Raw genomic sequence first — 576,716 nt, 5'->3', positions numbered from 1 at the left:
AAACACAACACATCAGCTACATCACTCTTGAATTAACACTTTTATTCAACTGGAGAGCAAACTGTCACACAGAGACTATTACATCAAAATTATGGGGCACATGAAGGGCAAAACAAAACTACATCAATGTTTTTATTGACCATATATTTCTAAAATGTACCTGTGCATTGAGTGCTGCAGCCTGCTGAATCTGGCTTTTGTTAAGAGCTTTGCTGAAAGGGTCACCAACAAAGCGTGTGTTCTTGTGAACTACCTCCCGTGGCTTCTTAAATAAAGCATCATCGTCTTTAACACCTGGAATAAAACAAAACCAAAAAAACAACACAGTGATCCATTTATTCTCTCACAACTGAATTTGATCATTTGCATATTGTCAGTAAGGAATTATGACAAAAGAAAGAAATTCAGTCCAAGTTTAGGCCTCTTACCTTCTGGATAATACATCAAGGCATTCTTTGCTTTGTACTCCCATGTCTCAAGTCCAGCTTTGGTATTTTCGAGAGCTGCTTTCTCCGCTGATGGTAAGGCGAGGTTCTCTTCATGGCGCTGAAAAATATCAGACGTGTTAATGTTTGTTTGTTTTTTCATGTAGTCCAGGAGTGTACTCAATAACTGATCAAATGCTACTGCAAACAAAATCCTGCACCCCTCATAACCATCAAACATATTGTTTGTCTTACATGAGTAAACAACAAACTGCAATATGACAAAAATTTACATGTACCAATTAAGTCAAAAGCAATTTACTAAAAAAATCTAATTTTGATCCACTTATATTAATTCTATGATCAAGACACTTGTAACTGTCTAGACATTTCATTAACTGATTTGGATTCAATTTAATCTTTTAATTCTGCTCATACACACCTGTTTGTATTCAGCCTCAGCCTCATATAACCAGGCATGCCTCAGCTTCTCCTTGTCTTCTGCCAGATCCATTATCTGCTCAAATGATGCATTATCCTCACTGGTATTTTTAGCAAGGAAGCGATCCAGAGAGGGCAGCTCTTTCTCTTCCTTGTCATCCTCCTTGCTGTCTATTATTACAACATCAATAGAAAATTGGGTTAAATCACCATTAAGCATTTGTGAGTGAGGTCATTTATTACTGCTAAACATGTTTAAGGTAAGTTGCAGGAAAAGGGTTTTGAAATGGGACAAAGATCTTTACGTCTGCATATAAACACACTAATAAAACTCAGAACATTATGTCATGTTTTCTGTTCCTCATCTTCATCTTAGAAAATATAATACATACCCCCATCTAAACCTTTACTGCCATGAGTGGCAGAGGGAGACCCTGAGCGGCCCACTGGCTCAAAGCTTGCTGGTGTCACGTCTTACATACAAAGAGAAACAACAGCAAAACATGGGTGTAAAGCACATTCAGATTAAATATTTAATTCTGTCAGTGAGGTATAATAACATAGTGTTTAATTCCACTCCTCGTGCTACTCACAGGGTGCAGAGGACCGTGGCGTAGATTTTGTCAAAGATGATCCATATCTAATGGATATCTCTCTCTCATTCGCTCGAGGTCACCGTTTTCCTCTGCTTCAAGATAGTCCTTCTGCGCTTGCAGTTTAGTCACATCTGGGAAGAAGTCTCGCTGGATGATCTTTTCTAAACTCTGTTAGAAGTAGAGGAAAAAAAGCTCAATTGTGAAGTGATAAGCATTTCTTAGGTTAGTCTCACTTTTACTTAATTAAATTCAATGAGCTTGTGCCCAAAAGAAAACAGTACAGTAGAACATCAACAAACTTTTTAAAAATGAGTTTCTTTGCAATTTCCCTTGTAAACAACATTTACAATTCTATAAAACAGAAGAAAGCTGCAAATTGTAACACCTGAGAAGCTGTAATTAGCCAAATTCTGATTTTGGGGGGCTTAACCGATTATTTTTTGTGAAACAACAATGTAGCCCTTTACTTTTCTGTCAATCTATTTATTGGTTAATCAAATAATAGTCTCGACTATACAGAATAGTATCATGTAATAAAGATGGGCAAAGGACATTTTAATGACACAAAATCAAATCATAATCTTACAATTGCCAAAATAATGGATTTGTTTTTCCTTAAATAAACAGAAGTGGGGCGCCGTTACCTCTGATTTGAAACGCCACTTGTATACTACTCTCGTTCAACTAAGCTATTTCACAGTAATTTCGTATAAACACGAAAAGTTATGTTTGTTAGCTACATTAAATAAATACCATGTTGACATGTTTCTTCGCTAGCATTAACCAAACACAGGGCTGCTTATGTTGTCTGATGACTACCGATAGCTGTCTTCAGATGTCTCTATAAAGAGTTGTCAGTCATTTAGTTACCTCAATGTACTCCTCTTCATCGAGGACCTTTCTCTTCAGCTTCTCCTTCCCCTTCTCCTCGGGTTGCTGGAGAAGTGCCACTGTTGTGGCCGTTACAGGGACGAGGGTCCCGGAGAGCGCTTTCCTCACGCTGGCGCTGCCCTCCATTGTGGACCCTGTTAGCCTGCTAGGCTAACGGCGACTCTTCCGATATAAATACCGACCGAATAAAAACGAAATGCTGAATTTGTACTTGAAAAAGTCAGCTAGCGTGTTTAAAGTATGGACTATATGACGTTAAGTCGACATTCAAGACTGTGTACACCTAACTGACTCAGACCAGTTGGCTAACTTACTAGCCACCGTTGGCTAACCAGCGTAAAAACAACGTACTACGTAACAGCGACGGCCCGGAGCGTTACGTCATCGGAAGTTCACTCCCGGTCAGGCAGATTTCCAGTATAAAAACAAACGAGACATCTCCAGTATAATTGTTATCATTAATTGTAACAATAATTTGTTAATGGAAGTACAGGAGGCAAAATAAAGACTTTTGACTATATGGAAATATATTCATTTATTATTTTATTTTTACTGTGGTAATTTGTAAATTGATTAATCAGAATATTTTTGTAGCTTTCCATATAGTCAAAAGTCTTTAATTTGCCTCCTGTACTTCCATTAACAAATTATTGTTACAATTAATGATAACAATTATACTGGAGATGTCTCGTTTGTTTTTATACTGGAAATCTGCCTGACCGGAGTGAACTTCCGATGACGTAACGCTCCGGGCCGTCGCTGTTACGTAGTACGTTGTTTTTACGCTGGTTAGCCAACGGTGGCTAGTAAGTTAGCCAACTGGTCTGAGTCAGTTAGTGTGTACACAGTCTTGAATGTCGACTTAACGTCATATAGTCCATACTTTAAACACGCTAGCTGACTTTTTCAAGTACAAATTCAGCATTTCGTTTTTATTCGGTCGGTATTTATATCGGAAGAGTCGCCGTTAGCCTAGCAGGCTAACAGGGTCCACAATGGAGGGCAGCGCCAGCGTGAGGAAAGCGCTCTCCGGGACCCTCGTCCCTGTAACGGCCACAACAGTGGCACTTCTCCAGCAACCCGAGGAGAAGGGGAAGGAGAAGCTGAAGAGAAAGGTCCTCGATGAAGAGGAGTACATTGAGGTAACTAAATGACTGACAACTCTTTATAGAGACATCTGAAGACAGCTATCGGTAGTCATCAGACAACATAAGCAGCCCTGTGTTTGGTTAATGCTAGCGAAGAAACATGTCAACATGGTATTTATTTAATGTAGCTAACAAACATAACTTTTCGTGTTTATACGAAATTACTGTGAAATAGCTTAGTTGAACGAGAGTAGTATACAAGTGGCGTTTCAAATCAGAGGTAACGGCGCCCCACTTCTGTTTATTTAAGGAAAAACAAATCCATTATTTTGGCAATTGTAAGATTATGATTTGATTTTGTGTCATTAAAATGTCCTTTGCCCATCTTTATTACATGATACTATTCTGTATAGTCGAGACTATTATTTGATTAACCAATAAATAGATTGACAGAAAAGTAAAGGGCTACATTGTTGTTTCACAAAAAATAATCGGTTAAGCCCCCCAAAATCAGAATTTGGCTAATTACAGCTTCTCAGGTGTTACAATTTGCAGCTTTCTTCTGTTTTATAGAATTGTAAATGTTGTTTACAAGGGAAATTGCAAAGAAACTCATTTTAAAAAGTTTGTTGATGTTCTACTGTACTGTTTTCTTTTTGGGCACAAGCTCATTGAATTTAATTAAGTAAAAGTGAGACTAACCTAAGAAATGCTTATCCACTTCACAATTGAGCTTTTTTTCCTCTACTTCTAACAGAGTTTAGAAAAGATCATCCAGCGAGACTTCTTCCCAGATGTGACTAAACTGCAAGCGCAGAAGGACTATCTTGAAGCAGAGGAAAACGGTGACCTCGAGCGAATGAGAGAGATATCCATTAGATATGGATCATCTTTGACAAAATCTACGCCACGGTCCTCTGCACCCTGTGAGTAGCACGAGGAGTGGAATTAAACACTATGTTATTATACCTCACTGACAGAATTAAATATTTAATCTGAATGTGCTTTACACCCATGTTTTTGCTGTTGTTTCTCTTTGTATGTAAGACGTGACACCAGCAAGCTTTGAGACGCCAGTGTGGCCGCTCAGGGTCTCCCTCTGCCACTCATGGCAGTAAAGGTTTAGATGGGGGTATGTATTATATTTTCTAAGATGAAGATGAGGAACAGAAAACATGACATAATGTTCTGAGTTTTATTAGTGTGTTTATGCAGACGTAAAGATCTTTGTCCCATTTCAAAACCCTTTTCCTGCAACTTACCTTAAACATGTTTAGCAGTAATAAATGACCTCACTCACAAATGCTTAATGGTGATTTAACCCAATTTTCTATTGATGTTGTAATAATAGACAGCAAGGAGGATGACAAGGAAGAGAAAGAGCTGCCCTCTCTGGATCGCTTCCTTGCTAAAAATACCAGTGAGGATAATGCATCATTTGAGCAGATAATGGATCTGGCAGAAGACAAGGAGAAGCTGAGGCATGCCTGGTTATATGAGGCTGAGGCTGAATACAAACAGGTGTGTATGAGCAGAATTAAAAGATTAAATTGAATCCAAATCAGTTAATGAAATGTCTAGACAGTTACAAGTGTCTTGATCATAGAATTAATATAAGTGGATCAAAATTAGATTTTTTTAGTAAATTGCTTTTGACTTAATTGGTACATGTAAATTTTTGTCATATTGCAGTTTGTTGTTTACTCATGTAAGACAAACAATATGTTTGATGGTTATGAGGGGTGCAGGATTTTGTTTGCAGTAGCATTTGATCAGTTATTGAGTACACTCCTGGACTACATGAAAAAACAAACAAACATTAACACGTCTGATATTTTTCAGCGCCATGAAGAGAACCTCGCCTTACCATCAGCGGAGAAAGCAGCTCTCGAAAATACCAAAGCTGGACTTGAGACATGGGAGTACAAAGCAAAGAATGCCTTGATGTATTATCCAGAAGGTAAGAGGCCTAAACTTGGACTGAATTTCTTTCTTTTGTCATAATTCCTTACTGACAATATGCAAATGATCAAATTCAGTTTGAGAGAATAAATGGATCACTGTGTTGTTTTTTTGGTTTTGTTTTATTCCAGGGTGTTAAAGACGATGATGCTTTATTTAAGAAGCCACGGGAGGTAGTTCACAAGAACACACGCTTTGTTGGTGACCCTTTCAGCAAAGCTCTTAACAAAAGCCAGATTCAGCAGGCTGCAGCACTCAATGCACAGGTACATTTTAGAAATATATGGTCAATAAAAACATTGATGTAGTTTTGTTTTGCCCTTCATGTGCCCCATAATTTTGATGTAATAGTCTCTGTGTGACAGTTTGCTCTCCAGTTGAATAAAAGTGTTAATTCAAGAGTGATGTAGCTGATGTGTTGTGTTTTTTGTCCAGTTCAAACAGGGTAAAGTAGGTCCTGATGGGAAAGAGCTCATCCCACATGAATCCCCAACAGTGAATGGATATGGATTTGAAACGATGCCCTCCCCTGCACCTGGTAAGTGGGTCTTCAAATCCTTAACACGGAAACAGTTCTGAGACAAGTGAAACTAAATGTTTCCTTAAATAGCTTATTAAACAACTCTACCTACATTTGGAGAAGACTTCTGAAGCAGTTTCTGTCCTTCAGGTGTAGCTGAGTCACCTCTCATGACCTGGGGTGAGATCGAGAGCACCCCATTTCGTCTGGATGGATCTGACACCCCATATGTTGAGAGGAATCATGGTCCATCATTTAAGGTATTGAACCTTTAGTGGTAGCTATAACGACCGGTAAATAATTGGTTCTTTGTTGAGTTATAAAATGTTGATATTGAATATATTTTGTTTCTACAAGATTCCAGAACCAGGAAGACGAGAAAGGCTAGGATTAAAAATGGCCAATGAAGCTGCCGCTAAAAATCGTGCAAAAAAACAGGAGGCATTGAGAAAAGTCACAGAAAACCTGGCAAGGTAAGACATTTTAACTTTTGCACTCTTATTATTTCATAATTAATTTTAAAAAAAAGATTAACAAGAAAATCAGAAACAGAAAGAGACAACGACAAATAAAAACAAAAACAAACAAACAGGCAGGTAAACTAAGAGGCATTTAGAGACATTTATACAAAGAAGACAGCTTTTATAGTCACAGTAATGTGCCAGGCATTAAATATCATCTGTGTCTTTACATGGTTCTGTCCAGACATATGTATGTTGAAACTGTCCAATCGCTCCTTAACCGTCATTTTTCCAGTTAAGTCCTCCCAACATCTTTTTGTAGGCAATAGTTTCCATCATTTGAACTCTCCATATATTCAGTGTAGGAGTTTGAGGCTCCTTCCAACACCTTAGAATCATACGGGCACATGTTATCAGGCCAGTTTTAAGTATTATAAATATAAATGTATTTAAATTCAGCACTACAGTTTTGGCAGTTTTGTGATGCAACATAGTTGTGGTGATTGGGCAGTTCACAGTCTAGCCATTTATCAATATAATCCAAAACATTTTTTTGCAGGGACAAACCAAAGGACATTTCCATAATGTGTGAATTTCAACATTGATCATCTTTAATTACACTCTTTGGGTCTGAATCCTTTTGGAACATGTACAGTTTGTGTTGCTGGGTTAAGAAGCTTTTATTGGTGACTTTTCATGGTAGAAAGTACCAATATACTCCATTACAGTCGTTCCCCCAGCTGCAGTGATGGTGCAGACTCAGAGGCCCTGAGAGCACAGATGTGTAAGACCTGGAAACTGACAAATCAGAGCAGATTGGGCTTTTTCAGCAGGGGGGATTAAAGAGACGGGCACTAAAACATGGTGTTTCAGCCAGAGAGTGAATACAGGTGATCCAGCACAGACAATATGTGTAAAATAAAGTGTTGTTTTTTTTTTTTTTTTTTTACCTTAAAACATGTAAACATGTTCTAGTGGAAACCCAAAATACAAGTATGAAACTGAAAAATAATGTTATCGGTGCTCTTTAACTAATTTTAGGCTACTGTTTTTCTTTATAAGTGTAGGTGTGAAGGAATTGATACAACAGCATCATGAACTAACTGACTGCATCAACCTTTGTGTTACAGTCTTACACCTAAAGGTCTGAGTCCAGCCCTCACCCCCGCCCTGCAAAGGCTTGTGAACAGGACATCTAGCAAATACACAGACAAAGCACTGCGAGCGAGTTACACCCCATCGCCCTCGCATAGAGTCATTGGATCCAAGAGTCCCTTTGGTGGCCCATCCACTCCTCAGGAACGCCAACACCAAACAAAGCCAAAACGCCGAGCTCTCAGGACCTTACATCACTCACAGACAATCTGCTGCAACTTCCCAAGAGACGGAAAGCCTCAGACTTTTTTTAAGTAAGAGAAGCTGTTCTCTGCTGGCTGGGATTGTACAAAACAGACATATTATAATACAGGAAACTCAATTATAAACTGTCCAGACCCAGTTTTCTCAAATGAAAGAGTACAGCTTTCAGCTGGGCGACTGGATAAAGACATGCACAGACAACGGAGGAGTTTTTAAGGATTTATTTGTTACATTTTCAGCACAGATGGGTTTATGTAGGTGCCTGTCAAATGTCCAAATTCTATTTAATTGTTTATCTTCTTTTTTTTTTTTTTTTTTAATCCCAAATGTAAGGTTTTAGAATTTTTTGTACAGCTGTTTTAGTTCTAAAAAACATTTGTTATCCCTGTCACAAACACAGCAGCACATGGTTATATTTTGTCAATATAATTCAGTTACTGTTTCTGGAAATCAAACACACAAATGAGGATTCACCTCACAGCATTCAGTAGATATGTACCTCCCAGCTCTCCATACATGCTGCCATGGCATTTCAGTGTTTGTCTCTGCACCATAGAAATTACCCAAACTTTTGTGTTTGTGTTAAAATGGAAAAAGGACAACAGAGCTTCAGTTAGAGAGCTCACTGGAGGCAGTAAATGATGAATGTCTCTTTTTGCCATATATTGGAAAAACAGTACAGGCAGAGCTGGACTCAGCATCATAAATCTGTGCAACCTTTTTCTGAAAATCGATAATAAAACTGAGCTTTTTTGACGGTAAGAGGTCTACAAAAGTATAATACCATGTATCAACAGATGACACACTCATCAATAGTTCTGCTCTACCTCCTGCTGGTAGTAGAACAGAACCGTGAATAATAAATAAACCTTTTTTCAAGCAAGCTTCAAATGCACGTCTATTCGTACTATTGTGATTTGAAAATACCCAACATGCCCTCAGTCTGTGTTTTTGAAGCATTAGAGGTTACAGGGTTTCCTACGGCCAGATTTATTATCATATGATGTTTTGTTGTGTGAAGAAGTCAACACACACACACAGACACACACACACCCACACCCACCCACCCACACCCTGCAGTTCGATTTACGACTTCACATTTTCAGGGGGTCACGGTTCAAAGGTCACTGTTTTCATAACCAGGGATGTTATCCAGGAGTGGCTTATACATCATTTTGTCTCAGCTGTGGACATTAAACTTACTCATTCAAACCTATGTCTACAAAACAGTGAATGTTTAATATGCATATTGCTTATGTCCACTTGATTCTGGTGCTGTCACAAAAGCAGTTTTTGGCAGGGGAATGTTGTTTTTAGACAGATTTGCATTTTGATAAATGTGCCTTGAAAAATATTTACATTAGGGCTGCACAATTAATCAAATTATTATCAAAATTGCAATATGGCCAAGTGCAATATCCAAATTACAGGAGTTGCAATCTTTTGATAAAGCTAAAATGTGTCACAACGTACCATTATAAATAAAGAACTGTTGTGCTACAGAAATGCTCTGGCCTGCAAATCATAGGGAGCATGCTAGTTTGGTACAGACACAAGCAAAAATCACATTGTCACTTTTATTCATTTATTTTTTAAAATTAATTGCAAAAAATTCCATTCCTACTATAATCATGTCTTATATCACATATGCAATATCTGTCAAAACAATCGCAATATGATTTTTTAATTTGTTTTTATATTGTGTGCAGCCCCTTTTCACATGCTCACATGTACATGGACTTGGTTGGATGGTATACTCATGCTTCCTAATAAGATAAGATAAACCGTTATGAATCCCCAAAGGGAAAGCTTGGTTGTTGCAGTAGCACAACAACAGCAATAGTGCAGATAATTTTAGAAAGTGAACAAAAAAATATAAGGTATGTAAAAAGCTAAACTAAATAAGAATACAATAAACATAGGAGAACTATACAAGAACATATGGAGACAAAAACTGCAAGGTTAAGTGACATCAGTAGTGATTAATAGCAGCAGAGTCAGCAAACATACAAGGCCCTCTTCATTTTAAGGTATATAAGTTAAAATGCATACGGTAAACCCATATATTAGCATTCCATTCATTTCTGTGGTAAAAAAAAAAAAAACTCAGGATACGGGCACCAAGATGGCCTGTGCACAAGCTATAATCAAAATGCCTTCAGTCTCTGCTAAACAGCTCCGTCCTGCATTGGAAAAGTATGCAGTTAAACAAACAAAGTGTTAATAGAACAATGGCAAAGCGTCAGGGACGAGAAAAAACACACTAAATTCATCCACAAAAAAAGAAGCCTGTATGGTTGTTTGACAAAGAACTGTGCAAAGAAAATTCTAAAAATATCAGGAAAAGGGGTCCCGTAAGGAAAAAGGTCTGGCTCCACTGCTGTAAGACATTAAATATATATTTCCGATATGATGTCAAAAGTAAGCCATAAAATTTGCTCAAAAACAATTATTATGATAATTGCAGTCTTTGAATCTGACCCATGGGCCTTCACACAAGGCCAAAAAGGTCAAATTATCCTGGGAAGAAATGGAAGGCCATGAAATATAGCATATTATAAAATGACATTTGGGGTAGAATACATATTCATGCATTTTTAGTACAAAGTTTCCAAATGTAAAGGCGAATCCTATTCCATGACTGCTTTGATTGAAATTACTGTAGATGGCTTTTTTTTTTTTTTAGAATATATCTCATCTTAATGGAGCGATGGATGATAGGAGTTCACATATATTCGTGACCTTGAGGTTAACTATGTCATTACATCTAATTATCTCCTTTAATTAGCACAATCACCCTTCATCAAAGTCTTGTGGGCAGAACCAGCGGAAAACACACTGCCCTGTATGCCAGCGGCTCCTAATTGATAAACTGTGCCAGTCATCAGCGCCGCCTGTGTGTTGATGCCATCCTTTCTGATATTTTTGGCTGAATCTTATCTCATAATAATCTCAACGGACACACACAAACACAAACACACACAGTTTGGTTATTGCGAAGCATGGAATACTGTATTTACTCCTCCTCACAAACATGTGCTTCCCAACAAAACCCAAGACTTGCTTTTTAAAATTATACACAGGTACTATCCAGTAAATTCTGTTTTTCATAGATACATTCTGGATATGTTTGACAAATGAACCTTCTGTAACAATATGGTAGAAACATGAAAACACTTATTTTTTCAAGGTGTAGGGGAGACTAGGGATGGTTGCAACACTTTTTGCATTTCTCTCATTAACTCAGAGACAATATGGACTACACCAACCAAAATTTTAGATATTAAACTTACTTTGTGCTACTTACACATACCATTTAAAGATTATTACGTATGACATATCTTTCACAATGTAAATATAGCTAGATAATGTTGACCCAGAAGTCCTACGTTTGTCTCCTTTATTTACATTAACGTATTATTGTCAGAATTTATGATAACGATTGTACTTGTATTTTATTTTATTTTATTTTATTTTATTTATTTTATTATTTTTTTTAAATTTTATTCTGTTCTGTTTTGTTTTGGTTTTTTTTTTTTTATTTTAGTCTTTCTGGTTTTATACCTGTTTGGCTGATTATTTTATCTGGAAATTCTGTTGACCAATAAATGTACTGTTTTCATAAATGTAAAAAAAAACCAAACAAACCCTTGGTTATCGTGTGCCACAGCGGGTATTAGCGGCTAAACTCCGCCCCGGCAGCTCCTCCAGCTGATAGCTTGTGTGTTGAATGTTTGGGATTGTTGTGATGGGAGGCCGCAGCCATCTTGGATCAGCGCCGCTCCACACCGAGCAGCAGAGAGGACGGACGTTAACGACAGTTAGCTAGCGGCAGCAGCTCGGGCCAGATTAACCACAATCTGCGTCGCTTGTGCGGTGCGACGATGCTTTGTATACATTTTCTTCGTTAACTGCCGCTTTGAGTGCAAAAAAATGGGTATAAAGTGTGTCAGGCGTTTAACGATATAACTCCGGAGAGGGCGGCGGCGGCGGCGGTGCAGATCCTCGGTATATTTTTTAAATTTCTGGATAGAGGAGTTACTATGAATGGAGGATAAATGTTGCCAAAGGCTGACAGCAGCAGTTTCGTCCTCCTCTCTCTTCTCTTCGTCCTCACGTTAACGGACCCACCACGGACAGGTAAATAAATTCAAGTTGTTTTCCTACATTTACATTCCCGTAGGCTCGGCTGGGAAGTGGAGTAAAAACAGATTACAGCTGGAAGCTAAGCGGCAGGTCAGCCGGAAAGGCCCGTGGATAAACCGGGGACTCTGTTGGTTTTTTAACCGCTGCTGTGCCTCTGCTGGACGGGGTGGACGCCGCCTTGCTCTCGGTACATTAGCACTAACAACATGAAATAAAAATAAAAGTAAGCAAACCAAATCCTCCGTCGCGTATCGTTTAAGATGTTTACGCTCTACTTAGTTACATTTCGTGAAATAAAAACGCAGTTTGTTTTCTCTTTCATAAGCCGCTTGACACTTATTGATGCAGCTGTTTTGGGAAATTGTAGCGTAAAAAATATCTTCACCCATATTTTAAAATAGATGTTTTACTTGCATAAAAAGCCGTATAAACAATTGAACCTAGGTGTGTTTATCCTCCACAACATCACTTGGTGTTTGTCCGCTTTGACGTGAGGCTGTAATTTAAAATGCATGTCAGAGATTCATGTTCCTGCGTTACAAAATCTGGCTCTCATTGACTCATCTTTTTCAGTTTAACACATCCGAGTTATGAACCACACAGTACTGTTATTGTCACTTCCCTAAAAATGCTTTTGTGGTTTGTGTGCAGTATATACTGCAGACAAAACCAGATGCAATTTGGAAGACATTGCATTCTCCCTAAAAAATTACCAGCCTCACGTTCAAAGAGCGGAACAAAACACCAAAAGTGTCTAGTTTGTGGCCACGGCATGAATATCAACACCTAAGGTTCCCACATACTGTTCCCCCTCCCCCCCCCCCCCCCCCCTATTATACGGGCTTTTTATTGCAAAGGTCCAAACCAATCTATTCGCTAAAATTATGGGTGATCGATATTTTTTAACGCTACAACATGTTCCCAAAAAAAGCTGCAATCTCGAATAAGTGTTCAAGCGGCTTTATGAATTAAGAGGAAAACAAACTGCGTTTTTATTTCACGAAATGAATAAACACAAACAAATAAAAAAACTAAAGTAGAGCGTAAACAACCAGTCTCTAAAACGATACGCGACGGAGGATTTGGTTTTTGCTTACTTTTATTTTTATTTATGTTCCCCCCCTGCTTTATCCACGGGCCTTTCCGGCTGACCTGCCGCTTAGCTTCCAGCTGTAATCTGTTTACTCCACTTCCCAGCCGAGCCTACGGGAATGTAAATGTAGGAAAACAACTTGAATTTATTTACCTGTCCGTGGTGGGTCCGTTAACGTGAGGACGAAGAGAAGAGAGAGGAGGACGAAACTGCTGCTGTCAGCCTTTGGCAACATTTATCCTCCATTCATAGTAACTCCTCTATCCAGAAATTTAAAAAATATACCGAGGATCTGCACCGCCGCCGCCGCCGCCCTCTCCGGAGTTATATCGTTAAACGCCTGACACACTTTATACCCATTTTTTTGCACTCAAAGCGGCAGTTAACGAAGAAAAATGTATACAAAGCATCGTCGCACCGCACAAGCGACGCAGATTGTGGTTAATCTGGCCCGAGCTGCTGCCGCTAGCTAACTGTCGTTAACGTCCGTCCTCTCCTGCTGCTCGGTGTGGAGCGGCGCTGATCCAAGATGGCTGCGGCCTCCCATCACAACAATCCCAAACATTCAACACACAAGCTATCAGCTGGAGGAGCTGCCGGGGCGGAGTTTTAGCCGCTAATACCCGCTGTGGCACACGATAACCAAGGGTTTGTTTGGTTTTTTTTTACATTTATGAAAACAGTACATTTATTGGTCAACAGAATTTCCAGATAAAATAATCAGCCAAACAGGTATAAAACCAGAAAGACTAAAATAAAAAAAAAAAAACCAAAACAAAACAGAACAGAATAAAATTTAAAAAAAATAATAAAATAAAATAAAATAAAAATAAAATAAAATAAAATACAAGTACAATCGTTATCATAAATTCTGACAATAATACGTTAATGTAAATAAAGGAGACAAACGTAGGACTTCTGGGTCAACATTATCTAGCTATATTTACATTGTGAAAGATATGTCATACGTAATAATCTTTAAATGGTATGTGTAAGTAGCACAAAGTAAGTGTAATATCTAAAATTTTGGTTGGTGTAGTCCATATTGTCTCTGAGTTAATGAGAGAAATGCAAAAAGTGTTGCAACCATCCCTAGTCTCCCCTACACCTTGAAAAAATAAGTGTTTTCATGTTTCTACCATATTGTTACAGAAGGTTCATTTGTCAAACATATCCAGAATGTATCTATGAAAAACAGAATTTACTGGATAGTACCTGTGTATAATTTTAAAAAGCAAGTCTTGGGTTTTGTTGGGAAGCACATGTTTGTGAGGAGGAGTAAATACAGTATTCCATGCTTCGCAATAACCAAACTGTGTGTGTTTGTGTTTGTGTGTGTCCGTTGAGATTATTATGAGATAAGATTCAGCCAAAAATATCAGAAAGGATGGCATCAACACACAGGCGGCGCTGATGACTGGCACAGTTTATCAATTAGGAGCCGCTGGCATACAGGGCAGTGTGTTTTCCGCTGGTTCTGCCCCACAAGACTTTGATGAAGGGTGATTGTGCTAATTAAAGGAGATAATTAGATGTAATGACATAGTTAACCTCAAGGTCACGAATATATGTGAACTCCTATCATCCATCGCTCCAATTAAGATGAGATATATTCTAAAAAAAAAAAAAGCCATCTACAGTAATTTCAATCAAAGCAGTCATGGAATAGGATTCGCCCTTTACATTTGGAAACCTTTGTACTAAAAATGCATGAATATGTATTCTACCCCAAATGTCATTTTATAATATGCTATATTTCATGGCCTTCCATTTCTTCCCAGGATAATTTGACCTTTTTGGCCTTGTGTGAAGGCCCATGGGTCAGATTCAAAGACTGCAATTATCATAATAATTGTTTTTGAGCAAATTTTATGGCTTACTTTTGACATCATATCGGAAATATATATTTAATGTCTTACAGCAGTGGAGCCAGACCTTTTTCCTTACGGGACCCCTTTTCCTGATATTTTTAGAATTTTCTTTGCACAGTTCTTTGTCAAACAACCATACAGGCTTCTTTTTTTGTGGATGAATTTTGTGTTTTTTCTCGTCCCTGACGCTTTGCCATTGTTCTATTAACACTTTGTTTGTTTAACTGCATACTTTTCCAATGCAGGACGGAGCTGTTTAGCAGAGACTGAAGGCATTTTGATTATAGCTTGTGCACAGGCCATCTTGGTGCCCGTATCCTGAGTTTTTTTTTTTTTTTACCACAGAAATGAATGGAATGCTAATATATGGGTTTACCGTATGCATTTTAACTTATATACCTTAAAATGAAGAGGGCCTTGTATGTTTGCTGACTCTGCTGCTATTAATCACTACTGATGTCACTTAACCTTGCAGTTTTTGTCTCCATATGTTCTTGTATAGTTCTCCTATGTTTATTGTATTCTTATTTAGTTTAGCTTTTTACATACCTTATATTTTTTTGTTCACTTTCTAAAATTATCTGCACTATTGCTGTTGTTGTGCTACTGCAACAACCAAGCTTTCCCTTTGGGGATTCATAACGGTTTATCTTATCTTATTAGGAAGCATGAGTATACCATCCAACCAAGTCCATGTACATGTGAGCATGTGAAAAGGGGCTGCACACAATATAAAACAAATTAAAAAATCATATTGCGATTGTTTTGACAGATATTGCATATGTGATATAAGACATGATTATAGTAGGAATGGAATTTTTTGCAATTAATTTTAAAAAATAAATGAATAAAAGTGACAATGTGATTTTTGCTTGTGTCTGTACCAAACTAGCATGCTCCCTTATGATTTGCAGGCCAGAGCATTTCTGTAGCACAACAGTTCTTTATTTATAATGGTACGTTGTGACACATTTTAGCTTTATCAAAAGATTGCAACTCCTGTAATTTGGATATTGCACTTGGCCATATTGCAATTTTGATAATAATTTGATTAATTGTGCAGCCCTAATGTAAATATTTTTCAAGGCACATTTATCAAAATGCAAATCTGTCTAAAAACAACATTCCCCTGCCAAAAACTGCTTTTGTGACAGCACCAGAATCAAGTGGACATAAGCAATATGCATATTAAACATTCACTGTTTTGTAGACATAGGTTTGAATGAGTAAGTTTAATGTCCACAGCTGAGACAAAATGATGTATAAGCCACTCCTGGATAACATCCCTGGTTATGAAAACAGTGACCTTTGAACCGTGACCCCCTGAAAATGTGAAGTCGTAAATCGAGCTGCAGGGTGTGGGTGGGTGGGTGTGGGTGTGTGTGTGTGTCTGTGTGTGTGTGTTGACTTCTTCACACAACAAAACATCATATGATAATAAATCTGGCCGTAGGAAACCCTGTAACCTCTAATGCTTCAAAAACACAGACTGAGGGCATGTTGGGTATTTTCAAATCACAATAGTACGAATAGACGTGCATTTGAAGCTTGCTTGAAAAAAGGTTTATTTATTATTCACGGTTCTGTTCTACTACCAGCAGGAGGTAGAGCAGAACTATTGATGAGTGTGTCATCTGTTGATACATGGTATTATACTTTTGTAGACCTCTTACCGTCAAAAAAGCTCAGTTTTATTATCGATTTTCAGAAAAAGGTTGCACAGATTTATGATGCTGAGTCCAGCTCTGCCTGTACTGTTTTTCCAATATATGGCAAAAAGAGACATTCATCATTTACTGCCTCCAGTGAGCTCTCTAACTGAAGCTCTGTTGTCCTTTTTCCATTTTAACACAAACACAAAAGTTTGGGTAATTTCTATGGTGCAGAGACAAACACTGAAATGCCATGGCAGCATGTATGGAGAGCTGGGAGGTACATATCTACTGAATGCTGTGAGGTGAATCCTCATTTGTGTGTTTGATTTCCAGAAACAGTAACTGAATTATATTGACAAAATATAACCATGTGCTGCTGTGTTTGTGACAGGGATAACAAATGTTTTTTAGAACTAAAACAGCTGTACAAAAAATTCTAAAACCTTACATTTGGGATTAAAAAAAAAGAAAAGAAAAGAAGATAAACAATTAAATAGAATTTGGACATTTGACAGGCACCTACATAAACCCATCTGTGCTGAAAATGTAACAAATAAATCCTTAAAAACTCCTCCGTTGTCTGTGCATGTCTTTATCCAGTCGCCCAGCTGAAAGCTGTACTCTTTCATTTGAGAAAACTGGGTCTGGACAGTTTATAATTGAGTTTCCTGTATTATAATATGTCTGTTTTGTACAATCCCAGCCAGCAGAGAACAGCTTCTCTTACTTAAAAAAAGTCTGAGGCTTTCCGTCTCTTGGGAAGTTGCAGCAGATTGTCTGTGAGTGATGTAAGGTCCTGAGAGCTCGGCGTTTTGGCTTTGTTTGGTGTTGGCGTTCCTGAGGGAGTGGATGGGCCACCAAAGGGACTCTTGGATCCAATGACTCTATGCGAGGGCGATGGGGTGTAACTCGCTCGCAGTGCTTTGTCTGTGTATTTGCTAGATGTCCTGTTCACAAGCCTTTGCAGGGCGGGGGTGAGGGCTGGACTCAGACCTTTAGGTGTAAGACTGTAACACAAAGGTTGATGCAGTCAGTTAGTTCATGATGCTGTTGTATCAATTCCTTCACACCTACACTTATAAAGAAAAACAGTAGCCTAAAATTAGTTAAAGAGCACCGATAACATTATTTTTCAGTTTCATACTTGTATTTTGGGTTTCCACTAGAACATGTTTACATGTTTTAAGGTAAAAAAAAAAAAAAAAACAACACTTTATTTTACACATATTGTCTGTGCTGGATCACCTGTATTCACTCTCTGGCTGAAACACCATGTTTTAGTGCCCGTCTCTTTAATCCCCCCTGCTGAAAAAGCCCAATCTGCTCTGATTTGTCAGTTTCCAGGTCTTACACATCTGTGCTCTCAGGGCCTCTGAGTCTGCACCATCACTGCAGCTGGGGGAACGACTGTAATGGAGTATATTGGTACTTTCTACCATGAAAAGTCACCAATAAAAGCTTCTTAACCCAGCAACACAACTGTACATGTTCCAAAAGGATTCAGACCCAAAGAGTGTAATTAAAGATGATCAATGTTGAAATTCACACATTATGGAAATGTCCTTTGGTTTGTCCCCTGCAAAAAAATGTTTTGGATTATATTGATAAATGGCTAGACTGTGAACTGCCCAATCACCACAACTATGTTGCATCACAAAACTGCCAAAACTGTAGTGCTGAATTTAAATACATTTATATTTATAATACTTAAAACTGGCCTGATAACATGTGCCCGTATGATTCTAAGGTGTTGGAAGGAGCCTCAAACTCCTACACTGAATATATGGAGAGTTCAAATGATGGAAACTATTGCCTACAAAAAGATGTTGGGAGGACTTAACTGGAAAAATGACGGTTAAGGAGCGATTGGACAGTTTCAACATACATATGTCTGGACAGAACCATGTAAAGACACAGATGATATTTAATGCCTGGCACATTACTGTGACTATAAAAGCTGTCTTCTTTGTATAAATGTCTCTAAATGCCTCTTAGTTTACCTGCCTGTTTGTTTGTTTTTGTTTTTATTTGTCGTTGTCTCTTTCTGTTTCTGATTTTCTTGTTAATCTTTTTTTTAAAATTAATTATGAAATAATAAGAGTGCAAAAGTTAAAATGTCTTACCTTGCCAGGTTTTCTGTGACTTTTCTCAATGCCTCCTGTTTTTTTGCACGATTTTTAGCGGCAGCTTCATTGGCCATTTTTAATCCTAGCCTTTCTCGTCTTCCTGGTTCTGGAATCTTGTAGAAACAAAATATATTCAATATCAACATTTTATAACTCAACAAAGAACCAATTATTTACCGGTCGTTATAGCTACCACTAAAGGTTCAATACCTTAAATGATGGACCATGATTCCTCTCAACATATGGGGTGTCAGATCCATCCAGACGAAATGGGGTGCTCTCGATCTCACCCCAGGTCATGAGAGGTGACTCAGCTACACCTGAAGGACAGAAACTGCTTCAGAAGTCTTCTCCAAATGTAGGTAGAGTTGTTTAATAAGCTATTTAAGGAAACATTTAGTTTCACTTGTCTCAGAACTGTTTCCGTGTTAAGGATTTGAAGACCCACTTACCAGGTGCAGGGGAGGGCATCGTTTCAAATCCATATCCATTCACTGTTGGGGATTCATGTGGGATGAGCTCTTTCCCATCAGGACCTACTTTACCCTGTTTGAACTGGACAAAAAACACAACACATCAGCTACATCACTCTTGAATTAACACTTTTATTCAACTGGAGAGCAAACTGTCACACAGAGACTATTACATCAAAATTATGGGGCACATGAAGGGCAAAACAAAACTACATCAATGTTTTTATTGACCATATATTTCTAAAATGTACCTGTGCATTGAGTGCTGCAGCCTGCTGAATCTGGCTTTTGTTAAGAGCTTTGCTGAAAGGGTCACCAACAAAGCGTGTGTTCTTGTGAACTACCTCCCGTGGCTTCTTAAATAAAGCATCATCGTCTTTAACACCTGGAATAAAACAAAACCAAAAAAACAACACAGTGATCCATTTATTCTCTCACAACTGAATTTGATCATTTGCATATTGTCAGTAAGGAATTATGACAAAAGAAAGAAATTCAGTCCAAGTTTAGGCCTCTTACCTTCTGGATAATACATCAAGGCATTCTTTGCTTTGTACTCCCATGTCTCAAGTCCAGCTTTGGTATTTTCGAGAGCTGCTTTCTCCGCTGATGGTAAGGCGAGGTTCTCTTCATGGCGCTGAAAAATATCAGACGTGTTAATGTTTGTTTGTTTTTTCATGTAGTCCAGGAGTGTACTCAATAACTGATCAAATGCTACTGCAAACAAAATCCTGCACCCCTCATAACCATCAAACATATTGTTTGTCTTACATGAGTAAACAACAAACTGCAATATGACAAAAATTTACATGTACCAATTAAGTCAAAAGCAATTTACTAAAAAAATCTAATTTTGATCCACTTATATTAATTCTATGATCAAGACACTTGTAACTGTCTAGACATTTCATTAACTGATTTGGATTCAATTTAATCTTTTAATTCTGCTCATACACACCTGTTTGTATTCAGCCTCAGCCTCATATAACCAGGCATGCCTCAGCTTCTCCTTGTCTTCTGCCAGATCCATTATCTGCTCAAATGATGCATTATCCTCACTGGTATTTTTAGCAAGGAAGCGATCCAGAGAGGGCAGCTCTTTCTCTTCCTTGTCATCCTCCTTGCTGTCTATTATTACAACATCAATAGAAAATTGGGTTAAATCACCATTAAGCATTTGTGAGTGAGGTCATTTATTACTGCTAAACATGTTTAAGGTAAGTTGCAGGAAAAGGGTTTTGAAATGGGACAAAGATCTTTACGTCTGCATAAACACACTAATAAAACTCAGAACATTATGTCATGTTTTCTGTTCCTCATCTTCATCTTAGAAAATATAATACATACCCCCATCTAAACCTTTACTGCCATGAGTGGCAGAGGGAGACCCTGAGCGGCCCACTGGCGTCTCAAAGCTTGCTGGTGTCACGTCTTACATACAAAGAGAAACAACAGCAAAACATGGGTGTAAAGCACATTCAGATTAAATATTTAATTCTGTCAGTGAGGTATAATAACATAGTGTTTAATTCCACTCCTCGTGCTACTCACAGGGTGCAGAGGACCGTGGCGTAGATTTTGTCAAAGATGATCCATATCTAATGGATATCTCTCTCATTCGCTCGAGGTCACCGTTTTCCTCTGCTTCAAGATAGTCCTTCTGCGCTTGCAGTTTAGTCACATCTGGGAAGAAGTCTCGCTGGATGATCTTTTCTAAACTCTGTTAGAAGTAGAGGAAAAAAAGCTCAATTGTGAAGTGGATAAGCATTTCTTAGGTTAGTCTCACTTTTACTTAATTAAATTCAATGAGCTTGTGCCCAAAAGAAAACAGTACAGTAGAACATCAACAAACTTTTTTAAAATGAGTTTCTTTGCAATTTCCCTTGTAAACAACATTTACAATTCTATAAAACAGAAGAAAGCTGCAAATTGTAACACCTGAGAAGCTGTAATTAGCCAAATTCTGATTTTGGGGGGCTTAACCGATTATTTTTTGTGAAACAACAATGTAGCCCTTTACTTTTCTGTCAATCTATTTATTGGTTAATCAAATAATAGTCTCGACTATACAGAATAGTATCATGTAATAAAGATGGGCAAAGGACATTTTAATGACACAAAATCAAATCATAATCTTACAATTGCCAAAATAATGGATTTGTTTTTCCTTAAATAAACAGAAGTGGGGCGCCGTTACCTCTGATTTGAAACGCCACTTGTATACTACTCTCGTTCAACTAAGCTATTTCACAGTAATTTCGTATAAACACGAAAAGTTATGTTTGTTAGCTACATTAAATAAATACCATGTTGACATGTTTCTTCGCTAGCATTAACCAAACACAGGGCTGCTTATGTTGTCTGATGACTACCGATAGCTGTCTTCAGATGTCTCTATAAAGAGTTGTCAGTCATTTAGTTACCTCAATGTACTCCTCTTCATCGAGGACCTTTCTCTTCAGCTTCTCCTTCCCCTTCTCCTCGGGTTGCTGGAGAAGTGCCACTGTTGTGGCCGTTACAGGGACGAGGGTCCCGGAGAGCGCTTTCCTCACGCTGGCGCTGCCCTCCATTGTGGACCCTGTTAGCCTGCTAGGCTAACGGCGACTCTTCCGATATAAATACCGACCGAATAAAAACGAAATGCTGAATTTGTACTTGAAAAAGTCAGCTAGCGTGTTTAAAGTATGGACTATATGACGTTAAGTCGACATTCAAGACTGTGTACACCTAACTGACTCAGACCAGTTGGCTAACTTACTAGCCACCGTTGGCTAACCAGCGTAAAAACAACGTACTACGTAACAGCGACGGCCCGGAGCGTTACGTCATCGGAAGTTCACTCCCGGTCAGGCAGATTTCCAGTATAAAAACAAACGAGACATCTCCAGTATAATTGTTATCATTAATTGTAACAATAATTTGTTAATGGAAGTACTAGGAGGCAAAATAAAGACTTTTGAGTATATGGAAATATATTCATTTATTATTTTATTTTTACTGTGGTAATTTACAAATTGATTAATCAGAATATTTTTGTAGCAAGTGTTTCTGTGTTTTAAGGATAGACTGTATCTTAAATATCAAATACATAAATATTAATATATAAATTATATAATATATCTTAATATCTTTATTTACAGTCTATAAGACAGACCTGCTCACTTGAGAGAACATTATTGATTTTACCCTTTTGTAACAGAATCTGTGACTATAGTTTATCTGGCATACATTGAATAACATTTTAACAACAATAATTATACTGTTAAAAAATCATAACAGATTCTGTGTTTTCCAAGTAATACCCAGAGGTTTAACTCTAACTCCTTTTACCTGCCCACCGAAAGAATAAAACGATGTTTATTCTTACCAAGAAATTATCTTGTGACCTCATTATTGTGATCCAGTAATCTCCAGAGCCCCCCGACTGTCAGTCACTGGTTTGATTTTTTTTGATTTAAAGACGATGATAAGTTGATAAAATGTCTGGGCACTGTTTTATTTTAATCAAAACTGTATGAAGGAACTTTGAGCTATAGTAGATGTTTAACTATGGTAAAAATAATTCAATTCTACTCAGAAGTCGTCATTACATCTACAGCATTTAGGTATGATGCTTTAACATGGATGTGTTATGGTTTGTTTTTTGGTTTTGTAATTAGTTTCCTTCATTTTTCTAAAAAACAAAACAAAACAAAACAAAAACTTTATTTGTTCTCAAGGACACTTTTTTTCCACAACCAGTGCAAACTATAACAATCCATTTACAGAGTCAAGTTTTAACTTTCAGGATTAGTTAAAGCATATACTACAAGCATGCACTCAACCAGTCAGACATAGGCTACAAAACTGTCTTTAATAGCATGATTTGACTGACACAAAGTTTTTCTACTTTGAGGGGAGAGAAAAAAAGATTATAATATTTGATAACAATGACAATTTCAAAAAAAATCCTTTACACACATTTACATCTCTTCTTTTTAATGCAGTGGTCCATATACACAGTTTATACAGTATAAAATTCACTTTTCTGTGTTTCCCATACCAAATGATAGTCTTTTCTGGCGCCTCCACTTTGCTCTTCGGTTTTTAAACCAAACCTATTAGCAGAAAAAAAGGTCATGTTATTTAGGCTAGTTTTTGATGTTCTTGTTGAACATACTGTACATGTGCTGTATTTATATTATTTGGCACATTTTGCATTTACATTTAAATTACAAACAGCATTGGGCATCATTATCAAAAGACATGAAGTTCAAATATGACAAAGAGCTCAGGTGAGATCCAATGCTGTCATCAGTGCTTAAATTAAATATTTAAACGTGCTCTCATCTTTACTAATGGTCCATCTGCCACAGTTGGCACAATATTGAGAACAGCATCTGTTGAAAGGCTGAATATGACAGTCTTACCTCAACTCTTTCTTCCCTCAAGTGAGTATGCTGTGCTAGTTTCTCCCTTGTGGTCACATCTGGATACTGGTTCTGCAGGAACAGCTCCTCCAGTGCATGCATCCAGCTGCTCCTCTGTGAAAATAGTGCGGTGACGTCTGGTTCGCCTCTGCACCTGACCGGGTGTCTGCTCCTCCCTGTGAGCGTCTCCCAGCCTACATGGGTCTGTGAGCATCGCCGGCGGCCATCCGTACTGACAGGCTGCAGAGAGGAGATAATAGGGAGCAAAGTAGAAACCAGATTAACCCTTTGAAACTTGAGCAAATTGATTTGATTTCTTTCAAAGACATGGGGAGAAGCTAACAAGTAAGTTATCGAAATATGGCCCAGAATTAGCAAGAAATTGTTATTATTAATAATAATAAAAATAAAAGAAAATTACCTGAAAATAAGCAAAAAGGAAAAATTAAGATAAAATAAACCAACATTAAAATGACCTAAAAGTTCTGAAAAATATGTTTATGTTCTCTTATATGTTTTTTTTTCTGTAACATAATTTGAAATATCAAAATATTACAAACATAGTTTATGGGACATTTTTCCCTATTTTTGGATATTTTTTTAAATAATCCTTCCCTCTTTTTGAAAAGAATTTCTAGGATTTTTTCTTGTTACATTTTACTAATTTCTTGCAATTTGTTGGATTTAGCCTTTTCCTCCATGTTTTCAAACTAAATCCAACCAGACCAGGTTTCAAATTGTCAAAAAAGCTTGTAAAAGGCATTTGAAGGCAGCACAAGAAATCTGATACTGATCCAGGTTTCAGGGGGTTAAAACATGTCAACTGAGCCTTACCTTCATGAATGAAATCAGTCTGGTACATGTCTCCACAGTGGGAGCAGTAGCAGCAGCACATGCAGGCGTGATGAACAGCCTCTGTCTGGCCTCCAACAGGACTCTTCTCTTTTAGTCCAGGGCCACTTGTTCCACACGACCGTCTGTCTCCGTTACTGTTTGGGTATTTGCTCAGTATGTTCTCAATAGTGAAAGGAAACTTTTGTCTCTCCACTCTGATCAGTCCATCCATCTCCAAATAAACTCCAATAAAACACAAGCAGCACTGACATTGACACACAACACTTTTGGAGCTGCTCTTCTGCTTCTCCTCTCTCTACAACAGCGTGTCAGGCCCTTATAGTGAAATTGGGAGGCAAAAAAAAAAAAGTAAAACTATAATCCCCCTGTAGACCAGACACATAAAACGGTTTTGAAACTTAATTCCTAGCTAATCTGGGCAGTTTTGTGAAGAGGTTAGGGAGGACGGCAGATTCAGTTAATCTTGCCTCATTCCTTTCTCCAAAGAAATCAGATTTCACTGCATAAAATGAGAAGTGGAGAGCTCCTAAGATCCTTATTGTTGAGGTTTTAGAGAAAAGGGATTGCTTGGTATTAGAAACCTGGATTTAAAGATGAACGCTTTTTTTTTGGTGTGGCCGGAGACTTGTGCTATGCTGAATTTGAGGATTAGCTCATGTATTTATTTCCTAATGTTACTGTCCTGTTTATCTATATCAGTAAATTATCTTGTGCAAATGCGTAGATGTGTTCAGCAAATGACACATGTTCAGGCAACAATGATGCATACTAATCACACTCAGTAATTAGACAGTTGATCAAATGACTCATCTCACAAGTGTCATATGTGGTGACTAATAGATTTGTACTCAATACAGATAAACACAAATGTATTTCAGAAAAAGGGTCCGTGCATGTGGTTTTGTATTCACAATCATGCATCGTGTGTCTTATCTGTGTGGCACAGTCTTACTCCTCTGACAATGTGCACAGCTGAGGTAAAGCTATTACAGGTTAAATTCATCCCTCCCCAACAAATCCTGTGATTTCATACAAGGCAATACACCTTTTTTTTCTCCAGAGAATTAATGGATTTCCACAATCTGTCTTAAGCTCCTCTTATAAGGGCTTTTGAAAACAGATAACAATAAACACCATCCCATCCTTTTCACTTGGGTTTAATAGCGTTCAGATTGTTGATGTATAGTTTGCGGAGCATGTTAGATCGCTATCTCTCACTTATTGTGGCTCTCAATAGAAGGAATTGTGCTACATCCCCACTGGTTCAAGGAGTTCAAAATTCATTACTGCGGATTAGAATGATAAAGGTTCATTTTGTTGTTGTTGTAAGAGCAATATTTGGTACAAATGGTGCATCAAAAATGGTTCTGTTCAACACTTTACAAGGCCCACTGCCCTTCAAATACACAACTTGAGGTGCATGTAATGGATAATACTGTGAAGGTCTTTTTTTTACTGCCCCAAAACAAAAGTCACCCAAACACCATGTCAGACAAAGTGACAAAATCCCAGACCAAAGCCATGATGTGATGCTGTTTTTTAAAGACACCTTTTGTCACCTTAAAAGGTCCTGACATTTTTCAAAAATTAGTTATTCATATTCTGTGACAACATATTGATATTGTATGAGGTGTTTTTTTTTAAGTTCTAAACATTTGGGGACTTTTTATTTAGAAAAACAAAAAGGTTCATAGCACTTATGCTGTTTGGAATGCAAAACGTTGATGCTCGATATCTCAAAACCGCTCAGAACGCAGATAAAACCTTATAATTATAATTAAAGTCGCAATTTCTGGAAAACATTCATTATTTATGGGGGTGGGGGTGGGGGGGGGGGGGGGTGCAAAATGAGGGAGACATATCAAATGATAAAACACTGGACAGGGACTTGTGTTTTTTTTTATTTTGGCTTTGGGGGCATATTGGCATATTTATTTTAAATACAATCTGAACTCCAATCCCAGCTGGTAGGTTTGAAAGGCATTATTTCTTTAAAAGGCAATAAAATCACACTATTAATTATAGCCAGAAATGGTGAAAAATTTTGTTGGAATTTCAAATTGGCTATGGTCTTTGACATATTACGTGCAACAAAGTTTAAATTAGTTATATTTCCTCAAAATCACTTTATTCTATGTCTCTCTTTAAAAAGAAAAAAGCCAGAAATACAGTTTGCGCAAACCACATCCTGTAAAAGGAAAAACAAAAAAACAAACAAATCAAACAAATAAACACTGAACTCTGCACTCTTGCTTGCATAACAAAATTAAGGAAAAATATTTGTAGCTTCAGGGAAGGCCAAGATTAAAACTAAAAAGGTCACACCCCAGACAACCCCCCTCCTCTGATAAATTGAGAACAGTGCCGTATAATGCAGAATTAAAGTACGCAAATCAAAATGATACAATTCGGACAGGAGATGCAGGATTACAAAAACACCCACTCACTGACTGACAGTGAATGAGCAGAGAACCACATGACATCAGACTGTTCACGTGTGAAAAAGCTCAGAGTCTGTTCTCGGCTGGACCGGGGCCCAAAACCTCCTGGGAAATCGCAGATTGCAGCTGTGTGACCAGGAAATGCAGAGGATCAACCTCCCTCTCTGTGTTTTCTCCAGAAACAGAGTAACTGTTGAAGGCTCAGAAAGCACTTGCCAGATAGTGATACTCTGGGGACTTAGGAGGAATCAAGAAAACATCCATGAGGTTGTAGAAACTAATAGCTGTGCATATCATAAATGTTATGTTTCTCTCTTTTTTTCTCATATCTTTCCCTCCTTTGAATCTGAACAAAAGCTCTGTGATATGATGTTTACTTGCCTGGCTTTAACATCACCCTGCAGGCTCTCTGTGAGCGAAAAATGTGGTGTTTGACTCTTAGACCTTTTTTATTTTTTTTAAAGTAGCCTATGTTTACATTACTGAAGTGGAAAGTCCAGTGGTATAGTGCATGTAGCCTATACCCCAAAGTATTCACATTTTATGTTGAAGTAGGCTATTTGTCGTTTCTTTATTTTTATTTTTTAAAACTTAGTTTTGGAGGTGTTTTGTCTGTTTTTTTTTTTTTTTTTTTTTTTGTGCTTTTTACTATGTTTCACTTACTTCATACTTTTTCCTGATTATTCTTACTTACTTTTACTTGAGTATAATTAAATAATTTATTTATTTACTTATTTTTAAATAATCATAAGTATAAATAATTTTCAATTCAGGACTTTTACTTGTACCAGAGTATTTTTTACAGTGTGGTACTAGTAGTTAAGCAAAGGATCTGGACACTTCTTCCACCACTGACCCCAGGGTGCTGCCTCCTACAGCCCCATCACTGGGATATAAAAACAAAGGGCAGTAACTGGTTTCCAGTGCAGAGTGGTGCGCCCCCCTGTGACTAGAGACGGCATGGCCACCGTAGACGGCGGAGCGACACAGCGCGGCAGACAGCCCGCAGCTCGCGATAACTCGCGTTGGGGCAGCAGCTGGGCGGAAAAGGCGGGAGAAGACTGCCGCTTCCGCGTCCGCGCAAAGGCAGACACAACACTACGGAGGGCAAAATGGACGAGAAGTTAATATTGGCTGTATTTAATTACCCAGAGCTGTACAATGTCACTTTGCCGAATTACCGCTGCACAGAAAGTCGAGCAAATGCGTGGAGAAACATCAGTATCGTACTGGGTCTCCCGTGTGAGTATTTGATTGTTTTTGTTGTTTAAAACAACTTTACTGCCAGTTATTATTTCCTCAGCCGATGTCGTCTTGAACAACAAACATATAGAAATTAGAAAACATTAAGTGATAGATGTTTTTGGCATATCTCCTATGGGCAAATAGCTTTTTATTTATTTTTTTATTCGCGCGAGTACAGAGTGGTGGTGTAGATGCAGCCGCGCGCACCGTGCTAGCGGTAGCAGCTCGCACGCTGTAGGCCGCGCTGCACCGGACGGCACGGTCCGGCTCTGCTCTGCCGCCAGCCGCGTATCCAGCACGGCACGGCGGAGGAGGAGACATGCTCAGCGGCACGGAGTCGCTTCATTTACTGAGCCGCGTGCTTTTCGTCTGGCTCGTGAACACCGCGAGCTCCATGCGAACTGAAATTTTCTCGAAGTCTCGTGGAAGCGGCGGCGGCACCGTGTGCTGAATAAAATCGGTCGGAGGCCCCCTGAAACATAATCAGGTGAACGGAGTCATGGTCAGTGATGGGGCCGCGTGTAACACGGATGAACTGACAGTGACCTCCGGAGAGACTTAACAACATCAGGACAAGATAAAGACAATTATCGACAGCCTGTCTTTATTAAACTCGATAAAAACAATATAATTAAAGCCTAAATTACTTCAAAATTTACTTGGATAAAGTAGTGTTTTGCTATATTTTATTATATTTTATGATCGACCCATACTGATTATTAGTAGTTAATGACACCGGTAACCAATATTTGGAATCAATGTGAATTTGCAATAAAAATGAAAATCTTTCGGTTAAAATTTAGAATTAGGATATATATATATAGGATATAATATAACAAACTATTTTTAATAAACTCAATTCAAAATATAAATAAAACATGAATGAATAAAAATAGCTCCCTATGGGTTTAAAAAGAAAACGTTTACTCCTATTCTGGCACTTTCTAATTATTTAATTTTATCTGCAATCATTAAAATAAAATGCAGACATAGATAATCAGCATAATGCCAAATATCAGCCCCAATAATTGGCCAGGCCAATAATCTGTTGACCCCTGTCTTATGGCCACATTATATACAGTATGCATATATTCCCTGGTCACTATATTAGGTACACCTGTACAATTTAATGTAATCACAGCACAAGAGATCTGACATCAATTTCCCATTTGGGTCAGATTAAAATGTTGAGTTTTCAAGAGGTATTACTTTCCAAGAGGTATTAATTCAAGTAGCCTATATGATTTTAGTTTAACCCTTTAATACCTGGATGTTCATCTGTTTTAAAATTGGCTTGCTTTCTTTCAAAAACACAGGGAAAAAAACATAATAAGCAGCAATAAATCGATTATTAGGTATGATTTAGAAAAAACAACGGAAAAAATGTCCAGAAAAAATCTATTTATAATTCTGTTAATTATATATGTAAAATTATGTTACAAAAAACAAGAAAAAAATTGTTCACATTTTTTTAGCACTTTCATGAGGTCATTTTTTTGTCTAAAAACCAAGTAGATGTCCAGGTTGCTGACTGCTTCGTTGTGTGGTCTACAGTATATGTGCGTTGAAATCTCTTACCCCTTACTCTCTTTCACTTTTTCAGCTGAGGAGTGTAAAAGAAAATGGAAGAACATGAGAGACCGATACTTGAAGGAAGTCCGGATGGAGATCAAAAGCAAGAAGCAAGGAGAGATCGTGCAGAGTAGATGGAAATATAGACAACTTATGAACTTTATTGCCCCCTTCACTGGATCGAGAAGTGGTGTGGCGGACATATGCGGCAACAATGAAGACGACCACGACAATCCTGACAACGAATCTGGCAGTGCCGAAGGAGAAACGACATCATCTGAGGCCGTCAAGACACTGCAGTCCGCCATGAAGGCCCCTGCAAGTCAACCCGACCTCAAACCCCAGGTAGCCTTCGTGTCGCAGCTCCCGTCAGTGACTCAAGAATCACAGATGGCCCAGCTGGCTGTTCTGGCTAAGATGCCATCGAGCCCACAGATCGCCCCAACCACCAAAACTGGAAAGAAACGACGCCAGATGCAAGACTCACTTTCACTGTCTTCTTCCCAAAGTACAACGTCCCCGACAAAGTGGCTGGTCAAAGACAATGGCACCTCGTTTCCCAACAGGCCTCGGGACGAGGACGAACTGTTTCTCCTGAGTTTTGTCCCCGCTCTGAAACGACTTGCGCCACAGAAAAGGTGCGAGACAAAAATAAAGATCCAGCAGATTATGTATGAGGCAGAGTTCAATGTTGCACAGCCAGGATCTCAAGAGAAACAGGCGGAGCCAGCATCTCAGGACTGATGAGACAAACGGACTATTTTTATACTTTATTCTGCTTTCTAAAAACCTCTTCCACAAAACAACCAAAATATCTATTTTTCTTTTTTTTAATGGCACAAATTGGTTGAGTCTGAAGTACATCCTTGTTAATGTGAGATTATTAACAATGAAGGTAAACTAAACATCCTACTACAGAAGGAGTTGTTGAATTTTTGTACACCACTGTGGTTTGGTGTTTCTTGATTTGCATATTTATTATTTGAGAAGGCTTCTCGGAGAATGAAGCCCTGACAGATTTAATGTGACAACAGATAAAGTGTGATTAACATCTTTATTTACATCAGCATTACTGTAAATAGAGTGAATTTACAGTTAGAAAAGTGGTTTCATGTTCAACCAGCCAATCTTCATATCAGTAATAATTCTGTAATAATTACAGTATTTTACATTTAATTACAGTGTCAGAGAAAACTGAGAACAAAAAAAAAATAGTTCAGAGAGGAACACTGTTTCATAAATCAATATTTTCAACTGTTTACATGCATCAACATATTTTTAATCTCATCTAAATAAACAGACTGTTCAACATTGTTTTGATTCCAAAAAAACGTGTATGATTTTGGTGATGATGATCATGTACAGAGATAAAAACAGAAACATTCTTGGTACATTACTGAAAAGAGAGACAACATGAAGGAGGCACATGCTGAGTCAATGGGATTCTTTGCAACCTGTTGATTAGGGGTTTTTTCGTGAGACATTTTGACATGTAACATGTAAGAAAAGCACAGGTGGTAATAATAGATTTTATGATCATACTGTCATGACGTGCTGGTAGATGTAAATAGAACTGAGCCATCGTTGTTATAAATCACACCGGCACATTTTCTGCCATGACCAGTCAATAAAAGCAGGGCCAACTGACTACATTTAATTTTCAATTAAATCTACCCTAAAGGTTTATAGTGATCAAAAAGGGTAACGGGCTAAAATATAGGCTGAGAAGAAAAGACCATATACAACATATGGCATTGGATGCGTTGATGAAAATAACAAGCGCAGAGCACCGGTGCTCTCATTTTGTATAGCAAAGTCTAAATGTAAATGAGGTATTAGTACCAAAACAATACTCAAAAAAGAGCACCAAGAATAATCTCTTTCACCTGAACGATCTTGTATATGTGTCTGTTTAAAATCTGGCTTATATCTGGTATTAACATGAAGTGGACAACTGAGACACATCGCAGTTCACACCCGCGTATATCATGCATCTCTACCTGACCACTTGGTCACTTTTTGTTATTGCCAATGTTACTAGAAGGTCAAAGGGCCCCGCACACCATGATTAAGTCTACACTCTCGCTATTTGCTCGCTATTCAGGTTGGCAGTTGTGTTGGTAAAGCTGGAGATGTTGCTGTCAGTTGAATTCAACACGTCTCCTTCTATAGCGCCAAATGAGAGATGGTCACTCAACACTTAATGCAACTCATTGGAAAATGGTCAAGCCATACTGCAGGGTTTCCCACATTCATTCATTTGTGGCGACATGCCACAATAATATCTGCCACCACAACGTATATTTGAGCTCGACCGCTCATTAGGAACACTCTTGTAATATACAGACCATTTGTTTTCATTGCACCATAGTCAAGAGTGCAGAGTGTAAACTGGGCTCAAATGGAGAAGCAGAGTGCCAGGCACAGTGAATGTGAAACTTAAGTGTTCATTCTGCTGGGTCTAGAAGTTTGCTTTCACTAGCCTCTACATTGGCTGCTCCTCTTACCTAGAGATGCACCATTTTTACACACACACATATATATATATACATATATATACATATATATATAGTTGGAATAATTACATTTTTTTTCTTTTTTTGCACGACTAATGAACATTACATACAATAAAAGGCACTGTATTTCATGTCTCCATCTGCTGGTGGGCCATCATGATAAGAGTAAGTTTAAGATAAGTAAGTAATAAGTATAACATTATGTTAATTACATTACAGAACAGACTTGATGATCACTAAAATTATGTTGGGAAAAAAGTGGATTTATCTGTATCGGCAAATGAGTTGTTTTTATATCAACATATCGAATATTTGCAAAAACTCTAATATTGTGCATCACTCTCAACCATTGATTTGATTTGCTCTGATTGGATCAGCTGATCAGTTATCCACCCCGCCAATTATACTTAGCAAACCTTGTCGGGGACCCACAACAACCTGCATGTGCTGCATTAATGACGCAGTCCTTGTCAGGGATGAATCAGGATGCATTAACGTTTTTGCTACAAAAGATATGTGGTCAAATGTGTAACAGACCACGTTGGCAAGTGGTTTGATCACAATTTCTGTTGGTGGTTGTTAACACTTATATTTGGTACTGTCCATCTGTGATCCGATCGCCCAAAACCCATGTTAATACCAGGTATAAAGATGCTCACAGACATGCATTTAGGGCTAACAGTTGTTTCAAACATAAAAAGGTTTTAAGCAGTTAGTTGATGCAGTTTGGGTGACTATGAATATAACGAAAAAAGAAAAGAAATTTGGTGTGCTGCTTTGCAATGCAACCGCGTTAGATGAGTTAAAACAATAGGCAACCAATGTGGTTCACCTTGAAAGTTGTTTTCCTAACGCATATATTTTTTTTGGAAAAACCTGCTTCATTTAAATCTCAGATGGCTTTGTGTCAAGGACAGAATAAAAATCAAGCAACCAGAAAGGAGGGAGATTCACAATGAATGCAAACCGTGATGATGTGCCATAACCCATAATGTTGCATTTCTGTCAGATCTTTTGAGTTACCCTAAGATGTTGTCTCTCCGCTCATTTATGCAATCAGCAGCCAAAACATAATCACCAGAGCAACAAACAGGAAGAGTCGAGACAGAAACTGTTCGTCCATATGCTGTGGTGTCCCAGGGGCCGCTGTGTGAGAAATATTTTTGACAGAGCTTATTTAGTATGTTGTTAAAAGTCACAGAGTGGTCATGACGAAATATATAAAAGATAAATACCTGGAGGAGGTCTGCCATCATTGATGTTAAAAGCTGTCGCAAAAATACCAAATGGAAAGGCACCGATTCCAAATGACATTTGGAATCCCCCATCACCGAAGCCAAACCCTTGAAAGCCCTGTGAGACATTATTTCATCAGTAACATGAAGACGTGCAGATTCTCTTAATGTGTAGCCATGTATACATCTGAGGTACAGTTTAACAAGGACTAAGCGAGATGTGACGCAACTGCAAGATAAATTTGTGATCATTCTCAGGAGACATCAACACCTCAGTGCTTAGCATCTAATAGATCCCGGTGGGATATGATTTTTTTTTTTAATGGATAAAACACAGGTTTGCACTACAGCACCTACATCATCCTGTGTAATGGTTTCATCATGAATGCATAATGTTACTCAGCAGCTGACAATGGAAAACTACATACAGCTGCCTAACACATTAGGAATCAAAGTGCTGATCTGGCACTTAATAATGAAATCATTTACTTTCACACATATATACTTAAATAAAGTACTCACACCACGGTTTTCTGGCTCAGGTCTTTGCCCTTGTGGTCGTGGGGGTGTTCTTTCTCTATAAAACCAAACAACAGTGTGTAAAAGACATCATTTTTAAATCATACATTGTGCGTATTGTGATTACATAATATGTGAAGTTTAGAGTTAGCCTGACCTTTATAACTACACACAAGAAGTACCAACCTGGGGTCCTGTTGACCTGTGCTCCCCCGCCCATATAAAGGGATAACTTTGTCTCGGCTGATGCCCGCTTTGCACACAGGACACACTTGCCTGTTGGGTCTGGTCTCCAACCACTGCATTTAGAGAAACAGATTTGAAGGACCTGAATGTCTGCACCAGTTCTTTACCACCGATTGCAATAAATTGTCATTTGAAAATAGCAAAGAAGGAGAAAACAAATATCAGTTCAGCTTACCTGATGCAAGCAAGGCCAACTGTTGAGAGAAAGTGCAAAGGAAGATGTGAGTTGAGGTGATGGACAAGGAAAAAGTTTGATTAGTAAAACATTATATGCAAATGCACCTTCTGTAACAATATGGTAGAAATACTAGAACAATTATTTTTTCAGTGTACATGTGGCAATCTTCTACAATGGTTTTCAGCTGCATCTTCAAAGACATGTCGGCAAGAACATTTCACTAAAAAAGACAGATTTTTTATCACTAATATTCAAAAAATTAAATTTCTTTGAGAATGAACAGTATATATTTGCTCATTATTCTTGCTTAATTTTAGATTAATTAAATGATATATTTAAAGAAACTGTCCTCATATACTAAAAAAAATCTTCTCTAGGTACATATCTTAAAACAATATCAAACTTAAAACACATGCCATACAAAATTAACCAAAACTATTCATTTTAACAAATCTTACAGCTTTATTGTATAAGTCATTAGGCAAACCCCTGTGTACTCAAGAAATTTCCAGCAAAAAGCAAAATAAATAGTAAAAGCTGACAAAGGAATTATCTAAAGAGTAACTTAATTATCAAAAAATAAAAAAATAAAAACCCAAAGAAAAAAAAAACCGAGGGGATAATGCCCAGACAGCATTTTAAGGAGGCCATTTTTGTTTGTTTGTTTTTACTTTTTTTTCCTTTTTGTGCTTATTTTCATGTAATTTTAAGCAATTTAAATTTAAAGCAATTTTGTTTTTGAAAATAAATAAATAAATACAATCAAGCCAGCTTGTTCTAGTTCAAAAGATTAAATATGGACCAACACTTTTCTACCTTGTTGTTGTCAGTCAACATGTAAATCCCACAAATTCTCAAATATCAGCAGCAACAAAGCTGATGATGGTTGTTCAAAACTGATATTAGCCAGTAGTATATATGTCAACAGCTCAGTGTCTACCCAGTTTATCTTTTGTTCAATAATATAAGAAACACGACTGACTACACTGATCTGGATCTGGCCCTCATTGAGCTAGTTTATAACACAAAATTGTAAACAGACAATAGTCCTTACCAGAAGAGGTGTCCACACAGGCTGATCACTGCATCCTTGGCTGTGTCCAGACATATATTACACTCAAAAGTACTGTCCTGGTTGCCGCTGTCGCCCGCAGAGGAGCTGCTGGCTCCGGGACCTGGGTTGTCAGTGGCCGCGGTGGAGCCAGAAGCTGGAGGGGGGGCGGCGGTGGCCATTTAAAGATAGATCCACTCAGCAAGAGGGCTCAGGTGGGAGGACTCCGCTGGCACCCAGCGCGTCAAAATAAGTACATATGGAGGCCCAGTGGGGGGAGATTTTAGCTAACAAAGAGGAGAACCGATAAAAACCGAGCTTGACAGAAATAACTTTTAAAAATAAGGGGGTGAAATCGAGAAACACAAACGAGGTGCTAGCTATCTCCCATCCAGAGAAGGTGTCGTTGCGGAGTTGCTAATGTTAGCAACGGAAGAAAACTGACAGTTTAACGGTCTGACGGTTTAACCGGATACAAAGTAAGACTACAAATATTACAGCGATTATCCAAAGTGTCGTTCAGAACGAGGTTGTTTAACTAAACATCAAAAGTTGTTGTGGGAAGTTTAGAAATACCCTCACCTCTGGTTGCATCACACATCCGCAGCACTGGTGTAAACGTTAACCGGTAGTAGATCCTGAGGAGAAGGCAGGGGGCGTGGCCACTCTGTGACTGGGCTTTTGTTGCCCTCAGATGGGCCTATCAGGTGCCTTAAAAAAGAGGCCGCATGAATCATTAAGAAGTTTAATCTGAATGATCAAGTAATGATGTGAAAAAAAGCATTGAGAGCATTTTAAACATTTAACATAACAGCATGGTACGGCAATTCGAGTTCTCCAAGACTGTCAACATTGCAGGGAAGGTGATTGGCAAGTCACAGAAACAACTCAGCAATATATCTGACAGCACTGTTCACAGGAAGGCCAGATATATAATTGCAAAAGATGTACATGCAGATGTCTCAAATCCATTACATTCAGTGTTTGAGCTGAGTTTGAGTTGATTTAGGGTGCAAACAACAATAATAAATTGTTATAGGAAATCCTTTATTCCATATACCATTCAGGTAGGAACAGGGAATACTTGTAATAGGGAGAAATACTATTTTGTAAGATAGATAGATAGATAGATATACTTTATTGATCTCAAAACTGAGACATTGGGATGTAGCAGCGCCATGCAGTAAGAACAGAGAATAAAGAGCACACATTATTAATAGAATATAAAGGAATGCACTTAAAAAAAAACCTAAAAAAAACTAAGAGACTGTACATATATACATATATACATGTGTAAAGTATGGAACAGTATCTGAATAAATTAAAAGTAAAGTCAGCAGTGTAGAGTGACATGGAGCTAAGACTGGAGTTTAAAGCGCAGACAGAGGTGAGTTATTGTACAGTCCTGTCTTTTAATATTTATTTATGTTTATATAATAATAATATGTTTATATATGTTTATTGGTCCTACCTGCCTATTTGCACAAATATATCTTATAATGTCCATCTGTGAGTTTTTATTGTTGTATTGTTTTATGTGTTTGTATGTATCTTTGCTGTGTCTGAGGCTTTGGGTCAGTAAAGTTGTGAAGTGAAGAGTCATCCATCCTGTCCTTAATTTGTCTTTCTTTCGCCATCGCCTCTAATGTATAGTACAGTAGAGCTCTTAAGTTATAGAACAGTATCTTTTCAAGGGCTAAGACATTTGGATCATAATTAAAATTGACAGAAGAAGTGGAGGTGTAAAATGTTTTATTTAATATAAAATTGCTCAAATACAAAAATAAACAGCACTGCTTACTGGTAAAGGGTACATTTAACCAAAGAGAAGTTTGAAATGTACAGAACTGAATAGAGTTACAACAATGTAAGTAGCTGTATCATTTATTTATTTTATTTATTTATCTATGGGTGATTTTTTTTTTAGAAAATTTAAATTTAATTTTTGTTTAAATTTAAACATGCATCACTTACTGAAACAAACAATTTTGTCATACAAATGTTATATCTTGTAAAAATCAATGAGGTTTTATCATTATTATAAATACATCATTGATACATACATGTATGTACAGTACACACTTCTGAGGTAAAATATGGCCTGGCATATGATTTTATCAGTTTTATATTTTATTTTTATCTCTCTGCTCTATCATTTAGTGGCACCACCAAGAAGGGACTAGGGGAGCCCACAGCCACCCTGGAAAGATCACTGCCCCTAGGACCTGTACGGAAATCCTCCGCCATCGCCTCCTCTATCTTTGATGTCAAAGATCGCTTTAGGGTTTGTTTAAAGTCATTGCCAATGAACACATAGAGAACTGGAGTTATGAAGCTGTTTGCTGCAGCCAGGGTGGCCCCCACCTTCAGGCCAGTGTGAAGTACCTCCAGGCTGTGGTTCTTCACGTCCAACTCTAAGAGAACAAAGGTATGATAGGGGACCCAGCAGGAAAAAAATGACAAGATGAGCGCTGCCATAATTTTGTAAGGCTTTGTTGATTTGATGGTCAACGTCCTCAGCTTCACACAGAGCACCAGGCTGCAGAAGACAATCATGTAGAAAGGAATCAGGAACCCAAAGATGAATCGAGACAGCACCACTGCCTTGTGTACAGAGTGGCCCATGTACCCAGTGTAGCACTGGGTGACTGAGCCGTGGACTGTGGTTTGTCTGAAGATCAGCGAGGGCAACGTTAGAAGTGCAGAGACGAGCCACATGAGGACAACAATTCCTATTGCTTTCTGCACTGTCCGGTGGTTATGCGACCAAATGGGAAACAAGATCATTATACAGCGATCAGCGCTAATGAGAACCAACAGAAACACAGAGCTGTACATGTTGAGAAACAGAGCGGAGGAGGTGAGCTTGCACAAAAACAGTCCGAAAGGCCAGTGTGAGGTGATCATGTAGAAAACTTCAAGAGGCAAAAAGGCACAGAACAAAAAGTCTGAAATGGCCAGACTTATGTACCAGATGGTGATGACGGTTCTTTTCATTTTACATCCACAGATCCAGATCACTAATGAATTTCCTCCGAGGCCAATCACTGATATAATGATATTGACAGCCACCAGAACATGAGTCAAAGATGACTTAGAAGTACTGAAAGTCAGTAGTCCAGTGTTGGTCATGTTGTTCTCAGTTTCACTGAGATTGTCTGGAGTGTAATCATCATATTCAATATAATCCACATCCATGCTGGTTACGTTCCTGAAATATAAAGACCAGAGTCCTTATTTGTAAAATCTTACACAAAGATGACAATAACACTTCACATTTTTTTAACAAGACAATATATTTTAGTTTAATAAAAATGGACTGAAATACTTACGTTATGTCTCGAAGGAGAAGCAATCACTTAAAAGTGGCTTCTTCCCTTGCTGCAGGAGACTACTTCTCACTTCTGTTTCCTGGGCAGTGTTAGTGACAAAAGAAGAATCAAAACTGATATGTCATGGAACAGATAAAAATCTGCCATCCTCTCATTCACAGAAAACATATATTTTGTGTTTGGGGGCAGGACTTTTTTTTAATGTGGGTACATTGGATTACAGAGGGCAAAATAACTAAAAAAAAAAGGATATTTTATTTTCTGATGCTTACATACGGGTATTTCAAGTCTTACAACAGCCTAACCTGTTGCAATATCACAAAGGAGATCCCCTCCACACAACCACACAAAGTGACGAAACCACCAGCACCAAGTCCTTGACCAAGGGTGTGCCTGTACACCATTTCAACAGAAGTTCGCTGGTAGGCCACTGGTGATTTGTGTTGTAGATGCTACTGTTAGTTATTGTAACTCAAAAGTAACCATTGCTTTTCTTTACTACAGATTTGTAGTAATAAAGATAAAAATTTCAAAGAAAAAAAAAGCCATTATACTTCATAATGAAATCTCACATCAAGAATAAACAAGAAAACGCAATTAAAAGTAAAAAATTAAAAGTAAAAAGTCTTAAAAGTGTAACATTACAACTTTGAACCACCCAATGTTTCTATTATACTTAGGTCTTTCAGAAAAATAAACCACAAATATCTGTGGTAATGACCATGCATTTGAAAACTGCACACATCCATACCCAGCTTTCTTTTGAAACCATCATTTGTGAAGATAAGCAATTCTCTCTTTGCCCATCAGAATTTACTTACAAAAGAAAATGTAGCTTTCATAACAGCATATTAACAGCAGACTGGTACAACATATGGCAGGAAGAGGAAGCTTTGGCTTGCATGTGTCAGGACTTGAATTCAACTTTTCATCTCACATTTTACATGTTGTGCAGTTCCCTAAAAAAAAATCACATGATGCAGTTTTGTAACAGGATAAAGCTGAGCAAAATATTTTCAGATTGACCACAAGGCAACTGATCAACAAATCTGTAGCATTTTTCTTTTAAAAAAACAGTAAGTTGCAACTACATTTTTGTCCCCATTACTCCCTCATATTTTCTTTAAAATGTGTTAAATATTTGTAACAAATGGCTTAAATTATACAATAAGGTCTTTCCTTTTATCACATTAACACATTAATAATGCTCACAAAAAAATTTTTTTTTGTACATGTGCTTGATTACCATGTCTCTGTTACCTAATCACTATCTGGTGTTTATGTGACTAAACGGGAAATGAAATTATGCCACAGCGATCAGCACTGATCAGACCCAACAGAAACACTGAGCTGTCAATGCTGAGAAACAGAGCGGAGGAGATGAGCTTGCACAAGTCTGAAAGTTCAGTGTGAGGTGACTGGTGTTAAGTGTTCGTCACAGTGATGGTTGGAACAGATTGTGTCCTGGGTGTTAAGGGTCTGCACTCTGCATATGTATAAGTCCTGAATGGAGGGTGGTCTGGCAACAATTAATTTTTTTTTGCAGTCCTGACTGTTATTGTAGTCTGTTCCTGTTATTTTTGGTAGCTGATCCAAGCCACACAGTGATGGATGTGCAGAGAACAAGCTGGATTATTGCAGGAGAGAGCTGTATCACAATGTAAAATCTGACAAGCTGATCTCACATTAAAATAATTCTGGAAGCCAACTGCCTTGAAAAAGTAAATATAACAATTAATCTTAATTTGTTTACTTTATATCTGATTAAGTTCACTCAAAATTTAGCTGTATTTAGATATTTTTTTAAGTTGCTGCAACTAAAAAATGATAATTGAAATTACCTTGTTCTTTTACTTCAGTAAACCACGTTAGTCTGACATAATCATCACAAAGAGGATTTTGCCAATGATGAAGTCAGATCTGCAAGTTCTGATATGTTAAAAAAAAATAATATTTGATAGATTTATCAAGCCCACTGGCAAATATTGTTGGTAGCAGCCCTCCTCAAAAATAAAATGTGTTGATGCCATAAACGCCCCCCAAAAGCATTCACCTCACCTAATGCAAACATATACACTTTAGAGGCAGATATACAAATGGAAAAACAGTCACACAGGCTCAAAAGTACCTCTCATTCATCCACTTATTGTTAGTAGTTTTCTTTTTCTCTTTTTCTTGAACCTTTTTGTTTGTTTTAATCAATTTATTTTTTTTTAAATTAATGGTCCTTTTGTTAATTTGAGTTATCAATATTGGTGCAAATTTTGTATTAGTGACTCAAATACTTTTTTTTGTCCAAACCATCTCCACAGAGTTGCTCCCCTACAATAATTATTTACATCTTATCTATCTACAGTTAATCTGTACTCACTCCTCACTGGGAAATTATGTCACCATGACTGGCCTTTGTTATGAAAAAGATGTTTACCCTCAGTATACTGAAACTGGGCATGCGCAGATTTTACAGTTAAGCTCCGCCCCGGCTAGTGACGTATGGTCTCGAGGTTTTATTAAGCTCTTCTCTTTCAAACTGCGACATACCAAAAGACTGTCAACATGGCGGGGACAGTAGCGAAGAAGTGTCTCAATCCTCTGACTTTCGTCACCAGGAGGCTTTCTGCTCCGGAGTTCATCACTCAGTGCTGCTACCACAAGAAGGTAAAACACTTATTTATCTGTTAAAGCTTTAATAAAGGAGGTCACTGTGTGCTAGCTGCTGTTTGCTAATGTTTATCAGCGTTAGCTTTGAGCAGTTACAGCATAATAACAGCATCATGAGCAGGTAACAGTTAAATGGGTCAGGTAATTATAAGAAACTGGTTAATATGTAATATGCAGGCTGTAAAAAATACCTTAGGTTAACGTTGCATCAGTCTGCTGTCACATGTTCAAAACAAAGAAAAGTGTGAAAAAGGTACATATGCACTTGTGAAACGTCGTTTATTAACATTATTTGTTTCATTCTAGCTTGTCAGTAAATTAAAGTCGTCACTAATCTGCCCCTCAGATGGCCACTGCTTTAATACTTGAATCACATCCGATTAATAAGCTTTAAGCAGTGTGCTTCAAACCTGTAAATGCTGTTGTATAACTTACATGTTGAAGAATTATATCTTTATTTGAGGATGCAAACATAATAAATTCTAATAACAGTTTAATTTTCATTATGTGATGGTCTGATGCAACATGGAGACAGAGGATCAATAATGTTCAAATTATGCTGTTAACAGAGATGCTGGTAAACAGAGGTTTTTCTCTCTTTATGGTTTATTGATTTAAAATTCAGTATAGCTTTTTATATACATATTTGGCTTTAAATCTGACATCCCATGTGGCAGAACAGTTATGTATCCTTCATCCTTTTGAGTTGTAGGTCAAATTGTACCTTATAGAGCTCCAAAATTGTAACTATGTGGATAGTTCAATTTTGAGAACAAACATACTATAATTTCAATTCTGCAATTTAAAATGTCTTTTGCAAATGTAGTCTTTTTTAGGTTATTTTGTGATACAACCTCAGGTACACAATTGTTTAGTAACAGTGACTCGGCAGAAACTGGGCTGGGGGGGGGGGGCAGGATGCAGCAGTTGATTTAGTTGACAATGAGGTCCGGTCCTAATCTGTTTATTTCAATGTCGCTTACGTAATGGTGACAACTTGTATTTGTATAACAGCAAGGCTCAAGACTTCTACACTCTTATTCAGATTGTAGCAGAACACAAAAAAGCTTACAGGATGCTACTGTTTATCACATTTATGTCACTATTGTGGAATACAATCAACAACCTGCTAAAACCCAATGTGATGTTTTTTTTTTTCATTCTTCTTTTCTATTCTGTCTGAAGGTGGTGGATCATTATGAAAACCCAAGAAATGTTGGCGTTTTGGACAAAAACTCCAAGAACGTTGGGACTGGCTTGGTGGGCGCTCCAGCCTGTGGAGACGTGATGAAGCTTCAGGTTTGTTTGTCACTAAGCATGGATGGATCACACTCCTTTTAAACACACAAAGCCATTAAGACTGATTTATATTAACACAAATAAAAGTACTTACAGTTTAGCACTGCCTTGAAGCATTTCCCCTGTTATTATTCAGGTTAACTGTAAGGTAGCAGTTATTTTAATCCAGTGACTAGGGATTTGCAGAATTTGACACTAGTAAATAAGACATAGGCCTATTGCAATTACTATCCATTGTTTGACTTAAAAAAATTACGGTGGAGGAGAACAGAGCAATAATTTTAACTGACATATATCACACTTACCAAAAATGTACAAATATATTTAAAAACAAGCACCTGTAAAGTGTCCCTTGAATTAACAACACTAAATTCAAACTAAAAGTGAATTTCACAGCAAATGTTTATGAAAATATACTATATATCAACTTTCATTTAATTATGATTAAAGTTTAATGACAAACATTTGAAGAAAGCATAAAATATATATACTTTATGTAAATAATTATGTCAGTATATTAACATTTAATATATTTTAATAAACTAAAGTATATACATATTTTGGCTTAGACAGCCTCACTTGCCGGAACCAGAAATGCTAGTCATTAATTATTATTACTGTTATTATTATTGTTACAGATTTTTTTTCCCTAAAGAGTATTTTTTTAATATGTGTTATTTATTTATTAAGTGACATAAAATCTGGTTCATGAAAAATGTGATTAATTATATCAAATGGCTTTTATAATATACTCAATATGTTTTGGACAATATTTGACATTACAGATGAAACTGAGCTCAATTTTGACTGTTTTCTGAGTTTTCTTACTATTGGGCCAGTCCTCAAGTCTAAATTAAACTTCCATATAAACATAAGGGAAATGAGTCATTAGGAATATCCCTTAAGTTTTTAAGAATCTGACTTTTTCTCCTTTTGGCAGTTGTGTAAAACTCTAAAAACTCCTATTCTGACAGATTGAGGTGGATGACCAGGGGAAAATTGTGGATGCCAGGTTCAAAACTTTTGGCTGCGGTTCTGCGATTGCCTCCAGCTCTTTGGCCACTGAGTGGGTGAAGGGCAAATCTGTAAGTGAACACATCACAGATCTTTCTTTGCCTGTTAGAGGTGATTTTCACTTTTATTTATTCTGCTCTGCTCATATCTTATCATTGACTGTATTGGTTTCTATGGTTACTGGAGCTGTGTGCTTTTCTCTCCAGGTGGACGAAGCTCTGACAATAAAAAACACTGACATTGCCAAAGAGCTCTGTCTTCCCCCTGTGAAACTTCACTGCTCCAGTAAGTTGTTGGTGGATTTTTATTATGATCTTTTCTTACAAACTGCTACCCTTTTTGTGTTTAATATGTCTTATTGTTTCTTATCAGTGCTTGCAGAGGATGCCATCAAGGCTGCCCTGGCTGACTATCGCCTCAAGCAACAGGACGTCCAGCAGGAGGCAGTCAGGGCCAGCAATTAAAGAGCCCTCTCACCCTAAGCCACTGTTTTCCGCCTGCTGTCAAGAGACCTAGCAGTAGTTCAGCATCCTAACATTCCTGCAGTACTGATGAGTACACCTTATACTATGTGGATGACCAGCACACCACTGTCAACCCTCTGTAGCAGTGTTGTACCAGGCTCTCTGTATTAGTCTGTGGTCTTCTTATCCTTTTTTAGCCTGTCACGTTAACGCACAATGTAAGCACTGTTTGGGCTGTTGGTACAGAGGTGAGCCTTATTTTTGAGATTGTGTTATATTTTAAGACCTTTTTGCACAAGGAGTTTATATGGTGTGATGGAGATATTGATTAAAGCTAAGAGCTGTGTCCCGTCTGCACCCTAAGCACTGACCTTTTGATATGCAATTAAGCAAAAGTGGTTCAAAACAATGAGTGTCCACTGGTTTTAAGTGTAACTTGTGATTATTTAGTGACAAGTCTGCAATAAAGTATTCTGAAACCAAAACGATTCTCAGGAAGTGGTTTTCTACACTTGACTAATCTCAACCCTTTGAAACCCAAGCAAATTGGCTTGGTTTCTTTCAAAAAACAGGGGAAAGTAAAAAGTTATGAGTTCCAAGAAAATAACCTAAAATTTATCACAAAAAAGGCTAAAACATAAAAAGGTAAAAAAGAAGAAGAAGAGGAAGAAGAAGAAGAAACAGTTAACATTAATAGCAATAATTATAATTATGTAGTTATCTGTATGTTTTCCCCATTTCTTAATTTTATTAACATAATAATTTCTAAAACATCCTCCCTCTTTTAAAACCGATTTTCAAATCATTTCCTTGTTACGTTTTCCTAATTTCTTGGGACAATTTGTGGGACAATCTCTTGCCAAATCTGCGTAAACCGTGCGTACGAACGTTTTAGTAGAACTCTGGGGTTCATTTTACCTGAATTTGTTCGCACTGTGCACACTAATTTAGGACTGCCTCGGACTATGCGTGCGCATAAATGGGTCAGCCATCTCAGAAATTGTAAATACGCACCTTTAAACCGTGCTGGAAGACACTGGAGCCTGTGAATTTAGGAAAGAGCGCGTCAGAGGTTGGAGGCTTATCAGCTGTTTTCCGTTTCCGACTGTGGGCCTTTTTCCACGCGTAGAAACAACTTCCCCGCTGGATTCCCATCGCTGCAAACGTATTTCCTTATTTAGCGAAATGGGGGCGTGGCAGTGTCCTGATTACAAATAACGAGCACGCGCCTGCCGATTTAGAATGATTCTGATTTAGCAACACGCGCACGCTATTAAGAACAAATTCACTGCGTGCGCACTTATTTTATGCGCAGAATAAGAACGCAGATATTAGCGAATGGGGCCCATTGTTTTGTAAGTCACATGAAGTCTCGAGGTTTTGCACTCAAGTCCCAGGCTGAAACAGGCAAGTCCCAAATCCTACACCTTTTAGTTTCGAGTCCTGAACAAGTCATAATGCACTCTTCACAAAATGCAATGCCATTAAACAACAGGGCAATACCAAAATACATTTACAAAAATCAGGAGAGCCTTTAAAAAGTTGTACTTATTTCCTACAAGTTGTTAAAACACTTGCGACTGAACTTAAGCATGAAAAAGGAATTCTGACATTGCCATTTCAAAGCATATAGCACTATAAACTAGCAGCTAGCAAAGTGAATTTTGTATATTTCTGTCCTGTTTTGTTCCATTTGACACATCTCATGTTGTCTCATGTTGAAAATGTCTATAAACTTCTTAGATTGGCTTTTGGGGAGGTATCAAGTATGTTCATGTCAAAACGCTTAAATTCAAGAGCATTCTCAAGCTGCTGGTGTTTATGTCTTTTGTGCTTCTGTAAAGTGGACTCTAACACCATTGGTCTTCAACACAACATCCATTACCTCAAGTGGGTCCTCAGAGTTACTCATTTGAATTTAAATTTTAGTTTTTTTTTTGTTTTTTTTTTCTTTTTAAAATTAAAATATATCATGAATCCAACATACTATTAACAAATATATAAAAAAAAATCCACACATTTAATTTACAGTACACAACATCGGTGATAGGCTACCTGTTAACCATGAATCCCTGTGCAATCATGTCAGCCGGCTAACACTTACTCACTTTGCAGCACCTGTCCATAACAGCAAGGTGAACTAGGTAGCTAACAGTTAAGTGCTTTTGAAACATTTTGGCCAATTGGCTGTATTATTATACCAAGTTCCTGTGAGCCACGATGGATTGTTTTGTAACTTTTTGATCGGGAGACTCGGAAAGTAGTCCACATCAGAAATAAACATGATGTGTAATTATATCAATCTGCTAATAATAATTATTTGAATAGCTCAGTATTGTATGCAATACTGAAAATCAGTTTTATACACAGGGGTCGCAGCTCTGTCTCTGTTTAGGCTAAGGGGTCCTTGGCCTAAAAAACATTTAAATCCCTGCTCTAAAGTCTTCAAATCTGGGACGTGAGTCCGAGTCATGTAAGTCGAGTCTATATCTCTAGAAAACATCCCGTAAAAAGAACTATGTTTTCTACCAGACATTAATAACATTACTTCAATAGACATGTTATAATAATATTATATAATATATAGCCTATAATAATGTTATTGTGTTAATAATGTTATGTTAGAATAATGTTATAATATTATAACATGGCATGACAGATAAATCCAATCTGAGCAAAGCAATCGCCTGCTGTATGCATCTTCTCTGCACTAAATATTTAAAAAAACAGCTACTACTTTGTCATGCCAACTACAAAGTGCCTGCTAAGCGTTCCTGATGTTGAAATATGGCTTAATGATCTTGTCAGTACTCTTGAGATGGAGAGGATAAGATATATTTGAAATGAGCAGGTGAAATTACCTGATGCCATCTGGCTACTTTTTAAAATATTTGAAGAAAAACAGAAATAATGCCATATGATGTTTTTTTTTTTTTTTACAACTGACTGAAGGATCCTTTGATTTAGTATTGGGTGTCTAAGGTTGGGTTTTGTTTTTTGTTTTGTTGGTGCGTTTTTGTTTCCCTTTTTTCTTTTGTCTCATTTTTATTTTTATATTATTAAAAAAAATCCTGCAGAAGAGTGGTGTCTATACTAGTTATGCAAATACACTAATTATATACATGCTGCATTTGTAATTTCTATGTTTCTGTATATATGCTAACAATTGCGAACAACAAATTGGCCCCCTTTCAATAAAATGCTTCAAACTAAAAAAAAAAAAAATAGATAAATTAAAAAAAAACAAAAAAAAACAGCAACAACCTGTGATTGGAATTTAGCAACCTTTTGGGACTTCCCTTCATACATTTGCTGTAAACTTACTGCACAAACTGCCACTCATGGGTTCAAAGCATTTAAGAAAATACATTCAGGTCACAGTGTTCAGAATATTAGAAAGCAGTTTTCTCTCCTGCGATCAGCTGAAGAGTAGCAGAGTCATTGTGAAGATGCAGGGAGGAGGGCCGCAGACTCCTGCTGATTAAAGGCTCTTGTGGATCATCTTTCTCTGGATGAAGCTCCTGTGGAGGATTCAGCTCAGGGCCTCCTGCTGCTGCTTCACTGTCAGGCGGCTCACACTGCTCCTTTTCCTCAGGCAGACTCGGAAGCTGCTGGTCCAGGATGCTGCCATCTGGCTGAGAGCTGACCTTAGGACTGTGCTCTGCTTCTGTCTGACTGGGGTCACCTTCCTCTGCAGCTTCGACACTTTTATTTGGTGTGCGCAGTCTCTTGGCAGCCCTCATTATATCTGCCTGGAGCTGCTTGTGAGAGTCCACTGGCTCGCTTTTCTGCTCAGGTGCGGCTTTTTCTGGCACTTCATTAAAGAGTTTAGCACCTCCGGTTTTGTCTCTGTGGTCCACGTACATTTTTGAGGGGAAAGATGAAGGATAGTAGGCGTTGACTTTGCGCCTGCGGCTCATGAATATTGCTCCACAGATAATAAGGAAGACCAGAAGGATAAAAGAGCCAGCAACGAGGATGAGGAGCATGTTCTCCTCCAGGAAGTCCACAACTTGATTCAGAAAGTCTGTTTCCACATGAGTGGGGCCAACAGGTGTGGTTTGGTACTCAGAGGAAATGTTGCTGGTGGGCAGAGGGGAAGTTAAGTTACTGAGCTCTTCCTCATCTGTACTTCCTTCCAACAAACTGTTAAAAGGTAACGGTGTGGCCAAGCTGCTGCTGCTGATGCAAAACACCACACACAGACCGGTCAGATGAAGGGCCATCGGGAGCATGGTTTCCCCTCAGGATCTGCAAATTACAAGAAACGTCAGTAACCGAGGCGTAAGCGCCATGTGTGTAAACAGTTTCATGTATCGTCTTTACATTTAACTCACAGAGCTAAACATCTGTTTTTCTAAAGGATAAATACCTGGTGATCTGTACTGAATATACAGTCTATGGTACTGATGCTATTTCCTGAATCCTCAAAGGGTCTTTCGAACATCTGGAAGAAAAATATCCTGTCTGCTGATGATGGTAGCTAGTGGTTGTATGTGAAACGAAATTATAAATGTGTTTTATTATCAGTTATATTTGTCTATATAGATGCCATATTGTATTTGTTATGTTTATGATATAACCCTTTAAAACCTGGTTTGAATTCAGTTTTCTTGTGCTGCGTTCAGATGCCTCTCACAAGCTATTTAAACTTTTTAAACCTGAGCAAATGCTTTGATTTCTTTCAGAAACATGGGGAAAAAAGGCAAATATAAACTTGACAAGAAATGTACTACAAATTGCAAGAAATTAATAAGAGGTGAGGTAAAAATTACCTGAAATTAGTGTAGAAAAGAAACCTAAGCCCTTGCATTAAGGATTCAGAATTGCACCAGGTGTTAAAGGAACTCTTAGTTTCTGTTAAAACACATGCTTAGCTCTGTAACTCTAATGTAATGCACCCTGGGCCTGCAACGCAATTATGCTGAGAAGCAGTGATCCATTCAGTGAAAACATCCATATAAACTTCATCCAATCTCATACTGGACATATTTCTGCAGCATATCAATAAAATTCTTGCATATTCACTTGGTTGTATTAGAATCCTCAGGCATTATTTTGAAGAAATTTAAGATATTTAAACCATTAACTGACACAGAAAAGGCACATATTTGTGCAAAAGAATTGTTTGATGCCCAAAATTCCCACTGTTGAAACAAAAACCTACACCCTTGATTTTAGATATAGGCCTTTATGTTGAGAAGCGATGATGTGTTTGGTGAAAACACACACACACACACACACACACACGCACACACATATATAAATGCATCAAATGTCCAATATATTGTACACATTTCTGCTGAATATCAACTGCAAGTCACGTGATTGTACAACAACTAAAAGTTCCTCAGGCATTAGTCCATGCTGATTCACCACAAATTAAATTAATTGGCTTCTTCCCAGCTTGGCCCGAACATTTTACTCTCTCAGAAGAAATGAGTCTTCTTAACAAACATACTGTGCAGTAGCAGAAACCCAGAGTATATGGGTTCAGCACGTCAACTAAGCTTAGGTGTAGATGTCAGGGGGACACAGGAGACAAGTCCCCCTTAAAATTTAGATTATCTGCATTTTTTACCCCCCTCAATAAAAACTTGAAAGTAGCAGAGGACCTTTATTTTGACCAAATTCAAGACATTTCCACTTTAAATTGATGCAGAAAATGCACCAATTGGTGCATTAAAGTTCACCAGAATGCAGAAAATGAAGTGTTTGATGCTGAAAATTTACTGGTGGAGGACCCCAAAACTCCCTTTTTCATATGTGTGCCCCTCTATTGGCACCATCCTACACCTATGCCTTTGTAAACCTATGCCTTTGTAAATAAAAGCTTATTTTCCAATTTAAATTATCTGTTGTGGTACAGATATCTCATAAGTAAACAGGAAATTAAAACCAAGAATAGTTTTAACAAAGCAGTATATGGGAAAATATGCTTTTTTCAAACACTACTTAAGTCATTTATTTGGATGGCAGTCAGCTCTCCACTCGGTCTGTGTGTCAACTGGCAGCAGCTCCCACACTTTTATCCTTATTCTGCTCCATCTGTGTGCAAGCTGGCCCATATGAGACGCTGCTCTCATCGAGGAAAAGGGGGAGGGATGTTTTTTTTTTTTGTTTGTTTTTTTTTTTAATTAATCGCATACTCACATACATACTCACACACGGCCACACATGTCTGTGCAACCAGACACAGGTGGCACACACATGCACACATGGAATAAATCTTCACTCAGCAAAAAGTACGGTGACCTAGATTCTGCCTTTGGGCCACTCTAATGCCTAAAACTGACCAGATATTTTCTCTGACTTTTAATAGTCATGTTCTCACTTCCTCAGGCTGGTTGCTGCTCTGAAGGCATCATGGTGCTGTCACATGAACTGCTTCAAACTGACATGTGAACTAACATTAAGAAACTGTCTGATACTTAGAAGTGCAACTTTCGAAGGAAAACCCCTGTGAAAACATTGAAACTCACCATCCACTGCAGCAGAAGAAGAGTCTCTGTTGAAATGCCTCTGATGGAGGATGTGTGAAACCAGTCTGGAAAAAATTGAACTGAGACAGACAGAGAGAAAGCACAGCAAAGAGTAGCAAATGCTCGGCGAGGCCACGCCACTTCTGCAGTTTCAGATTTCAGACTGGAGGTTTGTCTGGATAATACAAAAAAAAAAAAAAAGATGTCGTTAACCATGAGGACAAATCCCTCCTTCTGCCTCTCTACTGTTCTCCTCCCCCTTCAGAGTGTCTGAGCTCTCCAGCCTGCACACAGATTGTTCTTGTTAGGTAGGAGTTTATAAAGTGCTGTGGGGGCAGGGACCCTCTCCTCCACTCTCCTGTGTGGCTGTCTGGATGTGCAAAGCCAACACAACTTAATAGCAATGAAAACATCACAAATAAACCCTCACACATCATCATCTGCAACATGTGCTCTCTTATTCTTTCATTATTTCTGCATAAGGAGCCTCTGATAGACGGTCTGGCCTTTCCTTTAAACCTCAGCCTCTGACGCTGATGACGAGCAGCAGGCCTGCTAGGGTGAATAGAGTCAGAGTGACCAGCTAATGCAGGAAGAGGTTAATGTTTCCTGTGCAGACAATATACCCTTAACAGTCAGGAGAAGGGGGATTTTCATCTAGAGGCGAGCAATTCAACTCACATGTAAATGTTTTAGGTAGAGACTGTGACAGATTTTGCATGAGCAAGCCCCAGTGTTAGGGAGTTGTGAACTACATGTAAAAAAGCGGTTTAACCCTTTGGAACCTGAGCAAATTGCCTTTAATTAAAGATAAACAAGACCTTAAGAAAGTGCTAAACACAACAACAACAAAAAACATGTTAAAAATCTTTTTCTTTCTGTAACATAATTTTGAATATGTAAGATCTACAACTACCTTTCTGGATATTTCTCCCTTTTTTTTTTAGATAATTTCTAATAATTTTCATTTTCTTGTCACCTTTTACAATTTCTTTGTGGGACCTTTCTTATCAAGATGCTCATAGTATTTTCTTCCTTGTATTGTTTTTATTATGTGAAACTGATCATTCGGCTCCTGGTAAAAACTTCTGAACAATAAAGGAATTCTAGCCAGGAGTTCACACTTGGCACATTTCAAAAGACTGCAATCTGCAATTGTAGATCCTCCTAGATGACACTAAATGTTATATACTGCTCTTACAAACACTTTTGAACCATAAAAGGAAATGAGTAATTTTTATTTTTAATTAACCATTACTTCTGTACTATAAATGAAGCCACTTTGACCACAGTTAATTGTGTAGGCTATGTCATCAAGTATTGATCATTGTTATTTATCAAAAAATATTTAGAGAACTTGTTGCATACTGTTTTAGAAGTTACCTGGCTAACTGATCCTGCTTGGTGCAATATCCCATGTGGACACTGTATCCATGGGCGGATGATAAGACGGTGGGGCCCTGGGCACAGTTAAGCAAAAGGCTCCACCACCTTTCCTGCATGGTAGCAAGAGACAGACTTTATGACGGCGTTGCTGCTTTTTTTGTTGTTGTGAAGTTCTTGGAGAGCAGGTATAAGACTTGGATCCAAACGCATACAACAAGAAGGCAGCTGGATGAGTTCAAAGCTGCATTTCGAAAAGTTTTCAAAACCAGAATCAGATAGGTGAAAGCAGGAGGGCACAGAGAAGCAGGTGACAAAACTCCAAACCGAAAATGAAGACAATCTGACAAAGAACAAAGGACCTGGGCGGGTAGAAGTCGGGAGACACTAACTGCAGGAGTGAGAACAGGTGAGTACACTGCCCGACCAATAAGGAACGGGTGAAACTAATCAGGACGGGGCAGAATAATCAAAGCTGCTATTTTCATGGTGTTGTGCCTTTTTGTGGTCATTTTGTGTCTCTTTGAGGTAATTTGTGCCATTTTTTGGTCATTTTGTGTCTTTTGTGTTGTGTGTGGATATTTTGTGTGTCTTTGCAGTTTATTTGCATGTCTTTGTGGTCTTTTTATGTGTCTTTGTGATCACTCTCTTACTGTTTATTTCAGTGACATTTTGCAAATGAGACTGGAAGGGCCTCTGACGCCTCATTCAATAATCCATCCATGACTGTATACAAAACCAAAGCTGACATTTCAGGCACTTTACCTTCAATAGTTTCTTTTTTTCTTCATTTATGTATGACCTGTGAAAAAATGTACAATTTTTGTAATAAATTCAGTTGAGTGACATTTTTTGTTTGCATGTGACTTTTTGTATGATATTTTGTTCTAATTTTGTATCATATGTACATTGTCAATTTGATCCTTGTTTACAAGGTAGATTTCTTTTCTAAGTAGCTTCAGTTAACCACACAAGGTTTTACCCATGGGGCAGTTGTGCTGTAGTTCAACTTGTTCCAGTGTGAAGTAATTTTCAGCTTTCTAAGCAGCTTCTCCAACCCTGCTGTGTATGTGTGCAAATGCATTTTTGGCAAGTCTGCCGTGTTTGTGATCAGTCAAGACAAGTCTAACTTTATATGGTCATCAGGAGCACGAGATGACGTCCTGCATCTTCCAGGTTTACATTCGTCTCAGCTCTGTTGATAGTCACTGGTGTCTGTGTCAGTTGCACATAGCTCAACATGAAAAAAATGGATCTAATAAGCATTCAGGGCTCTGTTTTCTTTCTGCAGGAAGGGAAGTGAATATGAAATCCAGTCCAGGGTGGAAGAAAAGCCTTTTATAAAGCCTGTCGTAAATAGGGGAACTGACTTGGTCAACAGACTACTAAGTTTTATTATGACTGTTTCCCATTTAGAGACACATAGTGCACACACCTTTTTAGCATGAAACAGAGCAGCCTTGTGAGGTTTCACTTTTTAAGTTCCTCTCTTTTTTCTTTTTTTTTTTTTAACTTGAGCTCTTACATTGCAGCACAAAGTTCATCTGAATTACTCAGAACATTGTTTTCATTTTGAATCTCAAAGTGAACTCAAAAAATATTATTTAGTTTACTTTGTCATGTTTGCATATTTCACATACATACAAAATATCCATATGACTGAGTCATGCAGACAGTGAAGGACTGTGAGCCTCTGAAAGTACCTAAACTATGACCACTGATGACTCATCTAGTCAGACGGTTACTATGGCATTCAAATACTTTCATATTAAATAATTTCCCTACAACAAATTAAATCAAATTAAATTGAAGTGACCTAATATACTTTAATAAAGTTTATGTAATTATTGTCAATAATTCTGTGTATTTCAAAAATCATATTCATCAACATATTTGAAATACACAGAATGTATTATCAGTAATTGTATAAAATTAATTAATTGTATAAATTAAGTACATCATATGAGTTACAGTTACATAAATTCTCATAGTCCTTTCATTTCAGCTTAATTTGATTTTATTACATTAAATTGTACTTTTACGGTTTTATTTAGAATTACTTGACTCAGTTGGATTTAAAGTTTATATGTTACAGAAATACGTAAACAGGACAAAGTAGACTTTATCATTTACTTGAATGCAGCTACCTGTTTGAAGAGAGAAAAACATTGACAGCCCCTTATGTTATGGCTTTTTATGGTCTAAGCATTTTCTAATAAGAAGCAACTAATTGTGGGCAAAAATACAGAAAGTGTTCATCTGGCAAACTACCAAATTATCAGTTTCAATTCAGCTACTCCTTATGAATAAATCTTTTCTTGGCTCGTTCAAGTAAATACACAACAAACTAAACAAACAGTCTCTTAACTGTGTCTCTATTTACCCAAAATTAGTACAAAACTACTTAGTTCTTTCCAGAAAAGTTGCAAGGACTATGAACAATGCAATAACTGACCTGCAAAAAAAAGCGTTACCAAGCAGTTACATAAGACATTAGTTTAATAAATTATAACAATACAGAAGCTGCATTCCTACACCCCTATAAACAGAGTCACATTTGGTTTACCATTAATCAAATGACAGCGTTCATACAATGAAACCTCAGTGCAACCAGAACAGCATCTGTAAACTGAACAGCGTTTGTGAAGAACAGTAATCCCCTGCTGAAACAAGCCTTCCTGTCTCCCGTAGCTAAGTGAAATACCATCTGTGCTCAGCTCAGGATGTTAAAAACAAAATCTTTGATCTCTATCCTCACCCTGACTTCAAGTGTAAAGTGGAGGGCAAGTGTAGAATTTTGCAAAAAGTCCAAACTCCTAAAATACACATTTGATGAGCCGACCTCACCACATGCCAGATATGATTAATGGTGCATGAACATGAAAATTTCACAGTTTTTGTGTGTGATTGTGGTTTGTGTGTCTCTTTCTCCACGGAAATAGGGCGTGAAGCAAAGCTAAACCACCAACATCAAAGGGGAAGCATGGGTTTATTCAAACAGCAACCGTTTCTGCATCACTGACATCAGACAGATCAGTCCATTCGGAGTCTGATGACAATAATCCCAATTACACCATCTAAACAAATCGATCATTTTCTGGAAGGAAGCTGCTGAGAGTGAGGTTATCTCCTCCGTCCTCATCGCTGTCTGCACCGCCGTGGATCACCAGGACGCCGTTAGTGACCGGGTTGCGTTGTCTGGTATAGGTGTAATTCCTCTCGGGCAGCAGCGCCGAGATGCACATCATCTCTGTGGCCGGTTGAGGTTTCTTCACCTTGTACTTCCTTGCTGACAGCTTGGTGCAAAGGATGATGGTAGTAATCATGAAGATGGTGGCCAGCGCAGCCAGGGAGGCGATGGCGATAAGGCAGTGCGTTACAACGCCTCGGGTGGAGCAGCGTTGGGCCTCAGTGCTAGGTGAGGCTGTGGTTACAGAAGTTTGTTTTGTGGTTGGGGCGGGCAACTTCTTGGGGACAAGAGGGATCAAGACGCCTGCAGGAGTGGTGGAGAAATTTGTGGTGGAGACATTTGTGGTGGAAACAACAGTGGTGGAGAAATTGGTGGCGGAGACGATGGTGGGGGAGACATCGGTGGCGGAGACAGTGGTAGTGGAAACACTGGTGGTGGAGACAATGGTGGGGGAGACATCGGTGGTGGAGACATTGGTGGTGGAGACATTGTTGGTAGAGACTTCATCTGTTGAGAATGAGTCGGTTGCTGGCTCGGTGGTAGATCTCGGCTCTGCTGATTCAGATGATTTAAATATTGGGGTCCCCGTCACAGAAACAGATTGTGTAGGCAAAATCTCAGTGCTGTCAGTGGATGTCAAGCTTTTTGTGGGCCTAAACACCGGTGCTGTCTCAGAGGTGGGGTTATCTGTCATTACAACTGTCTCAGGAGCTGAGGAACCGCTGAGAGTTTGGATGAAGATTGGAGCCTGAGTAGAATTAGCAGAGGAGGTGGTGGAGGGTAACTTGGATGTAACTTTAGGCTTGGTGGTGAGCGTAGGCTGCAGCAACAACGCCACTGTTGCAGAAATTGCTGCAGGAGCGGTCTTGTCAATAGCAGTGGTGGGTGATTGTTGATGAGATTCTGCAGGTTTTGTTGTCTCTAAGATCGCTGGGTTGTGGTGTGGATGTGCTACCCCTGCAGCTGTGGTCGCTACTGCAGAGGTATGAAGCAATCGTGGACCTGAGCTGCTTGTTGGTTCTATAGTTTTCATATCAGCCAAACCAGAAGTGCTGCCGTTTGAGCTGTCTCTTCTGTCAGTGACGACCGCCTCTTCCACTGTGGGTGATGCAGTGGTCTTTACTGGTGGAGCATCACTAACCTCTGGAGGTTTGGGAGTTTCTGACTGAAGTGCATGCTCACTGATCATCAGCGTGGTCATCTTGTCTGGTTCAGCGGTTGAGTAAACGCTGCTGGTGTCTGGGATCGAAGCACTCGTGGACTCCGTTGACAACAAAACAGAAATCCCCAACAGCAGAGCCACATAAGTCTTCATCTTTAGTAGCATCATTGTTACTTCTGAAATGACAAAAAGACTTAAATTTACAGGTTGTAATGCAAGAAGTTGTTGTAGTAAAAAGAAACTCACATGGAGGAAAAAAAAAACAGTGAGTCATGTGTCTGCTAGTGACATCTTATGATGACACGGTCATGCGTCTTTCACCACACCCGTTACTACATTTTCACAGGAAAAAAAAAACATTTTTAGATTAAATCCCAAAATAAGAGTAATCTATGCAAGTAGAATGAAACTTAAAAGGAAACTTAAAAAATAGGCTTGATTTCTAAAAAAAGGACCCCCAAAAAAAACAATCCAGAAATTAGTAAAAAGTACAAGTAAATTATCTGAAAATTTGCAGAAAACAAAATAAACAATCCCCCACCCCAAACAAATTAAAAACAAAACAATGGGAAAGTGAATAAAAAACACCCCAAAAAGTGTCTTAAAAATTATACTAACTCCGATATTCTGATAATTAAAAATAAAGTTTTCTCAACTAGTGTTTTTAAAAAGAATTTTCTAAATCTACTAATCTCAGCGTTCAAAGGTTTTAATACTTGTGAAAGGCTTCAGAATGCAGCACAAGAAAAGCAATGTAAATCAAGATTTCAAAGGGTTAATGCGCAGCAAATTAAATCAAAACTTTTGAAATTTTGTCACAGAATGTAAGAATACATAATATTAGAAACGCAAATAAATCAACCTCCTTTGTGATAAAATCCTAATAAAAGATTACTTTTTTTGATAGCAGTTTTAGCTATCATTCAATAAAAGGAAACAGCAGATCACAAAAGCAGAACTATATAATGAGTAGCAACATTTTAAATGTGCCTCAGAGAAAATGGTCAGTGTCTTACCTTGCTGCTGGTGAAGCACAGCGATGGCCATGAGGATAAAATCAGATAAGAGTTTCAGCCTCTCTGGGAGAAGAACATCCTCGGAGCTCTGACATGCCGACTGCTTGATAGAAGAAACAGGAAATGTTACACTCACACACTTTTTTTTTTAAAACCAGCTCTATAACATTTTCAGAAAAGTCAGATACAGACACGCACTTCCTTAGAAACACAGCTTTAGCTTGCATCAACAAGGAAGTAAACTCTAAACCCTAAATTGGCTCAGCTACCATGTTTTAACATATCCTGTGTTTATTGGTAGAAGATGTGTCTTACCTCACTGACTGAAGGTTGAGGAGAGCCCACGTGCTGCTGTTTGCTTTGCAAATCCTGATGTGCTGTACTTTACATAAAGCAGCAAGTTCTCAGTTCTGTAAACACATATTTCCTTGCATGTCTGATAATACTTCTATGATTGCAGCTATACTGTCATGTGGTTAAAAAGACCACAGCAACAGATCAGCTACACAAGAACATTATGTGTGTAATAGTGTAATACATGCAGACATAAAATGCGCTGAAAATTAGAGCGTCCACGTAATAAATGGGTTTGAAATGCATCCATTTGTTGCCCTTGCTTTCATTACTGAAGTGCATCAGCAAACAAAATACAAAGTTCAGTCTGACACTTTGTACCCTGTGAGGAAACAGAAATGTTCTTCTAGTGTGGAAATCTTAACTGTCACTTCCTGTGCTGATGAGTCACACTGAGCGGTGGTTTAAAGAACTGTGGGGGAAAATATATATATATTTTTTAAAGTGTCAGGAGGATAAACTATTCATTTTTAGTGTTTTTAACATCAAGCAATGATGAGGGTCACTGTTTTGCTCCTATAAAAAAGTCATTCAGTATAGATCATCAAGTTTAACCCTTTGAAACCTGCTTGATTCCTTTCAAGAACACAAAAGAGGTATTTTTTTTCAAGAAGTGACTCAAAACATAATCAAGAAAAATGTTAAAATTACAAGAAAATTACCTGGAAATTTCCAAAACAAAAAAGGACAAAAACAAACGAGAAACTTTTTTTTTTCTATAACATAATTGAAAATACATAACTAACACTCAAGTACATCAAAATTGTATTGATACAGCATTTCAGTAAATGCACTTAAATTCCACTACCGTTCAACAGTCATCAAATCTCTTTTTTGGCCGACTAATATCAGCTGCTCAAACATACAGAGCGATGGAAAGTTCACCAGGCTGACTTTTCAAATCCATATCTGATGGCAGAGGTGAAATTGAGTAACGCTCTCACTGACACAAGAAGAGCTCCACAAACTGCAGGTACAGAGTTACAAGCCAAAGAATAAAGGAAAACAGCAGTTTTCATGTGTAAAATCTTTATTATGTGCACAGAACTGTTTGTCAGGGGTTCAGTGAAACACAAGCTGGGTGAGTGGTCCCTTCCCAACACCAAATATGCACTGGAGAGGGCGACTTTAGTTTGACCCTTAACAGTGACAAGAGGCACCACTACATTTGCACAACATTTACACCAGAGAGATGCAATCCCCCCTCCCCTCCCCCCTCCCCAATAAAACCCAAACCTAAATTTCAAGCCCAGAAGAACAGGAATAAAACGTTTCAGAAGGAATTCTTCCACATTCATAAATCTGATGGCTATCAATGAGCAAACTGGTTGGAGGAGAAAAATTCAACAACTATTGTTTAAAAAAATCCAGCTTGACTAAATCAATCTAGCAGGTTGTGACTGGAATGTACAACAGGAGAGAAAATAAAAGTAAAAGCTGTGCACGAAGCCGCACGTTTCATATTTGGCAACACAAAAAATAACAATGGAAATACTGATGCTACATACAGTTTTTGAGTAGTAAGTACAAACTTCACATAAGAATGTTTTACCACAGTTTGAAAAAACAAAAAAATTAAGACTTTTTCCTTCAACAAAAATGTCTTTTCTTCAATTGTGTACATGAGCTGCGAGAGTTTTCCTTTTCTCTGTGTGTGTTGGGGCGAAAGTGTGAAACTGGAGACTTGATGAGGAAAAAAATAAAGTTCATCTTGGAATGTGGGGCTTGGTCTCATCATGGAGACGACGCCAAGCTCAATGAAGCCGAATCTGAGAATTTGGCTGTGGCTGACCCCCGTTCATTCGATTCCTCTCCAAAATACGCCATCTTACATGGCAACCTTGGCAACCTGCTCTTCCAGTCTGGCGATTCGACGGTCTTGGAGGATGACACGGTCCCTGAGTGACTTGAACTCTCGGAGTACCTCTTCCAGTTTATCCTCCATTTTCTGGGCAAAAACAGAGAGGAAGTTAGCTCCGCCGAGCCCTTTACACCTCTCATCTGACTCTACCAAAGATTTCCAGAACTAAGAAGATTTTTTGAGACATTTTCTGTATTTGATCAACTTCAAAAACCATTTGTGTTTAATCTTGTCAGAATGAGCAGGGATTTTAGAGACAGTGAAGCCATCCAGCAGTTTTCCTTTGCTGTTCCACCGAATCATGACCCAAATACCAGAGTATGTGCTGATTCACAACTTTGGTAAAATGTTCCAACCATAATAATCACTGTGAATGAGAGAGTCTAAATGTCAGCAAGAAGTGCTGTCTGCGAGTTTTAAGTGCAACTGAGCTTTGACTGGAGCTAAAACATCAGGCCCAACTCTATAAAAACCCAAACTTTCTGTTCAAGCTCGACTTGAACCTGAACCACGGCAGCAGTTTTTGGACACAATTTGGCAAAAACTAAACCGTTCATGAATTCAGGATGTTGGAATATATAATTCTGTTCGGAGCACCGCACTGTCAGAGCAGCAGTGGTCTTTAAATAAAGTTGCTCTAAATGCTACAAGTTTTGTTGGAGTTTCTGTGTCTTTGATTCATCTCCCTTCTCCACACACCTTAAAAGTAGTTGATGTTACTTCAAAATCTCACCCTGATTCTACAGAGTGGGGGCAGTGAAAGTAAAATGTATCCACTGGTTATTTCATATGGAAATAGAAGATCCCAAACGAGAAATGACAGCCCGGCCCAAACTCGATGGGTCAGGTCGGATCAAGCCCAACAAGGTTTAGGCAGAGAATCAAAGCCTTCAGTGCTTCATCTTAGAGGGAGCTGTAATAATACTCCGTTTCAATGTGAAAACAGGCAACTTTTCAACTTTTCCAAGTGGTGTTATTGATGGTTGCAAAGACAACTAGATGGCTGTCCCTTTTCCTCAGAGCTGAGCAACTACCAGTTACTTCAGTTGTTCCACAGTCCACCATTCCTGCAACTGGGAATAGTTCCTGCAGACAACTTGCATTGATACTTTCTGGTAAGTTGGGAGAGCTACTGATTGCCACAGCGAAAGCAAAATCTCTACGCTCTTCCTGTTTTGTTTGCATAATGATTGACCCACTTCACTGCAAATGCTCTGATGAAAGCTTTGTGCCGAAATGCGATGTCAGCCAAAACTAGACTTGAAGACTTGACATGTGGTACCTTTTTAAATTTTTGGGATTGACTTACTGTGCTGTAAATCAAGCCTTCATTTTTCTCGGGAGATTGTACCCGTTGGCAGACAGAATCGCATCGTGAACTGCGAGGTTTATGGGGAACCAAACACTGATGGTGTCATTTTAAAGCCATTACAGTGTGCAATCAACATTTACTTAAAAATGACAAGTTAAAGCAAAAAATGTGTCTATTTCCTCTTTAAAGACCTAGCTATGGAAACAAATTCTGAGCAAAAGTAAGATCTGCAGTTAAAGGAAAAATAAGTAGGAAATGCAACATGTTGAGACTCACTACTGAGGGCTGTGGAGAAGCGTGCTTCTGGACAGTCGGGATGTTTTCTGCTTTAGTGGGCGGCTTGGTCTCCAGAACATTCGTCTTGACCACTTTCAGATCCCGGTTCTTCGTAGAGACGTAGCCATCTTTGAGCGAGATCAGGATGGGGCCTCCGTTCTTCCCGGCAAACCACTCCTCCGCCTCCAGGGCGGGGTCAGGGCCGGCCGTGTCGGGATACAGGTCGTCCTGAAACAGATCCGACTGGTGGAGAGGACACAGGACATGCCATAAGGAAAGGTTACAAAAATAAGAGCACATTTACGAGTTAATGTAAACAGACTTACCTTACGCGGGACTGTCATGATGATTGGTTCACATTTCCGCTCATGTAATTTGTAAAACCTACAGAAAAAATTAAGATAATATGATTAACATGACACATAGCGGAAAAGTAAAGTGCAACAGAGAAAACACACAACAGTAAGAGTAATTTTATTATTTTCAACTTTGTAAGGCTCATAAGTTTCCTTAGAAAAATTTTGATAATGTATCTGTTTATATTAAATATTTTCAAAAATCTTATTTTAAAAAAATCTATACAAAAATGTATAATAAACTGTGGTGATGCCCAGAGCTGAAATGATTAGTTAACTAATTAATTCAATCAATTGTCTTAACTAATTAATAAGACAATCGACAGCATATTAAACAATGATGAAAATAGATCCGCAAAAAATTATCCCCTATTCCTCTGGTTCCAGCCACAGAAATCTGAATATTTGCAGGTTTTCAAAATCTCCTCTGGTATCTTTGGGTTTTGAGGTACTGGTTGGACAAAACAAAACATTTAGATATATTACTTTGGCTTATGATTTTTTTTCTTTTACACACAATTGTGTCTTTCATGAAATGTATTTATTGCATTTTGTATGACTTTAAATACCAATAAAACGACCTTGAGCGAAAAGAAAGTTTTCTGAAGTTTTGAAGACCAAACAGTGAACTGAAAAAAGGTAGATTACTGTAAAAAGAAAATAATCCTTAGTTGTAGTGGTAGTAATGTCTTCCTTGACATAAAAGCTAGGTATGATTTGGTTTAAACTCAACTCAAAAATCTGGGTGTTTTTTCAAAATCTGTAATATTCAAAATATAACAAGAGCTGTCTGAGTTAGCTTCACAAACAAACTCGTCAAATGTAAAAAAAACAAACAATAAACTGCTGGGATACCTCGCGATTTCACATTTGTTGACATCCAGGCCTCTTTTGGGCATGTACCCCATCCCTCTCTGGGGCTCCTTGGTGGAAAACGTGTTGAGGTAGTGAACAAACGGCGCCTCATCAGTGATCTCAAAGTACCGAATGCTGCTGTCACCCTGAAGACACACAGTCACAGCTCAAAACACAGCTGTGTACATATATTTCTTACACATTTCTCTTATTTCTTATATTTATATGTATATATTGTGTTATACTGTAGCACAAAGTACATTTTTGGGCAATTTTCTCAATTCTATTTTCTTATACTAAGTATAAGCACAGAAATATGTTAAGAGCAAATGTGCCATGTCCCAGTTTCCCCTCAGGGATCAAGAAAGTATGTCTGATATCTGAAAGTCGGTTTGGGAATCACATTGTTAGATCCTCACCTTTCCACACAGGTAGACTACGTTGGTGTCAGGGTCATAGAAGGGCAGCAGGACTCCATTACTGGAGTCCATCTCTTGGACACATATTGGCTCATCCATGTTGTCCTGGAAACACAAAATTCAGTATTTGAAGCTTAATAATAAATTCTGGACGACCCTTGAATTGCACAGCACCTACAGGCAATAATGAAAAAAAGCAAATCATACTCTGCTGATACAAGAAAAAAAAAGACTCCTATTAATTCGATCTGGAACCTTTGAATTTAACGCCCCCAACTGGAGATGAGGTGTAATGAAAATTTAAATTTAATTGGAAATAAAAACATAATTTTACATTCAGGCAGCACAGAAAAAAACAACAGAAACCACTAACAAAAATTTTGACTTTTATTGCATGAACAAGACGGCAGAGTATTTGTGATGTATGAGTGACGTACAGTTTTCCACAGGGCCAGCTGGCGTTCGCTCATGCGGCTGAATCCAGTGGTGAAAATGTTTCCATTTGCTAAAAAGATGGCTCTCATTGGTCGAGCTCCCTCGTGAGCTTTGTCCTTCTCCTAAAAACAGAAACACACTTGTCAGATTGGTCGTGTTTGTAGCTGAATTGAGTCATCAGTTTGGTGGGTGATTCTCGGAAAGATTATTTCACGCGAGAAGCATCCAAGCCCCCAAATCCCTGATGCGTTTCCACTTACCACAACAATCTTTTTTTTACGGGGGTCGATGACGCGGACCTTCTTGTCCTTGCAGGCGGTGCAGAGCAGGCTGCCGTTGCGGCTCCAGCTGACACTAAAGATAACATCGGGGTGCATGTCGTCCAGGTTGATCATGGCCTCTCCCGTGCCCACATTCCAAATGATGATCTGGTTGTCGCACCCTAAAATGGACACATGCAGCACAGCCTGACTACACACACCTCTGTGTCCAAGGTTATTTTAAGCACTTTGCATCACACAAAGCAACATGACAGAAGGCAGTGTGAGATGGTTGGTCAGATATAGAGTTCAGCTTTACGCAGTGGACAAATGGTGAGGGTTGGGTACCAATCACATTTAAACTGGTCCTAGTACTTCTACTGGGATGGACACCTGGAATTTTGTATCATTACTTTTTTCGGGGTTCCCACATATTTTCATGGACAAAACTTTCTATGACTTTGCAAGTGTTATTTAAACATTAAAGTTTCAAACTCGATTCAAACATAATTTCAGCTAGCCGGCATACAAAATGACAAAATATACGTGATGTCACACACTGAAGAATATTAGAGCTGCATTACATCGACAGATACAAAAACATTATTTTCCATTATGTCACATTACATGGACGATTATCAATGGAAGAATACTAAAACATATTATAAAAATTCCATGACTATTCAGAACTTTTAATGATTTTTATTAATTCCATGACTTTTATAGGCATGAAAAATGTTATTGTGAAATTCCATGACTTTTCCAGGTTTTCCATGACCATGTGAACCCTGTTTTCAGTACTTCACTCTTTCTGTAAAAACAAAAATGTAATGATTTTTGAACAAGCTGTAGGGGTGATGTAGTTTCACTCTCTCTGTACTCAGAGATTCTTCTCCTCTGCTCTTTATTATCACATGTAGCACTAGAAAAGTACTAAAAGTACAGAGTGGTATACAGGTAGTAGTCCATTCTGATAGATATTTGTACCTGACAAGGTGACCTACTCTACATCTATACAGGTAGTAGACTACAAATGGCAGACAAAATATCGTTCAGTTTGAGGGCACAGGGTGAGGCCTCATTTAGAGGTTACCTGCACTGAGAAGAACATTGCGAGCGGTGGGATGCCAAGACACGATGCCGACCCTCTTAGAGTGGCCCTCTAACACAACCACAGGCTCCGAAAGAGGAGTCTCCAGCCCGTTCTCAGGGATCTGCCACACCTGAGTGAGAAAAATAAACCAGTTACATATGCTCGTACAGCTACATACTTTTGTACACTTAAATAATTTTGCAGTGCTGATGTTTGCAGAGTAGAGTGCAGACATTGGGCTAAGGCTCTGTGTCAGTGCTGATACAAATGCACAGGAAGACAAATGAGGACAGGAAGACAAGATTGTATTATAATCTGTGGCAGACACTGGAAAACAACACGCAAAGAAAGCTAAGAAAGTCATCTTTACTTGTGCTTATTCAAAACCACTGCAACCTATAGTCTAAAGAAGTACTGAAAGTAAATTGAATTCAACAAATGAACATCACAAGCTTTAAAAAGGTATATAACAAACCTTTGAAAATCATACAGTTAAAAGGCAAATGAATAAGAACAAGGCCATCATTTGCAGCAGGATCATTTTTTATCACTGGCTACACATTCTAGCTGTAGATCAGACGTTGAGGGTAAAGTGAAATTGGTTACATAAGTACTTATAATTGCTTGCCTGTTAAGGCACAGACATAATAAACCAGGAAAAACTCAAAGCTCATGTGATCCCTCAGAAATCAACCGGGTCCTTACCATGACTGTACAGTCCTCCGAACCGCTAGCGATGACAAGGTCATTATGAGGACACCAGTCGATGTCCAACACCGGGCCCGTGTGTCCACATACTGTAGGGTAGACCTTGTCTATGCGGCCACACTGTGAGACAAAAGACAACGTTGTTACAAAGACTGCGACATGCAGAAGAGCAATAACGTCCTGCGAGCTGATATCAGACAGAGAGATATGAAAATGAGTAACAAGGCTGATTTAACTATCCTGTAGAAGTTAATCAGACAAAGCAATTACTCATTTCTGACCGTCACACTCAAACTTTATTACACATCTGTCCTCATGCTTGGCTAAAAACACTTAAAGCATAATAATAAGAATTTGAAAAATTACACTCAGAAGTCAACTGAAATGAGCAATTTTGAACCTAATATTTGGAGCAGACAGAATGACCTTTTTATTATTTATCTACACTTTTACAGGTAGTAGTCTATTCTGATACTTATTTGTACCTGACAGAATGACCTCCTCCACATTTATGCAGGTAATAGTCCACTTTAATAGATTTCTGTACCTCACAGAAAGACCTACTACACATTTGTACAGGTAGTGGTCTGTTCTGATAGATATTTGTACCGGAAATAATGACCTATTTCATATTTAACTACATTCATACAGGTAGTAGCCTATTCAGACAGATATCTGTACCTGACAGAATGACCTCCTTATACAGGTAGTAGTCCACATTGTTATACGTTTGTACCAGTTTGATCCCGTTTTATGTTTGATCCTCTGGGCCAGTTGTGACCACAAAGAATATTTAATTGAATTTAAAGGACAAGGTTTACACATTTTACTCTTATGACGTCATCCACTGTCATCATAGCTGGATCTTTTTACCTGAGTATGCTGAAGTTACCGCAGCTTCTCCAGAGGCAGGATATTTTACAGTCAATATAAATTGATTACCTCAGTGGCTTAAAACAATGGCACAGCATCCATCCCCTCTGTTAGTATCATGTGTTCAATGAGCCAGCTGTAACGGGACACACATCGGATGCCTTTACTACTGAGCAGATTTAACCATTGATTATCTACGGTTTTTACTAGAGATATGAACCTCTGGGTCGCAGTAGAAGCATGCTGAAGGTCTGCTGACCACAGACAGGCCTGAAGGATTGATTGGATATATGCTCTCAGTCCTTTACTACGAGACAGAGTACTGTTACAGAAGAACCCTTGTTTCTCTGGATAGACTTTGCTCACTCTGAGTCTTTTTTTGGTCTTCAGTTGCGTCATGCAGCTTTTTATTCCTTCTCAGCAGCTAAAGCCCCTGTGCGCAGGATTTGAAAATGTCACACTAGAACAAAAAACCTGAAAACACCAGAGCCCCTACCATCTAGAATCAATATATTTTTTAACACTTCATGCAATAATGCAATAATGGATGTACTGTAGGTCCGTCACCCATTGGTTTGTGGACTCAAGTTTTTAGGCTTCCAGTTTATAAATGTCACCATCTTAGATTTCTGGAGGCAGAGAAGACCATATTGCATGAAAGGGGTGGAGCTAACCCTGAAAGGAGCCACTAGCTTGGTGAAAATAGTGCATTATAGTCTATAATTAAAGTCCCTACGCAATGACAAATACTTTTTTCCAGTTTTAATCCAGCATGCTTTAGTTTTTAGTTTTAGTTTGCCATTATCTTGTGTTATATGCCAAATATATGTTTCCATCCTGCACTCAAGGGAAATGAGACTTTCGGTGACTAACCAGTCACACCGGCCATATAAAACCGCACTTCACGTTTGTGGGTTGTAAAAGCTGAAAGAGAGATATGGAGAGAGACGGGAAGAGATGTGTGTTTGGATATCAGTGCGCAAAAACTGTTTTCATTTCTAAAGACAACGTGAAGGTCAATATCATTCCTCTCTCCCTTGCGATCTAATGGCGAGGAGGGTGTATGTAGAGACACTCTACCTTCTGTTTTATGGGGTTTTAACTTTGATGATGCTAACGCTTATTTTCTCATTTTCACAACCCTTGATGGAAATGAGAAAGTGTGGCAGAACGTCACTCACTTTTTGTAGAGGAAGTACAAGAAAGGCTCCTCCCCCACTGGCGTCTATGATGATGGCAACAAATTTGGGGTTGACGGCACAGAAGGAGCTGTCCCATGTGACCCTGGACACACGGATGTCATCGTAGCACTGGTCGTTCCTCACGGCCTGACCAAACACATGACGGAACTTGCTCTGTCGCACAACTCGCCGCAACATATCTGCAGATATAAGAAATAAGAGTACATACAGTGAGAGTGTTTTCTTCAGAAAAGTGCCCAACCAAAGTCATTCCAATACGAAATAAAATGTGCAGAAAGTGGCCATTTTCCCAGAGAAACTGATGTTATGAATCCGAAAATGAGCGTCCTTCTGTCAACACTGAGCATGCCGAGGAAACCTCGGGGTTAGTTTGGTTTACTGCCAGCGCAGCCTGTCTGATCTAAGATTATGCTTTTTAACTGTGACTGAGTTTGTTCCTGCGTGTGCAAAGGAAATAAATCAGCATTACCTACAGGCAAACATTTGAGGTAAACATATTCTTCCTACAGCTGTGTTTAGCTCCTTATCTTAGAGTCATTTTCCAGACTTCTGTGAGACTGAGAGAAAAAGTTCATATGTTCTGCAAAAATTGTTGACTAGGGAGGTGGGGCGGCAAGTGACTATTATTTTCACTGTTGACTAATCTGTCAATTATTTTCTTAGGTAATCAATCAATTGTTTGGTCTATACATTGGCAGAAAATGATAAAAAATGTAGATCAGTGCCATGTCCCATTTGGTCCACAACCCCAAAATTTTCAGTTTACTGTTACAGAGGAGTCAAAAAGACAGAAAATACTCACATTTTAGAAGCTGGAATCAGATTTTAATTTCATAAAAAAAATACTCAAACCAATTAATTGTTTATCAAATTAGTTTGTGAATATTTTTAGTAGTTGACAAACAATCAAATGAATCACTGCAGCTCCACCAGCAGACAACCGTAAAGCAATGACAATCACAATTCTACCAAATATCGAATTATTTAAAAAAATATTAATACTAAAGTACAGCACAGGTCTGTCATTCACAAAAGCAGTATCAAAAAAGCAAAAAACCCCAATCAAGTAAAATACTGGAGACATTGTTATTATATCCAATAGGTAAGAACACATAAGAGCAGGGTTGTAGAAATCGTGTAAAAGATAAAAGCTCATATGTATGTAGATATTTTTAAATGCCATCACACAAACTGTAGGGTAATTAAGTTCAAATGGTCAGCTGACTTTAATATTTCACAGTTCATTATTGTGTTTGGACTGGGAAGCACTTATGCTCAATTTACTGTGACTAGACAAGAGCACAAATTTAAAGTTTTAGTGCTCATGAATATTTAAGCTACTTCATGACGCCTCAGAAAGTTAAATTAGCTCCACTTCTGCAATGTACTGCAGATCACGAATCTGCAGCCCAGCAGTTTCTGCTGCGGAGCAAAAATCACAATCGGGGGACTTTTCTTGGGATTTAAAAAAGCAAGCCACTTCCTTTCTTACCTTTCTGCAGGAAATGAATTAAGAATTAAAAATACTTCATCTTGTTTAACTAACAGAAAATACAACAAAGTGTAAGTAGTGAGAAGACAGAATTGCAATCACTGATATGGTTGCAGCAGAAAGGAATACATTCATAAAAAATGCCAACAGAGATGTTTTTTTTAACCACATGATCTCCTGCGAGCACGCCACAGATGGCCTGTTGCTGCTCCATGATTCTGGAAATGGTTTGAATTGTTGATCTGTATTTAATAATCACATTGCGCTCAGTACACCCTCAAGCATGTTTACTGCTTCCTGTTTCTTTTTGTAACTCTCATTTCTGCTTCGAGGTTGAAGAGAAGTCATTTATCGAGAGCAGATGATCATTTTCGCAGCAAATTCCAATGTTGGCATTTTGACAACTTTGGAAACCGTTAGATCCGATCTGCAGCCAAAACATGAAAGCCAAACACGATGGGAAATCTCCTTAAACTCAATTCGCCTTAGCATTGTATATTGTAATTCCAAAAAAAAAACTGTCTTTGACACCAGAGGAAGATTTTTCATCATTTTAGTGACATGCTTTGCTGTGTAATTATGTGGAAAATATAGTGTCTCCGGGCGGTAATTAAGCTGCCAGTCTGAAGCGACATACTGAGCTGTTATACAGGCTGCAGGGTTTTTCTCCTGTTATTCACAGGTCTGTCATCACACCAAACCACCTGCTTCGTTACACTGAGACGCAGATTTTGAAAACGGAAAAGCTGAATCACAGCCTTTTTGATCTGATCAACAAACATGGATTTTTACAAAATGTTCCTCAGCAACACTGGAGCAAATTTTACAGTTTTGCATCAACATCAAATATTATCTCTGATTTAAAGCTTTAATTTAAAAATAACTTTGTTGCTCAGATTTTAGAAGATTATTTTGGTGACACCTAAGAACCCATGTTTTTAGAATTTAATGTCCTTTTTTAAAAGCATTTTTCAAATAAATGCTTAATTTTTCTATATTCTTAATAGAAGTGTGGGGAAAAAAATGATATATACAAAATAGTATTGCGTTATTATTTGTGGCAATATTGCATCGATACACAGACGCCAAGTATTGTTTTTTGAAATTCATATAAATAATTAATATTACAAATTCATATTAAACTCTTGTTAGCCTACTAGAATATTAAACGCATTTGCTTTTTTCAATCAAGTTGAGTATGATTGGTGTAGACAATGAAGTCATGAGTATTTAGACAACTTCATGTCTGATACAAGAGAACTGCAAAAATGGCCACAAACCACATAATCTAAATCAGCATTACAGTCAGAACTGTCTGTACAGTTCATGTGAGGACATCACATGACATCTTCACATGTGGACATCTCTTTGCATAAACAGAAAGACACTTTCTTAAAATCTTAGTTTATTCTATGACAGTACTATCTTTCTACAACACACTGCATTAACACAGCACATCAGTACTGTACATGTAGCCACAAAAAAGCCCTTTCATCTGTAACTATTAACACGTGAGATAGAAAATTAACAGCTTCAAGTTGTATTACTCGACATAAACTTTATTATGAATCACATCCTTACCCTGGATATAGTTGGTTCATAGCACAATGCCCCACAAAGCTGTGAACAGTGATGATGTTGCTGCAGGGCTGCATGATACCTGGACAGCACACAGTTTACGGCTGATCAGAACAATGTGTTCCCTCAGCCGGTATTAGCGCTCCATTCAGGAGCAGCTATACCCTCACTCCAAAAATGTATCTGACAACATGAGCTGCTTCAGCCTCTGCAGGCTTCAGATGATGCCATACATCACAACACGCTGCTCTACACCTCATCACCACCCAGCTCCAGGGTTCCCACAGTGTCATGGACAAAATTTCAGAAATGTTTACATGACTTTTTAAGGACCTAAAGGGATTTTTTTTTCTTCCCCAACATTTTTCTCAAACATATGAGATTCAAACTCTATTTACACTTAATTTCAGCATCCAATATGACTGTCCTTATGCATCCCAAATGGACCGTCAGAAATTTGGGACTACAATAATAATGTCTGTTTTTACAGTTTCTGTCTGTGAAAATTTTTTGTCATATTGGTGATTTTCAAAGAAAACATGCCTTTCAAATTTTCAAGAAAAGAAACCGCCCCAAAGTTTTCTATCAAAATCACCTTAAAAAAAAAAAGTTGCTAAAAGTGTGTAAAAAAGTCAAATTTTTTTAAAGAAAAGTATTTTCTTAAAAATCTTCAAAAATGTTTAATTTTTTATTTGAAGAAAACTGCCAAAAATTAAAAGAAAAAAATGCCAAAAATGAAAAAGAGGAAAAAAGATGTTTAAAGAAAACATGCCTTCCAATCAGCAGTAAAATAAATACCAGATGTGGTATGCACCTTCCATACAGTCAAAAGTGTTAAAAAAAATATTAGACATGCCCTGTGGGCAGACATGAAGGGAGAGACAGAGAAAAAATGAACAAACATACATAATGAACAAATAAATGTCAAATGTTGAGGCATATTAGAGCTCCATTAGTAGTCAGCTATAGAAAAATCATCATTATGTTACATTAATGGCATTTAATTATTTCACTCAACAGATTTCCATAATTTTTCCACACTATTCAATGATTTTTTAGTAGTTCCATGACTTTTCCAGGCCTGGAAAACGTGACTGTGAAATTCAGTGACTTTTCCAGGTTTTCCATGACGGTGGGAACTGTGCAGCTTACAGTACAGCAGGACATTACTGAGCATCACGATGGCAGACTGCCTTGATTCAGCACATACAGACTGATGCTAAATATTTGAGGGAGAATTTCTGATAAAAAGGCAGCAGCCCTGCAGGAGTCTGGCCTCTGTTATTACTATTAGTGCGACTAAATAGGTAGACACAACCACAGATGCAATCACCATCACTGCAACTCTGCCTAGCTTATTATAATTTTGCATTTCTAAGGTTTATACTAAGTATTTCCAAAATCCCTCAATAGGATGGAAACAGCTGCACTGTGCTAACGTTAAACAATGGTTGCTAGCTAAGGTTAGCCGTTACCACAAAGCTCGGTGTGTGCCCCCCTCCTCATTAAATTAAGCCGCTATAAACCAAAAATATAAATACGAAATGAGGCTCTATGATTTTAAATTAACGCTATAGCGATAGTAGTCTTAAAACAAGTCATTAACGATGTGGGAAAGCTTCAGATAGAGATAACTTAAGCTAGCAAAGCTTGCTAACATTAACGTCCCCGAAACAAGGGGGTGGATGGAGGATGCAGATTTGTATTTTGGTGGGTACGCTCCAGATGTGATTATCACTTGATAACGAAACAAAGCGTGCCGCATAATAAGGCGTTTAGATTGGTGAAAATGATAAATAAATAAATAAATAAGTTAAATAAGTAAAGTGAAGTTAAACGTTAAAGGTAGCGAGGATATTCGTGGACCGTGTTCCGCCGCACTGCCCCAGCGGCTAGGCAGCTGTGCCGGGGCTGGTCCCGGCTCAACAGCCGATACAGAACCGTTGCACCCCATACAAGGCGGAGGCAACCGAAGAGGAGTGTTTCTTTTAATATATCAAACAAGTATCAACTTGACTACTATTATATGTACACGAAAAGCTGCCAACCTAGAGTAAAATGTGTATTTTTTGTCTACTGCTCCGCCATCCAGACAGTGTGTTTTGCATCCGAGCCGCTCATCAGTTAGCTAGCATTAGCCGCCTAGCCTAGCCGCTAACTGTTAGCTGCGGTGGACCGCCGCCAGCTGACGCAAGTGCAGATATTTCCACCCAAGGTTTTTGGCTGCTCCCATTCTCAAACCCATCCAGCGAGAGCTAAATAGATGCTGCACAGCCCCGACCGAAAGATCACATGCAAAATGCACCATGCAAAGACACTTTTGGGGTTTTCTTACCTCCTAAATCTATGCAAGATTTTCGTCAGCACGGGGGTAATCAATCACAACACATGAATCTGGTAGTTTAGGCGCGCCCTTATCCTGCAGGACGTTGCTCTAGTATCCCTTGTCTCCACAAAAAAAGCTCAGCCGTTTTGCACTTATTCCCCCTCCTGTCTGCAAATATGTGGCCCGGAAACAGTGTTTTAAATCTAAAGGTAATTCTGGATGCCAGTTGACAAACAGAGCATCCCCTGGTCGCTTCTCACCTGCGGAAGACTAGCAATCGTCTACTCTCATCGTTATTAAATTCAATAGGATACGTTGTCGACCGGCTACTGCACATGCGCAAACGAAAGTCAGATTTCATTTCCCAAGGCTGTGAATGGGGATGGGGCTGCAGGAAAACTGGGTTTGGCGTTGCATCCTCCTCGTGTCTTTTTTAAGTAGACGCACTGAATGGATTCAATTTTTTGTTCAGCTGTACAAAAAATGTGTATTTTCATTGCCAGCAACATCTTTTGTATCATGGTCCCTCCCCTCCCCCTCTGTCCCATCCCATCCTACCCCACCCCAGCCTGCACTGTCCAAACACAATGAGAAACCCCCATAGTCTGTGATGCACCCACACACCACAAGCAGTCAGAAGAATCCGCTATTAATCATCTCTTTTCTCCACATTTTACTGCAATTGTGTCTCACAGAATATATTTGCACTTGTTAGGGTTGATTAAATGCAGCTTTTTCAAGAATTTTATACCGTTTATGTACTGCACTGTAATGCTATGATGGTCTTGCCCATTAATAGGCTACTAAAAACATGTGGCCTGCGGGCCAAATCTGGCTGCCAACAGGGTACACCTGGAGGCCCATAACCATTTTCTTTCTTTTCATAAGCTTACACAGATGAGAAGTGAAGAGACAACTCAGAGGATCATTTGATACAGCTAAAAGTCCCGAATAAGGCTTGTAAGTAATTGTTTTTTTTTTTTTTTGTGAAACTATTGGAAAGCCACTTATGTGAGTACACACTGTACATTGAAGACCACTTGAGAATGACTTTTACACGGTTTCGGTTATGTTCTCACAGACTGCGAGTGGAAATGGGGAGGTGGAACCATACACTACCAGAAAAATGTGTGTTGCTTTAAGACTGGTTTACAAAATGAAAAACACTTGAGTGCCCTTACACAGAATATCTATGAGAAATGTGACTCCTCTTACACTATTGGAGCACCAGCAAGTCTCTACTGAATGATGGGACTGTGTTATTAGTTGCAATACTTTTTCATGTTTTTGCTAAGGGATGAGTTGTTTTTTTGTTGTTTTTTTTTAATATTGTTTGGATGCAAATATTTTGTTTGTTTGTGCCAATAAAATAATGCTATAAAAGATTTTCTGGGCACATTTTTTAAATATTATAATATCATAATTATTATCATGAATGCATAGATGGAAGATGTAGAAAGACAAATAATTTATTTGCTTCTTTCTTTACTTGCTTATTTCTAAAAGATCAAGGAATTTGGAGCCTGTCCCAGTGTGCATTAGCAGCAGAGAAACACCATGGACAGTTTCCAAGACTGCCACAGGGATTATTAAAGTTGATAAACACATTAATACTCTCATTTACACCCAGGGATAAATTTGCAGTTCACCCTTGGCTACTTGTGTTTGGGATGTGGGGGGAATCTGAGGTCAACACTGGGAGAATATCCAAACTGCTCACACCCAGATTCAAAACCCTGCATCATCATCGACTGACTGACTAAATGACAGAGAGCTAAAATGTGGATTTGTTTCTTTTTGTTCTCAATAAATCAATGAATCAATAAATATAAATCAATAAATCAATGTAAATGCTACTGAATCACAGTTCAGGGCATGTGAAAGATGTGTGGGAAAGCCTTTATTCTTTTTATTGAATTACTCTCCCAATCAGACAAGAAAAACAAGATTCTTGATTAAATCAGGCTTCAGAGTTTAAATGTTGTATATTAAATAACAAGAATTAGGTCCTGTTGTTACATAGCTGGCAAAGCATTAATACATCAACTGCTTTGAATTAAATGGTAAAATCAAAACTAATGAGCTAACAGAGGTAAAAAAAAAACCCAAAAACGTTATTAATTTTAAATTTTCATAAATTAAAAAAATATTATAAATATATAAACAATCCCTTACTCTATTTGGAAATTTTGCAAATTCCCCACTTTATATTTTTACAATTCCTGCACAAAACTGTACAGCTCATTTTAAAACAACTACATTTGTTATGCTATAGTAATTTTTAAATAGTGCTTTTTTAAGTTTTATATTTAAGTTCTTGAGTGCTGCAGCACTTTGCCTTTAGCATTCCTCTTAATATGTTTATTATATGTTTAATGCATGCACCAACGATGAAAGAAAAATGCTTATAAGTTAGAACCTACTTGCCAATAAATCCTTTTCTGATTCAGAAACACTGATTTGTGCACAACTTTTTATGTTCAAAATGTCAACATTTCCCAATAAAATTCATTTTAATGTGACCATTAACTTTTGGAGTCTATCAATTTAGTTTTTAATAAGTTTCATACACAAACAGAGAAGTTGTATCATGAACATGTTTTAAATTTAAATGAAGTATCCTCTCATCCTTATATATCACACTTGATTTTTTGCGTGTATGAATGCTTTGATAAAACACTGGGTCATTCAAAAAGTACAGAACTGTTATCTCCTACATCAACAGTTCAAAGGCCTTACCTTTCTTTGGAGGCGGTTGAACTTCTGGTGCCCTCTCTTTGGATTTCTTTGGGACATCAAAGGTGTCCTTAATCTGGGAAACTTTCACACTTGGACCCTCCTCTGTCACCCGAACCTGAGCTTTGGGCCCCTCAGGTTTGGCCCGACCCGGGTGTCTTTGCATTTGATTTGTTTCTTTGATAATTTCTGCCACGGGCTTGTATAAACCCACCTCACTGCTACGTCCTGAATCGCTGCTGTGGTTGTCTCTACGATTGACATAATTATCGCGGCTGATTCTTGCAGATAGGGACTCTGGGTAAATTTCTCTTTTCCCTGAACTTGCAGGTTTTAGTCTTTCATTGTCTGCCGCGTTCTCAGGTATGTGAAGTGTCTCTGTGGACGCGATGCGATTTTGGGGCTTTTTTGCAACAGGAGGAGGTGAATTTTTAAATCTGGATCTTCTCTCCAGGAATACTCTTCTGTGCAACATGTCCAGGTTTTGCGGCTCTTCGTCTGGAGACAGCTGTGCCATACGCACACAGTAGTCAAAGTCGATCATGTCTCCGTACTGGTCATCCATGTGTCCGAGCGAAAGATTCTCCCAAGGGCTGAGGTCCGCTGACAGCCGTCGTACGCTGGTTGGCACACTGTAAGTGCCCCTTTCATCCCACAGCAAGCACATGTCCTGATTAGTCAGAGTGTTGTATGGAAGAGCTTTGCTAAAATCAAAAGTGTGTCTCCTCTTGACCCTCTCCTCAGAACGCAGATGATCTTTGCCTCTTCTTTGCATGTCAGTCGACTTTAATTGTGCAGTTTTCAGCTTTATAAAAGGGTTTTTAGGTTTTTTGGGGACAGGTGGAGGTGGACCTTTAACTCTGGGTTTTTCTTTTGGCAAAGATTCATCTTTAGAAACACACGAGGCATCTGGCGCCGTCTGTGAGTTTACCACACTTGTACCGAGTTGTGTCGGCTTTGTTGTGTCTCTGTCGGGCATCAGATGAGTTACAGGTGGAGGAGTGATGACAGCAGAGAAGCAAACAAGCTGGGTCTCCCGATTTAAGCTTGCGACCTGTATCTTTCCATCACAGCCTTCATTCCCTGGCAGAGGAAGATGATTGCACTGTTCCACTGAAATTAAGGGAATGTCCTCTTGTGGGTCGGCCTTTGAGGGGTGAGAGTCGGCCACTTTGCAGAGCACGTCGCTGTGCTCTTTCTTTGTACACAAACCGCCTGCTTTAGCCCTCTTAGAGACAACGCCAGCAAACTTGCTCAAACGGGAGTCATCCACTTCTGCTCTTTTTTGTGCAATGAATCCTGAATCGTGGCTTTCCTCATATTGATGAACTGATTCACTTAAAGAAGGATCTACCTTTTCCAAGCATGATTCCCATTTCATCTCTCTTCCCCTTCCTGGCTCCTCCTGTGTGATCAACTCTCCGGCTTCATCAAGCATGTCAGCGCTCAATCTTTTTAACAGGCCACCGTTAATGTTGGTAGAAACTTGCCCTGTGCTGTGGTCAGTCATGTTTGGCTCCCCCTCTGCTCTTCCTTTCCCAGTTGTCCCAGCTTGGGCAGCTCCAACATGAGCGACTCCTTTTAGCCGACACCTGCTGCCTGTCACTTCAGCCAAATGTGGACCCATTTCCCTCTCAAAACAGACTGCTGGTAAGCCCTCAACATGTGCTTCCACACTGTCAGTCGTGTCTGCAAGTGTGTCTGATTTTCTTCTGCTTTTGCTCTCATTGCCCTTTTCTTGAGGGGCGTTCCTGGAAGGCTGTCCAGCAGAAGCGTCTTTCTCCACTCTTGTAATAGGTGATTGAGGATTCTCTGTTTTTATACTTTTGTCAAAAGTGATGTTACGTTCCCCGTCAGATGACGTCCAGGTTTCATCCCTCTCAAGCACCACAAAGTCCTCCTCATTCGTGGGATCCGATGAGCTCACTGGATTTCCAGTTTGAGCGTCAGGACCTAACTTGAGTTCTGATTTCTTCTCATTTCCCTGCTCCTCCATAGCTGTAGTCCCAGTAAAGGCCACAGCCTTATTCTCAGAGTGTCGCCTTTTGTTTGAAGTTTGTCTCGTCTCCTTAGGGCTCAGGACAGTTTTTGACTCCTCTGCAGTTCGACTGGCACTCCGGCTCTCCCTGTCTCCACCCACACACCCTGCCCTGGTGTTCGGATTGTGCCCCCGCTGACCTAGAGGCCTGATTGGCTGCCCAGTTTGGGGGTCTGTACGTGCAGAAGTGACTGTGAGCTCCCCTGCGTGCCCAGTGGCCTGACTGCTGACACCGATCCCACTAATCCAACCAATACCCTGAGGGGTCACAAAACTGCCATCGTCCTGATCGCTGCTCTCATTTTGTTCTCCAGTCTCTGATTGTTGCGTGTCGCCAGTTTGCCCCGACCAATCTGAATTATCAAAGGACTCCTCATCCTTTTCCGACAGCCTCTCCAGCTTCTGGCCCATGGTTGCTGTCCTGTCTTAGCATTAGGAGAGAAAAGAGTCAAATGTCAAGATACAGCAGCAAATTTATATGGCTTGCCTCCCCATCCCAAAGAAATGAAATCACACAACAGGGATTGCTGTCTATTTTTAACCATCTTGAACCTTTCTCTATTTTAGTATGTTCTTCTATACCAATCACACTTGCCCTCCCAAGGCCTCTCCATCTATCTGTGGTGGAATGCGGTGGTGGCTATAATTAAAGCTGGTCCGACTGCTGCCAGTGAGTCAGGAGGCCAAAAAGGAAACAAGACAAGTGAGATAAGAGGTCAGCTGTCATGTGCCAAGGTCAAATAAAACGCTCAGAGAAATTGTGATCATGAATCAAGCCTAGAAATCATTTAAAATAATTTTAATTCTTTCTGAAACTAAATGCATCCTTCTTGAATTATGTCAAAGCCTTGTTTGTACATGATTTGTGAGTCTAATAACTAATGTAACCGTAAACATGTCTCTTCAGAGCCAGCTCAATGTGAGACATCATGCCCTCTCAATTACTGGTTCAGAGACAAGGCGTGCTTGTGTAATTCCCCTCAAACTATCTAAATGTTTACGGCTGTTTTGGTTACGGGGACTATAGAAAGGTCAAATACGTGATTCAAGTCACAAGTGCTTTGACTCCTGAACCGAATTGTCTGTGCAGGACTTGATGAGGACAGAGTTTAACCACCGACATGATGGATGGTGGCAGAGAGATTATTGCAGAGGCAAAACAGCTCAACAGACTTTAACGTGGCATGTGAATTCAGAGTATTTTTAGCATACAAACAACTGAATGTGTACAAGTATTGTTGCATCAGGTAGGTCTTTTCACGCCTATCTATTTAACCAACTTGCGTGTCCACATAATGTAAATGAAACAAGTCCACTTGAAGCTTGAATCCTGTTTATAGATAAATTAATGAAAAGATTGTGAAATAGCCCAATTACTTTGAACAAATCAAAATTTGAATTTTATCATTAAATCCACATTGTGCTATAACATCTGAAAACCACATGTTGAGAGTATATAAAAGGACTAGTTTGCAAACAAGCAGAAAAGTTTGTGGTGGTTGAACTATATGAGGTAATAGATAAACAGTTAACAGATACCTTGCTAAGATAGACATCTACAAGTAATGGATAAATAATCTAAATAGCTGTGATAGAAGTGATTGATAAATGGTTGAAATAGCTAAAAGTAATAACTAAACAGTAAAAAGTTTGACACCCAAAACCACCCATTCAAATAGTTAGCTAAAATTTGCTAAATTGTTGGCATAGTTGACAGTAGGTCTAATGGATATTATACTTAAAATAAATGGCTAAATAGTTTAAAAAGCCAAAATTGATAAACAGTGCAAAAAAAAAAAGAAATAAAATAAAGAGTTAAAGTAAGGGATTACCAGTTGAAATAGTAATCTGAAAGTAACAGATTAACAAAATATTAACAGTTGAAATAGTGAGTTAAAACTAGTAAATAACATGAAATAGAGAGTTAAAAGTAATGGATTACCAGTTGAAATAGCAAGTTAAAAGTAATGGATTACTGGTTGAAATAGTAATCTGAAAGCAATTCATTAACAGTTAAAATAGAGAGCTAAAAGTAATGGATTAACACTCGGTGCGTCATGGCACATACTCTGTCCTTCACCTGCTTCCTTTGGTTTTTTTAGAGCTTTCATGTTCAACCAGCTGACATTGTTCCTGGGTTTCTGGTATGATGTGGCTCACAACAACCACAACAGATGCATGCGCTTGCAGCTTTAGTGTATCTGATGTGTTATTTCGGGATGGATGTGTTATAATGGCAGCAGTGGGAGGCATCTGTGACACTGGTTTGTGAAACTCCCTCCCTCACACAGTATCTCTCTCTCCATCTCTTATTCTTGTGTCTCTAATGTTACCAGGCAGACACTTTATTATAGACTTGTGACTTTGAGTACACAAACTTATTAGCATGGTCTCAGGATAGGTTTTATTTTTCCCAACGGAAAACGTAGCCTTTCTTTTACAACATAAGTTGTCACATGTAATGAACATAAATTCAAATAGGCAGTATGACGGGATGATATTCAGACACATTATCTAGTTTGACAGTAAAATTTCAAAAGCATTCTGTAAGGCAGGAGTTGGGGTCATAAAACAATAAATGAGCTGCTATTTTAAGGTGGCACGGTGGATTCATGCAAGGTACAAGCTCATAATAAGATATTTTTAGGTCTAAATAACATAGTTCAGTATATAAGTGTACAGTATCACCACAAGTAATACGAGCATGCCATTTTGGACAGGACAGTATTTAACATGACATTACTGACGATTCTTTTTGTTAATTTCATTCAGACAACTTACCTGTCTGCAGTTTTTAAAAGCTATCTAAAAAACTGAATAGTTAAATTGACATTAAATCATCACAGATAATAGGTAGATACTTACCGAGGCTGATGTGCTGCTCGCCTGTCGTCCTGTAGGACTTCGGCGTTTCTGGGAGATCGTTTTGTTCAGCCGTCACTTGCCCCATGATCTCAGACCGACTTCATTTGACTAACTCAATAAACTCTCTGCCCTGTCCATAAAGAGAAAGTGAAGGCCAGAGGCAGAGAGAAATTCAAATGATCAAACATGTACAGTACATTGCAACTTCTGCAAAATGACAGGAGGCCAGGGGCCAGTTAACAAACAAACATTGATAAGCATCAGTTATGTTAATTAGCCCAGACCTCTGTCAGAGGGTCGGGGGGGGGGGGTCCTCTCCTGGCACCACTTTTATTTCTGTATTTTTTTAATTAAAAAAAAAACCCTCTATTTTGAAGCTTTTTGTGCACTTTGGTACCTTTTTTACCTTTTGGTACCTTTGTGGGGTTTTATACCTGAAATTGATAAGAAAGCTTAGTTTGAGAGATAGGGGTCAGCAAAGGGCCGAGGCCAAAATCAAATCAGCGGCCACTACAGCAAGGACACAACCTCTGACCATGGTGCTTTTAAAGACTTTTTCAGGATTACTTTTGTCTTAAATTTGGTTAAATCAGTATAAAGTAAAAATACTAGATTTACAGATTTGTAACATAAAAAATGTGGATGATGCGCAAAAGAGCTTGACTTATTCTCACAAAGAGTAATCAAAAGATAGATAGATTAGATTCAATAAAATGGTTGTGGCAATTAAAACCTAACCAACAAAGGTAAACACTATTTAATTACTTCTGGGGACTAATATTTAGAAAATTTAATATAAGACATTTTAAGTATTTTTAAAGACCCACAGACACCCTGGAATAAATTATTTTTTAAATTGTGAATTGCAGAATGAGTAAACGGATTATGCAGGAGGAAATAGTTTATTTCCATGATAAACAGTAGACTGGACATCATTTTAACAAAATGTAAAAAAAAAAAAAGTGCATTACACATGAACATTGGCAATGTACAGTACAGTACACAAAAGTTAACAAAAAAAAAAATATTAACGTAACAAAATCTTACTCCCAGGTAGGTTTTTAATGTTCTACATTTTCCACTCGTCTCAACCTCACATGCTTTGGGGCAGACTTGTGCTCTATAAATACACTCTATAAATGCCTGGATCCCCCTTTTTAAATTACAATATGTCTTAGTATCCTTCCACACAAAAGTCCTCAACGTCTGGCTCTTAAGTAGGATTGTCAGTTTGATGCCTGCTGCCTGGGAATAATGCAATATATATAAAAAAATAAAATCAATTGTTGCCATTTTTAATCAAGCCTGAAGACATTTGCCTAAATAAGAGATGGCCCAAAGTTGTTTTTTTTTTTGCTGTGGTACAAACACGAGAACTTAATTATGAGTACTTCTCAATATACAGTAGCATTATCAGTGCTTTTCTTAATATTGACCACATCTGCAAGCTAATGTACCCAATGGCAAATTGTAGAGAAAAATATATACAGACTGGTAATTTCCAAAGACTTAAATCCATCCTATGTGATGTTTTTCATGTAAATGATAGTTCTCATTCCAGCAAGGTTCTTCAGCCAGCTATTGAACCAATACAGTGTACCACAAGTTTCAACAATATCAAACAAATACAATATCATTATAGGCTATTAATAAATGGAAGTCCATCAAGTATGTGTGTTTTGTTTTGGGGGGTGGAGGAGGCTGCTGTGCATGAGCTTATGTGTGTTTGCATACATTGTTATTTTGTGCCGAGTTATACATTTGCAAGGAGCATGGTTACTATCGGGAGTGAGGGAAGTTAATGTACAAAAAGCCAGACCATCAACACACTCACAGAAAATTTTGCAATGCCTGTGATGCTGTATGATAGAGCTAAGGCCAAGGTTAAGGCACTTAAATACAAACACAAATTCAAAACATGGAGCAAACAACTGAACGTAGTGCTGTGGTCTGGGAACGCAAACAGAGGGATTCAGTGCTTAAAACATCACATGAATGCTGAGCACGCTGATCAGACCCACCTGTCAACACACTGAGAACAACTGGCTTAAATTAGAATCGTATTAATAGTAATAAAGTTCATTTGCCTTCTCACTGGGATGACTGGATTGATACAACTCACGTCTCTAGGTTGCCACTTTGTAGCATTTATCAGTCCCTCCAGGATTTTGCAATGTTGCCACAATATCAATTCAGCAAATCCCTGTGAATCCTGCACAACCTTGCAATTTTGTCCAACCACTGCAAATTTACCACAAATTTTACTGCTTTGCACAAACAAAATTTCATTTGATTGGCTACGGTTACACGCGCACCAGTATTGCCCTATTATGCAGAATGTGACAAAATTCTGAATTCGATGCGGGTCATACAAACAGCATATTCCGTTTAAAAACTCCAATTCAGGTAGTTTTTTTTTCAAATTTAGCATTTTCGGATAATGTGTATGCTGGTTTTATTTGGGTTTTAGGAGCATTATTTGGACATGTATACAGCGCATTTGGAATATAAGTCTCAACTGAGGTTTTTACTGCAGAATGTGACAGCCTCGTTTTTTTATGATCGTTGTTGTGCGCTATCACGCATACGTTTTACTCAAACCCACGTCAACAGTTTGTAAAGCTGTCGAGTAGAGCATGCATGCAAAAGAAAATCCCACATTTCTGGTTGGAAGGAGAAACACACCCGCTTACAAGATAAAAGATAATCAAAGACTTAGATATCAAGAGGTTTTTTGATATGTGTAAATATCGCAGCACCGACCTTTTAAAAAAGGTCAAAGAAGGAAAGAGGAGTCAAACAAGTCTAGAAACTGTGACAAATCCTATTTTGATGCAAAGGAGCATCATGACAAACGGCTGCTGCTGTTCTACTTTTCCATATTTTGACGTAATATTGAAACATAGGGCACGTGAATCTGAGTATGCACAGCTGCATGTAAATGGAAGTGTTAGTGGAATCTTCATTTTCATTAGACATGTCTAGTGAAGCCTTTTTTTCTGAATAAGGACAATTTTGTGCATGTAAACATACTCCACGTAAAACTGCATGCAGCATATTGATCTGCTCAACCCCCTCTGCTAACTGTTGTTGAGACATGGCTGATGTTACCTAACGGCTATTAACATGTTTCACAAGGGTCGAGCCATTTCGGTGTTAACAGCTCGTCGTTAGATTTCTGCTGCAGGGTTTCTACCTAAGTTTCAAAATATGATGTGTAGGGATTACATGCTGTGCAATGTTAGCTCATGCTGACCGAGCAGAGAGAGCAGGAGGAGAGCAACTCATGAGGATGGTCCTCCTGTGCGGCATAGAGCGGCAACAACTGCTGATCATTGGCAAATGGCTATTGCTGCTTCCCACCCCCACAATCCTCACAATCACAAACAGACTCTAGTTTTGTGGGAAACACTGAACGCTCGTCAAAGCCCTGAATCCCTGACAACATCGCAACTATTTTCGCCTATTAACATTGCAACATGCATTGCAAGGTTGTAGAGAGCGGCCATGAAATCACGAATTTCAGGTGGCAACAATCACAAAAACAACCAACAAAATCCTAGAGGGACTTATTATTATTATTTTTTTAACTTTAATATTTATTAACACCTCAATGGCAAGTGTAACTTTTTTTTTCTTATGGTTACTTGTTGTGGTAGCAAATGCTGTCAACAACTTTGTAAGTGCCATATGTTACATCACGCTCACATGACGGAAAGGAATGAGTTAAAGGTAAAACCAAATTATTTAAATCTAACTAGTGGAGCAAACCTGCAGCTCCCTGGGGTCCAGTAAAGCGAGGAGATGAAACAGAGGGTGCTTTGTGGAAGTTTCTGCTGATATAACTTAATAAAACCTAAATCTACCAAGAATAAAAAAACAATAACCCCATGGTTAAAGATGATTAAATAATTTGCATTCATTCTTAGCACAGTTTTCATTTCTTCTGAAGCACTCAGATCTTTACACACAGTCACTCGCATGTGCTTTTTCCTCATACGAATCGTTCAGCACACCCAGCGTGCCAAAACTCGAAGGAAAACAACATTAACCAAACAGAAGAACTTAAAGAGCAACACTCTGTGGCACAGCAACTTTGGATTGGCGGCACAATTTGAACAAAACATGCCTAAAACTTTCCGAACATGTACAAAATGAATTAAATAAATGAGGAGGAAAAGACTGGAAAGAGTTAAAAAACTTGTGAACGCTGGGCTTTGTAGTTTCTTTATAGGTTACTTGTTTTGTATTGAAAGAAATCTAGTATGATAAATTAAGAATGTAAATTCTCATTTTCACACTGTAAATAAAAATATTTCAATTGGTAACTTTAAAGTCAGAATTACTATAATACTATAATAATAACTAGATCAAATAAATTATACTCACAAGGATCTACACTGCAAGCAATAAGTGGAACCACTACTATTTCTGCTTTAGTTTTCTCAAATTAATCCGATAAAGAAAACGCTACAGAAAGTGTCTGCACTGTGTGAATGGATACTAGAGTTGTGCTCCAGTTCTAAATTTACTCGAGTAATGTGCCTTTTTAATCTCTGTGGTTTTAGTTAAAGGAAGTTTACTTGTGATCAAAAATTAACTGGATGAGCCATATTTACCACAGAAGCCTCTTCGATAAGTGACTACCCAGATGCAGATTGAGTTATAGGCTTGGGCTGCATCTGTTTTTCCATTTATCATACTTTGGTGATTTTTACTGGCATAGATGGTATGTGACTGTATTTGCGTTAACAAAAAAAAACATACAAAAACAGCTACTGGTAATAGAGGTCATTGTAGCATGTATGTTATTGTCTAGCCTACGATGCTGTGTTTCAATATGCAATTAGCCTACTTAGACAAGGCTTGCTAGGTTTACCTATGGCCGATAAAATACATAGGAAATAAGCACCCTTCTAGCTGGAGGATCCGGTGACACTTGTGGCTACAGCGGATACGACACATCAGTCAGCTGAATAGAGATGATAGAATAAAATCACGTGGCTAACGAACTGCTTTTGTGGTTGGAAGAAGTAATCTCAAGATAAAGTTATATGTGGAAAATACTCCAAAACAAAGGCAGAGACATTTTTCGCCTTTTCTACTCGTGTAACGTTATTCCCACCACTTGCAGTCGCCATCTCTCTAAGCTTAGCCACCTGTTACACAAGAGACTGACCTCTGGTGGCGGCAGCTGTGCACTACAATACAGCATCTCCGTATCGGTTTAATACAGAGAGGAGCGTCTGTATTTTTAACAGTATTAAAAATCATACCTTCGGGATTTCTGAATGCCCACGTATACTGTTATACCATGATAATACCCAAGCCTATTGGGTCAGAAATTAAGAGAAGAATTTAAATCAACAAAGTGATTAACTGGACCTGGCAACATGATATGGCTTTGATTACATTAGGAAGTGAACGGCTCTAGAGTGGAAAATAAAATTGCATTTGAGCTTTTGACTGTTTCCTGACATCTGACTGGATGAATGCAGAATCTTCAAACAACTTAAACAATTTCTTCAGTCTTTGTTTTCACTTTCAGGCGTAAAATAAGGGGTTAGGGTCCATTCAACTAATTTATCATCCATCAGATGAATGATTTTTGTCACTTAACCCTTTTTGTGCTGCATTTCAAATTGGTTTGATTTCTTTTGAAAACATGAGAAAGAGAAAATCTACCTCCCCTCATTTTATTTTTCGTATATCTTGTAATGTACAATTATTCTTTTTTTTGCTAAATTTTGAGTCATTTCTTCTTAAGTTACACATTGCCTTTTTCCCATATTTGTGAAAGAAATCAAGCCACTGGCTCAGGTTTCAAAGGGTTAAACTATGACAAATCTGAACGCCAAAAGTTTTCCTTTTTGTATTTTAAAAACTTAAATATGTCTTCCAAGCATGTTGATGATATGTTTTTTTTTTAATACTGCAAAGTCATGCATGGGGCTAAAGTGAGAGCTTTAAGCACATGATTACAGTAACATTAATGGAGGAGGTCTGGGTTTAACCAGTCACTGAGCAGAGACAAAAAAAAGAGTCTTTGACCAAAACAGTTCGAGATGCTTGTGGTCCGAGGTACGACGCTTTACAAAGAGGCATAAAAAGGCTCACATCCTTTCTTAAAAACGATTATGCTTCCATGAAATGCCCTTTTGTAATGCAAAAGCAGCTGCAGCAAGGAAAACATAAGTTAGGGTTAGAGAGGATTCAGCTATCAGCGGTAACATGAGGAGATGCAATAAAAATGGCTCAACTGCAAACATTCATTGAGCTCCTTCATGAATACTGTTGATTGAAAAACATACAGTTCACTGACATGTTACTTCAGGTCTTTTCATCAACATCAAAGTGCTAGCTATAGCTTTCTTAGGAGTTAAAAAGGAACAACCAGATCTTACAAACCACCGCTGTCTCCTGTCTTGGGAATATGCCAAACCTGTCTGTTGAGGGTAAAACGGCAGCATAACGCTCATCTCCACTGGGCTGTGGGGAAGTGTGATGATCCTGTAATGGGATGTTTCCACCAACAGGTCGTTTCTGTTCGTTCAATGCGCATTTTTTGAGTTTCCATTGTGAAAAGTTGTGGATGGTATGTTTAGTACCTTTGGAACCGTCCCCACTTTTGGTCGCCCCTCTGCTTGGGGTACCTACACACAGATCTGGTGCTAAAAGGTGAAGCTCTGCAGTCAATTCACTGGTTGGTAGAGAATCAACACCCATGCTCAGAGCTGCGGCTTGTTTTACCTGCTGTTCATACTGTGATAAGCTTTACATACATTAGTAAACTCTAACTATAAAAGGATGTTTTGCAGCCTCTAGCAGCAGCAGGAGACTGAGAAAAAATGATTTCATTCACTGAGCCGACTGCCGTCAACTTTTAGGGTGGAACCTTTACTTGTAATGTCACTCAGTGCATGAGTTGACGACTTGAATCCATCAGCACACCTTAAATGTGACCCCGGATTTAGTGGTTTTATAGTTTTTTTATTGTCTCTCTTGGATGACATATATTTTTAGTAATAAGTGGCTCTTCAAGCGTTTAAAAAATGTATATTAACTGGGACTGGATTGTGTGAACTGCATATATTCTAATCCTCACTGGGACAAAAAAGGCGTGGAGTGACGTCAATGCTCAAATCTGCTATTCTCAAATATCCCATTAAGAAAGACCTCACTCCAGCCTGCAGCCTCGTTCTGTGAACGCTAAACGGGGTGCAGACTTCACTCTGTATCACGAGTGCTGCTGGACGGAGCAGTGAGTGACAACAACCCCGCCTACATGTACGAGTACTCTGCAGTGGAAACGCTTCACAGATCCAGGGTCTAGGTACCTCCTCTTAGGTGTTACTTTTGGTTCCAAAGGTACTTACCGAAAGCTTTAGATGGAAACTCAGCAGAAGTGGTGAGGGGCTGGCAGGCTCAGAAGAGACCATATGGGCCTCAACCAGAACTGAGGGACAAGTGGAAAGGACAAGGGAAAGTCTTCAGTCCTTAACTGGCCAGAAGCGTTCAAGCCTTTAGCGTATGTTTAAAACAACCTCATCTGGATCTTAATGCCAGCAGACAATGACAGGACACTCTCTGAAAATACAGAGAGGGCTGTTGCAGCTTGTGACAGTGCAGCTATGAGGCCAGGACATAACAGTACAGGTCAAAGCAGAGCTTCATGTCTGGTGCGACACCACAGCGGCAGTCCTCTAAAGACTCACAGCCATTATAGTGTACCTGCTGGAGGCAGTGGTGAGCCTCCTCCTCCATCTCATCCATGTCCGGACCACTGTTGTTAAGGCAGGGGCCCCACTGGGAGCTGGCCCTCCATGGCCAAGCTTGGCAGCTTCTCCAGCTGCTCTGCCCTCTGTCGCATCAGCTCCAGGCCAAACTCTAAACCCAGTCCCGGCATTTGGAGCTGGGCCAGAGCCTGCTGCTGGAGCTCCACTGCATCACCAGGCTGTAACTCTAAACCTTCAGCTGGAGTCGCAGTAATGGCCCCTGCACCCTCCTTTGATATCTCTTCTCCCAAGCTGTCCCCCTGTGGTTCATCCATGTCCTCTGTCTCCTCACAGCTCATGGGTGAGACCAGTTTCAGGCGGCTGGTTAGTGGGACACCAGGGGAGCAGGTGGCACAGCGGTACAGATGACTACAGGGCTGGACCGAGTTAGGAGGGACAACTGCAGGGGCCTGCAGAGACTGCAGAATTGAGGAGGAGGCAAAATTGGTCCCGGGTGGATCTATGCATATGGTGGGGACAGTGCAGTGGCGGGAGGGGTTAAGGCGGTGAGAACGGCCTCCTGCTGGACGGTCACAGCGCCGTCCCTGTGGTAGACGCAGGCAGTCTTTACAGGACTGATAGGAGGGCTTCACTTTTAAAGGGTTTCCTGTGCTAGCACTGTCCTAAATGGAGCAACATACAAACAGTATATGGTCAGTCAGCTGCAGAATAATTAAAAACGTTCATAAAATTACACATGCATTTAAAACGAAACCAGCTTTTAAAAAAAAGGACTTTACCACAGTTAACCCTTTGAAATCTGAGCAAATTTTGATGATTAATTTATAAAACATGGAAAGCAGACAATCAGCAACTTAACAAAAAATTCTACAAAAATTGGCAAGAAATAAGTAAACAGTAACGAGAAAAACAAGAAAGAAAAATAATATTACAAAGAAAATTAAAAGAACAAAAATAGGTCATGACCTAGGAACAAATATGTGCTTATTATAAGTTAGTTATTATAATAAGTAGTTTTTTCTGTAGCCTAGTTTGAAAAATATTGGTATAACAATTATATTTTTTTTCTTAATATTTACCTACTTATTTAATAATTTTCTAATGATTTTTGTTATCTCCCTCTTTTTTTGTGCTGACTGTCAGTTCACCTTTTACTAATTTTTTTGCTGTTTGCAGACAGTTTCATGCCAAGTTGCTGATTGCCTTTTTCTGTATGTTATTGAAAGAAATCTGAAAGAAATCAAACCAATTTGTTTATGTTTCAAAGGTCCAGTCCTAAATGGAGCAAAATACAAACAGTACATGGTCAGTGCCTGTGGGATGCAGAATATTCAAAGCGTTAATAAAACTGCACATGCTTCTGACATGAAATAAGCTTTAAAAAACTTAATTTTACCACAGTTAAACCTGAACAAATTGGCTTGATTTCTTTCACGAAACCGGAAAGAAGGCAATGAGCAACTTAACAAGAAATGACCCCAAAATTAGCAAAAAAATTACAAGATTTTATTTTTTTATTTATTCAAAAAATCAGGTCACCTTTTACTAAATTTTTGCAATTTGTGAGACATTTCATGCCAACTTGCTGATTGCCTTTTTTCCCCATGGTTTTGAAAGAATTTGATCAATCAATTTGATCATGTTTTGAAAGTGTTAATGCTTGTGAAAGGTGTCTGAACAGAGCAAGAAAACTGATTAAAAGTTTTTTTAAAAGTTGATTAAAAGGTTAAAAGTTATTTTTTCTTAACTCACGTCAAAGGCTGCAGGGCAGCTGCGCTTGGCGGCGAGGCGGTTGCTGTTGTTTGTGTTCAGGTTGGCTAGGCCTAACCGGCTTTCCTCCGTCCTCTCGTCCTCGTCCCCTGCCCTCTTCCCATCTGAATTCCCAGGTGTTTGAGCCAAGGCCGCCATCTCAGCTTCCTCTTTCTTGGCCTCCTCCTCATCCTCTTCCTCCAAAGTACTGATCTCCAGCCTCAGTCTCATGTCCTCCAGCGGGTCGAGGCGCCCACACGTCTGAGCTGCCGTGCCCTCTCCTGGCAGGGCTAAATGTGCCATGGGGAACCCCTCGTCCTCCAACAGAGCATCCCTCTCCACGTCTTCAATCTCGATGAAAACTCTTTCCATACCGAGCAGAGGGGGTCCCCGCACTGGGGTGGAGGGCTCACTGTCCAGCGCAGAGTCTGACAAACGTCTGAAGTAATAATTATAGTTGAGAGAGTCAAGAGGCTCCATCTCCAGACCCATACCCCTGCAGGGAGAGGCTCCGCAGCCTCCCCAGGCTTCTTCCCCTCTGAGCACTGGCGTCTCCCCCCCACCAGTACAGTGGCCGGAGGCCTGCAAATCATCTGATCCCTCCTCATCTGTTCCAGGCCTCCACAGCTTATTGTGGCGCTGTTTACTGTGAAGGCAAAGCATACTTTTCCTTACATGTGAAGCAAATAACAGACACACTGAAAGTTTCATCAAGCATCACTTCTGTTTTAAAGCCATCAGCGTGTGTAACGGCCATCAGCTTTAAAGGTTCAATGTAGAAAGGGAATATAATGTAAAAAGTATATTTTCTGTAGTGTATAATAGGGGTCGACCTGGTCGATTTTTTGGGCAGATATTAGGCATTTTGCATTTTGTATCGGCATTTCATTTAAATGCTTCCAACAAAATTAATTAATTAAAAATGGAAAAGAAAGTGTCAGCATGGGAGGAGCTTTTACTTTGTAAAACCTCAGGGAGCTATTTTTATTTATTCATTTTCAATTTAAATTTTTTTACTTGACTTCATTAAAAAAAAAAAAAGTTGCTGGGAACTTGCTGTACATGTTGTTAAAAGTTTCAGTTTCACATGAATGAATTACATTTTTAAGATGAATTAATTAAATGCCTTTTAGACTTTCTAAGGATTCGTGGGAGCCCTGTGTATAACTGACACCATATTTGTGTAACAGAGGAGCAGACGTTAATGCTCACGTCAGCTTTGGCTGAAGCAGTTTGTCAAAGCGAGTAACTTCCACACTTCGGTCCAGACTGAGCCAGGTAGAGAAACAGAGTGTTGAGCTCATGTGATCAGGATGGTCGCATCAAGCTGACTACATCTTACACGCTGCTCCTTTAAAAGCAGCTTTGTGAAATTCAGTATAAGCCCCCGAGATGAAACCTCATGGCTGCACCACAGTAAAAAAAAGAAGCAAAAAAGATGAGGAAAGTGCTAACCTTAGTAAAACTGTAGACCTGCTTACCTTGCGTCCAGGATTCCCTCGTACTCTGCCAGCTGTCTCATGAAACCAGCGTTTGGCTGAGCTATACTCCGTTTCTGCTTGACAAAGTTGTATGCTTTCTCCAGGGACCAGCCGTACTCTTTCATTGCATAGGCAATAACTGTAGAGGCAGACCGGCTTACCCCCATCTTACAGTGCACCAGGCACTTGGAATTGTTCTTCCTGTTGGACGGAAAATAAATAATTGACATCCCATTATATGTCTCAAGCGTGTGACAGTTAGGACAGTGTAGTAATTAAAACATGTTATGAAATGTGTTTGTTTTTGGATTGGTGATTTTCAGGATTCTGCGGTGATTACTTCATGTCCATTTTTATTTTTACAAACATCCCTTTTTTTTCCCCTCAGGTTAACATGCTTAGACAGTTGCATAGCAACCAGACTTACGGCCATTTCAGTTGTCTCTCTCTCTCTGTTACTCACAGCTGTGTCATACATTCGAGAAAAATGTGTCGTCCTGTGTGATCGCAGCTCCAGTACGCAGGGAGAATACATGATGTGAGTCAGTCGGACTAGGATGACTTAAAAATGATGACTAAAGACCACATCTATTCATACCAAAGTGCTGTGGGGACGAAGTTCTGACTGTTGTTTCTTGGATAAGAGTCATGTATGATCTGTACAATGTCTCTCTTAAATCATCCATCCTACAGCAGCCTTTCCTTTGTTTGTTTGTTTGTTTTGCATTTCATGTGAAGCTTCTTTGAGTACCTAGAAGGCGCTATATTAGTCCTAAATATTATTGTTTTTTCTTACTTGGCTTTGACAATAAAGTTGTAGGTGTCGTTCCAGTGGGCCAGCAGGTCGGTGGCATCCTCATCGTACACGCGGACGTTGTGGTAAGAGAACATCCCCGGGAAGAAGTTGTCAATCTCTCTGGTAACATTCAGGATGTAACCCACTCTGAAAACATGTTTTTAGTTTTAACTGTTAATCAACACCTGAAATTAATGAGACTAAACAGCTACCAACACTGCTTCACTGACTAAATGATAACTGAAAAATCATACATGTGCCTTATGGATAAAAACAGGTTTCAGGCAAAAATATACATTCATCACTTCTAATAAATCCTGTATAAGAATAACAGATTTCAGATTAAAGCACGACAGTATGATATGTTAGAGTTAAACTCAGCTCACCCGCAGTCACGCAGCTCTTCCAGGTTGGAGGCGTTCCACTCAGAGCCCTACAGAGGCCGAAAGACAGAAACCTATTCAGTATAACAGCAAAAATGATCAGTGATTTAAAAGGTAAAGAAAAGTTTGGACAGCCCTGGCATGGCAGGTAAAAAACCCTACTCCACTCCGCCTACATGATGTGTTGCACCTGTGCCTCATGTGCTTTGGCCATAACTGATATTTCCTGCATAGTAAACATTTAACTATATGTTACTTAGGTAAGTGTAAACAGTCTAAAGGCATTAGCTTGGAAAAAAAGGTATGAAAAATAATGTTCAAACAGCTAAAGATACTACAAAATAAAAAAGTAAAACAACATTCTCACCAAGTACACGTGGTCAAAGATCAGCGTCGCCTTGTCCATCTGACCCAGGATCAGAAGCATCTCGTTGTCGATAAACTCTTTGTACTCTTTGAGGTTGCAGCTCATGTGCTGCTCCAGCTCGTTACGGATCTGAGGACGAGGATCGAACACGAAACACTTAACTTTCTTAAACCGACAGTGATGCACAGAGAAGCACTGAAACACACTGGATCTTTATTGCAGAACAAAGATCTACTCTCAGGATCTACTTACAAAAAAACTGTCACTGTGTAATTCTTTTTATTTATTTATTTTTATTTATTTCCTTTTTTATTTATTTTGTTTTTTAATTTATATATTTTGAACAGTAAATTAAATAGTGATATGCTGTCATGAAAAACATGTCTGTGTGGGGAAAAAGGCTACCAAGCAAAATGGGTTTGCAGGTTTCTTAGTGTACAGTTACTGACGGTTACATTAATAAAACAGGAAAATTACAAGCATCTTTTTTCAAACCTTTAAGTACAGAATTCTAGAAAGATCAGGGCAAATCACACACATTGCTAAAGTTAGGATTTCGCTCATACCTCCTTCGAGGTGATGTTCTCCAGGTCTTGAAACGTCATGATGCTGCGCAGCTTCGCTTTAATGAGACACTCTGTTCTCTCTCGCTCGGTCGGCCTGCACATAATGAGTCAACACATCAGTGCTGCTGTCTGAATGGAAATTAGCATAACAGTGTAACATGCTTCCACAGCTGAAGACAAAGGGACAACAGCTGCTGTCCAAAGGATTGAAATCTATTCCATGACCAAAGACGTGCACACAAAAGGCACGTTAGGAATCAGCGGCGGCTGATCTGTTTGGACACGTGAGACAAATACTGTTTGGAATCTTCTTCCAGCTAAATTACATCAGATTGTGAATTCAGTTTTGTCATAACCAAAACTGCTACGTTGCACAAAGCAGGCCGTGGGGCCTCACCTGTCGACGAACATGGTGGGCGAGTCAGGCCGGGTGGACTCCAGGTCGGTCATAGCGTTCCACTCATTGATGCAGCTTTGCTCTGAGGTGATGCAGCTCTCATAGAAGGCCATCCACGTGAGAGCGATGCCCCCTTGGAAGTAGTTGAAGCGGCGTGACACCTCGCATGCCTTGTGGAGGACCTGCAGGGCAGACCTGCAGAGACGCAGAGCCAAGACTTTCCAACAAAATCAGGGCAAAGAGAGAGAGGCCCTGGCAGAGCTGTTTATTGGTCATTTTGATAAGTGACCAGCAGGTGGCATGTGGATAAAGACTGTCAGAAGTCTCTCAGCAAACAGTAGTAAAGAGCGGCCCCGAAGTGTCATCACAGTGACGACTATCATTTAAAATTATTATCAAATGTTCTATTCTTGTATGTTTATTTTTGATTTTTTAATAACAGAAATAAATGTTAATACGTTAGATGTGTGAGGTTAAACGCAGAGGTAGGGTTTTATGCAGGACTATGGTTATTAAAGTGAGTAAAGTTAATCTACATTTTTGCCAACTGGTAAATGCAAGTATGAGGAGGATTAAAAGAGATTAAAGATTTTATGGACTTCGAAGATTCATTTTGACAAAAATAAATTCAAAGATGGATAAATAAAATTCGATAATATGTTTGTGGCAATTAAGACCTCACAAATTCACAATGTAAGACTATTTAATGACTTTTAAGGCTTAACATTTACAAAATTGAATTTAAAGACTTTTTAAGGTTGTCTTGTCTAACACATTTATGTTTTTTTGTGTTGTTTTCATTTCCATGATGTCCGAAATTTCAGCAACAAAGAAGTCATGTTAATGTCTAAAGCCCTGTTTCCACAAGACTCGTAATTTGTAACAATTGTGGAGTTCATCCATTCAATCCTGTGTAAATCTGACATTTCTGTAACTCGTCAAGTAAAAATGTCACTAAAAGTTACCTACTGTATCTAACTAAACACAGAGGCTGCATGATAATGTTTTTCCCGCACAAATCAGCTCCTTAATGATATGGCGTTGTGTATACAGGGCTCCAACAAATTTCAACCAATTCATTTTCAAAATGTCCCACAGCTTTCCATAATATTTTTCCCTATTTCCATAACTGTATTTAAGTAGTTTAAAATGGAAAGGCTTATGTAACAATACAGTCATATAAGTTCCTGTAGATGTCAAAGCAATTTGACGACTGTTTTAAGTTTGTACACAATCATTTCTTGTTGTATAAACACTTGTTTCCCACTCAAGTTCAGTAAGCTCTCCATCAGTATTAAATGTCACCAGCATCATTTAGCTATTTACCAAACTAACAGTGAATATTTAATTCCTCATGTGCCTCAAATCTTAGTGTGAAAGTTTTGTTTAACCTTCTACACAAAAGCTTCTCTGTTTCTTGCTTATCAGCAAGTTTCTTTTCCCCAAAAGGGGCAACATGATGGTAAACAAAACCTGACGTGAAAATGTAGCTATACAATGTCGACAGCTACAGAAAATACATTTACAGTTGTTACCTTATGTGGAAGGTTATCAGTGGAAGATAACTGTAACAAATTCATTACACACAACAAAATTCCATGACTTTCCAAAACCTTCAATGATTTCTAACCCATTAAAACCTGGATGACATTGATATTCTTGTGCTGCGTTCAGATGCCTTTCGAAAGCCTTTTAACCTTGAAATGTGAGTAAATTGGTTTGACTTCTTTCACAAATGTGGGAAAAAAAGGCAGCTAGCAAGTTTGCATGAAACATCCTGCAAATTGCAAAAAAATGATAAACGATGACCTGAAAGATTAGCTGCAAAAATCATTAGAAAATTATTAAATAACTATGAAAAAAACCAGAATACAATTATTATCATAATATATTTAAACTAAGGTTACACATAAAAAATAATTATGTAAATATAATATTTTTTTTTATTTTAGCACTTTTTTTCCAAGGTCATTTTCATTTTTTGTTCCTTTAAGTTCTTTTTTCTACTTGAATAATTTGAGCACTTATTATATATGTTTATATATTTTCAAATTATGTCACAGAATTATTAGAATTTTAAAGCACATTTTTAAGGTAATTTCCTTTTTTGCGTTGCTTTTTCTTTCCTTTTCTGTGCTCACTTCAGTTATCTTTCTTGCTCTTTTTCTTTACGAATATCTTGCTAACTTTTTTGGTCATTTCTTCTAATAAGTTGACCATTGCCTTCTTTGCATTTTTAAAAGAAATAAAGCCATTTTTCTCAGGTTTCAAAAGGTTAACAATTCCACAACTTTTCCAAAACTTTAAATTATTTCTAGTATTTCCATGACTTTTTCAGGTCTGTGAAATTACTAACTTTTCCAGGTTTTACATGACCGTAGGAACCCTGTTATATGATTTGACTGGAGTGGCAAACAATTGGTGGCCTTTTGTGCAGATGTTCATGAAGACGGTTTACACCGGGCCGAGAGCACAAAGGTGGACAACGTCTAAAAAGTTATTTATGACCTTTTCGTGGCGCTGCTACTTGATCCATAATTGAGCTAACTAGGTTAATCTCACACGTTCACCACTCTGTGCCGTCACACACAACACACACAACAGTAATCCCAGCAAAACACGAAGGCTTCACTCACCACATGGCCTGCACCGATACAGGCTTGAAGACATGTGACCGTCCTGCCGTGTTCACGCTGAAGCCTCTGGTGAGGAAGAGAGGGAGAAGGAGGTTTAGTTTGGGTGGAGACGAGGGATGTAAACACAGACTGGACACGGCTCGTTCATGGGGACTATTCGGGACAAAAACCAGTGGAACATTCCTCCAGCACACAGAGACAATGTTAACAGGTCAGCAAGAACTGTTCCCACAGAGAGAAAAATGCATGTAATACACTCCTCTGCCACCAGCAGGCAACAAAACCCAAAAGGCAGACAGCACCGCAAACACGCAGCAGGAGGCTGCAGAAAGGTGCATTTGAAACTCCTGCTTCACTTTTACAGGTGTGCACTTTCAAGGAGAACATTTTCAGTTTCATCAGCCACATGATTTAAGTGATACCTGTTTTGGGGAAAGACGAACTGCACACAGCAGTTCGCCTACTTTAACACTTCTGGCGCTTCAGGTTATCTGTTTTAATCACGGTGCTGTAAAACAGTGTTTTTATTATTGCACTCTTTCTGTGGGTCGCTGACGTTGCTGCTTATCCTCCCACAGGTTTGATTGTGTTTATTATTTTATTTGTTTTTATTCATTAATTTGCTTGTTTTAATTGTGCTGCTGTACTTTTTTCATTTTGTTACGGTTTGGATTTAACTTATTTTATGTATTTTTCAAAAGAGCAATCCTTTTTTCAATTCAAAGGTCCTCTTGCAGCTCCCAAGCACATGAATCCAGGTCTGACGCGCACAAGTGCCATCCAATGATTTCAATTTCAAAGATTTATTTCCATTGTTTTTAAAATAAAACAACCTCAGCGGAGTGGAGCATGGCAGATTGTTGACAATATAATCAACATTAGGTACTTCATGATAAATCAAAATCAACGTTTCGCAGCAGTCAACACTGTGCGGCTGCATACGTTGTCTCGTATAGAGCGGGTGCTGCAGCCACCCTCTACTGAGCCGGGCGGGGCAAGAATCAACTCGCTGGGCTTATATCACTCCAGCATCCAATATGCAATAATAATTAATCAAATAATCATTGATATTTCAATTACCAAATATGTAGCTCCTGCATTTGTTTTTATCCGTGTAATGTATTTGGAGTGTTTCTTTTGTCTGTGCGTGGAGCTCACTGAAACAAATTCTAATCGATTACGTCGACATGACAATAAAGTATTGAATCTTGAAACTTACCCATCTCCGTCTAAATGTATGTTGGTATCACTCCACAGTGGCAGCACCATCCCAATAGAGCAGTTTTTACTGTAGATCGCAAAGATTTACATTTTAACAGATCTAATAATGACATTTAATGGCACTAAATCTGAGGCTGCAGAGACATTAATTACCTGTCCTTGTCAGTGAAGTCCATTCCCAAGACGATATTTTCCTCTGTGTCTTGATGGCCGTTGGTGTAGATGACGACCATGTAGCGCACCCGGTCTGACCAGCCGCTCTCCAGCCGTACAGCCTGAGGAACAAAAGGATAGCTATGTGCGGTATTTACTCGTGTTTCATGCAATTATAGTGCAAAAACATGTGAGTGCATGATAACCGGAAATGGACACCTTTCTCAAATGGTGTTTCTTTTTTTTTATTAATATTTTTTTTTAGTCTAATGCAGTCTGTGGAACATGTGAATGATTAGAAAAGTGTATTATTACTAGATATTTGAGAATTTGTCTACTAATTTTATTAAAATCTTTGGGATTTTTTGTCTTTTTTTAGTTTAATTTTTTTTGATGGTTCAATTTTGGTTCACTTTTTTTTTTTTGGACAATATGTGGTTTCTTCGATTTTTATCTGCTTCTATTCAATAAAGTTGATTAAAGGAAACAACTAGAGCACTGATGTCATTTTTGACAATAATGTTTATGGTTTTGATAACCATATTTGGGAGATTATTGCATTTTTTAGATCACAATAGATAAATATATATATAGAAATAGATATAAATAAATATAGTTAGACAGAATATTGGCCTATATATTAATATCAGATTTACGTCAGCCCACAGCATGCAGTATCGATCGGGCTCTACAAACAACTTCAACTATACAGCACCTTCACAAACAACACATACCATCAAAATACTTTTTAAACAAAACATAAAAGTGATGAAGCCGTTATATGTATTTAATACACTGACCAGCTTAATGCGATCTTCAGACCGGAGGATCTTAAACATGACCTGCAGGTGTTGAGGTAAATCACCTGAAAGGAAAAAAAACGCTGTCAGACCTCACAGGAAACTGCATGAACATCCTGTATTCCAGTATTACTTCAAATATGACAATATTCTGAATTTGATGTGGGTCATGTAAGCAGCTTTGGATTATTCTTTGCAGTCAGAATATGCGTCTCATTTGGATTTTTTACTGTTTGTGACACGCAGCGTCTTGCCGTTCACAGTCAGCTCTGTTTGGAGTCATGAACACAAACCAGTTCTGTGACAGTTTGTCAAACTGGGTGGACACATGCCCCAAAGTAAAGCCCACATGTCAGGGACAGAAAAACACACCTGCTGTAAAACGTGAAAGACTGACAGATTTTTGGATATGCACAAATAGCGCAGCGCTAACCTTTTTAAGAAAGTGGTTGAAGGGAATGAAAGAGAGAGGCTGTTTGTATGGCTGAACAAATCCTCCATCTGTGGGAAACTTTGATACTTTTAAATATTTTGACGACATTTTGGAGTGTGTTAAACAGAGCATGCATTTTTGGGGAGTTTTTCCTTAGGCGATGTGAGGGTCTGAGGGCAGAGGGATGTCGTATGCTATGAAGCCCTGCGTTTTGTGATAATGGGCTTTATAAATAAAAACTGACTTGACTAGTGGAATATTCATTTTCTGCTTGGAATGAGTATTATTTTCTTTTTTTGAATAAGGACAAAGGACGAAATATTCTGTGCATGTAAACATAGTCACGGAGACACATACTGTAGCTCATTATATCTTATTTCTGACATGTTCGTAGACCTACTGAAGTCATCGTCCCAGTCTGGATGTCTAAACCTGATCTGGCTAACAAACATCATAACAGAGGAAACTGTTTTCTGCAACAACAGTACAGAAAACTGCCTTCAAAAATCTGAAAAATGTTTCCAAGTTCAGAAAATGCAGAGAAAACAATACACACTTTAATCGTCAACAGGCTTCACTGCAGAAACACTTTCTGGAATTTTAACAAAAAAAAAATTAAAGGTCAGCTACAAACTGGTCATTCAGCTTCTTGTATCGTACATTTATTGTTGTTTTCCACTCATGTGGGAGGAAAAATGCTTGTGCATTTCTCTCAATGAAGACCAGTCTAAACCCTGCGACCTGTGGTGTGCTCACCGGAGTCACACGCCGACAGACTTCAACTTGTCCCGCATTCGTCCTCAAATGACTTCAGGTTAAACGAGGACGTGAGATTAGAAACTCGCAAACAGTGAGCATCTATTAAAGAACCTCGCTGATGGATATTAAAGCACTTAGAGAAGGGTTCTATTTTTAGATGGCGCATGATTATGCCACACTTTAACGTCACTTTGATGTGCAGACAAACAGCGGCAGCAGCATGGTTGTGTAATAAATAATGTCAAGTAGTATTCAGAAAGTTAAAGAACGGATACTGTCTGTATGCCTTTGAAACAGCTTGAAGCAAACTGCTTGAGACTTGATCTCGTTTCCACTGATTTGTGAGTGTCCTCTGCAGGTCACTTCAGGTCAGAACCAGCCAGGTACCAGTTCAGAATAAACACAGACAAACCCACGGAGAGAAAAGCCACATCAGCAAATACAGTTTTCCTTTTGTCTGGAGCTCGTTTGTGCAAAAAAAAAAAAAAAAAAAACAAGAAACAAAGCTTCCTCTGTGCATGTTTTTGTTCATACCTGCATGCTTGTGGTGAGTCGGGGTCTTTGGTCCCTGCGCGGTGCCGCCCTGCTGGAGGAAGAGGGCGGCTCCTTTGACCATGAAGAAGCTCTCACTGAGGCTGCAAAAAGACGTGGAAAATACATTCAGGGCAGATGAAATCTTAACCACCGCCGTCAAAGAGCTCTTTTAAGTACGTTGTTCTCTACATCTGCACTCCACAGTTTCACACTAGGTTGATAATGTTTTAGATTTGACGAGAATGTAAAACACACATGACAGGCTGATCACGACACCCTTAATCTCCTCTTCGTCGTCTCATCAAGCCCTTAGTTTAGTCCTCGGCAACTTCAAGCCATTAAGTTTTTTATTATTTATTCTCACATTTGACAATATTTCTAACACAATAACCTCTAATCACAACCAGATCCTTAATGAATTATCCCCAACTCATCTGAATCAGCTCTTTCTTTCCTATTCCTGTACAAACAAAAGAAAAAGTACCATTAAAATGTTAACCACTAACCATTAAAATCTGGCTGGATGACTTTCTTAGTATTTAACCCCTTGAAACTGGAACAATTTCTTTAAAAAAAACCCTTAAAACTGCATGAGTGCAGTGCAGAGCACTGGCGTTTAGCTGGCCTTTGGGATACACATGGCTTACAAATAACAGAGAAGCTCGGATAACAACCCACACTGACGCTCGGGACGACATTACTCATCTATATCGAACACCGCAAACAGTTGTTTACTGCTATATTAATGCTCTGACTGTCGTAATGAATGTTTGGAAACCTGCCAGTTATTTTCTTCATCTGAATCATCATTTAGTCTTTATATTGCCAAAACCTGCTGAAAAATGCCCGTAATAATTTCCCAGAGTCTAAAGTGACATCTTCAAATCAGTCCCCAAATCAAAAGATATTTAATTCATTATCACACAAAACAAAGAGAAACAAATCCTCAAAACAAAGAAGCAAAAACCAATGAATGTGAATGAAATGAATGTTTGGCATAGACTTGAATAATAAATCAATCATTAAAAATGAGCAGATTTATTTTAATTTGATCTGCAACAAAATCATGGTGAACCCGACTCTAAATCTCCCACCGTGGGGTGTTGAAGAATTGTGATGAGCAAAGTGGAGACAGGGACATGAAATGTCTTCAGCCAGGACACTGTACGTACAGTGAGCAGCCAGGTGGAGGCTGCATACTTATTAAGTCCTCACTGGTTCAGCGAGCAGGACAGAGGGCTCATCAGCGGCTGAAAGTCAGCAGAGTCCTGATGCAGTGACTTTTACTGCCCTGTGTTTTTATAGCATGATTAACGGACTCCACTCCAGCGGGTTCGCTGACCTACAATGAATCAAGCGTTACACCACGACTATCCATACGTGCTCGGGCCTTTAAACTTCCTCTCCTGTCCGACCGGCGTTGGATGCACCAACTTCTGGGTCATGACTTTGTTATGAGGGCTGCAGTGAAGCAGCAGGAGAGCTTTAGCGTCGTTTCTCACACAGAACAGAGTGCAGCTTTGTTTAACCGCAGTCTCATTCCTCCGCTCGACCAACACACACAAAGCCTGGCATGACTGCGTGGGACCATCACGAGGCCTTTTGTTTAAGCTCCCCTGCGACGTGGCATCACTGTGTCTTTTCAAATATATGTAGAAGCACATGATTTGGAGATGACAGGGAATGAATCACAAGGTGTGATGTGATTTAATGACACTGAAGGCTCAGTGCGTAGGATTTAGTGGGTGTCTTGGCAGAAACTGGGTGTAACATAATAAGTGTGTTTTCTTTAGTGTATAATCACCTGAAAATAAGTATGGCTGTGCTTTATCACCTTAGAATTGGCTGTTTATGTCTACATTAGGAGCAGGTCTGCGTCCACAGAGATTAGCTTGTTGTGCCACAAAGTTTCTACAGCAGCCCAGAATGGACAAACTAAACACTGGATCGGGTCATTTATGTTTTTGTGTCAGTAAACAGCCGCACGGCGACAAGAAGTTGTGGAAAAACACTGTTTTTTAATGAGAAACTGATTTATTCAGCGTTTTACAGGTTTAAATCAGTTTGAAATTGTTTTGGAGGGAAAGAAACCTCGATGGATTAATCAGCTCCTGAATGTCTAGATCTTAAGTTATAAGTCTCCGTCATGCCCAACTGCATTAGAGAAACACTGATTTGTATCATGAGACAGCTTTATTCAGTGTTTTTACTAGTTTTAATCGCCTGCTCTGCTTGTTTCGCAGAGGAAGAGACCTCTGCAGATAATTTGGCTCCCGGTAAAAAAAAAACTCCTGAACAGTGAAAACTGAAGGAGTTTTAACCCGGGAGAGGTTTGCAATCCTGATGCCACTAAAGTATTTAAAAAGAAAGAAGCAAAACAAAGAAAAATAAAGAAATCATAACTCCTGAAGCACTGACAGCAAGATTCAAGCTGCTAAATGAAATAGGGACTTTTATTGTGATTTTAAAATTAGATTTTTTTTAATATTAAATTCTACATTTTATACTCCTCAGGGCACTTTGATAAATGTTTCTCAGTTTTTAAGATTTTAGGATTTTACTTGAAGTTTTAACTGCACTGCTCACTTAATTAATGAAGTAAATGAATTACTTATTGGATAACCCAGCGTTTTATTATTTATAATGTTATCATTTAATGATCACCTGAGTGCTTCATTTTGTTCCTTTCATGTATTACATGGAATAAAGAAATCCTTGACATCAACTTTGACCGGCAACTCTTAAAAATCCCACATAGCCACTCAGGGTTGAGTTAGTGGATTAAGCGTCTACTGTCAAATCTACAGTCAGCTTTGTGCTGGTGTCACTTACATGCGACAGATCTCCCTCCGAGTCAGAGCAGCTTTCTCCACAAAGTGAGGCAACACGGTGAGCATGGCTTTATGTGACGGTTTCACGACCAGATGCATCCTGCTAGCGGTTAGAAGACTATTTGTCTCCTCGGGAAAAAAAAAGTCCCCAATTTAGTTTCCTCTTATTAACATCCTCCCATCCATCTTCTACACCTGCGTCTTCCTGTCCACGATCAGGACACTGACTGCAGCCTCTCCAAACGGTTTAACTTCTCTTGTCTTGGTCTGACAAGTCCTTCCTCTTTCCTTCCTCACCTTTCTCAATCCTGTGTGTCCTCATCTGCGCTGTCCTGTCCCCTCGGTCTCGGCTCACTATCTCCTCTCCGCAGCACGTGCTCCGGCAATCAGCTCTCCCTACGCAACCCTCTGCCACAATACCATCATTCATGCGAGTGCGGGGAGGCGGTGGAAATGTAACTTGGCGTCAATCTCAAGTCTGACATGCAGAATCCTAAATGAAGACTCTAAACGCTGATGAATTACTTAGTCACAGAAACATGTTACTCATGTAGACACTTCAGAAAAAGACATGACATGACTGTTTTCAACTGTGAATGCCCCCCCGCCCACACACACACACACACACAGTGAGCACAAAGACAGAGTCTGTGCCAAAGCTTTGCTGACACAAATCCTGACTTTTGTGACGTTGGGTTGATCAAAGAAAAGCTTTGTTACCAAGCAGGAACAACAGTTTATGTACTCTCTGTTATGTAACTGAGCAGAACAAACATTTAAAAAACCTGTCACGTTAAATCAGCTGTACTTCCATCAGGTTTTTCGGCTTAACAACAGCAAGAAACTGCCTAACTTTTGAGTCCTCAGGACTGAAGACAAGACAAGCAGCTCATCACCTGCTGTAGTAGATTTTAATAATCAAGGACAGTAAAGGGACAAACTGACTTGCATGCACATTATAGTCCTTCTTACACTACATGTCACATTCACCCATTCACACACCGAGGCCGAGGCCGCCATACAAGGTGGCACCTGCTACTCAGTTAACCCCTTGAAAGCTAAGCAAGTTGGTTGGATTTTTTTCAAAAACATTGGGAGAAGGCAACAATATAAAAAGACATGGTCCAAAAGTTTGCAAAAAAAAAGTAAAAAAGTCTGAAGAAGAACATGACCTGAAAATAAAAATAATAAAATAAAAAAGTGAAAGAAAATACAAAAATAAGAAAAAAAATCCTAAAATGTTCTGGAAAAAGTATATAATTTGTGTATTTATTATAATTATTCTGTAACATCATTTTAAATATAAAATAATTATAAATAGAAATATAGTTTTCTGGATGTTTTCCCTGTTTTTTTGGATAATTTTCAAATAATCCTTCCCTCTTTTAACTATTTTTAGGTAATTTTCTTGTCACCTTTTACTATTTTTTTTGCAGTTTTTGAGACATTTCTTGCTATGTTGGTAATTTCCTTCTTTTTTTTTTTAGCGTGTTTCTAATAGAAACTAAATCAATTTGCTTAGGTTTCAAACAGTCAAAAGCTTGTGAAAGCAATCTAAACACAGCACAAAAAAGGTTTCAAAGGGTTAACTGTGCTGAGTATTTTGGGGTTCAGTATCTTGCCCAAGGACACTTTGACATGCTGACTGGAGGAGCATTGCATCTTCCGAATAGTGAACTACATGGCCGTCAGCTTGTGGTGCTCAAGTGCTCTAACTGGAGTATGAAGATACGATAATTCTTCTAGATAAGGCAGAGCCAGACCATTTAATATCTTAAAAAACAGCGAAAACGCACACGAAGCGAGTGGAGGGAGATGTGACCAGGGTCAGAAGACCACCAAAACAAGACAAAAATTAAATTCCACAAAGTACAAATACAATAAGTTTGCATTTCTTTGCAAATTAGTTTGAAAGCTCTGGAAGAACTTCAAATACACGACTTTTTAAACAGAGAGATCTTACCTCTGATTATTTTTCCGCTCATCATCACTTCCAAAATCCTGAAAGACAAAAACAAGACAGAGAATATAAGAGACCGCAACAGTATGACGTCGTGCGACGGCAGTGTCAAATGAATGTCGGGGAAAATCTGAGGAGAGGATTTTTTAATTTTCCTCCTGTTCTGAATTGTTCTTGTTGAGATTGGATTAGTAAACAGAGAGGACGGCACTGTGCACACGCGTTTGGGATCTGGAGGCCGTCACTCATTGTGATACATGATACAAAGACTTGTTTGCAGTGAGAAACAGATTACACTTACAGGGTTCAAAACTTTTCCTTCACTTTCAGTGACCCATAATAAATACATTTTCTTCCTGCCCTACTTATATTATTCAAACACCTCAGATTCAAACTCTATCCAAACAGAATTTAAGAGACCGAACGTTGGGAGAAAATGAAGAAACGTATGTGAGAGTAAACAAAACGTATCAACACATATTTATGTGTATTTCTGTGTCTTTGGGTTATTTATTGCATTATTTTAGGGTCCATTTTGCGTCTGTTGGGGCTGTTTGCAGTTGTTTTAAATCTCTGTGGGGTCATGGTGCATTTATTTGTGGTCGTTTTGTGTCTCTTTGGGGTAGTTTTACATTTTTTCTTTGGTCATTTTGCATTTTTGTGGTAATTTTGCATCTCTTTGAGGGCATTTTACACCTCTTTGTAGTCATTTTGCATCCCTCAGTGGCTGTTTTGTGTTTCTTTGGGATTGTTTTGCATTTCTTTTTGGTCATTTTGCATCTTTTTGGTCATTTTGCATCTCTTTTGGGTTGTTTGCATCTGTTTAGAGTTATCCTCAGACAATAAAAATTTCATTATGCACAACAAAATTGCATGACTTTTCAAAAAACTTTCCATTACTTTCCACGATTTTTCCAAGGCCTGGAAAATGTGATCGTAAAATTCCATGACTTTTTTAGGTATTCCTTGACAGTGGGAACCCTGCATTTAGGAGGGGACTGGACTTTGACACATTTTTGTTTAGTCAAATCTTACAGATGTGAGATGGTACTGCAGCATCAAGAGATGGCGAACACCATAAAATTGGAATAAAGCGTGCCAGCGCCAACTGCTGGTCCTCTCCTGTCAGTGTTGAGATCTCATCTGCTACAGAGCTGACAGCCGATTCATTAGAACACCTTTAAACAGCACACGTTCAGCAAAAACACACCCAAACATCACAGCCATCCACTTTCCCTTCCTGCTGGCCGACTCTTGCAGAAAAGCGAGGCTGTAACGCAGAAAGTGATATTTAAAAACTCAACTTCTCATCAGAGGAGGAATGCTGCTGCTTGTTTTTGTGTCTCAGTTCAGTCAGCTCACTTCAGAGCTTGCAATCCACTTTCCTAAAACCAGAAACTGGAGCACTAACCCTGATGTTATGATTTCAGTGGGACGTCAAATCTGGCATCGCTCTACATTTGACTTTGTTTGCACTAAAGATTTTGTTTTGCAAATGGGGCTTAAAGGAACCGTGTGCAAGATTTAAGGGAATTCAGTGGCATCTAGGGTAAGGGATGCATACTGTAACCAGCTGAAAACTTATAAAATTTAACGTATTTCCTCAAAATGATGTGCAACAGACTTTGGGGTGTGTTTTCTCCTGTTTGGTGGTTGTGTCAGATGTGTACCAATCAGCAGAGATGTTAATATAAACCCAACTCTGGCAGATCTTTACTTATTGCACAGAGTTTTTTTTTGTTTTTACTCACCTGCTTTTGCAATGTAAATATAGCTTCATCCACACCAATAAAGCCCTTTTGCAATAAACTGAATAAATACTGCAGTATTAAACGGCAGTGCGCCTGCGTTTGTTTAAATAAACGTTTTGCTACCTTCTGTCTGGGCTGAACGCAGCTCTTAATTTTCATTGATGTAATTCGGTCTTAAACCTGAGAGGCAGTAATGTGCCACAGTAATGTTTGTCCACAGGCTTATTTATTTTAATTTAATGGCACTTCAAATTTGTTGGCACTTTATACTTGCTTTTGGAGGAATAATTTCTTTAATAAATAATTATGGAAACTTTATTTTTTAAATTTTTCTGGTGTCACTGTTATATTGTGATTGGTGGGCCCATTTATCTTTTACAGTAAACTATATACAGGAACATAAGATACTACAATGTTCGTAATAGCGGTTGACAGATGATCCACCTGTCTAATTTGTAATCTGTATAAGCGTTTTATTTTAAATAAGGCAGATAAAATTCATGAAAAAGTGTGTGCGTGTTACACAACACCAGGTAAGGCAGATTGCAATGCATGCAAAGAAAGTGTGAGCATGGGAGGAACTTTTACTTAGTAACACCTCAGAGAGTAATTGTTATTGGTTTTGATTAAACATTTGCTAAAGGCATTTAAACAAAGTTGTATGTTGTAGTTTGTTACATTACAAATTCTAAATTACAGCAGAAATATTTTCATTTTATTATTAATGCATATCAGTTCCAAATATCGGCTATTGGTCTCATAAAGTACTGATAATCGGTTTCGGCCCTGAAAACCAAAATTGGTCGACCTCTTGTTATTAAAGTAGGTAGTGGAGACAAAAACGGTAAATTAAAGCTATGCCGACGTGTGTGCCTGCAGCAGAGCTCGTACTTTAGGGCCACCCTTGTATAAGACAGTGCCCCACTTGGGCCACCCCAGAAAAAAAGTCTGGACACGCCACTGCAATAACAAGGAGGGAGAACAACCTGAGTGCAGCGCGGCAAATGTTTGTGCAGCAGCAAAATGACCACTTTGTTCTGACAGCTAAACCCAGCAGCCCCCCTCCCCCCTGCGGGATTTTGTTTACAAATCCGGTGCCACAGTAGCCACAAACAACTCTGCGCTGGTAACAATGCAACAATAAATCAAGTTGAAAACACACGCAGTAATGACGGAAGTAAGGTTAACCCTTCCTGCTGGGTAATAACCAGCACACAGTGTGAATTGATAGGCGCTCCTGAAGGCGCATTCTCGGCGTTTCTTCTTACGGCGCACACAAAGACCGAGCCCCGGCTTTTCCACTCACCTCCCCCGCACTGCTGTTGGTCGTGCTGGCCGAGGATGCTGCACTGGGAGTGGGAGAGCGCTGCAGAGTCACCAGGGCCATGGTCGGTGGGCTGCAGCCGTGGAGGGCAGCTGAGGAGGAAAGGAGAAGGGAGGGGAGGAGGATGTGGGAAGATGCGCCGCTGAGATTGTCTCTGTCACCGGGGAGAAAATGCCTAGTCAGACTCTCATCCAGCAGCACCTGACTCCAGAGCCCCGGCGCTGCTCCCGGTCGGTCCTGCTCCGTGCGTCCTCTGCGGGGACCGGGGTCCTCATGAGCGGGAAGTCATGACAGATTTCTTCCGTTTGTAGCGAGCCAGCAGAAGAAGACCCCGCGATTTCATTACTGCTGCGCAGACAGACAAACAAAACACGGTGCAGGTTGCAAGCGGGGCAGAAATGACATGCAGCTTCGCCGGATGCCTGTGATTGGCTGGCCTAGTTCGCGTGTGCGCTGTCATTGGGCCAATGTTGTCAAGGTGACTGGCCAGACTAGGAACTCCCAAATACAAATGTTGATGAAATAATATTCTGCTCATGTTATGAAACGCAGTGAGGATGACACAATGTTGCGGAGGGCACCGAATAACGATATTTTGCTTTAATCTGCTCGTTATATTCTCGATTAATTATTTTGTCTGCATAGCATTACATCAGAAAACAGTCAAAAATACTCACCACAATCTCCTAGGTCCAGTCCTAGGTGATGTCACCAAATGTCCTGACTTGTTCAACCAAAAACCTCAAACTAGAAAATATTTATCAGGGCTGTCAAACGATTAATTTCAACAGATAATCACGATTATTCGCATTTTGATTTGCAAAAAAATAAAATAAAATAAAAATCACGTTTTCAATGCAATTATTTTGCATTTCAAAGCAGTTATGAAGTCCATATTGACAAGCAGTTTTTTCAAATCAAATGGCAGCAAAAAAAAACAAAAAACTGCATGGGCATAGCAGAAAGTGGGAATGTCTGTAAAGGGGAGACTCGTGGGTTCACATAGAACCAGTGGTGTAAGAAGTATTCAGATTCTTAAGTGAAAGTAAGTAGGCTATAATCTGGAAAATGTATATAAAGTATTAAAAGTAAAAGTGCCCCATGCAGAAAAAAACCTTAAAATGATGTAATGAAAGTCAGAAAAAAATAAACCCAAAATCTCAAATTTATTAAAATTACATTAGAAAAAAAACCCAAAGACTCCAACTCCAACTCCATAGTTTGCAATGAATTTTCTGTGAATCGACTGATTGATAAATCAACTTATCATTGCAGCTGTACATGTGTAAACTATTAACTGTTAATTTCATGAAAACCAAAACATATTTTACACAATCTTCTTTTGTAAGGTAACTAAGGGCGTTCAGATAAATGTATTAAAGTAAAATGTAAAATATTTCCCTCTGAAATGTAGTGGAGTAAAAGTGTAACATGAAAAGAAAATACTCAAGTAAAGTGCAAGTACTTCAATAATGATGAGTTAACGTGCTAATGTTGTCAGCCCTAATATTTATTGAATTTAATTTTTAAACAATTACACTAGCTTATGTTAACATTTGAGAAGAAAATGTGGCTTTTATCATAAATGCAGATTAGTTGATTTTTAAATCCAATTATCAATTAATGAAGTAATTTTTGCAGCTTTAATGTAGAGTTATAATAATAGATTGGGCAGATTATTAGACAACAGGTCCTTGGGCACAGATATACAAAGAACTCCAAAACCTGTCCTACATAGGAGCAAGACACAAACCATGTGGTGGATTTGCATCTTTATGTAGTTGTTTGGATATGTTTGAGACAGTTTTGTGTCTTTTTGGTCACTTTAGTGTCACTGTCATCATTTTGTCTCCTTGTGGTTGTTTTGTGTCTTTTTGTAGTTGTTTTCTTGTCTTTGAGGTACTTTTAAAATATTTTTACGGTCATTTTGTGTTTCCTTAAGGTATTTTGTGTCCGTCTGTAGTCATTTTGTTGTCTTTGGGGTCATTTTTATTTATTTGTGTATTATTTAAAACTCTCTGTCTTTTTTGTTCATTTTGTGTCACTTTGTAGTCATCTTTTGTCTCCTTGTGGTTGTTTTGCCCATGTGTAGGTTTTTGGTCCTCTTCACAGTTCCTTTGCATCTCTTTGTTGTCTTTTTGTGTCTCTTTGTGGTCATTTTGGGTCTCTTCCTGGTGGGTTCGTGTTAAATTGTCATTTGACATTTTAAGTGAGGGACAGTTGGGCCCCTGACATCTGGGCCCCTGGGCTTGTGCCCAGTGGGCTGTTCAGTAATCCATCCATGAATGGAAACATGCACTGAGATTCACTGACAAATTTAAAATAGAGCTGAAATCATATTGCACAACTCTTATTAGCAAAAGGCACCCTGGCTTCATATATAAATAAATACAAGAAATATTTTTTATCCAAAATGTAAAAAAATAAACGTCTCCATTCCTTAAAGTGTGTAGCTCTAAGTAGAGCCCGTACAGTGAATCATCATTGTTCGTAATGCCCCACCGCTGCTTCTCATGGGCTTGATAGGCGAGAGAGTAAACAAACCAGTCCAAGCACAAGTGTGCTTCCGCTCTCATTAGACATGGGAAGTAGGCCTACCCTCAATTATCACTCCCCGCCTGTAATGAGATTGTCCCTCGTTGTTTTTCACCCATCATCGCTCACAGGATTCAGTCCACAGTCAAACAAGAAACTATGGCATCTGCAGCAGCCTGGGAGGTAACAAAATGGCCTCTTTTTCCATTTTTATTTAATTCTTCCTGCTTGTTTTACCTCTTGTCCGAGGAGTGTGTTGTACCATTTGACTGGCTGGTTGAGGTGATCATCTGCTCTCAAGCCTCCTGATCAGAAATGGTCTCCCGCAGACTCCTGCCCAACGTCTCAATGGGTAAGATCAAGGCTGCAATGCCACCGAGCAGACTAAGGCCACAGTAAAGTGACAAGGTCACAGGCAGTGATGCCCGGAGCAACACCTGGAATCAAAACACAAAATCTGAGGTGCCAGGCGGAGAAAAAGGATGCCGGAAGAAGTCTGATATCAGGATGGTGCTGGAAATCATGTCAAGTTTTTTTGGAGGGTACCAACAGCGTGAGTCACTTCTGCATACCTGTGCCACAAAGGGGGTGATCAGGCCACCCAGCCTGCTTATCGCACTACAAGTCCCCATTGCAAAGGCTCTGATCTCTGTGGGGAACACCTAATGAAAGGAAAGAGATTTTTTTCTAGTTGAAATGGTCTAAAAGCAAATGTTTCATGATAAGGTGCTTTCACACCTGAAGTTCAGTTCATCGGTTCCACACCAGGGGGGACAAATGATGCACTGTTGCATTTTAGTTCTGGTTTGATTTCTTATCACACAGACTTTTCACAAAAATGAGGATCTACCGAATGACTGGTAGCTCGTTGATTGGACAGTTTTGGTGTTTAGTGACTGACAGAAGTTTATGCAGCAGCACTGGACAGGAATAACTTGTTTATGCAGCTTATCGTAGTTATGATCACTTGTGTTTACATGAACACAGAGAAATTAGGTTAAACACATTCTGTGTAAACACCCTAATTTCCTTCAGAGTAATCCTGCTAGCATATTCAGGTTTCATAAAAAGAATATACTGTTTGCATGCTTGAACACATTAACAGAATACTCCAAAAACCCGATCATAAACAAGTTATTCATGTCCATGTAAGCACACTGATGGAGAAATAACTGATTGTAAGCATTATTAGTCAGCTGTTATTAGACGGCAAATCATTTGCATGTTATCAGGGTTGCAAACAGATCTCATGATCAGCAACAATTGAATTTATTTTTTCAGCAGCTAACTGCTGAAATTATACTAAAGTCAAATATCTGCTATCATTAAACCCAGCGGTTGGTTCATTTTCTTTAACACTGCAAACAACCAAGATCCACCTTTTCGGGTGGTCTCAGTCTGGTTGTTTATTTTGCAGAACGGTTCTATCGAAAGCTTTCACACCAGACCCAAACCCACCCTACTAATTGTGCAAACAAACCTTTCGTGTTCAATGAACCAAAAAGGTAGGTGTGAAAGCACGCTTTAACTGGTAAAATGGTGTGTAGACCTACCTCTGGTGTGTAAACAAAAGCAACCTGGAATCCTCCAGAGATGAAGGCTCTGGCGATAAAGATGCAGATCGTAACAGACAGCCTGCACAGACAGACAGACAGACAGACAGACAGACAGACAGACAGACAGACAGCAAGTTAAGACGTCAGCCGTGATGTTAATAAAGATCGCTGTTGTTCCAGCAAGACAAAATAAAAGAGACACAAACTTACCTGTCAAGACAAGCAAATAAGGGTAGAATGAACACAGAATACATGAAGAAACACAGAGCCATGCTCTTCTTCCTGCCAATGCGGTCAATTAACAGAAGGATAACTAAAAGACCTGAAAAAGCAAACACAGTTTTAAAAATGTGTCAGTTAAGACTCGTAAAGACATACTGAGAATGAAAAATAATTCAACAGCTAATGCCGCTCCCTCCATACATCTGTGTATCTCACTATTTAAGTCAAGCAGGCCTAAGTGGTGACGAGGGTCAGCCTCTATCAACCTGTCTAAAAAACTGAGGGTTACTTCACCCCAAAAGACCATTTGCATATCAGTTACTCACCCCGTGCTGCATTAAATTTTTGAAATGTTTTCCTTGCATGCCTCCACGGTGATTGAAGACTCCACATATGAACTACTATCTTCAACTCTCAAATAACGTGCATTATTAGCCCAGTCTCATTATCCATAGACTATATACAAAGTTGGACAACATTACAGCCCAGAAAATGATTTTTGGGACAGCCCTAATGAAAAGGGTTTTTTTTCGACATGAAAAAAAATATTAATTTATACGGCATAAGTTGCATGAGAGTTCGTAAATTGATGTTTTAATATAGTTGTGCTGTTGTTGTTGAACATGGTTGCCTATAATGTCAATTCATTTTCTCAATTTTTCATTCACCAGGGGCTTGTGACAAAAGGTTTTCCTTACAAAATCAATGCAACAGGATGAGTAATTGATATACAAATGGTTATTTGGGGGAATGAGTATTCCTTTAAAGTTGTTTTTTAAAGAAAGTTGCAGTACTAAAGTATGTTAATATAAATGTAATATAAAGTTATTTTTATATGTGCATCAAATTTCATGGCACTGATTTATTTGTTAAAACATTTTTATGTTTGAGCTAAATTTATGGTTCCCCAGTGAGGAATTTATATAAATTCTGTATAGAAATGCATTTACAAAATCCACCAGCTCTTCAATTTTAACAAACACTATCCATGTTGTCTCACATTTCCGCTATAGACGAAAGAATTATATAGAGACAATGTTCCTGGCGATAAGATGGTCTACACCTTACAGTTTAAATTACATATTGCAGCTGTGAGAAAATGCAAATTGGGGGCATTTTACCTGGAAATTCAGCCAAGGTTGTCCATAAAAGGTCTTTGTAGTCAGCTGATGTCAAATATTTGCATTCCAGACTACAGTTTGGTTCAATCTTGGCCCCGTGTGCCGCTATACAGAAGAGGGACATTTTAATTTGGTGTTAGTTCCAATACAAGGTGCGATTTGGCAGATGTTAAAAGCTGATCCACATGGACCTCAAACTTACCCGCACATGTATGTCCAGCTTGGAAAAGCTCAGTTGTCAACAGGACTATTCCGTAATATGAGAAGGAATTTGCAAACCTTTGGATAAAATAACAGTACAGTTTTTATGTTGTGTACAAGTAGTTAAAAATAAAGCATGGCTAGATTAATGGATGTTGGGCTACTGAAGGCAATATTAAATTAAACTGAAATCACTAGTTATAGAGAGAAGAAAAAAGTTACTCAAGCTAACCAGGAAAACCACAAAAGAAGAGTAGTCCTCCGAAACTGAGGGGTGAAGAGATCTTTGATCCGTCGACGATTATTCTGTGAAATAGAAATGACAAATACAGAAGGTATATTCATTAATATCAAGAATTAAACATCAGATTGGACTCTCATTCCCTTCATCTGAGCAAATGTGAGAACCTCGATGTCTTTAACCTCACCTGTTGGCACGCAACAATCTTCCCTCGCGGCATGGCCTTGCCATTGTCGTTAGCAATGCGTGTTAAAGTTGCCATGGCCTTCTCTGCTTTTCCCGTCAGCACATGGAAACGAGCACTTTCAGGTAGCCACTGTGTAAGACAGAAAGTTTGACTTCGAGCTTGACTCCAGCTGGTTTTATTTTACAAATCCCCAACATACTTACAAAGCAGAAGCAAACGAAGATTGCCATTGGTATAGTGGACAAGCCGAGCAGCCACCTCCAGCCAAGAGTGGGCATTACAAACAATGCCAGGAGGACCTCAAACACAGAACCAAGTGCCCAGAATGTCTGATGCACAGAGACACATCAGTCAGGAGGGAATCAATGAGCAGTGTACTTAATAAAACACTAAAGACGTAAAAGTCATGCTTTGATAATAACATCACCACATTACCGCAATCATCATGATGCACATGCCTCTCGCCTTCACAGGGAGGAATTCTGAGTAAAGTGTCACCCTAAAAAGAGACTGAATGTTTATTGCAAATAATTTGAATAAAAATAATGTTCTGGTGTGCTCAGTGCAGAATTCATCTAATCATGAGCAGAGGAAGCAGTACAACTTACGACTGCGGAGCTCCAGCGACGCCAAAGCCTACGAGGCTCCGCAGGAACAAGAGCCAGCCATACACTGGAGCGAAGGCGCTCAACAGGCCGTAAAACAACGACCAGCACATACACATGGTCAGACCCTGTTCATCACAAAGACATGCAAATGTAAGTTACTGCTAGAAATGCATGACATGTTTTTTTTTAATCAGTACGAACAACCAATAATTGCCTGCTCTTCAGGCTGATAACCGATAATTGCACATTTTTGTATATTAAAAAATGTGTATAACCTGTAGTTTATACACATCTAAGGGTAAGAAAGAGTAAGATGAAGTGATTAAATGAATGTGGGGGAACCCCTGACATTAAGTCATCAGACACATCTTGAAAAGAATTAGCTGAGGTTGCAACAAACACAGGCTGTGTAAAAAAAATGGATGAAGCCTCTGACGTCACCAGCTGGATTGTGGACTCCTGTTTTGAAGCCTTGAGTCTGTCATTTCAGCAGTCGCCATCTTGGATTTTTGGAACCAGAAGTGACCAAATTTGGATGAGAAGTAGGAGCTGAGGAGCGAGTTTTGGATCTGACTCAACGACTGTAGCGATGCCTCACAGACAGCCTGTCCGTCAAAGCAGCCACACCCTTAATTATGAATAACTAAAAGCTTTAATAAAATGTTAACAGGTGGCTTTTAAAAATAGATACAATAACAGTTTGTTTGTACTGGGCTGTTAACAGCACTTTGCGCTGGCTTCATTTTTTCAGCACTGGAGATTGCTGCTTGGTTGCAGAGTGGCTTCCAGAGGGGGCAGCAATGGTAGGCGGGCTAAAGCAGCTTAAATGGGGCGCACTATTCGCCATTTGGATGCTTAGCTGGGAATCAGCTGATCCATCAGCTGATTGAAACTCCTTGAGATCAGCTAATGAAGCTGGGATGTGTGCTGAGCTTCACTCTGTGGCCCATCTGAACGAACGCGATGCTCAATTTATAAAAAACCCGTATGTGAGACTTACCACTTTTCTGCCGTACGTGTCGCACACATTCCCCCAAGAAGGTGAACCGAATACCATTCCTATAAACACCACCTGAGGAAAAACAAAACTAAATAAATAAAAATCTTAAAAGTAAATATTTTTCAAACTTTTCAAAATCAAGAATCCTAAAACCTTTGCCTACCGATGTTATGAGAGCCACCTGGTAGCCGGGCAGCCTCCACTCACAGTGCAGCTGGGGGCCCAAAATACTGAGGATCATCATCTCCATGGCGTCTCCCACCTACTCACAGAGAGACAGAGGCTCATTCTGACTTCTGAAAGTCCGAATGAAGACTTTCCTGCAGGTTTTAGGATTCTTACCCATGATAGTCCAGTGAGGGCAGACATTTTCCACTGAAACTTTCCAAAGCCGATGGCCTCCAGTGCATCATCTACTGTTAAGATTTCTGTAAAAACGACAAGACAATTCACTGCAAGTTCATCATCCTCCGTAAAGAAATGTATGCAGAGTCGTTCAAGAAAACACAACAAGCACTACAATACAAACAAAAAAATACAGAGAACAGATACAATGCATTAAATCAACCATTTGGGGATCACAAGAAAAAAAAAGTTTGGCTGCTAACTGCACACTGCTGTGTGCGGTGCATAAGATGAGTGACATTTGTGCACTTTTGACCGTCTGTGAAGACCGAGTTACTCCACTTCTCCCAAAAAAACAAACAAAAACAACAAATGCCGGACAAGGCTGCGGGTCGAGGACGATGAGTCTGTATCCAAGACGCACACTCATTTTTCCAACTAGCGTAAGTGATTGAGCAAATAAGGAGGCGAAATATGAATCAGCTTATTGCAGAGAAGATTGTCCCATATATTTCAAGAAATTAGGAAAAGATAACAAGAAAATGACCTGAAAATTACTTTTTAAAAAAGAAAGAGGGAGAAATTATCTGAAGTTAAAAAAATAGGGGAAATGTCTTGAAATTGTTATTGACAATTATCACTATTGTAATTATTCTAATCTATTTTTGTAGGGCTTTTTTAAAAATTTATTTCATGTAATTGTCTTGTAACTCTCGCACTTACGTAACGTAACGTGTTTTAGCAGGAAATCAAGCCAATTTGTTCTGGTTCAAAAGAGTTAAATTCTCTAAAGGGAAACTCAGTCATCCACACTTTGAAAACCCCTGTATAACACACCAAAACAGTATTTAGTGTGACCTCCCTTGAACTCTTTAAGGAAAACTGTCTTGAAGTTTTGTCAAATATTCTTCCTAACGATACTTTTGAAGTCAAATTAAAACTTAACACGACTTTTACATAATGGTACAGCTACTTTTGCTTAAGTAAATTATCTAAATTTAAATACTTCTTCCACCACTGATGAGAAGTCAGGAGATCAGGAGATCTATATATTACAATGAACATCTTTTCCTCTTTATGTGCAAATTATGTTCCAAATTTCCAAATTTCCCCACAAAAACAAGCATAGGGTATGCATAGGGTATGCTGATTTTCGGCTTGCAAAAATTGGACACATTTATATTGTTAGGGCACTCCAATGATGTGTATTCCTTCCAAACATGGCAGACAGATGAAATGAAAATGTGTGCAAACTAAAACAAAAAGTATTCTACAAACCTTCAGGTTGATCAGACCCAGATGCAGACGCTCTGTCTCCTGAGACCACTCCTGCTGTAACAGTGCAGATCTCATTGTCTGTGCCCTGGACCTCATCGAATTGACCCACAAAATTTGCATCACTCCTACATGTCAACACACCGAAAGGAGAATTTCAGGCACAATTAATTAAATTAAGTTTCAAGTACAATATATCACCTCTTAAAAGTAATTTTCCTAGGGCTTGAATACACAGCTCTGCAGTAACACTGAGGTATGTAAACACAGCTGATCACGTTTGGTCTCAGACTTTCTCACCGTAAGTAATATAAACCTATGAGGAAATACACCAATGAAATAACTCTGTTTTACCTCAATTCAGGATTTCTCCACCGCTTGTAAGCAACACTGGCTACTCCGCTCCACTTGTTCATTTTAGTGTTACAGTTTGAGAGTTGTACCTTCTGGCACAAAACACAGCGGGTGTGTGGTCAAACCGGCTCGTGCAGTCACTTCAGGTTTCAGCGAGACACCCAATCAGAGGACAATACCTCCGGAGAACAAATGGGAGGGGTTACACCAGGAAACTAGGCTATTCAAAAACTAACTTTTTTTCAACAGTGTAACTCCTTTGAAATATTGTGTCATCCAGCACAAAATATTTTTTGGAAGAAACACACATTGTTTCTCAAACTGTGAATGTGGAAGGTAACTAAGTTCATTACTGAAATACTGTACTAATGTGGTGAGCTACTTTACTTGAGTCTATCATGCCACTTTGTATTTCTACACCACTTCATTTCAGAGGGGAAAAAATGCTTTTTACTTTACTACATTTATCTGAAGGCTTCAGTACTAATTACTTTACAAATCAAGTTTGGGTCTTTTTGTATAAAAAGCATAAGAAAAGTTATAAAATACCCAACAGCTAATACAAGTACTGCTCAGTTTGTAATTTGTCGAATAATCAATTAGCCAATTGACAGAAAAGTAATTTGCAACTGTTTTTGATAAACATTTAAGTTGTTTTAATTTTCAGTTCTGGGGTGTTTTTTTCTTGTCTTTTTTTTTTAAAAGATTTTTCTGGATGGGGTACTTTTACTTAATACTTTAAGTACATGTTCCTGATTAAGCTTACATAGTTAAGTACCATTTTCAATGCAGGAGTTTCACATGTAACAAAGTATTTTTTTATTTACAGTGATGTATTAAACTCCGTTATGGTATCAAACGACACGATACACTTTATCTCTCCGTCTCCGTAGGGAATTTTAACTTGCACTCTTGGACATTTATGGCTGCAGCTATAAATGCCATTACAGTCACATTTAAACAAACTATACATGAAGAAATCAGTACTTCTACTTTAGTAAAGGATCTGAATACTTTCTTCACTACTGCACACAGTGAACAAATATAAACATGAACGAATGAATGTGATTGCATTATGACATAAAAAATATTGAATATCATTTTTGAAATAATCTTTTTAACATTAATTTTTCTTACATGTACTTTTTCTACTGAACTCATACAATTTTAATTGTTAAAAGAACTTGACATGACTGATATTTTTAAACTAAAATGTTTTAAAAATATCACAGTACTCCAGAACCCCTCGGGGTATCCGCTCCCCCACTTAAGAAACATCTAGAGGGTTAGATTAATTAGTGGGGATATTAGTATCATAAATGATGAAAACTTTGCATATTTCATTTTTATCACTTTTATCACAAATAAAAATCCAAGAACAAGAAACAACAAACTATGAAGCCAGTTTTTAAAGTAATTAAATTACAAACCTATATCTAGGCAGCAGAGATAAATGAAACTGTATTAATCTCTCTTCATCCCCTTAATAAAGGCTCTTGGCTTATGTTCTTATCCAGTAGGACTTACAATAAGTACAACAGCAAACTAAGCTTAATCTTAATTAATGGATCCCCAAAATTAAAGCAAAAGCAAAGTGTGTGTGTCTGAGCCCTAACACTATTTTTGTGACTACAGGAGGATTATATACGAGTAAAGGATGAGAGCTAAAAGTGCTGATAGACATTAACAAGTATGTGATACGATTCAAAGAGGGGAAGGTGGGATGATGTACAGCTGACATCTACAGCACTGCGGCTCACTGGCTGATTAACTGTTATAACCTGCAGCCAACAGCAGGCTGTGCTCACACCTTTCTGCTGTTGGTAAAATAGCCACAGGGCTCTAACTGTAGAGGCAGCTGAGGTTTCCCGAGTGCATATGTGTGTCTATGTTGGTTCAGCTCACACAAACAACAATTGTAGTTGTAATTACTTTCCAAAGCGTATTTGATCTCTTCCCAGAAGCCTCAGTAGAGGAAAGGGGTCATTTAAGATGCGGTACTCTGAGAACACCAGGCTTTGCAGGCCTGCTGCTCCCCTGCGTTATCTGCAGTATCTCAAACAAGTTAAAATTACAACAAATTAAAATATACTGAAACCTGTAGCTACATAGAACATAGAAAATATGCTTAAGTAAAATGATGGCCTGGAGGTTGCATACTTCTGAGTCAAGTTTCAATTTATATTACACCAATGTTAGTCCAGACTGATATACATATCAGAAGACTTTGAAGGAGTTTAATAAAAAAGCCACTAGGTATATTTTTTGGCAAGACACGAATGCTTCACACACAACGTCACCCTGGCAGCACAGAAGAGCAAAACAATAAAATAGCCAGAAAAGTAGCATGTCAGAACATTATGATGTGACAGTCGACCTTTGACGTTTTGGATATTTAATGCCATCACTTCATAATTTTATCTTATTTGACATCTGTGTGAAATTTCTAGCACTAAAACATGAGAAGGAGCTCCAGGTAGACATTGTCTCACTGCCTTTCTAGTTATTATACCTTAATTTTATACTTATCACATATTTTCCGTAAAAAACGCAAATATTGTTACAGCACTTGAGCAAATGTACATGCCAATACAGCATGTTGCATGGACCTGAAACTCATTACCAGCAGTGTCATGTGTTGTTAAGCATTTACCTTTTTTAGAATTGAAGTCTGTGCGTAAATGGAGTAATTGGGACACCCACATTAAGGGTTCTGATGGAAGCCTGATTTGCCCGTAAACTTTGTTTCTTTGTTGTTGTTTTTTTGTTTACATGTGTTTTCTTTGTTACTTGACAGAATTTACGTTGTTAGCTTTCTAATTTATGTCGTTTATGTTATTGGCTTTGTGATTATTATGTATAATTCAAAGCTTTATTCTTTAAAGGGGTTGTTCCTTAGCACTGTCAGGCAATGTCCTTTTGTTATGTTCCCTGCCTACACTGTATCTACTGTAAGTCATTATATGAAAAAATAATAAAAACTATAATTCTCAAAAATTAATGTTGGATCACTGAGATTTCCTAAGTGATACTGACTATTTACAGCCACTGTTTGAGCTTTCAGTCGTCTGCAACCCTGCAAGTGAACAAGGCCAACCTCAAAATAAAAGCTGGAGAAAAGTAGGACACTGTGAGGACATGCTGAGGCTGCTGCATTATGGGACGGTCATAAATACAGGTAGAATATACATCTCTCTGTCCTCACATCCTCTGGTCACATCAGCTGGACACACAGAACAAAACAGAACCTCACCTGAGCTCTCACACACACACAGAACTAAGACATGGACCAAAAGGTAAGACGTGATATTTACTGTACATGCTTAAAGCCAAAATATTGTAGTCCTATTTTTTGAACATGTGGATGCTGCTTATAGATATTCTGTCTGTTAAAATGTAATTTGCATGCACAAGCCACTAAAACTGCAGGTTTAGTGATGCTGTGTTATTGCTTCACTTCTGAAACTAATAGCCTCACAGCTGGTTTTGCCCTGTCGACAGCAATCTGTTTGCTCACATGAATAAAGGATAAGTTGAAAGTTTAGTTGTTTGGGACTAATTGGGCCTGTGAATATTTATCTGAACAAGTGTTGGATCGAGGATACAATGCCATCCAACTTGTCCTCCGCTCTCTTGAAACAAACCTGCAATAACACAAAATATTTTCCTCTTATTACCTCTCAGATGTTAAGATTTTTAAGGTGTGTTCTTGCACATTTAATACTGTATAGTGTGTGGTTTGAAGACTAAAAAATCAGGGTTTTTGTCATTAGTAAGACGCACTATCGCTTTGAACCCTCAGTGCAGGAATGAGGCTATGCATGAAATTAATGCAAAAGTGAAGGAGATACTAAGGGAACCTGTTTTTTTGGTATTATCATTAGGGCAGTTTTTGAGGATTAACCAAATGTCCACAGTGCGCAATAATGAAAATATTGCAAATTGTCAAAAAATGGTCAGATTCTTAGTTTTTCCAACTTCCTATACTCTTTCTTCTAAAATATAAACTTTAAAATACTGTCTTATCTTATTATTTTGTGTGTTCTGTATAGTATTGCATTATAATGCATATTATCTGGGCACGGTCATTTTATTGCAACACTGAACACAAGTGCATTTCAGAACTTTCAGAACTAGCAAATTCATGCAATGAAAAAATAAAATCATAAAAAGGTATTTAAAAAGGCTTATTACACTTAGTATACTTGGCATCCTGTAAAACATATAACTTCCAAATACTAGGTATTTAATTTAAAGCAAAACTTTTGGTTTTAATAATTTCAGTTCTTCATTGATGAAGGAAAAACACAAGATATGGATATTTTTTCAAGCACATGTTGCCACTGCATTTATGTTGGAATTATATGTTGGATAAAACCAGTGTTTCTCAAACTAAGGGGCAGAGCCCCCTGGAGGGGCATGAAGCCACAGCAGGGGTGGTGGGTGACTAGGGGAAAACGGAGAGTGAAACAAAGTTGAATGAGAGTGATTTATGCTGGGAATACAAACAAACATGAGTCTGCTGATGCATTCATGCTGGCCTTTATTTCAGAAGGATTCCACATGGATCCCTTCATTTAGTCGCTTTTATTTAGCCTACTGTTAATGATTGTTTAAAAAAATGTGGGGTGGGGGTATGAACTTTTTTCAGCTTCTAAAGGGGGGCATGACAGAAAAAGTTTGAGAAGCACTGGATTAAATCAACATGTATATGTGGTGTTTTCATCAATTGATAAAGGACAAACTTGGTTTTCAAAGCGTGTTCTGTCAATCAATAAGATGTGGCCACTACAGCTCGTCTTTGGTGAGCATGATGTGTGTGTGTGTGTGTGTGTGTGTGTGTTTTAATGGGCACTTATTTGGAGGACAGTGGTGTTCTTTAAAGATTGAGTAGATCCTCTTGAAAGCCCTCAGTATTTCCATAATGGATTACATTATGTTAATGATGATTTTTCCAGCGTGCTCTCTTATGTCACTGTTTGTTTTGGCCGATCTTCGGCAGTAACGTAAGATGCCTTTGTTGATGCTTACAGGAAGCACAATGTTAAATTTTAAAGAGACGGAATGAGAGGGCAACGTTACGCTGCCCGCAGGCCTGTCACAACTGAACCGGCTGAACCAAGAAAAAAAAAATGAGAAGAAAAACACAAGGGTGGAAATGTGTCTTATGATGACGTTATTTTTAAAAATAGCATAATGTATTGAAATTTAGGGAGCTATGTCCATCTGCACTTGTTATGTCCCCACATTTGCCGTTGGTGCTCCATTACACTTTTTAAAGATAGAAAAAACAAAAAAAACTTCCTCATTGTGTAGCAGTTTTATATATACAATTTTCTTTTATTTTAAATTTTCTTTAAAAGCTTTTTTTAAGTTGAAGAGGGCACCAGCAGCATGCATAACAGTTATAGTAATTATAGTAGCACTTAGTGTAGGTCTGCATTAACATGCGATTTTGACACCTGGCGTCACAGAGTCTGCAGTAGTTTAATCCCAAACTGATCTGATCGATACGGCTCTGATGAGCAGTTAGTAATTAGTTTGAAATGCATCAGCCTAATCAAAGATCAGTAATCGAATACCTGTGCTGTAATTTTGTGGGGAGGAGGGCGAGGACGGCACTTTGGTAGGATACAGTTACTACATCCTTGTATTACATGCCTGCACATGCACACGCACATGCACACCCACACTCACACACACACACGCACACATAGACGCACACTCTTCCTTAAACACATAGTGTACCCGTTCAACACTCATGTGAAGCGCTGAATGAATGTTTGCTGCCTGGGCTCCATGAATGTTTAAGCAGCCCGGTGCTTCCAGAGCCAGGTAGCTCATTACTGCCTCATTACCTACAATGCAGGGACACCAGCCCAGCAGGAAGCAGCAGTGCCACACTCCTCCTCCTCCTCGTCCCGGGCCGTGGTACCGGGCCTGTTCCAAGCCAGTTTTTGAATCAGGGGCCGATGCAAACCTAAGCAGCAGAGGAGACAGTAGGTTCTTGGTGAAATATCTGTGCTGACTTTAAGAGACTCCTCTATGGGAGAACACAGCTGCTGAAACAGCCATCACAGGCTGTGTCTGTCTGAGTTGGATACCTGGAGCACTAAAATTCAAAAGTAATTTGGATTTATCTGGTTCATCACACAAGATTCAACCATGACGCACATGGCTTTGGAAGTAAAGGAGGTAATCACAAGAAAATTGATTGAGTAACTTAACTGTCTTAACTTAGCTGCAGTTGTGTTATTGTTTGAAGTGATTGTATTATCTATTAAAGTACTTAAAGGCATACTTTTGTAGTTCACAGGACAATACAGGTGAAATGTAGTCTCTGTCTGTCAGTCCAGTCATCCCTCAGATCCAGACATTTGGATACAGGCATGCGTGTGTCAGCGTTCAAATTCCACATATAATGCAATGGTATATCACTAAATTAGATAAATTAAAGAGACATTTATTATCACCTAGTTCAGCGTCTTTTAATGCAGTGTTTTGGTTTTACAGCTCACAACTTTACTGTTTTGACTGACTGCCACAGACACAGTTTTCAGTGAAAAGGCTCTGAGGACAAGCCCAGCTGCCATGTTTCATACGTACCATATCGATGTTTTTAAGGTGACTTAATACAATAATGTATAAGCAGACTCTGTCATTATGGGGTGGAAGGGTTGGTGGATGGTGTGTCATCTAGGTGAGATGCCTGCTTTTCACCTTTTAGGCACTGACCGTGGGTGTTTTGTAGTGACTATCGCTGCTTTTCCTCCCGCAATTGTGCCCCCCGATTGCAGTATTTAAGCCAAAATGTGATCTTTTCCTAACTATAATCAAGTCTAACCATTATTACTGCAGTGTTGTTGATGCATGAAGTTTCATCTGCTACATAATAATGGCTAAATGTATCATAAACGTGGTTTGCACAAACCTTTAAAATGCAAACATTATTACTGAGATTGGGTTGGAGGAACCAACTGTACACCACCTGCTCAGGCTCAGCACCAAACAACAGTAAGACAAAGTAAAACACTTGTGAACATTGTGGAGCATTTAGCAGTTAAAAAGACACATATTTTTCTCAGCATTTGGTGAAGACCAAAAACAGTATCTGCTTGATGAGGAGACTTTTCTTTCACACAATGATTCAACCCCCAAGGGGCCAAAAAAGATTTTAATGCAGCATTAAACAAACGCTAAATATGATTCACTGTCCCAAAGCAACAAATGTTTATTTGATGAAGTGATGCAAACATTTAGCCCAACAGGGTAATCCGTTCATGGCATGTTACTGTGAGCTTGTGTGAAACAGTAGCATCAGAGTATGTACTGTACTTGACTGGTGTGATGGAAGCCTGTGACGGTCAGGTTTCTCTAGACACCTGGAGCCCCCTAAATGTGTGTTGCCCTGGGTGATGTGTGGTGTCAGTCAATGGCCCACGAGGAGCGCTATCTCTTTCAGGAGCCTAACTGCCACTTTGTGACTACGTAACAGGATCCTGCACCATACTGGATAGACAGGGACAATGGAGCGCCCTCTCAGGTGATGGTCTCCGGTTCAGATAGACTTTCGTGTTCTGCTGTAGCCTGACATCAAAATTTGATGTTTTTGTGATGATTGCTCATGTGGGATTTTTTTGTGTGTACCTTATACATGTGACTGTTGGACTGTCTTCATATATGTGAAAATCTTAAAAGTCCTGAGCGCTGTCCAGTTTACATCAGATGACAATGTTGCCAAGAAAAGTCACCTCTTACCTTGCTGCTCTTTTCTTTAACAAAACTGTCAATCCTCTTAGATCTAAGGGTTGTTTTACCAACTGCCACGTGTTTCAGCAGAGCTCACATTTCCTTTGAATGGCAGAAAATCTCTGCGCTGCGCTCATTGCCCGGCCAACAGTCTGTTCACACAGACACACACAGAGTGCCAACGACAGGGCAGAGTGTCTGATAAAGACTAAACGGTTTGCTGGTTTACCTCTTTTTGTTCACTTTTGCATTTATTACAAGACCTGTAGAGCATTGACAACAAAGCCAAACTAATCAAAGAGCAGCTGGCATTTTAGTGGGATTTTTGTCAGGTGTGTTTTACAGACAGGTGATGAAATGTTGGAAAAGAGACCACCTCTGTGATAAAATCAGAAAAAGCATTTGGCATCTAGTTTTGTTACCACTGCCATTTTCTTTTAGGTTACCACCTTAAGCTGGTATTTAAGGTACATGCAAATTATTTAGAAACATGTTTTAAATGGCTTTCAGTTTCTCATACTACAGTCCTGCTTCTAGTTGTTGGATTTCTCTCTTTGGTTGTAGTAATGTATATAAAGTATATAATTTTTTGTTGTTTTAGTCAGTTTTTTTTGTCTATTTCACTCTAAAACAAGGCATTAAGAAAGTTGTTTAAAAAACAAAATACATAAAAACTATAAAAATGTATTGTATATATTATATTAAAAGTTTATACATTTACAGAGAAGCAAGAGTCACATGTCAAAGTGCAGTAACTTTTAAAGTATTCAAAGGAGTTAGTTTTTTCCATAAAGTTATTTGGTTTAGATTACAAACAATTATTTTTTAAGGGGTCCTTGCCTTGATACCTGATAATATTTTGTTAAAGAAAGTGTGGTTGTGAAGGTTTTTTTTTTATTTGATTAACAGGATCAATATGTTAATGCTTTTGCTGATAAATTACCTCACCCGTTGCAACTCTCAATCTTCCATCATCCAAATCAATGCGATTTAGATTTAGAATCGTGAATTGATGAAAAGTTTGATACAGTTAACACTTACAGAAGTATGTTATGTGTGGCCAACTAACATCTACACTAACTCGTTTATCTGAAAACACATGCATGAACACACACACACACACACAAACACACACATATACATATTTTGAATGAGATTTGCTTCCTTTGTTGCTCGTTCACAACATTATTGATGGTTTCCTATTAAAGGAAGCGGAGACTGTAATCTGTCAGTGTTTCCTGTCATACTACTGTTCTGTCCCTTCAATAAAAACCAGATGTTCAGTTCAGAAAAAGTACAGAGGTGCAACCATACACACATCAGGGATCTCTGGGGTAGGTAACTATTTACGTTTTCTATTCTGCTAAACATTGTTGAGCATTTTAATGATCTCATGTGGTTTTCAGGACATGATTTATTGAGACATTGTGCTGTAATTTTCTGCTGGGTCAGTAGAGCAGCAGCTTGTTTAACTGGAGAATGATCTGTGAGTGTCAGTTACTCCGACTTGGTGACAGATCAACTTGGCAGTGATGAGAGCCAAACTACTGAAGCATAACAATGGTTGGCTCTTTCATAGCACCATAATTAAAGTGCATTGATTATTTGACCTGGCACGTCTTCAGTTGTGTATCTTTAAGTGGCAGATAATATCCTCTGCTTATACATATAATGAATGTTTTCACTTCTAGATTTTACTTGATGAGGTTTTTATGTTTCAGTTAATTGTTTAATCTTAAATCAAACTGTGAAGCTTTTAGTGTGGGCAGAGTATTTCGTGTTTATCCTGTCCTTGCCATGAACATGACTGATGGCCCTTTAGAGAGCACACAAGCAGATTAGATAGCAGGGGCCAAATTTAGATTTGTCATGAGCTTAGAGGATGTAGCCAAGGCCGCTAAGGGCCCTGACTGGAAGTCACAGATATACAGACAAACTGCTGGAAATGAGTCACCCACCGGGATATATATATATCATAGATTGCCCATGATTGTGAGCGTGTGTGTATGTGTTTTTGAGGGGTGACAACCTCAACAAAAACAGATAACTTTTAAGGAAAACAGGACACAGAGGAAAAGGATGGGACATATACGCCTGGTCTTGACAGATGGAATGAGAACTAGGCCAAAAACTAAATAATATCTGTAGATTTTGCAATAAATTTGTATCCCTGAGGTCTTTTTAGTGTGAGGTACAATTCTGACACGTTACCTTGTCATGTCACTGATCTGTTCCTGTTTGGGCGCAGAGTCTGGAGGAGCGGTGTAACCAGATCCTGAGGAACATGGAGGCCTCCCTGACAGCCCGGGATCGCGTGGGCATCCAGGATTTTGTTCTCCTGGACGCCTACACGAGTGAGAGTGCCTTCCTGGACAACCTGAGGAAACGATTCCATGAGAATCTCATTTACGTGAGTCTTCCTGTGTGGTGTAACGACAGATAACCCTGCTCTTTCTCTTTCTCTAATTAAACTTCACGCCCTCGACCTTCAACCCAACCAGATCCTAATGCTGCGTGTGTTGCCCTCTGCTGAACTCAACACCTCGTGTTGCTGAAACAGCAGCTCTTGTTCTTTTCATTTGCGGAGTGAGCGATCTAAAGGTCACCGCTGTCCTTGAGGTCACGACAAGCGATTAACCAAAATTATTGCTTTTGATAAGAGGAGCAAAATTAATTATCAGCAGGATGATACATGGACATGACACTGCTGGAAACTTTCTTCTGATGTAGTGTTATGTGTGAGAAAAACAATCTCCAGCAGAACTTGACCTCCTGTCCTTGTCTTTCTCTGCAGACCTACATTGGGACTCTCTTGGTTTCGGTGAACCCATATAAAGAATTAGATAACTACAGCAAGAAGCAAATGGATACCTACATGGGTGTGAACTTCTTTGAGCTGCCACCTCATATGTAAGATTTTTTAAATTCTGTATTTATATTTATGTATTTACACACAGTGGGGACAATGGATTGTCATGTTCCCCAGAGGATGAATCCTACAGACTGATATTTATTGATGACTTTTCTTAAAATGCCATCAGGTTAAAATTGTAATTTCCCCCAAACTTTGCGTTAAAGCAGCTAGAAAGGAACTGTTGTTTGTTTGGGCTTTTGGTCCAATGGGACATTTTCTTGCAATACCGGGCTGTCAGAACAATGACATGGCACTGTCTCACAATGAATTTTATACATAAAATACAAATATTACATATCCATCTGTGTTTGTTAAGAAAATGGATTTAAATATGAGAAACATTTTACCTGCTAACAATTTGCATTGTCTTTGTCAGTTTGTAGCCTGCGGACAATTGCATTCATCTAAGGATACCGCTGTACCTGCATGAATAAATGCCAGGCTCTTGCGGCCTTTGCACACCAAGCCTGATTTGTTTTTTGCGAAAAAAGCAAAATATTGAACCTGTACTGAAAACTTTAATGAAGGACTACAGTTTCAGAGTCAGTGTGCAAACATGATTGACACAATGTGAGGTTGATTTTATTTTTAGATGTGCAACAATTTCTGATTAAAAAAAACTAACTCAGTGTGCAAAGGCCTTTACTTTTGTTAAACAGTATATACAACTTTTAACTGAGTAAAACATATTAAACTGGAATGAAAAAAAGACAGGATGTCAATGTGACAGAAGAGTTTATAAATTATAAATGCAGGGCGTCATGGTGGCCGAGGGGTTAAGGCACCATCCTTGAACCATAACCACAGGGGACCTGTGTTGAAGGTCATGTACCTTCTCTCTCCCCCTTCATTTCCTTTCATCTGTCTACTGTCAGCAGCTATCTGAAGAACACATATTCACATCGAGATGGACGTTTATTACATAAGTCTTTTTATAAAAGGAAATGTCACTTAAACAGAAGAGCTGAAAACTACATTGTGTTCAAGATTTTAAAAAATTGGATGGAAAAAAACACTATGTTGAGTCTGAATTTTTCTTTTAAGGGGTCTGACCCTGACCTGTTATTGTACTCACAGTTATGCGCTGGCCGACAACGTCTTCCGCACCATGCAGTCTGAGTTCAACAACCACTTCATCCTGATCTCAGGGGAGAGCGGGGCCGGCAAGACTGAGGCCTCCAAGAAAATCCTGCAGTTCTACGCTGTCAGCTGTCCAAGCACCAAACTCCTGAACAATGTCCGCGACAGGCTGCTTCTCTCCAACCCAGTGCTTGAGGTCAGTGACACTGATACGTGTGCTTGTGCTTCTTCTGTGTGAGACCATTTTAAGAGAAAAACGTGATTTTAAAATGAAGTCTCTATTGCCTCTTTTGTTTTCTATTGTCCAGGCTTTCGGAAATGCCAAAACCCTTAAGAATGACAACTCAAGTCGCTTTGGGAAATACATGGACATCCAGTTTGACCACCAGGTGGACAGGAAAACTGTCATTACATGACGACATAAATTACAATGTCCAGATAATACAACGCAGCAATGTATCGACCTCAAGATTCACACTAAGAACTGATTAAGGATTACCTCTCTCCCTCAGGGTGGTGCGGTCGGTGGTCACATCCTGAGCTACCTGCTGGAGAAGTCCCGTGTGGTCCACCAGAACCATGGAGAGAGAAACTTCCATATCTTCTATCAGCTGGTGGAGGGAGGAGAGGAAGATCTGCTCCGCTGGCTCGGCCTGGAGAGAAACTGCCAGCACTACAGTTACCTGGTGCAGGTCAGTGAAGAAAAACAAAACAAAAAACATATTAATCTGTTGGAGCAAAAACCTCATAACTCGTATTTTGTATTCTTTGTCTCCTCCAGGGTGATTGTGCCAAAGTTAGCTCCATAAATGATAAGAGTGACTGGAAGATGGTGCGGAAAGCCCTCTCTGTCGTAGAGTTCAGTGAGAGTGATATTGAGGTGAGGTCGTAATTTTTTATTTAAATAACGCATGATACATTTTGGATTCATTCATCATATTTTTTTCTCTCTTTGGGTATAAATGCAGCACTTGTTTGGAATAATTGCTAGTGTGCTCCACCTGGGAAATATCAAGTTTGAAGCAGACGCTCGAGGATACGCCTCTCTTAACAACAACCAGGAGATGCACTGGGTGTCAAAGGTGAGCTCCGAGCAAACTGCAGATAGTGAAAACCCTTCGTCTGCCCTTCATGCAACTTTTTGATGCAGACCAGGAAGAGAGTTAGTGCTACAGTGCATGTTTCTTTTGTTTTGTATTTCCTGTGCAGTTGCTGGGGATTCCTTCTCAGGTGCTACAACAAGGCTTAACCCACAGGAAGATTGAAGCCAAATCGGAGGAGGTGACCTCTTCTGTTTAATTTTAGGGCCGTACCAAATGTAATTTTGTCTTTACATTTTATGATGTCATCAAATCCCCCTAAAAATCCGCAATTTCACTATATATGTTCGTCACAATAAATGAGTTAGTCTGAGTTAAACTATGCGTCCGGCAAGCAGGAGAGCAAACCATTTTTTGATTGCAGTGAAAATGTAGTTTATGAAAGGCTGAATGCCAACAAATATAGACAGAATCAGAAAATGTTGTTGTATTTTTCAATCTTTTTTTGGAAATGATTATGATCTTTTTCTTAAATAAATACCAGGTTTATACAGAAAGGACATGCAACAAAAAGAAGCTCTGCAGCATTTGATTGTAGATTTAAAATTAAAATATCAATGTTATAAATTAAGCTTCAAACAATTTGGTACAGCCCTTTATAATTTAAAGTATAAATTCTGTTCAACTTTTTCGTAGTGTTTATTTGTAATCATTTCCTTTATTCTGATGTGAAAGGTGTTTAGTCCCTTCTCTGTGGACCATGCAGTATATGCCAGGGATGCCCTCGCCAAAGCCATCTATGGCCGCACTTTCAACTGGCTTGTCAACAAGATCAATGAATCTTTAGTTAACAAGGTGAGAAAAAAGCAAACTACTCTTTTTCTAATTTTACTGTGCCAGGCCTGCTTCATAAAGAACACAGAAATGGGGAGAAAATTGTGATAACAAGATTTTAGCGAGCCTGAGGCAGCCATTTGATTAGCTGTGTGTGTGAAAATACCCAATTCCAGACGCAGCACATCTGGCTTTGGGATGATATTTTCCCACAACGGTATTTTATTGATTTAAAGTAGAAAAAAAACAAACATATGAGGCTAAATTTCTCTAAAAAGAGGCCTGGCTTCACAATAGCAGGTCTTCCATGTGAATAAATCATATCTGTGTAACTCATCTGCAGGATTCCTCCCGGAAAACAGTGATTGGGCTGTTGGACATCTACGGTTTCGAGGTTTTCAACGTGAACAGGTGAGATGTGCACAGATGAGCTGATTCAATGTGAAACAAAAAAAAAAGAAATCAGATACTGACACTGCCTGTGATTTATTTCAGCTTTGAGCAGTTTTGCATTAACTACTGCAACGAGAAGCTGCAGCAGCTTTTCATCCAGCTGACTCTCAAGTCAGAGCAGGAGGAGTACGAGATGGAGGGGATTGAAGTAATAACGTTATTAATCCTTATATCTTGTTGTCATTTGTGCGCTACTTATGTATAATGTATACTCACATGCATTAACATTAGGTTCCTCCCCACTAATATTTTTCTGGTTTGTCTATGCACAGTGGGAACCAGTGCCATTTTTCAACAACAAGATAATCTGTGATCTTGTGGAAGAGAAACACAGAGGAATCATTGCCTTATTGGTAAATATATGTCTGAATAATGCTCAGGCACATACTCACCCACATCACTAAGACTTGGCTGAATTGTTGATGCTTGTTTTCTTGCACAGGACGAGGAATGTTTACGTCCTGGAGAGGCCACAGATCTCACCTTCCTGGAGAAAATGGAGGAGAAGATTAGTGGTCACCCTCATTTTGTCACGTGAGCTCCACACTTTTACAGGCACGCTGTCTAAGTATGTCAGACCAGCAATGACCAGCAGCTGTCCATCTCCTGCAGACATAAACTTGCGGACCAAAAGACGAGGAAAACACTGGAAAGAGGAGACTTCCGCCTCTTGCACTATGCTGGGGAGGTCACGTACTGTGTGGTTGGTAAGAGATGAAATACCTTTGTATGTTAAATAATGTCTTCGTTTATTGCAATACTATTGCTATTAAAGTTAAAAAAAAAAAAAAATATATATATATCAAAATACTTCAATTATATAGACTAATTGTTTGAGCTGCACTTGTATATTTTCATGTGATTTATGTACAAAACATGTAATTTGTAAAGTAATGAGTAACTACAGTCAAATAACTGTAGTGAAATAAAAAGCACAATATTTCCCTATGAAGGGTTATGGTGTAGCATTAGAAAGCGGCATACAATTAAAATGCTCAAGTAAAGTAAAAGTACCTCAAAATCATACTTAAGTACAGTACTTGAATAAATGTACTTTGTTATGTTCAACTGCTGAAATTCCACTTTTTTTGTAAGTATCAGCATGCACTGTTGTCGATAAATACTTGCCAATTTAAAGGGTTTTTTTTGTTCTTTAAACTTTCAGGATTCTTGGACAAAAACAACGATCTGTTGTATCGAAATGGAAAAGAGGTATTTTTTAATTATTTCTCTATATGAAATCAGGAGATTCACATATGTATTTGATTGTTATTCGCAACACAAAACTTGTTCTGAACCTACTGCTACTAAAAAACACCAACGTACATCAGAGAGCTGAAAATAAAAGTAAAGGAGCATAACTCTTATATTACATCATCATTTAAGGTATTTGTCTGCCATGTCGGGTGCTTATACAGTGTTTCTACTCTCTACAAGGTCATGAGACAGTCCAAGAACGGTATCATCAAACACTGTTTTCCTTCCACTGAACCAGACAGCAAGAGGAGACCTGAAACTGTAAGAAACAGTTCAGATGATGATTTCATGTTTTTTTACAAACTGCTATAAACAAACCATCAACACTTGTATACCCGCCTTATTCCAGGTGGTGACTCAGTTCAAGAGCAGCCTGGTGGGCTTAACTGAGATCTTAATGTCCAAAGAGCCCTGGTACGTCCGCTGCATCAAACCCAATGAAGCCAAGCAGCCAGGTGTGTCCCGAAAGTCTTTTAAAAAACACCTTAGAGCCCAACAGAGAGAGAATATTTTTCACTGTTCAGCGGACAGTCAGTCAGCACATGAAGCTAGACCAGACAGATCTGACCCCTGAACTCTCTAGCTGACCTCTAGTGTCCCCCGTAGGACGCTTTGATGATGTCTTGGTGAGACATCAGGTGAAGTACCTCGGGCTGATGGAGCACCTGAGGGTCAGACGTGCTGGGTTTGCTTACCGACGCAAATATGAGATCTTTCTCCAGAGGTAGCTCAGCACCCTGATGCTTTTGTTTTCAAACAAAATGAACATAAAGTAGACGTTTAGTGTGTTTTCAGTTTTGCTGCTGCTGTTGGTATCAGCTATAAAGCTGCGTGTGACTCTGCGGTCTCCTCCTGTGCTCAGGTATAAGGCTCTGTGCCCAGAGACCTGGCCCAACTGGAGAGGTACGGCAGCAGAGGGTGTGCGGCGCCTGATCAAACATCTGGGCTACAAATCTGATGAGTACAAGATGGGCAGGTAGGCAGACATTAACCCTTTGAAACCTAGAGAGACATCGCTTTTCTTGTGCTCCTTTCATAAGTATTTAAGCTTTTGAACCCTGGGCAAATTGGTGCCATTTCTTTCAAAAATGTAGTAAAAGGTGATGAGCAACTTAAGAAATAAAGCTAGGGAAAGAATTATAATTGTAATACTTACATTTCAAAATATGTTATAAACTTATTTAAGCACCTTTTCCAGGTCCTTTCTTTATTATTATTATTATTATTATTATCATTATCATTATTATTTTTTATGTATTTTTTTGTACTTCGTACTTTTTACCACTTTTTTTTTGCATTTTTTCGGGTCATTTCTTCTTTGTTGCTAATTGCCATCTTCTCATGTTTTTGAAAGAATCAAGCCAATTTACTCAGGTCTCAAAGGGTTAATGCATGGGTGCCATACAGACCATCACCTGGAAGGTATACAGGAACTTCTCATTGTTTGTTCCTTTCCCTAAAGGACAAAAATTTTCATCCGGCACCCTCGAACACTGTTTGCAACAGAAGACGCCTTTCAGGACTGCAAACATAAACTAGGTGAGATGCTGTTCTGCAAATTTAGTTGTAATGCTACATTTAGCATCAAACCACTCTGAAACTATGAAACTATGACTGTTATTGTCGCAGCAACAAGGATTCAGGCCAAGTACAAAGGCTACAGAGTCAAAGGAGACTACAAGAAACAGAGAGAGGCTGGTGAGTGTTAAAATGCCCAGATATGTTTATAAGCACAAACTAAAAGTGGGTGTCATTAAATGTGGGTGAATTACCAACATGACAAAAAATTTAAAGGGACAGTTCAACCCAAAATCAAAAGTACAGATATTTCCTCTTATCTGCGGTGCTTTAGTTCTCTAGTGCTCTAGTTTGTTTTGGTGTGAGTGTTGGAGATATCAGTTCCATAAAATCAGAAAAAAAGTCAGACCTCTCTACTGCTACTATCTCTACTATCTCCAACACTTGTCCATTTAAGCCAAAACAATATATATTGATAAGCAGCACTACAGGTAAGAGGAGAAATATGCATTTTTGATTTTGGGATGAACTGTGTTTTTAATATATTACTTTCTCATCCTATCTAAATAGCCACTAAGATTGAGACCTGCTGGAGAGGTCTGCTGGCCAGAAAGGAGCGCGAAAAGAGGGCGTGGGCTGTCAAGGTCATCAAGAAGTAAGTTCACACAAACAAATCAATTTCATGTTTTTTTTAAATGAGTATAGTAAATATATGCTTGTGAGGTTACCTGCCTATTGTGTTCTAGGTTTATTAAAGGCTTCATGACTAGAAATCAGGCGGCCTCTGTTGACAACAGTGAGTACCTGGCGTATGTGAGGCATAACTACCTCACACGACTGAAGGACAACCTTCCCAAAACAGTCCTGGAAAAAGACTCTTGGCTCACCCCTCCACCTATAATGCAGGACGTGGGTGATACATTTTTGTTTTTTTACATAACTGTTTAAACATAGGGCTACATGCATGAAGGCAGAGGTTGGTGATTTTAATAGCCACACTCTGAAAAACTGTCAAACTGTATTTTTTTAGGTTTCCCAACAGCTGAAGAAGCTCTACGTTCGCAACATGGTACGGAGGTACGTTCGAGGAATCACTCCGCAGAGGAAAGCACAGGTACAATCTCACCTCTGTCACATATGACAGTTTGTTGGTAAATGTAAAATGTTTGCATCACGGGGTAAAACTTACAGGAAACTACAAGATTTGACAAAATTGCAGGGCCCTGCAGGATTTGCTGGGGCTGAATTTGTCTTACTCTGGAGGAGCTGCACAATACATGCGCTCACACTCTACATATAAAACGCAAATAAACTTCATTTACTTTCTTTTTTGGTGGCAACATTTGAGTCCCAGAAAAAGTTTCTCGAGGAAATACATTATCTTATCTTAACTTACTCTCTGCTTTGATATTGTTTACTTCTTTCTAGCTTCAACTAAAAGTACAGACGAGCTTCATGTTCAAAGGAAAGAAAGAAAACTACCCCTTCAGTGTGTGCAGACCCTTCCTGGACACCAGGATAGGTTAGCATGCAGATTTAATTTCTTTTTGTGGCGTGTGTTCACAGGAATATAGTGTTTAGCATTATTGCTATTGTAATTTTGGATGCACAAATACAGTATACCTGATGAAAACAGAACAGTCATTATATAGACTGTGGAGACTGCAGATGCCAGCAGTACTGAACATTCTGCATGTTCCTATATCACTGGCAACATTTTTGGATCTAAGATATTTTATTTTGCATTTAAATTTGGAATAAATGTCTTTCCTAGTTATGAAAAATTGCAACATTACATTTTTTGGTTTACAAATTAAATAACAAAACCTGATGCTGCTTGCTGAGATACTTTATGAGCATGTTAGGCACATTGTAATTGAATTAATGAGACAATATTGCATTATTGTATTCAATGTGTGTGAAGACTCACATAGATTCTCAATAGTTTCTGTGGTTTTTCAGGTGCAGATGACATAAACATCAAAGTGCTTCAGATGATTCGGCACGAGCATGTCAAGGTAAACTAACACTGGAAATGACTAACACTGGAAATGACTCTGCACCTTTATCTTTTTATGATGCACTCTGACTTTGTGTGAGCGTCTGACCCACAGTACAGTGTGCCAGTGGTGAAGTACGACAGGAATGGGTTCAGGCCTCGTCTCCGGCAGCTCATCTTCACCCAGGAAGCTGCCTACCTGGTCGAGGAGGCCAAGATCAAGCAGCGGATTGATTACATCTCTTTGAAAGGTAACAAGTGAGACATAAAAAGCATCATTATCTGCAGATGGAGCTTCACCAGGGTTCCTTAAGTTTAAGGAAGATTAGATTTAAGACTTTTTTAAGACTTTTTATTACCACATGAAGTAAAATTTTACAATGAGTTGAAAAAAAGAACCATCATCATTTACTTATTAGTGACAATATTGCCAAAATATTTACTAATATTTTTTTATTTTTTTAAATCTAAATTTTTCTAGAGTGGAACAAGAGGAAAACAATGAACATATCATGTTATTAAAGTATCTGTCTTCGGTCTATCGGTTTGACATTAAATTCAGCAAATTATTTAAATAATCGATATTATCGATTATTTAATTAATTATTTCAGATTTCACAATGCAAAGTCAGAAAAAATCTTCCTCCCATTGTATTAGCATTTTTAAGACTTTTGAAACATTAAATTAAGACATTATAATACCAATTAAGGTCGTAATTTTAAATTCATGAATTTAATGCCAGATACTTTTTAAGGATCCACAGGACACCTGTACACACATGCTTGAACTTGATGTAACATATAAATGTGTGATTTGGATTTTAAAGGTGACTTTTTCTTTTAGGTGTGTCAGTCAGCAACCTGAGTGATAACTTCCTGATCCTTCATGTTACATGTGATGACATCAAACAGAAGGTAGGTCCGTCGGACGTGCAAAACTACCAATGTTTTTAATTGTCTTTTTAAATGTCAAAACTAACAATGCCTTACTTGACCCGAAAGTTAGTAAATTAGTAAAATTTTTTAAATAAATAAATAAAAGGGAAAAAAAGAAAGCTAAAAAAAAACAACAGGGAAAATTGTAATAATGATGATGTACCATAATTTTAAATATGTGTTAATAATATTTTCCCTATTTTGTTTTCCTCAGACATTTTTTCCTAGCTTTTGACAAATTATTTTCTAAATCTACTAATTTCTTGCAATTTGTTGAATATTTCTCATGAAGTTGCTGATTGCCTTTTTTAAAAAAAAAATAAAAAAATTAATTAATAAATTGCACTAATTTGCTTTGGGTTCAAAGTTTTAAATATTAGTAAAATGCATCTGAAAGCAGCACAAAAAAAGTGGTGTTTGTTCAGGTTTTAAAAGGGTGACAAATCAAGTCTTCAAGGTTTATGGATTATAAACACACCAAATCACACAGTTGAACTACTGATGCCATTTTTTCTCTTAGGGGGATCTGGTTCTGCAGTGTGACTACCTGTTTGAGGCCCTGACTAAGCTGAGTTTTATTGCCAACAAGCAAAACTCCATCAAAGTGGTCCAGGGCAGGTACAAAACCTGGAATTTATGTATTAATATTTATTTGAAAGCTAGAAATCTAAATGGCAAATTCAATGTGAAATTGTTGCACCACTCGCAGTGTGCGATTTGACATCCAGCCTGGCAGAGAGGGCTTTGTGGACTTCAAGAGTGGTCAGGAGTCCATGGTCTACAGGGCGAAGAACGGCCATTTGATGGTGGTGAGTTCATTAAAGCATCATGTTAAGAAAGTGTAAAATTACTACTCATATAAACCATTGACCAAATACTTTACTTCCTTTTTTAGGAGTCTACGAGAACCAGGTCCAGATGATTCTCCCAGTGATTTGGGATGATGTTGCTGCAAATTCTAGTAACAGCCATGTTTATTCTTTAATCCTGCTCCATGGTTGTTGCCAATCATGTTTTACATCAGCTGATTTTTACTTTTTGCATCTTAATGACAATGTTAAAAAATAATGTGTACGCAATTATGACACAAGTACTGCCAATATCTTAATTGCAGACAGCAGACAACAAGCTAAGAGTAGAGCCTCGCCAGAATACCAGTGGGTCTGTTTGCTCTTAATGTCTGGAGATTAAATAATCTGATTCCAGCTCAGATTCATGGAAATCAACCATCCTTAATGAATAAAGCACTCGTAATCTTTTTTTGTATTAAATGTATCTGAAATCATGTCTAGATTATAACAGTAGAGAAAAAATATTACAAAAGTGTGCAGCCATGAATGTTTATAATATGTCACCCATATTGTATCATCATATTAAAACATGTTAAACCACAATGGACATGCGTGTGAGAAGCATACATTTTTGGGGGCAGGAAATTACTTCATTAGGGGCAAATTTCAAAAGCATGTTTCACAGTCTACAAACAAGTATATGGTTTCTGATGCAACAGCTTTCCCTACTGACCTACTGCTGGTTCGCCCCCTCATTGGGGATTGTTTTTAGGTTTTATAAAGAAACCTCTGAAGAATTAAATTTACATCAACCTTAACTCAGGACACGAAGCATAAAAGTGCACCTTGTTGTCCTTTGAATTACTAATTTTGTCTCAGTGAAGACAGCACTGGATTGCGCAGTGATCTGCAGCACACTCTGCTGGTCAACACAAACGCCAACATGACAAGAAAATGTTAAAAGTCTTACAGTGCTCAGAAAAAGAGGGACATTTCTCAAATCTTCAAAATACATATTTTGGGGTCATTATGAGGCAAAAAGTAATGTTTTTTCAGTTTAAGCTGGATGTCGTCAGCATCATTTTACCATGTTGGCAACTTTCAGGCTGAAAACTGCGTGATTATAACTCAAATGCAGGGCTGTGCACAGCCATTTTAAAGGGCAGGTGCTCAAGTGGAAAAAAGGGCACCCTGCTCATTATTATTCATAAAAAAATAAAGTTACATATGATGGCACATCTTTTTTTCAATTATATTTTTATCTATTTAGTTTAATTTAGTTTATTTATTTAAAAAGCAACAGTGCAAATTAATAAATACACAAGGTATGAAAATGCCAGAATTAGCCAGGAGGCTATTTTTTTTAATCAATATCCCTACACTCAAAGTGGTTTCATTTCACCACATTGGGAAACAATGCCGAAGCTTAAAGCAGACATTATCGCCATCATTACCTGGCCGCCTGTAATCAATAAGAGGATGTATTCACAAGTCAATTCTGCCGTCTTGCAGATCTTGTAGATTCAAAACCCAAAATGCAGTTCTCTGGCATTACATTTGCTTTTAATTGAGAATTGATGCAATGGCCCAACTATTAAATAACTAAAATATAAAAGTGGAAAAAAGAGGTACAGAAAAATGGTTTACAAAAAGGGCACTTGTGTTTGAGCACCACCTGTGGTCTATCTGTGCACATGCCTGCTCAAATGAAGTTTTTTTTTCTTTTTAATTTTGTTAATCATTATGCCAACACACTTTGTTTTCTTTAAAATATGAAGGAAAATGCTGATTCAGAGAGAAAAGATGCAAAGATTGCATAGAGTTATGAGTGTGTGGGTATCACCCTTCTCAAATGCCAACTTCAGTTCACTCAAAGTTAGCATTTAGCATGCTAATGGGGAGAGTGGGGTTATTTGGTACAGAGGGACAGTTGAGATGGTGCCTTTATTTGCAATTTAGAAAGCGACAATGCCAAAGCCATTTACAATGCTCATACTCTTTTGATCTTTTTTTTTATCATGCTGCTTTAAATTATGTCACATACTATAAAAAACATTTTTTCCCTGATATTTGTTCAAATATTCTCTACACATAAAAGCATGTTTTATTTAGCTATTACCTACATAATTATATCTTGATAAGTTGTATCTTCTATCTTTATCTGATGAGTAATATTATGTAAGAGCCAAGATGAGATCCGACCACATCCAATCTAAAATCTATTAAGCACATAATAAATCTTACTAACTGATTTGCACCGAAGTGAGGGATCAAAGATCAAACGTGGTCACGTGAGTATAAATTCAGTGGGTAGTGTTGTCATAAAGACCTCTGGTTGATGATTAAACAGATGTTTGTAAATGCTTGTGATGAGAAGAGCCAAGGTTTAGAAAAATGCTGAGTATATAAACCTGGGACAAAATCACTGAAGCAGCCAAGAGAGCAGCAGAAACCTTGGCTGACTTTTTCACTCTGTCATGATGGAAAAGTTCACAGCAGTACTATATGTCCTTTTGGTCTCATGCATCTGCAGGACATCAGGTAAGCACATCACCTATGAACTTCTGAGTTGTTACATAGTCTGAGTTTCATGACATTTGGAAGAATACCTACTCCTGACTGTAAACTGCTTTTGTATTTATAAATTAAAAAAACTTGTGGGCCACTCCAGACTCCATACTTCAGATACATTCTGGTTACTTTTGGACAGGGCAGACATGTGAAGGAAACTGTGGGGAAAAATTGGACTCATGTTCATGCCATGCGACATGTGAGTCTCTGAAGAACTGCTGTACAGACTATGAAGAGTACTGCGTGGACGTCTCTCCATATTCAGGGTCCATTTTGGGTGGGATGGATTTTATTGTCCTTGACGCGAGTTTCAATGAGAGTTCAGAGATTATATGCAGGTAAGACTTTTGGTAACGCTTCATTTGAATCATCCACCTACAGATGGATAATATTTGTATCATTTTAGCAGTTTACTAGTTGAGATTTCAATATTTTGCTTAGTCTGTAGATGTTTAGCAGACTGTGAATAAAGTGCATGTGGCCCAAACTGTCGGTGAGTGAGTTCAATAATCCGTTTATGTTCCTGAACCTGTTCTGCTTATATCTATGACTGATAAGAGAAATTATAACGTTACACAGCACAGTATAGAAACCTGCTGACCATTCTTTTATATATAACGGCAGGTTCAATGCTGACATCTACACTGTGGGGTATGTGGATGAACACAGTAGAGGCCATTGTATCTCCCCACTATTGTATGAGACAGGATGGGTTCCCCTGCACATCTCCTCTGATAATGGCACTACGTTCAGTAGATTTGGAGCCTGGCTCTCAGGTACAGTAACTATGTGCATATTTGCATGAGGATCACCTCAAAACATCTATAACACACAGTTTTCCATTTGGTGTTGACATAAATGACATTAATAAATCATATATCTGATTCTTATGTGTTGCTACAGTACATACTGGAAAGTTAGACGCTAAATTTAAGGCGACTCTGGTCAACTCAACAAAATGGCAGTACTATGGTACACCTAATGTTGGAGGCACTCTTGAGGTGACGTGGAATACCTCTTTGGTCAGAGCGGAGAGGGTAAATATAGAGCTCTGGGGATACAGGGAGACAGGTGAGTACGCCCGTTTCTTTACAGATCACATGACTGTTATTTGAGTAAAAATGCTTAATTCTGTAAATCGTGTCTCTGTAGGAGAACCCTATTCAGACAACTGGAAGGCCGAGTGGGCCTATCTGTACTCGCTCGCAAAGGAGCAGCCCAACAATGGTTCCTTTAGCTTTCTGCCCAAACCAGCAGAGAATGGTTTTGCAAAGTGGGAGCTTGGCTCTCTACGTATCAGCTCCAGCACTTACCCTGAAGGCATGTGGTATGTACAACTTAAATGTTAATACTATACCTTTAAAAATATTTAATAATTTTAAAATATTTTTGATGAAATTTTTATACCACGGGGAGAAACTGAAATTGCGGGCTTATTTATTATTTATTTATTTAACAAAAGTTAAATATCACAAGGCTATAACATGGCAGTGATGACTTTTCTCTCCTTGGTTCGTGGCAGAGGACAGCTGAATGACTGCAGTAAATATTAATGACAGAGAGTGAGAAAGCGCAGATGATACCGCTGTATTAATACTGTGGAAAATGAGCACTGAAACCGTTTCAAAAATTCAGAATCAATATGTATCAATGAATCAATATTCTTTAAACAAAACTTCCTATAAAAAAGACTGTAATCAAAAAAAATATTGTACTGGTTGTCAGCTGTGCAGTATTTGTCATGTCATTTAGGAATGTACAAGCCACATGGACCGAGGATCACGCTCTGGCCTGGCATCTGGAGGAGAAGTTCAGGCAAAACTCAGCAGTCTGGGCCATGGAGAAATGTCTAGCATGGGACCAGCTGGAAAATCAGCTGCCCAACTTCCTCAGTGAGATCATAGACTGCCCCTGCACGCTAGCTCAAGCCAGAGCAGACACTGGGAGGTTTCATGTGAGTGTGAAGAGCAGCAAGTTTGGCTGCAATCCTCCCTTCTATCCTCCCTTTCCCTTAAACAAACCATTACTTCATATGTAAATGACTGGGACACACGCCTTAAGAGACAATCAATGAGCAATTTTAAGGTAACTATATAATACACATGCAATCCTACGTTTCAGTTGAACTAAAAAGAGACGTCATCACAGTTCTTTTAAGTGCTAGATAAAAGTACGTAATGACTTTATGTGTTTATGGTGACTGGCTGGAGCCTTTTACTAATGCTCACTGCTTATCAGTTCAAAGTCAAGGAGAGGTCTCTCTTTACTGTTTTCACAAGCATTCTCGGCAAGCTGAACACATCTCCGCATTGATCTCATGCCTTTTACCTGACAAATTTACAGTTTGGGTTAGGCAAAGCCATTACTGTCTTTCAACAGCAGCTGAGTGATGTACAGCGTTAAATCTGGATGTGAGCAACAAGTGACTGAGTGTGTTCATGTAGATTATTATGCCTCTAGACTGCAGTATACACACGAGTACAATGACATAAACATTTGGCTGCCTCGTCACAGAGATTGTCCCTCTCTCCTCAGACGGACTACGGCTGTGATATAGAGAAGGGGAGTGTGTGCACCTACCACCCTGGAGCCGTTCACTGTGTGAGGGCTATACAAGCCAGGTGAGTCCTTTACTCAGACTCTTAACTTGCCCTCAAGCTGCAGTGACAACATGATACTCTAAATATTACATATGCGTTTACACCATGAGCAAAGTATCCGACACACAGGTTGCAAGGTGCAATACAAAGTTAACCCTAGAAAAACTTGAACAATTTGTCTTCATTTATGTCAAAAACATGGGAAGAAGACAATGAGCAACGAAAGAAGAAATCACCCAAAAAAATAAGAAAAGAAAATAATTTAAAAACAACCAAAGAGAAAGAAAGTAAAACAATACAAAAGTACTTAAAATTATAATAATTCTGTAATCTAATTTTAAATATGTAGTTGTGATAATATAGTTTAGCCCTAGATTTTTTATCTTTCCCTAGACATTTTTCCAAAGGTTTTTAAAAATTATTTTCCAAAACACCTTATTACTGCTCATTGCCTTTTTCCTGTGTTTTTTTTTTTATAAGAAATCCCACAAATTTGCTGAGGGTTCAAAGGTTTAAATGCTTGTAAAAGGAATCTGAAGCATGAGCAAAGTGACGTCATTCTGGGTTTCAAAGGGTTAAACAGATTAAAACGTAGCCATGGAAACTTACTTTGTAGGAATAAAACAAAAATTAACATCTGCATTTTCCAAAGCTGCTGTGCTCACTTAATTTAAGCATATGTCAAACATGTTTTCTCATAAAATAATCAAAGCAACTTTATGAGTTTAATTAATTTTTTATTTAGGGGCCACAATATTAACATACATCAGAATTTCGTGGCAGGTACTTTAGGTAACATATGAGAAAAAAATGAAACAATTCACCCACAAACTTAGGCTGCTCTTTGTAGCCTTTTGGCTCCTTTTTTTTAAAAAATCTTTACTGTTATCTACACATATAACCTCAAAGACATGCCCTCACCTGGCCCAGCCCACCTCATCCTACAGTAAACAGCAGTAAATACTCCTCCCACTCACTTGCAGTTACTACATCAGTGGTTAATCTCTGCACCATCCCATTTTATGAAAGCTCAACTTGAATTATGACACCTCAAATAGAAAACCATAAGTTATGTGTTGATTAACCCTTTGAAACCTGGATTGATATCAGGGTTTTTTTTTGTGCTGCATTCAGATGCCTTTCACAAGCTATTTGACCTTTTGAAACTTGAGAAAATTGGTTGGATTTCTTTCAGAAATGTGGGGAAAAATGACCAACTGGGCAAGACATGTCAAGATTTCACTATTTCCAGTACTCGACAAAACCTGCAAATACCTGACTCATACCTGACAAAATTGCTGACATTCCCACCAGTCTGAACTGTATTTTACATTTATTGCTGATTAGCAAATGTCTGCATGTCAGTACTTCACTCACTAATACTTTGCATTATCATTGTTAGGTTGTATTGACTCACACTGCTGCGTTTAGTGTCTCTTGTGTAGCTGCCGACTAAATTTGGTGTCATGCTTTTGGTTGCAGCCCAGTTTACTGCTCTAACTGAAACTTTTTTTTTTAATGTATACACAGTCCTATGTATGGAGCAGGACAACAGTGTTGCTATGACAGCACCGGCGCTCAGGTCCTGACAGCAGACTCAATTGGGGGAAGTACTCCAGACCGAGCACACGACTGGGGCTCACCTCCATTTAAGAAACCCCCTCGGGTTCCTGGAGAGTCCCACTGGGTCTATGACGTCCTCAGCTTCTACTACTGCTGCCTGTGGTCTGACAACTGCCACTACTACTTCAAACACCGGCCGTCCAGTGACTGCAGGCGTTACCAGCCTCCAAGCTCAGGTTAGTGAATCTTTAACCATGGTACTGCGTGTTTCATGTAGTTATATTTTAGTGTGAAGTCCTAATTTTTTGTGTGAAATTTCAGCTGTGGTGTTTGGAGATCCCCACTTCATAACATTTGATGGCGTCAGCTACTCCTTCAATGGCTATGGGGAATACACTTTGGTGACCTCAGGAGAGAAACGGCTGACGGTCCAAGGCAGAACGGAGCCTGTGAACGGTGAGTTACTGAAGGCACTGAGCTTTTGACAGTTTTTCTTTCTCAACAAAGATCAGTAAATGCTTCCAATAATGATAACTATATATAAAAACACACTGCACGGGAACTATTACAGTTCCTTTCCCCTGCATCATCGATCTCATTTTCTCACTATTAGGCACCTCAATAAAAGCAACAAAGTTGACGTCTGTCGCCATGAAAGAAGCACTCTCTGATGTCATTGAGGTGCGGCTGGCAAGCGCAAACAGCCTTGAAGTGCTGCAGAATCAGAAAACCCTCTCCTTTAGCGAGCAGAGCTGGATGGACCTGCACGGTGAGACCCTGAATTATCTTTCTGCCTGTGATATAATCACTGATTTTACTACCACTGATGAAATGTTATGAAATGTATTCCTTTTTTCGTTTTATTTAACAGCTAGTAGGAATTTGGACAAAGGCTTTATATTTGGGACGGTGTGATAAAAATCAGTAAAATGCTGCTTGCACATGCAATAATTACAAATAATCCAGTGTTATAATATGCTTTATTTTAACTCACCCTTTTTCCATCCATGCAGAGATGTGAAATGACCAAAACTGTTCCAACTTTGTCAAAAAATTCTCTGTAATTAGTGTTAGACCATTTGATCAGGCAGATTAATGCCATTTTGAGATAAATGCTAATGGCTGCGATCATGAGGCTGATAACAAAAAATGTCTGCAGCCACATCTCAGTATCTCATAGCATTAAACCGAGCAACCCTGCCTAACTGACAAGGAATTGCTTATTTCATTCATTCATTTTGAAAATAATAAATAAATAAATACATAACAATTAAAAATAAACTCAACATTTAAGGCTGCTCTCTGAATATTGGCATCACCCTTTGAAAAACCCACATGTCGACCACTAGACTGTTTATGTAGGACCCACATAGAAAGAGGGTCACTCAAAGTGAGTTCTCAGTATAATCTTGTTAAAACTCAAAGAAGTGCCTTTTTTCTGACCAAATCTCCCTCCCAGGTGTGTTTGTGTTTTCTCCTACCTCCACAAATGTGACCGTGATGTTCCTCAGTGGAGCTGGGGTGGAGGTGCGACTGAGAGAGGGAACCATGACAACCACCGTGCTCCTGCCAGAAGAGTTTCACAGCTCCACTCTGGGACTGTTGGGAAAGATGAACGGGGACGCCAAAGACGACCTCGTTCTCAGCGACGGCCAATTCGTGCAGAACCACAGCAATCCAGAGGAGGTGTTCAGATTTGGGGCAAGCTGTAAGAAATAACTACAGATTAGTAAAACAACTTAATCAAGGTTACCATTAGGCAACTACGAGAGTTCGGACAGGACTTCTATCAAGTTAAAAAGGGAAACCTGCAGCCATAAATGCTCCTCCTGGCTGAAAGTTTTAGGCTTTTTGCCACACTATTTCCTTGTTATACTGCTTCCTGGGTAGCAGGAAGGGTCATGTACCCTTGATGCTACCCTTTGATGTTGAGAAAACACATTTTGTATTTTTATTCATTAACTCGTTTCAGGAAATCATTCTTACTGTATAAAATATCAGCAGACAATGTTGCAAGTTTCCACTTAAGTTTTAGTTTTTAACAGACTGTTTCTTTTTGTCTTTCAGGGGCCATCTCCAACAAGTCCGCCTTGTTCACATATGATTCGGACTATCTTTTGGACACATATTTCTATGCCCCGAGACATGACCACACCTTTGTCCCAGTGTTTTCTGTCCCTGAGAGTCCAGATGATCCATTAGCCGATCAAGCATCAAAGATATGCTCTGGAGAGGGCGCTCAGTTCTGCAGGTAGGATAAGAAAACTATTATCTACTTTTACTCATTATAGTAATTATCCCTTTGAAATCTGCACAAACTGGCTTAATATCTTTCTAAAACAAGGGAAGAGGGCAATGAGCAACTTAACCAGAAATGGCCAAAAAATTACAGAAAAATAAGAAATCAGAAAATAACAACAATAATAGTTAAAGATGAAAGTTAAAAAAAACCCAACATAATTAACATGATAACGTGATATATTTAATTATATGCATTATAAATGTAGTTATCTGGACATTTCTCCCTATTTTTTTTGTTTTGTTTTTTAAATACTGTCTAATAATTAAATGCATAAAGTAAAATAAAGTTCCCTTCGCACCTGTTACTACCTTTTCTGCAATTACTGACATTTCTTTCCAAGTTACTCATCATGTTCTCGAATGAAAACAAACCATTTTAATCAGGTTTCAGGTTTAAATGCTTCTGATGGCAGCACAGAAAAACTGATGAACAACGTTTAGAAGTTTTCTCCTCATAAGTTGTATCAGCCTGTAATTCAAGTTGCTTATACAAGCTGGGATTGATGGTTTAATGCAGTTTATTTAGTTCTTCATTTATTTCATCGACCGACATACGAGCTAAACAGAAATTACATAAACAGAAGGCAAAACAATACATTCAACTCTGCTCTGATGGCACCGAAAAGTTAGCAAATACTAAAAAAACCCTCTAAATTATTAGACAATTGGACACAAACACATTGGACGCAGTTAATTCCCTGTTGCCCTTCCAACTGGAGCTAAACTCCGTTAAACTCTACCTGTTCGTCTTTATTACTTGTTTATCTTCCGTGTTGTTTCTCTTCCTCGTGTTCACTTTTACCTGTATGTCTACTGTCTCTTCAAAATAAAAGCACTTCCGTGTTCGCAGGAAATTAATGAATAGGGATGCACATCCTTTAATCTAGGCCAGAGGTGGCCAAACTTTTTATGAATGGGGGCCAAAGTATATAATATAAAAATATCAGTGGGCCAGCTCATTTTGTGATCAGTCTCTCTGTCCTGTAGGTATGACATCCTGGTAGGTCGTAGTGCAAGTATGGGCAATGCGACAAAAGAGTCTTTCCAGAGTCACATTTCTCTTGTGGAGGATCTAAAGCCAGGTGACTGAATATAAACACATGATTAAAAAGTGATTACTATGAATATTTGGTTGGCTTTAACATTTTATATTGTTATGCTGTGCAGTGATATCCTGTGGATGGCTTTCACCACCAAGTCATGGGAAGAAGGAAGGCACCACATATTTACAAGGAGCCAAGGTGAACCTTATCTGTGATGACGGATACACACTCAAAGGATCAGCGGAGCGTGTATGCCAGCAGAATGGCCAGTGGTCTGGGGAGGAAACAACCTGCGTGGTTCCCAGTATGAATAAATGATGAAATCAGTCTTGTCCAGTGATTCTGATCCTCACAAATCAGCAGTAGCAAATGTGTGAGTGTCTGTATTTGAGCATGCAGCTGTGTGTGTGTCCTTGTGTGCATTATTTGATCCACTGAATCAGCAAAGTGTTAAGTGTTAAAATGCACAAAAATCAAATAATTCTCATGACCTGTACGCAAGTGTGATTTTCTTACAAGGCCATTGCGTCTGATTAAGATGCATGCCTCAAATTAGAAATACAAAGAATTTAGCGATGCAAAAACTCGACCCTTTCCTTATACACAACATATCCCTTATATTTCAGCCCTTTAAACCCTTTGAACAAATTGGTGTGATTTCATTCCAAAACATTTGGGAAAAAATACAAATAACTTGGTGAAAAATGTTCTACAAATTGCAAGACATCAGTAGATTTAGAAAATTGTTTTTAAAAAGTGGAGGAGAAATTTTAAGGGAAAAAAAAGCAAAAAGCTAGGGAAAAACTATATTTATATTTATCATAATTGCATATTTACAATTATGTTACAGAATTATTATATTTTTAAGAGCACTTTTCCCAAGTCATTTCCTTGTTTATTTAAAAAAAAAACCCCAAAAAAACTTTTTTCAAAAATAATTTTCCAGGCAATTATTCTTGTACATTTTACTATTTTTTTTTATTTTTTTTTTATGAAATCAAGCCAATTTGCTCGAGTTTCAAAGAGTTAAACCTATAATTCAGACAATGTCCCAAAAATTAATGCATACAACTGAGCAAACAACCTCCTTCTGTGGGCATTGCTGTTTGCTCTGAGCCTTTTAACAAAGAAAAAAGCTTATTCTTTTTCCCGACTGAATATCCCACATGATGACCTATTGAATTGAAAAATGTTAGGTAGCTGCTTTAAGACTAGTTTGTAAATCAGGCTTGTTGCAGCAGCCACTAAATCTAATTAAGACCTTATTACCAACAAGTCTGGCTGTGGTATAGGCTTTGGGCTAAAAAAGCTGTTGTGCCGAAGGTCACTCACTTGCCCTATCTGTGCATGAGGCTTTCTGCTGACATGATCGTGGCCTTCATAGGCTCAGCCAGTTTTTTCCTGTGCACTTGAGCAGACACTGATATTTGCAAAAGTTTGTTTGTAAAGTGAACATATACAGTTTCACAGAAAAAGGAAGGAAACAGTCAAATGCAGAAAAGTGGAGTGTGTTCCAATCCAGAGCAGCTGATAATCCAAAGCTTTTTTGTGGTCTTTGCACCACTAAGTGCTTGTATTTGTGGACATATTTAGACAGAAAAATCATGTGCTAAGAGACAATGACTGCACAAACCTTGTGGCAGTCAGCTGACAAGAGATTTAATTGGAAACTACAAATGTGAACCTCATGTGTAACTACAAAGTCAGAGAATCACCCATTCAGTCATTGGAATTCATACTCCAGGCATCATGAATGTTTGTATAATATTTTGTGCCAGTCCATTCAGTAAATCAGTCTGGATCAAAGTCTATACTTCAGTTTAAGTCTGATACATAGTGAGGAAGTATATTGTCCTATAATAAGGATGAACTTTTCCTCTCATAGGCTATATTACACCTGTTAAAAGCAAGGTCCTTTAATCCCACATCCTTTACACGTTCATTAGCAACAAAAAAAATCCTACTTTTCCAGAAAAGGCATAAATACATAATTTATCCAATATGTGCAACAAATTGAACAAGACAAAAAAAATCTGAATTACTACAACATGGACACTTTTCGGAGGACTGTGTGATCAGAGCAAGGGAAATTTCTGTTTAGTTGGGGATTTTTGTTGCATGTTCTTTCTTCCTGTCTGAATCTAAGCAGTTAATTATCTACTTCAGTAAAAACAAGCAAAGGAGTGAAATTCCTCTGGAGATTCTGTTTTACAAAACGTTTTTGTCATTTTCCAGTTAATGTCGCAGGAATTGTGGCCGGTTCAGTCGTTGGGGCTTTAGCACTGATTTTGATTGTAACAGCAATCGTTCTTCACTCCAGGAAACAAAAAAGGTGAGTTACAGTGATGCGTTATTAATATAATGTAAAATTTTTTAAAATGCATTAATTTGTTTAGTTGATATGGAAACTGACTGACAGAGACTTGGTATTCCTGCAATGAAATGAAAATATGAAATGAAATTTTTTTAATTCTTCTTTTTTTGTAATTTCAGAAAAGCTGCACTTTCTGACACTATGAAAACTGAGGCCTTCTAACCACAACTCTACTGAAAAATGAAAAACTTTCAATAAATGCATGAAAACATCCTTACAGTATATAAAACACATAACAAAACACGGCAAACCACAGCCATGCTGAACAAAAACATATCATAAGGTTGAGCAAAGGTCTCTGCACTGTTAAAGAGTAACTACAAATACATCTTCTACATGGGTTTTGTTGCACTGACTTCTACATAAATTGAAATTATAACCTGTGTTGCACTTTTGATCACACCCAACATCCCTGCAAAGCATTTTAACCAACTGTAAGTCTGTTTAATAAGTTTACAGTAATTTATAAAATTCTTGTCAAGGATAAAACATAAGGATACAACCTGCCACTGTTGAAACACTCCATTATTGTTGGTGTAATATAACAATTTTTGGGCGACTGTGGAAAAGGAAAATCTTTGGTCAGCACTTCAGATCATGCTTATTTATTTAGAGAAGAACAGAAAAACCCTGTAAGATTAAATGAACTCTGCACTGTGTATTTATTGTTTGTCTACAGTCATCAAATGCCTACAGTTTACTATTTTCAAATGTGTTGGAAAATAAAAAAATGTTTCAAATACAGTTTATTTTTGTGAGTTCTGATTTTTTTTAACTGCATTCTGCCAAACTACACAAATACATGCACATTTTTGTTGAAGCATTTCTGGTCACTCCACCACAATGTGTTTTTAAAGGGTTTATGGTGATCTTTTACCATTATTTATCAGTTAAGTAATAAAAATAACTGGATCAGCCACTGCTGCTGCTACTCTTATTGTTTACATGCTCAAAAACCTGTGCAGCAAAAGTTAGCTTAGCTGCCAGACTAACATGGCTGACAAAGTGGAATTAATGGGAATAAACAGACAATTTTTCCACTCCACCCATGACTAACAAAACTATCAAAAACAATGCATTTCCGGCAATCACTTCATAATGTCCTACCAGGTTAATGCTTTTAGTGTGAGGCTGCAGCGATAGAAAATGTTTGCATTAGACGCCACTTAATTTTTGAAATATTAATCTTAATTTATTTTTACTTTATATCTAATTATTAATTTTGTTGCTACAACTTAAAAATGACAAGTGAAATTACTTTGTTCTCTCAACTCTCAACTTTGGTAAACAAACTTTTTTTCTTTTCTTTTTTTAAGATAATACAAATACAATTTGCTGGCTTGCAACCAGCAGAATACAAATATATATCACAGTATACTGGTTTACTGAAGTTTCTTAAACTTAGAAAGATTGATTTAATCAAACTTGTCATTTTTAAATGTAACAACAAGATATAAAGTGAACAGAAATCAAGACTAATAGTTGTACTTAAATACACTTTTTTAAGGCAATCAGTTTGCTAGACTTTTTTATATCAACTTGGTTTTTTATCAGCTTGTCAGATTTTACAGTGTAAAACTACAAATAAATAAATAATACAATACTTTCATGAGTGAGCCCTTCGCTCAATCAACTTTGTGTTAACTAATTTGTGAACAGATAGTTACTTATCAGACATTTAATTAAATGAAAATGTTTGAGATTATTACTTTATTATCTTGGACTAATGCTGTGGATGAGTGCAGATCGAAAGGCTCCAGATATTGCCTCATTAACAAATACCATTCCTTTCTGATGGCAAATGGCTTGATTTATTTCTCCAAAGCTCAGTTCATTATTTGCACAACACTTGTGAAGACTCTAGATGCAAAATTCCTCACCACCACTCGAGTGCGTCAGTGCCTCCGTCCATCACTGTGTCCTGGATGTAAACATGTCCTTGACATTGTATTTTGCCCTACATATTCACCACACAGTGAGGTTTGTTTGGACTTTTTTTTTCTTCTTCGATCTTGTGTTGAGAAAGTTGTTTACCGTGTGACTCTGAATGTACGTGCTGTTCCCTCACATAACACAAGGCTGGGATTTCTATGGACAAAGAGCACCAGTATGTGACAAGACTGCAGAGGCCACTGCTGAATAAACTGTCTGCTCGCTGCTTCCAGAGTCACTCACCAACAACTTGCCACAGACACTCCAGAGATATAAATACAAAATAGTTAGCATTATCCTCTCCAGGTCCCGGGGCAACGCAGGACTGACACCACAGCTCATGACATACAAGTCATTCTCATCCCTTACATCACACTTGACACTGGACAAGTGTTAGAATCAATCAGCTGGGTATATAAAGTGCTTGAGTTGAGCATTACAGATGCCCAAGCAGCCTTTTCTTCAGACCTCTTGCTCACTTTCTGCTGAAAAATACAGCTGCACTTTTGTTTAGAGTCCAGATCATCAATCTAGACTTGTTTGTTTGGGTGGAGCTACAAGCTGTTGCAGTTTCAACATCCTTTCCCTTCATTCTGAGCTTATTTTTTAGGATATGGGGGATCAAAATAAAATACTATCCCGTCCCATTTTCCGCCGGGATGTGAGCTGGGATCCTTTCCCAAACTGGACACAGCCGAGCCGAATCTTTGCGCAGGATTTTGGCCTACCTCCCTTCCTGGATCCCAGTGATCTGGACTGGATAGAGTGGTCAAAGAGGAGACTGGCAGCTTTCTCCTGGCCTGGGTACACACAAACTCCCCTGCTGCCTCCGTTCAGTGGTCAGCACCCTGCGGCGCTGAACCAAAAGGGTCTGAGACAGCTGACGAGTGGAGTGTCAGAGATCCAAACAGGGCAAGACAGCTGGAAGATTAACCTGGACGTCAATCACTTCTCGCCTGAGGAAATTACAATCACAACTAAGGAGGGGTACTTGCAAATATCAGGTACCTTGTGAGATGTGAATGATGTTAGGGTGGTATATTGGCAGAATTAGAATAAATATAATACAATAGAATAAGTATTTATTCTTTAGGGCATAATCCCCTGAAAATATGAATTGTTGTGTTTTCGTTACAATGAGCTGTTTATATCTACATTGGGAGGGGGTCTTGTCTGCGGAGATTTTGCACCACCATGTTTCCATCATAGCCCAGAATGAACAAAACCAAACACTGGCTCTAGAAAGGGCCACTGCGTTTTTGTATTGTCACATTGATTTCTGTGTAGTAGCCCCTGACAAGCTAAAAAGCATCGGAGAATTACTAATTTCAAAAACGAAACTGCTTTATTCAGTGTTTTTACCAGTTTTAGTCACCACGTCTGTTTGTTTTGGAAGAGGAAGAGACCTCTGTGGATAATTTGGCTCCCGGTAGAAACGTCCTTAATGTCTGGATCTTAAGTTTCTAGAGAAAAAAGGTGAGCACACATTAGATAGTGCTGGGCTAGTGGCCTATCATGCCTAACTCCGTTGGAGAAACACTGATTTGTAACGTGAAAGTGCTTTATTCAGTTGGGTTTTTTTAAAACCTGTTTTAATCTGCAAAACCTCTACAGATAATTGGGCTCCAGGTTAAAACCTCCCAACCAATGAACACTGAAGGAATCCCATTTGGCGCATGGGAAAAGTTTCAGTTGGTTGCAATCTGCAATCCTCCCCACTAGATGCTGCTGAATCCTACACACTGATCCTTACAGTAAAATAATTATAATCAATTATATCAATTAATGCCTTTTAATTCAAAATCTGTTTCATTACAAGGAAATCACGAGGAAAGACAGGATGAGCATGGATCGGTTTCAAGGTGCTTCACCCGCAAATACAAGTAAGTTCTCTGAGAGAATGGGAGGAATTTTGAAAAATAATCTTTGTGATTCACTATGATTTTTGTGTACTGCATGAACAGTAGTATTGCAAGCAAATGGTGAAATGTTTAGAAGGCAAGAGCATAAACCTTTTCTCATTTCTTCAAGGCTGCCACAGGGAGTGGATTCACAGCACATCAGTTCTTCGCTGTCTGTTGATGGAGTTCTGTCCGTGGAGGCCCCCGCCCCCGGGACATCCATCAGAGACACAGCCAGTGAGATCGTCATACCTGTTCAGATCAGACAGACGCAGGACGGTGAAAAGGGGAACCAGTAAGCAAGAATTTGAGACTACAATCAGGATGTAGATCAAGTTATGGGTAGTAACCTTTGCAGCAACTGGCAAGAAAAAGACAAGTATTTACTGTAACAACTTGCTTGTTTTCCTGCTATATGATACTGACACTGAAAAATGTCACCAGAACAACACTTTTGGTTTCAAAATCAAATGCAAACTCATCAATAGGACCAACTCTGAAATAAGGAATTATTTTTGCTTATCAACATGTATAAACAGTTAGCATTATCTTGTTTAAGCAACAGCATACTTTTTTTCATGCTCTTCTAATGTCTTTATTAAATGAAAAAACACATGTTAGCAGCAGGTAGTTGTGACCTTAAATGACCTAAGGGACTGTGGGGATAATGTCTGACAATACTGGCCAACAATGGACAGTGGAAATGGAGTATTTATATCTAATCTGATTATTTTCTTCATGCAAAAAGGTCAAATTGTGCTTCTGTGTAACATAGCATTATGTGATTAATAATCAATTTTGTTGATTTTATTTTGCTTTTGATGCAGAGAAACACTGTAAAAGCCGTAGCATAGATTCACTGTGTGTCTTTGTCCTAAAAGTTGTATATTGATGGATTGAATAACCAGTCTGATGAAGCTGTCCTCATACATAATATTTAACAAATGTATTAAACAGCTTCGGCCATATCAGTGACATTTTTCTACCCTCTTTTTCTTTTTGTGTCTTTCATTATGCATTTGTAAGCATATTAGAAGATGAATAACAATCAGTTTAACCTATATTGATTTTTCATCCATTACTCTACTCCTCATAGTTTTTCTAATTGGTCCACAGGAGGGCACTGAAAGCGTATTTAGTGTAATATTCGGACATTGTCTTATTTCCTTTTTGAGAGACCGGTATGTATGTAGTATTTCAGTTAATTGCATTTCTTTACGTGGACCCCTATCATCAGTTTCTCTCAAAGACCTTGACAGATAAGAGACAAACCTAGCTCTTTTGAATTTATCACACTGAATTATTTTCCTAAAAGATCTGCTACAAAATACATTTTCTCAAACACTAACCTATATACTGAACCAAAATGTGTTTTAAAGTCACTATGGTCAAATGTGGTCTTCCAAAATACATGTGAAACACATGCACATGCCAAACTTTATAGTGCACAGCAGCCTGCATGTGCAGTGGAGGCTGAAAGGGTCAAAGTCAGGTGCTGAGATGGTGAAGGCCACTCAAAAGTAAACAGTGACATCTAGTACTGGAAGTAGGTATTACATGTTAACTAAGGTACTATATTTGTACTGTTTGTCAACTCATGGAAATAATAGTTTTTTTGTTTGAAATATTTACACAAATATAACAATTTTTGATGACTGCTTTCTCAGCTTGGTTTGTTGATAATACCAGTGGTTTGCCACAGCTTGGTGAGCACAGCTTTACAGCCTTGTTTTAATAAGTCATGCAGCCGTAGTTTGTTAGCTTTTTGTATCTGGTGATTAGATTTAGACTTCATAAATCCTAAAACTGATTATCGTGCTGAACAAAATGTATGTCATAAACTTTTATTTACTTTCAGGCTCAATAAATTGTAAACGGGTGAGTTATAAAAATAATAAAAATAAAAATAAATACATAAAAAATGTTCCCCCGTACAGTTCTTATGACAGGGGAAATAAGCTATTAAGACCCAAACCGTTTTTTGCACCTGACTGGAAGCACGTTTATTTCTGCTGTAAAATTTCATTTTAAAATTGGGTTCTATGGGATTGACCGGCATCTTGAGCCAGCCTCACATGGCTATTAGAGGAACTGCAATTTTTGGCATTTCCATGTGGGCTTCATATTTCAGCCTCAGAGGTAGCCACTTGGTGTATAAGAAGTGTTTTTGGTAGTGGTAATGCTTGTAGTGGCAACAGTGAGGACAACACATTTGATATGTTATATGTACATATACACAGACCATACTGTATTTAGCACCATGGACAGAGACGCAGAACTGTAATTAAATGTTTGTTTTTGTCGCCCTCCAGTGTCCACATGAAGTAATGGCAGGAATAATCAGAGAGGCAAAAAATTAACTATAATTTGCTTCAATCTTACTCCAAAATGCTAATAATGTTCACAGTCCACAGAGGAAAATCGATTGAAACATTTTTTTCTTAGTGTTGCATCAACGTGTGTCTTAGTTCCCATTTATCTCAGATGAAAGGAAATAATAATAAAAACAACAACAACAATAATAATAATAATGCTTATAATAAAACGTTTTCTTAAATATATGAAAGATGTCTTGTTGTTCTGTTGCTCTGTGCTTTCAGCGAAAATGTACAAATATTATAATGCTATTTCATTTATATTCTTTTTTTAAATACTGACTTACATATATGCTATCTACATAATTTGACATTGTTCCCATCGTATTAGATTCTATTACTAAAAAAAAGAAGAATCTAAAAAATATTTCTAAAATTTTTCTTTTTGTAAATTATTTTGATTACAATAAAATATTCGAATCTAAAAATATTTCAAACTAAATAGAAAAAAACAGAAAAATGTCAAAAGTATACTATAATATATAACACAGGCTATATATAATACGTTCAATTTAATATATATAAAATAATATAATAATAAAGAATTTATAAATACAATATAAATATGAAAATATTTAAAAAAAAAAAACAATCTAAAAAATATGTAAAACATTCTAATTTAAAAAAAAAATCTAAAAATAAAACCCCAAAAACTATAATCCTGTTATAGATCCTGATGTGAAATGAGTGAAGGCTCGCTGAGATGTGCCTGTAGTATTGTGGTGTCTCTTTAAAGGAAGGGGGAGTGTAGAAGAGGGACAGAGGAAAGAGATGAATAGAAGGCACCAGAACCACCTACCATGACCAAGTGCGCTGTAAATGTAGGACAGAAATTCGAGTGGAATACAAACGGATCATCAAGCGACAGAGTCGAGGGAAAACCATGTTTGGATGTGCCTTATCTGATTCCAGTATTTTTAAATATGGCACCACATGCGACCACTGGAACACAGGAAAAGTGTTTTTCCTCCCAAACATTTCTTGCATTTTGAAACGGAAAAGAAGAGTGGCAGTAATGTACATCCCCGTGCAATCTTTCTCCGATTATCAATGGTAGGCATTGCATAATTCACCCTTATCCACCGGAGCCATTTGGTTCCTCCTCTTTGGGAAAGAGGGGGACGCCAGAAAAAAACGACTACATCTAGTAGCTGCCTTCTCGGTGGTGCCTGCAATTGTTTGGCAATGCCCTTTTCTCTCATAGGAAGAACTTGCAGACAGTAGCGGGGGAACAAGCGGGGGAAGGATGCATTTAAAGCTGGATGTGTGCTGCATTCAGGGAGATTCGGCAATAATAGCAGCTCTAGCAGAAACAGCGAGTGCGGAGGGCCTGGGAAGCACCCAGCCCCACTATCTCCTCCTTTTCCTCCCCCCCTGCAGGACCATGCTTGCGTGAGGGATGAGGCTGTGCACAGGGACACCAGGCCAGAGCTGCGGCCTACTTCTCACAAGAGCCGGTCTCTCGACTGCAAGATCTGTGAACACATTGCCACCATCAAATCAGCATCTTTGGTACGCAGCTCCCTCTCTCTCTCTCTCTGGCTCTCTCTCTGGCTCTCTCTGGCTCTCTCTCTCTCTCTCTCTCTCTCTCTCTCTCTGTCACACATACACACACACACACACCGTTTGCATAAAAAATACGCGTGTGTGCCCGCGCGTGTGTATTAGTGTGTGTGTGCGTGTGTGCGTGCTGGCGGCGGGGGGTGAGGAGGGGAGGGAAAGGGGTGTCTGTGTTCTCAGCTGTACATCTGTAGTCATGGCAACCAGATCCTGTTAATGGATGTCATTTTTTCCATCCTCAGCTTCCCTCTCTGCCTCTGCTTTTATGTGTGTGCATTGCATTTATATGTAGGCTATTCCACATCAATCTGCACCTGATATCTATTACCAGTGAGCTTTTGTTTTGGTCAGATTGTAAATGGTGCATTTTCACATCTTTTCTCGAGCTCATTTTAAAGGAATAGTTTGGATTTTTTTTGTAGTGGGGTTGTATAAGGGGAACTTATCCATAGTTGGTGTATTACAAACAGTAGTTTTCAGTCTACACGCCACCAGTTTGGAGAAGCAGGCTGGAGTATGACACAGAAGCTGAGCAATGTACTGTTACGGAGGGGTCAGCAACAAAAAGTACTGGTATTTTGGCCACATTAAAAAAGTCCCACCTGAAATACCAATATTGTTATAAGTGTATGCCATATGGAAAGTATTTCATCGTTTTACCTTAACTGCAGCAGTGATCCCCAGTTTGGAGAAGCAGGCCGGGGTCCGACTCAGAAGCTATGCAATGCACTGTTATTAATCAGGGTCAACTACAAGAAGTATTTAGCCCCTCAAAAGTGCAGCTCCAGACCTATTTCACTCACTGAACATAAACAATTGTGCCAAGATGATGATTGGTTGCTTCCTCTTCTTTGTGTGTATTGGCGGATTGCAAGCCAACTATGTGCTTACCGCCACCTACTGCAGCGGAGTGTTTACATATGCAAGTGTAGTCGAGCATAAAGTTACCAATGTCAAAACGTACCGGCAGGGGAGAGGAGGACCAATTGTGCTGGGGCACGGTATGAAACAATCATGTCTAATGTGAAAACACCACAAGTGTACACTGTATTAAGAGTATTTTCTCTGCTCTACGTTTCTGGTAATGGCCTCACCTCTCCATCCATGCTCTGGTCAAAGCCACCAGACTCCACTGAGGTAAACAGGAATTTACAGGAGTTACTCTTTGACTGCTGCTTCAACCAGTTTCTTAGTTTGTGTTATTCTGTGACTTTGGTGGATCCAAAGAACCTTTGAAATGCACAAGTCACACACTAATACACAAAAAATAACTGATTGAGGCAGTAATAGACCAGCAGCTCCTGTGTTAAGCAATGCTTAATCATTGTTTTCCTCAGTGGAGTCTGGCTATGAAGAGAGCGATTTACCCACCTAATTTTCCCATTTGACATTAAGGTAAAACAGCAAAAGTAGTCCACATACACTTAAAATGATACTGGGTATTTAGGTGGGACTTTTTTTTAGGGAGCTTAAATATGTATTGTTGCCAACCCCTTCACGACAGTATATTGCTTAGCTTCCATATCGGACTCTCGCCTGCTTCTCCAAACGGGGCTTGCCATCTTGACATCAACTCTATGTAATATACTATATACTAATAAAAAACTGAACTATCCCTTTAAATAGTCTGTTTACAGATTGGTCTGGCATCTTGGCATTGTATAAAAGTTACGTTTGGTGCTGAAGTGACTGATAAATTGTTGCTTTCTACTATTAAGGGTATGAATGGGATTAAACAGCAGAGTCTCTGTATATTGATGAGCGTCACCTCTTTTGTGTGACACTGATGCTACAAGGCAAACCCTAAAGGATTATAAACCTCTGAATCGAGCCTTGTTTGGTTCTTGAGCTATTGTGGATGTGCAGTAATCTGCAAACTGATTACTTTCCAGTTTGCAGTATTGTTTGCGTTGTACTGTTTGTTTTTAGGCCATAGCCTCTGACTTACCAGCTGTCTGTCTTCCTTTTCTTCCCCTGTCTCCACCATCACAGTTGTTTCTCTCAGCCTGCTCCCTTTCTTTCACTTCCTGCTTCCTGTGTTCCTCCGTGTAGGTCATCAGGTAGATCCAGGAGCATGAGCAGGACTTTGAGCTGCGGGAGCAGATGTCTGGGTATAAGCGCATGCGGCGGCAGCACCAGAAGCAGCTGATCGCCCTGGAGAACAGGCTAAAGGCCGAGATGGATGAGCATAGGCTCCGGCTGCAGAAGGAATTAGAGACACAAGCGAACAACACTTACATTGAGCTGGAAAGACTGGCCAAACGCCACGCTGCTCAAACTGACAAAGAGGTACAGCCTCAGTAGCAGGTGCTATTTATGAATGAGGTGGAAACTACAGAGTGAATGAATTCACCTCAAACTTGTGTTTGTGTTTTATAAACCAGTAAAGGGTGTTGATTTGCACATTTTAATGTCTCTTCACAGATAAAGTCAGTTGCAGCTGAGGAGAGGAGGATCCAGCAACAGATTGTTGCTCAGCAAAAGAAAGAGCTGACTACTTTCTTAGAGAATCAAAAAAAGGAGTACAGGCTTTGCAAAGACAAGATCAAAGAAGTAAATATCGCCAATAAAATGCAAAGCTAATGATATAATATTTCTGTTTAATATGAAGCACATTTTCTATGAGGTATCAGATAATTCACACTCTGTTCTGTTGTTTTTTTGTATTTTATTTGTCTCTGTTTTAGGAGATGAGTGAAGACCCTTGTACACCCAAGGAGGAGAAGCAGGAGCGTCTGTCCAGGCACAAAGAAACAATACAGCGCTCTCAGGCTGAGGAGGAAGCTCATTTACTGGCCCAGCAGAGGCTGGTCTACGACCGCAGCTGCAGGGCCCTCAAACGCCGGAGTCTGGTCAGAAAGCACGAGTTCGAACAGGAGCAACTCAGAGAGGTAGTGTGTTTTCATAACATAATGTAAAATTGGAATGTGCAGACAATCTCAAAATCCGACTATTGATGTTTTCATAAGATGACTGGACACAAGAATATTTTGGAAATAATTATTGTCTGTGATGACCCAGTGAAAACCAGATCTCAGAGAAGAATTAGTTGCTTTATATGAAGAATAGTTTGTTAGTTATGCAGTCTTAAAAGCATGTGAGGCACTCTGTAAGTAAAAATCCTTTATTAATACATAGATGACTAATGCGTTTTGACTCAAACAGTCTTCATCAGGGTATCGCTCCATGCTAAAACTATTACATTCAGTTAAGATTATATTTAATTTCCTAATGGTCACAAAACTAATCACAATCTGAGTGACTTACTATCCTGGTTGCATAAGCACTTCCCCCTTGGAAATCCTACTTATTACAGTTTAAAACATCAAAAACATGTTTGTAATGTTAATGCTCCTGTCGGTGCTCCTGACCAAGGTACTGGCAGAAGATCTGGAGTTGGTTTCCGAGCGCTGTGCGTGGCTGCTCACTGCTCCATAGAGGATGGGTTGAATGCAAAGGACAGATTTGCCTGTACAATGTGCATGTGACAATAAAGACTTCTTCTTCTAAAGTTGTATGTCATCTGCATAAGTGAAAAAAGAAGACATTCCATTTCTGAAATATATCAGCAAAAAGAAGCATAAAAGAATAGGACTCAACAATGAATACCGATTGACACCAAAATTAACTAAATTAAGTCAGTGTTTCATAAGAAATGATGTATAATGCATTGCTCAAATGCAGCCAAATAGTGCTAAATACACTGCTCTGGTCATTCATGTTGAGCTTTTAGTGCCCAAAAATGAATCCAAAAGCCTTGAATGTTACTAAAGCTGAATTTGTTGTCATTAAAAAACAACATTACATCAAACTTGTTGCTCCAGGAGCTGAACAAGAAGAGGACCCAGAAGGAGATGGAACATGCCCTGATGATCCGGCAGGACGAGTCCACCCAGGACATGGAGCGAAGGCAGCTGCAGATGCTACAAAAGCTCCGTATTGAACTCATGAAGCTGCAGCACCAGACAGAGCTGGAAAACCAGGAGGAGTACAACGGCCGGCGGCAGAGAGAACTACACAGGAAACACACTCTGGAGCAGCGGCAGCAGCCCAGAAACCTCAAGGTACCTGGAACTTTCTTGTGTGTCTTTCTTTCTCTGTGTGGTTATTTAGTGGGCTGTTATTCAGAAAACTTCATTTAAAAAAAAATGTTTATAAAACATACATTTTATGATAAAAGGATTACATAATGAGTTTGATATGAAAGCTCAGCCGGTACTGTACACGTGTCCCCTCTACCACTCTGCACTTTGTGACAATCGGTTAGCCAAAAATGTGTTCTTATTCTAAATTGCCCATCAGAAATCTGTAGAAAAAAAAGATTCACAATGTTGCCATAACAAAAACATTAATAATGTTGCCATGACAACTGCTTCTTCTATATCCCTCCATCCGTCCCATTCTTGTGAAAGCAATATCTCAGGAACGCCTTGAGGGAGGTTTTTTCAAATTTGACACAAAAGCCGACTTGAACTCAGTGAAGAACTGTTTAGAAATTGGTGGTCAAAGGACACCTTGCGTCTGTCTCATTTTCATGAACGCAATATCTCAGGAAGGGAGTTTCCTCAAATCAGACCTAAACGTCTACTTGGACTCAAGAATGAACTGATTAGAATCTGGTGGTTGAAAGTCAAAGGTCAAGGTTACTGTGACCTCGTAAAAAATGTTTTGGCCATAATTCATATGCTAATTATGATAAAATTTTCAGAAAAAATGTCTAATAGGATAAAATGATGAAGCGATGACATTTTATATCCAAAAGGTGAAAGTTCACTGTAACATCATAATATTCTGTAAAAACACTTTTCTGGCCATTAATCAATATAATATCTCCAAAATAGAGGTGGAGACTTTTGGTCTGATATTGAATTGGTGACAGTTATCTTGGGAGTCCACCTTCAAACTGGTTTTGTATAGATCTTAATTGCTGCTGGGTTGAGGAGGTTTTTGAATTTGTAGACTCTTTGCAGCAACATCCATATTTCAGGCATTGCCTGCTTAAGACGTGCTCACGATTAAGTCACTGGTTTTGCTGATGTTGAGCTTCAGGTGATTGCCTTTGCACCATGTGGTGAAACTCTCTGCCAGTCCTTTGCAGACCTCTGTAAGAGTAGTCTCTCAGTGAAGAAAGCATTTTCCTCACTGGAAATTATTCACTGGAATCACACATGTCAAGATAGCGGGAACTTTAATCTTGCAAAAAAAAAAAAAAAAAAAAAAACAAAAAATGCTTTTTAATTATTTAAAGACTTCACTACATATATTGTGAGTCTGGAAAGGGTGGGTGTAAACTGCAGCTTGATTGGTTGGTGGAGGCTTAACTCAGTTAGCAAGAAAGCAAGGAAAACTTTATTTATGTAACAGATTTCATTCTAGGTGTAAGCACAACTGCTGCGCGAAGTGTACAAGTACAAGTTGCTGACACACAAAAAACCCGTCAACTAACCATAAAAGCTGATTAAATCCTATAAAATAAAAATAAAAACTAATTAAATAATCATTAGAATGAAGAATAAACATGCCACTCAGAGCTAATAAAAAATTAAAATTAAATGAAATGATACTAAAATTAGATGCAGAAGAGAATGATATATATGTAAATAAAAAAAATCATAAAATAACTAAGACGAGAATAAAACCAATAAAGCAGTAAAAGTAAAAACACACTTAAGTTAAAACCAATAAAATAAAATGAATTGAATCGAATCAAATCCAATAAGAAATAAAATAGAATAAAATCTTTTGAACAATTTTTTTATGGCACAGCGGAATTATTTTCCATCCAAGTTAAAGTCACAATGAACCTGTAACAAAAGCTGGTTAATGCGAGAACTGGATGACATTTTATTGTGTTTTATGTTCTGAGTTTGACATGAAAGACTAAAATTTGTTTCTTTTTTAACCCTCTGTAGACGCTGGAGATGCAGATCAAGAAACAGTTCCAGGACACTTGCAAGGTGCAGAACAAGCAGTACAAAGCTCTTAGGAACCATCAGCTGGAGGTTTCTCCCAAAGGCGACCACAAGACCATCCTGAAGAGCCTGAAAGAGGAGCAGACACGCAAGCTGGCCATACTGGCTGAGCAGTATGAGCAGAGCATCAACGAGATGATGGCTTCACAAGCGGTACGAGGACCCTGAAGCATCTTGTTATGAATAGCAATCATTTATATGTTGTATATTTATATGTAAAACACCTTTGCCTTTCGCTTCAGACTAACAGTCACAACTATGTGCGATAATTTTATACATTTGAATTTTTGGAGTTTGGTCTTTTGTAAATCTTGATAAATGATGCCCCATACTATGCCTGTTGTTAATGTGTTTGTAACTACCTCCGTCTCGCTGTGTCTCTAGATGCGATTAGACGCAGAGCAGGAAACAGAGTGCCAAGCTCTGAAGCAGCAGCTGAAGCAAGAGATGGAGCTCCTGGACGCCTACCAGAGAAAAACCAAGTCGCAGATGGAGACCCAACACGAGCGTGAGCAGCAGAAACTTGAGCAGAAGGTCTCCATACGCAGAGCGCACCTTGAGCAGAAGGTAGGTTTAAGATCAAAGCCATTCGAAAATACTTTAAATGAATGCAGCATGATACCATACTGTATAAAGAAATGACCTCAGAATAAATAGAGACACCTTATATGTTAAAAGCAGCAGTTTTGTTGGGGAATTTTGCAATTTAGTGCACCGTGAGTGACTACAAATATAAATGTGCTGAGGGGAAGACTTCAAGGTTTGCATTTGATAAGACAGTAGAGCCACCAATTTCTAATGGTTAGGACTTGTGAACTGAGTTGGTGTTGATGTTGTAATCGCATTACATTTTACTGTAATGCAGTAATGTAACGTGTTACTGTTCTAAAGTCAGTAATCATATTGCAATAATAATTCAACAATAGTGTCGTTACACGATTCCTCAATTATCTGCATAATAAGCGGATGGAAAAAAAAGCGTGCTGACTCAGAGGAGGAACCATAGACTGTATATTCAGTCTATGGGATGAACAGGTTGTCTGCTCGCTTTGACTCTCCACATTTTAATCATGGAGAACATTTTCCTGAAACCATGAGCATCAAAGTATAATTCATTTACCACAACACCGGTATGGAAAAGAACAGAGACAATAAAAGTGGTGATTCCTATGCAGAGGTCATAAAGTCCGAACATATGTCCATTCCTTTAGTCTGTGAGGGTCCACTGATACAAGAATCATTACATTTTTTCATAAAAAGTAAAAAGCTGTGAATATTGTTTTAACTGGACGAGTGCTGTTGTGGTATGTGGCCAGGCGCTGTAAAACAACCTTTGTAACTCTCTCCCTCCTGTACTATCCTATCCTAATATTCATGCTGATTTAAATACACATTTTGATAGTGGCCTGTATCCCATTTTTGAAAATGAGTCTCAGGCAATGTTGCATGTTGCACATTTCAAATTGGTAGAGAGCTGGGCAAAAGCAGTAAATGGTTTGTTGTAAAAAGTTTGTTTATGGGGTTGGTGGTTAAGGACATCCATGGGGTCATTTAAAAGGCCTTTATTTGTTTTGGTGACATTGGCTTCACTACCTCATTGTAAGCTGTCCCACAGAGTCCACTGCTGCCTGTCACAGGAGAGAGACTTAAAAATAGGATTCAAAAAGATCCAGGCAGTCAATTAAGTAACAAGGGATCTGCTGAAGCTGGCAGGGTTGAAATCTAGAGCAGAATCACCAAGCTGATAAGAAACACTTAAAAGCAAAGGCACAAGGCATGAAGACAGTCTGGCAGAGAGTAAGTGAAAATGAAGCTCTAAATATACTGTGGAGCTAATGAGAAGATGAGGAGCAGGTGGGTGATGATCAGCAGGTGGAGGGCAGGCAGTGGGAGTGGCAGAGTCTGAAATGACAACAGAATTAGACAATGTGCAGACAACCCAAATGCACAAATTAATGCTAAATAAGCAAAGTAATTCAAAAATAATGACAGTTAAGTCAAGCACTAAGTTATAATGGTGGAATTTGATGAACACATACATGGTTAAACTTGAGGGGGATAAATAAGGTAGAATCAAAAGTACATAAATATGTTGGAACAAACAATTTCAGGCCCAAATCTTATTTTCCTTTTTTTAAATTTGATTTTTGTTTTGGGTTTTTTTCTGTTTGTTTTGTTTTGTTTTCGGAAGATTGTCCCTGTGACCTTAAAGGATCAGGGAGAAATGATGAGCATTATGGGGCTGTCAAGGATCGGGAAATGGGAGTGCTAAAACTCCTGTTCTGGGAACAGCAAAAGTATGCTTTTGTACAAATTGTAATGTAGGTTTACATATATCTTTGTATATCTCATTTTGTTATGCTGATACATATATGTGTATGTTTCTCAAAAATCACTAAATAAACAATATTAACAAAAAGGACTTTGTCTAAGGGTGATAATAGAGGTGTTTATTTTCTTGATTAATTGGTAATGAAATGTCTGAAAATGGTAAAAAAATAAATAAATAAATAAAAAATACACTAAAGTAATCTAGAAAGTGGCTTTTGTGAGTTCTTACTGTAAAAGTACTAAAGTTTCTGACAACAAAGCCCAGTCTCCAGCAGGGAAAAATTAACGCTTAAAGTTAGCTTCAATGTTGTGAAATAACTTGTTTTTGTCATGTTTTTTTTTCCGATTACAGATTGAAGAGGAGCTGGCTGCACTTCAGAAGGAGCGCACCGAAAAGATCAAGCACTTGTTGGAACGCCAGGACAGAGAAATTAACACTTTTGACACAGAAAGTAGAAGCCTCGGCTTTGGAAGCCTGGGATCTCTGGACTTCCCCAAAGAAGACAACAGATGAAAGTGGATTTATCTTTAGAGGACAACATATCCGTGCCCTTTTTCACGTCCACTTGACCGTTTGTCACACGTCTGCAGTGACAAAGCTGGATAACTTTCTCTATTGCTTTTCTTCTCTCTTAGATATTGCATCTTCAAATCGAGGTGTCACGTGCAATGAGAACTTCTTTTGTGAAACTTGAAGGGGGGAAAGTAAAACAAAAGAATCTACAACGACATGTCAATAAAACCTAGTCAGTGTAACTCAAAACGTATGTGTTAAAAATAACAGACTCTTTCCTCCATGCCATTTCCTCCTTTTGGTATGAATTGAATAAATCAGGAAATTTTAGTAAAATTGGCACTTTGATATGTTTAAGTAGAAACCATCATGTTCGTATGATGCTTAATATGTGTGTTACATGGAGGGACATTGTGGAATGTGAGCTGCGGACTCCCCCGTGGTGTTAAGCTGCTTTGTCTTTTTTAATTTTTTTTATTGGTTTTATTTTTATTTTGTTATTTTTTTTTTCTGCTCTGAATGTGAATATTACTGTATGGGGTCACTGGATAAAGTCAGAGTTTATTCATTTAAAATGTTTATAAAAAAATTTAAGTCATACTTCCATATTGTGCTTATGCATACAGTATACTGTGGTCCCTCACTTTTTTAAGCAACAGTTCTTACCTTTATTTTTTATTTGATATGTAGGATCAATTGGCGTTAGCTTGATCAGTCCATTCATCACAATTCAAGATCCCACTTGGTAAAACTGCTTATTATTGCATGCACTTTAAGGACAAATTCAGGTTGTGAAGTGAAGCATGAATCTGTCAGAGATTTTAGCTGTTTGTAAATAAAAACATTTATTTCTTTTTTTTTTCATTTTAAGCCTATGGATACTGGACATAAGCGGCGCCATATTTGATATGATAATTTCACAAATGCCTTTCTTTAAGTTGTGCCTGAAGCAGATTTTAGTTCCGTGTTTGTTATATTCTATATTTTATTTACTGAGGCCGGCACCATTTTGTTTTTGGTTTCATCTAAACTTGTGAATCATTTAATGTTCACTAATCAAAGTTCTTGTAAAGGAAAAATGGTGAGAATTGTGCTGTATAACTTTTGATATGAATATTTGTACATGAGAATATAGCTAGAACATGCAGAGACATTGGTCTATTACTGATAACAGAGCTTAATGATAAAGACTTTGCTTCGTTTTTGTTTTATAATATAGAGATATGGTCATATGATAGCTCAATATATTGCTAAGTCAAATCACTAGACTCTCAGATTGTATAAATGCTGGCGGATGGAACCACAGACTTTTTATGATATCAGCGCAGCGGTCTTTTACGGATCGACGGCTCTACAAAAGCAAACACAACATGTGGGTCCAGATTGCATTTGAGTAATTAGTGTCTAATGATCAGATTTACATATTTTTTGCCATGTTCATTATGGTCATTGAACAGGTTGCACAATGTTTCCATTTATACCAAATGGAAAGGTAATTGTTTGGTGCTTAATTTCTAATACCACCTTTAGCCTTGTAGTTTTTTGTCTTGGAGAGACGATTGATTTTTACAAAATGTAAACGTGAAGCATTTTGAAACCCCCTCTGAGTCAAAACACTACTAAGTTTTTCAAACACTCATGACATATTTAGAGTACCCCATGCAGTGAAAACCCTCTAAAAATGAAGTATATGTATAAAAAAATAAATACTATTTTATCACGGGTCAGTTTTCGAAACATTGTTTAATGTGGTGGTTTTGAATGCAACCCTGTTATGTTTGGCGGGTATTTCTCTGCCTGCTTTTTCTTTTCATTTTATTGCCACAACTTGTATTAATGTTGTTCCTCACAGGGCTGAAAGGTGGAAGACATCCCCTGAATTTAAGTATTTTAAACAGAGGAATATAATGACGCTCTATTTCTGATGGCAATAGTTAAACGCTCTTGTTTTACACGTCGAAAACCTAAAATTCTGAATTTGTTCTGTTTGACCAGAGTGTGTTCTGAAGTTGAATGGCTCCTCTAGATTTTTCAGCCTTTTACATTTTCACAAACTTTCTGAAATTTGATGAAAAAAACGTTTCTCATATGCAGTAAGGCCTTTTGTCTGGTCACATATATAAACTGAAGCCTTGCGGACAAATGGTTCCATAAAAAAAGTGCTATTGGGGTGCTTGAATAAGGTTTGCCTGAGAGCTTCAGAACGGTTCTACAATTTGTGTGAATTTTAAGTTAATAGAAAGATGTATTTAGTTAGAATAAAAGGGGACTTTCCTAAACAACCTTATTCACCATTTCCTGTGCAGTTCAAAGACAAAATAAAAGAGATTCTGTTGAAAACAAAAGGGGTCTCAATTGACATCCTGCATCTTATGACAGTGCATTTCTTTATGTTTGAGGTTGAATTTCCTTCTAATGCTCGTTTATGTGGTTGAGGGCTTCTCACTTTTGCTTTTCTTTGGTGTGATGTGTGATCTACATTTCATCAAATGCTGTTTATTGAAGATTTTACTGTAAATCTACATGCAGGTCAAAGTGTGAAAACCAGAACACTGAAATAAGGACAGAAGGTGAGAGGGAAGTTACACTGCAGTGCGTCCACTGTTCTTAACACTTACATTTTTAGGGTAAACATACCTGATTTAGGGTGTTGATTGGGGGCTTTTTTGGCATGCCTGTGTTGTATACACTGGCAGGAATCCGTGTAAAGTTTCCTTGAATTGTCGACATCTGCGGCACCATCTGCAGCCATTGCCTGCCTCACCGCAACCCTTTGGGGCAACTGGAAAGCCCCGAGGATGGCAGCAGAGTGGTTTGCCTTTACCTGAAGTAGTGCTGACAGTGTTGTGGTGCGTCGAGTTCCCCCTGTGTTTTCTCAAGTAGTCAGTGGTTTGACATGTAGTGTGGATGCTTGAAACAAAGACGTTATAACCACCAAAAAACAGTCAGCTTTCAGTGTGTGTCTGTACTGTAGTCTGACCTCTGATTAACCCTGTGATGCAAACATCTGGCTAAATGCATCATTGCATGTCTCCAAGCAGAAGTGACCATCATTTCTAGAAGTTTGTAGTGACGGAGATGAGATTAGACAGCACATGAAAAACCCATTTAGTGTTATTTCGAAGTTTACACATTCCTCCCGGCCCCTCCTCACAAACTCGCCTAAACTAATCAGTGGAGCACGCATCATCACATGTCACAATAAAATCATCCCCTGATAAGGGGCCTGTCAGAGGCTTGAACTTGTGGTGTGATGACAGTGACATATTGCCTACTGTGACTAAACAGATCCTCCCCGTTTACGTACTTGTAAAAGTTTCTGATTGAGAAATGCATTTCCTGTGACTATGCCAGCTTCCTGCGCAGATGCCCGCATGAAAATATTGCTGCAAAAAGGCACACGTGGTGTGAGGAGCAGATTTTAAGAGTTATACTGACAAAATGCAGTAGTTCTACTGACAAAATGCATAAATATAAGAAGAATGTGCCTGAAAAAAGGTCATTATCAAAAACTGACCTCACGTTATTTCTTAGGAACTGTTTTTACATGATTTCAGACCCAAATTCTATTTTGAAATACTCTTAGTGCTGGGCACCAATAACTGCATGAGTCTGGTTTTCTTGTTGAATTATTCAAGTCATATTTCAGCCTGTAAAGCCATAGGCAGATCCCATTTTAGTATTAGATTGTTACAGTATTATTTTCTCAAAGAACATCTTCTTTACAGGCAATAGGAGGGAGACATATGACTCAGGGTGTTTAGGAGCTGTCTGCAGGGGCGTCGTAGTGGGGGAAAAGTGGGACTGATTACCCTCGGGCCCCAATGGCAGGAGGCCATTGAAAAGCTTGGAATAAAAATTTTAGTTTTGTTTACATTTTATTTTATTAAGTAATTGGTGCCATAACAGAACTAACACTGGTTAAATAAACTGCTGAGACTGAACTCTGTATAAAATAAATAGTAGGCTCCTCTTGCACTAGGATTTGTCACTAAATGTAGCTAAAGCTGAGTGTTTTTTTCTCTAAGAAAGGGAAATCAGGGTTCCAAAAAATAAATAAATGACAGCAAACTGACTTTGTCAAAAAACGAAAACAAAAAACCCAAGGTGCTACACCCCTGCATCAAACACTTCACTTCCTGCATTCTAGTGAATTTTATGTACAAGTTTATGGGGGAAATGCCTTTATTTTTGTCTAAATTAAAGCGCTAGATTAAATCTTTTGGAGGGAGGACAAATGTACATATTCAAAACATTTCCCTGCGGCCCCCGAAATCTATGCCTGTGTGTTTCTATGATGTGGAGAGTGCAGAAGAAATATCATCATTGTGCAACTCACTGGGTGTGAAAAAGTAAAAGTGAGCTCCCCTCAGTTCACACAGCTCTCACCTTCACACCCACCCTCTCTAGAGGGCAGTAAAATGCACCACAGTGAAGTGTGTCAAAGGGCTGACCTCAGTCCTTAAATTATTTTCATGCATGCCTGCCCTTGCTTTCTAAGATTAATCTTTCTCAAGAAATTTAAATATATCACATGACTCCTATATTTCCTAGCCCAAATAAAAAAAGGAAGTGCTATGAAAAATACTCTGTGTTACACTGTATGGTCACACAGGTAATAATAATAATTAGACACTGCCCTGCATGCCTGCTGTGTGACCAGGCATGTTTGGACATTGCCCACTTGTTTGATAAAGAGGAAAGAGAAGAAAAGAAAATGCACATCTGAAAAAAGGAGGAAATTCTGGGAAATTTGGTTGCCTCACAAAGTGCACGTCATTTCCTCCTATGACAAATGTGTGGTTTCTGTCTTTTAAAAAACTTTTAAAGGAGTGTGATTATTACGAGTCCGTGCAATTTGCCTGTGACACTGAGTGGAGAATGAATGGTCATGTAAAGAGCATGCGTTTTCAACAGTTTATGGAACCAGCAACAAGTAAGTTTTATTACACCCACTTTTCTATTAACACATATAGAAAAGACTTGCATCTTTTCTTGTCATTGTGCACGCTTTTGTGGTTATTTTCGGTGCTTTACAGCAGTTGTGAAACTGAGTGAAGTTTCAGGTTCAACTGCTTCACATTTTCTTGAACAAAGACTAGTTTAAAAAAAAAAAATGAAGTAAATTTTCAAGTGTTTGGAGAATGTGGCCAATACTTAAAAGAAACTGATTCTGTTTGTTGTAGTCTAAACATATTATATCTACAGTATATATTTGCATAAAATGTGTGAACTGGTAATAAAGCAGACTTGCAGTGGTCTTTTTACACTTGCTAAATATTTGTTAAGTCTATTTTTATTCACTTGTGGCTTTGAAGTTCCCCTCACCGCTGGGATGTAGGTTAACCTTAACTGACCAGTTCCTTTCTCCACAGCGTTACTCTCTCTCCTGCTGGTAATGGCTGTTGATTCAACAAGAACTGTGGCAGCAAGCAGAAACCAGCAGTGTGGGAATTCTCTGCAGCAGACTCTGAAGCTCACCAGACTCATACAGAAGGAATCCGTCGACCTAATCAAAACATATGTGAGTTCAACATAAAAGTGCTGTATCTTATTTTGCTGTGCTAAAGCCTCATCTGCTTGCTCAGTGCTCCACCCTGTTTTAAAAACATATTTTGCCAGCTACTCATGTTTAACTTAATCTGATTTCTTTGTGCAGAAAGCCTCTCAGGGTGAAAGTTCAGAGCTCTTCTGCAAGGTGTCCGTCCCTGAGGTCCCTGACCCCAACATCTCTGGCATGGAGCCCTCAGAGAGGATAGTGAGCATCTACACACATCTGCAAGACTTCTTCCCGCATTTCAAACGGGTTTATGAGCAGCAGATGGACTTACAGTCACCCACGAGCCCCCTGCTGACACAGCTCAACCGTGTGAGTTCTCGCAGCAGGAGCTTGGCTGCTCTCATAAACAGCTTCTATCAGAGCCTCTTCCCAAACCTGCCTGTGCCAGAGCCAGCGGGACGGCCGACAACACTACCTCCACCTCAGAACGTCTTCCAGCAGAAAGTTTATGGATGTGTGGTGCTGAAGACCTACAAGGAGCTAGTGTCGAATGTTTCTCGAGAGCTGAGGACTCTGAAAAACAAAGTGTGCAGGAGGGGGATGCAGAAGAACACATTCTCTTGAGGATGACCTGAGGCTGTGTTCAACAACATTTATTCTCACTGGGTTAATAGACTTTCAAAGTGAGTATTAAGGTGGCTGGTACATCAGAGTAATAAAGCCTATTTATGGTATTTAATATTTATTTTCTTGTTTCTGATGAAAGGAATGGTGTTAAAAGAGTGTAAAGGTAGCAAGTTATGTATATTTAATTTGTCTAATATGTTAAAAAAGGGTCCACTTTGCTGATGTAAACTTATTTGCTGTATACAGAATTATTAAAAGATATTTTGCTGCTGTACTTCTTTATGATCTTCATTTCTGAGTGTGGTTGCATCAATAATGTACAATGTCAGCAACATGGGGGTGTCTGGAAAAAGGACAATCTGAAAAACAGATATTCATGCACTACATGTGTCTTTGTATTTGCTGGACTCAGTTTTAGTTACACTATATCTGTTTCTACACTTTTAACAAAGATTTTCAGTGCAAAAAGAGTAAAAAATAATTTGTGCTGGAAGCATCATGTGCTGTGTTCTGCATAAGTCCATCAAGAGGGGTTAAAAGAAAATCAGGAAGCTGCTGAGACGCTGACTGTGTGATATCAGCTCAGAATGACGCATGTGTTCAACACAAGGCAGTATCGGATAGGAAAGATTTCATGAAACTGGCGGGCTGTCTGGCCAGTCACAAGGTGTGGGTGTGTGTGGGTCAGATAACTGTATGTGTTGTTTGTGCATCCTCATATAGCTGCAAATGCAATTGTGTGAAAGGTGGGATGGGGAAAAGAACTTCTGCAGAAATTCTGCAGAAAAACCCTTTTTTAAATAGATGAATGACAGACACAACACGTAAACTTGTCATCTCTGTGAATACATATAAATAACAGACACCAAATATTTTAGTTAGAATTAAGTAATGCTTAACTAAACTTTCCTCAGATCACAAGCTCTCAGGAAACTGGAAGTAGAAGGGGGATTCACTCTGGGTCATGAATCAAGTTCCCTGTTATAACTCTGCTTTATTTAAAGCGCAAACACAGAGGGTACCTCAGGGCAACAGTCATTCTGCAGTCTACATTATTCATTTATTTTCACTAACCGCTTCATGTTTACAAGACCACAGAGAGCTATGAGGTCTAACCCAGCAAATGCAGCATTTGTGAATGTGCAGACACTAGTCAAATGTCCTCGCTGTACAACACTCAAATCCACCTGACTTAGAGGGACACCAGCTAACTTGCACAGTTCAAACACCAACACAGGAGAGACCATGTAAACCCTCACCTGTCATCAGCACATGACACAAAAAATGTGTCAACTTCTGCACACCGCAGATACACAGCATACATTTTGTTGAACTTCTGTTTCCAAGGTCAAGGCAAAAAAGTCACTCTCACTTGCAATGCTTTCTGTCGGGTGTTTTCATATTAAAAACAAGGTGATGAGTCCACAACCATTATTTTAATTGAGCATGTTTGCATTCAAACGTGTGCTAATTAGCACCAAATACAAAGTGCAGCTGAGGCTGAAGGTAATGCCACTGGTTTTGCAGTAAAACCAGTGCTTCACCACACAGAGATTGTGACCTTGTAACCATGAATGTTACCAAATGTTTGTGCTAATCCAGCCAGATATTCCTGTAAATATTTCATCACACAAGTGAAAGATTTGACCCACTGGTGACACTAGAGGACAATTCAGAGAATCACTGAAGAACCAGAGAATTGTGTCAACTGATTGATATGCAATGTGACTCCCAATGTGTCTACCAATGAAGACAAGTACAACTAAAAATTTCATTACATATGTCCTATTTTATTGCGAAATATGGACAGCTTAACAGTGTAAAAGCCTAAATAATACAATGATTTTCCACCATGTTGAAAAGCACTGCATTATGCATTTCTTAGTTCCTGAAGTACCTACAACAACAAAAAAAGGTGATGGCTCATTATCATTTAACATGCTTTACATGTTTTGACCTGTGGAGGGCAGTACACACCTAAGACTGAATACACTGAAGTATGAAGTACATCTGAAGTGCTGATAAGTATCTTTGGACTTTCTAGACAGTCTGTCACTTGGAAATGAATGACAGGAAAACTTAAAAAATGTTTTAGTATACATCCAACATATAACACAAAGACTCAATAAGCGTCTCGAGACATAAACATAAACCAAACTTCTGACATGATGAAGCTGCAAATGCTTTCGTTGACATATATTACAAGTTGAAATACAGAGAGTGCTGTTTTTAAGGTAGTTAGACAAAATTTTCACCATCAAGCATCTTAAATAAGGATGAAACAGATACTGCCTTTAAGCATTTAAATCTTGCATGCCAGCACTCCCGTTTCCTTTTTATCAGAAATGTATAATGAACTGAAGTCAGATCTTTTATGGGGTTTTTATTGTGCAAATGTGGAGTGCAGAGCATGCACCTAGTGTCATATAGTTATATGAATAAAAAAGGATTGTATTGGTATTATTAGACACATAGATATATCTAAAGCTAAACCTTTATATCCCTGATTATTAAGAGTTATTGATTTATGGCATTAACATTTTTAAAGGTTCTTCAAGCATCAGTGTTTACATGCATAGAGTCGTACTGTCTGCTACTCCAGACATGAATATTTAATTATTGCTTAGTCCAGCTACTAACAGGCTCATTGTTATTTGAGTGATTATCTCATATTATTGCTTACAATGAAATAAACTACCTCTACATCTTCAGCATACATATTTTCATTGATTTTGCATAGTTATTCAAACATGAGTAAGGCATATTATTCAGTGCAAGCGGCAAACTGGAAACAGCAGATAGTGAAACCATAAATATGGGTCTTCAGAGTTTCCCAAAAGTCACTGCATTGTTTGGTGCACCAGCCTCACTTACACAAGGTTGTTGTGTCCATTTTCAAAAAGCGAATGTTCATTTTTGTTTCAATCTCAAACCCCTTCAGCAACTAAAAAAAAAAAAAAAAAAGTTTTTACATTGTATGTAAACGTCACATTGAATGTGGAAGGGTTGGCTTTTTATTTAGAGTTTTGAAAAGTATCTATGATAAAAGTGTTTATGTGTTAAGTGTTTTAAATGTACTTCCAAAGTATGGTGATATAAACCTGGTTTGACTGTTATCACTTGACTAAAGTGGTGTTAGTAATTGTAACCAGCATTATAGATATAAGATAGAAGGCTCCTGCTACAGTAACTAACATGTTTGGTGTTTTTATCAGCTATTTAATGAGGCCAATAACCAATATTTGGAATGCATTTTGGAATATGCATTTACAATAATAATGAAAATCTCTGTGTAAATATTAAAAATTTGGAATATAACAAACTCCAACACAAAACCTTGTTTAAACGCCTTTAGTAAATGTCTTATCAAAACTGATACTTTAAACATAAATTACAGCAAGTTCCCAATAGCATTTTTATCAAGTCAAGTGAAAACTGAAAAAAAGAATGAATATTTAAAAATAGCTCCCTGAGGCTTTACAAAGTAAAAATTACTTCCATGCTGACACTTTCTTTGCACTTTTTTCAAAACTAATTTTATCGGCGATCATTATAATAAAACGCTGATACAGATAATGGACAAAAAGCTAAATATCGGCCCCGATAATTGGCCAGGCCAAGAAACTGTCGACCCCTTATTAAAACAGCATTATAAACATACTAATTGGTGTAGCGGGAGCCTTCTTACCTTCATCTATAATGCTGATAACCATTACAAAACCCTAATTAATAGAGTGATTTAGAGTGATTTAGTGATTTGATTCAAAATGGGTTAATTTACAAAAAAAGAACTTTAGAAAACATATATTCTGCGTACCAACCTTAAGGAAATGCTCAAATGTAATTCCCTCATAGAATTCATCAGGTTCCTGTGTGAGAAAAGGTGAAGTTACCGACAAACAATGAATCAAATGTAATGTTATCTTGAGCTGTACTCCAGTTTACATACCATGTGACCCATTGAGATACTGGCCACCTCCAACATGGCTGCATCAGCAATGCTTTTGGCTGTGTTCTTCTCCAATGTCTCGCTGAGAGATAACAGCTCGTCCACCACCTGGACAGATTTGAACATGTTGAATAAAATAATAATAATAATAATAATAACAATAATAATAATAAATAAATAATAATATTAATAATAAATTTAGAAATGCCTTTCAAGTCACTTTCAAACAAAATCAAAAAATCACAACAAACAGCGGTAATGACATGTATATACTGATAAAAGAATATATTCATGAAAACACATTCTGAAGCATCAGGGAAGGCTATTGTACAAGGATGATTTTACAGTTGCGACTTGAAAGAAGCAACAGATGTGCACTGGTGCAGACCCTGAGGGAATGCATTCCACAGATTAGGGCCAGTCTCACTAAAAGGCTCTGACACCAAAAGTTTAGAGCCTGGAGGGGGGAAGGGGGGTGAAGAGTCAATGGGCATTACAGTAACTGAGTGAGTGAGTTCATGTGTAGGAATGGAGAAAAGTGGAAAGGTAGGGAGGCACAAAGCCATGGAGACATTTAAAGAAAAGGAACAAATGAGGTGTTTAACCCTTTGAAACCTGAGCATATTGGATTTTTTTCTTTCAAAAACATGGAAAGACAATGAGCAATGAAAGAAGAAATTACCCAGACTTAACAAGAAATTAGCAAAAAGTACAAGCAAATTACCTGAAAATCAATTTAAAAAATTTAAAAAAGTTAAAAAGTCAACAGGAAAATGACCTTGGTAGGATTTGAATCACAATATTGGAGTACCAGTAAACTGATAAATATTTCTAACTTTTCATGTAGTATAGTAAACAAAAATTGAAATAAAAATATTATCATAAATAATACAGTGGCTACAAGATCCAAAATCCCAGATCTAAAAAAGGCATGAGGAAAGTAAATGACGTCTCCCCTCATTAGCTTCCTGTTGTGAGGCAGGAAGGCAGCAGACTCTCAAGTGGTGGAGAACCTAACCAAGTGTGTGTCCTACCACACACAATCTCCATCCTCAATCACCTTAAATTCTGCTGAAAATCATCACATGATGCTGATAAAAATGATGCAGATAACAGTAAAACTCACGCCATAAACGGTGTGTAGAGATTGTTGTCATCTTTATCAGCTATATGGCGACTAAAGTTCCCTAAAACGGTTTGACACTGCATGCATTTTTGTTAGCAGAAGTGAGCAGCGGCTTACGTGTCTGTATTCCTGGAGAGTTATTGTCCCGTCATTGTCGCTGTCATGCATGTTGAATAAAACTGCAGAGAAAAACACAGCTATCAGATCACCGCCTGTGTGTCAGCCACACACAATGTCAAGCATGTGATCATGTGAATTGAAGACACACATCTCAGTTTCTCCTTCCTGACACTTTCACGCTGTTCCTCTGTCATGTGCAGAGACGGAGGCCTGAAGTGGGACATAACCAACAGGAACTCCTCGAAGCCGATCTCCTCGACCGTCCCTTCACCATTCTGACGAAAGTTTCTAACACAACATAGAAATCAGCCTACAGATGGTCCAGTTCTGACAACACCTTGAGGCAAATTCTCGAATCTTATCTCAACCTATATTACAAGTTCAGGCAAGTTTCCTAACATCATCACCGTACCTTCTGTCAAAGAAGGCCTCCACGATCTGTGAACGGATGGGATTGCACTCCAGGTCTGGGATTCTATTGAAGTCATCTCTCCTGAGGGAGTAATCATAAGGACTTTAAGGAGTGGCATATGGAGTCAGACACTCTAACATGTAATAACAACCACGAGCTGCGAGCTGGATGTGCAGACATAAAGCCTGTTAGGCAGGTTTCCAGTTCAAGGAAAAAATAGTGAGCTTCCAGGGATGATTTGCTTAAAGAAATCAGTCTGATGAAAACAAAACAGAAAGTTGAAGGTGGAAAAGTTCAGATAAGTGCAAAAAAAGAAAAAGAAAAAAATTTAAATCAACTTACTTCATAGTTTCTTCATTATGGCTCAGCTGCTTGAATCGTTTATGTAAGACACTGATCTGTTGAAATGAGACTGAAAACAGAAAAGGAACAACTTTGAGATAAACAGCCAAAGTCCTCCAAAAATAGAGAGACACAAAAGTAGTTGTACAACTCTGTAAAACATATTAGAATCATAATGAGAGTTTTACTGGAAGCTTTCAAGGCAGCAGATTTGAATATTGATATTTTATGTAAAACACTTTACCACTGTCTGTCACCTGCAGCTACACGCACCTCTTTCATATGAGGATACAGGTGAATTGACCCCTTGAAACTTAAGCAAAGTTGTTTGATTTTTTTCATAAACAATACTACAAAGCTATGAACAACTTAACAAGACATGGCTCAAAAAATAGCAAGAAATTAGTAAAAACACTGCAAGAAAATTAACTGAAAATGAGCAAAACCTTTTTTGTAACATGATTTTAATAATAAAACTATAATAACTAAAAATATAGTCACCACCCTCTTCTTGAAAACAAATTTTCAGGTAATTTTCTTGTCACCAGTAACTCATTTCTTGCCATTTTTTGCCTAGTTGGTTTCCTAATGTTCAACACAACTGATGTCGATCCAGGTTTAAAGGGGTTAAAGAGGCTGGTGTTGCATATGGCCAAAAGTCCTAACAGCCATGTATGCTATCGGTTAGATGTATCCTCTTCTTTTAAATTGTTTTGTCAAAACTCTCAGCACAGTGATCTATTATTAAGGGCACCTCCTTTTGTAAACTGGATAAAGTTACACTTCCATTATTCTGCAGTGTAAATAATTCATTACTGCTGCACCACACAGACTGGTTTTCTTTAGACATAGACACACAAGACATGTGTACATACACTAAAATCAAATAATGATAATCTCTTAACTCAGTGTTGAAATTGGTGGATTTTCCCTTTAAGATTAAAATTATTCTGAATTAAAACCATATTTCCGGTGCGGTGAGCTCATGTTTTCACACATCCTACATGCCAAATCGTTTTAGGCTAACCCAAACAATAATGTTTACTACTCACATCCTGTCTTTTCCGCCAGATCAACGTATTGACCAGGTGAGGACTGCAGCGCACCCATACCTCCAAAATGATTTGAACAGGACCAGAGGAAGCAGATATTAGCCGAAACTGTTTGAAATAAAACGGATCTCAGATGATCATGTGTTACATTCATGCATCTCCACCTGAGTGTTTGTATGACAGACCTGAAGCTCGCGCTTCTTCCTCCTCAGCGGTCGCCAGGCAGGTCTCATCCTCTGCAAACCGCACAGGCTACTTCCGCAACTACCGTCTAGATGACGACACACATTCAGGAACAACAGGCTGCAGTTTGAATAATTTATCCAGACTTTTTATTTATTCAGAGGCTGCGACTAGTGAGTGTGTTTGTTTATACTGTACCAGAAAGGGGGAATGGAGACCGAAAAGCTACTTGAATAGTTATCATATTTCATAATAAAGGCTTAGGTGACTAAAAGATGAGAGATACTGTTCCTGCACAGACATCATTAGTGTTTTGACTATTTGTACATAATTTACATAGGTTTTGTCTCAACATACATTATGACCAGCCCGATTTACTGCTTTAAACCATACCAACTCCACAGGTGCACGTTTTAACAAATATTTTTGCAGAAACATTTTATTCAAAACATACTTGCAAACCTACACAACTCTATTTTAGAGGGACAACTAAAAATACATGTTTCCTCTAACCTGTAGTTTTGTTTATCAATGTAGATTGTTCTGGTGTGAGCTGCCAGATGTTTGAGATATCAGCCGTAGAGATGACTGCACTCTCACAAATATAATGGATCTGACAGCTTGTGTTGTTAAAAAGGGCAAAAAGACATTTGACAAACTCAACAGCAATGTCTCTTTACATAAATCAGGATAAAACACAGACCTTCCAGTGTATTCAAACATGTCAGTCTAAACTAGTTGAAAATCTTAATAAAATGATGCACTATACAAGAAATCTAGCCTACAATTGCAGTTCCATTGATGCAATTGTGTTGCCATAAAAACATGCCGTTTTGATATAAGCAATGTGAGAATAGGAAAGCAATGTCACCTCAACATCCATTTAGCAGCCATATTGAAGCTTTCTATTATATTCCACAATCCTAATCAGCAGGCGGAGTTTGCCACTTGTCATATAAATGTTTAATCTTAATTATGAACCTCAAGAACTGCCTCATCCATGTTTGCATAATGAGTATGTACGAGAGAGGCAGTGGAAATAGAGAAGACAGCAAATTGTAATGAACTAAAAAACACTGAAGAATCAAACTGGAAGAATATATTTACTGAAAACAACACTGGGGACAAGTTAAGAGCATCAATATGAAGAGCAGAAACAATCTGTTAACATGGAAGAGAGAAACCAGGGTTTTTGCTGCAGTTGATGAGTGTGAAATGAGTAACAGGTGTGCATGCAGAGCTCCAGCATCGGGAAGCCACGCCCAGCCTCTGAAAGCACACAGAAACACAGTTCCAGGAAAAATATATAAAAAACACTCAAAAACCACACCACCACACCCTTTAGACATTTAGAAACTAAAAAATAGTGTCCAGGCTGAAAAAAGTTGGCTTTAAAAGTTCATTGTTAACCTTGAAATGAAGGCTCTTGAGCAGCCACTAGCGGACTTTGTGTTGAGAATATTTTCTCAGAGTCAATAATGAACTTTGAACCTTCATTAGAAAAGTAAGTTAGATGTCATGTAGTTTCAATTTGAGCATTTGCCGCCATACTGACATAAGATGACTTTTTGCATCTTGATCTGGGAGCTAAAATTGTTTGTTGGAGTTAGAATTCAGACTTGAACAGCATTTTATTTTTTGATTAATCAAAAACTTCTCATGAGTAGACAAGTCAAAAACTTCCTGAACTATACCTGACAATCTGTATCCACTGTCAGACTCAAATGACCCCCTTCACCTCTGACTGGCTGATATTACAGAACTGCATTGGACTAAAGCATCAGGAGGGTTGCTTTTCAGGCCATTGTTATCTAGATGAAAATCTGTCATGACATTGCATATTGAGGTGTGGCCTGACAACAACACAAACTGAACAACAAGTTTGAATGCTTAAAACCACAGAAGCGTCAGCAGATAGCAACCGGTTTCTCCTCTGTGTGAGTCACTGTTAAATTTATAGCGCCAATACCTAAAACTTGTGTAGAAATAACCAGACATTTGTCATTAACCACATTTTCTGTAATTAGCTACCATGTTTTTCAACTGACTTGCTTGTCAGAAAAACAAAAAAATAAACCATTCATATGTATGATCTTGAAAAGTTCATTCAGTATTTATGCAAACTGTCAGATGTTTAATTTGATCAAAAAATATCCCATATATATTCATTTTCTGCATCCATTTTACACATAACTCCAAAATGTGTCCAAAGCACTGCCCAGTATCTGAAAAATTTCCATCAATTATCGCAGCTTGATGACTGCAGTCCTGGCTTTCATTTCTGAGCTTTGAAAGTAACTTGTTTGTGTTTATTACACGACTGTGTGTGCAATTATTGAGATGACAAAAGTGAAAAATGCTAAATATATCATTGATTAAAACTTTGTAGTACTGAAGTACACCACATGGTGGGAGCATTTTGTCAACTATGTAACACTGGAAAAGAGCCGTCACTTATCCCTGATGTCAGTTTTGTTTATTCTTCAGAGCGTGGGTAAAAAAAAAGTTGTGTGTGTGTGTTTGTGTCCGTGCGTGCATGAAAGTACATTTATTTGTTGAGGATAGCATTTATGGTTCCGTATCGTGTCATTCTCTTTACATTGACAGTGTGTAGTGTTTTGTTAATTACAGGTTTTTTTGTCAGTATTCAGCATCAACAAATTATGTGCTGTCAATTATCTTTCACCATCATGTCTAATGCACAGTGCAGGTCTTTATTAAATTATAATAAGCTGATCCCAACCTGTCCTACTCTGCAGCTGTTTCCAAATCTGTCGTGCCCCGCCGTCTGTAACTGTTGCATCCCCCTGTCATGAGCAATTAGTCGTCACTGTGAATCTTTGTAAGGCCCAAGGCAACACAACTGATCTGCTTGAAAAAGAATAATCCTTTAGTACTATTCTATTTGCCAATCTCCATTCCTTCATAAGTCAGGTGTATGCATGTATAATATTTCTGCACAATATCCACACTTGATGGTTGTCTGGACATGTGATTTTTAATGCTTAAGCATTCAGTGGGTTTTGCTACCTTCTTGGCTGCTTATAAACAGTCTATATCACACTAATCGATTATTAAGTAAATGAAGGTTAAGTGATCTGAGGTACTATATTGTGAGCATTGGGAGGTTTTAGAACTCTTTATAGTTCTTACAATACAACTTGGTTAATTACAGTCCCACCTCATGATATAATAATGTGCTTGTGGGATCTTTTTATGCTCTCTGTCCTAATATTATGCACTGTGATAAAATGCAAACGGTGTCATAACATTTGTCCTTGCACAAAAAAAGCAAATTAACCAGTCAGGAGGGTAATAAGATGTTCTCTGGCACCTTTTGTCCACCCTCCTTTGCACACTCACATACCCTGACACCCAGAAACAAACCATTACTGAGATGCTCTGGCACTTCTTGGCCCAATGCTTACTGTGTATCATTCAACAAATTTATTAAAAAGTACTTTATTTCAGAACACGCAACACATGAGCACAATATAAACTAAAAAAAAAGCTTGTACAAGATGTCTTTAAAGGACAAAGCATCATTCGCCTTTGTTGATATTGTGCTGCAGTGGTGCAAATTCTGCAGGACTTTTTGAGATCTTTGGTGTCTGAGACCCAGGGGAAGTTGCCTGTTTGTCAAGTTGGTTGATCCAGCCTTGCCTTGCACAATAAAGCAACTATTAACCAGATTTAATGGACTTAACCACAAGTAACTGTACAGTAAGTTTTATCTTTGAATACAGGTGAATGCACGAGGTCAAGTCACCAGAAGAAAATGTTGGCATTGAACATTTGACCACAAATACATTACATTTGTCCAGTTGTGTTTTAGCAAGTCATTGCTGTGTTTCCATCATCTTTTTAGGTCCCAAACAAGGGTGTTTTATAGCAACCTGTTGGCCTGGATAGTGCAACAAAAAGCAGCTGTTTTTTTCAGAGACATCACTGCTTTTACAGTAAGGATTATGCCCCAAACCAGGGATTTCAAGTCAAAACCTGTTCTTTTCCCAACCATAACCAAATGGTTTTTGTGCCCCCACATAAGCCAGTGTTGTTGAAATATAAGGTTTTATTTCATTTTATTTCATATATTTATGTGACTCAAGACCCTGATCACGTTATTGAGCACAAACATAACCTGCAACAATAACAAAAAGAATGACACATGGCACGGCTACAACAAATGTTACTTAAACAAAGGAATCAAGGTTACAAGTAACTTTTGGCTTATCTGATTGTAGAAACAAAATTAATTTAAACATAGATTGTCGATTTGAATAGTACTTAAGAAAATACCTATCTCTATAATGTATTTATCTTAAATGTATTGACTAAATAATAATGTGCAAATGTACCTTATTTGTGGTAGGAAAAAAACATACAATGCCAACATTCTTTCTGGTCATGGAGCTGAGGCCAAAGGTCATTTTCTTCATAGTTCCCAATGTTAAATAACTGACCATGACATATGTATTGTTAATCAGTATTGTCTGTTTTGTTAACACCAGAAAAGTACATACCAAAGCCTAAAAACAGTTTGAAATTGCTTAAACATCTGAAAGCCACTGGCCTCTGACAGCTCAGAGAAAATTGGATGATGTTCGTGGTCACAAGAGGTCGACTAAATCAGAACAAATTCAAATATTTTTCCTATGCAGGGGATTTGATGCATCTAGTTGTACACAATCAATCTGGCTCGCATAAAAACAATAACAACGATTTTCTTTTCTTTATCAGTCTCTGCCCTTGAAATGTTCTTTCCCATAAAATTGTCTCACTTGCAGCGTGTTGTGTTTGCGTGCGTTGTAACTATTACTGAGCACACTACGTTTGATGGCTTGAAATTGATTTGAATAAAGACTCCGCTTCAGAGAGAGAGAGGGGGGAGAAAATGAGGAGGTGTCTGTTATATACGGAGACAAAAAGGGGGCGGAAAAGCGTAGCCAAGGAGAGAGGGCAGCCTGAGCCTGTTTTGCATGCACAGGGGCTTCTGTGGGAGAAGGAGTTGACAGGGCGCCGCAGTGCTGCCTCCAGCTCTCAGACAACAGCTGCTCAGAAAGAGGAGACGTCCTGAGGGTGCTGCGACATGTCTCGCTCTTTCTCCATCTCTCTTTTCACCTGTCTGCCTCTTCCTTCCTCCAGAACAGAAATATGCTTGATACATGTACAACACACTGCCTGCTCCACATCCACACACATCTCTTCCTCAATGACACACACACACACACACACACACACACACACACACACAAACACTCACACACACACACACACAAGCACTCACACAAAGGCGCATGAGATTTATAAGAAATTGGCAGGCTGCCTGCACTCAAACACACAAAAAAACAGGTAAAGCTGAATTTTTGATGGGATCTGTTGTTTGTTCTGCTTACTTGGAAAGATGTCGATGAAGAATAATTATCAGTTTAATGGAAATGAAATATTGCTCCTCTGCTGTTTTCCGAGCCGCTGATGACAGAAATTCAAGCAGACGAGCCTTTGCATTAACATCAAAAACTCATTTTGGTGTAATTTGGTTACTTATGAAGTTTGTGCGATAGCTTTTGATCCATTTCCTCATGCAAAGAATAGAAAACCAATTTCTGCTGAGTGATTTTATCCACAACCTGGGAAACGCATCTTGTTTGAGAGTGATGCATTTATATCTCACAATAACATTGTAAGATTGTTTGATGTGACAGCTTATAATTTAAGATTGATAAAACAGACAAAAGCTCATTAAAAAAAGAATCTTCACAAGTCCCCCTTAAGCATTCATAATGAGTATTTAAACATCTAATAAATTGTTTAAAACACTCTACAATGTAGCTGTAATTAGATATTTATCGATATATTTGTCAACAACTATAACTCTTGTAGGCACCCATAAGTGGAGACTGTTGTATTAGCGTAATAAAACACAAGTATAATAATATGCCTTTATGAGAGATGTTACAGTTGCTGACATATACAGTGCATTAATTGGCCCTGAAACATACTTATGGCTGCATACAACTATATTATAGTATGTTATAAATCAGAAATAAAATATTTTCATCCCGCTTATAGATGCTAAATAGGGGAACTTAAAGGCAAGTGAAACATCAATCTTTGTTGCCTCAAAAGCTTTTTGTCCCATATTCAAACTTTGTTAGTCACATTTATGAAAATAACTTTTTGTCATTATTGTCAAAACTGTCACTAAATTATAAAAGAAGTACATGAGACAGATAGTCTGTGAAAAATCATGTCCCTTCTCGACTTCTAGGCATTTGGTGGAACTGACCACGGCTTGTACTTTTGAACTTTTTAATAAAAGTTAAAAACTACAGCTTTCCTTTCACATTAATACAAATGAATTAATATACATGAGTGCATTACAAATTTATGGATGGTCACCACACATTTACAAGGCATGCTATGTATTAATATAAATGGGCCTGAAAAAGATTCAGAAGCCAGCTTTTGTTTGGCTACTGTTAATTGCTTTCATCACTTTTAGAGGTGACCCAGTTCTGAAATCAAAACATCCAGACAGGATGCTGAGAATTGAGTGAGAAATAATTACTATCCGTACCTTATGAGAAGGATAATAGCTGGAAAATACCTCTTGTCTTTGTTCCTAAAAAAAAAGAAGTACTTCATAAACAAAGATTTTGCGTCTGACTGTGAGTAGGAATGACACTGCTTATACTGTCATCTTAATCATATTACTTATTCCAGTGCAACAAAGCAGGAGAGCTTCCTTTTGAATTGATAGAGGGATGAAATAGAGGGCAGAAATGTGTGTCTTTTTACATTTTTTTTTGCCCTTGGTTTGTCAATATTAGAAAGGGATTGCAGAGGCGTGGACAGGGCATGCTCTGATCTCCAGACGTAAAGAAATCAATTTAAGAGCACAAGCACTTTAGAGACAGCCAAAAACGAAACTAAGTTACAGTGCAAGTAAGGTTGCAGAAAGGTCAGTGAAGTTTTAGAAATATTAAGTCATTATCGGGAAGACTTCATTAAGATTAGAAAAAAAAAATGCATCAAAGCTATCCAATTTCAAGTGATGGTAAAATGGTATTTTCCTCTACAACTTGTTCCAGCTCCTCTGGAGGGAACCCTCATCTCTCTCAGGCCAGATGGGGGATTTAATCCCTCAAGTGTGTCCTGGCTCTGTTCTGGGGTGTCTTCCCAGTTGGTCATGCCTGAGGACACCTCCAAACAGAGCCTGGCATTTTCATTAGACGCTTGAACCACTTAAGCGGGCTCCTCACAATGCAGAGGAGCAGTTGTTCAATGTCGAGGCTTTCCAGAATCACTGAGCTCTCTTTAAACCAGAGGGAGACCAGGCTCCCAACAGAGACACCCCATCTGCAGTCTTTCTGCCACTATCCAAAGCTTGTGAGTCTCTGAATGTGGACTGACTGATAAAAACTGAGTGTTTTGCTTTATAGCTCAGCTCTCATTTCACCACCACATGTTCATACAAAGCCTGCCAGGCGATGCCCCAAACTGATGATCAATCTACCAAACCCTCACTCCACAATACCTCATGTGAACTCCTCCACTCATGGCAGCTGCCCAGCTCACACAGATCCACCTTTTTTTGTATAACAATCAACTTCAAACCACTCCAGTGAAGGTCACAATTCTTTGAAGCCAAAAGGAGAGCATCATCCGCAAACAGCAGAAATGTCACCGCAGCGTCACCAAGTGTCTCATATTTGCATCCAGTTCCATTTGCTCTCAACTTTAATCTTGTTTAAAGTATTTAGCTATTAAATAGTTGATTCAATTAACAATGTTTCTACACAAATCTAATAAAGAGCAGGGCAGATGGTGGGAGCATGGCTTTTCTTGTAACAGCACATGGACTCTCGTCAGTTAATTATGTGCTTCTTGAGTTGTTTTTGGGCCAATTCTGGGGACTCCCTGAGCGAAACTGCCCACTGGGAAGCTGGAAGCACCCCTCAGAACTACAAACCTTATTATTTATTTATTCATTCATTTTTTGCTTGCATTTGCATTACCAGTAGGAAAGTTAAAGAGACGTAGGCCTACTGTAAGCTGGTCAGTGGTTGGTATGGCAATGCCACTTTCATTTGATGAGTCAAAATGGCGTAGCTATTTCCCCTGTTGTGTAACGCCTGGATCACATTATTGGTCAATTTGTCCATTTGTCTACGCTTTCTTTCATTTTTTTTTACCCATTTTGAGCAGTTGTTTGTGTGATGTGTTAGCTGCTGTTAACATGACTAGCAGATTTTTGAAAATTGTGGTTGCAGATGCAGCATTGGCTGCGATTGACCGTCATTTAGGTCACTTATGGTTCCTCTTGTGATGGGAGGTACCTACTGAAGTTGAAGCAAAAAGGTTCCTGAAAACAGCATTCTAATAACTAAAGTCATTCCTTGTTCTTTCAGTACTGACAAAACAAAAAAAGGGGGTTCTTAAAGCTATAAAAAAGTCCCTTCAGTCTGGAAAAGCCTTTGGTCTTGGCTCAGTTCCTACTGTAGCTAGTTTGGGTCATCTTGTCTTATAGTTTTATAGTATGAAATTGCTGTGGTTCAAGAAGCACTTGGTTCAGACTGGGAAAGAAACATTTTTTAGGTTTAAATCATCACTTGAAACATGAGAAACAAAATGACAAAAGTTCTAAAGTTACCATCTACATACCACTGCTAGTTTGAAAGGCATGCAAATGTTGACCCGTAAGAGCTGATAAACACGTTGTTGAGTGCATTCCTAACCCTTGTGTTCTTGTGTTTGGATCTTGGAAAGGCTGAAAAAGAGAGACCACTGTCCATCTTCTTTAAATGCAGAGTATCACTCTCACTACAGCTCCATGCACATTGAGAAATTCAAAGCGAAACAGACCCGCCATGCCTAGTTAAGGTTGCTACGGTAAGATTATGTGTATCTCCTTGTTACAGCGTTTCCCTGAGGTTACAGAGAAGAAACTAAACTGGGTCCATTCTGCTACTAACTGTATAAATTTAGCCATTCTCCTGCTGCTCCTGGGAGAAATAACATGAGTGTGTTGGTTGGCTGTGGTATATTGTTTACAGCATGCTTTTAAGATAGATCACCCTGTTGGTTACTATCTAAAATTGTAAATGCATTTCCCACAGAAAGTGCTGTGAATGCCAAAAGCTGAAATAAATCCTGTATATAAAGATGGACGACATGACAGTTCCCCCAAAGTATGACTTTTCAATCTGAATTGCCCCCTGGTGTCTGAGTGCAGAATAGGTCATAAAGCCTGTCCCTACATTTACATATATAGGACATAGGCCAAACAAAAAATTCAAAGTAGACAGCAAATACACTTTTCCCAAAGATGGATTCTGACACTGAAGGCAGTTTTTCATCACCCTGATGTTTGTTCAAGTGTTTGTTTTTTTTCAAACCCCGCCTGGTGTATGTCACACAGAAGTGCTTGTGATGAGTGAACGTGGGAGTCAAATTTCACACCTTGCATTCATTTTGCGTCAGTTTCACAATGTGAATTTATGAATTTAAACTTGCGAATTTCTGAATTTCAAATGTGGACCACCGAAGAAGGAACAGACCCTGGGGGTCCAGCTATCTAAGTTATTAGCTGGATGGACAAGTGTTTGAAGTTTGTAGTTCAGATACAAATTTGAGATTAATTTATGGATTATTGTATATAAGACGGTTCTGATTAGATCAGATCTACAGTTTTGCCTTCATACACCCTCACTGGATGATTAAATCGTGCTGCTTGTCTTGTCTTGTCTCGTACCATGTACAAGTAAAACCAATTCTTGGTGTCTTGCTGCCCTAAATGGTCTGGTGGTCAGGACTACTGCTTTATACCCAGAGGGTTCAGAAAATGTCTGAAAACAGCACAAAACCTGGTGAGATTTTACAAATACAGTAAAAGATATCAAAGACTTAAATTACACCTCAGTAGTTCAACATCTTGTGACCCTTTAGCTGAAAGTATGCCCAAGCAGTAACATTTCGATTTGAAGGTTCTCTCATTTTTGTTTAATTGGGATAAAAAAAAGTTGAAATAAAGCTTGAAAAATGAGAAAAGCAATAACACACATTGAACAAGAGCTGAACATTTTTATAGTTGAATGGTTTCTGTAGCTAAAAGTATGCAAATGTAATTCGATGCCAAAAAATGTACGCAAAAGAACGGGATAACAATACTGTGAATTCTGAGTCACCATAAAATGTTTATGGAAAACATAGGATTTTTATTTGGAAGGATATGTTGGCCTTGTTGTTATGAAACAGGCAGTGGGTCAAAGTTACACTCAGCTTTAACCTTTAATACACTGTAATGTCTCTTTTACCAGTATTATGATCAGTTTCATGTAAAGGAAATGAATGTTTTACAGACTATAATGCCATGTGTGTGGCACAAAATTGAGTGTTTCCACTGATTTCATGGTGAAGGTATCTTAATATGCAAAGGTCATGTGTATAAATACTGATAATAGTACCCATATCGTTCCATTAGGGACCTCAGAATTGCAGATCTCAAGCAGTCTGTCCCACTGCTCTGCCCTTAATGTAATCAAAGTCTATAAGAGAAGTGTTTATGAACTCTCACTCTGGATGCCAACATACAAACTGTTTTCCTTTGATGTTAATTTAGGATTAAGCGATGCTTTGTCCCATTTAATCCTACAAATTCAAATCATGAACTTTATGTCAAGGTCAAGGTTGAATGTCAATTCTATAGTGCAATGCACGTGACACTTAATTACAGGGAAATATGCATAAAATGAAGGCGTGTAGAATTTTCCATTTGAACTGACATGACACATTCAAAATCTCACTTAATATATACAGCACGTGATTTGCATATATTTCTCTTTCAAAAGCAAGGACAGCTGTTCAAACCTTAAGTGAGAGAATATTGAGCAGGCGAGGGGCGTCACAGAGGTGTTAGACCACATACTGCAGATGAATATGTGATGATTGGACAGAGCAGAGGAACCTGTGATTATGAATTAAAGTCGACCCATCTGGGCCCAGTTATGTCCCACATGCCATGATTTGATTACTAATTTTTAATTAAACTAAAGTTTTTGTTTTCTTCAGAAAAGTTCAAGCTACTTGTATATATACACAGTGCTCCTCTGGTCTGATTTGACCTCCCCAAGGAAATCTGAACACAGGTTGGTGTGCCAATAGGAAACTAGCCTGGCTGAAAACTACTTTATTGGGAATATGCATCACATGAATACAATATAAACAAAAATAATAAAGCTCTCAAACTAGATTTTGACACAGGTCTCTCATAAATTGAGCTAATAAAGCAGGACCCACTTTAACTGATACTATATCTTGCTGGTGCAAACTCCCAAGCAAATTTGCAATTACTTAAATAGCCCAAACCAGTTTACATCCAGTAACCCTGGCAGAGTTGCCCACTCTGTTGAGTTGGCAATACAGTCTTATGAACATTGTAACAAGCCATTTCCCTGGATATTCACAGTAACTGTATATATATATTAACTGTAAAGCTGCAAAACACAAAAGGATGTGATCAGATATCAGATGCATAACCGCCCACCTAAATTCTGTCACTCAAATGTTTCTCCTTAATTTTGTTCAGGTGTTTGTATATATATATATATGTGTGTGTGTGTGTGTGTGTGTGTGTGTGTGTGTTTGTTCAGTTTTTTTTCCATAGAATCAACCCATCTGTGTTTATATTCCTTTAACACCATAAATAGAGCTGATGTCAGGATATGAAAAAAAGGCATCTGCAAGTCCTTAAAGACACTAACATATTCTCATAAAAGGCTGTGATCATTTTTTCCTTTCTCTACTGTAAAATGCTGTGTTATTTTAATTGTAAGCATGTAGAGACCTGAAATACATGATATGCAAGTGATCTATGCTAACTTTTGCCCTTGAGATGTGACTTGCGACTTGACAAGACTTGAACATTAAGTACAGGACTTTCACAGAGGCGACAAGGATTTGAGTCCAGCAAATGCTGGCTTATGACTTTTAGACTTAGTTAACTTGTTATTTTCTGTTTTTTAGGATTTCCAATGATGTTGAATACACACTGGATACGTAAATTTATGCAGAATAACTGAAAAGACCCCTTCGTTAGTAACTCTGGATTAGGCACTAACCTTGACCCTTACCCTGGCAACATAATATACTGATGCTGCAGCCAGTTTTCTTTTCAAACTCATAAAATACCATCCCTTTGAGTATTGTTTTGGTGTAAGAACATGATGCCTAAAGCCACCTGTCGCATATGCATGAAACACCACCGGATGGCATCAGGTGAGAATGTGGCCACACAGAACTGATTGCAGTGTAATTATATGACGACGGATGGCCAGACGGCACCGGCTGTGTCCACATGATAGATGCATGGGCAACATCACATGGAAACGTGGCTGGACAGAATCTGTCACATCTGCATGAAATGCATTAGGGCAGTGTCAAGTTGAAATGCTGCCAGTAATGACGTAACATCCGGTGTCCGGTGTTCACTTTCTGTCTGAATGTGATAGGGGTTTTTTGACAACTTACCATGTGCCTCTCCAATCCTAACCATCTTTGAATTTGTTGCCCAATCCTAACCATCCGTGGCAGCACGAGCCCTTGTAGACGTCCTGGCATTGGTTGCCATGTGCTTTTGTTGCCTGAACATAGCCACGTGCAGCATAATGCCACCATGTGCTTGTATTGACATTACGGCAGCTGCATCCCGGAAGATAAAGGGCATCTAAAACGTAATATGTAAACACGGCAGTCCATGGTAAGTAGCAATATATTAAGCCTTGGGATAAGAAAGATTTTCCCAGGATGCTTCGGAATATACAACCGAATGTAAATTGGAACCGGCTGTGAATTGCATTGTTGGCTGCAGACACCTAGGTGCAAATAGCATTTGCTTAAATACAACATCCCATTTAACACATTTCTATGTACTACTAAGGGTTAAGGCTGGATCTTTGTAAGCTGTGTAATATCCAATTTTGAAAAGTGTCTTTAAAAAAACAAAAACACCTATTCCTCCCGGTCTGGGAACACAGCAGTTCTTTGTATTTGACCTCAGAAAATAAACAAGATGCCATCGTGTAAGCTTACATAAAAATGCATTGTCATGAGCCAAGGTCAGTGCGGTGTAAGTAAACACACAGAGCTCCTCAGCCATACCTGCCACTACATATACACAATTTACCTGTAATTTAAAAATATCTGGAATATCTTTCACTTATTTTAAACGACAAAAATATTATCAAATAAAAACTGCAGGGCCATTGTTTCTGTTTTTAATGGAAAGATCTAGTCAAACCAAACATGCAACATTCTGCAACTAAGCAAACCTAACACATGCCACTGTTCATATACCATTGTTCAAAAAAGTAAAAGGCGTTGAAGACATTGTCGATAATGACATCACTAATTTATTCAGTATTAGTTTAAACGGATGTGACTCAAAGTATCGCTGTCTGTAAATATTTCCTGTGTTTTGTGCAGCCTCCTGAAGGCAGTCGGGAGCTTCAAAAGAGTTTTGGCCATCAAGGGAATTTCAACCACTTTCCCTCTCATCTTCCTGTTGCTTTTTTTGCATGTGGATAGGAATAAATTCCACAGAGACAGCATCTTTGTAGTTTGAGGGGACACTTGTTAATATTTAAATCAAACAAAAATTGATGATTGATTGAAGAGGGGTAATATGACTTGAGAATGGATTTTGACTCTATAAAGGTAATAGCTGTAATTGAGATGTCCAATGAAAGGGCAATGTTTGTGGGTCTTATAAAAGAAAGAAAACTGGCTATTTCCTGCTGCTTAAAAAATGATAGAGCCACCCTGGGTCTGTGCCAGGTTAATGCAGGTGTGGAAGAAATGCTGTTTTGTATGCTCACCTTGAGGAAATTCTTGGAATAGGTTTAGTCAGGGAATTGTTGCTCCCGAAAGATGCTGACTCTGACTTGAAAGTTGAAGAACCCCCCCTCATCTCTCCTACTGTGCACTGTGGTCCCTCTGCATCAGTGCAATATTGTTTGTGACCTGTGTGTCTCCTCCTTTATCTTTCTATTCACTTTCCCGCACTGTGTGAAAGGCTTGACGTGCAGTGTTTCAGCAGGAAGAAGGGCTCTCAAGCAGCTATATTATGTTATCCGAGGCTCAGCCTCTCCCCGGGTCCCTGCTTAGCGCTCAGAAAAGACCTGTTGTGTTGAGATACCGGCTCATGTCATGCTGTGCTGTGGTGCGGCGGTGATCGGCTGTAATGTTTACCTGCTGCATTGCAGTCAAGGTCAGTGGATTGTGATGCCTGGAGCCCAATTTATGTGCATCAGTTGAGACCTGTGTGAGGTGAGGAGCTGTTGAATGTTTATATTACACACAGATCAGCTTGTGTCTACATTGCACCCACAACCTTTTTGATCTACAGGCCTAGATGGATGGGGATTTAGTGATGAATATACTGTAAGTGATTCTCCTGCAGGATAACGGAGAGTGTTTGTTGCTAAAGTGATGATCAGCTCCCATTAGTCTTCTTGGCAGGGGTCTGTGCCATTGTTGAGCTTTACCACAGAAGCCCGAGATGTGTTGGCATGGGCAGATCAAGAGACAAAGGGCCACTGGGCATAGATATGCAAAAGGCCTCACCACCTCTCCTACATACAAGCCATACAGACTCTGTGGGTTTTATTTCTTTTTTTTAAATGATTTTTATCTCTTTGTAGTCATTGTGTACACATTCTCATCCCCAGTCGTCACATATTGCAGCTTTGCAGTGGACTTCTGGGTCTAAATATTACATTTTAGGTATCATTCTGAGTCTGCAAGTTACGTTCCGGGATGCCGCTACCATGATATCGCTACCGTGATGTCAATACAAGCACATGGTTGGATGATGCTGCACGTGGTTATGTTTAGAGAAAAAAAGCACATAGCAACCAGCACCAGGATGCATTTCATGTATATGCAACAGGTTCCATCCAGCCACATTCCATGTGCACACAAAAGGGACCTTTTGGCATTGCACTCTTATGCCAAAAGCACTGACAAAGTGCTGTAATTTTATTAAGTCCGGGATGAGAACTGGTTGTCATTGTAAATCTTTTTGTGTTTTTTTGCATGTCTATTTGAATATTTTCCTTGTCGATATGTGTTAGTTTGAAGCCTACACAGAGATTGCGCTCTAGAGCTTCTACGAAGTCCCCTGGCATTTTTACACAGAGCTAAACCCTGCTGCTCCAGTATGTGATTTTAGATAGCATGCCAGATAGGTGTGACAGATGTGACATGTAAAACAATACTGTTGACCTCCAGTGTGACATATAAGACATATAAGCTGCGCCTGAAGCACTTTATAAATAATAATAGTGGCATAACATGGCAATTACAATCATATACCATCTCTGTTTTATGGTGGCTTATCTTGTCCTCTGCTGGGAGGATATGGACCTCCCAAATGCCATTGTTTTCCAACATTGCCAACATTTACGGCTGCTGTCCTTCTTCTTCGAGTTAGCCACTGACTGCTACGAGCCACTTTTTAAATCTCCCCCGGCGGGTCACACACATAACAGCTTGCCAAATGATCACACCCATCCTGCCTATGGCCGTGTACTGCCAGCTGTCCTGTTTATACAGGCACCACTTTGGCACTGTTACTACCTTTTGTAGCAGCTTAAAAGCAAGAAAACTCTGTCCACCCATTCCACACTTGTTTCTTATATAGCAAACAGCAAGTTAACATAACAGCGCAATATTCTTGCCTTGAACATGCAGTGTAAAATGGGCTAATGTTGTGGTCCTGCCTCTTTCTTTGTTATTATTTTGCATCTCTTTATAATTGTTATGCATTTTTTTGTGGTTTTGTATGTCTTTGAAGTTCTTTGAGTCTCTTCCTGGTTGGTACGTGTTTTTGAGTGACATTTTACAAATGAAGGCCAAAGGCATCCAGTTTGGACCCCTTTGCCTGTACCTAGTAGGCCCATTCAGGAATCCATCCATGTCTGTTAGGGGAGGATGTAAACCTTAATCTACAACAGAAAGGTATCTACTGGTCTCTGATTGGCCGAACATGCACATACAAGCTTTTGGGTGCAAAAGATAAAAAACAGGGTCAAATGTGTTGAGTCCCTTTAGAGGGTTTCTCCTGTGTTGATAGACCCAGGCTAACCTTCGCTTTCTGATGTCTGTTGTGTTCTTGCTGCAAACACGGATTTTAATTGTTTATCAGGGTCATTATTATTCAGTCACAGTCTGTGACGCCGGCAGTAGATCCATAATAGGGTAGCAGTAGGGTAATCAATCACAGTGTCGGGCAGCAACACTTGACACGTGGCATCTAAAACCCAAAACGCGTCAGCCGTATACACAGCTCTGTGGTGCTTTGAAGCTTTTCCAAATTAGTTTCAAGAAAAAGGAGAGAATTTGCAGCAATCTCCAAATCCCAGCCCTCTTTCATACAATATTACATCTGGTCAATCAGATTTGGGAAGCAGGAACATTCAGCGGATCCAGAGGGCAACTTTTATTCTGTCTCACTCTCCAAAAAGGTCTGAAAGTTGGAAAGCTTACCATAGATGTCTGCACTGCATTGTTCTGATATCTTGCATGTATAAATTGTTTTTAAACGAGCAAATAAGTTACAAAGCATAAATGTGAAAGTAAAAGCTTTACTGATTGATCAGAATTTACAGAAATATAAAATGTTCTGCATGTCTTTACCAAACTTTTAATTTGAAAGGATCTCCTACTTGGAAATCAGGCCACAATTTAACCTGCAGACATTGCAAGTCCTGCACACTCACACAGGTGTCTTCAATAATTCTGTCTGTTTAGACCTCTGCTCAGGTTCAAGGTTTGGAGATAGAATGAGATTTACATGAAGGCACCAATGTGCTAGTAAGATGTTAAAGAGACAGTTCACCCCCATATCAAAAATACACATTATTCCTCTTACCTGTAGTAATATTTAACAATCTAGTTTGTTTTGGTGTGAGCTGACGAGGATAATGCACAGACCTTGTTGTGAGCAGTTTCATGATGGAACTATTTCTTTTGACTGAACTTCACTTAGACAAACAGCGCTACAGGTCTGAGAAAAAAGTATATCTTTGATATTGGGGTGAACTTTCCCTTTAAAAGCACAGTTTTATGTTGGGACATATTATATAATATGGTGTTACGTAATTGTATGTATTTGTATCATCACATGGTTCTGTGTCTGGAATAAAATAAGATGTTAGTTTACTACAGTTGCCATAATATGTCATTAGTCCACTTGACAGAGTTTTTGTAATTTTAAGTGTTGTTTAAATGTTTCATATTTATGGTGGCTGCCACCTGGCCTGAGGAGGGTCTGACATTGTCTTGATCTTGCCAGCTGACACACTAAAGTGCTCTATATAGAATCTTTTAGACAGTGGATGGTGAATAAATTAATTGTCTTCACGTCATGCCATGATTCGGAGAGGAAGTATAATCAGTTTAAATAAGTGACAACACCTGAAAGACCTTAGCGATATACAAGGCCAACAACTGCATGTCTGTACTGACAAACCAAGAGCAAACAATGAATAAACGAAGGTTGTAGTATTTTTTTGATGCGTTGACAACCTGTGTTTAAGCACAATTCATATGATACTTGGCTGCAAAAGATCACGTAACTGCATGGTGCATCCTTCAACCTAATATCTGTTATCTGAAGGCAACAGCTTCAAAGTTCCCTGTGATACCCCGTCACATCAAAAGGAAGTAAATAAAGGGAAATCACGGCTGGCGGGTTATTGAGTAGACATGTTGTTCTGCTGTGTTTATTGCTCAGTCAAACAGGTGACAGAGAAGGATTTCCACCGGAGTGACAGGCATGTTCTCTGAACTGTTTCTGTTTTTAGCTTTCCAAGAAAAGCAGAGGGAATGGCCCTTCAAGTGTGTAGCAGGAGAAACCTCTGTGTGTGCATGGGCTGAGTCACAGCAGGTTGTTTTTATACGTCAAGTTTCAATCTGGATTAACACCCCTTGCTGAATAAGATAGGTCTCTTTGTGGCATAATTAATGTGCAGTCATGAATAATTTGTCATTTTTCTCAAGGTGAGGAATTCACTTTCAGTTCAAGACAAACCTGCAGAGCCAGGACTGAGGGAGGAGAATAAGAAACTTGTTAAACATGGGAATTAGAAATGTTTCAATGGACATACTAATTTAAAGATTTCCTTCCTGAAGTCATTTAGAAGGTTATTTCTCACAATAAACAATAGACTGACTGCTTCACTGTTTGCCCACTGCATAAAAATATAGAATATTAACAGGTAAAAAATATTTAAAGTCTGTATCAATTACACACTCACAAACCCAGTGAGAAAAGCTGAAAGTTTTATTAAATTAATGCAGATGTTTTCTCCCTTTTAACCTCCTTTCTGTTGGTTAATTAACTAAATGACCAACAGCTGATGCCAAAGAACAAGGTCAACTTCTGTTTTCCCCCAATTAGTGAAAAGGAAAAGATGAGGCTTTGAACAGAACAGATAAACATGTGTGAGACATTTGTGGGTGTGTTTTTAGTAAAATGTCAGAAAATTTGTTAAGATAAAAGCTTGCATATCAAGATGTTAATAGCAAGTGCTTATTTGATCTAATTATGTCAAAAGGTGTTGCCTATATGCCAGCATGTGCTTTTTGCAAACAGAGAAAACTGTATGGAAACACATTTTATTTGCATATTTTTAATGGTTTAAGACCAGTTTGTTTGAAGACCTTTCATTACTTTCCCATTTTGTATTATGCATATATAATATGTAATACTGTGTTGCCCTGATAGAAACACAAACAAATCATGTTAAAGAGACATGCAGTTTGGGATTGTGGACCCAGTATGGTAGCCTGGCATTGCTGGAACCAACTGCTCAGTCAATTTTAGATTTCTAGCGGGTGCTATCAAAGAGCACAGACCAAAATGCTTCTGGATGCAATTAGATAACTGCTACGTGGTGTGGAGCAGGTGGACTCAAATGAAGGAGACTGCAGGCAGCATGAGCTGAAAAAGATCACTCTTAAGTCAGGGTAGGAGCAGGGAAACAGCAAACTTAAGATCTCACAAATACATCAAGGACTGAACTGAAAACCAGGATTTAAATACAAACCAGTCTGATGAGGGGATGAATTGCAGGTGGAGATAAAGGGCAGAGAAGCTCAGGTGAGTAGAATTAGGTGATTAGGCAGAAGAAAAGGCAGGGAGATGATTGGCTGGGAAAAATTGTAGCGCAGGAAAGGACTAATGAGGCTGATGCAGGGCAGGTGTGTAGGGAGAGGCAGCACAGACACACAGGAAGGGAAGAATACAATAGCCAGAATCCCCAAAAACAAGAAAAACCTTAAATTTGGTATTATTATTATAATATATGCCATTTTGTTTTATTGCAATTTTGTTTTATTTTTTATCTTTTTTGTTTGTTTCAAAGGCGGACGTAAGAGACGATTATCAGTTGACTTGTATTATGTGAATGTGCACAGAGCCTGGCGAAGAAGTTAACAAAGCTTTTGTGGTACCTGCCAACTCTTACTGCGGCTGGTAGGGTTTGTTGAGCCAGCTAAGGCAACAAGAGCCTGGCTCTGTTGAGCTGACTTTGTGGTAAACGAACTTTTTCAAATTACAGTTAAACAATACACTAAAATGTGTTTCTGAAGTGACGAGGAGGGAAATATCGGCAATGCAGTAGCATAATCTTGATTCATATTTGATCAGCATTGCCTATTTAAAGTTTTATGTGAGTTTCATGAGCACGGTGCATTGCGCTGGACGGAGCAGAGACCGGTGCCAGTGCTCTGTCAAACATTGTATCAAACCTGCCCCATTAACGGTTGTGACTGGCCTGCCCGAGGAGCTGGCTGGGTGGAAATCAGAGGGGGACCAGATGCATCTGCCAGAGCAAATGAAACATAAGCTTGCAGATTCGTCTGGTTCCCAGGCTAATTTTCTGGACCATAGCTCAACAAACTTGGCTTGCTGCTGCTGAGACTGGTCTTGCCGCTACATCTTGAGCCCCATTACAGCATGCCATTTTCTAAAAGCAATAAGAACTTGATGGGATCCCAGGCCGCAGAAGGTACTCAATCAAAATCTGATTATGGCACAGCACCTTCTCTGTGTTTTCGCAAAAATACATTTACAAAATAATGGCAAAAAAGTTTGACTTAGATGAAAAGTAACTATTGAAATCTGCTCAACTCTGTAGCAAAAGAGGTGGATCTGAGACAACCACATCGAAATGGAGACTGACAAGGGACAATGTGCAAATTGACAAATAATTCTGGCTACAGAGATTTTAACTATCCGAAATACAATAACATCAACAGTGGAACAAGAAGAGTTTAAACTTTAGAATATATCATTGTTAATGTTTGAGTCATTTCTTGCAAAGATGAACGGTGCCAAATCTTACACTCCCGCGTGCAGGTGATAAATGTAAACCAGACAGAGTGGGGTATTCCATAATAATCAAGTGTGTAAATAGGCTGCAGTGGCAGCAAATCAACCCTACCTGTAAACATGACAGATGGAGTGAGAGGAGCGGCAGCGGACCCCTCGCTTGTTTGGAGGGAAACCGCACGGATGTGACAGAAAACATAATTTTGACAAACTCAATTCTGATTATATTAGTGGGCAGCGAAGAGGTGAAGAAACATGGGCTGGTTTTATTCATCCCACCAGACTTCCTCCATTTTTTTTTTTTTTAAAAAACTTGTTTTTATGATAAATCAATCTATGTGGAAAAAGCTCAGGTGGTTCTGAATTTTATGTCAAAATGAATGAAAATCCAAAACAGACGTCAGCGACAGATGTCGAGGGCTTTACAACCCTCACTGAGAATTCATGAATGTATTTACTGACAATTTCATATGTAAATGGTGACATTTTATCATTTCATTTTGCGTGGTTTTATCATCAATGTTCTTATCATTCATGAGTCTAAAGCCCTTGACTTTTGGGGGGAGGATTGTTATCTGGAGGCTAAGAATAATTCTGGGTTTATGTCGCTTCAGAAAAAGACAATGCTTTCTTTTTCAGACACACTGTGTCTTTGTTTCATATCACTTTCAGAAATTAAAAATATGACCTCAAGTAGCATCTGGGTGTCCTGATTCAAAAACACAAAATGAATCCCGCTACACACATGCAATCTACATGATTAAAAGAGCCGCCACCTCCCGGAAACTGATCTCTCTGTGTGATGTCAGAGCTCATGTGCGTAGAGCAGATTAATATGGCTATTGCGTTGAAGGACCAGGCTATTCATGAGAAGTGTTTTAATCGCGCTGATATATCTAAATCAGACAGCTGCTGTCCGCACATAAATCTTCCCACTTCGATAGAACAATGCCAGTCTTTAATTGGCTGGGCAGTACTGGGAGAATATAATCACCTGAAGGTTGCATAATAAAAACCACGCATTGTTTGCGTTCCTGGGATGTGACCGAGTGAACCGTTTAGGGATTTACATCTGTGAGTTCAAGATATGATAAATATGGAGATAAGGGAAGAACATGTATGGGAACAGATGGAGAAAAGACATGAAAGCCAAAAGGAAAATAAAGAGAAAATTAGAGACAGTGAGACAGATGTAATGGCTTATCCAGAATGGAGTTTCGCCATTGTTATTCATAGAATTGCATGCTTGGATTAGGAGAGGTTTCTCACTCACATAACATTCTCATGGCCTGAAATTGCCACTTAATTCAATGACAGTGCAATGAGATCTGGCATGATTAGAAGAAAAAAGCAGTGTTGGCACAGCCTGGCAAGGAGCTGGATCTTAGAAAGACATCTTTGGTTATTTAACAAAGAGAGTAAGGAACATAATGTACCAAGAAATGTTTTTCCTGAATTGCAACATTACATTTGAATCTACCCTAATCAACCATCTGTGGTAAAAACACCACATTTTACTTTTTTTTTTGCGTATACGGTATCTATTCTTTATCTCTTTATTTACCTGTTTATTGTTTTTTATTGCATTTTGGCATTATTTGAAACAAAGTGAAGTCAGGTTAAAAACTGAAACTTAAGCAATAAACCTGGGCCAGATTCAAACCCATGTTACGGTTTTTCACCAAACCATCAAACCAAACCGTCTTTTAAGCAGTACATTGTTTGTACAACAAACAATGTACTGCTTAAAAGACCTATATAAAAAAAAATCTGTTATTTTATGCATACCCAGTATTTGGGATATTTTTCATTGCTTCACCTCAAACATTAACCAACCAAGGCAGCATTAGACTAGCAACTGCTGTGCTCCCAAAGTTAAATTATTGTTTTTGTCAATACAGCCAAATGGCTTTGAGATGATGGCCTCTGTGTCCTGTCAGCAATAGCTGTCTGACGTCAAGGTATAGAGGTGAAAATACTCTAAATATAGCTTATTCTTACACTGATATTAATCCTTTTTAGGTGGCTAAAAACTAACTTGAGGCAGCGTCTGCTCAGCTCAGTGTCATTTCATGGGCAAACAAAACATTGTGATTCAGCCTAAAAGGTACAAAGTGCTGCTAATGTGCTGTTCCAGAGACACCAAGATGCTGAGAGCACAGACATGAAAGAACCGGAAACATCGACCAATCAGAGCAGACTGGGCTCTTTTAGGAGGGAGGCACAAAGACAAAGACGCTAAAGAGGAGTGTTTCAGACAGAAGGTGCATACAGGTATATTAAGCCAGAAAAGATGAGGAAAAATGAAATGTTTTTGAACACTGAAACATGTACAAATGTTCTAGTAGAAACCCAAAACCAAGTCTAAACCTGAAAATGAGCATAATTTTGGACCTTTAATGCATATTTAATGATCACAAAATCCTACTAGCTGCTGATATATGATTGTTGATGCAAACATCCTGCAGCACCATGCACAGTCCGGAGAGACTGAGTATGTATTAATGTGCACATTACCAGATATGCACTGAAATTTAGTGTTATATTAGAATCTCTCACTTTATCTTATATTCATTGTAGTTAAGGAAGTTTGAGGTTATTATTCTTGCATTTCTGCATGTCCACCTCACCACACTAAACCTTCCTCTCAGAAATAAATCTCGGTATCTGTCAGACATGATTTTACTCCGTTTGATAGGACAGATCAGTGTGTGAGTAAATCCGGAGAGTTATAAGACTGAGTCTGTAATGCTCAAACACAACCAGATAATCTTCGCTGACCGCGAGTTCTGGCAAAGCATCTGATCCCCCCCTGTGGGTACCGATGGCCGGTGTCCTATCAGGGACAGTCCTTGTCCAGAGGCATTTTCCAAAGATAACAGACCCGCAGGAGAGCAGGGACATTAAGCAGATGAAAGGTCTGGGAGGAGCTGAATAAACACTGAACTCAATAATATTGAGTTTGCTGAGCAAACTGCATCTCACAGAAAGCTTATTACACATGCAGAACAACCTGAAGCTATACTGTACATAAATCAAATTAAACATCAGATACCTTGACAAAAGCACCATAGATGAGAGATTAATTTCTGATTACTGAGCAGTATATGTACATCTCAGACTGTCATTTTATCAACACTGCCTCTCTGTTGAAGAAATTGCCCAGTAATGTTCACACACATGTGTCTGCAAAACTGCTTTGATCTTTTCCACCAAGAGCATGAGATTAAATGAACAAAAGAGAAAAAAAAAAGTCCTGCATTAACACTCAGATGAGAAACATGTGACAGGTGGAAAAAAAAATAGAGTTTATTTCGTAGTGAAACCAATAAAGCACAGAAGAGGAATGCATGTCTGCTCCATGGAGTGCAAGACAAAAAATATACTAGAGCAGAATTTTAATCCAAAGTGGGACCAACTGCAGCAAAAATATTTATAAGCAAAAAACAGTAAATAAACCTTCAGCTTGAAAATGAACACAGAAAACCATTCATGCATAAATACATAAATGCATAAATTGTCTTGCAATGAATTAAATAGAAACTTCCTAAAGTAACCTTCATATGAATAAATGTTCAACTCAGCTCATTCACAGCTGATACATTTTACTCCTGCTCATAATGTAGAGTAACAACATTACACTGCTGCATCTGCTTCACATGTCTACTGTCGGGATTTCCCGTCCTGTTTCACTGTGGTAATTGAAACTGCGCAGGTGTGGGGCCTCGTGCACAGGGACTTCATTAGTAAAGAGAGAGATTTTACCTGACCCATTTTTAGAACACCCTGAGTGCTACAGAGAGCATTTTTGACATCCCAACTCCTATTTTGACATAAAGAGGAAGGGTGATTAATTTATTGCCATGGCATGTGAATCCATAGAGAGCATCTCTGGGTCTTCTCCAGATCTTGAGTCCAAGAGGGCAGAAGGTCCTCAAGGCCAAGGTCAGTGCGCCTGGTGATCAATCATAAATGTAACTCCTCTAAAAATCAAATCCATGCCATAGATTTTTGCCAACGGCATCCAAAACTGATGCAAATGTGATTAATTCATGAAACTTTTTTTGTTTCTTCATTTTACAAAAACATTTGAGAATAGAGTTGAGTAGAGTCCAGTCAAGCTGAGACAGACAGATGTAGATCTTTTAACGATCTCCCTGCTGATAGATTTATGCAGACGAGCGCATGGAATTGTCCAGTTTGGAAATCACTTTGCTTTGAGATGACTGTCCGCTCACTGGAAGGAAGCTGGCGAGCACGAGTGGAATATCAAGTGTTGCACAGATGGCAATCATTGTTACTGTTGCCGGATGCACAATGCACCATATGAAATTAATAACAGGGAATTGAAAATAAAGATTTCAGTAACTGGTTAGGAGTAATTGTTTACCTCCACAGATTAACAAACCAATTGACAATGACCTTCTGTTTATTTATGTGTATGTATATACAGTAATACAGGCTGAAATAGCGCTTCTGTTTACATCAAAAGGAGTTTTTTAACTGGGTATGAAACCATCTCAGTTTAATTCTGATACTTCTACATGAGCACACAACACAGTAAATGTTATAGCATGTTAGCCTACTTATTTTTATAAATTGTGCCCTCAGTGGTCCATGTGTTATAGAAAATGGTTGATACAGAAATTCTAGTATCGTGACAACACTTGTGTGATATTGCATTCATACAACAGTTCAATAATTGTCATTTATTAGTTACCAATAATATGGAACAACAGATTATGATGTTTTTGTTCATTCAATGATTTTTTTTGGTTCCGCCTACAAAAATAGTTCCACAGCTGCTGGAAGTGATAGCTGTTGCCTAGCAATACAAAACTTTTTCCTTCAAATTAGCGTGCAACTTTGTGTTAGCTATGTCTACATGTGCAGGGCCGCTTCTTAGTATCATGTCCAATTATCTGTGTGTTTCCAGTGGAGTAAGTTGTACGCCCCTCTTGAGTTGCCGAGGCCGAACCAGCTCATTCCTGTAGTCTCCGCCGCCTCACTCACGCTGACTGCCGCCTCCATCTGCCTCACCCAGCGGAGGTAACTCTGGCTCCCGTCGCCACTTAAGGTAGAGGACAGGTCAATCTTTGAGTCCCTGCTGGGCAAACGTCTGTTAAACATCCCCGTGCCGGTTTTAAAAGGGTCCTCATCTCGCAGTTGTGCATAGCCTTGAAGCACCACGTGGTGGTTAGCCAGCTAGCTATAGTGAGGCAGCTAAGCTAAAAACAACAGCACGGCTAACAGCTCCACATGTCCACAGAAAAGCTCTTACAACGGCTTTTCGAAGAACACCGCTGCCACCAGTGTCACCGAGCGCCCTGCGTTCGCCTAACTGGATAACTAATAAAACAATAAACGGGACGGAAGATGGTGCGACAGCTCCAACAGCTGCCCTTCACCCTAACCAAAACACATGCATGAGCCCTGAAAAGAGTGGAAGCTACCCCCATTTCTTTTTTCCTGCTATATGGCAACTCCAGAGGGACACAAAGTAGGGCTCTAGAGCAGTCAGTTACACTGCAATCTACAGTATCATTAGATAACTGCTGACCGTTAATGACAGCCTAATTAACCATTTAAAGCAGCTGTGATGTTGTTCTGTATATCAGTGGCTTAGAAATACACACACACACACACACACACACACACACGCGCACACACACACACACACACATATATATATATATATTCTCATTGCTCTATTTTCAGTTTATATTGTACCTTTTTGTAGGTTGCAAAAAACTAATCAATGGCGGCAGCATACTGTATAATTTTTTTTACGTACATGATGGGGGAGATGGGGGAACAAACTTTGTGATTTGGTCTATACATTACAGAGCCAAGTGAGTGACAAAAAACAAACAAACCAAAAACCAAAGGCTGAGATCTCACCAGATGATGGAAAGATCCAAAGTAAAAGTACATCATTTTATTTCTAAAATATGCTTAACACGTAACCACATTGTTGCTTTAACAAGAACTATATTGAATCAGATCATAAAGAACAGAACATTGTTCACTTGTTAATGATTTTGTCTTTGGTATGTGTCAACATAATCAAATTATCTCTGAAATGAAAATGTTTGTCTGCACCAATTAAGGCAAGTCTTTTCTGCAAAATTTCGCAACTTGTTGTTCAACAACAACTGAGACACTCATTATCGAGAGAATACACACTGAGACAGAATTGAAGCATCAAATAAGTAGATTTTATTTGTTGTCCTTAAGGATCTTTGGTTTATATGATGGAGTTTGACAGTTTATGACAGTACAGAGAACTTGGTGGGGAAAAAGAGCTGTGCATGTGACAGACAGAAACTTTTAGGTGTATGCAAGATTACATGGAGTATGTCTCATTGTAGAATTCCCATGGAAACTCCCCGTTTTATGAAGGGGAAAAGTTGCACAGAGATGTTGTGTGAAAATGATTCTTTTTCAGACATGAGCTGTCAGATGGTACCAAAGACTAACATTCAAATCCTCTGACTTGTTGTGGTAAGCAATGATTATAATGCTGCTTGCTCTCCGATAAAATTGTCCTGGAGTTGTGTCCGATCCTTAATGAGTCTGGAGTCGACAACTGGCACAGACGTAGCGGGTCATGAAAAGCTTATTTCACTCTGTGTCAACTAGGGAGGCAGATTTTGATTCATCCCAAATCTGCATACCCAATTTACATTTCAAAAGGCAGCAATCCTTTTAATTTCCATGAAATTGGGTGTCTATTAGAGGGTGACTTGGATACATGGAATACACGAATCAGTCCAATAGGATTCTGACTCAGAGGACATCACACGTGGGAAATAACCATGCAGATTATCAACGTGTCAACCTCCTTTAATTTTTTCTATCATTAATGTAACATAAAATCTCCATAATCAATCGCTTAGCAGACAAATAAATATTCAAATACCTTGATAGTGTCTTTTTGTGTTACATCATAGCCAGGGGTTCTTCAGTGGCTCTGACAGAAAACTTTCATGTTTTATGAGGTCAGGATTTGTAAAAAAATAATCATCTTTTTCTTATCAATCATTCTCCAATTTGCACATTTTCGTACAGCTAATGGTTTTTCAAATATCCTCAGTGGCTTGCTTACAGATTTGGTGGTAGCTGAAATGTTTAATACAGCAATATGATATTGCCTTTTACTTCAGTTGACCTGGGATTAGACTCAGAATTATGTAACTTCTTATTCTGCTCAGATGGATCATCCTCTGATGTTTCCTGGGCAAGCCAGAAGTATTTTGTGACCTAATTCTCCAAATAATACACAATCGAGTGCTTTCATGACAGATCTGGGAATGTAGGTCAACATACCATTTTATGGGTCAGTCCTGCAAAGTGCTGAAGTAAGTATACTTTGTTCTGACTACATATAACACATACAAAGTTTTCATAGTCCATCCATTCCCTGCACCGAGGACTGAGACTTATTCCTTTAATTATGAACAAAGAAAATTGATGATACTTGTCTGCATGAAAAGTGTCTGTCTGTGGTCCAGAGGCTGATGCGAATGCATTTGTTCCTGTATGCAAAGACATTCTCACAGACACCATTTCTCACATGAAATGACCTTTCTTCCCCTGAGACACCCTCACCACAAAACTGCTCAGAGAGGTCACAAATTTAGTTTGCCCCAGAGTCTCATATCTCATAAATAGTTCCCTCACCTCTGGCTCTGTTCCATTTGATTTTAAGAAATGCTATAGTATAGCCCGGAGACTGTCTGTGTGCCCTTCTCTTAATTCAAACAAATTATTTCTGCGTGACAGAAGTTTCAGTACGACATTTTGCCATGCCACAGAACTGAAATATTCCTTTTTAAAGTTCTGTTCCTGGATATTGTTCCTTTTAGGTTTCCTTATGTGCTGCTTCTGGTACAATCAATCAGCAGCCTTTAAGTAACAATTTTTACTTTTTGGGAAATACGCTTGTTTGCTTTCTTACTGAGAGTTAGATGAGAAAATTAATACCACTCAGATAAGTGTGGCCTGAATATCAAGCTGGAGCAAGCAGGTGATTAATGTAGCTTAGCATTAAGATGGGAAATGGAAGACTCTGCTAACATGGCTCTGCCCAAAGTAGGGTTGGGCAATACATCAAATTTACCCGACTGAATATAATTTGTGTGTTTGTACCGTAGACTGTGTTATGTGGTGTGGAGCAGGTGGACCCAAATGCAGGAGACTGCAGGCAACAGGAGCTCTAATATATCACTTTATATCAGGTTGGAGCAGGAAATCAGCAAACTGAAGCTCATACGATCACATCAAGGATCCAACAAAGGCTGAACTGAAAACCCTGACTATAATTCGACTAGTCTAACGAAAGGATAAAGTGCCTGTGGAAATAAAGGGACAGACAAGCTCAGGTGAGGGCAATAAGGTGATTAGGCAGAACTGGCAGCTGATTGGTTTAGAAAAACTCAGGACAGACTAATGAGGCTTATGCAGGGCAGGTGTGTATGGGCAAATGAGAAAGAGGCAGCACAGAAACAGAACGGTAAAAAACACAGTAAACAGAAACCCCAAAACACAATCCTCTTAATAATAAACTGACCGAAAGTGATAACAAAGAAAGGCTAACTAATATATGCAACTTAAAGTAGTCTATTACAGATACTCAAGTTTTCAACAAAGAAATCTCAAACCACTGCTGTTACACAGACTGGCAGCCCATAAACACTTCACAAACTGTCACAGCTGTTCGTGTTTTTAAAAGCCCTTAGATTGTAATTTCAATAGCTTGCTAATTTGTCAATAAACTGATATCAAATCACTTCTCATGCGTTTGTGACATCCTGTCACAACTTTCACAGCTGTTACTTTGTGGAAAGAGAGCCCTCAGAAAATCCCTTAACGTCATTTTTAGTGACCTAATACATTCAATATGGACATTTAAAGGCTGTGATTTCAATACATTGTGCATTTATGAATATATTGACATCAAACCAGTTTCCATGTGTCTTGGACATCCTGTTACAGCTACAACATCCTTATGTTCGTGGAAAACGGCCCTCAGAAAACCCCTTAACATCATTATCAGTGACCTATTGCCTTAAATATGCACCTTAAGGTTGTGATATCAATAGCTTGCTCATTTAAGAATATGTTGTCATAAAACCACCTCAAAAATCTGTCTTTGGATGTGGAATGAATGTGTGAGTGACTGATCACAACAACTGCACAAACAAACAAACAAACAAATTGTCTTTGTGTTCCTTAAAACATACAAACAAGCTAAAATGTTTATTATTTAATTGCACACTTATGGTCGATATTTCCTGGTTCGTAAGAAAAGGTCTGAGATAATAATTATTGGATAGGGAAACAATGTCATCATCTGTGCCAGACTGGGACCTTTTTTGGCCAGGGACACGACGTCAGCATCTGACCAATGTTTGCTGGGATAAGTGATCACAGTCTCGTAAAAACTACAGCATGAATGGAATAATTATATTTAATGTGCGCCTGCCATATTTTACAGGACTGTCGTGAATCTGGGTGTCTTCCCATCTCAGGTGGCTAGCTGGCCTGGTTGTCTCGTAGTAAATTTAACAGTTGCATCTGCAGAGACTGAAAAAAGACGCTCAACACTGACAGATGCTCATGCGAGCTGGATATTCTGGCTGGTGCCAAGAAACACAAACAAGCAAAAGAGCAGATGGCAAAGTGTGTGGCATTTCCTGCCCTGTCCATGCTGAAACCGAATATTGAACTGCAAGTCTGAGCTCAAAATTTCAGTTGAAAGTTCTACTACCTTTAACCTCCCCCAAAGTAAATGGTAACAAGTATAAAGTGCCAACAAAATAAAAAATGCCAAAATATGTAAACAAATAAGCCTATGAACAAACTTTTTAAAATTTGTATCAGTGAATTTGTATGTTAAATTAGTCAGGCTAGACACTACTCTGGCACATTACTGCTTCTCAGTTTAAGACTGAATTGCAGCCATAAACAAAAGTTCAGTTTACTTACTCGTCAAATAAATCAAACCATAGTCTGTATATGAAGATGGACAACATGAAAGCTCCACAAAATTGAGGCCAACACATCTCGATCGCCCGCTGTCGTGTGGCTGCAGTACAGGTCAAAAAGGCCACCTCGTCCATGTTAGCAATTGGGACATGGGCCAAACTAAAAAGTCAAAGTACATGCCAAATAATTTTTTCCCAAAGATGGTTTCTGTCATTAAAGTATTTCATCAGCCTGATATATGTTAAAGTGTTTGTTTTTCTGATAAGTTTGGTTTTAATGAGTCATTTAAAATTTAAATTTGACACCATTATTGACAGCTCTGTGAGTCAATCCGTGTGCTCCTGTTCAATGTCACTGCTTGTGATTGGTCGGATGGGTGTTTTGGCTGGAACTCCTCCATCACGGAGAGTGCTACTCTGGCTCCAGATGATGTCACCAGCACAAGATGGCAGCGGTCGTATCCGTGATAGTTTGGCTTCCCATTAAAGGGGTGAGTGGGGACGCATCGTCCATCTTTATACACAGTCTATGCTCCAAACTGACTGAACAGATATTAGATAAAATTAAAATGTGGTGATACCGCCTGAGACACGTCTCTGCAAGAAAGCAAATAAGGGTATTTCCAAAATGTCAAATCATTCCCCTAAGAATGTGGTTGGCAGTTTGGTCTCTACTCTTCACTGGTTCTCAGTGAGATTGGTAAAGTCAGAGGCTAAAGCTGAAAATAAGGAGCGAGGTCACAGCTTGTTGGCGAAAAGAAACCTGAAGAAGTCAAGGGCCAGATAAGAAGGGGACAGAAATCGCTGATGAAGAAAGAGATGACAGCAGATTAACAGGATTGAAAGATGAAATGGTCTTGCTTGAAGGGCGTGAGAGTACAGCAGATGGTGGAAAGAGATTGAACACAGCTACAGTAGAAGAGCTCTGCTAAAACAGAAAGAAGAGGTTAATCAAATGGTTACACAATGACGTCTTTGTAGGGAATCCAGTGTTTGAATCTAAACAATGTTTCATTTTCCAATTAAATCTCTTTGACAAAGACAGGGGATGTTGAAGCAGAAAGGCAGCTTTTGAAAAGCCAGATAAAAGAAACCCGAAGTATGCAATTACACAGCTAGTTAAAGAAAATTAATGGAAACTGTTAATTTGAAAAGGTCATACGTAACTCCAAAGCCATGACAAAACTTTCTCTCTCTCTCTTGCTCTTAGATGTACGCCTCCTCAGACATATTTTTTGAGAGAAACCATTAAAAGCATGCCCGAGGAGCGGACAGAGCAGGCACAGGTGTTTCTACCAACATCAGAGATTCATCGAAAAGTAAAAGGAGAGGGTTCAGAGATGTAGCAAAATTCAAAGCCCACATCAAGTAGTTGTTTTTACCGTCATCCTTTTCATATAGAGGCTTCTTTATATCAGTTTTCACAGCTTGGTTTCCTTGATACTATCTTATACAGCAGATGGGTGAAACTGTTAAGTCAGGGTGTCCTTTAAAGAGAGTTTTCACTCTTTTGTCTTTGATGAAATCTGCATCAAGAGGACGTGATTACGGACTATGATAAGAGGCAAAATTAAAATATGGGGACTGTCCTTGTCTGACCAAACAGCCACGCAAATCGTGGTACTGATAGCTGGAGGGATAATTGCAATGTGAAAGGCAATTTTAATGTTTTATGACTCAGTTCTGAGAAGACGATCATTTCCAGATGATCATTTAAAGGCAATAATTCAAAGATGAACATTTAAGAGACATTTAATTGAACATATCCTACAGCTGTCTTTGGTTCTTTTAGTTGTTGCCAAGGATATTTAAATGGAATAAGTCAGGAAAGTCTTAACTTTCAAATTCAAATATCAAAGCTCTCTGCCAACTCCATACATACTAGCACATTTTTTCCATATTGTTATACAAGAGGTAAATGCACTGTACTGTTTCATGCTAACAGGAAATGATGCAATACATCAGCTGATAGATGCAAAATTTCAACCTTGGGAAGCAACAGCCAACAACATCTTATCACATTTTGAATATATTGTATGTGTCACAGAATTGTCTTACCAAACAAAACTACATGTTGAGTTTTTCAGGTATAATTCCTTCTCTCATTTCAAGAGAAACATTTGCCACCTTTTATGTGGTTATCCAATAAGCACTGATGATAAATTTAGTCACCTGAAGTATTAAATTCTTCATTGCTAAAAAGCTAAGTATGCAGCTGCAAAGTCTGTTCTTCCTACATCCTGCTCCGTCATTTGACGTGATACTGACGCAGTTTAAGGCAGGAAGAACTGTAAACTGGGGGCATGCTCTAGGTGCCCCTAAAAAACAGGGCTTTGTTGTTGTCTTCACTTGTATTACAAATAGCTATGTTGCTTAATGCCAAAATTGCATTCCAAAATATGAGTGGGCAAAAGGACATTGTGGATGGGGATACATTTTACAGTGTTTTGGCTGACTCGGATATAAGGCGCGTCAGACTATACGGCGAAAGAAAGGCAATGGTGAAAGGCCAAGTCTGCATCTGCTGGGCAAGAAAAGAAGGACGTTTTTGTGGTTTAAGGAGGGATCATGTTAACTGGTGACTCAGCCAAATGGCTCTGGTTACTCGTACTGATGGTAGCTGTTGAAAACTCAGAACATGTAGATTTCCTCATAAAAGCCTTTAATTTGACTTTAATAATTTTACTATATAAACTTATTTATGTTTATCTATGCCTGCCATTTTAGGTAAGTTACTGTGAGCAACCAGCTGACAGCTAAAAGTCACCAATTAACACTGACTACAAATATATGCACACTAATATTCCCCAATACACCGACAATGACAATACTCCGTTTTCCAATTAAGATATGTGTAATATGCCAGTATAATTCAGGTTTTAGGAGCAACATTTGGAAATGTATACAGCATATTTGGAATAAAAGTCTCCACTGGGGTTTTTGTAGCTTGCGACACACAGCCTCTCTGTTTACAGTCAGCACTGTGCGCTGTGATGGATACATTGTACAAAAACCAAATTGCCAACAGTTTGCAAGCCTGGGGGTAGAGATCCATGCAGAAAAGCCCACTCTTCTGGTTGGAAGAAGAAACACACCTGCCTTTAAAGATTATGAAGGACTTCAACAGGATATCAACAGGTTTTTAAATATGCAAAACTATCACAGCGCTGACCTTTTAAAGGAGGATGAAGGAATGACAGAGGCAGGCTGTGCTGGTCCAACAAGCCCACTAACTCTTGGAAACTCGGAAAAAGTTTTTGTTGCAAAGAAACAAAATGACAAGCGGCTCCAGCTGTTCTACTTTTTCATATTTTGAAGTGATTAATTACATGTTAGGGCAGAAACTGGACTATTTTGTGCATGTAAAAGTACTCACTGTCTTGTTACACTAGAACACTGGCAAAGACCCAGAACCTAAACTGTTAAGAGGGGGACTGGGGGTGCCTTTGCTCCAATTGTGCTCTAGCGCTAATTTTCACAAACTAAAAGACTACTTAAAATCAGTACGAAGTACGACATAAGGACACAGGACACATAGTTTGTTCATGCGCTTACTGCACATAGACATGAGAAGATGTCTAACTAGCCAAGATGATAGAAATCCCCTGTGTGGATCTGTGGAACATTTAAATTTGATATATCATGCAAAGATGTAAATAATAAATATTGATGGACGAATTCCATTTACTTGCTCCGGTTTTAGGGTCCTGGTGTTGGGCATGCTGGCTCACTGTCACACTGTCACACTTGAGTAGAACTGAGCCATCGTTAATTAGATTAGTTACACCTGTGCTTTTCCAACTGCAATTCATTTGTGTCAGCAACTGTGTCCCATCCTATTCTTGCATAATGCACAAAGATAATGCTGCTCAGAGCCACAGAAAAAAAAGCAAACTAATTGGATGATGGTGACATGGCTAAAAAACAAAGCCTAATTTATGTTTTTTTGGGGAAAAAAATCTCTTTGTTAGGTTTAATTAGAAGTAGCACTATGAAGCCACACAGTTTGATTGATGTGAGAAAGTGCAGGTATTGTATTATTTCATGATTTCTTGTATGGTAACTGCAGGAAAACTATACTATAAACATTCATATACTGCATGGAACTAATATGTAGCATTAAGGTAAGACACAGCAAGTGTGTTAGGCAATTTTTCACAAAAATAAACATATGGAAAGGAACAAAAAATGTTACAATAACAGTAAACAATGTTGTTGCTGCACATATCCTTCTCCCCAGAGAGGATATTCAATGCAGTACCCAGAGCCAGTTTTTGGATCAGCACTGCATTTTGGGGCTGTTTACACGGCAACGGTTCTTGCATGAAACATTAAACTTTTGCTGTGGTCTGAAGTGATTGTAGTGCGATGCAACAGTGATTTGGTCTATATTGCCCACTTTTATTTGAAGCTGTGGAAAACCTTTTTGGATGACGTACCCACTGTTTTATTGTCATGATGACAGCCAGCTTCTAATTTTTCTGCAGATTTTTTTCAGATTACAGTTTGCCAGCGGTTAACCCTTGCTGCTGTGTCTGACTACGTCTGCTTATAACATTTCTTCACAGTGTGTTCCCACCATTCATCCACACCTGATCGCCATTCCCATCTTCACACCTGCTCCTCATTCCCCTTGATTAGCTCCCCGAGTGCCTGGCCGTGGCAGCCTTGTTTTGTATCCTGCCTGTGTGTCTGCAGTTTTGATGCTTGCCAAAGGCTGCAGACACCCCTCATAACTTCTGACTTTTTTTGTGCTGCACAATGGGGCCAACACAAAGCTCAGTTTCTGTAGGAAGGATTTTTGTGAATTTCAAGGCAAAGAAAGCAAAAAAAAAAAAATGTTGTTGACCTACAGGCATGATAGGTCTTCCTCATAAATTGTAATATAAATGAGCATTTTTTTGGCATATGTTTTTCACCATGCATAATGTCTCAGAGTTTCATATGAAAACAGGCAGAGGGGATCATGTGTGTGTTGGTTTTCATTTCTTGAAAAACACAACATTAGGTAATATTGTGCCAGATGGAAAAATGAAAAAGAGGAACGTGAGAAAGTTGCAAAATTGCCAACATCAGAAAAATGAGATCATCATCCTTTTGTGGAAATAAGCAGCGAGAATGACATTTCCCAAAGTGCTTACACCCCTAAAAATCTCAATTACAGCTTTATAGCTTATAGTTTTCTTTTTGGAGAGTGTAGTAGCGCTGATTTGTGTGCCACATTATCACACACTAAACCTTTAACTGCTTTTAGTCCATCATGTGTTGCAGCTACAGATGATTAAGTTTATATAGTAAAATATATGAAACTTCAACCCTGTTTGTGTCCTATCCATATAAAATTACCCGCCTTAAATCAGTCAGCCTTCCTCCCTGTGCTTTTCATACTGACACTGCCTTGTCTGAAATGTGCGCAGACTTAAGATGAAAGATCCTCAGGACAAATCTGTCAGTGCATAATGGAGGTATTTGGATAATAGTTTGTTTGTTTGTTTCACAATCAAACCCATCATGCTGAGAGGACATCTTAGTAATCTCTTCCAACTGAATGGCATCTCAGCAATTGTCTTTTTTTATATTATATCGGACTTCCTGACAGGAAGACGGCAGTTTGAGGGGTTGCTAGAACCCAGGAAGCCACGATGAGAGCATCTGCTGCTTCATTAAGAAATCCAGCCAGAGGACGTTCGTTCTCTGAAAATGAAGAAGCAGCAGACTTGAAGATACCCTGTAGAGCTTTAATTGTAAACAAAGAGTTTTTTTTTACAATCAGTGTTTCTCAACAAAACACACTGTGTGCATCCTTAAGGCCTCACAACATATTCAATGCATTTTCAAACCCCATAAAGCCGTTTTGTAAACATCTACATTGTTTACATCAGCTTGTGGTTTTCTTTTCTCTTTTATTGGCGGACTGTTATCTCTTTACAAGACATTAGCTCCATAAATATTTCACCATCTCTCAGGCTTGTAGTGTGCACGTGCATCCTTGCAATGCACAAACATGTAGACAATACAAGGACCTGCTCATAAATCACTGTTCCAGAGCACCGCTGTTGGTCAAAAATGTTTACATACTGGTTCTGTTTCACAAAATCACAAGAACTGTTGCATCGTGTATCACAGGCTGGTTCACTTTTTTTGTTTTTCCAAGGACAAACTCCAGCATTGTGTGCTCTCTTATATGCTGGTGATTGGCTGTCAGCTGACTGCATACAGGACCTGCCTTATGTGAGGGCAGAGGGGAGAGCAGGAAGGATCACTACTGACCCTGCATAAACTGTCCATCTGTTCCCAAAAACCCTTCCTTTAAGACGGTGCTGCTGATTCATCAAAAATAAAACCAAGAGGTGGTACCTCACCTCACCAGCTATTGTGAAAGTCCTTAAGATTTGGATTATCATGTAACTGCAGTTTTGAGATTCTTTGGGCACAGGATTCGTTGGGAGGATTTGCAAAGGACGCAAATGGAATGGTTCAGATATTTTTTTGTTTTGTTTTGGTTTGTTTTGAGCATCAAAAACTTCATGTCCTTCCTTCTGGTTGATGTTATGCAATGTACCTATGTTAATGTGCCAACTGACTAATTAGGGTCTTGAGTCTGACCTATTGGTCTTCAGTTGATGTGAGGCGATGCAAGTCTGGGCCTTATGAGTGGAAAACAAAAGCCACATTATCCAAAGCCTGAATCTGTGAGCCAAAATATAACTTGCAATGAAATTTACTTGTTTTTTTCCTGTAATTTTCTGTACACGTCTTCTTAAAACTATCATGATTGTGTTGATCAACTGCAGACCAGAAAACACTGACATGCCCATGGGATTATCACACGTATCGCCTTTCTATTGCCACTAGTGACTTTACAGCAAAGACTGAAGGATGTGTGGAGAAAACAGCTTTATTACTCCAGAGGCAACTGACCCAGAGAACTGTAAAATTGGTCACAGAAATGGTATTGATCTGGCTTTTCAAAGTGCTGTTGTGACTAGACTCGTAATGCTCCTTTTGTAAAAGTTCCCTTTCTGCTCTGCCTTTCCCCCACAATCTTCCAGCTACATGTGATATCATTATACAAAGTGTGAGGCAGAAGCTTTTGTTGGATCTAGATTGAATGGCAGAGATGTCATCAGTTGAGTGTAATTTGCAAGAGTAAAAGTCGTCCTCAAACTCTGAATATGATAAAAATGTATTGATTTTCAAAGTTTATTCATGGAAACCTTGAGAAAAACACCCTGCCGAGCAGTCAGTGATGGAGATTTCTCCGCCAAGATGAAAAGTGTCCATAATTGAGCCTGAGTCATGCAATTGTAAATATACAAGAGACTGTCCATTCACGATACAGGGTGACCTTGCCGGAAACGGGAACGGTCCTTACACAGATCTCCACCCTGGGCTGTGCTGTAATGGAATGGGAGATGAGGAGGATGAGCCAGTGCAACCAGCTTGTGCAGACAATGACTGATTGTCTGGGGAATGCTACCTAACATAATGCATTACCGCAACATAATTGACTTTAGTGCAAGACAAGATCCCCAAGGGCTAACAGTTTAGCCTCAAGGTCATAGTTTTGGGTGTAACTATGAGGAGGTTTGTATCAAGAAATACGAGTAAAACACACAAAGAGATCCATTATCCTTGACCTTGCTTATATAGTGGCCCTCCACATCTCGCAACAACAGATCCCATTAAATGGAATCCCAGCCTCCAATGACGATTCAAGAGATTCTGCTTGGATGGTCATATTTTATTCCTGGGAGTTCAATTAATCTTCACAAGACCAGATTTTTTTCTAGAGCAACAGCGTGAATGCAGAATATATACAAATATACATCTTCCTGCCACACGATGATTCTTTCTGCTGGTTTTAGTCATTTAACGGGGCTCGCTGGCTTCAGTCTCTGGCCAAATGACAGCATATTTAGTGTCATCACCCATCAAGCATCTGTCAGTCTGCTGCGCCTCTTACCATGATTGATGGTCACCCCCTGGGGTATAGTGAACAGCGAGCCATCCGACCACCGTGTCACTATCCGTGGTTAATGACCCGCTCGAGGGCTTCCATGACTGAACAGAAAGCAAAAGTTGTCTGCGCTGACTCTCACGACCAATGCTTTTTGAACACACACACATAACACATGCAAATAAATGGGTAACCAAGTTAATCTGATGCATGATGGTATTTATCTACATGTATAGATTCTTTCTATAATCCATCATTATTCACACTTTATAGCTTGAGTAAAACTTTTTCTAGCTGCAATGTGTATCCTGGCATTTTATCTTGGGATTACGCTGTTACACAATTAATCTAGCATGGGGATTCATGTATTTATTTATTTATTTATTTATTTATTTATTTATGTTAAGTCAAAGCTGTGGAGCTTTGTATATGTATTTAGAGTGTGTGATAAATGTGCACTTAATGCTCATTCTTGGTGAAGGTCATTAGCTGCCGTTAATGCCTCACTGCAAGATGCAGGTTATGAAGATGGACTCCAAATGCAGCCACTCAAAGTCCAATAATTTAGTCTCGGTGGTAAAATATTTATTGATGGAATAATGTGTGCATTCATTTGCTGTGTGGTACAAAGAGCAGCCACCCACATAAAGCGAGAGTGAGTTTTCACACAAAAGTAATGTTTCAGTCTGATTGTTACACTTTCCAAAAGTGGAAAGGAAGCCGAAAGTTTTACCGGGGGAATCTGTCTTCTGTCATCTGTAAAATGAGCTAAAATCTTTAATCCCTGTTGGGTAAGCCCTGTGTCTGTTTTAGGGATACAGAGGGGGAACTCTAATTGGATATTTGAATTAAAAATAAAAGGAAACTATTTTACTGCGGGCAGGACACTCACATTTCCATCACATAAAATGTGAAATAAATAGTTCAACGTGGGGACAATATCCAAGAAGAGGGAAATGAGGTGAACTACTTAATAACTAGTTTTATTTTATACTGAATAGCTGTTAGTATGTACATGAGTGGTGCAAGGTTGAAACACAAATATGATAAAAGAGAAACAGAGAGCTTTTCTTTTTCCCAGGTATTCTCTCTGTATGTTTCCCAAGAGAGCCATCTTCCACCAGGGCCCTGCTATTGAACATGAAGATACCCTTAAAGCTGTTTTCCACCTGTCAGGATGTTTTTGTGTCTGCTTGGGTGGCAGCGGCCATGTTCTCCTGATTGTGGGATTAAATGGACGGAGTAAGGATAGAAGGGCCAGAGATAGCATCGACACTCTGTCCTCTAGACAACATGATGGCAGCTGCAGCAGTTGATGGGTGGTTTGTTTAATCACGTCTGGTGACCTATTTATTTCTACTTGCCACAAAACAGACTGAATGTAACATTGATTGGACAAAACATAAATAATGCACACAACAATGTCAGATTACAGTTCACCAGCTTTGACAGACATCTTGTATATTGAAATGTATAGCCATCAAACTGAATCATCCCTTTAAATATTTACAGAATTTTAGCATACATAATCAATTGTAATAAGTATTTAAATCCTTTTTGGTCAGTGTTATGTACAGCATATGCTTGTTTAAGCATTTAGACAAGCCATCACTTGTGAACAGGCCTAAAATAAATATTTCATGCATCAGAATGGCTCTCATATGAACCAAACACAGCATATGGTAAAATGTTTGCTTCATTAAAATTTCATGTACTTAAAGGTACACTATGTAAAAATTTTTGGTCACTGTTTGTGAACAAAACATTCAAACTTTGCCCCTCATCCTTGCTTTGCTTGTGTATAAACTGCAAGCTATGATTGTAGGAATGTTACATTTGTTGTAATGGAAAGGCCGATACTTTATCAAACAAACTAAGCTAACTGCCAGAGCCTACCTGTCCAGCAGAAAACAGGCTAACTCTGCGTTGCTCTTTGTCTTTATTTTCTCCTGGTCATAGTAGAAGTTTGCCAAGAGGGCTTTCTGCCAGACTGCCCATAAAGACAGAAATCTATTCATTTTAACCCACAACACATTTTTCCCTCTAACCGCAACAAAGAAATAACCTTCTGGCAGATAGCCCTCTGAGCGAACTTCTCACAGCAGCTCAATACCAAGCCCCAAGCAACAGCGGCAGACTTTGAAGCAAATTCAACATAGTGGCCAGACCATGGATTTGACCTATCGCTAAGCCCCGCCCTTGAATGCCACGACCCAATCACATTTCATGCAGATACACAATGCACTCGGACATCCTACTCATTGACCTCCACAGAAATGCAGAAATATTGATTTTCCTGTGGTTTTATTTAAATTTATGCAGTTCTAACTTTAAAAAAATGGTCAAATTATACAAGGTGATTACAAGGTCAATTACAACATGAGGGATCCTCATGTGATTTCATGGGGCCCAATAAAACTTTTTCTCATAAACTTACGTTCTGAAAGAGATGTCTGTAATTTGCGAAATGACTCGTTTCAATATCAAGAGTTGATCCATTTGGTCCAATAAAAGTCTAGAATGGCTGCATGATTAAAACCTTTAAATCCTCATTCTAGTTAGCAGGTGGCTAAACTGGAAGATAGCCTTCAGCCGGCAAAAGTCTTTAGTGCACTGGCTCTATAACAATGTGGGAGCAGAGTGAAAGATCCAGGTAATTTTCCACAAGGAAGTTAAACCTTTTTTGCTTCATGCTCCACTGAGCAACTTCTACAGCAATGAACAGAGCCTCACCTCTAAGGCTCTGTGCACTTCGCTTTTTATCTATGCGTCAAATGTGGACTTTACCGCTCTCTATACTACATCACAGGACTTCCTCCCATGATTCTGTCATGATGGCTATGGCCACAAGCGGTCACCACCTTAGGATAATCATTGTATACGTTTCAATAAGCTGCTTGTACAAATAACACGTTTCGGGGAGGACAGTCTCAGAAACTATCCTGAGCCTGACTGAAGGAAGAAGAACAGAGCCCTGTCATATCAAGAAGTCACACTATCTCAGCTCTGCAAAAGGTCTGTGCTGCACTGAGATTTTATGCTACTGGAAGTTTTCTGTACAGTTACACTCTTCTCTGAATTATTCCAGTGAAACGTCTTGTACTTTTTCTAGAGGGCATACATTTTCTGCTAAGTCAGCAGTGTTTATGGTTTGGAAAATGTCTTAATTTACCAGAATTCAAAGGAAATTAGTCTGACTTAAGATATTCAAGCAAGCTTTGTGTAAAACATTCAAGAGGCAACACAAACAAGCCCATATTGCTTTTAAGGCACAATTGATATTCATATACGGTTGCATGCCTGCATTATTTCATCCACTCCCTATCAGTGCTGACAAGATGCCTAACTAGCTACTTATAATGAGATTCATGTTTATCTTAAGGAAACACAGGTCATATTTAAAATAAACAAACTGGAACAGCATTTTCTCTGCATGGCAAATCTAATCTATAAAACTAACAGTGCAGAAAGAAGATCCAAAAATCTCATCAATGGCACCTACATCAAAACAACTTACCGTCAAAGATTCATTTGGGATTATTGATTGCTTTTGTAATTGACTAAAGAACCTTTAGTTTCAGAAAACTATGAGGTCGAACCGCAGACAGCATTTATGTGACCAGAATCGAAACACCTCCCCAAGTATTTGAAACCTGTTGTATCTCTTGCTTCTGCTGGGTTTGTTAGCAGCTTGGTATGAAAGTGCTTTGGGTTATTACTGCGATACATTTGCATCTGAACTCCCCGTCAGTGGAGAATTAAGATGAGTCCATTTTATTTACCCCAGCACAACAGAGAAAATACTTAGAGGAGAAACCTGAGGGAGAGTAACAGATTCAGATCTGATAGAGGGTGGAGAGATAAAACAATAATGATAATCAAAGAAAAATGAGAATTTTTGTTCTTGAATCCTGCAAAGTGTATATATGTATATGTATAGAGTGAACATTTGTGCTAAATTTGAAGAAATGCCCTTAAGATGTTCTTGAGATATTGAATTCACAAGAATGACAGGAACGCAAGGTCACAGCAACCTTGACCTTTGACCTGAAAATTTCCTTAGTTTATTGTTGAGTCTGAGTGTGTTAGTATATGCAGCACTTTGTCCTTTTCTCCTTGTTTCTCCAGTGTTTCCCCTCCCTTCTTGTTATATGATTGTCTCCAGTTTGTTTCCCCTGTCTGCGTGTGTCTCAGGTTGGGCATGGCTGACCTACATTCTGCTCTCCAGCTGCACTCCTCACACACCTGCAGCTCCTCACACACCTGCAGCTCCTCACACACCTGCTGATCATCTACTCTGATTGCAAGCTACCTGATTTAAGCCTGGCTTTCCTCTTCACTCTCTGCCAGTTTGTTGTAAACTCTTCAAGGGTCTTTCAAACTCACTAGCCCTGTCAAGAGACCCTGTTGCTGCCTTGTATTACTGTCACAAACTAAGCATTAAACAGTTTTTTTACTTTTCAGCTGGTTCAACACAACTTGCAAATGCATTTGCACTGTGATGCACTTGCATTGCATAATGGTAAGCACAAGTAGCAAAAGTCAAACACAATTAAAGCACAGGTGTCACAGCTTAAACACAATGACTCAACGTTGATCACACTTGTGGCTAATGAAGTGAGGGGACCCAAAAAAAAAGCCAGTTCAGAGAGTGGTTCAACATTAACCAGGAAGTCATCAGTGTTTGCCTTCCACCGTACTCCCCTTTCCTGAACCCCATGAAGGAGTTCTTCTCTTCATGGTGGTGGAAGGTTTATGACCACCAACCCTACACCAGGAAAAATCTCCTGGAACTAGCCTGTGATAACATAGGTGTGAAGGGATGCCAAGCCTGGATCCGGCACGCCAGGGTTTTTTTCCCCCGTCGCCTGGCCAGGGAGAATGTAGCCTGTTATGTGGATGAAGTCCTGTGGCCTGAGCCAGCACATAGACATGATATTGTGGCTGAAGGATTGTAGATACTGTAAGCACTTGAGTTTGACTTTGTAGTTTACACTGTAATGCATTTCTCAATTACATTTTTGTACTTTATTTTTACTGTATAGGATATTTTTTGCATAGGATATTTTTTGTTTTGCAAAATGCATCTAGCCCACTGTGAACAATAAACATTATTTTGACATTATTTCATGTCCTGAGCATTGTGTTTTCCATTTTTTGAATGTTGTGTGTAATGACTGCTCATTAGTGTTTTTAATTTTGATTGACTTGGTGTATGATTTGACAACATAGTTTGGTTTTGAGCCCAGGTGGAACTGTTTTGCGGCAATTGTTCAGTTTTGCAGGAAGAGTTAGAGGTTCTGTAAATATAGTCTGAAAACTGGGTTTTATTTGTACAGTTTAGAGAAAAGGGTGGAAGGTTTCAAAAAATGTGTCTCAGCAATTGTGAAAAACTGTAAACTACCACCTGTCTCTTGTGTCTGCATTGTGGGTCCTAAAAACAGCTGTTAGATTATAACAAAGTGGACATTTGTGCCAAATTTGAAGTAATGCCCTTGAGATATTCACAAAAATGAGAGGAACACATGGTTACAGTGACCTTGATCTTTGTTGATCTCAGTTCATCATGGAGTCCAAGTGGATGTTTGCGCCAAATTTGAAAAAATTCCCTTGAGCTGTCCTTGAGATATCACATTCAAAAGGGAAGTGTACATAGCTTCTAGCAGAGGAATATTCAGAGTATAGCGTGTGGAGAAGACCTGGATGCACACATAAAAAGAGAACATGTACTGACAGCAAAGGATGTGTGTTTTTTCTTGTTTCACCAGAATAAAGCAGGCTCTTAAGATGTCAATATTGTTGATACATAACTTAGTCTCCAACGCTGGGGTTCTTTTTCAGGGTATGGACATGATGTTCTCTATTTAATTCTTCTTGAGGCCACCCTCTAACACAAGGGCCCCTTCAACTGTCCTTCAAAACATGTTCATTAAGATATTTATTATTTTTATGGATTCAGATGAGAAATGACCCAACACATGAATTCCAGCAATTTCTGTTATATTGTTGGACTCATTATCGTTTTTCACCATCGTGATCTGTGAGCTGCAGGTGTAATTGGCAATTAGACATTGGCATACAACATGGGCTTGCAGTGATTCATGAATATTTGATAATAAAATGCATTATGGCAATTCACATTCACCATGAGCACCTGCTCTGGCTCAGTCAACTTCCCTGACACTAATTTGTCCTTGGTTCGGTCAGACTGTACCACATTCCAGTTTATACGTGAACCAAGGGTTTAATGCTCCGTCTGGTTTGAGGAGGGTTATGATGTCATCGTGCTGTAAAACATGTTCAATTAAAATGTGATGAGAAAATGCAGTTCTTTAATGTATTAGTCATTGCACTTAATACTTACTTCACCCAGTCTGCAACACACTGAGCTTAGGAACTAAACTTATTGCTTGTCTTTAGAGAACAGACAACCAGACATTTGGGTATTGTCTGCAGCCTGTTCGCAGTGTTACTGTATCATTCTCTGTTCTCGCCTCTGACAACAGATTATGATGGATTCCTTAAATTACCTGTTGCTGTGGCAGATGGCACGCTTTGTCATTAACAGCAATTGTGAGAATTCCCTGGCATCCTGATTAAATATTCATCATGAATCTTCATGACCAATAGCGATGTAATTCATTTCTTCTTGCACCCTGTGTGGGCCAAATGAGGGTCAAAAGAGTGCCTAAAAAGTGCTTATTGAATTTTTACATCATCATGTATTCCAGTGATGTATTAAAATATAATGAGGACATCAATTGCTATACACCTCTGAATATCTTTGAATGCATGAGACATTTGACTTGACATGTCTGGGGACTGCCTGGTAGGGTGGTAAAGAAATCTGATCGACTCTTAAATCCTTAGTTATGCTTGGCTGATGGCCATGTTAGAAGCAGGAAATATGCTGTTCAACAACCCTGAATTAATATGTTTTCATTTAACACTTTAAAGTAAGTCTAGACAATTATCATCAGCGATGGGGGTTAATCAATGGTAGAAGTGTGTATGACAGATCTGCTGGTCACTAACTGAACTGTGTCTGTCTGCCATTGGTGCTGAGCAGGTGGTGTTCAGGTTTTTAGAGCTTTGTTGATGAAAACAATGCTATTAAGCCTCTTTTCCACTACACACACAAAAAAAACAGCTAACACCTGCTAACATCTAGCTTTTTAATGTAATGGGAAAGGCATTCACACCAGGGTGAATGCTTTCATTTTAGCCTCTTAACCGGCGAGCTGCAATGATGTAACAACACAAATTATCAACTGTCTCTGCCCAAGCAGCGCTCAAAGAATGATCCATATTATTCTGCACCAAGTTTGAAAGAAAAACTAAATAAGTAAAAGATATATAAAAAGACGTAACCACTAACTGTTTACCTGTTCTTTGATTGTGATGTCGAATGTGACACACCAAAAAAAAAAAAAAAAAAAATCAAAAATACACACACAGAAAGCATACTCGTCTGCTGCAGTCGTGTACACAGCTCTGGTCTACTAACAATGGGAAAGCACATGTTTAAAAAACCTGCGTACATGTGCTTGGTGGAAAAGGAGTGTTAGAGTGTGAGAATGAGAGTCAACCATAACAGTAAAGCTGAAGGTCAGAGAAGCAAAATAAAGACATTAAAAGACACCAAAAACACTCTATCACAGTGAAAGGAACTGCGGAGTCAGGTGATACACTAACTATGTATGGTTTGTCACTGAAGTGGTCCCATCCAAATTACACAGACATCTGTCTAAATTAAGATAATGATTAGATCAGCTTTAAATGTATACTGTGTAGGATGGTCCTAAAAATCAATGTACAACCTCATATAAAAGTAATTCCTCTTAATCATCAATTGTGAGCCACTAGAAGTGTTTGGCAGTGTATTTATCTGCACAGACTCTGCCCTCTGCCTGTATCTTATTTTCTTCTTATCTTGCTGCATTCTGGATGTTCCTGGTCATGCTGGATAGGTGACTTTATAAAAAAGGTTGAAACAACATTGTAGCAGCACACATCCAAGAGGAAGCTACAAAAATCGCAGACACGATACTGGAAAAATGCAAATATGGAATAGTGAAACACCAGGCAGACAAAACTCATTCCCAAACAAGCATGCATCTGGGGGTGCCTTTCACTTTCACTTTTGCTGGCAAACACTGAAGGAGAGGAACTGTTGGGAGAAATTTGCCTAAGGATCTTCCTGCCAAAAAGGGATGTCATGTATCGGATTGGAAAACATTGTGGTTTTGGTTAAAATTAATACATCTCTGGCAGATTTCTGGCCACTTTGCAAACTCCTCCCGTGTACTGTGGATGGATGGGTCAAAAAATACAGAACTTTTACCCAGCAGACTGCTGTTTGTGTCCCATGTGAAACAAAAAGTCAACATTGCATTCTTTTATGAGATATGTAATGTGATTGACATATATAAGTTATGTAACAAATGAACTTATTTTAGCCCAAACCATTATCTTTTTGTTCAAAATCTTAGTAGTTTTGTCTGAAACAAAACCGCATATTTGAAAAATGTGTGTTAATGATATTACATGACCTATCCTATCATTTAGTAAACATAAGGATGTGTTGATCTCCTGCCACTGGTATAATAAGTACTAATTTAGCAAACACTCCTGTGGGTCGTATTTGAGGGTAGGATCTATGTGGTGGTATGGGTTGGTGGAATTTTTTGAGTTTCCTTGGACAAACAAAACCAACAGTTTTCTGTTCTCTCTAAAAACATTATATTGTTTTGCTCTTTTTATCATTTGCTGATCAGCAAAGCTCTACCCTCTCATCCAAATATGAGCACTTTTGGCTTTAAATGCCAAGATGGCAGCAACTGAAATACAAAACTCAGTAGCTATATCCATTATTTCTACACAGCCTATGCTTAAACTGTTTTGTAAACCAGTCTTTATTTTTGTAAAACTGGTATTAGATCATTATAAAAGCAAAATTAACACTTGCCTCACAGTGCAGAGTCTGAAATATCTTTGTAAAACTACCCCAGGCAACAGACTTATAAGGTTTAATGTAGTCTTTCTCCAATTCTTATCCAATACTGAGAAACAAAATTACAGAGATGATGTGCTCAAAATAACTACTTTTGTCTCCATAATATAATTAAAACTACTTAAGTTACAGAAAATGAAAGATAATTAACAAATGCATATTTTAAAAGTGCAGTGAAATTGACTCAGCTGCTTTTCGAGTCCTAAGATGATAGATAAATTCTGCTGTGGTCTGGGCCCTAAGTCAAGGACTGACTGAATTAGTCCCTGCAATTTTGAAGAGTTATCCTCTATCCAGCACTGAATTTCTCTATCTTTTCTCTCTGGCTGTCAGCTGCTGTGGATCTGTTGTCTCTTACCTGCTTTCAGGTCGGCTGCCTCTCTAGACAACCCTCAGCCCTCCCTGGAGGCTTAATTTGATGATGGTAGGATGTTAAGATGGATGCCAGTACGGAGGTGCTCTCCACCGATGTCAGCCCTCAGGCCAGGATGATCCTCTCCCAACTGGATGACCACTGTGGCTCCCTGTTCAACCAAGGAGGCATATATTAGCCTTGTACTAGTAGTTGTAACCATACGGCCATAAATTGCAACACACAGGTGCCTCCCACACCTCTATCTCACAGAATATTAGCAAGTTTAGGAGTGAGGAGTTTCTATTTTAAATGTGTTGCAAAAATAAGGTTCATATATGACAAGCTGCATTAGGACATTTTCAAAAATCATTTTCATTAAAATTGTCTTTTTACAAACAAATATTACTGCTTTAGGTATGAAATTACCAGATGTCAGTGCTCCTGTTCACCATATGTTTCCACCGTTTTAAAGACTTTGTGAAAATGATTAAAGTGTCAGAGCCTGAGCCATCCCATATCCATCATGTTGTGTTGGATCTGAGAGAGAACAAAGCCTGTTATTGAGGTTTTAAAGGGTTTTTTGTGTGAATATGGAGCCAGCAGGAGGCTCAGGTGCAGCAGAGAGAGACAATCCCTTCACATTCAGATGGGAATAGACCTGTCAGTCCTGTAAACCCTTGAAGAACCAACCAGTGGAACAACATGCAGCTCTATCAGCTCGCAGTGCACTTATCTGGTGTGAACCAGGGTGGAAAGATACCAACACAGGGCATCATCATGCAAGATGCAGGCATTCTCAGCGGGTAACATTTGTTTGTGTTTTCTGAGGGTTTGCCGAACATTCATCATATTTCAGTGATTCATACAGCTGCTTCTGAACAAAAAATGAGGTTGTGGGATGCTTTGCTTTGGGTTTAAATAAATATGTGTGCTGCCTGAAACCCTCTCTGTGGGCTTGCTCATTCCCAGAAACTGGATTTTTTTCATGAGCTAATTCAGATTTCCACTGTAATCCATTTTTTATACATAAAATGGGTTTGATTAAGCCTTCACAAAATCCCTAAAAAGAAATGTCTTGGATTTTAAAATTTCCTCAACTTGCATTGATAAGAGAGTGAACAGGTGTTTATGCTACGTTTAACTCCCTGTTAATTGCCAAGGTAATTTTGTATACATTCTAATATGCTACTATGCTATCTTGCCTAAAGTTAGATGGAAGATACCTAAATACCACTCTCATGTGATAAATACACAGACTGCATAAAAACAATGCACGCACCCACCGTAATGTCACCCACTGAATTGTGAACTCTTGTTTGAAGCCTCCAGTTTTGCATTTTGGTCATTCTCAGACGACAGGAGCTGTGGAGGAGTGAGAGGTGGATCTGACTGAGAGTCCAAGGACACTATCTGGAGACAGCCTGTCACTCAAAGCAACCATGCTCTTAATTATGCGTAACCTTAAGCCTTAGTGGGGTTTAGTTTAGGCATTTTGCAATGAGATTGCTTAACTGAACCTTTTCCTGTGTGCCAAGTATGTTGAAGAACTGAAGGGAATACAGGGGACACCGTTAGCCTGGACGAAACAAAATCGCAGCCCCTCTTAAGCTTACTTAATTACACATTAATTATGATTTGTTTAATATGTGAAAAAACAAAAGTTTAGCTTTTGTGGAAGGTCATTGAATTCCCTTTCACTATTGTGAGATTACTCAAAAACCAGCGGAGACTCTGAAGATATTTGGTGAGCCTTAGAGGTGCTAGTGTTGTTAGTTTTGGAAAGAGGCGGACTAGCTGTTTCCTGCTGCTTTCAGTGTATGCAAAGCTACGCTTACAGGCATCTGACCGTAGCTTTATATTATACTACAAATTTTAGACAGGTATCAGTGTCGTGTCCAGATTTTTTTTTACTGGGGTGGCCAAAACGGGGCACTGATTTATGTAGAGGTGGCATACGAGTATTGCTTCAGGCACATGTGTCACATGCGCAAAGCTTTAATTTACCATTTTTGTCCGATACCTATTTTAATTGCTAACTTAATTAAATTCCTGTTTGAGTTTAAAAGATAAATAGATCTACCAATCACAACCCAGCAGAGAGACACCACACAAATGTATAATAAAGCTCCAAATCAAATCAGTTGTTCCTCCTCTGTGGCTTTTTGGCAGGCTAGAAACTACTCTGGCACATTATTGCCTCTCGGGTTTAAGAATGAATTGCAACTGTAAACAAAACTTTAGAATGTAAATGGGTGAGGGCATGTTTGTCATTTTAAATCAGTTATAGAGACCAAAACCACTTTTTGTACCAGACTGTAAACATGTTAATGTTCTATTTCTGCTGTAATGCTGGACATTTTAACATGGGGGTCTATGAGGATTGACTCGCTTCTAGAGCCAGCCTAAAGGGGCCGTTCAAAGAACTGACGATTTTGGCACTTCCATGTTGGCTTCAGCCCCAGAGGTTGCTGCTTTGGGGGGTTACAAATTCACATGTCCTAAATATTGAGGAGGACCTATCCTTTGCATCAACCCCAAAATCTAGAGCTCTCTGCAAAAAAGCAAAAGTGCTTCTCCCAAGGTCTTTTTAAATGATACATTTTGTGTGCTTGGAATATACCCAGAGGAATTTATACAAACGTCAAAACAAACTAAACTTTTAGACTCTGGACTTCTCCAAGCCAGGGGAGTTGTTGCTTCATATTTGAAGATTATGGACGCACTAAGGATGTGGATAAAGGCGCTTTCAGAGAATGTGGGTCTGGAAAGACTAACTAACAGAAATTGTGTGTGTGTGTGTGTGTGTGTGTGTGTGTGTGTGTGACTGTGTGATGTATGTTGTTTTAACTTTCAAACTGCTGTATTGTTATATGTTTTCTTGATATGTTTTCAAAAACACAAAAAAATGATATTAAACATATTGCATCTCCCAAATGTTTAACTCCTCCTTTAACCCCATTAATTGATTTGGTTGCCTTTGGTCTGATGGTGGTTCCCTTTCACTAATAAGCCTCTCAAGAGCAAAGCCCGGATTTTAAATTCTCCAGTGAACTTGTGTTAATTATGAACTGTTTAATGACTGTCTGAAATATGCAAGTAGCCTGAGGCTAAATCTCTCACCTTCCATTTAGCCTGCAGTCTGCTGTGGCAAAGAGCTGAAGAGCCTCACTTGTTGCGACATTTTTCACTTTTTTTGGATGTGTTAAACATGCAAGCTTTAATATTTGCCCAAATGTATTTTGAGTTCGGCTGAGATTCATTGCAGAGTGCAGAAAATGGAGATAATCACATTATAGTTTGGAAACGGTCAATAGACTCCTCTGTGACAGAGGCAGCAGCAGTATGGTGGAGGCGCGTGCATGTGTGTGTGTGTGTGTGTGTGTGTGTGTGTGTGTGTGTGTGTGTGCTGCTCTGAGACCGGAGCAGACAGCTAAGGAAAGAGAGGGAGAGAGAGGATCAGTGCCTCATACAGCGTGTCTGTATCAGATGAGAAGGGGGTCACCCAGGATTCCCTTGAAGCTGCTCTCCAGGAAAAAAAAAAAGAAATATAACAAGATTTTGTTTGCACCGTGTTTACCGGATACGATCATCTCGTCAGCGCTGCAGTTTTATCTCGTGTCATCGATCCTTTTTTTTTAAGAAGATGCCGAAACGAGGAAGAAAAGTGAGGCAGATTTTGTCGGGAACAGACAGTTTGAAAGAACAAGTCGTGTTTTAGGAATCAATGAAACCAGAGGCAACAGGGTCGATTTAGTGCTTTTTTTTAAAATTAATTTATCATATTTATTTTTTAATTCTGGAGCTATACGTGGATAGAAGAATGGCAAATCAGCCTGGTTATCGTTTTAATAATTTTAATATGAATATCTGACTGATCATCAGACTATAGTAAAAGTTTCATATGTCATTTTTTATGAAATGGCATTCTCTGTTTGCTCTTGCTTACAGTGATCTGCTACAGGCTATGCATACAAACCAAAGGCGATTTACAAGCTGCATCCTTGGTTAAGACAGTGGAAGTGGATTTTATTCATATTATCGAAAATATCATCAACAACAACAGCAACAAAAAAAAAGACACGCGTGGGTTGAACTTTGCGGAGAGGTGGGGTTTTCCTGTTTCATTTGCTTGAGATTTTGTTTATCAAGGACAGTAGCAAAGGGTCTGTCTCAAAACTCCGGAGAGCTAGGATATATGAAGATCGCGACACAGTTGGTTTTCCCTCGCAGAAATGCCAGTGCGTGCTGTGACCACCAGGTTCATGTACAAGGGACTTTGCACTATTCCAGATGTCCTCACCTACCGGACCCCTGTTATCCTGCCCGAGGATGAGGTGGAAGGTGAGTCTTGCTTGTTTGTTCAGTCGAGTCGATTTGATGCATGTTGTTATTGGCATGTTAAAGAGTTGTTAGATCAAAATGTCCACCAGGCAAAACCTGCTCAGGACTCAGGAGAGCTCCAGTCGGTGTGCGCTTCTGTACCTGATCCACAAATGTGACTGTGCTGTAAAATGCAGGTCTGCTTGTAAAAAAAAAAAAAAGATTCAGTTGTGCGGATGTTAGGGTTTTAATGTTAAACAAAATCTGGGATACACAGACAAACTGCATGCTCCGAGTTCATGTTTTGATATTTTTTTCACATTTTTGCATATTGTTGCTTTTGATTTTTGGCACAAAGTTACAAAAATCAACAATCAAATTGTCTTTTTTTTGTCCAGAATGTCAGATTATTCTCTAATAAATGCAACAACATGCAGAACACAAAACAAATCAGGTCTCCATACATGCCACATTGTCATAAACATGTGAGTAAATGGCATCTTTATACACAAACCTGCATCACCTTGTTATATTCATGGCACCGGATTTTACTTACTCTAAGTTGTTTGTGCTTAAACAAAATACTGAAGAGTGAAGGAGACAATTTGCACAAAAAGAGGATTCTGAAATTGAGAAAAAGGCCCTGATGAATGGCAAATTTATAACTATAAAAATGTAGATTACAACCCCTTTTCTCAAAAATCTATGGCAGATAAAATCCATTAATAAGATGGGAGATTGATTCATTCTGAGTCCTAAATTACATCCTCTCACCTCTTTCTGGTTTGTTTGATGTATTGCATTTCATCATTAATTAATGGAAAAGACCATCCATAGCACAGTGTTGTACTTGGGCCATCTTTAAGATTCATTGGAGCATTATGGTCGTTCTTGTTATAGCAATCATAGTGCATAGCTGTTAAGAACAGTGGCTTTGTTTTGGCAAATGGTCTTCCCAATGTGAAAGCACAGCTGGCAGTGATTTGGAGCGAAGCCAAGCAGACTACAATAAAGAGATAACTCAGATCAGATTTGATATCACCAAGTCTTTTTATGCGAAGGGAATTCCATTTCCCCTTCTTCTGTCTGTAGGTTGCCTCGGCCCACAAGTGGCTGCCTGCCCTTGCTTTGAGCCACTCATTTGACATTGAAAATTCACTATCTGCAATGACGACATAAATTTAATTAAAATGTTGGCTATGGAAAAGCAAATAATTTAGAGCAACAGTAAAACAGAGTGTTGTGTTTTGCATGACATGCACTCTATGATGATACAGCTTTTCAGGTAATGGAGAAATCTTTTCCAAACTGTAGTTTGCTAATTAAGAGCCATTAAATATTCAGAACAGAACCGAGACAGACCATTCAACCGTGAACGTATTTACCCAGGGAAGATTCACTGAGCACATAATGCACTGCCACATTTACATGGCCTCACTACTCGGCAGCGCCCAGGGTAAACAGCGCTCTACCTTTTGCCACCGAGCAGCTCTGCTTGTAGTTGTTGGGGGAGGTATGATAGTTTCAGATGAACCTCTTCCATTCGAAGAACCTCAGCCAGACTGAATCAGCAACCTCCCACTTACCGATCCAACTACCCTTTACACTACAGCTGCTCCACCTTAACACACAGTGTGGGAGCTGCTGCTGTGAACAGCGTTGCAGTCCAATGTTCCAGAGTGAAAATTGCTCCCTTTTTTCTCAGAGGTCTGCAAATCTGCCAATAAATATTGTTTCATCCCCAAAATCTTTAATTACTGCAGGGCAGAAGTTCCCTAATTGCTCAACTCATGTAATTACTCTCCCTAATCATATTTATGATAATAGCTTTTTCCTAGCAAGGTGTATGTGTATATACATTCAGTGTAATTTAGGATCATCTGAGAGGCTTGTAACTTGTAATAAACACCCAGAGCAACATGATGAATAATTCTCAGACATTAAATTCAGTAGACTTCAATTCAGACAACAATGTAAGATTTTATGTAAGTTTATTTTAATCTGGTCACTATACCCTATATCTTCAATTTTAATGCATTTTACTTTGATTTTTTTGTTTTTGTTTATTTTGTTATTTCATTTTACCCCAACTATTTTGTATTACATACACAATTTCTTACAGGAACCAACATGATGGGTTAAAGTTTGCTTAAACTCAAGCCTTCTTAAACACACTTTTAACTAAAAACTGTCAAAGACATTCAATTTAGTGTTTTATTTTGCAAGTAGAGACCATGAAACTTTCAAAAGATAAAGTGAATGCAAATCTTTGTGACTTATGTGATCAGATCAACAGGAATTTCTATTAGTGACTTTGCTGCAGAGACATGCTGACTACTGTTTTAGTTTCCACTGATAAACACAATACACAAGGACAAAAGGACCTTGTATCCTGTGTAAAGAGACAGTGTATGTCACAGAGTGGTCAGTAAATGAAACATACTGCCCTCGATAAATAGATTAAAGAGTCTCTTTCAGTTTTGGTCTTGCAGGTGCTCTGTATCTAAGAATTTAAAGCCTTAGTGGTAGTACAGAATATGACATAAGTCACAGGGTACAGGAAATGAAAAAACAAAGGAAAGGGCTGTGTGACAGCAAGGTAAAGTGGTGAAAATATACCCAATAAAGCGTCCACTTACACTGATATTGATTTTTTTGGGGTATGCCCTTTTGTAAGTGACTAAAATACGGGAATACATAGTTTAGCTCCCTTGTCGGTATTCCTGTCTGCTTCTCCAAACTGGAAGTGACCTAACATCGACTGTTGGTAAACTATCCCTTTAAGTTAGTCCCTCGAAGAAAAATCACATTTTTGATCTTTCACCACAGATTTTGTGCTCAAAACAGACAATGTTACATATCGAACACAGCCTTCTTGCTTTGACAGGCAGCTACACAGACACTACAGAGTACAGCCTGGTGGACTGAGCAAGATATGAGATTTGAATCAGTGGTTTCAGGTACATCCGATCATATAGTGTTTATATTTGAAATGAGTAATAGAGGTTATTGCTCTAATGTAGTATGGGCTCTCATTTCAGATTTTAATTTAAGTGCGAAAAATGATCTGTGACCATAACTGTTTCTATAAGGCACGGCATGCGAAATTAATGTAGTGATGCATGCTTGTCTTGTGTTGTCACATGGAATTAGAGCAGTAAGTATAGGATTGGAGTTGCTATTTTGGATCAGAAAGTAAAATTTAATGGCTATATTATCTGTGTAGTTCTGAAAAGTCAGGGTGTTAAATGTGAGAGAGCGGTGCAGTGGTGAATCCAAGGGGGGCAACCACCTCGATTCAATGCTGAAGCCAACGCAGACATGCTTTGAGTTGCAGAATCTAAAGTTGCAGCTAGATGCTATTTCAGTAACTCTGCCACTGAATTTAACTGAGACAACTTCCAGTTTTAATTATTGAAGAATAAAGTCAAAAACTTTCTCTTGGCAAGACATTTGGGTCTCACTAGATGACTTCATTTCCTATGATATGTGTCTTCTTGTTATTCTCTAAAATGGCTTAAAGTTAAAGAGGAGTTAATTGTAACATGGAAAATAATGGGAAGGTTCTATTAATCGTTCTCAGAGAAATTAATGAATTATTTACTTGCACATTTAACAAGGATTTGCATATTTTGTTTAGCAAATATTTTTGCGAGCGGCATGATTAAAATTCAATTATAACAATTACAACTTTGCAGATTTTAAATGCATCAGTTAATTGAATGATTAAAGTTCACCATTAAAACATGGATCATTTTTCCAGTTGCATGCTCAAGACTTCATAGAGATTTTCTGTAAACCTTTGTAATAATGCCATTTTAAGACATGTGATCTTTAATCTGACTGATTTTATGTGGATCACAATCACTCTGCCATATTAACTATATTTACCAAAACCACTAGCAGTAGTGACAGTAGTGAGGATTACAGCGACTCGCGCTGAATGGAGACACTATTGTTTATACTGGCTGAGCTTTAGGGAGGCTGATTAAGTACTCACAGCCCTTAATGGAACGACGGTTTCCAGGGAATGTTTTTCGAACAGATGGTTGCCTAGGTGGGCAGGGTCAGTGGCAAGGCTTCCTGCCCTTTTCTTCGCCCTTGTGTCACGCAGTTGTCTTAAACCCTGATATGTATTCAAACCATTGCTACAGTGCAAACCACTGTACTGCTTCCTTTATAAAACAGCTTATGTATTTGAGCTTTTTTAAAATCTCTCAACCAAAACCTGATTAGTCTGAGCTGTAATTACAGTATTTTTAAAAATGATTTACCTCGAGCATTGGGTTGCTGCTTTAGGTAGTCTCTCCAAGGCCATAGTCATGGAGTCAACACTAAAGGGACAAATCCAAATCCAGATCCCCCCGCCCCTGAAAAAAACATATAAATTTAAGCAAGCACAAATACACAGTGTAATATACAAATACACAATAGATGAGAACTATGAGAACTACAATGGTTTACATATATTACACACACAGCACAACACAAATATGTAGCTAATCAATTGCAGGTAACTTAGTTATGATAGCTAACATTAGTGATGGTTGATTGATTAGTACTCGGAAATCAGCTCATTTTCTCGCACAAACATCCTTTCCTACTCAATCCAATGCAATTTAGCAAAACATTACTGATATACACAGTGACTGTACGTCATTTTGCACTGAAAATTATGTTTTGACATTAATGTTACCTTTTCAAGCATGTCCAAACTAAAGTGAAGTGTTATGATTAACAGTGTGATACAAAAATAAGTTTCCCATCAACAACTAACATTAACAACTCTTAACTTTGGCCCATAAAACACTCAAAGAACATTTTAGTTTTTCACTTTGTACTACATATGAAAGTAATGGAATAGAAAGACAGCTTTTGGTTGGTTGGTTGTACCTTCACACAGCATTTGAGGAATAGCTCATCATGAGTTTTTTAATGGTTATGATTACATTTGCTAATAATTCTATTGTGGTGCATGGTTGCTTGTCATAGCATAGAAAATGATTATTCATTTTACTTTTGTAATCAATGTATTCGGGGAGGGTGACATTTTGAGCATATTTGAATAGTGAATACATACTATGAATATATATCATGATTACTGCCTCTCTGTTAGAGTCTCACTGTTATATAAATCTCTCAGAAGAAAGAAAACTACTTATTTATGCCAGTGACAGAAATAATTGCTATATTATTCATGTCCAACACATCCATTTAGCATTTGTGTGTGTATTTACCCTGTGTGAAATAGCTACACTCGCTGAGCATAATTTTGCAAATGTCTATGTGGTCATTATTCTGTGCCAAGTGTGTCCCCATTTAATGAGCGCAATATCAAAATCAAGGTCCAGAGCCAAGTTCAGCCCATTATGCATGAACGACTGGGGTAACTAAATACATCCATGATACTCTGCTATGTTTTAAATATACATCAACATTTATCTCTAGCTTGGATATTTACACTAACAAAGTTATGTGATTATGCACATTCAGTGTGTATGAGGCAATAGATTGGTCTGTAGGAATATTATGTCATGTCAAAAATTGTAGACAATGTTTATATCAAATGTTTTATTTTGAGAAAAAAAATCTTACCTTGTCAATATTACAACTGCTAAATCAAACACCATTACTCACAGTAAACTGGCAGACACTTTACACATGTGTGGAAACTGATAAGACTCTCGTTTTATGGCTCAACAGTCAAGACTTCCCGGCAGTTACACTCTTGGAGGTCTCCTCGAGCTTGTATCACTCCTCGGTGCATCGCCGACAGAGGATGTGAACAGTATTTATAGATCACAGCAAGCAGGAGAATCCCCCAGATGTCAGGCATTGTAGTGGAGTGTAGACCTTCTCCCACTTTGTATGCAAAGCTGTCATCTTTTGTGCTTACAAATGGAGTGTTTTTTGGGGTTTTTTGCTGCAACATTGTAAACAGACCATTATATATGTGTGTGTTACTGTAGTATAGCAGTCAGAGATCAAAAACTGAATATACTGTATGCGCACAGATTGTTAGAGATGCTATTCCCACTCTGCTGTTGGGAAATGTTGATTGAGCTCATTGACTTTAGTTTGACTTTAATGTGACTATTTTTTTTATATTTTCCAAGCAACAAAAACAAGGTTAAAAAACTACAGAAAAGACAAGTAATGCTCCATCATCTTCTCCATAGTTTGAATGTGGCTTCCTCTGTGGTCAATGACAAACGTCTGGTCATTAGCAATGAATTACTGTTGTTGCCGTCTCAGTTTCAAGCAACATCGTTTAATGCTGGTACAAGATGTTAATTATGAGACTGTGTCCTCACTCTCCCCTTTTCTGTCTGACGACAACAGCCATGTTTCATTTAAACCATCCTACTGACTTAGGAAACACTAAGACGCTTAACTCGGACAAAAAAAAAATCTATGCTGTTATCCTTTCATGTAACTGACAGGGAAGAAGAGCTGCAGGTCAAGTTGCCCTTAAAGATTCAACTCAAGGCAAATACAGTAATTTGAGGGGTTCACATATTACAGTTTGAAGGGTCTGTATTGGCCTAATCTCTCACAGCTATACCTCTGTCTCATTGAATGAGATGTGGGCATATTCTCAATTTAAAACATCATTAAACAAAGAGACATTACAATGCCAAAAGTAGCATATTAATCATCCTGTTTGTTTGTTTTTAACTTACACCTTGAGAGATCTGGCCAGGAAAACAAGCTTCATAAATGGAGAAAGGCTACAGTTTAACACAATAAAAGAACATAAAGCCCAACAAATAAATCAAACAAAAATGCGAATGGAAACAATAGAATTGTATAACAAAAGACATCAGTTCAAGTCAAATGCATTCTAAATGAGTACAAAGTCATTTGATCTTGTGATGCAAAACAGCAGCAACTGCCAACAGAGCCTCTAATTTTTGATAATTCTTCAGTTCAGCCTGCAAAAAGCTGCAGGTAATGGGAGTATTTACTAATTTTTGATAGTAGTTTTAGCTGCAGGGCTTGTGCAGCATGTCTCCAGGTCTACTCCGGTGACTGTGTGTGTGCTGTATGTAAATGCAATAATGTGAAGATGCAGTATATCTGGAGGAGCAAAGAACGATGAGGTGCAAATGTGTGGGATCTGTGATGATTAGGCGATTTATCTTTTTTACTTTGTGTATGTGTTGCTATAAGACTCTCCACTGGGGAAATAAAGTCTGGTGTATCATGTCATGCCACAGCATGGCACATCATTTAATATTTTTGAATAATTCAGTTCACACAGAATCAGATGAATTTGAAGATCCAAAAAAAATGTCAAGAAACTGTATAAATGTTGGTGCTTGTGCAGATTCAGTGAAGGAGTGTATGAATGAGGTCTTCAGTATTTACTGTTAAGCATGTTAATCCATGGACTTGACAAAAACTTTAAGCCCTTACCTAATTACAGATCAAGCACCCCAGCAAATTAAGTAAATGCCTGTTAGACTGTCAGATCTTTCTTTATGTATTTTGGAGTTTACAGTCAGCCAAAAATATCAAATATCAATCTGTTTAACTGGAAAAACTATATTTTCATTTTTTTCTGTATTCATATAGCAACTTTGGTCTTAAATTTAATTTAAAATGGTATTTAAAAGGTTTAACAAGCCTTATATTTATTTATAGTCTGTGTGTACATGCTGCATTACTCTGACAGTATTTATTTTATGTGTTTTTGTCTGGCTGAGAGAACCTCAATGGAGCTCTCTGAGCTGTACAGCATTTTTGTTTTGTAGCCTCTGGTTAATATGATTCACATGTTATTCCCCTTTCATTATCGGCGAGAAGGATGCCATGGGTGTCATCATACCATTATTGATGTAACCACCTGGGAGGGGCTCTTTCTTAATGAAAAGAGTCTGATTCATCTCCCGGTGAATATTTTTATCTCTATGCAATATTCTGTGAGAGGACTTTTGATAACAAAACCATGATCGTCATCAAAGGAGCACACAAAACCCCACAATTTTTACTTACTAGTGGTGCATTTTGATTAGGGTAAGTGACACTGTCATTTTTGGTGACCTGTAGACTCGAAATCTGAAATTGCTGTGTAAAAAAAACTAATTTAAGTACATTTTGTGTATCCGATGCCCTTATTTATATTTTCATCAAAGCAAGTGGCTGCATCTTGGACTGACACAAAAGCTCCTGTTTCTTCCCGACTAGCTGAGTGCAATTAATGGGACGACCTGAGTCTCCTTTTTTATTAAGTTGATGTTCAGTTTCTGAATGTGACTGGACTGTCTGTCGAAGAATATAAAGCACCTGATCTGGATTAGAAACAACTGAATATGACATCTCATATGAGCTTTAATAATGTGGTGACTGATGAAACCTTTTGTGAATCGTGTCGCGAGTTATGTTCATGCACTTACAGAGACTCTGGAGACTAAAGACTGCCTGTTGTTACTCTGTTCTCTTCAGTTCCTGTGGAGCGAAGAGACCTCTTCATCTACCTCCTGCTGTATTAACTCTATTACCGTTTCCTGAGCAGTGTCATTATCGTTAGTGAAGGTGAAGAGGGATTTTTGCAGTGAGCTGGACAATCGCTGTCGGGCTCTCTCAGTAGTGGTGTATGCTTTTCTTCAAGGATTACATTGTTTAGTTCCTTGTTCAAAAGGCAACATCTGAACGCCAAACACTTCCAAATATCTCCTCCAGTGCATAAGAATGATGCAGACAAGCTCTGTTTTTAGTGCCTTCTGTCCTGTTATCTTCATTGTTCCATTACTCCCCTCATTAGCAGTTATATGGGGTTGTTGGTTCTCTCAACACAGCCACTGACGTGATGCAGAAAAGGACGGCCAAGTGGCTGTGAAGAACAGTAGCTTGCTGTGGTATCAGCTTCCAGCTCAGTTGTCAGAAGAAAATGTTGGCATTGCAGGTTTTGGCAAATCACAAAAATGTCACATTTGTACTTTTCACACACATCATATCAGCATTTCTTAAGTGACATAGTATATGAGTTGACTTTTTTATTGGGATGTGGAGGGGATGGTGGATGTGTGCCTTCTAGGTGAGATGCCACTGCACTGTGAAGTGCATGTCTTTTACAGAAACATTACTGAGTTTTCTGCTAGGATTGTGGCCTAAAACTAGGTATTTCAGCCAAAACCATTACAAGGTGTTTTTTGTGCCTAAACCTAACCTCATGTTGAACAAAGTGTTGGTGAGACACAAAGTTATTCTTTACATAATAAAGTGCAAATACAATGTATCTTTGGTTTGCAAAAATGCAAGCAAGCCTCTCAGCAAGAGAACCCATGAAAGAGACACCAAATGTGGCATTAAGCAGCCAAAATGCCATTTTTATGCCTTGATTAACAAGATTTTCAGGAGATCCATGTTACAGCACTCTAAGATGCACCATCACAGACACATTTCTGTTAGTTAGTTAGTCACAGTTAGAGATTCACAGCTAGTTCATAATACATTGTTTTGCATTGTATCCCCTGTTGTGGGGATCCCCTATCTTTTAATTACAACTTTAAAAAAACTTTTAATGCCTTTTTCCACATTAATCACTTCTTTATTAATACAAATGATATCAAGGTGATGCATGGCAGGGTCATCTTTCTTCAAATGTTGGGATCTCACACTTTTCTTCTGGCTCAAAGCCATTATTTGGGATTTCCTCAATTATTTAGGTGAGGAGGATTTCAATGGCCTTTCTGCTCCTGCCAGCAGCACCGACACTCTGTCAATGTGCAACAGTGGGCATCTTGGCACCAGCCCTTATTATGGACCATTTTCATGCTGCATCAACAACCTGTATGAATCACTCTGTTGGTTTCGGTCAGAAAGGTCACTATCTATCGGTCCTTGTGTTCTGTTTTAGCTCACTTGGAAGGTCAGCAGACTTTTAAGCCCTAGGTTTAGATCTCAGGGGTTGGCAAAAGTGTCTCTTTGATGTTTGGGGCACATAAATTCACACTTATCACAAATTGTACACAGGCTCCTAAAAGTACAAGTTTTCAGGGACTTAGTGCTTCCCGGGGAAGTTTGGGATTTGGGCCAAGAAGTAAACTGTGAGTGGAGAAGGATGAAGAGAACACCTGCTTTAATAAGATGATGAGTGAAAGGTGATAATCGGTGGGTCAAATAAGCAAAAAACAATCTGCTCTGCATTGTAGAGTAAATGAACATCAACAAGTCTGTTTGCTCTCCAGGAAACAATCATCTATTTGATTCTATTGGCAGCTGTTGGTCTAACCTGCCATGAAATTGTCAGTCAATATTTCATTTTGTTCTTCCATGGCAAAATTTGATGAATCGGCCATATCACTTTTGTTGTAGTAAACTCAAAGGGCGGTTTAATGTAATTTCATTCTATGTACTTTCCCCATTTTGCCTCAAGTGACCCAATCCTCCAACATTTGTAATACAAGAAAGGTACCAAATATATTCTTGCGCAGCAAAGCAAAACCCAAACAAAAACAGATATTTCTTCTGCAGCCCCTGGAAACCTTTCCAAGATGATGTAGCACCTGTCAGCAGGATGTAAAGAATGCAGACATAAAAAAAACAAATGATTTACAGATTTAGACAAAGGTAGCTACACACTCATGACTCAATGCATATTTGTTTGGACAATACATAAACCAATGTTCAACAAACAACACTGACACTCTGTCATCCATCAGATTTGTATCTGACAGATTGTTCAGTTACATATTGTAGCTGGACAGCTGGAGCTTTGTTATTGAAGATTTACGTACGACATGTCCAAAAACCTGAGCTTTAGTTGAATAATTTTGCTCAGAATAAAATATTTTGTTATATTTAAAGTTAACATTGATAATACAATATTCTGCAGGCTTTCAACAATCTTCAATGTTTTTCATTTGGAGATGCAGAGCAGGGACATCCTGCTTCATATATAAAGAGAAATTGAGTTACATATTAAACTGGTCCTATAATAGCATGTAGAGTGCCATGAATAAACATACTTTTATATGGTGCAATACAAATTTATTAGAATAACAGCTCACTGACAAATCCATATTTTTATTTTTTGTGATCAAGCTCCCAGTTGGCTTAAGATGACCTATGATGTCTAGGTTGTGTAATATTAAGAGTGACAAAAAATATATATACATGCATACATTTAAAAAAAAACATGCAGAAATAAGTAATACAGGAAAGTGAATGAATACAAAAAAAGGACTACCCAGATAATTATAGTAAGAGGACTATCACCAATAAATACCACCATGCCACCATACACCATACTGCTTGTGCACATATAAGATACTGAATATAAGTACAAGCCTACACATATCCATCCCCCAATGTGAAAAAGAAAACACACGCACACACACACGCACACACACACACACACACACACACACACACACACACACACACATTCAAAGAATAAAGACCAATCTGATTCATGAATCTGAGGTCATATTCATATTTTAATACATCACAGATTAATGTGACAAGTGTTCATGGTTAGCAATTAGCAGTTACCATCAATGTTATCGACTCCAAATTAAATGGGTTGAGGTGGGGTTTTTTGGTTTTTTTACAAATAGGTTGGATTCATTTTAATGTTTACTTTCAGACTTTTTCATCTTTGGTAAATATAAAAATAAAATAATTTTCAAAAAAACAATTTGTTGGCCCTTAAGGAAACACCCTTTTGGGGTTATGGACCCCCTGTTGAAGACCAATGCCCTAGACCGAAAAACAGCAAATGCTTGTCATGGCTATTATGTTTTTATCATGTTTGTTATTGTTCATGATTTAAGTATACATGTCAATGACCCTCTAACAATTATAACAATTTGTTCCCTGTTTGTTCAGTCTGATGGGGCATATTTGTCATTGTGGACACACCTGTGTTGATGTTTCTTACCCTTGGATCAACTCCGATGATGAATTTTCTCTGACTCAGTGTTACAGTAAATGGTATGACCGCAAAGATTACAGACACTCTAAAATATTTTGACACATTGGTCATAAAAGGTGTAAATCACTGTTGTTATCTGACAGTATTTTTACTGTCAAGGCAGTGTCACTGACTTGAGCAATAATTTTCACACCAATATCAATGATTTGCTTTATGCTTTTAAACAAGTTTAGAGATAAAACTTTATTGTCCACCTCAGAGGTACATACAAACACATAATACAATACGCCATTAAAACATACAAATATATAATATACAGGATACAATTGTGGAAATAGGCAGGCAGGAGCAATAAGTTACATAAATAACTAAACACATCTTGTGAAATAATAGTGTTCTCCAATGCAGTTATTCTGTGCTCCATGCCTGTGGGCCACAGGGATTACAGGACTTCTTAGGTTGGTATTTTAGTAAATGCTCTTAAACTGTCCTTCTGTCAGCAGAATGAGCCCTAAAAAGTTTAGTCGCACAGACCTTGATCACTTGCTGCTGCAAGGGAAATGCTGAATTAATTTTTTAAAAAAGTATTCTTGTGATTACATACAGTACAAGGATTTTCGTGGTCTGGCCCTGACTTTAGATAACCGAGCTGTTGCACCGTCAGAGCAGTTCAAGGTTACTGAGATTCTCTGATCAAGGACTCACAGTAGAACAACAGCTGAGTCTGTTGAATGTTTTTAGCAAAGCCCACTTTTAAAACAACAAGGGTGGGAGTTCAGAGGCATCTCTTTGTACGTATGTGTGCACTGTGGCTATGACTTAATGCATCTGTTTTATGCTTGTATGATCACAGGCATGAGCAATATGCCTGATTGTTCTCAAAATACTTCATGTATTTAAAAGGAAATACTGACTATAACATGAGTCAGACGTCAAAAAATAAGACCTGTGAAGCTTACAATGATGCTTTTCATTGAGATTGTATCAGAGATGTATTTTAAGGGCTGCACTTGTATTGAATTTCACCATATATGTTCAGATTGTGTGTCCACCTTATGCATTCTTGCATAGATAACCTTATATAACGGTCCATGAGAGATAAAGATTTCCACATTGCCTCTGTAAATTATTGGTTGATGGATGTCAAATCTCAATGAACATCCACTTCAAAATAACTGTTGTGCTATGGAGCAGGTGGACCCAAATACAGGAGACTGCATGGAAAAGAGACTCTCTCTTTATTCAAAGTTAGAGAAGGAAAAAATAAGCTGATCATCACAAAGCAAAAACAAAGATTCTACTAAGTTTAACCGAAAACAAACAAGTCTGATGAGGGGATGACGTGCAGGTGGAAAAAAAGAAGCTCAGGTGAGGGGAACAAGGTGATTAGGCAGGAGACAAACAGGCAGGGAGCTGATTGTCTGAGAAAAACTCAGCAGCAGAGAAGGAATAACGAGGCTGATGCAGGGCAGGTGTGTAGATGGACATATGAGGGAGAGGCAGCACAGGAACACAGGAAGGGAAAAACACAGCACACAGAGGACCAGAGGTAGAGCACACATTATACCAGCAAGTCTCTGCATTGGCTCCCAGTGTGTTTCAGAGTTGATTTTAAGATTGTTTATTGTTTTTTCAAGCTCTTAATGGTCTTAGTCCGAGCTTTCTATCCGATTTGCTTGTATCTTATGAGCCCTTCAGAACCCTTAGGTCTTCTGGCAGTGGCCTTTTAATAGTCCCAAAAGTCATAACAAAAACTCATGGCAAGGCATCTTTTAATACTGTTATCCATAACTGTGGAGCAGCATGCCTTATTGTATAAAGCACTTTGTGTTACAGTTTTGTTTGTATGAAAAGCACCATACAAATAAAGTCTGACTAAACATGAGATTATAGTGATTTCCACCTTTTCAGAGAAATAGCCTAAAGATCTGAATCAGAATCACTACCAAAAGCAGCTGCAATGGCCAACTAAGTGTGCACACATACATACAATATACAAATAGAAATAGACAGACATATATATATATATAATGTATGTCTGTCTATAGTGTATATAAAGTATATAGACATGTTTGAAAAGATATGGGGTAATTAGTGTAAAAGAATACTTTTTACAGCTGCTTTTGTTTCCCAAGTGGTTCCATCTGTACATTTTTAAAAAATATTCACTCCTTATAGTGTGAAGCAATCAGTAGTCCAGCCACTGCTCAGCTGGCTCAGTGAATTCATTATTTGTCAGTGGCGCCAGGGGTCGTGACATTGAATCTAGGGTGATGCTGAAGGAAGATAACAAAACTCAAGCAGCACTGCTGGCTGTAATTTAGACAAATATGTTGTGTCTGATATGTCAAGGTTTGGTTCAGACTGTGTCACTTGTTCAGAAGGACCTCGATGAATACGCCAAACAGCGGCCTCTTACAACTGTTTCTTCTATTTTCCCACAAGGCTGTGGTCTGCCACGGTGGGCTATCACTTGTAAACTGCGGTCTCTCAGTCATTTGTGTTCACAAGATGGATGGTTAGTGCTTGTCCACTTGTGGGCTTGAATTTAAATTACAGGTGGCGCCTTCACGTACTTGCATGCAAATTAGTTTTCTGCGTGATGGAGGCGCTCAGTATAACCTCATGCATGATCCAAATGACGTCAAAATGAAGTTTTATACAAGCTCTTTGTTGCGCAGCAGTATACAAGTGAAACTCATGACTGAATGTAGAGATGAGTCAGTGTTTCTGCTATGTTAATATTTGATGGAATAGAATTACTGAGCCTGTTTATGAGCCTACATATATTTTGTTACTGTCAATTATGTTAACTCATTCAGTTATTGTTCTCAGTGCCTTACTTTTCTTATTTCTAGTATATCAGGCAAGCATTTTTCATGTATATGTTGTATAATTTTCTGTGTTGGTATAATTTCTATTTGTTCAATTTCTTGAGTGCTTGTCTTGTTTCATCTAATGACACGTGACTTCTGAGCAAGCAACGAAGAGTCTTGTATATTCGTGGATCTACATCAAAAAGAGCCACAGAGGTTCTGTGCCTTTGATGTGCAACTGCTCTTTTTACCACTTCAAACAGAATACTGTGATGCAGGGCGAGGACAGGAGCCAAATGGCAATGTTTATGGATTATTTACCAAAAGTTGTAGTTAATTATAAACATGAACCTGCTCGCTGCCTTCTGTCAGAACCAATTGTACCATGGCTAAGGTAACAGGTGTTGGCTGTAAGGATGCCTGTTACATCCATAGCAAAAAAAGGAATTAACATTCAACTACTGTCTCTCTGTCTCTCTCCATGGTGCTGAAACATTCAACCACAATCTCTCAAGCCCCTTTTACACAGGCTGTTCAAGGTTGTGTAAAAGCTACAAAAAACAGAATAAGTAGACAGATCAAGCCAGCAGTGGACTTAGTAACAGAGCCAGATTTATGTCTGTGAGAGAGAGACAGTCGGCTTGGCGGGACTACACACACACACACACACACACACACACACACACGTACACAAACACATACACTAGGTGCTGATGCTGTTGTGTTACATGTCGAGTCCCTTTGTTTCCAGAAAGCTGCCATGATCTCAAAATTACAAAACCATATGCCAGCGTTTTTTGATTCAGTGTAAGTACTAAATACAGCATATTTGCAGACATTCTTTATGGCAGTATTGTAGAATCTCTATGTAAAAGGGACGTCTGTCTCTGTCCATGGTGCTGAAACATTCAGAAATATCCCTCTGACTCCATGGTGCTAAAACATTTAATTACAGTCTCTCCGTCTCTCTTTGTGGTGCTTCAGTTTTCAACTACAGCCTCTTTGTCTCTCTCCGCGGTACTAAAACTTTCAACTACAGTGGGTCTTTCTCTCTCCATAGTGCTGAAACATTTAACTACAGCCACTCTTTCTCTCTCCGGGGTACTGAAAACATTAAACTACAGCCTCCTTGTCTCTCCCCAGGGTTCTGACACATTAAACAACTGTTTCTCTGTTTCTCTCCCGGTGCAGAGACATTTAACGACTGTTTTTTCTGTCTCTCTCCATGGTGCTGAAACATTAAACTACAGTATCTGTCTCTCTCCATGGTGCTGAAACATTAAACTACAGTATCTGTCTCTCTCCATGGTGCTGAAACATTAAACTACAGTATCTGCCTCTCTCCATGGTGCTGAACACTGAACTACAGTCTCTCTGTCTCTCTATACGTCACCACAACAAGGCTGCAGTACCTTGTTCGATGTGCTCAAGTTCTGTAGTCTCATTTAGCCACTTACTACCATCTGTTTAAAACATCTAAAAGCTTCAAAGTTCACAAGGGATTATTTATGTATTTTATGTCATACAACACAATGTGAGAGTCTATTAAATTTATGTCAACAACAGACCTTATTTCATCTAAGCAAAAACCTGTTAAAAAAAAAAAAACACTGACTTCACAACGATTGAACCAGGGCTTCAAACATGCTAACGTATTTCTGAGTTTTAGGATTCATTTGTGGAAAAGTTAACTACAGTCACTCTGTTTCTCTTCAGGATTCTGCAACATTCAACTACTGTCTCTCTGTCTCTCTCCATGGTGCTGAGTGCATAGCTAATTGATTTGGTTTTTAACCATTTTTGGACAATAATGGAGCTCTGTGGCACGGGGAAATAAGTTACAGTATATCAGGATTTGGCCACTCAGAGAATACTTGTTAGTAGGATCAAATCATTCTTGGGTTGGGGAATTTCTGCAGGAATTATAGACTTCAAGAAAAATGGGAAAATATTGCCAGTCTGTTCACTAAATGTCTCTGCAGTATTTGTAGCAAGACAAAAAAAGTTCAAAACTGCTCTTACTCTTGCGATTTTGCACTCTTCAAACACTAAATATTCAGGTGTGCCTCCCTGTTTGCAAAACATAAACATCTAAGAAAAAGGGATTATACTCTCTGAGCTATGACTTTTAGTGCCTGGAATTCTTAAATCAACACAAACACAGAATATTAAACTACTTTAAGCTTCTTTAAACTCTTAATACGAACATTGTGTACACACATATTTGAGCTCAACATATTCAATACAGCCAGCCAGCTGTTGCTCACAGTGTGAAACTGTAAGCAATAAATCGTGCTACATGCTATGCCTCCTAATTCCTGCCCTCCTTGCCCCAACAGAGATCCGTGAGGCTTTCAAAGTATTCGACCGAGATGGTAATGGCTTCATCTCAAAGCAGGAGTTGGGGATGGCCATGCGTTCACTGGGCTACATGCCCAATGAGGTGGAGCTGGAGGTTATCATCCAAAGACTCGACATAGACGGTACATTTCCCTATTTCTGTCTGGGTCAGCAAGCTCAAAACACTGTTGTATATAATCCAACATTAGAGCAATGCAGTGACATGTATTTCTGTTATCAGGTGACGGTCAAGTTGGTTTTGATGAATTTGTCACGTTGCTTGGTCCTAAACTCTCTGCTGCTGGAATGCCTGATAAGTTCCACGGAGCAGACTTTGATTCAGTATTTTGGAAGGTATTTGTTGTTGTTAGTATCATCAATCAAGTCCGCACCTTTTCTTTTATCAGTGTCCATTAATCCGTTCTCTTTCCTGTTTTTCCCTTCTGGCTTTTCTGTTGTTGCGTGACACAGAGCCATCTGTTTCAATTAAAATTACAAGTAGAGAAATAACTGATGTAAAAACGAATCATTCAATCAACTCATTCTGGCATTATTCTTACATTATTACACCTTTTATTCTAATGTGCCTCTCTGACTTTCCTCAAGTTCCAAATGACCTTGACATACTACACTGTTAAAAGTATGTCACATGCAGTATTTTCACTCCTTGCATTTAATTGCATAATCAAATAAATAAGTTCACCAGGAACTACCCTGTATTACCGTTATTGTTGTCCTACAGCTTATTTGCATCACTGAGGGGCTTTGAGAGAAAAGTTTTTCCTCCGCTAATTAGACCTTTCTTGGTGTTTTATGTCTCCCCAGTGTGACATGCAGAAACTGACTGTGGATGAGCTTAAGAGACTGCTTTACGATACTTTCCGTGACCACCTCACCATGAAAGACATTGAGAACATCATCATGACCGAGGAGAGCCACCTGAACAGTCCAGAGTCTCATGTGGACATTGACAGTACGTCGCACACAAATTGTATTTCACACATTCTTTAGACATTTTTAAAGCTACTGAGATGCTTAAATGTGCTAATATTTCTTTTAAATCTGTCCACAGCGAGCCCAACACAACAAGAGAAACACACATGTGTGCGTAAAAGCCTAATTTGTGCCTTCGCCATTGCATTCATCATCAGCGTTATGCTCATTGCAGCAAATCAAATGCTCCGCAGAGGAATGAAGTAAATACTACACCAACTGGTTACAAAGAGATTTAAGGACGAACAATGAAAAATCAAACATCAACCAAAATACCTGACTGGTTTTTGGTTTTGTTCAACATTCTCAACACCCACGATGATGCTATCGCAGCTTCTCTCTATAATGGACAAAATGATGTCACACAGTGGTTTTGTATGACCACAAATCATCACATACCATGGTAAAGAAAAAGACATTTCAAGGGCTGATTAGTATCCTAGAAAGAAAATGTCACCAATTCAGACTTCTGATGTTTTCTAAGAAATAAATGTAGGGGAGCAAGCTGTAGAAGTATGTCCTGTAGTAATAGCTTTGCTGTGTCTAATATTTCAAAAACAATTAATGTTGTTGATGAAAACTCTGCCATTTGGAATGCACCCAATAATATTACTGATGATAGTAATAAAGCAATATGAACGTGTTGATGGGCTGCATATTAAGTAGCTTTAAATCACTTAGGAAAACATAAGGATAAATGACTGGGTACTGCATAATGTGTCTCTTTTAAGTCTCTGTTTGTTTTAGTGCCAAGAATTCCAGCCCAGAAGTCCAACTCACATCCAGTTTAACATACTTTGCTGAACCAGCACCATCTGTGATCTAAATCGTAACAAAAGAGTAGCTTCACTAATTCAAAGAACAAATCTGTTGAATGGAATATTTAAAGTCCTTTGAGAACTTTTAAGCCATGCTAGCAGCGCGGCTCTTGGGATTGCAATGTCAGTTTGACGGTCGGTCGGTTCACAACTTTGGTCCAGACTGAAATATCTCCATAACTGTTGTACGGATTGCCATTAAATTTAGCACAGACACTCATTGTTCCCAAAGAATGAATAGCACAGACTCTGGTGACCCCCTGATTTTCCTGTCATGCTACTAGCAGATCAAAGTTTTCAGTTATCCTTTGAAATCTCAGCATCTACAGGATGAATTGGGATGTCCAAACAACAGTAGTCATGGAATTTGGTATGTTTCCCTCGGGATGAATTTTGATAATTGGAGATCCACTGTTCTCTGGAGATCTGCTGTTTCATATAAAACCATCAGCGTGTCAGTTTATTTTATTTTATTTTATTTGTACAATACTTTGGTTTATGACCAAATATGTGAAACTTCAAACATTAAAATCAGCTTCCCAGGGCAGCTAGTTTAGCTGTGGACTTCTGATCTTGTTGAGATACAGAGCAGTTTCAGTAGAAGACACAGAGGGTGTCATAAAATAATCCAAATCAGTCAGCTGCCCTGCTCCGTTACTTTTATTAGATGCTTCAAACATAAATAGTTTAAAATTAAAAATTTTGTAATCCATTATAACATGTTATTTTGCAACAAGTCCCAGCTCAGCTTAAAGTGAAATAAAGGCAAATGATTTAAAAGCAAAGACATAAAAGGAAGATTAAAAAAAAAAAAAGTCAATTCCCAAATGACAATGAGAAGTAAATAAACTGGAATAAACTGGAGAACAAGCACAGAAACACACTGGACAGCACTGATGAAAAAAAGGATGGAAAACAGACTGGTTGATAGATGTGTGGAAACAGGCTGTGACCTCAGACCACACGCTGTTCACTCCAAACAGCTGATCCCACAGGCCATTTCCAAAGACGTCACAATTTTCTAAAAATTAATTGGTTTGTTTAAAAGCTCAGAGTGAGCCCTCTTGGCCGAACATCCCGGGGATGATTTGTAAACCAAACCACTGAAAATGTGGGTTTGAGAATTAAGATGAGATGAACAGTAAAGTTGAAAACAAAAGGCAAGACGCAGAGGAAAGTCACAAAATCTCTTGAGAAAATATCAGGAAATGGTGTGTGCATAGGTATTTATGCAAAAAGCCCTGACTTCAAGATAAATGACCATTACATAGTTTGTAAAACATCTGTTTCATACTTAAAGTCTGCCAGCGTTATGTGCACAGTGCTGCATATTTCAAATCTGTGCGTCTAGGCACCAAAATGAGTCATAAAGAGAAACAGTGAAACACAACTGATTTGCTTTATGACCTGAACTACCAGCTGTGAATAAAGTAGGTATTAACTGTATTATTTATAGGAAATAAGAATGAGGCATATCCAGTTCACACGACACACTTGCATGTACATTAAACTAGAAAATTATGTGTGTTCTATGTGTGTGAGATCAAATTTTGAACTCTGATGTATGTATTAAAATAATTATGCAATTTGTACAGTAATCATTGCAAAAAAAATCTCAGTATTTGACATTTTCCTGTAAATGTCGATTTTTGTGGACGTGCAGATAATATCAAAACACTAAATCCTTTGCAGTATGCTGTGAACAATAATTTAACATATCATGAAAAGTGTTGTTTTCTGGCTTTTACATGGACCACCAAAACAACATAAGTATAACATGGTTATATTTTCTTACTTGGAAAAGTGATACATTAAATCTATGTGGTTTTATGAATGTAAACATAATGTTTTGTATGAAAACAATATGAAAAATTTACAAAAAAATATCAGGTTTCTGATATGATTTCCAGGTTGACTGGACATTCAGATACAAGTTCTTGTGTGTATTAAGGCCATGCACTTACATTCAATTCTCTGATTTGTTAAGATTCATTTTTCTGAATGTTTTCTTTAACAAATAATTGTCAGATTTGACAGGTTTTACAAAATGCTATATTTTTTCTTGATCTTTTTATCTTAAAGTTTATCAAAGCTATATCACAGAAGGAAACATATGAAGTATCATTCTGGCAATAAAGCAGATGTTTTATCTCATAGCTATATAGTAGCTGTTTATGTATAAACTACTTATATGACATCACATTACCTCTTTGTGTGAACATATCACGTATGGTATGGGTTTTGTGTGAGTGTAAAATGTAGTTATTGTGTCAAATCTTGTCTGAAGACATATAAGCAATTATTGTGTCCTATTCTGTATGTTACAGTGCTTTAATGGGCAGATTTATGTACACTCTGTTGACAGATTGTCCTAATTGTTGTTATTTATTTAATTTTGACTGTAGATGTCTCCTGTTCTGTGCCTTTGTCATTTGGAGTAGAAACTGCACTCTCATGCCTTGACTTAAAGTAACTTTAGAAAGAAGAAAGGAAGAAAGAAAAGAAATCTATTTCACAAAATCACCACTTTTGACAAAAATGAATCTAATGCTAAATGTATTTTTGAATTGAAATGACTTATTGGCAATCTAAGCCCCAATAAGTATTCATGAAATATCTTTCTCCCTCTCATGTTCTTAGTAAAACTTGTATTTGTATCATCCTGCTGTGTGACATTACGAGTAATTTTAATGTCTAGATTGAGAAAAATTATTTCTGTAACTGTTACTGCACATGTAGAGGTTACTGCATCAGTTATACACTAATGTAAGCGGTGTCTAGATGCATGTAGTCCAATAAAAACAAAGGCATTGAAAATTAAAGCTGCTGTTTGTTTGTTTTTCTGTTTAAAAATGTGACAGTGGTTGTAAATGAGAGCTGGACATTTCACAAAAGGCAAAAAAAAAAAAAAAAAAAGCAGAGTAGATCGGGGAGGAGATGCTTTCCAGGGTAAACATAAAAACAGAATGAAATTCATTCTTCATTCAACACTCTCCGATCAGGAGAGGAGAAACTGTCAGGATCTGATGGTATGATGGCCGTAACGGTGCAGCATCGGGCATGTTGAGCACACATTAGTAACAGATAAGGAGAGGTCATTTCCTTTTAGCTATATAGTATGCACTATGTATGTACTGTGTATGCACGTCATGTAATAGCATGTGCAAAAGCATCCACGCTTTGGAATAAAGAGCTTTAGGGAAAATAACATGCACACACAATTGTTGTAGCTGTAAGGGCAAAAATGAATATTTTAGCACCGCAGATATTAGTCTGAGTGGAGAAATAGATTTCCATGTATTTGTATGGTTGGGGTTTTTTTGTTTTTTGTAACTGTTTTTTCATTACCTTAATGGTGTCTAGTGAAGAATTTCCCGTGTTGCCAAGCTCATCGTACAGCCCATGAGGTATGTTTGGAAGCCGTCTATGAATTTATGGTGACAATCACTAATTTTCATATCTCCTGAACCAGACAGCATACAAAGACAAATGAAACCACTTTTTCATATAATTTTGACTACCGGAATCAAACAGAAAAGCTATTGACATGGAACAACTGCTCTATAGGTCAAAAACTAGGCAAATGACACATTTTAGGCTCATAACAACATAAGTTCTTCTATTTCATTTTACAGTACCCTGTGGTTGCCAGATGAAACTAGTTTATTCTCTTATATCAATTGCAAGGTTATTAGATGAATGAGGATAAGTCAGGTTCAGGTTGGTGAGGAAGATAGAAATACATAAGAAATTAGATTGTTATGTAATTTTCCTATTTTTCCCTTAAAGAGTAGTTGTGCCATGTCAGTGAACTCTCCATTTGAGTCATGGTGCCAACATTTTATTTTAAAAAAAAAAGAAAAAAAGTTGTTTCATTTGTTTTTGTATGTTGTCTGGTTTAGCAGTTATGAAAGCCAATGATTTTCACCATTAGTATGGACATAAATTCAAGTTGGCCTGAAACAAATCCCATGGGGCATGAGTTGACCTTGGCAACAAGTGAAAATTTAAATTAGGCACCATTAGGGTCCTTAAAAAACAGGTTGCAAAAAAAAAAAAAAAACAAAGCACGTGGGTACATGGCAACCTATTTCTCTTGCTAGACTAAATGGAAATGAACTAGTGAGAAAATTAGATTTGGAATAATGACGTGTCATTTTCTTTGATGTACAGCATACACATATACAAACAACGAGGAACCAATGATATATAAAGCTTACATTTGAAAATAAGTTATTGAACTTGCTATTTTTATAGCTTGGCCTTTATTTAAAACTATCTTTTGGTGTTTTCTTGTACACTAACAAAAGTTATGTTACCTTTCAGTTTCTCTCACCAAAACACATATACCTGAGGTGCATATACCAGAGGTCTAACAAGCGTGTTGCATTTACTTCCTAATTTAACATTTCTTCATGTTAATAAAATAATTACTTCCATACATTCTAGTAAGCTTTATATCATACTATTCAGTCAGCCAAAAAACAGATTTAGTATTTCCCCATACATAGCATGTTAAATAGGGTGCCAAAAAATACCAGGATGTCCAGCTGCATCAGGTTGCATTTTGCAGTGCAAGTTAGCATGCCTTTCCTCATATTCTAGCCCACAATCCTCTGCACAGCAGAAGATAAGTCACATCAACTGAGCCACAGACAGATGACAGCTCACTGACAGCTGACATAAACCGGAATAACTATAATCACTCAGTCACAAACTACAATGTATGTAGTCACAACTTAAAGGTTACAACTTCTGCCAAGAAAAAGGCAGCACTCTCTCTGAGTTGACCTCTGTCTCTGGCAAACTTGACAAATGGCATTTTGTTGTATCTCAAATCATATATTTTTTTCCTTTAAATCTACATCTTGTCTTAAAAACTGACAGATATAAGCCACAGAGTCAAAGTTAAAAGCACAATTTAATGATGAAAAAGCATGTCCCAATATGCTGTGCAACAACAGTATGTACTTTATGAGGGCAGGTGCAGTGAGTCAGAGTCAGAGATATATTCACGCCGTGAGAGCAGAATAAGTAAGTAAAACGATACAAAACTGAAAAAAAAATCTAAGTAATTTAATGAGGATTCTGCCATAATCACTGCATTAGGTACAAGTTTATACATCTCAGCATAACCCCAGTTATGCAGAATAACCTAACTAAGGGCTTTAAAAGGCCAATGACAATTATAAATAGATTAGTCAAAAAATCCAAGGGATTTACATGATAACTTTCTATCTATGAAAAACTTTCATTATAACACTTAATCCAGACCATTAGTTCACAATCTTTACTATTTATATAGTGAAATGGTGTTTTCAGCTGGCTGGGTTAGAAATAAAATTCAGTCAGATCAGTGATTCCCTCGGTGACGCAGCAGAGGATTAAAAATAAACAAAAAATTATTTCCATCTGCTCAGCAATCCTCCGTTCCTTTCGGGACTACATGACATCAAATGAAACTCCTCAGAGGAGTTTCACGGTAAAGGCACTCCACTCCAGATTGGTGGAGCAATCAACAACACACTGCCAAAATGTCAATTATGAGGATTATTACAAACTGTCTGCACAGAAATCACTAATCTCAGATTGACTTTACTGTGTTTTTAAAGTGTCTGTACATACTAACTTTTTTTTCATATTAAACAGCAATGTTTCATATTTAGATGCAAGAAACTTGACATCTTACGTGAGATGTAATAAATGAACAGTTCTTTCAGAGTAAACTGCCTATACTGTCCAGCATACAAAATGTTTTATTCTCATTTTTCAAATTATAAAAACGGAACAAAATGATTTTTAGACTCAACTGTAAACTTCATTTCAAACTGTTAACCCCTGAAATATGAACATAAATGTATTTTGTTTCTCTTTCTATTAATGTCACATATCCACTTCACTGATTTGAACCTTGGAATGAATATCTTTCAGCCCCAGTCTGTGTTCAGTTTGACTTTCCATCCGCCTGGAGGAGGAGGCATGAGAGAGGGCGGCAGGTCATTGACCGAGAGGAGCTGTTGAGGTATGTCACTTTCTTCCTGTCCCTCTTCACTGTCGTCCTTATTTTTTAAATCTCTGCAGAGATAAATAATTGAACACTTGAATTCTAAATCAACAGGAATAACCATTAGTGATGCTAACCATGTATGAATAAGTGTCGAAACAAAAAAAAATGAAAGTGCCTACCCTTTGATACCGAGGGCAGTTTGCCTCTTTTGCCTTCTGGAGAGCCATTCTTCTACACTTCGCCCAGGCATCATTTTGTGTGCAGAGTCCTCTCTCTGCCGTTTTTCATCTGAAAGAAATTAAATTTCACCCCTGTCAACAAATCGCGATCCACACAGTTATCTGGAGTAAAAAAAAACTTGGCAATTTCCATTTGTTTACTATTAGTTTTATTATGGAACACATGAGAAAGTGGAAACCCGAGGTACTTGGCGTGCTTGCCTTTTTCTGTTCAATGTGCAACATTACATTTGAGACATTAAATATAGACTGCGTTGATCATCTGTGAGAACAAGGTTGAATGCTGACCTCATTATTGAACAAATCATTCAGATAACACGATTTATATTTGTTAAATATATGTGCATTAAATATAAGGCATATTACTTTGGGGGCCTGTGATGTTGTAGCGGTATTTGGCTGACATTTCCTTTTTTCTATTTGCTGGATATAACAATTTCATGAAGTTGATTAGAGGGTTATTCAGATCACCTGTTGCGCAGGGTGTGAGGACTGACTCCTAATTAAGAATTGAGAGCAGCTTGGTGCATTTTGCCCTCTTGGCCAATCAGGGTGTGACAACAGCCTTTCTGAGAGCTTAAGAGAGGCAAAGAGACACACACACACTCAGGGCAGTCTGATCCTTCCTTAATCGACCACAGACCTTATGTCAGCCAGAAACTCTCGTCTCTGGGCCCTTTTGAGACTTCAGTGCTGTTTGAGGGTGAAATTTGTGCTTTCTGAAACCTAGGTGGAGGGAATATAAAACAACCCCCTTAACTCTAGGTCACTTGCACCTGGGCTGTTCTTAGTTTTTTGTGCAAGAATTTTGCTCACCTTAAGTTGCCCCAAACGTCTGCAGGCTTTATATTGTGAATGTGTTTTTATAACTAAGACCCAATATGACCCCAACCCCCATTCATTAACACACTTGGTAATTACATTTTTTTTTTTATTATTGAGGAGGCATTTGTTTATCATTAAGGAGGCACTTTCCACTGTGAAGGCTTGCTGGAGGTTAGTTTCTACGAGAGAATACATTTTTTATCACGTAGTTGGGAAATGATTCTTGTGCTTCTTTCCGACCAGCTGAAATCAGAACATTAACATCACAATGTATTACAATCAAAAAGTTCTCAACCACAGTCTCAATGATGGTGTCAGCTTACCTTCCACCTGTCTTTTTAAGTTAAACAGATCCTCTTCAGACATGTGGGAAAATCTGCAATTAGGGCCAAAATCACAAATTCCTTAAAAAAAGAAAAAAAAAAGATTATAACAAAATGTTATTTAAGAGAATGTCCTGGTTATAGGACAAACGCTTGGTTGAAGTGTTCTGTAACCTTTTTGGAGAAACTTCCTGCAAGGTTTCTTTGTTTGCTCATCATACAGAATGGCTGAAGAGTCTGTAAAAAGACAAATGATAGTGTTGTCAGGGATTATTTATATAATCTATTATCATAAAGTAAACAGGTGGGCAACCAAGATGGCATAACGAAATGTAAGCATGCTTTAATAGGTTTAAAACTTAGAAGAAATTGTAATCTACGGCACCATGGTCTGCTTTAAAACAAACACATTTCCATCACAAAAAAGTATTAGTCATAAAAATAAAGCATAACATTTTATATTCATTGCAACCACATCTCAAAGGTCGAAGGACCAACAGTAAGTCTCACCTCTAAAATAATCATACCAGGCCTTTTTAGCTCTGTGATGCTGAACACCGTTCAGATGTTTTTTCCTGTTATGCATGTTGTCCTGGAAGGAACGGTCACAGTAGTCACAGTAGTATCTCTTCCCCATGGTGCAGGTTATGTGCTAAAACCAGCAAGAAGTCACCTTTTAAATTCCTGAAAGACAGCGAACAGAAATGAAACGCATTTCAATAACTCCTCTGTCAACACATGGAGAGGGAATAGCTGCGCTGACCGAAATGGTTTCAGTATGACACATCAACTGTGTGATCATTTCCCATATTATGTATCATTATGCACGAGCTGATTCATTGACAAAACTAGCCTGTCCTTTAAAAAAAAGAGGGGGGGGGGACTTTAGCCAAGCAAACTGCCCAAGTATCTTTCTTTCTGATTTATGGGAGAAAAATAAATAGATAGTCAAAAATGCCAATCAAATTATCCCAAAGTCCAAGATGACCTCTTCAAATTACAGTTTATTTTCTCTGATTGTCCAACAGTCTAAAACCCAAAGATATAAATGGGCAGCAAACCCTCATATTGAAACAAGATTAATTATTCATGATTCATCCTCAGTCAATTCACTGACTTAATTCACGCCTAATCATGGAACTAGTATTGATCTGTTTTGACATTTGAGACTTCCCAATCAAAGCAGGTTTGCTTACATTTACATAAAGTAATTGTGGTCTCATTTGTTTGTTTACTTTTGCATCAGACACATTTGTTTTTATGTAGAAGTCCAACGTGTGATTGCAGATTAGATTTAGGACACAAAAAACAGCATGTAGGTACAAACTACATCCAGCCTGATATCAAACACACAACATAAGCAATATCATGAAGAAGGACAAGCGGTGCTAGTAGCTTTCTGCTGCCATCTATTGCTTTAGTAATAGAGGTGCATTTATTTTGAAAACGCCTAAGACTTCCTGTCTTGCTCTAATAAAATCATCCAAATCCTGAAGGTACTAAACTGTTTAGATATATATAGATATATAGATATAGATAGATATACTGTTTAGAAAGTATATCAACAGTTTTATGCTCGGACAAATATCTCCCTAAATAATCAAGCGAAGCAAACGCTAATATCCCTATACATTTGCTCGAATCTCTTTTTTTTAATCATTATTATGGAAAACAAATATTTACATGATTAAATAAAGACATATAGACAAATATAGACATACATAATTAATACAGACATATTCTTATTTCTACAGTTCAATTTGTCAAAGAAAATTGGTACCACCTAAATATGAAGTGCTACCATCTTAGGACATAAAGAATTATTCTGTCTCGGGGACGTTAAAAAATAAAATAAAATAAAACGAAGCAGTAAAGAAAAGAAAGGACAATAAGATAAACTTTGCCCACAGTGTTGCTCGATCTGGATAGTTAGCAAACATTAGCTCACATGCTAATCTTTACACAATCACTTCTTGTAACACGAATGGAAGTTTGCTTTCGATCCCTCTATATGCTAAATATAAACGGGAAATAGCACAAACCATCGGCGTAATAATGTCGTCCTCCTTTGCGATATTTTCTTGAAAAAACACGAACAATATGCACACAACTTATGCGAAAAAGTGTACGGTGTCTTTGCAGGGCCATAAACGAAAACAGACGTGCTTTGACCAAGCTTCCGGTCCTGCGCACTGCGTTATTCCACCGACATGGCGCTGGCAAAGTCCGTGTACAATCTGCTCTTCAGGAGGACGTCCACTTTCGCTATAACCATCATGGTTGGAGCGGTCTTCTTCGAGCGATTATTTGACCAAGGTGGTGATGCGATTTTTGAGCAAATGAATCGCGGGGTAAGTGTGTCCCTTCGGTGTTTTGACGCTGTTTTTATCCTGACCTTGTAAGCAGAGGGCGCAGCGGTGCTAGCGTTAGCTAAGCTAGCTTGCCCGCTAAGACGAGCTATTGCGACTTTTACAGCTCTGTTTGTCGATATAACCTGTCAGTTCACATAAAATGTCTAACCTTACCAACTATTTGATTCATTGTAGAAACTATGGAAACACATCAAACACAATTATGAGAACAAAGACGAGGAATAGGACGCCGCGGGGTTACCTGAGGCTAAAGTGCAACTGTTGTCACACTTCCATGATCCATTCTTCTGGACTTCACACCTGAAACAAGCATCAGTCAACAAGGACAATGTGCTCAGAGACATGCCGAGGCTGGCAGCGGCTGCTGGAGGACCTGTGGAAGCTGTCTGACTGTCCAGACCACCATGAAGATGGAGCAATGGTTCCTGTCACCTCGTCCCCCCCCTAACTTTTCCTGTTGTTTGTAAAGCATCGTTTCTCCTCCCAGATTGTAAATGAGTAAATTAAACATGATTTAATGTGTTGAAGATCTGTCAATGTTTTTGATTTATCATCTCGAATATATCATATGTGTCAAAACATTCATTAGATTAGTTGAACTGCCAGCTTTTAATTTACTGCTGTCATTTAACTTAACCGGCACATGTCATCTTAAAGTGTATCAACAGGTTCAACAAATCAAACAGTATCAACAAATTAAATGAATAACTTGATTAAAGGACATGGAAGGGTTCTAATAGCATGTTTGCAAGCTTTTTCAAATTATATGGTGGATGCATATTTGGTGTCCTTTTCATAATTAAACAGTTATTTTTATAGGGTTTTTTTTTTTCCAATTATGTAATTTCAAAAATGCATCTGGTATTAAGCTCAAAGGGAACTCAAATGTCCGAGTAAGCAGACTGATGTCTGTAAGTCAGTGACAATGATAGATTATCTATTTCCAGATTGCTGTATTTGGCCTTTTCAGCCACAAACTCATGCTTCATTTGTCACTCTCTTTACCAGCCTAGTAATTCTTTACCAAGAAAATGGAAAAATAACACTCTGTGGAGGCATAAATATGCAGTTACATTGCATTTTATTAAATGGTACGTATACATAAATGCGGCTGTAAAGAAATCACCTGACTGATAAGGCACATTATTTAATGGCTGTCTCCATAGTTGGTGGTTAAAAAATAAATAAAAAAATATGTTATAGGTAGCAAAAGCTATGGGCTTATTCTGAGACTAAATAATTACGTAACAGTGTAAGGAGCACCGACAACAGCTCGTTGTTGCTTAATCTGTATAACAACAAAAAAATGTATGACAAATGAGTAAAAATATTACAATTATAATAAATACAACTTGTGTATATATAGCATATTTCCAAGTAAGTTTTCAAAAACCATATTTACAAAAATAGATTTCAGTTTAAACAGTAACCTTTGTACATCATTTATATAAAAAACCTTTGATAATTCTCATGCACACAGTACTCTTCATAAAGTCTCTCCAACGTGCTACCATGTGGCCTGCTTCATTAGTACATGTATAATACGTACTTTTTAGCCCCAGGGTGACATACTTTTGCTTTTTTAAGATAATTTAATAGTTAAACTAAAATTGTCTGCTGACTCAAGTCTATGAAACTCTTTTTTTAGATTAACCTGCATGTGTAACTTGGTGCTAAAGATCCAAGACTATTGATTTTAAGGACGGCTTGTACTAGTAAAGTCAGCCAACAGTAGTAGGTCCTGTAATCTGCGAACAGTACCTGTCACCTTTGACCATGTATCCCTAAAAATGAGTTAAAATGTACACACAGAATATATTTTTGCTTTTCATGCCATATCAACTCATTATTGCTGTCAGTGATGCAGACATGTAAACAGTTTCAAGTATAACAGGGTCAGGTGAGGCCATGAACACTCAGTCATTGCATACAATTGCACCTGAGCATCAGGCCTCTAGGTGGCACACTAGAGTTGCCTGTCTCCTAGTAGGAAGTGTACCTTCATCAACATTGCAGCTATCACTGGTTGCTGTCACACCCTGTTTGGATTCCTGTGGGCTCCAAAAAAAATGCTCCAGACACATTTGTTCTTTCAACTGACAATCAAGCAAAAAAACATTGCACAATATCGCTGTAACATGAATTATGTAAACCTTTCCACGGAGGTATCAATTGCAGAGTTTTACTTCTTTAGGTGCATGGAGTCTTACTGTTTATTCCTTATGCCTTAATCAAATGTTAAAAGGGTGTAAACACAATATTGTTATATAGTGTACAGTGTTGAATGATAAAACAGTACAGCACAGCGAGGAGAAAATAAATGGCCGACACATGATGAGTGAAGGTGCCTGAAATAACTGCGGGCTGAATTATGCAGCCAAAGTGGGTTCCAGATTCTAGATGACAAATCTAAATTAACAGTACAGATGCATCACTCAGAATAAAACTAAGGTTTGTTGAAACAAGAGGAAAACATTTGTTTCAAGTATGTAAAAAAAATTGCTACGTAAATGTTTTAATTCACGTCCAACTAAAAACAGCATCTTTAAACCAGCCCCATAGTGTAGTAAGCCACAGACTTACGCCCAAGTCTGATAGGTATTGTATTTCAGGTGTGAGCATTTTTTCACAGATTGTCCTAAATCTCGGATCAATATTTTTCTTCATGTTGTAACCCAGGATGGAGGACTCTCCAACTGGTTGCCAGGGCAGAAAGCGTCTGTCCTGAATGTTTTGGGCTTCAACTGCACCTCCATCCTCGATACAGACGGCCTTCATCTCATCATTTCTTCTCTTCAGCTCGTTCACCTCCTGTTTCATTCTGTCTCTCCCGTAAGCCTCAACTCTGGCCCAGAAGGTAGCGTTAAAGTGCTGATAGAGTCTCCAGTCAGCTGCATTCCACTGTAAAGCTTTGGCTCTCAACTCAGAGGTCAGACGGGACACGGATGAACTCTTGCGAGCGTTGAGTTTGAAATACAGAATGTCCTCCATGCTCCAACACAGTTTGTCCTTTAGCAGTATAAGAGACTCCTCAAAATATTCTGCTATGAGAACCAGGTCAAAATGTTTCGATAAGTAATGAATACCGCTCATAATGCGAGGATCATCAGCCTCCAGGTTGTTGTCAAAGCCAAAGTCAAAAAAGAGGAGATTTTTGAGGTAGAATGAGTTGAAAGCCTCTGGGCTGTAGAAAGTCTGAGGGTTGTTTAGAAACTCTGCCAGTTTGTTCTCTCCAGTGATCCTCCATGTGAGAGGAATCGCTCTGTGATAATAATGAAATGACGACTCAAAGAGATCCACCGGGTCACGTAAGATGGTGATGTACACAGCGTCTAGAGGCAGGAGCTTGGCGACTTCCTGATGGTCGAAGCGCATGTGGTTACAGACAATGTTGAAACAGTCTCCAGGCCTGTAGTCCTTCACCTGGGAGCACAGGAAAGGCGATGGGTAGAAGAAGTCATTGCGTCCATCGGGGAAGGCGAATTTAAGCTTGCGCTTCTCTCCAAATCTGAAGAGGATGTTGAGCATGCTGCTACTGGCAGTTTTATGCGTCTTCATGAACATGATGTTCACTGCGGGGGAGCACTTTGCGCTTTGAGAGCTCACATTATTCTTCATGAATTTCACCATACTGAGAGGACACGTGTCTTTTTGTGGGCCCCTGTGAATAACATATAAGGTATAAAGTAAACAGCTCAAAGGACTTCACTCAATAAAATAATGCTTTAAATTTTTACCTGATCTTAACTTGGGTTGGGTTCAACACGCAGTACAGCAGCAACATGATGTTGGTCAATAAAACCCAAACAATAAGCCTCCATGTTACAAGTGTACACTTTTTTCTTTTGATGCCAGACATCATAATCACCCAAATGGGATCCTGAAAATGAAATTAGAGATGGTGCATGTAAGAAGGATAGTAATAGTAATATAAATAATAATAATAATAATAATAATAATAATAATAATAATAATAATAATAATAATAATAATAATAACAATAATAACAATAACAATAACAATAATAATAATAATAATAATAATAATAATAATAATAATAATAACAATAACAATAACAATAACAAACAACAATAATGGACCCCACCACTTATAATATAATATATCCTTTTTCCTTTGTAATTTGGTGGAGTTTGGCCATTGTCAGCTGTTGTGCATGCTCCTTGTGCCTGCAGTTTATCTTTGTTTGTTTGTTTGTTTTTGTTTATTGAATTTAACTTTAACTTTACTGTTAAAAGTGGAGGGGTCCAATACTACCTTCTGAGGAAAGTGCACTGGACAGGCCCCTTGTCCCCACCACCCATGGAAGTTTCATCCCTGCACACCTTACTGGATTATTATTCTTAACTTTTATGTTCTCATTCATCCAACAAGCAGCTACACAAAACTCATAAACAGTTGTAATTTCCTGCAGCAATCCTTACACACAGTCCAACTAATTACCCCCTGACCTCACTTCATCCCACAATACAGCAGAATAATTATTATGTATTTACACAAAGCCCAGGCCTGACCCATTTGAATTAATTCACCCTCTCCAAAAGAGGAGGTTAAACAAAGATCCACATGATGTACTGTAAATTAACTAAAGGGGACGTAGAGAAGAGACAAGACAGATAAGCATGAAAACTGCTGCATCATTCTTTCACTGAAATAAAACACACGCCCCTATGGTTACACTACAAACATGTTTATGGTTCTTAAATTCCCTTCATGGCAAACAGCAGAAATGGAAAGAGACACTTAGAGAAAAATACACTTTGGGTACAAGCATCTTATTGTGAAAATGGCAAAATGTTGAAATAAGTTTCTGTGTTTGACGTCAGACAGATGCTTACTCTTTATGGCATGTAGAAAACATGTGTCCCTTTTCCAGCTCTGACTCCTTAGATTAAACACTGATAGTCATCTATGAAGTCTGTTTGCTACATTTGATGAGAATACCTATCATGTATGTCTCAAAGAGTTGCTGCAGTACACAATAAAAGACAAACGGGTTATATCCTGTACATATCCAGCATGTTTTAGCTTGAAATAACAATTCTGATCCATTATCCTACAGAAAATGAAAACGTTTTTTGATTATCAAAACAACAGGGTATAAATGACATGGTAAATCAAATAAGGATTTGTTGTGTAAAAATACAAGTAAAGGGCTTCATTTACCTGCAGATGACAGTATTAGCAGTGTCAGGGTTAGGAGTTGCCGCAAGGTGAAAGAAAACCTTCTGCTGTTCAGTGTGCTGCACACTCCGGTACACACTTACTGAAGTCATATTTCACTGGCTGTGAGAAGAAGTCAGATGTAAATTCTCCTCCCACAAAGGATGAACTGGTTTGTAAAATGGGCTACGACTGAGTGGTACATCTCTACATAAAGAGACATCGCTGTTGAGTTTTTAATTATTATGTTTTTTTTTTAATTTATTTATTTTTTGTCATTTTAAGCACAAAAAAACTGAATGCCATCTAGTTCTATTAAATTAAAGAGAAGGCGGACATCTCTACAGTGGATATCAACACTGGTCAGCTCACACCCAAATAATCTAGATTTATAAATAGCACTACAGGTAAGAGGAAAACGAAAAGTAGGTGTTTTGAGGGTGAACTGTCTCTTTAAGGTTTGTTAAAAGGAACCCACTGTATTTAAAGTTGTAGTAAGATATTCTTAAATATGGAAGCTAAAAATATATTTCTCTTCAGTACGAAAAAAGCATTTTGGGATGTAATCATGGTAAAATTATCCCCCAAAATTTTCAATTATTACTTCATAATTGTACCAGTGGCTATTTGCCACGACAATTATATTTCCTCAATACTTGACCAAGTGGTTGTGGCAACGTTTAATCATCTCAACCTCAGCAAACGATCAAAGAATGTATACACACTGCATATTGTGCACTGTACAAACCCACATCTTAGGCTGCAATAAAGTTGTTATAATATTGAACATAATAGCTGCATATACCATCTGAGAGCACACTGAGCAGTGTCTGCTCGGTCTCAACACAGCTGTGTTTTTGGGGCTGGCAGACTGTTTGGTCTCCAGACACCTGGACTCAGGTGCTATCCCAACTGCTGTTGACTCTGGCTGAGGCTGAATCATCCCTGATATAGTGGGGTCAAATCGATTTGGTTTCAGTCCACAAGCTTGTGTCTGGCAATGGTTGTAACCGTTGATGTCACTGACATCAGAACACATCAGCGAGGACAACTGCGTCTACGTCACTATGAGAGAAGATAAGGATTGTGTCAATCCAGTCACGCAGTGTTATAGTATAGATATAGTAAGGACTGCCTACGATGATACAATTAGAGTTTGTATAACTTTAAGCAACAGACGGTGTTAAAATATTATGTCATGATATGCAGCTTTTGAGTTGTGATCATTATTTTTTTGGATAATTTGTGATGTATGATATATATTTGATTTAACCTTTGATGTGCAACATATTTGCAGCTCAGCGCTATATACATAAATGTCCTCTTCCAACACACCCATAGCTGCAACAGAAGTAAACACAATTCTGTTTTGTATGTCAACTGTATTTTATTGTTAATCAATAATTACATATATTTTACAACTGTACAAAATATGATATGCTGATACGGCAGCGATGAGGGGAAAAAAATCAAAATCAATCGAAAAAAAATCATGAAGTGCACTCCAATAAAAGCAATATATCAACTACAATATTTGAAATGACCCTGTGTTACCAGGTTACCTCTCAAAAACTCAGCCTTCCACACTGATGACGGCAGCTTGCATTTTGTAGTATTGTTTTGAAATTTGACTAGACTTGATGTCTTCATAACTCATATCGTATCCGTATGGCAACACTACTGTAGAACCAAAAAAAAGCATTAGAAATGATGTGACAGCGTAATCGTTTTAAAAAGAGGCAAACTGCAAAAAAGACCAGCTTTATTTTAGACTATTAACTTTTGTCTTGTCAGGAAATACTCATTTAAAAAATAGTTTAATAGTTTAATTTTATGACGTTTACAAAGGTTTAAGAAAATATTAACAGTATTTAGTTCTAGTCTTAAAAACAACATTTCGAATTTCAACTATTGAAAGCAGAGATACCAATGAAATCAGTCTTTTACTACAAAAACAAATTGAGTTCACAGGCAGTTTCTCCTCTAATGTACCTTAAGCATCGGTGCAGTTGTTCTCAAAGTCTTTTAGGTGCAATTTTCCTTGAAAATCACAGCAGTGTTTGTTTTTGGAACATTTTGGAACACAGGGCATAACAGTTCCTGGTTTTCTGCTCTGAACATCTGTCGCTGTCGTTGTCTCTGTTTGATGAGCAGAAAATGCTCTTCATTTCAGACAATTCTGAAGTCAGGGCCATCTGGCACATGTCAAGAATTAAGGCACACTATGTGTGAATGATCCACTGAAATGGATCATATTGAGTCTCTCTTCAGCGTCATACCGCTCAGTAGACAGTGAAACGAGTCTGTTTTGTCAGAGACAAATTGAAGGTTAGCTATTTGCAGTCACTTCCACGTCACAAGTAGTTGACACATTTCCACATATCCGCAGCACATGAACTGGGGTAGTTTACAATAACAAACTGTCTTTTTTTTTTTTACTTTAAATTGTATCTGCTCTTAGCCCTTCAACGTGCAGGTGTCACGAGAGATCAAAAAGAGCATAATCTGGTTCATGATGCTGAATTTAAAGCAATCACAATCGCTATGCTGCACAATAACTTGGTAGCTATTTGTTCAAGCAGATTAACACGATGACACATAGTATGACCTATAAATATGCTAAAATAATTTAGTCTCCTCAGAGGAGTGTACAGTTACAATAATAAAACTACATTGAACAGTTGCTGATCGCTTCCAGTTAATGTGAAAACAATCATGAGGCACTTATCAGTGAAAACTAGGTGAGATAAACTCAGCACTAAACAAACACCATGAAAAACACATAGGACATATATTTATATACAAGTAAGCCACCTTTGGTAAAACTATATACACAATATACTTTTCTTGGCCTCTACTGAATAATCTCACTTTGTATATCAGAAACAATCAAAGTCTAGAGGCATACACATTTCCATGAAGCATATAGAATCACAGATGTTAAGTTGATTCTGGGGATTATTATGGACAATTTTTGAGTTAAAGAAACACATTGTAATTAAGAGAAAAAAATAAATCATCACTTCTTAGTCAGTCTGCACATTTATCTCCATAATGTGCCATAGTGATTGTGTTTTAAAGATTCCTGTTTTAAATTTACTGATAAAATAATTACTGCAAACAATACTACACATTAAATATCTGTCAGTAAAATGGCCAAACTTTCCTCCATATGGTGCAGCCCAACAAGTCAGAGCGGGACATTAATCTTCCTCTACAAAGAGCAGTTAACTGGTAAAGATGGTGGAATGATTACAGACATACTGCGGTTAATATGTTGTGGTCCTGTGATTCAGTAGACAGGCTTGTAGAAAATCTGTCCACCCAGCAGCCTGCGCCTCAGCTCGGTCCACAGCAGGCTGCGCTCTCTCTGCGATCCCTTCATGAAGCCGCGATTCTCTTGAGCCCGACGAGACAGATAAGGAATGACCTCATTGACTGGGCCATATGGAACGTACTTATAGACCGGGAAACCTGCTTGGCCTGTTTTTTAACACAGAGCAAAGAAACACAAATCAATGTCCACTATCTTTACTCCATGTCATCACTTAGGATGTAATGTCCAACATACACGTTAAGCTGACATTAGCTCATCAGGTTAACAGGGGAAAGCTGTCAAAATGTACTTGTTTACTCTGGTCTCTTACTCTCTAAAACAAATGGACCAGGTGATTTAAACGCTGAATTAAGGAGTTTCACGTTACAAATTGGTGTTTCTCCTACGCTGTTTGGCACCTGCTAATGTGTGTTCACCTTTTTTTTCTCTGATAACTTAAGATCCAGTTGTTCAGGAGGTTTTTACCATGGCATGAATTATCCGCAGAGGTCTCTACCTCTTCAAAACAAAGGGACCAGGTGAATTAAACAGTTAAAAATACTAAAAAAAAACATAACTATGATGGCAGATGTGAAAATGTGAATGGCCCTATCTAGAGCCAGTGTTTGGTTTGTCCATTCTAGGCTACTGTATAAACATGGCACTGCAACATGGCAGACTCCCTTTGCAGATACAAACAGCTCATTTTAAGGTAATAAAAACACAACGAATATTATTTTAGGAGAGAAAACATATATACTATATTATATTCAATTTCTGCCAATATATTCCCCTTAATCCTACACACTGGACCTTTAAAACAACTTATTTAAAATGTAGAAATGAATCTATGATAAATAAATGTTGTGTTAAGATAACATCTATATGTAAAAACAGGGTTTGATATCACATATCAAGTGATATGGCAAAGTCAGACAAGGCCTTATGTCACAAGTGGAGGGAACATTAGGGCTGCTACAGCATTAACTATCACTATTCATCTGTTGAAAACCATATTCTTAAAAATTAAAAATGCCCTTCACACTGACATGGGGTTTGAAGAATTACCTCAGGTATTTGTCTTCTGTATCTGTCTTGCATAACATTTAAATAGACTGTTGAAATCATTTTTATCATGCAAAGGGATACTTGTGTGAGTTTTTGCTATACAGAGTAATAAAAAATAGCTATTATGTACACATGCACTGTTTGCTATTTGCTTGTATGTGCACCCTAATCACTTTTTGGGTGGTGACGTGTTTCTGCTCTGACTGATAGCGTGCTGAGCCAAGCTGACATTTCATTAGGTAATAAGGACACTGAGAGTTGTTTGTTCCCAAGATATCAATAGACTGGCCAGACTATTTGTAAGGTCAGTGGCTGCGCGAGTGTTAAAAAGCTGACGTGTGTATGCCGACTACATTTCAGTGGAACCTCTATGGCCATATGACTGTGTGATGTAAGCCTCCACGATTCCATAACTCGCTGTTTACTTTTAGTACCCCGAGCTGAGTGCAACATACCTAGTGGGAAGCTGATCTGGTCACACATGCCAAGCAGCTGTCCAAAGTAAACTTTATTCTCAGTGGGGGAAAGGCCCATCTCATTCATCCTGAAAAAACAGAACAAACCACACACGTTAAACGGCTGTTACGTAAGAGGAGCTGGAGTGTCGTATTTAACCATTCATGTGGCAATCGCATTCTGTAAATCCTATAAATGGTTGGTAAAGTCACTAAGCACCACGTCCTGAGCATTCTTTTAAACCTTTAAGATTAATCCTTCATGAATGACAGGTTTAAGCCTTTTGTGCATGTTCAAACAAAATGCACTTAGCGCACTGTGTCTGAAGTTTTCATTCAGGCCTGAGACAAAACGTACTTTTCTAGAGTAAATTTCACAGTGTCCTCGTTGTGAGTCGCGACCATGATATTGGCTTTCCTGCTGTGTTCGATCTCCTCCAGCACATACTCCAAACACCTGCACAAACAACAAATGGTTAGGATTTAGCCATATACTAGCAGAGCCACGAAGTGTCTTGATAATAATTGAAAACGTACTTATGATACATCCTGTTGGTGGCCTCATAGTCTGGGTTTATCGGGTCTTCGTAGCCAATCTCTTTGGCTCTGTCTCTCTCTTGGTACATGTAGGCTCCACGAACCAGTTTGGCACCAAAGTACCAGCCCTCACGTCTTGACAGCTCAACATCCACGGTTACATTGTCATAGGCTTCCTAAAAGTATTAAAAAAACACAAAAGCATATTACTAAACTCAAACCATCCTAGGGCAGGGTGCCTCGGTGGGCACAGAAACAAGATTTACATGTGTAAAACAAACATTCCTGAATAGAAAAACATGACATTTCAAGAACTGCTTGTGATATCTCTTAGAGATAGAAATTAGAAACGTTTCCAAATTGTCAGAATCATTGAAAACATACGGCTTCAAGCTTATCAGTTTCTTTTGTCGATGCCTGCATGTTTTTCTGTAGTTGCACAAGCGTCTTGTCTGCTAGAAACTTGCAACAAGTAGTCATGGTCAAAAGTGTGGCTTCATTTCACAAAGAAAGACAATAGCGTTTTAAGTAAGGGTGGAAACATAAGTTATATGCTGAATCCATGTATTTGACCCTCTATGCACAACTGCTGCTGCTTACCAAATGTGCAGCATGTCAGCCACAAAGAGTAAATATCCTATCAAACAAAATGAGTGCTAAACAGGCAGGCTTAGCAGATTTTTTTATATGACTAAGAAAAGTTATATGAATACAAATGCTGCACAAATATTCTTCCATTTTAGATAGTAGAGTGGATAGATTTGGAATCAATAAGGGATTCAATAAAGAATCTGACTGATATGAGAATCGGAAATGGCATTGGTATCAATTAAATGTTATCAATCCTTAATGTCTCCATTTAATGTATTGTTCTCTATGGAGCTCTATGGACAGAGCACAAGAGCGTGCTATAGTACACGAACAAAATATCTGTTCAGGCTTTTCTGTCCTTGTCTGTGATAAAACCAGCACAGCAAAGACACAACCTATTTTTAACTTGACATAAAATGTACCAACAGAATGGACGTAACAAATAATTTTGGTTTCACAGTTGAGACACAGAGAAGGATTTGTAGCTGTAAAACTTGTGATGATGAGATGTAATGACTGATGTGATCTCACCTTGAGGTAACACTGGTATGTGTTAAAAATGATTGGCTTTTCTCTGTTGAACTTCCTCTGCATTTCCAGGGTCAGTCGACTGATAGCTGGCTGGAAGTACGTCTGCTCGGCGTCCACCATTAGTCTCACCCCATTCTCCACAGCATGCTGGGCGCACAGACCAAGAATAGTTACATTTTAAAGGGCTCTGTAACAGACAGCTCAGTAAACGCAATTCATCTCAGGTTTGACTTCTTGGATTTGAGTATTGCTTCATGCAAGTATTTACTAAATGCACATTCTCACCTTGGCCAGAACGTCCACTCTTTGCAGCATTCTCTTCATCTGCCTCTCCTCCTCAGCTGTAAACTTGTTTAACAAAGGCTCCAGATGTCCTGTCTGCAAATCCACACACAAAACATGGACATGCTCTGTATTTGCCTCCAAAGCCATTATGATAAGGAAAACCTGCAAACTTTATCACTATGAATACTAAATTTGTCAGTGTGTGACAGACAAGGCGGAGGTCAGGTGAGTGAGAGTCAGAGCAGCACGAGCACCATTTTCATCCAGCGTCTCTTTCCAAACTGATTGAGTTTCACAACTGACCTCAATACCACTGGCCACATTAGCACGTGCACTATGACTCGACTTACACCAGCTCTGCGGAAATTAAAAGAGCAAGTTCCAAAAGATATTATGTTTTTTACCTCATCGGAAAAAATGTTTTCTTGTTGGAAAAAGACATGATATCACGCAGGCAAGTTATCTTGTGGAAAGAGGGTCCATTTCTTCCAAGATTTGTATCAGTTTGTTCTCACAAAAAGTTAATTTAGTCCAAGTTCTCATGGACAAACGAAAACCGTTGTCTCTCATCTATTTTATTAATTTATTTGCATCTCTATCCATTGAATGTATGGTTACACTGATCTGTAAAAATGTAGGGGTCTGAAATGTCGTTCAGGTAGTTTGTGACATATTTCCTTCAGCTAAAACAGGAAAATTATCACAAAAAATGTGTTTCTGCTATCCAGTGCCGTTTCAATTTCAGAAACATGCCCTTTAAGCATAATATTAAGGTTGTCTCAGTGTACACATACGATGAGAAATTACCACGCTGATATAAACAGAGGACGACATACATGGGCAAAATGTACTGAACTGCGTATTTATGTCTTTTTTCAGGGAAAAAAATACTTATATCCTGTTCAGATTCTGGGCATACCACCAAATATTTACATGACTCACCTCCAGGTTTGGCACCATAAGCAGATTGGAGATTTTTGTTGTGTCATTTATTAGACTGTTCCAGTCCAGCAGATCTATCGTTCTGGCAATGAGATGTGAGAAAATGTATATTAACACGTTAAAATATGTTAACACTCCTTGTTTTTCCTTCTTACTGAACAGTGAATCAAGAGGGTCAGGGGCTATGTTGTATGGATGCATATAAAAAAGTATTATAATAGTATTATACAAAGTATTTGTAGTTATCACTGCAGTAATGAGTGACTGACTCACCCTGACGAACCCAGCTTCTCTCCAGTAAACCAGTTCTCTATGTCATCTTTGGCTCCAACACCCATCTCTGTCAAACTTTCCTACAAAGAAATATTTCAGCTATTAAAAAAAAATATATTGCAACTTATTTTTTAAATAAAGGACACGGCACCTAAAGTCATGAACATCTTTGAAGCATTTAAACATCATCTGAGGACACCAGTTACGGATAAACATGCATGAACCTGCGTTAAATTTTTGCTGAAGGCAAGACACACCTTGAGTTGTTCCAGCTCCAGCTTTTGTTCCAAAACCATCATGTCAGATTTTCCCTGCTGTGCTGCGAGAAAGTTAAAGAACTGTCTCCATTTCACCAGGACTTCTGAAAACTGGAGCTGTTCAAACACAGAGCAATTCATCAATGCATTTCAATCATACTGTTATAGGATTACCTGGACACATTTCATACACAGAAACTGCTCACTGTCAGTTGGCATAAAGTTTCCATTTTTGTGTGAGAATGTTAAAACCGAAAGTTTCTCTGTTGCCTCATTTTCCTGCCACCTTCCTGCAATGCAGAATTCTGGATATTTTATTAGAAATTTAGTGATAAAGCCTAAAACTGTTACAGTTTGTACACAGTGTGAACCTATGACTAGACTAATCAAATGGCAAAACCATAAAGAAAAAAATAAATGGCATTTTACCCTATCATAAACCATGTGTGATTTGTAGTGTTTGATCTAGCGGCACTGTTATTGCCATTTACACTGTTATCTAAATTCTGTAACTTCCATTAATATTAAAAACATAAAGAAACACATACAAGGAACTGTGGGCGTCCCAGAGCAGTCATTTTGATGGCAGAAAATCCGTCTGCTGAGGCTCCCCCTGAAATTAATAACATATTATACATCTGTCAGTTTGTAAAATTTTCCACCCAGACACAATACATTGTGTCTGCACAGCCATTCCAGTAATAGCCAAACAAAGTTATTGTGTTTCTTGATTTATTCCTTTTAAACTTTAGTACTTACCAGAGGCTCTGATGCAGTTTATAAATGTCTCCATTTGGTTGTCACATTTGTTCTCGTCTGCATAGAAGTAGGTACGAGCACTAATAACCCCTCCACGTCTGTCTCCGAACTGCCGATGAGCCTTGTACTTCTTCTCACGATGATCTGCACCTGGAGTGAAAAAAAGAAAATATTAGCTGCTTAACACGTAAAAAGTTTTCATCACCAACTCAAAGCTTTTTTTCCCCTCTACATATTTTTGGTATTTTGAACTACTACTAATTTGGAGCTCACCAGGAGTTAAAAATCTCCATTATCTTTTTTATCTACGAGATAATTTATAATATTCAGAAATTTCAGGAATAACACAATACATTTCTGGAGACAATATGAACAATTTAAAGTTATTAAAAGTAGTTTCTTTTTGTTGGCATAATCAAAAGAATTGTTTCAGTCCTACAAGCTTTAGTGCTGCACATGTATTTATTGACGCCATAATAAATGTATCACATGCAAAATGGTTTATGGGAACATTCACAGTTAATTAACCATTATTTTAGAAATGAGTAAGTTTTCTGTCTAAACATGTATCTCACCATGAGTAACCAGGTAGCACTGCTGCTGTTACTGATATTACTTCCAGAGAGAGTAATACTAAGAATATGTATTTTAAGAGATGACGGCTTGTAACTGATGAATTGACATTTATCATCACATCAGACTTCAAAGTAAGACCAGAGAAAGTACGTCAGCTGAGTAACATGAACCAAATGTCTTCTCGTGTCCTCACTGCACGGGACATTTCAGACTGTACTAAATCCAGATATAACCAGTACTCTCCAGGCTACAGCACATGACCATATGGCTAGACACACCAACACCTGACACTTGACTAGACTTTTGCTGTATTCAGGTCAAGCTGATGCAGCTGAAAGCTAACCAGTAAAACAGTCTATCCAGCTGCCTGCCTGCCTGTCTTGCAGACTGTTAATGAGTCAATGAAGCATGCAGTGGCTAGTTGTGAAACATGTTTGATAACTTAACGGTTGCAATACATTACATACAATAAATCTGTTATTTTATATATATATATATATGTATACAAACCTGGGCTTTCTTTCTCCGCTTCAGAAACGCATGAACTGAAAAAGAAGAGACCGACATCAGAACAGAACAGCAAAAAAAAGGCGGCATCTGCTTGAAATCATTGATTTATCTAATCAACAAGTGAAAAAGATATTATCGAATCTCTATTTTCTTTATTATCACTTTCTCATGCACTATTGTTTGAAATCAGTAAACCCTTTAAAACCCAAGCAAAGTTGCTGGATTTCTTAAAAAAAAAAAACACGGAAAGACAATGAGACACTTAATAAGTTCCCTAAAAATGTACAATAAAGTTGTAAAAATACAAGAAAATTGCATGAAAATTAGCACAAAAAAGGAAGATAGCAAAGTCAAAAATGTGCCTCCAAAAGGGTGCTTAAAAATAATAATAATTCTGTAACATACATTTAAATACGTAATATTAATTGTAACTAGTTTTAATTTTCCTCCGGCTTTTAAAAAATAATTTTCTAATTTCTTGCAATTTTGGGGACATTTCTTGCCAGGTTGCTCATTGGGTTTGTTGCCCATGTTTTCAAAAGAAATCAGACCAGTTTGCTCTGGGTTTAAAGGTTTTAATCCTTGTGAAATGCGTCTGAACACAGCACAAGAACACTGTTGTCAATCCAGGTTTCAAAGGGTTAATTAACCTGATGGTATGCAAACGGTAAACATGGGAAGGAAAACTGTTTTCATGGGTAAACAAGAAAAGTTTGAATGTTCAGGAAAGGCAAACACATTTAAACCAGTTTTTCAGAGACCGCTTGATGCAGTTTGGATAGACGTGTTGTGACATGAGAGATGCATCAGGGGACAAACTGCTGGGTTCACTGTGTTATCTTCATCATAGACCTAACACTCTCTTCTCGATAATGATCACTGGATCCCACACAAAAATGTGTTTTCATTCAGTTTGCCGTGTGTATGTTTCCTGCTCAGTGAGACAATCCTTGTTTCAAAAATAATCTCATTTCCTCCTCAGAACATTACATAACACTTCCGTGTGTGTGAAAGCCCCATGAAAGGATCTGGCACATAACAGATGTAGCACATTACTCTACAAGGCTGGCAACGTTTTCAGGTGGCACATCCCCCCCAGTCTGAATAACCAGCTCAACCAATCAGAGGGGAGGAGTTGGTCCTAGCCAACCAATAGCAGACAGGCACTGCTTGTGCTTCTGGAGGTTAAATACTGTATGTTTACAGTCTGTTTGTGTAAAGGAAACATACTGTGCAATGCGTGACTCATGATAATTTGATAAGAAACATGACGAAAGCCACACCTGAAGTGATAAGATAAGAATGAATAATATCAATATATCGTTTATTGGACTGTTGTAATGTAAATTAAGAAGTCACACTGTAATTTGCAGAGGGACAATGTATAATAAAGACACTGGTGAAAACAAAAAATAATCAGAGTATTAAACTAGGGTGGGCTAGCCAGGTCAGACTTTTAACCTGTATTTCAAATATCAGAGCCATTTATTTTGAACTGGTAAATTTCCCTTAACAAGCATACAGCTCTATCTTGGTTGGTTTAACCCTTTGAAACCTGGATCAACATGTGTTTTCTTGTACTGCGTTCAGACACTTTTCACAAGCTATTTAAAAAAGTTTAAAATTTTTGCAAAAAGTGACAAGAAAATGACTTGAAAATGGGAGTATTTAAAAATTATTAAAAACAAGGTAAAAATGTCAAGAAAATGATATTTATAATTAATATAATAATAAAAAATTATTATTAAAATGTATATATTTTTCTCATCACCTTTAGGGGTCTTTTTCTTTCTTTTTTTTTGTTCTGTTTTGTTTACTTTTCTTTCTTATAACTTTTTTTTCTTTTTTTTACAAATTGCTGGCTAATTTTTGGGAAATGTCTTGTTAAGTTGCTAATTTCCTTTTGCCTGTGTTTTTGAAAGAAATCAAACCAAAATGTGCAGGTTTTTAACGGTTAACAACCCATTTAGGGGGCCATGGGAAAAATATTATGTGCTCCACAATCACAGAGCCAGAGATAATGTGTACAATAACATGCAAAAAAGCATCTAAAATACTTTGTTGTAAAGACAATAACAAAAATTAAGTTTCATTATACTTTGTTTTTTTTACTATAATATAACTCAAAGCAGATTATTACAATGATTCCACAATAAAGGTATTATTATTGTAAATGTGTTCATTGCAATAATTTGTCATGGCTCTTCCCAGTGTGCAGCTCCTATTACAACCATGCGTGCAGAGGGGTGGGAGCAGGTGTTCCCTCTTTAAATGGCCTCTCCCAGTTTCACAAGTTTTTTTATTTATTTTGCGTTGTCTTCAATAAAGCATGGGCTGGGCTGTGGAGCAAGTGATACTGCGCTAAACAAATAAACTTTACTCAGGTATGTTGCAAAACTTGCAAACGGCTGATCATCCAGTGCACATTTATTAAAGCCAAAACTGATTAATGGTGCTTGGTTTATAACATCTGCACATTTCATAGTGAGCCAAAGCTCTTAAAGCTCCATTCATTGTCATTTTTATATGTAAACATTACTTACTCCATTTCCTTCTTTTCTGCCTCCTCTTGTGTCAAATCCTCCTCAACACTGTAGTCCAAAACTGCCCCCACTCCAAAGGCTTGATTCTTCTGGATCAATGGTTTGATGGAGTTGTGGTCTTCACCGGCCACAAACTGACCATAGAAGGTCATCTTCATCAACTTTTCAAACATCCACTGACCAAACAACTTCTTACTCAGATCCATCAACTGAAAACATAACAATGACAACAAGTTATTGTGTCTCCGTAGTTATTATTTAGTGCCATTATCATAACATAATTTTACTTGCATCTTACAACACATTCTTACATCATTTTGCTTGCCTAGTTACTTAATTATTACGCAGTTATAGGCTGAATTTACAATTTGACTCATTAAATACTGAAAAAAAATGAATGTTCTTGATCAAAAAACATTTTAAAAAATCCACTCACCTCTTTGTTCTTTTCAACGAGGAAGTCAAATGTACAAAGCTTGAAGACCAGCAGACTTCGCAGCAGTTCAATGTTACCTTTGCTTTTGTAGGCTTCCTCCGTGTTGTCGAAGTCAATGTGGATTTTATGTAACTGCGTGTTTTTCACATTTTTGGTTTCGCTTATGAGTTCAACCGGCACAGCCTCCACCACGGTGCATCCATCTATCTGCTGCTCTTTCTCCTCCTGGCTCTTGGTGGATGCCACTGTTGATCGGCATCTTGCAGGTGATATACGTATTTTCCCAAAATTGCCCGGGTTCGCCCTAATAAAAGCGGATACAAACTTTGTGTAGGACATGCTGGTTCTTGAAGCAAACAGCCCACAAACGACGAGGGGCTCCGAGTCTTGAAGTTGCTATGATGGTTGAGTAGTGAACGCGCGCGCTGTGAAGTCTCATTTAAACGCATCGCGCGGAGGGGGGCGGTGCTTCATGTGTTATATCACGTTCACTGGCATCACGCGCGTACACATGCGTCCAACACCCTCTACGGTATTTGTCATAGTTTTTGATGCCATCCCAGCAGGCACCCTAATGCTTCTAAATATAATAAGAGCTTAACTTTGTGTGTTTGGTTGTGTGCAGGTGCGCACACGTATGCATGCGCGCATATCTCTTCTCCTCTTTGCCCTTTGGGGTAGAGTAAGTCAGATGGTCCAAAACCCAGCACCTAGTGATTATCTAGCACTGACAAAGTTGTGTGATGTTGTATGTTGATTGTCATCGTAAGTAGTGATACTGAGATTGTTGAATCTGAGGTGCTGGGTTCGCTTTTGTTTTTTACTTTGGAAAAAAAAAAAAAAAAAGGGGGGGGGGGCTGTGCGGCACTCCTTCTGCCACTAGACGGCAATACCTGTGACCAATCACGCCTGAAGCACTTTTTGCACTTACTAAGGGTTTTTTCCTTATATCTCAATTCTTGCTTGTGTTGGATAAAAGCGTCTGCTAAATGAAACTGTAGAATTGTAGAATATTATTTCATATATTATATATTTCATATATGAATATGCGTGTATGTGTAGGCTCTGCGGGTAGATTGGTGGGATCCATATATGCATGTGTATGCACATGTGTAGGTATACGTTTGTATATGGTGTGTAGGCTATGTTTGTATGTATGTGAGTCTGTGTGTAAATATGTGAGTGTATATATGTGTGTGTGTGTGTGTGTATTAGAGATGAAGTTCACGAATTAATTAACTGATTAGCTGAGAAGGCTTGGGAAATAATAAGTTAATACTTCCTCCTACTACTTTTCGAACATGTAAGATGCAATTTCTTGTTGCCTATTTGAAACTATTCTGAGTTTTTTGTAGAGGTTATCATCCATTTTTAAATATTTTTTTTCCATTTTGTTCCATTTTTATCTTTTCATTTTGTTTGTCTTACATGTTTGAAATAATTTTGGCCAGAATCTGTTCATCCAAACATATTTCATTGCAGATTTTTCATTTTGTTTTGAGGATGTTTTCTTTGGTGTGTATTATTTTGGGATGAACAATATAAGAAAATGTTTTTATTTTTACTAGCTAAATACCATAATAAATATATATGTTTACATGTTTTTATGGTTGCAGCATTTCATCACATAAATATTCTACATGTTTTGTGCATAATCTACAATAATTGTTCTCAAGCAGGGATGGAGTTTCAGGCTGTCCCCAGAAAAATGGGAAATATTTTAATATCTATTTAATTGATTACAAGTGAACCCAATGTGAGTATGAGTAATAAGACTGACAAGATCAGAGGTTTCACTTCCTCCATCTCCACTGACAACTACAGCCTGTAGCATTCTGGTCTCAATCAGATTGACCAGATCTAACAACCAAAATCTTTTCTAGGTTCCTGACACAAAATCGTATCAGATGTGGGCCTCTGACCTAATGAGTATCTATTTATGGGCCCTTTGTTCGAAAAAGGTTGAGAACTGATCTAACCCAGCCGGAGGCAAAAATGAGCGTTAGGCTACATCTTTAACAAAAAGCCTTTATCACAGGTTTGCATTGGATTGCATTATTTCCACTCTGAGTTGTAAGTGTAGGTGTCCACGGTATGTCTCCCCCTGTAATTCTGTCCATCCTAGTTGATCTTTTGTTGCATCTTTCAGCTGGCACAGACTGTTACCCTTCTCCCGATATTTGTATATGATAAGCATGTGGTTCTCATAAAAGTGACACTGTCCTGCCTTATACAGATGTGTGTTTTTTGCTGTTTGGAAATGCTTATTAAATCAATTTAGCAATGTAATAATTTCAAAAAAACATGTAATTAAGTTTTTACTGGTAATTGCCATTATGAATTGAGCATTTCTTGATTTAGTGAGCAGATTCCCATTTCCTTATTAGAGCACATCTAATTGTCACAGAGTGGCAATGGCTTGAAGAAAGTATTATGTAATTGGTTTCGTAACAAACCACCCAGAGACCTCATCCGTGAAACTTTAGAGAACCAACCAGAACAGGATGGAGCCAGCACAGAGGCGAAGTCAAAGACCAGAGGGAATTGGGAGAGAAAATGTGATTGTGCAAAAAAATGAAAAGAGCATGAAGCGTCAAGCATTTTAAGTGGAGAGGAAGCATAATAATAAAATGAAGTCATGACTGACAGGCTACATTGACTGATAGAGACACTGACACTGCAGATACACCACATGCTATTGGAATATCAGTGTTTGTTTGTTTGTTTGTTTGTTTGCTTGTTTTTTTTTACCTAATAGAGTTACTGTGGGTGCTATGGTGGGTGATTAGTATGCTGCAGCAACTGCTCTGGTGGCTCATTAAAACGAGGGAGGTATAACATGCTGAATAGTCTCCAGTTTTTACAACGTTCAACTCTTTTGGATAAACTGAAAATCTCCTTGGTTTTTGGCATTAGTGGGAGTTGGAATATGCCAAAGGCCAGTAACATGTTCCTTTTCTTTCCGGTAGGAGGCAGCAATGCATCAACCCTCACTGCAGTCTGCCGGAAAGATGAAGTAGAAGAAGAGACAGAGCTGCTTGCTAATGTTGCTAACTAACACGGAAGCAGTACAGCGTGTTCACTATTAACATTGAATCTGCTAAAGAAGGCACCTTTACTTGTTTACAAGGTAATCACACTTTTGGTGATTTAAGTTTTGTTTACTGAATGCATTTAATGTGCGCTACACAATTATCTCTATTTCCCAGTACGAGAAATATTGGAGCATGTTAGCATGAAAGGACGCTAGTTAGCCTGACTAGCTGACCTTACGTTATCAACAAAGAGACTGATCTGTTATTGTAATCACTGGACTACCAAATGTCTTATGTTGGCGTTAACTGTCAATCTACAAATGTGAAGTTGAATCCTCTGATTGCACTGATTTCTGTTGCACACTTGTTTATTAAGGGTGTAATGTTACGGTGGATAAACTGTTTTTAAAGTATGAAACCAAGGCTAGCTAAAGTTAGCAGGGCAGCTGCGGGCTAATATAGTTAGCCTCAGCTACACCGTGTGATACGAGGGCATAACAGTTAATGCTTGGCAACCATCCTGTTGCCTGATACAACTGGAAAAACGACTGTGTTTACTATGATCTCTCAAGATTTCGCTTATGGTATCATTAAAATCAGTTAAAGACTCAGTTATTGGCGGAAAGACACCTAACAGCTCTGGTGGGTTCACCCACGGTTGTATTATATGTGAGTTTCAGGGCACAGGAAACGTAATGTTATTTTTAGTCTGTGGTTATATAAGGGAAATACCCTTCAATCAAACTATTGCCATCGCGCTTCTACCTCATTTAACTTTATTACTATAAATTAAGCCGTTATCTACCATAATAATCTGTTCAGAAAAATAAAAACACCTGCAAATTGTATTGCGAATCCACAAATCAGCTCTGACATTTGTTATGGTTAAATTCTTAATTTATTAGGGACTTTATAAGTGGTGTGTTGATTAAAATCTTTATATGATGAGTATTGTGTTAAAATATATATTGAGATGTATTGTGAATTCATTTCATTTCATTGTTTATCTTACTTCAACTTTTTCATTGCAGCTTATTTTATTATGTTAAAAACATGGATTTTATTTTTCTAGTACGCTACGAAAAAGATTAATTTGTATATGTAGTAGTAGAGTTTTCTAAAATAAAATAATCAATAAATGCCATCCATGCCATCAAAAGTGATATTGGCACTAAAAAATGTCACGATACTATGCTGTATTGATTATTTCCCCCCATGCCTAATGGTTATACAAGAGAAATGTTGTTGAATCATTGGGAATTGCCATTGTAGGGTTACCACAATTTACATCAATATTAAAAATGTTCCCAATGTTCACTACATTAAATTGTCCAGAAAAATTAAAAACACCTGCAAATTGTATTGCAATTTCAAAGATCAGCTCTGAAATTTATTATTGTTAAAATCTGAATTTGTTAAGGACAATATCAGTGGTGTGTTGAGTAAAATCTGTAGTTATATGTTAGGCTTTGAGGTGGGGATCGGCAGAGGTCCCATGATCAATTAATTTAATTTGTGTTTGTTATATTAATCATTTATTTAATAGAAAACATAGACGCTTGGCATTGGTATATTGATACGATATTGCCACACAAAAGTATTGCGATACTATGCTGTTTCGACCCCCCCCCCCCCCCCACTCCTAGTTAGGCTGCAGTTTGATGTTGCATTGCATTGTACATTTTGTAAATGGGGTCTGCAAGAAAGAAAAATAAAATATAACTCCTTCACTAGTACTACAATGAATGCAGATGTGTCCAAATGGGACACACAGGGTTAATGAGTATGAAAACAATGTAAATTATTTGCTATGGTCTTTTCAGTCATCAGATTTCAAGTCAGCTGACAAGCTATGGGACATGAGTTTTTCCGTTAATTCATAACCCATCTGTACATATCGATGTCCAAACACACGCACACACACACACACACACACACACAAACACACACACACACAGATCTATGGAAGGAAGCTAAGTGTATTTAGGCAGGTGAAAGTGTCAAGGTTTATTTTGCCAGCAGATTTTCTCCACACTGTGCACAATTTCACGCAGTATAATGCTGTAAATATTTATTAAGGTTGTTTGACATTCATTACCCCCAAGTTTTAAAGCTTTCAGGCTTGGATCCAAGGGCCTGTGCCATTTGTCTTGAACTCATCATTTACTTCTATCATGTCTGCATCCCTGGTTTTATTTTTGTCTAAATTAAGGGATTGGAGGCGTATGGACTAAGTTTCGGATTGGAACTAGGATTAGGATAAGGACTACTTCTTCAGCTCTATGTGACAGCAAGAAGTGATCTTAAGGCAGAAGAAAGGACTGGAGCACACTGATCAATTTACAGCCTTTAATAGTGCAAACAGACTAACGTCCACAGGTGCCCTCATTCTGTGTCAGCAGTTCAGCTCACTCCACCACCATGTCGGATGGCCGGATCTATGTTGGGAATCTTCCTGTGGATGTCCAGGAGAGAGACATTGAGGATCTCTTCTACAAATATGGAAAAATCCGTGACATTGAATTGAAGAACAATAGAGGCACTATCCCTTTTGCCTTCGTCCGTTTTGAAGATCCACGGTGAGTTTTAGGGGTGGTCTTTGGCAAGTTGAATCAAATTCCCCTTGGTGGATACCTTAAGTTTTATGGTATAATACCGTCTACAGTGACTGGCAGCAGGAAATGGATGGAGACGGCATTTCCAGGTCAATGTCCGCTAGTGAATCAAGCGTACTTTGGTAAGGGGTTCTTTGCTCTCTTCTCTTAGGGATGCAGATGATGCCGTCTATGGAAGGAATGGATATGGATATGGAGACTCCAAGCTGCGTGTGGAGTATCCTCGATCCTCTGGTTCTAAATTTGGTCCTATGGGGGGCGGCGGTGGTGGAGGAGGAGGACCTAGGGGAAGATTTGGACCCCCAACTCGAAGATCTGATTTCCGGGTCATAGTGTCTGGTAGGTGGACGTCATGAGTCATAGCCACTTCATATTTCTCTCACTTACACGGCATCCTGGAGCTCAAAGAGATTGGTAAGAGTCATAGGCAGCCATGTTTCTCTCTCTCTCTCTCTCTCATGGAAGCCTGGAGGACAAGGGGACTAGTAAAGGACATCATGAGTTGTAGGCAGATATGTTTCTCTCCTCTATGGCGGACTGGAGGACAAGGGGCAAAGGGACTAGCAGAGGACATCATGAGTCGTAGGCACTTATGTTTTTCTGTCATGGCTGATTGGAGGAAAAGGGAAATAGGAAAGGACACCATGATTCGTAGGCAGATATGTTTCTCTTCTTCATGACGGATTGGAAGACAAAGGGCAAGGGGATTAGTAAAGGACGTCATGAGTCGTAGGCACTTATGTGTCTTTGTCATGGCGGACTGGAGGACAAGGGGATAAGTAAGGGATGCCATGAGTCATAGGCAGGTATTTTTCTCTCCTTCATGGCATACTGGAGGACAAGTGGACTAGTAGAGGACGTCATGAACCATAGACAGACCCGTTTCTCTCTCTCATGGCGGACTGAAGGACAAGGGAACTACTAAAGGATGTCATCAGTCGTAGACAGATATGTTTCTCTCCTTCATGGCGGACATGGGGCAAGGGGACTGGTAGAGGATGTCACGAGTCGTAGGGGCACGTTTCTCCTTCTCATGGTGGACTGGAGGACAAGTGGACTAGAAAAGGATGTCATGAGTTGTAGGCAGATATGTTTCTCTCCCTAATGTTGGACTGGGGAACTAGGAGAGGACGTTGTGAGTCGCAGGCACATGTCTCTCCCTTTCATGGCGGACTGGAGGACAAGGGGACTAGTAAACAATGCCACAAGTCATAGGCAGATATGTTTCTCTCTCTCTCTCAAGGAGGACTGGAGGACAAGTGGACTAGTAAAGGACATCATGAGTCATAGACAGATATGTTCCTCTTCGTCATGGTCATCAAGTGAAGTTAAACTTTATTTGTAGAGCACATTTAAAACAACCGCAGTTGATCAAAGTGCTTTACAGTCATAAAAAACAAAACAAGGGACAAGAGTTATAGTAGAGGACGTCATTAATCGTACACATGGCGGACTGGAGGTCAAGGGGACTAAGTGGAAAAGGTCAAGTCAGCTCCTTAAGTCATGAAAACCGAAACAGTAAACTGGAGCCATTCATGTTGGCTGAATAATCCCAAACCTCGACTATAGTGACTGGTAGGTGTTATTTTGTCATTGTATATCGTTATGTATTTGTTGTATGCTTTATTTATCCCGTGTTTAAACAAGCTGTAGATTTGACTCCTGAAGTCTAAGGTTTATATGGTTACCTGACTTCAGCGGTCATACTAGAGCAGATTTCTGGATTGTGGTCTAAAATATTGGGGTTCACTAAGAAACGGATCCAATAATTTCTTTTTAGCTTTTAAATTTCAAATAGTGTTTAGCACATACTTCATAAAAATCCCTTAAAATCTATTAGTAACAGTGCTGTTTAATTTAAAAGGGTTTAAAATTTGGGCAAAGGATGAACTTTTTCCTGCAATGATTTGAAAGTATTACATAATAAGGAAGGAAGTAAATTCACATTTATCTTATTCCCATTCCAGGGTTACCGCCAACTGGGAGCTGGCAGGATCTTAAGGATCATATGCGCGAGGCAGGAGATGTCTGTTTTGCAGATGTGCAGCGTGACGGAGAGGGCGTGGTGGAATTTCTCCGTAGAGAGGACATGGAGTACGCATTGCGTAGACTGGATCGGACCGAGTTCCGTTCACATCAAGTGAGTTCCAGCGCTGATGAGATTTAATTGTCCCTTATCCTTCAGATAGTGAAGCGGGTTTTGTTTTCTTAGGATGGCGTAGGCAAGACACGCTCTACTCTGCCTCTGATTGCTTACCCTAACCGGTAGCCTGTCAGGAGAGAGTTGAGTTGGTCACGCCTCCGTCACCGACACCGTCAAGGACAAAAAAATTGGCACTGGTGAAAGGAGCAAATGGTGAACATTTTTGTCTTTCTAGGGCGAGACTGCTTACATTCGTGTCTATGAAGAGAGGGGCACTCCCAACTGGAATCGGTCGCGTTCCCGCTCCAGATCCAGGGGTCGCTATTCACCTCCCTACCATAACAGAGGATCTCCCCCTCCTCGCTACCAATCGCCTCCACGCCATGCCATGTCGCGCCATAGTCCACCCCCAAGGAGGCACCCTCCACAGCACCATAGCCCACCGCCGCGTCATTACCGGTAGAAAGGATCGCCATTCACAGAGGTATTGGGGAAAATGTTTTGTAATTCTACTTTTTATTTTTGTTTTATTTTTTAACCCCAGGCCTCCTCATAGGAAACATCATTATTTCTTGCAACATACATTCCATAGTCATGATCACCCGAACACCCTGCTCCTCCCCACAGCCTTAAGGATGTTTTTTCTTTGTTCTGTAAACACCCATATGTGTTATCTGGAATCCGAATTTTCTTTTTCAGCAAAGTAATTGTATTTGACATATTGGAGGTTTCTTTTATAAAGAAATCCTGGGTTGTGATGTCAAACCTTGACAGAAATTACATTTATTGTCAAAAACAAATAACACAATTCTGCAGCCACCAGACTTAAAGTCCTACTGCTTCTGAAATTCTTGACAAGATTTTTTTTTCTGTGTGTCGCATTTCTGTAGCTTTAAGTATGAAGTATTTGCCAATCTGAGAACCTGTGAATCTGATCAGTATCCTACTCTGATTCGAAACATGTAAAATTTGTGAGCCTTTTTAGAGTAGTGACACGTTTACTGTGAGCCTCACCTGTCGGATTATTTTTTAATGTGTGAACCTCTGACCGAGTTGGCCTGTAGGTGGGCTATAATTTGTATGCATCTCTAATGTTTTGTTTTTTTTCTTTACCAATAAAATGAAAACTTTTACTGGTTGATTCAGTCCTTGTTGTAAAACTTGGCACATCTAGTAAGCTGTAGAATATACCTTTTTCATAGCAGACATTTTGACTTATCAAGTAGAAAAAGCATGCATGAGGCCTGAAACAGATAATGTTAGTTGTACTTTTCTTCTTCTTCCAATCAGGAAATAAACAAAACTTTGCATATGGGTCCTATGCCAAACGTCCTCAACACGCATTGTGGGCTGGCACTTCAGAAACTTTCTGAATGTTAAAACTCAAAAAAAAGAAAAAAGAAAAGAAAATTAATTCATTCAAAAACAAAACTAATTTAACTGATCGCAAACATAATCAAAATCTTAGTGTGAACAGCTACTGCAAATTCTCTCCAATGTTCATGAAAGGACAAAGTTTTGGTGTCATAGTAGAAGTAATATGATAGAATTAATAAATGAATCACAAAAACAGAAAATTTGAAAATATTTTGAATCCTATTCCCATGTAAACTATCGCAGAAAATGCAAAACGCATATTTCAACATACATTTGCTAATTAATGTAGCAGTCAATATTTATTAAAACTGATTTCAGAAATCTCTATGCTGTCTAGGTAAAATATACAAATTCTTATAATTTTGTCATGTTCGTTGAATTTTTGACACTAGTTTGAAATCTGCCTTCAAGTGCAGTCCTGGTGAAGCCATGGTGCCACTTTGACCCAAGACTCAGCATGAGTCAACAAGAGCCTTGAAAACGTTGAGTTCAGCTCAGCCAAAGCTAGTATCAAGCCATCGGATTCCCTCTTTGTTTTTTCACTCATAGCTGCAGTGAAGGGATAAAGAGGGATTTTTTAAGCCTCCTTTTAACTTCAGCTGAACTTTGGAGTGCATTTTTTGCACAGGATGACGACTGAATATTGTCCTGCAGCTCCTCCATTAAAGTTACATCAGGAGGGGATCTCTGCATGAGTAGTATGAAGATAAGAAACAAACATTGGCATGTGAGGGTTGCTTTTAGATTGAACTGAAATAAATCCACAGACACCATAAGCGGACAACAAAGTCACCTGTACTAACCACGGAAAATGTGGTCCTTGAAAGATATGTAGGGAGTAAACAAATCAAATGTGTTTGCTTTACTTACCTGTTTAACTTGCGTGGATGTAAAATCTCTTTATTCTGACATCGAACTTTCACATGTGTATTTTTAAGTAATACATGAAAATGTCAAGGCTGAAAATATACATGAGGCACATGGGATGCAAAATATAATATTTTTAATACGCAATAAATTAATCATAATAGGTGACCATTTGAGAAGACAGGAAAAAAAAATAAAAATATATATATTTCCAATGGCATACTTTTATCTCTCTGTCCATTATAATCCGATAAAGCCCATGTACAGACACCGTATTGCATTTAATAAATATGTACTAGCTTAGTTATACAATTTCTTTTAACACATTGTTGACAATAAATCTTCTGACAACAAACACAGCAATACACAAACAGCAATACTCAGGCATGTTTTAGAAGACCATATGGAGACACATCAGCGGTGATATCAAAACACTGGTTTTTAAGCCACAGTGGACCAAACATGAGTGTGTTTTGGCTGTTTTTGCAACTGTGAGTGGCACCAATAAATCATGTTTTCTGACATAATTATGCTGGTATCTAGCCATGTAGATAGTTTTGTATTTATCAGCTGAGATCTTATGGAATTTCAAGAACGAATCCGACTCACGGACCTTATTAGGCCCGATTTAATTTTATTAAACCATTTTAAACTAATGACATCAGAGTCTCCAGGAAATTGATTCTGGAAAGACATGTTGCTGTTAAATGTTTATTTTTACTAAACAAGAAAAATTCCATTCAGCTCCATTGTCGTGGATAAGCAGATGAAAACTTTAATGTACACAATTATCTGCATGGCTTCATACCACTGTCTAGCTACCGCTGAAATGACCCTTGAAGTGTAATAACTTGACCTTCTGGTGCTTGTTAGAATGCGAAGACCTGACAAGGGCTTCAAAAAGATCAAATTTTTTAAGTAGCTGAAGTTCTGAAAGTCCAAGCAGCACTGTAACACAGTACAATTAACGGAAACTTGTATGTGAAGAGGTGTGCAGTTGTAAATCTGGTGACCATTTAAGATAAAAACAAAATTCAGCAGGCTGAACACAAGTTCACTGCTGTCTTTCAGATTAATCTGTAAAGGAGGAATTGGCAGATTCCAGGGGATGGTGGGGGGGCGCAGGGGACATGTCCCCCTCAATATTAAGGAATAAGCAAGGCTGCACAATTCAAATTTACTGGTAGCATTTAATACAGTATGTGGATCTTCTGTTTGATTCTCCGCTCAATATTTAGAACATGTGCATTTCTCAATAAAGACAAGAACGTAGCAGCTGACAAAATGCAGGAAATTATGCTCAAAACTGAAACAAAACCTATGGCCCTGGAAGGAGATAATGAATATCGAGGGTTTTGGGTCATACTTGCTTTATAACGAACAAGGAAGTTAAAGTGAATCCACAAACGTGATACTGGCTGAATGAGAGGTTAAGTGATAAGCCAGCAGACCTCCTTTTCTACAGGTATAAACATTGGGATCTTGAGTTAATCGCAAAAAGAAATGCACTGTTATTCCAGGAAATATAATTGCTGCTAAAAGTTTGGGCACACAAAACTGGAGTGTGTTTTAAAAAAAGGCAACCGAGATCAGCAGGGCGAGACAGAGGCATGAAACTGCTCTGAAGGTGAAAGTGAAAAAGAGAAGTGCAAAGGAAGTGTGCAGCCTTCACTGCACACCCCTTCAAGTTTACCACTAGCTCAAAGTTAACCATCACAGCAGCTGCAAGGAAGAAGATGAATCTGTGAGCACTGTACTGTCTTTATGTCTGAAGCTGAATTCTACAGCCTGAGCAGCATGGTGTCATTTAAGGTGAGATGAAAGCTTTGAATGGTTTACATTAACCATTTGAACCAGTAGCAAGAACCAGTGTGCACAGAAATAAACGCTAATCGATGCATAGAGGAGGTCAGAGATAGAGAGAGAACAGTGTAGTGAACTAGGTACCAGAGGGCGATACTGTATATGCAAACTATGTGCAATCACGCACAGAGTTCACAGGTTCGGTCTGGATATCCTGCAAGCTTGAGTGCATCAGAGGCAAACACAGAACGAGGACCATCAAGCCTCAGAGAAGCCAGAAAGTGGTCCTCAAAATGGCTATTTAGAAGCAAACCACACATGCTACATGTACACAACCTCCTCTAATGTACCTCTTACAAAACCAAATCATCTAACAATACCAGATATTGTTACTGAAAATATATTCAAGTGCATCACAAGATGTTCAATCATGGTAGCTACAGTTTCAGGAAAATAAATAAATACTTCAAACATATTTAAGTGTATCACAACATGTATGGCAGGTCTAACTGAAAAAAAATAATAGATCAACAATACAGTGAAGGATTTGGTTGCTGTATCCCTGAAAAAATAGCTCAATTTAAGGCAAAATAAATAACATCCTGAAGCACTTTGAACAAGGGTACATTCACTAGGTGAACAATAACACTTTGAAAACAAATTTACTGGCAAAAATTGCATCTCCTGAATATAGAGAGGAGCAACTGGAAAGAAGTTGTTACACAACTATCTTATACAATTATGACCAGATTTAATGGCCAGTTGTCTTTTCAGTACTTACCAATCACTGCATTGCATTAACATCGATTCCCATTCTTCTTGAATGACTTTTATGTGGTTGTGTCGGTATCTCGCAACAATTTAGCACAAAGAAACGTGGGAGCAGCAGCACAACAGCAGCATCACTTGTTTTCTATGAGCGTCTGCACTTTGTTGACCAAGTCTCGAGCCATCATCAGGACCTGCGGGACATTGTGTCGCTCTGCCATTTCTGAGGAGATAATACGGAAGTCATTGACTTGAAAGAGGTAAAATTGCTTAGTAATTTTTATTTTTTTATTTAAACCGGTAAAAACATCAAATAAAGCAGTCTATTAAATTCAGTGTTTTTCTGAAGCTGTTAGGCTCATCGCAAAGGGCCTGCTAAATAAGATAGCGGACATGTGGCCCCATCTAAAGCCAGCGTTTGGTTTAAAAATCGTGGGCTACTTTAGAAACATGGCAGACTCCATAGACAAGGACCCACTCCCTATGTAGATCTAAACAACTAATTATATTATGTTATATTTCTGCCCATATATTCCCCAAAATCCTACACACTAGACCTTTAAGACTGAGTGAACGAAGGTTTACTTTGAAAGCATCCATCATTATGTGAAATATCATCTCAATGAACTGGTTTTCTTTACTTCCACTGATTATTAAACTTGTATGTTAATCTAATGCAATCATTATTAACCTGCGGTAATTAGAAACACTATTTCCACCATATTGTAGCATTTGTAATTCTCTGATCTTACCATTGATCTCTAATCTCTCATCTTACCATTAAAGAACTTGATGATGTCTGTAAAGTCCATGTTATTTTCTAGGATGATATCTCTATACATCTCGACAAGCGCCAGAGCGATGAAGAGCACAAAGTGCTCAGAGGACGTGTACTTGGCTGCCCAGATTGTTTCCCACACAGAGAACACGTCATCATAAACCATTTCTGTGCAAAAAAACCAGAAATAAGTCAGATTACATTTAATATCACATTACTTTGAATTCACGTTCAGGTGTAATTCAAGCAAAGTCACGATGCCAGCATTTCCCATCACCTCTTTTGAAGTCGAGTAGAAACCAACGATAACAGAAGTAAAAGTGAGTGTAGTCTCCATTTTGCTGCATCAGTTCAAACAGCTCAGAGTCCAGGATCTGTCAGTATAAAACCAAAATGTCATCATTATGCTGGAGTTTTTTTGTATATCTATGCATGCACGAGTGTGTTGCTGCACATATATGTACATACCTGGATCAGAGAACGCATGTTAGCAAAGTGAGAGTCCATGGCACCTCCGTGAGGAAAATTCTGGTTCATCCTTTTCATCAGTTCAGTAAAGCAGCTAAACGCCATGACCTCTGGGAAACATAGACATTTACAAAGTGACTTATTTAGCCATTGATATGCATTTTTAAATGCATTTAGGCAAAAAAAGTACACTGATAGTTTGTGGTAATGTGTCACTGACCATCATCCAGAATAACCAGCAAGGGAGCCAGCAGATCACACATGCCCTGGACGTAACCTGTGTCCAGATGCTGCCACACGTAGCTGCAAAGATGTTTTAGATTTCAGTATATCCTAGTTTGAGACAAACATCAGAGACATTTACCATGATGGCACATTCACCTGCACATGATGTTACGCAGCTTTTCCAGGTTCTCAGGAGTGAAGTACCAATATGCTCTGTCACAACGTCTGACGTCTTTGTCAATGCGATGTAAATTGATCAAGTACATGTCCAGTGTTTCTTGCTGAAAATTAAAGAGAATTCTGTTACTGCATGCTTATGATCAAAAGAACTATATCTGTATGTCATGTGTGACGCTTACAGAATAGGTTTGTTCTTCAGAGGATTCATCATGTTTGGTGTCCCCTCCCACCTCTGCACACTCTTGTTCAGTGAGCACATTTTCCATCTCAGGCTCCTCTTCAGAAAGGCCCAGGTCGGTGCCCTCAGGACTGGTGTTACAGGCTGTGTCCAGATGGTGATCTAGAGCAAGGTCCTCTGCCATTTTCTGTCGTTGCGCAAGGGAGAGAGGAGGTGCAGCAAGACATGCCAAAGGCCTGGCTTTAATATCCTCAGATGTCACGCATGTCCCTGCAGGAATGTCCTCCATTTCCAGTGCAGAAGGAGAGTCGTCTGAATCTGCTGTGTCCGGAGATTGCCGAGACGATAGTGAGAGGCTGCCTCTTGATGCTGACTGAAGAGCATTCAGCACCTGTCTGACAGGTGAGTTTGAACCAGGTTTCTCAAATGGGATTTCTGCAGCTTTTTTGGTTTCAGCCAAGTCACATACTGTTTCTCCAGCATCCTTTCTCTCTGACTCTGCCTTCGTAATTTGGGATTTTTCTGAAGTTGTTTCAAGTTTTTCAGAAACCTCTGGCTTCTTTTCACTCTCTGGATTTGTATCTTTTTCTGCTGCAGGTTGACATAATTGCTCCACTTCCAGACCTTTGCTCTTGTGTGCTTGAAAAGTCAAGGTCTGCCCGAGTGGAGGCGCTTGGAAATATTCATTATGAATCTCTCTTTCTAGTTTTAAAACATTAGTGCTTTCACTTCTTAAATTCATATTTGTGTCTACTACTTTTAAATCCGCCGATTGCTCATTTATTGTATCCATTTCTTTTAGGTCAGGTTTTTCTTCTGAGTCAGATGTTTCTCGTGGCTTACTGATTCCACAGTCCTTGACCATCTCGCCCTTTGAGACGGTCTCCATCTTTGTCTCTGAAACCTCATCCTTGGCTACAGAGTCTGTTACATCCACTCCTCCTGGCTGAGATCCACTTGTAGTTTTCTCATGTAAGACTTCTGGTGCTTCCTCTGACGGTGGCGGGGTTGCGGATCCAGCAGCTGATTCTGTCACAAGAGGGCTGTTTTCTGAATCTGGACGTTGATCTGACAGAACAGGGGAGGACGGGGTACTGGAAGGAAGCTGCAGAGCGTCTACAGTGCCACTCTTGATGTCCGTCACTGGACTGCTGTGCTGCACTTCTCCTTCTTCGGCCCTGGGCTCAGTCTCAATCTGATCCACTGCCTCAACTGATCCAAACACCTGGTAATCAAAGAAAAGTGGTCAGCATGGAATATACTTTGTACCCTCTAAAATGGACAAATGTTAAAAGATTGCACCAGTGGTTTTGCATGCCCATTAAATCAGACATACTTTACACTACTGCTGGAAAATTTCAGTCATACAATAAGTTCTTAGACTGATTTCCAACGTCAGGATAAATTGTAATCATTGCTCTGACTTTTCATCTGGTGCCATCAGTTTTTATGACCAATAAAACACTTATTACATGACAAAAAAAACCCACTGCTCTTGTGATGTTTGTGGTCATGAGGAACTACCTGTGCGCTGCTGCTGCTGCTGCTGGAATCACTCTGTGAGTTGACATTCTGTTGATCTGAGCTGATACTTAGAGAAGACTGCAATGGAGAAAAAGCGTCACACAAGAGACAAAAAGCACAGTTGTCAGCCAGCATGCATAGCAATGTCCTCATAATGCTATAAGCACTTCTCTTTCATGATTTGTCTATTGTGATAATGGTTACATAACGCAGTACATTTGATGTCAAAAGGTCAAACTTGCATCTGTACTGATGGTGGAGTCCCGCTGCACCGGTCCTCTTTCCACACTGGCTCCGGATGAACATCTGGCCAGGGCCTCAGCGTGTTTCTCTCTCTCCCTCTGTCGGACAATGGCCTCACAACCCTGCCACTCCTTCATAGTTTGCTCATACATGATCTTCATCTGCTCGTCAATCTGAAACAGGAACACTATGTAAACAAAGACTGCAACATACCCCATAATGCACATGTGTCTGACAGCACATAGAGGTACCTCTAGCCGGCATTTCTCAGTCATGTTGAACTGGTAGTGTCCCAACAGGAAGGGCCAGACCTCTTTGCGTAGTGAAGGATCCACACCACCAAAATACACAAGCCTGTGTATCTCCTCTTCCTCATATGCCTGAACAAGATTAAGTCTGGTATAAATTACATTAAAAAATGTTTTTTTGCCACTTTGAGCACCACAAGCCAAGTTCCACCTAGTTACATTAATTCTAGTGAAGGCAGACATCTCTACGGCCTATATCTCAAACATTCGGCATCTCACACCAAAACAATCTAGACTGATACATACCATGAATTAAAACTAAAATATATCTCATGACCTGGTGTTTTGGTGTGAATCTTACAGAGCTGTCCTTGAGGAATCGGCCCCAGACCTCCACAGAGAGGCCTCCTCGGGCATTACAGGGCACACCAGGGTCAACTATAGTGGTGTTGACCAGGGCAGAAAGGTGGGTGCGAACTGTGGACAGATGACGGCAGTATGCAAGCCCTGAAGAGGATAGATAAACATAGTGTGAAGAGCTATTGTTTTCACTGGAATAAAATGGTTGCCTAGCATATCAAAGTTAACCGACAGCTGTTTGTACTCACATCCATAGAAAGCACGGGAGATGATCTGGTACTTCATGGTGTCACAAAGGAGCTTTAATGGAGCCCTGGCAGAAAAGGAAAATATCAAATTTAGTTCACAAGATTAATCAGAATTTTTATTTGCACCTGTCCTGTAGGAAATACTTACCTTTCCTGATTACAGCCATTAGGCAGAGAGCCATCAGAGGATCCATTCTGTGAGCAGGAGGAGCACGAGGACTTTCTGGGCGTCGGTTGCCACATGTTCACACCCTGGTCCATCAGCTCCAGGGCCACTGAACAGTATAAAAGCCCATATTATTATAACATTGCTACTAACATCATCATTTAGTAAAACCAGATGAAAATAGATGTAAACATAAAAGAGCACTTATGGATATAATAAGAATGTTTTTTTATTTAACATGGAAAAAATAAACCAAGTGAGAGGGTGGAGATGAGGCTGACAAATTTTGTATGCCCATACATTGTCTGCTCATTGTTGATGGGACTATAGGTATGAAGACAGGAAAAAGATACCACATAAAGCAGTTGAACATTGGAGAGAAATTTATTAGAGGGATGTACACTGAATATATGCATAGAGGAAAACAGATTTATCTAAAGTGAAATTGTCTAATCTGTAAATCAGTATTAAGAGAGCAATGCAATCGTCTATGTAATCTCTGATGATGTTTTATTAGATTAGCTCAGGGAGGCAGAGCAGGAAGATTAAGGACACTCACTGAACTCCATCTGATTGCCAGGAAAGAGGATCCGAAACACATAATCGGTCGCTTCATCATCTTCTTTATCAGATACAGAGTCACATGAGCCATGTGGACTCCTCTTTCGTAGTTTGGGGAAAACCTTTCCCTGTGAATGGAGAGAATGGTTACAATAGGTCATAGTTGTAGGTTAATGTATGGGCAGAATATGGGGAAAATGGGCCCCTCGGCACAGATATGCAAAAGGATCCAACACTGAAGGAGGACATGCAGACTTTGTGGTGGTTTTGCTTCTTTTTTTGTAGTTGTTTTGCATCTTTTTGTAGTTTTGTGTCTCCTTGAGGTAGTTTTGCATCTCTTGTAGTCATTTTGTGTCTCTTTTCAGTTCTTCTTTAGCTCACTGTAGTCTTTAAATACCAAGCGACAACCTCCTGGGCTAAAAAATGACAGCAACACAGAGGGGCAAAAACTCTGGGACTTTGGGCAGCTATTACTGAAAATAAGGTATTTTGATATTCTCTGTCCATGCTGACCTTTCCTCTCTGATTCCAGAGCGGCGGGTCCAGCTGTCCATGAGGTAGCAGGCCCGTCTCCAGGCAGGTGAGGAACTGGAGGAGGTGACCTCCTTTGGGGAAATGTAGAGGAGGTCTCTGGATCCCATCCTGGCTGACCAAAACTACTGTACCACCACTGTTCACTGGAGAAAGTAAGATAACAAATAACAACTAAAAAAAAACTCTTAAAACTCATACCTTGGTGTTTAATATATTGAAATTGGATTTCTGTACCTTGCTGATGACAGTGGAGATACACAATCTCCTCCAAACGAATTGTCATAGCATAATCCCAATATACACTGAAAGAAAGATAAGAGAAAAAGAGCCGTTGAGTCAAATGTGCCAAAACAAGAGTTTGTTTTTATTAGGTTATATTGGTCTAACCTTTTCTCAGAATCTAGCTCCCCCACATTGCCATTCATCAACTGATTGGGTGTCCATTTCAGTGTCATGAGGTCTGCAGTTTGATGTAGAGAAAGGTAGCCTGGGATCGCCTCCATGTCATCTCTCTGCAGAAACAAGTCAGACCTTTCAAATCACAATATGTGTGCAATACTATTTAGATAAGGTGATAATTAATTGGTTTACAGATGCACCCAAGTTCCCCAGAAAGTAAACAAGCCTCTCTTAAAGGATTGTACTATTAAAAGATATACTGATAAAGACAAACACTCACTGGTTGCACCAGGACATTGTTCTTTCCGAAGAGAAGTGTGGCTCTGGAGTTTTGGTGGAGTGATTCAACATAATCTCTAACCCACATGAGAGGGCGATCATCCATGCTACCACTGGACTGTCTCTTCTGGATCTGACACAGGTAAGAAGACATCAGAGGCATTACACTCTATTATTTAACAATGATTATTTGATTCAAATCAATTAAACCCTTCACTATCTAACCAAGGCAGGTCGTCTGGAGGGCGAATCCTGCCGACAGTGGCTGCTGTGGATGCGATGCCGTTGCACAAGCTCGTCAGCAGACGGGTCTGTCCAGAAATGGTCTGCAGTCTTAACTTTGGTGTACTCCAAAGCGCATGGGCCAACTGTTAAACAAAGTTAATCCAATTAAAGTAATTCAGATATTTGAAAGTTCTAAAAGTCTACTTTGTAGGATTTAGTGGCATCTAGCAGGGATGTTGCAGAACCGAAACTTCTTTCAAGTGCCAAGGGCTTAGGAGAGCGATGTTGGATGATGCGAAAATGCAGATAGGCCTATCTAGAGCCAGTGTTTGATTTGTCCATCCTGGGCCACTATAGAAACAACATGGCAGACTCGGTGGGAGAGGACTTGCTTTGTATATAGATATAAACAGCTCATTCTTAGGTTCTTATTTTCAGGTGATTTTACACTAATGAAAACAGTTATGGATTATACACCATTTCTACCAACAGATGTTGCTAAATCCTACATGCTAGACCTTTACAGTTAGTACAGTAAGGCGAGTTTAGTATGGTCCATGTCTGGGTTAGTGAAGTTTATAAATACCCAATAGAGATGCAAGAATTGGTCCGTCCACAGGATCCATCAGCATGGCTTCTTTCTCATAGAAGGCACTGCAGAAAACAATATTAGGACATTTAGAACATTTACGTTTTTTATCTCTAAACTCACATACTCTTGGTAGTCGCTCACAGAATAGGTCATTGCTCCATATTCTCTTTATCAGAACTAACCTAGGACAGATGTAATTCTCTTACAATGCACCTTATACATAGAATAATCTGCAAAAAAAATGCTAACTTGGACACTTTGCCACCATTCCATATGTTTAAATGCCTTAATTCACATCTTGTTTTAATTGACTGCAAATACTTTGAACTATTCATCTATTCATAGCATATTTATTATCCTGTATTTTAACTGTTAGCTATCATATTGTTATTATTGTTTGTTGTTTTGTAAGATTTTTTTTCTATTTGAACTAGTTTGCATATCGATGATCTGTTTATGTAGCTTATTTTAAGTTTGCTTGATGACTGTTTTTTAAGTCTTTGTTCATGTTCTGCATCTCTGAAAATGAGGGTCTCCCTCATTTGATTTTCCGAGTCTTAAATAAATGTTTGAATAAGTACCCAACTTCCTGTTTGCATGTCATGGCTGCAAGCATATAATATGGGATGCTGGCCTAAAATGTGAGCATTAATATAAAAGCTGAAACAATCAATTTTTGAATTGATTCTTACAGAAAACTACTCACTGTAAAATTATGGTATTGAATGGATGACATAATCTGCTATAGCCAGTAGCTTATACACACTGAATTATGTATAGCAATACCTGCTGTTTTCCACCAAGTACAAGACAATCTTGTCTAGGAGCTTTTCCATCAGAGCAGTCCGGATCCACAGGTGTTTCAGTGCCTGAGGAGGGAGGTTGGCCAGCTTGGATTGCCGACTGCGGTCATTACTCAGTGAAGAATTGTTCTGCTTGCTAAAAAAAAGAAAAAGAAACCCGACAGATGAGGCATCTGTATAGGTTGTTACAATGCAACAGACAAATAGGAAAGGACAGGACAAGGCATTAAGATGCATTATAGCACATAAAATTAGAACACAAAGGAGAGATATATACGAGAGTAGAAGAAAAAGAATGAACATAATGATTTTATGTCACTGGTCTCTCACAGGTGGAAGTTAACATCTCACCTGTTGTCAATGAGCTGTTCCAGCTCCTGGACCTTGTGGCAGAGTTCCTCAGCAGGCGAAAAGCTTTTTGCCGCCTTCATGAAGAGGGCTGCGACCTTGTTACTGCACAAAAGGCCTGCAATACGCCGCTTCAGCCCATGAAGCATGCAGGCCTCCACTACAGCTACACACACAAACACTGAGTATTAGTCAATATTTGATTTAGATCTTTTTTTTTCAATTTCATTTCAATTGTACTCATGCTTTTGTTTCCTTAAGGGGGAATCTTTTTATTTGTCCCTGTGTTTTGTTTTATCTCATGTTCACAGTATAATTTCATATTTGTGAAAGCCTCTAGCCTTAATATATTTTATACAAAAAACAGGTTAAAAGCAAGCACAGGTGGCACAAGTAGCAATAGACTGCCCAACGGTGTCTACTGTTGCTAGGATATGAGGGATGTGAATCACACATGCCTCACTCCTTAGTATCAACACCTTTAAAGGGTGTCTACTTTAATACATATCCATCCATTTACCTTCAGTAAATATGAATAGATAATAGCATTGTGAAAACAAATTGTTTTGCACTTTGCTTAAACAGACTGGAAAGGAACATTTTGCACTATGGGAATGAACTCATATGAGGTGACGGCTTGACACAAACTCATGTTAACTATCTACACTGCACATGTCAACAACCACCGTGGCCTTTACTATTTGATATGAGATGTCTAGTGCTATAACCTTTGAAATTAGACACAAAAGGCCAAAAAAACACACATTTTTCTATGATGAAAAAACAAAATGATGCCAAAAATTACTCCTTCTCTCTTATTTACTTACTGTCTACTCTCTCCCTCTTTATAGCCCCCTCTTCTGTAGCCTAATGTAGAACATTAAAGCTAATGGAAAAGGCCTTGAGCATACACGCTGAATTTTGTAAAACCCTGCCCGAGAAAGATATCTTAGTGTTCAGTGCAATCAGAACAAAACATTTACCGCAGAAGGATATAATGTGGCTGCTGTCTGCGTGCACAAATTTTCTCGTTACTGCCTCCTCCATAATTTGTTTCACCTATGAGAGAAAGGAACATGGTGAGACAAGACTAAATCAGTCTGACACAGTTACATAAGGTTACAGGGAGTCAAAATAAGAAACACAACAGGAAGCAATGAGGGGAATAAGTTACAGGGGGTTATGATGAGAAATGATAGAGTGGTATAGTCCCACAACACATTCATTAGGAAAACATATAGTGCAAATAACTCTTTTATGCATAAACACATCTGTCTGGCTTACTAATTAACGTCTGGCAAGCACTACAAACTTTGGACTCTTTTAAAACTATAACACATGCATGCAAGTCTTTTGTTTGCTTTTTTCATCTCATAACTTCAACTTGAGCATTAAAGATATCCCTCAAGTTTATTTATTTATTCTATTTTTCTTGATGATTTGAGGGAATTTGGTCTTAGACACCTACAACGACCACATGTGTAGATTTCAGTGGGAGCGTGGGGGACATGTTCGCCTCAGTATTTAGAACATGTGCATTTGTATCCCCCAATAAAAAAAAATGAAGTAGGGGAGGTCTTTTGTTTTGCTGAAATTAAAAACATTTCCACCATAAATCAAAGGCACAGATTTGTGCATAAAAATTCGCCAGAGTGCAGGAAATTAAGTGTTTGCAGCTCAAAATGACAGAGTACCCTCAAATCCACCTGTCATGTAAATGCACAAGTCTTAATGCCATGTTTTTTAACACAAGCATTCTCGTATACATTTGTAGTTTCAAAACTGAGATAACGTCTTTTTAACCAGCTTGTTGTCACTCCCACCATCCTCATCATTATCATCATCATCATCATCACTGATGAATGCAATTTTAGAAGCTTGCATATTACTGAAACAGGTATTGCTTGTTGGATCAACATATTTACTCATTCAATCAAATGTATATTACTTGTAAACCCTAACAATTTAGGAAATGTAATTTTCTACAAAGTTTTTGTGTGTTGATAAGCAACGTTGAACTGTAAAATTTACTGAATTTAATACGATATTCTGTGCTGTATGTCAACAGAATGAGAAAATATTGTAGTTTAACGTCGCTGTCATAAATTCTGATCATTTTCTACCCTCTTTTATATACTTTGATGAAGGTCTGATAGTTCAGAGTGAAGTGAAACACTGCAGTGATGTAAGTGTGCAGAAATCTTTCAGTTTGGACTCAATGATATTTCCAACACCTTGCCAAAACAAAGCTGGGTGCAGCGGTGATTGTCATGCATTATAACAATCCAGAGTCAAAAAAATTAAAGATTAAATGTCTACAGATCAAAAAATTGTTTATGACCCTGTTTTTCTCATGGATAAAGAACCTGAAAAGCAGCTTGGTCAACTGGAAACAAAAACTGAAATACTACTACTTATTTTTGTTATATGCTGCTTTTTAAATATCTATACATCATGGCACTGCCCCTCCTTGCTGCAGGATATAGCACAAGAGTCATGGATGTTTGAGAGGCAATGAGTCACAGGTGAGGGGGAGCACGGACTCGATAAGACTGGAAGCACGGGTCTTTCTCAGCAATGAATAAAACATCCTGTTCTCCCTCCCTGGGGAGTCATGGAATCACTTGTAAAAGTCTGAGGTGTGCTCCCTAATAATTTACATGTAGATTAATATCCAAATGGCTCATAATTCAGTAGTAAATCATCCAGTTTGGGTTGGATTTTTTTGCTTTTAATTGAACACTGAAATGCCATGAAAGAGATGCCAAGGTCACACCTTTAAGTTTAGGATAATAAGATGGTAGGGATGTCAGTTTTACCATGATTTCTTTAGAGAGAGAGGGAGGGAGGCTATTCCAGGATATTAAACAAAAGGTTTTGCATAAAAATAAATGAATTAATACATAGTTTCTTGAATGTGTAGTTTTTTTCCAACCCCGATATAAAATTACCATCCTCACCAGCATCATCTGTATTATTATCGTCATCATCATCATCACCACCACCATCATCATCATCATCATCACTATCATCGTCACCATCATTTTACGCCAATCTAACAGCAGACAAAAAAAACACAATTTTCCCGGAGCCTAATTGCATCCGATGTTTTTATGACATATAGATGCTCATTTTTATGATAAATAGGCCTTTGGCGTAGTCGTGGCTCAAACCCCGATGAACGATGTCCACACACACACTCACACACACAAACACACACACACACATTGGCCAAGCGTTCAGCGCCAGTAAACATAAACTGTGATGAGCGAGAAAGAAATTATTAAAAGAAAAAATGCAACGAACCTCTTTCTTCACATTGCGCAGCAGTTTCTGGCGCGTCTCGGCCTCTGTCACGGGAGAAAACATCATGAATATGCTGATCAGATTGCCACTGTGGGAAATAAACGATGACACGCTCACGACACGAAAATAATAACCGCGGCTGTACCTCCCATCGCTCCGGGAAGGGTGTAGCGGCTGACACGCAATCTTGGAGGATGTCTTCTTGCAGGCAGCAAAGACAGCACTGGAAAAAAAGGGCAGAGATGCTCCGAGATGTGCGATGTGCTCCGAGGGACTGAATTAAACCTGTCTGTTACCTCTCAGCGAACCAACACCCCTTTAAAGTCACAGTGGCCTATACATTAAGACGCACAACGCCAACACCTACACACGTTTTCTCCACTCCCACATGCAAGGTGTATGGTTGTTTCCAACTTATATTAAATCAAATACAAATTTGGAATATTTTCATGGAAAGTTTCTTAGTCACATTATTGTAAACTCCTTAGAGGCTGATTAACACATGATAATTACAGTTGATGAGCCCCAGGTCAAATTAATCAAGGTCCCATCCAATAAATTATTACAATTACACCACAGAAAGTGAACAGGGACACTTAAATATGTTGCATTTTTGTGCAACCACCCCATGATATCACAACGGAGTGACACAAACCAGGATGCACAACAACCACAAAGAGGCACAAAACAATAAAATAACAAAGCCCAAACTACCACAAAGTCTGTGTGTCTTGTGGATTTGGTGCCCTTTGTATATATCTGTGCCTAGTGGTCCATTTTCTCATAATCTGCCCATGCATACATGGTACATTCTTTTATTATTAAGTTGTAAAGTGTATAGTGTGCTAAGCTAGCGATTTGATGTCACTTACACTGTAAACCCTGTGCAAGTTGATTTGTCAAGACGGTACTTATTTTATGGGAATAAGGCAAATTATAATTTTGTATATGGCTGAGACCACAATGCTTGGATTTAACTGAGGTTTTAATTCAAGTATCTCTGGCTGTGGCTTGTGGTGTTGTTACACTGAATTGCATTAAAGGGTGTTCATGTTTTTATTGTCCATCCTCTGACTTCATGGATACATTTCTATATTATGGTTTATGTGATTTTATATCATATTACTGAGCATTTAAAGCTTATTAATAAATCAGAGTAGTTCCTCACATTGATGCAAAAATCATATTAAAATGCAATAATGCCATAGCGTTGTCTGCCCTGCCTATTGATTTGCAACATTGATTGCATTGGGCTAATACACCCAATGTTAAAGGGATAGTTACCACTGTATTAGCAGTCTACAGAAAAATTATGACTGTGGACAAATTTAAATCATCTGACCATAGCTACTGTCCCAAACCCATTATTATTGTTTTGATCAGGGCCTCTTTTTGAGGGTCACACTGGGCCATCTGTGCCATATTAGGCAAAGATGCAGTGAGTATATATGATACTGATACTGACCTCAACCTGAAATTAAAAAGAAAGGGAAGCTACATCCATTGGCTGCAGACACCAGACAAGCTCATTTCCTCATCCCACTCATGTAAACACCAACATGAATGAACACACAAACTGCAGGACACACAATCTAAATTCCCCATCAGCAGGAAAATGATAAGTCCAGTTCAAGTAAAAACTTTCCAGGTTGGTGTTGGGTTCAATGCACTTTGGCTCTTTAACTGAATTGTGTTTCAATGACAGAGTGAGCCAAGTAAAATATCTGATTCATCTGTTTTTGACTGCTGTAGCCAGGATCTTATGATTGAAGATACCATGACAGTATATGATGTGTGAGCTCTGCTGGACAAGATGGCACAATTCACCTTGAGCTATCATTTGACCTGAAGTGACACTATGAAATTACACAGGATGCATTCTGTACATGAAGAGGTACACACAGAAGTGATCTGAACTCTTCACGTCTGTATCATCAGCTAAATGTCCCTAAATATAAAAGAAAAAAAACACTCATTATGAATAATAGTACCTTTTAGAGTATGACATTCTTATTAGGCAATATTAAGATAAGATAATCCTTTATTTGTCCCACAGCTGTGGCGCTTGCAGTATCACAGCAGTATAGGGACAAGTGCAATAACAAGAGCAATCAAGAGCAAGGGAAGATATATTGCAAATATATTGATATGATCAAAAAACAGGGGAAAATATCCATACTTGCATACTTACTTAGTACATACTTACTTGGATACACACACACACACACACACACACACACACACACACACACACACACACACACACACACACACACACACACACACATATATTATATATATATATTTCATGTTAAGATGTCTCATTACCCTGCCATGTTTTTGAAAGAAATCAAGCCAATATGCTCAGGTGTTAATGAGTTAACCCATAGGAAATTATTGCAGAAAATGCACAAATTGCTGCAGAGAAAATCTAAAGAATGCAGAAAATTAAGTGTTTGATGCACAACATTTTCTGGCAGCCTCCCAAACCACATATTTCATAAAAGTAGGGCTAAAATGTTGAAATAAAAGTTATGAATGAAAATAGTTCTACTCTAAAAAAAGATTCAGGTAAAAGGAAACTTTCTGAATTATTATGTGTGGACTACCCAGACAAAAAGACTGTTTTTTTAAAATACTGAGCAACATACTATGATCCCATATAGAATTGCACCAGCCACACGGGCCCTCATTAGCTGCGGGTTCAACGACATATAGTTGCATACTACACCCATAATAGAAAGGAAACAAGGGAGCAAGCAGACAAGGAGGCACCGAGGAGGCTGCGTGAGTGTTGGAATGGGACACTGCTTTGTTCAACAGTAGGGGAGGGGGGCAGACGAGCACTCAGTTGCTTTGCCTGCTACAATCGGTGAATACAATCTGCTGCCAGGGCGGGCAATCCCGTCTTATCTTTGTCTAGCTGTGTAGTAACGTACCTGTCAAATATTTGTTTTTCGTGGACTAGAAGGAGTGCTATCAAGGGATGTCAAAGCGAGTACGAAGCAGAGAGGTCTGCGCTGATTGCAGTGCTCCGGGTAGGATGTTAAACAAGCTAGCTGTTAGCTGCCGAGCTAACCAGCTAGCCCTTACTACAACTTACGTCCAGTTAGCTAACCTAGTTAACGTTACGAACGGCGATAACTCATGGGTTAATCAGCTAAGTGGGTAATTTTAATGGTTTTAATCGTCCTTCACGTGGAAACATTTTCTAATATATGTCGTGTCTGTGTTTTTGTCTGTTATCACATTAACTTGTCTTTTTCTTAAACTCTTTGCTTGAAAGATGGTTAAAACGTCAATGTCTAGTTAGCTGAACCTGATAAATTAGCTTATTTAGCTAGCTCGCTAAGACTAAATTACAAGTACTTATATTAATGTTGTCGGGTAAAACCCACGCTTGGTTGCATTTGTGATTTTCGGATGTGTCGAAGACATTAGGAAGCAACTATCCTGGGTGTGTTATTTGTTGCTGTCAGTAAGCGAATATCCTCGTCTTGCTTCAGTTTAAGGTTGTGTGTAAGTTAACGTCATGAACCATCTAAAAACATTTGCATCTTATTTCAGAGCCACGCTGGGCCTCTGTTAACAGGGGTGTGTTGATCTGCGATGAGTGCTGCAGCATCCACCGAGGTTTGGGGCGACACAGCTCTCAAGTCCGACATCTGACTCATTCTCCATGGCCACCCTCCCAGTTACAGGTGAGGAGACAGGGACACAGCTCCTACTCACACAAGACAACCAGATGCAAATAGATATAATCTGTTACTCACAATAAATAACACTGTGGTTGAGGCTCCAAGAAGTGATGTCATTATGAAAATATAACGAAATTGCGTGTGTCATCCTCAAATGATGCATACTATTACAAAGAAAAACAACAAAAGAATGTATGCACTAATAAATATTCAATATAAATATACAGTGTATATATACATATTAGGGGTTGACAGATTATCGGTTTGGCCGATTAATGGGACCGATTTTTGACATTTTGCTGATTATCTGTATCTGTAATTTATTTTAATGATCGCTGATAATTATAATATAATATAATAATTGGTATCGGCCCTGAACAACCAATATCGGTTGACCCTTAATATATGTGTTTGTGTGTGTGTGTGTGTGTGTGTGTGTGTCATTTTAATTAATTAATGTATGTATAAAAGAGGAGGCCAACTCACTCGCTGTAAATGTAATCTACCTATGGGTATAAATAAAGTTACCTTACTTGAAGTACTTGAATTCAACACTCAGAAATTTAGGTCCTGGAATACCCTGAAAATCACATTTTTTTTCCTTGGTCCCTGAAAAAGTACTGAGTAAACAAAGTAACTGAGAGAACAAAATGATACATTATTTTATTAAAATGTAAGATAAATGTTTTAAATGAGAAAACAGAGACCAGCCATGGTTGCGATTATTTACTAATGCCATATAAGCACTAGTAAATCGTCAGCACCAGTAAATACCAGTAAATAGTCAGCACTGGGATGTTTCACTAGCCTTCAAAACACACACACACACTCAATTTGCCATAGTTTGTCACTAAATAAGCAGCAGTTAATTAATAATAAGTTTACTTTAAGCCCTGGCACCGTGTTCGCTCCATTTATGAATTTACTGATTTTTTTTTTTTTTTTTTTGCAACAACTGGTTTTGAACACAAGTTAACCTCTAATGAGCACTTGAAAAAGTACTTGAAAATCCTTATATTTGACTCGTCCCTGTCTGTATGATCCTTGAATATGGCAGATGTGAATTGATATCAGTGTATTTTTATAAGGTGAATATTGCACATGCCCAGTGATAGCCACTCACATCTGGCTTCACTAGTATTACAGCTTTTGTTTAAAAAAAAGAATAAGCTATTTTTCAGTCTATTCATGCGTGTGCAGATTGATCTATAGCACCTGCCTGATGGGAGGAACTTAAACAACAATGTCCAGGGCATGTAATGTCTACGATGATGTTCTTTGCCCTCCTCAAACAGAAAGTGCCGTACAGATGTTCTCATTTGTGTCGACAATCAATTTATTACTATAGATAATAAAGTGTTTGCAAAATCAGACACTTCATTAAATGTGTACAGGAATCCCTTATGCAGAATTTAAATTGATTTAGGTAAACTATTATGTGGTTTCTTGTTTTAGATGGTCCAGACACTCTATGGCAATGGAGCTAATTCCATATGGGAGCATAGCCTTCTGGACCCTTCCTCTTCAGTGAGTGGGAAGCGCAAAGCCAACCCCCAGGACCGAGTTCAGTAAGTGCTTTCGAGGATCTTGATGGATCAGTGCTGATTTTGATATGCTTGTTTGCACTTTGATTTAAAACTCTATTGGCAACATTGATTTTCATGGTTAAGGTCAGTGAACATGGATAATTGGCCCTCTGTACCAAGACATGACTCATGGGTCAGTCTCAAGTAACGAAGTAATGAAGTGACGTGACTGGTTGACGTGCAGATAGAAAAATACACAACATAATGAATGTTCACTTCAGTGTGACAATATCCTACTCATGTTAGCTACATAGGATCAATCTGACAATTTTGATTAATTGAAAGATAATTCAAGAACGTACATTTTGAAGGAGTTATGCAACTTTTCCTATATTTTTAATGCATTTTTTTTAACAAGACTGTAACCCCGAACCCATAACAAAAAACAAAATGAGAGATGAGATGCAGTCACCCACATCCCCTGCCAGGTATAAACACTGTGTCGGTCCAGTGTCTGGCTGGTGCAGTAAAGATAAACAGTCAGCCGCATATAAACACAGCCATTCTGAGTCCGACCCTCACACACTGAGCAAGCACGTTTAATCACCAGACAACAGACAGAAACAGAGTACGCATTGCACCAAACAGGAGGCAGCAAAACTTGATCCCAAATAAAGGTTTCAAGATGAATGCTCTTATTGGGAAATTTCCCAGGGAAGTTAGAGCCCTTTTGAGGAACTCAGGAGCTAAGCATGTGTTTCAGCCAGAGGAACCAGGACTATAGTTCCTGAAGGAGACCTCCAGGTGTAGAAAATCAGGTCCCTTCTCAGGGGGTTGACCTTTCTGATGGTCCAGGAACTAGCGGGGTGGAGCTGTGTAAGTCGCTGAGTGGTCAGACAGAGACCCTGCAGCTGCTTCAACTTCTCTCAGTGCACAAAACAAGGAAGTAATCTAGTATTGATAGTAGGGTTTCTCATTGTTTATTAACATTAAAAACAAAGTTAGGCTTTGTTGTTGGCTTCCCCACTAGTATAGAATACTGTACTGTCCTCTGTCTGTGCAGAGATCAGCAGAGACAAAGTTTGTCATATGACCAAGAGGAAGGATATACATACTTAGAGTTTGGACAGGAATGCATTCAACAATTTGCAGCCATAATTACAAGAGGGGTAGAGAAACAGGGAGCTTCTGGCAAAAAGTTACCTGGCTTCCTTTAATCAAATTAAGTGGCAGCAAGATATCCAGAATCCTGGAAAGCAGTAGAGTGGAGTACTTAATAGAGGCATTTCTTTGCCACCAATCAAATAATCTACATTCAGTTTGCAGGTATCATGTCTGATTTCAGTGTTAGACATCAGGACATCCCTATTTGAGATCTGCTTTGCTGGTTGTCGCTAAAAAACATAGTTGAGTATGTGATATGGTTTTCACTTTGAAATAGCAATAGTAGTTCAGATTTTCAGTGTTCCTGGTTTTAGACATCTTTTTTTTGTTTCCAGTCCGAACAAGACAGAGTTCATCAAGGCCAAATATCAGATGTTGGCGTATGTCCATCGGATGCCTTGTCGGGAGGATGACAGTGTAACCGCAAAAGACCTCAGCAAGGTGGGAGAAATTGCCCTATTTTTGGTTTAAGTGTCAACTTCTCTGTTCATTTGGCAATATTTCTTAGATGCAAAAATAACCTATCACTGTCCCATGCAAATTAACTTCTTTTTTGTTTTTTAACTGTGATATGTGACAACTTTCTTTAAGTTTCAGAAATGGTTTAACCTATTTATAGGTTGATATTTAGCATCAGTGCTGCTGTAACTTCTGCCACTGACATTTTCTTGTATTTGGTCAAGCTAGGACTGTGAGTATCATATGTATAATCTGCCTAACCTCAAGTCATGCAACAGCCGTCTCATTTCAAGTCTCTTTTTAAATAATACTGTTATTCCTTGCAAATCATTTAAGGACGAGCTGGATTTTATGCATATTAATAATATGCAGCAAAGTCTTTGGTATTTAGAAAGACAAAAGTGCATAAAGATGTATGCACAGAAGGCATAAAAAGAATCTGTTTTTTTTGTCTTAAATGCAACCATAAACATATATTATTGCATCTGTGTGGCTTTTAAAGTTGATACAACTGCGGTATCTATTACTTGCAAATATCTAACCTTTTATTAAAATTATATATGCAGCATAATAATTTTACCATGCCCCTCAGTTCTGGGCAGTAGTATCCAGTGATACTGAGTGTATTTAATCCACAATCACAATTCACAATCAAACTATTTGTCGATCTCCTTTCAGCAACTCCACTCCAGCGTTCGCACTGGAAACCTGGAGACCTGCCTAAGACTCTTATCTTTGGGAGCCCAGGCCAACTTCTTTCATCCAGTAAGTGTCATTGAGTGAGCAAAGAACACATTTTCCAAGGTTTAAGTTGACATGAACCTAATGCTTCATTGTGTTGTTATTTTTGGGACAACAGGAGAAAGGAAACACTCCACTACACATAGCAGCAAAGGCAGGACAAATGTTACAAGCAGAGCTGTTGGCAGTATATGGAGCTGATCCCGGGGCCCTGGACTCCAGCGGAAAGACCCCCATTGATTACGCGAGGTGAAACTTTAATTTGTTCTACTGAAAAATGTTTTTTTTTTTTATGAGCAGTGGGAAGTCTGTCCTGGGGATGATAACAATTAATCGATGATCGATTGATCGGTCGTTAAGAATTTAATCTAGCATGTGAAATTAATAAATGTTTTTTTCCAAATAACAATCGATTAATCGATCATAATTTTAGCATTTAATCGATTAAGGAAAGTGCTGACAATTTGCAATCCTAGTCTGTACCAACATTGTGTAATGTCACGAACACCTTATGATTTTAGAGATGCCACAAGTCATAGTTCACAGGCTGCCTCTGTCTCCTACGATTTCTGGTGAGCTCTGTGGTATAATCTCACAGTGTTGGCTGTCTATAAAACATATGAAACTGCCAACAGTTTTTTTTGTTTTACACATGACTAACCTTTAGTGTGGCTGCAAGCATCGCCTTAATAGACACAGCCCAGCTCAGTGGTTTCTACAGGAAATGAACCACATCTTCTGGAGACTGAATGCAGAAACAAACTGTGGATAAGGTCTGCTATTGATATATTTAGGTGTTAATGACGAGATGATGCACATTATGAATTAAAAGGGAAGTGACAGAAGGTAAATAAAAATGGGCAGAAAAACTGGTAGAAAAAGCCAAGTTAGAAACTAGGAAAAAAGCAGCCTCCAGCTGAATTGGCTAGAATATTTAGCATTTCTTGCACTACAATGAATGTTAGACACAGACACAGTGGCGTTCTGTCAGAGTCTTAGTAATGCAATATACGTATGACTAACTGAGGCAGGGGAGGAAGGAAAAATTCTGTAGCACAATCTGTTAGCTGACTCAGCTCGACAAGTTTAGCAAAAGTTGGAACGAAGACCTAGAAATAAAAAAGAGATTAAAAAAATGTTTCAACTAATGAAGCTGCAAGTGATTTTCCATGTTTCTTATGAGTATATTTTACAGTTTTTTTTAAATAGAGACAATATATAGATTGCACAGAGATGTGAGCTAAAATAATTGCCTAGTTTTACTTAAAAAATAGTAAAAACTAAAAAGTGAAAAAAAGTAAAAACTATTTATTTTATGGTGTTTCTGGCATAACAGAGGCTTGGTGGGGTTTTTTTTAAGCATGACTTGTCACTATGGCCAGCTAACCCACACTACATCAGTTTTGAGCTCATTACTCAGACACTGAGTTACTTAGCCAACTTCGTACCCATAATTAAAAATTAATTTATGAGGACACAAAGTTTAGACCATAGTTTTAATACATGACCTTTTATTTCTCTTCTGTTCAGACAAGCGGGGCATCAGGAGCTCGCAGAGAGGCTAGTGGAGATACAGTATGAACTCACTGACCGGCTAACATTTTACCTTTGTGGTAGACGACCAGGTAAGCAGGCAAACAAGCACAGCTGCAGCTTGGCTTGTAGAGCCCCGTGGTAATCTCTCACCATCATCTCCTTGTTATGTTGTAGATCACAGAAATGGGCAACATTTCATCATTCCACAGATGGCAGACAGGTAACAGCTGTGTTTTAAGTCATAGACGTGATTTTGTTTCACACTTCTAGTTACAAATGTTGAGATCTTGAAATGCACAGAAAACAACACCAAGTAATACTGTTCGCTCTGACAGGCTCCTGACCACTAGTCACTGCTTTATGTTGTACTTAAAATAAACACAATCTTATTTTTCTTTTGCTGCATTCTTTTATTGGATAAGAAATAAGTAAGTACTTTTTTCCATTGTGTGTCTTTTTGCTTGGGTGGAATTTTGTTAGAACAAAAATTATTGATTTGAATTGTTTGCTTTTGCCCAAAGCAGCTTGGATTTGTCAGAGTTTGCAAAAGCTGCAAAGAAGAAGCTCCAGTCGGTGAGAAATTCTTACGTATCTTTCAAGGTCCAACAATCAAAAACTCTGTTGCTATTCAGTTATTGTAAAGGTGATTTGGAAATTCTGTTGTATTTTGTTCCAGCTAAGTAACCATCAGTTTGAAGAACTCGCCATGGATGTTTATGATGAAGTTGACAGAAGAGAAACAGATGCAGGTGAAATTGCAAGAATTAAAAAAAAAAGTACTATAATGCTTTTTAGGTTTGCATTTTATGTATTTACAGTATGTATCTTATATTGTGATTTTTTCAGTGTGGCTGGCCACTCAGAACCACAGCACACTTGTGACGGACACCACAGTTGTGCCTTTTCTGCCTGTCAATCCAGAATACTCATCTACCAGAAACCAGGCAAGTGATTTCACTGGTGATGCCTCTTGTTAATCTTCAAGTTGTTGTGTGAATACTGTTTTTAATAGTGCTTGCTGCCATATCTTTTCCTTTTTCTGTTATGTATTTGTTTTCTCAGGGTCGGCAAAAATTGGCAAGGTTTAGTGCTCATGAGTTTGCCACCCTGGTTATCGATATTCTAACTGATGCTAAACGCCGGCAGTGGGGTAATTCTTGTGACAGTCCCAAAGGTACAATATACTTTCCAGTTTTTATTTTCAATAGACCTTGAATTTCTTTTGTGTTGTGTTTTATTATTAATGTTTGCACGGCACTAACTGCATGTACGCAGCAGAAACAAAAAAGGACAGCAAAGGAAGAAAGTCCTAATTGGATGTTGCAAATTAGATGCAGGAGGTCAGAATAACTTTTGCATATAAATGTGGACCATGTGGGCTCAGTTATATAGGCCACCATTAGAATATGGACCCTGATGTTTGCGCAGAAAGTATGCCAAACACAGATTGCGGACTGAGGCTTTAATAATGAAAACTCCTGCATTCTTTAAATTATAGAAACCACATCACAGCCTGTTTGATTGAGGTTAATAAAGAAGAGCACGTCCTGATTTTTGGATTTAGTAATTGAAAATAAAATGTGCTCCTTAGCCGTCTGATTTATAAAGCAGTCGGTAGGCAGAAGGGCTTGCTTGATCTCTGATGCTTTGATCTGGTGGTCTGCCTTCAGAAAACGTAGAGCTGATCCTTCAGGGTATAAACAGTCGCCATAACAGTGAGAGCCAGGACAATGACCAGCCTGATTACGACAGTGTGGCATCAGATGAAGATCCAGTGCAAGAGGCCACCTGTGGGGACAGCTGCAATGATGGAAGGACCAAGGTTAATGTTTTTTGGAGTCTGCTACTATTACCATATATAAATGCACCATCTCACATCACATTTTAAACTGATCGAATGCTTTCGTTTCTAACTTATTTTGCTGCAGAGCTCGGAGTCATCTGACCTCTCTGATGGACCTATCACAGTGCAGGAATTTATGGAGGTGAAGAGTGCCCTCACTGCATCAGAAGCCAAAATACAACAGCTTCTTAAAGTCAACTGTCACCTCAGTGAAGAGCTGCGGTCGATGCAGAGCAAGGTTTGTCATTTCACATGTAATTGATAAGCAAAGCGGGGAATCTCCTGCATATAGTTTACACTTTTTTTGTTTTGCAGGCTTGTGTTTAAACTCGGTATGCCCTTATAGTTTCCATCAACTTTGATTAGATGGTAGTTTTCAAGAGCCATAATTAGAGGTCACTTTGTGCTGGATTCATGGTGTTTGCATCTTCTCTTATACTTGCTTGTGTTTGGAGCCAATCGTTCCTCTGGGCTCTACAACAGTGATAGAGCGAAAATTGTACTCTGTGTGTGCAAGACTTGATCCTTCCCCATGTTACCAGAGACTTTTACTGATGTAATTTCACCCACGGACATTAGTGATTTATGTTCAGGTCATGTCTGTTTGAATGTGTCAGACATTGCCTCATCCCTACTTGGAATTATACTATATATGAATTATAGAGTGCATGAATTTTTAGTTGCAGGAAGACCGTATTTTGACACATAAGTGGATGAAAATGCCAGAAGGTCATAACGCAATACGTCCACAATTGAAATTCCTCACTGCTCGTGGTACAGAGAAAATGGCTGCTATGTTTCTTGTAGGGGAAAAATTCTTGTGGTTATAATTAACAATCACCAGACTTCCTTTGCTATGCTGTTCACTGAAACAGCAAAACAGGATCAGATGGCATTTGTGGTCTAAAACTATGTCTCAAGTCAATTTGTCAAAAGAACAAGTCCTAATCCACAAGTCTTAATCACAGAGCTCATAATGAACCATCATTGTAAATCTATAGAACCATCATAGAGCCACCAGCCACAGAAAACTTCAATGTTTCAGTGATTAGAGTTTGAGTGTGGGTGAATCACCAGAGTTATAAACTCCTATTCATTACAGAAACGTTACCAAATTAGATCCCAGACACCTCCAGGCATGAAGTAAGCATTGGTAATAATCTTTTTATATGTATTCTCTGCATATTACGTCACCCAGTTCCTTATTCCTTAGCAATTCAAAAAAGGACATTGTCCCACTCAGCCCCAGTAGTATTGAGACATACATGTTATTTTCAGTTTTACTTGTGGAGGTTCTGAGGAAACTGTCCTCTGTTTGAATTTCTCCCACCCCTCCAGTACTATGGTGACACATGGTTGTATCAAGATAACTTGACACAGTGTTAGATGTGAATGTTTCTCACTGGTGCGTGATGCAAAAAAAAAGTTCAACTGCTGTGTATAAAATAACCTGGATGATCGTATGCTTCCACATTGAGAGACATCTGCCAGCCGAGCCTGCTGCTTCTGGTTCATTGCTCTTTTAACTTGAAATGGGGATTAGATGATTCAATTGTGTGGCTCTTTTAGACTTTCCAAATGTTATCTGACCGGATGGATTAGATTCTGATAGTGAAAAGAGTCCTTTCACAGGTGTTGTGATACCTAAAAAAAAAAAAAGGTATCCACCTATTCACAGACTTCTCTTTTAATATGTTATTATGTGCGAAAAAAAGGTTTTTTTGACCCTATTGCAAAAATTCCTGGGTGTCTGTGTTGGTCTGTAGACTCAACATCCTGGGTAAAAAGCAAAATACAAAAACCCTGACATAGACTGTGTTCACTATTGTTTTACATATATTTCAGTATATTTCTACCAAACACATCCATAGTTATACCTTTTCAACATTTTGCAATCATATTGCAATCTGTCTCCACTGTTTCTTTGGATTTGTATGTTTTTTGATATCTGGTAGCTATCCAATCCATCCAAGGATCAGATTTACTTAGTCCAAGTCACTAAATGTAATTGGGGTATACTGTCTCCCAGGCAACCACATCATTACTCCGATGAACTGATGAATTAATATCTGTTTGCCTGTCCTCAGTTGCCGCTACTAGACACCTAACCACCTGATACTGATGCCAAGTGTATCATTGTAGGGATAGACTAAATTTATATGCTTATAAAATATATTGTGTTTTAAAAGACAAGGTTTATCGCCTCCAGACAAATTTTAGGAGGCAGCATTTTATTTGGTTTTCCTATATGTATCAAAGATCTCCAGAGCCCAGTTTAATGCTCTCCTCCTTTGTCTGAGAGACGGTAACGCAGTGTACTGCCTCCTCCTGCTGGTTTATTTCCTCCTCAACAATATTGCCCTGACAAAAGTAGTCATTCCAGTTTCTTATCTCAAACGCCCACCAAAACCTATAGTGCTGAAACAATCAACCCCCGAGACTTTTCCCAGCATAATAGCCTCTAAAATGTCTTCTTTTAGTATTCATGTTTTATATATTGTCACAGTCAGATACATAAACTAAAGAAAGGGAGCAAACTGTTGGCAATACTCCTTCTGTTATAGCTTGATAGTACTGACCTCCTTTTCTTTACTCAACACACTTTGAAGGTTTTGTGCTTTATCTCAATTCCCAAAAGTTAAATTGTTGACTTTATGACAACTTACATAATACTATGGACTCTAATTATTAGACGGGAAGCTGAGCAAGTCAAGTTTCTCATTGCTTTTTTCCAGTTTCACAGTGCTGTTTATATAAATAAGGGCAACCACATATGCTGCAGTTTCTCAAGGTGTATTTCAGGTGTTGCTATCAGTGCAAAGTGTCAGCATTTTAAAGAAACAAAGTTCTGTTGTGAGAAAAACTTTGAAGCGATAACAACGCAAAACAGAGGTGACTATAAACTCAGTGTGGAGGCTTAAGCTGTATTCTACTCTATTATTGATATCTGGCCTGAGCTTTTGTAAGGAGATCAGCCCCCAGCTAGAGCTGACTTGAAAGATGTTTTGTTCCCTTCAGCTGAACTCCCTGCAGACTGAAAACACAACACTGCGATGGCAAGCCCCCAGCGGACAACAACACCTCCAGGGGCCCTTTGGTCGACACCCACCTCGCGGAGGTCGCGCCCTGTCCATGTATGAGACGGGCTCTTCCCCGAGGCAGTACCCCCACCGAGTCGAAACGGCTCGGCATGAGGACGGAGTCATTTTACAACCCTTCCCGACTAATGTAAGCACAGAGGCACCAATGTTCCTGCTGGATTGTCATCACGAGACAAAATAATTATGCCTGGCTTGGGGCTGGTGTTGGTTTTTCATTCATTCATTCAATCATCCATTCATTGCATCTCAATAGAGTATGCTCAACTTGGTTTGACCCCTTTCTAGATTGGGAGGGGTCCTTTGGGGACGGCTGCTTCCTCCCTCCCTACCTTCCCCTCTTCCCTGTCCTGGTCGTGGGATGAGCGATCTCAAAGGGTTAAGTACAGAAGTTCCCCTCGGTTCAGAGGCAACACCAGGGGACAGCAAAACCTGCTTGATCCCACAGTCTTCTCTCTCCTGACCTGTGTCTTTAAACTGCTTTTTATCATTATCGCCTGCCTGCATGCATGCACCACAGTGCCTCTGCTTCAGTTCAATTATCTGGACAACTCTGGCCACAGAGACCCCTAACCAGAGCTGCTTTGGCTCAAGTAAACATCCAAGTGATGATGAAATATTGTACCAGAAAAAGCTGTTTAATTAATCAGACAGCAGAATCCAAAATCTATGAAAGTCAGGTATAATGGCTCATCACAATGTGCTTATTAGTCACAGCCACTGATAAGTTCACCGTCAGTTTACATCAGGATTTCTTTGCATCTACTAATTGCATCCACTGCAGTATGCTCCCTGTGACTGCACAATGATCTGGGTGTATATTTCCTGTCTTTTTCTCTTCATCTACTTTAAAACCAAATGTGAACCTGTGTTTGATTTCAGAAACGCATGATTCTGATTTGTATGCGCCTACAGTTGCTCTTGTAATATGTTTATGTTAATCAAATACAGTGTTCATACTCGTAAACGGCTGATTGATGTTAATTCCTTAATGTCTCTGTAGGGCTGCAGTCTGGAAGCACAGAGCATGATGCTTGAGAATGATTACGACTCAACGCCCAACCACTCTGAACTGGAGGAAACTGGGTAAGAACATAATGTGTTAACTTTGTACCCACTTTATGCAATATGGTATTGACTGTGAAACTCGCTGTATATTATTAACACAAAGTTTAGATTTTAAACACCGTTTTCTCTGTGAGGGTTTGTAAATATTCGTATATAGAAACTGCCAGTTGGTTCTGCAACATTAAAAACATTTTTGTTATGAGATGCATGCAGTATGTACTGAAATAAAATGTTTTTAAGGGAGGCAGTGAGACAGAGTAAGAAATGAACTTTGAAGTGAAATAAATGGAAAGTTTTTTTCTTCCTGTTTCTGGTGCCAGAGATGATAATGTCATAATGCAGAAGCTTACAAAGTTAAAGGTCACACGAAGGTTAAGCAGAAAGCGAGACCAATATTAGTTTTGACTGATGTTGGGAAAGAGTTCTTGATTTGAACAGTTGGGCCGCACAGGACCAAGTTAACTTATTAGGGCTTGCACCTGCCTGACGTAAACTACCAGTTGCAAAACTCGACATGAGCAAAAGCCAGTGACCTTTGGTTGTTCTTTTTCCATTTACATACATATAGTGCTGATAATAATCACTGAGATTGGCTGTTTGTACAGTAGCTTAAACGAATGGATCCAGTTCTCCACTGAAAGTAATACACTAATGGCTAGGTTTTTGTCATCTACTGTTGAATAATTTTAGTTCTATTTTTTTCTATAAAGGTCCGGCTTAGATGGCACTGAACAGGCAGTTTAGTGTGATACCCAGCCCTAAACTCAGCTGTATTGTTAGAATTCCAAATTACAAGCAAGACTACATTTGTTTTACTACAGGAAATGGTATTTCACTTATTTGACAGACTGAATCACAGTCAGTATACTGCAACCCAGAAAATAAATACTTTTTCAAATTGGATCCACACTTGTTATGGACTGGAACACCACAGGCAGTTTTTCATCTCCTTTTTTTTTAAAAAAAGTATAAAAACTTGTGTCCAGGGTTCCCGCTGTCCTTAAAAAGTTTTAAAAGGCTTTGAATTTTATAAATCTAAAAATAAGGCCTTAATTGGTATTAAAATGTCTTCTTCAGCTTTTTAAAAATTCTTAAAAATGCTCAGAAATTTGAAGTAGGATTTTATTAATTGCTATTTTCTGTTGATGCATTAAAAAAAATTAAATAATTTACCAAAACCCTCTTCATTAACTCTTCATGATGGGTATTAAAGCAATGGTATAATTCCTCATAGAGAGTGAGAATAACTAATAAATGCCAGGTATTTCCCAATTCTAACCAGATTCGACTTTTTCACTGGACCAAAAATGTATTGTTTTATGTTACAATAAACTCTTGGGCAGAATTGTTATTAACTATATGTAAAATTGTTGGTTAATGGTCCTTTTTTCATATCCAGTTTTGTTTATTGTAAAATCCGTCTTAAATTTCATCCCAGTGGCATTAAAAAGTCTCAAAAAGTATTACATTTATTTTGCCCTAAGCTGTAGGAACCCTGCTTGTGTCATTAATGTTGCAATACATAAGCTGTGACATTTTTTTCTTTTTCTTTTTTCTTTTTATTTGTAGCAGCCCTCCTCCAGCATCTGAAGCAGTGGAGCCCGGGGAGGAGGGAGAGGAAGATGCCACTCTGCCGTGCACTGAGGACGTCATCTGTAAGACAGAGCAGATCACCAAAAACATACAGGAGCTTCTGAGAGCTGCCCAGGAGACCAAACATGAAAGGTAGCTTATGATTAATAGATAAGTAATATTATAATTAGAAAGTATAAAATATGTCAACATCAAATATGTGCAAAGTTGGTGTGTAATTCTACAGAGTCAAATCTGTCATTGTTTGATGCAGCTTGAACTCTGTATATTTGAACCACCGCTGTATTTCTGTGATTCTGCCTGTGCTTTAGAAGAGGTTAAATGGTGTTTCATCCTCTGTCTCAGCTGCTTCTCGGTCAGTGCTTTTCAGTCGTGGTCCTCAGGGCCCTGCCAGTTTTCATTCAATCTGGCCAGCTAACCAAGGACTGATTTACACCTGAGTTTTAAGGCGATTGCAGCAATTGAGTAAACCAGCAGCACTCTGGTCCCAAATAACAGCAGTGAGAGCCACTGATTTTATCCTCGCTGACTGACCTCTGTCATTGTGTCCTAGAAACCGTGTGTCTGCTGGGGGTAGGCCTTTGGTTTTTAAATGCAGCTGACAGGAAACACCACATGGCCACTTATTCCCCTGTGACCTGCCAAATCCGCAGCGAGTTAGTTAATGTCACTGAGGTTTCCTGTATGAATCATTGTATTAACATCCTACTTTGTTGTTGTTGTTTTGTCATGATGTGTGAGATCAACTATTTTATCTCATCCCAGTTTAAAATTATAGATTCAACATTGTGGAAAAGGATGAATGAAGAATGCTCATATTAAATGAGACTTAAGTGTCAAATAATGAAGTAAGCATAGGTGAAAGTAATCCCTGTGAGCAAAACCTCAGGCTTTAGGTTGTTCTGTGGGTTTTTTTTTACTTTGGCTACATTACAAGGTGCAGAGATATGAAAGACCCTGAAAGGGTTACCAATCAGAGCACACTGGGCTTTTTCGGGAGAGGGACTTAAAGAGACAGTTGCTAAAACTGAGCGTCTCAAACAGAGGGTGAATACAGGTGTTTAAGCACAGGCAGCATGAGGAAAATAAAGTGTTTTGGACCATTAAAGCACGTAAACATGTTCTAGTAGAAACCCAAAATATAAATATGAACCTAAAAATGAGCATAACAGGTCCTCTTTAAGAGGTGTTCAAAATAATGGAAGGCGCATACATGAAAATTGTGCCTTTTTATTTTTTGATGATAACTTTGTAACTTGGTACTGATTATTAGAATGTGAGTCTTAAACAAATCCTAATGTGCACAAATATTATAGTAATTAATGTAAATTAGAGTTATCTTCCTTGGTCTAATGCAGGCTTTAAGCTTGATAATTGGCTTCCTCTGTTTGGATATTTGTCTCTTGGGCCCATAAAACTGCTTTCAGTTTGAGTATCGATCATGATGTTGATGTATTAATTGGTTCGTCCAGTGTGACAGAAATCAAAGTGGTTTGTTTTAAAGCTTCAATAACAGCGCTGTACACTAACCCAGTGTTGTATTTGCCTGCTCATAGCACCTTTGTGGTACATTTTGTCCAATCTGGCTATCAGTTTGTTCAGTTACATAATCAAATACAGTAGATAGAGAGATATTTTAAAGATTTACAAGGAATTTGTTTAAACTGCTATAATATTTGTTGTTAGGTTTGTATTTTGCCATCTGTGCTTTATGAAACCGTTTTTGAATATGAGGTAATTTCTCTCTGACTGAAAGAGTGTGCTATTGAGCAAAACAGCAAATTTTAACATTTCATACATGAATACATGCGCAGTGTGCTGTATTCATAAAAAGCATTTATGTGGGCACATGGATTATTACCTCATGTTGCTCTCCTTTAGTTTTCATGAAGAGGGATGTTTGTTCTGCATTGATGTTTCTGTATATTGCACAGGAGTGGTTGATCACCCAGTCAGCCTTTTGTGTCTGTCTCCCGCAGCTTCCTGCCTTGCTCAGAAAAGATCTGCATGGCTGTGACAGAGATGGCTGCCCTGTTTCCCAAGGTAAGATGACTCCTAACAACAGCTTGATGTCCCTCCCCCCCGAGCAATTGACGGATTTGTTGTTTGTCTGAAAACAGCCAACGGGAATCTTGTATTACTTGTTTGGATCGGGGCGGCCCTGTTCATTACATTACTTAGCTTTATATTTACCATTTATTGGATTACTTTGTTTTATGTTTACTCACACGCACAGCCCACTGACCACAATGAGGGTTTATTTATGTGGGTTGTCATGTCAGTCCCTTATCCAGTCTCCATCATGCCTCCTTCCCCTCACAGAGGCCGTCCTCAGAGACCGTGCGAGGGTCTCTGTGTCTGCTCACTTCGAGTGCTAGCCGGCTCCACGGAGAGTGCCAGAAGGCCGCAGATCATAACCCGTGCCCGTCGGACATCCAGCTGGTCACTCAACAGGTCATCCAGTGCGCTTATGACATTGCCAAAGCCGCCAAACAACTTGTCACTGTGACAACCAAAGAAAACAACAACTAACACCCAAAGACATTCCTGATACGCCCCAAATAATTTATTATCAATAATGCTCCTAATTTCAACTTAATCAGTGTTAAAATCCTTTTTTTTATTCTCCCATATTAACCAGTGTCACACACACTCCTTTAAAAAAGATGCAAAATTACAGATCAATCAAAACATTTATTTATTTTATCGTTTCGTATCATGGTAATACAGAGTAAACAAACATCTTTAAAGCTGTAGGACAGAGTCTGTTACTATTCCTTCCCTCGTGAAGAGATAATTCACACAAAAACCCCAAAGTACAATGTTGTGTAAATATAAAACAACTAGAACAACAGTTAATCCCCCTACATTGTACTTATCTCCGCAGAGGTCATCATTTATGCTCCTTGAGATCAGGTGTCTGACATGACTGAGCTGCCCGAGGGGGCGAACGTCTGCAAAACACCTGGCATCAAAGATCAAAATAGATTAACCTTAATCTGCACCAGTGACATCAGTTTATTTTCCTTTAGTCATTTTAAATGTTTTTGAAAATGCAATGACAGTATTTTAATCTTGGACCATTGTGACACCACTTGCTTAGAGTTAAACGTTTGTTTAGTGAGCAAACTGTGATTATAAAAGTAGCTTCAGTGCATCGAGCACCGTGTTAAGGCCAGCAGTACCAAGAGTGTGCAAACCTTCATTCCATCCAGCAGCTCCAGCAGCTGATTTCACTGTTCAGTAGAGTATCAGTAGTTTTCGGAGTTACATTGTTACAGCCATACTTCTGATGTTGCGTGTGTGCATGCGTGTGTGCGGGCGTGTGCGTGTGCGGCCGTTTGGGCGCAGTTGTCACGGAGATGGCCTCGGAGGCCCCTGTGAAATCCATTTTGAATCAATTTTATTAGCATTATGCAAATATATAAGATGTATGTATCAATGTAATTCTTTATCAAAAATAACCAAAATGCTATTCTATTTATAAACTGTATGTCATACCTGTAAGAAAATATCAATGTTTATTTTCATAAGCTTTTGTTTAACATGATGCTCCTCACAGACTAACTTTTGTTCTGAGGTTTGGGACGTCTCAGCTGGCAGGAAGTTCTGGGCAACTTGTGATCTCTGTTCCTTTGGTGTGCTGCTGTAACTCCAGTGTGTTAGATGCTGCCTGTGGTCACATACGTACAGCTGTGGTTTACAATCACTGATAAAAGTAAATGTGCCCTCAAAGTTAGAGTACCTGTTGTAGATCTTGGGTCTAATGTGTCACTCGTTTTTGTGAGCCAGGTCAGTTTCAACTAGGGGTGGAAAGAAAACTAGAATACCCAGCACAAGTGGAGTAATCTTAATTTAATAATAGTAGAAGTAAGATTGTGTTGGAATGTGTTAGATGAAAAGTAAAAAGTATCTCTTTTTTAAGACAGTTATAAATTACAGATACAAAGCTACATCTGGTCAGCATGAAAGAGCCAATGCAACCGAATCGCTTTTACAAATATGCAACTTCTCCCTTAAGCAGTCTATCTCCAATTCAGTGATGAGTTCTAAAGTGTAAAAGAAGGCTATTTTGCCTATTTTTAATGAGTGAAAATAGGCAAACATCGACATAGGACATCAAAGATAGTTATTAAATATGTCCTTAAATCTCTCCAGTAGAAACTGTTGAACCTTCATCATGTTTTCAAAAATCTTACAAGTGATCCTTCAACTACATCTCACGTTCTAGGAGTTTGCATTTGTTGATTATCTGTTTTGTTAAAGCCTTTTTAAGCTTTTCGTCAAAATATTTTTTGTTTTTATGTTCTTTTGCATGGTCTTCTGACAGAACTCGTCATACAGATTGTCTTGTGATTTGTCACCATTTACTTTCATTTTTGGACTAATTTTTTTAATGCAAAACTGACTTTTGTTTAACATTCACTATAGTATAATGGTAAACGCTAAAATGTAGTGTAAGCATTTACCCCCCGCCCACCCGGCCCCCCTAGTTACATGTTAGTTACATTTATCGAGAGACATGTAACTAGCTTTTTCCCAACACTGGTCTCACCTTAAATCCTCGTGATTGGGTTACTATTTACATGTTAATTATACTTAATTACTTACATGTAACTAGTTCCTCCCCGACACTGGTCTTGCTTTGAATTTTATGATTGCCCCCCCAGTTGCATGTTAATTACATTTAGTTAGTTATATGTAATTAGTTACTTCCCAAGACTGATCTCACTTTAAATCTTCATGATTTGGCCACTAGTTACATGTTTATTATTTTTAATTAGATACATAATTAGGTACTTCCCGATAATCCAGCTTTACATTTCATGTTTGGGCCATTAGTCGCATGTTAATTACATAGTAGTAGTTACATGTTACTAGTTACTCCCCAACACTGATCTTACTATAAATCTTCATGGTTACATGCTGGTTACATTAAATCAGTGATATGTAACTAGTTACTTTCCAACACTGTATTTTGCTTTACATTTCACGATTGCCCCCCCTAGTAACATGTAACTTCTTACTTCCTGACACTGATCAGTTTAAATCTCATGTTTGGGCCACTAGTTACAGGTAATTACATTTAAATAGTTACGTGTTACTAGTTACTCTCCAACACCGATCTTACTATAAAATCAAATCAAATCAGTGATATATAACTAGTTACTTCCCAACACTGTATTTTGGGAACACACACACACACACACACACACACACACACACACACACACACACACACACACACACACACACACACACACACACACAGTCACGTGTAACTTCACACTTCCTGACACCGATCAGTTTAAATCTCATGATTGGTTTCGCTTTAAACCTTTATGATCTGCCTGTGATTAAGTAACCACATAATTCTAAAAAGAAAAGATGAATGGGCTGCTTTTTACAGCATCAGAAACAAAAGTGCGTGTATTGGGTCACTTTCCACCTCTGGTTTCAGCGCTGACATTTAATTCCCTGTAACGTATAGCCTCCCACTGCCTCTGTGGTTGAAAACAATCCCTGCCTTAGGTTTAATAAAGTATAATTCATACCTCAACTCGCTCTTTGTCGTGTTAGTGTGTGCTCTGGGAGCAAACGGCGGTTTTCAACACGCCCATGTATAATTTCCCACCTGTTGGAGAAGGACGAAAGTGATAGGGGCTGGCGGCGCTCCCCCACCCATCCGACAAGAAGAAGAGTTCCGGGTTCTTTTCAGCCGAAAGCTGCTCGCGCCTGGCGCTCTCACGGCGGGGACCATGGCTCTTTTACTGGATCACCAATTTAAAGATCTGCCTCCTGACAAGTCTGTAGACACAAAGTTGTTCCTGGAGGCTGTTTCTCATATTCCGGCATTTTTTGGTGAGTATACTTCCTCTTGAACTCGATTAAATATAAGATAGGGTATGCGCGTGGTTGTTGCCGTCACGGGTTATACTTGTTCCTCATGTTTGACATGTCATCAGTCTGATGGTCGTGGTCATTTCACGCATACCAAAAAGTGGGGCTGATGGGTCACGGTGGGGATCCGAACCAGCTGCAGCAGTTTAGCCTATAGAGAAAGTCTTTGTTTACTCATTGACAGAGCACACATTGGCCTCATTGTGCCTTAACTGAGACTTTGCATTCACTGCATTTTTTACCCCCCTGTGTTTGTACGTTAAAGGCTGATCTGTATTCATCCTCCCCTCTGAGCCAGTGACATGTGTGATAAAGTCATTCATATTTTATTGCTTTGCTCTCAAATGTCTGTTTCTCTTCCAGACTGCTTGGGATCAAGCGTATTTTCAGTCATCAAATCAGACATAAATGGCAATATTACGGTAAGATACAGATCTGACTGTATTTTTTTTTTTTATTTATCTGCTTGTGCACTTGGTGTTTTTATACCGCTTTAAAGAATATTTTCACCACTGTGCTAAAGGCCACCTTAAACTTTATTTTAGCAAGGTTATAAGGAGTATTTATTTTAAGGTAGTCTCTTTACTAAAATACAACCAGATCATAGGAAATATGTACACAGTATCAAAAATGCTAATATTTCAGAATAAAACAACTTCAACAGGCTTGAGTTGTAAGTATTAAATGTGACCTCCCTTTCCACTTGGCATTTCTTGAACTCTCTTGGGCAGGCATTATGAGATCTGCAATACCAATCCTCTGGTGTATTAACACCAGGTTGCATCAATACATGTCCAAAGCTCACTATTGATTGTTTGACCTTTTGTTATGGTTGTATAATTCCAAGTTTCAAACTAAATATTGACTTAAGTCTGAAGATTTAGTTCTGACTTTTCATGTTTTAATGCATTGTACATGCTCTCTGTATTTTTTCTATCTTAATAAAGAGCCTGATAAACAAATAATAAGCTAATGGTGCAGCTCCTGCATGCAAACTCAACTCTAATGTGCATTTTCAGAAAATTAATGCAGTGTATCAGACGGATCCTGCAAAGTACGTCACCTTGCAGGACATTGTGGTGGCAGAGCGAGAAAACCATGCAGCAGAATGGCCTAAAGTTGGAGCAACATTAGCTCTGATGTGGCTTAAAAGGTGAGTACTCTCTAATCTCACTGTTACGTCACACTGTATGTTGAACTTTCAATCTGTAGTTTGTAGGGTGTTTTTTTAAAAAAAAAAAAAAAAAATACTGGGTCTCTCCTGCAGGGGTCTCCGTTTTATACAAATCCTGCTGCAGAGTTTGGCAGATGGAGAAGTGGATGAGAACAACCCCAACCTAATAAAGGTTAATGTCACCAAAGCCTACGAACAGGCGCTGAAGAAATACCATGGCTGGATGGTTCAAAGGATTTTCACTGTGAGTAAAAATGTCCCCTTGATATTATTCATGGTAATTTATTGTAATGAAATAGAAGGACTAACCAAATCCTAACCATACTGCCTATTTGAATTTGTAGTTCACATGGTTTTGTTAATGGATAGCACTAATTAAGCTGTTTCCATTATTTTGTCTACCAGAAACACACTATACTTTGTTATTGCCTTATATTTTACGTTTTAATTTTGTGCCCATACTGTGTATTTGAAGAGTAGCTCCATTATTATTATTTTATTTTATGTTATTCTTGAGGTTTTTATATCATTCTTTATCTCTCAAAGAGTGCTCCAGATGTATTCAAATTCAGAAATTCAATTTTTGGTAAAAGTATGTTTGTGTTTGCCTCAAAACGCAATTTTTTCAACCTGAGCTGATGTAGGTTTCTGCACATTGGTGTAGCTATACAGAGGGTTCCCATGGTCATGGAAAACCTGGAAAAGTCATAGAATTAAATAATCACATTTCCAGGCCTGGAAAAGTCGTGGAATTAGTAAAAAATCCTGGAAATCTGTTGTTTTTAATGAAATTATTCCAGTTATCTTCTATGGATAACCTTTCACATAATGTAACATAACAGCAAATTTATTTATTTTAGCTGACGAGGCAATGTTGCTCAAACATGCATTGGTGTGTTACAATGATTTGTGTGTCATCACATACATTTCCTCATTTTCTCCGCCAGCTGAAATTAGGTTTGAATAGAGATTAAATTTGATATGCTTGAAAAATGTCAGGCACGTGGGGCAAGGAAAGAAATGTCACGAGTCCTTAAAAAGTCATGGAATAGTTTTGAAATACTATATATATATACTATGTCTATGAAAATATTTCAGAACCTTGTATATAAACCTACATACTGTGGTGGACGCCACCTTAGTTCCCGTTCTGAAAGTCAATCGGTCGATTGATTATTTATACATGGAATTATACAAGTCACACCTCCAGTGAAATGTGATCCCATCAGCTCCTTGAACTTGTGCACTGTAATTTTTTGCATTTTCTTACGTTATTGGCTGCTGCTTTATTATTGTCCATATTTTTGGACGGTTCTGATAATCTCATGGTTTCTGGTTGTGGGATGATTCCACACGTCCCACCCCAAAAAGACGACCACATAGTCCCCTCAAACACGGGCAGCACCTCACTACAGCACTACCGCCTCCTGAATGGCGTATAGCAGTGATTCACGGCAGGAACAGGACAGCACCTCACATTCTCACCGTCATACGAGTCCTTTTTCACCATAAAGCACACAATAACAAATAAACTAACTGACTGAGTTGATGGTAGATAAGAAACTCCTCTGTGCTGTGAGTTAAAATCACTGTTTCTGTCAATGCAGTCTGGTAGCTTTGAAGGGGCATAGATGATTGTTTCAGTTCTCTGAATGAAATGGCTGTCTGACGGCAGGGAAAAAGCGCTAAAATAACATAAATATTGCATGCTCCTGAGCTGATGTTTTTTAAGTGCTCATTTTTATGGAGGCTAAAATCGCTGCTGCCATCACCATCCACAGCCATCAGACTCCTTTGGGAGAAACTTCAATTTCACTTTGCAGACGAGTTACTAGTTACCACTGCTTCTGAGTGAATTAGTGTTATTGTGTAACTTTCTGAACTGAACTAACAAAGGAATTAGAGCTGTAACCTACGTCACCGCTATTTGATAACCTTGATAACCTCAGAGTGGGAGCTTTTGTTTGAAAAACATGGAGAAAACTGCGGATTAACTTTAAGAATTTTTTCGTTTGTTTTATATGAGGAGCTAATTTTTTTTTTCCTTTTTCCTTTTTTTCTTGTTGTTGTCCATTGCAGGTAGCAGTACGTGCAGCTCCCTACAAATCAAACTTCCTCAAGGCTCTGTCAAAAGGAGAGGAGGTGAAAGAGGAGGACTGTCTGGCAAATGTGCGTCAGTTCCTGGTTAACTACACTGCCACTGTAGACGCCATCTACGAGATGTACAGAGATCTGAACGCAGAGCTGGACTACACTGTTTGATGTCCCAGGACGTTTGTCAAGCCTCTCAGGTTTCAGACAAGTCCATTTTTCAAATGGTGTTTTTTAGTAGGATCGTTTTATTTTCCTTTCAGTGTGGTATTTATTACTTTGATTATGCCTTATGAAATATTATTACTGTATATTTTGGTCTTAAAATTATGATAATGGATTAAATTTAAACATAGCAGATGGTTATGTTTTGTGTTTTTATATAATTTGAAATAACTGCAGGATTTTAATAGCAACAGTGCAGCTCTTAGTCTTATGCAGAATGAAGTATAAGTGTGTGTTGCTGCTTTATTTATGAGACAAACAGGTTGCTTCTCACCTGTTCCATCAAGAGGAGAATACAAGACTGAAAGCACTGTTGTTATAATAGAAAAATATTTCTGATATTCTCACATCGGGATGTTCTCTGTCTCCTGAGCCGTGGAGTTACCTCTGTTAACCCGAGAGAAGCGGCCCCCGGTAGTCATTTATCATTTAAACAGCCCGTTTCCAGTGTGCATTAATCCACTTGTGCCTTAGTGTTTCTGTACAAATACATACGTTTTCAAAGTGAGCTCAGACTCTGTGTATTTGCAATTTCAGCTAAGCTACAAAGCAGTTAGAGCCAGAGCTATTTTTCTTCTGAGGGCCCAACCTGTTTGGAGTCTGTGGTGCGTCTGTGGTGAGTCTGTGTTGACAGAAGGCGTGGTCCACTTCTGTTTTTGTATGGATTGTTCTGTGCCCTAATTTTTGCCCATTTGTCTGTAGTGACTTAACTTCTTTTACTTAACCATTCTAATGTCAAACAATGTTTTTCATAACAGCAGAGAGCACATCATGTGCATATATATTACTAACGTATTAATTAGAACCGCATTTTCTTTTCTTCATGGATACTTAAAGATAGGCTGTTTGTTTCTGAATTACAAGCTATGATTAAAAAAAGAATCTTATCAAAAGATCTTAATGTATAATTAAAAATAAATGAATTGTTACTACCCAGTTGAATGACTGTTAAAAAACAATAATCACACTTGCAGTTCGTGAATTTTACTTCAGGTGGCAGTGTTTACTTAGTTTTTGCCTTTTTTTTTTTTTTTTAATCAGGTTTATGGTGCAGCCACTGCATGAAATAATTTAAATTATGTTCAGTGATAAAAATCATACACTAAATGCAATGTACATACAGTTACAGTCTTTGCCAACTTAGATCCTTAATTATTCTAAAGCACAGTTCTGATTTATGTTTATAAATTTGCAAGCACAGCTATGTGTCTTTCCCAAAGCTCTTTTGATGGACCACAGTTTAATTTGCCCTCAACTCAAATACTTTTGAGGCAGATTGCAGAAAAAAAAATGTCAACACAGATGAATTTCAGTACTAATTTTTTCAAACATCAGCAATAAATTGGAGGAAAATACTCTCCTCCTCATGTCTCCTAATCCCCCAAATCAACCAGCCTTTTCCTTTGCCCAGTCTTACTTATCTGAAGAGTGTCCCAGAGGCCGCAATGGCTCTGGTTCCTCTCCCAGCGGAGCCTGAGCTAATCGTCTCTGAGTGAGAGCAAGAGGAGCATGTCTGTAATCCTGTAGGTTTATCAGCAGAGCAGCCCGGCCTGTCCCGACTGATAGATAGGATGGAAAAGCTCCAAGCGAAGCCAGAACACAATAGGCTAAAGGCAGGAAATCATTTACAACAATGCCTCAATGACAAAGCCACTGACCTTTAACTCTGAAATATTTGTTATCTGCAATGAGGTCATCAATTGAAAATTGCAGTTTTATTCCCAGCAGTGCATCTAATGCCGTTATTCACGCCATCGCGCTTATTTGTTTTGTAATGGACTACTTAAAATGTGTGCGCATTTTATGTCTATGGTGACCTAAACCACATTACTGCTATAGCAGCCAATTTAGGAGGACAAATGAAGCAAAATAAGAGGTGCAGGCACGCTGCCATCGAAGATTAGCAATTCAATAGCTGGGTAGCAGCATTTCTACATAATGTGAGCAATAATATTCCTGTGGATTTATCTTCAAGAAGGCATCTATTTTTTTGCACAAATGTAATATAAGTGGAGCGAGCCTGTATATTTTCATTTACACATATGTTTTGAAGTATTCAATAGCTTCCTCAAGCACTGGCCATCCATCTACACTAACACAATTCACCATGATAACAAAATTAGCACTTTGAACTCATTTATAGAGGAACCAATACAATATCTTTCAGCTAAGGATCGATTTACATCACATTATAAAGCTGACACCCCCACCAGTGAAAAGAGAGATCTTAATAAAATGAGATCTGAGACTGAAAAAGAGAGACTTGCCAGGTGGTTAAGCCTTAAATCCCTTTGCAATAACACAAGAAAAATGTCTTATCTTTCCACAACTACTTTATCATTCATGAATATAATAAAACCATCTTCTCTGGCTGCATGTCTGGCAGATAATAACTAATAATACGTAATAACACCAACTATGTGCTGGGTTTAGAAAATTTCATTTACTTGACAATCCTTATTAAGAAGAGGCAAAAAAGGGGTTGAGGGATCAGGGTCATACATTGCAAAATGTAGTTATTTCAACAACATACTTCATGGAGAGCACTCACATGGTCATATATAATAATTGCACTTTATAATTATAGAGACAGTTTGCCATATAACTCAACAGGCCGACATAAATAAATAGTATTACAGAACCAGTGCAGACACGCAAAGAACTACTCAGTCATACATCTCACACCATCAGAGATAATATAGCCCTACAAAGAAGAGAAATGATTCAGGTGGCCTGCTCTCCGACATGGCACTCATACGTGTATATACCCAGGTGTTGTGTAACAGTGTCACAACCTTCCAGAGATTATTTCATTCAAGAAAAATGTCCAAAAATGTAGAAAATCTCAACAAAAAATACAACCAAAGGGGCACATCTTAGTTGGCCTGAATCGCCACAGTGTTGATTTGGATATGCAACAGTCTTAATACATCGTGCTGAGCATGATTACATCAAAATTAAGATGTTAAATTACATAACTATGTCTATGGCTGCATAACAAAAAATATATATTCACATTTGTATACAAATCAAAATGTTTCCCCGTACAGCTGTCAGGAAATTTGCATCACTTGCAGAAGCTGGGGCATTGTGTATGTCTTTCAACACAGGAGTCACTGAAGAGAGGCCAAAACAAAATCCACAACCGAAGCAGCAGACAACCAAAAGTTCAGTTAATAATTAAGGAATGTTCAAATAAGAAGCCGTTTTATGTAAAAAATATACAATATATTCACAAAAACTGTTACTCGCAGTCCTTCCCAGAATCAAGTTTTTTGAAGGGTACCAACGATTATATCGGATCTGTAAGTTTCCATTTTTGCAAAAGGCCTACAGGGGAATGACCTGCAAAATAAACAGCTCACGTTAAAATATGAAGCGGCATATTCTAATTAGGTGCTCAGCATCCGTATTAAATGAGAAACAGCAGGCATATTTGATGGCCAGTTAAGATATAAAAATAAAAGTCCGTAAGATAAACCTGTATCTTAAGTCATGATTATCATTTCAGGCTCAAAACACAAAGCCTACAAATACAGTACATGCACAAACTGAAAAAAGGCATGTCTCATTCTCATAGATGTCTATAAAAGGTTTGTCACTTCTGCGTCCCGTTGTGTGGCACCACGCTGCAACTTATCTGTATACGGGGAGTTGGATGTGGGTTTGCTGGTGGTGCTCCAGTAGCTGAGGCATCCCCATGGCTTCGTACCCACGGCCCAGCATGCGCTCTTTGATGCAGGGAGGGTGGATCTCACTGATGAGGCACTCCAGAGACTGCAGGCTGCTGCTAAGTACCGCAGCGTGGCACAGGCTAGAGCTAGGCAGCCCACAACAGAGGTTTTGGTCTGTACTGTAGGCCTGGGTATGAGGAGGAAGAGGAGGGTGGAGCTGCGGCTGGTGTCTCTGTGGGTGGTGGTGGTGGTGGTGGTGGTGGTGTTGATGGCGGTTTGGGTGGAGATGAGGATGGGAGAGCCCCAGATCTCTAGGCCTGGCTGCACATGTACCCGTTGCCAGCACCTGAGAAGTATAACAGTCGCTGTTAGGGGTGGCCACGACGCCGTCCCAGAGAGGAGCATAGTACTGTCCGACAGAGAGCTCCCCCTGCATGGCGGCACAGCTCAGAGACGAGCTGCTGACTCGCTCCTGCCCGGCACCCACACTGGCAGGATGCGGCCTGTACGGCATCTGCGAGGAGCACGGCAAAGGGAGGCAGGTTTCAGGAGACTGGCCAACCCCAGCTTCTGCGCCTCTGTGCCTCGGAGCACTGTTACTCACACTGTACATCCTTACTGCTCCCTGCTGATACGGCTGCTGCTGAATTTGATGTTTATGCTGCCACACTGTGTAGTCTCCTTTCTCCAAGTACCCAGCTTTGGCTATGTCTGCACTCTGTGTGGGTAGCACTGCCCCCGTAAATGCGAGACTGCTCTGGGGAGGCACTCCCAGGACAAAGTCTGAGTCCGAATGTGCCACTGCAGCCACTGCCTGCAGAGAGGGGCTGGCTCGAGCCTCTCCCCCCAGCTGCAGGGCCTGGCTGTGGGGAACTCTGCTCATCTGCCTCATCAGGCTTTGAACCTCTGCCAGCTCAGACTGGGGGGCCAAGCTCTGATCTCCGGAGGCCATCCCTGTGCTAGAACAAAGTGTCTCAATGGGAACATCGTGGGGCTTACATGAGCTTATATGATAGGCCTTATGCCCGTGTCTGGCTGTGTAGCCATTATTCAGAGGATTATTATACGGTGCCACAGAAGTCTGGGTGTTCGCATGTTTAGTCCTCCTGCCCTCCGAGTTTTTCACCACACCTTTGACCACCACAGAGGCTTTGACGACGGCCAACAAACCCTGGTAGGCTCCTGAGTACGGGTGTGAATAGGAGCTATAGCGTTGGCCTGTGGTATCTAAGCCGTTGACTGTTTTGTTGAGCTGTTTATGTTGTGGCACCCGCACGTCAGACGGAAAGATTTTGATGGACAGCGGACTGTTGGCAGTCCTCTGAGCAAAAGCATCCAACTCTGCGGGAGAAGGGTACCGAGAAATCATGGAGGCTGGCTCGCCTGGGAAGAAAGCAGACAGAAAATGAGTGATTAGTCTTCAAGCAGCCCAGAGAAATCTTGTATCTTGTGTTCCCTGTTGTTTTTCGCTTTCAATCTCAAACCTGTGTTAGGGAATAAAGGCAGACACCAACATGTCATATAAACTAATTTGAGGGAGGGAAACACCCCCAGCACTGTTTGATCAGTGCTTAATGAAATTAATTCAGACTTAGTTCAACCCAAAATTAGTTTACCCTGGGAAATCAAAAGACAGGAATTGGCAGCAGCAGAGGGGGAGGACCTAATTTTACTGAAATGGCTTCAATTAAATTATTTGAGGACATTTAGCCGTTAAACCACAGCAGGAAGACATACGAGGAAGCTGAATGTAGAAACAGCAAAAAAAAAAATCAAAAACAAAAATCATAAAATAACCACCCCACAGTCTGTGAAACTAGTCAAGTTGCAGTTACAGTTTACATCCATCTCTGTCCAGACTAATATGTAGCCATGACAGTACACAGTGCTGAATGGACAGACGGACAACCCGAAAAAAATAATACCTCTGAGCCAGCCATAACTGTGGCTGGATTTTTTTTAAATCAAAAAGATTTGGATTTAAAAAAGGTTTGGATTAATACTTTTTTGTGCCTTTTAGCAAAAAAAAAAAATCACTGATAGGAACACTTTAGCATAAACATAATAAAACACGAGTTAATAACCTGTAATATAACTGATGTATATTTCTGCCAAAATGCTATATAAGTCTTCCTAGACAAACCACACCCCACTTTTGGTTGTTTGTCACTAACTCTGTAATCATTCGAGCCTTGCCAGTTCGTGCCTATGAAATTTTGTTCCACTTTATGCTTTTATGAACCTGAACTGATTCTACTGTAAAAGCTTGGAGCCTAAACTGTGAGGAAAAAAGTTGATGCAGATTGAAAAAGAGCAATCACCAAGAGCACTGCTGATTGAATTGTGTGTGGGAAAAGCTGACGGGACAAACTAAGATTGGATTTAAACACTATTATTCTGGCAATTTCATGGCTGCTTAACTCCTAGCGACAAAGGGAAGGTAGAAAAGGCGCCTCATTTAAAAACAATAAATCACCTGGTAGAAATTACCACCACCTTTAAGAGTGACACTTTTATGGAATTCCTGACATAGAAAGAAAAGGTGCTAAAAATTAACCTAGATTGGCAGGAATCGTAGCAGGCAAAAAAACAAGGCTGTAATCTGCAATAAAAGAGCAAAAAATAAAAACAAAACACTTCATTTCATTTTCAATAACAAAACCAATTCCAGCTATGCAGGGGAGAGCTCACTTGTTGTTCCCATTTGAAATTGATTTGGGAGTTCATTTCATTTCAGGGCTACAGTGAGCCCCCCGACTGTGAAAATGATTCAATCTACAAGATCCATCTCATGAAAGAAATAAATTGGGTGTTTAAAATGGAGGAAAAGAGGTAAGGTGGAGTGCTCAATCCATCCAGCAATCTCCCAGCGGAGTCGAAGGAACGGCACCATGGTGCCAGGAGCGTGAATGAATTCTACAGAGAAATACAACAAAGCAAAACACTGCTTATTATGTATCACAGTGTAGTTCTGCTGTACAAAACCGCAACATCTGGGTTGTTGGAGAGGTGTTCAACAACATCGAGATGTAACAGAAAAGAACAGCTGAAATAACTATTTCTGGTCTTTGGCTAAAAGCTGAATATTTATTACTATAAATGACATCTAGAGGAGGTTCATATCCACCTGAAAGGAGCTTAGATGATGAGATGACACATTTGAAAAAATATCATAAATCTGACACACTAGTGTTGACTCCACTGCACAAATTTAGTCTGTAACATTGCTTAATTACCAAAGAGATAATTTAGCAAAACAAGCGTTTTAGTTGTTCCTTGTTCAGCAAAATGTCGGTGTCGAGCCCTGCATGCTGCGATCGGCTTGCTGTTCCACAAACACTTCAAACACTTTGAATGCTAACACGTCTTCACAGGGTGTCTGATATTGTTAGTCCGGAGATTACAGGCCTGTCAGAGCCATGGAGACACAACACAGCTGCACTTCCAACTGTGGCTGCCTTAATGTGGCACTATGGAAACCTCATTAGCAAATAGGCCTTCCCCACTCGGCATCAACATATTTATCATCTGAAGACCACAACTGTGTGACATAAAAAAAGACGATCATTTTAGCAGATCCTGACAAAGGCAAGCAATGTGGCGTTGAAACTGAAATCAGACACATCAGCATGAAAGCTGCTCTAAATTACAACCAGAGGTAATTGTTTCAATCTTTGAGGACTTTCATACCAATCAGTGGTGTTAAATGGCCGTAAACTGAGCACAGCATGTTTACCAGTCGGTAGTGGCTTTTGCAAAGCATGTGGTAGCAGTAATAAAAGTATATCTTGAAGCTATTCATCACAATATTCCTGCAAAAAAACACCCCAGTCAAATAGTGTCTAAAATGTGTGGTTCATTAATTACAATCTGGCACTACGAGAGCTGAAGTTTCCCCCTGAAAGTGCCAAGAAGGCAGGAGCCAACTGTGCAGAGGCTGCTGTCTCACCCAAACTCTCAACATGAGGGCACATGCATGCTAGTGAAAGTGATAATTGACAACGTGCATAGAGTATCACTTCTATGGTTCTCTGCAGGTGTCCAAAAAGGTTATTTGCACCCCCGTAAAGGGAGGGTATTTTAAAACATCACTCGCTCTTAGCTCATTTTGGCCTTTATCCCAAAAGCAAACAAACAAGTAAAAATGTACAAATGAAGCCAGAACCCCCAAGCTTCTTACTTATTATGAGGCTGCAATAATTATATTCAGTCAGTTATTTGGCTCTTTTAAATCCCAGGCATTTGGAACTGCATCACAAAAACATATGAGCCAGTAAATTAGTAAATATTTTCACCTAGCAGAAGAAAACGTCTGAGCTGCAAATCTAACATGAGCTGGTTCCTTTAATCATCCTGTGTTGCCTTTAGGAGATGAGATTACTCATGCTGATATTAAAGCAGGTTTTTATTAATGCATTTTTAGCATGTAATCATAAGCGCACAGGCAGAAAGAAATGATTTGCATACATGATAAAGAAACTAAAAATGACTCAAAAAAGGTCATCTTCTGTGAGAATGATCATTAAATTTACATTTCTTTGTGATACAGTTTCCTGTCTGTCTTTCTTGAGAGTCACCATAGTCACACAACATGACTCTGCGGTGTAAAATAAAGACAAGAAATGAAAACAAATACGAGGCTGTTCACATGACAACAGGGAAGTGGCAGCTATGTGTTGTCAGGTATGGAACTGCAGAGAGATAATTAGCAGTCCGACCTTAAGCACTTAATCACCCTGAACCTGCAGACTGCACACTGTTTCACTCTTCAGCCCTGACAGCGAGCACAGGCGCAGAGACAGATAAAAAAACACAAAATAACACCAGCCACTTTTCGCAAGCAACCTTGCCCGAGAGCACTGCGCGGCGCTTACCAATTTTAATTCCTTGACCCTTAACATTTTCGCTTTTTGATTGAAGTATTTGTTGAGAAGCTTGTTTGTATTTTTCTGTTCCTCAAAAATCTGCATAATGATGCTGATGTGCGATGCATCTGTAGATGTGGATGGATTTAATGGTCCTACCACCAGTCAGGCTTGACTGTTTTCTCAGTTGGAAGGAGCTCCTCACATTAAACATGCTGCTCAACTGTTGTGGCACCATGCTGAGTGAAACTGGCACACTTTCACAGGAAACACCTAATCCTGATTTCCTCTTTCCATGCAGGGGACGCGCATGGAAAGAAACAGTTGGGGATGGGGGGGCAATTATAAACCCTCAATCACGACTAGGCTTAATTTATAATGTGTTGTGCATGTTAAAGACAGAGATTTTATAAATATTAGCATGAAAATATTCTGCAGGGATAAAACATTGGGTACCATGGTATTTATGGTCTTTCATAACCCTGATTCCACCCCCATACAATCCCACTCAATGCTTTATGCCACTTTAAACTGGCTAATCTTTTTCCCGTGGTCACACTTGAAGCCATTTCCCCCCCAGATTAGAGCGAAGACCTTATTGTTTTGGAGCAGTTTGAGTTAATCACTAATTTATGGGCAAAACATGCCCCAGAGGCAGGGCTGAAGACGGCAGTTGGACATGCTCATTGCATTTCTAAAACCACGGCTTCCAACTATTTCATACCCAGGGGGCGAACATGACAAAACCATTAGAATGACCACTACATATGATTCCCACGTGAACTAAAACAAAAAAAGATTCCTTGTTACTATCCATACGTGTTGGCTGAACTGCTAGGCAGAAAGCCCACAGGTCTTTGATGTTATGCTGACGACTTGTCGTGAAATACTTTAGTGAGATAACATGTTTACGAGCGTCTAATCCTCAGCAGGAAACATGGCACCGAGAACTGGCAGTTAATTAAAGAACAGGGCTTCTCAGCAGGCATAAATACTTGTTTACCACACCAATAATCCTGATATTTAAAATACTCTGGCCTACCTTAATAACCAAGGACTGAGCACAGCACATTCCCAGCGTGTTCAAAAACCTATGTCTCTATTACCATGGCAACCTCTTCTATGCACCCAGTTGGCCCAATAAGCCCAGTCATTAAAACCATGTAATTAATTGGCCCCGACTTCATTCATCTCTTTGGGATGAGCTTCTGCGATAGACTATCTGCTGATTAGATGGAGCAATAACATCCAAACTAGCAGCTGTGAGGTTCACCCTCTCAATTCAGGCCACAAATTGAAAATAACATTCTGGTGTTTATTTACTGTGCATCATTTATGACATTATATGCAAATTATATTAGATATTCTTTTATTTATTGTGATTATTTCAGTCAATTTCCATCATTTGGGAGTCAATACGGTCTTAAGCTGAAGTAATACATTTTTTGACTTGGCATTTTCACAACAAAAGACGAGCAATTGTGTTAGAAAATGTCTAAATTTTTAAGTAAAATGTAGAAGTTACAAGACTGCACATTAAATGTAACATGAGAAGTGAACTACAACTCCCAAAGTGCATTTCCATGCGATGTATCCAGTTAGAGAGCTTAAATTCTGTTAAGCCCCTTTCCAATTGCACAAAAAGCCCACTAACACCCACCAACACCTGGCTTTTGTAATTAATGGGAACTGGTACAATTGGTATTCACTTCAAGGACACATGACTGCAATAGCTGTAGGTATTTATCAGCTCCAGCTCCAATTGGCGACAATCAGCCTGCCTATTTTTGGCTGGGGTTTTGTGTTTAAAAAACTTTGCATATATGTGCTAATTTTGATGGCAAAAGGGTATTGGTGTTAGTAAAAGTAGTAGGGTATTAACTTTCTCTGCCAAAGAGCTTGTTTTCTGCAATAATCCAAATTCCAATGGAAAAATCCCATATGCTATGCTGAACAAAAGTTGAACACTAATACTCTGCGTTTGTCACTTAATAACCCTTTACACATTAGAGTCATTTGACTTAATGTTGAAATAAAAATACTGATAAATACCGGTTCAATAAGTGTTATCACCTCTAAGATGCAGTATATAAGGACCTTCTTTTTTTTCCTTCTTTTTTTTTTTTTACGTCAATGGACTTATTTGAAGATTCTTTAATATCAATCCTCCATGGGGTTAAAAAAGGCAGCCAGTTAATGCCTCCATGTGTTTTACTCAACCTAGCAACCCTGAGGACCATTATATAGAGATTGGTGAAGTGGAAAAAGTAGACACAGGACATATGCTCTTAAATCTCTCACACTAACCTTTTTACAACTGTCTTCCATAAACAAGCAAAAATAGAAAATACAGACACTCATTCACCCCATTTTCAAATGCCTTCGTCTTTCTGTGTTGGTGATTTCTACATGAAGGCTGCTCACAGAACAGAGTAACCTCAGGGTTGAACACTTAGTTATGTGTGCTCGAAGAGGCTCTGTCGAATACTCCTTTGCACCAGTGTCACTCCTCATTTGCTTCTGTGCCGCTTGGCCCAGCTTGGGCAAACTTTCCCCTCTCCGAGCCGACCCGAGCACAGGCCAGCAGCGTGGGAAAAAAGCATTTCCAGCCCCTGCTTTCAAGCTGAGATAGCAGAGAGGGGAACAGCTCTCATTCACTCTCATCACATAATTCCTGACGCTCGTTTCTTCGAAATCTTTCACATGGGACTGTGTGGCTGAGAGCTTTCATGTCCTGTGCCCACCATTTATTGATAGCTAAAAATGGAAATGGCTTTCAAAAGCGCAGCAGCGACTAAAGACCGTCCCCATTTAACTCAATCCAACAGCGACTCATTTAATGAAGAAGCCTGGGCCACACAGACTGAGCTCCCATCAGCAGTCTATTCCCTGCGGTTGTGCTTGAAATGTCAGGCTAGAGCTGGAGGGTGCTGCGTTATGCACAGTCGCAGTACATAAAACTCAAAAGGGGGGTAAAAGGCCCTGCAGGTAAACAGGATGAGAAACGCACCCCTGGTTTTGCCTGAGGCAAACTAGACCCTTCTGTTCCAGCGTTTAGCAGACAAGGGCTCCATTGATTCCCAATTAATATTTAATAGCAAAAAAGACAAAGAGGCATTTCACCTGGGGAGAAAGATGGGAGATGAGGGGCTGGAGTGTAAGGGGGAGAGATTTTCAGCATTTCAAATATGAGTACAGTTGGATTGTTTGGCTACAAGTATATAGGGGGCAAATAATAATGCAAAACACCAACTATGTTTTTTGTCATTTAATGGTCCTACATTGTAACAAGTCAGATTTCTGTGTCTTTTTAAATATAAAGCAGGTATAGGTGCTACATAAAAAGCATGAAAGTATCAAAATGTCCAATCCGCAGAGAAATGCACAGACATTAAGAGCATCAATGTATGAAGAGACCTGGATACAGCATTGAAGACAGGCCCCCATTCATCAAAGTTGCTCAGTGGCGCATGAAGCCAAAAAAGCTCAATTTTCATGCCATAAAATTACCTGCATCTCACTCACTGTGGGGCCCATAGAGCAGGTGCACTAAAAGGAAACTGAAGACACAGCCAAATGTGGCCAAGCTGCTATCTTCTGATAGCCAAATGACTAACTTCCAGTTAAGCGCTACGCTAACTTGAATAGGAATAAAATGATTTCATCGTGGTGGCTCTTTCAGTTTCAAAATGATATCAGACGGAATAGATCAAATCCCAGTAATGAAACAAGTTATTTCACAGGCGTTAAAAAAAAAGTCAAGTCAAGCCAAGTCAATTTTATTTATGGAGCCTATGTTTACAAATTACAATTCGCCTCAGAGAGCTTTAGAGCATACATCTCTCTGTCCTTGGACCCTTACCAAAAAACGGTAGAAATCTCTAATTTATCAAATAATTTACAGATGTCTTTTTCACAATCTAAGTCTATGGGAAAAAGTTTTCTAGGCCCAAAGGCACCATGTGATCTACTCAGATGGTGTAATTCTACTTTTGACAGTGCTGTTACAGTTATATACAGTTATACAGTTATTATCCCGCTGCAATGACATTGCAGAGACGCTAAGGGCCCAAATATGGAAGACCCAAAAACACTGGCCAATCAGAGCACAGTGGGCTTTTTTGGGAGGGGGGGCTAAAAGAGACAGGCACTAAAGCGTAGCATTTCAAACAGATTGTGAATACAGGCATATTCAGACAGACGATATGAGAAAACTTTGTGTTTTATTTAACATTAAAGCATGTAAACACATTCTACTAGAAACCCAAAATACACATATGAATCTGTAAATGAGTATAATATGGGACCTTTAATTACATGATCTGACACCATGATAACACAGGTGTTTTTACATATTTTGCCTGCCTGAGTAGACCACGTCTCATGATTGCATTGGTATTTATACTTCTCCACGACTCTCCTGTTAGCCCCATGGCACCTACTAGATCAAAAAGGCTTTTATGGGTCCTTGAATAGAGTTTGGTGACCTCAGAAATCCCTAAGCATGGTTCCACCTGAGAGCAGGTCTAATTATCAGAATAGAATAAAAACACCTGTGTGTATGTAAAGGTGTCAATGAAATTCAATACAGGGTCATCTGAAAATAATGCTATGGCCTCTAAACTTTCTATACTTCCCAAACATGCATTTACTATGTAATAGATATTCGATGAAAGATTATATTTCATGACAAATGAACCAAGATATCCTGTATGAGAATGCATGTGCTCATGCAAAAGAAAAAAAAAACTTTTACTGGCAACACAATCAGTCAGATAAGATAACCCTAACCACTGCCGCACTCTGCAGACAAATGTCAACAACTTTCATGCTAAGCTAACATTGATAGTCATATTATGCAATTCTGGCTAAGAAAAATCTGAGTGCAAGCAATGTTCAATATGTGCATGTTCTGGCTTTTTATAAAACCATAGTCTGAGGAGGTCTGTTTCATTTAATTTACAATGATCGTTGTTAGCTTCTGCAGTGTGGTAGCAATTATTCCACGTCCCAATAACACACATGAAATATATAACAGTATAGGATCAAGACAACAACACAACAAACTACAACACCTACACCAAAAAGAAAATCTTTAAAGGGTCACATAGTTCACAATGTTACATAGCTTAGTACATTCATAGGGCTGCAATACACATCCAGCTGAGCCATTACACTGTAAGTAGTTATAGATCTTCAATATAACTTCAAACCAGAGCCAGCATAGAAGTCTAAAGGCATCAGCAAATTTTTAAAGCAATAGGGAAAAGGAAACCACAGCAGAATAACTTTATTTGTGGTACTATGATCTCATTATCTGAATCTGGGCTGTCCAGGAAGAATAAAGGCAATTTGGACGAGAGCACAAATAATACGGATGTTCCCTACATAAAGAAAGCAGCATCAGACCATGAACTAAATCTGCAAACGAGTCGCATTCAGTCGATTAATTGAAAGAAATCTAATCAGAAATGTCAGTCCAGCTTAGGTTGAGACACCCACTGAACCTTTCAGTGACTGCAGTGTAATCCGTCACGATGAAGGTCAAACGACACAGACACGGAGCACTTTCTGCACAAAATGTGAACATCATTAGTTACCCTCTATGTGAGAGTTGATTAACTCTGTAATTTCAGAGTCCACTTTGACCTGCATGCATATGCACTGCAGGAGAACACTGATTAGTAGCCCAATTAACAGGCATCATCATCATCAGGAGGCCCATTATTTTAAATTCTGGAAGCAGCTGAAATCTCGCACACTTCTAAAATCATGCAGCTTCATGTGCACTTGAAGGCAACAAGGTCAAGCTAAACATGACTGAATAAAAACTAACTCATGACCAATACCAGTATTTTATGTAAAAAAAAAAAATTGTTTCTGTGGTATCTGTAGAATACTTGCTAAATGTCTTTACCTGTGTGATAGAAACTCACCTTTGTGGGTGCACAGCTGCAGTGGTGGCAGCAGTAATGGCGGCGGTGGAACATCAAGGCTTTTGGGTGTGCAGGCCAGACTCTGCGTTGAGAGATTCTGCCGTCTCTGGATACAGGCCAGCATGATAGTTCACTAGGGCTGCACACAGCCTGGGTAAACCTGCTAGAATTAAAACAATAAAAAAAACATGTTATGTATGGACCCTAATTGCATTGTGATTAATGTTGATGCCAACAGGCCAAATACTAATTTGTTCCCCAAAATCTCTGATTTTTGTTTTGATTTGAAAAAGGTTTTGTGATTGCATAGTTAGGCCACATAACATCCAGGATCACTAGAAAGAAAGTAGATGCCAAGATAAGTTTGGAAAAACACCAATTTATGTGTAATACATTCAAACTCTTGCATCAAAAATCAGTTTGATGCTGGAAGAAACCTGCAAGCTTGCTGATAGAGAATACTAAAACCCCATAGGAGGCTATCCCCCTTTAAAAGAACCACCCTTTCCATGTTACTTTCGTAGCATACATATCTAAAACTCTGTAACCACTTGGGCCCTTTTACCATATTAAAATTCAGGAGAACTGCTGAGATTGTGCATTCAAAAAGTAATATCACTTAATGACGACTCCATCTCCTCGGTCTTCCTAGTAGTTATGATGGCTCTTTCCCGTTATCAACCTTGTTCTGTCGGTTGCAATCACACAGATCATTTACAAGGCCTCCTGTAGCCTCGGGCTGTGTGTTTCAATTTATAACTAGCCCAGAGGCCTGGGTTTATTCTTCTATAAATTTATGGCTGTATTGATCAGCAGAGAAAGCGAAAAGCAGCTCACTCCTTAAAATAGGCTGTGCTGTTTGCAGAGTTAAGTATTGTCAGAGGAAATGAGAAGCTGCATCTGAAAGAGAAGGCGCCTCACCACAGATGTGCTGATTGAAGCAATCATTCTGAAGATAAAGCCAGGCATTGAGGGAATATTTCAGTGATAATTGCATTTGACATTCTTTTTGTAGAGTCACCGAGTCTGAATGCTTGCACTGCAACACTAAAAAACTTGGAGCTGCCATAAAACACTTACACGAATGTGAACCGCGCACCTTATAGACAAACAACTGCAATCTATACAAGAAAAACTGCAGACATATGGGTTATTAATAAGTCCAAGTATTACAAATAGAAAGAAACACAGTGTTTTTATTACAATGCAGTAGTCCCCAACAATGCTAATATAAGCCTGCAGTATACAGCTGTCAGATTGTCTTTTATCCTTGTTCAGTTTTAAGGTTCTTTTGGGTTTTGCTTTCATTTCTCCCTCAGGGTCCAGAGGGCAGCTAAAGCGAGTCTGCAGCAGAACAGAGTGTTCAGTGACGAGCTGCAGAAACATGATTACCTTCGCCTCAAAAGGAAGAGGAGACGGAGTTGCTTTCATTTTACTCAGGTGCCAACACACACAAAGATTCCCTCACTCTTCCATTTTTCTCGTACCCGCTCCCCTCCTCCGCTCAACATCTGTCCCTTGGTGACAAGCCCACTTCAAACTGCTCAGTGCAACCTGTCTCATCTGAACACACTCATCTGAAGAGCTAAAAGCCTCACCGTGGTCACATTCCATTTAGAAAATAATGGCAATTTCACAACAACCCTTCCATTACCACACATTTGTCAAGAGGGAGGTGCTGAAAAACGCAGGAGAAACACAAGGGAGAAAAGGCTTCTCCAGGGAAATCCCTTCACAAGCAGAAAATGAGACATGAATTGGAATACCTTCCATTACGCCCATAATTTGCAGCTGGAATAAAATACATCAAGGAGGGCATTATAATTCAAAGAGAAGCCAGCAGTGGCTTAAAGAAAAAAAAAACTTTTACTGAAAGCAGAAAGGGGACCTAGAAATTATGCATAAAGTGCAAGTAATGATGGTTTCTTTCATCCTGCTATCTAAATTTTAAATTTAAAGGGATTTTATGAAAACTTGAGTTTAAAATTCCCTTTCCGACTCTTGAGCAGAATTACCCGAAAAAGGGAAGAAAGATATGAGATCAAAGTGATCCCAGAATGCATGATATTATCTGGGCTAAATTCTCAAGCAATATCAACTCTCCAGTCCTCCATATAATGTTTTGCTGAACAAAAAAGTTTTTCATCTTCTTGCACTTTCTTACAATGTCATGTCAGGATATCTCACAATGGAGAGTGGCTGTAATAATACACACTGTAAAATCTGACAACTCGATGTTACTTAAAATAACTTTGGAAACCAACTGCCTTAAAAAAGGAAAGTCAATATAACTAACTTCTTTTATGTTTACTTTATATCCAAGTGTTAAGTTTACTGTTTGCTGTATTTACTTAATTTTGTGATGTTATTGCAACTTTAAAATGACAAGATGAATCACCTTGTACTTTCTAAGTGTTAGCAGTTTCAGTAAACCAGTTTAGTCTGACTTAACTTGATCATGACAAAGAGGATTTTCCTAGTGATAAAGTCAGGAGATCTGCAAGTTCTGTTTTGAAAATACACATACGATTCACTCTTTACAACCAGCAGAGTAAAGATATTTAGTAAACGTGGTTTACTGAATTTGCCAAAACTTAATCAAACCTGTCATTTTAAAGTTTCACAACTTCACAAAATTAAGTAAATTTAACTAAATTTTAAGTAAATTTAACTAGATTTTAAGTAAATTTAACAATTAGTTATTAAGTCATCAAATATTAAAACTAATATTTATATTTACTTAAAATGTTCCAGGCAATCAGTTACTTAGATTTTTTTTAAAGTAAAATAAACGTGTCAGATTTTACAAAGCAGAAATTAGATACAGGGCGACTGTAAAGTCATCCATCTTAAAAAATGGCAGCATGCCGCCTAACTCAACCTTCACAAATGAAGTCAAGGCTCTTTGTCATTAACATAATGGTCGGTGTTCACTTCCAAGCCACCTTTTTCAATTAACTTTCCAATCAGTGTCTAACCTGACTTTGTGTGAGACATTAGAGGTTATAAACCGTCTGTCTAACTGCTCATCTTTCCTCCAAAGCCCGCTCTGACACTTCCCATGTCTTACAAGTTGGCATATTCAAGGACTTCTCTAACATGCATAATAAGTAAAAGAGCACAAAGTTTAAGCTGCATGGACGTCTAATCTTTACTCTCAGGCGACAACAGTGCAGCTGATAAGCACCATGATGTGGCCCGCTGAGGTCCTGCCAGGAAGATAAAGACCTTGTGCTTTGCAGTCCATCTAACTGTCCCCCAAGGATGTCTTGGCAGATAATGTATTTTTCAAGCTCCTTCCCTAGTCACTGACAGGATGCGAAATGCCTCATTTTCTAACGTGTTGACTGTCCTGGGATCAGGACGCTAAACTTTGTGAGCGATAAGGTCAATTGAAGAGCCATGAGAGTACTGATGGAGAGACTTTGTTACAGCTCCTTTAAGGCTCAGACACACCGAGCCAACACTGAAGAACTAGTGACGGTGAAGGCCAACTGTTGCGTAACCTCACATCGTCTGGCCAAAAGGTTGCACTTGAACTCGCAAAGACTACAGCCAAAGGCCAACTAACACATGCACTGTGCACCTTCATGAGAGTAAATAACTCTCCATACCAGCAGACAGCGGTAGTCTGTATACATCATTAAAAAAACTGAAACTGAAGGATCAATAGGACAGATTCATGATGCTAGTTAGCCAGTTGGCACATTAACAAAGGATATTACTGTGTGCTACCACAATAACACAAATAATTATGAACCACATCTGCCAACGACTGCACCAATCACAACAGCCTAATTGTTGCCTGTAAAAGTTGGGCGCCAGTGAACATTTGTGGCTCTAGTTTTTGCAGTGCGTCCCGCACCTAGTTGGCATGTGTCGACTGTTGTTGGCTGTTTCCAGCCAATTTAGCAGGTTGAATCAGCATCGTAGCTGGTGGAGCCCGTCTGTGAGAGAAATCACTTTGACTGGCAGTTTAGCTTGGTGCAGGAGATGAGAAATCAAAGTGAGGAAAGCAACCAAACATTTAAAGTCAAAAGTACATGATATCAAAACAAACTTGTCATATTAGGTTAGATTATTATTTTGCCATTGAGCTCTTTAGCAGAAATTATTCATATAGCTATTTTTGTGTCATCATTCACCAACACACTGTAAATTTTGACATCAAGTTGTGCTGCTAATTTGCTAACTGGCTAACAAGTTTTGAATCCATCCTGGTCTTTCAGTTTCCTTAAATTATGAATACGGACTACCATCACCTACTGGTATGAAGAGTTATGTCCTTTCACTGGGATGCAAAATGTGTGCATCGATGTGCTCAAACACAGCTTCTTGGCTAAGACACAGGAGATGTAAGGCAGCACAACAGTCTGCCTTAGCTCTTTGATATCAGTTTGATGTGTCTGGGCCTTAACAGGCAGATAGTTGATGCCTTAAATATTAACTACATTTTAATGACATCTGTTGAGCAAAAACTGTATCTTTCTGCTTATTATCTAGAGACTAGCACCATTTATACTTATGCTGTAAAAGGAAGAAGTTAAACTCCAGACAATCTAGGCCATGGGGAAAACATTTCTTGGGATTTAAAAAAGCTGGCTATGCATAATACCTCAGAAAATGCACTACCATGTTTCATTAAAAGAAAAATCTAAAACGTATGCGTGATAGCACAAGAATATCCATCAAAGCCCTAAATTATACAGATACTCAGACTCAGAGCATCTGTCTGACCTTCTGGAGTCTTTTATGAGTGTGTGCAGCATCAAGGGTCAGAGTGAAGACAGACGCAAATTGCAGAGAGGGAGGCGCCCCTCTAAACAAACATGAAATGCACAGAAAAAAGACACACACTGGCTCTACACACTCACCCCACCACATTCACACACCCCTCCCTGCCATCTCGGCTCCTGTTAGCAGTTCTCAGAATCCTCAGTTAATAATTAGATGATAATGAAAAAGGTCTAAGACAAGCACCCTTTTCACTCTCTGGGAGGATTAGCATGTGAGTGCTATGCTAATGTTTTTCCTTCCTTCTATGCAGAAACTGCAGAAGTGCAAAAAGGAAAGAGCACAAAGGCAGAAAAAAAGAAGGTTAATTTAGGAGGAAATAAATGATTAACAAAGAGCAATTGGTCATTATGGAGAGGAGAAAAAAAGCTATGCTTCTCTTTGGATGAGCATGACATGGTCCATGAATAACAATCCACTTACTGTATAATTAATTGTATATTATGTATGGCTTTTATACTGTCTTCAAGGTAGGCACTGCAGGAGCCTGTCTAAGTAATGGAGACCAGACAAGTCATAGAGACAGAATTAGACAGCAGTGCTGCAGCAGCTGCTGGATTCATCTCTATACACCCCTCCACGCACACACAGACACACACAGACACACACAGACACACACACACACACACACACACACACACACACACTGATCCCCCCAAACCCCTCATACATTTTTAATAGAATCTATTACTTCTGGATTAGCCGATAAGAGCTGGCCTGGTTAAATTCTATAATAGTTTGCATAATTGGTATCAGAGCAGCATATAAGAGAGAGACCCAGATTTCTCTCGTCTCCTTCTCTGGAGGAAAGGGGGAAAAAAGGACACAAAGGTTCATATGCAGGATAACCAAACAACCCGGAGCCACTCCGCTCCGCGCTGCAAGAACACTCAAGGCCTGCTGCTTATAACAATGAGCCTCATTTCCATTGAGATTAGCTCAAGGTATTACAACAGTGTTAAAAAGTGTTTCCTATACAATTCATGCGCAAGCACAAAATTTATGTAAATACAATGGCTAGGCAATACTCAGACAGATGTCCAGAGCATTCAGCTGGGTGTTAATCATACAGCGTTAATGGCAGGGCATCTTGGGAAAACATTAACATTACAGTTTCTCACATGCAAAATTTCATGGAGCCATCACATGAAATCACTATAGATCACAAGTCCTCAGCTGTATAGAAAAACACCCAGTGACAATCTTTAACAGTCTCTCAACTATCTAACAGATTTCCCCACTACTGCAAAACACACGTAATTGCCCCATGGCTAATGCATATATAAATTAAATGTGTTAATATATGCAAGGCCAAATGCAGTCCATTATTGTAAACTTCTGTGTCATTTTTCACTACATTTAAATTGCATTTTTCCCCACTACCTCCCTATTAAGCTTTTCTATTGCAGAGACACAATATGTAAAAAGTGTTTTAATTTGTCTTTATCAAATGTCAACTGGTACCTTTCTTGATTAATTACTTAATTTTTGAAGGTATAAAGTATTAATTTGTCTAAAAAGGAACAACCTAGACGTTATGATAATCTCAAAAAAGAAAAGCTATTTTATTCAATGTGTTGTCTAAATGATAGGCTATAGAAAGTTAGTTCCATTTTGTTTTCCCTGCTTTTTTTGTGAACTTCTTATGTTTTGGTTAGTCAGACAAAAACAAGGATTCATTTTGTAAATATGGAAGATGCATAAGGACTGAGAAAGCTGTTTAAGTCGGATATTTAAATTGGTCTGATATCTGGACAAAGTCTGGGAGAAGAGGAAAAAAAATATTTTTATTGAGATGATTGTAAATATTTGGAAGTTCCTTATTTGAACAGTTTATTTGGGATGTTGTTTTTTCATGTTTCATGTTTTCTTTTCTTTTCCTTTCTCAAAACTTTCAGTGGAATTTAACATCTAACACTGCAGCAACAAATGGTTTGAAACAAATGAAAGTCCAGCTCCTGAGATCAAAACTCGCACCATTAATTTCAGCTGAAGCAGCAGCCACTGCTACTGCCAGCATGAAGTATTTGTCTAGGAGGTTTACAGTTTTGACAAACAATTAATCATTAACTTTGGAGTTAATACAGAGCTATTAAGGTAAATCAGTCTTCCAAAGCAGTACTGATGTGATAATTAGTGGCTGACCTACTTAATATATCAATATTATACATGAATTATATAATAACTGGGAGGTTTAAAATTGAATGTCTGTCATTTAATGTTATTGCATATTTTTCTCTGCCCAGCTTTCTTTTGTTCTCTATAGATATAGATATAAGTATATGAGATAAAGATTATATAGTTGTATCAAAAAACACCTGAATAAGACTTCAATATGTTATGTCTATGGCTTAGGAAAGTTTAATCAATATTTCTGAACATAAGCTGCTGTCTCTCTCAAAGTGAGTATACTTGATGACATTAAAAATATCAGTTGTAGCAATCCAATTTTTTGGATTTGGGAGAGTTTTTCATGTTTTCCAATATTTTTGGACTGTCTTAGACCATCTGCGTAACATGTATGAATTTTGTAAATGGCCGAAGTTCCCCTTTAATCCAAAGCTGCACAATTAAGTCTTATCTTCAAGAACAGCCTTGGTGGGGAGTAAAAAGACTTGGACTGACCCAAATCTGCCCTTGTCCAGAGACAGTGCCAAGGTAAAAGAAACACACTGCATGGGGTAAAGTCTGGCCAATGCCAAGGTAGCATTAGAGGGTAAACACAGCCTTATCTTATCCTTCTCCCAGTATGCACACTGAGGCACACTGTCAAAGAGCTATGGGCATGCTGTCCAGCCTTTAGAAAACCTTGACTTCAAAGATAACAGATGGTAAAAGAGTGAGCTGGAGGGTGTTTTTGGAAAGATAGGTTCTTTTTCTAAAGAATCAAACTGAATGCTGACAACTGTTGGTCAACTCAGGTAAATGGAGTCATTTTTAAAGAAGTATTTCACTGCTGGAAGGATGGTCTATTCATAAAACTGTGCAGTAGAAAGGTGCAAATATTTTTGAAAATGGTGCTACGTGACAAGAGAAACAGAGGAAAACAGCTGTGGCATTTGCTTTTGCTTAAGGGGTAGAAAATCTACAAATAACAATATTCACAGTGCCACACCAGACTAATAAACACTACCGCTGGTGGGTGATGTAAAACGGGTGGTTTGGCTTGCCGAATCAGTATGGCAGCTGGCTGGTAACAACCATCTCATATCCCAGCAGCACAGTGCACTAAAATGCATTTTGGTGTGTCCGTGTGACATCATGGACAGACTGGAGAACAGGTAAACAGTAAAAAGCAGCATAGACAGAGGTCTTCCATAACTTTATAGTGATTACTTTTCTTTCTACATCTCTTACTTATTTTGTCTCTCTTTCAAATTCTGTACAGACTAATTTGTATTGATGAAGAGCTGCTTATGAGGAGATGGATGGTAATTCATGACGGCACATCATTGCACTTCGCCGGTTAAGGAGCCAACATTAGCACTTTCACCCGGGTGTTGTGTTCCCATCAATGCTGATCGGAGCCAGAGGCGACAAATACTTGTGAGTACTGCATAGTCATTTGACCCATGTGTGAATGTTGCTTGTATGCATTACCAATGCATTACAAAGCCAGATGTTAACGGGTGTTAGGTGTTTGGGTTGGGTTTTTTTTTTTCGTGCAATGGGAATGAGGCTTTTCTGTCTGTGGTGGTGGGCATACAAAAATGCAGATCTCTTTTTGGGCAATAGCCCCAGCCCAGGTGATGAGTTTTGCATTATTTGAAAAATTTTCACTGGCAAGATGGAGGGAAGTTTACCATAGTAAACTGACACATACTACCTACATTGCTATGATACAAAGGTGGATGTAAATTGGCAAAGTATCCCTTTAAGTCTCCCATTCTCATCAAATATTGCTAAAACTCTAGAAAAGAGCAATAATTACACAAACACTCAATATTTCAAACCCCCTTCCCCCTAGCCATGCCCGATGGCTGTTTACCGTTACACTGTTAAGGGTCACGGATTCCTTCAGGTCATTAAAAATCTTCAAGCAAACATGAAACTCATTAGAAACCATGGAGAAAATGCTGCCTGTATGGCTCTAAAGTGGGAGATAACCTAATGATAAGCTCTCCAGCATGCATCACAGAAACATCAAAATGTTCTTGGAAAAAAATGGCTTTGATCTCTGGACCGACTAAAAATGTCATCATCTCACTGCTTTCCTATTTAGGGCAAATGATGATGCATCAATTCCATTTCGGCCATCTTAATCATTAATTTGATGTAATGACTGAGCACCATCATGGAGACAAAATAAAAAATGATTAGAGCTATATAAATAACCTTGCAGTCCCGACCCCTCCCCACTGACCTCAGGGGCCCAGTCCTTAACCTTCCACCCTTAACCCCCGTCTCACTCCCCCTTCATCCTATTAGAATGAAAAGACCAATTAGACAGATTTCAAAAGATGGCAGGCTGCCTGTAATTACACATGACATCTCTTAGCAGATAAAAATGTGATCACAAAGGATGCATGAGAGAAACAGCTAAGCAACCAAGCTGTTGACATTAAAATGGGCAGAAAGGTTGGTCGCGTAAATATGTTCAAAGTCGATACGGATCGTTTTATCATTCTAGCTCCTAATCCACCACAGAAAATTCACTGTACACTTTAACTAGCCTTAAATGCGAAGCTATGGATGACATGGCAGAAAAAGGCCTGACCTTAATCAGTCCTTGCACTGGCCTGGGTAATAGTTGTCCAAGAAAAGGTCATTCTCGTGGTGAGCCGTTTCCTCTATTCAGTAATTCGGTAGGCATGGAGATTGAGCGAGCCTGGGGAAACTTCACAATAAATCAGAGCTCAGCTTCGCTCCTGAGAAGGCAAAGGGAAGCAGGCAGCCAAATGACAAATCCCTTCCCTTCACAGAGTTGGAATTACTGCTGGGGTGTGATGTGAGATCAGAGGGAAACCCCCATGGGATACCTGCACATTGAGTGCTCATAACAGGATGCAATTTACAACCCCATGCCCTGGCAAAGCACATTTCAAACAAACAACTGAAATATGAATATGTTATTAAGGCTAGTTACCATAATAGTCTATAATTGAAGACCACGGTGATGTCTAAATTATAACAGAGTAGGTTTAGTTTCCACATTGGGGGCAACACATATGAAGTGGGGGTTTGGGGGGTCCTTCGCCAGGAAATTTTTTGTATCAAAAGCCCTTTTCACACAGAGATCGCACTATAGGGCTGCTACTTAGTGCCTTCTTAATGCCTCTTTTGCATTTTTACACAAAACCAAACAACGGCGGCCTCTCACATAACATGTGACACATAATATATTATAATGGCATAACATGGAAATTACAATCATTTACTGTCCCTGTTATATGGCATCTGATCTCGTTCGCTGCTTGGAGGGTAAAGGCTAAATCTCATTGTTTTCTAAATTTGTGGACACTTATGGCTACTGCTCCCCTTTTTTTGAGTTGGCTGCTAACTGCTATCAGCTGCTTTTTAAATCTCCCACAGTGGGTCACACACGTAATACAATGTCAAAACATCACATCCTTACTGCTCATGGTCCCCTCCAGCCGGCTGCTTAGACAAAGACCACTTTGGTGCTGTTACTACCTCCCATGGTGGCCTAAAAGCGAGACCACTCTGTCTCCCAATTCTGTGATCGGCCCTTATATACAGAATGGTGAAGCGGCATAATGGCTGATATTCCCGCCTTGAACAGGCAGTGTAAAAGGGGCTTAAGACTTAATCCACTGCATTCTGGTGATTTGAGCCTTTTTTGCATTAAATAATGGTCGAGATTTCATTAATTTTAGCAAAATAAAAGTCCTCAGCTACTTTACTACTTTGGTTTTTTCCACTGCCATTTTTGCCACTGTATACATATATGCATGTTTGTGTGTGTGTATAAACTCACCTTGCTATGCCTTTTTTATGATGGACAAATGCACATTTTCTAAACATTGAAGGGACTTGTCCCCCCTGAAATCTATGCCTGTGCTAGATTAGCCTATATGACATGGAAAACATAAAACATGCATCATTTAACATTTACATGCTTAGTAAAAAGTAGTCAGAAACTAATAGGCCAATAATTTGTGGTTAAAAGGGGATAAGGCAATATATTTTTTTTTGTTATGGCATTGTGGTAAACCAGAAGCCACAATGTCACGTTTTAATTTTGTTTATCAGAGAGCATGAGAAAGATAAGCCTATTCCTGATGGCCATGTGCCTCCAAATAAAAGTGGGGCCGTATTTTTCTCTTGTGGTCAGAAAACAGCCAGGAAAAAAAAAGATAAAGAGGACAATAAAACACCAAATTGCAGCCTTTCCTTCTCTGCCTCTGGTGGGAGGCTGTGACATCCCATCTCTCTGGGTAATAAAGGATCTGGCACAGGCAGAAAAAGCACGCGGGGTAGAATTTCACACCTGGCCAATAATCTATAGGCCCCTCTGCTGCGGCTAACCTTCAACCTCGGCTGCCACCGGTGCAGTGAGGTGCGATGATCCCACCTCCGGCTTCTAGACAATAGAAATGGAAACCTTCAGAGGCAGCCCTGAATGACCGATAATATACTTCAAAGCACTTCCTGTATCCACTGAGATGCTGACATATAAAGCGCCTTTTCATTGCGCGTAAAGCCGTCATCCCAACTGAAGATGTCATTTATGGATAAAAGGGATGAGATTAGAAATTCTATTGGCTCACAACTGAACAGTTATGACAGAAAAAAATTTTTTAAAAACTACATATTTTTGATATGCAAATACTAGAATGATATAATTATAAGCAAAACAGGTTTACTTTTTAAATATATTTAACTATTAAATACATTTTAGGGAATAATCTGCCTTTAGATAAATTATTCCACATAGTGATTATATATTGTAACCCTTATAGTTGGATTCGGCCCATATAAATACACATTAGCCAATAGCATTGCACTGATATATAGTAAGGGCGAGACGCTCCTATCCATTAGTGCGCACTGGGCATCTTTCACCACTTTAGCGCTGTCGACTTAAAATCAATGCAATCCTGGCATCATGCATTGAAGCATCTTTAAAACCCCTAATATTTCTCTGTTATTGTCATGTAATTACACAGCCACTGCTATAAATCTATTCAGCTACTACGGCAAAACATTTCATGCACTGAGAAACATTTCCCATGAGCCCACAGAGTGCCCCTTAGTATTAAGGATGGAAATAAGAAACACAATAATGTCTTACAGAGTTTTGTCTTATCATAAGGCTTGTTTATCTTTGGTTCGCCACGGCTGATTGGTTGTTCTCCTGCTCGGAAGGCGTATTTCCTCTGCAAAAGCAATCTCGCCACTGATTTCGCGAAACCTCCGGAGATATATCCATTGATGAAGCTGGCTCCATTAATTGTACTTCCTCGACATATTCGGCAGTCGTGTTTTATAGATAATTTCACCGATTGTGTTTTCCGTGCAGCTGCCTGTATCTCATCTCGGCAGCCGACCAAGCAGTGTGTGCCACAGAGAGTGATGTCGGAATGGAAATGAGTCCCCTGCACTGTTGAAACCGGCTCTGGGCCAATCAATCAAGGCTGGATTTGAATATTCCCACGGCTCGGCCAATCGTGTGAAAGGGAAGGCGGCCGCTGTCGTGATGCCAAACCCGTCAAAGTAAGCACGTTGCTGTTTCGCGGAAAGATTTAAAGGAGAAGAACATCTGATATATTAAAATAAAACTAATGTAAGTTTTTTTTTTGTTCCATTTTTTTACTTCTGCACTGATGGATCAAGAAAGATGTTCATCTACTCTGTGCATGGATCTTTTTCTACAGCTCAGCCAACCAACAGTGTTGATTCATTGGATTTGGTGTGCAGAGCTGAAAAAAAACGCCATCATTTTGGGACAGGGACCTATAAACAAGATTGTTTCCACATTGTGAGGGACAAATATGAAACAGGGGTTTTGGGTGTCATATGCCAAAAAATTGGAGTATCAGATGCTCTGTTTCCTGCATTTTGGTGAATGTTTGTGCACCAATTGATGCCTTTTCTGCATCAATTTCTGTTCTAAATTTCTTTAATTTTGTCAAAATAAAGTCAGGGTTTCCCACACAGATTTATTTGTGGTAGCCTGCCATGATTTAAATATCTGCTACCAGGTATTGATTTTTTTTTATTTTTGGAGCTGGACCATTCATTAGAAGTGCAATTGGAATATACTTTTCTATTATTGATTGTGAAACATTACCGGAGCACAGAGCATACTCTTGGCACAGATGAAGCAGCAGAATGTCAGGTGCAGTATAAATAATCCTTAATTGTTAATTGTGCAGGGCCTGACAGATGACTTTTGTTAGCCTCTTTTGATGCTGCTCCTCTTATCCATGGATTTGACCAGGTCAAATGAGACGGATCAACTATCCACTCTGCAACTCAGACTCCACAAACTGCTGCTGAGTAAAGAAAATAACTCTTTCCACCACTGTTTGGGAGTGGGAGACACCATATTAGGTACATTTTAAATATAATGCAACAGTGACACCACAAACTAAAGCCTCCTGATTTACTAAAACATTTAATCTGCACCTCTCTGACATTCAACAAAGATCATGGATTATACACTGTGACCCCAGAGGCTTTCCGATTATAGAAACCTGTAAAAATCGACCATGTATGGCAGGTAGAAGTTTAACTCATGAGGCTTCAGAGACAAAATATATATTTAGAAATATACACAAAAACTTTTAAATTCAAATAATTTATTTCATGACTAATGTGGCCTAACAGCATACAGATAACATATTGTGCACACCCTGTCTTTCAGGTTAGAAATATCTCTGAATGAGAGCTTGTCATGATTTGTTGTTGAAAACAAGTAACACCTGTGCTTCTTCTGCTATGACAGGTCAAAATGTCAGCTGTGAAAAAGGCCTACTGACCCCAATTCCACTTTAGGTATGTCTGATGAGCTAACACAGCTGCACTCACTTCTGCGGGAACAGTTAGAGGCATTTTGAGAATATTTGATGTCTTCTTAAGAATTAGATTAATGTGGTATCAATCTTCTCATCTTACTGATGATAAGGAGATAGATAAGTGTAAAATGGGCATGGTAGTTTCATGCCGGGAGAATTTGTTGGCTTGTCTTCATCACTCCCACACATAACCCTCTGCGAAACCACAATTTATTGATTTTACACCATAGTTTTTGAACATATTTACCAGTGACCTTTGATGTTTTCCCCTGTTTCCACTAAGTTGAGCTAGCTTTCTGGTGTAATTTTTTTAACCAATTGTCATGAGAGTGGCACTGATCTCCTCATGTAACTCTTGAGAAAGCAAAAAAAGTGCATTTATTTCAGCATTTTTCATCCTCAAATGCTAAGTTAGACTTTAAACATCATTTTGTCAATATTTAACACACAAGGCTGCACTCAGCACTCTGTACACTAACAAATCAAACAAACGTGAGTGGTGGAAACCATCACTACAAATTCAACCATTCACATAAAGGTGTTTATTTTCTGAGAGACACAATGGAGTGCACACCCAGAGAATTACAGCAGACGTACTCTGACCCACCACTGCTGTGAGAAAGAATATTGAATTGTTTCTTTACAGCTTCCTGAGTGTCATTTTTCAGTATGAATGAAGCCTGCAGATGGCAAATGAGGTTACCATGCCAACTAATGTCCCCATATTGAACACTGAAGACGGAGATGGATTATTGTTCTCCAGTTGATCGCATGTTGTTGTGACGGCTATGCACTTTACGGAAATTAAAAGGAGTTCACTGTTTGCATGTGCTTGGAGAGCATTATGCAAACATCATACAGATCCATGCAGTAATTGTTCAGTTTGTAAAAGGATTATCCAGAAATCCTAACCCAACTGTCACCACTTTATGCGCGGGCATGCTAATTTAGAGGTAGGCAACATTCAAATAAATAGTAATTATAGAGTAATTACAGAGTAGACTTTTCTTTTTCTTTTCGATGCAGAAAGAGTGTTGGGAGATTTACAGACATCCTACAGCCTTAAACTACTCGTGTGCCATGATCAGTGATTTACAAATTGAGAAAAGTTTTAGTAAAAAAAACTATTGACCTCCATATAGTTATGCAATTAGCTAATGGTATTTTATGCTAATTTAATTGTTTCTCTCTTGATAGGTGGTCTATATCAGTTTGCAAATTCAAACCAAGATGCGTTTAACTTTAATTTCAGAATAAAAGCTCTTGTAATATTTGAAAACATTTTATTCATACATTTATACACTGAATGTTCTTGCCATACATGCCTCAGTTATGCTATGTTTACCTGCATAAAGACTTTTTCCTGACTTTTCCTGACACACAGAGTCAAGACTTTAGCTATTCACATGATTAATCTCATGCAGATGGACTATAATATCTCAAGAATAGGCTGATACTTTGCAAGAGAAACATACTATATCAGAATCACAATCACGTTTTTGGCTAAGTACAGTACAAATAGAAAGAATTTGACTTTTGTTTTCATTGCTCTTATATTTTAATGGACATAACAGCGAGGAACAAGAAAATAAAGCTAAACATAGAAAGGACTAAGAACACAAGTATGTGAAAGAATTATGTTTATATAAATATTATGTAAATATATGATAAATAATAAACTTTATTCACAACGCTCTTTACAAAACAAAGTTATAAAGTGCTTTACATGGTTGATCCTGGATTTAAAATAATTCTGGATTTAGGCAAATAAAATCAGGCAATTTCTACACATACAAAGGAACCACGATAAAGATAAATACCAACAATTAAACCGATGAGCAAAGTTGGCAACTAACTGCCCTGAAGGTCTGCCACTGAGGTATGTAAAATCAAAGAATGAGAATAATACAAAAATAAAAGAGTACAATATACAATGACAATATCAGATAGAAAAAACCCAATAACAATAATAATACTCAGATACATATAAATATATATATATGAAGCGACAGCATTAACTAACAAAAAATGAGACAAAAAATATATAAGATCTTTATATAATTTAAGTGTTCTGAAGGTTGCAGGTTATACGATAATAAATAAATGGATATACCTGAGTGTGTGAACTATGTTCATGTTTATATACAATATATCCAGCCTGCAGGATTTATATTGATAGTGACAGATGAGTGACAGAAAATGTGCATGGTAAAATTGTAATCTGAAATAATAATAGTAGTAACAGAAAACAGTGGGTGTTTGGTATCACAGGGTTATTGATTGCAACTAATAACTGTTTAGCAGACTGATGGCCTCTGGAAAGAAACGGTTCTTGTGTCTGGTAGATTTGGCGTGAAGTGTTTTGTAGCACCTATCAGAAAGGAGAAGTTGACACAGTTTGTATCCTGAAGGGTCTGCAGTGTTTTTACCTGCCAATTTCCTGAACCAGGAGGTGTTGAACTCCTGGATGGAGGGAGCGCTGGCACCAATGAATATTTCTGCAGTTCTGACCCTCCGATGAAGTCTATGCACATATGCAAACATTTGTAAACCTGTACACAAAAATACACAAAAATGCAGCTACCAGTATACAAAAAGGAATAGTTCAAATCCTTCACCTACAGCCAGATTTTCCCAAACAATAAACTCATAAGCATCATTTGTTTATATTTGATACAACAAAACAAATTGGTCACAAAAGAGTGGGTGAGCTTATATTACGAATGCACAAAGTCTTTATAGGTCTGTAACTTTTTTCTCTCAGACTATTCCCATCCTGATTATCATTCTTTTTAGGCCATGTCACCATGCCCTCATGTGATGTCAAGCTCTCCAAAATGTACCTGGCAGTGACAGTAATAAAGTGCTCCATCTGCGCCTGACAGGCAGAAGCAAATGAACCAATTAAGGTCTCCTCTTTCACCTATCGGCTGCTGTCGTCTTCATCATGATGAAAAGGAAAGAGAGCAAGGGTAATTAAATACCAGCAGGGGCTGAGGGCAAACCTAATAACTCTCTGTAACAAGCCAATAAGAGACCTTATTGCTCGAGAGTTCACACAACCCCAAAGCATGTTAATACTGAAGAGGAGCACTTAGTGCACACAAACATTCAGACAGTTAATAGGCCTCCATGTTCCTTGGAGGAAATTGACCTTGTGAAGAGATATCCACAATAGCCCAGAGGCAAAGTACAAAAAGCCTCTTATGCCATAGTTTATCTACCACAGTGATCTCTGCTGCTCTGGTCTAAACCGGCTTTCATGTGAAATCAAACATTTTACTATGCTGGGTATATGTACTTATATTGCTATATGTTGTATGATTGCCATCTGCTGGCAAAAGTATACTTGTGCAGCAATACTCTGAAGCATCTGTGAATGTGCAGTGCACCTTGGCAATTGTTGATCTCAACAGGACTTAGCTGATTAAATTCTGGTAAAAAAAAAAAAAAAAAATAGATTAAAAATTTGCAACCCATCCTCGTGTTTTGTCAACAAAAAACAAAATTAAAAAAGCTAACAAACAACAAAAAACCCACCCCCACGACCTTGTAAACAAAGCCATAACCGATTCAAGAAGTGTTGCCACATGATGAAGTGGCAACAAAATGCCCTATCAATCCTCAGGCTACCAAGTCAGTTAAGTTACAAAAATTTCATTTTAGTTGAGGCTGAAAGTCCTGTAAATTGTCAAGATTCTGTTTAGTGAAATTCTCGACCATAAATATAGTCAGACTAGATGTTTATGTGTGCATATGATAAAATAAAACAAAAGAAAAACAAAACAAAACTGTATAAAACTGCACAGGTGGGATGAAAAAAATCCCCCAGAGGACTTGTAACAGGACTCCACCTAACATTGAATTTCAAGATAGCTGTTTATGCTAAAATTAATAATAATAATATTAATAATAACAGCAACAAAACAAAATAAAGAAAAAAACAGGATCACAGTAACATATATTTTCAATGCTGACATAAACTGTATCATAACTCATTTAATAGGCTACTGTGATGGTTACTTCTTCACGAGAAGTTGCTCAACACCAAAAATAAGAAGTGACTTTGGAGCTGATCTGTTCCCAGGAAAACATCATGCTAACTAAACTCCGCAAACTAAATAAAACGTTTATTTTAAATTAGGTTAAAGTTGTTTTTGTGATGTTTTGGGCCACAACAGAGGGCAACATTTACAGTTTCCTCTCCACGGGGCGTCGGCTACGTCAGTTAAATCTACGTTCCTACGGCAACGCTTTGAAGCTTCCTCCAAGGGGATCATGGGAAACAACACTGGGTACTGAAGCGGAGGGAGTTTCGAAATATTTTAAGATTAGCAGCGGTAAAACGTGTAATACTATAGTTATATCAACATTTCCGCGACCAAATGATGTGAGTATTTGAACATTTGAATACAACATATATAGCTGAAGTGCACGAGTAGGGCTTTTTTTCGGGACAGATGCTCTGAACAAAATTAGCAAGGTGGCTAATGCTAGTCAACGGTGTGGTTAACATGGGTGATGTTTTTTGTTTATTCAGACAACAGGTAACAATAGCTTATTACGCGATGCGTTAAGATTGTCATTAAATGTCGCATATAGCTGTAAACATATACACATTTAAGAGTAATAGTTTAACTAGTAACCTAGCTAATGTGATTGTTTACATTGCAGCGGGAAAAGGTGTAGCTTGTCGGCTAATCTGTAACGTTTTGCTTGTCTAGTGGGATCCTGCAATCTCTTCGAGCCATTCCTCGGTGTATTAACAAGAGTAAGAACTGATGGTGTCTTTTAAACATGGAGCTAAAGTTGGAGGTTGTGTTATCATCCAGCATCAAACGGAAGAAACCATGGCCTCGTTTCTGTTGGCTTGGGAAGGTGAGGACCGTAAAGTATTTCAGCCACAGACATTAAACTTTGCTATCTTTGTCTGAAGAACATGACTGTGAGTCTCTGTCTCTGTCGTGTCCCTCTTTAGGAGAAGGAGTCTGTGTTTCTGTTAGATGACAAACGGATCAGCGAGATCAACATGGTGTCTGGACGCACCAAAAAAAAGACTCCTAAACTTCATCCTTTGCTCAACAGTGTGGTGACAATGGCTTCATCCCACAATGGTGAGTTTATTGTGTAAACTCAATGCAAAATACAAGTAGCCTGTCAATTCAGAGAATAAATTACTTGTGTCACATTGTTTTTCAGGTATGTGGCTTTGTGGACTTTTGGTCTCAGGAGAGCTGTTTCTGTGGAACAGGGATAAAGATTTGTTGAAGACTACTGCATCAGTCCCTGAAGTAGTTCAAATGATGACTGCTTTTCAAGGTAAGCACTGTAGATGCATGTAACAGGAATATATAAATCTGTAGCTATTTGCTTTACTATGAGACCTTAACATACGGTCACTTGGAAGATGTGTGTGTGTGTTCCACATATTTGCTTACATATTTTGTCCTGGATATAACAATGGCAGCAGATTGTGGCTGGGTGTTTGTAAGGTGATCTTTTGTCTTCTGTTTTTTACTTTAGCTTCTTGTAGAATATCCCAATTCAGGTTTTGATATTTAAATGAAATATTTAGTCTTTAATCCTTTGATTTATGTATTTATGTTTTTACAGGGAATGCCACACGACTGTCACTCCAGGTTTCCGGGGATGGGATGCGTGTGCTCCTGGTAGCCATTATGGGGCAAGTGTTCTTGTGGGAGTGTATGGATGTCAGGGATTTGACAGGGTTACGTGATGGCACAGTCAGAGGACACTGGGCACATATACAACCTCTTGAAGACTCCATTCTGCCTTCCTTGCAAGACAAAGAAGCATCCCAACACACCATCTTCATCAAAACAGAGGTCTGTATACATATTTAACATATTGTGTCGTGTTTCACTAATTTGCACAATTCCAAAGACCTGAACTCCATACTTCATTTTCAATAGGTCTTGTAGGTTATGTTATCTTTCTCCAAACTCCCTTAGGTTATGGGTGATGCCTGCTTAACCGCCTTTGTGTTCACATCTGGGAAGAAGTTAGTCATCACCTGCCTGAAAATTCAATGGGAAGAAGGTCATGTGAGAGTTGGGTGAGTGAGCAGGTCTATACAACAGGCTGAACTGTCTTTGGGTATTAAAGTGGTTAAAAGTACACCTTTATCTTTGTAGGTCTTTGGGATACAGCATACAGTGGGCCACCAAGACATACCCCATGTCTCATCTCACTCCGCCCTGCCAACCACTGAAATCCAGAGGGGCCTTGGTGCCAGCTTTCTCCCCAGATGGCCAACTGTTAGCCATTGTTCTTAACCAGAGAAAGCCTCAGGTGAGGTCTCTCTCTATTTTTTACACATCTTTATATGACTTTTCTTTCTGTTTCCATCCATCTTTAGAAATGTCAATCATGATTAATATTTTCTGTTGTTGAATACAGGCTACACAGGTCCTCTTCGTGAGCACACAGAATTTTGTCTCAATATCAAGTGACCTTGGAGGATGTGGAAGTAAGAAATTGGAAATCCCCTCTAAATACATAAGGTACAGTATGCATAAACAAAAACCGGAAACAGCTGTTGTAGTTGGTACCGTGCGGTAGTTGGCCGATGAGAGGCTTAACCTGGGGCTCAACATTTGTTAAGTCACACTGTTTAAAATATTGCTGGCGAAGATTTATGACTCAGTCTTTACTACCTGAAACAAACATAGTGGTGTTAACAGCGTGTGTGCATTCAGCATGCCATTTTCAAACTGTCTACAGATAAAAAGAGGATGATTACTTCCTAACATAACCAGCAAAGACATCAGTATCTGTAAAGTTGTATCAAGACCGCTAAGATGTAAAACACCAGAAAAAGATTGCCTTCTAGAGTTTTTTTTTTGTCTTACTCTAACTTCAAGTCTTTCATTTACAGTGTGTATTTATGTAGAAATGGACTTTACATTTCCTCTCTTTTAGGTCGTACTGGGTGGGCAGTGTGAGCTGGTCTCCAGGTGGACTTTTCCTGGCCTGTGTTCTGAAGAGAGGCTCCCTTCTTATGTTATCTCGCCTTGGGGGGCTTCTCACTCTAACAAGCCGTGGTTGCAGTATTGACTTTGGTCGCGCACACTTCCTACCTCTGCACCCTCTCGTCACTTACCGGTACACATATGAGACATTTTGCCTATTATTTATTCATTCCTGTTACAATCTCTCATCTGTGATCATCTTTGCATTTTATTGCTGCACTTTAATTTTTCACAATGCCAAGTCCTTGCCTCTCTCTTTTTTCACAAGAATTAAAGTATAACTCTAGTGTGAGTCCTTGTAATGTTTTATTATGTTTGATCTAGGGCTCCAACTAACAATTATTTCCTATATTGATTCATCTGCTGATAACTTACCCGATTAATTGTTAGAAAATGTCAGAAAATGCAGAAAAATGCTTGTTAGTTTTTTCCAAAGCCAGTGATATCATCCTCAAGTGTCTTGTTTTGTCCAAATCACAGTCTAAACCCAACAATATTCAATTCACAGTGATATAAAAGAGAGAAATCAGCAAATCCTGAAGAAGAGAAGCTTAAACAAAAGAGAATTTTGTGTTTTGGCTGTAAATAGACTGTCAAGATTATTTGATGATCAAAAAAGTTGATAAATGCCATTCGACTAATAAGTTAATCCTTTCAGCACTAATCTAATGTCTGAAATAAGAGTCTTTTTTAAATCTCTTCCTCTTCAGGGCGCCAGTATCTGCAGGGAAAGGGGAGGCTTCTCTCTCCAGCTCTAGCTTGTCAGTGCGGGATGTCCTGAGGCAGCGCTACTCTGTGACCTGGCATCCACGGCTGTTGTACCTCATTGTGTCTGATGGCTACATGGCAACAGTTATGAGGGTGCTTGATAAGCCTTCTCCTGCCCTGTTGCTGAAAACACTTATAAAGGACACATGCCAAGATCTTGAGAAGGCCAGCCGGGTACTCGATAAATCACAGGTGGTAAACCAGAGACTCCTGGAAGTTGGAATACTCAGCTTTGGCTTTTCTATGTACTTTCTGCAGGACTATTCTTGACATGTCATTATTTATATTTTTCAGATACATGTGAGGGCGTGGCTGGAGTCCCTATCGTGCATGAATCTCGACAGCAGCCTTACCACATGTCAGCCCGACACTGCAGACTCTGTGATTTCAGCAGCCACAGATGGATCCACTTTGCCACTTTTCCTACAGGATCAGGGAACACTGGGTGGTACCAAGGAGCTTCTTGAGAAAGTACAGGTTGGTTTAATAGTATAAGTTAGAAATGCTTAGCTTTAGATTGTGGTTTGGTGTGTAGGCTATACACCAATTTTGATAATGGTGAAAATCAAGTTATAGTTCAAGTGATTATCCTGAGTGATAATATGTCATGGCTGCTGTACTCGTTGCTTTCTTCACTTCTCGTAGCTGTCTTTAGCCTGCTGTTTTTGTGTGGTTTCCTAGACGTTCTTTGAGGATGACTCTGATGTAGACGGACCTCCTGCTGGTTCCCATGTGGAGGATGGCGGCCGTCTAGAGTTTGCCTCAATGTTTGACACACTCCATGCTCTGGACACACAGACTGACGCTGGACATGTTACTAGCCCAGATTATGAGGATGACTTTGTTGAAATGGGGAGAAAGACACGTCATCTTCATCGTGAGCTTGAAAAAATCCAGACTAAGCTGTTAACAACATGGGCTCTCAGCATATCTCTAGGAACTGCTGTAGAAAACAGAGCTCGTCTGCTGAAGCATACCCTCTGCTGTGTGGTGCGGCTTGCTGCTTTACTCCATCTGGTCCCCAGTTCTGAGAACATAGTGAAAAAGAATATCTCGGTTTCTACTCGCCTGCTGCCCCTTCTCAAAGCCCTTCTGGTTTTTCTTCCCTGGGATAGCACTCACTCAGGTGGGCCACACTGCCTGGGGCTGGTGGTAGAGCTCAGTAAACGGCTGATTCGCCTCCTGCTGACCCCTCACCCTGAGTCCCACCAGACTGGTCACTGTCAGTTATCATCTCACAGTCTGTCCTCAGTCCTGCTTATTTTGGAGCTGGTCTCTGATTCTATTGATTCCACCTACAGCTTGCAGCAAAAAACTGTCTGGTTCTCTGCAGCAAAGAAATCTCTTTCCGAGCTACCACAGCTCTGGCCTTCCGATGCACACTACGTGCGTCTGTTACAGAACGAGAAGGAAGAGAAGTCCAGTTTTGTACATCAGGCACAACCTTGTCCCCAGCGACCCTCCAGCAGGTACAGACCATCTCTCTGGATATATATATATATATATATATATATATATATTTTAAATGGGCAATTATTTGTTGTCACTTTTTGTCACTGCATGTCATGTTTTGGCTGGAATGTAATGTAAAACGATTACAAATTATAATGTAAAATGATTATATAATGATTGTAGTGTGAAATAATATTATATATTATATAACCAGTATAACTGATTTTGTTTTTAACTCACTTATTTTGTTTCTTTGGGTTGCTGTTATTCAGGGTTATCCTTTGGTTGAATTAGGATAGGCAAAAATAGGCCTTGGACTAACGCCTATTCCTGTTTTGGTTACTAAATGAAAAACAAATTGTGAAAATAATCTGTTTCGCATGATTAATGTAACCAAAATAAAATTATTCATTCATTCATTATTTATTCACTATCTCAAAGTCCAACAAGATTGGTGATTTCTTTGTGTCAGGTTGTTAGGAGTGTGGCAGTGGGTCTACAAAATCACCCAGCAGTATATGGTGGAACTGAAAAGCTTTAAAGGATGTGACGGTTGGAGGAGGAACAGCAGCAGCTGTCTGCCATCATGTCCAAGATACAAACAGCTCTGCAAGCCACAGGAGAGAAACCTCGAGGAGGGACCTGCACTGCTGAGTTACCCAGGTCTGTAGCAAAATGACTGTCTATCTAACCATAATTATTGTACCAGTTACAGGAGATAAATTGGGAAGTTTGAATCAAAACAAACAAACCTGAATGATTACTGTTGTTGTTTAGTATTTCACTTCTCTCCCTCCAGGTGAACATCTTTTCCTGTGTGGCTCGTACCTAAAAAGTGCAGATACTTTGCGGTCACAGATTTGTGAGGAGAGCAACAGAAGTAAGAACCACTGCTCTTTTTCTCTATATAATTATTCCACATGGCGCCATTCAATCTGAAAGGGTAATCTTATATCTTTCTGTTAGGCTCTGATCCAAGCGTCTTCAAGGAGATGCGGCCTTGTCTCGCACTCCTATACAGTCTGTTATTCCAGTATCGTCTGAGAGAAGCCCAGGAGTTGGGGGACCACATGGCTCAATTGATCCTGCGCAGGGCTGGACACCAGAAGGACAACATGACCTACATGACAGGTCAGCCACCGGCAACAATACCTCAGTGTTTTAGAGGGTTTCCATGTTTGAGTCAGTTCATGAAATCAAGTAGACGCCACATAATCATCTGTCATGAGATGCTGAGGCAACTCAAAAGGTTACAGTGTGTCATACTGGCCTTTAAGTAAACTTTGAATGTCTCACTGTAAAGGCTTTATTAGCAAAAAAAAAAAAAAACTCCTTGGGACAAGGAGACATGTCCTGTCTTATTGTTGATGTGCTTTATCTATTCCCATTATAAGGATTGACCAATATTGGTTTTTCAGGACCTATACTGATACTGATTATTAGTAGATAATGAGACCGATAACTGATATTTGGAACCAATATGCATTTACAAAAAAATGAAAATCTTTCTGTCAATATTTAGAGTTTGGAATATAACAAACTTCAGCACAAACTTTCTTTTAATGCCTTTAGCAAATGTATAATAAAAAACTGAAATGTCAAGTGAAAATTTAATAAAAAAAAAAAAAAATAATAAAAATAGCTCCCTAAGGTTTTACAAAGTAAGAGTTCCTCCCACGCTGACACTTTCTTTGCACTTTTTTACTAATTAATTTAATTGGTAATCATAAAAACAAAATTCTGATACAGATAATCAGCAAAATGCCAAATATCGCTACCAATAATTGGCCAGGCCAATAATATGTAAACCCCTACCCATTATCTTTCTGAATTATGATTGGGGTAATGGGGAAGATGTCAAGCCTTTTGGTATAAATCAGTCTACAAAGAATGAATGAATCCAGGTGCAAGAAACTTGGGTCTTACTCCATGATCATCAGCAGGTTGACATGGCACATTCTGCTGCATCGCCAGTGGCCTCAGTCTCGGGACAGCTGTTTTAGAAATAACTGATGTGCCTCATCAATCATAACCTGCTCACTGTTGCTTAATTTACATATTAGCTCTGCCTTTATGCTCTGCAGCAGACACACTTCCTTGCCCGTGGCTGCCAATGGACCTTCACAGTGATGTTGCTTGCGCCGTGGTTCAAACCCTGGGGAGATTCATGGCCTCATATTTCACCAACCAACCCCTCTACATCCTGCCCCCTCACCATGTTGCTGTCCTGCCTCCACTACATCTACCTCATGGTTTGTTTTCCATAATTTTTTGTCAGTTTACACAAAATTCACGAATATTATATTGCTATTTGGTAATGTGTCCCTTCTCAGCTCCTAGCGTTGGACGCTTGGTGCCACTGTGCCAGGAGGAAGTGACTAGAGCAGTGCGACAACAGCAGCTGTCAGAGTTATGGACAGTTGACTACGCCCAGGACTTGCTCTTATTAGGGGGTCTGCTTCCTGAGACTGTGTGGTTGGCTTACCATCTTGGGGACTGGAAGACAGCGGCCTCTCTGAGCTTGGCCTATACAAATTACTGCGCTGACCACTTTGACTTCACTCGGTCAGTGTGAAAGCATACACTATAATTGCAAGCATAAATTCAATTTCAAACTTTTAACACGCTTGTTGTCATGAACATCTCAATGACGTCTTTTATGACAGGCTCAGGAGGAGAGAGCTTCACCTCCCAACAGCTTTAGAACCAGAGAGCATTTTTCAGGTTGAGTTGGACTGTCTTCTCGGCAAGTCTGCCTCCCAAGAACACGGATATGACGATGGTGACAAGAGCTTTACAGGTTGGTGATATTTGAAAACTGTAAGATGACCACAATGCATGAAAACCCCTTTGATTTGGATCTATGCTTTGTCTCAACTCTTTTTTACCAGAACCTTCAGAAGGAGAAGACCGGGACTTGTTACAGGTTTCAGTACAGGAGATTTTAAAGGCTTCAGTCATGGCTGGAGTGAATGTTGTGTCCTCACCCTTGTCTTCCTTGCTGGACACAGCCAAAGACCTGTGTTCTTGCCTGCCTGCCTTAGTGCCAAATGGGCTGTATCTGCCTTCCCCCCCTCTTTATTGCCCTCAGCCCTCTCCCAACACACAGGTACATAACATAGATCAACTTTTACATGCAGCATGTAAATATAGATAGATTATATAATTAAATGTTGTGTGTGTCTCATGCTTAGGACCCAGTAGGGACAAGAGGGCAGTTTGCAGAAGTTGCATCACGTCACAAAGTGTCTGCAGTTCTCCAAAAATTGCTGTTACTTTTGAGATCTGCACGTTGTTGCCACCCCGCTGCCCAGTGGTACATCAGCCATCTGCGCCATGCCAGACACATACTATTTAAGGTACTTTTTGGGCCTGAAGGGTTTTATCGAGTTTAATAAGAGTATTAAAAGTCCCCAAGTGTGGCTGATATACTTTACATTCTTTTTTACAATTTAATGCATTGCACAGTTTGTTCTAAAAGACTTTTTTTCTGAAGAAATACCAAATCTTTTCTATTTTACTACACTTTAATTGTTTCATCATGCAATAATGTAGTAAATATTATTTTTATTCTCAGATCAAGAGGAAGTACTCCTATCCATCAGCCACTGAAGAAGAGGCTTTCCCAGAGGGCCTGATGAAGTTCGTCACCCGTAGTGGATTCTTCAGACGGGGGCCGAATAAAGACCGTCACCTTGACCCTGACACCATTAAAACCATCAGTAAGATGCCTCTCATAGTGAATTGTGTGTATCATAAAAACTATGCACTTTCAAATAGTACTTATTATCTATATTTCCCCTCCAAGTCTGTTTCAGGGAGCTGTGTGGTTTATGCTGGATGCTTCATGTCAGGGATCAGCTCTCCATTTCTTGCAGGAAGTATCAGGCAGCCAGACAGCATGGTGGAGATGAGCAGGTATTCCAGTTGTGTTTAATTGTGTGACATGTTTATGTAGGAATATGCCTATTGTGTTATTAAATATCTGCGTCTAATTGTGTTGCTTAGATCCCTGGTGGTTCAGAAGTGAGATCTACCTGTGTCGATGCTTTGCGCTGGGCCTGCCGCCTTCTGCCTTTCTCTGGCTTCCTCAATGCTGAGGAGATCCTCCAGGACATACTGCTCAGCCTTGTGTCTGAACTTCCTCCTCTCTCTCTGGTGACTTTTTCTTGTCTTTTTTACATAAAAAGTGTTTATTGAAGCAAAACATAATGACTTTGAGTGAGTACATTTCACATCATTGCTTGCTCTTCTTAGGTGGCAGACACGCTGGTACGAGCTTTCCCAGAGGAAGAAGAGTCTGTTAGAGTCCCTCTGAGAGAAAAGTATAACTCACTCCTGCAGAGACTGAGGCAATGCAGTGTAATCGGTAAAAGCACCTTTGTTTATTAACACGTTGCTTTGAAGCACTATACAGCACTTATACTGTAGGACTGCAGGTTTTTTGGACATTGATATTTTTATTTAAAATAGATGTATGTGACATTCAGAGCCTTAATACAGCAGCTAGCCACTATTTGCTTTTCTGGAAAGACACATCGCTGTTGAGTTTTTCAGATTTATTTTTTAGCACTTTGAGCACCACAAGCTGAGTGCCCTCTAATTCCATTATAGTTGAGACTGATTTCTCCAAAACTCTGCATTTAGATTGATGTATTTTTCTTTTTATCCATCATTTCCTAAACATTTTAAATCTAGTGTAAATGTCACTCTATGTTATTTTGTTTGTTTGCTAGAGGGGGAAAAAGAGGAGGTGGACGAGTTGATGATGATTGTCATTCAAGAAAAATTCAGGCAGAGGAGAAAACATCTTGGGCGTTTGACGAGGCACCTGGCCCCCCCTGAGCTCCATCTGTGGGAGAAAGAGGTTGAGGAGGAGGACAAGGGAAGCAAACATGGATTGGCCATGTTGAGGCAACTCTCACTGGGCACCACTCTGAGCACCAGCACCTTAACCGACTTTGGGTTCCCCCCAGTTTACAGTGACGGAGACACGGTGGATAATACATCTGAGACTATCTCTCCTGAAATGCACAGCAGAGCCACGACAAGGTAGCCAGTATGGAACGGTAGCAGTACCCTTACGCTGAAGTGTTATGTATCTGTGTTGTGGCTTATTCTGTGCTGTGTTCTTTTCAGGAGCGAAAAAGCAAAAAATACAAGAGACAGAGAACGTGCAAAGAAGTCCGCTGTGAAGATTGAGAGTGTCATTCAGGAGGAGAGTCACCTGTGTGATGCCAAGGAGACTGAGCAGCCCTCTCTACCAGTGGTTGGCACCTGGGAGTTTGAGCTGGAAGATGACGAGTATCTAAATTTCCTTGAGCTCTTCCTCAGCTACGTGCTAGAGAAGGATAGTGCTGATGGAGGGGACTCAGGCAGTGAACTTCCTCTGTTGAAGGGCTTCTCCTCCCAGCTGAAGGAGAGAGAGTTACATTCTCTCACCTTTGATGTGCTCACCACTATCCATCGCCGTCAAAGAGATGCGCACCATCCAGCGAGAAAACACCAGGGCAGTGATCCTCCAGTGTTCAGAGCCGGCTGCTGCTACAAGCCAGCGAAACAAAGTGCAACACCAGATATGCAGACTTCCTCCGTCTTGAGTGAAGCCCTCGAATCCAGAGCTGGCTTGTCTGCCAGCTCTCTTCCTCGGCTGAGAGAGGGCAGGCAAAAAGGTTTGTTTGGGCTCCGACAGCAAAAAAGTGTGCATCTAGGCCAAAAAGTGAAGGAGGGGTGCTTTAGTTCTGAAACCAGCCCCATTCGAAGTGCCTTTCCCACGGGGCAGCCATCAGAGAGCATGATTCTTTGCTCCTCAACTTCTGGTGAAGCGGTGAATGAACTGCAGCAGGGTCTGGACCCTCAACTAGAGGCTCAGTTTCCAAAGCTGGGCAGGCTGCTGGAGTGGATGGTACGCTGGGCTGATCGGAGGGTGCTGCTAGGACATCATGGCAAAAAGAAGAAAGAGAGGGGAGCAGGGGATGGTGGAACGGCTGATGAAGGAGTAGTGATCCGTGTCAAAGCCTCGGCCCCTGCCGTACTCACTTCCCTCAGCTTGCTGGAGCGCAGGTACATCGCTCTCCTCGGGGCTGACCGCTACAGTGCCCACATCCAAGTCCCAGAAACACAGTGGACTGTAGCCCCAGTGCTGCAACCTGAGGCGGATAGGAAGCTTCATAGAGAGAGCAGTGTGGATACAGGCTACCCTGGATCAGCCAACACTCCCATTATTGGTCTGGATCACAGTCTACAGCAAGAAGATCTGTCTATGTGAGTGCACCATGTTGTTGTTGTCAGTGGTTTTACGCCAACACATGCCAGTGATATGATACTTGATGCTGACTGAAAAAAATGTATCAGCAAAAATAAACCAACTTTTGCACCTGACCAGATGTAAACTACTTACCTTTATAGTTAGCTGCAAAGCTTAATTAAGAAAAATATTATTTCTCCCCAAATCTGTCTTAAATTTGGTTAAAGATAATATTGAAAAAGTCTTAAAAAGCATTAATTCTAAATATCTGATACCTGTAGACAATTGTTACATCTCAAAAACAGTTTCATACAAAACAGCATTGTTTCTTTTCGTTTAACTGTAAATGTAAACAACATACTGCATCCATATATTATTTCTTTCCCCTACAGTGGCTCTCGTACAGATGAGCCAGAGGAACTGACGTTTCACAGGACACCTCTTCCTAATGACCAGGATCTGCTGATCTGTGAGGCTCAGCAGAGACAGTCCACTTCACAACAACCATTGCTTGATGATTTAGATGTTACACCTGAAAAAGAAGGTATGATGCTAACTTATGTTTGATCATCAGAGTTGCCGTAAAGCAAAGAATGTGCATTCATGTGTTTAATGCTTGTAGGCAAAAGCAGTGGCAGTGAAGGCCCGGAAGTGTCGTCCTCTGCTTCCAGTGAGAACATTTCTGGAAACATCTGCACACCTGAAACGGTGAATATTATCCTTCAGGATTCTCATTCTTTATTTGTGTTGTCATCACTGTCAAAACACACAAATAGCTTGTTTTTGTTCTTTGTAGAGTTTAAGACTTGCAGACTTGGACAGCTCTGAAAACGCTGAAGACACGTCCAGTTTTACCTCTCTGTGAGTTTTTAACCCTTTGAAACCATGCGCGACGCCACTTGTGCTGCTTTCAGATGCCTTTGACAAGTATTTAAACCTTTAAACCCAAGCTAATTGGTGCCATTTATTTCAAAAACATTGGGGAAAAGGAAATGAGCAACATGGTAAGAAATGTTTGACAAATTGCAAGAATTTTGTAGATTTAGAAAATGATTTTTTATTTAAAAAAGCCAGGTAAAAATTAAAAAAGCTATGAAAATCTGTATTGTATAATTCTTTTTCTTTTCTTTTTCTAAACAAATTATCAGGTTATTTTCTTCTATATTTTACTAATTTGTTGCTAATTTTTGGCTCGTTCTTTCGCTGCTCATTGTCTTCTCTTGAAAGAAATCAAGCTAATTTGCTCAGATTTAAAGGGGTCATGTAAATGAATTTTCTTTGCAAGAACAAATGTGAATGTGTTAAAGTCTTATACCCTACACTATGAAATTATAAGATCAGAATGAAACATTATCCCTGCTGAGGTATTTCTACAAACGTCAGCCAGCCAAAACATACAAAATCATTGTTGACACTGGGTGTTGAATTTGGCCTGTTTTTGTTGTGTAAGCCACAGTCTTGCTAAGAGCCTACAAGATTCCCCACACCCAGAGCGCCAAACTCTTCCTACTGTCCAACCTGAGGCAGACGTCCATGCAGAGCCTTCTGGTTCAACTGGAGTGCTGCTCCCCAACACACTTGTGGATCCTCCCAGCTGTCAGCCACAAACCTCCACGTCTCGTGCCCCCACTGAAGAGTCCACAGCTCCCAATCCGCCACTATCCACTGAGACTCCGCAAATGCAACAGCGTCTGGGTGAAGATTTATTCAGACTGGTTCAGGTAAAAACAGACAAGCCAAAAGGAGAGGTTTGGAGATACAACAGACTTCAAATTGACTCCAATCTGAAACATTTTTGTCCCTCATTACAGAATATCAACTACGTGAGCCTGATGGAGGTTTTGGGAGCTTCGTTTTCAAACCTGCAACTTGCCCACCAGAACTCTTCTTTGGCCCAGTCTAACACATCACACCTGAATGTGCCACCATCTTATGTGGCCAATTTCATCCCTCAACCAAGTGCCTTACCTTCGAAAAACACAATTTCTGTGCCATGTCAGACTGAAGCATTTGTGCCAAATTCAAGATCCAGCCATCCTCAGTCCAATCAGGCCCCTGCATGTATGTTTGCAGACCAGACTACCGTCCAGAGCTCAGGAACAACCTCTGCAACAGGCGGCCAGCATCATGCCACCTCCACTGCTAATGGTGCAGGTGTAAGTTATCAGGTATAGCCTAAGTGCTTTAAGTTTTGTTGCATTGTGCTTCTTTCCACACTATAAGTACGTCCCTGTGAAAACAAGCTGAATATATTTTATTTTTTCTTCAGGAAATGCAGCCACTCTCTATTCAAGCAGTGTCACCAGAGGAGAGCAGGAGGTTAATCCCACCCTCACAGGGGCTTCTGGCCACTGCTGACAGCAGTCACACTTTTCACAGTGCCCCTGTATTACTGCCTTCTAATGGCAGCATGCAAAAAGATCCTGCTCCCCGGGTGTTGGGCCTGAAGTTACTGCAGCTCCATTGTCCTCCATTGCCCCAGCAGGGTGCCCCACACCATCCCCAAGGCTCTCAGACGCCTCACAATGCATCCTCTGCAACTATGGAATTCCATCTGCATAAGCTTAAAAACAATAACCAAACTGCCTCGGTTCCAAAAAGGCTACTCAATTTTAATCCTCCACGTGATCCAACTCTGAGGAACTCTCAACCCAAGAGTCAGACGTCGGAAAGATGCAGGGAGAAAGGGTTTCCTCTACTTCCTCCTGCTTTGCCACCTCACACACCTGCACTGGTGCAGGACCTTCGTCTGCTGCACTTTCAGCCTGCTCCACACAGCAACACAACGTTCCCCAAACTACCCTTACCACCTCCATCCAGGCCCACAAGTTTTGTTTCAGTTCCAAGGGGAGAAGCACCTATGATCAAGCTTCTACGTCTAGACCCTGAACCAAAAATGGCAAGCAATATTTCCATTATTTCAAGATTTTAAAATTAGGTATCATTAAATCTTGCATTGTAGTTTATGTACAAATATCTGTCTCTGCCACAGACGTTTCCCGAGGCAGCTCCTTCAGGCCAAATGGTGCGTCTCATGTCAGTGGAGGAGCTGACGAGTTCAGGGATCGGGAGGCAGAATGCTGAGGCGACTCGACTGCGGTTGCTCAGAGTAGACCCATCTACTGACAGCGCTAGAGGAGCTACAACTTCTCCCAGCTCCAACTCCAGCAAGAGGCAATTGCATACTACTTTTCATCTTGCTTTTTTTAAGCTGATTATTTTACTCACTATACTCTTTCTATGTTGTTTATAGACAGAAGAGGAGAGAGGAGAAAGCCGAGAGGGCAAGAAAAGCAGAAGTCACATTCAGACCAAATGACTCTGTCATTCCCACACTTGAGGTAGAACAATATTGATTCTATTAAGTAGTAATTTTGTGCTACTGCTAATCTTTAAGTGTAACTCCACTATCATCTCTTTGTTCCAAAATATTCACAGCCAACAAATGAGCCTTTAAATGAAGAGCCTGCGCCCGCAGAGGAGATCACCACTGCAAGAGATGTTCCCAATTTTGCTCAGTTTGGTTAGTTTCAAATACATATTTCATCAGTTAACAAATATATTAAGAGTTTTGGTCCAGTCACCAGAAAAAGCAGCAAGCTATATTCAGTGTTTTGCCTGTGTCCTCTCTAGAGGGTGGAGTGAAATGTTAGCCATCTTAGAGAGGAGGGAGAAGCAATATCTTTAATTATATATTTAAATTTGGGGATATTAGTGCATATTTTCTGACAGTTGCTCCTTGCAGACAATCATAGCTTTGCACTTGCTTTTACCAAATATTTGACTGAAGAATGAATAAGGAGAACTTCACAACAACATCATACTTGACGTTGGTGTGAATGTCAGAGTGTTTCAGAGAGTTTGATATCTGACACAGACCTCCACAGTTCTGATGAGGTATACTTCTTCCTTAATTTGTTAGCACTAAAGAAAGGGTTTACCTTCAGGCACTAATGGAAAAAAATGAATTCTTATTGAGTTTTTATTATATGTCAAAAATTACAACAAACTCACAAAGAGAGGACAGAAAGATACATGCTCTCTTTAATGGCTCGGCACATTCTGATGAATTGCATCTTTTGACATCTTGGAACATTACGGTGTTGTGTTTTCAATTCTGTTGATGAATTGTTGTTTTTTTTCCTTTTTAACTCCCAGGGTCCTTTGATTCTTTGCTAACTGGTCAGAGATTGTTGGACAGGGCCGAGTCCACTTCAGCTGAGCTCCATGCGTTTGCTTCCACATGTAAAAGACCCCCAGAGTGCCATGATGCTTTCACCAACACAGACCCAGGTGAGTCGGAGTTTGGGTCAGGATTTTTACAGCTAATATTGCGACATTTTTCACAGTTGTAATGTTATTACAAAGTTGTTGGCTACATTTGTAATGGAATGAAATGCTTTTATGTATCAATGAGAAATAACCTAAATTGGATCTCTGTTTTGCAACAAATAACATTTTAATTGTGTTTCTTTCAGCTTGTCCTCCTAAACTTGTGGATAAAGCTGTTTCTGCCTCTGTGACTGCTAGTAGCCCTAAATGTAGGTGGATTTGAAATCAAGGTTCAAGGATGCCACACACATTTTGTTGTGGACATAATATAGAGTTGAGCATTGTGTGTTTGTGTGTGTTTTCTACATCCAGCACACACTCCAGGAAATCTGCAGTTTTTGAACGAGCGCCTTGTTCAAGAAACAGAGGAGATGCAGCAGAGATCAGAGCAGAATCTGGTAAGAGGCCAGACATTTCATTAAAATAAAATACAAAACACGCTCACTCATTATTGTATGTTGAAATTTGAATTTGCGAACACAAACTTACCCTCCTGCCGCTTCATTGACTGTCGTATAATCTTGAGAATGGACCAACAAGGCACATAATTATGGCATTTGTAGTGATCATGGTCTCCTAACTTCATATTTTAATTTATGTTCTTTGCACAATCACACCTTTTTTATACAATATTTACATTTGAGCAAGGGGTTCATGTAATTGGTGGATATTTAATTTAACTTCTTTTTCTCTGTCATTGTGTCTCTAAGGGTCTGGGTGGCCGCCAGTTCTTAAGTGTTTTGGATCTAGAAGACAAAGCCCTGCACCAGGACTTGACGTGCGGTCTTAGCTCAGGAGCACAGGATGTTCCTTCCGTCCGCCCTCCTTCACCCACTTCTGCTCAGCTTCATTTACTTGCTACCTCTGTCATAAGGAGTGCTTCTGCTGCTGATGATCCACAACCCTCAGTCACAGTTCAAGAGGATCTCGACTTGCTATCTCAAGCAGGTCTTTAAATGTCTTCATATTAAAGTGTTTAATGCAGTTATGTCTTTTTACTGTGATCAGTGGTGAAGCACAAATATTAGTGGTAAAATTTGCTCTGAATATCTGCTGTCCTGTACATTCTAGATATCCCTGAGGAGCTACCGTCACTCAGCCACAGTGAGCCCAACAGGAATCCAGAGAGAATCCCTCAGCAAGACATGTTAGATCCGCCTGACTCTGAAATCTGTCAAGCCATAAAGACACAGAGGGCTACACCCCACAGTGCCTCATCCACACCTCCTACAGTCTGGTTCTCCTCCCGCCTGTCAGAGCTGGACGCTCAGCTGGCTGCTCTACAGAACATCGCAGACTATCTGGAGATGGACTTTTCCAACTCCAGGATGGTATATAAGCCTTTTGTTTTTTTGTATTTATACTCCTTATATTATTAATGAGACCCAAAATCATAAGTTAGCTTTGATGTGTGACAACATATGTAATGTATCATTCTCTGTGCAGCTGGTGAACACCATCGAAAAGCTCACACCAGTCTCAGCTCCTGATGCAAGGACTACGACGGCAGTAAAAAAAACAGTCAGACTGTCTGTCCCACAGGGAGGTATGACCTAGAACTATTATGCTGCAACAAAAACCAAAACTTTTTACATTTTAAATTACATTGCAAGTCTTTGAAACCTGGATACAAAAAACAAAGTTGAAAGTTTCATTGAGTGTTATATAATACTTTATTCTTGTTTTAAAAAGACATTAATTGTTTCTAACAGCATGGTTACCACAACTGGACACTTTAACTGAGCTGAATGCCTGTGAAAAGGAAGAAGAAAATCCGGAGGAAGATAGTGTGGTTCATAATGACTCCTGGGCTCCTGAAAGGAGGCCATCTTCTCGTTATTCCACTTCTCCCGATCACCAAGCTGGTCCATCCTACCTTCACACCCCTCCAAGTAAAGATGCAATCAAACATTTTTCAGTTAAAAAGAAATCAACATAGAAATATAGATGGACTTTATTCTTGTATATCCAGATACATGTTTATTTTTTTCTATCAGTGTTAAAAGTTACAATTTCATCTGTTTGTGCTTCTATAGAAAAGAACGATCAGCTGACTGAGGCATCTGGAATATCTCCTGTGTAGGTTTAAGAAGTCTTAAAACCTTGTTTTGACTCAAATCTGTTGTGGATGTGCTTGCCTCACTGCAATTTCTTCTATTTTACAATCCCCTGCCCTCCACCTGTCCCATTTCTAGATGTGCAGATGAGAATCTGGGTCAGACTGAGTTATCTGATACGGCAGAAATCTTAGACGAGTTGGTGAGGGAAGGCTACATATCCTTGACTGACCTGGATTTGTCCACTTCACAGACTTCACACCATAGCAGGTATCTTCTAAATTTCAGTAATGTCAAATTGACTATCTAAACAGCTGTGATTTATCACTGAGCTGAGATGTAATGTGATCCCCTAGCAGGCTGGAGCCGCAGCAAAGTAGCAGGATGTCGCAGAAACGCGGCCTCCTAGAGGATGAGAGGAGAGAGTTAAGGATCTGGATGAGGAGGAAGCAGAGGGAAAGACTGACTGTTTATCAAAAACACAGAGAGAGTCTGAGGGAGCAGGAGCGCAAACCCTTTTCTACCTCTGGAACAGCGGTGAGATATGTTTTCCTCTTTACAAGAATTGATTCTCCATTGTAAGCTTTTTAAAATACTATATCCACATTGTTATTTGGCCCAGCAGAAATCAACAAACAAGAATCAAGCAACTGTTTGGAGAACCAGAGAGGAAAAAGAAAAGTATGTACCTGCTAACATTGTCTGTGCACAGGAAACATGCATATTCATAACTGTTATTCTAATTTGATGTAACAGGTTCATGTTGCTGGAGCAATACAACCAGAGGATCCATAATGCCTGTTCTTTGGCTGATGACTTCACCATTAATCCTCCAACCCTGCGCATTTCTTCAAAGACTGAAGTTAGTCCAGCGGCCCTCACTACAAGACCCAACTCCGCTCCACCGCCTGAAAGCACTCACAGGTATCTGATGCAACAGTAATCTGATCAGTCTTTCTCATTAAATTACAATCGTTCTCTGATCTAGCATTTGAACAGGAGTTCCAGCAGACCTTTAAAAACGTCTTTGAATTTATTAATCTAATAATAAGGCCGTTATTGGCATTAATTAGTTTTAAATTAATTTTTCAAAAGTCTTAAAAATGCTTAGATGTGGGGAAGTAGGACTTTATGAATCTTTTTTCTGATGTTGCATTCTAAGTAAAAAACAAAACCAAACAGGTAACATCTAAATTTTTGCTAAGTAATTTAATAAATTCCTTGTTCCTTTCATGATGGGCATCCAAGGGGTGGAATCTCACATGCAGATTGAGAAACCCAAAATCATCTTGAAAACAAGCCAGAAATGCCAGATATTTCCCACTGTAACCCAAATATATACCTTTATGCTGATAAAATAGGTTCATTGTTTTACATGTGTTCCACTCTAAAAAGGGTTATTTTTTGTAGATAATGTATCTTTTTCACTGGACAAAAAAGTCATGTTTTATGTTACAATTTATGTCAACATTTCTGCAAAGTGAAAATGTCCTTCTTCAGTTTTGTTTATGAGAAAACCCCGGTCTTAAACTTTATTCCAAGTGGCATTAAAAAAAGTCTTAAATCTACCTTGCATCAAGCTGTAGGAACCCTGAGAACAAAAACTTTATTTATTATCCCACAACAACCAGGTTCGGTGCAGACCCAAACCTCATCATTTTAAACATCTGCGGTTAGATAATTTGGTAATGCAGGCAATATCTTTTTTTTGTAGGGCAGGCAGTGTGTCTGCAAATGATAAAAGAAGTCTTAAGTCAGGACAGGCTCAAGCTCACTTTCGTCCATGGACTGCTGAGACGCAGGGACGGCCTTCAGAGGACTACCGCAGGAGACTCGGACTACATAGACCAGGTATCGTATGTGAGTGTGTTTACGTAGACATGAATAACCTGTGTATGATTGGCTTTTTGGAGTATTCTGTTTGTTATGTTTGACCATGTAATCAACATATTCCCTGCATGAGAAACCTGAATGCTAGCTTGAGTATTCTCAAAGAAACTTGGGTGTATGCGCAGAATGTAAAAAAAAACTGATTTCTCTGTGCTCATGTAAACACCATATCTGGAATATGATCATAATCAGGATAAGCCTCATTAACGGGTTATTCGGCAGCAATGTGGTTGTCCTCTATAACATGCTTACTGAGATGATGTGCGACAATCATCCTGTAGATGCATTTTCACACCACTGTTGAAACAATATCATCATCTAACATCCACTAAGCTTTTTTATGTTTTGTAAATGTTTCGTTCGATTTAGTGACCTCTCTGCCAAGGGACCGTCTGTCTCAGGTGACCAGACGTGGCATGCTAGCACACACAAAGAGCCAAACAGACAGCCAGAGTGAGGAGCGGCATGTCGGGCAGCTGAGAAAGACAGGGCCAAACAAAGGTCCTTCAAGAGGGGCGGCTGTAGGGAGAGGGACCCTGAGGGAGCAGATGAGGATGGAAGAGAGAGATGACGGGAACCTTTGGGAGCCAACCTCTGAACTAAATAGGCTGCTGGACAAAGAGGAGTCCCAGTCTAACATAGTAAGAATCACATTTTTTTTATCACGTCATCTTATATATGCGAGGAATGTAACTAGATGATGTAGTTTAATGTCCAGCGTCATTCATTGTTCGACACTTCTCAGGTTTTGGCCAGATTGCAGGATGAGCAGAGTGCTGGTGCCAGAGCTGGTGTGTCGGCGATGGACTGGCTGGACAACCTCTCTGAGACCGCCAGCAGCAACCTCAGCAAAATAGACTGGGCTGCTATCGAGAGGCTGGTGGCTGAAGAGGACGGTTGAGCTGGAGTGTCTCGAGGAAAGGACAACACCACCACGTTGTGACTTAAGTAGATATTATATTACTATAAAAAGAACTCTTCCAATATTGTATGTGCCTATTGAAAATAGTGTGATTATAATATACTAAAGCATTTAAACTTATAATATAGATTTTTAAAATAAATTTGATATGGTAAGCAGTGATATTAACCATCAAGCCAGATTTATTTTTATTGGTAAAGCTGCAATAAATCAGATGTGATGTAATCACTCTCATATAGAATTTTTAATACAATATTTGTTGCACTGACATCTGCAATGATGTCCTCTTGAAAGTTTAGGTTTGTGCCATTTGTGCATTGTCTACATTTATAATTTATTTTTGTACAGACTTGACCATCCCAATTATTAATTATGTGGATTTCAGCCTTTCAAAGCCATTTTTTCTTATTGTTGTAATTCTAATAATGTGTGATAGCTCAAATTATTTTATTGCCTTATACAAAGGATTTTGCTGTGAATCTATAAACTTTCAACTAATTTACCAGTCTTTATTTAATTAAAATCAAACGTATACATAGTATAAACAGATCTTTATTATCTTTATATATGAACCAAACGCACACAAAACTGAAATAAAGTGATATAGATCCACTTTTCTTCTGAATCACTTTCATTAAACTTTGCTTTGGCCTAAACAATCTTTATCTAAAACAACAAAGATTTATCTGCTTTTGAAAACGCTCTGATAACCTTGTGTCAATTCTGAGGACTTCAAAAAAACCTCTGTGTGCAAACACTGTTGTGTCCCTCATGCACATTCTCGTTTCTTCGCACCCTATGCATATTACAGGAATGCTTTACTTTTACTTAGCTTTTTGTCTTTATTTTTTCTCCCCTACACTTTGTTGCAAAAGATTTTCTAAGATTAATTAGTACTTCAGTTGAACTTTCCAAAGTCTCCAGGTCTTCACATAAATAAGAATAGTCATTTAACTTTTTTAGTTCCTTTCTGAACGCAAGTTTTGCTGATTTGATGCATTGGGATGTGCTCTTTTCTCTGTATCCCTCCACGATGTCATCTTTTCGTCCTCCTTCGTTTCCATCCACCATATTTTCGTCTTCTGTGTATCCATCAGCCACGCTCTCGTCATCTCCGTCTCCATCCACCATGATTTCCTGGCCAAGAGCGGAGAAATGGCCCGACACTATAGCCAGGTGGATATGGTTCTGGATGGTAATTTTAGATGGGAAGTAGGCCTTGTCTTCTTCGTGGGGTTTGCACAGGTCGTGTGCACACAGATCTGCCAACACATATTGCTTCAAGGCTCTTTTCACAAATTCGACAGAGGTAATCCCCCGTCCTACCATCTCATGGATTTTGTCTCTCACTTTTGGGTGGATACGTCTTGACTGGCAACATCCTAAGTCAGTGGTGTGGTTTTGGTGAGCTTCAGCAAGAGGAATTTTGACATGGATAAATGTTGTAGTTGGTGGGTTTGTGCGGGCTAATTCTTGCTTCAGCCTTTTCATGGCATCTTCTTTTCTGGCTCTGGAGCCGTCTCCTTTAACACTAAATGTGTCATACCTAAAACAATTTAAAAACAGAAGTTTTGCAAAACATCCACACTTAACCATGCTTACTCTCACAGTACACCAAGATTAAGTGCTCCAGAAATTCACAGAAATTCATCTTTTCAGTTTCACACACAGAATCAGGCTTTAAAGCAGAAAACAGAAAACTCACCTCTTCACATAGCGAATGAAGAGTTTTGCTGGACAGTCCAATTTCTTCACTCTTTGGACACGGGACCTCTTTTTGGTATTTGCATATTCCAGAGAATGATCCTGCCAGGCAACATAATCAGGGATGAGCACAGCAGCACAAACTTAGATTTGCAAAATATTCAAAACTCAATCTTAAACATGTAAATTTGAGTTTCTGATGTCAAAGTATTCAAATTCAGAAAGCCATTATCAGTGTTGGGGAGTATATAGTGACAGTAATTATATTACAAAATAAATGTAATTGTAATCAGTTACTGTTACTGAGAAAAATGTAATGTAATTAAATTACAGATACTTATCAAAATATAGGTGATTACTAGACTATACTTATTAGAAAAAAAATCAGTAAAAAATTGATATGTTGACTAAAACATTTATTGTGTTGCTTTACATCTTTTTGCCTTGCAGTAATGCCCAATTTTGGCATATTTTTGAATAATGGGGGTCAGCAAAGTCTTTGAGACAAATTTATGTTTTTAGGTATTTTCAGCTTTATTGCCGTGTTTAAAACATTTGTTTGAAAAGTCGTCATATGTAACAAGTTACTTTGATTAAGTAGTTCAAATAGTCATGTAACTTATTACATTTTTAAGAGGGTAATCTGTAACCCATTACATTTCAAAAAGCAGCCTCTTCAACACTGGTCATTAGTCAATAGCTTAACGATATTATATTTGTCAAAGTACCTTAGCTGTAGAAGTTTTTTTAGAAGGTGCTTTGCCATGTTGACAGGTCAGAATGACTCTCTTTGTAACACAAAGGGGAGTATCGTCAGAGTAGTCCTCCACTTGCCAAAGTGTTCTCAGTTTGCTAGAGTCTTTCAAGCCACGGGACCTAGGATCATAAGAAAGGGCCGTTTACACAAATGAGCCAAACCAAATGGGGAAAAAAGCCAAAACAAAAAATGCCATTTCATACATACCACGTGTTGAAAGAAGTCAGCGTGGCTCGTTTGTGGTTTTCAAGCAGGTTTTCCAGTTCTTCTTCTGAGTTTACAATTCCAGAAATATAGCCACTGACTTTCTTCAGTATTTGAAATGATGAAGGTAACCAAGATGGATCTACAAAATGATAAACACACACACACACACACACACACACACACACTTGAGCTCCTTTCCCACTGGACATCTAATCCACTAACACCCTTTAACATCAAATTTAAAATTGGCTGAAAAAATCAGTTGACAGAGAACTTTGGAAAAAAGAAAAAAAAATTGGAAGCTCTCTGAGGCCCCTCTGACCCCTCGAAGGTGCAATATGGTTTAGTTCCTCCCTGCACTAGAATTTGTCTTTAAACAAAAGAACTACTTATAAAGAACCCCAGTAATGATTCCTAAAACCGGCAAATCCGTAAGCATTTCAACACCTCTCTCAAACTCAATGCTCTTTTTTAAATGGGTTTGTGGTTAAACAAACAAACAAAAAAAACTTAAATAAGGTCTATGATTCTCACAAGCTGAAGGGACTTTCATATTTTGTTCTATGACACAAAATACATCAGTAAATACTCCACCCAAAAACGTAAAGCTTTTTTTGTGTCTAAAAAAAAAAAGACAGTAGCATCAAGCCAAACCACTCATATGTTTAGATTATCTTGATGAACAAACGGTGTAATAATCATTGATGTTTGTTTGCCACAGAGCTCATTTTATGCAATAATCCAAATGGAAAAATCCTGTAGGCTTTTAGAGGCGGGGACCAGCGGGGGCGTTAGCTACCAGATTGGCCTACAGAAAAACATCATCTCTTTGTTGCTATGGCACCCATATACACTGGAAAGAAAGAAAGATAGGAAACTGACTTGTGGGGAAAAAAAGTCATATGGTGTGTGAGAGAGAACTAAATGAATAGAAGAAGGGCGGGGTGCCCACAGAGACAGTTTACGCACAGGGCCCAGGATTTGGTGCTACGCCCCTGCTCAACAACAAGCAAACGTTAGCTAGCCTGTCAATTTCATCCAATATCTTCATGGCACGTGCTACTGGGCAAATGTGAAGACATGCAAATGTTGGCATGAGATGTAGAAACCTAAATTATTTGTACAAAACTGCTGTAACTCACCCGCCATAGTTGGAAACTAATGAATATGCACAGCATCGCCGCTTGGTCCTAATATCACGGGATTCTTCGGAGTCTACCGCAATAAGAGCAACAGAAGAAGAAGAAGGAAAAGAAGAAAGCACTTCCGGAGGTCGAAGGTAATCTTCGTATTTGAAAACATGGAGCCCAACAAAGTGGATGAAGGTAGCATCGTTTTGCTGTTACACGTTTTTAAGTTCATTATATTTATTTCACATGACTTGCATGTATTTGCAGATATATTAGACTTTATTTGTAGTTTATTTGAGGTTTTCTGCCTGCTTCCTTAAACCAGTATGTGAAAATACACTGGCGTCGTTGCTAGTTTTGTTAGCTCATTTGTTAGCTTATGCTCTCTGCCCAGGAGTTGTTCAGTTTCTAGTAGCCTATATATAATTTTAACCTTTAAAACAATGTACCTGCACATTGACGGTGCTTTAAATTTCCTTTATTTGTAGCAAAGCTGCAACTGACTTTAAGGCGAGATAGAATCGGTGCTCTTAAGCTTTCCAGTGTTAAAGATAGTGTTGAATTCAAACTGAAATGATACAGTATTGTTAGCAACGTTATGAAAGGAAAGTATTTAGGCGACAAATATGTGGTAACACCCACAAAGTTAAGTTAAAGGCATTTTATCTAAGCTTTTTCGCGGGTACAGTTGATCATAGGTCAGTTATATGAAACTTATATCTGTGTGTATGTAGTATAGTATAGTATATTTGCGTTTAAGGCAACATCAATTCTGGTACAGCAGGTTTTGTATTTTGTTATTTATGTTTTTTTTTCTTTAACAAAGTCGTAGTAGTATTTTTCATCTCATTAGAGCAATTCCCCCTTAAGCAAAGATGAACTCTAAGCAGTCACTGTACCTCATCTGGAGTTAAAGCTGCTTTGCTTAAAGTGGGTTCCCGTGGATCCTCACAAAGTCTTCAAAGGCACTAAATTCATTGGTAAAAAAAAAAAAAGAAGGTCTTAATAGGTATTAAACTGATTTAAATTAATCTTTCAGTCTTAAAAATGCTCAGACATGGGAAGTAGGATTTTGTGAATAGTTTCTTTTCTGATGTTGCATCGTGAAATCTCAAAATCTTTGGTAGAATCGATTTTTTCATTAAATAATTTAATAAATTCCTCTTTTTTAAACTTCTCACAGTGGGAATCCAAAGCAGTGGAATCTCACATGCGGAGTGAGAAACACAAAATTGCCAAGAAAATCAGAAACGCCAGATATTTCCCACTTCTGTTGGTTAACCAAATACATACTTTTACAATAATGTAATATGTTCATTGTCTTCCATGTGTTTCATTCGAAAAAGTTTTTTTTCCAAGATTTGATGTAGATAAATCTAAGTTTTCACTGGACAATAAAAGTCATGTTTTATGTTATAATAAACATTTGGGCAACATAAATTGACCTTCTCTTTTGGTTATTAGGAAATTGGTCTCAAACTTAAGTCCAAGAGGCATTAAAAAAGTCTAAAAAGTCTTAAATCTACCTTGCCTTAAGCTGCAGTAACCTGGTTAAAAAGAAAACAACAAAACCAATAGCACTGTGTCCTGCTTCACTTGTGTTCATCCTAAACAAGATAATCCAGGTTATTATAAAGCAACCTGCTCTTTTGCAGCATCGAGTAAGATGAGTGGTGATGGAGACATTGCATCCATCATGGGATTCTCTGGGTTTGGTAAGTACAGTCCAACACAGATGGTTAATAATTTAATTTATTTTTTTGGTCATGAACTGACATTATGGGTTGTGCTGGTAATTGTTAAAATAAGCTCTGTTTTGCCCCTTCCAGGTAAAAAGGCTCGCACATTTGACCTGGATGCCATTTTTGAACAGACCCGTCGCACAGCCGTTGAGAGGAGTCAGCGTGTATTAGGTAGGTTTACCATCATGATAAGCAGTTTAGTTGTCACTCTGTCACCTGGGTGTGTGTAACTGTACTGTAATTATGGTGCTTCCTCAGAGGAGCGAGAGAAGGAGTGTCAGATGGAGGAGGAAGGGGAGAGCTCCAAATCAGTCAAGTCATCAGCCCAAATTCAGAGAGACAAAACTGCAGCTGCTACTTCCAGGTAACCAGGGATTTTTTTGTTTGGTGTACAGTTTGGTCAGGCTGCTTAAGCCTCAGAGGTTAGTTACATGTCTGACGTTCAAGCATAAAAAAAGCTTTGGCAATTATGCTTTAATTTCCTTTTAGAAAAAGGGAGAGTGAGAGCAGCAGCGACAGCGATTCAGACTCAGACTCAGAGCTTATTGGGCCTCCACTACCTCCTCAATATTCAGCACAGAATGATGATGAGCTTGGGCGACGTCCACCAGGCCGCACGGCTCACAGTGATGAAGATGATGATGAAGAGGAGGCACAAGAGGATGATGATGACGATGTATGTCTGAAATAACTTATTAACAGTAGGCATTACAGGTGGTTTTGTGGAGTTTCTTTCTTTTTTTTTTTTTTAATAATCCAATCTTTCTTTCTGCTGCCCCAAATAGGCTTTTTTTCACAGCAGACATTTTGAGTAGTGATAACAAGAAAAGCAAAGGTTTTACTACTAACATTAATACTCATGTTAATGCTGAGTTTTCTATAAGTGTCCCCGTAAGCTAAAGTGTCGCAGTGAGAAAGCATTCATTACAATAACAAACTAGGACCCTGAAACCGAAGCAGCAAAATAGAATTCAACCATCAGTGATTTTACAAATTGTACCTGTGCTTTTTCCTATTGACATGTCAGTGTCTTCGGAGAAAACAGTTGACTAATCAAGGCACCTCTTAATTCTGCATCATGGGGTGCTTTTAAGATTTCACCACTAGATGGCAGCACAAGAAAATATATACAGTGGTTAGTGTCACACTTCAGGATAAAACAACTATGAACTTGAGTTACTGAAAAGTAATTACAGGGTTGTTTCCTGTTTGTTTCTCACACCAAAATGTCTGTACCACCTGAAACATATCAGTGTCTTAAATTTACATTACTCAAAAATGTGGTGAGTCATTGGTTTTTACATAAATAATATTAACAGTGAAATAGCTCAGATCCCTAAACTTTTATATCCAACAGTGTAACTGTGCCCAGTCCGTCATTTGCAGGTGATTCCAGACTTTTTAGTCAAACTGACTATTAAATTTAAAATGTCATGTGTAATGGAATCTTGGAATGAAATGTCACACTGTAATACACACCTCATTCATTCTCTCTTATATTCATCTCAACTTTCCTTCTTAGAATCCAGTGAAGAAGATTCCAGACACTCATGAGATCACTCTGCAGCATGGCACAAAGACAGTAAGGACTTCTTCTCTCAGCAGTTATTGCTTATGTGGCTTTATGGAAATTTATTCAATGACTCTCTGTTTGAAAGGATAATAAGAGGGTCTATATTCATCCTAAGTGGCTTATAAGCCACACCATAATTTATTTACACTATGCTCACGCTAAAACATCTGGAGATCTGCTTCAGCCAGTGTTCCCTAGCTTTGTGCTGAATTTTAGGTCTGTTTCCTGTGATATTTTGTTGCAGTAAAAAAAAAAAAAAGTTTTGAGCTCTCTGTGTGTCAGACATAGACCCAATCTGGTATCCAGACCCTGAATGCAATTTTTAAACAGTTTAGCTCTGAATAATTCAATCATTACACAAGAACAAACTTTAAGTATTTGTTTTTTTATTTATTTTTGCTGCATTTTAGAGGAGGTCCTATAACTGCACTGTCAAATATTTCTTAGACCAGATGCAAACTTGTACACTTGGTTGGCCTCTGAAAGGTACATAAATCATATTTTAATTTTAAATAAGGTCATTGTCTCCTCAGGTATCAGCTCTTGGCTTAGACCCCTCTGGAGCCCGTCTGGTGAGTGGCGGGTACGATTATGATGTGCGGTTCTGGGATTTTGCCGGGATGGACCAGGCTCTTCAGGCCTTCAGATCCCTCCAGCCCTGCGAGTGGTGAGTTTACTTCTGAGAAAACAGCGTGGAACATCAACACAGTTGCTTAACATGTGGTTAATTTGTGTCATGCAAACATCCAGCACATTCAGTGCATTTATGTGTGCCAAAGTGTACACACACACACAAACACTTTTGTTGAGCTTCATTGAGCCTCATGTTAACTTTGTGACATCCTCTCAGTTCATTCAAAATGAGCCTTTCAGAAGCAGATGGCTGAGATATGTGTGTGTGTGTGTTTGTGTGTCTGAACGTGTTTATACTCTGTTTCACCAAAGCCATCATCAAAGATCGAATTCTTTTTTGGTTTTGGGAACCAGTGGGCTGAGCTGGAGCGGGCTTCCCCTTATTAACAGAAATGTACGCTACATTTAATTTGATTGCAGTGTGATTCAGTAGCCTGTTTGGGCTTCTTATAGAAAGCTGTGCGGCTGAGGTCCACTGTTCCGCTTCCCTGACCCAAAAAGGCAACTTATGAGCTCAGTCAAACTAAATCAGTGAGGAAAATGAGCATTTGGTGTTATGTAGAGAGCCCTTTAAGATGCCAAAAAACCCAATTAAAAACAGCATTGGTGCTAGCCTCACTTGCTCTGTGTACAGAAATATTGGTGCCCCATCTACCACCTGCTGTGTTAATGCTATTTGATACTGACCTGAATTGCTAATCTCACTCTGGTTTGGGTGGTCCAGATAGTTATCTGCCTCTTGTATGCGCTGCTCTGCATTGTAGATTCGTATGTGTTTCTTACAAAAATTGCATATCCATTTTAATAAGCAGTGATTTTTTTACATGCATATGTTACTATGTTTATTGCTATTGTGTTGTTGTCTTATGTCTGTTTTCCTTTAATATGTTTCATTATGTCTTGTGTGTGATATGTTAGTTATCATAGTTATTATTCAATTTCTTGCCTTGAAATGACATTCACTGTTTCTATCATTGTGTGTGAGTGTCTGTTGTGTGCCATTTATCAGAGACCAATCATCACATGCACATCATCTTCTGTTGTTCTGTTACTATTAGCTACTGTACATATATCTGTTGTTGTTGATTTCCATGAACCCTTTCAATGATTTAAAAGCTTCTTGTATAAAAATGTTTTGAAACAGAAGTCTTATAAAATCCCAGCTCATAGATGGCCTGCAAACAGGCACCAAGACACTTATTGTGCATATGTGTGTGTGTGTGTGTCCCCTCAGTCATCAGATAAAGTCTCTGCAGTACAGCATCACTGGTGATGTCATCTTGGTGGTTTCTGGCAATGCACAAGCCAAGGTGTTGGACCGTGACGGCTTCAATGTCATGGAATGTGTGAAGGGAGACCAGTACATTGTGGATATGGCCAAAACCAAGGTAAAGTCAGGGTTATATTTTCATTTTTTATTAACCATTGTTTCACTTAGTTGTGATAATACAGTACTCACCTAACTAATTGCTGAGATCTGGTAACACAGCCAGGTTGCAAACAAACCAAAGATTTAACCATACCCTACCATTTTTAAGCACTTTATTCAGACAGAAAAAGCATACAACTGCAAGGATGCTGGGTAAAAACTAAACCAAGAAACCTGTAAATGAAGACAGATTTTTTTGACAGTTTGCAAATGTTTCTTACATTTTCTCTTCCAAATAAGTTTGGCAGACCTGGATGTTTGTTTAAAACCTATCTGATCAGTGTTTCTTGCCCTGTATGACTTCCTCATGATGATAGTTTCAGGTGATAATGCTCTGTAGGTTCATCACTGTGAGCAACCCTTTTTACATTGTTTTCATTCTGTAGTTTGATACTATAAAAATATTGATTTTAGCTGCTTTAAATACGTTTCAGGCAATAATGTTTTCTATAGCAAACACAGGCCCGAAAATGAGTGCTAATTCCAAACACAGGCTGGATGCAATGCTTTTCTCTATTGGGTAGATTCTGCCAACGTTTAATGACAGCAAGGTGCAGCCATTAGCTGTTCTGTTTCTGTGTTGTATTGACCAGCCAGAGGCACTCTCAGGGGGAGAGGACCACCACATGCTTTTAGGACTGCCGCGGTTCATCTCTTGCATTTACCTGCCTCTACAAAGGAGGATCCTAATTAATTGTCCATGTTTGGGTTTTACTGTGTTTGAGAAAGTCGTGTTGGTGGTCACTAACCATCCGTGCCAGCTGCAGTGCATTTAGACATAGTTTATACCAGCTGTATGAATTACTTGAACAAGTGAAGGCCCATTGATTGCAAGTAGTGTTTTCCTGGATGTCCTACATTCTTGTCCTGCTCAGCCCCATCTGGAGCTGATGGGAGAGTTTGGTTCAATGAAAATGCCTTTTGGCCCGCTGACAGTGTCCCAGTCGATTAGCTGTGTCTCATGTGATAATTAAGTCTGAGCCTCTACTGTTGACAATAACTTGACTCTCACCTCATCCCACTGTGTGAGTAATAGTTTGTTCTATAAAATCTAGGAAAAAAGTAAAAAAGTTTTCTTGCAAAATTTTCAAATTGGTTGTTTTGTCCTTCCAGCAGTCCGAAATCCAAATAGAGAAAAACAGAGAAATTGAGCATTTCAGATTTTCACATCTTATAAAAGCTGAAACCAGAAAATTTTGTGCAATTTTGCTTCATAAATGAACTTTTTTCTGTCATTAGCCAGATAAATCAAAATGCATTTTCTGTCAACTTGCTTTATTGATTTATAAAAACCTAAACCTAACAAATATAGATACTAGTTCAAATGCAGCTGCAATAAAAACAAATGGAGCATGTCAGCATAGGTGTAGATTTCTGGGGGACCCCTCCCTCCCCAAATATTTAGAACATGGTCCTTCGTCCATCGTAAAAAAAAATATATAGAAGTAGCAGATAACTTTTATTCTGATTAAATCAAGGACAATTCCACAAAAAATGATGCATTGAAGGTACACATTATATGAATACACGAAATGAAGTGTTTGATGCTCAAAATTGGCTTTTGTACGTCCGCCACTCAAAACTACATCCTTGCATGCCAGTTTTGTCCCCAGTTAGTCACTTGTTATCATCAAAGTTTCTATTCTTGTTGCTGTTTGTCATTTACCTCCTTTATTTTGGCTTGCTGTAAGTATTAACATCAGTCTGTTTCTCTTTAGTCATTGGCAATTTGTTGTCCTAAACTGTTGAGGAAGAGGAATCAGGTTTGTTTAGGAAGGTAGCGGCTCCTTCATCAGGCTCTTGTAATGCATGTTATTGCACAGAGCAGGGAAGCAGTCATTCACAGCCCATTTGAGCTGTAACCTCATCATATAGTGAGTGTGTATTTTACCATAAAATTTAAGACATGGGCAGTTCCCTTTTATCAATTGCTTAAATGGTGTGTTTAAAGTATTTGACAGTGAACAGGCAGGCCTCTCTTCCTGATGCACACATACCAATGTCATTCGGTCAACTTCTGCTCATGCAAGGCTCTGCTTTTCTTGAGCATCCTGTCAAATAGCGGCACGTCATGTCTGAAGCCTCTTTGCAGCACACTGACTGAATTGCTCCTCTCTGACCTGGCACTGGGGGAGGCCTCGCTCAAGGTTATTCCCCTTTGAAGTCACTTGTTATGAATAATTCTCCGCTGGACTACCCCAGCAGCGGAAACGTCTAAAAGTTACTCCTGCAGGAGATTGCTGTTTGAAGCTGTGACACAGCGTGCTGCACTGCCTCAGTTCACAGGTCAGTTGTAGGGCAAGGTGTATGTCAAGAAAGGCCAAAAGTCAAAGTTACAAAATGATAAAATTGTAAGGCCAAAAAGATCCTTCCCTCATAGGAGAGACCTTTAAGGTGCATTCAGATCAGGCCACACCATGGTGCCTTCTAGGAACTTTGGTTTGCATAGTTGATGACTGAGTCTCTGTGGATACAGGCTGTGCCGTTGGCATGCTGTTCACACAACACAACTCAGAAAATGCAGCGTCACAAAACGTAATAGCACCCCAGAAATAATCAGCTGGTGACCTTTTGGCGCAGCAGTTTTGGCTCAAGATTTAACAGTGAAGAACAGCAGCTGTCTTTGCGTGTAATTTGTGTGCAATAAGACTGCAAAACACATCTTACTGCATTCCCCGTCATTGGCTCCTCCTGGCGACATTTCACCTTTTAAAGGTTCCACCAGCTCTTTCTGTTGTAACTGTAACAGTTGTACGGCAGCAGTGAAAGTCCATGTTGCCAACTGGACTCACAATAAACCACATGATTCACACGTGTGTGCCGCTTCACCTCAAAGCAGCTGGAAGCTTGCCACAGGATTTGGCCAGCAACAGTTTAGTGCCGGTTAAAAGTGTGTGGTTTGTTAATTTGAACTTTCTGCTCTTTTCAGGGCCACACAGCTATGCTAAATTCTGGCTGCTGGCATCCCAAGATAAAAGAAGAGTTCATGACCTGCTCCAATGATGGGTGAGTTTTAAATAAGTGTGAGCTCTAGTGTTGTCACAATACTGGAATCTCTAACATCAATACAATACTTTGAAAAATATCTATAGTCTATATCAATTCCGATAGTCCAGGGATAACATTGATGGCATTACATTTAAATATTTTATTAAACGATAAATATAACTATGTTATAACATGACAACAACTTTTCCTTGCTTGAGTGAGTGACAGACTTTGTTGTAGCTGTGCTGTTACACATAAACCTATACAATCATCTATTACATTTTCGGGAGGAGAAATGGTCACCAAAGTAGTTACACCATGCACAAGCATATCAGACATATGTTGGTTTACCACTAGAATTTGCCATTTTTGCCGATACATTATTATAAAGTCTGTAAGGGAGCAGTATTCACTGGATGGAATTGGAAACACACAGTGCTTAAAAGTAATGACATGGCATGCTATAACCTGCCTCTGTTTGCTGTTTCTATATGTTAATAATGAACTTTTGTCCATTCTGTGTCATTATTTCATTTCTCATACTAGGAAAGTGTATAAAAATATTTTTACTACCATACAACAACCAGAATATCCTTTTAACGTGTCAGGTGAAAGTCTTTTTGGACGTGGCATAATTAATGATACATTTATAGACACTATGGCTGATTGTTATCATCACTTACTGTGCAAACAACTTGTGTATTTCATGGCTTAGATTTTTCTTTGCTCTCATCCTCTGTCACCAGCAGGGAGTCCTCTAGTCCAGATTATGTCTCTGGAAAGAGTAGCTTGGCCTCACAGCTGTGCATTGACACATGGCACATTTTATACTGGAAGTAGTCCAAAAGCAGCCTTTTATTTGTATGCAGTGATTTGGACCAGAGCAACACTGCTGGAGATAACAAGATGTCTCACACACATATTTTTAATCTTTTCACTTCAGAAATCAGAGCTCTAGCAATCTTCTGCCTCCCCAAAAGCAGCACCAATCCTGTATGACTGCAGAAACTGTAACCCTTTGCCGTGTGTAAAGGTGTGAGTGAATATTTGTGAGCGTGTGATTTTGAGTGAGAGCACAGTGATGAGTCTAAGTGAGTGTGACAGGCAGCAGTGCAGAAATCCAGGGCTATCATCATTAAGTGGAAACAAGGGCCTAGCTTTGTGGGCAGGCTGCAGCCCAGTGTTTACCAGTGTTACTGCTCTCCCAGATGTGGAGGCTGGTTTATTTAGCTCTTATTGAGGCTCTGGAAATCCTCCCCTGGCACGTTAACACTGGGTGTTGCCCCTGGCCAGCTCACAGGAGTACAGCGGAGAGGAGCGCACAGGGAACCATTCAAAGGCAGAGCAGCTGCATATGAGGAGGGTTCACAGCAGCAGAGCAGGTCAGCACAGCAACCTGCATCTCAGAGATGGAGGGAGAGGGAGAGGAGGGACTGCCAGTAGTGATTAACAGGTGAAAGACGTTGCCCATGTAACCCCATGTCAAATTTCTCATATTGCACCTCTACTTGTCAGCGCCTAAGTAATGTAGCGTGCAATTCAGGGGCTACTTGGTGATGACGTGCTGTATTTGATTTTCTTGGTCGAACTGCTACCCCTCAGACTTCACACTTCTTTAATCAAACTCCCTTTTTCCAAACTCCTACAGAATGTTGATGCCAGGTGCCAAACACACTGATCACGTTACATTAGTCCTTGTTTTTGTCCTCTGGTGACTCTTTATTTTCAGAGTTAAAGCTGGGGCAGGCAGATATCTGAAAGAGGCAAAAAAAAAAACAAAAAAAACAGCAGAATTTGAAAATAAACCTCCTGCAGCTCTTCCCTTTCCCTCTCTGTCCTAAGCTACACCCACCAGATAACTATGGGCATATGCATGTGCCTACATACAGCCCAGTCTTTCCCATACATTGATTTATTTAATCTTATTTAATTGTAGAGAATCGTTCAGCCCTCGCTGCCTGTGCTTCTCTCTCTCTCTGTTTGTCAGACCACAGTGAGTTGAGAATTCGCTAGCTAGCCACTTCATGATCCCTCTGCCTCCCTCCTGCCAGCGCCAGGTGTCAGTGCCGGGTCTAACCTGTGTAAAGGCAGTAACAGAAAGTTTACTAAGGCAGGGAGTCATGGCTGTCTGGTCCCCCAGAGATGGTGTTTGTGCTGTCTGGAACCAGGGTGCTGCAGCCACTGACTAGGGGTCCATCTCCTGCTGCTGCCAGCCACAGCTTTAAGCCTTTAGCTCCAGTTAGCAGACGGCTGAATTATTAGCAACATTAGCTCTCCATCCCTGAAATGCTTCACTGATATTGACACATGTTTTATCTATTTTCAGACTCTATTTTTAGACTGTCTTGTTGATCAGTCAGTTTTACTTTTTTGGGTTACTTTGTAGTGTAGGCAGTTGTTTTCAATGCTGAATGGCAAGTTGCTCTGCTGGATTTTTTGCCATTGAATCAGGCTTTCACCGAAGGGACATGCTTATGAATGTGTTACTGGAGCAAAACAGCTGAGCACCTGGACAGTGGAATTTGTTGTCACAGATAATAGTCACATATGTGTATCTGTAAATTTGAAGTCACCTAGTAACACTTTCAGATGTTTTATTCCACAATGAAAACATAGCAGTTATAGCTTTTCAAATTCTTCATTGCAGGTGCAAAAATCCTATACTACAAAATCACAAATGATGAAACATAAGCTCACATTTTTGCAACAGTAGCTGCAGTGAATATGATGCAAAGCACATTCACACACCCGTATCAAAAAATGTGAAGTCATGGTCAAATTTGGCACATCTGTAAATCAGTATTTGAATTCATGCAATGAGAGTTGCACACCTGTACAGTATTTTTCTCACAAATACATTTTTTTCTTGGATATTTTTCGAGGACAAACACAAGCCAATAACTACAACTTCTTGAAACTGCTGCTGTGAGTCCCATATGTATTTATTTAAATACCAATAATAACTTTACACATGCTGCCTGCACATCAGAATTTGTAGAACAGCCAATAGGAACGCCCTGTCTCTGAAATGACATGTAAATAATCAAAGTTTCCCGTCACAGGCTAGATTGTCGAAAGCCTGAAAACAGAGCATTTGGAGGTTCCAAAGACTAGTTTTGTCTAAGTCCACTTGAATTTCAGTTGATTATGGGATTTTTGGCCAATTAAGCCAAAAGAAAATTGCCTATTCCAGCTTGAAGCAGTTAAAATTTTAGCATGCCTTTTTTTTTTTTTTTAGCTTTGCCAAATTTTAGCATCTTTGAGAGTACAGCCTGGGATCCCCAGAGCAGAGCTCATCTGGCTGTGCATTAAGCCAGAAATTGCCACAGGACTAAATTAATGAGGACTTCCTCTGCAATCTCTGTGTGCATGACAGACCCAAACTTTGAATTTCTGTATTAAAAAGAGCCCCCTTTCAATTTTTATGGTCTGAATTGCTAATTTCATTGGTTGATTTGTGTTTGAAAGTCTTTTTGCTTGATTGACATTGTTGTCAGCATATCAAATTCAATTGTGGCCTCTTGCTAATCCCTCTTTAGCTGTATTTGGCCCCCTTAAACAACTATGGAGTCTACAGAGGTCAGACTGTGGTGAATGGGCCTCTTGGGAATAGACCAGCAGTTGGCCAATAGTGCCAGTGGGTGTCTGCTACTGGCTGTGTGTCCTCAAACATCAGACCTACACCTTGGTTTTCTGTCTTTCTCCCTGCGTCAGCCTAGTTAGAGTCTTTGTTGTGTTTATTTCAATAGGTTATTAAGCATGATCACTGGACCGCCCAGCTCTTTAATTAAAGGTCCCCCCTGTTATATGGAATCTCATTCATGACAACTGCCTCCCAGCTCCTTGAATTATTTCATTGAGCAGGACTTTTTTTCCCTGAGAGGAAGTGGATGAGAGGGAGGCACTGATGAAGCTCAGTAATGCAGCAGCAGGGTGTTTGTGATTGTCCTTTTATACTAAGAGTTGAAAGGGGGCTTCAACAGAACTACACACGACTCAAGTCCGTCAGTGAAAAGCAGTTGTGCTCAAACTGGTGTGAAAGTGTCAACATTTCAAATTCCTCTGTCATTCCGTTTGAGAATTGTGTGATTGTTGAACAGTAAAATGTTTTCCAACATTATTCATGTTTGATCCAAGAGGGAGAATGAGCATTAAGCACTGAGACACTTTAACTAAGTCTTTGCTGAAAGACTGAACACCTGTTTGAAAACCGCAGATTTACTTCTCAGAAAGTGAAGGCAATATGTGCTGGGTGTATTCCCGGTGGAAGTTTTTCTTTGGCAGGATTGAACTTGAAGTAAACTAAAAATATGGCTGGGACTTTTGTGTTAGCGGTTTATTATGAAAACTGCAGCCTTTTCTAATGAACAAAATCCTAAACAGTAGCAGCTTAAAAAAAGCTTGAATAAGTTCTGTTTAACAAACCGTACTGCACATCGTAGAATTGTTAACAAACTCTAAAAGCTTTGCGTTAGTGGCTTCAAGGACATGACATTACTGATTCTCGGTTGTACTTTGCATAGTTTTATAGCGCCCCGGGAGAACGATCAAAAATTCATGTTGTGCTCTTTTTGTGACTGAAATTTCAGCCAGGGAAGCAGAGAATAGGACAAACGGCGACTTTCTAATTGGGCCCACATGTTACTTCTGTTTGGTCGTGACACACACTTGCAAATGTGCACGCACACACAAATACACACAATTGAGGAATGTTTCCAGGAGGTTTGAATGCCAGGGATTCCCTTCGTGCTGGCCTGCTGTCAGGGTTGCAGCTGGAGGTGGATGCGTAGCTGTATGCAAGGAGACCCTGAAGACAACATGGCAACTGCTTAGGAACAAACTATTAGTCGTCATTGTACGCTCAAACCATGTGATGTGATGTGATATACAGTACAGTGACACATTAAGGAATTGTCATTGGAGAGCAGCCGCAAAAATAGAGTCGCACAAGGAAGATTCATGATCTAGTGCTTGCATAAATCCTGCTTATGGATGATGTTTTTTGCATGTTTTAGGCACTTTTTTAGTTTTTTATGAGTTAGTATTTCTTTCTATCTTTTATATCCACTATGTCCCAATTATTTTTTGTTTCTAAGAATTTTCAGCCAAATGCTTTATGATAGTTTCCCGCAGGGTTGCTTTAGAGGGGAAAGGGCATTACTCCTGGATTATTAAGTGTGATCTGCGTGACAGAACAGGGATGAGGAGTGCGGACAGACATTACAAAGTGTATGTGAGCATGTTGGGGCGATTCACACAGTTAAACACATCAGGTTCATCCACAGTCCAGCTCGTCTCCAACTGTTGCCCGCCTTACACCGCCAGTGTTCCATATCCTGCCCAAGAACGCACATACCATACTTTAAGGAGTGCATTTATCCTTCTGGTTCAATATACAGTCATGCCTGAATTTTTGACTGACAGTAACTTCTAGTTCTTTAGTGTGTGAGTGCAGTGTTTGTTTCTTTTCTTATTGAACCAAATATGGGGCCACTTCCTTAAGGGTGCTTCATACTTTCCACATCTGAAGCTTAGCTTTGGGCTGCTTGATGTAAATGTTGCCATCTGCCCATGTCCGCCATTGTCCGTGCTGAGTCTTCTGTGGATGTCCACGTGCAGGCCAAAATTTGTGATCGTGTAAACTCTATGCATAGTAGAATGCAGAATGTGAATGCTCCAGTCACAAAATCTTTTGTCCTACACTCCAGTGGACAGCAGCGCATATAGATGCAGCAGCCTGTATCTCCTCAAATCCTTGCTACTTTTTTGCTATATTTTTCTATTTTTTTCAACTCCATGGCCCCTTCTGCTGAAGCACAACTGTTGATTATTCTTCTTCTTCAAATTTGGTTATTGTAAAATTGGTCTTAAAAGTCTTAAAGTCTTAAATCTACCTTATCTTAAGCTGTAGTAACCCTTTTAAAGGAATACAAAGACAGTCAAATGGCGCTGAGCTCCTAGCGACCAGCTGGAATGGAGTACGGATTGGTGAAATGCGCACGCACGGGACCCCAGACTGATGCAGAGCCTTAATTGTAGCCTGAATGGAGCTGCTTGGGACCACGAGTGATACAAGTCCGTAGCTGTTCACAGAATGCAGAAAGTATGTCCGAGGCGTAATGAGAAAGGTATCTCATCTAGATTAATTGATTAAATCTAAAGAGCTGTATTGATTTCTTTTAGTTTGTTCCAAGCATTTTGTTCCTTTACTGTGTAGTCTCAACTGACCTGCAGAGGCCTTTTTAGGTTGATTTTCTACTTTGGAGCCACATTAATAATGTTTTGAATAATTTAAATCACTTTCTTACTGTAGACCAGAGTGTTATTTTAATTTTTTTCCCCTGCTTGAGTGTAAGCCTCCTCCCAAAATTCTTTTGTCATTTCCCAACATTATCGTCTTCAGCTCTGATGCAAGATGGACCATCTTCTTAATCCGCCTTTCTCATAACAGAGCCCCAGTTAGTCAGTCAACCGGTCATCAGGCAACACAGCCTATCCCCATCATCTGACTTCCAGCAATAAACAACCTCATACAAGACGTACCCTTTTGTACTACGTTTCTTATCCCTCTCTCTTCCTTATCTCATCATCTGGGAAAGCGATCCTGGCAACCATCTCCCCCACCAAGCCTGTAACCTGACGGACAGATAAAATCTGGGGCCCGGGGAGTTGTCAATCCTCAGTTGATGTGTGAACGACTGTGCTACCTCGTAAAGTGCACACGCATGACTGAGGTTGTATGGGTCTCATTTTATTACATTCACCCCTCTGTCTGTGAAGCGTTTGTTCGGGAAAAAGGGGGCTGCTGATTGAAGAGAAAACAAGGTTATAGGAAAGAGGAAGGGGCGAAGGTATTGCCCTCCAATGTTTTTGGCGGTTTCATCATGTTGCATGTGGATATTTTGACATCTCAAACTCTTTCATTGCTGTTGCTTTCCCAAAACATTCACCTCCTCTGAGTGTATAAGGTTTGAGATTAGGGTTGCAAAATTCTGGGAATATTCAAGATGGAAACTTTCTCTGGAAATTAAGAGGAATGTGTGGCAATTAACAAGAAATAATGGAAATAAAATGGGGATTATTTGCTCAGGCTTTAAAGGCCATGTCATATGCAAAACAAACTTGTTACCATATCATAAGCAGACATAAACAATTTAGTTAACTTGAACCTTAATTAAATCAAATGACTAATTTAAGATTGCACTCTCTTCCAAAATAATTTTCCCCTCAGGCTTCCATATTCTCTCTGTGGGCTGCCGATGTCAGACTATAATTATCTATAATTAATTAAATAATTTCACCATTAAAAGGAATGATTTTTATATTTTAGTTGTCTTTCCAACATCTCTTAACTTAACTTTCCTAGGAAAATTTACAGCAATTTAACAACCCTTTAAAATCCAATTTAAGGCTTCCCCTGATGTCTAATAAGAAGGTCATGTTTTCGATGCAGTTTGTCGGGTTGTTTGCAGGATTACAGAAAAACTACTGTATCAGTTTCCATGAAACTTGTTGGAATGGTGTAGCATGGGCCAAGAAGGAACCCGTTCAGTTTTGGAGCAGATCCGAACCACGGGGAGGATACAGAAATTATTTAGAATTAACATTGCGACATAAGGCATTTGGCCTTGGTACAGGTATGCGCTCTTTGATTGTTCTTCTAGTTCCCTCTGGAGTAAAAGGTGCAACTTTAATTAGGTTTAGCTGCAGTTAATTTTTATTACCACCTCTGTTGATTTCCGTTGCCTGAATGGTTGAGGTTTTTACAGTTTGATTAACAAATTTATAGTGCTACATACGTATTAGAGCCAAGTTTTCCATTCCCCGTCAAGCTCTGTATCTTGCTCCTGACAGGTGAGGGTGTGCAGTCTTCGCCCTGTGCTCAGGGTTGGCTCCACACTGGTGGGCTCCAATCTCTCTGTTCTGTCCCCCTGACAGCCAGCAGTGCCATGTTTTGGAAAGAGCCCTTACGATAAATAGCATTCCAGGTTTTGTGTGCTACGTGAAAGGTTATGCTGTCTTTATTGGCTTGACAGACGCCTATAGTCTTCTGTAAACACAATAGAGATGTCTGTGTGAGGCAGCAGGTGGACCAATTTGTCATCCAGCCTATGGCCATCACTCTTTCTCATTCTCTCTCACACGTCCACATTTAAATCCGCTCGTGTAAACACTTACTGTACAATGCAGTAGCCCCCAGGTTATCCCGGGGAACCCTTTTTATATACCTAGCGTTTGCGTCTTTTTTTTCCAGGAAGAGACTTTTTGATTTATGAACAGCTTGGTTTATGTGGATTTAAACACAACTGTGCATCAAACAGAGTTTTATTTGACCCTTGCCAGTTCTCACTGAAACCATATGCCTCCAGCTGGCATTTGTATCACATTGTTAGACTTATCCAAACACAGTTGAGTGTATGTGTCTGTGACTTTGTAGCCAGCCATAGAGGAATCCTTGCCTGGCTGTTAGTAGCAGCCCCTGAGGAGTATGTTTATACTCCTCTGATGACCTCATGACCCAAAGGTCATGATGCTCACTAGCAGTGGGTCACAGACACATTTGGACACGCTCTGTCTGGCAGAGTTGGTGTGGGTATGTGAGAGGTGGGTTAAACATGTTTGTGTGTAGTCAAGTAGTTCCGCAAATAATTGTGGAGGTTAAAGGCTCAAGAGATCACTATATCACTTTTATATCACTTGTTTCTTGTATCAGTTTCTATATCTCTCCTCCTTTTATAAACTTTTTTTAATCACTGCAGCCTTCCCTATACACTTAGATTAGTTAGGGATGAGTTTTGTGCAGCATCCCATCCTTGGACATCCTCCAAGCCATGCCAACAGGGTCAAAGGTTTCACTTTGTTTAAACTACACAACTTGGAGCTCTCCAATTATTTTCCACTCTCCTGTGAAATTCAGAGTTTGCAAAAATACTTACAACCCTTGTAACTATCTGAATAATCTTCTTGCTCCAAGGGCTTGTGCGGGTAACTTCATCCTTTTTTTCTTATTGCCATAATATAGGAAAGTTAAATGCAACAGGGTTTTCTGGCCAGCCTTGATCAAAACATCTGATGCCATGATTTATTTTCTATTTTTGAACACTGAAGTTTCAGACGTAGTTTGTGTATCAGCCGGGCAGATAATCACCTGTGATATTCAGCATTTTTACTGTTATCGCAATTGAAAAATGTGCTTCTTTGGCTCTGATGCGGCTGCCTTTCTGTGTCTGCAGTCACCACTCTGTGGCCTCGCTCAAAGCCCCGTCCACAGCACTATCTGATGGTTACGTGCCAGGTGTTATACCCTCTCACAATCTTTTTTTTCTTTTTTCTTAGGATAATGTTAGTCCTCTTTTGCACCATTTAAATAAACATATGCTGAAAGGCATTTATAAAAAGTTTTTTGCCTATTTGCCTATGAGCAAATAGGACAAAATGTCATTGTTTGAAAATTGTTTGAAAAGTCATCATTTCTTCTAAGTGGTACAGGTTCTGTAATTTGTTAAAGGATTTCATGAAAGCTTCAGACACGCCTGTCAGACCGATCTACGTCTCGCTGTTTGCTAACCCCTAACCTTATGTCCATGAGAATGGCTGAGGCTCACTGTATCTCTATCTGATTCTGATTTATGACAGTGGAGGATGGTGTTGATGACCAAGTATGTTTTGAGGGATAGATATTTTATGAGGACATCATGGCAGTTGTGTGAGGATAAATTAAACTCTCTGTCTGTTCACAGCACTGTGCGCACATGGGACCTGAACTCGGAGAAGCAGCACAAATCTGTGTTTAAACCACGTTCCAACCAGGGGAAGAAGGTCATCCCCACATGCTGCACATACAGCCGTGATGGGAAGCTCATCGCAGCCGGCTGTCAGGATGGCACCATCCAGATCTGGGACAGAAACCTCAGCGTGAGTCTTAGAACACACACACATACTAACCACCTCAATGTGCAGTAGGTTGTAAACATTAGATGTTTGTTTTGTTAAGGCCTACAGAGTCATGAGACTCAGGTCGCCTGGTCAGAGGCCAGGGAGGTCAGAGTTCAACAATTCACCAACACTGACCTGAATTTAAAATGTCTGGCTTTGAAATACATTTGTCCAAACAGGAAGTAGTTGAGAAAATGATTATAGCATGCCTGACCTGTATTGACAGTGTTATCACACTAATGCCTAGTTAAAAATATAGGATTTACAAAGTTGTCAGAATTCTGTATCTTTCACACTACTCAACTTGCTGTCTTGTAAGCAATCTTGAAGTCTTGTGTTTTTTTTCACTACATGACCAAGCGGTGACAGGGGGTTACTTATTACAAGATGTTTCCCAGAGGGAATTCCCCTCATTTGATGAGCAGGTCGAACTAAAACGTGGGGTCAGGGACAGTGCTTACTACAAAATATCAAAGTCAGACTGCCACAAAATAGTGTTCTCAATACATTTTTAGGCTCATAACTTTCTGAAACATTTCACGCAATGGTCCACCTTCCACATTCTCATCCCCTCTCTCTATAGTGTTCTCTCTCTCCCTCTCAACCACAAACACACAAACCTTTGAATGCTCCTTGTTTGCTTGCAACCTCTGTCTTGTGCTCTCAATGGCTGCAGCCAGGCCCTCAGAAAAGGCGCTCCGCCTTGCTATTAATTTCTCGCAGTGGGAGTTTGTGGATTTGCTCCCCAAAAAGCATTTTCCCGATAGACCCACCAATGTAAAAGACCTCCATAGGCCCACCAACTGTAAAACATTTGACAGGACACCTCAAAATTGAAAACAAGAAAAGTTACGACTCTTTCTATTATGAATTACTGTGGTTTATGTTGGCAAAACTTTCCCCATGTTAAGAAAAACGATTCAACATCTGTGATGTCATCACAATGTAAATTCTCGTAGGTTGGGTCTGCAGGAAATCTGCAAATTCAGTGAGCCGCATACTATGGAGGTAAGCACATAAACTAGAAACTTAGGTTAGCGAGCAGTTGGCGTGAATAGGCGCCATCTTGGCATTCGGTTTGTGGTTATTATTATACATCAATGGCTATAGCTTGCTGACATAGTTCTTAACAGGGCCAGATATTTAGCATGCTCGATATCTGGTTCTGGGATACATCAATGAGCATCTCGGCTTGCGTCTTTGATCAGTTCTCATGTAGCACTTGAGAACTGAGTCAATGCCGATTTGCCTCTGATCTTGGGCTTTTGTCGGGGAGCTCCAAAAACTGTCAGCGAGCTTTAAAGTCAGGGCTTAAGTTGTGTTGTGTGAACTAGGCAAAACCAGGTACATGGCAGTGAGACTGGGCCAGAGTTGCTCTCATTTCAGTGAAACTCACAAGAAACAAGAGTCTATAGCCATGCTAACACTGTTCAATGGTATAATAGATACAGTGGTGCTTTGAGCTTAATGCTAACATGATGTTTAGCAGCTATAATGTTCCTCATATCCACTGTCTCTGTTAACGATCCCTAATTAGCACTTTTATAGCTCAGCCTGGTAGAAATACAGTTAGTTGTGCTGGTATTTCATCCTAAACCAAAGTTTTGGACAAATTTATACTTTGATCTGATGATGGCACTACATGTTAAAGGATCATCATAGTGATCTAACAGTTGTTGAGGTATTTCACTCTGGACCAAAGTTGTCGATTGGATGTCACACTGACATTGTCTTCCCTAGAGCAACGCTGCTAGCATTGCTCAAAATAGCTGATTATGTAACTGAATTAACTGACGTATGATGATTGAGTTGAGTAACAGGAAACTTACTGGGAGGCCCAATCACAATTTCCCTCTGTACATTTTCCAGGATTAGTTAATTAGGTAATTAAGGGATCAAAGTGTTCATACCATTCTTCAGGATTCACATTGTTGAAGTAATAGTTGATCTTGGCTCCTAAGTAGCATTGCTCACACTTATTTGGCTGTTTTTCACTTGAGTTATTTGACAAATCGTCACTGTGGATAAAAATGACTTCCATTCGAGGCTGGAGAATACATCTCCTCCATCTTTCATCGAGATCTTCTGGGCCTCTCGACTGTTTTATGACCCATAGTTACACCTTAACCCATGCCTGCCTGTCTACTCATGAGTCTCTCCTCTTAAAGGCTGTCACAGTGACGCTCTGTTTACTTCATGTGCAGCAAAATGAGCATGTTTTGAAGCTGACTGCTCACACGCTCATTCACGTACAGAATTCACCTCCATAACCCAGATGTAAAGAAGAGAAAAAGAGGTGGGAGAAGGTACATTCCTGTGGAATAGGGGGGGTTAGGGGACCAACAGTATTCATAATTCAGCATTTTCACAGACGGCATAATACAGGCATCATTCCAGTTTGGTATTATTTTACAATATGGCTTTTGCAAACATGGTTTCACAAGTTTCTTTTTCCATGGTGTAAGAAATATTTTGTGGATACACACCTGGGAGCCCTAAAACACTATAAACCTGCATTTTAAGGCAGAAAATAAAATTGATGGAGGGCTGCATACAGATGTTGCTAAATACTTTCTAAGACAACCAGTATGTGGACACCACGAGTTTTGTGTAGTTGGTTCATCTATGAGAGGTTGTTGGTAATGAGAGGTTGTTTTTCTGCCTCCAACGTTTTGGCACATTTTTGTTTAATGTCTTTTTTGTTCCAACGCCATATGTTGACAAGGGTGAATGCTTCTGTTATTTCATATGAGAATAGTGACTGTGACAATTAAGCTGCAGTTAGTGAGTTGGAACAGCTTGATTGGACAGAGCGGCTTATCCAGATTAGTCAAATGAGAAGTAGGCTACATGATAATTACTCCAACAGTCAACTTTGTAATCACAGGACACAAAAAAATGTATTTAGATGGTGGATTCCTATCGTATGAATTGTTTTGCTTCCACGTAACTATGTTGTCCACTCACCCATCATCCCACCGTTCAGCAGGCCTTGAGTTATTGGGTTAAAGCTCTCCAAATTTATTACTCCTCTTCCTCCAAACTAAATATTTACCCAGCGTCCCATAGCAGCTTACAATAGTCATGTCTGTTGCCTGACCACTGGAGCCTGTCCTGTCTGAATGGCTCAAGAATTTAGTTGGTGCCCTCTGCCCTAATCAGCAACCTGTGCTGCTGACTTGAATTCAGCCACAAGCCTAAAAAGGAGTTGACCTCCCAATGCTTTTATTACTTCCCTCCCCCACTTAAACAAGGCCTATCTCCTGTTGTATCGCCACTATTACTCATGGCCGGAATATGCAGGCAGATCAATCACAATCAATCATGTACATGACCTTGATCTAGAGCTGAGCTCGAAGAGAAGCTATTGAGGATGACACATCGTGCTCTTGAACCCTGACATGAGTTGATTGATCCTATGATGGGGGTCAAGGAGGTCTCTTTTAGTGGACTGCCACAGAGAGTGATTGCATGCTCGGACCAGAGGGGTCGGTGCCAGGATTACAAGACTGCATTTAAATGGTTGCCAGGTAATGTGCGCTCTGTGAAAGTTTGTGCGTTGAGGGTGCAGGCCGTTTCGTTCGAAAACATTACCACAGAAACCTGGGGAATGTTATGATGTCATTGGTGGACTTGGATGTTTCCAGACTTCAAAGTGGGACCCCAGAAGAGGTGGTTTTGATGAAATACTCTGTTGGGGAGTGTTATCATAAGTCGATGTGGTAAACTTTCTCTTGTTTTCTGCTTTTGCTGGCTTTGTCACCGCAATCGATCGTTAATCATGATAAACCAAAAATCCCCAAGAAGTTTTAAATTGGTCCAGAGATTTCGAAGTGTGGGAAGTCTTGTATTCATTTTGGTCCTTTGTGAGTCTTGCCTTCAGCTCATTTTGTTCTTCATAAAATGATTCAAGATTCCAGGCTCATTTTACTTCAGTCAACGCCTTGTCTTTATCAAAGCAACAACCTCCAGGGCTGAAAACAGAGGTCAAAAAGGGAAGTTCCAGAAACTGTACTTCCTTTAAAGGCCACTTGAGGCTGGCTCCAAGAGTGAGTCAATCTCCATAGACCCCTATGTTAACACGACAAATTTTACAACAGAAAAAAAAACATGTTAACAGCCTTGTACAAAAAAATGGTTTTGATTGCTATAGCCAGATTTGACATTCACGGGAGCTATGCAGGGGTAAATCTCAAAATAACTCACCTGTTTACATTTTATTAAGGCTTAAAGTTACGCATAATCACAGCTACACAGTACAGCTACCTTGTGGGGCAAGCTGTCTGCGAGGCATTACTGCACTCTATGAATTCGATCCACCACTTGTTCCTCCACAGCCTCACCCTCTCATTCAAATTTGTTCACTTCTGGAGTCAAAAATCTGAGATGATGGAAGCCAAAATGCCAAATTTGAGGCTTCAAAACAGGAGTATAAAAACCATCGATGAAATCACTCTGGCTACTTTGATTATTTTTATACATTCTTTGTGTTAAACGCAGTTTATTGACACCTGCATAAATTGACCACCACCACTGGCAAGCACATCATTTGTAGTTACTGGCCTAATAAGACCCTCAACACACTAATGTGTCTCTGCACAGCATCACTGTAAACGTGTAACTCTGTGGGTCATCAAAGATGGAGCTGTGGAAGATTATAAACAGAGAATAACAGAAGATCTTATTTAAGTCCGATGAAAATGTTTAGAAAACTGTCCAGGATCTGATAACTGGCTGGAGTACATGCACGACTCTAATTATGAATATGTCATGGAAGCGTTTGAAATGCAATAAAACTGGTCCACCAGGCTAAAGATAGCGCGATTGTAAACATTTACACCGGATCTCGGTCCTCCATAGTGATTTATGTCTTACATTGCTACACAGCCCAATCATCCCACCTTTAACCTACATGTGAGGACAAAAAGTCACAAAAATGACCTTCAAGACTTGCTTTTAATGAAGTTAATGCTTTTGTCACCCATGTAAACCCAGAACAAAGACCATCAAAGAGTCAACACGAACACAGTCCTACTTTTTGCAGTTTGTAGTTTAGCCGTAAGGGAATACAGTCACTTCAGTGGAACACACTCTCGGATTATGTGGACACTCGCTCTACTGTGATCTGCTAACACACACACGCGGCTTCGCCATCACCACTTGTTGATTTCCATGAAAGATCAGAGCAGCTGCTCCGGACTGCAGTTTGGCCACTTGATCCGCAGAAAGTAACAGAGGTCAGAGTGAGATGTTACAACTGACTGCACAGTGGGCATCATTAAGCCTTTCAGGTGTGCGGTTATAAAAGTATGGAGGTTGGGGAAAGGCAGCACCGGCTTGCAGTATTTTTATAACGATGCCCAGATAGTGTGGTTAGTAACAGTTGGCTGTGTGGTAGATTGTTATCATAGTCTTCTGCGGATGAAACCTAATGCTGTGTTCCTGCAGCTATTTATCAACTCCTGCTGCTGAATGGGTGTAGATGTGAATTAGGGCTCAGTGTGTATGTGCATGCACATGCATATGCATTATGCATGCATGTATTCACAATCTTGTACATTTTAACAGACTTGCTCCCAAACCTTTCTGCACATAGGATTTCAGAGCTTTAGCAGAGCAGCTTCATGTAATAATTGTAAGGTTCAATTCTGCAAAACATCTTTTACTCTGATGGTAAAAAGTGTTGTCACTTAAAGATTGATGCGAATTTCACCTTGTGGAAGAAGCTACCAAATTCAGCAAGAAACCTGTACTTGTGTAGTTTTTAAATGTGATGTTTTTAATGTGTTTAAATATATCTTGTTGTATTTAGTGTTCCTTCTTTCTACCTCACTGTTCTAATCTTGGTTTCATCCACGAGTGTTGCAAACTATCTGCTCTTGACGCTATGACATCGGACAGCTGTTTTCAGTTTGTCTGTGTACTTTACCTCTATCAAATAAACCATAGATAAATCACTGGTATACATGCATATCTGAGTGGAAATAGGCTCACAATCCTGCTGCGTGTTTAGGCCAATGAGAAGGGCACAGTTTACAGAGGAAGTCACAAGGTGCGAGAGAAGTTTCAAACTGTGTACGAGAATCCGGTTTCACAAGCCGGCTGTGTAGATTATCACAGGAAGCGAACACCGTGGCATCTTCCAATGCCAGCCAACATCAGGATAGTAAATAAACACTCAAGCTTTCACAACAGCAGTAAATGATCCAGAAATAGCTGTAGGGGTATATGTTTGCATAAGCAGCTAGAATAACCGCAAGCTACCTATTGAACAGACCACTTCTACTGACTGGGATTATTCATCAAGATTAAAATATGAAATAATCCTTATTATTTTTCTGCCTTGAATTTATTGCCCACTTATCACCGTTGTCTGTTTTTCTTTTCATAATTTACTTCAGAGTTGAATGATGGTACCCCTTTTCTTATTTCACCTTTGTCCTTTAAGACCAGAGCATGTTTTTAAATGTATAAATGCAGAAAACATTTCTTTTCAGTGCAAACAAAGCCGGCACTGAAAACAGTGTAACATAACAATACACAAAAAATGAGTTAAAACGCAGCATGTGTTAACAGCAGATGGTGTTCATCTAGGAGAGAAAGACGTCAGATGAAAAGAGAGAAAAAAACAAACTTTGTGCAATGATTCATCACGGGTCGAACAAGAGCTCATAGCTTTCTTACTAGTTGACCTTAGGAAACCTGTGGCTATGGGGAAAAACATGCTCTTGGGTGATGTTTTAGAAAAACTAATGTATCTTTGCAATTCTCTCTGGAGTAATGTGAACCAGATTTCAGCACCATCTCCTCGCAGTATATTAATGCAATATATTTCAACCCTGCACCTCTGAGATGACACTGTTATAGAGTGACTGAGTGATGGAGCTGCGCCATTGTTCAGAGTGACTGTTTACCTAAGTGCTGTTGTATCCCCATTGGCCATTGCTCTTTCGAATTAAACAGGCACTGACCTTATTTAAGTCGATGGTGTTGACAGGCTGGCAGAGCTGTGGACACCGACAGTTCTATATTGCTGTATTCCTCATTTTCTGTAACCAGTGTAGCATGATTGTGTGGTGAAATCAGCAAGCTAAATAGCTAACTAGCAAGCCAATACATGAGTAATATTAACAACTTAATGCTTCATTCAGAGCCGGTCCCTTCTGCTGTGTGACTGTGTCTAAGTGTACAGCTCTATATTCAAACATATATTTACATGAATTTTTGGGCTGGACCGTAACAACCATTTCATAAACAGTCCAGCCATATACTGTTTTGACCTAGCCTTGTTTTCCTAGAAACCCGCCTCTCCACTAGATCTACTTTTATGGTGCATCATTGAGCTTCATGCAACAGCTAAGATAATTACAGTAAAATGGTTCATCAGCCTACCCTTCTGTTCATAGTCCGCTGAACTAACCCAACCTATTTGTGCTACCGTGCTCTGATGCACTCGCAGTTATATGAATAGAACTTTGTCAGTTTGAAAATGCTCTCATTATCCATGTGCACATGGCACAGCTGTGACAGTGTTCATTGTGATTGTGTAAAAATGGAGCTCTAGATATCTTTGTTTAAGGCTGATCACGTAGAGTAGTCAGTTTTCAAAGCTCAGTTGGTCACCCTCAAGGTAAAGTATTGTGTTTGACTGGGTTTAAGCCTTACACATTATGCTTCAGCTGCTGTTTAGTAGGCCTGAGATAGCCTGTGGCCTCCCTGTTCCCCACCCGCTGTAAGATTAGAGAAAGTACTTTTTATATTAAATTGAACTCTTGACTTTTATTTTTAACCAAGTCAATTTTTAAAGGCAGTGAATAAAAGAATAGGAAGATAATCTAGGATAAGAAATGAAGAGAATGGATTTAAGTCCGAGGTAATATATGAGTAAAATGATGATGGGAAGCAGAAAATTATCCCTGGAGAGACTACAGAGGCTAAATGGCCATGGCCTGAAAAAGTGGAGTCCGTGCTATCTACAGTTCAAGGTAACAGTGTTATCTGTCTCGTGCAAGTTAATAACTTCCCTTCATTTACTTTGGAAGTGAAGTATGGCCTTTTTTCTTTCTTGTATCGTAAGGACACATCACTCATTCACCTCACGCTCTGCTCTCTCCCGCTCTTTCTTCGCCAGTGTTCCTCTATCTTATCTGTCTTCCACACTCTGTGCTCACTTCAAATTCCTTATCCACCTCTCCGAGTCAAAAGCCTGTATTGCTGCAATTCTCTTTTCACTGATTTATTTGCATTCCGTTTAGAATTAATGAAAATGTAGCTGTATAAACCAAGGTTATGTTTGTTTGAGTGTTAGCAAGCCTACTTCCCAGACTATTGCGTCACCACTGTCTTTTAATGATCGATCTCTGTAATCTGGCTGTACCCGGGTAAAACTAAGGTAGTGGGAGGTAAATATGGGGGTGGGGGGGGGTGGGGGGGGGGATCGTGATTAAAATTGGTAAAAACACTAAATAAAGCAATTTCATATTACAAATCAGTGTTTCTCACAGGCTTTTCGCCTCTTCGCAGAGATATCATTAGCCCAGCACCTGCTGTGTACCCACCTTTTTCTCTGATACAGACATCAGGAGGGTTTACCAGGAGCGGGATCATCCACAGAGGTCGCCTCCTCTCCAAAACAAACAGACACAATGATTGAAGCCTGTGAAAATACTGAATAAAGCAGGTTCACACACAAAATCAGTGTTTCTCCTATGGTGTTTGGTTTGTCGGATGCAGGCCACTTACCTAGCACCTCTTAATGTGTGCACAATTTTTTTCTCTGATAACTTAAGATCCAGACATTTAGGAGGTTTTTACCAGGAGCCAAATCATCAGCAGAGGTCTTGTTCATTCCAAAACAAACGGACCTGGTAAAAACACAGAGTTAAGCAGTTTCGTGTTATTTATTTATTTTTTCCTGATACTGCCCTTCGCAGAGAGGCTGCTAACTACGTAGCTGACACGCAAACATAAAATGGTCCTATCTTGTTGTGGTGCAACTCATTCTAAGTTAACAAAAACCCAACTTACTTTCATACAGTTTCACACAAAAAAAAATCTATTTTTTATATTATATTCCAATTCTGCCAATATATCCCCCTAAATCCTACACAGTGAAGTCTGCACCTTAAAAAGTTGACAATAAAAATAATAATTACTAGTAGTTGCATTCCTAATTTATAAACTGTAGAATCAAACAAATCAAAACTTTAAAATGCTACAACTTTTGACTTCAACACAGACCATTTTATACACTTGAGGTTAGCAAGTGTAACATGAATTTGCATTTTTTTACTGGTTATCTCCTTTTTTACTTCTGTTCATTGTCCACATTTTAGGCGGCTGTGTACTTTGTGAGAGCTTTTCTTCTCGCTGTTCCTTTGTATGTATGTGTGAGAAAGATAGAGAGAATTATGTCTGTGTGTGTGCGGGGCGGGGGTTGAGCTGGGTTATTTCCAGCCTGGAGCTGCAGACCTTGGCACACACACTCTCTGCACTACAGTAGTACACCACTTGTTCAGAGTGAGGGCTGAGGAAGTACATCGCACGGCTGGCCATCTTGAAAACAGCTGCTTCCACGAGATGTTAAAATGCTTCTGTTTGCAGAGGGGAACATTGCTGCAGTGGCTGGGATTAATTAGGAATATTTTGGATGACTTTTAAATATGGTCTGATGTAATTCTGAATTGTTTCCAAACCTCCACCTAAAATACCACCAATGCTTCTTCTGAAATGGTTCAAAAGTGCTCATTACCTGCTTTTATCCTATGAACTACAAAGATGAGATTACACTCCCTCTTGCTTTTGTAGTCAGTCTGTTCTCACCTCCATACAATGACCTCGACTGAAATGTCACTTAGCCTACTTGGTTTTCAGTGATGCATGCTGATCATCACTGCCAAGTTGAGTAAGATGGCATTCTCATATACAGCAACATGCCAAGGAAATAGTTACAAGGGCAGAATTATCCACATGATTTGACTGATGAAGACCATGGTGGAAATGTTGCCTGGGGGGCTGCAATACTAAGTGAGCAAACTACCTCTCTTTTTCCACTGTAAGCTGATATGTCATGTGTTATATGTGCAACGTCTCTCTTTTAGTATTACATGTACTCGTATTTATGACTTCAGTTCATTGTAAATGTATTTTCTTTGTTTTTCATTAATCACTTTTTTTAATGGCTGTATAAATTGTAAGAAAATAATGAACAATGCCTATGACACTGTCCTGAAGCTCTTGTTTTGTAAGACCAACAGCTCCAAACCCAGAGATTTTCAGTTTAGCATCACATAAAACAAAGAAAAGCAGCAAATCATTTTGACATTGATTGTCAAAATAGTTGCAGGTTAATTTTATTTCAGCTTCGGTTAAATAGTAGTTGTGTTACAAATGCCTTTGGCTTTCAAACACAATCCAACCCCAAGCCCAGATAACCCTGATGACATGATTAAGGTTATCATCAGATAACCCTGTATTTTCCCAGACTTAACAAAGCTCCTTTAAAGCCACAAAAGATATACAGCTATGGAAGGCTCAGTTCCCCTTGAACTGATTTAGGGAGAAAAGTGTGTTTATTAATTTATTTCTTCGCTCACTTTTATTGTCGTCTTCTGTGCCTCAGGCACATGTGTTGTTGAGAGGCCAAAATGTATATTTTGTGATTAAACATTGTGGTTGTTAATATTTTAATGTAATGCTTTAAATGTTACCGGTCAACACTTGTGACATAACACTTGTTTAAAGGGACAGTTCACCCCAGAGGAAAAAATACATTTTTTCATGTTTTTTTCAAGGAAAAATACATTTTTTCCTCTTACCTGTAGTGCTGTTTATCAGTCTAGATTATTTTGGTGGGAGTTGCTGAGTTTCGGAGTTTTCTGAGCTATCAGCAATTAGATGGCACTTGGCTTGTGGTGCTGAGAGCACAAAAAATGAATGGTAAATTCAACAGCGTTGTCTCTTTTCATCTGCGTGGTGATATGGTTGGCAGGTGTAGTTCAGTAGAAGCAAAACAGTTCCTACATGAAACCACTTGAATTATAAGTGCAAATTATCTTGAGTAAACAGGTCTTAATTTCTGGAAAGAGACCTTGTTTTTTAAGTTAAAAAAGAAATACATTTTTGGCCTTTGAGCACCACAAGCAGAGTGCCATCCAGTTCCATTATATTTGAGAGAAGGCATCTCTGCGGACGATGTCTCCAACACTCAGCAAAATAAGGAAAAAGGAAAAATATTTATTTTTTAGGGGAACTGTCCCTTTAATGGCAAGAAGAAAGAATCAAAAGGGTGATGATAGCCCAGTGCTGCAGTTAAAAGGGTGTCTGATGTGCGTCATAAGCTGGCTAACTGTACTCTGGTACTGGTTGGAATATTATAATGCTTTTACAGGTAGGAGCAAAGGAAAAATCAAAATCTGTCAAACAGGCACCTAAACTTGCCAAGGTAAATCTCTGTGGTCTATAGTGTAGCTTAAGAGTGCGGTGGGTACAGTGTGTAAAGTTGCTGGTATTGCATAAGTTGTAGAAAGCTTCAAAGTTGAATAGTGTTCATGGAGGAAATGAAAACCGTGTGTTGTTTTGAAGACACAGAGAATGAAAAGGTCTTTTTGTTACCGCAGTGACAAAGTGAAATGTCTGCTACTGAAGCAAAGCGTTTGCAGTTTCATACTGAAATATATCAGGAAATTGTAAGAGCTCTTTTTAATATTGATGAGGAGTAGTGACCAAGGCAGCATGTTTATGGAAAAGGCAGAGAGCGCCAGGACTGCACTATTTATTCCTTTTGGTCTGTAAGTAATGATCAATTACATCTTGTCTAGGTTTTCTCTGTCTCTCTAATGCCCTTTGAGGCTTGTCTGTGGTTCATACCAAGTGTATATAAATAAATTCGCCTCTGTATTTGCTCAAGTATTTTTACTTTTGTCACTTGCACATTACTAATATTAGACACAAAGAGGAAGGGCTTGCTGCTGTTATGACCTGTACTAGAATTTTAGTTTCATACATAAAGCAAGCTCATGTGTTTAATAATGACAGGGCATTTAGTCTTGGTCACAGGTCAATACCTGGTCATCGCTGTTCACATCTCACTCTGCTGCTCCAGCTGTGTTACACATCACTGCTAATGTATAAACTATAGGAAATGCATTGTTTTTATGCCTCTGTGTCAGCGATAGCCATGGCCGGAGGTATAATGTTTTCACGTTGTCCATCCGTCAGTCCCCTTCTTGTGGTCAAAAATTCTCAGGAACAGCTGGAGAGAAATATTTGGACTCAAGGATGGACTGATAAGAATTTGTCCAAAATTCAAGAATATATGCGCTAATTATGACAGAATTTCACACAAATGTCTAATAGAATGAAATGATTAGGTGATGACATTTTATATCCAAAATAGCAAAGTTCCACTTCACTGTGACATCATAATGTTTGGAAAAAAACATTATTCTACATGAAAACTCAGCAACAAAAGGGGAGACATTTGGTTGAATACTAAAATGGCGTCATTAATCTTAGATTAAACCTTGTATAGATCTTCTGTGCTGAATATGAAGAATATGTGGCATTTTGCAGCAACATTCATTTTCATTTCAAGCATTGTCAACTGTCATGGCTGCATGACTCAGGACAGACATGGAAGTGAAGTGTAACTGCAACCTGACCGGTTTGTGGAGGCGAACAACAGCCCCGAGGTAATTCTAGTCCTTTTTTCTTCCCAGGTCCATACAAAGTTCCACTGTCGGCAAGCACACATTCCAGGATCAGACACCTCCTGCCTCTCCTTTTCCTATGATGGCATGACTCTCGCTTCACGTGGAGGTAAAAAAAAAAAAAAGACCCTGATCTTACAGCATCATCCAAATCCTGCAGCCAGCAGTTGTACACATTGAGGTTGCATTCATCAGCAGCTCAGCACAGAGGGAAGAATTCACTTCACTCTTCCTGTGCAAAAATAAGGGATGCCACCACCGGCAAAACACAAAAGAGAAACAAGAGATCTATATACAGAAACACTTGAGTTCCTCCTTGGTATGTGATCTTGTCAGGAAGTTTCCAACACAAAGACAAACAGGAATAACTCTTTCTAAGAGTCCTTCACTCAGCTTAAAGTAAATGAAAGGTAATTCTCACAGCCTTGTTGTATAGTTAAGAAAAGTCAAAGTAAATAACTTCCAAGACAGCTTTACTGTGGGGACTTTATGTTTAGTAAATTTCACAATTTACAGTTTACCTGTTGTCTCCATCTTTTTTTTTAAGGCGATGACACTCTGAAGATGTGGGATATTCGCAACTTCAAGAATCCTGTAAATGTAGCCACTGGACTGACCAACTACTTCACAATGTGAGAAGTTTTACCCGTCGTCTTAATCACAATTTGTATTATTACCTTAAATAACATGTATGATATGAACTTAGAATAATGTGTCTGTGTAATTTTCCAAATTAGGACCGACTGCTGTTTTAGCCCCGATGACAAGCTTCTTGTAACAGGGACCTCAGTGAAGAAAGAGGAGGGAAATGGGAAGCTGGTTTTCTTCGACCGAGCTTCCTTTCAGAGGGTCTATGAAATAGAAGTCACCAATGCAGTAAGTTCTGACTCAGTCTCCACAACCACAACTGCTTTCACTGCAAGATGTTTTTCAACTGGCTGATATGTTGGACGCAAACCAAGATGACCCCAAATAATGCGCAGTGGAAAAGAAACGTAATGAATCCACAATGAAACATAATCAAACCAATATGCATGTCATTCCTCCTCCACATAAGTAAAAAAATGCAGCCTTAAAATGCTTTTATTTGGTTATAGCTCCCTGAAAACACAACAACAGCAGCCAAAGGCCCCATTATGACAACCAAACAGATTTGACTGGTCTGATATGGAGATTTATTTAACTTCCTATTTAACTCAACACAGGATTATTAACACGGATTATAATCTAAGACTATTATTTAATTTGGTCGTATTTATTTCAGGATTCCCACACAGTATAGGAAAGTATGGAATTTGACTTAAGCGATTTCCAGGCTGATCTAGGGTAGCCAGTAGGTATCTTGACCAAGACTTCCTCTTCTGTGTGCTGGTCTTTTCAGTGAATCTTTATAAATAGATATCTGCATTATAAATGCAGATACACTTTTTTAAATAGTCAATGTAAAGCTAATTCTGTGTTAATGCTGCAAGCAACATTTTTTTCATTTTATTTATCAAGGGACAGTGTGCACTGACATTAATCATTTATAGATAGAAAAATGAGAAGACACAAAACAGACGCAAGATCCACAACAAAATACCAAGACACAAAAAGATATGATTGGTTGACACTGAGAACGTCAGCTCAACTTCAGCTTCTTGCGCATCACGCCCATCAGCAGCAGCAAGTGTCAGGTATCAGTTTGTAGCTTCCTGTCAAAGGCTTCCATTTAAACAGGGTTCCAGCAGTTTCTTAAAAAGTCTTAAAAGGCATAGAATTCATTGATCTAAAAGTAAGGACTTAATTGGTATTAAAATGCAAGATTTTTCTGAGTCGTTTTTCTGATGCTGCATTGTAAAATCTCTCAATATTAAAGAATGTCCCTTGAACTGACATCACCAAAAAGTCATGCTTAATTTGACAGTAAATGCTGGGAACCAGTTTTCCTTATCTTAGGTAACAGTTATAGCTTTATGATTTTTCCCCTCAGTTTTGGCTACTGTAAAATTGGTCTTAAATTCCATTCACAGTGGCTTTAAAAAAACCCTTGAAAAGTCTTAAATCCCATTTTCTTTAAGCTATAGGAACCTTGTAAAATGACTTAAGCGTTCGGCCTCTCCACATGGAATTAATCTGCCCCTCAAACCTGATTGGTCAACACTACGTAGACTACAAATGGAAACCAAAACACTTCTGATACCAGAATCTTGTCCGCCACCTACAGATTGTGCGTACATATGCAGATATCCATTTATACACAAAAGGTCTTTAGATTTGTGTGAGCTGCAGTACCTAACCATAATCCTCTGGTGGTTATTTGGCAACATTGTAGCATACATAGTCCAAATGTATCATACATGTACATGTTGATACAGTTGAATTTTAAAACCATATATTTACATAATAAGCGTCTAGCTATTTGTCCTCAGAGGTCAAACATGGTTTACCAAGCAGGCTGGAAATCTGAGTCTGAAGGAGTAGATAATTGTAAATGGAAAATGTTTAGGAACCCTGTTGTTATATTCTAACAGCATCCTTATAGTATTGTACACCACAGGAATTTATAGAGACAGATCCAGAATTGCATAGTTAGCAGCCTCTGTTATGTATGATTATGGAGTAATAATCCTAGAAACTACCAAATCTTCCACAGTAATGTCATTTCAATTAATATCACTTCATGCAGAAAGAGAAATTGGTTTAGCTTCTTTTTTTTTTGTAAATCAAATACCAAATGGTGCAGTCCCGTGGCAGTGAGTAAACATTTTCCTTTTAAATCACTCTGTCTGAAGCCAGTCGTATCTCAGCACCATAGAAAAATATGTATTTTCTTCATCTTCACCCTGGATGAAAGACCGACGTTAGCTGTGTTTTGAAGAAAATGCAGAGGTAGATGAGAATGAGTTATGAGAGGGAGTGAAGGCAAAGGAGGAGGAAAGTTTTTTAAAAAATGGTTAGACGCAAGCTAGGAGAGAGAAGAGTAATGTGACCTTTCCTTACTGCAAGTCATTCCCACAAACCTTTGGCAGGACAGCTATTGATGCTTTTATATGCCTTTGAGTTACTTTTGAAATTAAATTATCTACGGTAACAATCGGCATGTTCCATTCACATGCACTGCACTGTCAAACACGTTAGCCTGCTATGTACTTTATACTAATCCTGCTTTCTCAGAAATCCATTTGGTGAGGGCAACTCGCCATAGGTGCTGAAATGAAGGGCAGAGGTGCTGTCTTCAGTAGAAATCCTTTTTTTTGTTGCTTCCTGCTCCTCCTCCTCTGTCTCTCCTTTTCAACAGATTTAGCACTATGTGTCTGTAGTCATAACAGTGAGGTCTGACAGAGGCTAATGGCTTCTAACTTGGTCTCCCTGACTAAGGCATGACACATGGGCCACTGAGTGAACGTGTTTGCGAGAGGGAGAAAGAGACAAAAGCTGGGTTTGTGTGTCCGTGCATCCCCCTGTCCTGCCAGCCAGCTGCTGTTAGCTCGCAAACCTTGGCACAGCATTGACACTAAGTGCACACCCCGCTGCACAGTTGCACCGACTGAGGGGAGAGGAGAGCGGTCTGTGTTTTGGTTGACCCAATTTATCTGAGATTTTATCTTTACATTTTTTTTTTTTTTTTAAATGTTTTTATCTGTCATTTCCTTATCGAAATATGACACTTTGGTGTTATTTAAACTGTCAGTTTATATAAAAGAATTACAGATGAATTCAAAGTTAAATGTGAGCTTGTCTCAATAAAGCACGATGCTGCGTGAAAATAGAATTGACTGACTTTTGTGTTTACTTTGATGACTAAAAGCGCCAAGAATAGCATCTTTAGCATCAATGTACTCACTGTCAGTGTCCGTCATTCAGGAGGAACAACAACAATCTCTGTCTCACAGTAATGTTGCACTGTTGTCTGTGCAAGTGTTTCTCAAAACTGAAAGCACGTTAAGATACCCTTTTGTGTAGATGATGTTACATCTAGTGCTGTCACAATAACAAGGTTATCGACTTATTGTATGATATATGGACATGGCCTTGATGATTTTGTTGATCCTAATATTACCTGCTTTGTTTACTTGTGTTTTTACATAAAAAAATGTCATCAACATTTTAGTCAACATGATGCCAGAATAAGCGGCAGGGTTTTCCCTACCCTTGAGCTGGGTGCATCAATTCTTTTTTTTTTTTTTTTTATTCTGCACCTGGTTTTGTTTTTGTTGGCCAAACTTTGTATCATATCCAGACAGAATAATTCTAGGCTATTCTTATAAAGATACTGTGATTTAATATATATTTTCTTTAATATATTAGCAGGTGTTATTTATAGTGATTTCTTAAATATGTTTAATGATTGTTTCATATTCCAATCCAAATATCTGAATATACTTATGAATTAAAATAATATTGTTAATTATAATTATTTCTGGAACAATGAACGTAGTTGTCGTGACAGGCATAGTTCTACTATACTTGTCACGCACACCTGTTATCTGGATAGCTAGAGGTCCCACAGTGTTAGAAGATGCCATTTCACAAACCTGACAGCTCAATCGTGTTTTACAATTAAAATACACTTAACTTGTATATGTTAATAGATTAATGGTCCGCACAATGTAATTCTTAAATTAATGGATGTCTGTCATTTGGACCAAACATTGTTCAGCATCATATATATTTTAGGTCTTCCTGCCGGGTCTACGTAAACTTTTATAAACAGAATCAGCTGTAACATTTGCACCCACTTCAGCGGGGTTAAGATATCACTATAGGCAGCATCAAAGAAAGAGCCCAGACACTTAGGGTCAAAGAGTCTGTTTAGAACTTAACAACCCTCCTCCTTTGCATCCATCCATGGACGTTTGTCTTCTCTTTCACTTTACTGAAGAGGGTAAACATTTGGAAGTGATTTTTCCATTGGCCTTTCACTCGCTCCACCATCCACCATTGTGCGAAACCCTGAAAGCCTCAGCTCACTTTCACTGGAAGGACAGCAAAACCTCTTCCTGTCTGCACACCCTTTGTGCTGCACAGAAATCCAGCAGATTTCCCACAAAATCCAACGCAGTTCCACAAAAAACAATGCAGTCTAGAGACTGAGAGACTGGTACAGGCTGCCAATCGCCTTGGCAGTGATTTTCTTTGTGTTAATTGTAACCTCTCAACATTTATATGGTATGGATTAAAGTACTTTAATAATGCTATGTTCCTCCAAAAGGAACTGCAGCCAATTTAGTCTAAAAAAATATCCTTTGAAGCCATTCACATATTTTAGCAGTGCCATATAACGTCTTTTAATTGCTTTTGTGAACATTAAAGCTTCTGTTAGTGCATGAACATGTTGGATTGGGTGGCCCCTATGGATGGTGCAGGAGCTCAAAAAAATGCATGCTTTGTTGGAAAATTGTGCTATTCCTGCTCTTTAGAAATATTTCTAAAATTTGATGGAAAGAAAGTCTAATTAGCCCTTTAAATGCAGTAATAATCATGTGTTGATAACTGAGATCAATTACTGTAATATCGCAAAATTGCAGAGACATTTTAGTTTATTTTTCTGGCATTTTGACAATTACTTTGCAAATGGAGAAAAAAGAAAGGTATGTATAGCCCAGCCAAGACCACTTTGATGCCCTACTTTGTTGGATTGAATCCTTCCATGATATTTTCCTGCATATACATTTTTGATCATTTTCATAAAATTCCTCCTCTGGATTCGGCCTCTCCGTCCAACCCCACTGATCACTGCTCTTATCAGTCTGATTTAACCACAGTCACACTTGCCAAATTGTGCGTGCACCTTTGCCTGATTTAATAAAAATGATGCAGTGAAATTTAGTTTTGCAGCAGATCAGTTATTTCTGGTTGACATGCACTCAGTGAACCTGATGAATGTGCTATTTACTATGTTTACATCAGCCGTCTGCTTCTCGGATGGCCCGAGAATTTAAGTGCAGTCTTTATAAAGTGGCGTACCAGGCAGGCGAGTGAAAGGAAGGGCCACCAATCATTTCTAACTAAACAGTCTACATAACCCTAGACCTGGATGCTGGGGTACGCTTGGGAGCGGAGGCTGTTTTAGGCCCGTTTGATAAATACTTCAGACACTCTTAAGCTTATCTTAGTCCATCAAAAAGGGGCAGGAACCAGGTGAGCATGCTGACTATCAAAGCACTGAGCTTTTGGCTGGATGTCAAATGGAACTTAAACCTGCAGCCCTCGGGAACTTTCTGTAAATGGGTGAAAGTATCTGTGCACTGTATGTATGTATGCATTTAAATTTATAGCTTGCATGCATGTTCAGCTTCTGGTACTTTGTATTTTATGACAGGAACAAGCAAGGTGGAGGGTATGCACATCCCAAAAAAAACTTTTACAGGTGCTGGAGCAAAAAATCTAATTGAGGCAATAATCAAACAAAAGATCCGCACACTGTATCAATATCTCACAGTAATTTTAATTGTGCAACTTTTGGATCTAACAGAGATCTTCGTCAGGCATTTTCAAATCATCATCACAAGGCAGAGCAAGCATCATCATCTGCTTTGTGATGATGATTTGAAAATGCCCGAAGAAGATCTTTGTTAGATTGAAACATTGCACAATTAAAAATTACTTTGTGTTTAATCCAGTATGTGGATCTTTTGTTTGATTCTTGCCTCACTTTGTATTTTATGGTCATGTACACTTTGCGTATATGGCAAGAACCTGCTGCATCTCTGTCCCTGATTTCCTCTCATCTCCACGCTAATGCTTTTCCCCCTGTCTGCAGCTGTAGGTACTCAAATTCAGTGCAAACTTCCAGCACAGGGTGTTACAGCAGGCTGCTGGCAAATAGCAGCGCCTGGTCAAACTTGTGTAACGACAGCAACAAAAAGTTTGCTTATCTGACGGGGAGTCTGGGCTGTCTGGTTCCCCAGAGCTGGGGTTTACGCGGTCTGGATTTGGGTTGTTGTGGCCGTTAACTGTTGCCAGCTTTCTCTCCAATGAGGTGGTCTGTTGTGGTGGGGAGTGAGGCTCTAAAGTTAGCTAATGTTGGCTACATAAAATTAAACTTGATGCTTCAGCCATGAGCCTTTAGCTCCTGTTAGCAGTAGACTAAGCTATTAGCAAAATTTCACTTCAGCGCTTCACTGATATTGACACATTTTATGTCACTCATTGTCAAACTTTCTTTTTCACAAGTCTGTGTGTCTTTTTGGGGTTGCATTGCAGTGCAGGCAGTTGTTGCAAATTCTGAATAGTAAGTTTGCAGAATTATCTGCCATTGTATCAGGCTTTCATCAAAGGGATGTGCACATCTGCATTTGCACAACACACACACCCTCTCTCTAAAATGACCATAGACTGGCCAAAGTCTCCCTTCATGGGCTAAATTCAGGGTTCCCACAGTCATGGAAAACCTGAAAAAGTCATGGACTTTAACTGAAATTATGTTTGTTTAAATTTTGAATCTACTATGTTTAAAAATGCCAAAAAAGAGAAAGTCTAGTTTGTCTAGTCTCTGTCCTTTTACAATATATATAGTTTATTATGAGATATTTTCTAAATGTTGGCAAACGAAATTGCCTACTCCCCCTTTAATGATGTTTCTCTGCCTGGAAAGAGTTTTTTTGTAGAGGGAGAACTATTTTGGGGTCACCTTGAGTTGCTGTTTGCCCATGCTACACCGACCATCTTATGCTTGATGGCTCTTAAACAGTGCGCTGCTGCCTGTGCCATGCTCTTCAGGGAGGCCTTTGATACGAATGGTTGGTCTTTTCATCCTTAGTAAGAGCAGCCAAGCTTGAAAGGTAGACGGGAGGCCTTAAGTCTGTTCAATCTTGTGCATCTCACCCAAGTAAATCTTGCAAATGCCAGTTGTTCCAGTAAGGCAGTTCATAGTAATTACAGACTTCTCGGATATATGCCCATTCAGTGTGCAGCTGAGGTGCTAAGTCTAGAGCTCTCCTTTCTCCTACTACATTCAGTTGGCCTGTGTAGCCAAGTCTGTCAGAAGCATTGCACATTAGGATCCACTCACCAGCGACTAAACAAGGAACACAGCTGTGACTGTTGTGTCCCATTAGTGCTGCATAACTTTATTTCATAATCAGCGTACGTATTGGGCGAGTCGCTGTTGTCTTATTTACGTCTAATCAGCCTTTGGTATTTTAATTTGATGGGACATAGAAGGCTGCTACTGAAGAACTGACTGATTAAAGTTTCCTCCCTCATGATGTGATGTAATTTTGTGGACGTGAAGCGTAAACAGGGGTTCCTAGAGTATAAACATGCTGCTCTGAATATCTGGAAAGCAGTTTTGCTGTTGGACTGGACTGAGCTCTGCTTGGCTCTGGGTTCCTCAGTGGATCCAGCTGTGGTGGGCCCCACTGAACTGGTCTGTTTTAGGCTCTCTCTGTTTGACTTGTTTCACTGCTGACAGAATGATTTGTTTGGGTCTGAAGAGGTTGTTTTCTGAACTTGGCTCAGCTGCAGTTACCTGGCTGTGGTGTCACTTTTATTTTGGTTTACGGCCTGATTTGGGTCATGCTGTGTTGTGTTTCCATACTATGTATTGCGTGAATTCCTGGAGCTTTGACAGTACCTGTAGAGTGTTACAAAATTCCTAGCTGTCGTCTCTGCCTTTGCTCGCATGTAGGGACTGACCGTGTTGCTTTAGCAACCTGACGGGGCAATTTATAAGCCATTACACATTTACACTGAAGCAAATCCACAGTGAGTAGACGTCAATTGCATACATGTTGATGCATGTTTTTTAAGTGTAGTGCATTCTATGGGAACACATTCTCCCTCGGGACAAAAACAGTGGATTTTCACACGTCAGAATTATTTAATATAGAAGTACCTTGCTGCTGGAAAGAGTCTTTTCATAAAACTGAGCTGTTGATGCAGTAGAAATACACAAATACTACTAAAACTGGTGCTATAGGACCAGAGAAAAAGGGCTGTGGAACTCTCTTTTTGCTCAACTACCAGAATGCACTGCACTGTGCATTGAACCAACAAATGCTCCAGTTGGTGGGTGACTTAATGCGAGCCTTTCTACTTTTTCCTAGGAATAATATTGTGGCTGGCTGGTAACAAACAATCTTGAATTACAGTTAAACAGTACACTAAATTATGTTTCTGAAAACATTTTAGGTGACAAATTTGCAACACAGTAATAGTCTTGGTTCACCAAGCACCAGCACTGCTTAGCGTTGCCATTTGATTTCAGGTTTTTCAACCTCTGTTTTTGCATCACAGGACACAGTATGGTGTCACTTCTTGTTCACGAATTCTTGTATAACAGCCAAACAGTGCACTAAATGTGTTTAAATTGGCAATACAGTATCAGAATCTTGGTCTGTAATTGATCAGCACTGCCTGGATTTACCAATTGCTCTGAGTTTGACAGACAGGTTGGTTCTGTCTCTCAATCCACTTCTATACACTTTGTGTCCATTATGGTGGGCATATGAAAACATGAACGTACAATCTGTAGTTTTAGCAACAACCTTAGAAGCAGTGAAAATTGAGCTGGGAGATGAGCAGGGAGATCTGGGCGCTGGTAAGATGGAGGGAAATTTACCACAATTCATTTACTAATACTATGCACATTGTTATGATGCAAAGCTGTTTGAAAATCGCCAAAGTATCCCTTTAAGCACATCCTGTTAAAAGCATTTTCCAGATCTCTATCAATTACAGCCGGCTCATGATCTGGTGGAACAGATTAACCCTCATCTGTCCCGTGAGCTACACACCACTGAGCAGTTGGTCAGATTGTTTAGATATGCATGACGTTCGTGTAAAATTTAAGCAGATTGCAAATGATTTTAATTCCCCGTAGGCACAAAACTCCTAATTATGTTACACACTTGCGTGAAAATGTTGGAACATAATTATGTTAATAAGTTCATTTATTTATATGGTGAGAGAATTTTATTCAATACAGAGTATTGTTGGTATATTTTGTTCATATAACAATTTGTTTATTTATTTTTGTTAGTTTTCACTGTTATATTGATGTTAAACCAACTAGCCAGGCTTTTATTTTCCCTACGTACGCAGTATGCATGTCTTCGTACGTGTCTGTCCTCTTGAGTGCGTGTATGTGTGTGTGATTGCGACTCCTTCTCATGGTATCCTGGTGGGAAGCTGAACAGCTGGGCGCTAAGCAGCTTTCACCGTCACAGAATCTGGACATCCCAGTAGTAGTCCTACCCACCCCCCATCCTACGCCCCTGTCCCAGACCCCCACCCCCCCAGATTGCCTACTCTGATCCACATAAAGACAAATGCTCCCTCAAAAAATGTTGTACAACTACTGGACATGCAAGAATACATGACACTCTTAAACACAAGTCATCACAGGAGGTTGTGATGCTCTAATAATGTGTGTGAAGAGAGGAGTCACTTCTGCAGGGAGTTCTCTACTGTGGCTCAAATATCACAGAATGAACACAGGGATCTTCATCACTGTCCAACAACTGTGTGTGTATTTCTCCCTCTGCCCCCTTTTGCTTTCCGTCTCTATCTCTCTCACACACACATACACACCTCTGGATAAATGTGGTCACATTTGCCTTTTGGCACAGGGCCATCTGTCACACACAGACTGAGGGATCCAGCCCTCATCCCAACAACCAAATATAGTCAACTAGAGCAGCAGAGCACGCTGGGACTGATCCCCACTGCACCACAACCAACCTGGGTCACACACTCACAATACTTCAAATATGATTGTTACCTTTTGTTTGCAGAGAAGCAGAAACATCCTTGGAGATCTGAACCACAGGAGATAAAGTTGTTCACAACCTGCTGTGGGCTGCTGTTTTAAAACATGACCTCCTTTCCTCACATGTCCCACCTTCAGTCACTGTACAAAAAACACTTAACTGTATCTTGTTGTTTCTTTCTGTCTGTGTTCCAGAGCGTTGTCCGCTGCCTGTGGCACCCAAAACTTAACCAGATAATGGTGGGGACTGGGAATGGACTGGCCAAAGTCTACTATGACCCTGTTAAAAGCCACAGGTATGTTTGGTTTGCACCTTTAGAAATATGGCTGGTGTTATCGTTTCTTTAAAAAAAAAAAAAAAAAAAAAAAAAAACTGTTCTCCTGAAGGGAACAAGGAATTTGTCCTAACAGTTATTGTCTGTGTATCCACAGCCTGAATTAACTTGCCGCCATGCCATAAGAGGCTGTTGTTGAACAAAAACAATTAAAAACACATGTAAGAGCCATACTGTTTCATGGATAACATATGCGTGCATTGTAATCAACATGCCGTAAACACAGTATAAACATGAGCATGCAGTTGCAAAGGTCATCATCTGTCTCTGTGTCAGTCAAACCAAATAACATAACTGAATCATTTATTGTTGTTCCCTGTATATGTAAATACACTTAAATTAATCACAACTTTTAATTCTCCTTAGACAACAATTGAGCTTTGTGACACACATGAAAGAAATTGTCAGTGCAATAAATTCACTGCTGGTTTAAGTCTCTACAAGACAAGAGAAAAAAGTGTCACCTTTGATCTCTTGTTTTCTTCTTTATCTGGTAACATTTCCACAGAACACTAAGTATATTGAAAGTGGTATGTAATGGGTACAGATGTATAGAGCCTTGCAAACGTATTCACCCCTTTTTTCCACTTACAACCTGTTATTTATATAGATTTTTTTTTTACACAAAATGATCAAAATAAGTGAAGTGAGATGAAAATCCAAAAAGTTGTTTTTAAAATTAGAAAAAAAAAATTTTTTTCATATCACTTTATCACCTATGTAGGTCCATCACAAAAATATCAGTATAATGCAACTAAATAGGAAAAAAAACACCAAGAGGGTAAAAACTTTTGCAAGGCACTGTATACCTAACCTTTAGATCTGTTAGTGATTCCACTGCAGACAATACTCTTGAATATAGGCTCTTTTTTTCCTGTTGTAATAGCTGCATCACTGCTCTGTCCAGCTCTTGCTGTATTTCCTCTCAGAGGAACATCTGCACCTTGTCGATTGTCCCCAGAATTGGTTTGCATGCTGACATTTTCAGAACAAAAAAGAACAGGCAGGAATGTTCAGAGTCTCTGCCGCCATCCATGGCATATTTTTAAAAAAGCGTTTTTGTGCATTGAGTCCTTGTAGAGCAAAAGTAATGATTTCTCTTTCGACTAATCAACAGACTGCAGTGTTTCTAGCTCCACCTTTTAGTATTGGATCAGTGTGTCAGGTACCTCAACAGAAGATTGACGAAAAAATTGGACGAAATGGAGCTATTCTATTGGTACCATCCACAGCTTTTGACAATGAAAACGCATAAATAATCGCTCCAATTCTAATATGCAACAAACTGAACTGAACTGTTTGGTGGAAACAAGGCTTATGATACGTTCAAATAGTCTCTTTTTTAACCAACCGTCTCTTTTCCAGAGGGGCTAAGCTGTGTGTAGTGAAGAGCCAGCGGAAAGAGAAACAAGCAGAGACGCTAACACAAGATTACATCATCACACGTAAGTTCCTCCGTGTCTGTTCACACGCTCACACGGTCTTTGTTGTCCATACCTTCTGAGAATTATGGAATTTGCCACTCAATAAATGTTGAATTTAATTCCCTGCCGCACATCCCCTTTTCATCAGTAAACAATTACTTAAGCAATTAAAGTGAAGTGCTTTTCTCAAAGCCCTCCGGCAGATAAGTCCACCTTGAGCCTTTAACCCATTTTCTCCTTATACAGTATGGCGCTGTGTGTTTAAACAACAAGAGAGATACATCACCAAAACAATGCGAGCCATCCTCCAAGTGCATGATATGAAAAGTGAACCATCCTCTAAGCATCTTCCATCTTAGACATAAAGAACTATATTACCAATCCTGGTTTACATGCAACCTCTGGCTCCCTTCTCTCCTGTCTCTCACACACGGAAACATTCAAACACTATCTCATAGCGGGGGCTTTGCAAAGAATGAGTGTTCAGGGCTTTCACAGGCCCATTAGCTGATGGAGTAGGGTGCCGGTGAGTGGATCGACAGCCCCAGGGCACTGTGCCACGCGCCAGCCATGTGGTCTGCAGTCACACCGGATCACGCTAAGGACAACCTCTGATGGCGTGATCTCCTGCTGATCCACAACATGCACCTTGCTACCTGTCATCCTGTCATATCACAAACACACGAGGCTGTCATCTCTTTTGTGCGTGCCTCGCACTCCTTTGCCCTCAGACTGGAGTCATGAACTTGCACGAACGGAACAGCTGCCGACATGTCGTCCCTGATTGGCTGCTAAGGCCCAATTCAGATGCAATTTATTGTTTGGGCTACCACAGCCTCTTCAGATGCATCATGTGATTTCATTGCCATGCCAACAGGGTGTGAAATAGGCAGGCATTTGACTGCCACAAGCGGTGAGTGACGCACTTGATGCCCTGGCACTGGAAAATTAGAGGGGACAGGAAGCAAGTGATGGCCCATTGAGAAAAGCGAGGGAATCTGTTAACAGTAACCTTTTTGCTTAATGTAGCGTGGAGGAGAAGAATTAACACTGAACAGCGACAGCGCTCCTGAATGGAAAATCACTTTATCTAACCCTTTACTAAAGTGTCTCTTTGTAACCCCTGAGGATAAGAGCAGAGCATACACTCACTTTACACAAACGCTCACTCACACACACGCACGCCCTGCTTCTCACACACCTTTAAGGGCACTCATTCACACGTACTCATGCACACGTTCACTTGCACACTCATGGATTTAAGTGCTGGGGGCCTTTTATTGTGATAGTGTTCACAAAAGTGTGAAGAGTGGCAGAGTGATTGTTTGAATCTAAACACGGGGATATAATGAATATGTTGGTGTGCACTATGGCAGAAAGAGTACACAAGAGGAGAGATTCTGCCGTAGGTCAAACAGGTGTGTGTATTTTCACGTAAATGCTCCGTGTCTTCCGCAAGGTGTACAGTAGTAGCGGGTGAGATTGTGTTTCTGCACGTTCTGTTTAAAAACACAGCCATATCTCAGCTTTTCATTCTGTCCTCATTTAGCGACGTAGCACTATACGTGAGCTTCAAACACTGAACATATTGCCAGGAGCCCTGCCTGCTTATTTGTGCGGCACTGTTATGTGATCTTGCAGTTACCTAAGCAACTTGATTATCCTTGTTTACCTTGTGTGTCTCCAGCTCATGCCTTACCCATGTTCAGAGAGGCACGGCAGCGGAGTACACGGAAACAGCTGGAGAAGGACCGACTTGACCCAAAGAAATCCCACAAACCTGAACCTCCTGTGTCCGGACCAGGTGAAGTGCTTATGTTTTTGCTTTTATTAGTGCAAAACCTTAACAACACAGAATAAACAAATAAGTAACAAGAAAATGGACAAGAGAGTAACAAGAAAGTTAGGCAATATTGTGTATAATGAGTGTCCCTGGGAGACGAGACAAAGCAATCTAATGAGCAGAAACACACAACAAACATTGTCATGTGAATTTATATAGCAACAAGGTACAGCCACAGTTCTCCTGCTGGTTTTAAAGCATGTTGTTAATCATGTCCTTTACTTGGATGAATACATGATTCTGTTTAAGACAGATGTACAAATCCACAGTTGTTGATCTGCTCCGTATTATGCAATCCAGCTGAAGTCGAGCGTTGACAGATAGCTCTGCTCCCAATTGGCCTCTCAAAGATTCATTGTGGCCGCTGTTGACTCATATTTTTTGGGACATAATGATTCAGTGTGAACTTTCTCTGCAACCAGTGGTCAACCTGTTTGTATTGTTACTGTAATACACACTTTCACAAAACTCTGCCACACCTATGCACAATCATGAATGCAGTTTGAGCTTAGTTCCAATAAGCCAAGGTGCCAGACAACATTTCCGGCTTCATTGTATTCCAGCTGGCTCATTGCTGTGTTTGGTTGTTTTTTTTCTCTTCCACTCACTTATTCCTTCAGAACTGTTTACCTACAACTGTATAACGGCTCCACAGTACAATTCAGCGCAATTTCCTGAGATTAAAAAAGAAAACATGTTTAAAGTCTTTAGCCCATGAATGTATAAAGAGAACTTCATACAGCGTCGGAGGTGGAGTCCCGTTCATTCGGATGAAAGCCGTTCAGTGGGGCATAAAGCCAAAAAAGCTTGACTTCTCTGATGTAAAATTACTGGGATCTTTAATTACTTTCTTGTTTGTTTGTTTTGTTTTGGTTTGGTTTTTTCTTCTCTAATTTTCAGGTAATTTTCTTTTACTTTTTAAAGTTGTTCATTGCCTTCTTCCCATGTTTTCTAACTCAATCAAGCCAGTTTGCTCAGGGTTAATCTTGCAGCTCTTCTAGACTTTTGAAATGTCATCAGAAGGAATGGTTGAAAGCTCAATAAAATGTATCCAGTGACTTCTCTTTCCCATTAAAAATCTATTCTAAAAAAAAAAAAAAAAGTCCTTTTCAGGCCCAATAGTATTACGTGACAGACCCTAAAGCTGTAGTTACATGGTTTGGCCACTATTTCAAACAAACTTCAAACTCCAGCAGACTTCCTGGAGGCCTGGTTTAGACATGGAATGTAAAAAAAAAAAAATTAATTGGCAGAAAAAAATCTTTTGAAGCAAGACGTTTAGTCCATTTTACAACAGAACTCCCTAAGAAACACACAGCACCGTAAGGCAAATGAAATGTGTGTTAAACGGCAGTTATTGATATAGTCAGTATGACTGTGTTTCTGTGTTTTACAAGTTCTGTTGTGAAAGAAAATTATTCTTCAATTTATAATTAAAAAGTTATAATAATTGTAATAATTTATCATTTGACACTGCTGCTAAATGACAAATAGGATTCATTGTGCATAGAAGTATAAAACATGTAGCGTCACAGGTTGAAAGAAAGACAAGACAAGAAAAATAAATTGAATAGTCTGCAAATGAAAATGTAGGTCCATTTCATAAAGATAAGGTTAACTACTTGAAAGCAGGCCAGTGGTTTTAAGATGACAGGCTGTCGTTATATTGTTTATCCTCTGTGTGAAATGACTTTGCATAAGTGGGAGATAATGTTTGGTGGCTGGCTGGATGCTTACAAGCAATGGAAAGAGGTGCCTCTCAATCCCCCAAACAAGCTCACTGCCTAGCTAAGGCAGGAAATCCCTGTGTGTTTAAGTATGGGAATGTAAGCGTGTGCGCAAGCATGCATGTGTGTATCATAGCCTTGATCTTTTAAGACAACCGTAACAATGTCCTTTCTGGAAGGCAGCGAGTTTTTCCCTCCCAAAAAAAATTCCATTAAGCTCAGTCAAACACAGCCAAGCTTTTATGCTTTTTGGAGCAAGAATGTGTACAAAACAGAATTCTACCCAAAGTCATAAAAAACTGATACGATAATGACATGCCAATAACGAAAAAGAAAACCCGTGAAAAACAGCATAGCATTTTACACGTCCCGCTATGTTAAAGCGTAATGGTAGAATTTTATAAAGAAATATAACACAGCGTGATGTAATGCAATGAACTGAGACAAAATTCTTGATAGGTGTGTTTAATGTTTAAAATACATTTGTGATTGTCCAGCTGATCATACAGTTCAAGGAAACAGTTCAGCATTTTAGGAACTATGTTTTTCGCTTTGTGGCTGTAAGAAGATTGATTACATACTAGCAGAAAGACATATATTGACTCTATAAGTATATGTCATGTGTCAAGTCAAGATAGCGCCGTAATGTGGTGACATGGCGGAAAATTTCAAAAAGGCCGTGGGTCATATTGACTTTGCTGCTTTATGGTCAGACAGCTTGATTTCCTCATCTTTGACAGATGGGGAAAAAAATGCAGAAAACTGAGCCTGTCTCGAAAACTTTGATGGTTGATAGTTTCGGAGTCGATGTGTGAAAACCATTGGCACAATTTAAGGTTATATTAATTTCAAAACATGCGACAATTTTGGAAGAAAACTACGGACTTGGTGTGCAAAGTCCTTTAGTTTTAGTCCTGTGTCAAATGTCCTGATTAATTATTATCAGCCATAACTATCAGTATAGTTATAGTCAATGAAAACTGTTGACATTTTAGTCTGTTTCAGTCATTAGATTATATCGAACAATTCAGTCATCCCAGTCTTGCCAAAACCAATGATTGTGTAAGTAACTCAGCGTCCTCCTAACTGTGCTCACTTTGTTCTGCTAGTGTAGTCCTGTTAGGGCTGGTGCAGCACAGGACGCGAAAATACAACTAAAAACTAAAATTGTAATATATTGTCTCTCTCATTGTAGAAAAAAATAAAATTAGATTTAATACAGTTTATATTTTTGGTTGCATCTTTTTCATCCAAAAATATTGCATGTTGATCTAGTCACAAAGTGTTTTATGACGTCAGCACAGCCACGTCCCTGTCTCATCTTATGGAAATACAGTTTTTGATGAACATATTTAGTTGTAGATTTTCTAAAAGTTAACACTGCTGCAATGGTGCTACTGCCACAGAGGGTGCCAAACCGAGGCATTTTCTAATTCTACAGATTTGTCTCTTTAATGTTAGTGTTTTCTGATCTGTTTACACGTTCTTTAACCTGCACAAGTCATTTTTTTTTATATACTTAAATCATGTGTCCTGACAGGTCGCGGAGGGAGAGTTGCAGCTCACGGTGGAACTCTGTCTTCATTCATTGTGAAGAATATTGCTTTAGATAAAACAGATGACAGTAACCCACGAGAGGCCATCCTACGTCACGCCAAGGAAGCTTCAGATAACCCTTACTGGGTTGCCCCGGCCTACACGCAGTAAGAAACACTTCTATCTTCATTTGTTTAAAAAAATTCTGAATGATTTATGTGCTCCCTGTTCACCTTACTGTTTGTCTTTTCCTCCCTCGCTCATCTTCTCTCATTTCTGGGTTTTTTCTCATTAGCACACAGTGTAAGACGAGTATCGGGAGTGCCGCTTTTGCTATTGTGATTGAGTTTCTTCCTACCGGTGTGACACATAAATGTTTAAAGAGTCGTTCAGTTTTACAGGTACACACTTCACACTACAGAAAGGAGAGTAATGGACGACTTTAGATTACTATCAGACACAGACAACTATGTAAACGTGGAACAAAAAGCTGTGAGCCAAATCAAACAGGCTCTTTCCCAGACTGCAAGGAAGCGATCTTTAGTTAAACACAATTTATGAGTGATATACATTACAGTAGATATATCTGATAAAGTACGCCACTTTAGCCTGGTTGCAGAGCTCCCCAAAGTCACTATCACAGCAGTCTTTGCTTTGTTTGGAGTCACATTAAACATCAGTGTCCAAAATCCCAATATTGAACTTTTGCATTTGTGTCTCTGGGTATTATCGTCTGGGTTTTATATTTTAATTTTCAGTTCACTGCTTTGCTCTGAAAAAAAGTTAAATCATTAACCCTTTTTGCTTCCCTGTAGGACTCAGCCGGAGCCTGTGTTTGCAGAGGAATCAGAGGAGGATGAGGAAGCTGACAAGGAACCACAGTGGAAGAAACGCAAGATCTGAGGAAACTCAACAGCAGCTCATTTTATATACGATAGATGACAGGGTGGGCTTGCGTTTGTATATATATCACCATAACCAAAAGGTCTTAGGATCAGTCTGAAAACACGGAGTTACTGTCGGAAACTGTGCATAAGTGCATCAATTAGGTTACTAAGTTGCACATTCTCTGTCCTCCCTCTCTTAACGTTTGCATACATGTATTTATGTGCGTGCTTCTGTGTTAAGAGGCAGCACATAAATGTGCAGGCATTTTTACTGTGCAAGCGTAATATAGTTTTACTCAGTTTTATGCACCTCTCAGTGCAATTCATCAACCTCGGGAAGAGCTCTGCTTTTTATGTCTGTTTTGATAATGTAGACTTTATTTTCATCGTTTCTATTGTCCTCTCCTCCCACATCTCTTGTTAGTTTGCTAATGCCCCATAAATTGTATCCAGATTTTGTGGTCTGGTTGTGTTCATCAACTATGAAGAACAGTTTGCTAGTTTATAAAAAAGTAAATTGCAAAAAGTTACACAAACTTGCAGCCAATTCTGTTCTGTTTTGACGGGTTTACACTTTTTAAAGCTGTGCAGTTTTGTAGGATTTTATATACAAAACTTTAATCATGTGCTAAATTAGATTTTTCCTACTGAGTGTATTTCACCTCAAAACCTGTATACAGAGATTTGTATTCTCTTTTCAAATAGTGATATATTTTACCCGATGTGAAGTGCTAGATCTTTTTTTTCACCAGCTGATCAAAGGAATTCTTCTGCCAAGTATCTTTTTATGAGGCACTGGCTCAAACCTGCAGATATACAGTACAGTACAGCCAGTCCTGGCCAGAGCCAGAGCTTTCACTCACTGCTTTAAGATTTTACAGGCTACTTTTTAAAAAAAATTTTACAGTCATTAAATTGGTAAAATGTACTGCCAAGTACTGCAATTTCTAATATTGATAAATAAATAAAAAGTTATGATAAAAAATTCAATCTTAATGATATCAAGGACCACCCACAAACTTTCCCGTAGTTTCAAACCACATCTCACAATCTTTGTCAGTAAATAGATATCGAGGAAGACTATAAGATGCAACCTCGAATTAAAGGAATAATTCATCAAAAATAAACATGTATATCAATAGTTGACCGTTTTTTAGCTTCAGTTGGTGAAGAACATGTTTTTCCTGCATAGAGAATCCAAAAGGGCAAACATTTTTCATGAATTGAACTAAGCAGGTTCTGCGTTTAACTACAGCAAAACTACATCGACTTTCCGCTAACTTACAAACTCTGACACAACTCATACAGCATAATCCAAGTCTTATTTATCTAGTGGTATGATCAGCACTAAAAAAAGCGCTAAAATTTTGCACATTATAACACGTCAATACAAACAGTCTCATGTACCACTGAGCGTGCTCAGGCAGTGTGTTGTATATTGTAACATTACAAAGTAACATGCTGTGAGTAAGTGATAGACAAAGTAATTGTGCAGTTAATTATTCCTTTAAGATCACCCTCTCACACAACTATTCTCATAATGTAGAATATTAAGCTGAACTCTCAAGCTCCAGTACAAAATTCATATTTAGAGTTGCTCTAATTGCTTTTATGTCTAAACATTTTAAATTAAAAAAAGTTTGTGTTTGTTGCATTATTTTTGCGTTAAAACAATAATAATATGGAAATACCTGTTTCTTTGAGAGACTTGTACAGTGTCAAAAACATTTCAATTGACGGAGAAAACCACAACATACAGATCTGATCAAACACATGAATGTGTCCTTCATCTTTCGAGAATGCAACTTCTGCCCACAACAACAAACTATGTCTTTTTTCTTCTCAAATTAAAACTAGTTTTTAACAAGAGAAAATTGACGTATAAATTAGGAATTTTACCGGCAAGATGACAAGGAGGTTCTCATTAGAAATGTGCTTTTTAGCCCCAATGCTCAGTAACACTGATATCGGATGTTACTTTCTGCCTTTATGACGACACAGAAAGTCATTCAGCTGGTGTTTCTACTCTGTGACTTACAATCAGTGAAACTGTAGAGCGGTCATAAATCCCTAGCCAACCAAAGTTACAAGCAGACAATCGCATGTGTCAGTGTCCTGGCAAAGTTTTTATGGCCATAAAATGAATATGAGACAGAGAAATACCAGAACAAGAAATATGGAAGGACTAAAACAGTGACTGAAGTTTTTAAGAGCGACTAAAGTGGAGAGTTGAGAGGAGATAGGCTTCGTGGGGGAGAGGCTGACGTCAGGCTCTTCTTAAGAAGGGTTCTCAGTCAGCAGCAGGAGGTTAGGAGTGACTGCTGTTTGATTCACTCCACCAGTGTGTGATGAACCAGTTGGCACGTGGAAAAAGAGAGGCTGTGTGTGGAGCTGAAACCAAAGCCTCCAGGTGCAGGCATTTGAAGATACAGACCTGTCAAAGGGTCAGTTCATTCAAATGGAAAAGAAATATTTTTTTTCTTACAGTAGCAGAGATGAATGCTGGTTTTTGTGCTGTTCTAAGCTTTAAAAAGCTTGAGAAACACCAGATACAGTGTCCTAGTTGTTTAAAATATAACAAAGAAATAACACAGAACACAATGTGACTCGTTTTCAGGAATATCTTTCTACCCAAGAAACAGTCCCAATTTTTTTTTTTTTTTTTTCGACCGCAAGCAACCACCAATTTCTGTCAGCCCCAGATATCATGTAGGATAAAAATCCCATTTAACTTGACAACAATAAACAAGAAGACCACAGATTGGTGGACTGAAGAACAGAGCTGATGGTATTCTACATTTTCCTAATTGGCAACAAACCCCATGTGTTGTTTTTCCATCTTCCCTTTTTTTTGTCTGGGGCTCTTCGTCACAGGTTCACTGGTTCTCTACTGAAGATGTACAATATAAAAGGTGGAGTCAGCATTTCTGTTGAAAGATTGTTATCAATGCCCTGTGGAGTTCAGCACGTTAGCATGTGTAGTGAGCTACAGTGCTGCAATTTAATTATTAATCATTAATTAATAACAATATGTAATTATCATACATAACTTACACTTGTGTATAACATAAGATAAAGAAATTGTCCAAAATATGACGAAGCGTGACGGCACTTAGCTTTGGCTATCAGAAACAATGAGTTTAGGTTATACTAAATAAGAGAATTTAATTAATAAGGCTTACTGACTATCAACCTCTCTTTTTTAATGGATGGTTCTCAGAGGTTTCCGATTTTGCTTTTTGATATAAACTTATTCATGCTTGCCAAAGCTGAGTCCCATCATTCTCTTTCCGCTTTTATACAAGTTGATGTGTTTTTTAGACATAACTGAAATATGAATTATAGGTACATATTTTGGTAATAAATAATTAAATCTTTTTCTTTAATTAATAGATAAATTAATCATTAACTGTCCTCGCTGCTTTCTCTATGAACCGACAGCTTTCCCCCTATTCTGTGCACAAACCCGAACTCCTCCTTTTGCTAATTGGCTGGAATACTGGTGTGTGTGTCAGTCTGAGTCTCTTTGTTTGACATTTACAGAGCCAGCCAACCGTGCACACAGAAATAATAGCTAGCAGAACATGGAGATTTTCACAACATTTGACAAAAAGAAAATTGGATTCAAATCGCTGTCTGCACCTTTAAGTTGATATGGTGAACTTGCTACAACACAATTGTTAATTTATACATCCAGCACGTACGGAAAAACTTTATCTGTCAGTTAAAGTCATGTTCATGGTCCCCTGCTAAATTTAACTCCTAATTCACTCTCTCCTGAGGGAAATATGGGGCTCTTTAGCTGCTAAATGCTCCACTGTGTTCACCAACAAGTCACTAACTTTGTCTGTCTGCCTTTTGGGGTTTTTAGAGTGACAAGCAGCTGCCTACATCTGAGAGCAGTGCTGAGGAGAGAGGTGAAATGGAACCAAAACATGAACGTCGTGGGCTGTAAAACCAAAATGAGCTGAACGACACTGAAACGCTCTGTAGAGGTGAGGAGAGCTGTAGAGTGACCCCTTTCACATTCATTTGATCCATAATATTATTGATAAGAGCTGCTTTTTATCAGAACCCAGCACTGAAGAGACAAAAACATTTTTTAGAAAAAAAGCTTCGATTTAAAAAAATAATTCAATAAGGGCTGAAAGATTTGACATTAACTTAACTGAGACTTGACTTGGACTTACCCCAAAAGCTCTTGTGGTATGTCCGCTATACACTGTAAGCACACCTTGTGTCCCTACTTAATGCTCTCTGTACTCCTGCCATCTTCTCATCAGCATTTACAGATCTTCTCTGCACAGTGGAAACATTCTTGAGCGCCTTGATATACAGCTCAGTGGCGCTTTACGGCTAGCTTTTGTTTACTGTACAACCCTAGGCTAGCGCTCAGGAATGCACGCCACACTGTTGAGGCCATCTCTCAAACCATCCCCGCAATTCTCCCCTTGTAACCCAAATTTTCATCCTCAATTTTACATGATGCTTGTGTAAACACGTCCCAGGCAAATTAGCACCATCTGGCATGGGAGCATTATTGTACATGGCAGAATACCAAGGAGACACGCTCATTTAATAGAAACAAGTTTAATTCTGTAAAAAGTTATAAAATGAATATTGTACAAAAATAAAGTTTGCAGAGAGCTTTGGTTCTGTAACACAAAACAAGTGAGACGACATGACAGTTGGGGTTTTTTTTCACAGAGGTGTTAACATGACAAGGAGTGAAAATGAAATCCAATCCTTTCTTCTGATATTAACACTGAGGATTCCTTTGCATCGTTACCTTTCGCTTGTTTACCTTTGCATGAAAACCAGAGGACTAATCGCTGAGGAACAGTTGAGCAAACAGTCATGAAGATGAGAGGGCTCATGGTCACAGTTTACACACTTTAATGTATGGTATCGGCGAGTAGCTGGGTGCTCTGAGACTTCTGGGAAGTCTCCTAACTGCACATTCTCATCTGGAAAGGCTTATGCACGAATCAGTAGTTAAAGGGGAAGATGATCCAATTGATGAGGTATGCTGTGATAAAAGCTTGAGTTTTTTCTCCTCTCTATGTAGTGTTTGGCCTAAATTCAGCTTGATGCAGTGGATTTGTTCTGTGTGCAGGGGGATTACACAGTAAAGCTGGCTTGCTTGCTGCTGGGTGGGCACAGATACCTTGGTCCCTAATCCGTGCTAACATCAAGACCTACCCGAGGGCTCTCTTTGTTCCACTTAAAACGATCCCCTCGCAGGGTCTTGATGGGCACAGCAACATGCTTTTAAAGAGTTTTCCTGGATGTATAGTTGTGTATGGGAATAAACTTGGCTGAACAAGCGATTACATGGAGAAAGCATGTTGAGCCTACCCATCGTCCTCCCTCCGTAGCTCCAAAATACCTTTTGTCCAAACGTCTACTCTTGAAATAATGTCATCTGTTGCACGATGACAGCCGCTACAGTGGCCAGATCTTCCTTAAACTGCCTTCATCAATAAGCCTTCGCCCACGGGGATATTTGGTTAAGACTCATGTTAGAGGATCATTTTCAAATCCCCTTTCAGGGAGTAAGACCTGTCTGTCAGAGTCGAGACAGAAACACAAGCAGTCCTGTGAACTTTAAAGCCTATTGGGACAGTAACCGCTGCAAAGCCTTTGCTCAGACTTGGTGCGAGGCCAGAGTGAGGTTTCGGGTAACGTATGCTGATAGGCAGGCATTCTAGCAGCTTCTGGACTCAAAGGATGGATCCTCAAAGGCACCTGCAGATCCTCAGAGAGACCACTACTCTCACTCCTGTTCATTTTAGATTGTAATTAAAATATGTAGTGATGATAAATCTACTCGGGGTTACTAAATTGAAAATAAAAAGCAGCAAAGAGTCATGTGCTGAGAGAGCAACAAATGAATTTCCCCCCTGTCTTAGCATGGTCCAACCCATTTTCATCCTAACTTGTCAAATACCATTGCTTCGTCAGTAGACTTATATGTCAAAATATGACGCTCTAGGTGTCAGTTTGGGATGTTCACAGATGGCATCTCAGTTTAAGCTTGCTACATGCATTGTGTGTTTTCAAATTACTTTTACGTTTTCACAGTTTCTGATTGTTACATACATGCAGTCTTTTTCAAAACTCACTGCACATGTAAAACACTTTATTTTTAAGTCCTTAGGTTTATGCAGCAAACGTCTATGGTTTAGGTAACAAAAGCATGCTGTTGGGTGAAAAAAAAAACATGGTTTTGCTTAAAATAAGTACAGTTGTTACTAACGTAATGTTACGTCATGTCACTCTAGCGGACAAGCACACTATGTTGTTATTAAAATAACCCCATTGACTTTAACACTGCAAACTAACAGCAGTCTCCCAAGTAAAAGTCCATGGCATGTTTGACCAGCACAACTCCCCTTCCCACCGCCCCGATATGGACTTCCTTTCTCTTAATACTATAGCACTTGCCAGTGGTGTCACAAACTGCTGCAAAGTGTGTATTATAGTGTCACAAAGGGCGATTTTGTGCATTGGTGTCTGACACTGAGATCCACTGAAAAAGCTGCAGTATTTGACGAATTGAGTGGTTGCCCCCTGCATCAGAATCTGCCGCCGCCCAGTGTGTATCATAACCGCTGTGAAATGTGCATCTGTGAATCGGTGTCTGATACAGACATCACTGACAAAGCAACGGTATCTGACGAATTAGAAGTGAGAACGGGCAGCATGGTCACATTGGGGAAAACGAGGTGAAATATCCCCTAAAAAATCTTCCCTACTATCCCTCAAAATGCTCCAAAACAACAGATCATTTCAATTGAAAATCTTCTATTGGTCCCCTCCTCTATGTTTCTTTCTACGCTCCCTTAACTTGGTAGCTATGATGATCCTTTGGAGTCATTAATCGGGAAACTCTGGAATCTAAGTGAAGCGAATAAGCATCGTTAGGATGTGTGGGTGAGTGTTACACAGTTCTGGATCACCTTTTTTTGACTTTGCTTGAGAAAATGCTCCACATTGGCACCATCCAGGACAAACAAAGCTTTTAAATAAATAAGAAAAATTACCATTTCATTCATAAAATGGATTGAAATAAATAACAATAAGTTAATTCCCATCTTAATAAATATACCTCTTACACACACGTGTATAATATATATATATATGTATATATATATATATATATATATATATATGATTGGATTTTCTGTAGATGCGTTGCACCAAAAAGTCTTTGCTGAGCTCCGGTGTGGTATTTGTCATCCTTTGGCTCTGAATGTAAATGTCAACATCCAGACTGTGCAGTGAAAGTGATTTAGACTGCAGCTGAATATACTCCTCAAATCTCTGTGTTCATCTGGAGTCTTAGGAGCCAGCTATGGAAAAACTGATGTTCCTGGGAAAATGAATTCTGCCAGAGAATAACCAAGCCAACTTTGTCAGAAGATTTCTTCACTCTCACCTTTGTAGACTGCAGTCAGCAAATCTGGAAGTGTAACAGTATCATTTCTCCTACAAATTACTACAGGCTTCCAGCATTTCTGCGTTTGTCTGAACAGTCAAATCCTGATCAGGAAATCTGAAGAACTGAGCATGGGCTGTCAAAGTTGGATGAATAGTTTGTCTCTTTCATGGCTGCTCCATTATCTTTGACGACCACTGCCAAAACAGCACACTCCATCTTCGACCTTGTATGCTGTTTTCTAACAGAGATCCCGCCAGCTTGTAAATGTGATCCTTAGTTCACCGATGCTGGTCACTGTAACGTCCTCAGACACACCCACACTTCCTGGCTGAATGCTTCTTCAGTGTGTGATACACAACATTGTCGTCCAAGAAAGACAAGTCATCGTCGAAAGCGATCGGTCGACAGCAGGTGCGAGAGGGCGTGTCCTTGTCCAGCTTCTTGTTGTGTGTGAGGTTGTTGAGGATCTTGTCATAGTTGGTCTCTGCCTCCACGCAGGGGCCGCTGCAGTACCGGAAGATCAGCTCCTCTTTAGTCTGGTAGCCCAGCCCCAAGTCCGTCACATTAAGATGGACCTCCTTTAGCAAGCAGCCTCGTGTTTGCACTGATATCCTGTCCCTCCCCTTTTCGCCCCGTCCTCCTTTGCCGCCTCGAGTTCCCCCTCGTCCCCGACCACGCCTGCTGTCGCCGTGTCCTCTCCTCTCCCCTCTCCCTGTGTTTGCTGCTCCTCTCTGTCTCTGCTCCCTCCGTCCCCTAGATCCTCTGCTGGAATCTGACGATCGCCGGAGTCTGCCAATAGTAGCTTCAATAAAATCCATTACATCATCAAACTGCTCTGGATAGGGACCTGTGATGTCATCTGAAAGATACAGAAGGAACAGATTCACCTATAAAAGTAGTATTAAATAATAATAAAAATCATCACTGATATGGACTTTCTGAAATGTCAGCTCAACAGCATGATAATCAATGATTTCCCGCTTTAAGAGACTGTATGAGCACATAGAAAAAACTTTAAACATCCCTGTGGGAAAAAAAAACATATCATTTTTAATACTATATAAAAGTTATAAAAACACTGCATAATCAGAGCTGTCAGCAAAAGAGCATCTACCAAATCAATCACATCAACAAACCAGACTGAAAACCCATTTGTGCAAAAGAGAATAATATACATTGTTGTTATTGTGAGTTCATGCTTATGGTCAGCCAGCATATGCACGCTAAAGTGTCCAAGAATATGTGCTGACACAAATGCAGACAATGGCCATAAATACTGTGAAATGTGCAGATCAGAAACGGTGCATGCTGATTTATAGATTAGTCTCAGGCGGAGGAATGCAGAAAAGCAGCCCAGAGATGTTCTCGTGGACGTGCAGGTGCCCAGCTTTCACTCTGTTCAAGATGGCTGTTGGGAGATAAGTTGGAGACTGAAGGTCAGAGGGTGTTGTCAATGTACATTTTGAGAATTGTTGCAATCAGACAGGAAGAAAATGTGTGCATCTATAATGCTGGGATGCAGGCGTATTTGATTTTGCATTAATGGCTGCCTACATTTAGTTTCATTGTCATAGAACCTGAGTCGTTAATGGTTGTTCAGCTATAAAGCTTAAGTTAACCCCCATTTGCTCTCACGTCACTTGCCCGTATTGATACAGTAAGCACAGAGAAAATTGCACCACCAAGAGAGACATGGTGAGATAGTTTTTCAGTTATTTAAATATTTCATGGGTGTAATTTTAGCATACCAGGACTTCAAAAGGCCAAATAAAAGGAAATCATATGCTCTGAGTCATTTAGATGAAGCAGATTGTAGTCTGTGCAAAACCTGAAACATGCACCAGCACAGCTCGACGCCATCTGCTGCGAGGAGCGATGAGGACTGACTGAAAGTCTTGGACCCTCCTGTGTTACATGTTGATTCTATTATGGAGTGAGTCTACTCCAACGCCTGCAGGTCTGGCAGCAGGGAATGTAAAGTATGAAGATCATGGAGACATATTGTTCTGAAATGAATCAATTGGTCGATTACATTACCTGCATGCGTCTGTCAGTTTATGGATGTGTGTCAAAGAGTCAGGGCGGCTTGGTGTGATGTCTGGCAGGTGGTGTTGTGGTTAACAGCCTCTCTTTTGCAGTGTCACCTATCTCTCTTGTCATACCTGTTCCTCTGGAAGCGCATGGGCCATCTGATCCGCCTGCGCTCCACAGCTGATTGGGCAGCCGCTCGTGTATCAGGTGAGCCCGAGCCAATCTGTTTAGACACACCTGCCCTTTGATTTAGACACCTCCTATTGTGTGTCAGCTGACAGACAGGGTGGCTACAGTGTACACCTGCTGACAGACTGGGCCGATGGCTGCAAACGAGTGATTCATGGTGCAAATTGGGCCATAATTTTGCAAAGTGATTGGCTGAATATCAGTCTTGTGGCACTGCTGCCTGCAGCATTAAAATGTTTGAGAAAAGTGCACTTTTCTGCAGCTACATGCAAATCATCCCTTCTTGGAGCTATGGTGTTGTTTACACTATTTGTGCATAGTTAATGGTCTTGGGTTACAAAGCAGATCAATGATGTCACCACGGCCCAAACAAGAATATGAGGTGGCAGGACAAACATTTGTCCAAATGTTCCATTCCTTATCTAGTTCTTGGCTGTGTCTACTTCTGTGCAAAGACGATACAGTGTCACATTGATCCAAACAAAATAAATTCCTGCCCACCGTTGCCGTTAAAATGAACATAAACACAGAACTCTCACTTGATCCTTCCAACTTTCCAGTGTTTTCCCGCCTCTCTCAACTGGTAACGCCTGCGACCTGGTCCCCACAAAGCCATGATTTCTGACTTTTGGAAGATGGGTAAAGGTCATGGGTCTCTATGTCACAGGAGGTGAACATAAACAAAGGGAGAAAATGTGGAGGGTGACCTCCGGGATCGGAGCTGCTCATGCTCTTATTCATGCTGCTGGCTTGTTTTGACATCAGTGTGATGTAACCCACAGCAGCAATAAAACACAAATTAAGATCTTCCGCCTGATAACCTGCCTGTCTGAGCGCCTTATCAATGTAGGACTCTGCTGTTGTCTCAGCCCACTGGCTATCACTTTACCTGCTGTTTCTCAAGTATAATTAGTGTAAATTACTTGGCCAGCAAACCAACTGTGTAAGAATCATGTCTGAATTGCCCTAAAACAAAATGCCACCTACAGTATGAGCTACTGTCCAAAGTTAACACATGAAAAGATTTTCCTTTTTTTCTGTGACTAAATGCTTAGTTGCTTTTTTTTTTTTTTTTAATTTACTGGTTTGCATAGCACCGCAAATCCTATAATGTTACCCTCATGCTGGCCAATTATCAGTCATTCAAGGAACTGCACATCTTTAAAGATTTTGTCAAAACATGCTGCGCGCCTTACATTGATCCTCCATGGAGATCTCCTGCAGGTTGCGGTTTTCTCGCTGGAACGTCGGCTTTTCGTCCTCCACAGACAGGGACGCAGAATCACTGTAGCTGCTGGGGAAATAAGTCCTCTTGGCTGGCTGAGTGTTTTGGTAGAGAGGCCGTGTAGCAACAGAGCTCAGGAGCAACAAACACGTGGCCAAAACATCCCATAACTTCATCTTAGACTCAGTTCCTATGAAGAAAGCTGCAAAAATGAGAGGATATTTGATTTGAAAAAGGAAGATAAAACAAAACTGCTTAGAAATGCACGCCATAGTAGTAGTAGTAGTAGTAATAATAATAATAATAATAATAATAATAAACGCATCTAAATACAGTCACAGTCCAATCAGTGTGTGGGCCAATACTTGTTTATAATGAAGTCATCAAAGAGTTTGAGACAGCGTGACTCATTCTGTATTAATAACTGTGTGTCATCATGTCAAGAAGCTTTGATCTTCACTTTGTCTCATAGTGGAGTCTGTTGTTAATATGAATGTCAGAGTAAATCTACCACAAAATTCTAAATAAATGAATCACAATGAAAATTTTCCTATTATGTATTTGATAGGGTCAGTATTACAAAAAAATATATAGACAGAAATATAAGCAAAATTGTGCGTAAAGTGGATTTAAAATTACAAACATTTGTGAAAACTATCAGTCTGCTGCTAATTTATTCACTACTGACTTTTCAGATATGAAAGATGACATTGTGATATCAGGCCAGTTCTTGCTACTCGTAATGAGGTACGGAGGGTGCGCCTCACACACACACACACACACACACACAAATGCGTTGGTTAAAGCACGCACCAAAGCGTGTTGGCAACGATAGCCTAAATAATGGTGCGACTTGGCCAGATGGCGATCCCCAAAGCTTACGTGACTCTGTCTAATGGCATGTTGAGTCTGCAGTAAACCTAAACAGCCATGCATGGATAAATACTGGGCTTAAACATGCTGTGCAGAAAGTCCCAACAACTGTCATTACAAACGCACAAGTTGCATTCTTCATTTTGATTTGCTCTTTGACTTAGTTTGTATTTCCGTTGCGCACAAATAATCTGAGGATATGAAGACATTTTGCACTCTCAAATTGATGAAAATGTATAATGCTTTACTTACTTTAAATATGGCCCATGCAGACCTGAAACTCGCTCAGCTGTTGTTGTTAAAATCCAAACCCGAAAATGCGATTCATTTAGTGTCCCAAGCGGAATCAGCTGCATGAATCGTCCAACGGCGACAACCCGAAAAAATCCTCAAAACGAGGTTCAAAATCGATTTATGTCCTGATAGTAAAAAAAAAAAAGCTGAAATACCGCACCAGGTGTGTTTTTCATACTCCGATCCGGCGCAGCAAACCAAACCATGCGTCTTTCCACACTTTGGAGTCCAAAGGTAGGTGTTGAAGAGAGCGGACCAAGTGCCACTGCGCCTTACGGGGGTACAGTTGCAGTCGCTGATTAATTGGATGCTACGTTTCCACGTTGGAAATCCGAGAGAGTTCCACCATCTCCGACTGAAAGGACTCCAATGAAGACATCAGCGTCTCCAGCGAAAAAAAGGTGCACAATATCTGTTTCCCAGAGCGCACGAAGCTCGCGTCTGCGTCTTGATAAAACAGTTAAAGCGCCGTTATATCCACAGCTGCGTCAAATGCTCATAATCGCCAACATCTGACAGTATCTTGACATAGTAAACAACACACATGGGGGTGTTTATTCTCCATTTCCTCCGGGACCGATAGTGTCTATATAGCTCGAAGAGTTTCCACACGCGCTGTCCTCATACTGGACTGAAGCCGGACAGATGTCTGCGCAGAACACCGCACCGGGCGCAGAGGGCAGTTTGGAGAGATTTATAGTTAAGTGCGCTCTGACGTTTGGGGCAGTTGGTGTCCGCCCCTCTTTTATATATCCCCACATGAGCAAACAGAGGTCCACATATTTGTCCAAACCACCCCTGGAGCCCCGTTTGGAGGAGCGCAGTTTTCAGATGTCTTGCGGATTATGTCACACATCCTGATGTCCTCGGATTAGATTTCAGTATGCGGAATGCGATTTGGAGATGTTCTGTTGCGATGCATGTTTCTAACCTGATCTGCGCGCTCTCTTTGCGCACCGGTGTCAAGTTCTGTCTGATGGCTACACACATCTCAAATTTAAGGGTCCCACTTCACTTGCTATTTACTAGAACATATTTGTAAATAGGTACATTTAGGGCACACTGGGCACTTTGATGGGTCATGTTAACCTACTTGTGTTCCACTCCAGATTTATTACATACAAATGTAACTCCTACACACCTTGGATCATTTGGTCATTCAATAAGCAGATTCTTGTCGAGGTGAGCCTGAGGCAACATGGCAAAGTCATCACAAAGGGAGGACTGAAGTAGCTAAAGATGTGGCACCTGAGAAAGACTTTCCATCACCCCTCATGATTTACAAGCTCCACCCGCCTTTCATCTTCTGCAAAACTGGATTCCTCTCAGTCCTTTAAGAATCAAACTCATTTTGTGTTCATGTGCCAGGAGAGACCGGCTCCTTCCAACAACCAAACACTTGCTGTTCCAAGAAGCTTTCTGGTTTTAATTTAACACATGAAATGCTGCAAAAGATGGCTGTTCAATAAAAGGGTAGAAATCCCAGCGCTGACACTTTAAATCCACTCTGACTTATCTGTTATTCAAAGCTCATATTTGTTTGCTCATGGGCTGAAACTTCCTGTCAATACATGTTTGCTTTCAAGCATTTATGTGCGCCCTACCCGTTCTTAAAGTATCTGCATGGGACTGAGCCAAGTCCTCATTGTATGGATTCCTTTCTGTCATGTTCTCACATGGTTTCTTTGTATTGAACTGACAGCTACCAATGTTTTGTTTGTTATGGGAGAATCCTCTGATTTTATGTAATTTGTTTTTTATTTATGTATGGTAACTTGGTCCTAATTTTCACATCATTTCACACAACTTAATTGTTTTCATACAAAGGCAAAAAGTCTCTCCAGTGTGTAGAATAAGCCATCCTGCTGTTACTATTCAACTTTTAAACTACTCTAACTGGACTATCTTACTAATGATTTTTTTTTAAAGGTCTGGTTTCTTCATTTAATACAAATTTTCTGATGTAACTTTTAGGTTAGTCACTTGGATGTTTTGTATGTTCTTTAGATGAGCTGTTCTGTCATAACTGAAAATGAGTTTCTGTGATTTAGGTGTTGCAGCGACCCTTCACATCAGCGCTCATAACTCTCTGTGCCGTCTCCATCGCTGAAGCATCACAGAGTAAGTGGACAACTCAGCCACACTATAACCACTCAACATATTTCTCCCAATGCAATGAAAAACCATTTGTTTGTTTTGTTTTCATTTGGCTCAACAGGAATATGAAATTGTTCTGAGACAAGCTCTCTGTGATGTCTCCCGTGCCAGTGCATGCTGGGATAGCCTCCAGGCTCCCATTTACCCTGAACAGGAATAAGCAGGTAAAAAGAATGAATGAAAGGATATCATACTTATATAAACAAGCTCAAAGGCATGAATGTAATGTGAACTGGCATACAGTACATTATAATAAAACACTGAGTCATTTTGAAAGCGGAGCAGAGTGTTGTTCGAACTCTGTGTGGTTCGTCAAGGTTATTTAAAGTTCATCAGGAGAAGCTCAGTGAAGCTGAGAGACTGCTGTACTCAGCTCTGTCTGATGTCAAATTTACTTACATGTACAATTACACATCTTTTTAGAACATTGGTAAAAACAGAACTACATTCATGTATTTAACAAATGTCTTACATGTTTTGTTCTTTCTTTCTAATGTGATTTAGCTATCAAGCCCCCATAGAATGGCTACTTTATCTGAACATGGGAATATATAGAAATACATAAGTGTAGATTTCAGGGTGACATAAGGGACATGTCCCCCACAGTATTTAGAACATTTGTATTTGTCTCCCTCAATAAGGACATGAAAGTAGCTGTGGACTTTTATTTTTAAAGACATTCCAATTTCAAAATCATTCATAAGTTCATAAAAATTCACCAGGATGCAAGAAATGAAGTGTTTGATCCTAAAAAACATTCTTCTGATGAGGACTTCCAAACCCCTCGTTTTATATGTGTCCCCCTGGAAGTTCAAACAAAACCCACATCCTTGTGGATATATAGTATGTAGTATGTGCAGACAAGGATAACAGAACACAGATAGTTACAACTAATATATGACAACTGCAATATATAAAATCATGATTGTATAGATACATTCATGCACAGACAATATATTTCAGATGCAATATTATACTGCATGTAATTCATTCCACTTACCTTATAAATGTGTTATTCAGTTTATGTTTATATTACTGCATTAACGTTCATACATCAAAAATTGCATTTGTAAAGGAATAACAAAAAGTTCCTACTATTAGAGCTGAAACAAATTGACTAAGATTAGCGGATTCATTACCAGAAACGTCTAATCAGCAACAGATTTGATACAATGATTATTTTTTATGAAATTAGAATTACAAAGATTATACACAATATGAAGACACCACCTTGGGCTTCAGGAAACTCATTTACACTATCTAACATTTCATAGACAAATGATTAATTGGAAAAATAATAAAAAAAGAATAATCATAATAAAAAAATAATTGTTGGTTTCAAACGTATTTAGTACATTTGAACAAGTTATTGATTTATCCCAGGGGAGACTGGGTATAATTGTAACACTTTTTGTTTCAGCACCTGTATCTCTGAATTTAAGTGTTAGAGCTCTTAAATTTTGGCACAAGGTAGCCTTATTTGTCCACTACAAAAAAACAAAAAAATCTCCATGTTACTTCTAACATTATGTCACAATATTCACCAAGTGATGTCAAACACAAGGAGTTCCATCATTACAGCTTGCTACACTACTGGATTAAGTTGTAACAGTAGGAGTGACAAATTAGAAATTACATAACTGCTGCCTCAGTCAGGTAACCAGTCGAAGCATCTGCTCACCGCAAGACTTTTTGACTGCTGTGAGCACCGAAAAAGGGCGGCTGTGCTCATCCTTTTCTCTGAGGTTTTTCATTTTCTTGCAGTATCTGCTCACTGTTGCATGGCAAATACAGTATTATTTGGGGACAGACCCTACTGTCTCCCTGCCTCACCTCATCTGATGCATAATTTAGTACATGCACAAGCACACCCCTGTCAGTTTTTCTCACCAACTCTCCTAGCGCACTGAAGATAGAGGTAAGATAGATAACTCTGATTGGGGTTAGTTGAAACACTTTTATAAAAGGTGTTACACCCATCCCTGTGCCTTTCAGTCATTGTTTGGTTAGGTGTAACAGCATAGTTTGAAATGAACAAAGATGAAATGTCTCATATTTACCTAAGAGACTAATCCCTAATTCTACAAAGTTAAATAATTCTAACTTTATCTGTATCAGTGTTAATCAAAATCTAAAGTTGTTCCAAAAAATACCTTAATACCCGAATATCAGTGTTTGGACTGTAAAATATATATATACTTATTCACACAGCTATGAATTGTCACATGCAAGGTCAGGAAGGAGGGAGTCATACAATAAATATATTATATGATAAGTCATTCCCTCTTGGTGAGAGTGGCGTTGTTACAACCATACCTGGTCTCCCCTATTGTAGAGAGCAGAGTAACTGTATTGGAAACATTAGTTCCCAGCAGACAGTGGTGGATCTGCTAAACCGATGCATCAACACTGTGACTTTACTCATTCCTCATTATTATGATGACTTGTTTGGCAGCATTAAATACATTTAATTAATGACTGCAGATTTTACATAAGAGATTTTGTTACACGTCACTGCATATGACATGTTGGGCTAGGACACAACACGCTCAGAGATACGACAGACAGAGGCCATATTGTTTATTGATATCTTGCAGCAGTGTCACCAAAGGACTCCTCTGTGACCCTCCTCTGTCTCATACAGGCAGAGTTGAGAGGATAATGGTCACCGAAAATAGACCCATCTCACAGAGTTCCTTTATGTGAGAGCACCGCACGGTCCGGGGGGTGTCATAAGTCCCCCGAGCTGAATACTTGAGTGACTATAATAAATATTAATTTGTTTGGAGGAGAAACATGAGTAAGCTGAACGAATCACCACCACATGGGGTGTGAGGAAGAGACGCGTCACTCACACAGAAGAGCCCTCTTTCATTATTTGTGCCACTGATGGGACAAGCACCTCAATTTTTGATGTCAAGCCTCCACAGAGCAATGACAGGCCCTCAGATAGGAATAACAATGACTCCCCACAGAGTTTATATGAACATATAACAGTACTCAGACAAACAATTCACATCACTGCAGCTGTTTCCGTTTAATATAGAATAGTAAAATATAATATGAAACAAATGGCGCATCACTTTTCTCTATATTTTTGTGGCTACAGTATCTTTTATAGAGACTTGTTTTGTTTAAATCATTGTGTTTCAGGGTAACAACTGACATCTCTTCATGGTTATGCTAATGTACTTTCCGCCCCTTGATTGTATGAGTCACTGTTGCATGTAATATGCAATAAAAGTGGGACATCTGTAGGCTTGTTTAACATGTTTCGTTCCAACTTCACAATGTTCTCTTTGATGAGTAAAAGATTTCAACACACGATGCATGAGTCCCTCAGGAGGACGATGCAATAAACATCAACTGAAGACAAACAACAATTCACTTAAAGCATCATTGTAGTTTGGATTATTAACATGTTGAGTTTCTAAGATCTCAAGAGATTCTAAGGGTACAACTTCATCATCTTGCCTGTCAGTTTACTTAAAAATCGAATTTCATATGGAAAGGTCCAGTCTATTAACCCTTTAAAACCTGAGCAAATTGGCTTGATTACTTTCAAAAACAAACAAAATAATAAAGAAATAAAAAAAACAACAAGAAAATGACCTGAAAAAAGTGCTTAAAATAAAAGTCATTTTGTAACATAATTTCAAATATGTAAAAGTATGTTATGATTATTATAGTCTTTCCCTAGCCTTTTTCCTTTTGTTCCTAGACATTTTGCCTTGCTGTTTTTTGTTTGCTTGTTTTTTAAATGTCTAAATCTAATTATTTCTTGCAATTTGTGAAACATTTCTTAACCACAGTTTTTCCTCAGGGTTCAGAGGTTAAAATACTTGGTAAAGGCATCTGAAGCAGCACTAAAAAGTGAGGGCACCCCAGGTTTCTGAGGGTTAATTCACACTGAAAAGTCTTTGCCCCACAACTACCTGTTGTTCATAAAGGTGTTACAGAAAACATAACAACAACAACAACAATGATAAATACTTTGTGAAGTGAGATGTTTATACTGATGCCTCTGTTGTTTTCCTTTATGTTTCTTTACAGGAGACCGTGCGGGATTATCTGCTCTGGATCAGGATGCACAGTGCAGGTTAGTGACACTGGGGTGGGAAATCTTTTGCTTTCACATTTTAGGCCAAATATTACCAAGTGGGCACAATTTTAAAAGCAACACATAGATATTGTTGCAGATCAGCTGCATCCCTTCATGGCCAAAGTGTGGTCTGTTTATACTTGAATATTTTCACCATAATAATACACTGTCACAAACACCATAAAGTCAAAATAGTCCTATGACAGTGACTGTGCCTTATACCTAAAGCAGCAGCAACTCTGTGTGGTCATTGTTGTCACTGAGTAAATTTTTAGCATCTTGTTGAACTCTTGCTCAAATGAGAACAAATGGCTGCCTATATCGATGTGTTGTTCATGTGGTAAAAAAACAATCAATTGTAGCAAAGTGCACATGGGCACATGCAAGCGTGTATGTATTTGATTTTTTGAGTAGGGTTTTTAGTAATAGATTTCCAAGATATAAAATGTGATGAGCTGTAATATAAAATTATTCAACAACATATAAAGCAGTTAAAAAATAAAGCATGCTTGACCAGCCACAACATTAAATTCCAGTTGACACCACAGCCAATCACGCCAACTTCAGCCAACCTGCTAAAAGAAAAGTTCATTTTAAAACTAGTCATCACAAACAAGGAGCCAAACCAACTAATAGATTCAAATAAGTCTTAATGTATTGACATACATTACACAAGTTAACCCACTGACCAATTTAACATTGAAAAGACATTTATTAATTCTCTATTATAAGTCTATTTGTCTTTAGAAGTTTCGATTTATTTGTCTTTAGACATTTAGATTTATTTGTCTTTAGACATTTCAATTTTTTTTTCTTTAGGTACTTAGATTTAATTATCTTTGGATGTTTAGATTTTGCTTATTCAAGGTTAAAAAAGTGAAAGTTTAGTACTACTTTAGTACTTTAGAACTTCTAGTCTTAACCTAGATGAAAGAGTAAACTTTGAATATGTCATAAAATAAACATTCACATTTAAAAGTGGGGATATGCAGTACTTTTGTTAATTATTTACATATTTTTATATATTTAATGATTATTTCAAAATATGGTCTAAAATTGGGCCAGATGTAGCTGATATATCCTGGTGTATAACAGGGCTAAAGCTTGGAGACAATGTTTAAACTATGTCTATTGTTCAGTGGGAGTGTTTGTAGTTGTTGTTTCATTAACATCAGCATCTGGCCACTATGGGAGACTTTGAATTATAGTGAATTGCAACACTGAGTTTACTGTGCACAGATTTAATCCATTTATTGATAGTCTGATGAACAGTAGATAGACACAATGACAGAAACACCAGGACAATGATACAGTCCAATGCACCGAGTTATAAATAATGTATCAAATCCTAATTTTGTGTGGATGTTGTATTAGATCGTTTTATATTGTGGGGTGAACCCTCTGTCATATTAAGGGATGAAGAAAACTGAATGTCTTACAAAATACTGAAATCTATCTCAACATCATTAAAGCTATGAACTTCATTTATTTCACATTGCATCAAATTATAAAGGTTTTCCTTTTATAGTATCCATAAAATGCACAACAGCTCAAACTCCACCTTGCCATGCTTTGGGCTTTAATGCCGATCACGGCAGCGGCCTCTCATTCTGTATTCTGCATGTAGTTGTGTGCAGAAGTGCCGGTTGTCTGCCAGAGTGAGCTCAGCTGTCAGCGGGCACTGAGCCCCGGATCACCCTTGGCACAGAGACGCAGAGACAGAGAGCAGGTAGTCAGATACTGAAAGATTCACATAGCTTTCAGCTGATCCATTAGGACATGCTACAATTCAGATATGGCACAATGCCAAATGCCCAGCCATTGTGGCATTCAGAGCAGTATTTCCATCTGTTTCAGTCATTGCTCAAACATTTTATGAGTATTTGTTGGCATCGTTCGCACATAGATTGTATGCGTGCAAAAGTATGTGCTAGCAGGAGTGTGTGTGTGTGTGTGTGTGTGTGTGTGTGTGTGAGCGAGTGTGTGTAAATGAGATCACTTGGTACTATCAAAGTGCAGGCAGGACTATGACACTGTTATAAATAGACGGGAGGAAGTAAGGAAGGTTAAATCTCTCAGACACAGATACTAAATGTGTAGCGAGACGGGAGCCATTTAAAAACCCATATGTCCTTCTAGACGCTTTCACTATATATATTTACATTATGTACATTGTGTCCTGCTGTACGTTGTGAATGGTGGAATGAGGTTGCCACGGTAATTCGGATATTCGGTAATTCGGCCTTTTAGTCAACTATATGGTCTAATTTGAAAAGTTGAAAACTTTGTTTTCCTCTTCGGGTCGCTACATAAAGATTTAACCTGTCATTGCATCGCAATAGCCTGCTATAGCTGCATGCTGTGTGTAGCTTATTATTGGTCAAGGGTGAATTATCACCCCTGAGCAAATGGGAATCAAGTAAGCTCTTTCCCACGGACCAGTGACTTCATTGGGCCATGATGGAGACGATGAATTCAAGGTCCTTTATGCAGAGGAGAGTGCTGAGAAAGTTATAGACGTGTAGGCATTTACGACACTGCTCCCTGCGTCTTCTGTTTTTTCACTATTCACAAATACTGATGAAGGATTTAGGGAATATATTTCCCTCTGTGCAAGGGGCTGGACAGGTGGGATGCATAGATGGACTCTGAGATGCACATCTTGGCAACTGCCCAAACCCTGAAAACCTCCAGGCACGTTCAGCTGTCTGCTTGACAAAAGATGGATTGAAATAAGGAATTTCAGAGGAAGTGTGTGTGTGTGTGTGTGTGTGTGTAATGTATTGTAGGGTGGGCCATATGTCCAAACATACACACAGCACTATGCTGGTAAGGGTGGTCTGTTGTTGGGCTGATAGAGTTGCTCAACTCTTTTAATTCAGCCCCTCATCATCCTTCACTGCCTGTAATCCTGACTGCTGATATCTACCTGGCATGACTTTGACCCCTGACTTTAGGCAGCTGTTGGTGGCGCCCCTCATCGAAGAGTGGACATGTGGGATACCGGCGCTCCTCCCTGAGGTGGCACCGTGTCAGACTCTGTGCTGGCTTTACGGTTTTTAGCATTCAAAGAGTGTCCGCCTGGGCCTCCTCCTACTGGGTTACTAAACAAACAGGGCTGGCTAAGTGTTGATCACAACCACTGAGTGAAGATGAAAAGCTCCCTTGGGGAAGGGACACAATTACGTTTCTTGTTGTCCGTTTGCTTTACAGTTCTGTATCGGTTTACAGATTTCAACCAAGCTATTTTGATTATAACCTCTAGCCTTCAAGCCCGCTCGCCGGACAGCTCTGCTAAAAGTGCGGTGCATGAAGCAGGAGCCTTGACTTTCACAAAGCTTCCCCTGTCTCCAACATAACAAGGTCACACTAATTGGAGAAGGAAGTGTTGAGGATGTCTTTGGGAAGAAGCGGCAGGGTTAGAGAGTGATAGCAGAGAGGGTCAGATCCTGTTTCTGCTCTGGTTCCCTGTTCTAATCCAGCCTGGTATGTGTTGAGATCAGAGCAGGTCCCTTTCACTGCAGCCATCCGGTGGCTGCGCAGTGGGACTCGCTAAGCCCCCATTTCCTCTACTGTTGCAAATTTGTTGTAGAAAGCGCTGTATGACAGCCTGGTGCAGCCGCACCCCTGGAACCAAGTTCACTGAAAGGAACTTAAAATGATGTGACCCCACAAAAACAGTCCCACAGTCCATTTCAGGTCCTAACCCCTGAGAAACATGGTACTAGACAGCTGTGTGTTCCCCTTGATGTATTTATGTCAGCCGCTTACATAAATACACTGTGACACACATACACGTTCACACTCATACACGTGGGCCTGTGTGTAAATGTGCATGCTCACACAGGCACAGTGACACACACACACACACACACACACACACACACACACACACACAGAGGCATATACACACTGAGGCATATACACACTCATATCATGCTCCCTGTCAGTAATACCCAGAGGATATTATGTCTCTCTCAGCAGACCGGACAGTTGATCAGAGCTGCATGACCACATGGTCACTTTGATGTAAATCACGTAGTGCGGTCACCTTGAAAAGTGCTTGAATTGTAAATATGTGATGAGGAATCTTACTCTGAGATTAATTAGCAGATACACTGATTCATTCACAGCAAGAGAAAAGCATTTCCTTTGTTTACTTCCTTTCTCTTTTTGTAAATTTTATGGTTCTAAGCATGATGTGCACACAAATTGGTTATACTAAATTCATATAACCGTAACAGGTCTAGACCTTGGCCTATTAAAGGAAAGATTCATTTATCTTTTACTGAGAGTCAAATGAGAAGAATACCTGTGTTTAGTAGGTACAGAGTTGGGTCTTCGGTGTGTTTAGTTTAGCACAAAAACTTAAGCCAGGAGGAACTGCTAGTCCAGTGTGACCGAACATGAGAAACGACATCTTTCAACCGCTTCAAAGGTGCGGAATTTAACAGCAAGTGTTTTTTTAACAAAATGCCAGAGATGTCTCTGAAGTCAGGCTAGGAATTTCTGGCACAAGTTCACCTACTTCCAAGGTGCATGTGGAAGGGAAATAGTCTGAAAAGAACTCCAGCTACACAAGTGGCAATTAAGAACATTTCTGTTGGAGACTAATACATTAAAAATGTAGAAATATTGTACATTATGTTAATTTTTTTGCCTTCGACTTGATGCTTTTTTACACATTCAAGTTAGAAAGTATATAATTACGAACGTCAATACGTAAGAATAATTAATGTATTCTCCATATTTATATATTGAGTCAATTTGGGATTGTCATCCCAGTCAGAGATGTGAACTAGTCACGTGACTTGGACTTGCAAACCAATTACCAGAAAAAAATGTTGGTACTGTACATTTTGTGTTACATTTTCAGTTATTATGTAGTGGATATGTTGAAACTTAACGTCTCAAAAAAGCTTTGGTCAACATGTGAATAGGTTTAGGATCAAACACCACTTGGTTAGGGTTTGGAAAAGATCCTGTTTTCAGATTCAAATACAGTCCAGAGTTTTGGAAAGGCAGAAACAAGCTGCTAGAAAACACCCACATTGCTTCCTAAAAAGCTGGTGGAAACACAGCAGTGACTTGTTTAAGAACTACCAATTTTGTTGGTATCAAACAGTGACCTGCAGTGACCTGCAGCTTGGCAGGCGTCACATCCACCTCTCGATGACAAAGTCAGCTCAGATACTATGTCACTGTAGAAACAAGGTTGAAGTTAGTCTCTTGCGCTTCAGCCCCTCTGCAGGCGGAGATCAGAGCTTACTTCAGATTGGATGAATTTGCAACAGACAATTCAATGGGCCTCTTTACAAGGAATGCACCCAAAGAAAATACTGGAGCTATGCTCCAGTATTGAACTGTTTATCACTTTAGAAGTTTTTATATGATACATATGAAACGTGCAAATGTAACATGTATGGTCTGCACAATTGTACAATGTTACCATTTTCTTCTTTTGACTGGGCTGTGACTCAAGTAGACCCAACTTGAAAAAATAAAAAAATGTGTTCAACCCAACTTGGAATTCAACACCTTCCCACAGAACCCAATGATTAAAAAGTATGCTGTTTCCCAGCAAATCAACACTTTCACACTTCACAATTTTCCCAATTCCTAAGATGATCCACTTTGTTTGAACCAACAACATCCAATCAAGTTGCAATGGAAAATCATGAAGAGCTAACAATGCATTGATTTTGTTGGCAACACTACAACACTTTTGGTGGTCCAAAAAAAAAAAAAAAAAAAAAATCGCACTATGCAAAACGTGCCTATCCAAAATTACAGATGGAGTTGTAAACAACTTCCAACAATTTTGGCAAAAAAAAGTAAAGTAAAGTTGAAAAAGTATTCATAGGTTTTGTAAGTTGAACATATTGTACATAGAGCGCATATGTATCATTTAAGACTCAAAACCTAAAGTTTAGGACTTGCGACTTGCCCATCTTGACTTTAAGATTTGCCTGTTTTAACTTGTGACTTGAGTGCACAGACATGAGACTTACTCATAACCCATATCAGTCTGGGTTATAGTTGGTAAAGTACTGTTTTAAAGTAAACTTTTTTCATTAAATCGACTGACTTCTTCATTCCAGGCTTAAGTTATATCCTGCATTGTACAATAATGCTTACACACACACTCACACTCACACCCCAAAACTACAAGCTGTCTACACACAAATCCACACCTCTGTGTAGAACATGGCTCTCACACTGCAAGGGTTAGAAGTTCAGATTTTAACTGGGGCCACCCATGTTAAAATGTATAAACTGGCCCTGCCAGGCAGTCCAAATCCATTAAGGACAGATGTGGATGAAAAGGAGGTGAACTTTTCCAGCCCTGAGAAATATGACTCATGATTATGCTTAACAGGATATAGCGTTTCCCCGCATTACTAATAAATTACACTACCACTCCAACACTTTCCAGGCTTTAGTATTAGCACACATTGTTGTCCCGTCATACCTCTGGACAAACGCTGCTCAGTTGCTCTTGTAATGAACAGAGAGGTGAGTCAACCTTGAACTTTGTCTCATGAATAGCACATAACAAGAGGCTTACAATAACAAGCAGAATGGAGCTTACAAAGAGACAATTGGATGTAATACCATGATAATCTAATCAGTTCACTTGGGAGTAGGGGTTATGGGAAAGTTGACTTGCAGTGTTTATTTACTTCCAAGGTCAAATAAATTAGCGATAGCCGCTACTAGTTTTGTGGGAGGATCCTTGGATTGTAGATTAAATCAACTGTTATGATATCAGTTAATGAACTAATTAAGCCATTTATTATAACCTTGGTGGACGTTGTATCCTGTTAATAAGAGAGTAAGCATGCTATTTGAATCCAAGCTAAACCCATTTAATACCTAGATGGAGAAATATTTAACTCATTTTAAATAACTTAATTAATCAGAATACATTTTGACTTGTAAAAGTGTGTCTGATTATACAGGGAGTATCAAGGACACTTTTGAGTGTGAACTGCTGATAAGGAACGGATGATTAGGAATAAGGATGCTGTGATAATTTTGCATGTTATTGTTATTATCAGAATATGGAGGTCAGGTTTATTTGAGGTGTTTGGCTCCAAGGACAAGATTGATGTGCGCACAACAGGGCAGTGAGTCATTCGGGGTGGAGAGAAAATTTTAAACTCTTTTCATTCGTTGTTTTGAGTCCACCTGATAGCTGAAGTATCTGGAGACGCACACTCGGGTGCATAGGTCAAGGTTCAGGTGTCAGATGTTAAAGCGCTCTGGGCATACTTTTGTCTGGACTTTGAAAAGAAAAATATCAAGTTCGTAAAACAGTTTTGTATTTTCAATTGTGAATCCATTAAAACCGCACTTTTACTTTTTCTCTTATTCATGAAATCATATGGTGCTGGTGACAGTCCCTTGGAGGTTGGTGAGACACATGACAACATATGAACTTTATCATGACTGTAACAAGATAATCTGGCCTCATATCACACATCACTCCCATTCCAAGACACTTTATCAGTTTAAGCCAGAGTCTGAAAACACTACAGCTGTCCCTTTGACCTGTGACAGGCGATCTCACTGCAGGTTAGGATGCTGACTCGGTTCATGTTACTAACAATTGGCATGTGCAAGTTTGTGTGTAGAATCACCAGCAACACCGCTGACACACTGAAACAGCTGAGAACACTATGGATGAGCGACAGCCTCACAGATGGATGTGACAGATAGATAGATATATGGCTGCATGGGTCGCCAGACAGGTGATAGATAGACAGCCAGGCAGATCCATATAAACATAAGTGTAATTAATCAGAGTGGATGCTACAATCATGCATACATAGATGAACAGTGTTTAAGATTTGGGGGGATTTAGTGGCAGCTAGCAGTGAGAATTTCAGTTTGCAACCAGCTGAAACTTCTACCAGTTTTCTTTCAGTGTTCATTGTTCAGGCAGTTTTTCAGTGAGAGCTGCAACACAGTGGCTTCACACTAGACGCGGAAGTGTCCCGATATGTTAAGTGTCGTGCCCATCAGCAGTCATGTGCCTGTTCACAACACAAGCGCATTTCTCCAAGCTGGTCAGCAAGAGATTATGCTTCTCCACTCAAGCATGGGATGCATATTTTATCATTTATCATAATAATATCCTTTATATCATATCAAATATTGTCTTTATACTGCTCAGAATATATTATAAATGTGTTTTTCTGCCAGATTTGCTCGCAGCTTGCAGAAAAAAATAAAGCAGACGTCGCTATTGCTGCAGATCCTGAGCCTGATGCAGAGATCTGGGCTGTGGTATGCCCGGTGGGAAGAGTCCCATTGCTCCACATAGGTGCCAAAAGGAAGCGGGTAGCGCTCCATGGAAAATGCGCTTTACCGTACTTCTGCATCCAGTGTAAACATGGCGTTATCCAAAGACTCTTTTCTTCTCCAAAAAAAACCAGACAAACTGGTAAAAACACTGAATAAAGCAGTGTCACATCACAAATCAGTGTTTTTTAAAAATGTTTTAGTGCTGCTCGGCTTGTCACAGTGGGGCCGCTCGCCCAGCACCTGCTAATGTGTGCTCATCTTATTTCTGATCCAGAAGTTTGAGAGGTTTTTTACCATGGGCTGAGTTATCCACAAAGTTCTCCTCTCCAAAACAAACTGACCCGGTGATTTATAGCCGTAAAAACACCAGATGATTCACGCTACAAATCAGTGTTTCTCCACACTGTTTGGCATATCGGAGACAGGCCGTTCGCCGAGCACCTGCTAATATGTGCTCACCTTTTTTCTCTGATAACTTGAGATCCAGATATTGAGGAGGTTTTAACCTGGAGGTGAATTATTCAGATGTCTGTTCCTCTCTGAAACAAACGGACCTGGTGATTTAAACTGGTAAAAACAAAGCAGTGTTTTCCGCCGTTGCTCGTTGCGGAGGGGCTCTAACCACTGTTGCTGACATGAAAACACAAATGGCTGGCTCTAGAGCCAGTATTTGGTTTGTCTATTCTGGGCTACTGTAGTAACATGGCAGTTCAACATGGCATCTCCGTAGATGAGAACCTGCTTCCTGTGTAGATATAAACGGCTGCTATTCTCATGTTCAGTTGATTATACATTAAAGAAAGCATACTTAATATATTTGATTTCTGCCAATATATCCCCCTAAATCCACACTGAACCTTTAAAGTAAGGGATTACAGTGACTGTAAAGGGTCTCATTTAGTCTTTGTGCGGCAAGTTCAGAGTTGCACCTTTTGTGGTGAATTATAGGTCAGCCGAAGGGTCAATTATCCAACTCTTGGTGAGGATCAACACACTCAGGCATTCCTTTAGAACTGTTTTTCTGCGCTTTAAAAAAATACTGTTTCGACCAGGGGGACAAGGGCGCAGAGGGCAAAGCTTTTGGAAAGAGACGACTATCACGTTTCCAATACATTTCTTCGGAGAACAGAAGAACCGTCGTACCTGTCGCAAGTGTAAAACACAGAGGTGTCAAAAGTGAAACGCGATCAGCATATCTGACAAAGGGGAAACTGCTGTGAGGGATCAGTTCAGAGAGAGAAAGACTGCGTCCCCACAGCAGATGGGAGCTTTATCGTTACGGCCGGAGGGGGAGAGAGCCATAGAAGGGAGATGCGAGACCACAAAAAAGGCTGGAGACGCGGCTGGACTGTGACACATGTCCCACTGTGGAGGGGGATTTTACTCACCTGGCCTTTGGTGTGTCATCATGTTACCAATCCTGTCATGAGCCTCCACCCTGTCCGCCTGCGCTGCATTGTTCAGCACTGCATGCGGACAAGGGAATAAAAGAGAATAGATAATGAAAAAGAGAGGCAGTGGGAGGGAGCCACATTTTGGCCCTTTGTTGGTGCTGTATCTTTTTTTAACACTACTAAAGTGGGGGATAAAGCTGATCAAAGGGGTGCATATGATTGCTCTGGTGGGTGTTGAGGATCATTAGGTGGTAAGGCAGTGAGAGTGAATGGAGTGGGGGGTCTGATGTGTCGTGGATGAGGAAAAAAATGATGCTGCAGATGTAGGCGTTCATCAGTGATATCAAACTTCATCGTGCAGGTCTTGAAAAGACGCACCTGAGGAGTGCTCACTGAATACCACACCTGGTTTTTATATCATCCAATGTCTGTCACCAGCTGTCTCCCAGTTGTATGTAGGACATCAAGAAATTTCATAGCTTTAATGACAACTTTTGTTATCTTTTGCACAATGCAAGAGAAAGGGAGTGTGTGTGTGTGTATGTGTGTGAGGCTCTGAGGGGAAGAGAGTGCGTTAGTCATAACACACCCCAGATGTGCTTAAGCCCAAAATAAGCAATAACTAAAGCCAGTTTTACTGTGTTGAGTCCTATTTACACTGATGTACAGACAAGCCTTCACTTGCACTGTGCTGAAATTGTGCATCCTCAGAATTAAACAGATCAAACAACGGAGGTGAAACACAAGACAGCTGACCAGATACACTGCACAGAAATTTAAACAACTGGAAACCATAATAGACAGAATTTACACAGAGGTGCATATGCTTTGACTTTCAAAGTGACCCTGTTTTGACTGAGGTATTTAAAATATAAACAAACTCTGTAACAAGCCAGGATATAAAAGTAACACTTAGAAACATGAGCTGCTCCAAGCTCTGAGATGACTTACACAGTCCCAAAGACCTCCACGTCAAATACCTTTGTAATGGAGCTGTTTTTCTAAAAGGACCACGCACAGACACACACACACATATATTTGTATGTGTGTGCGCGATAAAGTGGACCTTGGGGTTCTTTACTGGGAGTGAGAGAGCAGTGTGCCAGCCTGCTGGAGGTGCCGCAAGATCAAGAACAGTCCACCCCCAGGTGGTAAAGCTGAGCTTTCAGGGGTGAGAGGTCGCAGACACCGGAGTGGTCACACACGTGTCAGAACATTATTTACAACTGGAGAGGCCCACCTTAGACCACCTACAACTGCTCCTCCACTTCAGTACTGTACATCTGCAGGAGGTGCTGCACCCCCAGTCCACTAGGTGGTAGTAAAGCTCCATTTAAGGCATCTCTTCATCATGACATCCTGACATGGGTAGCTCTGATCACCAAAGAGACAGTATATCTGTTATATGTCTGATACTATAGCCTATAATCAGAAAACCACAGAGACATGAGAGACATTTGCTGTTCAAATGAATCCAGTGTGTGTGGTTGGATACAGCTTCAGATGCATAAGTGGCCATGCATGTGTGTGCATAACTATGTCGTTAATTTGAAACGGTTCCATAACCTTTGGGCTCCTGTTCAAGGTCGCAAAGGACTTCAGTGTGGTTAACAGTATTGGATTAACAGCGTGCTAGTTGTCTTGAGCAGTGAGGTACACATACTAAATTTATTATTCAAATATTTAAAATAGAACAAAACTCTATACGCAATACGAGAGCATCATGCCTCATTGCAGCGCCATGAATATCCCTGATCTGCAACCCGTGATCGTACACAAATACACTCATCCAAGTGCTCTAATTCTATGTTTGGTGAAAAGACAAGCTGTTAATTACTGTAGATGCAAGCTACGGTCACGTGCAGACGATATGATATATAACTTATTTATATGCCAACTGTAACAGAATGGCTCACCTTTAGTTATAACAAATGGCCTATCATTTTTTTTAAGTAGGCTTATAGTTAACTTTTTTTTTTTTTTTTGGTGCTTTGAGCAAGCTGAGGGCTATCTAGTTCCATAATATTCAACTTGGGGCAAAACTCCAATACTCTGCAACTCATAACAAACAACATAATTTGATAAATAGCATTACAGGAAAGAGGAAAAATATGTATTTTTGATTTTAGGGGTATCTGTCTCTCTAAGTAAAGGGTCTAAGTACTCTTCTTCCACTGGTTGCTTGATGCATGTAGAAAACATAGATCATGTGTAACATCTATTTGCAATCCACTTGATCATAACTTAACATATGATACCTAAAACATCTAAAACATGATAATTGTTGTGTCAGTGGTTAAATATCCTACCCCTATAGGCCACTTACAGCCAAACAGAGAGACCACAACATGAAATTCTATGCTATAAATTACCTCCTTGTCCATTTACCTTTAAAGATTATTTTACGTTTACTTCTTTTAAATGCAACCAAAACACACAGACAGAGTTTACCCTGTCCGAATGTACTCTTCCAGACACACAATAGCTTGCAAAAGCAGTTGTGCAGATGAATTTCAGAAGGCCTTGTTACATCAGAAGGTTATATCACATCAGCCACCTATTTAACATGAAATAAGTTACTCCAAATGCATCGGCTCCATATCCCAGAGAGCTGCTAACTTCATCATGAGAAGCCTGAGAGGTTTGCATATTTTCAGAAATGGAAGAATTCCTCTGCTGCTCATAGGATGGAGTTAGGGGGATATACAGTATGTATGAGCATTTTGTCTTCTACAAGCATAGAAATTTGTTATGTCGCCATCTGGTGGTTGTCAGCAAAGTAAAGCGTATTCAGATTCAATGAAACATGAATTTACATTCATCCAGCAACAAACATAAGAGTACAGTTTTTTTGACATTACTATAAATATTTCATTTTTTAAAAACATTTTTTTGTAAATTTGTAAAAATTCAAAGTTTAATTTGATCAGAATTCAAATCTAATAGCTAACGTCATAAAAATTTCGTGGACTTGTCTGTAAGTGACAAAAAAGAGTATCACAGTTGTGCAGTGAGCATTTGTCTGATAAAATACTGAAGTCTCCGAGATAAACACCCACATCCACCTCCAAATCCACACGTACAACACTTACTATTTAACTCTCACTGGTCTCACCTCTGAACAATGATAGGGACGAGCCTCTTGTAAAACCACACCCTGGTTTGTGGATTTCTATTGTGCAGACCCATTGAGATTTAGGGCCCTGACGCACAAAACCACCGGCTGGCTGTCATTAATGGTGGATGAAATATTCAGACCCTTAAGTAAAAGTCCAAAGATTGCACTGTAAAATACTCTGTTACAAGTCCTGCACTGAAAATTTTATTTAAGTAAATGTAAGTACATTCAGGAAAAAGCTCTTAAAGTATTAAAAGTACCCAATGCAGAGTAGATGTACTTAGTTATGTTCCATCAGTGGCTGTCAGTCAATGTTGGGCCGTCGGTGAAAGTATTTTAACCTAGTTTTTGTGGTGGTGTCCAGCACGGTTTGCACAAGTCAGCCCTTGTTGTTTTTTATCGGCTGATTGTTAAATTGGTATCGGCGATGGCAGTGCCCGTCAGTGAATGAAATCATTTTTATTGACAGTTCAGCTCAGAGTATGAGAAGAGATACGGTAGAGAGGAAAGCAAACAAAGGGCTGAAGTCAGGGGGACGTGAACAGAACTGTAGGTGAAGTTATTTTCTAGCCATGGAGGTCTTATGCAGAAATTGGTCTGTGATTATTTATGTTATTGTTTGCGAGCCCATGGTAAATACCAGATATTGTTCTTTGTGTATTAATGTGCTTACCACAATCCATTCTGTCAGTCTTCCGGTTTTCCTATTTGAATGACAAATATAGACTACTTTCACCTGCTGCTATGGAGAGTTATTTCCTCTCATGCAGACCAAGACTGTACAAGCTTGTTGGCTTTTGGCTGTAGTCTTTGTGGTGTTTCAAGGGCAACTTTTCGGCTGAGACACAGGCAGCTTAGTACTGAAAGCTGTAGTGGCCATCAAAAGGAACACAGGAGGTGCATTGCACATTATGCAGCATGTGACCACCGTCACTCTGATAAGGATATTGGAGAGCAAGTGCAGCGGGTTCCTGGGACAAATAAATCTGCATGAAACAATACCACAGCGACAGAGAACAGGAAAAGGAAGCAGACATGAAACAAATACATCACCAGAAGGAAGCAGTAAGGTGTGCCAGAACACTTTAAAGACTATGAAAGACAGAGGCATGCATGACCTGCAACAGTGTTGGCGTTTGGTGTCTTTATTTATTTATGGAGCCGTGTCTGATGTGCTGTCATCACCTCACAGTTTCAACAACCACACATCCTCTGGGTTTGACGACTTCAAGTCTTCAACATATTGTATCAGACTGCAAATTTAGTCCTGCCAACAGCTGATACAGATACAGTATTAAAATTATTTTCCCTCAGGATAATCGTTATTTTTATACCTGACTGTAGTGTTTAGTTTTGAGCTTTTCTCTTGTCTTACACAGATGTGGTAAGGTGACGTATTGTTTTTAAGTTGCACAAGAATAAATAATAAAATAAAAAGCAGATTTTGTAAGGCATTGTCAGAGGTAGAACCAAGTGAATGGACCTCAATTTAGACAGATTTCAACAAAGTTGAACATTTGTAAGCCTCACTAAGCAGTACTGAGTGTACAGTGGTTGTATTGGATTACATCACATTGCACAGGTGTCATCATGTTCACACCTATTTGTATTTATTGTTAATTTTACTTTATGCAAAAAAATGAAACAAATCAATTTCACTGTCATGATGACAGAAATCTTGAGTTATAATTGAGACTAGTGTATAAAATGACTTTAACTGATATAGGGATCCATTGAAAAGACAAAATAAATCGTCACCGGTGAAAGATTTAATATCTTATATGTGATCTCACTCTATGTCTTGGGTCTTTTTCAAAGCACTGAAATTCCTCACAATAATACATTAAGGTCCATACCACCATAATACATTAAGGTCTCAGTTAAGCTCTGTCACAGCCTCTGACACAGTTCACTGTGTCACTGAGGTTAGCTTCATCGATAATCTCTTTTATTCCTGAGTTGCTGGGCCACTAGCTATAACTAAATCTGTAGTAATCCATACAGACAGGTCTACAGGAGCCCTTAATATACATGAGTAGTTGATCCTCTGAGCCATTAGATAATACTTTTCTCCTAACGACTGCCCTGAATGTTTCAGTGTGTACCTCTAACAATCCACTGCCTCACTGCTGCTGATGCTGAGACGCTTATATAATGTCGAAAAATAATCAATATAACGAGAGCATACTGTGAAGGTGACTAGTCATACTTTTGCCATTCGTCACGTGTTTGGACACTCTGTTGGAATTAATCCATCTCGATCACGCCTGTGCATGGAGTCAACTACCTACAGAAGGTCAAGTGAGGTGAGGGTTAAGAGGAGATCTTAACCCTCTCCAAAGAAAATGGAGATGTGACACCAATCAGGGGGTCCTTTTTATAAATGATTTGAGAGCGCTGCTTAGATGCAGATGGATGTTTGACTGAATGATTGACACTCACAAATTGCTGCTACAATTTCCAACAGAAGTCTTGTGTGTTCATGCTTGGGTCACAAGTAGCCTATATGAAATTCCCTTTCAACAGTGAAAAGTAAAAGAAAAGGTGGCAATTAAGGCTGGTGATGCAGCTGATTTGGAGGATAATAAGGATTTTTTTTTACTAAATATGGTCTCATCTTATCTTATTTAACATGAAAAATGAGATAAGAATGAGCTAACTTGCACACCCTGCTGTCTCTCATCTTCACTCCCCGCTGCTAGGAGACTATTTGACCAGAAGGAGAGTGAGCAGCAGCTCTGGAGAGGGACCTTCAGTTAGCTTTACCATCTGTAGCAACTCAAACTCAGTCAGTGCAAACCCCAGCAACAGGGGTCACAGCGAGCTAGTGGCCAGTGGCAGCGCCGGGGCTAACCGGTGTAATGGTAGCAACAGAAAGTTTTCCGATCTGCTGAGGAGTTGGGGTGGTATGAAACCCCTGGGGTTTATGCCAGCTGACTTTGAATTGCTACAGCTGCTAACTGAAGTGAATCCTTATATTCCTTATATTTATTTACATTTTACATTAATTCTGTTTTCTGTATAAATCACAAAAATATGTCAGCAAAAAGCAGGTGGTCATACACCCAGTTTCTGGAACTTTCTTGAACCTGTGATGTAGACATGATGGGGTCATAGCACAACCAGCACTTGACATTGTAACATCCTATGGACATCTGGTGTAATTCTGCCCTCCTAGTGTCAGATTGTGACAGATATCTTGGGATCCCTGCCTAAGTACACCTGGGGCCACTTTAGATCTCTGCAAATTTTGACTTCATCTCCCAAAGTCATGAGCTATTCTTAAATGGTACCGCACGCTGTTCTGTAACCTCATCCCTGTTTGCACTACTAAACCTCTTGACATGCAGAGAAATACACTCACTTAGACAACATATTGACCTATTGACTGGGAAGCCAATCTCTGGTGACCAGGAGCGGTGCCTGAGGAAGCTTGGCCTAACTGATGACCTAAAATAAAACGAAAATGTCATCACTCCCCAAAGGAAGCAACAAGGGCTACAACAAGCACCACTTTAGTTTTTCAGAGGCCTGTCTTCCCCCTGACAGGATCTGACAAAAACATTGACCTAATTGGGTAAAGTGGACTGAACTGAGGAAAAAAACAGCATCAACAAACTTTGCTGGTCAATGTGATAGGAATCTTTGGCATGAATGCAGTGGTTCAAGACATCCTTTGTAAATCCTGTAACAGTCACTGGCCAAAAAACAAGACAAGAGGCTTTTGAGCAAAAATCAGAATACAGAAGTCTGAATTATGTTCATACACTGTGTTCATAAAAGCATTTTTTAAGAACCAAAACAGAACTTCAGGATTCCATTACTTGTAAATTCATTACCTTTATCTGTGTTTGGCTTCCCCACCAGATTCTCGTTCATTGTAAGATGTGTGCTGGTGGTCCTACAGAGCCTCTTGAATTTTATTTTGTAGACTACTGCTTGTCTCCAAAACCCCTTAAGGGGAGACTAATTCTCACATACAAGCTTTTGTGCTGAAGCGTATTTTGTGAAATGCATTTGTCCTTTTCACACCTCAGAGGGAGGGAAAGAGGTGACAGACTATCTTGACGGTAATTGGATTGTTGATTGTTGTGGTGGGGGTCACTTCAGGCAAAAGGAGCAAACAGACAGCACTCTGATCTGCTCTTAGAGCCTGACAGAGACAGCTGACATGAGTGTGGGCTAGTGTATGGTCATCTCTTGGTGGTTCTTGAGGACCAACCAGTACTATCATGCTACGTATTTGCGATGAACCATTTTGCAGAACAACTTCTTACATGTCCTCAAGAACCTTGTTGCCAGTGATTCTCACATCCTCACATCCATTCACACATCCTGACCACATCTTCACAGAGACCTGGCTTCATCATAATATCCCGGAGCAAGCACTTGAAGGGCAGAGTGAGTGCTGCACCCTCAGAACATAGGGGCAGTAAGACAAGGGAGGGAGGACTTCACGTGTACATCGATGATGCTTGGTTCTCAAACACTGTTAAAGTAGATCGACAATATCTCTGAGATCAGGGTTTCCCATACATTCATTTATTCGTGTTAGCCCGCCAGAATAGATTGCCCGCCTTATATTGATTTTCTGTTTTTGGAGCTGCGCCTAAAAGTAGAAAATCTCTCTCTCAGTCAGCCTCTGGTACATAGTGTATTCTGGGCATTGGAGGAGCAGGGCGCTAAGTGCATTGAATATGCCTACCTTAATAAACCTGTGTATAGACCTGTGTACCACATTCAGAACATTAATAAAGCAGCAAACAACTATTTGCTATGTAAAGATACAGTAATGGAGTAATGTCGTCCTGAGCAGAGAATGAGAGAATGAAGTCACGCCCCTCTGTGTGCTGTATTCAGAGCTTCTCTGTTTTTTGTTGTGGGAGGGGGTTTTTTTGTTGTTTTTTTTCCGAGCTTCTCCCTTTTTTGTTTTTGTTGTGGCCATGTGTGCATGTTACTCCTGTTAGTGTGTATATCTGGCTAGCAAATTACCACCACTATGCACTGCGCTTGTATGGTGGTTACTGCTAAATACACAGTTAGGACCCACGGTGGCAGAATTGCATAGTTGTGGAAACATAATGCAGTGCTCCACAAACCCCCCCCCTTTTTTTTTTTTTTTGCATAAAAGGGACTGCCACTTGCATTTTGTTGTGCAACCCTGTGCTGCAGAATGAGAACAACAGAGCCAAAAATATTATCAAGGACCATCCAGCACATCACCTGTTTGACCTGTTGCCCTCTGGCATGTGCTACAAGTCTATCAGAGCTTGCACCACCATGAACTGCTTCTTTCCCTGGGCCATCAGAAATATAAACAGCAACAAACAGTAAGCAGTAAATAACTCACTACCCCTACACATGTCCCTGTGCAATAATCTACCTCGCTATTCTTTTACCCTTTGATCTTGGCACTGTTATTATTTTACATTTGCACTGTTACCCTCCTTCTGTACATACTTCTCTGGGATCCATTTCAGATATCTGATGGAGTATACAGCATCACTGAAAGCTCTTTTTGTTTTCGCTACATAAAGCAAACAGTTAAGCCTTGTATCCATGATCTTAAATGCCCTCCCCAATGGATCAGCTGGTCATCACAATACTGTAGTTTGACACAGCAAATGATTGAACAAGGCTTCAATGACAACACAGAAAACAAATAAACAGAAAAGCAAAATAATACATGCCTCACTGCATGTCAGAATTCATTTAAGTGTAGCTAACTGGTTGGAAACTAGTGTGTGTTGATAGGTCTGTTTCCCTTGCAAGTGCACTGACCCAGAAGTTATCCTCCTCTCGCTAGATGGTATCCAGACTGAATCTTCACAGAGAAAGCCTGTTTTATAAGTCGCTGCATTTTTGGGCCTCCTTTGAAGGTGCTGTGAAAGTCGAACAAAATGACCAGATTTTAACGCACAAAACGAAAATTGAGGGCAAGGGGGGGGGGGGGGGGGCTGCAGCTGTCTGCTCAGTTGTGCATGGGACGATAAACATTGGGAGGCTTTTATCTGAGTGCTTTTCTCAAGATTCATCTTACACAAGGATGAGCAGTGAACATGTTTGATACTGTATTTAAAAGGTTTGGCACTTTTCAAAACCACAATTCTCAAAGCACGCCCTATGTGAAGCGGCAGCAGCTGGACTCAGTCACTTTCTTATGTCCATTGTAATCAGCTATAGCATCTGCTGCTCACATACAATTGTGCTGCTGTATGTAAAATCAACGCTTATAAAAACTACTTTGCACAACACACATTTATCATTATTCATTAGGGGAAGCTGCAACTGTGCGACAGACAATTGGTTTTTCAAAAAATGTTTTCTTTGAAGCACAGTTTCTTTTTTAAAAGTATTTACAAGAGTTTTTTGTTTCCTGAAAATGTCTTTAATATGACCAGACCAGCCTCTTCCCACCTTCCCACACAAACAGCACGCACATCCCCATGCACGCACACACATCACACACTGGCTTGATCGATGCATTATGCCATGTGAGAGCTGTGTGTGATGGGTAGCCAGCAGGGGGATGGGTCAATGTGCTGCTGCTCGCTTCTCTATGAGTCTTTCTCCTTATTCTCATATTCTCTCAAGCACTGGCAGCAGCAGCTCACTGTTGCTGCAGTGTATGAGAGAATCTCCATCTAACTTGGGGATTAGAGAAACAGTCATCAACCATATCCATTTATACTTGGGCGGATTTCTCTCCAGCACTTTTACATGCTGTACGGCTTCTGTGTTTGTGATCCTCTCTTCCAGTCCAATACAGAGGTGCCCTGACGAGGAGAAGGGGCTTCACTCTCTGCATGAGGTAAAGTAACACTTTTTCACTCTCTTTCTGTATATTTTGAAGTTTTATACACGTGTGTAAACCATGATATGTTAAGTTAATATGAAGATCTACCATATAAACCAAACTTTCTAAGAGAAAAAAAAAGCAGTTTTCATTTATTTTTTTAATTATATCTTGGGGTTAGGTGAAGCATTTGCAAGAAAAATCTGTGGTTTTCTTGCTAAAGCAACATTCTTATTGAAGATTTTCTTATACCTATCTATACTATTGATGATACTAGTCGATCATCTTAGAAATTTAGAGATATGAAAATAGCAGAGGACTTTTATTTTGGCAAAACTCAGTTACACCGTGAATTGATGCAGAAAATGCAAAAATAGGTGCACAAACATTTACCAGAATGCAAGAGATAAATATTTGACACTCATAATTTTCTTTTGGAGGACCCACACCCCTAGTTTCCCTCCTCCTAGTTGTCCTCAGCTGAAGCCGTGCATAAACATGCTGCACCAATATTACATCCTTTATATAACATTATGTGTATATATATATATATATATATGTATATATGTATATATATATATATGTATATATGTATATATATATATATATATATATATATATATATATATATATATATATATATATATATATATATATATATATATATATATTTATCATTAGCTATCAAGGATAACTAACTAAAAAGGCAAATCTCCAACAAACACACTTGTTAATTCCAGCTAAACAATGGATAATGCTAAGCAGTACATTCACCAAGAGAATTTCTTTAAGTCATTTTGCAGTTTATTAAAATGGCTTTGAAGTGTTTTCAGTGTATTTTTATATTCAATGAAAAGGTTAATTTGCCAATATTCAATCAGCTTTGCATCACATCAATGTTGGCACTATGTGTTAATGAACAATGGTATACTTCCCTCCATCTTAGCAGTGCCCAGATCTCTCTGCTCATCCCTCAGCTCCAATCCATTTGATGACGCATTTCGCAGTTCGATTTTTGCTGACTCTTGGGTTGTTGCTTGAGCTACACAGAAAAAAAAAAGTATAAAAGCTGATGAGCGGAAGAGCCACACCTTTCTCTTTCAAACTTAGACCACACTGCAATCTAACTGTTAATTATGCTGGGGCGCCTGGTGGCTCATAGAGTGGGCAGAGGCTGTGTCCTCGCCGCCGCAGCGGTGGCGGGTTCGATTCTGGCTTTGGCCATTTGCTGCATGTCGCTCCCCTCTCTCTCCCCTTTCATACTTAACAACTGTCCTACCAATAAAAGGCAAAAATGCCCCCCCCCACCCAGAATATTCTAAACCAAGTTCCTATTTGTTGCTGAAAATGACATTAGAAACAGATTTTTGTGCACTGTTTAGCTGTAATACAAGAATGTGTGAACAGGAAATGGGTGCCATCTTGGTTCCTGTACTGTAAAAGCAGGGGCAGAAAGGGCTTTCTTCATTTTCATTTTTGCTTTCCATGAACACGGACTTAAGAAATCTCTGAAGTAACATGAACACATTCGATGCATCCATCCCAGTTACTATGAAATCCCCAGAGAAGATGTTAAAGAGTGCTTTTCAGCTATACTGTGAACACAGTCACTCTAAATCAGATACGCATTTGATTCACAACACTTTAGCCTTTCATAAAAGACAATGCTTGTTCCAAATGAGGGGAAGTAAGAGGTGATTGAGGGTCTCTCTGACGCACAAGGCTTCACTGTGCACAGTAAGAGCTCTGTGTACTTCAGCCATTGCACTGTATTATAAATATCCATGCTATTCTATTAATTTTTTACACCAGGACAGAAAATGTTGCACTATCAATACAGTTTAGTCAGAGCAACATGCTACGGCATTTCATGTACATGTGTTATGAGTCAGATTCACTTCTACTCTGGTGGATTAAGCTCAGTACCATCAACCAGCTTTGCACTGTGAGTCAACAGCAGATATGATTTATAACATGTTCTCAAACAAAATTATTAATGTGAGACATGATAGATGTTTTTATAGCATCTTCTGTGGCAGAGAGCATTGTGCTGCACTGGCACCCAATTCCTCTCTATAATGCAGATCAGAGGGTGGCAGGAAGTGGGTTAACATGGGATGATGAACGCTGTTAAAATTGCGTGACTCAACGTGCACTCTTGAGTCCATCACATTAACAAAACATAGAAATCTTCTTATAATCAGTGCTGCAGCTGAGCATTGGCCGCATGGAGTAGCATGTGGAAGTCCTTACAGCCATTTTCATAATCAGAAATGCCTTGAGTTAATCACCTTTTGGATAAATATTTCCCAGTCATGTACAGCACAGCCATCATGGGCACTTTTGACGGATTAAAAACCGTTACACTTCTGGACATCTTGCCTGTCACACTGCCATCCTTTTTTAAATGCAATGTTGCCGTATTAGAGTTGTTGGTGACAAAAATAAACAAATCTATTGTCATTTGTTGGCTCTGTGCTCTAAAAATGCAAATTGTGGCTATCTGTCAAATCACCTCATAAAAAGTCATAAAAAGCCTTTTAGTTCAATAATACTGGTGCAGATCTCACTCTGACCAGAAAGGTTATGGCTGTTCCTTTGCTCTCCTCAAGTCTTCTAATTAATATTTAGCTGACTTGTTTTACAGTTTGCAAGGTTTAATGATTGAAATTATAAAAGAACAGATTGTCATAATTCCACAATTCTATATGTTATAAGACCTGTAAATTATTTTAAAATAAAGTCATAAATCTGTCATGACAAGTTAGTGGATAAGGTGAACTAGCTGACTTTTTGAGGCATTTCACCCCGAAAAGTGTGAAGCAGAAACAGTTTAAAGTTCTTGAAGCAAGAATGAGTTTTGTTTCTATGTGTAAGGCTCAAGCGGTCACCTCCAGCACAGAAAAATACCAGCCCATTTTCACTCCAAACTCACCAAATAGCCCGACTCTGCCAGAGCTTTCAGCGTATAAGGGTGACGCAAAAAGCCACCTTCTGTGTCCAACCAGAATGTGGCTTTTGGCGTCAGATGAAAATGTACTCGCACAGATCTGTTGGCAATGCTGTCATGTGCTGAAGGATGGCCAGATGGCACTTGAGAATATGGCTGGATAGAACCTTTTGATGCACATGAAACAAGAACAGCATCAGGTAATCACGCTGCTGGTAACCACATAATATAAGGAGCGCGTGTGGGAGTCTGGAGTTTGTTTCCTGTGTGCATGTATGTGTTTTTCTCCACACCTTACCATGTGGCTCTTTTGCCTAAACCTAACCATCTGGGACTTTGCCTAATCCCAACCATGCGACAGTCAGCAATGTTGTGTAAACATAAGGACCACACTCCCTCATCCCTCCACATGTGCATTCATTGACATCACGGTAATGGGCTGTGTTATCCCACCATATGCATTTGTTGGAAGTAGACGTGGAAGGTCACTGACAGAGCGACACCATGTGACCAGTTGGGATGACAATGTGTTGAACTACAGCCTTTGCAAAAAAACTGCAGTTCCTCGAATTGCCTTGAGGCTGGCTCCAAAAGTGAATCAGTCCTCATAGAGACTCATGTTAAAATGCCCAATTTTACAGCAGAAATAAACATGCTTACAACTTAGCCATAAAAAAGTTTTGGTCTCTATAATTAATTTCTATAACATTTTTTTTTAACATTAAATAGTCATTTAAAAATAATTTGTCAAATCTTAATCATTGTAAAACTGCATGTGCTTGAGCCTCATGTTTGTTAACTAATCAAGTTTAGAAAGGTGGCGTTTATTGTTATTTTGCAAATCGCTCTGTAGATTCAAAAGAAATCACACTGAAACTGATACTGTGATTTGTTTAAAATAAAATGAAGCAGAATCTAAATATCTCTTAACTTAATTTCCATCTGGTCTGTATGCATGAGGTGCACACGTTCTCTCAGCCACTAAATATCAGCTACGTGCAGTGAATGGCATATGCATGACTTTTGTGCATAGTTTATAGATCTCACCCAGATAAGAAGAGTGTACAAACAAGAAGAGTCAGACTCCTGACTCCTGCCATCCACAGAGCCATGCTGTGAGCGGGGCTAAACAGTGCTCAGATGTATAGATTTCGGGCTTTTAGCACTATTTTGTGTGAAAGTAGTTTGAATGTTTCCCTATACAGCTTGAAAGCCAGATGATGCACAGACTGTATTGTCCAACCAACCAAACAGGCAAACTGACGGCTGGTTTCGACACTAGAAAAGCTCTGATGATTCCTCAGAGCTCACAGATACACTGTCCAGTTTTGTTGGAGTGACACCAAAACCCAACATTTCCTGTTTTAAAATTCAGTGAGTTCACAGTAAAACTTCAAAACATCAGCGGTGAGCTGGGAGGAAATGTGGGGATTTCCTTCAGCACTGTGGTGGAATGTAACTAAGTACATTTACTCAGGTACTGTACTTATTAGTAGTATAATTAGTCAATTAATAAATTAATTAATTGGCATTAAGTCATTTTCTTGTAGTTTTTCTCCTTTTTTAAATGATTTTGAGTTTTATTATGATAAACATTGAAGTCATTTCCCTTTTTCTTTTAAATAGATTTGAATTTTGGAGTCTTTAATTTTTTTTCTGAATAAGTTACTTTGGCAGCTACTTTAAAAAAACTCAGTTGATATCTTTTTTGATTGTTTTTTAAATAGTATTTAGTTTGGGAGACATTTTTTTTCTTCTTCTGAATTGGGTATTCTGGCAATTAATTTTCTTTTTTAATATTTGGATACTTTTACTTTTCATACTTTAAATATATTTTCTTCCTTACGCTTACTTTTACTTAAGTAACATTTTTAATACAGGACTCTTCCTTTTAAAAGTATTTTCACTGTGTGGTTTTAGTACTTTTACTGAATTAAAGGAACTGAATACTTCCTCAGTGCTTCAGGAAAATAGTGAGTGTGTTCAGTACATGAGCACTGATATAATCATAAAAACAAATAAGAAATAATAATTGCTCAACTGTTAGAAGACAGATAGAAAATGCATAATGAATGTAATGTAAACTGATTCAGCTAAACACAATGTTCATGTATAGGAATGTTAACTGAATAAAGACAGTTTTGTAAAGACGCTTTATGCCAACACATCTGATGTTTTTATAGTTTTGCCTCCAGACATTTTACTTTCTGGTCATGATAAGCACTGTTACATAATGTAGAGAGTTTAGTGGGTCAGAGGGATGGGTTTGTGTAAAAGTCAGTAGGACATTCTGTACATGAAAACAGACCTTTCGATTGTGACGCTTTCATGTTTGTGTGTGTGTGTGTGTGTGTGCTTGTGTGCGCGTTGCCTCAGAAATGGACGTGGAACTTGGATTCTATCGGCAGGTGGATGTCCAGGCCCACGCTCACTACATCGTTGCCTTTTTTGTCTTGGTGATCGGAACAGTGGGTGTGACTGGGAACGCTTTGGTCATGTATGCCTTTTTCTGGTAAGTGAAGTGTTGAAAAAATGTGTCTGTCACTGTTAGTCTTTTCTAGCCAAACAGCTGTGCAGGCGAGGTTAATCTAAAATCAACTCATTGTTTACCTGACAACAATTCTTACTTGTAATCTTACTTTTTTTAAAAAATATATATATATTATTTCTTCTATTCACACTGCATCCTTGTTGAACAGCCTTGTTATAGCCTTTGGCTAGAAATTAGTTTGGAAGACCAAATTTATAATTGTTCTATGATTTTACACAAAGCCTTAATTTGTCCATGTTTTCCCACAACATTACCAAGCTTTGAGTTGGGATGCTGATAAACAGATGGAACAAATGAATTTCATGAGTGCCAGTAAAACAACATAAGGAAGTGAAGCATCATAAGGCATACTGCATGATGTCAATGTACAGCTGGCTTATATGCTGCTTGCACAAACACAGCCAGCGCGTTGACTTTGAGTTATTGTAAAACATTTATAAGGGCCCTAATACATATAGCTGTTGTTAAGCACAACTGTTGTTCCTGTACATTAATTTTCAAAATGTCTAAAATAGTTGCTTCTTAAATAGCCATCAGTAATTTATTTAATTCTTACTGGTCGTTTTTTGTTGTTGATGTCAAATGGACCAGATAACAGTTGCCTTAAGTACAGAGCAATAATAATTCTAAAACCTGGAAAAGAGTTAGCATTTTTGTACTGCTGGTTCCCTCGTCTTGAAGTCAATGGGTTCTTTGAGCGGGTTCCTGGCTAGAAGCCCTAAATAAGTTCTGCGGTTAACACAAGCTGAAAAGATCTGACATTTTGCTCTACAACAGAAAATAGGTCAGTAAATACCTCCCTTGTGACTTTTGAAGCTTTTACATATCAGAAAAACAGTGGTGTTTACAAGTGGCTAAATGAGATTACATTGCATCATCACACTGAACACAGCTTTACAGGCTTGTTGTAATAGCAACATCAGAGTCCTGTAATTGTTGTGTAATTTGTTTTTAGCTCAATGTTAGCTTTTATTTCTGGTGATTGCATTTACACTTCAAAAATTATAAAAGTGGTGTTTATTTTTCTGGAAATTTACTGGAAGTTTTTTCTGTAATAATCCAAAATCCAATGCAAAATCCCTTGTGACTTTATAGGGGAAATATTGTTAGGTTGTAATAACCATTTTTCTTATCATGTCTCTAAACTATTAGAAGGTCATTTTAATCCACAGTTAAAATAAAATGCTCTAGTGAAATCTGGAGTTGAGGTTCATCGTCAATAAAACGAAATAGTTCCCAAAATAAACCAACATTATTTGATATTGTAAAAAGCCCCAGTTAGGATTTTTCATTTTTGCACATAAACTGGCCTTATGAGCAAATTCTTGTGAATGCAGGGTTGGCACAGTGCTCCAGTCATGAAAACAGTCATGTTACCTCGCTCAACACAGTAGCTATGGTTTTGCATTGTTTTTGTATTGTTTGTTCACTGGAGGTTTACAAGAAAAACAACATTTCTTGATGAGTTCAACATAACAGAATGAGTATCTGATATGTAAATGTTCATTTGGGGAGTGAAATAATCACTTAAGTAAAAGTTGCAGAATCGTACTCTAACATAGTAAAGTAATTTACTGTGTGACAAGTTAAAAGTCCTGCATTCAAAATTTGACATAAATAGAAGTACAGAGGTACTGTATTATCAACAAAATCTACTTAAGTATCAAAATAAAAAAAACTTACTTTGCAGAGTGGCTTCTTTCAGAGTGTTATATCTATAACAATAATATAATATAATAATATACATAATATTTCATAATAAAACAACTTCAACAGGCCAAAGTTGCAAATATAATAATTAATATATATATATGTAAATGATTGCCTACTTCTACTTCTAGCCAAGCAAACTTAAAGTCAACACAACAGTATGCTCTGCAGTATTTGGGCATTGCGGAGATTTAGAGCACAGAATGTGGGAAACAATGTGTTCTTGCATTAGGAAGCACAGATGTCACAAGCACAGGCAGGAAGGTCTTCACACCAGCCTGCAGGCATTCAATAGCAGGAAACAGCTCAGTGATTTTTCTAACTGTAGTGGATAAATCGATGCATAAATTCAATAATTCAGTCAGCTTCTCCCTTTTTTTTTTTAACATACAGTCAACACTACAATAGCACCCAAAGCACATAAAGAAGGCAAGGAAGCTTAAATAATAGTACTGCAGCTCAGGCTAATCCAATCACCTACTATGTCCCCCTTTATAGGCTGTCCCTATAAATCTCTCATTTTTTTATTCATTTTTTTTTTAAATGTTCTAGAGATTGTGCATGATAATGTGGCCTATACAGCTATTCTCAATTAGTGGGTTGCGGCCCACTGGTGGGCCTTTCAGCACCATTTTGCGGGCTAGTGAGGTACTGTTAAATGGTTAGATAAAATTAGAAAAAAGAAAAAAAAACAACATAGAATTAAAAATTGTTTTAATAATTTACCAAGCTAGTTATTTGAATATCTAAACATGCTCAATAATTTACATAAATAAGAAGCCTCAAATTAAGATGCATGATTTCAATGACCAGTTGTGTTTGAATAGCAACAATCAAAGTGATGCGGGAGACAACCCCTGAGGCAGTAAAATCTCCCAAGCGTGTGGTGCACAAATATATCCATGAATGCATTACGTTCAGATTCATAATCGCAGGCAGCAATGCTGGGCCAAAAACACAGTGTGATGAATCATGTGGTGAAATCCTGTCAAATCAGGAGCTAAAAATTATAGGAAGGCAGTCCTTGGAAATTTCAGACAGCCGGAAGTAAGCCTTATGCTGCAAAAGGTTTAGAACCTCAGGCATAACATGTCTGCCTAGCCTCATTTTTTTCCATCTAAAATGAAGGTAGTGTTCACTGGCTTTCATTACTTGGTGTTAAAACCTGAAGGAAAGGGCTGTGTGAGCTTAGCGTGATGATAGTGTGTCTAATGTTTCTTTTTTATATTGCCAGAAGCAACACTTTGGTATTGAACACACACATTCAACCACCATTCTAACTGACTGATGGCAAAACCTCTTTTTACATGAGACACCTCAGGTGAAAACTGGAACATTTGGTGTATGTACAGTATATATGCGACTGAAGTGGAAATTTCTGGCTCAGAGTTTGACAAAAAAAAACTCATTTTGAGAAAATGGCTTTTAAAGATTTGTATTGTCATATTCAACACAATTTTAGACAAAAAATTAGACACTACAGGTGAAAAAGATAAACATAGATATTACCTTGAAGTGCTTCCAGTTCACCACTTACATAAGACATTTTTTTTTTATTGCAAGTTTTATGAAATGTTACCTTTGGATATAAAAAAAGAGACATTTTATAAGTAATAATGCTCTAATTAATAAAATCCCAGAACAAAAATGACAACTAACGTCCAAATGTCTATTTTTTTCTTTCCACTAGTCTGAAAAACAGCCCAGAATCTCAAAATTGACCATTACATGAAGAAACAATTTAACACTCTGATGTCAATTTCTGCATACATTTTGATTTGAAAGGATGTGAGAAGCAAAATATAGTTGAAATGAATAACTTTACTGTGAATCAAGCATTTATAGCAGTGTCTATATTCTATATACTCTGTGGCTCCTGCTGAGTGCACAGTTTTCCATTGGATGCAGTGGAGGAAAGTGTTAGATAGAGTCCTGCGTCTGACATGTTTTCTGCATTAGGGGCCAACCTCAAGTGACACATGGCTATCTCAGATGTTGCATCACTCGATCTCCACTCCTGTCACACTTTAGTACATGTCCACTCACCTGCATGTAAACACACAAATACACTCCAACTTATCTGCCTGTGGAATGTTAACTCTTTTTGGTCCTTTTACACACTATAAAATCTGACAAGTCGATTTTACTTTTTAAACAAATCTTAGAAACAACGGCATTGAAAAATGTCAGTAAATATAACCATTATTCTTAATTTATGTTAACCTTATATCTAATTGTTAATTTTGTGAAGTCGTTGCAACTTAAAAGACAAGTTTAATTAAATTAATAATTTTAAGTTTAAGCAACTTCAGTTAGCCAAGTTTACTGTGCAATACATCTGTATTCTGCTGGTAGCAAACTAGTGAACTAGTCACTAGTGCAAACTGGAGTAACTTGTCAGTGATGAAGTTAGCAGTTTCTAGTTACCTTGTTCTTTCTAAGTGCAAACACTTAGAAAGAACAAGGTCATTTCAGTTGACATTTTGAAGTTGCAACAACTATACAAAATTAAGTAAATTCAGCAAAATTTCAAGTAGACTTTACACTTACATATGAAGTAAATAAATTAAGATTATAGTTATATTTACTCTTTTTTTTTCAAGTTGATCAGTTTCAAAGATTATTTCAAGTAAGATCAACTGATGAGATTTTAAAATGCAGTCAATGGACAAAATAAGGAGGACAGCGCCCTTAGGCTTAAGTGAGCTGATGTAATTATTGAAATAAATATTTAGGTATGCCATTATATGATCACTGGTCAAAGATTAAGATATCCAGAAAACATATAACAGATAACTCAAACAGATCACACTGATACTTCACACATGAAAGACGTCAAAGGCTGGAATAAATACTTGATATTCTGAATCCTGTATTTACAAAAGGTGGAACCAGATTTTTGTGATTCCAAGAATTCCCTAGTTCACTAATTAAAGTAAATAACCACATACAGGTGTAGCCCTTCCTGCAGCCGGACACTGTGTCTGGGGGCTTGTTTCACTGTATAAAAGGCATTAGCTACAATTTGCAGACTGTTGCCAAAAATCAATCTGAGGTGTGTGCAATGAGCTATGGCATGCTAACAGAAGGTTATCAAGTACACACCGTTACGGTGCATTACAGCATGACCATATGTGCCAGCCAACCCGCAGCCTCAGAGAAAGCAACATCTGCTCAGGGCTCCGTATTGGCCGCTCATTATCTTTCATAAAATTTTACAAGCAAATGTGCTTCACGGGTTTTCCAGAAGTGAGATTTTGTGAATAACATTTGTTTAGGTTGTTTTGGACATGCTAACAGTTTGTTTCTTGTTACTGATGGCTGATAAGCTATTTCACGGAAGAAATGGATTTTATGTGCATCTGTTTCGGCTGCATGTTGTGTCTGGTTCTTTTCCGGACAACAGGAAAGGCCAGTGTTATCCAGACAGAGCTGATTTAAGGGAGATTTTAGGGAAAATATAAGGAGTTGCTTTCAGGAAAAGGGCTTGACATTTCTAATCCACAGAAAACTGGAGCAACATCCCTTTGCTTGTGCTGCCTTGAGACATCTTTCATAAGTATTTATACCTTTGAACCCTAAGAAAATTGGTGCAGTAAGCAACTTGGTGAGAAACGTTCCAATAATTGCAGGAAATTAGTAGATTTAGAATTTTTCCTAAAACTTTGCAAATTGGCTTGATTTCTTTAAAAACATGGGAAGAAGGCAATGAGCAACAAAAGAAGAACTGACCCTTAAATTTTGTTAAAAAGTACACGGAAATTACCTGAAAATTAGTAAAATAAATGAATAAATAAATAAATAAGTTTAAAAGAGAACAAGGCAAACAAGACTCTGAAAGGGTGCTTTTGAAATATGATAATCGTGTAACATAATTTTGAATATGTAATTATAACTATTAGAAACATAGTTTTTTCCCTAGTTTTTTTCAGTTCTAGACTGTTTCCCTTGCTTTTTGAAAAATATTTTCCTAAATCTACCAATTCCTAGCAATTTGTGGAACATTTCTAACCAAGATGCTCTTTGCCTGTTCCCCCATGTTTTTGGAAGAATTGCACCAATGTGTTCAGTGTTCAAAGGTTTAAATACTTGTGAAAGGCGTCTGAACGCAGCAAGTGATGTTGCTCCAGGTTTGAAAGAGTTATACCTTTAAATCCTGAGAAAAATGGTGTGATTCGATCAGAAATGTTCCACACAAAAGAAATAAAGCTAGGGAAAATTTGTTTTTATAATTATCATAATTACATTTTAAAAATTATTTTAAGCACTTTTTTAAGTCATTTCCTTGTATGTTTGTGTTTCTTTTTTTTTTTTTCTTTTTTAATCATTTCTTGCTTGTTATTGGGTCATTTCTTTCATTGCTCTTGCCTTCTTCCCATGTTTTTTTTAAAGAAATAAAGCCAATATTCTCAGGTTTAAAATGGTTAATTAGCTAACAAATGTAATGTTGCAGTGCAAATTAACTTTCCTCCTGAGCTTGTTCACAAGCTCGACTTGAATCATAAAAGAAAAACTAAAAAAATCCATAAAGGTACTGCTTTGTTATGGGAGATTTACCTTGCTGTTCGGGTGTTCAGTTATAGGAGACACACAGATGTTTTAAGACTATAGAAATCCCCTTGCTGCCTTTATTTGCACCCTCTCAGGAAGTAGAAGCTTGTGTCTGAGGCAATATTGAGTATACTGTCAATACTGCTGATTTTATGGATATCCTGTTGGCATTTGGCCTATTGGGTTTTCCCTATTGTTCTTCCAACAAGAAAACTAAATTTAAAGGTCATTTGTAATTGGATTTCTCTATATATGAAGTGTCCACTTTGACTAACTCTTTTCATAACAGCTACTAACACAGGGAGGAAATTGAATCCTCTGAATCCATTGGCACTGAATGTGTGTTTTTCTTCTTCCATTTTATGTGACAGTATTATAGTGTTGTAGAGATGCACTGATTTATTGGAGGAACATCTTGTCGGCCAGTAGGCAAATATGATGGCAATCATTGATAGAGGTGGCTGATATTTTTCTGTGGTGTCACAGAATTTGTTAAATTTTTGGCTTTCTAACTGTTGTGTCGTTTATTTGCACTTAGACTCGGACAGCAGTGGCTTGTATTCCTTGCTGCTGATTCGGAGGAAACGCCACTAGGCTGATCTGACTGTGGCATAATGTAAGAGGGCAATGGGTGCGGTGGGCAATTGTGGTTTGTTTTTGTTGCGTAGCTGTTGAACTGTGCATCTTGCAAAAAACATCAGCATTGGCACTGGTTATTGTAATTAAATTGTATTGGCCCCTGGTCAGAGAAAGTAATGTGTTATTGAAAGAAGGTGTATAGATGTGCCATTGCTATTGATCCCCCCCAAGGTAAGGGAGGTGGAATTGAATTAAGTTCAGAGGGAGACAAGGATTTGTGAGTTATTGGATGGTTATTGCATTGGCAAAAATGTGAATCCCTGCGCCTCAACGTGTCTGTACACCGCAAACAATAAGTATGAATGAATACAATGAAACTTCCCCCTGGTTTTTAATTTAACACCTGAAATTTAGTATCTTTTGTAAATACACTCTTAACATTTATCTTAACAGTATGGTTTAGTTACAACATAGAATAACATTGTATTAGTCTGGTGGGGGGGTCCAGTGACCTGGACAATTATGTTACTTGTCCAGGTCACGGGAAAATGCATGTATATCAGCATATTTTAGAGGGGTTCCAAAAGCCAGTTGATGTACACAAAAAATATGTAGCAATAAATTAAAGTGTTAGTATGTGGACTTTGACTGAACACAACATAAAAATTGTCACTGTCTTATAAAGCCATGTTTTGTACTCTGATCTTAAGATCAACCGTTTTGGTGTCTTATGACATTCTGTAAATCTGGTAGGAGACTAAAAGTCCCGCTGGCAAGGAAAATGGGTACAAGAAGTCATTTGTCCCCTCTTCTGTGACCATCCTGAAATAAGCCCCGCCCCTGCCCCCTGTCCATGCTGCTGTTGACCACGTTGTATTTATGCTACCCTTTACTGTTTTTACACTGTGTTGCCAAACTACCAAAGACACATTTCCATCTAATACAATATATAATAACAACACATTTTTCTAATCTTATCTTAAACTAATGTGTGTCAATAACAACATATTGTCTTGTTGGATACTGAGCACCTTTAATTTGAGACTTTTCAATCCTGATGTGTTGCAGTAACAAGAAGCTGCGGACTGCCCCCAACTTCTTCATCATGAACCTGGCAGTCAGTGACTTCCTCATGGCAATTACACAGTCACCCATCTTCTTTGTGAACTCCCTTTACAAGGGCTGGATTTTTGGTGAAACAGGTACTTTTTCCACATTCAGATTTTAAGTATTTACCCAGATTAGCAGTGCCACAATATGTAATCAAGGGCTGAAGTACTAACAGGACTCCTGTAGCAAGCTAAAAACATGAGAAATGATTTTTTTAATATTGTCAGTTTATCTCAGTGTCCCCTCTCCTTACCTTGCTTATGTGTGAGAAATGAACCCACTGAATGGTCAGGCGTGACATACTATGATATTTGCAACTGTTTCATTGAATCACCAGGTAAGATCATCATTTGAGCTAACAAAGACCCAAACCAGGCACTATTTAGCTTAGTTAGCTTCAGCCTTTAAAGTTTTTCTTGCCAAATAAGATGAGTGCTTGCTGCATGTCGGCATGCTGAGTGTAAATAACCCACAGCTTTCCCATTTCTTCCTGCTCATGCCTCATATCTTAAGTTTATTTTTTTTTCTGTTTGGCAGCTTGTGAAAACATAGTTTCGAATCTATAATATCATGTAGATGTTAAAACTATAATATCAGCTTTGAGGTATTTTTGTGTTGTTTGCTAGTAGACATTAATGACACAGAGTTACCATTGTGCAATATCTGGGGCCGCTGCTCATATAATTAGACATAACAAATGTGTGTAAAAATGCGATAAAAAGGATCATAGCATTTAGATGTAGTAGCATTTATCCCCTGAAGTCATTTCACGTGAATTCTTAAACCAAACCTATGCCCATGGCTATATGAATAGTATGAATAGCATTGTCCTGACTATTCATATTATTCATCTCATGTAATTCACAGTCTTCCAATCAGAAGAGAAAAATATATGAATAAAATGATTTCCTCTTTTTCTTCCCCCCACAGGCTGTAAAATGTATGCCTTCTGTGGAGCTTTATTTGGAATCACTTCCATGATCAACCTTCTGGCCATCTCTGTAGACCGCTACATAGTCATCACCAAGCCTCTGCAAGCCCTGCGATGGACCTCCAAGAGACGCACTTGTCTCATCATTGCCCTGGTCTGGCTGTATTCCCTAGCCTGGAGTCTAGCACCTCTTTTGGGGTGGAGTAAGTTACTTATTCTTTCAGCTCCTAACTATTTGATTCACCTTACCTTCTGTTTATACTTTTACACCTTATACATCCTTCTTGTCTGTATTTGTAATTTTTTCCTTTCAAGGTTCATACATACCAGAGGGCCTGATGACCTCATGCACATGGGACTATGTGACATCCACTCCTGCCAATAAAAGTTATACTTTGATGCTATGCTGCTTTGTATTCTTCATCCCTCTGGGCATTATATCCTACTGTTATCTGTGCATGTTCCTGGCAATCCGCCATGCAAGCAGGTGAATGCATTAACCTAGGTGAATATGCAGCACTTCAATGCACTAAACACGTTGGAATTACTTGTAATGCTACTATTAAAAGCAAGTCTACTTAACTGTATAAAACATAATTATACCACTGAAGTTCAGAATATTGCATGCATTACTCCAGTGCATTTTGTTACATGTAATCACAAGATTGTCGCTTCTGCATCTCCCTCTGGTTCTTTCCTTTTCAAATTCCTCTCTGTGCATGTCTATATGTTTTTGTTTTTTGCTTTTTTTTCTCAGATCCTGGCATTTCTTGTCTTTCCACCAGTAGCCAACCATGTGCTTACTCTGCAGCTGTTACACATTAGCAAATTCACCCCTCTGCATATCACTGTGGCTGTTTGCCATTTCACGGGTAGCCTCCAAAGCTGAATACTAGGGCGGTACCCAAATCAAAATAATGTCAGTTAAACTGCATTTTTAAGTACAATACTGATATTTAACTATATTCAACTTTTCTTTCCATTTAATGTGGAAACTGATTGCCTTTGCCATCATTCAAGGTATATTATGCAGGAATTTTAGGCTACTGTTTGCAAACACTTGCGGCAGTCAAAGCCGACCCCAACCTTGTCCGCTTTGCATTTTGCCTTGCTATATTTTACTTTTTTTTCCTATCCTGTGTCTGTGATTTTTGTAGCTTCCTCTTGGATGCATGGTACTTACAGTCTGACACCTGCTCACAATTTGTTTTTCGAAGTCTCGACCTCACTTGGTGTCTGTGCCAAAGAATGTACCAACCACAGCAAAATAAGGAGAAAAGTGAGAAAATTCAGTCAGAAGGCAGAGTCTCTGCAGATTAATACAACCCTGCATACTTACAGTGGGTCATAAGAGATGATTGAGAGGGATTTCTTTTTTGTGAGTCTTTTTGGAAAATCCTGCATATTAAAAAAATCAAATGTACCCTGTGTATGTTGCCGGCCTGCCTGCCTGCCCTGTTTGCTATCATTGTCCGTGTTGCCGTGCTGCATGTGTCTCCTTGTGTCTATTTTGGTTCCACATTCCTGCATACGTAACACAATTAAAACTGACTGTCTGCAAACACTACATTGATTTTTGAGGGACAATGCTGATGTCATTTATGTAGCCTCTCAATTGACCTTTCTATTGACTACAAAATGTCTTTATTCCCTCACTCTGTCCCAACAGAGATGTTGAGAAGTTGGGGTATCAGGTGAGGAAATCGACCCTGATCCAGCAGCAGTCCATCAAGACTGAATGGAAGCTGGCCAAGATTGCCTTTGTGGTCATCATAGTGTTTGTGCTCTCCTGGTCGCCCTATGCATGTGTCACCCTCATCGCCTGGGCTGGGTAAATATACAGTGTGAGAAGGGCTCTTTATGATGCAATAATTTGTCGTAATGGTCAAACTGCATTAGACAGCTTGATAAACGGTGGCATATACTGATAAAACAGGATGCTTGGTTGCAATATGTTATTCATTTCAGCCGTTAACCATGACCCATATTCCACCTCTTGTAGAATATCATTATATCAGGCATGATGAAATGCTATGCAATAGGCTCAAACTACAGTGCAAGTTTCATCGCAGGTAATTTACTCTTTATTAACACCTTTCAGATATGGAAGCGCCCTCAGTCCGTATTCCAAAGCCGTCCCTGCTGTTATAGCCAAGGCCTCAGCCATCTATAACCCTTTTATCTACGCAATCATTCACTCAAAATACAGGTGAGTGCAGTCAGCCAGCTAATCAGTAACCTATGCCAGAGGGGAATTTAGAGGTCTTGCTGAGAGATCATTATTTTTAACAGGGACACCATGGCAGAGAAGGTTCCCTGTCTACACTTCCTCGCCCAGGCCCCCAGAAGGGAGTGCATATCAGTGTCCCACAGTGAGTCCTCCCTCAGGGACTCGATGCTGAGCAGACAGTCATCGGTCTCCAAAAGCAAGTTTTACAGAGTGTCTTCCATGTCTACTACAGACACAGTGAGTTTGGCTTCCACACTAGGTTTTGGGGAGTAGAATGAAACACAACAAGAAGCACAGTCAGTGGTGTGTTTAGAGAATTTAGAAATCAAATGCACAGAAAGTAAAACGTCCATTTTAAGTCTCTTGTGTAGGATTTAGTGGCAGAATTGAAACCTTTTTTGTGTGGCAAGCATGGAGGAAAAGTATGGTAACATGCGAACAACCAAAAGCCATGCAAATAAAAATTCAAAAGCCCTCACAACAGCGGGTTTGCTTGATGTGTCCATACCTTTGAAACAATAAATAATTACCAAGAGAGTTAAGTTAGAGAGTTAATATAGGAGAGAAAGGGGTCTCACTAAGAAATTAAACTAAATCTCTCAATTGTTGTGCATATTTGTCTTCTGAAAATGTAGATTTTTGAATGTTTTCCTCAAATTTCTTAATTATTTATCTGTTTCCTATATTATTTGTATCTTTTGTGCACTTTTATCTGTCTGTTTTTTTGGTTTTTTTGGCAGTTTTATTGTTTTTGTTAATTGCTGACTGTAAATTTGTATTTGATTGTTTTCTTGTTTTCTTTCATTAGTTCTTGTGTGTGGAGCACTATGTTACTGTAGTTTTGAAAGGCACTATATAAATTAAGTCATCATTATTATTATTGTTATTGTAGCAGGTTTGGAGTGATGTGGAGCTGGACCCTATTGACCAAAGTCATTGTCTGAGATCCAGCTTTTCCCTCGGAGTTCTGAGGGACAAAGAGCAAAAGCAGAGCAAGGAAAGGGAAAGCCACAGTCAGGAACAGGTAGGGTATGTGCGTTCATTATATCTGTTGATTTTAAAATCAAATCATTTAAAATTCAGTGGCTAAAAAGGCATAAAATATCAGCACTATCATGTATTGATAAAACAAGATGATGACATGTCAATCATTTTTTAATTTAAATTCTATTTTAGATCCACATCCCAGAGCAAGGCTCGCTGAACAGATGTGATCACACCCTATCGCCTGAGTCTGTCAGCACAGTAATGCCCCCGATTTTGGGGAGGAGTAGAGAGCAGAATCCTGAAAGTTGGGCTAAACAGAAGAAACAAGAAGATGAGCAGGAAAAGGAGAGCGAACACGAATAGAGGCACAGCAAGTACAGAAAAAGAAAGATGAGAAGGAGTTGCAGGTCCTTGTCCAGCCAGACTGTCTGGACAATATTGTAAGTGTGCACTCCCAAGCAATCATCGACTCACAGAAAGGCCCTGTGGACCATGGCTGTAAGTGTGAGGAAACGCAAAGCACACAGAGCCACCAGAGAGAACTGTTGCTGGGTTTACAGCCTCTGGATGGATTGCTCAAGTGTTTGAAGATTTCTGAGTTAAATGTAGAATATGTTTATTTATCTATGTGGCTATGTGTGACTGAGACACAGCGAAGTAAACTTTTTTTTTTGTTTAAGACTCTTTTCATGCAGATGTTAAAACTTTAACCTCAGTGCTACAAAATCCATTTGTTCATAGGCTTTTGTGCAAACGTATACACACGACTGTTTTAATACCTCTCCTTTTCAGGCTTGCTGTTAACATACAAAATAACGCTTCCCTTGTTTTTGTCAATGTCAAGCTATCAATACTGTCACAATGAAACAACGGAAATCTTACCAATGGAACCTAAACTTCAAATGACCTTTAAAAAGGTTTAAAATATAATGCACTTTTGTTTGTTTTCATTGGAACAAAAAACAGAGGGATGCAATATGCTTTAAAGTCTTCTGAGGAAAAATGTGATTTCTAATATTGGGCTTTATAAATAAAATTGAATTGAACAACTTATTAAAAACAACCATATTTATTATCAAGGTGTTTCCTTGTGAGGAAATGGATTTTATACTTTTGTTTACTTTGCAACTAAGGCTCATTTAGATGACAAAATGAAGTTACTTTTTCTTGTGAATGCCATGTTTATGTGCACTAAATGCATGTTCTTTATGTCCACAATGCATTAACCAGTCACTGTAGAACTCATTACTGTGTGTATTACATGGTGTTTATCATGTTGTCAAAGTTGCTGATATTATGTGTGGCAACACTATTTGGATAGTCCACCAACAGATAGTTTATAGATTCAGCAGTTTAACTGTTTTGCTTTGTCTTTAGCTGTTTATCTATAGAGAATATGTGACAGTTCACTTCATATTCTCAAAATAATTTAGTTGAACTTAACCTATTCACTCAGCCTTTTCTGCATATGTTGATTAAAACATTCAAGTTCAACTTAATTATTCAAAGAATATGTAGGTATGTTCATGAACTGTCACATGCACAATATAGATAATCTGTTAAACTTCTACAGACAGCGAAACGGTTGAATTGTTGAATCTCAACTGATAAAAAATGTCCCACTTCTCCATAAACTTAAACTACACTTACACTATAAACATCATGTTCATCCTAAATGTGATCAAGGATAACCTCATTTTATTTTGAACCAAAACATTCGCCATTACATTTAGTGAAATGTATGTTTCATAATGAAACCCCCCTTACCTCATAACGCTTTCTTTTTTTTTCTTTTTGTATGCAACCATTGCAAAAAAACCTTACTGAAATTTTTGACTGAAAGAGAGAGAGAGTTTGAGTTTTTTCAACACTCATTTATTTAAATAAAATAACTATATTCAGTTCATTAAATTAACATATCTGCAAAGGTGATTTTCAAGTCTTTTGAAGAAAAAGGCAAGCCTTAATACTTACATACATCTCAAAAAGCATCCAAATCCTCTATTTTAACGTAATATTTATATTCCAGTACTCCTGCTCTAACTAGACTCTAGAAAGCTAGTAAAGCATCACATCTTCTTGATCTTCTTGTTCTTGTTCTTGTTTTTCTTCTTCTTCTTCTTCTTCTTCCTTTTCACCACAAGAAAAATCAAATATATATAGAGTGCGTGTGCAAAGCAGATTTCAGGAGGGCCCACTTGTGTATTTTCAGGGGCTGAGCCATTTCTGTCAGCGGGGGCGATTATGCATCATACAACACAAAACTTTCATTCATTGCAGCTACTTTGGAAACAATGTTACATATTTGATTTAAAGCATTTTACAAACCAAAATGAATCATAATGCATTTCAGCTACCAGATGTAGCAAGTCATAAAGACTCACATCTTCTTCTATCATCATCTGTTATGATTTAATGCAGCATGTTGTCAGGAACAGTATAAATACAGCAAAGATCACTGAAATTTGCTCCTTTTCCTTCTTTGAATAGTCAGTACTGGATGCTCTTGTTGCTTTGTTATATTTGCAACTAAAATGCTTACTGTGTGCATATTTGTTGAGGGAAATTAACATTTCATATAACTCTGAAAATATTTAGTGCACCATCTTCTTAGAGCTTGCAAAAATCTTTGTATGTTATGATACAACTTACATCATGGAACATTAAGGAGATTTTTTACTACTTTAATCATAAGTGTAAAACACCTTAAATATTCTTTTTCTCTACTTCAAAGAAATGTGTCTTTATGACTTGCTGCAGTTATGAAATCAAAACAGTTTTTTCTTTAATGCATTGTTACTTTCCCAGTGGTGCAAAGCATTATGGCCATCCACTTACACAAATAATAAATCTTTGATACAAAGAGTTATGCATAGAGATAAACATTTCATGCATTATGTTTTATACATGCATCATAGCACATGCATTACTAGCATAGCCTAATAGAAGTATGACAACAAAAATATTTGTCATATGTGAGAGCCTGCAGAGCAAGTATATAATGACCATATAATTATTTGTAAATCTATTTAAACGTGCTGTCAGGAAGCAGATGGAGGTGGATCTTTTTTCTCTAATTCATATTTTATCACACCAAACCCCACTTATTTTCCGATTGATTGTTCACATTTTTGCACACATTACAGAGCAGCGAGAGTAAATAGAGTTACATGGTGGGGAGAAAGAAAAGGGGATGACGTCAACAGATGTTCCACGCTGGATTTAAAACCAGGACACACAACGCATGTGCGTTGACCATCTGAGACATCAGGATGACAGAAGCCTATTAATAATATGGATCTGAATGTATGACTCTATTACCAGGGGGTTGCTGCTCTACATAATGCATCTCTTTTTTTTTCATTTTTAGTTAAATGCTCATGTAATTATATCGCCTTAAAGGATGAGTCCATTTATCTCGTGTGACAGTTAAAGTGTGTTCTTCCATGAAATTCAAACGTCCAGAAAGCCTCCGATTGAAATGTCTTTGAACTTTAATTCCAAGATTTCCTGAGCGCTTTGCTTATCCAGTTATGTAAAGATGATCATAAGGTATGCACTGCAGCCTTACATAAAGAACTGGTGCACATCAGTGGTTCAATCGCATTGCACAGGGGGATTTTTCTACTGGGCTTCCCATTAGTTTCTAACCTTATATTGACATGACACACATGTAGCTGAAAGAAGCCTGCTGAACTATGCAGCAGAATTCAGACATCTAAAAGCATCTAGCTTCACTGGCGGTGTATAGTAAATAGTAATCTGTAGAATATGCCATGGCTTTGTATGATAAATCAATATTTATTTAAAAAATGTTACAGTGCAAAAACAAAAGGATGCAATACACATCAGAGTGTAATGTTTATAATTTTAAGTGATGAATCAGTAAATGTTAAACAAAATACTCTTCAGTGCTGACACCCTGAGCGCATTCCTGTCCAGTTTGAAACTGTGAATTATAATCATACTTTACTAACTGAGGGATTATGGGCTTTTTTCAACCAAATACGTATGCAGTGTTTTAACTTTGAGTATGTGAAAACTGTCCAGTTATCTAATAGTAATCTAATAGTTAGGGCTTTCCTCTCCTGCTGCCAAAACTCTGGAACTGCTCTGTTTCACTTTCACTAGCAGATAAGAAACTAAGAAACTATTAAAACAGAAGAAGTGTGATTGTAACTTTTGATTATGATTATGATGATTTTGTATTATTATTTATTAATCTGCTGATTAATTCTATTCTATAAAAGGTCCAAAAAAACAGGGTTCCTACAGCTGAAGGCAAGCTGACTTAAGACTCTTTAAGATGTTTTTAATACCACTCGGTATTATATGTAAGTCCAGTTTTACTATGACGTAAACTGAAGGAAAAAAACAAATTACTCAGGATTAGGGACAATTTTATCCAAATGTTTATGTAATGTTTATTAAAAAGTCAGTTGATCTATGTAAAATGTTTTTAAATATAAAATATATTCTTTTTTTATCCTGATGTGCGTGACATTATTGTGAGAGGCATTCAGTAAAAAAACAGATATTACCCATTATTTTGTGATTTCACAGTTCAATATTAAACAAAGTCAACATCCTACTTCCCATGTCTAAGCATTTTTAAAGATTTTTGAAAGATTGATTCAAGACATTTGAATGCTAATTAAGGCTTTGTTTTTAGATAAATGAATGTATTGCTTTTTAAAACCTATTAAGGATCTGCTGGAACCCTGAAAAACCATAAAAAATAAATCAATAAATAATAATAATTCTACAGTCCATGTAATGTCTTATAATGTTGTTTTGTCCAACAAACAACAAACAAAATCCAAATATATTTATATTAGGTCTATGACAAAGACAAGCATAAAATTATCACACATTAATTGCTGGAATTAATTGGAAATACTTGCCAATTAATTTTCTGTTGATCAATTAATCAATGGACAACTAATCTGTATCCTCTGGGCAGCATACATGTTCTCAATTATTGTTAATCTACCCGTAGGTGTTTCATAATGTTTATTGTGAAGCCAGGAATGTAGGGAACACTGATAAAATACTATTGTCACTGACTAGTAACATTGTCTTTTGTTTGAAATAAAACTTTCGATGGTTACAATTCACACTTCTCAGAATTAGTAACATTAATTTCACTTCCTTGAGTTGAAAACCTAAGCCTCAGGCGACATGCCATGTCTAGGTAGACAAGAAACAAGACAACAAGACAAGATGAGTGACAAATCTTTAGGTATGAACCTGCGGAGGAGGACTGGCTAAACATTACACTTCTTATCTGCAGGCCATAAATTAGACAGTGGCTTTAAACCCACAGTATCTGTGAAGCTTGTACTTACTGTGCTGACCACTAGAGAGCATACCAACACTACACCACTAAAATCTGGGTAACCACTGCAACCTGCTGCACCATCATAACACAGTGACTGTATAATGAAAAAACAAATTTTACACACAGACACAAAAGGAAAGACAAAGTAAAAACACTCCTAAAATACCCCCCAGTTTTTTTCCCAGGTCATTTTTCTTTTTGGTCACCTTTTTCTAATCCTTTTACAATGTGCAAGACATTTCATGCCAAGTTGCTAATTGGCTTTTTTTTCCAGTGATTTTGATAGGTAACAAACCAACATGCACATGTTTCAAAGGTTTAAATGATTGTGAAAGGCGTTTGAACACAGCACAAGAAAACTGATGTCAATCCAGATTTCAAAGGGTTGATGTGGAAATAGGTCTAGTAAATCTGTTCCAACAAGTCTCATTTATTAGCCAGAAATTACAAGTCTTGACAGTATCCCTAGACACTTGATGCAGATGAGGAAACACTCTGCTATGTCAATCTCAAAGAACAAATTACTCGAAATGAGTAATTAATTAATTGATAAATATGGGAGAGGAAAATATAGAGAGTGCTTTATTTGCTCAAGAAACATAAACTTATCAGGAGGTCATGTGACATGGGTTGCATGGTATCAATAGAGCACTTTATTTATCCCTAAGAGAAATTGCATTATTAGTAAAAGCAAAATCTTGCAAGAATCTCAAAATAACATGAAGTAAACATTTTTACATCCTAGTTGGTGAGCCTGTGTAAAGTTATGTTTGTTACTTATTGTGATTAACATATTCCACATACTGTATATTTCTTTTCTTCAGTTTTGTTGTAACACACCTCTACACTTTACAAATAACTGGTGTCTGCTGGTGGTTTGTGACTTGTCAGTCCTGTATGTGGGAGGCATTAGTGGAAAGAATGACATCATTGTGATCCACTGATGCAACAAGACAAGCTGATGCCCTGTCAACAGTTTAAATATTTCTTTCATAACCACCTGACCTTGCACTTGAGTGACACTAAATTCTTTCACTCAAAAATACCAATGCAATTGTTTTTAACGCCTTGATTTTTCATAAGCTTAATCCAAAACAGGGCAGATGTAAAACAGTAAAATTTTATATTCAGTAGGATCTTCTGAAGATCAAATATGGAGACATTTAAGAGAAACTTCTGAACAAACTATGCCGTTTAGGTTTCAGTCAACGTGTTGCAAAAATATGTGGTTTTGAGGGGCTCCAGAGAGGCTGTCATTTATGAAACATGCCAATTTGAGAGTTTACACATTCAGGTGTTACAGTACTGACAGAGAGAAAGAATTATGATGGCTTTTGGTTTTGGCAATCAATGCTACTTTTCCTGTGCAAAAACAAAACAATAAGGACAAAAAAAAAGATGTCCTTCACCAAAATGTATTATTATGCCTATAACGTTAATTTATCTAAATCAACCAAATTTTCCTTTTTATATATACAAAGGTTACAATAAGGGAAACGTATACCTCTTATAAAAACCAAGCAAGAGGATCTCACTACTCACACTTTCAGATGCCGTCTTTGTCCAAAACTAACTAAATTAATAAAAAACAGGAAAAAAAATAACAGTTGGACTTTCCGTAACCCTGAAACTGATGAAAATGCACAGCAGGTTAAGTCCTTGTAAATAAAATCTCTAATGGTGTTTTGATTTTCTTTTTGAAACTATGAGCATTACTAGAAAATCATCTTTGAATTAGGTGTCAAACACCTTTCTAGTCATATGATCAGGAAATAATGAAAATGCAAATTGGACTGTTGCCTTTTTATTTTAATCTTTACTCATATCACACATAAATATGTGGGGGGATTATGAAGCTATAATTGAATTATTTTTTTCTTTTCAAGCTCACTTTTTTATTTTAATAAAGTTCCCTAAGGGCTTTCCATACAAGTTAGATTAGCAAAACCTTTTTTCGTTTTTTTTAATACAGGGTTTATCAACTTTCAGACAGTTAGTGATTTGATTTAGTCCTTTATTGCATATTGTAGTTGAGTTTGCATGTTGGCTTTTACGTTAGCACTGCAACAAAAGGACGGTCTGGTTAACTCGACTACAACTCACCTGCTCTGTTTCAGTGATCTGACAAGCCCATGCATGCTGCTGTGTTGCCTTTAGTCAACACACGCGCGCGCGCGCGCGCGCGCACACACACACACACACACACACACACACACACACACACACACACACACACACACACACACCATGCAGTGAACCCTCCTACCGGCAGCCAGATGAGGCTGGCTTCTTATATGCGGAAGTTTGAGTTCCGCTCAGTCCAGTTGACTCCGAAACTGAGAGCAGACGGACTGAAGTCACGCTTCTCTCTGCACACCAGACCCGGCTTCACAACGCGAGGTGAGTACTGTACACTACATCCGACCAAATCTTTCTAACGGCGGCACAGGGAAACTCTCTGCTCGTGCTACCGTTATTATTTTACAGCCTCATGTGTCTGTTACAAAGTTGCAATTAAACGCGCATCGAAATATTTAACGCTCGCTCAAAAACTTTACAAAAAAAAAAAAAAGAAATAAACGACTTGTTTTGCCGCTCGTGTCATAGTTTCACATTTGTTTTACAGAGAATTGACAAGTTAGATAAAGTTCTATCGGAAGTGCACTGTCACGCGTCTTTTATGTCGCACACACACACACACACACTGAGGCGACACAACAAAGTTTAATTTCCGTGACAAAAAAAAAAAAACGTGCTGAATTGCACAGACGCTAATGTACAGTCCCTAAAGTAAACAAAAGATTGAGGAGGACCTCTAGGATTATCACCTTGTCCCATGACTACAACTAAAACTACAACATATTTCCACTTTAAAATTATTTTATATTGCACACTTAGTTAAGAGACTTTGGTGAATTCAAAGTAGACATTTTTTTAAGCGTAAAGTTGTTATAAATGTACTTAATATAAGGATGTGTCACATGTTAGAAGAACAGGTTACCTTAAACCACATCCACAAAAGGTCCCATAAAGTCAGGTTGGAACAAGTTGTCCCATTGACACTAAGTTAAAGATATTGAACTATACATTTTAGAGTCAAACAGGTTTTTTTTAAAGTCTTTATAATAGTCTAACAAAAACATTTGATCTGTGGTTGTTTATTCATATCAAAATTGGGACTTAAAATTATTTATATAATAAGAGTCACATACAGCACAGTAGTGAGGTGCAGGACAAAGCGACAACACACACTGTGAGTCAACACGTCCTGGGATGATGTCAGCAGGAAATGTTGTCTCCTGAAGGCTTGTGAAAAGAGCATGACGTCTGAAAATCATCAGTCACTCTTATGTTCACCAGAACTCTGAGACATTTCATTTCCCATAACTAAACATTACTTTTAGGAAACGCAGCTGTATTTTGACACACACAGTGGGGAGGTCATAGAGGGCATGCTACTGAATGGCTCTTTAATTCAACCCTGTTGACCCGTGTTTGATTGCCAATTACTGTAAGAAAGCTTTTCTGCTGTGAGGGGGGTTTCATTTTTTTTCAGCTATGACTAGAAAGTTACCCCAATTTTCTCTCCATATATTATATCATCTAAATTCAATATCAGACTATCTGGATAATCTGCCTACTAATTGGATCAAGCAAGTTAAAATAACATTTACAGTAACAGATAAATGTCTGTTAACTTGGCTAGTATGTCCCTTTGTGCTGCCCTGAAAGGATTGTGTCTTAATCCTGTTTTTGGTGTGAAAGTGCTGAAATATTTATAACAATAAAGTGCCATTATGACAGGAACTTGAAAGATAAGGCCCTCATGGAAAATAACTAGGATTATGTTGGAATCAGCTTGCAGGGAGGTTTATGTGAGTGTTGCTGATAAAATGCTTGTGTTGAGCTCAACTGTTTTCCTCAGTTTGGGAACACTGAAAGGTGTGTCTGCTCATGTCTATGCATGATATCATTAGGGATTGCAAAACAAGCAGGGACATGCGATGAGTCTAATGTTTGTTCACTCCATATTAGGAAAAGCTACTGATATGAGGGTATGGCTTGAGTGTTATCCAGATTTCACCATCCGCATTTTTTGTAGCTTTTACTGAGATGTCCCAGTTGGCTGTGAAATCTAATACTGAAAGAATCTGGTGTGAACAACTGTCATAGTTGTAACAGAGCTATTCAGTGCTTCATGTTATGAGAGCATGTGAGGTTTGACTCAAAGATCTTTGAATAAAACTTACAGCTTTTATGTTCGTTTTGTCACCTCTGAAAATATAGTTTTCTTGTCAGCATTGCCAGTTCAGATGTGTAGACCTTTGGGGGCCACGGCCCCTCTCGGACAACTGATGCCCCCCTCCCGTTGAAAATAATTGGGGGTCAATATTGTGATTAAAAGGCTGTGGTGTGCTCATTTTTAAGTCCGCACAAAGGCGGTGTTGTCTTGTGAACCTTAGATAACCTAAGGCACTGATTGTTATCAACCAAGTCGTCAAAGTCGTTTGCTGGGAAGCTCCAACTTTGGCAAAAATTTTGGCAAAGGAACAACTGCCATTTTCTATGGTGGTTGGCAATGACAACAGCAAACTTTTTTTCTTCTCTCTTTTAAATGTGTGTCCCTTTGTATCAGCCCCTCTCTTAAGTTTGAGGTTCTTGGAGCTCTGTGAATGCAGTGCAGGCGGAGCTCTCCATCTGTTCTCTTTTTCTTCAGCAGCAGTTTGTGACTGGCGGTGTGGATAGCTGATATGTCGATCTGGTCAGAGCCGATCGATCAGATCAATGGATGAGAGGAGCGGCTGCTGTGAGTGAATGCAAACTTTTACACTCAGCAGAATGAGTGGTTAAGTTTCACTTTCAATGTGCCTGACGTTCTACTGCTCTGTGCTCAGAGTATGCTCTGCACTCCAAGAGTGTGGTTCACTGAAAAACTGAACTGTGCTTTTAATGAATGTTCAGACTCCGGATATAGAAAATCTATTTGTGGTGACAAATATTTTAATTGTGGTGGGCCGTGGATTATAAATGAAGGTGTGGGAATCCCTGCAGTATGTGACTCCCTAACTCTCCATACTCATATGGTTTTTAACTAACATCTACCTTTCTACAACATAATCACCTTCCTGTGCCACCCCAAGATTTTCAATGGGGTGTAGACTTAAATTAAATGGGAGACAAATCTTGCAACAGTGTCAAAGATGCTATTGAGTTTCTTCTATTTAGGTTATTTAAAGATGTTTTCCAAATAATTTTGAAAGTTTATGAGTTTAAGCAGAGTGGGTTTAATTTCTTGGTGACAATGTGTGTAAAACACATTGGGCAAGGCCTTGAAGTTTCCCTAAAAATAAAGGTCTTGGCTCACCTCGACCCTTGGTCACCTTGAAGAAGGAGACAGCTGTCTTTAGTTGGTTGCTTTCTTATTATAGACCTGCACATTCTACATGTGTGCACGTGTGTATTTGAGATTGATTGTGAAAGTGTGTTGTATAAATAGTAGAGCTATGTGCTCTTTGCTTTCCAGGTGTTCACCTCCTCCCTATCACTTTCACACGTGATTTTATTTCCATCTCTCCACCCGCCCCACACCCTTTTTCTGTGGCTCCTCTGCTGACTGCGTCAAAAAGCCTGTTTCCCTCCAGGCAAGATGGTGAAACAGTGTATCGGCCAACCCTCTGATTTGAAGTGTGTCTAGTACAATTGACCAGGTGATGGGCTGCAGCAGGTGGTGCTGGGCCCCAGAGGGAATTTGTGACGGGAGCATGACTTACTACCACAAAATGACATGCCTCTGGGATGACAAGGCATTATTATTCATGAAATACTCATCAGGAAAGTATGTTTTCTCTTCACTGCCCAGCACGCAAATGTGTGGACATTTCTTTTTCAAGGCGCGCACTGAAACATTTAATTTCTTAGTCACATTCACACATGTTCTCCCGTTAATGGATTTTAAGTGAAAAAGTGAAATCCTCTTCACCAAAGCCAGAAATAATAATTTAGAACTGTAACACTGACATTTGAGTATCTGCGTTAAGTAGAGCAGCACTAAATGATAGCTGCTGAAGTGTTTTCCAATTGGTTCAACAAAAACGTCAGACCTTTAGTTCATTACATCAGAACTATCAGTCTTAGCTTCCTTTGATTCTCAGTTTCCCTCTAAAGTAAATTCTGATAACCACGGACAATGCACCCGTCTGTTCCCGAATTAGACTCAGCTTTGCTTCTTTCCCCCTTTTCCATATAATTGCAGTGTACGGTATGTGACATATAATGCTAATGCGTTAGCCTTTCATGTCATTTTTTCATGTCAACATTCACCCTTCCTGTTGGGCAGGGCAAAGGTGATACATTTCCACATGATCTGTGTTTTTTTCTGATCTTGTGCGCAAAGGCTCATACAGACAGATTCACCACAGCCTGTTAACTGAATACTCATACCGTACCAGATGAGTAAATTAAAGTACTCTGCAAATATGGTATACCAATTTCCTCAATCATTAACCTAATACATGTCATAATGCGCTAAATGTTAGCATGTGACTGTATTTAACCTCAGTCTCGCTTCCAAAAAATAGCTTGCAGCTTCAGTTTTTCAAGGGAAAAGGAATGCATGACACGCAGGGCTTAAACCAGTGAAACTCAATAGTGCATGAAATATTCTACTGTAGTACCAAATTGTCTACGCTGTGTCTCACTTTTGGAACTGTCCATTTGATTTGAATGCACACTTGTATAATCAGGATATGGTATTTGTATCCATGCATGAGGTAATGTAGAAGATGGTGCATTTAGCCATTGAGAAATGCAAAGCAAACCTGCTCTCCACTGAAGCGTTGTGTTGGCAGTGATTAAAGCTGAGCTCTATCAAGTCTCTGATCATCCAGGGTGTGTCTTGCCTTTGTGCTGACCCCGCAGGCCCAGCAACAGAGGAAAGGCCAATGCTCAGTACATGACTGATGGAGTTTTAGCAGATATTTTATATCAAGCTTTCAATTTCTTAATCACCATTAAACCCCAGGCTTGAGTGTTAAGGATGATGCAGGTACAGGGCTGTTCATAAGACCAGGTCCTACTGGGTGCCTAATTTTCAAAATGCTTCACTTACCTGTGGTTGTTTGTTTAACCCACCTTGTGTTGTATAGAGATATAAAACATAGTTTGTCTAAATCTGGGTGTCTTTATTAGAATGTATCTTTCACAAGCAGCGGGTTCAGTGAAAGCACACTGAAATCATACGGTAGGTCCAAAGTGCAGCTCCACTGACACGAGTCACTGATCTGAGATTCGTTAAGGTAAACAAAGGAAAGTCAGTGCTTATGCTCACCATTTAAAGCTGTAGGAGGTCACTTTTATTTTTTGAAAAAAAAAAATGAACCTGCCACCAAGTACCAAATGAGACAATAATCTCTGTAAAAAATCATATTTCTTTGCTTTCCCTATTGCCTTGTAGTGCTTCTAATGGCCTTACTGCGTATGACCAAACCAACCAATCAGAGCCGACAAGTTCACGCAGCTTTCAATCATCACGGCTTGTGAACTGGGATCAAACTGTCAAACTAAGCACCGCTGATCAAGATTCTTTAACTGCTAAGCCTAAATTTCTCCTTGAACAATTTCAGGAACATATCTTAGTGTACTGTTTAGCTGTAAAATGAGATAGTTGGTCCACCCTGGGGGCAGTGCTTAGTTTCGGCTCAGCTGTTTCCAGGGTCACAAACTTTATCACTTCACAGCTAAACAGTGCACTTCCAACTTCTTGTTTGCAAATTCTTGTATTTCAGCCAAACACTACACTTAAACTACACTTAAATATGTGTCTGAGGGTATTTTAAACATACTTCGTTTAGAATATAGAGACAGTTTCTGCAAATATGAGAAAATGATGAAAATATGAGAACATTTTCATAAAAATGACCAACTGTAGCTTTATTGTTTATTTACTCCACCAAGGTTTTTCCTAAAAGGCAAAAATGTTCAATGAAAATCGCTGAAAGATTTTTGTCAAACGGCCATGTGTGCTAATCCATTCTGAGATGTGCATTAAACCCTGCAATGAACACAAATCATTATGGGTAATCTCTTTGCCAGTCATGCGTACCTGTCCACTAGCACTTGGATATGATTTATAACATCATATATTACAAACTCACTTTCCTTCCCCCATTGTGACAAATGACATTGCTTACAGGACCAGGGACCTGCTCTAAAGCTGTCAGCGCAGAGCTAGGAGCTTCAGGAGAGGACTATTAATAGTGTTGTACTTGAATTTAGATAGCTTCAGTGTGATAAAGTTGAAGCCCCAACTCGTCATGTGAGATGTTATTTGGAGACAAAGGAAAGAATGAAAGTAATGATCTTTTTAACTGCACACTAGTTATACATGACGTGATACACTGTTTGTTTCCATCCTCTCTTTCCTGTTATTCTCTTTCTCCTCTGCTGTATTCCTGTGTGTGTTTATGATATCATTTTCTGTCCGCAAGGAGTCTGTCTTTTGTTTGGTATTTTCCTTGCACAATTGATTGTAAAATATCTATCCTCCTGTCCATCTCTAGGTGAATCATGACCAGCAGCTACAGCGTCTCCCTGGCTGGCCCCGCCCCCTGGGGCTTCAGACTGCAAGGAGGAAAGGACTTCTGTCTCCCCCTCACCATCTCACGGGTAAGCTGAACACACACACGGGCGACACTCTTGTACCCTTCACTCCATGACAGTCACCTCTGAGGAATGCTGTCCATGCTCACTCCACCTCTGGCCTAGTCAGTGATGAAAGCGTGTGTTTCCATTCATCTCCTGTGTGACACTCACGGCTAGATTTAGACACCTTCTGTAACAGCTCACGGCCTTTGTCACTCAGCCACTCACGGTCATGACCTACCCCCAGCTACGACTATTGTCATAATGTTACATAACTGAACTGTAACCTCAATATCCATCAGTTTAAAAAAGTCATTGGGGATGTATTTGGAGGATTAAACTGGTAACTGTTAACAGCTGCTGTCATTTTGGTCATTCAGAGGCTGGATGTTGCTAAATGTCACGGCCTTTCTCCTGAGTGTTACTCAGGCAGAGGAGACTGCAGTGGAATAATCAGAACCTGTCCTTAAACGCTCCATCTGAGTGAAACTCTAGAAAGCCACGATGGTTCTGTAATAACTATTTGGGACTTTGGGTCACATAAATTCAAACTGGGATTTGGCTCTGGCTGAACAGGTCCTGTTAAGCCCTCAGCTGGGAGAAGGACAGCTGGATTGGCTGGCCTACTCATTGAAAAGCAGACGTGTTTATAAGACAGGCCAGCCTCAGCCTACACAAAGTCAAACTGTTTATGTTTATGGGGTAAGGGATTTTTGTGCAGAACACTGTGATTATTGCACAAATTACAAGACGCCTGCAGTGCAGCTTGCCCTTACGCTGTCACGTAGCAGTCTTTTGCAACCGAGGTGTCTCAATTATGCTAACATTGCTTCTTGAGAAACAGTATTAAAGGTGGTCAGCATGTCCTCTATCAGTGTATTCAATGCCTTGACACATCTCTGGCTGCTGCAGAATGAGCAGTGTTATTCAGCTCCTGCCACTTCCTGTTATGTAATTGTAATCTCCATGTCATGGCCAAGGTCAGTGACTCTGTTTATTTATTGTTGTCGGCAGGATCAGTTACAGAAATTTAAGAGTTTTGTTTGGAGAGAAGAAGTGGCTCTTCCCAAGCGGAACCATAACCACAGAGTATGAAAAGGCCAGCATAGCTGCTCAGACTATTTTTATGCATTGTTACTGTGATAATAATGGAATGAAGGACAGCATGTTGTGGTGGTGGCATGTAGCTGTCAGTAGACACATTGTCATCATATCTCAAAAACAAGACATGAATCAAGCACTGTCACACTTGTCACCTGATTGGATGTTGGAGCACTTTTTTTATATAAGATTAAATAAAGATTAAAAACTCCAAGGCTTTCGAGACAGGAAAATAGAAAAAAAATTACATCAAATGGGGCATTTCGCCTCTGTTGCTCTTTCAGTTTTGGCATTGGCTGTTGAAAAAACATAAGACCGACATCTGCTTAAAATACGCCTTCATATTTGACATCGCAGTGCAATTGCACTTGGAAAGGCTTGCAAAAACAAGGGTGCACTGACCCCTGTTTTACAATATATTCCTACTATTTAGACTTATATGTGCTTATCTTCATGAGAAATAAGACATGTGAATTGATGACAGTGCAGTGTTTCCCACAGAATTAGTGTATGTGCAACAGTAGCTGACGGCAGGGGAGGGAAGGAAGAATGCAGCAACTTTCGCTGCCTCTGCAATGATTAACAGTAAATATATGTTTCAGCAGAGCTTCTAATGAATGGTCTAGCTCCAAATGTAGAAAATCTGTTTTAATCCTGTAGATGTTTTAATTGTGGCGGGCTGCCACAAATAAATGAATGCGTGCAAACGATGCAGTGATTTTTTGTTGATATGGTGCAACATGCACACTCCTTGTGTATAAAACTCACTGGAAAATGAAAATCAGATGGGCCCCTGACCCCTGATATTTGAAGGGATGTGCCGTGTCATGTTTTTACAAGAGAGTTAAAAATAAAATGAAACAGGTGAGTTGGGACAGATGTAAAAAAAAAAAAACGATCAAAAGCCTTGAATCTATTATAATCATAAATGCGTGTAATGTGGTAGTTTTTATCATTCCTACATATTTTTTTGTGGGTTTTGTGGAGAGCTACTCATGGACCACAAAAGTTTTGAATACACAATGTGTGTCCACCAGCAGTTCTGTGTTGAGTCATCAGCGGTCTGGAGCATGCCGCTGCACTGCTGAGCCAGGCAACATGACTCTCACAGCTTTTCATTCCATCACATTGTTGGTTAGTGTCATTCCTGTGACATATTTTCATCCCAGCGCATGACCAGTGAATGGCACCATAAATGGTTCAGATTTCTTGGTATTGTCTGGGCGCCAGGAATAAGTCTCCCCTTTTGTCTGTTTATCTTCCAAATCCTAATGTCACATAAAGCACAGCCAATATAGTGAATGTGGAACATGTGTTCTTTATGTTTGCTAGCGTAAAATACATACATTTTCATAAATCTGATGTTAGATCAATCAGTACTCCTTCTAATCTGTCTGTGTCTATAATGTAAGTTAAAGAAGTAACTGTATTTACAAAGGGACGAGTAAGCAAGTAGAAGGTACGTATATGGAAACATCTGCCAACGGTTTACTTCAGTTCCTTCATTAGCTGAGTGGTGAGGAAATCATGTAGATCACAGGCCCATTTTAAAGTTCATTAGAAACCTACTATGCTAAATAGACCGACTTTGCAGTAAATAATATGCCTTCACATTAAAGCTTGTATTTATTTTGCTTAGATGGATGCGATTGCCATGCAGTAATGATGTAATGACTTTACATATGCGTACCATATGTAACTGATCCAAAGATTACATACGGTACCATATATAAGGCTGGTTTTCTTACAAGATGACCACAGCCTGTTACCCAGAAGCCTTTTTTTAGGAGTATTTGGCTTTGGCCTCATAATATCACTAAATTAAAGTAAGAGATGAAGTGCATATACCATCAGTCATATGTATTGTGTGATATTAATTGGGACTTTGGTTAAAACTGGGACCACTCAATAAAATGTAATGATGACGTATGGAGGAAGGGCTTAAAATGACGAATATGTGTGCCGATGTCTGTGTTCCTGTTTCCCGAGACTCTTTCCATCATCATCTTTGGTTACTTAGCTCCTTTTTAGGCATCTCTTGATATGTTTCCACATAGGAAAGACTCACATTAAAGATTAGTTTTAAATTGTTCATGAAACCGCAGAAAATGTCGACTCAACAGACAAAACATAACACAGGAGTGAATTAAATCTGTTTACACGCAGTAAATTGAGTTGAAAAGTTTGGTCATAAATTCACCAGACTATTATTATTGTTAGCAAGATATTATGTAAACAAAGTTTGGAATATAAATAATAGTAAGAATAATAGTAATTTAAGACCAAGTATGAAATAATGACTAAGTAACAGTATCTCTCATTTCTAAATGTCTGCTTGTAGGAGGTCAGTTTGGGGTCAGCACAACAAAATTTTGCTCTTTTTCCATTGACCCCTCACTTCCCCCTCTTGTCTTCTGTGGCCTTTTGGGTGTTGTTTTAGTGGCATGTGATACTTTGAGTGAACATTACACAAACTAATTTTAGCTTTGTGTTTGCAGTAGGCTCTAAGCTTCCAGACTTTTTTTTCTCTTTCAAGCACAGCCATTATGTGTTAATATGGTGCGGCTACTTTCACTCTCAAAGAAGAGGAATGTGATGATGGTGGTGTATCTGGGCAACCAACATCAACATTAGAGGGAAACGGGGATCTGTGAGCATTTGTTTTAAGAGAAGAGGATCCGATAGAGGCAGCCCCACATTGGACTGGCAAAATTATTAGCTAAATAATAACAATATTTATAATGTTATCTGTTAAGGATATGTTTATTATGAGAGATGATAGTATCTTGAGTTTATTATTAGAGCTCTGTTTTGTGGGTTTCCAATGAGAAACGGCTGTTCTGTTTACAAGTATTAATTCAGTTTAAAACACCCTTTACTGCATTCTTTGATCTGATTAAATAGTTTCTTTACTCACGAGTAGTTCTTAAAGTTCCAGTTTGTGTAGGATTTAAAGAGAATATAACATAAGTATGTTTTTTTTGGAGGATAACGACCTAAAGATAAGAATTATAGTGTTTTTGTTACCTTAGAATCAGCCATTTATATCTACAGAGGGAGCGGGTCCTCGTCTACGGAAATCGCCATGTTGCACCGCCATGTTTCGACAGTCGCTCGGAATAAATGAACCAAACACTGGCTCTGATAGGACCATTTGCGTTTTTTCATGTTTTGACATTTTCACGTCACCATATTTTGCACCCACTTGGCTACAAGAGTGTCAGGAAAACACTGATATTTTAATGTGGAACTGCATTATTCAGTAAGTGGTTCATCTGATTTGGAGAGACTTCTGCAGATAGTAAAAACCCCTGGTAAAAACCTCCTGAACTTCTGGATCTTTAGTTATCAGAGACAAAAGGTGAGCAGACATTAGCAGGTCCTGGGCTAGCAGCTTGTCTACGACATGCCAAACAGTGTAGGTGAAACACTGATTTGTAAGGCAAAACTGCTTTATTAAGTGTTTTTACAGGTGTCAATCAGTGGGTCTATTTATTTTGGAGAGAAGAGAACTCTGTGAATAACCAGACTGCTGGTAAAAACCTCCTGAATAATGGACACTGAAGGAATTTTAATCAGAAGTTTCAGTTGCAATCTGCAATCCTCACTGCTATGTGCCACTAATAAAAAATTATAATTTTACACCTTAAATATCAGTAGTTTAAAAGACACACTTATTGATGGGTGGTGTATTATTGTTAAGTGAACATGTGTGTTTTCACATTTCAAAAACATGACCTCATCATGCAACATTTTCTACACAACAAATTCTAAAATGATTTTTACATAAAACCAAAATACATCTCTGAGTGTCCTCCAACTGAATCAGCTGCATAGTCAGATTATTGTAATAGTAAGAAAAGGGTAATATCGAGTATCATATATTCATATATGATGCACAACAGTATGTGATAGCAACTGCTAAAGTTCAAGTAATAGAGTCTCTGCCATAAGAGGAAATGCCTCTCGTGTTTTTCTCAATGATTTACAATTAGTTCAGCAGAATGTTAGTAGCTTGTGTAGCTCATTGGATAAAGAATAATCTGAGTGACATTGAGTCATAACTTTTGGTTGAGCTCCGGTCCAGAAAAAATAAAATCAAGCAGTTAAAAACTCCCCTGACATTTCAGGAAACTATTGACACAGATAACTTGTGGTCCATGCTGCAAAGCTGTCAAACAGTTTGTATTATTTTTTTTTATCTGTCTCTGGTATTAAAATCTCTGGAGCATTTTTACATGGTACTGAAATTTGATAGTACCATATTTTATAGATTTGTGAATATACACTGCACAGGGCATATTTACAATAATAACCTGCGATTCTGTGCAGGGTCGTAAAGAGGTGCTCAGGTTGCAGATGGGTTTAGTAGAAAACTGTTATCTGCAGTGTGTGTTTGATCCCAGTATGATCTTCCTGCTGTCGGCCTACAGTTGTAGTGAGGGCATCTGCTTTCAATCTCTCTAATGCTATATGGCAGCGCTATAAAGAATAACCAAGCCGTCACCAGATTTTGATTTAGATCGCTCACAGTATTTTTTTATTTTGATGAAAGATAGGAACAATCGACTTTCTCTCAGTTTTGATAAGAGAGAGGAATGTGCTGAAAATTCACAGGCACAGCGGGATCTGTCTTTCTGGTTGCAGGTTGGACTACAACCTGTGCTACATTTTTAGTCCAACTGACTTAAAGACTTAATCATCAGTGAAAGCCACTTGCAGTGTTGTGCAAGTTAACTGAAAAATAGTTACAGTTACAAGTCATTTCTCTCAAGTTATTGAATTACTTTACTAATGACTGCATATAAAAGTTTTTTGGCTTAAAGGAATACTTCACCTGCAAAATGACCATTTGTATATCAGTTACTCTCTGCATGTTACCTCGAATTTGTGAAGTACTTTGTTTTTCTTGCACGCCTCCACAGTGAACAGAAAATCCAGAAAACAGCAAACAGGCAGAAATCCTTTATAACCAGCATTTATAACCAGCTAATCTATATTTAACATCTGTTTACAAGCTCTCATACAACTACAACAGTCGTGTGCTCAGTGCTTCCCTAAAATATGCATTTTTGCTAAACGTTACAATAAAAAACACTTCAGCCCAGGAGTAGCGCACCCTGAGTGTACCTGAGCACCTGCTTGAGTTTAAGCTCTTGTGCAGGCCCAGGAATGCAACTTGTCCACGCTCCCATTATACTACATGAGTTGTATGTGAGTTTGTACACCGATGTTTGATATAGTTTCGCTTATGGTAAATGTGGACCCTTATTACTTCAATGCATGAAGGATGTTCTCTTTTTATGGATTCATCATGGAGGCTTGTGAGAAATACAAGTTTTCTTCATGAATTCATGGTAATACATGTTGAGTAAAGAATGGTCATTTTGTGGTTGAGGTATATATATATTTAAGTTGCACTGCTGATGCTGTCCATTTTACATTTACCATATTCACTGAAAATACAAAATATCACAATGATGCAAAATATGTATTAAAATTCCACTGGCATGTCACAGCTTTTGGAAAGTAGAGACACTGTGTGTGCTTTTAACAGGGTAATAGTAGTCTTTTTGTGTCAGTCCTGTCATTAATACACTGCCAGAACATTTTACCACTTAACAATCATTATGCTGTTTGACTGATTCCAAAAAAAGCCCAATTGAAACCCCACAGGAGAACTGAATGAATCATGGATGGAGGTGGAAACCGGCACTTGCACTTGGCTCGAGCCCCACCACGACTGAAAGCCTTTTCATATCATCTGCCTCAGCAGAGCTCGTCATTGGGGTTTGTTTCTGACCTGACTAAAGAGTATTCACTATTCAGTGCCGGGGTGGTACTGCTTTGTGTTGTTTTGTTTGCGTTGTCATGGCGATTTGACTAAGCGCTTGTACGTAGGTCGGCTCGTGATCTTGTGTTTTCTAGGAGCCTGATTGATGTAGTGAGAGACCGGGGTCAAACCATGACAACCGCGGGTCTAACTCTGTTCAAGTACCCTTAATTGCGATGTTTGGCTTGGAGGAAAAGACAACTTGCTATTTGGTCCCCTCCCTAACTGCTATATCCCTCTCTCCTCCTGTTTATTGTTTGAACAGTTTATGAAAGGTGTTGCAGGTGTTGCAGGTGTGCAAGCGTAAAAGAAAAGACAATAAAATGTACTTTATAGCTTCTGCTGGTGCTATCCCAGCAGGTTGCTGCACAGATTCATCCCAGAGATCCTGCAGGGTAGACGCTTTCTTTTTGATGAGCTTTACAGGTTGAATGGGTGCAGTCCTGCCTGTGACTCAAGCTGCTTTAGCCTTCTGTGTTTGTGATGACTTAATGTTAGGCCCAAGTCTTTTCCATATAAGGTGCTCTACCCTACACAGACATGACATGCATCTCACAGGCCTTCAGTCCTCACCACAAGACGCTTCCTGTAACATGACTTCTCAAAAGTGAAATGACCACAGCCCGCTTCCTTGCTCCATAATTTCACTGACGGCAGAAAATTACACCAGCATGGAACATGATGAGTATCCCACTGGTGCTGTGGTGCTTAAATCTCTTACCTCACCTTAAATGTGTTTGTTCTCCCATAAAAAAAAGTTGTGTGTGAAATTTAAAATATTTGACAAAACACAAGTACGGCACTGATCTATTTGGAGAAGAATTCAAGTATTTTAGGAGTTTTGGCAGCCACCTACTCAAGTGAACAGAGACCAAACCAGATATAGATCTGGCTAGGCACTATAGGTCATAAATTAAGCCGAATCAGCTACTTAAAAAAGCTGCTTTCTGTCTAAACAGAATCTGTTTTCACTGATAATTAATCTTATAGAATGCTTTATTGTTTTCATTAATTTATTGCCTAATTAGGGATAAGTTAATTACTGAGTAAACATCTAAATCTAAAATTTTGGAATGGACTGGATTTTTTTGATTGCTTTTGTGACTGTATTTGATTCTGGCCTTATAACAGATGGATTAAAGACACATGGGAGAAATGGACTGTTAATTTTTCAAGGCTTCTGCTCCACTTCTTGTGTTTTTATAGTCAGTCCGGTTGAAAATCCCTTCACATTTCTCTTCATCTCTTTACAGTCAGGCGAAGATGGATTTCTTCCACAAAGACATTTAGACCAGAAATAAATTAAGAGGCCTTTTATCTACTAATATCATAATCTCCAGTGTGCTATGGGATTTGCCATAAGCCTTCAGATAGATCTGCCAAGCATTTTGCAGTATGCTGTGTTTGAGCAGAGGAACTTAACATGTGTAGTTTTGGAAGAACTAGTCATTACCAGTAACTGCACAGCAGTTAAATCAGCAGTGTGGAGCAGACCACAGCAGCATAGCAGCCACACCATTATGTGGCTGGAATCCCATTCATGTAAGTGCAGTTGGAAAGACACTTCATTCATTTGGAAACATCTTTCTCTTCCTCTGCCAAACTCACATAAAGCCCTATAGTTGCATTTGTGAAACAGCCTTGGATGGCTTTTTCTATATGACCTCGCAGGGTTTAAAATAGTCACTTGTGTTTTTTGATTAAGTGCACAAATTACATGATGTGATGTGGTTGACAGCATTTGGTTGAAAAATGTTGCTAAAACATCCTGTTCTCCTGAGAGAGTCGGAGTAGAACGGCCAAAGTTCCAGTTCATTACTTGTCTGCTCTCCATCACGAGTGCTTCAGACCTCTCTTGATTTATATTTATAGAGCACGGATGCCGGGGATTCCTACTGTGACATCTATTTGTTTTGTATCCGTGTGAAAAAGACAGCATTTGACTGAGAGAAGTTCATGAAGTGCTCTCTATCCAGTGGAGGCTGCAGCATTAAACATTAACCACATATACAGAACTGTGCAAAAGTCTGAGGCTGCCTTGAACTTTGTTATTTACTACTTCTCGGTAGTCTTAGTCTCTTTACTAAAATACAACCAGAACATACAGGAAATATGTATACAGTATTAAAAATGCAAATATGTCAGAATAAAACAACTTCAACGGGATAAAGTTACAACTTTTTAGTGTGACCTCCCTCTTTACTTGATATGTCTTGAACTGTTAGGCAGACATTATGAGATTTACAATACTGATCTTCTGGTGTATTTACACCAGGTTGCATTCAAGACATGTCCAAAGCTCAATTTTGATTGTTTAAGAGACCTTTTTGTTATGGTTGTATGATTCCATGTTTCACACTAAATATTGACCTCAGTCTGAAGTTTTGTTCTGACTTTTTGATGTTTTAATGCATTGTACACCTTCTCTGTATTCTTTGTTTGTATCTTAATAAAGATACTGAAAAATAACTTCATATAAATCCCCATTACAACTTTGCTAAAACAACAAATCTATGGTGGCCTAAGACTTAACACAATGCTGTAAGAACACAGTTTTCTACAAATGTTACAAAAGTCTTCCCTCTCTTTGTGTCTTGAAATAGTGTTGGAGGAGCTGCCATATATAGAGCCGTATAGTATTGTCTTTTTTCACGTCCCTACATGGAGAGAACTTCAGAAGGCCTTTTCACTCGCTCTCTTCCTCTCGAACAAACAGGCGCGCAGAGAGGGAGACACAGGAGGATTGAGAAAGAAGGCTCCATTTCTCAAAGTAGTTCATTCAACAATTCAGCAGCTTTTTTCTGCCATTAACCTCCAGCAGAGAGTAAGCGATCTCTGAAGAGTGCCTACACTCCTTTTATTGGCGTCTGCCTTGAGGAGCAATGAGGATTTTATTGAAAGTAAATGAGTCAGGACACACTCACATGGCAGGTGTCTCTCTGCCGGACTCTGAGTGAGTCAGTTGAAGCTGCGCACCCTTCCCTTTGTTAGTAACACTTAGCATGTGGCTGCACTATACGTTTCCAGGACGCTGGTATGCATACATCAGCTCCAGCTATGCATTCTGCACTTCCCGCTACTGATCTGCTTGATAATGATGCAAGGAAAGCACGGCTCCAGAGAAAATGTGCCGGTCACTGCCACCGCCACTGTCACTTCCTCATTCTTTCTCCCTTTCCCTCCCCCTTCTTTTCCCCTATTTTATTATGAGGGTTAACACAATGGCGCATTCATTACGTCTCATTGGCTCCTTTTTTTAAAACCAAGAGGAAGTCTTTTTAGAGTTACCTAACCTGAATGCATTCTTTAGCAGTGGTGAGAGTGAATGTCTTGTTTTGTGTTTATCTGTCTAAACCAGGGCTGCTTTGATTCCTAGCAGCTCACAAGTGTGTGTGACTGAAAAGTGGAAGGTCTTTTGCATGCATTTGCATTTTATTGGTTAATAGAAATGTACTGTAGATGGCAGTGGGGACACAGTTAACTTGACATTTAAGTTCCAATTTTATATTCATCACACAGTAGAGCTGACAGATTAAATCACTTTCCCCCTCATCATGCTTCACGCTCTCTTCATTAAACCTTGCTGTCCCTCAACACATTCGTAGATCTCACCTGCGCTCCCACATACGTGTGCTTCTCATGTTCCTATTTGAAGAGTTTGAGGCTTCAGGCAGTTCTGTTTTTTTTTTCCCACAGCTGAGAGATGACATAAATATATGATCCTAACAAAAGCACCATAATATAATAAAGTACATGGAGTTCTTTTTTGTTCATGAATAATTACAGGTTTCAGGTTCTGAGTGTGCTGAGAGATTGATGAGGTGTGCAGAGCGTTACGTAATCACTGGTCGATTTGACACACCTGGTAGAGAGTCATCCCTTCGTCATGTTTTTTTTTTTCATTGCTTCCTGTGTGTTAAATGCGAGTCACAGCGTGGTGGAAAGCCAGAGAGGAGTTGATAAACCTCAACCCTACCTATGCACTACTCTTTCGTATACAGAAGGTTTTGGAATTTAAGCCTTTAACCCCTTGCTGCTATATTTTAAGTAAAAGCTGCAATGTAAGGTCCCACATTTTAAAATAGTGTAGCTTTGTACATTTCTCATTAAAAAAAATTGAACTTTTCTTAACTTTTAATTAGCTTGGGAAAGCATACAAATATACCCTTTCCACATATTATAGGCTTTGTTTAAAATACATAAGCAGAGTTTAAAATGTAGAAATAGCACTTTTACACGTGCTCAATTTGCAAAGGCATAGAATATGTGATCAGGCAAAATTTTTAACTATTGGGGAGGCTCCGTCAGGGCAAATGGTACATAAACATGTACATAAACTCCCAAAGGAAATCCTGCTTCAGAGCAAACAAACTGCACCAACACCTTCAGCACTGCAATAATAGATGGAACAAAAGGCAAAGAAAACCCTGCGCTGGTTTCAAGTTTCAAAGCGTTTGTAAAGGCATAGTTTGTGTCTTTTGAAATGGGTTAGTGTAGGTAGTTATTCATAGTCGGTGTGTTACCATAGATGGCAGTCAGCACATCCCCATTTTGGGGAAGCAGACAGGAGTACTGACCCAGAGGCTAAGCAACGTACTGCTGTGGAAAGGGTGCAGCAGTCAAATTATTATTAGCAGTGAAATTATTATTTTAGCCACCTAAAAACAATCCCACCTAAAAAATCTAAATCAGTTTAAATGTAAGCTATATTGATAATATTTCTCTGATTTATTTTGCCCTGGACTACTCTTTCTGAAAGTAAAGATCATCATCTAAATTTGCGTGTTAATGAGAACTTTCACTTTTGATTTTTTAACCTATTTATTTACTCATCAAATTAAATATTTATTTACTTGTATCTTGATGCATAACATACTTATAAGTGAGATATATAGTATATATTCAGACTTTGAAAAACCATTTTGATCTATGGCAGAACACATTGAAGCTTGTTTTCGTGGATGTAGAATCCTGTCCCATTGATGTTGTGATGTTTTGAGGAGAATAAGATGCCTATCTTATCTGACAACAGTTACATAAGACAGGAAACGGAAAGGAAAGCACAACACTTGGTGATTACTAAAACATCCTCGAAATATGCAAAGACAACATTTTAATTTAAATGTCTCTCTGTAACTCATTTTATTAAATGGCACATGCATACCTAAGAGCTGCAAATATTAACACAGCAGTGGAGGCATAATCGATGTAAGTTAATTCTGTGTAAATACTTCTCTGTTTGGTGCAAATATGTCCATGATGAGCTTCTTTTTCATTTTTATTTTTTTGTTTTGTCTGTCATTGCAGCTCACTGATGGAGGTAAGGCAGCCAAAGCCAAGATGAGTGTTGGAGACATCATTCTGTCCATTAACGGCCTTTCCACGGACGGCATGAATCACCTGGAGGCCCAGAACAAGATAAAGGGCTGCACAGACAATCTCAGCCTCACTCTACAGAGGTAACAGTGGCACACATGCACGATAAACACATGAGCAGGCACTTTCTACAACATAATCTATGGATTTCCTCTCTCAGCAATGGAATGCATACGTTGTTGATTTTGCCTACCGCTGTGTATTTAAGCCTGTTTGAAGAACATGCACAGAGCCAAGAGTTTCCATGCTGTGCATATATGACGCTACTTTTAACAGGATGGTGAACAGACAAACAAAAAGATCTTTAATTGGCAATAGAAAGCTTGTTTGCCATGTTTGTGCTTTTATATTATTCGAAACAGATGAACTCCTGTTGTGCTAATTTAAAACAGTTGATTGTTTCTGCAACTGCAGATGGTATGTCACCGTCCCGCAGGAAGTTTGGGAACGTTAAAAAGACTGACTGAAGCTTGAAATTTCTTGCACTATTTTATGCATCTTGTCATTTGCATTATAGCTAGTGAACACTGGTTGGCAAGCACGACATTGGATTTATGGTGACCCCCCTGTGTTCTGACCATTGCAGTTTGCAGTGTAGCATTACATATTTGATTATATTAAACAAATTCAATGCAAATAGTATTGATGGTTAAGTTCCGGTGAAATTGTGTGGACTTAAATACCTTATCAGAACAGTACTACACAATACACACACACAAAAACAAATAACCCTCTGAATCATCTGTCATTACAGAGAACATATTTTTATTGCATCACAGACAAGACACATATCTGTGAAAATGGCATTATATATTTTGATATGAAATATGTCAAAGCTTGATTAAGATCTTTTTTTGCAGTTGGTGCAGCCTTTTTTTGCAGAATCTTTTTTGTAGCTGGTTGTCAAGCAGTGTATTTCGGTGCTGCTGTACACGAAATTCACTATTATAGCAGTAATGCAAATTCATAATCAACATATTGTGAGTGTTTTTGTATATTATATCTTCCCATCCCCAAATAATGGTTTACACACGTGCTTCCTGCCTGTGTATCTGCTCTTGTGTTTCTTCCATTAGACAAAAGGAAGACCCCGGTACTCTGGCACCCTTGAGTGTATTAAAGCCGTAGTGCAGTGAAGCACTTTAAATGAAAGCCCCCCCCCCCCAATATAGCCCTCCATGAAGCCACAATATATGCTTCAAAGAAAAGAAAACAGGGATTTGGCTGAGGTTGCCATTATATTTGTCCACCAAGGAAATGTTTCAGTCCAAAGAACTTTTATAGTCCATCTGCAAAAGGGCCAAAGTTTCACCCATAGGGACACTTTGAGATGGTTTTGTAATACAAAGAAATGACTCAGACTTAACACTACTTTTCACAGGCTGCACTGAATGTCCATGTTCAGTTCACTCAGGTCAGAACATGTAACGTGGAAAAGCTGTTTGTCTTATTTCACGTCAAAGATCAAAACAAGAGAGATCCCTTCTATTGAATTTCAGCCAAACAGTGTACATCTTCTGCAGCCGAGCGTAAAGAAGAGTAGCTTTAGCGTCACGGACAAACAAATGAAGGCAAAGCACGCACACTCTCCAGGCTGTAAAAGATGTTGACAGAAAAAACTCACAGCCTGGTTTGCATGTCCTGTCATTCCATCACCACATCAAAGGAGAAAGGAGCCTGTGTGCTTTAATCGTGGGAAAATTGTCCTAAAATAGCCCTGTCCCACAGCTGCATGTAATCTACGGTGGGTAATGGACGCACAATGAAACATCAAACATTCTGGTTGTGCAGTACTTGTAAACTATAACTAAAATCAACCACTAAACAACAAAGGTTTCCTCGTTACAAGTAATACACAATGTACAATGTAGTTTGCTTCATTTCTGGCGGCATTATTTAGAAGATGGTTGATATTGCATGTTCTTTTTCAGGGACGCAAAGAAGAAATTTAAAACTAGTTTACTGTGTTTATAGTATACATGGCACTTTTTAATTAAAATAGATAAACATTTGTACTTTTTTACTTGGGACTTGAGAATTAATTATTATTAGTCCAAAGAAGTTTGAGGAAAGTGGGATTAGACAGTTATTAATTTTTTAGTTTTTAGTTTTTTATAAAATTCTACAGCCTTCCAATGGTGTTCCTTATATATTTAAATGTGAATATTAAAATTTTGGTCAAATTATTCATGTTTTAGCATCAAAATGCTATATTTCCAAGCCCTTCTAAAAACATTTCCCATTTGACATGACATATGATTTCTGCAATATGTTCTTGATACATATATATCCACACACTGCCATGGATGCCACATTAATTTGGTTCTATATGTCGCACAATATTACAAACAAACTAAAAAATCGAGTCAGTGGAAGACCAGCAACTCCTGTGTGCTGTGAAGTAAAGGACTATTTTTGTCAATGGAGTCTGGTAACTTTGAAGAAGGCGATATAATGACTTAAGTTACTTGTCGAAAATGGCTCTGACAACCAGATAAAGTGGTAATATAATCTAAATATAGTGTATACATGAACTGATATTGTTTTTTTACTTAAGTTTTTGAATAAAATATCAGCATCCTCCACCTCCAAGCTCAAATCCGCCAAACACTTTCCTAATTCTCCCTGCTTACAGTGCCAGCAATCGACTGGTGGAGACGACAGCATCAGCGCTGTAACCTACGTCACCACTTGCTGATAGCAGCTTAGTCGGAGTTTTCATCTGAAAAACAAAGAAAAGAATGATGAGATGGACCCGCCCTTTTAACACTTTTTAACGAGAACACCACATCACTTTCTCCATCCACGCTCTCGATCTGATTTATGGTTGTGATGATCACTGATAAGACTTTTCTTGTAATAACATTCCAAGAATGCCAAGACGTGATTAATGTGACGACAGTTTAGTACCATTATGTCACTCAGTCATAGTTCACATTCTTTGGTAGTTACCTAAAAGAAAAACGTGTGCATCGAAACTAGAAGCACATGTAGATGTGTAAACAAAACCCCACAACAGCCCTACATTTATTTATCTTTAAGCTTATTTATTAAACTTTTCACGTATTTCAGCTCTGTCCACATGAGTGAGCTCAGCTAGATGCACTGATATTAGTATCACAGGCGAGATAATGAAGTCTATCTACCGTATGCCGTAATCAAACGGCAAATCACACATTAAAGGCCCAGTATGTTGGATTTAGTGGAATATATCAAGGGTGCTGTTTGCTAACTTTGTTTATTTGAATCTTTATTCAATTCATTCAAATAAATTTAAATTATAAAGCCCATTATTACCAATCAAATAAGTGGGCTTTACAGCATACAACATCACTCTGTCAAACCAAATATTGGGGCCTAGATGGGGCCATTTGTGTTTTCACATTTTTGCATTGGCCTTCATAATTCTCTTTGACGCTTTGCACAAGAGAGAAATCTTTGTTGGTTGCAATCTGCAACCTCACTGTTAGATGCCATTAAATCATACACACTAGACCTTTAGATAATGTTAAATGTTTAAATTTTAGTCTGAAAGAGAATGCATAAAGTTGTAGATTTACATGTGTACATTAAATAGAAGTGGTTATAAAATGACTATCAGACGCCATTACATAGTATGTTTCCAATAGCTAGAGAAGCATCCAATTAAAATCTTTTAGCTATTGCATGCAGTCTTTCCGTTTATCATCGAGCCAAAAAGGCACTCTCAGTTATTGGTGCCAATAATAAGTTATTTCCTTGTTGCTAGGTAAGGGGAAACATGTTTACTGAGAGGAAATGGACTTGGGGTATGAAAGTACTTTCTCCATGCTGTTGTCAACTGTCTAGATGAGTCGAATGTGCAAAGAGCTGCTATGTGTTTTGTGACAGAGAGGGAATCCAAGTTTTCTTTGCCAAGATTGTGGTCTCAAGAAAACATGTCAAAACAGTGTCTGACAGCACTCAGTGACTTTGATGAATAGAACAGACTGGGTGCCCAAAAAGTCAGTTCCTATACAGAAATGACTACCACACATTGTTAATATTGCTTGTGATAAGGATTTTTTTTCTTCAAATCTGATCATCCATCCTTTAATGTACTTGCAGTACAATACTTTTTCTACTGTCAGTGGAACCCTGTTGCTGACAGTCAGTTACACCATGCAGGCGGCTGTGGGAAGTAGCCTTAGGAAAGTATGATAATTGATGTTTATTTATTGTCATTGAAATATGCAGCACAGCGCAATGAAAACCCGCTCCTTAGAGGTTGTGGCTGGCTGCACCTGGTTCCAAAACCTCAAAGATAATACATATCAGCACCCCTAGCTCTGCAGTCCAACCATCTTCATGATGTTTTACACAAGACTTTGTGTCAGCTCCCACAGCCCAAGAGTTACTCAGATTCTGTGCATTGTCTGCTTTGTGTGCTCCGAAGACATGATGTTTCTGGGGAAATGGCACGGCCTGAAGCTTTTGGAAAGTGTTACTGGTTGTATCAGTCTAGCAGATGAAATGCTGCCTGACAGAACAGATTATTAACTCAATGATGAGTGGAAATTCCTGTACATAGGTCAACATATTACTCTTAGACCTTTGAAAATATCTTCTTACATTATCTCTTTTAGCTTTTCTTCTTTTGATCGCATACTCTCCTTTCTTGTAATTTGAGATTTGATTTTCCAAAACTGCGGACTTGTTTTAAAGGTCCCATAATGTGCTCATTTTTAGGTTTATACTTGTATTTTGGGTTTCTTTTAGAACATGTTTACATGCTTAAATGCCCCCTCCAAAAAAACAAATAAATCTTCTCATACTGTCTCTCCAAATATAGCTGTATTCACCCTCTGTCTTAGATGCTCTGTTATAGCGCCTGTGTCTTTAAGCCCCTCCTCCAGAAAGAGCCCTGTCTCTTCTGATAAGTCAGTGTTTCCAGGTCTTCCACATTTGCGTTTTTGACATCTTTGCTCAGTCACACAATGCCCCAAAAGATGATATTTTTCTGTATGCCGATGTGGAAGTAAGCATTGCCCTGGTTCCCTCATCAAAAAGCCTGTAGGATTTTTCCATTGGATTTTCTATTACTGTAGAAAAAAAGCTTTGTTGTAAACAAACTTTTATGATACTTACATGTTTTGTTCGGCAAGATGGCATTTTGTTCACAAATTAAAATCACTTTTGGGGATTTTGGAAGACTAAATGCACTTTCCATAAGTAAAAAGTTAATGTTAGGCTAAACAAACTACACTACGGTCGCATCTAATTTTAAAAAAGTATGTATAGTATGCCATTTTTAATAAGTGATAGTATAGCATGTCATCAAAAAGAAACAAAAAATCATGTATAGTCAATCAAGTATAATATGATGTCAGATTGTGTGCATTTCTCTGTGGATTGAGCATTTTGAGACTTTCACAGTATTTATATAGCACTTACACCTGCTTTATATTGCAAAGACATGGAGATCTGACTTTTTACAATATTGAACCTTTAAATATACCTTTTGGCTTGTCCCACATACAGACAGTGCTTTAGCTACATTATGTAATACAGATGAGTTTTTTACCCACAGTCCCCTTACTGTAGCTAAACACCAGTCAGTGAGGCGGCTGTGGGTTAAATCTACAGATATCTCATACATGACCCAGCAAGCCTGATGGAGTGGTTATAACAGGGTTAAGCGGAGGACAATCCAATACAGCCTAGAGCCCCCGCTGACTCCTGGCTGCCTCAGCCAGATGTGGTGTGGTGGTCGGAAGAAAAGTAAGAAAGGATGGGGGCCTGTTATTGCATAGCTTGGACCTGCATTAAAAAGATATATTAACTGGAGTTGCAGTTTATTCTGTTGTGGTTCGCTGCATCCAGAGAGCTGACCTCAAGGAGAACTCACTTCATTTACCATCTTGATTTATTCATTGATTTGGTCTTGATTGCTAAATGCAATTTTGAGTATCTTTTGACTCGTCCTGTGGTTTACTTTTATTCCGCTGTTTGCTTGCCAAGACGAGCACACATGACCTGAGAGTTATCACAGTGAAGCGCTGTAGAGGGGAATGACAAGGCACATGGAACTGAATGCTATGAATACCCTCCATCACTATGATGCATGTGACTGGTGATATGGACAAGTGCACTGGGCTCCTACTTGACACGTGTACAGACACAGGCAAGTATCCAGGCAACTGACAGGCTGCCCAGTAACATGTTAATGAGTGTTAACTCTGAAAATAGAAGTCACATTTCTGTCATTGTTAGCCCTGTCACAGTTTTAAATCTCATCCCCTTTCTTTTAAAACCATTTATTCAGACTTTTTCCTAATGAAATGGCCTTGTGAGCTCGACTTAAAAGCCGAAAAATCCCTCCTTCGAGATGCTCATTCTTGGTGAAATATGAGGGAGCAGTGAGAAGAGACTGGAGAGGCCATGTGCCAGACACAAGCTGTGAGTTTTGCCACTGAGCGGATAGACCAGCTGCACAGAAAAACAGAAATATACAGAAAGAAAAGTTATTTTCCACACCCGTTAATTCCACATCCCTCTGTCGGAGTTTTTGTTTTGCTTTCCTATGTTTTTTTTTTCCTCTGTGTTTTCCTTCTTCTCCACGCTTTGGCTCAAATTTTCATGCAGCGGTAAATCTGAAAAAACAGATAGTGTTTGCCAGGTCTCCCACAGAGTTTTAACATTTATCACGCACGTTAAATATAAGAGGGCAGGTCTTGTTCGACAAGGTCTTGGAATATTTTAACCTACGCTTGACATTAATAGCGTGTGAATTCAACTCATCTCCATCCTCCCACATATCATATAATATCTGTACCCAGTTCTGACTCCCAGCCCACTTTAATATGGGGGTGAACAAAACTGTGTCTAAATATTAAAGCAAAAGATGGTGACAGATGCTTGGAGTAAGAAGATCATGAAAGATGTTAAATGGAAGTTTTCCAAAAGAAACTGTGTGTGAAATTAAAGTGAAAACAGCGCAGAGAAAATTAAAGGCTATACATATTCGAGCAGTTTTCCCTCCATGTTAAAAACTGGATATGGGAGTCTGTTTGCTGGTGTGTGTGTGTGCATGTGTGTATTGTGGTGAGAAAGCCGTGTCTATTAGCCTCTCCATCATTCAGTCAAATGCCATGTGCCAGACTGTTTCTCTTGGCCCTCAAAGAGACACGGGCAGGGTGGAAATGTGTCAGTCTGCTTTGCCCTCAGGCTTATTCCCCCGGTTAACCTCTTCTTTCTCTCGTTCTAGAGTCGTGTGTGTGTGTGTGTGTGTGTGTGTGTGTGTGTGTGTGTGTGTGTGTGTGTGTGTGTGTGTGTGTGTGTGTGTGTGTGTGTGTGCGTGCGTGCGTGCGTGCGTGCGAGGTGCGTGTGTGTGCGTGCGTGCGTGTGCGTGCGTGCGTGCGTGTGTGAGACAGTGGTTGCACAGACAAGCCTACGCTGATGAAAACCATGCTCAACAACTTTTTTTTTCTTCTTCCACATCCCTTTTGCTTTCAAGATAATGTTTACTTATATCTTGCACTCATTTTTTAGTTTTTTTGAAAGCTATGTAGTCTTTAAATTTGCTCCATAAATAAATTTCCGAGATATCAGCATCTGTAATCTAATAAAACACTGCATCCTGATTAGATTAGGAGGAACCAATTGAATTGGGCTGTTCTTGCTTGAGCAAAACCAGGATGGGCAGGATTTCTCTGTGTTATGAACAGATACAGTAGCACAAACTGTACTTTGATATACAAGAAATGCAGTCTAATGGATCAGAAAAAATGTAAATAATAACATAGCCAAGATCAGAAATGCCTCTAAATTAGGGGTTGTGCACACAAGCCACTATCAACCCAGTCTCACTCCTAACTACAGATACAGATGCTTGGTTAGTGGCCCTCGGAACCAACACAACAAGGCAGCATAAGATGCCCTGCTGGCATCAGGGACCAAACTTCCACGTTGACTCTGGACTTTGACCTAGGAGACTATGTCTATGTCCCATGTGAAAGCAAAAGTCGGCCGAGTTATAGCATGCTGTTGGATGTTACGCCTGTGACATTTCCCATGACTTTACATGACAAGAAAGAAACCTGTTTTTCTAAGCCTAACTACACCTTTTGTTGCCTAAACCCAAGGAAGTAAACCTAAAAAGGCCCCATGATGCGACATTTTATGATACTTCCAATATTTTTGCGATTTTAAACGTGTTGCAATATTCTGAATATTTTATTAAAATGTGTTGCAATATAATGTGATGTGTTTTCAAATGTAAATTATGTCCCCAAAGAACAACTTTGTCAACATCTGTATTACCTAATAAGATAAAGTTTTTGTTCTGTTCATCTCACTTTAATCATTTTTATTGCAGCAAAAGTATCTAGTGCACTAAAAAAGCAATTGATTACATTATTCTTAGAGGCTACCAAAGGTTTTTATTTGTTTTTTAAATGAATAACTTATATAATAAAAACAATAAATACTTGGCGTCATTGTATCAATACAGGCCTGTCAAACAAAAACATCCTGATACTACACTTTTCCCCTTTCCTTTTTCCCTAATCCTTAGACTGCATTTAATGAGTGAAACTGTACATTTCCTAAAAAGTTATTTTGAAAGACACAATGCATGTAATGACCGTAAGTGGCACGCCACCCTTAAACTTACAATCTTGACACTGGAAGGGACCTAAAGTCTCACAGTTTGACGTTTAGAGCAACTGACTAAGCCTCTTTGTTTGACGAGATGGGAGTGAGAATATGTTGCCACAACCCATAGAATATTACATTGCATGATACATATAAACTATTTAATACTGCATTACAGATTTAATAGAGCACAGCAAAGGGATCAATATTCTTGCAGTTGCACAGTACAAAAAATCAGCTCATCTTTACATTGCAAAGCAGAACTGCATATACAGTTTACATGTCGTCAAGAACACACAATGCGTCAGAGTGTCAGACCAGTTGGTGTAGTGATACTAACCAGTTACATACACATAGACATACATGTACATTAAAAAGTAAATATGTGCTCATGCGGCAGCAAACTCACCCAGCGTTTGCGTCTTTGTCATAGCAGAACAAAAGCAGGTCCAGCTAGACAGGGAGCGGGACGGCACAGAGGGGCTGAGCTCAACAGATGTTCGCAGGACCACCCTAGCAAGTGTTTGTTCAGTTTGCTCTGGGAAAAGAATGATAGCAAGTGAATCCGCCCAGCTGCCCCTCTCCGGGCCGCTGATGGCAGATACACACTGGCTCATTGTAGACTGGGTCCACGTTGTAATGGAATGTGCCGTTTGATCTTTAGACCTTTTACTGCTTTCCTTGGCATAGCCTGCTGCTTCTCCATAAGCAGGTCCAATAATACAAGTACGTCGGAAAATAAGCATACTGTATATTAGCTGCTAAGTGGAAACAGTAAACGCAAGCATGGGCACAGATGACATCAACATCTGGACAGAGGGTGGAGCTCTTTAATCGCGTGATGCCAAGCTGCAGTTGTTGCGTCTCAGTTCAGTCAGAAAGGAAATGCTTGAGAGCTTGTTGACTGTTTTCCTAATATGGCAGAGAAAAGGAGGACGCCAGCGGACATACCATAGCTGCTGGTCCGGAACCTGCCTTGCTGACTCACTGTCTGTTTTTTGTATTTTGTTTTTTAACAAGCAAAAAAAGGACACATTGTCTGACTGTCCAGACCAAATATAGGGCACACTGGGCCTCATGCAGCAGTCCTCTCTTAAATTGCTCTTGTGTTTCCTTTACATTTTCTGTCAAGAGAAAAAATAAGAGAAGTCAACTCCAGATGCAGCAAACATTCTCAACTAACCAAATATTTTATTACCCGGGTGTTCTTAATGTGATCCCCCTTTGATGATAAATTAGAGGCAAGTTGCTGATTGTTTATTAGCACACGTAACCTCCTAAACACTATGAAAGGGCAGGTGTGGTGTTGGGTGTGCTCTGGCACATTCCCATCAACTGGAGAAATGCCACCAAAAAAATGCTGTAAGGATTTAGAAGAACTCAAACAGTAGTGGAATGGAGGTACTGTTAAATAAACTTAAATAAAGTAAACATGAGATTTTTCCAGAACGTCTGCACTGGTTTTACCGGAAAATCAAAATCCCAGCAAAGGCAAAACATTTGTGATGCTGTAAACACTGTGTCAGCAGAGGGACGCAAACTAAAATTAAAAGTAAATGGGTTGACATGAAAATTGAAGCAAAAAACGCATTTCCCAAGCCAAGCGTTCCATGAAAAGGAATTTGATTATATGATATTTATGCTTTTTTATGTTCCTTTAATTTAATCCTTATGTTTCCTTGCTTTGGACAAACAATTTGTGGACTGTAGAAATGAGATATTTTTCTCTTACCTTGTTAAGAGTTTCTTACCTAAAAGATGAGCAACGAAGAAGAGGAAACACTGCTGAATCTCAGAAATCAATGTTTACTGAAAAACTAAGAAGAAATTGTGGATATGAACAAAAATAAGAGGACTTTTTTGTGTGTATTGCTTCCTGCATGAGGCCAGTTGTAAATAAAGACATCTCTCTAAATTTAAGTTTTAATGCTTCACTAATCATTTTAATCACTAATTTTAAGACACTTAAGTTGCCTGACGAGGACCTGCGTGTGCTTTGTGTGACACGAAGGAGGGTATAGAGTGCAATGCACGTATGATATGGGTTAATACAAAATACTATCCTAATCTTTGTGTTTTCTTTGCTTTTTTATTATGGCACACAGGGCTTGTGTGTATTAAGAACTATATTAAAGGAGGGGATGAAAGGTTTGCTGGATATATGCTGGTTTCTGTCCAGGACATCTCAAGAGAACAGACAAACAGACCAGCCCCATCTCCCATCGGTGATAAAAGTGTGACAGCTGCTTCAATCATAAGTGTAAATCAGATGTAATCCACACTGTAACATCAGTGTGCACACGGACACACACCCTAAAGTACAGCGTGTTCACACTTACTGGCAGTTTTGCATGTTTTAGCAACTTAAATTACATATAATTATTGTTAACCATCTTCCAAAGTGTGCAGCTATGAACATTTTGTTCTTTCCAGGCTGCGGTTCATCTCCATTTATTTCAGAGTACAATACAAGTCAAATTCCAGAGCTTGAACCTTGTTTCCTGAATAATCAGTGTAAACACTGCAGTGCTGTCATTTATTTATTGTTTAAAATGATGTAATTAAGACACAGTTCTGTAGTTGTATTTTTTTAAATTCTCTTTATGAATGCTCTGACATCAAAGACAAAATCATATATCTCTGACAAAAAAAAGTTAAAGAAACAAGTATTGTAAAATAAAGAATCAGGTCAGTGTTTGCCTGAGAAAAATGCTCCTTCTGATGTGACGTCATATCTGACAGAATATCACCATCTCTGAAGTGTGGCCCTGAACTCAGTTGAATTCACCTTTTTTTCAGTCCATGCTTGAAGCTGAGATTTGATTCTCACAGAAGTTATCATCCCCAGTTTAATGTACAGAAATGTGTGTGCAGCGTGTTTATGATTTTCTTTCTGTCTTCACAGACCCAGTGCACCTAAAGATGGAGTACCTAAGGTAGGAAAATTCCACATGAAAACTGTATATTGACTAAAGTTCACTTGAATTCCATGTTATTTATTGATATTACATCAGTTTATTCAAAGTGAGCATGCTTATTGTGCCCTTCTGAGATTAAGTCAGAACACAGATTGGCTTTGCATGCATAGCTGACCTGAAAGGCCATGTTTTATAGCACTTCTTAAACTTGTATGTCACAGGCATGACTTTCATTCATGCAGAAGTGTAAAAAAACACCAGATTTTGATGTGGTTGTTGTGCAGTGCTTTTGGTATTGCTTTTTTGCACGCATGAGTTTGTAGTGGATTTGCTGCATGCTGTGTGTCTCCACCTTTATCCAGGATGAACCTCAAGAAATCATTAAGCCTGTCCCAATCACTCACCCTGCTCCAAGCACCTCATACACCAAGCCATCAAGCCAGCCCAACCCTGCATACAACAAGACAGCCCGTCCTTTTGGGGGGGACAGCAGTGCGATCACAGCTTCCTCCCCGGCTGCCCCCTCCATTCCCTCACTGTCATCCGCTTTCAAGCCAGCTGCCCCCTCTCAACCGCCACAGCCTCCGTTTCTACTCAAGTCGAGCCTCCCTGCCTCGGACTCAGCTCCAGCCAACTCAGTTCCCAGGGCCAGCCCTGGTCGCTCTGCCTTCACCTCCCCGTCTGCCTCTTCCTCCTCATCTAACTCCTCCTCTCCAGCCAGAGTGACAGCCACCTCCTCCCACCCTAATGTCCCACAGCCCTCTGTCTATAACACACCGATCAACCTCTACTCCAATTCCAATGCTTGTGAGGTGGTCATGGGACAGCAGCGAGGTCTTTTGGAGAGCCAGGGGCTGTCGGAGCACCTCAATGGGTAGGTACCATCCATCAAACCCAGTCACCACGTGTTTTCTTCATGTTTGTGCAAGCGCAAAATATTATAGAATGATTTTATAATACACTGTGTGCTTAAGTCAGCAGGTTCAGAAGCAGTTTTGGTTCAAAGAGGCCACAGCATTGTGGACATTTTTGCTTTACAATCTACCTAAAAGTATACATCACAGAAAAAAAAAAAAATAAGCCATTCTGTTCTTCCTATACCTCATGCCCTATTCCAGTGGTTCCCAATTTATGGGTCTACGGGTCGCCAAATCTTCAGAGTGGGCTGCAAGACAATCTTGATTTTAAGGAGTGTAAGAAATTTTAAAAAATAAGTAAGAGTAGGCCCGTGTCTTAGCATTTCATTCATGTTGTGAAGAAAACTTTATTTTTTTTAAATCATGCTTTTTATTGTTTCCAAAACAAAAAATGTCTATAGCTACCTAAATTATGACGAACAGAGTTACATGTACATATAACAAGAGATACCAAGATAGTAAAAGTACTATAAAGATCAAATTATTGCAATTATTGATTATTACAAAAGCACAGTAAGGATCTGAACACAAGGTACTTTCAGAGAGCCTTCACTCTCACTGTACAGTTTATTAGTTGTTCTGTATTGGTATTGTTAAGCATTAAACATAATAAAACAAAATATGTCACAGGAGTTGTCAGTTTACTCAGTGATAAAAAAAGAGGTCCCTTCGGAAAACAAGGTTGGGAGCCACTGCCCTATACCAGCCCAAAATATGTGTCTAATTTGAAAAACTAACACTGAAACAGCCCGTCGCCTACATTTTCACACAGCTGCATACAAGGAAAATCCAAAGCACACCACACATCTTGTTTAAATATTCCAAAGGGCAACTGGAGAGGGAACAGAGTCTAGACAACATGCTAACTGATGCTACTGCCTGCATATCCACATATAATTGACAGTGTGGTTCGCAGCACTGCCAAACACACGCTCTGCCCGACAGGCGCTGCTGATGCAACACTTGTTTCTAATTAGCCAGAAACCTGGCAGCTCGGCGCTTCTAGGGAGCAGGGACAGACCTTCGATTGGCTGGACTGGGCTTCATCAGCAGGATTTGGCTCACAGGTTGGGTTACAGTAGACCGAGCCAGGTTTAAGTGATTTGCCACACATTTTCTACTCTCTTGTCACCTGAAAAAATAGGTCACAGAGATCTGTTTTTATTGGCTTTAAAGCTGTGAAAACTGTCTATTCGGGAATGTTTGTTTTCTTCTGGGTTTGGTCAGATAACCTGTGCGAAATGTCAAAATGGGAGGAACACAGAACATAGCTATTCACTGTCATACATCATGTGGATTAAGTTTTTTTTATAATAGTTTAAGTAAAAAAAAAAAAAAAAGGGTTTAAGTGTAATTAGGATGCACAACATTACTGTGTAATCTCTTCAATCTTTCTGTTGCCTGAGGTGTGGGACTCTTCGCTGAAGAGGTGGAGTGTATTTGTTGCAGCATGTGTGTGTTTGTTTCCTGACCTGCATGCTTTGATTGTGGTTTCTGTGACTTTTTTTCATGCACAATCTCTCAGAAGGGCCTTTTACTTAAAGGAACAGTGTGTAGGATTCACCTTATTTCTCTGATAACTAGATGTAGATGTTCAGGACATGAATTATCCACAGAGGTCTCCTCTGCTCCAAAACGCAAAGACGTGGTGATTTAAATTGGTAAAAACACTGGTTAAAGCTGTTTCACTTAAAAAAAGTTAATTTTCTATCTCCAGAGCCACTGTTGTAGTTTAGTTAAACTACTCAGAAAATTCCTAAAATTATATCCAGCCAGTTTCAATGCTTTAAGGACCAGGGTGTAGAACTTAGTGCCATCTAGTGGTGAAGTTGTAGATTACAACCAACTAAATACCCTCAGTTCACCCCTAACTTTCCTAGCACATAAGGTAACCTTCAGGTGAAGTAAAAACATGAAAGGGCCAGTCTAGAGACAATGTCTGGTTTGTCTGTTCTGGGCTGCTGTAGATACCTGACCATGCAACATGGTGGACTCCGTGGACAAGGACCCACCCTCTGTGTAGATATAAATTGCTCATTCTAAGAAAACAAAAACACAACGATTCGTTTCAAGTGATTACCCTCTAAAGAAAACATACTTATTAAATTATATTCCATTTCTACCAATGTCCCCCAAATCCTGCACACTGGACCTTTAAGGGGCATGTGTTTCATACTGTGATTTATTTCTCAAACCGCTCTTGTCATACTTCTTCTTTGCTTCAGTCCTTTTCCATTTCCCTCTTCTTTGCCCACAGGAGGAAGAGGAGACAGACAAGTTAGTGCTGTGAATGATAATACATCTGCTGCTTTCTAACCATGTGGAATGTGATTACAGCCTTCACATCTCTCTGGTTTATGATTACCAAAGGCATGCTTGCACCTCTTTGAGCAAACCCTCACAAACCTCACATTCGTGCTCATCCCACTCACAGTACATGCTCATTTCAAGGTCCTGGCAAACTGCGAAAAAATACAGTTAATAATCTATCTCAGAGACCCCACAGGGCCCGCAGCGGGGGTCAGCTCATACTGTTCATTTGTTTTTTCAGTGGCATCAGGCTGTGTTTCTCAATACTGCATTGAGTGTGTCGGCACACTCTGCTGCTCAAGTCACCCAGCTCTGCATCTGTCTATCTCCATCTGCTGCTGTTGTCAGCGTGTTTACCCAAGGCCAGACAAATCACTGCAGAGTATGCTCTGCTTTGCTAAGAATAGACCGACTCGTGCTGTCTTCGATCATCCTTCACCTTGACTCACCTGACACGTGCATACACACACAGAATAAAAATTGCACACACTTGGACTTTTGACATTGAATTGACTCACAGTTTGGAGCAGCCCTTGAACTAAACTGTGCATGTAAACACTTAACATAAATATTATTGCCCTCTTGAGTACCCTGAAATTATTTTAGGAAGAAAAAGCCATTCCCTTAGTTTCAAAGCTCATTACCCCCACCTTGTGGTGAGATGTGGTCACTGTCACATTCATCCCTCAAACACTCACTGTTAATATGCAGACAGTGTGTTTCATTTCACCATCAAATTACTTAATCAGTTAAGATTAATTCTTAAGTAAGATTCACATAGTTTCATCATCTGGCTGACCTCTACTCTTCTACTTGTGGTTTTCCTTTTTAATAGTGAGCCTCAGAGAAGTCTAAAGTAAGTATAGGTCAGAATAGTGCAGTCATACACTTTACTTAGCAGTTAATGTGACTTTTGACTTCCTGTTCATTTCTGCTTTGTGCATTTTTCTCTCACTGCCTTCTCATTGCTCGCCTGCAGAACTCCACCTCCAGCTAGACCTAGGAGGTAATTGTGAAATCTAACAGCAACCAGGTCAAACTGTGACATATTTATCTACAAGCTGCACCCTTGATTGAATATGGAGCACTCATTGTATAGTACATATATATGTGTACTGTGTGTTGGTTGTTTCTATGAATGTTTGTGAGGTTGCATGTGTGTAAAACCTGAAACGTTGGTTTTTTTTGTGATCTCATTAATACATATTTGAAACATGTCGCCTTCCATGTCTGTAACATCGTTATTTCTTGGTCGATCTGACTGTACAGGAAACCTAATGTGGAGCCAGACGACCGTGCTTCCCCTCTGAGCGATGCCAGCAAGAAGCGTCTGATTGAGGACACAGAGGACTGGCACCCACGGACCGGCAACTGCCAGTCCCGCTCCTTCCGTATCCTGGCCCAGCTCACCGGCACTGAAAAGGGTGAGTATAAAGGTTCCTGATGAGCACTCTGTAGGAAATTATTATTGTGCCTGTATTTGTCTTTTTAAGGAACAGTTTACAGTATTTAGGGGAATTTAGTTGCATATATGATTGCAACTAGCTGAAACTTTTCCCAGTTAGAACTGCGTCAGTTCTCAATGTTCAGGAGGTTTTAACCAGGAGCCATATTATCCGCAGAGGTCTCTTCCTCTCCAAGTCAAACAGATCTGGTGTTTTAAACCGGTAAAAACACAAAATAAAGCAGTTTCACCTTACAAATCAGTGTTTTCCCAATGCTGCTTGTTGTGGAGGAGGCAAACGAGAAAACAGAAAGACGTGAATGGCTTTTTCTAAAGCCAGCGTTGGTTTGTCTGTTCTGGGTTAGTGTAGAAACATGGCAGGGCAACATGGTGATCTCCATAGCAAGGACCAGCTCTCTGTCTTGATATAAAAGGCTCATTATAAGGTAACAAAAACACAACAATTCTTATTTTCAGGTGCACTAAAAAAATGTTTGTTTTTTTGAAAATTTTTTACATTTCTTTCAGTATATCCCCTAAATCCTACATACTGGAACTTTAAATGTTGTAACTGGCTGAATATAATTTAAGGAATTTTTGGAGTATTTTAAGGCTTAGCTTGGTATTGCTGTCAGTTCATTTTAGATCCAAAAACCACCAAAAGCTTGAGGTTGCCAATTTTTCTTTAGACGCCTTCTTTTTATTTAAATATTATTACTAGTTTATAATCTTACGTCTTTTATCAAAATCTTATTGCCTCTTTAGATTATTATATTGTTATTATAGTGTGTTCAGTCATAGTATTTTCAGAAAGCTTTCATCACCATATGATTTTGATCTATTTTTACTGTTTTGACTATAAGTGACAGTGATGGTTACATGAGCTGCTGCAGCTTTGGGCCTCTCTCCATCCATAGGCAGATCTGCTTAACCGATGCAAAATGTCATTCACAGCAACTCAGTTATTAGAATGAAGTAAGATGAGAGATTTTTCTCTCCAGGTCTCTCATTTTGTCAAATGATGTTAGCAGACTGATGTGGAATATGCGATGTACTTTAAGCATTTGATTTATATTCAATCTGCCTGGTGTGTCTGCAGCTGTGAACAATTGAGGGATATAGATCCACAAAGTCCTAACAGGGTCTAGATTGCAGGGATTACACTTGCTCATTCAGTTCTTACCCTGACCAGAACAAATTAGAGCAGAGACAGAGCTGCATTATTTTTAACAGTATATTCTCACTGACCTTTTATTGTGCTTTTTGTTACTTCATTTCCATCTGTTATTTCTCTTCACTTTTGCAGAGCAAGCTCCCGAGAACAGTGGAAAGAAGTAAGTGGTTGGTGGTTTTTAATGTAATCAAAGTTGTTATGTGGTTGTGTGGGTGTTCTCTCTGTCTCTGTTTTTCATCTGAGTATTTTTAGTATGCACTGAATTTATGACATCCATTTGGTAACAACAACAACAATAATAATGATAACAATCATAATAATAATAATTAGAGCAGAGACAGAGCTGCATTATTTTTAACAGTATATTCTCACTGACCTTTTATTGTGCTTTTTGTTACTTCATTTCCATCTGTTATTTCTCTTCACTTTTGCAGAGCAAGCTCCCGAGAACAGTGGAAAGAAGTAAGTGGTTGGTGGTTTTTAATGTAATCAAAGTTGTTATGTGGTTGTGTGGCCCACAGTGTCATGCTTAATTTAAGGCTTAATTTGGGGAAACCGCAGCGAGAGCTCTCAGAGGAAGACAGTCGTGTTGAGACTCGGAGTAGTCTGTGATTGCTACTGCTGCTCTCAGTCTTAAATCGATTTAATCTGCAGTAAACACAGTGTGCCCTCCGTACCACATTTTCAACCAATCAGTGTGTCACTCACTGGAACTTGTGGGTAATTAAGTGGTATTGTGGGTAATAGCAGCCCTGCCAGAAGGCGATCCCAGCTCTCCTTCTGTTAGTGAGGTTTTGAGATTTATTCCCCCAAAAAAAGCCATATTACACATCTGCCTTGGTTCAAAATTTAATACACATCTGCAAGGACTTTAATATTTTATATTCCTCTTTAAGCGTAGTAATTTTTGGTGCCGTTGCTGTTTTTCCTCTCATTTATCCACGTGGTTTCTCTTCTGTTATCTTTTCCTTTTCCTTTACAATCTTAACCTTTCCGACTTCCCTCTTTTTCCCTCTTTTATTCCTGTCACATGGGGCAAATCAGAACAAACAAGTTGGACCCAGAAGTTATAGGACACAAGTACAACAAGCTGAGAGATTGGCATCATGATGTTTCTGCACGCGTGCTAAATGTGTAGCAGTGACAATTTTGTTTTGTCTTATTTAATATTTTATTTATTTTATTTTGACCATTATTAAACATATGTGGCATATATATTCACACTCTATATGGTAACTTGACTTAAATGTCCCAATTTCATAGTTTAATTAAAACTAAAAATTAAAAAGTGAATAAAAAAACTTGTTCTTCAAACTCTTGTTGTAAAAATTGTTACATTTTATTATGCTCTCTATATAATGTAAATTAATTGCATGCATGCAAGTAATTATGGATGTGTGCTTGAAAATGCTACATTATAGTAGTCTTTATTGCAGGGCATACTTCTCTGTAGCATATTATTTATGTCTGATTCTCCACTCTGCACACTTCCTATTATCTTAATCTTTATTTTTCTGAGCGTGTGTGTGTGTGTGTGTGTGTCTTTTTCCTTATTTTCTACACTAACCAAAGTAATTTCATCTGTCAACTTTTGATGATTTTACCTCAATAAACTTTTCTTTATTTTCTGCTGTCGCTTATTTCTTGATCTTTTACTTTCTTCTTTTCTTCTTGCCAGGCAAAAAAACTCTGATAATGACCTTCACAATGAAGAGCAGAGGTTTAAATATGCCTGTAGTGAACATATTTGAATTTTATCTGCAGTAGCTCTCTAGAAATTCAATCATAAGAATCATTTGATGTATTTCTCTCTGGTGCAATTGCAAGTTATTGTTTGTCACATAAATCAATAGCCTCACTGGCGTTGTAATGCATCATTCAAAGTCGTAAAAGTCTAACATTCAAGGCAATAAACACATAGCTAATGTCCATTAAAAGAGATCAGGTTTTTTGTGATTTCCATTGTAGACACAGACACCAAAGCAGTCTCCATGGTTGCTGTTAAATGTACTCACATGTGAGATATAAAACCAGTGGCTGATTGCAGTCATGATTCTTCTCATGTAAATCCAACAGAAACACCCAACAGGCAGGATAAGAGAAAAAGAACACATTAGACAGGATCAAATGCATGATGAAACACAAAATCATAAGTCTGTGTTTGACAGCACAAGAAGCTCTGATGATAGTAACATGCTGTGTGCTGTTACTGAAACCCAAACCGCTTCAGGGTTGGAAATTGTTAACCTGTTGGTGCACATCCCTTGCTCGACAGGTCTATCTGAGCTGCAGCAGCGCTGCAGAATGAAATCATCTTTGTCCAATTGATTGGGATCTTCTGAGCCCCGTTACACCTATATATGTTCCCCACAGTGGTGGTTTTGTTTGTTGTTTATAACCTTTTTTTTCTTTTTTAGATTACTTTTTGGCTCTTGCCTTTATTAGAGAAAGGAAAGGTTAAAGTCCATGTAAAAGAAAGGGGGAAAGAGAGGAGGCTGACATGCAGCAAGGGGCCACAGGTTGGAGTTAAACCTGCGGCTGCTGCGATGATGACACAGCCTCTATAAACGGGGTGCCTGTGTCGTTTGTAATCTTTAGGATGCCGCTGGACAGCAGACTAAGAAATCTAAATATTGTATAATTATAGAAGGAGATCATATGTACCAAACTGTATTAAATTAATATAATATTGTATAAATAAGTATTAAATCTTCCCTAGTAAAGAAATTTCTGTTTTTAATTTTCAGCCTGTATTAAGTGTGAGCTCTTTGCTGCCTGCCGCAAGTTCTTAGCTTGAAATGAAAGCTGTGAAACTTGGGTGGGCAGAACTAGAAAGACTGGTGCTTCTTATTTCCTTCTAAAATGTATTGTTGCGCTTAACATTTTGTTCTACCATTGGAAACAAAATTACCACAACCTCAAAGTGTCTTTGTCTTCAGTGTTGCAGGATAATAAAAGTAATAACCACTACAAGATTATACAACTAGTTATCTCCAGAAATGATTGGAGGGTGAGCTACAAGTACGGCAGATACTGTAGCATCATCATCCATAATTGTTTCCACGTGTCAGTAATTGACAGACCATGTGGACAGTGGGCAGTATACTGCATATCCTTATTTGAAAGTGCCCCATAATTGTCTAAATTGTTTGCATGTGTCACCAGGCCCAACTGATTGTAAATGTCTGTTCCTGCAGTGTAAGAACGTGCAGTTGACCAGATCACACTAAGCCTTACTTGGTACTGGAGGTCAAGCTTAACTGGTGGCACAGTCCCACTCTCTCTTAGATTTCGTTCTTATTCAGGGATTGTAGGCACACGGCACAAAAATAGGAAATAGGAGGAAAAGAAAAGTGACAGCTGGGGTGGAGCCAGACACAGTAAACATTTGTGCTCAGCCCAAAATTAGGGGAGTCCAGGGGCATGCTCTTCTGGGGACATTTTCCCCCATTTATAGCAGCTACATATGCATTATTTTCAAGTCATTTGAGATAACAGAATGCCTAAAAATCTGCACATACATGAGGAAAACATGTATAGCCCACGTCTTATTTTGTATCTAATTGTTCTCCAACTGCCTTAATCATTCATAAACTGTAACACATCAGTGTGGAGGATGATTTTTTTTTCAATTTTGACTCCTGACACCTAAAAAGAGGCAAAAATCATCTGATGTTATTATTTTAAAATGACATAACACATGCAGGGTAGGAGGGAGAGAGCTGGCAGCATAACTTAAAATCTGACATTTGGGTCAAAGGTCTGATCAGTGAGAAATAAAGAAGGGGGAATTTTAAACAAAAGGACATATCAAAAAAAAAAACCAAAATGCCAATGGTTACAAATATATTGTCTGCAAGTCTTTACTTTTGAGGTATTTTGTTGCATCATGGAGTTTTATTTTCTCTCAAATTCTAATTTTTCTTTCTTTCTTATATTGGCACAAAATGATCTCCATAGAAATTGTTGTTTAGCTGACAAATCTGCTACATTTCAATTCATACCATAGTAATCTCAGCTGCTCTATATGCATAACAAGCATCCCTAAAAATACCAACAAAATTTGATTTTCAATACTTTCAACCGAATATTAGACCAACAGAAGAACATTAACTCTTGTAGATTTTTGTAGAGAACAGCATAGTTTCAGAGCTTTATTTTAGAAAACATTGTTGACATTAGTGGAAGATGTTGTGTGTGTGTTTTAATGAGTTGTGATTTATATGAAATATTAACATCTGTTTTCTAGTGATGCAGCTGACAAAACCACCCCTGTTGTACACACATCGCCTGCAGCAAAAACATTTTCCAAATCTGCAGCATCACCCAGGAATGGAAATGTGGCCCCTGCTTCTGCGTTCAAGAGCCCAGCCACCCAGAACAAGCCTTCCTTCAAGCCTGGAGGTCTACCAGGTAAACTACATTCAGAAATCCTGTCCTACTTCTGTTTTGTTCACTTTCACATAAATACTACCGCACAAATTATTTTGTGTAGTTGCTTTTGTTATCCTACAGATGGCAGCCCCATTCTTTAAAATCACAGCTCCTCTGCCATAACATTTATTGCAGCTTTAATACCTGACACTAAGCCATTTAAGATTATGAGCTCTATAAAAACCAGAGGTATCTTTTAATGAGCTCAGATTATTAGCCTTTCCATAGTTAAGCAGATTGTGGATATGAGAATTATGTATTTATTTTGTGTGAAGGCTGCTCTTTAAATCCAGCAATCCCTGCCACGAGACCTCGAGGTGGTCACGGTAAATATTTGCTGAAAGGCATCAGTCAGGGGTCATTATTAGCAATACCAAGACACAAGTATGCTCTCATACATGAACAGATGCACTATGTGCTCTTAACGTATATTCCCGTGAGGCCTTTTTAAGAAACGGCTGCTGAAAGGTGCCGCAGGGAGACGGCTGAAGAGGCCACAGTTGGTTCTCTGTTGGCCAAGTTATTTATCAGATTAACACATACTTGAGTTCAAGTAAACAGGCACATATCTCATAGTGGCCATGTGGAATTGGGCTGGATATGTGGAATGTGACCTCTACATTTATTTACACGTCTTAATAATTCTGGCTGTTTAACTGCAAGAACCTTGGGAACAAAAAAAAATCATTATGAAGATGCTAAATCTCATTAAAATTGTATGTATGGGCTTTAGTCAAGTCCATATATATAGTTTTTCAGAGTGACTCCTTTTCATTGCTCTCCATCCCGCTGTCTCTGAATTCAGGGACAGAAAAGACCAAGCCGAGATGTGCAGTCCTGCTCTGATACAGTTTGTCTCCTCATGCTGACTTTTTTCCTCCTTATCTTCCTTATACAGCGAGACAGCAATGACAGACTCACAAACGTCTGTTTCACTTTCTGTCCTATTTAATGTGGCTCAGCCCTCAATCTTTGCTCTTGCCAAAGGATTCGTTTGGAATATATTCGCCCAGCTGACAGCCTGTCACTATCCACCTCATGGTGCCAGCTTTCACACAGATAAGGCCATATTCTGCCTCTGAAAAATATTTTGACTCCAGCGTAAATCCCTGCATCAGTACTGCATTCAATTTAATTTGATGTCCTTATCCAGTTATATATAGCAGTCATATTTTCAGTTGTTTAAAAGAATAACGGTTAAATTCAGTCTAAAATTCTTCTAAATACTAACACTAGTTCTTGTGGAGAAATACAGAGTCACAGGATACTTGTTGCTGTTAATGCCTCCATTATGTTTTCGTGTTGTCCATCCATCCATCCTTCCATCCCATTCTATTGAATGAAATATCTCAAGAACCCCTTGAAGGAATTTCTTCAAATTTAGCATAAACGTCCAAAAACAATAAATTGATGATTAGATTGTGGTGGTCAAAGGTAAAAGGTCAAAGTCACCACGTTTGTCTAATTTATGTGAAAATGATATTACAAGCACTTCTTGAGAGAATTTCCTTCAAATTTGGCACAAACATCGACTTGGAATCAAAGATAAATTGAATAGATTTTGGTGGTCAAAGATCAAGGTCACTGCTACCTTGCATCCGTCTCATTCTCAAGATGGCGATATTTCAAATTTGGCACACACGTCCACTTCAACTCAAGAATAAACTGATAAGAATTTGGTGCTCAAAGATCAAGGTCACACTGACATTGCAAAACATGCGTTTAGCTGTAACTCAAGAATTCATTAACACTAATTATGACAAAAATTTCACACAAGTATCTAATAGGATACTATGATGAAGTGGTGACGCTTTATATTCAAAAGGTCAAAGGTCAGCTTCACTGTGACATCATAATGATCTGATTAAAACACTCTTCTGGCCATTATTATACAGGGAATACTGAACTGGTGACACTAATCTTGAGTGCCCACCTTGAAACGGTGCTGATTGTTTAGATCTTGTGTGCATCCATGTTTTCACAGACATGGATTTAAACTGTAGATGCAACTTGTTTGTTGGACTGTACGTAGTCAGTCTTTCCAGATTGCTAAACCCCTTAAATTCCATGCTCAGACAAAATATGGCCCTGCTCACAAAGTGTTTGGCATATTGGATATTTTAGGCATAATTATGTTTGATAATGTCACTAGAAATTGGCTAATGCTGTTTATATCAAGAGCAGCTCTTCATATGAACCATGACAGAAAATTAATTCACTCAGTACTTATTAACTGATAAAAACACTGAGAGAATCTTCTTCAGATGCTTATCTGGAGTCTGTACTTTTCTCCAACACACTTACTCTCTAATATCTCTCTCCCACAGTCTTCTCACATCCCTGTTAGTGCCCCACTCTGTTTATTCAGTTTGTTTGCTCTCCATTACAAGGAAATTTAGGGAGCACTTGTCCTCTGACCTCCTAAGTCTTTGATATTGGTGCTCTCTTTCAATGGTGTCTCTGTCCCCAATTCCTCCACCCTCGGGCGCTCCCTCTGAGGGCGCGCAACACTGACCTCAGTCTTGGATGTGTCTTTGCACTGTGAGAGAGGCAGAAGGGGAAAATTGTGCATCCTCTCCATATGTTTTGAGATAAGCGGGGGGGGGGGTATTTTTCCAGGTGTCTCCTCTGACTCTGGGAATGTGTTGTTTCCCCTCAGTGGGAAAAATTGATCCCTTGTCTGTGCTGGGTGGGATGGCTCTGTTCAACCCAGCTGTCTCATACTTCAGGCGTGGAGGTTAGAGATCATCAGACCATTCCCGTTCATTATCTGACGACACATACCTACAATATGCACATATGCTTTGCTCAAGAAGTTAGAAAATAGCGAATCAGCGGATAATATATAAATATCACAAGCAATGTATTCATGGTTTGCTTTATGGCATGTAAACGTAAATTCGTGGAAAGTATATTTTGACGAATACTTTATCGAGTACACTCAGCCATTTTCCATTTCAATACTGAGTCATTATTTTCCTTGCTGGTTTAGGTTTTCCTAAGGGTGGAGCAGCTCCTTCATTTGGCAAAGTTACCAACCCTGCTCCTAAAGGTCCAGACCGCCCCACCCCACAGCCACATCCACAGGACCTCAACTCTCTGGTGCAGAGAGCGGAGCACATCCCAGCCGGGACACGCACCCCAATGTGCAACAAGTGCAACAAAGTCATCAGGTAAATAAAACAGAAAAACTGCTTGGACAGTAATAATGAGAAGATCCAAAATATTTCCATTAAAAGAAATGTGCTGCAGCTTTAGAAATGATGCCAATTCAAAAACATGCAAAATTCAGAAACAAATAGAATGACAGAAATGTGCTGCATTTAAAAATGTGTGTCTCAGAAAAACACATACAATAACAGCAAACATACTGCAAGTACAGAAATGATGCAAAGTCAATAACACAAAACCCCCAAAACAAATGCAGGAGAAAAACAGCAGAAGCTCTGCAGGCCTCTGGGCGGAGCTCTAAGCAGAGCACCTTGATTTTTTTACTTGAGTATTTGTTTTTTGTTTTTTTGTTTTTTTATTGAACATACATCAACATAATACAGGACAGGACAGGGTTGCATTCATTTGTGTTTTGACTTTGCATTGTTTATTTACTTGCAACACGTTTGCTCTGAATGTATTCATTTTGGCTTTCTGCAGCTAAGAGAAAATGAGAATGTGTTGCAGTGATGACATATTTCAATAAGAGTACAAAATACTACAACGTATGTAGTGCAGGATTTTTGTTGAAACCCTAAAAACTTTAGCAGGTGAATAACTTTGCTTATTCCTAACAGGGGGCCATTCCTCGTGGCCATGGGCATGTCATGGCACCCTGAGGAATTCAATTGTGCTCACTGCCACTCCTCCCTGGTAGACGGTGGCTTTGTGGAGGAGAAGGGCCAGGTGTACTGCGAACGTTGCTACGAGGAGTTCTTAGCTCCAACCTGCAGCCGCTGCAACCATAAGATTCTGGGGGTGAGTTACAAAACTGAGGGGATTTTGTTCTCTGCCTTTGTCTTCCTGTACTGAAAACTATTCCTGTAAACATCAGTCACTGTTCTTCATCAGCAACAACAACAAAAAAGCAGTGGCTGGCATGAATTAACCCTAACCCTGACCCCCAACAAAAATTGCTTATTTTTCCTCTTCCTTGTAGTGCTAGTTGTCAGTTTAGATTGTTTTAGTGTCCGTTGCAGAGTGTTGGAGATATCAGCTGTAACGGAACTACATGGCTCTAGGCTTGTGGTGCTCAAAGTGCTTAAAAAAATACATTTGAAAAATCATTAAGGAACTATTTTCTTTGTGCTGAACTACATGTGCGAACCTAATCACTGTGCTGATGGAAGTGTGCATCTACTGGATGGCAGTGTGAGAGGCTGGTCCTCCTCCTCAGCTGAGCTGTAACACTTGCTAGCTCAGTGGTGTAGTTGGCAGGGTGTAGTTCTGTAGAGAGAAAGTTGTTATTTCACTAAACTGCTCACAAAAAGGTTTGTGGATTATCATTTATTTATATATTTTCTCTGCAGGAAATCATGAATGCCCTGAAACAGACCTGGCATGTGTCCTGCTTCGTCTGTGTCGCCTGCCAACAGCCAATCAGAGGCAACACATTTCACATGGAGGATGGACAGCCATACTGTGAAAAAGGTACAGGAGGAAACCCAAAACTGTAGATTAAATGTTGTAAAAAAAAACAAGTGTGCAAATAGAATAATATTTCATTAATGTACTTTTCACTCAGACTACTACAACCTGTTTGGGGCCTGCTGCCATGGCTGTGACTTCCCCATCGAGGCGGGCGACAAGTTCCTGGATGCTTTAGGATTCACCTGGCATGACACCTGCTTTGTGTGCGCGGTAGGTCCCGGCGACAGTTTCACTCCCAGCAACAACAACAGTTAAAAATGAGAAAATGTTGAGAATATTGTGTAAATCACAAAGCTCCTGTATTTAACTGTGACTCTCTCCACAGGTCTGCTCTACTAATCTGGAAGGTCAGGCGTTCTTCTCTAAAAAAGACAAGCCTTTGTGCAAGAAACATGCCCACACTGTCAACATCTGACCTGCTCCTCCATGAATATGCACGGGATCAGGGAGCAGCGCCAGTTTTCAGCAGTTTATATTTCAGTCAGATGTTAAATATTTTCAGGATTATTCTCAGAACTAACATTGAGTCAGTGGTTCCACTTAAGCTATATCTTTGCTCTAGTATTGTTATGCCATATCAGTTTTACAGATGAATATGCAGGAGTGCATTTCAGTGCACTGTTAACCCCCTGCCAGTTCAATTTCTGTGCACGTGTTTGTGCTGAGCTTTTTATTTGTGCTGAAGGTGTGTTTAGCTCTTTGGGTGCATTTTTGTTTCACACAGAATAGGATAGTTAACTGCAATGACCTACTGAGCCCCTCATGGGTCACATATTAGAAAAAAATATCAATGTGGTAAGGTTATGCTAATGGTAAATCGAGCAAAACATATTTTACATTATAAATTATAATTATATAACATCATGTAAAAAAATATTTTATTGCCAGTGTGGGGTTCTCTGCCAAATTGTTCTGGCAACAAAAAAACATCTGGCCTCCAGAAAAAAAATGGGAAATTTTAATATTATATTGTTATTTTTATTGTTTTAAAGTAAGCAATATGTAGCCATTACAAGTAAATGAAAGTCCCAAAAAGTGAGTACAGCATTGTATAAATTAAAAAGGTCAAGATTCTTTGTTAATGCATAAAGATGATGTATAAGATACGGAGATGACTCCAAAATAGTTTTCAGTTTTTTATGTATATTTTGTTATGCATATAGTTCAGGTGGCAAAGCATGCTTCCAGCAAAAACCCATATGAAACTGTACTTCATTCACTCATTTTCTGTCAATAAAATGCATATCATTTAAATTCTTTGTCATTGTTTTTCTTAAATATTGAGAAACTGAACCCTTCTGTCCTCACTGATTGTTTTTGTACTGTATGATGGGATTTGTCCAATGAAGACAAAACAATGCTAATATGTTTTTTTTTTTTTTATTTTTCTTTGTCATGCACAAAACAAACACCAAAAAAAACATGTGTATTTACTTTTGCAATGGATTTTCCCTTGGACACCCCATAAACACTACTTATTTTCATTTCAAATAAAAGGATTTAACATTGAGTGCCATAACACTATTTTAACTTATTATTACACTGAAAAGCAACTCTTCCACATCATTATCTGATATGTATATTTTAAATCTGCATCTGTGACAGTAATTATTCAGACAAGTTAATCAGGCAGGTATACGGGCACCAGCATGGGCTTTACCTTGTGTAAACTGGGTCAGTTTTTGGAGGGAAACTTACCTGAAGCGTCTTGACGTGCACTTCTCCAAGACGTCGGGGGTGGGAGCTGTGCTGCAGGATGACGCGAGATTTTGAACAGCACCAAACAAAACATGCTACTCCTGGAAAACTCTCCCTGCAAGACACAAGCTCACGTGCAAACAAAACACGGCAGAGTTCAAATCGAGACAAACTGGGAGCTCGTCGAGCTGATTTTGGAGCGAAAAGGAGACGGTAAGCGTACGCTATCCTTTTTTAAAGTAGGCTAAAACACAAGTAGCGTGGTTTGAGGTGCTGCTAAAGTGTTGCGGTTGTGTTTATCAAGCTTTCCTCACTGACCGGAGGGATGGGGACATTTGTTTTACGCGCTGCTGTCAAATGCTGTGAAATCAGTGGAAGTTGTTAGTTTGCTGGTTGAGCTGAGTTTGATGCTGGAAGCAGCTGGACCCCCGTCAGTGCTACTGTCGGAGTCTGTGATGATGATAGTCACGAAGATGATGATGCTTATCAGTAACTGGTGCAGTGATCGCAGCTCAGGACATCATAACATCTGATCTAAGGGAGAATATCGCTGCTAAAATGCATTACGATTAGCAGTAGCTCAGCTTGTAAGCGTTTTAAAGGGGGAAACACCGCCTAAATTGAGGTTTGCAATGTGTTATTTCTTCGGTTAGGAGAGTTCAAACAGTGTCAAAGCCAGAAAACAGAGAAGTGAGCCTCAAATTGCGATGCCATTAAGTGTGAAGTCTGGAGCTGCTCCATAGACAATATATGGGAGCCTGAATGTTTGTTTACTTTTCTGTATTTCCAAAGAGCTTTATTCTGTTGTAGTGTTCTCAGCTCTGAAACAGAAAATGTCATCCGTGTCATCTATAACATCTTTACAACTCCATTGTCAGTGGAGCAGTCCCCCACCTTGAAGTCACATATTTGATTTTTTGCTCTTTAGTTTTGGGATTTGGGATGGTTTATTTTTTCTGTATAGTTTTGGACTGACTTGGGCCAGTGGTTCTCAGCTGTTGTTTGAAGAAGCCCTAATTTGATACACATTGATACTGTTTATTAAGGGATTATTAAGATTATTGGCCTGGCCAGTATTTGGCATTTTGCTGATTATCTGTATCAGTGTTTATTTTAATGATCATTGATAAAATTAATCAATTAAAAAGTGCAGAGAAAGTTGCTTGGGAGGAACTTTTAATTCATAAAACCTAAAGGAGCTATTTTTATTTATTCATTTTCTGTTTAAATTGTCAATTGCCTTTATGAAAAATGTTGGTGGGAACTTGCTGTGTTTGATGTTTTGAAAGTTTCAGTTTTGATGAGACATTTGCTAAAGGCATTTAAACAAAGTATGTGTTGGAGTTAGTTATAATGAAATACTAATTATTGACAGAAAGATTTTCATTTTTATATCAGTTCCAAATATTGGTTATCAGTTTCACTGACTACTAATAATCAGTATCGGCCCTGAAATGGTAAGATCATGCATTTTGGGTGATCCGATCACAAGTGGCCAGCACTAAATGTAATTGTAAATGTGCACCAAGACGCATAGTGATTTGTTTCACTCAGACCACTAGCGGAGGTGCTCTGGGATGCATTTGACCACATATCTTTTATAGTGTAAACACTAATGCATCCTGATGCGTCCCTGACAAGTTCTACATCACCAGTGCAGGACAAGTTTTTTTTTTGTCTTTAGTGACAGCTTTCTAATGCTCTATAAGATACCCTTTTGATGTCGAGTTGGACAATTTTTGCATGACCATCCAACATTTTGCCCTATGGAAGGAGTGGTGTTGACTTTTGCTGGCAGTTACATCTCCAGCTGTACTGACACACTCACTGGTTTGAAGCATGCTACTGAGCAGTTAGCAAAAGTGTCGATGTAATAACTGTGCGCGGGGCAGTAACGAAATCTGAACACAAGTGGTCAGCTGGAGACGCATGATAGACATGGCTGTGAACGGCAATGCGTCTCCACTGTCACTTGTGCTCGAATCACTGAAACGCGTGTTGATAGCAGGTCTAAAGATGCTCGCAGTCTCATCCCTAACATCTCTCCCAGTTCTTTCTCTATGGAGCAGGGATTTGAGAGACAGTTGTTCATGTTTACTAATATTTTTGGACTTTCTTAGACCAGTTTATCTCCACTTTTTTGTGTAAAGGACCCTTAATTTTAAACATATTTAGCCACTGACCCCTGTTTCATTTGATTTCCCTTCAGTGACCTCCATCTGTAAAGATTTTGGTTGTTAGCTGTGATTATGACAATCCTATAGTTATCTTGTAAGGATTGTCAACTTTTTACACATTGTTTCCAGTCACCTCAAATGCGATTGAGTAAGTGACAGGGTTTAAAGGTCAGGACAATACAACGGTGGAGGATGTGAAATCTGTGATCAGAATAGTCACTCTGATGACTCTTTCTTACATTGGGCTCATTTCTTTAGCAAATTTAATATTGAAAATAAACTATTCCACATTTTCCTGGAGATCTCCTGGAACTCCCTTAAGGACACTTGGAGGTCCCTGCACCGCTGTTTGAGAACCACTGTCTTAGACCTTAGGACCAACATGTATAAATTTTGAAAATGGCCTCATTTCCCCTTTAAATAATTTACATTGAATTCTTGAGCTGCAAATAGTTGACCAATGAAGGCCTGTCTAGGTAAAATAAAAATGATGAAGTTTTTGGTGCCTTGGTATGAATAGGAAACAATTATAAAATGCTTCAACGATCTCAAGGTCCATTTAGTAACTCTTCTGGAGCTTTCTGTGATATCACATCTTCTTCATCATCAGATCTAGTTTGCCCAGTTCTCATGTAATAAGAGGTGTTTAAATTTCATTTTTCCTGGTTGGATTAAGTTGATTTGTCTTTTCAAACTGGTCCCACTCCTACTGCTGTTGCAGATCATGTAAAGCTACTAATTAAGCCCTGTCGTCCGATTGTTTTTTTCAATCTCTGCTTCCACGATCAAGACTGAAATTTAAACTGTAGCTTTGTGATATGATTTGATGATTCTTATTCTCACTTGGTTATTAGGATTCAGGTAATGTAGGTAATTGTAGAGGGAGTTAAATACATCCAGTGTGGGGAAAACCCACTATGCGTGTGTTGATGTCTGGCAGCGAGTTTAAGACTCCACGGCCAGTCAGTGTATAGTGGCAGGGCGTCAATGGTAATATTTGACTGTTGAATGCATGGCACAAAACCTCTCTGTGCTCTGCAGTTGATCACGGCCGTCAGTGAACCAGAGCTGATGTCACTGGAGTCCTGATGTTTACATCAGCATCTCAGAGCGCAGAGGGAGCCGGGCATAACCGGCTGCACCTTATGCAGGTCTGCGGTGTTGTCTTTGAATGCCCCAACCTCCCTCTGAGTCTCTGTAGGACAGAGAGGCACATTGAAGCAGAGCTGAGTGAGTGTTTCTTGGGGAAATATTAAACACACACAGAGCGATCAAACCACCACCCACCATCCTGTCCTTGCCCTGGCTCTGTCGCTGGCAGGAGGAACGCCCGTCATTAGGCTGACACGATGAGGATGGCATGTCAAGTGAGGGTGGATGGCAAGGCAGCGCTTTGTGGTCTACCACAGACTCAAGTGTTTCAGCTTGTTGGGCTCTCTGGCACTGCTGTTTAACACACAGTGTGTGTGTGCTTGTGTGAGTGAAATGTTAGGCCCGGCTATGGTAGCAGCATGAGGGCAGGCCTGTGAGATAGAGTCCTCAGACAGCTCTGTATGCGGTGTAACGCTGGCTAATGGTAAAAAAAAAAGATGTGAACAGCACTTTCTGTGTGTGCACTTGTGGGCTGGCTAATGGACTTCTGTCCGTGGCTGATTGAAACTACCACAAATGGAAAAGTGAAGGATGATGAGACATCACACATTTCCAAAATATGTAGGCTTGATAGAAATGGGGCTGCATAAAAAATCATGAAACACTGCCCAACTGACAGAAAACACGAATGGATAGTAGCCACAGAAGTGTTTGTATGATTTATTGGATTGTGGGAGTTTAGATACGTTTCATAGTCTTCTTTTAACACAGCCTGTCTTTGAGAGGCTGTATCATTTTTTAAAGCTAGAGTGATGATACTGATATCACAGAAGACCTAAGGAAAGGGGCCTAAATACATCTCCAAAGTTGAGCTAATTTTTGAGGAAAAAAATGGCATTTTCACAGAGGTCCGTTTACCTCTCGCCTCAAGATAATGTGTTCTATGGTTACTCACAAGTCTCATCTTCACATACATGTCCACTTTATGTTATTCCTATGCTATTTTTGGTTAAAAAAAAAAAAAAAAAAACATGCAATTTTTGGCATGCAGTATAAATGTGTCATTTTTGTCAGCTATATTTAAATATTTCTGCATACTGGGGTCAATCTTGGAACTGCAAAAAGCCCAATGTCATTCATTTGTGATGATGTGCAACCCCATAGGATCAATTTAAATGTAATGGGCAATTTTTTGGAAACGTACATCACTGTATGAAATAGCCTGATGTGACTTCTGAGATAATCACATCTTGTGAAACTCTACAGCCACAAACTAGAGCCTGGGGGCCATTTTGTTTGGCTTTCATACATATTTTTGCAATTAGGGGTTCTCAGCAGCAGTTTCCATAACAGAGGTGCTCGCTATCCAACCACCAAAAAATGCAATTTTAAATTTCATTTTAAATGTCAGATGTTTTTGACATCAAATCACAGCTTGGATTTTACTGTGGTGTTCCTCAGGGTCTTGGTATTTTAATGGGATATTTTGGAGGGATTTTTGACCATTTTTATCAATTATTGAATGGTCAGAAATGCATAAATTTAGCACCAAAAAGTGTGTTACAATTAGTATAAACTCCTTACTTGCTACATCAATGTATGAGACATAATAAAGCCGGAAAATGGCCATTGTGTACTTCCATCATAACATTCTAGGCCCCTAAACACAAACTTTAAAGTGAATAGGCCATCAACCAAAACACTTTGTTTTACTGTTGATTTGTGACTAGGAAAACCCGAAAGACTGTGCTGAGCTGCATCTCAGATGTATCTCTCAGATGACGTAAACCACCTGTATGTGGCATATACCGTTGACCTGCTGCTTCGTATAGATCCCCTGTCCACTAAAATGGACAAAAATGGGTCTTCTGTCAAAAAAATCAGAACAAAAACATAAAGGTTAATGCACCACTTGTCCCATCACAAATCTTTTGAACTGAGGACATTTTTTTTGCACCAGCGCCTCTTGGAAACTGCTGCCTGTGTTACAGACCCTCACACACCAGCACACACACTCAGTCATTCACTGTCTGATGCACATAAACACAAGCATTAACACTTTAGATCAAGGTAGATACTGGTCTGAGTCTGGCTTTGTCCACAGAGGCTAAACTTAGCAAGCTGCGACCCCTCACCCCAGTTTCCTCCCTTATAATTACAGGAAATGAGTCCAGCCAATCAGAGCAGAGACATTTGCTGCATATTAACAAGCTCAACGGGAGCAGTATTTGGGGACTGGACAGGTAAATGGCCAAGTATGTGAGGAAGGGGGGGTGGGTTGCCTTGAGTCTGAAAGATGTTGAGGAGCGCTCAGGTTTGGAGCAGATTTCTGTCAGAAAGCGGAAGAAAAGTAACACTAAAGTTTTTGCGCTTATCACCTCACACTCCAGCTTAAAGCAGTCTGTCTCGTAATGTGAGCGCGGTGACTGTCGGACAGATGAAAGGTGGAGCTGCACTATATCAAAAGACAAGCTGTCAGAGATTAAGTCCCAAGCAGACTTTGTTCAATGTCTTTTCCAGCTGCAAGGACATTGTATTATTTTTTTTCTGAAGTTTCCTTTCTTCTACACACTCACTGATAGAGGAGCATCTCGTATCACAGATATGGTTTTTCCATCTGTCATTCACTCAGATATGTGACTGTGGTTGCTGTTCTTCCCACACACTGACACTCTGTGCTCTGTCTTCTGTACACACCCACAAAATATGGCAAAGGAAAGATACAGTCACACAATTTCAGTGTAAGCCTGCGCTTGCATTTCTTCCAGACAGATCTTGTTGCTCTCTAAAGCAGTGGTTCCCAACTGATGGGTCATGGTCCAAAAGTGGGTGCCAGGTCCCCGGTTTGAAGTACAGACCTACGGATTTTGTTAAGGGCTTCATTTATCACAGCAGCCTGTTTTTTTCAGTACAGTCACTTTTTTTATTGCCACGTTCTTGGTTTTAATTTGACCCTTTTGAAAGCTGGTTTGATATCAGTTCATGTGCTGCGTTCAGGCACAAGCGTTTGAAACATTTGAAACCTGAATTGGTTTGATTTCTTTTAAAAGCATGTAAAAAAGGCAATGAGCAAAGTGAGAAGAAATGTCCCAAAAATTGATAGAGGTTTAATAAAGGGTGACAAGAAAAATGAAATGAAACATTTTTGTATCAAAAACCTGGAGAATAATGTAGAAAACTAAAATTATATTATTATAATTATATATTTAAAATTATGAAACAGAGATACATATATTTTTAACAATTGCTTTTTGGTTATTTCCTTGTTGTTGTTTTTCTCTTTTTTTAAAAAAAATAATTTTCAGGAAATTTCTTTACTGATTTGCTAATTTTTGGCAGTGTGGCTGGACCAGTTGGGAACCACTGCTTAAAAGGAAACAGAGATACTCTACACACCATCACTTAGTGGCCAAAGTTCTTTAATTTAACTCAAGTTTGAATTTCAACTTTGAGATAAACTGATCACAGAGAGTACCAACTCTGGCTCCCATCAGTGAGGAAATACAGGCGTAATGCAGCTGATCTTGTTCCACTTAGGCTCAATCTTCTTCTTACCTGTAAGCTCCTCTGGCTCTTTGACAATTAATTCAGCGACCAAAGCGAAGTACACATGCCCTGCTCACTGTTTCATCTTGATGAGAGACAAATGCAGGCAACAGGAATTACTTAAAGCTGCGAGCTGCTCTGCTCTTTGCCTGGAAGGTCAGTGACCATGTGAGAGAAAGCCGACATCCTGTTATTAGAGAGTGAGAGAGAGAGAAGGGGTGGAAAAAAAGACGGAGCAGGAGGTACAGGATGAGTGGGGGGATGATTGAAGATCGAAGAACAGAAGAGGATAAGGGGTACTTTGCATGATTGGGTGAAAGTCAAAGTGGGGAAATGACCTGAAATTTAGTCTCAATCCTTTCAGTTATAGATGGCAGACATATGAGCTCCTTCTAATAACTCTACTTTGTTTCTTCCAGAGAAAGACAAGTGCTGGAGCTGTGGTCGGGTACAGTGACAGGATGCTTTCTGATGTCTTGTGTTTGGATGGTGAGTCCAGCTCTCAGGCACTCTATATCTGTTGTTTTTCAACATTATAGCAATTCCTATGACTTGAAAGATGTTTGTCTGCAATTTCTTGATTGTAAAACTGAGACATATTGATAAATCTTCAGTGTAAACTCTCAAATGTTTTTTGGAGTGGTTTCACTTGATGCTCCAAATGGATGATATTGTGAAGAAAGTGAAATCCAAAGCTAAAAGCTGTATTGATCAAGATAGACTGAGTGTTGATTCTTCTGCTGTAGAGGTACTGTTTGGCAGGGCTGATCGTGTGTGTGTGTGTGTGTACGTACGTACGTACGTATGTGTATGTGTTTTCTGATTGCAGTGCCGTCTGGGCGGCAATTTGCCTCCAAAGTGGCGAGCTAATTGACTTTCTGCTGAGCATGTGGATGGCTATGTAAAATACACCACACTGACTATAATAGAATCCTGTTTTCTCCACTAAAGTATCAGGCTAGACACAGACTCCGTCTACTGACTGGAGTGCCGGAAATGAATGAGATCAACATATGATAGAGTGTAGTAAATTTTAGAAACTCTCAGGAGCTTTGATTTCACCTGAGTAATTCACCATAGCCGTGGAGTGCTTGTGAATATCTGCTTGAGTGTATGAAATATAAAACATTTTTAGCTAACAATGTCCAGCAAAGGATTTTATTCTTATAAAAGTAATTAATACTGCAATTTGACCATAGATGGATTGCTAAACCAGTTCACCGGGCACAGGCCCAGGCCCAGGGGCCCAAAGTGTCAGGAGCCTCCCTGGCCTTCATCTGCAAAATGTAACTCAAATTAAAACATACCAGAAAAAGACTACCATGTGATGCAAAGAGACTCAAAATAAGTACAAAAATGGGCAAAACAACCACAGAGAGACACGAAATGACAATAAAGATACAAAAATGATCCAAAAATGCCACAAAATTACCACAGAGACACAAAATGACTACAAAAAGACTATAAAAAGACTACAAAAAGACACTAAACAACTGAAAAGAAACACAAAGCAACTATAAAGAGGCACAAAACAACTGAAAAGAGACATGAAAAGACCTTAAAGAGATGCAAAGGAACAGCAGAGACAAAGACTAACTACAAAAAGTGACCAAAACAACCACAAAGAGACACAGAGAACCACATGAAGATACAAAAGGACAACAAAGATACACAAAATGATCCAAAAAAGGCCACAAAATTACCACAAAAGACACACATGACCCCAGAAACACAAAGTGAGTAGAAAAAGACTCAGATGACCTCAAGGCGACACAAAATGTATATGAGGAGACAGTAATGACCAAAAAAAACACAAAATGATATCAAAGAGACACAAAACAGACAGATATTTTCAGCAGATGCATTAAGTGCATTGCAACACATAGATATCATCTCTAGTGAGTTCATAGATACACTGTGTATTTGTATATGTTTGCCCCCTGATTTCAACACTGAGCAGACGTGCTGCATCGTTTAATTAGCATTCCTTTTACATTAAGCAATGAACGTGCCACTACAGGACCCATCATAAACAGCAGAATATGCTGACACAGCTCTGACATAGAGGCTCGGCACAGTTGGGAGGCGAACCCATGCAGGGCTGTGAGACACAGAGTTGCTGCTGCTTCAGAGAGGACAATAGCAGCCTGTATGTGTTGGAAGAGACCTGCTCGGACTCTTTGTGTGACAGTGACCTGCTGGCAGGAAAGCAAAGAGGGCCAAGGCAAAGCACCGGTTTGAGTTGGAGAGTAACTCACACCAGTGAAGAATGTCAAGAATCTGTGTGTTAAAGTTCACACTGTATCACCATCTGCGGCTGGATCCTGGCAAATAAAAGACAGCTGTGTGTGAGTCAGTGTGCACATGCATGTGAAAAACATAAGATGGACAGAAAACAAAAGAATATTTGGCAAATATTATTACTGCTTTTGAAGGCCGCTGACTTAAGTTTTTATGCATATGTTTCAAGAACAATGTTGCACACAGTCTCTCCTGCTCTCACTTCCACTCACATGTCTGACAAGCAGGTAGCAGGCAGGATGTCAGCTGTAACTTGGTGGTTTATTAAGAAAAGACAGGTCAGCAAGACCACCCAGAATCCCTGTACCTGTTTCAGCTGGAAGGGAAAGTCCGAGATTCAACACTCTTTACTGTGTTAGTTCAGCACCGTACCCAGCTGTGACTCAGTGTCTTATTTTGCTGATACAATATTGGCTCAAGGTTACCAGAGTGTGTTCTGTGACACTTGCTTAAAGTTCATAATTCCTTATATCTGCTTAAAGAAGGGGCTCTATGTCTCACCACACTCAAAACATATCAACGTGATCTCCCCCGACAGTTTGATCTGTCAGCAGACTGATCTGAAGAGCTTTGTTCTGAATTCTTGCACGTCTGCTCTACCGTAGACCTAATTCTGTCCCATATCTGATTCTGCAATTGAGCCTCATGCTTGTCCGCCAAATAGCAAGTGACAGCGAATGCCACTCAGACTGCGGGAGGAGATGGAGAAACAGATGAAGTCAATTTCTGTCTTGTTCGTGTTTTTCCTGTTGCTCAGTTCTGTGTTTCTGATGACAGATTGTAAAATGGGTTTCATATGTGCAATTTTTTTTTCTCCCAACAGATTCGGGAGAGGGCAGAGGGCATTTAGAGTCATATCTGTGAGGCCGTCTGCTGGGAAATGTGCTGACATCAGAGCTTTGCATTTTGAACCGGAGGATAGAGGCGGATAAGGAGGATGCTGCATTGACACTCCAGAAGAAGCCGGGTTTGCATAGATCATATCAGGTGAGTCCGCCCTCTGGGTGACATCTCTTATCAATGTAACGCTAATCTGTTAATTAAGGACTCAAGCACATCCTGGAACAACAGGATGAAATGGAGTGTGTGGAGTATTATAAGCAGTGTTATCTCAGCTGCCATTACAGTTTTTTTCCGAGAGATCCTTTAAGTGTATTTTCAGCTTCTGTCGTGACGTTTGACTCCGAATGGCGCACTGCTTTGTCTAGAACCAACCTATACATACACAACATCACATTTCAATTCCTGTCAGGTTCTGGCATTTGGTCACAGGATTAGAGATCCAGTCAAAACAGGTGACAGGTGACAAACTCACGTCAATGCGTCATGAAAAGGACTTTAACATCGGATTAACTGAATTACTATTGCAAACAAAAGGTGAGTCATGTTACTGAAGCCTGCATGTCAGTTTGTAGTAGTTGTCAACCTCTATTTGCTGTATACACACCACCACATCCCTGGCGGGTACTTTCAACTTGTGACAGCTGTTGTTCGTTGTTAAAGCGGGTTGTGTTTTGGCACGAGTTGTCATGAATTTACAGACTTTCCCCAGTGGCATTTTGAATGTTTATTTTTGACCAGTTTTCCTGCAGTTTTGGCGAGAGATAATTTGTCCTCTTTGGAGCTCTGTTAGGTGCCTTGTGTTACACAGAAAATATCAAAATGCAGATGGTTAAACCTCTTTTTGTAGCTAGAAATACTGCTACAGTAACTGGTATTCAGCCTCATAGGACCCAGCTTGGTTGCAGTGTTTGTAATTGTGATTTAGTTACTTTTATTATGGCTTTGTTTGGAATACAGAGCAAGCCCCAAAGAGCTTTGAAGCCAATTCAACACAGTGGTTATATGTGGAATTACAATGCCTGTGCCCTTCAAGTTATTCCATGGGGTCAAAAAACTTTTTTTCTATAGACTTACATTGTGAAAAAGTCATATGTAAATCATTGGATAAATTATTTTGGTATCACAACGAGGGATCAGCATTTTAATTAAATTTCATATTCAAGTACTTGCATTAAATTATTATTGAGTACTTGCAAAAGAAAATCTAATGTAAAAGGAATGTAAATTGGTCGAAAATTGAAAATCATTTATTGAACAACCAGGACTCAATGAGCCAACTGAACCAAAAATTGAAAACAAACATGAGAAAAGTTTGTAATGTCTGTGCCACTGCCGTAAATATTTCATGTAAGGACTGTCCCCCAGCCGCTCTCCTCCAAGTCAGATCATCGTCTCCCCAGTTAGCATGAGCTGATACAGCAGCAGCAGCAAACATCTGACAGCGAGCTGTTTAACGGTCCCAACAAGCTCACACTGACACTGAAACAGCTTAGTCTCATGATAAACAGAGTGAAAGAAAGAGAGGGAGAGCAGAGCAATACACTGCACGTTGCTCTACATTTAAATAAGATTTTACTTATTTTAAACAGTATAACAAAGTAAAAATCATGTACACATGTTGGATGGGCAGGGTCTTTATATGTTGAATGAATACTGACATTCAAACGAGTACTCATTCATTCCCTCTCCCTGGTCAGAACTCCCATGCAATGACTTGTTTTAATGTTGGGATTTGATCCATTCTGTCCGATAACATTTTGAAAGTCTAGACGAGCCACAAGATGAAATTATGTTTTCCCATTCAAGTTAGCGGAGCTGCAAGTTAGCTGCTTGGCCACCAAAAGTCTCTAGTGCGTTTGCTCCATGGGCCTCACAAAGCAAAAGATCTGGGTAATCTCACACTGTGGAAGTAGAGCTTTTTGGGCTTCTCGCACCACTGAGCAACTTTCATATGAATGAATGGGGCCCTGCCTCCAATGTTGTATCCAGTACTCTTCATACATCCGTGATATAGAGGCCTGATGACATCCCTAAAGGCTTCAAAAACAGATTTTTTTCATGGCCTCAATTAACCATGTGGGAAAACAGCACATTTAGTGGCTGATTGCTGACTGCTTTTGATGGCTTTGTCTGGACTGTAGAACTGTATTATTTCACATATGACTCACAAAACATTATTATTTATACCTTGATACTGATATGCAACTCTGCAAATAGATGTGTGACATTACAGTTCAAACAAAGACGTAATGCAGGCATGTGGAGCCTTTTTATAAATCAACTTTGAGGGGATAAAACGAGTTAGCCACACCGATCACTCAATCGTCCTCCATCTTTAGTTGCGGATTCTGTCCAGCCTGAGAAGAGACCGGCTTCTCTCTTTGTCTCTCCAAGTCTGGCCTCTTCGGTGGCTCAGAGAGCTTTACGTAAAGGAGAGCCTAGATCAGATTACAATAAAAAGAAAGTGAGAGAGTAGCAGCTAGCTAACCTGCTACAGCCTGGATTGTTATTGCAGGTGTTCAAGAGCAGACACAGCTGTTAATTACCTCTACGTAGCAGCACACATTGAGCTGCAGTCACACATGAATGGCCTCATACAAGTGCACGTTGGCATACCAGCGTACACAGATTACGATTTGAGGATCAGAAGACAGTTTCAGGGGATGAAATGCTTTTTTTTGGTTCGGGGAATCCTCTGGTCGAATCTCTTGTTTGCTTTGGCCATATTTTGCCACATGGATGTTTGAGGAAGGCTTAGTGGGTTTCGTTGTTGCAGCCAAAAGCAGTCGACCACATCTGTTCACAGAGCATTGAAAATGGATAATCTGTAAAATTTGCTCGATCTGTGCTGTTTGAATGACATGTGTGTGAGTGTGTGTGCACATGACCAGTCGGTTCTGTGCTATCATTCTGTGTATCATTTGTCGTTGAAATTTAGGGTCAGCTGTGTACATTTGCCTTCAGATTTGGCATCCAAGTTGATTCTCAGCTCTGGCCAAGATGCTTCAACGTGTCAGAGCAAAATAACTACAAGTCATATACATAATTCAGGTTATTTATTGGATTATTTCAAGGGCTGTCCTGGATATCAGTTTTTTTGCATTGAAACTTGCAAAAAATATCCCCAATTAGGGATGCAGGATAATATTAGCACTAGTATTGGCCAATTTCGGAATCGGCTCACATGCTTATTTTGCACAATGAATGACTATAACATACATTGAAAATCATTGTTTTTCCTGTCTCCATCTGCTGGTGGGCTATCACAATAAGAGTATGCATGCACAATGTGATGTTTTATATATATATATATATTAACCAGGTAAAAGACTTATTGAGATTTAAAATCTCTTTTACAAGAGTGACTTTGCCAAGATGGCGGCTTTAAACAAAGTTACAACAATAAATACAGACAGACAAATACAACTATCAAACAAATACAATTACAGTTGTTAATTTCAATACAGAAGAGATTTGATGATCACTAAAATTGGGTTTGAAAAAGAAGTGGATATATGGATATTGGTTTCGGCCAAATTATTTTTTACATATGGGCATATCAGATATTGGCAAAAATGTCAATATTGTGCATCCCTATCCCTGATTATTTGAAGCTTCAGCTGGGGTTAAATGAGAGATGAGGACATCATTCAGTGCACCTAAAATAACATGACAATTTATCACTTTGTTAGCATGCAGGTTGCACATTAGCCATAATAGCTAGAAAAAGGATTTTTTTGCAAGAAGACCATTGATTTGGTGATTTGGCAAGCTTATTGTAAATCTATGGCCTACTCAGTTTTCTTTAGCATATCTGGCAGTCGACTTTTGGGGATCATCTTACCAAATTTTAAAAGTTTTCTACACACTTGACATTTTCCTCACCCTGCTAGAGAGTCTGTAAGCCTGTCCTGTGTGGTCAAACTGTTCCAGTTTCTGTGAAAGGACACGAACGTTCATTGCTGGTTTAGCTCATCTCTGTCTGTCTGACTCCGCTTGTCGAAACTCATCATGTCACATCAACATATGCCAAAATGACATAGTCAGTCATTTCAATTTGAGGAATAAGAAAAAATTGAGTGACTTGCCAGTAAGTAATGCTTTAGATAACTTAACATTAATATTCGGGAAACATTACATTCAATTGAAATATGTCAACAATATTTAATCTGCACCTCAAGTCATCCACAGTAGTTTGTAATTTACCACAGCCCTTTATCACAATCATGGCTCTGTTTTAGAGTTTGTGTTCACTCCCTAAAATTTTACGAGGTGTGTGTTTGCATGGGTGCGCTCACATTTGTGTTGGCGAACAGCTGCTCCTCCTTTTCTCCACCTGTGTAGTGCGGCATTGAACAACACAACAGTAGTTCCCTTGTGCTTCCCGTAAAGATCAAGTTTAATTAACAATTGCTCCAGTTTTGAGCACACGTCTCTCGTTGGCAAGAAATTGGGAGATAAGCGTCTTTTGTGCCAACATCTTGTGGCTTTATTGGTTTCCTGATTCAAGTTTGAGCTGAAAGGGCTTGATTTAAACACACACACACACACACACACACACACACACAATTTCTGCACAATTAAGAACTGTTTTCTGCTTCTGGACACAAAATGGTCAAGATGGTGGGTGTTCCCACCTTTTAAAAACTGTGTTTATTTTGCTTTTTGAAAACACTGCAAATTAAGCAGTGAGGAACCCTGGGTGGACTGTTCCATGGGAGTACATGTGGGTGAGAGAGATGGGGGAGAGCAGGGAGCTGAGAGAAAAACCTCAGATGTGAAAATGGCTGGAACTCCAAGGGTTTTCAAAACAGAACTCAAGATTTCATTACACATACCTGGACAACTGAGGGCATGGAAAAACCCCTCCCTGCGCACACGCACGAGTGCACGCGCGCAAACACGCATGCACTCAACAGCTGGGTTGGTCAAAGAAATAATAAGAATAATGTAAGCTAAATAGAGCAGAGATGACTCCCAGCCAACAGAGCCAACACGTGTCGGCGGCTTCAGAAATATGCAGAACCCCGGTCATCAATCACAGACAGGAGGCCCTCAGTCGCGCTGACAGGCTCGGACAGAGAGGAGGCGGAGTTTTTTTGGCCGCTCTTTGTGTGCGGACAAGCCGGTGGCGACTGAGCGGACTACTTGAGGCAGATTTGGTTGGGACTCAGCCAAGGCGTTCAAGACTGACTGATGATGAGGCATCACATCAAACCAACGTCAACAACAAAGTAAAGCTAATCGTCACTTGTCATTAAAGCCTGTTGGCAGCGATCACATAAGTCCTCCTCAGTGTTGTTTTATAAGGTTTCGCTGTCGGTGTAAGCTGCGGATCATGAAAACCATCTATGTGTGAGTTGTGGGAACATTCTCATGGTGGCTTGACGGTTTACTGGTAACAGTGTGACTGCAGGCAGTAAATTGGCCTAAACCAAGCAAAACAGAGCAAAGAGAGACAGACAGTCCTGAGGGGCCAAGCTGAAGTTTGGTCCCTAAAAACTGAACCTTCAGCAGAGTTCAGAAGGACAAGAAAGGATAGAAGGATAGAAGGAGGGGGTTTGGGGGATCCATGGGCAAAGACAAAGCCCCCAGGGTTTCTGCTCTGAGATCTAACTTTGTCTGTGTAAACATATCTGGAATGACACATAAAATGTCTGTGTGTGTGTGTGTGTGTGTGTGTGTGTGTGTGTGTGTGTGTGTGTGTGAGAGAGAGAGAGAAGCCTAACTAGTATATGGATCTTGGAAAGGAAAGAGATACAAGAATGTTCATTTTCTTCAGTCTAGTTGCGCTCAACCTGGTGGTCGAGACCTCGTGGTTTTTGAGTAGTCCTGTTCAGATACTATTTAATATTGTTCTCTGCCTCTTTTTTGTGACAAACTGAATATTTAGAGCCACCTTTGGCCTTTCTCAATAAATCAAGTAATCATTTGGTCCATAAAATGTCAGAAACTGGTGAAAAATGTTGATTAGTGTCCCCCAAAGCCCAAGAAGATTTCCTTCAATGTCTTGTGTTGTCCACAACCCAACAATAATCATTTTACTTTCACTGAGGAGAAAAGAAACAAGAAAATATTCCCATTAAAGAAGCTAGAATCAGAGAATTATTTTTTTTCTTGAAAAATTACTTAAACCAATTATTTGATTATCAAATTAGTTTGTGATTAATGTAATAGTTGACAACTAATTGATTAATTGTTTCAGATCTATTCATTAATAGAAACACATCAGATGAATCAGAAATTTACAAGGGTTGCTTCAGTGACCATTTGATTGATATTCCTGTTTCCATGCTACAGTGCATTTTTTAATTTTATTTTTTTTATCTAAGGTATCAAAGGTCTTGAACAATGCATACTTTTGATCCAGATCCTATCCAGAACTAGATTACTTGATGAAATCTGTTTTCAGATCCTTTTTTCTTTTTAAACAACCCATTTTCTAGACTTGATTAAATGTGCTGGCCGAAATCTGATGAAATTTATTCTGAACTGAGCCCTAGCTCTGAAAGTGCTATGATCTTCTCGTCTACCGAAAGTGATGTGTATTATCCAAACTGTCTAAGTATTTCTTAAATCATGCTATAATTTAATTTATTGATGTGCATTGAAATGCAACCACCGTCTATCTTTAAAATCATAAATTAGACTTCTGAAGACTTTGAAGATCCAGTTCTTGAACTGCTCTGGATCTTTTGTTTCAGTTGATATGTTACTGCAGAAACCCAAGCAGGCCGTATTTCTCTCATCCTTAGACACAAGTTAATACTGTGGATGCAGTACAAACGGAGTTCATCATCATCCTGATGTTCTCAACCCCCTGTGAGATGATTGGATGTCTCACTGCGTCCAATCGTTTCTTCACCCACTGTCTGTCTATATTAGACACAGGGTGACAGGACAGCTGTCTCCGTGTTTCGTTTTGGTCCATGTCTGCGTGCACAACAATGCATGTGTGCCTGTGCAATAGATCTGGCATAGCAAATTAATGTTATGTGGCTTGTTTGACGGAGTATGCTGTCTCCCTGCTCCAGTCTCTGATCCTGACATTGGACCCAAAAGGGGAATCATCACCAAGGAATTTGGCAGGCTTTGATCACAGGGCTGTCCAGCGAGGGTGTAGGGTTAATGCACTGTGTGAAGAGGAAAACATGACATGCTCATCTTATACAGAAGAAGAATGGGTTATGTGTGACGTGAAATTTATCATCTAGATGGAGGAGTGGGTTTGTTCAGTCAGGCAACTGTAAAATTGCCGCTGGCGGTCAATTGTCAATCAGATGCAAGTTTCCTGCTGTGAAACACAAAGAACAAATTAGCAATCACGACTTCATCCTGAAGGCCAAGAACCGCAGATGACTGTCATAAACAAACAGGAACCATAATGAGTCTGTAATTACTTGCCATGACTGTTTACATTCTTTCACGCTGAGCCTTCAGATAGAAGCTCAGCAGATCATAAGAGAGTCAAAACTGCAGATCAGCATGCGCTAAAAAATGATAAACGCACTGTAGAAGATCATCCTGACATTTCAGTGACACTTAGCCCAGTTCTCAGTCAGTCTAAAAAAAATGTTGAGAAAAAGTCAGTTTCCAAAAGCTTTCCTCCCGCAGTGTCCTGGCATTAATGATGAACACATGTTAAGAGAGAACGAAGGGTCAGTTGGTTAAGTTTCAAAGCTCAGTTTAGGTTGTCCTGTCATAATTGCTCTGCTTTGGCTGCTCTATGGTTCACTGTTTGATACTGTATTTCACCTTTAGGCTTTTTGTTCCAATAATACCTCGGGAGTAAAACTCATGGAGCTGATAGGAATAGAGTAGTTTATTCTGTGTCTCAAGTAGGACACTTCCATTTGTATACTTCCATGTAATACAGTGTGTACACTATGTAGGCTTCTTACTTAAGTAGTGCGTGAATTTCGCCAGGATGCACTTACCATAAATTAGGACATTTTTCTTGTTCTTTGTCGTCACCTTCTTCGTCATCTTCTTCCCCATCTTCTTTGTTTTCTGCTTCTTTGTTGTTGTTTTCTTCTTCCTTTATCTGCATCACCATCTTCTTTGTCTTTTAGTTCTTTGTCTTCTTCTTTGCACCTTCATCTTCGATGCCATTTTCATCTTCATTGTCTCCTTGGACACCATCTCTTTCTTCATTGTCTTTGCCATTGTCTTGTTTTTTGTCTTCATTTTCCTCTTTTTCTTCTTTGACATCGTCTTCTTCTTTGTCTTCATCGTCTTCTTTGTCTTTGTAACGTTCTTTGTCTTCTACTTTGTCATATTTTTTACTTTCTCATCTTCTTCTCCGTCCTTTCGTTTTTGTCGTTTTTTTCCCCTTGTCTCATCTTCTTTTCTGTCATCATCTTCATGGCAAACTGCAACTGTATAGAGCATTACATCAAATATCTGCTGGCTTGTTTGCCTATTCACCAGAGCAACTGCTTCAACTGCATCATCATTTTCACAAGTGTGGTGGTCCCTCCTTGTCCACCAGGTAGCCTAGATGGTGACCATTGAAGGTGAAAATTGTCCACTTTACCACACCCAGCATTTTAACTGCTTTGAGTACACCATTCCAGTACTCATAGTACGATGCTTTTTGCCATGCTTGTCTGTGTGAGTGCACTTATTCACTCAAAATAGTGAGTTTAAGGTTGGAGGAACATGAATTGAAACACATTAGATGCTTTAAGGATCCAGGTTTCACACCCCCATTTTGGGTTTGGGCCTTATATTAGCCCTGCACACTTAGATAAAGCTGAACAGGAACAGAGGTCCTCTAAAGAAACCTGAAGAGTTGGAGGAAATGAACATCTATCAAGGACAGCATGTGATGACATGTCTGACCCTGTGTCCTCTTTCTCTTCAGACACACGCAAAATGATGGTAGTCTAGCTGCCAGTGCTTCCCCTCAGATCACATTGTTTCCTCATCTAGTGCTATTTATCACTAGTTCTCAGGATGCTTTTACCTGTATTTTCCATTGACTTTTTCACCTTCAGAAAATTCTCAATTATACTAAATATAGCTCAGTTACATACTGTAGCTAGAGGGGGACTTGGAGAAAATAGACCTCTGCCAAGGACAAATACCCCATCTTGCAATGTTAATCTAAGTGAAATATAATTTGTTTATCTGCCCCATGATTTGGATCCTGTCCAATATTAAATGAATTCTTTCCTGGCCATTGTTACACTCTTCCCACAAGTTTGATGTGAATTAGTCTGTATTTTTTCCCGTAATACTCCTGACAAACAGTCAAACTGAACCCAAGGTACTAATAGATACACTGACCACTCAATGAAAGAGGACTACAACTAGGGACAAGTCTTTAAATATATTTAAAAAGAAGCACTTTTTCTGATTATTTTCTCATGTAAACCAATATGATCGTATGATTTGTATTTAAAAAGATTTATTAAATGTCAACTTTTCTGCTATTTAAAGTGTTTTTGCAAGGCTTTGTATTGGCTGTGCACCAAACCAAGATGCATATAATCACAAAAATGTATTGGGGCCACTCATTGTGTCCTTGTGAAGACGCAGTCAATTTCCAACTTCTGTATGTCTCCTATATGGCCTGTCAAACACTTTTATCTCCCTTTGAAACAAACGGTGTTAAAAAAGATGCAACGAGTACTGTATCACAGCAACATAACAAATATAGATATAGCAGGGTCTCCTACACATTCATTTAATTCTGGCAGGCTGCCACAACTAAAACATACGCTGCCACAATTTGATTTTTAGAACCCTTTGAAATCTGGATCAGTATCACTTTTCTTGTGCTGCATTTGGATTACAAGTATTTAATACTTTTAACCCAGAGCAAATTGGTTTTATTTCTGTTAAAAACACAAGAAAAAAGGCAAAGAGCAACTTGGCAAGAAATGTGCCAGAAAATGTCCAGAGAGCTGTTTATAATTATCACAACAATGGATTTAAAATCATTATATTTAAAATGATTATAATTTCTAAGCTGTTTTTAAAGCCATTTCATTTTTTTAAAAAATAATTAAATTTATTTATTTTGCTCATTTTCAGCTTATATATATTTTTTATTTTTATTTTTAACTAATTTCTCACCAATATTTTGGTCATTTCTTCTTTAGTTGCTCATTGCCTTCTCATGTTTTTTTTTTTTTTTTTTTTTTTTTTAAAAAAAACAAGCAAATTTGCCAAGGTTCCCAGTCATCAGCTATTGCCACATGTACACTTACATTCTGTGGGAGACACTGTATAGTGTATAATAAGCAGTCGTGGCGTGGAAAGTCAAGAATGTGCATGTTTTTATTCTAACAAAACACTAGAGCATTGGGATTTTACTGATCAGATCCACCCCTATGGCTAAAGCTAAGTTTAGCTTATGAAAACATAAGTCAAATCTTAATGTAGGTTGGAATTAAAACCCGCAGACTCTCAGCCTCACACAGTACATGGATCCTTGCTCTGCTTCAACACTCAGAAACTGAAAGAGCCAGTGTGGGATTTTTAGTTAAATGTAAAATCTTTGTCAATTGAGCTTTCCTCTCACAAACCTCCCGAGGACTCTTTGCCCCTCCTTAAACATGCGCCGTACTTTATCGGCGAGCCCCGTAATCCACCACAGCTGCTCAACTGTAAATACAATTAACCCCAGTAATTGTGTGATGTTGACTTTGGGTTTTGTACACTTTCTCACTGACTGCCGGTAGCCCGTGCTCTCTGAGGATGACATCATGGGGTTTCAGGTTGCCCGCTGTGGCTTCGGTTTCCCAGGGGGTCGGAGCGGGGGGAGCCTGAGCGTAGACCTGGCGAGCAGATCCTTGCTGTGGATAGACACGCATTCTCTCTGCTGAGACGCACACATACACAGTTGACTGACCTCTCTGCCACCTCGCTGTGAGCGCAGAGTTTGTTATTGGCTCTGTTATGATGTGTTGACAGATGAGGCAGATGTGTGTTCCCCTCTTGTAGATAGTTGGTCGGTGTTGTTTTTAAAGTTGAAAGCTCTGGAATTAGCTGAGTAAAGAGAATAATTTGGCTTCAAGGCAGTCTGGTTAGACGGTATGCATGTTTTAAAAGCCGCTGTTGTCAATTAAGAAATACTGTTTTGTCTATGAATTTTCCCAAGTGTGCATGTTTTATTTGGGTGTATGCAGTATGTGTGGGCCGGCTCACATTTTATTTCCCCTTGTTTTCAGGAAAGGGTGCAAACAATCCCCCGCAAAAGACAGCTGACATGCTGTATGTATTATTGCTTGTAAGGTTTGCATTTTCTGGGTGATTTAGTGAAGGAAATGCAGTGACCAGAGCCACATTAAAAGCTATCTGGTGAGCATGTTTTATTGAAGTGACTTTATCTCTCCAGAACAGAATGATTCAGAACAGAAGTCAGAAACCAAGGACAAAGTCCACCTTTGTTTTGTGACCATTTAAAAAAAAAAAAACCACAAAGGCAGTGAGGCAGAAATCCTTTGCTCAGGATCACGTCCTTCTAACACTGCATGTATTATGTAAAATACAAAACCATACAGCTTAGTGCGGGTTCATCTTATGGATATTTCCCACGTATTTCAGAGCATGCTCTCCCAAGTGTCAGTCATTCTGTCAATCATATATTTCAGTTATTTCAAGTCTCTGGAGCCTGAAAAGTCAACTTCATCCACTGTGATGTCAAAGAAGCAGTGTGGGTCAGTTTTCCTGTTTTATTTTCTTTCACTTTCTGCATGGACCATCTCAGTCACTAGAAGAAAATGTTTGCTTTGTACATTTCTTACATTAGTAAGTTGACTTTGTTATCAGGAGATGACAGGAGCTGCAGACCACCGTTCAACACAAATATCAACAAAAACAAGTGTTTTTTGGTGGGCCATTACTGACATACCAGCAGTGACTGTGGCACCAAAACTGTGTTTTTTGAGACACATCTGCAGCATTTCCTGTCGTAACTGTGGCAACAAAACAGTGATTTTGCAAGACATCAGAGGCATTTCAAGGGTCAATCGTGACACCAAAATGTGTTTTTTGGCAGCATTTTAGCTGCGATTGTGGCACCAAAGCTGTTTTTTTTTTTTTTGCGAGATATCGGCAGCACGCACATGCACACACACACTTGCATCCAAAGTGCTGCCTCTCAAAACGCTGTTGTGTTTGGTCTTTCTGCCTTGTAGTTTAGGTTAAAATGGGATGGATAGAAGCAGATGTTTCATGTATTTGAATGTCTGACAGGCAAGCTGGAAAGTTCTGGAATCACCTGGCTCTATGATGCAAAACCTTCAACACGTAAGGATTGCACACACTTAAAAACAAGGTCTGAAGCGAGGGATTTTTTCCTAATCCTGTACTGATCCTACTAGACGGGCTGTCTGGTGGACTGACACTCTGCCATACCTACATTGACACAGCCACACCGGCTGCACGCTCCACCACATCTAACTTTAGAAGTGAGTCCAAGCTGAGGCCAATTTGTGGCAGATTTTACAGCTCGTAGTGGAGTCGTTATGTTGGGTCGAGAATGACAGAATCGCCCATTTTGTTTTCCAGTTTAATTGTTGGTCCCAGAAGTCTTACCATTATTAGCTTGTATGTAAAGCCTGTGTGGAAATTTCACTGCTGACTAACACACTGCATCCATATGTCCTAATCAAAGTAAACTGCACTAGAGGGAGAAGTCAGCTAATTTAGCTAAAGCAGCCAGCCAACGAGTCTCTATAAACAAGCTCAGATTTAACCCCCCCCACTGTACTGTATGTTGTTGTCTGCTGCTTTTGTGTCATTGCACAAGAATTATTGGACACACTAGTACCCTGCAAACCAGCCATCATCAGTAGACAATCAGTAGACTGCAGCCATGTAGCAGCGGTGTTCAGTGTTCAGGTGTGCTGTCAAAAGCAGTTTTCAACGCCTCATTGAGAAAGTGTCAGAGAGTATTGACGGATCTGTGAATGAGAATTAGAGTGAGTCCGTTTGAGGTGGATTTCTTTCTGTTGTAATTTCCCTGAGAGCCACACTGTACAAGTTTTGACTCCTGGAATGAAAGGAATTTTAGTGTATTTGGCAGCGGATCAACTAAAGACACAGAAATGCTTCTAATGATCATTATATAGCCATAAATGTTGGCCTTTTAGTTCATGCTCTCTGAGCAACTGGGTTCTGTCCAAGACAAATTAACTTCAGCCATTGGTTGTTTAAAGAAAAACAGTGTATTTTTAGTTAACGTAAGACCCTTGAGATTTTTGCAATAATGTTCTTATTTGTGGCCAAACATGGGTTTAATGCAATAGCAATCTGGATATTGTGCATCTCGTACATACATGCGTCTTTCTAATTGCTCTCTTAAAGTTGTGTGTCCTCTGTGTGTCTGAAGAGGCTTTTTCAGATCATAGTTTACCAGTCAAGTCAGTTTCTCTGAATGAATTCCAGAGGCCATATTCATAAAGCGTCTTAGTACAAAGAGTTGCTGTGTTTCTGAATGACTGAACTCTAAGAAAATTCTTAGAATTAGGATGTTTTCTAAGAAGGTCCCTAGACTACTTCCTGGTAAAGATAAAGAGATTCTTAGCCCTTAACAGAGCCCCTTGGTGAAAAACTGTTATCGGTGTATATCTTATTAGTCTCTTTAGCAGAGGAAGAGATGGGAAGACAAAAAAGTAGGAGAATGACAGTAAGTTTAAGAAACACTTCAGATTAGATCATGCACGGATAATGATTGTGGTTGAAGTCATCAGATATACACTCACATCTGTCCCCCTAAGCAATAACAATATAACACCAGAAATGAAAGTGATCACAACAAGATATTTGGCAACAGGAAAATTCCATCTGTGCAGCAGTAATGACTTAGGTCTGTCTCAGACGTCCATTAGTAGAGTGATCACACTTACGGCACTTTCAGTCTCATATTGTGTCTCAGTTCATTTCATTTCCACTGGGTGTCCGCACCTTGCAGGCTCAAAAAAGGACACCCAATCACACTTAATAAAATAATGCATTATACCCAGGCAATATGAAGAAAATCAAATATCACAGTATTTTGACCTAATACCTCTATCAATATTGCATCGATATTTGTTTTTTTGAAGACATTACATGATGAGGAATAAAGAATCATTGATAGTGAGGATATAATGAGTGGTGGAAGAAGGCAAATAACAGTATTACGTTTAGAAAACTGCATTCACTTACTGTAATGCAGAGTTTAAAACCAGGAAAAGATAACACTTGTGAAATTATGATATCCCAAATCTAGATGATACCTAGTCTAATATCACAATATCGATATATTGTTCAGCCCCAGCTGCAACAGTTTTTTAAAACTCTGTTTTTCACAAGTCCCCTATCTTTACCAAGGTGCATTACCAAAACACTGGAGTGCCCCTTTAATATGTGTATTGAGTAGAGGTGGGAATCACCAGAGGCCTCATGATATGATATTATCATGATGCATAAGGCAAAATACAATAATATTGTGATTTTTAGAAGTTTTTTTTGATATGCTAAGTATTGCATTAACTTATATTGTGATATATTACAGTTTGTTGCCTATTTTAAATATCTAATCTGTTTTATCCAAAGAAGACAAAGTTTTTAGTCTGTTCATCTTATTTCTTTTTTTTTTGTCTTTTTTTGTGGTAAAATGTATCTAGTGAACAAAAAAGCATATGCTTTTATTATTCTAGTAGGCTACCAAAAGTTTTATATTTTGTTGGATAATTGGAATATTAATCATTTATATAATTAAAAAATCAATATTTAGCATCCGTGTATTGATACGGTATTGCCATACAAAATATCAAGCAATGCAAAAATATCTGCAATGTCGTGTGGTTTTTTTTTCTCACATACCTAGTAGAAAGAGTTGAAGTCTCTCAGTAAACAGGCAGTCTCATTTTAAATGGTAAATGCAGCCAGCTTGTTTGACACACCTGTCTGCGGGACAGCAGTTACCCAAAAAAGTCCCCATCAATCAGTTGGGAGAACTCAACCAGTGGCCTTGGTGACCAACTGGGGTGCACCACTGCTTTACAGGATAAATGTCTGTCATGAAAGAATCCAGGTCTCACAATACAGCAACGTTAAATATATAAAAGAAAAAATACATCAGAGCACTGTCCGATGATGGATTGGGAATGTTAGATGAATATCCATGTTATGCATCTTGTCGTGTATCAGTGTGACAGAAGGAAAAAAGGTAGAGAGAGAGAGTGTGTGAAAGAGAGAGGACAATAGCTGGAGTGTGACTGAACACCCAGTCGAAACGTGTGGTTGCATTCTCGCTTTGTTCCATGAGATCACAGTTGTGGCAGATGCAGGATAGACTGGGAGCAGCTGTTTTGCTCTCTGTTCTCCAGTTACAGACGCTGGCACTGCCTGCACTCTGGGGATGGGCAACGGGGCACGTTGTCGAGTCTTAATCATGTTTGTTCTCTGAGGGTGGGCACAAAGAGTCCTCAGACCCTGCACTTCTCCGCCAGTATTCTTGGCATCGGAAGAGAGGGATGTAGCCGAAGGTGTCAAAGAGAGCGGGACTGGTGACAAGACATAACACGCAGCTGGTCCCTCTCTCACAGGACCCTTGGCGCCATTAATTATACCGAATGTGGAGGCCACGTGAACTCAAAATATTGTAGGAAAGGGGGCTGATTTATTGTGCTTGTCAGTGGAAGTCAGGTCAGTTAAGAATCAGGTAGAAATCACTGAAATTGACACACGTAATAAAGGTGTTAAATAATGGGAATTTGTAAGAAGTAAGACACAGCGAGAAGTCACCTGGCAAATGCAGTTGAACAAGAGCTTGTTTTATTGCAAAGGAAAGGAAAAACTGAAAGCTCTGATGAGGATTTAAACACAGTGTGCCCAGCTGCCTGACTCAGCGCCATGAAGTTCTAATGCTTACCATACACTAGAAGACTTTGAAAAGGCTTTTAAAAAGTCTGACACTCTCTCACATCTAAAGACAATGTGGGTTTTTAGTTACACACTAACATTATGCAACGGCTGGAGATCTTGCTGTGACGCTATTTGCAAGACTACAACTAGATTCCTTTTGAGTGTATTTCTCATCCTGCAGCAAACTCACTCTAATGAATATGACATACGAACAATTCCTTACATGTCCACAAAAACACAAAACTCTAGAAGCACAAGACAAAAGACATCATGTAGACAGTATTCTTAATAAATAAATAAATGAACTTTATTTTTCAGGTAATAGAAAACACTTCAACGGGACAAAAAAAAAATGCTAATTAAAAAATGTATGTCAATATAAACCCCTGGCCCAACCCTCCCTGTCAAGGCTCAAAAAAGAGGAAAGAAAAAGGAAAAAAAAACAGAACATGGAAAAACAAAAACAGACAGGGGACATCCCATTTCAATTTGCAAGTAATAAATATGTTTTTGAACACAGTGCATCTGTATGCACATAGAATCTGTTCAAATACTGTGGTTACCACAAGGTAAATATTCCATTCAACTAAAGGAAACGTTTTCAATTAAGTTTCTAAAGGTTTCCAGGTTAAGGGGAAGTTCTTGCAGGCTTTGCACACTTTATATCATAGTTTTTCTAAAGGCAGAAAAGAGAGAACCTCTTTTAACCACTGTAAAAAATGGAGCTTTATTTGACTTCCAGTTAAAAAGAATAAGTCTGCCAGGTAGACAGCATTATTTTCAGTTTGGCTTCAGTGTAATTCATAAATATAAACTATGATTTGGATTTTGTCACGTCATCTCACTGCCAGCCTTCATTGGTAAGCTGCACTATTGTTAGTGCGAGGAGACCATGGGAATTGAGTGGCGAACCATTTAAAAAATTAAGATTTCTTACTAAAATAAGTGCTGGTGAATCAGATAAATGCCAAATTAAACACAGACTCTTGTTCACCCCACAACTCCACCAGTTTCCTCCTTTTCCACAGTCCAAGAGAATCGAGACTTGTTCACATTCTTGCACCTCCCTTGAGTCCCCTCCATGTTTACCGTCTACGTGGTTTGCTGCTTCTTGTTAGAGCTGGAGAGAGGGCACCTATTCTTCACTATTTGCATGAGCAAAGGGTAAAAGAACCTATGTTCATTTTAAAAATGTGAAGAACAGAAAAACTCTAAAAGCAGTATCACACTCGAGGTCGTGTGTTGTGCTGTATATCATCACAGCTGTGATTATTTTCTTACGAACAAATCACAGCTGTGATGATACACAGCGCAACATCATTCCCTCTCATGTGATATTGCTTATCCAATAACATGTTCTCTGTGCAGCTCCAATGAAGTTGACTTGCTTTTAAATTTTCTTCACACTCTTTTTCTGCATGTTTTAGTCCTGCTCCACTGATGTAGCGTGTACTTTTTGCAGTATGAATGCATAATAGTTTCCTGCACTGTAGCTTGAGCCCATATTAAATTGTGTAATCGTGATCACAATAATAAAGACTTCTTATTGCTGTTGTATATTCCAAAAGTGTGTAGAGCGAGCAGGTTTGAAGGTGGAAATGGTCTAATGAGATACTTTTGCCAACAAGTTTCCAGTCTTTACAGCCAATAGCCTGAGTCAAGAGAGCAGAAAACAACAGAATACAATTATTTTCAGAAAATCAACCCTTTTTCTATGGAGTAGATTTTACTAGTGTGTGCTGAAAGCAAAAATTGTGCCTACAGTGTTGATTCGATAAAAGGAAGAAATGTTTTGATGGATATTTTAGATGAGACGTTGACATAATCAAGTACAGAAAGTGGCATCTCATCAGATGTATTAAGGAGTCTGAACAACCAAATAGGTGAATCATGATGTGTGAATCATAGATTTAATTGATCTAAGCAACTTTCAACTCAGTCTTACTGAGCAACATTATGAGTCATAAAAGTTTCTCACAGGAAATGTTTTTCAGTCTACCATGGACTTACTGTACAGTCTCTAAGTAAAGCAATAAATCACCAAACTGTTGCTAATGCTCTTCCTCCCACTTAAACAACATTAAGGCTGCGGGAGTAAAATCCACATCATATTTTACACTCTATTTTCATACAAAGCCTTGGTTAAAAAGAGAAAGCTTTTGTAGTTAAGGCTGAAATGATTTTTTTTGTAATCAACCAATGTATTCGCATTTAATCGTTAAGTCAATAAATGTTGAAAAAAATTTGAAAAAAGCAATCTCAAGTTTTCGCAGCCCAAAATGACCTCTTCAGATTGCTTCTTTTGCCCAGAACTCCTAATTTCCTATCATAAATAATGCAGAAAAATGCAGAAAATTCTCACATTTAAAAAGCTGGAACCAGCAAACATTAAAGATTTCTGCAGCAATTTATAGTTGGGGCTGAAACTAACTATTATTTTTGTGATCAATTAATGTGCCCATTATTCATAATGGGCTCACTAATCAACTATAGTTGGCGATTAATTTTCTTTTGATCGACTAATTGATTAATTGACTAATCCTTGCGGCTCTAATGGCAGTTTGAATTTATTATTGTTTAATTGGCTGTTTAATCTGCTTTCCTTAATAGCCAATAATATGTATTCTTTATAGATACCATAAACATTCCCTTAAATTTGGATATTAGAGAATTCTGACTAAAATGTTGAGCGGAATAGATTACAAGTGTTTTCTAGTGATCAAAATACATAATTAGAAAAACGGTGTGTACATTACCTCCAGTGCATCTTTGGCATTTTTGTGCTGCAATTTCCTGTTGCATATTAGCAAATGTATACACATGGACCAATACTGTATATCTGCAATTATATTAAACATTAGATCTACTGGCCAAGCTGATGGACTGGTCTTGCCCTGCCAGACAGTCTCGGGGCTTTGCATTTACTTCCCTCATTCCCTCGATCTGAGATCAGTTAATCGAGACTCATCCATGACTGACCTCTGACAGTGTTTTTATTAACTCAGAAAATCTATATTAGATTATATTATAATCAAAATGTCTTGCCAAAGATATAGTTAATAAGTTCCAAAGCTTAATACGTTTGGAAGAGTTGCTCCTTACTTCACGCATGACTCAAATTCACCTTCAGTCGCTGTTCATCCACCTACTCCAGCAGGACTCTTATTTAAATTTGGAAGACTAAAATTAGCCGTCCTTGCCAGCAGATCGCTCTGATGGATTCGTCATTTGCCCAGAAGTAATAAAAACCAACCCTGAAGCCAAGAGATGTTGAAATTTCAGAGGATATGAGGAGAAAACTACACATTATCATACTTCATCCATAAGGTCTGCTTTTTATAGGTTATCCTTTACTCCAGGAATGATTTGAAACAGCGGCTCATATTTTACAAATGTGAGCCCAATTCAGACACGCAGTCTGTTCTCTGCAATTTTAGTAGTGAAAACTACGTCTGTGGTTGCAGCTGATGGTGCTCGGTCATAGCTGTGGCCGCCTGGTGTTGTCTTCCTCCCTGTCAGCAGTGTGGGGATGGTGCCCACAGTGATGCGCACTTACAGTAAGTGAAGGAGTGATGTTTCAGAGATGGATAGCATTTCCAGTATTTATCGACTGCTGCAAGGCGGCCCTGGATGACACTGCATTCAGATACATTAGCGGCGGAGGGAGACTTGACGGGCCTGTTTGGAGAGAGAAAGAGGGGGTTGAGAAGTGAAGAGGGCAGACGTTAAGACATCACCTAGCTTATAGTCTGACACGGAGGCATCGATCGCAACCCCCACTGCTCTCTGAGCTGCTTCCTGTGTTTTCATTGGGCTATCATTGGATGAGAGCAAACAACAACGTCAGGGGGAAAGGCTACTGATAGCTCCGAATCTAATGTGCTCGCATCTCCAGGGAGAGAGATTTACATGCGCTAGAATGCCTAATAATGTATGTCTGGATACCATTGAATAAGCTATTAGTGATAGAATGAGAGCAGTAGCACTTACAATAAACGTTCACACAACACAATTATATTGCAGACACACCGAGTTTAAGTATAGTTATTGGTACCTTGATAGCTGGTAATCCAAATCTGTATGAAATTTCTTAACTTGTTGGTTTGTATCTAAATAAGTAACCATATTGTACAAGCAGTTGTCATCCTCCTAAGGCATCTTCCCTCGGTCGTGTGTGTATCTTTCTGTCTGCAGCCAGTCTTACAAACTACTGGACCAAATAGCCTAATATTTTGTCTGCACATGCCTGTCTGATTTTGTAGACTTAGAGATTTTATTTATTTGGTCATATTTTTTTGATATTTATGCTTCTACTATCAGTAAGTAGGTTAAACAGTTCTTTTTTGCTCTAATTTTATTTTTATTTCCTTTGTTGTGCCGTAGCCTATACAGACAAACTTGATATTCTTCAGTCCAGTAATGAACAACATGGATTGAAGATTTCTTGCATAGTTTTAGTTTTTAAAAAAAGGTTTATCCTCATAATAACATTGTACCTATATTTCACGTGTAATGCCTATTAGCTGCTCTTTGTAATGTGCCATGACTCCGTCAAAAAAAGAGGAGGCGCATATTAATCTTAATTTCTGGGTTGC

General features: G+C 39.0%; 33 protein-coding genes, 3 long non-coding RNA genes and 1 pseudogene across 49 annotated transcripts in view; 17 read left to right on the top strand and 20 right to left on the bottom strand.

Annotated features, from left to right (window-relative positions):
- LOC121960179 overlaps positions 1-2,683 on the bottom strand; it is a 4,697-nt pseudogene extending 2,014 nt beyond the window's left edge.
- Positions 2,684-3,200: 517 nt separating this feature from the next.
- Positions 3,201-7,835, top strand: LOC121960178 (splicing factor ESS-2 homolog). Its single transcript, XM_042509793.1, is given in 12 exon segments — positions 3,201-3,495; positions 4,199-4,367; positions 4,489-4,520; positions 4,522-4,573; positions 4,793-4,962; positions 5,284-5,401; positions 5,536-5,669; positions 5,839-5,941; positions 6,074-6,183; positions 6,281-6,396; positions 7,515-7,678; positions 7,681-7,835. Coding segments are annotated over 12 exon segments (1,428 nt in total). The 5' UTR covers positions 3,201-3,348; the 3' UTR covers positions 7,794-7,835.
- Positions 7,836-16,401: 8,566 nt separating this feature from the next.
- LOC121960176 (splicing factor ESS-2 homolog) lies at positions 16,402-21,881 on the bottom strand. Its single transcript, XM_042509792.1, has 10 exons — positions 21,531-21,881; positions 20,659-20,827; positions 20,455-20,538; positions 20,066-20,235; positions 19,627-19,744; positions 19,359-19,492; positions 19,087-19,189; positions 18,845-18,954; positions 18,632-18,747; positions 16,402-17,515 (listed from the first exon to the last, which is right to left on the bottom strand). Exons 1-10 carry the CDS (start codon positions 21,675-21,677, stop codon positions 17,236-17,238), a joined length of 1,431 nt encoding a protein of 476 aa, XP_042365726.1. The 5' UTR covers positions 21,678-21,881; the 3' UTR covers positions 16,402-17,235.
- Positions 21,882-23,126: 1,245 nt separating this feature from the next.
- Positions 23,127-24,582, bottom strand: LOC121960085 (homeobox protein goosecoid-2-like). Its single transcript, XM_042509684.1, is given in 4 exon segments — positions 23,127-23,204; positions 23,517-23,615; positions 23,617-23,756; positions 24,351-24,582. Coding segments are annotated over 4 exon segments (549 nt in total).
- Positions 24,583-26,987: 2,405 nt separating this feature from the next.
- Positions 26,988-30,843, top strand: LOC121960272. 2 transcript variants are annotated; one of them, XM_042509920.1, is made up of 2 exons: positions 26,988-27,079; positions 29,661-30,843. In XM_042509920.1, exon 2 carries the CDS (start codon positions 29,690-29,692, stop codon positions 30,371-30,373), a length of 684 nt encoding a protein of 227 aa, XP_042365854.1. In that variant the 5' UTR covers positions 26,988-27,079; positions 29,661-29,689; the 3' UTR covers positions 30,374-30,843. The 2 variants fall into 2 exon arrangements, with proteins under 2 accessions (XP_042365854.1, XP_042365853.1); XM_042509919.1 differs by lacking the exon at positions 26,988-27,079 and adding an exon at positions 27,902-28,054.
- A 1,336-nt stretch (positions 30,844-32,179) lies between these two features.
- Positions 32,180-36,000, bottom strand: rnf185 (ring finger protein 185). Its single transcript, XM_042509921.1, has 6 exons — positions 35,378-36,000; positions 34,321-34,339; positions 34,086-34,198; positions 33,903-33,957; positions 33,381-33,498; positions 32,180-33,291 (listed from the first exon to the last, which is right to left on the bottom strand). Exons 1-6 carry the CDS (start codon positions 35,554-35,556, stop codon positions 33,194-33,196), a joined length of 582 nt encoding a protein of 193 aa, XP_042365855.1. The 5' UTR covers positions 35,557-36,000; the 3' UTR covers positions 32,180-33,193.
- Positions 36,001-37,115: 1,115 nt separating this feature from the next.
- On the bottom strand, positions 37,116-46,623 carry LOC121960271 (chemokine-like receptor 1). The gene is made up of 3 exons (XM_042509917.1): positions 45,159-46,623; positions 38,707-38,785; positions 37,116-38,585 (listed from the first exon to the last, which is right to left on the bottom strand). The coding sequence occupies exon 3, from the start codon at positions 38,570-38,572 to the stop codon at positions 37,511-37,513; it is 1,062 nt and encodes a 353-aa protein (XP_042365851.1). The 5' UTR covers positions 38,573-38,585; positions 38,707-38,785; positions 45,159-46,623; the 3' UTR covers positions 37,116-37,510.
- Positions 41,253-44,629, top strand: LOC121960274 (iron-sulfur cluster assembly scaffold protein IscU-like). Its single transcript, XM_042509922.1, has 5 exons — positions 41,253-41,364; positions 42,553-42,666; positions 43,641-43,751; positions 43,887-43,965; positions 44,053-44,629. Exons 1-5 carry the CDS (start codon positions 41,263-41,265, stop codon positions 44,142-44,144), a joined length of 498 nt encoding a protein of 165 aa, XP_042365856.1. The 5' UTR covers positions 41,253-41,262; the 3' UTR covers positions 44,145-44,629.
- A 32-nt stretch (positions 46,624-46,655) lies between the features above and the next one.
- On the bottom strand, positions 46,656-52,085 carry tmem119b (transmembrane protein 119b). 3 transcript variants are annotated; one of them, XM_042509914.1, is made up of 3 exons: positions 52,010-52,085; positions 50,627-50,801; positions 46,656-48,395 (listed from the first exon to the last, which is right to left on the bottom strand). In XM_042509914.1, exon 3 carries the CDS (start codon positions 48,377-48,379, stop codon positions 47,537-47,539), a length of 843 nt encoding a protein of 280 aa, XP_042365848.1. In that variant the 5' UTR covers positions 48,380-48,395; positions 50,627-50,801; positions 52,010-52,085; the 3' UTR covers positions 46,656-47,536. The 3 variants fall into 3 exon arrangements, with proteins under 3 accessions (XP_042365848.1, XP_042365850.1, XP_042365849.1); XM_042509916.1 differs by having other exon boundaries at positions 50,627-50,706; XM_042509915.1 differs by lacking the exon at positions 52,010-52,085 and having other exon boundaries at positions 50,627-50,945.
- A 2,405-nt stretch (positions 52,086-54,490) lies between these two features.
- Positions 54,491-57,500, bottom strand: selplg (selectin P ligand). Its single transcript, XM_042509235.1, has 2 exons — positions 57,378-57,500; positions 54,491-56,537 (listed from the first exon to the last, which is right to left on the bottom strand). The coding sequence occupies exons 1-2, from the start codon at positions 57,406-57,408 to the stop codon at positions 55,087-55,089; spliced, it is 1,482 nt and encodes a 493-aa protein (XP_042365169.1). The 5' UTR covers positions 57,409-57,500; the 3' UTR covers positions 54,491-55,086.
- A 1,243-nt stretch (positions 57,501-58,743) lies between these two features.
- On the bottom strand, positions 58,744-78,039 carry LOC121959711. The gene is made up of 11 exons (XM_042509172.1): positions 75,517-78,039; positions 67,361-67,560; positions 65,304-65,426; positions 64,599-64,728; positions 63,506-63,687; positions 63,248-63,367; positions 62,811-62,915; positions 62,392-62,537; positions 61,507-61,564; positions 61,181-61,423; positions 58,744-59,679 (listed from the first exon to the last, which is right to left on the bottom strand). The coding sequence occupies exons 1-11, from the start codon at positions 77,960-77,962 to the stop codon at positions 59,560-59,562; spliced, it is 3,873 nt and encodes a 1,290-aa protein (XP_042365106.1). The 5' UTR covers positions 77,963-78,039; the 3' UTR covers positions 58,744-59,559.
- Positions 78,040-86,332: 8,293 nt separating this feature from the next.
- On the bottom strand, positions 86,333-108,630 carry ssh1b (slingshot protein phosphatase 1b). The gene is made up of 15 exons (XM_042509289.1): positions 108,276-108,630; positions 105,222-105,259; positions 100,428-100,528; positions 98,702-98,766; positions 97,902-98,023; positions 97,747-97,815; positions 96,528-96,593; positions 93,892-94,086; positions 93,495-93,588; positions 92,929-93,057; positions 92,565-92,611; positions 92,179-92,325; positions 91,383-91,583; positions 89,905-90,547; positions 86,333-88,814 (listed from the first exon to the last, which is right to left on the bottom strand). The coding sequence occupies exons 1-15, from the start codon at positions 108,354-108,356 to the stop codon at positions 88,206-88,208; spliced, it is 2,607 nt and encodes an 868-aa protein (XP_042365223.1). The 5' UTR covers positions 108,357-108,630; the 3' UTR covers positions 86,333-88,205.
- Positions 108,631-110,305: 1,675 nt separating this feature from the next.
- On the bottom strand, positions 110,306-118,036 carry LOC121959913 (synaptic vesicle 2-related protein-like). Its single transcript, XM_042509457.1, has 16 exons — positions 117,939-118,036; positions 117,588-117,712; positions 116,307-116,392; positions 116,128-116,226; positions 115,965-116,036; positions 114,965-115,089; positions 114,792-114,855; positions 114,560-114,685; positions 114,357-114,485; positions 114,161-114,234; positions 113,930-114,006; positions 113,728-113,832; positions 112,595-112,706; positions 112,382-112,463; positions 111,401-111,490; positions 110,306-111,265 (listed from the first exon to the last, which is right to left on the bottom strand). Exons 1-16 carry the CDS (start codon positions 117,998-118,000, stop codon positions 111,125-111,127), a joined length of 1,569 nt encoding a protein of 522 aa, XP_042365391.1. The 5' UTR covers positions 118,001-118,036; the 3' UTR covers positions 110,306-111,124.
- Positions 118,037-126,962: 8,926 nt separating this feature from the next.
- myo1hb (myosin IHb) lies at positions 126,963-139,112 on the top strand. The gene is made up of 32 exons (XM_042509004.1): positions 126,963-127,021; positions 127,936-128,097; positions 128,482-128,597; positions 129,679-129,877; positions 129,990-130,070; positions 130,194-130,373; positions 130,463-130,561; positions 130,650-130,763; positions 130,891-130,962; positions 131,457-131,576; positions 131,899-131,966; positions 132,051-132,156; positions 132,281-132,361; positions 132,451-132,542; positions 132,621-132,715; positions 133,174-133,220; positions 133,446-133,526; positions 133,615-133,720; positions 133,872-133,989; positions 134,128-134,241; positions 134,728-134,804; positions 134,895-134,963; positions 135,354-135,438; positions 135,530-135,692; positions 135,814-135,897; positions 136,212-136,305; positions 136,746-136,801; positions 136,898-137,033; positions 137,627-137,697; positions 138,239-138,336; positions 138,428-138,527; positions 138,614-139,112. The coding sequence occupies exons 2-32, from the start codon at positions 127,972-127,974 to the stop codon at positions 138,638-138,640; spliced, it is 3,075 nt and encodes a 1,024-aa protein (XP_042364938.1). The 5' UTR covers positions 126,963-127,021; positions 127,936-127,971; the 3' UTR covers positions 138,641-139,112.
- On the bottom strand, positions 130,278-146,808 carry LOC121959603. Its single transcript, XR_006106930.1, has 3 exons — positions 146,725-146,808; positions 132,401-132,495; positions 130,278-130,364 (listed from the first exon to the last, which is right to left on the bottom strand). It is a non-coding gene; the product is annotated as an uncharacterized LOC121959603 (long non-coding RNA).
- On the top strand, positions 140,978-150,923 carry LOC121959602 (sushi domain-containing protein 2-like). Its single transcript, XM_042509007.1, has 15 exons — positions 140,978-141,050; positions 141,220-141,418; positions 141,705-141,856; positions 141,984-142,151; positions 142,233-142,407; positions 142,833-143,034; positions 143,616-143,701; positions 145,211-145,479; positions 145,565-145,699; positions 145,857-146,012; positions 146,703-146,951; positions 147,311-147,494; positions 148,532-148,626; positions 148,712-148,891; positions 150,823-150,923. The coding sequence occupies exons 1-15, from the start codon at positions 140,987-140,989 to the stop codon at positions 150,921-150,923; spliced, it is 2,415 nt and encodes an 804-aa protein (XP_042364941.1). The 5' UTR covers positions 140,978-140,986.
- LOC121959604 lies at positions 146,867-148,345 on the bottom strand. Its single transcript, XR_006106931.1, has 3 exons — positions 148,285-148,345; positions 147,399-147,488; positions 146,867-146,949 (listed from the first exon to the last, which is right to left on the bottom strand). It is a non-coding gene; the product is annotated as an uncharacterized LOC121959604 (long non-coding RNA).
- Positions 150,924-153,359: 2,436 nt separating the features above from the next.
- Positions 153,360-155,696, top strand: LOC121959601 (heat shock protein beta-1-like). The gene is made up of 3 exons (XM_042509006.1): positions 153,360-153,897; positions 154,713-154,776; positions 154,925-155,696. Exons 1-3 carry the CDS (start codon positions 153,507-153,509, stop codon positions 155,091-155,093), a joined length of 624 nt encoding a protein of 207 aa, XP_042364940.1. The 5' UTR covers positions 153,360-153,506; the 3' UTR covers positions 155,094-155,696.
- A 2,629-nt stretch (positions 155,697-158,325) lies between these two features.
- On the top strand, positions 158,326-167,546 carry taok3b (TAO kinase 3b). The gene is made up of 8 exons (XM_042509454.1): positions 158,326-158,681; positions 160,782-161,018; positions 161,154-161,282; positions 161,417-161,620; positions 162,554-162,793; positions 164,642-164,854; positions 165,086-165,268; positions 167,385-167,546. The coding sequence occupies exons 2-8, from the start codon at positions 160,833-160,835 to the stop codon at positions 167,544-167,546; spliced, it is 1,317 nt and encodes a 438-aa protein (XP_042365388.1). The 5' UTR covers positions 158,326-158,681; positions 160,782-160,832.
- Positions 167,547-172,403: 4,857 nt separating this feature from the next.
- Positions 172,404-173,939, top strand: m17 (IL-6 subfamily cytokine M17). The gene is made up of 3 exons (XM_042509818.1): positions 172,404-172,482; positions 172,922-173,070; positions 173,206-173,939. The coding sequence occupies exons 1-3, from the start codon at positions 172,428-172,430 to the stop codon at positions 173,668-173,670; spliced, it is 669 nt and encodes a 222-aa protein (XP_042365752.1). The 5' UTR covers positions 172,404-172,427; the 3' UTR covers positions 173,671-173,939.
- A 1,503-nt stretch (positions 173,940-175,442) lies between these two features.
- Positions 175,443-180,912, bottom strand: tescb (tescalcin b). 2 transcript variants are annotated; one of them, XM_042509333.1, is made up of 9 exons: positions 180,860-180,912; positions 180,675-180,782; positions 179,623-179,692; positions 179,281-179,361; positions 179,017-179,156; positions 178,866-178,927; positions 177,623-177,730; positions 177,495-177,542; positions 175,443-176,617 (listed from the first exon to the last, which is right to left on the bottom strand). In XM_042509333.1, the coding sequence occupies exons 2-9, from the start codon at positions 180,730-180,732 to the stop codon at positions 176,540-176,542; spliced, it is 645 nt and encodes a 214-aa protein (XP_042365267.1). In that variant the 5' UTR covers positions 180,733-180,782; positions 180,860-180,912; the 3' UTR covers positions 175,443-176,539. The 2 variants fall into 2 exon arrangements, with proteins under 2 accessions (XP_042365267.1, XP_042365268.1); XM_042509334.1 differs by having other exon boundaries at positions 180,675-180,734; positions 180,860-180,883.
- Positions 180,913-232,804: 51,892 nt separating this feature from the next.
- cabp7b (calcium binding protein 7b) lies at positions 232,805-251,233 on the top strand. The gene is made up of 5 exons (XM_042509898.1): positions 232,805-232,913; positions 249,929-250,072; positions 250,171-250,283; positions 250,755-250,902; positions 251,002-251,233. Exons 1-5 carry the CDS (start codon positions 232,805-232,807, stop codon positions 251,127-251,129), a joined length of 642 nt encoding a protein of 213 aa, XP_042365832.1. The 3' UTR covers positions 251,130-251,233.
- A 5,409-nt stretch (positions 251,234-256,642) lies between these two features.
- zmat5 (zinc finger, matrin-type 5) lies at positions 256,643-261,304 on the bottom strand. The gene is made up of 6 exons (XM_042509900.1): positions 261,177-261,304; positions 259,645-259,818; positions 259,309-259,371; positions 259,135-259,215; positions 257,927-258,035; positions 256,643-257,815 (listed from the first exon to the last, which is right to left on the bottom strand). The coding sequence occupies exons 2-6, from the start codon at positions 259,769-259,771 to the stop codon at positions 257,668-257,670; spliced, it is 528 nt and encodes a 175-aa protein (XP_042365834.1). The 5' UTR covers positions 259,772-259,818; positions 261,177-261,304; the 3' UTR covers positions 256,643-257,667.
- A 2,722-nt stretch (positions 261,305-264,026) lies between these two features.
- gal3st1b (galactose-3-O-sulfotransferase 1b) lies at positions 264,027-265,383 on the bottom strand. Its single transcript, XM_042508745.1, has 2 exons — positions 265,244-265,383; positions 264,027-265,167 (listed from the first exon to the last, which is right to left on the bottom strand). The coding sequence occupies exons 1-2, from the start codon at positions 265,366-265,368 to the stop codon at positions 264,027-264,029; spliced, it is 1,266 nt and encodes a 421-aa protein (XP_042364679.1). The 5' UTR covers positions 265,369-265,383.
- A 2,671-nt stretch (positions 265,384-268,054) lies between these two features.
- Positions 268,055-280,200, bottom strand: LOC121959971 (proline dehydrogenase 1, mitochondrial-like). The gene is made up of 14 exons (XM_042509540.1): positions 279,767-280,200; positions 279,331-279,539; positions 276,788-276,822; positions 275,702-275,851; positions 275,491-275,555; positions 274,943-275,059; positions 274,686-274,765; positions 274,413-274,494; positions 273,471-273,563; positions 273,186-273,332; positions 272,064-272,239; positions 271,885-271,983; positions 271,527-271,615; positions 268,055-270,170 (listed from the first exon to the last, which is right to left on the bottom strand). Exons 1-14 carry the CDS (start codon positions 280,103-280,105, stop codon positions 269,980-269,982), a joined length of 1,872 nt encoding a protein of 623 aa, XP_042365474.1. The 5' UTR covers positions 280,106-280,200; the 3' UTR covers positions 268,055-269,979.
- A 2,588-nt stretch (positions 280,201-282,788) lies between these two features.
- On the top strand, positions 282,789-288,692 carry srsf9 (serine and arginine rich splicing factor 9). 3 transcript variants are annotated; one of them, XM_042509629.1, is made up of 5 exons: positions 282,789-282,896; positions 285,201-285,380; positions 285,568-285,755; positions 287,384-287,556; positions 287,795-288,692. In XM_042509629.1, the coding sequence occupies exons 2-5, from the start codon at positions 285,223-285,225 to the stop codon at positions 288,020-288,022; spliced, it is 747 nt and encodes a 248-aa protein (XP_042365563.1). In that variant the 5' UTR covers positions 282,789-282,896; positions 285,201-285,222; the 3' UTR covers positions 288,023-288,692. The 3 variants fall into 3 exon arrangements, with proteins under 3 accessions (XP_042365563.1, XP_042365561.1, XP_042365562.1); XM_042509627.1 differs by having other exon boundaries at positions 282,790-282,896; positions 285,204-285,380; XM_042509628.1 differs by having other exon boundaries at positions 282,790-282,896; positions 285,181-285,380.
- Positions 288,693-292,237: 3,545 nt separating this feature from the next.
- On the bottom strand, positions 292,238-304,102 carry sgsm1b (small G protein signaling modulator 1b). The gene is made up of 24 exons (XM_042509935.1): positions 304,040-304,102; positions 301,717-301,792; positions 300,737-300,899; positions 300,369-300,521; positions 299,577-299,644; positions 298,991-299,133; positions 298,767-298,898; positions 298,475-298,599; positions 298,322-298,389; positions 298,067-298,230; positions 297,552-297,681; positions 296,975-297,101; positions 296,827-296,891; positions 296,580-296,725; positions 296,222-296,350; positions 295,970-296,143; positions 295,728-295,805; positions 294,205-295,428; positions 294,002-294,126; positions 293,841-293,923; positions 293,621-293,730; positions 293,430-293,526; positions 293,153-293,320; positions 292,238-292,597 (listed from the first exon to the last, which is right to left on the bottom strand). The coding sequence occupies exons 1-24, from the start codon at positions 304,100-304,102 to the stop codon at positions 292,509-292,511; spliced, it is 3,900 nt and encodes a 1,299-aa protein (XP_042365869.1). The 3' UTR covers positions 292,238-292,508.
- A 2,788-nt stretch (positions 304,103-306,890) lies between these two features.
- git2b (G protein-coupled receptor kinase interacting ArfGAP 2b) lies at positions 306,891-325,530 on the top strand. 3 transcript variants are annotated; one of them, XM_042508824.1, is made up of 20 exons: positions 306,891-307,077; positions 307,607-307,740; positions 309,193-309,305; positions 310,763-310,868; positions 311,565-311,651; positions 311,746-311,876; positions 313,158-313,252; positions 313,338-313,383; positions 313,688-313,736; positions 313,840-313,912; positions 314,010-314,107; positions 314,226-314,337; positions 314,834-314,985; positions 315,092-315,244; positions 318,025-318,234; positions 318,393-318,482; positions 319,108-319,190; positions 320,742-320,897; positions 322,745-322,808; positions 323,088-325,530. In XM_042508824.1, the coding sequence occupies exons 1-20, from the start codon at positions 307,026-307,028 to the stop codon at positions 323,295-323,297; spliced, it is 2,214 nt and encodes a 737-aa protein (XP_042364758.1). In that variant the 5' UTR covers positions 306,891-307,025; the 3' UTR covers positions 323,298-325,530. The 3 variants fall into 3 exon arrangements, with proteins under 3 accessions (XP_042364758.1, XP_042364757.1, XP_042364760.1); XM_042508823.1 differs by having other exon boundaries at positions 313,685-313,736; XM_042508826.1 differs by lacking the exon at positions 318,393-318,482 and having other exon boundaries at positions 313,685-313,736.
- A 473-nt stretch (positions 325,531-326,003) lies between these two features.
- Positions 326,004-331,533, top strand: LOC121959495 (glycolipid transfer protein-like). The gene is made up of 5 exons (XM_042508827.1): positions 326,004-326,627; positions 327,030-327,088; positions 327,686-327,819; positions 327,934-328,084; positions 329,920-331,533. The coding sequence occupies exons 1-5, from the start codon at positions 326,525-326,527 to the stop codon at positions 330,100-330,102; spliced, it is 630 nt and encodes a 209-aa protein (XP_042364761.1). The 5' UTR covers positions 326,004-326,524; the 3' UTR covers positions 330,103-331,533.
- A 1,051-nt stretch (positions 331,534-332,584) lies between these two features.
- Positions 332,585-356,943, bottom strand: LOC121959974 (protein FAM222A). Of its 2 annotated transcripts, none has more exons than XM_042509543.1 (3): positions 356,681-356,943; positions 344,632-344,794; positions 332,585-335,213 (listed from the first exon to the last, which is right to left on the bottom strand). In XM_042509543.1, the coding sequence occupies exons 2-3, from the start codon at positions 344,753-344,755 to the stop codon at positions 333,793-333,795; spliced, it is 1,545 nt and encodes a 514-aa protein (XP_042365477.1). In that variant the 5' UTR covers positions 344,756-344,794; positions 356,681-356,943; the 3' UTR covers positions 332,585-333,792. The 2 variants fall into 2 exon arrangements, with proteins under 2 accessions (XP_042365477.1, XP_042365478.1); XM_042509544.1 differs by having other exon boundaries at positions 344,632-344,791.
- Positions 356,944-362,691: 5,748 nt separating this feature from the next.
- Positions 362,692-383,638, top strand: cplane1 (ciliogenesis and planar polarity effector 1). Its single transcript, XM_042509959.1, is given in 52 exon segments — positions 362,692-362,746; positions 363,131-363,284; positions 363,385-363,520; positions 363,606-363,725; positions 364,020-364,252; positions 364,379-364,482; positions 364,562-364,718; positions 364,827-364,930; positions 365,349-365,531; positions 366,109-366,358; positions 366,461-366,643; positions 366,848-367,635; positions 368,091-368,173; positions 368,176-368,246; positions 368,248-368,281; positions 368,418-368,498; positions 368,585-368,749; positions 369,703-369,870; positions 369,952-370,183; positions 370,285-370,418; positions 370,510-370,727; positions 370,813-370,977; positions 371,196-371,340; positions 371,427-371,536; positions 371,627-371,776; positions 371,876-371,987; positions 372,355-372,670; positions 372,758-373,882; positions 374,258-374,409; positions 374,488-374,573; positions 374,662-374,726; positions 375,316-375,586; positions 375,677-376,033; positions 376,135-376,764; positions 376,858-377,039; positions 377,119-377,206; positions 377,304-377,388; positions 378,024-378,158; positions 378,344-378,406; positions 378,510-378,595; positions 378,908-379,145; positions 379,269-379,528; positions 379,644-379,743; positions 379,910-380,089; positions 380,234-380,276; positions 380,393-380,524; positions 380,611-380,791; positions 380,880-380,935; positions 381,011-381,178; positions 381,969-382,105; positions 382,514-382,785; positions 382,890-383,638. Coding segments are annotated over 51 exon segments (9,771 nt in total). The 5' UTR covers positions 362,692-362,746; positions 363,131-363,203; the 3' UTR covers positions 383,046-383,638.
- Positions 383,630-386,948, bottom strand: LOC121960300 (calcium-responsive transcription factor-like). The gene is made up of 5 exons (XM_042509962.1): positions 386,877-386,948; positions 385,735-385,873; positions 385,499-385,646; positions 384,772-384,872; positions 383,630-384,612 (listed from the first exon to the last, which is right to left on the bottom strand). Exons 1-5 carry the CDS (start codon positions 386,881-386,883, stop codon positions 383,895-383,897), a joined length of 1,113 nt encoding a protein of 370 aa, XP_042365896.1. The 5' UTR covers positions 386,884-386,948; the 3' UTR covers positions 383,630-383,894.
- A 69-nt stretch (positions 386,949-387,017) lies between these two features.
- Positions 387,018-440,889, top strand: LOC121960299 (WD repeat-containing protein 70). Of its 2 annotated transcripts, XM_042509961.1 has the most exons (19): positions 387,018-387,059; positions 388,520-388,579; positions 388,694-388,777; positions 388,865-388,970; positions 389,096-389,282; positions 390,129-390,188; positions 390,713-390,846; positions 392,047-392,200; positions 395,171-395,247; positions 404,970-405,144; positions 417,885-417,984; positions 418,423-418,507; positions 418,613-418,751; positions 428,767-428,867; positions 430,272-430,351; positions 432,018-432,134; positions 435,441-435,603; positions 436,252-436,382; positions 440,195-440,889. In XM_042509961.1, the coding sequence occupies exons 1-18, from the start codon at positions 387,035-387,037 to the stop codon at positions 436,337-436,339; spliced, it is 1,935 nt and encodes a 644-aa protein (XP_042365895.1). In that variant the 5' UTR covers positions 387,018-387,034; the 3' UTR covers positions 436,340-436,382; positions 440,195-440,889. The 2 variants fall into 2 exon arrangements, with proteins under 2 accessions (XP_042365895.1, XP_042365894.1); XM_042509960.1 differs by lacking the exon at positions 440,195-440,889 and having other exon boundaries at positions 436,252-436,852.
- Positions 440,890-444,072: 3,183 nt separating this feature from the next.
- gdnfa (glial cell derived neurotrophic factor a) lies at positions 444,073-448,417 on the bottom strand. The gene is made up of 3 exons (XM_042509963.1): positions 448,338-448,417; positions 447,184-447,414; positions 444,073-444,626 (listed from the first exon to the last, which is right to left on the bottom strand). Exons 2-3 carry the CDS (start codon positions 447,386-447,388, stop codon positions 444,073-444,075), a joined length of 759 nt encoding a protein of 252 aa, XP_042365897.1. The 5' UTR covers positions 447,389-447,414; positions 448,338-448,417.
- Positions 448,418-450,644: 2,227 nt separating this feature from the next.
- opn4xa (opsin 4xa) lies at positions 450,645-492,300 on the top strand. Of its 2 annotated transcripts, none has more exons than XM_042509297.1 (12): positions 450,645-450,700; positions 454,590-454,635; positions 474,220-474,271; positions 479,583-479,718; positions 487,666-487,799; positions 488,638-488,841; positions 488,954-489,125; positions 490,308-490,469; positions 490,740-490,847; positions 490,931-491,105; positions 491,761-491,892; positions 492,045-492,300. In XM_042509297.1, the coding sequence occupies exons 4-12, from the start codon at positions 479,585-479,587 to the stop codon at positions 492,216-492,218; spliced, it is 1,395 nt and encodes a 464-aa protein (XP_042365231.1). In that variant the 5' UTR covers positions 450,645-450,700; positions 454,590-454,635; positions 474,220-474,271; positions 479,583-479,584; the 3' UTR covers positions 492,219-492,300. The 2 variants fall into 2 exon arrangements, with proteins under 2 accessions (XP_042365231.1, XP_042365232.1); XM_042509298.1 differs by having other exon boundaries at positions 491,761-491,897; positions 492,045-492,150.
- A 7,187-nt stretch (positions 492,301-499,487) lies between these two features.
- On the top strand, positions 499,488-545,479 carry pdlim5b (PDZ and LIM domain 5b). Of its 3 annotated transcripts, XM_042509566.1 has the most exons (15): positions 499,488-499,596; positions 505,755-505,860; positions 518,078-518,229; positions 529,665-529,695; positions 532,852-532,871; positions 533,740-533,760; positions 533,884-533,910; positions 534,174-534,328; positions 535,655-535,682; positions 539,772-539,935; positions 542,949-543,129; positions 543,745-543,925; positions 544,477-544,597; positions 544,692-544,807; positions 544,923-545,479. In XM_042509566.1, the coding sequence occupies exons 2-15, from the start codon at positions 505,762-505,764 to the stop codon at positions 545,010-545,012; spliced, it is 1,386 nt and encodes a 461-aa protein (XP_042365500.1). In that variant the 5' UTR covers positions 499,488-499,596; positions 505,755-505,761; the 3' UTR covers positions 545,013-545,479. The 3 variants fall into 3 exon arrangements, with proteins under 3 accessions (XP_042365500.1, XP_042365499.1, XP_042365498.1); XM_042509565.1 differs by lacking the exons at positions 532,852-532,871; positions 533,740-533,760; positions 533,884-533,910; positions 535,655-535,682 and adding exons at positions 530,040-530,551; positions 535,957-535,984 and having other exon boundaries at positions 499,493-499,596; XM_042509564.1 differs by lacking the exons at positions 532,852-532,871; positions 533,740-533,760; positions 533,884-533,910 and adding an exon at positions 530,040-530,551 and having other exon boundaries at positions 499,493-499,596.
- Positions 545,480-556,343: 10,864 nt separating this feature from the next.
- The window catches only part of LOC121960313, a 50,939-nt gene continuing 30,566 nt past the window's right edge, over positions 556,344-576,716 (top strand). Inside the window, exon 1 of the long non-coding RNA XR_006106956.1 lies at positions 556,344-556,398. This is a non-coding gene — a long non-coding RNA (uncharacterized LOC121960313). The remainder of the gene's footprint in view (positions 556,399-576,716) is intronic.

The sequence above is a fragment of the Plectropomus leopardus genome, chromosome 20 (assembly GCF_008729295.1).
Source record: "Plectropomus leopardus isolate mb chromosome 20, YSFRI_Pleo_2.0, whole genome shotgun sequence".
In the NCBI taxonomy this organism is placed as follows: Eukaryota; Metazoa; Chordata; class Actinopteri; order Perciformes; family Serranidae; genus Plectropomus; species Plectropomus leopardus.
The sequence above is the reverse complement of the archived record's forward strand: the minus strand, read 5'-3'. Positions and strand labels throughout refer to the sequence as shown.

Excerpts from the sequence above, each read along its gene's own strand:
- LOC121959601 (XM_042509006.1), top strand. The coding sequence starts at position 153,507 with ATGGGGGATCAAAATAAAATACTATCCCGTCCCATTTTCCGCCGGGAT. Across the intron at positions 153,898-154,712 it reads GGGGTACTTGCAAATATCAG|GAAATCACGAGGAAAGACAG; the intron begins GTACCTTGTGAG and ends TTTCATTACAAG. Across the intron at positions 154,777-154,924 it reads TGCTTCACCCGCAAATACAA|GCTGCCACAGGGAGTGGATT; the intron begins GTAAGTTCTCTG and ends CATTTCTTCAAG.
- ssh1b (XM_042509289.1), bottom strand. The coding sequence starts at position 108,356 with ATGGCCCTGGTGACTCTGCAGCGCTCTCCCACTCCCAGTGCAGCATCC. Across the intron at positions 98,767-100,427 it reads GACTCACCACAAGCATGCAG|GTGATTTACCTCAACACCTG; the intron begins GTATGAACAAAA and ends TTTTCCTTTCAG. Across the intron at positions 93,589-93,891 it reads CCCACCATGTTCGTCGACAG|GCCGACCGAGCGAGAGAGAA; the intron begins GTGAGGCCCCAC and ends CATTATGTGCAG.
- LOC121960271 (XM_042509917.1), bottom strand. The coding sequence starts at position 38,572 with ATGGATGTGGATTATATTGAATATGATGATTACACTCCAGACAATCTC.
- tmem119b (XM_042509914.1), bottom strand. The coding sequence starts at position 48,379 with ATGCTCCCGATGGCCCTTCATCTGACCGGTCTGTGTGTGGTGTTTTGC.
- m17 (XM_042509818.1), top strand. The coding sequence starts at position 172,428 with ATGAATGGTCATGTAAAGAGCATGCGTTTTCAACAGTTTATGGAACCA. Across the intron at positions 172,483-172,921 it reads GTTTATGGAACCAGCAACAA|CGTTACTCTCTCTCCTGCTG; the intron begins GTAAGTTTTATT and ends CTTTCTCCACAG. Across the intron at positions 173,071-173,205 it reads TCGACCTAATCAAAACATAT|AAAGCCTCTCAGGGTGAAAG; the intron begins GTGAGTTCAACA and ends TTCTTTGTGCAG.
- LOC121959602 (XM_042509007.1), top strand. The coding sequence starts at position 140,987 with ATGATGGAAAAGTTCACAGCAGTACTATATGTCCTTTTGGTCTCATGC. Across the intron at positions 141,857-141,983 it reads ATTTGGAGCCTGGCTCTCAG|TACATACTGGAAAGTTAGAC; the intron begins GTACAGTAACTA and ends GTGTTGCTACAG. Across the intron at positions 148,627-148,711 it reads TGTGGAGGATCTAAAGCCAG|TGATATCCTGTGGATGGCTT; the intron begins GTGACTGAATAT and ends TATGCTGTGCAG.
- LOC121960274 (XM_042509922.1), top strand. The coding sequence starts at position 41,263 with ATGGCGGGGACAGTAGCGAAGAAGTGTCTCAATCCTCTGACTTTCGTC. Across the intron at positions 41,365-42,552 it reads AGTGCTGCTACCACAAGAAG|GTGGTGGATCATTATGAAAA; the intron begins GTAAAACACTTA and ends TTCTGTCTGAAG. Across the intron at positions 43,752-43,886 it reads AGTGGGTGAAGGGCAAATCT|GTGGACGAAGCTCTGACAAT; the intron begins GTAAGTGAACAC and ends TTTTCTCTCCAG.
- LOC121959495 (XM_042508827.1), top strand. The coding sequence starts at position 326,525 with ATGGCTCTTTTACTGGATCACCAATTTAAAGATCTGCCTCCTGACAAG. Across the intron at positions 326,628-327,029 it reads TCATATTCCGGCATTTTTTG|ACTGCTTGGGATCAAGCGTA; the intron begins GTGAGTATACTT and ends TTTCTCTTCCAG. Across the intron at positions 327,089-327,685 it reads ACATAAATGGCAATATTACG|AAAATTAATGCAGTGTATCA; the intron begins GTAAGATACAGA and ends GTGCATTTTCAG.
- opn4xa (XM_042509297.1), top strand. The coding sequence starts at position 479,585 with ATGGACGTGGAACTTGGATTCTATCGGCAGGTGGATGTCCAGGCCCAC. Across the intron at positions 490,470-490,739 it reads ACCCTCATCGCCTGGGCTGG|ATATGGAAGCGCCCTCAGTC; the intron begins GTAAATATACAG and ends AACACCTTTCAG. Across the intron at positions 491,893-492,044 it reads AAAGCCACAGTCAGGAACAG|ATCCACATCCCAGAGCAAGG; the intron begins GTAGGGTATGTG and ends ATTCTATTTTAG.
- srsf9 (XM_042509629.1), top strand. The coding sequence starts at position 285,223 with ATGTCGGATGGCCGGATCTATGTTGGGAATCTTCCTGTGGATGTCCAG. Across the intron at positions 285,756-287,383 it reads TTTCCGGGTCATAGTGTCTG|GGTTACCGCCAACTGGGAGC; the intron begins GTAGGTGGACGT and ends TTCCCATTCCAG. Across the intron at positions 287,557-287,794 it reads CCGAGTTCCGTTCACATCAA|GGCGAGACTGCTTACATTCG; the intron begins GTGAGTTCCAGC and ends TTGTCTTTCTAG.
- myo1hb (XM_042509004.1), top strand. The coding sequence starts at position 127,972 with ATGGAGGCCTCCCTGACAGCCCGGGATCGCGTGGGCATCCAGGATTTT. Across the intron at positions 131,577-131,898 it reads ATGAATCTTTAGTTAACAAG|GATTCCTCCCGGAAAACAGT; the intron begins GTGAGAAAAAAG and ends ACTCATCTGCAG. Across the intron at positions 137,698-138,238 it reads GTGATGACATCAAACAGAAG|GGGGATCTGGTTCTGCAGTG; the intron begins GTAGGTCCGTCG and ends TTTTTCTCTTAG.
- LOC121959974 (XM_042509543.1), bottom strand. The coding sequence starts at position 344,755 with ATGCTGGCCTGTATCCAGAGACGGCAGAATCTCTCAACGCAGAGTCTG. Across the intron at positions 335,214-344,631 it reads GCAGCTGTGCACCCACAAAG|GCGAGCCAGCCTCCATGATT; the intron begins GTGAGTTTCTAT and ends CTTTCTTCCCAG.
- LOC121959913 (XM_042509457.1), bottom strand. The coding sequence starts at position 118,000 with ATGAACAAGTGGAGCGGAGTAGCCAGTGTTGCTTACAAGCGGTGGAGA. Across the intron at positions 115,090-115,964 it reads ACACGTACGGCAGAAAAGTG|GGTCTGACCATGTGTATGTG; the intron begins GTAAGTCTCACA and ends TGTGATGAACAG. Across the intron at positions 111,266-111,400 it reads TCACCCCCTTTGTGGCACAG|GTGTTGCTCCGGGCATCACT; the intron begins GTATGCAGAAGT and ends TTTTGATTCCAG.
- pdlim5b (XM_042509565.1), top strand. The coding sequence starts at position 505,762 with ATGACCAGCAGCTACAGCGTCTCCCTGGCTGGCCCCGCCCCCTGGGGC. Across the intron at positions 505,861-518,077 it reads TCCCCCTCACCATCTCACGG|CTCACTGATGGAGGTAAGGC; the intron begins GTAAGCTGAACA and ends CTGTCATTGCAG. Across the intron at positions 534,329-535,956 it reads GCTCACCGGCACTGAAAAGG|AGCAAGCTCCCGAGAACAGT; the intron begins GTGAGTATAAAG and ends TCACTTTTGCAG.
- selplg (XM_042509235.1), bottom strand. The coding sequence starts at position 57,408 with ATGGCCATCGCTGTGCTTCACCAGCAGCAAG. Across the intron at positions 56,538-57,377 it reads TGTGCTTCACCAGCAGCAAG|AAGTAACAATGATGCTACTA; the intron begins GTAAGACACTGA and ends TTGTCATTTCAG.
- taok3b (XM_042509454.1), top strand. The coding sequence starts at position 160,833 with ATGTCTGGGTATAAGCGCATGCGGCGGCAGCACCAGAAGCAGCTGATC. Across the intron at positions 161,621-162,553 it reads AACAGGAGCAACTCAGAGAG|GAGCTGAACAAGAAGAGGAC; the intron begins GTAGTGTGTTTT and ends TTGTTGCTCCAG. Across the intron at positions 164,855-165,085 it reads AGATGATGGCTTCACAAGCG|ATGCGATTAGACGCAGAGCA; the intron begins GTACGAGGACCC and ends CTGTGTCTCTAG.
- LOC121960299 (XM_042509961.1), top strand. The coding sequence starts at position 387,035 with ATGGAGCCCAACAAAGTGGATGAAG. Across the intron at positions 428,868-430,271 it reads GACCCTGTTAAAAGCCACAG|AGGGGCTAAGCTGTGTGTAG; the intron begins GTATGTTTGGTT and ends TCTCTTTTCCAG. Across the intron at positions 435,604-436,251 it reads GTTGCCCCGGCCTACACGCA|GACTCAGCCGGAGCCTGTGT; the intron begins GTAAGAAACACT and ends GCTTCCCTGTAG.
- LOC121960272 (XM_042509919.1), top strand. The coding sequence starts at position 27,925 with ATGGACGAGAAGTTAATATTGGCTGTATTTAATTACCCAGAGCTGTAC. Across the intron at positions 28,055-29,660 it reads TATCGTACTGGGTCTCCCGT|CTGAGGAGTGTAAAAGAAAA; the intron begins GTGAGTATTTGA and ends TCACTTTTTCAG.
- sgsm1b (XM_042509935.1), bottom strand. The coding sequence starts at position 304,102 with ATGTTTTCTCCCGTGACAGAGGCCGAGACGCGCCAGAAACTGCTGCGC. Across the intron at positions 298,390-298,474 it reads GAGCTAGATTCTGAGAAAAG|TGTATATTGGGATTATGCTA; the intron begins GTTAGACCAATA and ends TCTTTCTTTCAG. Across the intron at positions 293,924-294,001 it reads CTGCGTAACATCATGTGCAG|CTACGTGTGGCAGCATCTGG; the intron begins GTGAATGTGCCA and ends ACATCTTTGCAG.
- gdnfa (XM_042509963.1), bottom strand. The coding sequence starts at position 447,388 with ATGAAGTTATGGGATGTTTTGGCCACGTGTTTGTTGCTCCTGAGCTCT. Across the intron at positions 444,627-447,183 it reads GATCTCCATGGAGGATCAAT|ATGACATCACAGGTCCCTAT; the intron begins GTAAGGCGCGCA and ends TGTATCTTTCAG.
- tescb (XM_042509333.1), bottom strand. The coding sequence starts at position 180,732 with ATGGGTGCGCTGCAGTCCTCACCTGGTCAATACGTTGATCTGGCGGAA. Across the intron at positions 179,693-180,674 it reads TCTGGCGGAAAAGACAGGAT|TCTCATTTCAACAGATCAGT; the intron begins GTGAGTAGTAAA and ends TTCTGTTTTCAG. Across the intron at positions 176,618-177,494 it reads CATTTGAGCATTTCCTTAAG|TTGCTGAAGGGGTTTGAGAT; the intron begins GTTGGTACGCAG and ends TTTTTTTTTTAG.
- LOC121960300 (XM_042509962.1), bottom strand. Across the intron at positions 385,647-385,734 it reads CTGACTTCTTTCAACACGTG|GTCCCGTGGCTTGAAAGACT; the intron begins GTATGTATGAAA and ends TTATGATCCTAG. Across the intron at positions 384,613-384,771 it reads TTCATTCGCTATGTGAAGAG|GTATGACACATTTAGTGTTA; the intron begins GTGAGTTTTCTG and ends AAATTGTTTTAG.
- LOC121960176 (XM_042509792.1), bottom strand. The coding sequence starts at position 21,677 with ATGGAGGGCAGCGCCAGCGTGAGGAAAGCGCTCTCCGGGACCCTCGTC. Across the intron at positions 20,236-20,454 it reads CAGTAAAGGTTTAGATGGGG|ACAGCAAGGAGGATGACAAG; the intron begins GTATGTATTATA and ends TTGTAATAATAG. Across the intron at positions 19,190-19,358 it reads CTGCAGCACTCAATGCACAG|TTCAAACAGGGTAAAGTAGG; the intron begins GTACATTTTAGA and ends TTTTTTGTCCAG.
- LOC121959971 (XM_042509540.1), bottom strand. The coding sequence starts at position 280,105 with ATGTCCTACACAAAGTTTGTATCCGCTTTTATTAGGGCGAACCCGGGC. Across the intron at positions 275,852-276,787 it reads AGCGGAGAAAGAAAGCCCAG|GTGCAGATCATCGTGAGAAG; the intron begins GTTTGTATACAT and ends TTTTCACTCCAG. Across the intron at positions 271,616-271,884 it reads GTGAAATTTACTCTAGAAAA|GATGAATGAGATGGGCCTTT; the intron begins GTACGTTTTGTC and ends CTGTTTTTTCAG.
- zmat5 (XM_042509900.1), bottom strand. The coding sequence starts at position 259,771 with ATGGGGAAGAGATACTACTGTGACTACTGTGACCGTTCCTTCCAGGAC. Across the intron at positions 259,372-259,644 it reads CTGGTATGATTATTTTAGAG|ACTCTTCAGCCATTCTGTAT; the intron begins GTGAGACTTACT and ends GTCTTTTTACAG. Across the intron at positions 257,816-257,926 it reads ACTGCCCTCGGTATCAAAGG|AGATTTAAAAAATAAGGACG; the intron begins GTAGGCACTTTC and ends TTATCTCTGCAG.
- cabp7b (XM_042509898.1), top strand. The coding sequence starts at position 232,805 with ATGCCAGTGCGTGCTGTGACCACCAGGTTCATGTACAAGGGACTTTGC. Across the intron at positions 232,914-249,928 it reads GCCCGAGGATGAGGTGGAAG|AGATCCGTGAGGCTTTCAAA; the intron begins GTGAGTCTTGCT and ends TTGCCCCAACAG. Across the intron at positions 250,073-250,170 it reads CCAAAGACTCGACATAGACG|GTGACGGTCAAGTTGGTTTT; the intron begins GTACATTTCCCT and ends TTCTGTTATCAG.
- git2b (XM_042508823.1), top strand. The coding sequence starts at position 307,026 with ATGTCAAAGCGAGTACGAAGCAGAGAGGTCTGCGCTGATTGCAGTGCT. Across the intron at positions 313,253-313,337 it reads CCTTTGTGGTAGACGACCAG|ATCACAGAAATGGGCAACAT; the intron begins GTAAGCAGGCAA and ends GTTATGTTGTAG. Across the intron at positions 315,245-318,024 it reads TGCGGTCGATGCAGAGCAAG|CTGAACTCCCTGCAGACTGA; the intron begins GTTTGTCATTTC and ends TGTTCCCTTCAG.
- LOC121959711 (XM_042509172.1), bottom strand. The coding sequence starts at position 77,962 with ATGGGCCAGAAGCTGGAGAGGCTGTCGGAAAAGGATGAGGAGTCCTTT. Across the intron at positions 63,368-63,505 it reads GTAAAAAAAAGATTGTTGTG|GAGAAGGACAAAGCTCACGA; the intron begins GTAAGTGGAAAC and ends TTCTGTTTTTAG. Across the intron at positions 59,680-61,180 it reads CTTCTCCACAGCCCTCAGTA|AAAATGGAGGATAAACTGGA; the intron begins GTGAGTCTCAAC and ends GTTTTTGCCCAG.
- rnf185 (XM_042509921.1), bottom strand. The coding sequence starts at position 35,556 with ATGGCCACCGCCGCCCCCCCTCCAGCTTCTGGCTCCACCGCGGCCACT. Across the intron at positions 33,958-34,085 it reads ACAGGTCAACAGGACCCCAG|AGAAAGAACACCCCCACGAC; the intron begins GTTGGTACTTCT and ends TTGGTTTTATAG. Across the intron at positions 33,499-33,902 it reads CTGAGCCAGAAAACCGTGGT|GGCTTTCAAGGGTTTGGCTT; the intron begins GTGAGTACTTTA and ends AATGTCTCACAG.
- gal3st1b (XM_042508745.1), bottom strand. The coding sequence starts at position 265,368 with ATGATGTCTGGCATCAAAAGAAAAAAGTGTACACTTGTAACATGGAGG. Across the intron at positions 265,168-265,243 it reads CCAACCCAAGTTAAGATCAG|GGGCCCACAAAAAGACACGT; the intron begins GTAAAAATTTAA and ends TGTTATTCACAG.